This window comes from Rhinolophus sinicus, chromosome 5, assembly GCF_057876585.1.
Source record: "Rhinolophus sinicus isolate RSI-liver-muscle chromosome 5, RSI-T2T, whole genome shotgun sequence".
Classification (NCBI taxonomy): domain Eukaryota; kingdom Metazoa; phylum Chordata; class Mammalia; order Chiroptera; family Rhinolophidae; genus Rhinolophus; species Rhinolophus sinicus.
Genome location: NC_142505.1, coordinates 5,322,558 through 5,845,736, shown reverse-complemented (window position 1 = coordinate 5,845,736; position 523,179 = coordinate 5,322,558). Strand labels below are relative to the sequence as shown.

Below are 523,179 nucleotides of genomic sequence, written 5' to 3'. Positions count from 1 at the left end.
TGCTTTTAAATGGAGGCATTTCCCCCCTCGTCGCAGACAAGCCAAGCCCCTCAGATTGGGATGACAGAAGTGCCGATTCAGCAAAAACAAAATGGAGGAATTTTTTTTTTTTAATCTTCATCTGTGCCTTCCAGCAAGAAAAGAGCTTAGAATGAGGAGCTGGGGTGTGGTATGAGGAGCCCTGGCCTGGAGGCAGGAACTCCGTTCTGGCCCAGCTCATCCCCACCTCCCTGTGGGACCTGGGACCTACCTCACCCATTCCTGACCTCAGTTTACCCATTGGTACCAGGAGGGAAGTGGGCAGGAGCCTAGGTCTCTATAGTCAGAGAGCTTGCTCTGCCCTGGTCCTGGCCCAGGTATCCATGTCAAACTCGTCACACTGGGTGTGTCTGGTCCAGAATTGCCTTCTCCATCAGACTTGGACTTTCAGAGTCGGGGGTGGGGGCGTGTTGGGAAGGGGGTAATCACTGAGTCCCTGGCGCCCCCAGTGGCCGGTACAAGGCCCTGAAGGGAAGGGCACAGATGTTTGCGGATGGAGTGTCCAAGAGGACTCTGTTAGCCAAGTCCCCGAGAGTGTCCCCAGCCCTACACCCTGCGCATATCACTGACACATGGCAACTCCATATTGTGCTCATCAAGAGTCAGGAAACACCATCTGATGCTTGTACAGCTGCCCAGCCAGGCACCCAGCTCCCCAGGAGGAGTCTCTGCTGGGCCCAGTGGGGGAGCGCTCAGTAAGGCGAATAGAGAGGTCTTTGGGGTTGGCATATCTGGAAAACCCCTGCCCTGACATCATGCAGCACTCTCTGGAAGGCTCACCTGGGTCAGGCAGGCAGGGCATTTGACGAGCAGAGATCAGCGGACAATTAGCCAGCCCCACTGAAGGTAATTAATCAACATCCGAGGCCTCCATTCGGGTCTGTGGTGCTCGCTGCCACGCCTATGCCCTGCTGGAAGGCAGGGCCTGGGCCAGGCCGACAGGAGTGGGACTCGAGGGCTGTCAGCATCCCCATGGCCAGTGCAAATACCATCACCAACACTGCCTCTGGCCGCTCAGTGCTGCTGTCACCATTGCTGTCACCCTCACGGTACCACCAACACTCAGCCAGGGACGCACTGTCACCATCCCCAACCACTCACCTGTGTTTACTCTTTCTGACTCAAGATGCTTTCACACTGTCCCCTCATTCGATTCTCCCCAATCCCAAAAGACACACAGGTGGCTTTCTGCTGGTGGGGAGACTGAGGCATGGAGAGGGGAAGGGCCACGGGGGTAAGCCAGGGTGAGAACCTGGCTCCTGGCATACAGCCAACCATCACTGCCACCCCGCTCCCAGTACCACCTGCTCACAGAGCAGATCCTTCCTCCCCACACCAGTCAGGATGGGCTCAGTTAGGCTGCAATAACAACTCAAAAATTGTGGTGACTTCAAATAATGAAGGTTTATTTCTTCTTGCTGCCACATGTCCTTCACAGATCTGCTCATGTCATCCTCACACTGAGACGAGGTTGACCAAACAGCCCAAATCTGGAAAACTGTCATGGCAGAGTGAGAGAGGGCCCTAAAACGTCTCACACCAGCCGTGAGCTGCTCTGGCCAGGAAGGGCTGCTCCTGCTGGACACTCATTGGCCAGAGGCAGACACATAGCTCCATTTGACCACCAGGCGGCAGGAAGGGACAATTCTACCTCTGACTAGGAAGCAGGGAGAACAGGGGAATTTGGCAACTGCCAACAGGGGCTATGGGATTTCCCCTTCCTTCCCTCCCTGCCTCCATCTCCCAAACCCGTGCACCAATTCTCCAGCGCCTGGGCCAGTAGGACTCCAAGGATTGAGAGGGGGCTTCCTAGGATTATAGGCTTGGCCTCTACTTCAGGAAAGGATGCTCCCAGGATGTGGCTGGGTGAGCCAAGAAGACCTGGGAACCTGTCCTGTCCCAGTGCGGCCTTGTGGAAAGGGAAGAAAGGTCTGAGTTGGGCTTTGGGCTGTGACTCTGGCCACAGGTGTGGTGGAGGGCTGGGATGTGAGAGGCTGAGGTAAAGACCAGCCAGGAGAGTCTTGTGAGGATTCAGAAAGGGAGAGGCTGGGACAGCTGAGGGTGGGAGTCTCAGTAGAGAGGCCAAGACAGAAGAGAATGAGGACTGAGGTGGCCAGGGAGATCTCCAGCCACTCTGGGTGACCAGCTAGCTGGCTGGTGCTGGGTTGTGAGTCTCATGGCCTGCACAGGCATCCATGGGGCACTATCTGGGCACCCCAATTAAACAATGATCCTCCAAACCTCTAACCTGCAGCGTGGCCTCCCAGGGGAAATCTGAGACTAGGGACTTGGGGGAGGGGATTGCTTGGGGGCTCTGGGTGTCGGGTCTGGAATTCTGGGACTCAGTCGCAAGGCTCCAGATTCCTAGTTTAGTGCTCATTTTGCTCCACCACCATGGGCCAGAGCGGAGGGGGGCAGTGAGGTGGCAGGATGGGGAGGGTCTGCATCCACAAGAGGCCACATCTGTTCCTCCTGGTCCTGGGGTGCCTGTGCCAGGGTAAATGTGGCTCTTCTCACATCATCCATCACTGGGCTACAGAAGGCTGGTCCTGATCAATAAAACAAACAATTATCCTGTCATTACTGATTGCCAGCCTGTGGCAGGAACAGCAGCTGAGGGGAAGCACTTGGGGTCCAGCGGAGCTTCTGATGAGGACAGCCCACACCTGGGTGTTAGCCGAGGTTGGGGATACAGGGGATAAGCATTGTGGAGGCTGCCAGGTAGAGCTGCCCAGGAGTGGGGGAAAGACCCAGAACCCAAAACGTAGGGGGACGAAGCTCTGTCTGAAGGAGGTGGGAGGCAGGCCAGTTCCCACCCAGCTGGGGGAAGAGGCGGCTCTGAATGTGCTGGTTCCCCATTCTCTTCCCCACTTCTTCCTTCTGGTGTCTCTCTCCCTGGGCAGCCCAAGTTTCGGGCAGGGGACGCAGCGGGAAAGGTAGTAACTGAGTAATCCCAGCCCCCAAATTAAGAACCCTCTTCTGCCCCCCTATTCTACCTCCTGCATTTTGCATCTCAGGGATCTCTAAACACTCAGCCAAAATAGTCCTGTCACCACTGTCCTGAGGGCATGTTGTCTTGGCTGCCCAGGCAGAGGAGTGTCTGAGGCAGTGGATATGGGTCTGGCAGCCGGGTGGGGGGAATAAGGGGGAAAGACAGTGACCACCCCCACTCTGGAGCCTAGGCCTCAGCTTCTGAGAGATGCCCGGCTTCTGGCCTGGGGGTGGAGGACCTGCGACCTGGCCCCACGCCCCCTGAAGGTGCGGCAGGCTGAAGAGCTGCTGACTAAGCAGAGAGGAGCCAGGGCTGCACAGCCATGGCCACCTCAGTCCCCCCAGTTCTGTTCCCTGTCCTATTCCCGGCCCCACAGAGGGGAAATCTCGCTCCATCAGAAGGAAGGGACGAAAGGAGAAGTGATTTATTATTCTATTCCATTATGCCTGTTTCCAGAGAAACTAATTATGGTGCATTGTTGTATTAGATACTTTCAGAAAGATTACATTTTCTTACTTTGGCCGATAAAAAAATTAAATCCATCAGTTTTCCTAAACACATTACAGTAAAGACAGACTTGCTCCTTGTAATTATTAATCAGTCGGATTTAATGCAAAACGTTTGACTTAAGCTCAATACAGTCACGAACAATGTCCCGGGATCGCATTTGGTATTGAAACAATTTTTCAATTTATTAAAAAGTCATTAAGGAGGTTGGGGTGGGAGGTGTGGAGAGCTGAGCTAAGCCGCTGAGTCAGGGTTGTGGATCTAGGGATGGTGGTAGGCAAGGGGGGCTCTGCAAGAGACCCCAGGCTTGTCTTACTCCTAAGCCCAGCTCTACCCAAGGGGCCTGCTCAAGGTGAACCAGGACGCTGAGAAGGGAGTTCCTGCCCCACCCCAGCAACCCTGCCCTATGCCTGTCCCGCTGTGCAGTCTGCCCCTCAGACTGTGAGCTCCATAGGACAGGGTGGTGAAAGTAAAGGGTCCCTCCGGAAATAACTGGGCTTCCTGAGCCCTGAGTCCACTTTTCAGTGGTCCTACAACAGAAAGGGAGAGTCTACCTGATTCCCATTCCTGGAAGGGAGACAGGCCCCTATTGCCAGCTAACTCCCCCGGAGCTCCCAACTGGGGACATGTGGCTATTTGGAAGGACACCTGGTGTGGCTGAGTGCCTTGCTCCAGTCTCTGGCCCTGCTCACTGAATTACTGAATTACTCCTCTGACACTTCCTACTCCCAGGGAGCTTTGCAGCTTAGCCTGAGTTCTGGCTGGGATGGGAGCTGACGGGCAGCAATAGGACCTGGGCTCAAGTCATATCTCCACTGCCTGCAAACTGTTGACCTTGGGCAAGTCCGTGAACCTCGCTGCACCTCAGTTTCCACTCCTGAAGCAAGGGGGCGCTGATGCCTGTCTCCTCATATAGGGCCAGGGAGGTTATAAGATCTGTCTCTGTTTCTCCTGGTCTGGACTGTCACCCCTCTGTCATCAAGGCAAACTTCTGCCTCCTCCCTCAGAGGCTCCTTCACACATGTTCCTTCTGTCTGGAATACCTACCCCCTCTGCCCTTTCTTCAGGACTCTGCTTTAATGACCTTCCTCAGCTCTGAATGGCGCCTCTGCTGGACTTCTTCCTCTCATCACACAGTGCCTCATCTGCCCCTGTTAGGTATGGGCCCTGGAAGGCCAAGTCCTGCCTCTGACATCCACCAGCAGAGCTTAGACTTGGTGTCCTCCCTCCACGTTAGACCCTGACACAGCCTGGACCTTGCTGGACAGGGCAAGCCTCTGGGGCTTTATTTGGAAGATCTGGGACCCCAGAGCCAGAAGACCAGACAATGCGGGGCCCTCATAGGTTCTCTTGATCAATGTGGAAAGACCCCATCCAGCAGCATGACCTCTCGGCTCTGTCCCCTATCCCCACCCCAGTGCCCTGCTCTGGATCTGCTGCCAGGGAGGGAGCCAACCCCACTCTCAGGATGCTCCCTACCCACCCAGAAACCCAGGACAAGTTGGGTCTGGAGGCTAGGACTTGTATTGCCACTGACTGCTGGGTGGTCTTGGCTAGCTCTACCTCTATGTGCCTCAGTTTTCCCCATCTGTGTAATGTCCCCCCACCACCACAGTTGAACAGAGATGGAACTGGGGATCAAATAAGTGAATGGAGCGGACACTCCAGGATAGGATGGAAGAACAGGGCCAGGATTTCAGCATCAGCATAATTGATGGTAACTGATGAGGTAGGAGCTCAGCCTGCTGCATAGGGTTGAGTTCCAGACCTGTCCCATTCCCTACTGTCATAGGCAATAAGGCCACAGAGAAGGACAGCTGGGCACCGGCACCCTGCCCCCTCCCTGAGCCTCTTACCTGCGGGCAGGTGGAATTGAGCATGTTCCAGACAATCCATTTCCCCAGAATTTATGGAGGGTTTTATCTTCCCTCCTTGATCACCGGAGAGGGGAAGGAGAGGGCACGCTTGGCTCTCCCTCCCCTACAGAGGGGCAAAGAACAGCAGCCTGGCCATCCTCGAGCTTGGAAAATACTGTCTGAATCCCACCTCAGCAAGCCCCCCTTCCCACTATGGGGCCTCATCACGGCCCGGGGGGTATGGGGAGGGGATAGCAGCCATTTAAGCTGTCACCAGCTCCATCGGAGGATTTAAATCATTGACACAGAGTAACAGCGCCGTAGATTACAGTGCGGGAGCCACGCGGGCACAGCTCGGCAGAGGCAGAGGAGGGGTGGAAGGGGAGTAAGGAGGTACGGGCTGGTGGAAAGAGCATTGCCCTGGCACCTCAGTTGGGGGGCTTCTCTGCAGCTAAGGTTAGCCCAACAGGGAGCCCCTTAGCACCCTGCCTGCCCCTCCACTCAGACCAGCCACCCACAGAAGCCCCCATCCCCCTGGGCTGCTCTCCAGCTGGGGATCCATCCTTTGTGCCCTCCAGATAATGGCTGAGGTCATGGCTCATGTCTCTCCCAGGCTCCCTGTGGACCTTACACCCAGAGGGCTTACAGCCATGGACACCTCTGTGAGTGGGTGGTGGAAGAGGGCCTGGGGGGCACTTGGCAGGGAGCCTGCCTGCTCCCTTTCACAGGCACCCAGCCATTGTCTCTGATTGCATGGTATTAGCCGTAAATTACAGCCTTTGGGAGGCCGCATGTAAAAATAAAATAAAATCAGTGTCAAAAGACAGAGAAAATATTGATTCTTCAGGGAGAAGAAAGAGTGGCTTGGTTAAATTAAAACTTTGAGAAGGAGAGTGTGGGAAGATGGTCCTTAGGACTAGAGAGCAGCCTGGGGCATGGTGGTCCTGAGATCCTGCCCTTCCAGGCCAGTATGGAGAAGACACAAGCAAGATGGGACACTACTCACTGGGGAGACCTCAAACCCATGAGAGTCACCAGGAGGAACTCCAGGCATTGACTCTCAGGCATTGGGGTGGCAGGGCTCAGGCTGGGCCCAAGCTGGGCCCTGGTTAAGGTTGTGGGAGCTCTCCATGGTGCTGAGGTCCATCTGCAAGGTGAGAGGCCTGCAGCCCATCCTAATATCCCAGCGCAGGGAGAATCCCAGGCCCCTCCTTCTCTGCCTGGGTCTGGGGCCTGGAGGGAGGCCCATACATAGCCTAGCTTGCATTATCCACCCAGTTCCCATTTCCCTTTCCACAAACACTCCTCTCCCGGTCCCTCCTTATCCTCTTCCTCTCCTCTCCTACCGAGAAAGATGGGGAGATTTCTCAAGACTGCCTCAGCAAGGGCAGAAACTATAGACAGATAGACTGCGGGATGGACAGAGGCACTGACTGTCTGGTACATTGACCATCTCCACAATGACATTTCCAGTGCAGGCAGCATTTGCTATTGGGGTCTGATACAGATCCCAGACATACAGCATCTTGAGGCCAGGTACTCAGCATCTCTGCACCCCTGGGCCTGTGGGGTTGGGCTGGGGCAGGGAGGACACTCAGAGCATTGGGGGTGTCAAGCTCAAGAGGACAGACAGGAGCCCCTGGAAGGATTGGCTCATAAGGACTGGAGTGGCAGAAAGTGTCTCCCCCAGATTGCCTGGATCCCCAGGAGGCCCCACCTTGAAGGGACCAGGATAATTCTGAAGCTGCAGCTATTTTTCTAGAGAATCCTGGGCTTTAGGGGAACCTATTTGTGTCTTCATGAGTGAAACGCACTGAAAGAATTCTTCTCCCAGCAAGAGCCTCTGGGTCCTTCACTCCCCTACCACAGCCATGGAGGAAAGAGGTTCCAAGCAATCCCTGCCAGGCTCCCTTTCCTGTTCTGAAGGGGGTCATAGCAGGGGCATCTGTAGGGAATTGTCATGAGAGACAGATGAACTGGCCACAGCAAAGGCTGGGCAGCTGAACAAGGCCTGAGTTGGCTCTTGCCAGAGATGGGGGAGGAGATCCTGGGTGAGATACCTCATCACCAGGGGACCTGCCTGAACCTCTCCCCTCTCCTTCACCTGCCCCTGGCCTCACCAAAAGCTGCTGCCACTTCCCAACCCTACTGTCCAGTCCGGCTTGACCTCAAAGTATGGCAGGATGGAGCACTGGAGCAGGCTGGGCTCTGGCATGGCCTACACTCTAGCACCTGCTCCCCAGGTATGCTGTGGCCTAGAGCCCTGCCTGGGAACACCCCCTCTGGTGAAGGTGCCCATCTGAAATGAGGCATCTGGGATGAAGGCTGCCTGCCTTCCTGAAGCAGGGAAGGGAGCAGCATTTGGTGCCAGGAACCCCTACCCAGCTTCCAGCTCAGTAGCCCTGAGGCTGGCCATGTTTGATTCTCCACTGGCACTCAAGGCCAAAGTGTGGCCCAGGTCTCCTCTGGCCATTTGGGCTCCCCTGACCCTATAGCCCATGTGCAGTTGCCCTGGATGACAGCTCCAGGACACAGGAAGTGCCTGGGGTGGGTGACTCCTAGCGGGCCCCTCAGGGATCTGGCCTAAAAGCCCCTGCTGCAGTGCCTGCAACCTCCTTGGCACGTCCGTACACCTCTGGTCTCCTTGTACCTGTCCTCCCCTTCCTATAGCTTGGCCCCCAGGGCATGCTTTCCCTTCATCCTTCCTTCCTCAGGCCCCCTCACCCCAGAGCCTCTTTGAGTCCCCCCCTTTGAACCTCATCCCTGCTCTGCACCCCTCCCCTGCCCAGCCCAAGGGCCATGCTGGCTGATTTCACCTTGAATCTCCCTTATCACCATCTTCATCTCTTGCTAGGCCTTAGCTAGAGCAAAATCACTTCCTTTGTGCCTGTCCTGAGCAGAGGGCCTGAGCGGGTGCATGGCTATGGTGGGTGGAAAGTCAAGCACTAAGCTCCAAGGGCCTCCTCTGCCTGCTCTTCCTGCCCCCAGGCCCTATCCCTACTCCCCACCCCTGGACCTCCGCATGGGCCTGGCTTACATCAATTTGCTGCCCATTCCCACACTCACTCCCCCTTCTCACCCCAGGCTGAGCTGACCTAGCAGACCCTTGGAACATGCTGGGACCCACACAAGCACATGGCCACATTCCTTTGGACCCCATTTTGCACTTGTGCTTCTCTCTGAGCATGCAGACTCCCCCACAAAAGCATGCTTATGCATATGTCTACCACAGAGCTACAGAAGGTCAGAGTCCCCCACTCCCCTAACCCAGTCCAGATACCTGCTGTATAGATGGGAAAGCAGAGGTGTGGAATGGAAGTGGGCACCATGGCTGTGAGGTAAGGCTTGAAGTTCCAGGGAGGGGTTAGGGGTCCAGCCGGCTTCTGCTACTGCTTCGAAGACAGGTCTCTCTGCTGGGCCAGTCACCTGGGCACATTTTCTCCCCAGCCTTTTTTCCTGTCCAAAACAGTCAAGATCTCAGTGCTTTGCCCTGGAATGCTCCAGCCCCCCCCCCCCATGTCCCTCAACCCCTGCCCTCCACCCTCTCTTCTCTATCCCCAGCTTTCTCTCAGAAAAATCATCCCAGGGTTCAGCCATGCTCGGGAGTTCCAGCTCCAGGATCCTGCTGTGTGACCTCAGGCAGGTCACCTCACCTTTCTGAGTCTCCATTTCTTCAGCGAACGGGGTTGATAACAGAGCTGACCTCACAATCTCACATGCTCTTTAAGAAGCTGAAAGACTTACCTGGAAGGGACTTAGTACAGGGAACAGGGTCCTGTACCCATATAACAGTAACAGCAACAACTGTAATAAATGTGCTACCCTTCCCTGGCCCCACCCTCAAGGATCTTTTCTTCTCCATCAAACTTCTTGCAAGAGTTGCCTGCATCACAGCCACCACTTCCTCTCCACACTCGTACTCCTGTGCATACATGCCACCTGTGGGAATATGCCCCTCAAATCCCCACCGCCACCTGGTACACACACACACACACACATGCACACAAATAGTAAACAGAATATAATTCATTTATAAAGGAGAACCCACTCGTGCCATCCATCTGAAGCTAAAATTCAATACTCCTTGGAATGGCCTGCCAGGCCTTGGCGAATGGAGAGGACAGAGGCTCTGTCCCACTGTTCCAATCTCTAGAACAAGGAACACCAGCCACCGAGGCCCCAGTGTGGGTGGAGGGGGGCAGCATCGCAGCCACCCTTCAAGGTGGGTTCTAACAGCCCGGCAGACGAGGGTGCCCGAGCAGGAACGACTCTCACTTCAGCTTCCCGTCCAGCCTCCCAGGCTTCAGCCGGTACCTCGGTACCTCGCTGATGCTGTATTATTTTCCTGGGCCTTTTGGGGTCAGTGCAGCCTGACCAGTAGTGGGCTGAGGCCCCTCTAGCTACCTGGATGCCAGCCCCCACTTCAATCCCACTCTTCCATCCTTTCCCCTCCCTCAGCCACCCCCTCTGAAACAAGATCCCCTACCCCTGCCTGCACTCTGTCCCTTTAGAGCCTGTGGCATTTCCCAGGTACCTCTGACGTTTGCATAAACTCGCCCCCCCCACCCCCACCCCACACTCCTTCCCTTCTTAACCTGGAAAACTCCTCCATGTGAATCAAGGCCCCGTTCAAATGTCCTTCCTCCAGGAAGCCAGCTCTGACCTTCCTGGGAACAGACAAGTCCCAGGCTGTCAGGTGGCTAGAGCCATGAGGAGGGACACTGCAAGGGAGGCCAGAGGATGTGCCTGGCCCCACCTTGCGGGCCCTGCAGGCTAGGGAGGGGGCTCAGATGCAAGCCAGGCAATGGGGAGCCATGGGGGAGTTTAAGGGGGAGCAACGTGGCCAACTCTAGGTGCCTGGGCGTGGCTTTAAAAGGGCCAGGCCAGCCCTTTCCGCACCCTAAGCCCGGGAGGGGCCAGCCTAGCTGTCAAGGCGCCGGGCTCCCATTAGCGCGGGCGTTGGGCTCGCTCAGGGAGCATTCCTCCTCCTCTCCGGAGTTTATGGCCCGCGGTGCTTCCTCCGCAATGGCCTGTGCTGTTTACGAACCCCTCTCCGGCTTGGAAATAGACTGTCTTTCCTGAACGATTTTCTCTTTTCCCATTTACTAAACATTGATTTCCCCCCTCCTGCGCCTCTAATAGAGCAGAAACCAATACGTCTTTGTTTGCTTTTCTCCCGCGTTCGGGGCGCGGGCTGTGGGGGGCGCCGGCTGCCGCGGCAGGGACTGCGGCTGCTCCGCGCATGTGCGTCTGTCCAGGTGGCGCGGTCCTCGCTGCAGCGGTGGCCCCAGCTGCCCGCAGGATACCAATGTCTGGGACACCGGGACGGGGTGGGGTGGGGGTACATGTCTGGCCAATAGAGCGGGACCAGGAGCCTGAGTCGTCTGGGGCTGCTGTGAAAGCTGGTAGCAGAGATACCAGGAAAGTCACCTGTTCCTCTGCCTCCCTTCTCATCCCTGCCTGCAATTCTGTTAGCAGTGTCTCACCTCCTCCAGAGCCTCCTTTGAAGTCCAGGTGCTTCGGGATGAGGGGCTGCATTCAGTAGTGGCCAAGTGGGGCTGGGACAGTCATTCCTTCTTTCCTTCAGGCACTCAGTCACCAAAGGTATCAGAGCACCCGCTCTGCTTAGCCAGGCCCTGTGCTGGGGGCTTGGCTTGGAGAAGGGTGACAGGTGACGTCCCTACTCCAGGGGCTCTAACACCCCCCCCCCATACTGCCTTCTCCCCAGAAGGGGCTGGAGTGGAGCTGCCTCTCAGACCAGGGAAGCCTGTCCTCATTCTTGGAGGAGCATCAGATTCCCAGCGGGACGCTCAGGCGGGTCCATGCCCCTCTCTGAGCCTCAGACTGCACTTCTGCAAAGCGGTATTATAATAGCTCCTCCTGAGCACGTGGCTTCAGGGATTAAGCGTGGCCTTGCCTGCCATTGTGCCTGGTGCCGTGTACACGTAGCAGCTGAATAAAGTTCCTTCCCATCCTGTCCCTGTCGTTCCCCTCACACCACTGAAGAAGCAAACAGACCAGGGCAAGAAGGAAAGGTAACTGTGAGACCTCAGTCGCTGTGACCACAGCCTGATTCATTCCTTCCCCAGGCCAGCCAATGGTACAAGCCCTCCCCTACAGGGTGGGGGACCATCTCTCTGCCACCAGGGAGCCAAGGAGCCTGGCAGATGGAGCCCCTGCTAGCCCAGGAATCACATGTGACCTTGGCTAGTCTCCGCCCTCTCTGAGCCTCGGTGTCAGCACCCAGGTGAGCTAACACTGCTGACCAAGGCCCGTGCTACCCACCCCACCCCTGAGGGGCACCCAGGTTCACCAGCACCCACTGACCAGCCCAAGACAAGATGCTGCAGCCCCAGGTTCAAATTCTACTCCGCCCTTATTAACTGTGGAAACTGAGGCACATCCCTTCCCTCTCTGGGGCTACTTCATAGGGTCGTGCAGGGGCTCAAATGGCATGAAGGAGCCCAGTTCCTGAAACCCAGTAATGATTCGTGGAGAAGGTAGAGGGGCTCAGAGAGGGGAAGCGTGGGCCGAGGTGAGAGGTCCCAAAGGATGGGTACAAACTGGGCCCCTGGCCTCTCTGCCCACTGATTGTGTGACTACATGTCTGTCCAGAAGCCCTGTGAGCTTTACAACAGCCCCGTGAGGGGCCATGCAGAAACTGGTTTGTTTCCATTTGACAGATGAAAACAGTGGCAGCTCAGAGGAGGGAAGGGTCTTGTCCAAGTCACACAGCAAGAGAGAGGCAGACCTAGACAGGGCCCAGGTCTACTGACTCCAGGTTGGGGGTCTGCAGTCATTGAATGGCTCAAGGGTGAGAGAGGACACGCCTGGCAGGGGTGCCTGCTGTAAGACACAGGCTGGGGGAAGTAGAGGTCAGGTTCAGTTTTAAAACTTCCCAAGAACAAGGCTCTCTGACTTGTTTGTGATCAAGTGAAATGCAGGAGGGGTCTCCATGGGGTATGTGCCTCTTTGAGAAGGGAAAGCCAGAGGCTCGGGGGACAGACACCGAGGCTCAGACAAATGCAAAGAGGGGCAAAACATCAGAGTAAGAGACCCACCGACAGGCAAGGCAGACAGATGGATCGAGGAAAGTGCATATAGATGGGTAGACGGTGGACAGATGGATAGACAAATGCACTGAGCAGTGAACAGATAGAGAGCACAGAGCAGCACTCAGCAGAGCCAAGGGGAAGAAGAGCATCCCAGGCGGGAGGACTTAAGTGAGCAAAGGCTCAGAGCTGAGGCTGGGAGTGACCTCTGGGCTTCGGACAGTGGAGGATGAGGCTGGTGCCCTATTACCGTAAATCTCAGAGGCCCAGGGCCATGAGGAAAGCAGGGCCAGGGTAGTGAGGGGTGGAGAGGTGGGAGAGGATGTGGTTGTGTCCCCTCAACACCCCTGCCGACCACAGGCAGCCCTCCCACAACAGGACAAAGGCAGTTCCCGTGTGGGTTGGGTCATTCACGTCCCCCAGGGATCACTGCACCCATAGCCCTGCACAATTGGGGCCCAGTGTGTGTGTGGAGGGTGGACCTAGATCATGATGGCTTCACTGCACCAGGAGCAGGTGTGACTGGCCTCAGGAGCAAGACTGGACCACCTGGGGCTGACTGGGGCAGGAAGTGGGCAAGCGTCAGCCAGCCACCCTGAGGGAGCCAGCTGTAGCCAAGGCACAGAAAGCCTCAGCAGGGGCCTGGACCAATTAGGAAGGAAGGGGAGGCAGCAATAATTAAAAATTAAAAGCCAACAAGACAGCAGTTTAAAAATGGAAGGAGTGAGTAAAAACAATTAGCAGAGATGAAGCAACAGGGCGGGCACAATACAAATGGAGCTGATCACAAAGCACTAATGACATCGGGAAACCAAATTTTTAGTGTCAGGACTGCGTGATGAAGTGAAGCACTGGCCCTGCTGCCCTCAACCAGGCCTTGTGCTGTCTGGGGACCCTTGGACTTGATCTCCCTCCAGGAACCTCAGAGGGGTCTGACAGGAGGGGCTAGGAGATGGGAACATGGGCTGGTGGGGCAACTTGGAGGCAGGGAGGCAGTGCCAGGAGGCAGGGAAACCAAGGCATGAGCTAGAGGGGAGCAGATATCGCCCCCTCAGTGTCCCCACTGAAGTAGCAGTGGTGAAATCACAGTCCTCCAGGGCACCTGGTTGCCTCGGAGACCAGGCGACCCTCCAGGCAGAGGGAGGCTGAGTCAGTTTGAGTAATGGCGGAGAACGCCGCCGTTGATGGGGAAAAATACATCTTCATAACAGGGTGAACCTTTTGGAAAATGAAATAAGTAAAATAATTGAGAGAAAGAAAATTGAGTTTTTATTGCTTTTTAAGTGTTTAAGTGGAGGTTTCATTTAGGGAAATTATCGTTGCTTTTATTTTTAGCCACTGGGTGGGGTGGGGGTGGGGGTGGGGGAGCTTTGATTCAGGGTGGGGCTTGGGTCTCTTGCTCCTCCCCCTAGGAACCTCAGGGCGCCCCATCTCACAGAAGAGACCAAGACCTCAGTGGAGAGTCTGGATCGTGCCCTGCCTCCTGGTGTCTCTAGGGTCCTGCCATCAGGCTGACCACTCACCTCCTGTCTTGTTGGTCCCCTGACTGTTAGAATGCCCCTCTTTACCTTGACAGCTCTTGTCGTATAGTCTGGGGTGGGCGCGGTGCCTCCCCTCGCGTACCCTCACTCCCCTGAGCCTCCAGATTCTCCCCATGTAATTTCCTGGCCCCTCCTGACTGGTCCTAATCTTCTGCCCCGAACCCTGCCTGGCATGAAAATCGTGGGGAAGCAGACTCAGTAAACCCTATTGACTGACTCCTCTGCTCTGTCCGAGGTGGAGGGTGAGGAAGGATTCAGTCCATGGACCCGATACCCAGAAGGTGCTGGTCGAGCCTCTCGCATGCCCGCTATTGAGGCTGGGTGTCTAGTCTCATTCATGCTTATCCCCATTCTCTCCCCTGTTCCACCTCTGGCTGGAACTCTCCACACCCTGGAAATGGCTCAGGCCAAGGCCACCAAAGACCCCAGTGGGTGGATCATGCAGTGACGAGGTGGCCTGACTCTCCAGATCCCGCTGCCCTTCTTCTGACCCATTTCTGGCTGCTCTTTGGGTTCCATCCTGGACCTTCTCCCATACTTCCCTTTCCGTGTCTGGGACTGGCCTCTCCAAGGCTCCAGTCTTCCTAGGATCTGCAGACTCCCTCCTGAACCCCAGACGGAAGCCCCTGCTGGCTGGTCTTCTTACTCTTCACTGGCCCCACCATCTTCCCTTGCTCAGTTCAACCCCAATCCGTTCATTCCACAGACCCTCTCATCTCTCACTAAAACAGTAGCTCCAGCAGCTCCCTGGTCTCCTGCCTCCACTCTGTGCTCCCTGCCCCAACAGCTCCTTTCAATTCCTCAACAGCATCAAGCTTTTCTCAACCCCAGGGCCTTTGCTCATGCTATTCTCTTTGCTGAAAAAGTTTTCCCCACTAACTTGGCCTGACCAAGCATAGGGGATACTCTCACCCTTCAGGTCATGGCAGAAACCATGACTCATGTTGCTGTAGTCACAAAACAAATTTATTGGCACAAGTAACTGAAAAATCCAGATCTGTGAGCTTCAGGCATGGCTGGATACAGGTGGTAAAACATTTTTACAAGAACACAGCTTCTCTATCTTGTATTTCCTTGAGAGTGAACCTCATGCCCCGTCAGGCCCTCCCATGTCCTTCCCCTCTGTACACCTAATTCCCTATACCCACAGCAGAAGCTCCAGCATCTAATAGGTCACATGTCCATTTCAGAAAATCACTGTGGGTCCTGGAGATGGAGGAAGCTGATTGGCCAGGACTGAGTCAAAGCAGGGAGATGGGAGGAGGGCATGTGCTTGTCCGCAGCCCATGGAGAGAAAGTTAAGGGGTCAGGGGTTCCCCAGGGACAACTGGGAGTGAGTGTGTGAGCAGGTTGGTCTCTGCTGAGCTTGTGCAGTGCCTCAACTCCCCTTTCTGGGCTAATTCCTTGAGGGGTGATTCTCTTTTTGTCTGGCCCCCTTTAGGTTGTGAGCCCAGAGGCAGGAACCGGGCTGTCTTGTTCACCATGGGATCCCCAGTGCCCATGCATGAGGGGGATGCCTTTATGTTACAGATGGGGAAACTGAGGCAGGGCCTTGGCCAAAATCACACATCGGTGTTCACACTAAGGTGCCCTATAGTCTCTCCTCAGGTCATCTCCGTGGCTCCCTCCATTACGCCCTCGCACTGATCCCACGGATGTCACCCCCTCCCAAAGCTGCCCCATTCTGCACATGGCCTCCAGCTCTGCCTGTCTGTCTGCTCATCTCTCCTAAACCCCTCCTGTGGTGTCTGCACTTCCTGAGTCCCGAAGCTGCCGTACACTTGCCCCTGCCCAGCTTGACTCTCACTAAGGCTGTTGTGGCCTCTGCGACTCTGACATGTGCACAGCAGCCCCTCACCGGCATGTGGCTTGTCAGTGACAGTTCTGTATATCACACACCTGCCTCCCCTCCTGCCCCTGGCCACACTGTCTCAGTCCCCTCAGGCGTGTCTTCTTCCAGCTGCCCCTAGACCATGGCTGTCCCCAGAGCTCTGTCCCCTACTGCTGGTCTGACACCTTCGCTCCCAGGCCATCCTTGCCTGTGGCCTCATTCCCATCCCTGGGCCCTGGGGCACACAGTTGTTCTCCTGGGTCCCTGACCGCTGCCTCCAGTCAATTCATGGGACACCTCCCCTGGGTGGCCCTGAGTGCCTGGAACCCAACAGGTCCACACTAAGCTCACGGTCTCTCCCCAGCCATACTGCCCCACCCACATCCAATCCAACCCTTCCCGGCAGCCCCTACAGAGACCAGGTCACAACAATCCAGCCTGGACTATCCAGTTTCCAGAAGAGCCTTTGCACCCTTCCTCTGCTCAAATCCACCCCTGGTTCCCTACTGTCCTCAGGACTCGTCCCATCTCCTCAGTGGGCCCCAGGCCCTCCTGCTCCCACCATGCTGACTGCTCTGACCCAACCACATGCCCTGACCCTGACACTCGTCCTCACAGATACACAAGGTGCCACCTCTGGAGGGCGTTCTTGCCAGCCCTCTGCCCATGCCCTGCCATCCCCAGTGCCTGAGTGCTCCCTCCCTCTCCTCCCCTCCTAGGCCCTCGGGAAGGAGGGCAGAGGAGGGGTGGCAGGAAGGACACCTCCTGGAGGAGGCAGAACTCAGAGGAAACAAGCCCTGACTGAGCACCTACTATGGGCGGACCTCTCACACCTATTGCATTTGGCCCTTATCACCATCCCAGTCATCCTGTCTCCTGCCCGCACACCCTCCATTCCCCACCCCCGCACATACAGGCAAGGAGAGAGCTCCATGGGGTGAGCCTTTTCCAAGTCACTCAGCCTGCCTGACCCTCTCCGGGGTTCCTTGGCTGTGTGTGCAAGGTCAGGGACAAAACCCAGTTGCCTCTCTTCTCGGGGCGTAGGGTGGGTGTCGCTGTCCATTTTGCTCACCACTAACCTAGGTTCATCTTGCTGCATTCAGCTGTAATTCCCTCTGGTCCTGCCTCCTCTGCGCAAGGTCCATAAGCCAGGCTACTCCTGGTGTCCTCACGTGCCCTGTGGCACAGGTGGGCATCATGGCCCCATTTGACAGATGGGGGAAGTGAGACTTTGAGAGTTTAAGCTACTTGCTAGGGAGCTCACAGGTGAGAAGTAGCTGAGGCAGGAGTTGACCTGGGTCAGGTCATCAACTGGGCTGGCTGACACCCCACACCTCAAATGCAGATAGGAAAATTGAAGCCCTGAGGCCAAGAAAGAAAAATACCTGGTGGCCCAGGCACTGCAGCCTGTGTGGTACTCCTTCCGGGGCTGGAGGACAAAGCTTGCTCCTAAGGATTCCCTGAGGCTTGGACTCCAGATGGCAGGAAGAATGTGAAGCTGTGGGGGTGGGTGAGAACCCTCCCAGGCCACGGCTCATGCTGTTGTGGGGTAATGTGCTCATTACTAGGCCCTCTGTCTCCACAATATAACAGTCCCAGGGGTCTCTCTTTGTGGGGTGTCTTTAGCTGTTTCTCCCATTTGGAGGGAAGTGGCAAAGGAGTCTCTGTTCAGCGACCCTCGAAGGCTGACCTTGGATGAGGGAGTCCGTTGGCCTCTGTCTACAGCCCCCCAACTCCTTTCTCTCCCTGAGGGAGGGCATGATGCGGGAGAGGAAGAAGGAGGGGAAAAGGGAAGAGAAGGGAAGGAAGGGGCATGATGGACAGAGGGGAAGGAAGTGAGGGGAGGGCGGCGGAGGCGAGAGGGAAGGAGGAGGAAGGTGAAGGGAGGAGAGGAAGAGGGAGGGGAAGGGAGGAGGACACAGCAACCTGACCTGCGGAGAGGCTGGAGGGAGGGGAAGGCTGGCCACAGGGGAGTCAACCATGGCTGCAGGAGACAGATAAGGTCGGGAAGAAAGGCAGGCAGCTGATGGCAGCACAGGGATTAGGGGCTCCAAGGGCCTGTCCTGGGCCTGGGGATGGAAACTCAGGAAAAAGGGAGGCTGCCCTAATGAGAAGGGTGGAGAGAGGCGAGATCACACTTCAGGGGACCCCTGTGTCCTTGCGGAGCAATGAGAAAGGCCCCCACCTCCACTCCACCTCAGCTGCCAGCAAACTGTGTCTGCAGGGCCCAGGTCTCTGGACCCCAGCAGGGTCAAGAGGGACAGGGCAGTGTGGGCGATCCCTTGGGCTCAGGTTCTCCCCCAATCAAAGAAGACAAGTCATCGCTATGGCCCATCTCCCATATACCAGCCTGGCACACTCACCCTCTGGCAGGCATGGGTGCTGCCCTGGTGGAGTTTGGCTGCCCTTCACATGTGTCCTCACACACTTATGGCCACGCAGGGCCTCTGGGATTGACATACTCTGCTTGGTGCCTGTGGCCTCTCCCCTAGGGCAGGTGAAGACATGTCCATACTGGCCAGGCTAGGGTCCAGTGCCACGTAAGGGAAGAGCCCTGAGTGGCACACTGTCATTCTCAGGGCTAGATTCTAAGGACACCCCTGAGGCAGGACGAGGCAGGCACCTATGGAGGTCCCCTGGGCCCCAAGCTGGAGGAGCCCAGGTCTGAGGCTGCCTGAGTTTGCACTGGCCATGGGGCTGGGCCAAGGGGGCACAGCTCTGTGGGGGAGGGGGTACCCTGGCCTTGTTCAGTGTGCTGTGCTCAGTACCCAGCACATGTGGGCACAGATGTCTGGGGTGGATGGATCCTGAGCTGTTAGAAACTGGGTCTCCAGAGACCTTGGTGGGAAGGGGCCCCTCCAGAACTGTGCAGGCACCTGCCTGAGGTGGTCTCCTCCCTGAGGGAGTCCAGCCAATGAGACTGAGAGTTAGGGAACTGCTGCCAGTGAAAGTTCCATGGGATGGATGGAGATAGGACCTATTGGCCAAGAACCTGTCTCCTGGGAGCACCTGATGGAAATAAATGGTTCCTGTGGGGGGGGGGGTGGGGGAGAGGTCAGGGGCAGGGTTAGGTGGCCTTGGCCTGATGGATAATTCAGGGTGGGCCAGGAAGTTGGGGAGATGTCCTGCAGCGGACCTGCTCAGGCAGCAGGGCCCTGGCTGCCCACAGTCTGCCCAGACCACCTCTCTAGGGCCTCACAGTTTGGGATACAGGGGGGACGGGCGCCGCCCTGCCCCAGGTGTGGAAGCTGAGGCCCTGCTGAGTACTCAGCTCGACTGCTTAGTGGGCCAAGTCTCTGCCAGGGCAGGACGTGGTGGCTTTTCCCGTGTGTATTTGTCAAGTGGACCAAGATCCTCCTCACAAAGACTTCAGGGCGAGGGCTAGACTGCTGGAGGGCTTGGCACCATGCTTCATTCATTAATTCATTCATTCCCATGCCTGCCCCTGGTACCCCTTCTGGCCTACTATAAACCCCTCTCCACCCAGAGTGGCCAGACCCTGCCTTCTGCCCTGGCAGCTCCTTGCCCATCCCACTCTCCTCCTGCCACAGTGACATCCTGGGTGTTTCTTTCTCCAAGAAGTCTCTGGACCTTTGCTTTGCCTTTTTTTTATTTATTTCCTGTCTGGAACCCTCCTGCTCTAGGTACCTGCATGGCTAGTAACTTTTTTTTTTTTTTCAAATGTGTGATTTCATTTATGTAAAACATTTTTTTAATGCTCTTTTAAAAATGTATTTTTAATTTATAGTTGACACACAATATTATATTAGTTTCAGGTGTACAACATAGTGTTATACTACAAGGCTACAGTAATCAAAACAGCATGGTACTGGCATAAACACAGACACATAGATCAATGGAACAGAATAGAGAGCCCAGAAACAAATCCATGCCTATATGGTCATTTAATCTACGACAATGGAAGCAAGAATTTATGGTGGGGTAAAGACAGTCTATTCAATAAATGGTGCTGGGAAACCTGGACAGACACATGCAAAAAAATGAAGCTGGATCACCTCCTTACACCATATACAAGAATAAATTCAAAATGGATTAAAGACTTAAATGTAAGATCCGAAACCATAAAACTCCTAGATGAAAACATAAGAAGAAAGTTTACAGACATTACCCGGAGTAAGATTTTTACTGATACGTATATCCCCTCAGGCAAAGGAAGTAAGAGAAAAAATAAACATGTGGGATTACATCAAACTAAAAAGTTTTTTTTCACAGCCAAGGAAACCATCAATAAAACAAAAAGGGATCCTACTGAATGGGAGAAGATATTTGTCAAAGACATATCCGATAAGGGGTTAATATCCAAAATTTATTAAAAAACTCACTCAACTCAACTCCAAAAAAACTAACAACCCAATTAAAAAATGGTCAGAGGACATGAAGAGACATTTTTCTAAAGAGGACATACAAATGGCAAACAGACATATGAAAAAATGCTCAACCTCACTAACCATCAGAGAAATGCAAATAAAAACCACAATGAGATACCACCTCACCCCAGTCAGAATGGCTATCATCAATAAATCAACAAACAACAAGTGCTGACGCGGATGTGGAGAAAACGGAACCCTGTGCACTGTTGGTGGCATTGCAGGTTGGTGCAGCCACTATGGAAAACAGTATGGAGGTATCTCAAAAATCTGAAACTGGAACCATGGCTGGTAACTCTTAACATTCAGGTGTCAGTCCAGTGCTCCAGGTACCCTCCCCTCTTTGGTCGCCCATCTGAAGCTGCCCCCCTCCACTTTTTATTTCCATACAGTCCTAGTTTGTTCCCTTCAGAGCCTAAAAACGCCTTGTTTTTTGGTTTATCTGTTTATCATCTCTTTCCCCCAGGCATCGGGATCCCAAAGGAGAAGTCGCCTCCTGAAGCCGTCCGTAGGAGCCAGCGTCCCAGCTGCTTTCCCTACTGGTTCATGAGTGCTCTGGCCCCCAGGCCTCTCAGGTCATAGACCTGTTCATGGACCAGTAACAAGAGGATGGTTGCCAGGGCAATGGGCTGCCCATCTCTGAGGGTCCCATGTAAAGGCTTAAGGTTTTAGATCCAGGCTCTCAGTGGGGGTCCAGATGACCAGGACCCCAAGGACCCTACGCACCCAGAAAACAGGTTCCCCAAGCTCTGCCCAGGCTAGGCCCTGTGGCTGGAGCCCGGAGAGGGTGCATGTGGAGGCTGACACCACGTCTGGGTACCTACACCCCAATATGATAGGGATAAATGAGAGGTGTCTGGAGCTGAGTGGGCGACAAGGAGGCTGGTGCAGCCTGAGTGATGCAGGCCTTGGGAGGGGACGAGACAGTGGGAAGTGAGACATTGGGAGAATTCATAAACCTTGGAGGATACTGCCCTCCATGGAGAGGAGGGGAGGTGGCTCTAGGGCTCAGTTCAGCCTCAACCCACAGAGCACCAATACCAGAACCTTTAATGCCACCCTGGTGCTGAATTCTGGGTGAGGGACCGAACAGGGGATAGTGGGACCTCACCCAACAGTTCTGGTTCCTTTCTCCACCAACCTCATCCTCTTCTCTCTCCCTTTACTCTCCCAGCATCCTTGGGCTTCAGGAAGGGCCCTCTCTGGTTACTGTTGGGAATCAGTGGCCCTTCTCGTGGCATGGCCGTGGGCGTCATGGGTCTCCAAGCTCCTGAGACCTACCTCAGTAGCCCCCAGTCTCTGTTCTTCCCACCCAGCTGCTGCCCCTGCAGCTCCTAACAGGGCAGTGCTGGGAAGGGAGCCAGGGTCATAGGCTCCTCGTTCCTCTGAAATGGAAGTGGATCCTGTGCGTTTGAGGGGATGTGGCCCCACCTTTCCTCTGCTCCTTGGAGGTCCAGGTCTACCAGATAACCTTAGGGTTTCTTTAGAGGTCAAATCCACAGCTCCACAGAGAAAGGATGAAATGAGGGAAAATATGGGTTCCACTACTGCCACCTGGTGATTGTAAGAGGCAAAACACTTGTTCTTCCAATTCCCAGAAGGAGGTGGAGGGAAAGACACCCCTCGGGTTTGGGAACAGAGGCACAGGAAGGTATAAAATGCACCCCCACAGGCCCCATTAGCATCCTGTCTGGGAACCTGGGCCTTCACTTGCCTTGACTCAGAGCTGTCCCTGGTGCCATCAGATATGTGTGTGTGTGTGTGTGTGTGTGTGTATACATACACATAAATGCCCACCAGAACCTTCCAGAATGCCTTCAAAGAAAACCTGGCATCAGAGATGGACTGTCTCACCTCCATTGTATTAAGGGAGGACTGAGGGTCCAAATGACACCAGGGCCATACCTAATGGGTCTTGGTGGCTGAGAAGAGGGGGAGGAGCCAAGAGGGAAGCCAGGAGGGAAGCAGGAAGATGGGGGAGTGGGGAGAAGGGGGGGCAGGGAGGTAGGTGCAGTTCGCCAAGCCCTGCCTGTCCTGTCCTTGTCTTACTCACAAATGCCGCCGATCTCAGCACCCTGCAGTCCCCCACTTGTGTTGTAATAACCTCCCTTCCTGCTCCAGAATGGGGGCGTCCTCAGGACCCTCAAGCCTTGGCCAACTGGCTCCAGCAGAGGGGCCTCGGGAAGGAATAGATTTCCTTTCCTGCTATCCCTCAATTCCCTACCACTAAGCCTGCAGCCAAGGTTATGTCAAGGTTACAAAATCTACTGAAGGAATCAAGGTGTAGCAAGCAAAGTTAAAACTGGATACCAAAAATGACTGTTTCTGGAGCCCAAGGAAAAATCAAATGCAGCCCCTCACGTGGGCTTTCCACTCTGCTTTCTCCACATCCAGGGGGCATATTCCACCCTGCCACCCTGTCCTGCTGGGGTCTCCTAACAAGGTTTGCCCCTCTCCACCCATCAGACCACAGGACATGCTATTTCCCCAATGGCACATTTCCCAAAGTCTCAATAATTCAGTCAAGAATAACCTCCAAGAAAAGATGGTGTTGGAATCACTGGTTGATAAGCTGGGGGAGAAAAATGAACATGGGTCCCTATCTCACACCTTGAAATAAATACTAATTCCAGTTGGATCAAAGCTAGAGGGACTAAAGAATGAAGAACAAATTCCTAGAAGAAAACATGGGGATTTTTGCATAGGTTTAACTTGATATAACCTTTTCTAAGTATAACAAGAAACAGAGAAGCCACAGAGAAAAAAATGGATACATCTGACTACATAAAAATCAAATATCTCTACTTGGAAAAATTCAAACTTTAAAGACAAACAACAAGCTGAGAGAAAAATTACATGTTTCATGATATATTAAAGGCTCCTATAAATCTAGAAGGAAAAGACCAACAATCCCACTGAAAAATGGGTAAAGGAGTTGAACACACTAGTATAGTTCTCATAAAAGGAAATCCAGAAGACTCAACCACTGAAACCTTGCTCAACCTCATTCCTCTAAAAGAAATACAAATTCAACGGGCAAAGCTGGGAAAAGTCCATGCACATTTCTGGTGAGCCTGGGGGAGGCAGAAAGTTGTCGTTGCCTGTTCCAGTGTAAATTGTGTAACCTCCATGAAGGCAATTTAGTAACGTCTGTCAATGCTGCACAGATCCTTTGATCTAGCACTGCCCACTTCTAGGAATTTGCCCTACAGATAAACTCACACGCATGTTATAAACTCACTCACAAATGATGCCCCCGCATGTTCACTGTGTGATATTTCTAAGCGCAATGAATGGAGACAGCCTACCCTGAGTAAATAGGGAACATCCTGCCATCCAGACTATGCTGCTATCAAAACGGATGCGGGTGAGGCAGTGCCTCGTTCTTGACCTAAGAACAAGGTGTAGTGTATGTAGAGGATATTAACCTCCTGCTTTTGAAAAGAAGAAGGCTGAGTGTTCTGGAACACTGCTGGTGCCCTCCAGACTTCTCAGTCCCCACCGCCCCTGTCGGGTCCCTCGCTGGCAGTTGAGCTGCATGGCCCACACTTGTCCTGCCCTGGCTGCTATGCTCCTGCCCTCACAGTGCAGTGCCTGTCTCCACAGCGCTCCTGGGATGCAGAGTGTGGCTAACTGGACAGAGGTGGGATGGGGCTCCTGGCCTCTGAAACCCTTCATAGTCTGTGTTCTGTAGTAGGGCCCACATCTGGTCCTTCCCGACTTTGGAAAAAAGATGCCCTGCTTGACTCACCTCTGGGAGGCTGGATCAAAAGAGGCCAGCGCAGACGCAGGGCACTGGAGACCAAGGCTCAGTGGCAGGACTGGCTGTAGGAAGGGGGCTGTGTGCAATCAGTAGGAAGCTATGTTTTGAAAAATAACTGCTGTCAGCAGTGGTGAAACAATATAATAAATATGAGAAATAAATCTCGTTACCATGTAACGAGCTGCCTTATTAATGTGTTAAACTTGTAAGAAATGCTTAAGTGTTTAATTGGTACCTAATGAGGGTGCCGATTAGGGATTATTATACATTTCTTTTAAAAATCCTAATTGGCAGGGGGTCATTTCAATCAATGCCACAGGGCTGGCTCCACAGGGACCCCGTCCCAGGGGTACATCTGGTAGCTGTACCTGCAGGGCCACACACCTGGTGGTTAACCCTACTGGAGCCCACAGCAAGGTTAGGGCCACCTGGGCTGGCCCTGCTCCGCAACCCATTAGGGCCCCAGGACTCAGTTTTTCCTGGGCCACCAAATCCTGCTGCTGATCGTAGCCCATCTGAAATGGCGTCTCCATCAGGAGGCCCCTGTTCCTCCAGCCAGATGGAAAATTGGTCTGTCTGAAGACTTCAGAGGATCAGGACCACGGCTTGCCATCAGTGCCCAGCACACAGAACCTCACCATCCCTCACTCAGCTCCCCCAGGACCCCAAAGGATGAGTTACCAGGAGGCTGAGTGAAAGCTGAGCTGGGGGAGGGGCTGCCATGCCTGGAGACAGGCTGAGAAGCTGCGCATGCATCCTAGGGCACCCCCAGGGCCTCCCCAGAGGCTGAACCTGGGTTTCTCTCTCTCTGCTAAATCTCATCCTGGCCACCTCTACAAGCAGCCCTGCTACGCCCTGGGGAGGGGCTGGAGGAGGGTAGACAACGGGCTGAGAAGGATCCCGCTCCTGCCTCCAGGGCTCAGCCCCTCTCCCAGGAAAAGCAAAGCTGAGAAGATCTACATTCCAGGCCAGGCCAGCAGGAGGAAAGCGCCCTGAGCAGCCAGAGCATGATTAATCACCAAATTAATCACTCAGGTAATTGTCAGAGAGCTGGGCGGAGGGCAGGGAGAGAGGCTACTGCCCACCAAGGGCAGGGCCCAGCCAGAGGCAGGGTGGGGGGTAACCCTGACCCAGGCTTGGGGCAGGAGGGCAGAGGCAGGAGACCAGCGGCAGCCTGAGCAGATGGCATGGGCAGAACGAGAAGCAGAAGGCTGAGGGTCTGGGAGGCCAGACTAGAGGGTTCCAGAGATCATGGGAACCTTGCAACCCGGGAATGGAGGACTGAGGGGTCATGGGGGACGGTAGCAAGTGGGGCATGGCTGGGAGCCCAGTTGAGGTGGTGGAGCTAGGAGGCCTGGGGAAAGGTTAGGTGGTCTGTGTAGACATGCTTATAAGACTTTGGGGGAGGAAGGTGACTGGCCTTGGGGGCTGCAGGCTGAAGGAAGGAAGCTGGCATCTCAGAGCTGCAAAGAGAATGAGGTGCGGTAAGGGGATAGCCCCTTCCTGTAGGCTGTGGTCCCTGAGCCCATTGGTGGCTCTTGTGTTAGGAGTGACTGGGGAAGCAGGTACGTAGCCTCTGCCAACACTGGTTTTTAGGAACTATCAGGAACCCGAGGGACCCCATCCTTCCCAGTGGGAAAATACTCAAGATGGCCGCTTGGAGCTAGGTCTGGGCTGTCAGGCCCCAGAACTCAGGTCCGGCCCTAGCCTTCTTGTCTGCCCCACCTGCTCCCACTCATCCCTCCCAGGCTGGATTCCAGGGGCTGGGATCTGGTTCCAAGGAGGCCCCAGGTCAGGCCAAGTTTGGAGTTGGGGACTGCCCCATAGACCTGCCCACACCTAGCAGTGGGCGACTTGGTGGGGGCCACATGCACAGCTGGGCAGAAGCAACTTGAAAACTTGGTTCACTTGAGAAATTCTGGAGGGCAAGATCAGAGGCTGAGCCAGGAGGTGTGACCTAAACCAGGTGGACCTACAGCCCCCATGGACCCCAGGGCTGTGACTCAGAAGTTCCCACTCCTGTGAAGTGGGCTACCCTTTGGATTTTTAATGTCTTATTTATGTAGCAGATATTTACCTCGTGTTTCCTGTGTCAGGCACCGTTCTAGGCCCTCTACAAATATGAATTCTTAATCCTTTCAAGTAGGGAGGTCCTGCCCCACTTTACAGACAAGGAAACTGAAGCGAGAAGTTTAGGAACTTGCCTGAGGTCGCATAGTGGCTGAGCCGCGATTTAGACCAGCTTGTTTGTGCAGCAAAGGGCATCCAGGTGAGTCCAGTTGTCTCAGGGTCACTGGGCAGAGGTCTCTGGGACTCCTGGCACCGGCACCATGGTGGAAGGCAGAGCTGACTCGCCATTAGTCAGACCTCTTGACAGCAGACAGGGGGCCTTGGGCCCATTGCCCCGCCTCCTCCTCCGAGTCAGGTGCCTGCTGCGCTCGTTCACCCTCGTTCACTGGTAATCACTTTGCAGGAGCTGCTTGTTTCCTGCTATCTGCCTGGTTGGAGATGATATATGGGGAGGAGATGGTGCAGCTCCTGCCCGCCCCAGACACACAGCTTGGCTGCTGCAGGCAGCAAGCACCCCATGTCACGCGTTCACTCAGGGGGTGCAGGAGCTAAAAGGAGGGGGACTCTTGGTGACATACCCAGGAACCCACCCTGGAGCCCAGCACCAGAGCCGGACACGCCATGAGAGACGCAGGGACGAACGAGTCACTCAGCCTTGCTGAACTCAGCTGCAGGTGGGACAGCTGACTGATCTCATCAGAGCTCAGTGGAAAGAAGCCTCCATGGTGGGGGGAGGGGAGAGACGTTTCTCATCTCTCTGCGATTCCTGGTTGGCACTGAAAGGAGCTAGGATTTGAGGTAAAGATGAGACAGGCACTTACAGTGGAGGTCCCAGGGTAGGCACAGGTGGCAGTGAGAAAGTTCTGGGAGGCGCTGGTCTGCAGATACAGTGAGCTTGGGCAATGACCACCAAAGGGCATGTCCTCCAACCTCACCCCTGCCCATCTTTCAGCCAGCTCAACTTGCCAGTGGGCCAGCTGTCAGAGACAGGAGAAGGTTGGCTCTCCCCTCTCCCAATGGACGCCTCCTGGTGAGGCTGAGGGTATCACCCTCAGTGTTTGGCATAGACTCCTCCTGTCCCCAGACATCCGCAAGCGTTGCTGCATCAAATGGTGAGGCCTTGGGGTTCAGTCTTTATCCCCTGCTGGGAGAAGCTTTCTAGATTACAGGGTGGGGCTCACAGCTTAGACCCCCTAAACCCAAGGTGGGTGGGGGCCTCTGGGGCCCTGTCCGTGCTCTGGGAAGAACCATTCTCCATAATAATAGTACAAGTAGGTGCATACATTTATTGAAGGCTCTACTTGCTCTTTCTATATGAACTCACTTAATTGCCATGGGGCAAGACCCACTTGTCAGCCCTCGGTTCAATAAATTGCCCTGAGCACCTGCTACACACTAGGCTCCATTCAGGAGGCTCAGGCCACAGCCCTGACCCAGCCCCCACCCAGACCGGTTCCTGGCAGGGAGGAAACAGCTGCAGTGCACCAGCCACCCAGACTCCTGAAAAAAGGCCTCAAGGCCAAAATTCCCTCAGGGCATCTCCCCACCGCGACCACCCTGGCCTCATAACCCTACCCCATAACCCCGGCTTGCACCGCCACCTGGTGGTCACATTGGGAAGGGCTCCAAACAGAGTGCCCTTGCCTCCCTCCACTAAGGGAAATTGTGCGCACTCCACCCACTCAGCTTTGGGGAGGTCAGCTTTGGGGGTGGGAACAGACATCCTGGGTCCCTCTGGAGGGAGTGGAGATACGTGTGGTTTCTCTGGGGGAATCATTCAGCAGTACCATTGGCCTGGAGGTCCTCGCAGAGCAGGGTATGACAGACCCACTCCCCCACCAATGCCAGCCTGCCAGACAAGGGGACCTCAGTAGAGAGGCAGCGTGGATGTGGCATGTAGGGCTGGCCCAGTGCATTGCGGGCTGTCCATGTTTGCGGGGCCATCTGGTGAGATACCCATCGTTAGTGTCCTGCCTGTGAGGAAGCCCATCATCCACTATATCTTGCCCCCTGCCCAGCCTGAAATGTCCCGTCACCTTGTGTCCAAACCCAGTGCAAGGCCAAGCACAATGCCCTGTCCCCAGTCAGAAGTGATGAGTCCCCCTCTGAGTTCTCCTGCCACCGCCTGCATCTCTCGTTTCCCAGTGAGGGATGTGTTATGGCTGTCAGCATTGCTGTTCTGGCTCTCATGCTGGGTGGGACTCTTCCAAGGTCTGCCCCATCTGGGTGCCCCTCCGCTCCAGAGTCCAGCAGGGAACCTGGTATAGAAGAATTGGGAACATTTGAAGAGAATGAATGACCCCAGCCTCTGGGTGCTGGATCTCTTCTCTTTAAGATGGGTGACAATATGCCCTAGCAAAGGGCATTGGGAACAAAGTGAGATTGTGCTGGGATTGTGCCAATTGAGGGTAACTGTTACTAGGACCAGACTCCGGCCCTTGAACTAGCCCAAGGCTCATTGCCAAGGCCCCTTCTGGCTGTTGTTCAGCTGTGGATACCTGTCAGGTGAAACGCAGGTCGGCTGGCAGTGGGGAAGGCTGACCTGGCCCGCCCTCCACGAGCTGGTCCACTGTGTCTGGCACATGGCATGAGCTCAATAAATCACATGTCACTATTATTAATATTATTATTATTACTGTCATTGCTATTACCCCAAGCGCCTTTATCACCTGCTGTACCCCTAGGAAGTAAGCTGACTACCCGTCCTAACCCAGGCCTCTAACAGAAGTGCACTGAGGGCTAGGGGACTGGGAACAGCCAGGGTGAACACATCCTTCCTCTCCTGTTTGGTCAGAGGACAGAGGCTGGTCAGCTCTAAGGGCTGGGACATCTGCTGTTGTGCCCTCTCTACATTCTCACAGGCCAGACCCCAGAGGCCACTGGGTATAGGAGAAGCTGAGGGGACTGGCTGGGCCTCAGGCTGGATGTCACTGGGAGACCTCAGGGAAGCCCCAGCGGATCGGCACATCCATCCACGTTGGCATCCAGGAAGGCAGAAGCTGGACTAGTGCTGTGAGAGATTGGGAGACGGGGTGCTCCTCGACAGTGATCTATGGGGCCTGGGCAGCCCCAGGTGAGAGATGTTGGCACCCAGTGACCAACCCCCACGGATCCCGAGGGACAGCTATAGATATAGCTATGAAGATATAAACATATAGCGAATGTGTGTGCGCACACACACACACTCATTCTTTTTTCCTATTTGACATCTGTCTCCTCCCATCTCAAATGGAGATGCAGTGACTGGACAGGTTCACTGACAGGACCACGGTGCAGTGCCCGTGGTGGGGCTCGCTGATGTTTCTGAAAGGAATTCATGTCAAGGTCACACTGCTTTACTAGAGTTTCTGGGCTCGCTCTCACAGGAACTTTCCTTTACATTCTGAAGGTGTCCCTGGTGTCTGCCTGCAGCCAGGCAACGGGATTATTGTACTCACTTTGGCTCGAAGGTGACACTTCACTTTATTAAACAAGATGGCCTCTTCTGAAGGCGCCCATCCACGTCCACCCTGATAGTACCCACTGCAAACGCCACGGCTTCTGCCCTGAAGCCTTGCCCGCTATTCATGAGGAGGGGTTTTGCTTATCTATGTGTGTGCATGTCGGGCAGGGGGCATTTCCCAAGGGGCCCCCTTTAACAGTTAATTTCAGGAGCAGTAATGGCAGGCAGGTGGCTCTATTTCACTCCGTTTGCCTGGCTGAGGGCAGTGAGGAGAGTTCTGATCAGCCCATCAAGCCCAAGGTCACAGGGAGGACATGTCAACTAGAACGTTCCACCTCTTTCGTATTTATGGATCCCACACTCTGTGGAAGACCTGGGAACTTGCAGGGAATTTGGTTTTCCTCCAGGCCTGGGGAGGAGCTAGAAAACAGGAGGGGGGAAGGGAAGAGGCAGTGACTGTGAGGGGACAGGGGATGAGGAAGCGGTCCCATTTACACACAGAAAGCCGCCCTGTGTCCACCACTTAGCCAAGCCCACCTGCCGGAAAAGGGTCATGGAGCAGGTAGTGGGAGACAATGCGCACAGGGGTCCTCCTGGAGCCCCCATCCCCGGCCCTGGCCCCTGGGTGCCAGCCTTACTCTGCAGGTCCTGTTTCTTTAGGGCCCCCCAGACATTGCAGCTCCCACATTCTTAGGCTGAGGAGCTACCCAAGAGATGGGAGTACCCAGCTCACCCACCCTTTTCATCTCACCTGAGGAATTCTTCTGCCAGTCTGGTGAGGGAAGAAGACCCCTTTCGAAGACCTGGGCTGTCACTGATAGGCCCAGCTGTCTGACCTCAGTGTGTGTGGCCCGTGGGGTGCTTGGGGTCCTAACCCTTACCCAAGGCCCTGTCCTTCAGCCCCCCACCTTCAGCCCTGGCCTCCACCATGGAATTGGGGGGCTCACCCCCTCCTTCTTCCCACTTGTTAGCCTGAAGGCTCAGCTCTCTAGGGGAGGGTCTGGGTCACTTACAGTCCTGGTTTGTGGTTGCTTTCATTGCTAAAATTGGGACAGCCCTGAGAAAACTAGGATGGTTGGTTACCCTAGTGTCATTGTCCCCTAAACCCTTCTGAACCCTGCAGGTGGCTTCCACACACGTAACCCTTATGGCTTCCCACCCCCACCCATGCCTACACCCTGGTGCTCCAGGAAAGACCACATTCTTTGGTCCCCTTTTGTGTTTCAGACCCAGCTCCCATGTGTCCAGAGGGGCCACACTTCCCCCTGGCCCTTGGGGCTCAAGCTCCTTCCCTCCTCTGGTCCCACAATCTCCTGTTCACTTGGCTTCTCCACCCAAGGTGATGGCAGGCATTGTGACCCCATTCCACAGTTGACATGAGGCCAAGAGCAGCTCTGAACTTCGGGCCAGAGGCATGTCATCGGGTAGATCAAGGAAAACCACCTGGGCTGCGGCGCAGCACTGGGACCCAAGTGACTGTCCCAGGCTCCCACAGCTTCCCCCATCCCACCCTTTCTGGGGCTCGCACCCCGAGTGTCCCAGGCTCACACTCTTTTCGTGTAAACATCTTAATAACATCTTTAATGCTCTCACATGGAGATTCTGTGAATTAAATTACAGCTTCTGTGCATCCTAAATTACCCGCAGCCCTCCGGTCGGTTCAAGTGATAACGTATTTATAGCATCTAGAGGAGGGAATACATCCAGAATCTTGCCCATGTGGGCCACCTAGGCCCACACATGCTGACATGTGGTATTTGCCCAACAGATTTGTGCAGGCCGCCCCTGCGTCCCCTCCAACCAGCAGAGGACAGTGACGGTGGCGAGGCTGGGCAAGGGGCATGCTTCTGTGCATATTCGTGCGCGCTGCACGCCCAGCGCAGAAAAAGTTCCCAGCTCTTGGGGTCTGGCTTGGCCCAGTGCCTTGGCCAGATGCCCCAGACTGCTAGAAGAATTCCTGAGGGGCATGGGATGGGTGGACAATGTGATCAAAAACCACACTAGGTTTCTTAGGTCTGTTTCCCAGCCTGTTGCCAGCAGGCAGAATGTCCTCATTAGCCCACAGCCTGTGACCACAGCCCTCATTGAATATTGAAGGCAGAAAAGATGGCCCATCCTAGGCCCCTCCACACACCCTGGGGTCGGGGGCGACTTGAGGGTGGAGCCAATGCAGAGGGTCTGCATCCTGCCCCCTGTGCTGGGTCAGGCATATGTCGGCGCATGGGCACGTTCATGCACACGCATGAGGCCTTACAGCAGGTCTGGGCGCTGCCTCTGTCCTTCTGCCTCAGCTACCATCCTAGCTTGGGTCCAACCAACAGCTGGCTGCCAGGAAGGGGTGGTTGGGAGACCTCACAGACACTCGGTAACATGGATCTACTTTGGGTATGAGCAGCCCTGCTCCTGGTATCCTTGCCCACTGGGCAATTTCTGCTCCATCCCAGGCTGCCACCACACCTTGTCCCCGAGACCTGGGTGGTTACCTCTCCCACCCCAGAGGAGGCTCCAGATTCCAAAGATAGGTCTTTCTCTGGCAGAGGGAACGACCCTCCCTGTACTCCTTCCTCTCCCATCCCGTGTCTCCCCCACTTTAGAGGAGCAGACCCTGATGGGAGGGGTCTCAGCAGGGCACAAGGAAGCTAGCAGTGGCTTTCAACCTTTCTGACAGGAGGGATGCCCTCCACGCTAGGGCTCTTACATCAGGGGACATCAGTGGCCAGATGCCCAGCCTGGCCAGGGGCCTCTCTTAGAGCCTGGAGAGTCAGCAGGGGGGTCCTTGGAACAGCTGGGACCTCAGTAGGGCAGGTCCTGAGAATAGGCAGCATTGTGGGCACGGAGGCAGGTGTCTTCATCGGAGATCCAGGCCTGTCCCTAAGCCACTCACGCGTGGATGGCGTTGGCTACGTCAGTGAACACCAGCCGGCTGGGCCTCTGTAGGGGGCCCTGGGAGGGGAGAGTCGTCTGCAGAGAGACAGTCAGAGACATCAGGGACCTTGACCATAGGCCATGTACTCTCTGGCCCAGTCACCTCCACCCTCACTTCCGGGTGCCTGCTTATATTTGGCACTGGCTGTGCTTTCTGCCTGGAATGTCCTTCCTGCAAGCTCAGCCTAGAAATTTGACCTGGCTCAGATGACTCCTCCCCCAGTAGCCATCCCCAGCTTGCCCTGGCAGCACTTGCCCTCTGCGCCCAAGGGCTGAATTAATTATGCATGCACCACCCTCTCCCAGCAGAGCAGGACTTTCTCACACCCCCAAGCCCCAGCACGCGGGTGGGGTGGGGTGGGGGGTGGGTTAACAGGAAACAACTGTCAAATGGTTAGTAGTCATATGGACTGGGTGGACTAAGGTACTTGGCCTGATTGCCTGACTGGGGGGAGTGTGTTGTAATCTAGGTGACACAGGACTGGTGGCAAAAGCGGGGGTCTCTGGATTCCCAGCTTGGACTTTTCCTGAGTCCAGTCTCCTAATTATGCCTCTGGTAAGGCCAGACCCCAAAGCAACCTGTGGGGTCAAGGGAAGGAGGGATACAAAGGGGCTTTATGGGCCGGGGGGAGACCAGGCCTTATCACGCTGTTCTGGCCCTTGGGGACTTTGGGGACTGGTGGCAAGTGGCCAGGCAGCCAATGGCTCTGGCAGGATGACCACACATGTACCCGACTCTTTGGACATAGGAGGCGAGTTTGGCTGGTTCTCCACCTGCCTGGGGTCTGTCAGATACTAGGAACCTATCAGTCTATTCAGAGGTGGCACTGCCCCAAGAGACCCTGACCACAATCCACTCAGGACCACAGACCCTCAGGGAGCAGAGGAACTCAGGGGCTCAGCCCTCAACAATGTCTTCCAACAGTGCTTTCTTTTCCTAGCCAGTACGAGGCATTCACAGGATAGGAACTGGGATTTTCCATTGCAGATGAGAAGACAGGCTCAGAGAGGCCAGTGGGCTTCCAAGACCATCAGGCTATTGGGGCCGGGCTGGGCTGGATCCTAGGGCTGCCCTGGCCTGGACTTGAAAGGTGAGTCGTTGGGTGGCCGCGGAAGGATTCTACCGGTTTCTAAACAAACCTGACAGAGCCCATACACCTGACAGCTGGCACCCGAGCACATGGCAGGTGCTGGAAAGCTGCATGGGACAGGAGGGGGAAGGGGCAGGAGAGGTGTGAGCTGGCTGCGGGCTGGGGGAGCCCTATCAGTACCCACCTTGCCTTGCAGGGCCTGCACAGAGCTGGCTGCCTGCACGGAGGCAGCGTCCCGCCCGTGCTCCAGCAGCTCCTGCTCCAGTTCATCTTGTTCCTCCGTGGGGTCGAAGCTGTACATGGGCATGAGCTGGTGGTGTAGCTTCTCCAGCCTGGGGGTGGGGGCAGAGGCTGCTGGGGGCAGGGCAGGCCCTGTCCCTCCCACCAGCCCTCCAAGCCTGCTGACCAGCTGGGCCACCGCACACAACCACATTTAGGGGCCTAAGACTTCCCCTGGGATAAAATGAAAGCCATTTTTGCACCTATGGCACTGGTTCTACCTCTCAGGTGGGTGGCCTGGGAGGGACAGTTACCCATTCCTGGGACCATATGGGGCCATGGGCCACAGAGCTGTCACCTGTGGGGACCATGGGGACTGCCTAGGCCAGGGCCTTGTGCGATCCACGGCCTCTGGGTGGCCGGGGCGAGGAGAGGGGAGTCAGTGCCAGTTACCTCGGAGCAACAGGGCAAGGGTGGCTGGGCAGTTGGTTGGAGGTAATCCCAACCTTCTCCTCCCCTCCTCAGCCCTCCCCAATCCCAGGGTCATACCTGCCTGCCCTGTGTGTGAGATCCTGGGGGGGACAGGGCGCTTAGCCTTCCTGAGAGAAAGTGGCCACCCCCAACCTTAGTGGGCAGAAGAGGCCCTGACTTCCTGACCAGGGAGGAGGCGCTGATGGTGTGGGGGGTTCTCCTTTCCCACCCATATCCCCTAGAGCCTGGCTCAGCATGACCCATGGGCTGGAGGTTTGGGTGGCAGCTGGGGAGTTACCTCTTCTTCTTCCTGATGTATAAAACCTGCAAGAGAAGGAGCAACATCAAATGGCCAGGAAAAGAGGCCCCAATTAACCCAGCAGTCCCTTGGGACATGGGACATGCTGAGGACCCATCCCACGGATACATGCATCCTGCATTTGTGTCTCCCTTTGAGGTTTATTAGACGCTGACAGTGTGGACTCGGAGATGGAGAGAAGGCCTGCCCTTGAGGAGCCCAGCCTGGGAAGACCACAGTCAGGCCTGGCCTGGGAGCAGATGGGCCCCTCCTCTGCCAATACTGACCACCCTCCAGGCACTCAGCGCCTGCCTGGGGCTCCTTAGGGCTGGAGGGGAGGGAAGACTTCAGCACATCGCCTCCTCTCAACTCTCCCCAGACCCAAAGATGTGAGTGGGCAAAAAGAACAGGAGGTAGGCAGTGCCTGTAGGCAAGGCTCTGGACTGGGTTCCTGGGGTTTCCAAGGGAGGCTGGTGGCTCTCAGTGGACAGGGCCTCAGCCCCTGGACATCAGCCCAGACTAAACTCCAGTACTCTGATGCTGGAGGAACCTAGGGAGGCCCCTGGGTCCTAACCCCCACTGTACAGACTTCAAAATAAAGGCTCAGGCAACCTGAGAAAACATCCAAGACCCAAGAGCGCTGGGCTGGAGTAGGAAATCCTGGTACAAAGCACTGAGGACGAGAAAGGGGATGACCACCAGACGGACTCCGGGGACCTCTGCCACCGTCTTGTTCTTCCCTAAACTGGCCATTTCCGACTGCCAGGAGCACCACCTTTTGCCTAGGAGACAGCCACATCCCTCGTCTGTCCCAAACCCTCTATGGCTCCCTCACCCTTTGTAGCCCATTCATAGCTTGAATCTGGTTTGATTTCCAGCCTGGCCCAGAGTTCCTCCTGCTGCTTGCTTCTGGAGAACCCCAAAAGCCTGGAAAGAAACTGAGGTGTCCCTTGCTCCCCCTATCCCTCCACGTGTGGGTGGTACCCCTTTCTCTCCTGTGGTTGTGATGCAACAGGAGGTCCAAGTCTCTAGCCCAATACCTGCTTGCCCTGAACCAGTGGCTCCAGCCCCAGCCCCCTGTACCCCCTCACCGCTCAGCCGTCCCAAACCCTCCTCTTTGCCCTGTGATACAGATCTTCAAGAGAGGCCAGAACCTTTATCTCTGTGCCTTTCCCCTGCTGCTCCCTCTGCCCCAACTACTGGCAACCCCCCCAAGATACTTCCTTTCCAAATCTTAACTGCCCACCCCTAACTGAGCAGCTGTAGCCCCACCGCCTCCAGGAAGCCCTCCCCCACTGCTTCTCCTGTATGGGACACAGCTTGGCACTGCTTGGCTCCTCCTTGTACCCAGCATGACCCAGCTCAGGGTTGACATGAGGGGAGAGGAAGTAGCACTCAGGGAACATCTCTGCACCTGCCCGCTGGTACCCAGGAGCTATTTCCTGTCTCTACAGTCTTTGCCCCACAACCTCCCTACCTCTCTGCTTTTGGCAGGAAGGCTATCCACCCTGGCCCTCTGAATGTTCCTCCAGAACAAAGAATAAGGCAGTCCTCCCAAGGTCCTGGGATAAGCCTTTTGTGGAAAGTTACAAGGGCAGATTCTAGGCCCTGCTTGGCCCTGAGTTTAGGGTGTCTCCGTCTGTTTAACTGCCGCATGGGTGCCAAGGGAAAACACTGGCATTCTGCCTCACCCCCTCCCCAGGAGACTGCCTCATTCTGTGTGTTGCATCCTGGCCCTTCTTGCTGGCCACCAGTTGTTCCCTGGCAGCGATCTGGAGCCCGCGGGGTCCATATGGTGACTCTGATTTAACAGCAGCTCCAGGCAGGCCATGGATGGACCATCCACAGCCCTGGATGAGCAACATGCTTTGTTTGTCAGAGCAATATGCTCCTGAGTCTAAGGCCAGCCATCAGAGCCTTTGAGGGGCAGTAGGCAGAATGCCACCATTGCCAGGCCCGCTGGGGGACCTAAGGTGTACCCTCACCCTTCCTGGTCTCATTCTGCATAATCTCTAGTGATCCCTCAGTGACATTCAGTGTCCCTGTGTCATCCTGGAGGAAGAGCCCATATCTTCAGCGGGCAGATAACAGATCTGGAAGCATCCTATCCACCATCAGGGGACACCTGCAGCCCTCTCCCCACCATACCTCCATCCTGATATCTGCCCAACTCTGCATCTCTTGTGTCACTGGGGCCAGGCCTCCACCTTGAGGTCTCTAATGTTGTCTCCTCAATTGTCCCTGTCACCCAGCCTAGAAAGGGCCCCCATCCAATTTCCCAATCCAGTCCCTATGTGCTTCTCTGGGCACCTTTGGTTTTATGTGTCTCCCACTCCCAATAATAACCACAGGGCAGGCCCTTGTCTCCCTTGGCCCTGGGGTCCTGAAGGCTGGATCTAGGGCAGGTGCCCTGTAAATAATTGCCAAGTGAATGAATGAATGAACACTGCCAGCGGCCTTCCATGCTCAGAGCATCCCACCCAGACTCTGTAATCCCAGTCACCTCTGCCTCTAATCCTATTGCACCCCACACTCGCTTGCCGCATGGTCCTGCGTGCTGTTCACAGAGCCTCCTGCCTGCCTCCGAACGTTTGCCCACCAGGAAACTCCACCTGAAACACTGTCCTCCCCAACTCCAGTGTGGCCTTCATGGCCCATTTCAAACCCCATGTATTCCTCAGAACCTACTCTGGTTCTTCCAATTGGACACAGCCTCCTTGGTCTCTGGGCCCCAGTGGACAAATCCCTGGGGAAGGGGATGATTGCATTATCATTAACAGACGACTATCTTTGATTAGATCAGGGGTGTCCAAACTGTGGCCCGTGGGCCAACTGCAGCCCGCGATCCATTTTTTATTGGCCCGCAGCAAATTCCAAAAATATATGTAGTTTACTTAAATAAACCAGGTGAGGCAATACCTACTTCACCTCGAGTGAGTGGCCCAGCTGTTTGTATATTTCACCGCATATGGCCCTTGGTGAAAACCGTTGAACAAAGTTTGGACACCCCTGGATTAGACTCTCTAAAGTCTAAACACTGACCACTCTCCTGCAACTGAGGGCCATCTGGGCGGCCCCAGCCTGTCCCAGCTCTCACCATGGCCACCGCCAGGCCAATCACTGTGATGATCCCAAAGGACAGAAGCATGGTGCCCACGCCGGCTGTGCTACCAGCCACGTCGGGGATTCTGGTGGCGTTAAAACTGGTGGCTTCTGGGCTGAGGATGGTGGTTTCAGAGGCTGGTCCATCTGTGGAAGGCTCGAGGTTAGGCTCAGAGGTGGTTGGGTGGCTGCTGAACCAGCCCCTAGTAGACGGGATCCTGGAGTTCATGCTGACGCTGAGACACTGCCTGTGGTCAGTCAACTTGCCCACTCACTTCTGACATCAGGAGTGTCCAGCCTGTGGCCCTGCTACTCGTGTCAGTGGCCACCTCCTTGGATAAAGGGAGCTTCCTGCCTCTCTGGGTGCTGGAAAGGAAAGGATAAAAAAATATAAGGCTGAGCATGTGACCCAGGCCTCCTAAGTCCTCAAGGCACTGGGAAACTAAAAGTTGGAGGTCAAGGGCAAGTTTGGGGGTATCAGGACATGTGCCTTATATATATCTACAGTCCCTATGAATTTGGGAATGTGAAAATGGAGCCCTGCTCCCTCTTTGTGGGTGAGATGACCACAGGGATCATACTTGGAAGATGTGAAAGGTAGTGGGCAGGTTTGAAAACAAAGTTTCTCCCTTGTGTAATACCCTACCCCACCCCTTCTCCCTATGTTCCCCACCTCCTCACTCCCTGCCCCCACCGCCCTCACCTCCTGCTTAGAGAAAAATATACTGCAGCTTTTTCCTTTTCTGGAAAGAAACACTTGCCTAAGAGTTGGACAGGCCTGTCTTTGAATTCCAGCTCAGCCACTTAACTGAATGACCCTAGGCAAGTCACTCTGCCTCTCTGTGTCTCAATTTTCCTGAGTCTAAGGTGCAGATATTAAGAACACCTCCCTCACAGGGTCATAGGGTCACTGAATTGTCAGAATGAACTGGTCCCTAGAAAAGACTTGGATCAGCGCAATCCCCGCACAGTAAGCACCCAGCAAATGTCAGATCTCTCTCCACACCCCGCCCCCCCGCCACCCCCAACCCACTTGGGAAAGGGGAGCCACAGAAGCCCCTGGACCCAGCCCACTTGGAGAGCGGTTGGGGACAGGTATGGCGAGACCAGAAGGCAGGAAGGAGAGGCTAAAATCAGGTCCTCTGGCAAGTCTTCTCTGCAGGCTCTTGGGGTCACTGGATGCCTTTTGGGGGAGCTAGTGGCTGCCAGGAACAAGGAGAAAAACGGGAGCATATCTTCAGAGGCAGAGATGGAGCTTTCACTCTGAGATGCCTTCTCTTCCTCTTCCCTCCTCCCTTGGGAGCAGAGGGTGGGATACGTACCCAGCCCAGGGTGTGGCTTAGGCGTTCTAGGCTAGAGAGTCCTAGGTAAGGAAGGCAGGGTGGGAAGGGGTCCCAGTCAAGCTGCAAGGCAGGCCTAGGGAGAGGAGGGATATACAGCTTATGGCTGCACACACACCTCCCTGTGCTAGCTCATGGGTATATGTGGGGTGCCTCCCTGTGCAGGTGCATGGGTATGTGTGAGGTGTGCATACACCGTGATGGTCCCCTAGGAAGGGGCAAGGCTGGCAGACTAACATGGGATGAGAGGGGCTCATCGCGCTTTGCCCCCTCCCTCCAGCTAAGCTGGGCAGGTCAGGAGTCTCAGGTTCTTTCTGGGCTCCACCACTGACCCCAGGAGTGACCTTGGGCCAGATACATAACTCTTGCTCTGGGGCTCTGTTTACTCCTGTGTCCAAAGAGAAGAGACCGTGCGCATCACTGTCCGGGACTGCCTCAGGGTCCAAAGGGCAAGAGAAGGAAACAGGAGCGAAAGGGGTGGTCACCGCGACCTCCGAGAATCTGCATATCATTCTCCACCGGGTTCCTCAATCCTCCCTGCCCGACCCCATCCCCGCCTCCGCGACTCTGTGATGCCTCCATCCGTGCACAGAAGCGGCGACCTTAGCACTTACTTAATCCTCTCTGGGGCGCCAAGCTCAGCAGGACAGGCTAGGGGTGGTGGCGACCGGCAGGAGGCCACGGCGGGGGGAACCCCCAGGCTCCCGGTGAGGGGTGGCGGGTCCGCGCTCCCTGTACCCTCCGAGCCGCAGGTTGAGTCCGCTCCACCGCACCGCCGGCAGCCGCGAGGGCGGGCTCTGCCAGCCTGGCGGGGACAGGCAGGGCCGGGACCCACCGCGGGGGTGGGGCTGAGGCGACCAGCCTCTCCGGTCAGTGACGCTTCAGTGCCGTTTCTCCATGTCGACTCCGCGCCCCCGGTCCCCGGCCCCCGATTGGTTGTCAGGTCTAGAGTCGGCCCAGCATTGGCCCGCTCGCCTGTCGCTTGGAGCTTGCTCCGCCCCCAGCGGGAGCCGTGTGGTAGTTCTTGGAGACCACCTCTCACCCTCGGTGGCCCTTACCGGAGTCACTCGGTCACCGTGGGTGGCCAGACCCTTCCTGGGCCAGCCCGGGCTCCACCTCTGCCAGGATAGATTCGGGCTCCTATAACATAGACGGACGCAGGAGGCTTGGGGAGAGCACTGGATTGGGAATTCTCGGGCCTGCGTTGAATTCTGGCTGGACCCTCCTCTACTGGCTCTGTGACCTAGAGCAAGATGCTCGCCCACCCTGCTCGGCTTCCTGCTCAGATGGGCTCTGGTGTGAGGGCTCTTGGTAATCGACACCCACCCCGTGCTAGAAATGGGGCATCTCCAGAGAAGTTGGGAGCAGGATGTTATTTTTCTTGGGAGTGGTATTATTGGACACCCCGACTCAGGCAAGCCTATATATACCTCTCACAATAGCCTCCATCCAGGGCGCGATCAGCTTCAGATACCTTGTAATCCTCAGGTTTTCAAAGGGTTTATGGGGATCACTGAAGTAGCTTGTTACAAATACTGTTCCCCGCGGCTCCCCGGGTCTGGGACCGTAAACTGCATGTTTAATAGTAGCTTGGTAAACAGTGATCTAGTTAACAAGCGATTCTGGTGGGGGGAGGGGGGAGTTGGCAGGCTACAGTTTGCGGACACTGCCATGAATTTTATAGAAGGAGCAGCTGAGGTTCACTGAGGGCCGGGGCATCTGGACAAAGCCTCACGACAGTTGGGAACGGAGTCAGGATTCAAATCCTGATCTCCAGCGTCCGGTTTCGAGCTCCCTGCTCCAAACTCTAAAGCGGGAGCGAGGGGCTAGAGCCGCCCCGGGGTCCAGTCTCCACCTAGCCCTCTCGCGCTGCTCGGGCCACTCCCTCGGCCAGGCCCTGGACACTGGGTCCCGCCCCACAAATTGGTATCCGCCCCAACACTGGGACCCGCCCACACGCAGTTCTACCCGCCCACAGGCTCTGCTAGACCACGCCCCTGGACAACGCGTCCATTCTCGAAACCTTGGCCGGCTGGTGACAGGCCTCCTTTCGGGCTGGCTGCACACCGCCGGGGTCAGATATCCAAACACCAGCTGGGAGCAGTCACCGCGGGCTGGAGTCGTATTTCTGCCGTGACCGTCAGGAAGACTGATAGGTCTGGGCCCCCAGGGAGCAAACCTTCACAGTCACGCACTTTCTCGCCGGTGGGCCTGCGGGACTAGTGGGCGTGGCGTTCACAGCCTCCCCTACAGAAACCCAGTGGCTCTAGGAACCCTGGAGCTGGGTAATGGGGTCCGCCCGAGCCCTTTCTCAGCTGCGCCAACCCCGGAAGCAGGGCGTTCGAGGGAGCTCACTGCGGGCTGCACATGTCCGGGAGCCGCGCCGGGTGCTGTTTGTCCGGGCCGGTGGGCGGATCGGGTAGCTCTCCCTAGGCAGGTATGAGCTAGAGGTGGGGATCGGGGACGGGGTCTCCTGGATCGTTACACCTTCGAGACCCCCTCCCACTCCCCGTTGTGCATATGGGGAAATAGACTTGCGGAGAGGCGACCTCACCTGGGTCATTAACGTTGTCGTGCTGGACTGAGAGGGGAAGCTGCTCCCCTAACTTCAGGCCTGTGCTTCTCCAAGGGCTTCGCTGAGGTGGACAGAGCCTCCTCTGGAGTCCGGAGGGCCTGGGTTTGTGACTTGCCTGGGATAGTTCCTAGCTGGGTGACTCCGGGCAAGCCTCCTTTTCCTCCCTGCTTGTCGGATGATGTGACACCTAGTAAGTGCTCAATAAATGCTTGTTTGGGCTTTGGTCTGTGTGAAATTAAAGGGGACCACTGATTTTACACCTTCAGTTAAACTTGTTGATGGTAACAAATATAAAATTAACAAAAATTGTTAATTTTTAAGCTGGCAATTTATTCTAACAAATGGGATTTTGGGTTAAACTGGGGGTCGGGGGGCGGTGCTTCAGCATGCAAATCAATGACAGTAGGAGCAAAATATCAAAAGCAAAACCCCCAAGCAGAGCAGGTTCTTTCCCCTTTGTAATATTAGCTAAGAGCATATAACACTTGAGTCCCTCCTGTCTGTTGACTTGGCTCTCGGACCCTTGACATTCATTGACTAATGCACCACTTGTCATGAAGTTGGTGTTTTCTCTGCATTTTATGGACAAGGAAACTGAAACTCAGAGATAATGACTTTCCCAAGGTCACACACACTGTGGGTCAAACAGATCTGTCCAAGCCTGGGCCCTGACTCACCAGCAGCCCATTTGCCCATTTATTAGCAGGGACTGAAATATGGGTTCAGCCCACTTCAGCCAAAAGCATGAAGAAACCATCACTGGCCAAGACCATGAGAATCGAATAGGTGGGTGAGCATCTAAAATGGAGTCGAGGAAGTGACAGCAAGAGTATGTGTGGGGACAGAGTACTAGAGAGCAGTTTCCAAGCTCTCGGCTGCATGTGGAAAGGTGTAGGCTCGGATAGTAGATGGCCATCAGTTGTGACTAATTGGCCATCAGCTGTAACCAGTTAGCTATTGGCCACTGATATAAGTGCTGTGGCTGAGCTAGCAAGCGCGGATTGCAGTTAGCAAGGGATTGGTTGGCAGGCAGAGAAGTGGACGGCGGAGTGCGGATCGTGTGGATCCTACTTCGTGTGTCTTGCCCGGCCGCCAGTGAGAATATAGTGGTCTGACTCCCCTACCTATGGCTCCGTGGGTGTTCCTTTTTGCCTAGTCATATCCTGCGTTCTTATGTGGGGAGCGGGACCAGAGACCCCACATGACACCCTGCATGACAGCATGCCCTCTCTCAGGCAGCAGGTCAGAAGGGAGTGAGTCACACAAGGCTCAGCTGCTCTCCTGGTTCTCCTTCCCTTTGCCAGGACCAGAGCCACTTTGAGGAGCCAGAGCCTCTGACCTCTCCATCTTCACCCAGCCGGGGCCAGTGACCATCCTCAGCAGCCAGCATCCCAAGGAAGACTTGGGGACCTGGGAGTACTCAAGGAAACCTTCCTTTGAGACATGGAGTGTTGGGGGAGAATGCTGCGGGCCTTCCTGTCTGGCCCGGGGAGGAGGGGGGGCGCTTGGGGCTCGGCCTACAGCTCATGGCGACCCCATCGGCCTGTGCCTGGGTTGTTGAATGCCACAGAGCTTGTCAGTCACTGGACGGCAATCTTTGAGAAGGAGGGCATCCCCGAGGCCCAGGAATCCAGTGAGTACATCGTGGCTCATGTCCTTGGAGCCAAAACAGTTAAGTGCAATATTATCAAGAGGGCAGGGAGAGGTGGGCGGGAGGACCTTGGGGAAGACTTCCAGGCTTTTCCACTCCACTGAGAATGCTGGGGTTTTTCTGAAGGAATGCCTTAGGCAGATACTTATTCATTCATCCAAAAACTGTGACGGTGTGTGCCAGGCACTAGGGGTTCAGGGATGACCAAAGTGACCAGTGTTGGGCCCACAGGCATTGTCCACATAAGAAACCTTGGTCAGCACCCCTGGTAAGGGGAGTCAGCCACTTACATTCTCTGTGGAACAGTTTCAGAGTCTGAGACCAGTACTCTGGACCCAGCCCCTGACCCCTTGGCAGCTACAGTGTATCCAGGAACTGAGTAGCTGCCGATTGCAAAGGTGAGCAAGCACCCCTGGGCCAGACCTGAGGGCTCTGTGTGGGGAGCAGGGATCCAGCTGCCTACAGCCCGCTAAGTTTATGGTCGGGGGGAGGAAAGTAGGTGTAGAAAGACAGGAAGGTGTTGGGAGGGGGAAGTGCTGAGGTCAGGGTAATACACAGGAAGAAGGGAGGGACAGAAGGCCTTGGCTAGGATTCCCAAGCTTAGGAGACATGACCCTACCTTACCCTTTCGGCCACACGTGTTGTCCCTCAGCCCAGGCATGGTCCTCTTGGTCCAGGCTCAGGCACTGAGGATGACCTAGCCACGCCCTCTGCAGGATGCCTGTGCAGTACATCCTTGGTGAGTGGGACTTTCGGGGGCTCAGTCTGAAGATGGCACCCCCAGTGTTCATCCCTCGGCCGGAAACAGAGGTAGGTGTGCTACCATGACAGAGCAGAATGGGAATAAGGATGGGGGTTCAGGGCACCAGACTTCCTCCAGGGGGCGCTGGGGCCCCACGGCTGCTGTCCTTAGAGACTGCCCTTCCAAACTGGTTGTCTCTTGGCTGGCTGGGTAGGTGGGGCGAAGAGGGCAGGTCTCCTGCTGGCTTCCTTGACTGTCTTCAAATCCCAGGCCACTGCCCCAGTCCCCAGGGTTGGCAGTGGTTCAGGGTGCCCCAACCAGCGTTACCATCAAGAGCTGAGCCTGTTCTGTCATTTTCATAGGAGTTGTCCTTTGGGCTCATGGCCTACCCAACCCATGTGAAAAAACTGCCCTCCTCCTCAGGAGGCATAGGAAAGTGGAGAGGGCTCCAGCTGGCCATCTCGAGGCCTGGTACAGCCATGTGACCTTGGGCAGGTCACTGCTCCCTCTGGGCCCAGATGGTGAGAGGGTTGGGATTCCACAGACCAGGGAATCTGTGACTTGGTGGTCCTTTTAGATCTATCTGGTCAGGTAATCACTTCTGTCCCTCAAATGACTAGGAAGAGGGAGTATGTGGCCCGGGCATGCTATCCCTTGGCAAGGCACCCTGATCCTGGGAGAGATGCTTTCTATGGCCTTTCCTGGGCTTCCCTTTGACCTTGTAGGTGGCAGAGCTGGGAGCCAGATCAGAGCAGGCGTATGAGGTTGGGTGGGGCCAGTGGACAAGCCGGAGGGCACCAGGTTCTGAGAAGGGATGTTTCTAGAAAGGCATCCGGCACACAAACATTCCTGGGAAAGATTAGGCCTCTTCTGTGCGCCCCAGCCAGGACCCAGAGCCCCTTCCCACCCTACTCACCCCCACATCATGCGGTGGGGGAGACCAGGTCCTCACCTCACTATCCAGTGTCAGGGCAGGGATAGTAGGAAGTCTGAGACCTTGCTGAAGTCACACAGCGGGTCATGGGGGCAGCACTGGGACATCCTGACTCCGGGGTCAGGGCGCCCTGTGTCACATGGGGCTGCTTCATCTGGTATTGGCTGAGCTGGGAAGGGGAGCTGAGACCCAGAATAGGATGTGGCCTGCCACCCGCAGGCTTTTGGGAGGCCACCCTGTGGCTCCCCCAAGCATATGACCTCTGGCCAGGAGGTCACTCCCCCGAGGCTGCCAAGGGTCAGCTACCATGATGACCTTTGAGTCCCCTTAGAGTTGACCAGGCACCAGCCATGTGTTCCAGGATTCTGAGTGTAGACTTCTGGCTCCCATGTGGTCCCCCTCCCCTTTCCTGACTGGGTCTGGGCCAGGAGAGCAGCTCTGCTGTCGGGGGCGGGGTGGGGGGGGCTGCGGTTGGGAGGCCGGGTCCTCGCCTCACTGTACAGACATTTCTCAGAACTTGCCAGGTTCACCCCAGTGTGGAGCCCCACTGGGGGTGCCTTACCAAGAACTTGAGAGGACGTGGCCTGTGGCAGGGTGTGGGGAGAATGGGTGCAGGGGAAGGATTGTGGTGCTTGTGTGTGCTCCATCCATTGAAAGGCTGTTTCTGATAATGGGTGCAGAAGTCTGAAACACAAGGTGGTAGGTGTGTGGCCTGATGAATTGGGTTTTCCCTGGGGGTGGAAAGGCAGCTCAGGCCTGGCTGACAGTGTACACAGTGGGAAAGCCAAGACCATGAGTGGGAGCCGTTCCCCCAGCCTGGTGGGTGAAGCTCTGTGCCTTGTCTGATTGACTTGAGGGAGGCAGTGCCACCATCTTGGGGCTGCCCCACCTGGGACGTGATCCCAACAGAGGGTGCTTGTGGCACGCAGGTCCTGCTGAGGCCTTGGGCCAACCCCTTGAGGGGGTGTGGAGGCTGTGGCTCCAGGCAGAGCTGACAGCTGCCTGCTCCCTGCCTCCTTTCCATGTGCCCTTCTGCCCCCACCCGACTGTGTTCTTGGATTCTTCCCTTGTTCACCTGGAAAAGGTGCCCCGGGCCTGTGACCGGCTCAGCTTTCAACCTCCCCCAAGGAGCCACCAGCATTGTGCTGTGGGAGGCTCTTCACTGGGTGGGAAGACGGAGTTTCTGGACTTCTTGGGGGGTGATCTGCACCCCTTCCTCTCCCACCCAGAGCCAAGATAATCCTGCTGTGGTCTGGAGTGTAAGAGAGAGGCCAGGGGCACTGGGGGCAGTGGGGGCCCAGTCTCAGCCTCACACTCTGCCCAGGCTGGCCATTCACATCTGTGGCGTGTGTCTCTGCGGTTGGGGGTGTCTGCCTGGTGGCTGGCCAGTGTGGTTGGCTGAGGGGTCATTCTCCAGCCAGGGTAGGTCTGTCTGTGGCCAGGAAACCAAGAGCAGCTCACACCCCTGACCAGTCTTAGCCATCCTCCCGGCCGCTCAGTATGTGGCCTCGCTACTGAGACCACAGGCTCTCAGCCGCAGCCTAGACTGCTCGCTCGTGCCAGTGCCAGTGCTGGGGCCTAGCTTGCTGCCAGCACCCCGTCTCGGTAGGGCTTGGTCTGGGAGTGAGTGAGGGCAGTCCTCTCTGGCTGGAGCCAGGCTGTCTCACCCACGGGCAGTAACTTGTTTGGTGTGGAAAGGGCTTGGAACAGGAAAGTGTGGACCCACTGGTCAAGTTCTACCTGCCTACGACTTGCTATGTTGGGGACAGGTGAGCTTTGCTCCCGGGGTTGGGGTGCCTGGCAGAGTGAAGTGCTTTTTGGGACTTAGCACTGAGGAGCTTATGTGGAAAGTGAGTTGAGCCGTCTGGAACCCTCTGCTCCATGGGGACCTGACTATTGACATTGGAGGTTTGGGGCCACCTGGGACCTGAGACTCAGAGGGTAGCTTCCCTTGGCCACTGAGAGCTTGCCCAACACGTGGGAAATGGCCAAGAGGCTCGTCTGTGGGGTAAGCCCTGCCTACGTGGGACACACCGTGATGAGTTAGTCTCTCGTCTTCCCGTCATGGACCTTCAGTCTGGTGGGAGAGGCGGACCCCAGATTCCTGGTGAGAAAAGCCATAGGAGAGAGAGCCTGGCAGGGGTTGAAGAAATCTGCCTGGAGGAGGTGGACCTCTTTTCAGATGAGGGAAGCACCCACTTGTCAACCCCTTCCCCTACTCCCTGAGCCAGCCCTGCCTGGGACCCCAGGAGTCCCGAGCCTCGGGGGGGGGCTCTCCTGCCCTCATCCCAAGGGGTGTCTTTAAGAATGGGCTACTGCCCTTTCTCTGCTCTGTGCCTGGCTACTTGGGCCCCCAACTCTACTGCTGGTTAGAAACACTTGGCCATTGGGCAGCAGCAGCCTCCATCCTCAGCTCCACCCTACACTGGCTTCCATGCAGTCTCTGCAAGGTGACTCGAAGCCCTGTTGCTTCTAAAGTGACAGTACCTGAAAGTGTGCCCCTGCTGCCAAGGTGGGTACAGTGTAGTCGGGCACCTCCCACCATGCCAGGCCTATCTACCCCATGCCCTGTGTTTGCCACAGCCCCCTTCAGTATGGGGCTCAGGCAGGACTCACCCCAACAGCCTCCCTGGGTGCCTCCTAAGCTCAGCTGTCTGAGGAAGCTGGGGATACCCAGCCCCTGATAATTGGCCACTATGAGCTGCGTTCCAGGCTCCAGGTGGGGCCTTGACCCTTGGGCCAGTTGTGAGGACTCAACAGATTAATGCAGGGAAAGCTCTGGGAGTAGGACCAAGCACAGAGGGAGTGACCTGGGCCCATCAGGTCTGGCTCTTAGCACTGACGTTAGTACAGAACAGAGGGTCTCTGAAGGGCTTAGCTGGCGTTTATTGAATGCTGACCACGGACTTCACAAATGTGGTTGTTTCCTCCCCACCACACCCTGACGAGGTGGGTTATCCTCAGCGTGCTCAAGTCTCCAGATGGGGACATGGAGGCATGGGGAGGCAGAGTGACCTACCCATGGCCCCAGCTGACATGAAGTTTAGTCTGGCTGCAGCCATCCCCACTTCTGCATTCCCACAGGGGCTAACTACGCTGGGTCTCTGTGCCAACAGCCCTAGGGCCAGGTCGGCACCAACTCTCTGTCTTGCAGGAGCTGGTTGAATGGGTGCTGGAGGAGGTGGCCCAGAGGCCCCGTGCAGTGGGAGCCCAAGGTGGCCCCCTCATCCTAGAGGTGGGCTGTGGATCGGGAGCCATCTCCCTTAGCCTGCTGAGCCAACTCCCCCAGGTAAGTCCCCTCTGCACCCCTCCACCCCGCCCTGGGTACTCACTGTCCCTGTCCTACCCATCTCTACTGGAAGCACTGGATGGGAAGTGACCAGACGCAGGAGGACAGTACTGCCCCAGCCCACTGTGTCCATAACCTCTAACGCCCATCCCTCTGTCTGGCCAGATCCTGGCTGAAGAGAGGTGAACACTGTGGCTATTTCCCTCCTCTTTTGGCGGGGTTGGAGGGGTCTGGTCCCTGGGCCAGGCCTCTCGCAGCACCCTGCCTGCCACTACCCTTCATTCATTCTTGGGGCAGAGTCAAGTCATTGCGGTGGATAAGGGAGAAGCCTCCATCTGCCTGACCCGCGAGAATGCTCAGAGGTAGGTGGGCTGGGGGATCAGAGGGTCCGGGGGCAGGGAGTTGGACTTGGGGCCTGACCTCAGCCCCTGCCTAGTACCAACCCCACTGATGTCCACTCCCAAGGACTGGGAGGCACTGGGGCGGCCTGGCGTGGCTCCCGCAGGTTAGGAATGGGTGGTGGGCACCAGGTATCTTGGGTCCATGAGGCGTTTATTGTCTTAGTCCTCGCAGCCCAGGGTAGAAGTCTGCGCCCATGCTCACCCTACCTTCCCATCTCTCCAGGCTTCGGTTGCAGGACAGGATTTGGATCGTCCCCTTCGATGTGACCTTAGGTACCTTCCCCATCCGTCTTCCCTGGGGCGGGGAGCCTGGGGACAGGTGCTGCTGGGTGGATGAGGCACTCTGCAGAGCTGGAGGGAGAGCTTCACACACGCACACGCACACAAGGGGCATCTCAGCTCAATCCCTGCTGAGGACAGGCAAGTCCCCATTGCCTCCTGTGTTGACCTGACACAGGGTCTTTCTTATCTTCCAAATCCGCCATAACTAATGAATTATCTATGGCTTACTTTTTGTCAAGAGATAAGCAGAAGCTCAAGAGAAAGCCCTTAGGACCAAAATACTTGAGTGCCCCTCTCTCCCTGCCTGGCTCAGGCACGGCATGGCTTGGCCACAGCCTTTACAGTCTTCTCAGGGTTCTGGCTCCAGTTCTGTCTCTATCACCTAAGGACCTGTAGGAGCCTTGAGCCTTCTGTACCCCCTCCATGCAGGGTGGCACCTATAAACAGGGCCACTAGGAATCGACTGAGACCAGGCCTGCCCTCCATACACTCAGTCCATGTTGGCTGTGAGGCAGAGTGTGGCAAGGCCCGTGGGGCTGCCGAGGACAGAGGCTCTTTCTTTGCCCAAGCAATCAGAGAGGGCTTCCTGAAGGTGGCACCTAAGCTAACTTTTGCTTACTCAGGAGGTTTGTGACAGGAAGCAGGAAGGGCAAGGACATTCTAGATGAAGAGCTGCCATGTCAGAGCACAAACACTCCTGGCCAGGCTGCTGGCTGGCGACCCTGGGCACTAACCTTCAAGTCCGGCTTATCAGGTCCAGAGAGGCCCAAGGATGGCTTGGGGAGAGGGACTACCCAAGGGACATGCTGGTGGGTGGAGCCACCACCTTTCACCTCCCATTCTCTGCTGTGTGTTCCCTTTGACCACAGAGGGCAGCTGGGCACACCTTCTATCCTGGGGCCCCATGGACCTGGTCGTCAGCAACCCTCCATATGTCTTCCACCAGGACATGGAGCAGCTGGCTCCTGAGATCCTCAGGTGCAGGGTGGGTGGGACAGGGAGGCCTGGCCTGAGAAGGCCTGGGGGGATGGGTCTGCCCGGAGGACCACAGCGTCTGGAGGGAGGGGGAGGGTGGGAGGAGGGGGAGACAGCAGTGGTGTTGAAAGAGAAGCTCACTCGAGAGCCCACAGACCTGCTTGAGTTCAGCCATTGCCTTCCCACTTAAGACGACCACTGAACCGTTCTGAGCCTTGGTTTCCTGCCTCTGAAGGGGGAGTGGTAGAGCTTTGCAGGGCCTTGGGAGGACTCAGCGATGACTGAAATATCAGATGCAGTGCAGAATACGTAGGTGATTTGATGGCTGTGTCATTTTACAGAAGGCCGAGGCCCAGAGAGGGAAGCTGCCTTGTCCAAGGTCAGGTGGGGGCTTACGCAACGCTTAAGACGCTACGCCAGGCTTTGCAGTGAGCCACCCTGCTCTCAGATGGGCTGAGAACTAGGGGTAGCCCGAGAGCCCGCAGACGAGGCAGTGGTAGTGTGGGTCAGGGTACTGGCTCTGCCTTTCTGGGCTCTCAAGGGTGGTCAGAGCCAACTCCAGGCCTCCCCAGATGAAGAATGGAAACAGCCTTGTGGGGACACGCATGACCTGGAGGCTGGCAGTCAGTGGGATCCACTGAGCACACGTGGCACTGCCGGGTGCGTGCTGCCTCTATCTAGTAGGGAGGGGAGTCAGAGCTGCTCTCATTTGGGGGCCTCCTCCTCTGGGTCCTCAGACTTTCCTCTCAGCCCAGAGTGTAAGTCCCACGGGGCCCCCTCCATGGAGGCCCTGCTCAGGTTTTCCACACTTTCAGACACCCCCATATCCCAGGCTCTCACCTCCCACTGCTTCCCCTTCAGCTACGAAGATCTGGCAGCGCTGGACGGCGGGGAGAAGGGTATGGACATCATTACACACATCTTGACACTGGCCCCTCGGCTGCTAAAGGACTCTGGGTATGGATGGGGTGGGTCTCCTGGTTCTATCCCCAGCAGCCTCATCCCCTCCTGTGTACTGGGCCTGCCCTGGCAGTCATTCTGCCCCCACCCCTTCCAGCCCAGGCAACCCCAGAGTGCAGGTCCTAGCCCTGCCCAGTTGAGCTGACCCATTTCTCTCCCATGTATAGAAGCATCTTCTTAGAAGTGGACCCGAGACACCCGGAGCTCGTTGGTGGCTGGCTTCAGAGCCGGCCTGACCTGTCACTCGATCTTGTGGCTGTGCGCAAGGACTTCTGTGGGAGGTGAGATGCTACCGTCCCTGTCGCCCCTAGAGCCACACTGGTCCTTCCACTCAGGCACTCACAGCTCCAGCTGTTCTCACTTCCTGCTGAGTCCTTGGGGCCCAGGCAATGACTGGCCCCTTGTCCTGTCCCCTTAGGCCCCGGTTCCTGCATATCCGGAGGTCTGGGCCACAGCATGGCTGCCCTGCACACGCCTGGCCAGGGCCCCAGCCTGCCAGAGTGCCTGGTTGACCCTTCTTCCTGGAATGCTACTTGGAGGGCAGTGGATGGTGCCTTCCAAAATCCCAGATGCTTGTGGCATTTCCTATGGCTCTGGGATCCCCGTGCTCTACATTTTTAGGAGACCTAGGGGCAGAAACAAGGGCAGGCTGCCCTTCCTTGGGGGAGCAGAGAGCAAGGGCATATGCCATCTGGCTCAGGGGCTGAGCAGACCCAGGTTCCCAGTCTGGCGCCATCACATCAGCGTGGCCACGGCAGGATGCTCAGCGTCTCTGTGGGTGGAGCTGCCCTGGGGATGTTGGGCGCTATGGCCAATAAAGCTCAAGAGGCCGACAAGTGGTGACCTAATGTTTCGTTGCTGTGATTTGTGGGTCCTCTGTCCCTGTCGACTGCAGGCAGTGCTGGGGGTGATGGCTTCCTTCTGCCTCAGCAGTGTGGCATGGGAGAGCCGCGTGGAGGAAGGCACATGGGTGCTCCCGGCCTTGGATGGCGAGGACTTGGCACTGAGCGCTTGCTCCCGAGGGTTGACAGCCCTCCCCTGCCCCACGCGTCCACACTTCCCTGACTGGGCCTGAGCACAGGAACCTACCTCATCTGCACTTCAGCTGCAGGGGGTGGGGGTGGGGGTGGGGGGGTTGCCTGCTTCCTGGAGGGGATGGGGCTGAGAGTCCTTGCTGCGCAGTTTGGGGTCACGTATCCACATTCATTTAACAGGGCTTGAGCCAGTGAGGGTTCAGAAGGGCCTGTGTTTACTTTTTATTCCCATAGGTTTAGCTAAGACATCCCTTCCAAGTCGGTCTTGGGGTTTCAGCCAAGCCGTCTGTCCTTGGTTGGGGCTGGGGAGAGTGAGAAGCTGAGACAGGGCCCCAGGGTGTGACCTCCGCCCCAGCTCTGCTCTGCAGACTCGCTGCCGCCAGGAGGCCTGAAGGCCCAGCCCTTCTGTCCACAGTGACGGGAAGTCTACAGGTTGGCAGGTGCTGGTACGAGCCTGCATCAGGGTGGGTCCTGAGGAGCATGGCAGGCCAGGCTGGCTCATTCCGCTAGACCCCCCCGTGCTCCACCCCCTCAGCCCCGCAGCACTTTCAAGGGCCTGACCTGGTGCAGTGGCCAGGGCAGTGTGGTCGGTGGGCAGCATTCTCTGCTGGAGCCAGGATCTGGCTTCTGGGGTTGTGTCTTGTGGGACCTTGCATAGCTCCTTTCCTTACGGGAAGCTGGCACTTCTGGTGCCAGGACCAGAGCAAGGTGGCAGCTTCATTTTACTCCCAGTCAGCCAGGTGTAGCTGGCATCTGAGTGCCACTCCCCAGGCAGAAGTGGCCACCTCAGGTCCCGTGATGGGAGGTGGCCAAGTGGAGACGGGAAATTAGGTCCCTGCCTTTGGGGAGTCTGTATTGCTGGGGTCATACCAGGCCTGAGTGACTCCCCTGCTGAGCTGGGGGTCACTTTTGCCTTAGCGGAGGCCACACTGCAGCTCCCAGAGCCCTGGTATCTTGCTCCTTGCCCAACCCCAGCTGCATGGACCCCAAACTGTCCCTGGTTTTCTTTGAGGAGGAGCCAGGGACTCCACCTCATGGCTGTTCCAGAAGGAACCTAGAGGGTGGTGGGGGGGATGGAGCCAGAGCGAGGGTCCCAGCTTTCTGAGCCCCCTGTGCTCTTAGACCTTTGCCTGCCAAGGTCCTTACTAGCATTGCCCTTTCTCTCCTGCCTGTGCCCTTCGGCTCTTGCTGCCTTCAGTGGCATCTTCCCTGACCTAGCATCCTGGTGACCCCTTGCCCCCAGCCTGGGCCACAGTTCAGCCAGTGCTGGCTTCCCTGCTGCTCTCGCCCTCCCGGCCTCAGGCCCATCACTGAGGGGAGGCTTTGCAAGCATGTGGCTGTGGCACCCCAGCAGAGCGTAATGATGGGAAGTGACAGTGAAGAGGCAGCTGGGGTCACGAAAGCAGGAGCCATCCTTGGAGACAACTTCCTTCCCAGAAAACTGTGAGGCTTGACTCCCTTGGGAAAGGGGTCCAGGCCAAGTAGACTGGCAGGGTAGGGTTTCCAGCCTGCCATCACCGGTTCCATGGCACCTTGGACATTGAGCTCGGATGTTGGAGCCACACCAGCCTGGGTGCAGATCCTGGCATTTGCCTCTCACCAGGTTGTGACCTTGGGCAGCTGCCTTCAGCTCCCTCGGCCTTGGCTTCCAAACCTAAGAAATGGGACCAAGTACTTGATCTTATAGGATGGTTGTGAGGAGCCCGTGGGATGCACTTCCATGGGGCGTTGTGTCTTCATCGCCCATCTTGGAGGACAGACACGGGGAGGGCCCGTACCCTTGGCACCTGTCTGGTGCTTGGCACCAACACAAGGCGGGCAGAGATGTGACAGTCTGGAAGGGAGGGGAGGCAAGGGTTTTGGTTTTGGGCTCTTGGCTTGTCTCTGCCCTCTGGAGATGGAGCCACCAAGAGGCTGGTAGCCTGGCAGCCCAGATCTCCCCTCAGCCCCTCCTCTTCCACCTCACCAGGGCCTGAATACCCTGAGGTCCAGGCCAGAGCAGCCAGTGGCTCCAGCCCAGAGGAAGCCAGGCTCGTCTGCCCTCTCTTCTCTCCTTTCTGGGGCCAGAGCCAGAGATGAGCTGCCTCCTTTAGCATGTGTCGTGGGGCCCTAGAGGCAGAGCAGCAGGAGGACACGGGGCTGATGGCGGAGTCCAGGCCCCTGAGGTCTTGAGGGACTCCTGCTGCCCACCCAGCCTCCTTCAGCCAGAGCTCCAGGTGTGCGCAGAGGACACAGGGGTCCCTGATCCATGTTCTCTGGAAGAGCAGTTCCATCCCCTCTCCTGACAGCTGAGGAAACTGAGGCTTCGCCTCATAGTTGGATACTTTTCCCAGCCGCCCATGGGTTTCTCCATGGGGCCCCTCTAACTGCCTTATTGAAATGTGCCCCCCAAACCCTTTTCTGCTCTCACCTACCCCAACCTGGGCCCTGGGCTGTTAACTTCTCAATCCCTGCCCTTGGCTGGCTCCGCATGAGCCGCGTGCGGTGTCTGTCCTACAGGGCCCAGGTCTGACGAGGTGGAGGATGGCTATGGGAAAGGCTCTGGGGACCCCTCCCAAGGCGCCTCGGGCTGAGTAAGCTCCATGAGAACAAAGGCTCCACTGCGGCCAGGCTCGGAGGACTGCTTCAGCCTCTGCAGGCCCACTGTCTCCCTGTCTACCTTTGGAGTTTTTCCTCCACTGCCCCGGACTCCTACAGAACTGCATTCCCTAGCCACGCCGCCCTCCCTTTGCCCAGCCAGTGCATCCATCAGGAGTGCCCTTGCCTGCCACTGCCATCCAAACCATCCTCTCCTTCAGGCTCCAACACAAACCACCTCCTCTAGAACACTGCTCTGACCTCTCTGTTCTCCCTGCCAGCCCCTAGCCCAAGCTTCTGCCAGCACCAATGACATTCTACCCCTTGTGTTTGGAAACCCTGTCTCCTCATCTGTCTGGGGCTCCATGTGGGTCTGGCGTACCCCAAGCTCAGTGAATGTCCACCAATAAGCCCACAATGTATGCATTTTCTAGAATGGAGCTGGAACTTGCCATGTGGCTCACAACTGACCTGCCAGCAGCTCTCATATATTCCGGTCAACAGGGAGAGGAAGCCATGAAGGCCTTCCTCCCACTCGAGCCAGGCAGCTGTTCGAGTTGAGCCATGGCCGCTTCCAGGGATCAAGTGCACCTGATCTCTGCACGGTGGCCTCGCCGGGAGCACAGGCTGTCCTTGGCGTCAATGGGGCAGGCGCCAGGTTTCCTGGAGCTCTGGGCCCCAGCCAGCCCCTAGCCAGCCCCCAGCCACAGTGTTGGCCAGAACAGTGGCCAGCCACCCCTCACGATCCCTCCGCCCAGGACAAGCCCTGTGCATGGGGCTTGGGACTAGCAAAGAAGCCTACTCTTCCTGTGGTAGGCGGAATAAAGATACCTAAGTCTGAGTCCCGCAGACCTGTGACTATGGTACCTTATGTGGCAAAAACGATGTGAAGTTAAGGATCTTGAGATGGAAAGATTGTCCTGTATTATTCAGGGGGGCTCAGTGTAAATCATCCTCATAAGAGGGAGGCAGGAGTGTCAGAGCGAGAGAAGACGTGATGATGGACGCAGAGGTCAGAGTGATGCAATTGCTGGAGGAGAGGGGCGTGAGCCAAAGAACGCAGACAGTCTCTAGATACTGGAAAGGCAAGGAAACGAAGTCTCCCCTCAAGCCTCCAGAAAGAATGCTGTCTCGCCAATGCCTAGATTGTAGCCCAGTAAAACTGATTTGGGGTTTCTGACTTCCAGAACTGTCAGATAATTGGAGGCCTGGGCACTGGGAGCAGGTGGGGAAGGAAGTAAGGCCGGCCCCCATGGCGCGTCTCCAGTGGCATGGGTGGGACCCCCATGCCTTCAGGGAGGATCATGGAGACTGGATCCAAGCCTGGCCCTGGTCCCCATGGAGTCACGTGGCTGCCCAGCACCCCTTTAGTACGTGGGAATGAGCAGGGTGTGAGGGTGAGCGCTCTGGGGTGCAGGTACCACATCTGTGAAGTGACCGCAGCAGCCCCTGACTCCGAGCCGATGGACCTGGCCCCTCCATGTAAGCTGTGGAGGGTTTGGCTCCTTCTAGCCACTGGCAAACAGTGCCCAGCCCCTGCTACAGGCCTGGACTGGGCTATGTGGCTGGGATAGAATTGGGTTATTCCTGAGATTCTTAACCTCATGGTCCCCAAAGCTGAAGTGGCCAACCGGAGCCCTCAACCCCATCTGCATCCAGTCTGAGCCCAGGACCTCACTGCAGATGTGAGGTTTCAGGGGCTCTGGAGGTACCATCCCATTTGGCCAAGGCCTGGGCTTCTGAAGCCACAGTCCCAACTCAGAAGCTACATGGAGAGCTACTGGAAGGCCATACCTGGTCTGATGGGCGTCATGCTGGTCTGAGAACTGAGACTGTGGGGGATAGATAGTGTGGACACCTGTATTCAAGGGTCAGCTTACTCCCTGATATGCTTTGGACGAAACCAAGAGGGCCTGTTTTTATTGGAAAGGGTAGATTATAGCAAGACTCCTGTCCAATTTCTGATCCTCCCTCTTTCCAAACAGAAGGAAGGGGTTTAGTCAAGGTCACAGCGCTTGTCCCCTGACTCCTGGTACAGTGCTCTCATCCCCCCACCCCTTGCTCCCAAGGGTTCACGGTCATTTAATTGGGTGGTATGGCTCTTACATGTGGCTCTTCATGTAGCCCCTAAACATACAAATTCTGGCTCACAAAGCCCCCCTTGGGCCAGTGTCATGGCTGATACCAGCCATATTAACCAAATTGCAGCTCATGGGTGTGTGTGTGTATAGATCTAGGTCCCATCTGAAGTCCTGATAGTTGTAAGGAGAGCAGGGTTCCCTTCCAAGAATGAGTGAGCGCCTCCCCCTCAGAAGGAACTGGTTATGTTCCCAAAGGACCTTTGGGCAACTTTGACCTCATAACCAGGAATCAGATGTATAAGAGCTTCAAATTCCAAGACCCCTCCCCTTCCAAAGATACCCGCCAAACCATCCTGCTGGAAAATGGCCGGGAAAGGCCAATGTTAGTTCACATAGTGGGAAAGGCAAGGGAAGCCTGCCTCAGTCCCACTGGGAGCCCCGACTAAGGCTTAGTCATGCTTGAGGGGAGCGGGTGAGATGGCTCAGCCCAGCCCTGCCCATGGTAGGTGGCCTGGTTGAGTGGCCCCTTCCCAGGAGCTGCGGTCTCTCCCAGATACTGTCAGAATAGGGGTCACCTGATTGCCCTCTGCTGTACTGGGTCTGTAGTCCTCTTCTGGGCCATGCCTCTGCGGGAGTGGGGAGCTCAGATCTCCCACCCTTCTGACCGTAGGGAGCAGATCGTGGGGGCTAGAAGCACCCAAAAAGATCCCTGTGCTACAGCTGAGAAAATTGAGGCTCAGCAGAGCAGGTCTGGGGCTGGAACTCAGGTCTCTTCTCTGGCTCCCAGCCGCCAGCCCGTCAGACGCCCACCCTGTGTTGCTTTCCAGGAGCGGTCCTGCCTGCTGGGAGAGGCAGCCAAGTCCCCCCTGGAAGTCAGTGTGAGGCTGAGCCACGTGGGCGAGCAGAGCTGCCTGGGCCTCGCTTGCCCTTGGGCCTTGCCGCTGAGTGAAGTATACAGGCGGCCCTTGGGCCTTCCTCCTCCTCCACCTCCTTGCACTCCTGGGCCCCAAGTAGCTGCTTTGCATTTATTAATTTTAATCCTCACACAACCCTACAGACTGGGTTTTCAGTCATCTCCACGATGAGGAAACTGAGGCTCAGCAAGGTGCAGTCATGGGACAGGTCGCACAGCTGGACTAGACAGGAGGGTGAGGCTGCCATCGGTGCCCATGTAACTGTCAGAGACACTGAGGTCAGCATAACTAGGTCTTGGGCTGCCCCTGGCTTTATGGATTCTCAGAGCAGGAGCAGGTGTTGCCAGGGCTGTCCCCAGAGAGCTTTCCAGAAGCCCAGTGGCTACCCTGATGGCCCTTCTCCTGAGGTGTGCGCAGTGTAGGCCAAGGGCCTCAGTGTCCCAAGCCCTACTATGTGTCAGGCTCTGGGGAGATGACACCAGGTAGAAGAGCCTGTAAAATACGGAGCTTGAATGGCACATCCTGAACCAAGTGCTTCTGGGATTATCTTACTCAACTCTCACGATCGTCTGTAGGCAGAACCCTCCCATCTTACAGATGAGGAAACAAATTGAAAAAGCCTAAGGAACTTGCTTGTATGCTGGCTGAGCTGGGGTTCCAGAGAAGGCTGAGTGACCCAGGGCCTGAGGCCTTGGTCGTCACACCAGGCTTGAAGAGGTTGGGACAGGCTATAGCGGGCAGTGGGGACAGTCTAGGCAAAAGCCTGGCAGCCTGAAGGCACGTGGGCAGGGATGTGTAGGAGCAAGCTGGTGATGGTGGTGGGTGCCCTTGGATGAGCTCCAAATGCATTTCCGGGTACCACGGCCTACAAGGTGAGTTACAGGATGCTGACTGTAGCCCAGGGTGTCAACTCCCACACGGGCCCTGACCGCCAGGTTGGGGAGGGTGCCCCCAGGGCCTAAGACAGGGTAAGTTTTGAGGTGAGTTACAGGGTCAGGTAGGCATTGAGGATGTTTTCTCTGGCTGCCAGGAAGAGAGTACTGGGTCAGGAGGCTGCGACTGCCCGGGTGTGTAGGCGGCTAGGGGCTCTAGCAGTGGCATCAGGCATCTGGAACAGACGAGACTCACAACCATTGCTGAGGGGTTGGATGTCGGGTGAGGCGTGGTCAGGCTGGAACTGACTGGAACCTAGGGAGCCTGGGGACACTCAGTGAGCTTGAGGGGCAGTGTCAGGGGCAATGGTCAGGGCTGTCTGGAGACCCAAATGCGACTGTGTAGGGACATAGCCCAGAGGCAGCCCTGGAAGCAGAGTTGGGAAGGCCACTGTCCCAGGCCTGAGCACGGTCAACAACAGTAACTGGCATCACCATGTGTAAGCTAGTGCCAGGTGCCGCGCCCTTTGCACAAATCCTTCTGTCTACATGTCAGGGACGCCTTCCTGGGCCCACTAGACAGATGAGGAGACTGAGGCTTAACCTGCCCAACATCACATAACCAGGAAGTGGCCATGCTGGGGTTTGCACCCAGTCCTCTGACTTCCCAGCTGGAAAGGAGGTGAGCAGGCCACAGAGGCTGACTGCAGTCTCGGGCCTCAATTCCCAGAGGTCCCTAACACCCAGGTGGGGTGACCCCAGAGCAGACATGGGCTTCCAGGGCAAAGGGAAAATTGTCGAATCAGAAAGCACCAGACCTTAAGTGAGCTTGCTCCCCTCCCAGCTGCCCTTGGGTGCCAAATTTTCACACCCCACAGCAGAGGAGCCCTGTGTGTGTGCGGGGGAGGGGAGGTCAGTGAAAGTGGCTGCTACCGAAAGGAGACTCTGATGTACTCCGGATGTGGGGTGGGACTGACAGACACCCAGACTCTGGTTCTCAGCTGGCAAGTCGGTGAGGAGAGTGAGTCCCAGCTCAGCATAAGGGGCTATGAAGCCTGCCCTGCCGTTTCGTGTCGCGAGGAGCCTGGGAGGTCCTGGGAGGAAGTGCCAGGTGGACAGGCCTAAATCCCTTCCTGAAAACCTTCCACAGCTCTAGAACTAACCATAGCTCCCCGCTCTCTGCCTGCACAGAGATCCTCTGTCTCTTCCTTGTCTGCCTAGCCCACTAGAGCTGTGAAGTTCTTTCTTTCAAACCAAGTTTCCTACGGAACTCCAATGTGTGTTTGAAAAAAAGATAAAAGTAGCATCTTAAACATAAATGCACTTTATAAGTTCAAATTCTCAACACTTTCTTAGCATAAGTCCAGCAAGGAGAACAGCAGTGAACACAAGCTGGGATGGGACCTGCAGTCATGTCATCTTGGTGTCTAATTGTTTTCAGCGTTTCATCTTGGTCAAACAAGACCCCCGACTCTCACAGATAAGTGGTTACAAATGGTGGCAGCGTGTCTGAAGTCCAACTTGTAGTCTTTCAATTTCAGTTTGGCTTTTTTTCAATAGTTAACAATATGAAAGAAAAAGAGAGAGGGAAAGAGAAAGGAAAAGAAAGGAGGGAGGGAAGAGAAGAGAAAGGAAGGGAAGAGAAGAGAAAGGAAGGGAGGGGAGGGGGAAAGGAGGGAGAAGGAACTCGTGGGGCATCCGAGGGTGCCATCCCTCAGGTTCTTGGTTTAGGCAGCCTCTGCCTCTCCCAGGAAGCCCGCCCTGAGTGCTTCACCTCTACACGTCGTGGAGGTTCCCAGGGCTTCCACTCACGTAGAGAAGTATCCCAGCAAGTGAGTCTGGGCCACACGCTCCTGGAAACTCTCAAGAATCCATGACCCCTCCTGGCTCTGGTGTGGACCTTCCAGGTACTCAATCCTTGGTTCTGGGGCAGGGAAGAAGTTCCCAAGCAGGGGAAAAGGACTAGGGGCTTCCCTGGGCCCTGTGGTGGTGCCCCCAGGGGTGGGAGGACTGGGGAACCCGGTGCCCCTGAAAGCCTGGGCTTTCTGTAGTTCTAAGTACCTTCATTTCTGGGAACTTGTTGTGCTTTGGAAAGAGAGAAATGAGAAGCAAAACCCTAGGGCCCCAGCACCATCACCCCCCCTTCCTGTCTTCCTTCCGCTGAGTCACAGCCAAGAGCGGAGCACCTCAGCCTCCTCTTGGGGCCACCAGGGTGGGGTGGAATTCAAGGTCGTGTGAGGACGCTGGATCTGGAACAAGTCCTCTTTTCCTGTCAACGTCCTCTGTGAGGGGTCCTGGGTTGCTGAGAGCTGAGGCTACCTCCCAAGCTTAGGGAAGGGGTGACTGAGTTCCTCTGTCCTGTCTCCCCTCCTATCCCCGGGCCCATCGTTCACCCACAAGCACTGAGCACCAACTATGAGCCAGGCCCAGGGAGGTGGGGTGGTTTCAGTGGGGCCCTGTCCTTGAGGAGCTCGTGGCCTTGGACATGGACTCCTGCTGATGGGCCCCTCATGAGTGGCTGGAGTCTTAGGCTTGGTCCTCAGCAATGAGGCGTGTCCCCCTCACTCCCGTCCACTGTTCATCCACCTACTAAACATAAAATTGACCCCTAGAACCCTCGGCTGGCGGTGGAGGTTCCTTTGAGGCTGAGACCATGGGAGCCACGCCCAGGCCAGCCCAGCCCTTCAGACTTTGCCACTGGGGTGGGCCCTGGAGCTGGGAGAGGAAATGGCGACTCTGCCATCATCACCGTGACCTGCCCCCAACCCTCCAACAAGGCCCTGTGCACCCTCCAAGGTCAGAGGCCCAGGACACTGCACTCTAGTAAGATTGACCCCTCAGGGTTTACCATTCTAGGTTTTGTTTGTTCTTCCACATGCTGAGCACCCCTTAACTGTGTACTGTGCCTGTGCCTGTGTTTGGTGGGGTCAAGAATGGGGCCGGACAAAGTGGAGAGAGCCCTCAGGTTTGTTGGGTGAGGCTTTCTCACTAAATGGCCCCAGATAGACCTCTGCTTCTTTGCAGAGCGCTTCCCTCCCATTTGGTCTCAGGAGAGGTCAGAGAGACTGCCTTTGCCTCACGAGGCTCTGAGCCCATCGCTACCTGGCTGTCCCCTCTCTCTCTTACCCCTGACTGTCCAGGGCTGTAGCTGTGGCTTTGCCATGTCTCAGGCAATGGTCTCAGCCAACCAACCTTTTGGAACAGCCAACTTGTGTGCAGCCCTTAATGCAGAGGGGCCAGCTCGAGGGGCAGGGGGTGGGCATCAGGACCTTGCCTGGACCAGCACACCTGGCTCGGGGCGCTGGAGAAGGTTTGGTGGATTCTGGGGTCCAGGAGGGTAAAACTCACAGCCAGGAGGCAGGTGGCTTACAGTTGCCCAGGCCTCGTTTCCTCCTCCCCTAGCTGCACTGGCCTGTGCCCTCTAAAGAAAAACTGGCTCTGCTGCTCATCTTCCTCTGGTATTCTACAGTGTTTGTTGTTATTGATTAAGTAGGGAGGTGGCCTCAGTGCTTCTCACTGGTGCCTGGGCAAGCTGTTAATTTATGTGGTTTATCTTATAACTGGCCACTTTCTTATTTTCTCTTAGATCTGTTATTCGTTGCTTCTTTTAGAATTTCTGTACTGACATTTTATCACTGCAAATAATGACAAATTTGTCTTTTCTAATGTATATAGTTCTTATTTATTTTCCTCGCCTACAGCTTGGCTAAAACCTTCAATATAATGAAAAATAGTGATAGCTACAGCATTTGTACCTTGTTTCTCATGTATGTAGGATGCCTCTCGTGCCACCCTATCTGGTGCACATGTTGCTGATTTTGGATAGAGAGCCTTTCTTTAGTTAAAGATGGCTCAGTCTACTCTTGGCTGACTTAGAGTTTTCTTCGTTTGTTTTGGATGCTTATTTATTTGCATCATTCATGCAACAAACCTTCAGTGAGTATTTGCTGATTGCCAGGCCTGCCCTGGGTACTAGAGTATAAAGAAAAAGTTGACACAGACACGCCCATAAGAAGCTCATGGCCTAATGGAGGATAGAGGCAAGTAAACAGGCCCTTATCCCTGGGCCATGTGGTGTGCATTCGCTCACTGCCTGCTTGGCATTGTGCCAGGAACTGGGGATCGTCAGTATGCAGATAAGGCCCTGTTCACACAGAGCCCACAGTCTGGTCGGGTCCAAGCAGCCCACGTGTTCTTGCACTCAAGTTCCCACAGAGCAGTTGCAATGCTCAGCCTGAGACTTTCTCTGCTGCAGATGCTAGTTTGGAAAGTGACCAAAACTGCCAGTGTGATCACCCCCAAGCATCCTTAAGTCAGTGAAGGGTGGGAGTTGGTGGACACAGAGCCCAGCATCCTCACCCCTCGGATGGGACAATCCTTAGGTGTGTTCCATACCATCTCTCAACTGAGGACTGAGCCTCAGTTGCCCACGGGAGCCCCCTCATTAACACACCTACTTAGGCTTCCCTTCCTTCCCTGTCTCACTTTCCCTCTCCTCTATGTCAGGAACTAGGGAGGCTCTGAGATTTGCAAGCTAACAAGGGAGCCTACTGTATTCCCAAGGATGCTGGCAGAAGACACAGACTCCTGGTTCAGAAACCAAGATCAGTTTATTACTCACAGTACCAGCAGTCGACAGAGGATCCGCACTTTCTTGTGCCACTTTCCTGTTCTCACAGGGTGACCCAATAAGAGCCAGATGATGCTTGCACACACAGAGCGTTACATTACAGGAGAGGAACCCTGAGCTAAAGGAACCCAAATATTTTATAATAGGTTACAAGCAAACCTGCCCAACCTTTGCCCCAGAGGGAGCTGTTATCTTTATTGTATTGGACAATAAACAAATCTGCCTCTTTCCCTGGAGGGAGATGCACGGTCTGTCTTCTAAGGCTCTTTGCTATAACGATCACCCTTGAGAGGACCATCTGCAACAGGGCAGTCAGTGCTATTGGTAAGTGGGCAGAAATGAGAGAGAACCATGGAGAACTGTCTCTCAACGTCCTACTGCTGCTTTTGGGCATCACCCCCCATAAGCTATTTGTATTTGGACCCATGTCCCAGAGCCTACTTCTGGGAGAAATGCCCCAAAATGGGGAGATGATTCTAAATGGGCATTAATGGAATTCTGATGTGACTCCTTTCTCCAGACCTGTCCTGCATATATGCAGGGCAGCCACATGAAGGAAGAAAGTTTTCTTCACCTAGAATCGATACTGTTGTGACTCCTAGAGAGATGCTGTAAAAGACTCATAGGATGTCACTCGTCATGTTTTAATATTTAGTCTATCTAGAATCAATGGTGGTTGCCTCTGTGAGGTAGACATTGGACTTTTTTTTTTTTTTTTTCCAAATTGTTCCAATACCGTTTATTAGAAATTGGGCCTGGTCTGTCACCACTCTCTTCTAATATGCCTGGTCGCCTGTATGTAGAATGTATCACAAACACACAGACAATCAATTCATAATAAATGGGTGTCATCATCACTGGGGATTCGACACTCAGGGTTGGTACAGCATGAAACAAACCCAAATACCCACTCATGATGACACCATTTAGGCCCTAGGGACATGCAGGGAGGTTGTGAACCTACCTCCAAGTTCCCAGAGTATTTGACTGTGAATTGAGGTTTATTTCTATAAAAATATGTAAGTTAATAAAAATTTAAAAAGTTAAAATTTTAGTTTTAAATCTTTTTAATTTAAATTTTGACATTAGTTCATTATAACCTATAGTTTATATTTTGCCTTTTAATTTTATTAATTTTGATGAGCATAAAAATAACTTCTTGAAATATATTTTAATACTTTAAATATTTTTATATTTTAAATTTAATTTAATTTATATTTTGTGCTCTTTGAATATAATATTTTGTTTTAATCTTTTAAATCGTTACTGGCAATAGAATAGTAATTATGTGACAATCTTGATTATAACAACATAATCAATAGTTTTACTGGAATAAAAGTAAGAACAGTACATGTTACAGAATAAATATATAATAACTTATGAATTAGACATGTCTTTATTTTCTTACCTAATGTCACTGAACACCTGGGCATGAGCAATAATTATTAAATTCAGTCATCGTTGGTGTTTGATTTTCTGATATATTTTTATATGACTTTCAGACATATAAAAATCACAGATTTACAGATTGTTTTATTATTATGAAAGTTTATTTGTTGAATAGGAGGATAGAACATATTTTATTAGCAGTTTGTAGCTTGATTTATGATTTTTAAATATTTAGATTCTGTGATGAGGGCTTCCAGCTGTCCTTTTGCCTGGAGCACTGCAAACATCAGGGCCTGTGCTCCTGTGGGAAAAGCAGAAGTGTCTACAGGCACTTCTTGTTTCAATAAGGGCCGGAGAAAGAGTGCTGCTGGGCTTGCGTCTGCATGGACTTATGGTCAAGATGGTGCTGCAGAGGTGGGACGAGGTGGGAGATTGTAAGGAGAAGGAGAAATCACCAAATGTATACATTTACTGCTTACCACGATTCCAGAAGGTGAGTGATAACGTCGTCCCCACTTTACAGAGTGGGGCTCAGAGAGCATTCGTGACTGGCTCAAGTCACACAGGTTGCCTGGCTCTAGAACCACCTATAGCAGGGCACCAGTGTCCCCTGCAAATCTGGTAGATGCCACCCAGCTTTGCCCACTCAGGTTGGGTGGGTTCCAAGTCCAGTTCTCCCATATCACAGCAGGCTCCTGACCTGGTGCAGGTACCAGGGTCTCCCACCCACTGCCAGCTGCTTCCGGTGGCCCCAGAGAAACCAGTACTCCAAAGCACAAGTATATTAATGAACTATGTCCCGAGGGTGCCCCACCATCCTCCTACAAGGGTCAAAGGACATCTCTGTCACAGCCCCGCTTCACAGCCCCCACCTGGGCATTGTCCCAGCCCTTCTCAACTGGCCCCTGGAAGATGGGCTGGGGGCTCGCTTCCTGTGACACATTGCGGATGGGTGGGGAGCAGGCCTGGAGCTGTGAGAACCAAGGAGTGACCTGAGAGGAGGACAGAAGAGGCAAGTCCCTGCCCACACCTCTGTCCAGCCTTGGCTAGAAAGGGTGCTCCATTCTTCTGAAGGCAAACAGGTCTTGAGTGGTCAAATGGCTGCCGCAAGACCACCCAGCCAAAAGGGGAGTCCCTTACTTCCCCTCTATGCTGATTCTGACCTGTCCCAGTCCCCTCAGCTGGGTTTCAAGGCCCCGGCTCTGACGGTGCCAACTCTGGGGCCCTGTGATGGGAACACTCGTGGCCACTCTCTCAAAGTGTAGTTGGGCCCCAACCCAGTCCCAGACCTGGGTCACAACCCTCACAGCCTTTCTGGGGGCGCTGCAGTTTCTCTCCACTCTCCAGGGAGGGAAACTGAGGCCTCAACAGGCCAAAGGCATGCTCAAGGCTGCACAGCTGGGCACTGGTGCTGGGACTACTCTAGGTGGCCTGACGCTGACGCTGGGGCCTGTGACCCAGCTGTGGGACAGGGATCAGAGGAAAGGCCCTGTCGGAAAAGACTGGCCTGAAGGAGTGACAGGAATCCGGCCAGACGCTGCCTGTCCACCAGCAAGGGGGACTGGCACTGCTGAACCACTGCCCTTCCTCCTACTCTCCCTTAGCCCTTCCTATCGCTGGCTGCTTACTGGCCTGGGCAACACACTGGAGCCTCCCATCCCACTTTCACCCATGCATTCACATCTGCACAGTGCCCCTCCCCCAGTCATACATGCTCCTTCCCTACCGCCCGTTTCTGGCTGTCTACTCTGTGCCTATTCCTGAGCTGGACACTGGGTACTGCAGAGACCATACCGGACCTGGACCTTTGCTGGCAGAGCCATTAGAGGGACCCAACAGACTCACTGCCGAGATGAGGGAATCGAAGAAGACACTTGCAGTCAGGGAGGGCTTCCTGGAGGCAAGGATTCAAGTTAAGGTCTTGGCATCTCCTCCCCCTCACCTAGGTCACTGCCTGTCCTCTGAGCCTCTCTCCCTGGAGTGGCCAGCAAGTTCCAGGAAGTATCCCCTCTCACTGCAGTGCTGGTTCCAAGAACTTTAGCTCCTGGCAGCATTTGCTCAGGATTCTTTCCTAGAACATAGGCCTCACCCTGCCCGGGCTACTAGGGTCGCATTGGGCAGCTGGTGGAGGTAGTGGAGGAGGGGGTCTCCTGGGAGGTTCTCTTTAGGGACCAGACGGTGGGAGGTATGCCCAGGCTGTCAGCTGGGAGGGGGTGGCCACACTGGGGTGGGGTACAGGAGGTCAGTGTGTGTGAAGGCGCTTGACTCCCAGTCAGCTATGAGGTCAGGCCAGAGTTCAGCTCAGCTTCCCTGCACACACAGGAGGCTCACTCCTTGGGCTCAGAACTTCTGCCAGCTTGTTGCACTGCATTCTCCCCTCCATCACCCCTCCCCCCCATTAGCCTGACACCCCAGGGTCCCATCCCATAGGCTACAGCACAGGCCTTACTGTGGCCTCAGAGCAGGCCTTCATCAGATAACCTTCAGAAGGACAGGCCAGGGGACAGGAGTGGCAGGTTCTGAGCAGGGAAGGAAGAGTGGGTCAGTCAGCCTTGGGGCCCTTGGGAGGATATGACACTTGTATTAATCCTGTAATAATTTCACATTGCTTGGTTAGGACAGAGGAAGTTGGGTCAGGTTGGTGGGAGTCGGAGGTGACAAGCTCTGATTCGTGAGCAAGGACAGGGCCCAATTTCCCTCAAGGTCACTGGGCCTCCCCCTCTGGGACATGTCCTCCACCCGCACCACCTCTGAGCTGGCACCAGGCCTGCCCACCCGCCTGGGACCTGCCAGATCACATTGAGCAACCAGTTCCTGAGAAGCGTTGAAGGCTGTTTGGTTTAAAATTAACTCCCCCGCTTCCCCCGCCCCTGCCTTCTCAGAGTTCTTGGAAGAGGCACTCTGCTCTTTCTTCCTGGGAAGAGGCCTCCTGCCACAGCTGCTGCATTTCTAGCGAAAACACCTCACCCAGGGTGGGGGTGGGGTGCCCACACCACGCCTTCTTTGCCCTCTACAAGGCCCAGGGATCTCCTGGAGCCTAGCATGCCCCAGTTTACCCACTGAGACCTAAAGGAGAAAGGGGGTGATTGTCAAGGTGATGAGAGGGGCTGATACTGCCCACAGCCCCCAATCAGGCACCCACTGGCTCTGAGTGAAGAGGTCGAGGGCTACAGAGACCAGCCTGAGAACCTCCGGGGTAGGGAGAGAGGGCGCTGATGGCTCTGACAGCAAAGACAGGACTTCGGTCTACTTTGAGACATATGGGGCTCAGGGAGATAAGCGACTTGCCCAGGTCATACACTGCTGCCTAAGCTCAGCCTGCCTACTAGATGCCAGGCTGACAACACTGACCTGGCAAGGATGCCCAGGGCCAGCCCCTACAGGCACTCAGGAAGGGTTAAGAGTGCTCTTTGCTAGGAGGCCCCCATTCTCTCTTACCCACATTCCTCTGACTGCTCTGTAACCCACCTCCTTCTGGATAAGCCTTCGCTTTCCAGTGTCTCCTTGGGCTTTATGTCTCTGGGGCTTTGGAGAAAAGGTTTCCTGAGAACCTGCTCTCCTTACAGCTCCTCCTACCATGGCCATCCACCCAAAGGAGCTGAGAAAAACAAAGGAATGTTTGCCAAGTGCAAAGGTCAACACACACACACACACACACACACACACACACACACACACACACACACAGATGTCTCTCCTCCGAAATGGGGCTAGTGGGGGTGGGGAGCAGTGAAATGCTTCTTGGGAGGAGGCTGAGGGCCAGATAGGCACTTTTAAGAACAAAGCTTTGGCCCAACCCAGATTTTGAGTGCAATCCGACCTCTGATAGAGGAGACGCTCAGCTCTGGTGACAGGAAAGGCCCAGTGTGGCTCACTGGTGTCGGGTAAGGGGAAAGTCGCTGGAACACAGGGAACATTTGCTGGGTACCACTCTCCCTCCAGCCACTCCAATGGAGTGTGGGTCTCACTAGTGGGGACTGTGTGGTAGAATAGTCGTAGAGGACTGCCTGGAGGAGTCGTGGCAGTCCCAAGTTCCCTCAGCCCTCAGAGGCTACCTCTTGTGCTCAACCAGGCCTGGGTCATGGAAGCAACTGTCTTTCCATTGAGCGTAAAGCTTGGCCACACCACAAGTCTCCTCCTACTCAGAGATGAGCAACAGCTTGCACTCACTCTGCATCCCCTACAGCCAGAGCCACCACTTTCCACACTTTTTCCACACTTTCCAAACACCCTGTGGCATGGGCTATACTACTATCTCTGTTAGACAGAGGAGGAAACTGAGGTTAAACTATTTGCCTGAAGTCCCAGAGCAATTTCAGAGGGGCTGAGCTTTGAACCCTGCCTACATTCTTCCCATTTGGCTGATTTGCCTCTTCAAAGACATCTCCAGGGAACTTTATGGGAAGTGTGTGTGTGTGTGTGTGTGTGTGTGTGTGTGTGTGTGTGTGTGAGAGAGAGAGAGAGAGAGAGAGAGAGAGAAAGGAGATTTCACAAGAAGCCAAAGAATGGCTGTTTTTAATCTGTTATGGAAAGTATGTGTTTTCCTCCCCAGGTTGGAGAGAACTGAAAAAACTCAGGCTCCAGGGAAATGCCCCAGGATGCAGTGGGATACCTAACGCAGACATGAATAAAGGCTGGGGAAGTTAGGGCAGGCTTCTCAGAAAAGGAACATTTGAGTTGGGGTTTGAAGGATGAGTAAGAGTTTGCCCTGGTAGGACTGAGGAAGAAGGACATTCCAGGATGAATGACACAGCATGATGGACTGTTTGGAGGAAGCAGAATGGAATGGCCTGGCAATCTGAAAAGCCAGAGCTTGGAGCCTGGGGTAAAGCATGGGCGAGATATGGGAGAAGCCTGTGAACACCACTAAGTGGGGAAGGCAGGGCAAGGTTGTGTTTGTAAGTACCTTACTCTGGAGATGCTGGTAAGACTGCTGAGGAGGCACCGGGATGGTCTAGCCAGGTGAGCAAGCAATAGAAAGGCTAGATCTGGGCCATGGGAGCAGCAGGGGGCAGCTCGGGAGGGACCAAGGTGAATAGACTTGGAGATCAACAGGCCAGGAGTGAATGTGGGGGTTGTGTCCAAGATGGGAGAAGGTGGAGGTGTGTCTAGGGGCAGTGAAGAGCCCAGGTCTGGACACTAGGAGTCTGGGTGGCCATGGACCAGGCTGTTCACACTGCCAGCCAGCAGGCAGGAGACCCCAGTTCTAGGGGAGGGGACATGGCTTCTAGCCTGGCATTCAAACCCCATATGCTCACTTCCTCCCCGGATGACTATGGACAAGCTACTCTGCCTCTCTGGGTCTCAGACGTACATCTTTGAAATGGAACAAACCCAGAGGCACCTGCCTAGCTCACCTCCTTCACCTGTAACTCACAGACCGCTGAGGGCTGGGCAAGTAACAGGCCTGAGGGAGACCCACCCCTAGGTCTGGGGCAAGGGCAGCAGATGGCCTAATCTCTACTGGAGCTGGGAAAGAAGGTGCTAGAAGGTTGAGCTGGACTCGTCTCCACTCCGGCCCACACTGAGATCAAACCAAAGGGTGTGTTCACCCAGGACTAGAATCCAAGGTCATGGATGGCAAATGACACCTGAAGGCAGAGGGCTGGGCTTGTAGAGCTGATGGGGTTCCGAGCTGCTTGGAGGCCCAGGGAGTTCCAGCCCACGGGGACCTCAAGGGACATCAACACCTGTGCAGCCCACCTCGCAAGTGGGATTAAAACAAATGGACAAGGAGTAGTTACAGTGACAGCTGCAGCAACTGCTGGGTTGAACTTTCTCAGTCTCTCCTTAATATCACCTCAAAAATCCCCAATTCCCCTGGACCCGCATGTCCCCTCTGAGAGAAGTGCTGTCACTCTCCTTATTTCACAGCCGGGGAATCATCTGAGTTCAGTGAGATTGAGGGAAAGTCCCCAGCACCAAGTGTACACACAGCTCTCAGTCCAGACTTGAGGGGAGGTTGGGGTAAAACCAGGGTGTGAGGCTGTGCCAGGAGGACGAATCCTCCAGGGGCCTCCTCTGTCTCAAATCTCGGACATGGGAGCCCAAGCCTGCTGCCCCAGAGTGACTGTCGGAGAGAGTGACCCTTTGGGCAGTGGTCTGAGCTGGGGATGGGGCCCCACACCTTGCAGTCAGGGGTAGGGAGGACACATTCACCACGAAAAACAACTGAATTTCTGGCAAAGCTTGAACCTGCTTTATATTGAAACTGGTCTAACAGGTTGGTGTGAAAGGGCTGTCCAGGCCTGCACAGGCTCCACTTCTCCTGGGGGAAGAGGGCCTCTGGGAGGTCCCCGGAATCCTCCTGCCTTCCTTCAGGCCTGTTTCAGGCCCCTTGCTATTCCACTGCTCTGTGCGTGGCTGTGCAGGGTCAGATATTTCCCCTCTGACAGTGGAGCCAGCCTGGCCATGCCCCCAGTCCCATTCAGACCTGAGTTCATCCTTGGCCTATCAAGATTTGCTCAGTTGGCCGCTGAAAGGCCAGACCCAGGTGCAGGGGCCCTGGCGATCCAGGGGGTGTTAGGACACTCAGTGATCATGGATGAAGCATCCCAGCAAGACCTCTCACTGACAAGAGAAACCTGGATGACCCAGTGAAATTGCTGTCCCCAAAGTCATTCTGGAGGGGTGTTGTGAATCCAGGGAGGCATAGCACACAGGATCAATCTCCAAACCCACCTCCCCATGGCCTGACAGAATCCTTCAGGGCCCAGCCCCAGCTCCTGCCCCCTCCTCCAGAAAGCCCTCCTGAATCGCCCCACCCCTTTTGCATGCCCTCAGCACCTTGTGGTTGCCAGGGCTTTAGCTTGCTAGCCCCTGGGAGGCAAAGCACAGCAGTTGGTACACAAACAAGCTCTGGAGTCAGAGTTTGAACCCTGACTCTGCCCCTCACAAGCTGTGTGACCCTGAAAAAGCCACAACCACTCTCTGAGTCTTACCTCTTCAGCTGCAAATGGGGACAACCTCTGCTGGTGTGCAAGCCTTCGTGAGAACTCAATGGAGCATGAACCCCGCCCAGGATCACCAAGGTGCAGCCCTTGCCTCCTCCTACTCCCACCTCACCCCCCCACCCCCCGCCATATCCCATACCTCTCAGTCTCCTCTGGCCTCCTGCCCCCAGGCCCTCATGGGGCCATCCTCACCCAGCCCACAGGTCCACCGCTTAGAAATGAACTTCAGATCAGAGCATTTCCCTGCTAAACTCTGAAGAGGCGCTCCGCTACCCCATGTGCCCCCTCTGCCCTGGGTAGCCATCCCAGGCTCTCAGTTCCTATCAGACCAGGTTTGTTCCTGCCTCAGGGCCATTGGCACTGGCGGTTCCTGCCACCTGGAATGCCCTTGCCGTAAGTTGTGGGCATAGCCAGCTCCTGCTTTTTGCTTGGGTGTCCAGGCTCAGTGCCACCTGCTCCAGAGCTTTCCCTGACCCTCTCATCTGTAGCAGTGACCTCACACTCAAAGCCACTCTCTGCTCCATCCTCTGCTTTGCTTTATTTACTCTCAAAACTTGCCCCAAGTACGCATTTGTTCCCTTTTTTATTGTCTCTTGCCCACCCGCGCACAAGCCCCCAAGGATGGGCATCAGGTTCATCTTCTTCCCTGCTGTGCCCTCAGGGCCTAGACAGAGTCTGGCCCAGTTGGTGCCCGAGGAGCATGTGAGCTGGGAAAGGACTTAACTGGTAACGTGTGACCACCAGTTCTTATTTGTATGTCGTGCAGGGCTGCGCACCCCCCGGACGGCTCCTCTGTCTCCCTGGCCAGTGCCGGCAGAGTGCGCCCCTCTTACCAGCCCAGGGCCACCCAGGGCTGAGCGCACTGACCAGAGGACTGTCAGCATCTGTCAGACTGGGTCTCTGTTTTGGGTCTGGGACTCAATGACATGCTGTCCTCTGTTTCTGTTCTTGGCAGACATCACTCACTTCCCTAATGTGGAAACATGAAAATAAGATTGAAGCAGAAAAATGCCGTGGGTTAGAAGAAGCTGGCAGCCCCTCCCCAGGCAAGAGAGGGACCCTGGCTTGAGCTGAGGCAAGGGTGAGGAGCATAGGACCGTGCTGGCCAGGCCATTGGCCCTAGAGAACATAGCAGGCAGGGACTCGGGGATAAAACCGACATCCAAGAGTGATTTGCCTGAAAGCTGCCACCCCAGCTGCCTGTCCTCGCAATTTCATGTAGCAGCCCAAAGGCAGATGGGCATTTGGGACCCCTTAGGGCTAGCTCTTCTCTGTGCCTCACTTCCTCTGCCAGTCCCTTGCCCCTCTGGGCCTCAGTTTCCTCATCTGTGGAGTATAGGTAATATATAGACCTACTCCCAGGGTTGTGGTGAGCACTACATGAGGTGCAAAGCCCTTGTCCGTTGCCAGCACCCAGTGGGCACCCTGAGACGTCTCCCCTCTGTGCACAATGAAGTTTCTGGGCTTCCTCTGGCCAAAGAAGCTTTCTGTCCAGACCCCAGCACGAGGTGGGGAACAGCCTGACATTGGCCCTTTCATGTTGTCTACCCTCCCACTGGGTGACTCATATCTGGGGGTGGAGTAGACAGAGGGGTCACCTCAGGCATTCTGGGAGTCACAAAGATCCAGGCTGAAGCAATGAGGAGCTGCACACATCCCTGGCAGAGCTGCTGTGATCTGGAGGGGGCGTGCCGCCAGGCCCTGCCGCCAGCAACAGAGAACGCCAGCAACAGAGAACGCACCAGGTTGGACAGCTGGGTCTGGGCACCACTCCCAGTAAAGCCAGTTCTCACCCACCTCCTGCTCACTTTCACCCAATAGCAGCTCCCAAAGTCCTGGGCCTCCGTAGTTCTCGCTTTTTGTTCTTTCCTGTCTCCTCCTTGTCACCAATATGTCACTCCTCACAACTTCCTGCCCTCAATCTGCCAGCGTTGGCCTCTTCTAATCTGCAACTTCTAATTGTCTAAAGGCTAACAGGAAGGTTAGAACTATTTCTAAAGTAAGGGTTAGAAGGCTACGAATGAGGTTCAGAGATGTTTTTCTGTGAGGTGTTCAAGTAAAGGTGCAGGAAATTTCAGGACATATTCCAGGTGCAGAAATATTCCTAAGTCAGACCATCAGACAAGGGAGAGTGTTTTCATTTTAATTGCTCTTCCATCCACTTCTGGTTTGCGGGACCCTGAGTGAGAGGAGACAGTCCCCCGACCCCACCAGCCCCCACCTCAGGCCAGACCCTGCCAGCTTACTGGCTACCATCCCCAACTCAACTGTTCTGCCCCCTGCACAGAATGAGCCTTACTCGGGCCTCCGCGGGGTCGGGAATATCAGCTTCCTAGTCACACTCTGCTTCCTTGGCACTCCCTGTCCCGTCTCCCGGGGACAACTGACCCTGGCTTCTCTGACTGTTGGCCTCATCTCAGAAGATGCTGCCCCCAGGAGTGGTCCACAGCACCCACTCCCCTACAGTTCTCCACTTGTAATCTTTAATCGGCTCCTACTGTTTACACACCTCTCAGGTCTGGTGCTCTCCTGCCACTAACCCCCCCCCACACCTGGCAGTGGCCTGGCAGTGCCCCTGCAGGCAGTCCAGCTGGCTTTCACCTCCTGCCTCCCATCTTGCAAGGGGAACAAAGGGGGATGAGAGGATAAAAGCTGTTCCCTGTCCCCTCCACTCTTCAGTGGGTCCCCTGGCAGGGTCTGGTCAGCCACATCAGGTCCCTGGGCCTCAGCTGCCCCAGATGTAAAGTGATAATAAAATGAGAATAGATCAAAGGGGACAAACTGTGTACAGAACTCAAAAGAGGACCCACTCAGGGCTCCACAAATGAAAGGTACAATTTTATTGTCATTACAAGAAAATCGGTGGAAGAAATAAAACTACCAAACTGATTTTTTTGGTTATAATAATAATTTTATAAAATCTTATCAGATATGTATTTCTTTCCCTGTCTCATGGCAGGAACCTCCGTGGGCAGGAAGCAGACCCAGCAGAGTGGAGCGGCAGCCCTTGAATTGGCATGTCCTTCCTGACCTGGCACATGCACTCATGCAGGATTGTGCCCTAGCGAGACCAGCTCTGCGCAGACAGGGCTCTGCCCTGCCAGGGGATGAGTGCCAGGCTTTGCTGGGTGCCCACACTGTGGCTCCATTTTCTTGTCCATTCAGTCACCCTTTCCAGACAGGGCTGGGGGCAGAAGAGGGTGGATACATTCACAGGTTGGGGGTGTCAGCTCCAGGATATCCACGACTGCCTTGGATCCAGCAACCCGTCTCAGGATGGGGCTCTCCACAGGGAAGAACTAGAGAAGCTGGGGTCTCCGTAGCACGTAGGGCTCAGGGCAGAGAGGTGGGGTTGGCTCGCCCTGAGACCAACCAAGGAGAATAAATAAATAAATACTGTATAACTGTGCAGTGCCCAGCCTGGCCTGCTTCCCCACCAAGGCACTGTCACTGTCAACCTCAAGTCCTCTGGCCGCCATCCTCCCTGAGAAGGGCGGCTGGAAGGAGGAGGCCCGCCCCACCCTGGGAACGGAGAAGCCAGGGCCGGCAAAGTCTGCATAGTTCAGGAGGCCACAGCAGGCGAGTGGGGGCCTGGGCCCAGCCCACAGGGTTAGATGAGGGCCTGCCTGTCTCCCTGTCTTCTGACACATGGCTCACCACAATGGAGCCACATAGTAGCTGCGGGTGTGACCTCCTCGTTGTGTGATGCTTGCCCCTACCCTTCGTGCCCAGCTTTGGTCTTGCTGACTCTTGCTTGTCCAGGTAACGTGGGCAACAGGATGACTGGAGGAGAAACAACCTGAGAGCCCAAGTCCAGCTGGGGCCATTGTCCCCTCCAGGGGATGGCTGGGTGAGGCAGGGAAGGAGGCCTGGCTGGGTCAGAGCTGGAAGGGGTACTGGCGGAGGTAGTCGGCCATGCGCCGGGGCAGTGGCAGGCAGTCCACGTCGGCCACCAGACGGTTGATGACCAGGCGGCAGAGGTGCTGTAGGCTGCGGGCACTGTTCCTGCGCACAAAGGGCTGCACCAGTCTTAGGTGCACAGCAGTGGCCGCAGGGGCGGGCAGCGCTGGGTCTCTAGGCGCCTCTTCCTTAGGGATAGAGAGGGCCGGAGTGGGGACAGGGTCAGGGCTGTCGTTCCGGGCGTCAGCAGCACAGGAGGCCACGTAGTGCTGCACGAGACTGACCACGTCCGGGAAGGCCAGGATGCGCGGCCTGGACAGGCAGTTGGAGTCCAGGCGGAAGCTGGAGTCGGCATACTCAATGCGCACGTTGGTGGGACCTCGGGTGGTTTTGACTGACAGTGTGAACAGGTAGCTGGGGTGAGTGCTGTCCCGTACGAGGAACGTACCCTCTGGCATCTTCTGCAGGTGTTGCCGGGCCTCGCTGGCCGTAATGGAACCCCAGTACCAGCCTAAGCAAGTGGAGATGGGGGCAAGAGAGGGTCACAGTGGAAATTAGCTGGGGGGTACCAACCCAGGGCTCTGCCTCCCCCTTCATGCTTCCCTGGGGAGGACTGTACCTCCCTAACTCCCTCATCAGACTCTCCTGGGCAGGGCCATGACTCTCAAATCAGATTTAACAGGCAGGACTAAGCTTCTCCCTTTAGACTTCCTAGGACAATGCCTGTCCCCTTCCTCAGACTCACCAGATTCCCTAAGGTAGGAGAAGGTCTTGGCTATGCACAGCAGATCCTCCTCTGGGTCCAGCACCTTGGGCTCACTCTCTGGCTGGGCCGGGGTCTCCTCTGTCACCTCCTCCAGGAAGGCCCCGGCAGGTAAAGGCTGCATAGCTGGCTCAGGCAGCTCCAGGGGCTGGGCCCACAGGGGCCGCTGCCCGATCTGCTCCACAGGCAGCAAAGGACAAGGTCTAGAAGGGAGTGGATTGGCAGTGAGTGGAGGCCCTGTGTTCTCCCCATTTCTAGAGATCCCCTACGCCCCAGACTGGCTATGTGACCTCTGGCCAGTCTTTCTTACTATGAGCCTCAGCTTCCCCTCTGCCCACCCATGGGCTCAATGAGTCCAGTACCCCAGCTCCCACTTGTCTTCACAAAAGTCCCCTTGGCAGCTTCCCCCACATGTGGGTTCTCTTTTGAAAGAGACTTCTCCACCCTCCTGCATTCATTAAACATTAAGTAATCTCTATTTTGCACCAACCAAAACCACAGATCATTCCCCATAGGCATTTCTAGCTCACAGTGGCCAGTTTGTGTCCCCACCACACTGAAAGGATCCAGTGCATAGAAACCTCATATTGGTGCCCTCCTGGCTGAGGTGGGCTGATTAAATGGCATTGGTCCTGGCTGAGCCATGGCATGGGCCTGCGTGGGGTCCTCCAGAGAGGCCCGAGATTATGGTGGGAGGCCTGAGGCCATGTGCTACCTCCCCATGGACAGGAGTATCTACTGGAGGGAACTAGGTCCACACGGGGCAGGGCTTAAACAGGTCAGCCTCCCATCCTGCTCTCTGCACCTCCCAGCTGAGGGTCTCAGGGGGACAGTGGCCTCTAAAGGCACTGGTAAGTCCCACCTCCCATAAATATGAGCTCCTGCCAAAGGGCAGGGAACTCATCTCACATTCCAGATCTCACCCTGGCAGGACAGCTCCACTAGGCTCTCTGATCTTACGCAAACCTTGCTCTTCACTAGGGCTGTTTCCTCACTCCCAGTGAGGGGTCCTACCAGCCCAGATAATGAGCGCTTTGTCATATTCTCAGTTGGCTCCAGTTGGGTTGCTGAACTGACCTCAATGTGAGCAGTAGTTTCTTGCTAGAGGGTGCCCACCCAGCATGATGGTCCTGGGCTTCCTGGAGTGAAGGGCATGGCCCTGGTTTCCAAGGAAGGGACAACTGGTCATCCCTCACTCCTCACAAAATACATCTGGTTCTGGTCCCCTGCTGGGCCTCAGGGCACCAAGATAAAGAAATCATTGGCCCAACCCTCAAGGAGAACTTATACCCAGTCATAAAAGCAAAGGGTGTCAGGGGAAAGTCAGGGTCTCCCAGCTCCTGAACCAAGTCTGCCAGGCCAAAGGAAGGCATAGAAGGGAAGGCACTCCAGGCAGAGATGACAGCCTGGGTACAGTGCCTGGTATTGCTCATGAGGAAGGAAGAGGTGGGCACAGGAGCTGGTAGCAGGAGCCGGAGTTGACAGTAAAGCTTAGGGGTGACCCATAGAAAACTTCAACAAATCAGTGCCAATGACCACTCATGAATTGAAGGGGCCACAAGACCTTGGAACACCTCTGTCTGCCTACTACTCTTCCACACCCACTCTGGCTGTACTGTGGGGGCTCTGGGATCCCACTCAGCTAGCCAGAGGCCGAGTTCCAAGGAACTGGCTGGTGCTCTGCCTGCTGGGCCTCAGAGCTCAGCTCAGGCCTAGGAATCTTCCAGCATGGTAGGCAGCTAGCCAGTCAGGCTGGAGCCTCTGGGGGTGGCCATGTCTAGACAACTTAGTAGGGCACATGTGGGTGTGGACACCTCTAAGGCTGATATGGTGTCTGGGTGCATGAACGGCCGTGTTGGTTTCCACAAACTTCTCGTGAGTGACTGTATCTGGGGAGGGGTGTGTCATGGCTGTATCATCCACGGTGGGGGTGGTAGCTGGTGCATTCCAGGTGTGGGTGGCCTGTATGTGTGTGTGCCTGCTGTGAAGTCTAGCCTGTGAGTCCTGCCTGGAGACACATGCCAGTGGGGGCAAACTCAGCCCTGAGGGGAGACCCCTCAGCAAAACTGGCCGCCCTACAGCTGGGAACCCCTGTCCCTACCCTAGGAGGGCACCAGCTCGTCTGTGGCTGTGTGTGTGTAGGTCTTAAAATCGTGCTGACTGACACACAATACTGGCCCTGAGGTTCAGCTAGAGCAAAGGGAAAGAGTGTGGAACCCAAGAATTGGAGGTGTCTGAGGATGAAGGCAGTGGAGGGGTGGTGAGGTGTTCAGGAGTCCCAGAATTCAGAGAGGAGGAAGGCAGATGCTGGAGACAATTGGGAAAAGTATAGGAGTCATCTTCCTGGCACCTCCAAGTCTCCAGTCTGGAAACAGGACCGCTCAGAGCAAGGGCAAGGGGCACTTCAGCCTTGCCCTACCTTCCTCACTTGGTACCACCCAGTTCTGATAACAGCAGTCCTTGGGCCACCCAGCTCTCCCTGGAGCTTTCTGAGCTCCTGTTAGATCAGTCTGGAAAGTGTTAGATCCCTTGGTTGAAGGGGAGGCTGAGGCTCTGGGCAGAAGGAATGTGCCAACAATGCTCAGCTGAGGCCAAGCCTCTGTTTTATCAGCACCCCTCCGCCCCCACACCCTGCAAGTCTGGGAAACTTGGAGAAGAGAGGCAGGATCCCAGACTGGGTGAGGCAATTGTTGGGGTGCCCCAGGCAGGACCAGACTCTGAAAGAGCTGCTGGTCCACAGTTGCCAGCCTGAGAAGAGGCAAGGATCTCAGGCTGGTTCTCAAGGAGAGCATAATTGCTAGCCCAGGGTGGGAGAGGGGATGATGGAAGAGAAGCAGGGGCTGGCTCAAGGTCACCAGTAGACAGACCCAGCACCCGCTGACTAGAGTAAAGCGCTCTTTCCCAGACGGGGGGTCTGGGCAGGTGAGCCACGTTTTGGAGGACGCGCTGCCTTTGGCGTTTACCTGCTTCAGCCAGAACCCAGGCTTAGCTCTCCTTCTGTTCCTCCCGTGGCCAGCCGATCCCCAGTTTTCCTACCCACAGTGAGAGTAGAGGTGGTGACGGTGTCGTCACCATTCCCTGTTGTCACTCCCGATGTCCTTCCGCACTCGGTCATCTCCAACCCGTCAAACCCTCTCAATACCCGGTGGCTAGCACGAGGCCCGTGTTCCGGGCGTGGAGGCTGGGCTGGGGTGGACAGCCGCGCTTACCCCTGAACGCAGAGGACCATGTCCCGGCAGCAGCAGCGGCAGCTCGGGAGCTGGGGCTCGGCCGGACGGCGGCGGCTGAAGGGAGCCAGTGCAGGACAGGCAACCGGGTCGCACAGACGGCGGTCAGCAACTGAGAGGCGGCGGCGCCGGCCGGCCAGGAGGGCGCGTGGGGCGGGACAGAAGGGCGAGGCGGGGCGAGCCGCCTAATCTTTTGTCCTTTGTGTCCCAGCCCTTCCCGGAAGCGACGACTTCCTAGAACCGCCGGCTGTGCAACCAGACCGCGGAGAGGCGCGGGCGGGGGCGTCCGCTCCGACTTCTGGGACCGTGGGTCTCTAAAGGAAACACCTTTGACAGATTTCCAAGAACTTTCCAGGAAAATGGGGCGGGGTCCCGCACGCTGACCAATCGCAGCGCATGAGGCGGAGTCGAGTGGCCAGGATGGGCCAATTGCAGGGCAGGAACCCGAGGCTGACGTGATCCAGCGTGGTTGAGCGTGACCTAAAGAAGAGTAGGGAAAGACCCGGTTTGGAGAAGGCCAGGGAGGGGCCGGGGCTCTACACCCTCTAGTCCATACTTTCTTTGGGCTCCACTTCGTCGGGGACAGGCCCTCTTATCTCTTTGTAGAACCTATGGCAGCGCGGGGGCGGGGTCACGGGCCTCCAACGCTGTCTGTCTTGTATGCAAGCGTCCCCTGTGGACCGCACTTGGATCCCTGGACTGTGTGGAATGGTGGGGAGATGAGTGGCATGAAGTGGGGTTTGGAGAGGAATATGGGGGGAGGGTAGGGGTGCACAGAGAGGCCCCAGATTCGAACAGGTACACGGAGTCAAGCCTGTGGCCACCACACCCGAAAGGATCCAGGCGAGAACGTTTTCTCTGAAAGAGTTGGGAGAAAAGGCACACATCCCAACCTTGTGCACCAGGCAGGGCCATTCAGTCTCTGCTCACGCTGACCTCTGCCTGCGCACCAATCAGGGAAGAAGTGACCACCGATTTGGGGAGGCCGGCAGGAACTGTCAGCTCCCAGAGGACCCCACAGGATATTTCACTTGTGTCTCTGGATTTGTGGGCCTCCCAAAAACGCAGGAGTGAGACCTGGAGCGTCAGACGTCCGGAGTTAAACTGAGGTAGAGTGATAAAGGTAGAGGGATAGGGCAGTGACATCTGCTTCCATACACATGGAGCACTTGAAACGTTTGACTCTCAACAGCTGGTATTGCCCCCAATATGCAGACCAGAAGACTGAGGCCCAGGGAACAAAATGCCTTGCTAGGAAATAGCAGAACTCAAGTTTGATTCCAACTCTGAATCGTAAGCCCACACTCCTACCCGAGACCCTCTCCACCTTTTCCCAGTTCACTGGACTCACCAAGGAGCATATTGAAAGAACACAGGGGTTGTGCACACCTCCTCCAAGCCCTTGGGCCAGAAGAAGGGGAAGAGAATTGGAGAAGTGGAAGGTCCACTCCTCCCCCAGTGCCCAGTGTGTACCCTTAGGTTCCTCGGAAAGAAGGTGAGCGCAGGTCCCCTGGCAGGGATGACAGATTCCTGGCTGTGTTTAGATGCCTGAATGATATAGTATACAGGCTTTCCCAAGGACAGACAGGGCCAAGTTTACTCTGCCTGGGAGGGGGCAGGAAACAGACGGACTCCAAAAGCAAAACCCTGTGAAACAGGAAAAAATAATTGGTTAAGATGAGAAATGACTTCAGGGGACCCACTTCTCTGTAAATTTCCTGAAAGGAAGTTGAGTTTCTGTGTAGCCCTGCAAGCTCCTCATGATTAGGCCAGAAGCTGGTTTCTTGGGAGGGGGCAAGTATGGAGACCTCATTATGCATTTGTTGGCTGGAGCAGCTGGAGAGCCCAGCTTGGGCCCCTGGGTAAGGTGCTGTCTACTGTCCCATTACTATAAAGATAAAAGGGCTTCAGAGCTACCAAGCAGCAGAGCTAAGATTTGCTAGGACTTGAGGGTCTCTCTGGGGCCAAATCCCAAGCTCTTTACCCCAAGACTACCCCTTCCCCTCTAACTGTAACTACCTTACTGAACGCTTACTATGTGCCAGGAGCTCTCAGCAATTTCCAGCTCCATTTCATTGTCTAACTACTACATATTATCCCCTCTTTGATGAGGAAACTGAGGCACAGAGAAGTTACAATGTACCCGAGATCTCACAACTGGCAGGTGGTGAGTTGGGGCCTGATGCCCAGGGCTCTAAACTCTCCCCGACTTCCTCTCTAGGTGCCTGTGACATGCCAACTCCTAGGCATCCCTCAAGATCCAGCTGAAAGTTTCTCAGTGAAGCTTCCCTGTCAGAACATCATGGGTGTTCCCTTGAAACTATCTCCTACAGAAGTCAGTGATTGTGTAGTTCTGTATGTAAACTAAAGGGCCCCACAGATTTTGGCCCTTCAACCACCCTTTGTGAATTTGACAGCGCTATGCACCTCAGCTAGTGCTGAGAACAGTGGTAATCCCCTGTTTTGCCCAAGGTGCCCATCTACCCCAGGTGTTGTGGGTCCCTCTGGTCATCTCATGATCACCTGTCCTGCCCTCACGGTCCCCGAGCATCCACTGACGGCTGGTCCCACACTGCCACCCAGTGGCAATTCCTCTCCTGGTTATCTTTGCTAAATGCACAGAGTGTCCCAGGGTAACCCCTCCCCTGCACTGCAGGGACGGGCCTCGCTGCAGGTTCTGCAGCTCCCCACTCAGAACCGTCACAAAGTGGGTCACAACAATACGCAGCGGTGCCATCCTCAAAGTCTAGCTCATTTGGTCTCCATATTCTCACCATGTGCAGCCTCTCCTCTCTCATAAGGACAGTCCACACATATATGTACGTGTGTGTGTGTATGTGTGTGTGTGGGGTATTCAGCTTCCCCAGGGACTTGCTAGGCCTCCTGGTCACTGTTCTCTATTCCAAAGGCCTCAGCCCCAACCCCTTGGACTTACAGCTATCATGAGGGCTGTGTGGCAGAGACTGCCACCATGTACCCACCCCTGCCCCAGCCCGGCTATCCCAAACACTGAATCCTCCCATCCATGTGCACTTGGACGTGGCAGATGGCTGCTGGAACATGAGTAGAGAGGGGAAACCAGGCATTCTGACTCCCTGGATTAAGCGAACAGTTGTGAAACATCTGTCTATGCTGAAACCATGTGGGGAATGTGTGTGCTTGAGTAGGCACTGGCATTGGTTATAGAGACTGCAAGGGGAAAGGCATTGCCATCGCTGACTTTTTACATTTCTGTATAGTTCAAATTTATTATAAGAAGAAATTTTACTTATGCAATTACAGTTTTTAATAAAAGTCACCAGTTTAAAACATACAATTATAAAATTTTTAGAACAATTGTAACCTAACTCCATTTTTAGAAAGTAAGTTATCTGAGAGAATGCACGGAGATGTCCTTGGCTGGGACCAGGAGCCTAGCCCTCTGCTTATAAGTGGGACTCTGCTTGCTCAGCCACAGGTTCGCATGGCTCAAACCAATTGCCTCCAGAGGGAGGATGCTTCTCCAGCTTCCAAGCATTGGAAGCTTCTGGATCTCAGGGCTTTCTCCAAAGCTTTGAGATGTTGAATGAAATTTTCAGTTGGGGCTTAGGGACAGAGGTCCTGGGTCCATCTAGGCAAAATGTGTGTGAGTGTGTGTGTTGTGTGCTTGTGCCTGTTGGTGTATCTCTGTGTGCATGTGTACACATGGGTAAATGTGTGTGCATATGTGAACTCTGTGAGAATGTTTGTACATGTGGATGTGGGAGGGGTGCAGGGAGGCACACAAAAGGAGGGTATAGTTTGAGGATGAGAGCTGGGCCCTTGATGTTCTTTGGAGTTCGGATGGGGGCTCTGCTATGACAGTTACTAACTCAGGCAGGTCGTTTGACCTCTTAGGGTTTCTCTGTCTTGTGTGTCTGTCATGTAGGCTGCATGGGATGGATACACCCTTCCCTTTTCCAGTCCCAGTGAGGTCATGGGTGGCCAGGTAGAGCAGCAGGTCAGCATCTGACATGAGTGAAGGGCTCAGTAGATCAGTTGAGGCTATCAGCAGGGCCTCGTGTTTCACTGAACCCTGCTAGTTTGATGGTCGCCTTAAGGAAACAGGGTAGAGCCCTTTACACCCTCATCCAATTCAATGCCTACACACAGAGGTTACCCGCTCTCCAGGAGCTGCTGCTCTGAAGAGCCTGGACCTGAAGCCCAAGCGTCTGAGTGTGTATGTATGTTGGGGCATGGGGATCATTTGTCCCTAATCCCGAAGCCAGGAGAAGAACGGCTCAGCCACCTATGGGTGGGATGGAGGCCCCGGTGCTTGCAGTCCTGCAACTGGCCTGTAGATGACAGCAGAGGCACACGCAGTGATCCTGCCCCGAGTCGCACCTTCCTAGTCCGAGTGCGCCACGAAGTTCAGGACCCTCAGCCTCCGGGTTGGGGGTGGGGTGGTGGGGATATGCAGGAGTGGTGCAGATTTGTCCAGCGAGACAGCAACACCCCTGCGACACTAGACAAACTGTCTCCTTTCAGGGGACCTGCTTTTCCTCATTTGTGAAATATTAATAAGTTGTTTAACAGCTTGTGATGGGAAAACTGGCTCAAAATAAATAAGATAGACTAAGAATCAACTCAGAATAGACCTAAATGAGGAAGGGAAAAACCACAAAGCCAATAGAGAATATCTGTCATTGGGATGGGAGGAGACGATTTTAAACACAACCAAACTATAAAGTGAAAATTGATGGACCTGACCAAATGGGAATTTAGGATTTTTGGTCTAAGAATACTGTATCCCAAGGGAAAAAATAAGCCAAGGAGGTGAGCAGGAGATGCACAGAGCGCAGAAACGCCAATGCTGGAGAGACGCTCCGAACCACCAGGGACTAGAGAGATGCGAGTCACAACGAAATGACATTTCATTAGGAATGTTGGCAAAAATTAAGACTTTAGGTACGCTGGCGGTTGGTCACCACTGAGAAAGTCGCAAACTTTACAATCCTTACTGGAGGGCCGCCTGCAGAGAAAACACCCGATTCAAGTGGCTACCTGAGGCTCCTAGAGAAACAAGAGTTCCTGAGCTGTCACTTTGTAGGTCGTTAGTAAAATCCGGGGCTCGCACGGCACACACGGGGCCCCGATGTGTTCGCACGACGGTCTACCTGCATCGCCGCGGGAGCCTTAGAGGTTGAGGGCCCCCTGTGGAAGCCACGCCCCTATTTACGTCTGTCCCGGCTCTGGGGCGGGGTCAGAGTAGGGCTCTCGCCCCGCCCTGTCCTGCCTGGGCGCGCCTGGCCCTTTAAGCCTGACCGAGCCCGGCCCCAAGTCGTGGACGCACTGGGGAGGTGGTGAGGTCACGTGGGCCGCCGACGGCGCGACTCGCGGCTCTGGGCGCTGGTGGCCTCCGGCTCTCGCTACCGCCGCCCCTTCCCCTCGCCCGCGCCGCCGCCAGGTGTACTGCCGTCAGGTACGCCCTCGCCAGGTACGTCCTCATTGGGCCCCCTCAGCCGCCTGCTCCCGGGACCTCGCTGCCACTCTGGCCAGGCCCCTTCCCCTCATGATTGGTGCCCGGGCGGCACTCGCTTGTGCCTCGCTGCCCGACCACTGCTCCCTGCCTTGCGTCTGTACTCTCGGGCAGTTCGCCCCGCATTCCCAGCGCTGTCCCCAGCCTGCAGCCCCGTCTGGGTCAGGCGCCTCAAGGAGTCTGGGCGGAACTCACTCTTCCCCTCTCCCCCAGGTGGCACTGGACGCGCCAGGCTGGGGCCGCATTTGAGCGCCCCACGGGGGCCATGGATGGCGAGACAGCAGAGGAACAGGGGGGCCCCGTGTCCCTGCCAAGTGCACCTTGCGGACCCGGCTCAGCTGGTGCTCCGGCCCTAGGGGGGCAGCAGGAGCCCAAGAAGTATGCAGTGACGGATGACTACCAGTTGTCCAAACGGGTGCTGGGCCTGGGTGTGAACGGCAAAGTGCTGGAATGCCAACACCGGCGCACCGGGCAGAAGTGTGCCATGAAGGTCAGTGACCCCTCACTGCCGCCTGGGTGACTTGGTGGGGCCGACGGCAGAGGCTTGTGGCCGCACAGTGTAGGCAGGGCCCCTGCTAAGCTTCTTATGCTCAGCGTCATGCTTCACACTCATACTCCTCTGTAAAGTCAGGCTTCTAGATGGGGAAGCCTGCTTTATAGATGGGGAAACTGAGGCTTAGCCTAGCTAAACTCAGGGTCTTCCAGGGAGCAAAGGGTGGAGTCTGTATGGGTACTGCCTGCTGTACCCGGAAGTATGGAAGGAGTGGCTCCTGACTGGGGATCTAGCTGGGCCTATGTGTTCCCGCCTAAGGGGGGCCCTTCTTCCATGAGAAGCTCTTCTGACTGAGATGGGTATGAATTTCCCTGTGCCTGAGGCCAAGTCACCCCCAAAGCGTGGGGTGGGGCTACTTTCTCCTGTGGCCTCTACCTGCCTGGGCAAGAGTGGTGGGAGCCTTCCAGGACTCACTGGTGGGCAAGGCTGATGCCCATCGCATCTGTGGGCAGGAGGCTGCTGATGGGCTCAAGCTGAGTCACCGGCCCCATGTTGAAAGGGGCAAGCCCTGCTTCATGCCTGACCCACCCTGGTTCCTGGGCAGAGCGTGGGCCAGTCATGTAGCCATGTCACCCCATAGGCTCCCTGGAGGCCTGGCTAACACCTCACTGATACAGGTGGAATCCGGGGAGTTCTGTGGGTGGCTGACTTAGCCATGTAGTTCTGGCTTAAGGCACTTAGTTCTGGGCCCAGGACTCTGCCCCATACCCAGAATTCCTTAAATCTGGGAACTCCACTAAACTGCAGCTTGTGCCAGTGGCAACCTGGACAGGTAGAGCGTGGCAATGAGAGTGGCCCCTTGTTTTATAGACGTTGCAATTATGAGCCTGAGCTCAGAGTCCTGCAGAAATGGCTCTAATCTCTGGCCTGTCTTTGCCAGCTCTGTCACTCTGGACTAGATTCTGGACTCTTGAAACCAGGTTTCTACCTCTATTCAGGGGCGATGCAGCAATTGATGCGAGCTTGGAATGAGATGAGGTGTGTAGAATAATTGGTATGGAGCGTGATGCAGGCCTGCAGAGGCGACAGGACTTACTTAGGGTACAGGGGCTGCAAGTGTCTGAGAGGGACCGGGGCTCCGCTCCCTGTGTCTTCCCAGGGGCACTAGAGCTGATAGAGGGGTCGTTTCCTTAGGGTGGTCTTGGGGGGGGGATAGTGAGGATGAGTGCGGAGGAAGCTCAGGGCTGGGCTAGTGAGGCCGGTCTCAGGCACGGCTTCTTGCCTACGAACCAAGCAGTGGAGTGGAGTTGGGGGCCTTTTCAGAACCCCAGGCAAGGAATTCTTTCAGGGAAAAGATGGCTCTTCTGAGGAGTGATAGGGTCAGGGGGTGAGAAGTGCACATTTTCACCCTCTCCCTCAGTACCATCTTAGCCCTTTCACCTGTGCTAGTGTCAGGGGGCAGTCTGCGTGGGCAAGGGGCTGCCTAAGGCCAGAGAACCTCTTCTTAATGCCAAAGTGTTGGCCCTGTGAGCGAGTGCTGAGCTCTGACCAGTCCCATTGCTGTTCCAGGTGCCGTGAGCAAGGCAGGTGTGCAGTATGTGGCTTCAGTTCGAGGGCCCAGGCAGCACTAGCTTTAAGCAGGCTGGGCCTAGGTCCTTCCCCATAGGTGCTGTGTGTGACAAGTGACTTGGGAGACTTCTGACTGCAGCACCTCAGTACTTCTCCTTGAATGTGGGGCCTCAATGCTTTTTCTGTTCTGGACTGGGAACTGGGGCGGGCCTAGAACAGATTCCCCTACTGTACCCCTTTAGACTTTATGGGTACGCATGGCTAGGGCTATTGCCTTGGGACCTTCAGGACCTGGCCCTAAGTTGGCTCTCAAGGGGAACGTGGATTAGATTTGGACCTTCCTGTTCTTGCCCCCTGACACCCCCACTGTGTGACCAACCCTGGAAGTCCTTCCCCAGCTCGGCAGGTCCTTACATTTTTCTGTGGCTCAGCATCCTGTACTGTGAGTGGTGGTTCTAGCCTTGAGGGGCGAGGTGGCATTTTTCTGCTTACAGCCTCTACCCCTTTCCCAGGAAGGCCAGGATGTGGGGACCTCAACACATGGATAGGCCTAGGCCCAGGGAACTCAGCCACTCCATGATTGGGTCTCAGCCCCCTCTCTGCCTCGCCCTTTCCCCAGCTTTCCAGGTCAGCCCAGGTGGCGGCCCTGGGCTGTGTCTTTCTGCCTCCCTGGACCTACATCCCAGTTTCCCAGGGTGGCCTGCCCTCATCTTGTACCCTGGAGTTGTTCAGGCCATCTCTGCCCTTCTTGGTGGTCCAGGCCTAGTGCCCTGGCCTCTCTCCATGCCTATCCTTTTGGCCTTGTTGCCCAAGATGGCAGATAGTGCTTAGCATGAAGCCTGGAATGCAGTAGGCACTCAAGAAACAGGAAGAGCTGTGGTCGCTGTCCCTGTAGCTGTTGCTATTCTGTGGAGGCCCTAGAGGAGCAGGCTCCTCCTTCCCGGGGACCTGGGCCTCTTCCCCTTTCCCTCAGCCCCTAACCGCTGGCTTGGTCCATCTTGGCCTTTTTCACAATCAGCAGCTCCCTCCCAAGGCCAGCTTCTGCAGCTAGTGCAGTCATGCCATTCCCCATTCCACCCTGGGCACTTGGCAAGAACTGGAGCATTGCCTGCTGAGTGTGGGGGCCGGACACTGCCTCTTCCTGACCTCTTGCGTGTGCCCTTACCAGGCCTAACTGGTTAATTGGCACCCGTCAGCTCTACTTCTAACTGGGCACAGCCCTGCAGATCTGCCCCTCATCAGTCACCTCACCACATCTGAGACCCAGCCCCTCAATCCTAATCACATATATGAAAATTGGGACCTGGAGTTAGTTATCAGAAGTCATGTGGCTTGATTGGGATGGGAGATTGTAGCAGAGGCCAGAATCCTTTCCTTTCCTAACTTCCTGCCCAGCCCACATGTGGTTCTCAGTCTCGTGGCAGGCAGAAGTGACCCTGGTCCTTAGATAAATAAAAGCAACAAAAGGCCTTGAGGAGACAGAGGGGTTCAGCATGTGGTAGGAGAGGTAGTCTTCTTTCTTGTCTCTGGGCTCTGGGGCTGGGGGGCCCTCCCCTCTGACCACTGGAGCATACTGGAGGCCCTCAGGGTTCCCAGTGCCCTCCCCTGCCTTTCTTTGTCAAAGAGAGTAGAGTGGTGGGTGCTGGACACGCATGCCCAGGAGATCTCTGCGTTGCTCCATGGGTGGGGCTGGCCTGTTGGAGCTGGTGCCGGGGAGCTGGATTTGAGGCTGGGTGGGGCTGCCTGGCAGCCTGTCTCGTTTGGCAGTTGCCACCCCCTCACCTACCATCTCCAGACTGGTCAGATCAGCCTCTGTGGGGCCACTTGCTACTGAGACAACGTATCAGGAAGCATGTGGAGGGGCTGGGGTCCCTGTCCAAGAGTCCCCAGTAGTGTTTTCGCTGTACCCCAGCTTCTCCCCAGGTTGTCTCTCTACCGGAAGGAGAGAATCTGCCCCCCTCAGGTGCTTCCACCTGGGTGGAGCCTCCTGAACTGCTGGGAGGAGGCAATTTGCTTTTTAAACAAGGAACCTAGGGAGGGCATCAAACCCTAAGAAATGCAAATAGTGGAATTTCCCAGGGGAGATGGATTGTTTCCAGGTGCTTCACACCTTGCCTTGGTGGCCTTGCTCTCAGCTTTGGAAGCGGCTCTCCCAGCCTACAGTCAGGGCCCCTCCCCTGGGCACAGCCGGTGAGTGGCAGGGCTGGGATTTGAGCCTAGGCAGTTTGGGGTCAGAATCTTAGCATCTAAGTCATTTCATCATGCCTCATGCAAGCTCGTGGGGACATGGGAGGGTCTCTGAGACTTGGCCCCTGGAAGGATGCTGGCATTGTCCTCCATGGCTCCCTGGCAGCCCGAGCTGGACCCCAAGTGCTGCTCTGGTGTTTGCCTACATCACCTCCATATACAGGACTCTATGCCTGTGAACGGACAGATGGTAATCCCACAGGCCAGCTCACAAGGACCGTGATGGCTGCGGGGCCCCCTCAGAAAGATTCTGTCGTTCCTTCCAAGCCTTGTGAGTCCAGAGTGCCCAGGCAGGAAGTCAGGTTGGTGAGTGGGTGAAAGGAAACTGTGTCAGGGCCAGGCCAGCCAGGGAGGCCTCCTGAAAGAGCTTGCCTGTTTTAATTCAGGTCTCTTGTCTGAGAAGGATGTGGGTGACAGAGGAGGCCAGAGTGTGTGACAACATGCCTAGCTCAGTGCCTGCTGTGGGGTACCACTTCCCCACTCACAGTCCTATGTCCTTGCAGGATATGGCTGGTCTCAGCGGGGCTGGCGTCCAGACCCTCACAAACCCTGGGTTGCCATGGAGGGATGGAAGGGCTCTGTAGAAGAAGCAGCGTTTGTGGCGGGCCTTGAAGGATGAGGACAAAAGGTTGGCCGTGACGCTCCCTCGGCATTTGCCCATACCTCAGATTCATACCTCACCCCACGGGAGGCCTCTGTCTTTGGTGGAAGCTGTTTTCCCACTTGGATCCCTCATCTTCCTGGCAAGACCTCCAGGGGAGGGACGTTCCCAGCACACCTGTCCATAAGTGTGCACCAAGCCATTCCTGCATGGCTGGGTCTGCTGCGCTTAGGACGGTATGACCATGGCTCCCATGGGCTCCCACATTTTCCCAGGACGTTGGTTCTGCTGCCCCCTCTCCCATCTGTTTGAGATCTTGTGTGGCCCCACATGAGAGGCTGCCTGGGGTTGAGAGAGGAGCTGGGCTCTAGGCTCGAAATCCTTCCTGCCACTTTCTCCCCATGTTACCTTGGACAAAAGGCAGTTTTGGAATTTTCTGCAAACCAGTGTCTTTGTGGTGCAGTAAACTCTGGGTTTGAGCATGTGGTGGGAAGCAGTCTTGGTGGCCGGAACTACCCCTGTGTTCTTGCTATGAGATAGCACCCAGCAGACACCTTCTGGCAGAACTCTCATTTGGGGGAGTCTGGTGCATTATTGGCCTTTCTGAGGACTCATGTATGCCACCCTGCACCTGGGGAAGCCAGCCCCTTGGGGTGGGAATGAATGGTGTGAAAGGAACTCTGGGTCCTGGGCTCCTCCCCAGCCTCCCACCTTTTTGGAACTAAGTGGATTAGGGCCTGTGTAATTGTGATGAAAATCCTGGTGCGTGGGCGCTATGGGGGTTTTGCTCAGAGAAGGGCATGAGGCAGCTGTTTGGCGGGACACGTCACGGAGCCTCAGGAGGTCCTTCAGCGCTGGACAGGCCTGAGATGATGAGCGTATTGGTTGTCGGTTTGGTATTAAGGTTTCCTTTTTCTTCAGGGCTTGTCCCTGCTGCTTTCTCTGTGGTGCTTTCTCTGTATCATGCTGTCTTCTCTGTCTCCATGTCCTGCTTGTTTCTTCTTTCTCAGCTCTGTTTCTCCTGCTGTCACTCAGTCCCTCCCCTCTCAGGCCTCGCCACTCTGTCTGTCTCATGGTTTCAGACTTGGCTGGGCCTCTTGCTGCAGCCTGCAGGCCGAGGGCAGGCAGAGGACAGATGGGGGCTGGTCAGGTCCTGATACTCATCCTAGTCACCCAAAGTGTGGGGGTGGCGAGGACAGGAAGGAGGAGCTCCTGGCTGTGCCCACGCCACTCACAATGTCCCCTTCCGCTGCTGGCCTTCACCAGATACTGGCGACTTTGGCAGCCAGAACAGTGGAGTCAGGAGCTTTTGGGCCAAGCTTGTAATCAGAGGCGTCCCCCGTGGAGTGTGGGAAGTCGGCTTTGGCTATGGCCTCTGCTGCCGGGTCTCCTTTTATGGCTCAATGGTCTGAGACTTTTGCTTGGGACAGTGGGGTGAGAGCAGGAGCATTGTCTCCCAAGAATTTCCTAGCTGAAGTTGGGGAGAGGGAGGGCTGGGGTCTGACCCGAGCCGGAGCCTCAGAGCCAGCTGGAGAAACCTGTGGAGGGGCTGGGAGGGCTTGGGACATGAGGTGCAACCTGCCTCCGCCTTAGAGGTCACAGCTGAGTGAGTGTTGCCTCTGTACTAGCTGGCGTGAGCACCTCAGAGCAGCCGACTCCAGCCTGCACCCGACTTCTCACCTCCGTGAAGCTCAGAGGCTGTTTTCAGGGGTGTGAAGGGTCAGGGCCTTCACCTGCCACACACATCGCCCCATTCCTAAGGGCGCAGCCTCCACGAGGGGCTCAGTTTGTTGTGTAGGTTGGAGAAGAGCGCACCCCTATGCCCCTTGAGTGCTTCCTACATGCTAAACACAAGCACAGCAGAGTCTAAGAATGGGTAGTCACCCCCATGTCACGGATGCAGAGAATGAGGTTCAGAACGGCAAAGTAACTCACTCAGGGGGTCACAGAGCAGGGACATGCCCCGGCTGGGCTGGAACCCCGGCCTGTTTGGCACCCAACTCATGGCTGTCAGCCGTCCGTCCCTGTGTGCCAGGCTCAGCTGGGGTCAGGAGCTGGGCTTTCCCAGGCCGCAGTCTGTCCATCTGTAAGAGGAGGGGCTGGGCACTCTGCTTGCCAAGGGTCCCCCTCTGGCTGTGAAGACCCCTTTGGTGGGCAATGATGTGAGCAGTACAGGCCGGAGGTGGCGCCCACCTTGACTCCTGCTGGTGCTGCGCTTGTAAGTAGACGGGCAGCACGGAGACTGGCGAGAGGGTGTCCCAAGATGCCTCTCCTAGGCCTGCTAGCAAATGGCCTGCTAGGGGAATGGTCAGCTGTGGTGACACCATCAGCAGGGGCTGTGCTCTGCTACGGATAGGAGCTCTGGGGTATGACTCAGGTTTGAAGACCCCTCTTCTCTGTTCTCCATGGCTCTGTTAAATCCTTGTACCAGAATGCATTTTCACCCTAGAAGGGCCTGAGAGAGTGGGCATGAGTCCCTGCAGCCCATTCCCAAGGCAGGAGTGTCCCTCAGTGCTGCCTGGCCACCACCCTGGTCTCCCAGAAGGCAGGGCCTTCCTCTCTCTCCCGCTCCCCCTTCCTCATGGCTATGGCTCCGTGGCACGATCAGACACCAGGAAAGTTTCCCAGGAGCTGGCTGGGTGTTGGACCCCTGAGAGCTTTCTAGATGAACAGGAGCAGAAGAGAGAATGGGCAGGGGCCGAGGGAGGCTGGGAGCCAGTGCCCGTGCCTCCCCTGGGAGGAGCCTGAGCAGGGCTGTGGCTGCCTGTGCTCAGCCAGGCCTGTGTGTGGAGCTGCAGGGCTGCGGATGAAGCCACGGGCAGGGGGAGAGACGCCAGCAGATCTGCTGTTGGCTTTGGGAAGAGCAGGTCTGGGGCATGGAGTCAGAGGACAGTCCTGCCTCTGGGGGTGGTCAGTCCATGGGGGGGTGGTCCCGTCCATGGGGGGTGGTCAGTCCATGGGGGGGTGGTCCCGTCCATGGGGAGGTTGGTCTTGTCCATGGGGAGGGTGGTCCAGTCTATGGGTGGGGTCCCGTCCATGGGGGGGGGTCCCGTCCATGGGGGGGTCCCGTCCATCTTCCCCATGCACTACTTCTTATTCCTCTGTTGTTTTAGTGATAGCGCCTCCAGATGAGAGAGACCAGCTATCATTCTTTTGGCAGTTAGAGGGTGTTGGGGCCCCTCTCTCCAGAGCTGGCCGGAGGCATGGACTGCTGGGTACCTCAGCAGGGTTCGCCGAGGCATGGCGTCACCTGCCTGGTCATACCCTGCTTAGGGAAGGTGGGCACTGCCCTCTGTGGCCCTGGACAGGCTCTGCAGGCATATGCAGCACAGTTGGCCAGTTGGGGACACAGACTCTGTGGCCAAGGTGAGGTCCCTTCATGAGAAGGGACCACTGAAGGGGCATTATTTCTGAGATTAGAATAATGCATTTGTGTTTGCTAGAATTTTCCAGTCTTGTGATGAGAATGTCCTATTTTTATATTGTCATAGAAGGAGTAGAACCGTGGTAATTGGTTTCACCAATTATGTAGCTGATTTTGACAGAAAAATCCTTTCTTCCTCTAGGCAGTTAAAGGGGGATAATCGAACCTGGACCCTCTGAGTATGCTGCCAGGGGACTCACACCGGTGTGGCCGCGCAGCCCTCCAGGAAGGCTGTGGGCAGAACGCTGGGGTCCGGCACCGGTCTGGGGTGGAGGGAGCTCTGGTCCTGACACTTCCTCAGTGTGCAGCCTCCAGGAGAGGGGGAGCCCATAGGTCTCTCCGGGCCTCTTTCCCCACCTGTAAGGCAGATGCATAGTCGCAGACCTGCGAGCTCCTCTGCCCCATTGCCATGTGTGAAGAGTTCATGTCCATTTCACAGATGGGGAGGTGGGGATCAGGGAGGTTAAGGGACTGGCCCAGGGTCACCACACCCTTTGCATAAGAGGACATTATTCAAAAAAATGCATGGGGGAGTTGAGGGGTGTAGAGGGGACTGCCACCTCACAAAGTGAGGATATCTGCCCAAGTTGACAGCTGGGTTAATGCCCTGGCTTGGGTCCCCAGCCTTCAGCCTTGCTTCCCACATGCCAGGGTCCCTACCCTGAGATCAGCCTACCACCCTCTCCCCACCCTGGGGTCTGCCCCTCCTCGCTGAGCCTTTCACAGCAAAACAGGATCCATAGGCCCTTGGTTCTTGATCCACTTTTGCAAAATCCAGTCCAGTCCTGCCCCTCTCCTGATCTGAGACCATTTTCTGTGACCTGCTGGATCAGAGGGGGTCTGCCTCCCCTGGGTCCCAGAGGATACACCTGGAGTTCCCAAAATTCTAGAGAACAGGGAGGTGAAGGCCACCTCAGGGTAGACCCAGGGAAATCCTGAAGCCATGCAAACCCCAAAGCCCATTTTTACTCAGTATGTACGTGGCACTGTGCTAATCTGAGCTCTTTGTGTATTCTCATTCCATCCTCCGGTCACCTGGGAAGGTGAGTATTGTCACTGTTCCATTTTCCACATTGGGCCAGTGAAGCTCAGAGAGGTTGAGTGGACTGCCCAAAGCCATAGACAAGTGGAGGATGAATCTGGCCCCTGCATCTGGCATCCAGGTCTGTCTGACCAGGAGCCCTGTGGCCACGTGGTCCCTGTGTACATGGTCCCTGGCCTGGGGCAGTGGGACCCCTGGGTCTGCCCCAACTAGCACTCGTATTCCTGCTGTCCTTCTCCCTCCCTGCCTGGAAGCCCAGCTCAGCTCCCTCTTTCTGGAAGCACTCTTCCTCACCCCCGCTCCCTCCAGCCCTCCGTACACCTGGCACTTCTGCCTTTGTTCCCAGGTTGTCTGTGGCTCTTGGGCAGCAGATACATGGAGGCCACCAAAATTTAGCGAATTGAAGGAGTCTTGTGTTCCTGAAGCTTGACAATTTTAAAATGTGTGTTGGCTCTCCTGTTGGCAGAGCTTCCTGAGAAGACAGTGGGCTTGGAGCCTCAGCTGCTCCCTCCCCTCCCAGGACTCTGGTGGGAGGTAGTCAGAGAGGCTCCCAGCCTGTCAGCTGGTCCACTGCTACCCCCCTGCAATCAGGTACCCAGGCCTAGGCCTGGGGGGAGCAGCTATTTGTTCCTGGGTTCTTTCAGGAGAGGCTGGCCTTCCCCATCTTGTCTGCTCTGCCAGCTTCTGGCTCTAGATGGAAAGGAGAAGGGGAGCAGGAACCAGGACCAGTTCCCTAGGCCCTCTGTCCTCATCAGGCATCCTAATTGGCAGTGACTCATCTGCAGATTTCAAAATCCTGAGGACAGAGCACCTGTGGCAGGCAGGGCCAGTAAATGTTCGCAGGAGTCGGGAAGGGGTCTGTAAAATTGGCAGCTTCCCTGGGCGTGAGGGTTGAGTCCTGGTTCCCGAAGGACTTCCAGACTTGGAGGTGGCCTGTGTGGGCCATGTGACTCAGAGAAGCCAAAAACCTCCCTGCGCCTCAGTCTCCTGGGCTGTAAACAACGGTTAACAATGCAGTTGTTGAAGGGCAAGAGCTGGCGGGTGCACCATGCCTGGTCCATGGCAGGGCCACCAGGAACGCCCACCACTGCTGTAAGAACCACCAAGTGGCAGAGCCTGCTCTCAGCCCAGAGCTGTGGGGCCGAGCTCCACATATAAACGGAGCATAGCGACTGTCTGTGTGGTCCCCATAGCCCAGAAGCCAGCAGGTCTGGGTTCAAGTCTTGACTCTCACTACTCAGCTGTGTGACTTCGGGCAAATCACTTAACCTCTCAGAGTCACAGCTTTCCTACAGGTGAAAGGATGATGTTGGTTCTTAGGATATGGCGAGCCCTGACTGAATGAAGTGGTGTCTGGGACCAATCGCTGTGGCCAACACCGCACTGGCTGAGCGCCAGGGAGAGACAGTCACATGGATCTGAAGTGTGAGCACCCTGCTGGGGCCCGGCACTTGGAGTCAGTAGCCTCTGTGAGCCAACCTCCCTGGAACTCAGCCTTTGAGGTGGAGGACAGGACATGGTCAGAACTCAATGAAGTGAGGTCGGATCTGGCAGGAGGCCAGCTAATCCACAGCTGCAAAATTGGTTCCATTAGCTCCCGTAATGAGCTAGGAAAGCCGGGAAAATTAGTGTATGAGAGAATAACGGCACACATCTGAGACTTTAATTGGAAACTAGGGCTAAAATGTTAGATTTGACACTCGGCATGTAGCTCTCCAAAGTCACTAGTCCCCTTGTGGGAGGGCGGGAAGGCGATGGCCATGGGAGGACCGTGCGGGGCGGGGGGGTGGGGGGGGAGAGGGGAGGGACCACTCGGGCTTTATAAAGATGATACTGAGGCCTTATGGAGAAAACTCCTGCTTCTGAACCCTGAACTCTGAACCTGAGGTCAGTCTATATTGTCCCTTCCCCGGGGCTAAGGCCTCTGCTGAGTGGGCAGAGCCGCCAGCTGGGGGGGTCACACTGGCTGGCCAGGGCCAGGGTGAAGTGTGTTAATCACCCTTGCTGGTGCTGACAGCGCAAGGCAGGGGTGCTCTCAACAACCGGCTGCAAAATGAATCCTGCTACTCCAGTGGCATCTCATAAAATTAGTGCTAGGTCCCCATGGGAAAATAATCCTCAGTAACCACAGAACTGGGAGCCAGAAGGGCCCTTAGACATGGCTGAGTTGAAAGTGCTTGTCAAGGAGGGAGTAGTAGGTTCAAAGTGTGTTTCTTACCCCTAACTTCCCTCTGTGGGGGGTAGATGTTCCCTGCAATGAAAACAAAAAAGAGTTGGACGCCTATGTTTTCCTGTAACGTCTTGTTCAATTCTGCTACCTGAGTGTTTGGCGTTGAGCATGTGCGCTGCTGTGTGTGCCCTTGCCTGAGGCTGGGCAGAGACTGCCAAGGTGGGAGAGAAGGTGTCAGGGGACATACCAGCCCTTCCTGCCTCTCTTTTCCATACTCAGGCCCAGAACAAAGCTGGAATCTCAAGCAAGTGAAGGGCCGGCTGATGGTGTCTCAGCGCTCCTGGCAGGCGCGCCTGGCTACATGCTGCGTGCTGGTCCCGGTCCTATGGGAGTCCATATTAGAGGTGGCCATTTGACTCTTGTATCTTCTTGCAAAATTATTGCAGAAGGCATTGCCAGGGTGTTATATTTTCCCTTTATATAAGGTCTGATACTAGATTCCTTTAAGAATTTGGTCTTGGAAAAAGTTCAGTGAATTCTGCTGGGATGATCAAAGCAGGGCCTACCTGGTTTCCCTCTTTGCCAAGACACCCAGGACGCTCAGAATTAAAATGTGTGCTTGCTGACAGTTATGACGCTTACATGGGTTTCTGGCACATTTTATCTTTCTCTTCATTCTAAAGAGAATCTGACCTTTTTGGTTTTATTTGGCTTCTATCATGCTGCAGAATTATAAATGCCTGAAATCCTATTGTCAATGAACAGGGCAGTGGAAATAATGGGACTTGTAGTGGCCCACAGGGCAGAGAAAGGCAGTGGGTCCCTCACCTCCAGGAGGTTCCCTTTGCTGTAGGGATGATGTCTCTCAGGCTATGGGTTGTCATGAAACCCAACTCATGTTTCTGAAATTGCCAGTGCCTCACTGATGGGAGAGATGGCAAGCTGGCTGTCTTCCCCCGAAGGAGTGGGTGTCACGGCCGAGCAGCTTGGTCCGGCCTGCAGGTTAAGTGGCTGGGAGTGTAGAGGTTGGGGCGGGGTGGGGTCGCTGCTTGTCCAGGCTGGTGGCCTTGGGGCCTCCTGTGTGTGAGACAGATGGAGCTACTGTGAGCACTTATACCTGAGAAGAGCCCAGCCCTGGGTGAGCTGGATGTGGACACTGGATAGGTAGGTGGGCATATGGGCCTGAGTAGGTGGTGCTTCCTGGTCTGGGGGATGGCTGGAGAAGGCTGTTGGGGGCTGGTCCCAAGGCTTCACAGAGTCGCTGCGGGCATCCGAGCTCTAGACAGGCAGCCAGGGTGCGTTTACAGCTCTGGGCAGCAGAAGTGACGGGCCTCAGTGGGCATGAGGTCTGAGTGGAGCGGTCTGGCCCTGGTCACCTGCTGAGGCAAGGCTGTCACTAGTTGAAACAGCAAGACACCCCTACCCCCGCCCTGTATATCTTGGGCACCTCTCTGTGCCCAATTCTCTGCTAGGCATTTCAGAGAAATAGAAAATATTGGATGAATAAACGGACAGATGGATGGGTCCCACTCTCTGGGGGTTCAAAGTCAACATTGCAGAGGCTGGAGACTCATGCATACCCACGCCCGCCCCCCCCCACATCCTTCTTGTTCCCTACACCAGTACACACCCATACATGCACCCCTCTGTGCACGTGCCTGTGTTCCCATGTGCACACGTACCCACACCCCTGCTCGTGCACACACCCATACTCCTATGTGCATATTTATTTCAGAACAAGTTTCCCGAGTCTTGCAAGCTGTACTCTTGGCCAGTGTTCTCCAACTTGGGGCCACCCCCTCCTCTCATTTCCCCTCAGGGAAGGGCTGTCTGGATCCCGTTCTGGCCTTGCCATCCTCCAGTAGGGTGGCCCTAAGGTAATGATGTCATCCTTCTGAGTCTCTCTTTCCTCAATCTGTCAATTGGGGCTGATGGTCCCCGCCCTGCTTGCCTCATAGGGTGGCAGAGAGTGTTTTGTAAACTGCACATTGTTTCCCAAATAGTCAAATGCTGCTGTGGTTTTCCCGGCTCCTGAACTCAAGAATTCCTCCAACTACTGTAGTGGTTGTAGTAACCACTCACTTGGTCCTTAGGTGGGAAGGGGCACAGCGGGCGGTAGAGAGGAGGCCTGGTCAGTTCTGAGGCTCCCTCCCATTCCACCTGGTGATGCTGGAAGGGCGTCGGCCCCTCTGCCCTCAACCTTTGCTGGGCTCCACTGTCTGGTGGGGTTGGCAGGGGTCTCAGCCATCCGTCTGCTGTGGGGGGTGGGGACAGGGAAGATAATTTGGCAAAGGAGAGTGAGGGGAGAAGGGAGGTGGAAACCACTTGATCAAAGCCTGACGCTAGAACAGTGTCCTTTGTTCAAGGAAATGTCATCTTACATTCTATGCTAGTCTCACTTCAGTGGGGCCCACACCTCAAGTACAGCTGGGCGCCCCCTCCCTTAGGAGAAAGCTGGCATTTCATCTCAGGTGTGTGTGGGGTTCCTGTTAGGTGCTAGCTGAAACTGTGGAGATGCTCAGGAGCCATCACAGACCCTTCAGCTTTGTTTGAAAGAAGTGTGGGGTCTGTTTGGTTGACAGAAGGCCACTCTGTCTTCTTTTCTTCCAAGCTGGGACTGGGGACCAAGATATCAAGTGACTCCCATTGGGTTCAGGCACTTGTATATGGGGTCCATGGAGACCCTAGGGCGGCTCCTTGGGGGCAGGAATGTGGGAGTAGGGCTATAGTAGGTACTTTGCAAGGAGCCCCTGACCAGAGGTCCCCCTCCCCCTAATCTAGCCCAACCCTTGCAGCTTATCACTGGGGAAACAGAGGCCCAGAGAAGCAAAGGACTGGCCCAAGGTCAACCTGAGAACAGGAGTAGATCCTCAGCCTCCTGTCTGCTAGCCCTGTGCTCATTCCCGTACCTGGGAAGATGGGGCTGTTCCTTGGGGACACCTTCTATGAAGGCGAGTGTGGACTCATGTCACTGCATGAATGAAGCCAACTGGTAGCAATGGAGTTGCAAGCTGGAACAGTCAGGATGGGCTCCTTAGAAGAGAAGGTAAAGTCTGGTTCACCAGAGAGGTTGAGTGAGGTACGGTGAGGAGCAAGTTTGGCCAACTTGTCATGTGTCTCATTTGTTGAGCTTTCCTGGGTCCTCCTCAATTTCATCTTACTCTGTTCTCGTGATGGGTTGTTAAGGTTTCTTCCCCTCACCCCTAGTTTATAGATTTGGTCACTAAATCTACAAATAGTATGTGAGCCAGTACTCTCTGCGAGGCTGTGTACCCCAGTGCTGGGACTCACAGGTGACCCACCGGCAGGCTGGCCCTACGCTGGTGGGCTCGCAGTCTGATGAGGGAGGCAACAGGGTGATGGCCTGGCTGGGGAAACGGGATCTGGGGCCAGTTACTTCCCCTCTCTGTGCCTCAATTTCTCAGCTAAAGAATGGTGATAATGAAATGTCGTCTAATATTTATAAAGTGCTCAGAACAGAGCCAGGCACGTTGAAAGTGCAGTGTGTGTGTGTGTGTGTGTGTGTTTGATTAAAGAGTTATCAAAAAGAATAAGCTAATTGTAGGTTGTGAGCTAGTGCTGCACAAAAGGAAGGTAGAAATGGTGACAAGGGCGGAGCTTTCTGGAGAGCTGGAAGTGTTTGCTGTCTTGATGAGGGTGCCAGGGGTAGTGCAATTGTGAAAGCTCATTGAACTGGGCTCTTGAGATCTGTTTGTTTTACTGTACGTAAAGTATGCCTCAATAAACAAAGCACATATATAAAAAAAGAAAAGAAAAGCATGGAGAGAGAATGAGGGACCCTTGAATTCCTCTTTACATAGGGTCGTTAGGGAGGGTTTCTGAGAAGAGGTGACAATGGCAGCCTTCCTGGAAGAGGGGAGGCTCTGGCTGTGGGGACGAAAGGTGATGAAACTGAGGCTCTACGAGGTTGGGACCACGCTCAGGGTCAATTGTAAGGATCAGGAGTGACAGCCCAGGAGATATCTTGGCTGATGGGCATGGGGAGGGCCCATGGACCCTGCAGAGTGGCCAGTGGGGGCATTCATTGTGTTTTCTGGGGCAGCCCTCTCCCCGCTCCTGTGCCTGTTCTCAGGGCCTTGGCACTCAGAGAAGGACTATTTTCATCCGTGTGGGAAATGAACTCCCAAGTATGGACCAAGTGGGGTGGGAGGCATGGAGAGGCTCCAGCTCAGGTGCAGGCCCCAGCATGGGGCTCTCTGCCCTCTGCCTCCCACACCTCCCGGCTCCACCTCCCCCTCCTCGTGCCCACGCTCCAGCGAGGGACCCCCAACTTAATCTGACCTGTCTCTATCTTCTAGCTGCTTCCTGCCTGGTGGGAGGAACAGAGGCAAAAACCATTAGGGGAGGTGCTGGGAGGACTTTGCAGAGGACAAGACATATGAACTGAGCCCAGAAGTTTCCTCAAGAGGAAGAGCTGACCCGCTGGAGAAGGAGATGGGGCAAGGGTACCTGTGGCATGGGCATGGACTTGAGAGAGTGAGGCCTGTTTGGGACCAGCAAGCACATGGTTCTGAAAAGTGTTTGGGGGCCGGAAGTAGCAGGAACAGGGTGGGAGGGGAAGGCAAGCCATCGATGCCAGGGGAGGAGGTGACTTTTATCTAGAGGATGGAGGTGGGAGGGACTTAAAAGGGGGGGGATGAGTGAGGGGCCAGAGAGGGAGAGGTGAGGCTAAGGATGGCACTGAAAGTGTTGCAGCTGTGGGCTTGGGATTTTATGAGAGAAGACAGGGGACTTTGGTGTAGGGGGGAAATGCCTGGAGCAGGGCACAGTGAGGAGGGGCTCCGGGAACCAGCCTGGGGCCTTTCAGGACATGGTCAGGTCAGGCTGGGGGCAGGGAGAAGTGTTAGGAGGCCATGCAGAAAAGGGGTGCAGAGGGGACAGAGCAGGGAGGGAGGGTGACACACCTTGTGTCCTTTGGCTAAGGACTGGGGTACCCTTCGCGAGAGCCACCTCAAAAAATGGGGGGCAAGCCGATGTGGTGAGTGGGGTCACTGAGCTTCTACCCCCAGCACTGTGAGCAAGAAGCTCGTGTATAGGAGCTGTGTGGGCATGGAATTGAGGGGTGTTATGGGAGCCAAAGGCAGCAGGAGCAGTGACCCATGGTACCCAGGCTGGGAGTGTCTGCCCACAGCAGCCTCTGTGCACACCCCCTTCCTGGGCTGGGTAATGGAGCAGGGACCCCAGCGCCTGTGACAGCTTGCCCAGCTCCCTGCACTCCCAGGCTGGGGCAGCAAATGCGGGAACCCACTGCCTTCCTCCCCGCCCCAGTTTCTCTTTGCCTAGAGAGCTTGGGCCCAGAGCCTGTCCCACATAGTACCTGGCAGAGGGGAAACCAAGGCCAGGGTAGCCCAGGGTCCTGTGGGTTGAGCAGGACGGAGCTCATCTGAGTCCCAGGCGTGGCTTCGCACCCTGGTCCCTCAGCCCTGCTCAGCTAGCACACAGATGTGCTGGGCCTCTGCACAGCAGCCCTGCCAGGGGATGGCTTGTCCCCGTTCTCGCCATTCCGGGCTATCTCCCCCTGCAGGCTGACTACTTCTTCTCCCCCTACACCAGGACCTTGCTCATTTCCGGGGATTGGCCTTATGGGTGGCAGCCATAGCCTAGGTCTCAGTTAACCTGAGCAGGGATGCTGGCACCGCCCACCCACTGCCTGCCTTGCTGTGATGCATCCTGTGGGAATGACTGTTATTACTCCATTTTATAGAGTCATGGGCTGTGGTTTGGAGCTGTGAATGTTGGCCTGAGTACACACTGAGTTGGAAGAATTCAGCCCCAAAGCCAGACCTCACCCCACCAGGCTGTCACCTCCCTCCACGAGGGTCCTCCTTGCCCACAGACTCTATTTCTGGATCCACAACCCTCATGCCATCCCATTGTAAAAATGAGGCTCAAGGGATGTGTGCCGCCTATTCTGGGGTCCCACAGCTGATGTGTGATTGGACTACAAAACCCACTCCCCTTGCTGCCCCAAGAAGGGAAACAGGGACTTCTCTGGTCTCGGAGCCCTTCTAAGCTGTCAGCCACCCCCCAGGGCCTTGAGCTGCCAGCCAAGCTGCTTGAGGCTGACCTTCAATCAAGTCCAGAGGCTCATTGGACCACACATCCGGGAAAGCGACTCAAATCCCCGTTCTGCCCTTGGGCAGGTCACAGGCCTCTCTGAGCTTACATGTCCTCTGCAAAGTGCGGGTGGCGGCACTCCCTGCGTGGCTACTGTGAGCCTGACGTTTCCTCTGACACCTGCCCCCAGCTCCTGTATGACAGCCCCAAGGCCCGGCAGGAGGTGGAGCACCACTGGCAGGCCTCGGGCGGCCCCCACATCGTGCGCATCCTGGACGTGTACGAGAACATGCATCATGGCCGACGCTGTCTCCTCATCATCATGGAATGGTATGCTGGCCACCGGCCTCAGCACCTCATCGGTACCCCGGTGGCCCCCAGCCTCTGCCATTCTTCTAGAGGCCCTCTCTGTTCTTCAGATAGCAGCTCCAGCACGCATCCTGGCCCCTGAGTAGTGGAGGGGACAGCTGCGGGGCCTGCCCAGGAGCTGTGCGGCTGCCACAAAGCCATTCCCACAGGGTGGGGGAAAACGACAGGGGCTCTAAGGTGGCCTCCCTGCGTGTGCTTTCCACTCTGTGAGGAGGGGCTGGAAGAGATGTCAGAGAAGGCCACCAAGCCTGAACGTGGGTGACGGGGGAGAGGTTTGGGGAAGAGCAGGACACACACCGTCCCCTCAGCTTTTTCCTTCCTACCCAGGTTGCGCCCCCGGGTCTCCCCAGATGCTGGGTGATCAGGGCCCAGCACAAGGAGCCAGCTGCCTCCTCCACCCAGGGCTTCCCTACTAGCACTGCGGCTCAGCCCTAGCCTCCCTCAGGCTCTGGGCACATGTCCTGGCCTCCAGTGCCTCCCCATCTGCCTTTGGGGTCTCCCCTCACTCTATAGGTTACCAGCTCTCGAGTCAGATTTGGGGTTTAGATCCTGGCTCTGCCACACACTAGCTGGGTGACCTTGGGCAGCTGTTAACCTCTCTGAGTCTCTGTAACTCCCATGTAAACTGTGGAGGAAGACTTTAATATAGCATTCACCCTGTACATACTCCCTTCCACGTACTCCATGTGTAGTGCTGGTTCAGTCTTCACAACTCTGTGAGTTTTGTGCTATAATCCCTGTTTTACAAAAGAGAAAGTTGAGGCACATAGAGGTAAAGGGACTAGTCCAATGTCACACAGCAATGCACGCAGTAGGTACTCAGAAAACAGTGGTCATGACAATAATTGACATCCCTCATTTATGGAAACTGAACCTTGGATGGGGGTGGGGCTGCCCAAGTCTCAGCCACGTGGGGGCGGTGCCACTGGGCGTAGGAGGACTCCCTGGAGAGAAGCTGAGCCCACCACCCTCCCCTAGTTCTAAGAGTTCAGTTCAACCCACCCAAGCTGACAGCCCGCCATGCTCTAGGCTGTACAAGGCGTGGGGAGGCTGACCGTGACTGCTCCCCAGGGGAAGAGCAGCGGGGTCTGGGCCCATGTTTCGGGGCAGAGGCAGGCTGACACTGGCATCTCCCCCTCCTGCTTACGGTCACTCTGTCTTACAGTATGGAAGGTGGTGAGCTGTTCAGCAGGATTCAGGAGCGTGGCGACCAGGCTTTCACCGAGAGAGGTACGTGAGTGCAGCTGGACCAGGGGGGGGATTCAGACTGCGATGGATAACATAGAATTGCTGTGTGATGCTGGGCAGGCCTTGCTTCTCTCTGTGCCTCAGTCTCCCCAGCTGAACAAGAGAGGGTGAGAAAGAGGGTGCCTACCCCAAGGAGTTCTGTGAGTCTGGAGCGCCTTGTTGGAGATGGGCTCTCTGGGGTCTTGGGATGGAGGCCTCCAAGCTCTGGTGCCCACCTGCAGCTGACCTGGGGAGAGGTAGCCCAGGCCTGGGCACAGAGGTCCAGGTGGGCTGGGGCATCCCCAGGGGAAACTAGAGTGACCGCGGTAGGGTGCGGAATGGGGGTCCTGGGTGGCAAGAGCGCCTTCACCATCTTGTGCTGTGCCGGGGATAATAGGGTGAGGGCCCCGCGGTCTGACCTCTGACTGGCATCACGCACCCTTCTGCTGTGTCTGCAGAAGCTGCAGAGATCATGCGTGATATTGGCACTGCCATCCAGTTCCTGCACAGCCAGAATATCGCCCACCGAGATGTCAAGGTGAGGCTCCAGGACCCAGGTTGGGGGACCAGGGGAGGGAGTGCCATCTACAACCCCCAATGGCTCCAGGCACCTACTTGATGGAGGCCAAGTTCCTTCAAGGCCTCTGCCCCCTGGCCCACGCTGGTCTTCATAGCCTCTTCTCCCTTGGTTCCAGCATAGTCATTCTGCTGTAGCTAGATGGGTCCCCGCAAGTCCTTCAAACCGTGTAATCCCAGTAGCTGAAGGAATAGCTGAGTGCCGACCTCAAGCTAGTAGGGCCTGGCAAGCGTCTTGTTTAACCCTCTCCCAACCCTGTGAGCTAGATGCCATTGCCCATTTGACAGATGAGAAAACTGAGGCTCAGAGAGAGATTAAATGTCTTGTCCAAGGCTACGCAGTTGCCGCACTGGGGTTCACTCTTTTGTTTGTTCATTCAGCAAGGATTTTTGTGAACCCGTAATGTGCTGGGCCTCAGGCAGAGGCTGCCTGACACTGTTGGGGCTTCTGTGTAGTAACAGCCCTAGTTTCTTTCCTCTAACCCCAGCCTTAAGGGAAAGAAGCCATCTGCTGGGAGGCAAGGAAGAAGGAGCTGAGGCCAGCCAGTTGCAGGGCCTGCTTGCCCTTTCTGTGGATGGTCTTCAGAGACGTGCTGGAGGCTCGGCTCTCCCAATTTCCTGTCCAGCGAAAACTGGATCTTAGAGGTCGTCAGGATAAGCAGGATGAAATGAAAACTGAGGCAGCCCTGCATAGGCATGCACGCACACATACACGCATGCAAGCACGCACATGCCAGCACCATCAGAGTGGAATCCACAAGTCCTGAGCCCTCAGCCCAGGCCAAGCGCGTTAGCCACTGAGGCTTATTTCCCCCCGAGACTGGGCAGAGGAGAGCCGTGGGTCCAGCTGCTGCATCAGAGCCTTCCTCTGGCCGAGTACTGCCAGCGCATACAGTTACCCTCGGGTTCTGGATACACGTGCAGCCCTGACAGACTCACCTTCTGAACTCTGGCTTTATTTTGGCCCTGGCTTCCTTCTTGCCCAAGGGGGGAACAGTCTTCCGCAGAGGATGTTCCCTTATATAGATGAAACCTGCTTCCCCATTTTTATCCCAGTCCAAGGTCGGATCATCTCAAAAGAACCTGAGAAATAGCTTTCACTGTCTTCAAACTGGAACTTTATCTAACACCCTGTCCTTCTACCCCTGCTCTGGTTGGGGGTCCCTCCTGCTTTTCTTCGTGGACCTAGGTCTTACGATTCATTAAAAACCAGCTTTAGGGCTGCCTCCTCCAGGCAGACCTCCCCACTGCCCTCATCCCTCAGGCCTCTGTGCTCTGCAACTGGAATGAACTGTCTCTGTGCAGCTCCAGGGGCCTAAGCAGTAGAAGCCTTCTCCCCAAGCAGCCTCAGGTGGGACTGCCCTGCTGGCTCATGCTGGGCTGGGTACAGGATGTGCGCTTGGCAACACTGGCTCATGAGCAGCCTCATTTGAACATTTCATGGCAGCGGCACCAACTCAGGCTCAGAAGTTCCGGCTCTCTATGGCACTTGGTTATTCACAACCTTGGCTGAACACCTGCCTTGGTTTCCCCTCTGCCTGCCAAAGGAGGTGTCATCTCCCAGCCACCTTGGTCTTCTCTGTGTTTGGCCCATGTTGTTAGTGGCCAAGGCCCAGGTCTTTTTAATGAGATGGACCTGGCTCTTACCTGCATTGATTGGGATGAGAGAGGGAGGAAGTGTGGCTGAGAATCACCTTGGGACTCTGTCCCCCGACTTGGTGCCTAACTCCAGACCAGTGTTTTCTTTTTCTGGTCCAGCCTGAAAACCTGCTCTACACATCCAAGGAGAAAGACTCCGTGCTCAAGCTCACTGACTTTGGCTTTGCCAAGGAGACCACCCAGAATGCCCTGCAGACACCCTGCTACACTCCCTATTATGTAGGTGAGTCCTTGGGACATGGTGTGGCCCTCCCTACCCCCACTGGACCCTGCGGTGGTGTGGGGCGACCGGTGGGTTGCAGAAGTCAAAGGGTTAAAGCCCAGTAAGGAGGGAGGGGGGATTCTGTCTACGTGGAGGCGGTAATGTGGGGGGCCGGAGGCTGCAAAAATATCCTCCCAAACTTCAGCTTCTGCTTTTGAAAATAGATCCAGGAAAATTCTGGCTGTGGCCTGTGAGCTGAATGACATCACAGCAGCTCTAAATATATATGTGATAAAAGGCTGCCATCAGCTCTGGACGGAGCCCAACCGCGCTTGTTTTTCTCCAGTTCTTACCTTCCTGGGACTCATATTCAGAAAGTGGGCAGGCCTTTCCTCCTCCATGAGACGGACGTAGGGCACCAGTCACCTGCCTTGTAGGAGAGAGGGTCCCTTGGGCCAGGGCATGGATGGGACCTGGGGGCGTGCACACACTCATGCTTCCTGGAAAAGCTCCTCACTCCCCTGTGAATAGGTAGAGCCCAGAATTAGAAAAGGCTCTGCTGAAAGCGCCCCTTACCTGAGAGTGGGGTGATGACTCCTCTCTCAGGAGAGGCCTCCAAGAGCTGCGTACGGGGAGAAAGTCCCCTGAGACTGATGAAATGGTACTGTTATCGGGATGTGTTTTGCCATATTTTAACTTAGAAATCTTCTGGCCCTGTCATCTCAGTGCACAGGTGGGAAGACCAAGGCCTCATGGGATGGTAGCGAAGCTGACAGTGGAACCCAGAGCCCTGGCCGTGGTCCCTCGTTGCTGGTGACCTAGGCTGTGCATTCAGAGAGGCAGGGGTCACAGGACAGCTGGTGGGCTGAGGCCCTCTCGCCTGTGGCAGGAGCCCCCCAGCCCCAGACAAGCCTTCTCTCTTTTCCTCCTTCACCAAGGCTGAGACTGGCCCAGAGTTGCTAGGAGGCTGTCATTCCTTATGGCCCAGCCTAAAAGCAGGTTGATTTTTTCTGGAAGCTGCTTTTCCTCCCCCAACTTCACATGCATGCTGCCTTCCCAGAAGGTGCCAGACAGCAGTTCTGCTCTGCCCCAGCCCAGGTACCTGCTCCCCACCTTGCCCAGGCTTCAGGCTCCCGCCTGGGTTCCAAGACCCTTGTGGCTAAGAGCCCGCCTGTGCCCTCTGCCTTGGTAGCTCCTGAGGTCTTGGGTCCAGAGAAGTATGACAAATCGTGTGACATGTGGTCCCTGGGCGTCATCATGTACATTCTGTGAGTACCACTGCCTCCACCTCCGGCACCGCGCCCCACATGGACCCTCAGTACCACTCTGTCCCCCACATGCCCTTGGTGAGTGCGTGAGCGGCTCACTGCTCGTGCAGGCTGCCCTTCCCTTCTGGTTGTGGGGCGCCCTTCCTTCAGGCTGCCTGAGGGCCTCCCCATGCCCAGGGGCAGATGGCGTTCCTGGGATGAGCCCAGGGGACCAGAGGCCGGTATTGTTGCCGTGGTGTCTGGCTGCCTGTCCTCCCGTCAAGGACTTGGGGACGAGAAAGGGTCCGCTCTGGCGCGGCCCCCACACCTGTGCTCAATGATCTCCGCCTTCCCCCAGGCTGTGCGGTTTCCCACCCTTCTACTCCAACACGGGCCAGGCCATCTCCCCAGGAATGAAGAGGAGGATCCGTCTGGGCCAGTATGGCTTCCCTAACCCTGAGTGGTCGGAGGTCTCTGAGGATGGTGAGTGACCTCTGCACTGGACCCCATCACCCTTCGCTCTGGAAGGTACCACTTTGGTGTCAGACCGACCTGTGTTCAAGTCCTGGCTCCCCCATCCCAGCTGTGTGGCCCTAGGCAAGTCACGTAGCTTCTGGTTCCTCACTTTCTATGTCTGCCAAGTGAGCTCAAAATGTGCCTCCTCAGAACTTTCTCTAACTCCCTATCCCTCCTTCGTGTTTTCCCTTTGGGGGCCACAAACAAGTCTGCCCTGTATCCGTTATCTGTTGGCTGCTTAGCAGATGACCCCAAACACTTAGAGGCTTACAGTAAGAAACAGTTATGAGCTCACTGTTTCTGTGAGTTAGGAATTTGGGGGCACATGCAGAGCGTGTGGTCTATGGGGAGCGGTGGGGTACTGGCTCCGAGGAACTCTGTACCTTAGCACCCCCGTCTGGTCCCTAGCCAAGCAGCTGATCCGCCTCCTGCTGAAGACGGACCCCACAGAGCGGCTGACCATCACGCAGTTTATGAACCATCCCTGGATCAATGTGAGTGCCTCCTCGTCCTGTGGCCGGCAGGGTGGCGAGCAGGGCTGCCGGGCAGGACGGCTGAGGCCCTGGAGGCCTTGGCATGGGCCACAGATGTGTGGCAGTGCCCCCTTTATAGCCTGACTGTGCTAGTCAGGCTCCTCAGCTCCCTGAGCCTCGGTTTCCCCATCTGAGACTGGCAGAAAGGGGGTGGGGTGGGGGAGCCAGTGCTGTCCCAGGTGCCTGCAGGTTCTAATCAGAGGGCTTGGGCGCCTTCCAGCGATCCATGGTGGTGCCGCAGACCCCGCTGCACACGGCCCGAGTGCTGCAGGAGGACAAAGACCACTGGGATGAAGTCAAGGTGAGTGCACTTGGCCTCAGTCTCCCTGCAGGAGCTCCAGGGTGGTGGCTACTCCGAGCCTGGGTCTTTGTGCCCTGCCCCGTGCCTGGGGCACAGGCTGTCAGTGGCTGCACCAGTGGTCCAAGCATGGCACACAGAGCATTGGCTGCACTCCCCCCCTTCTGGGCGGTGCTCCTGGCTCACTGCCTCAAAAAAGGGGGGCTTTGGGCCAGGGGCTCAGTGAAGGGGCTTTGGCCCCAAGCTTTTGCCATAACCTGTTTTATAATCCACATGTTTGAGAGGGTGCTCAGCCCGGGTTTAGACTCAGCAGAGGCCAGGTTTGAGCATGTGGGCAGCAACTCAGAGCCCCACGGCACCCAGGGCACAATCTTCAGGCCCCAACGCCCTGGGTGCCCAGCAAGATGACGTTCCCTGCAGGCCTTGTGGTTCTGAGCAGGTGACAATGGTCCAGGTCCTTGTCCTTCCCTGGTGTGGTCCCAGGGAGTCATGAAGGCGCTTTGTGTGCCGTAGCGGATAACCTTGGTGTCAACCACAAAGGATGGTAGGGAAGATTGTGTGATGCTGGGCACAGTACTAGATGCTCGGGCAGCAAAAGTTGGCACTGCCATCACTGACATTACTAAGGGGCTGCCCAGGCAGGAGGGTGACGGCTCTTGAGGTCAGCACATCTTGACATCTGTCCCCAGGAGGAGATGACCAGTGCCCTGGCCACCATGCGGGTGGACTACGATCAGGTGAAGGTCAAGGACCTAAAGACGTCGAACAACCGGCTCCTCAACAAGCGGAGGAAGAAGCAGGCAGGCGGCTCCTCGGCCTCACAGGGCTGCAGCAACCAGTAGCTCGTGGGGTCCCAGAGGACAGACTGGGGCAGGCTGAGGCCCTGACCCAGAGGGCCCAGCGTCATTTTCTTTTTTTTAACAAAAGAACTATTTTATTGTGTTTTAATTTGTCACATGGAACTTCAGGATGGGAGACCTACACCTCCTTCAGAGCCCCAGCTCAGGCTCAGGCGGTAGAGAAGGGCCAGTGCTTGGGGGCTAGGGAGCCACCTGCTACAGCTGCAGTGCCTTTGCCCAGAGTGTCCTGAGAGTCGTAGCTCTGTCCCGCCCTTGGGCATAGCCTTAGACTTCTGGGCCTCTGGGAGTTGTGGCTGGGCTTCCCTCCTTCCGTGGAGACACCCCCCTGTAGGGTGGGCAGATGGGCCTATCCTTGGGGAAGGCATCTGGCCATTGGTTACCATGGTGACCAGGGACAGAGTTGCTGCCTGTGAATGCTGAGTGAGCAAGGGAGGGAGAAGAAGCAATTGAGTGTCCGCCTTGGCCTTACAGAGGCTGGTCTTTCTCCCACTGCTTAGGCTCAGCCCTCTTGGGTCTCCTTGAGGCCACAGGGTCAGTCTGCCTGCCTCTCGGGGTGGTCCAGGTCTGTCCTGCTGCAACCTCATCCTACAGGGCATTGGCGCTCTCCCTCCACGGTCCCTGGGCCCAGCCCTTCTGTTACTATGCCCTACCCAAAGAGTGGCCTCTCATCTCAACTGAGGGTGGGAGGTATTTTTAACCCTTTTCTACTTTGGAAAATGTCACTGTGACAAAAGTCAGTACAGTTCCCCTGCCCCCACCCGCTCACCAGATCCCAGGCAGGAAAACCTCTCTCTGTACTGGTTTATCCTCCACCCTGTCCTGGTTGATGGCAGAGGCTGTCTCTTGGTGTACTTTTGTGAGAGTAGATGGCTGGGGGCAGGCCCAAGAGGCTCCCGGTTAATCAGGGGTCTCTTTTTATACTCCGAGGCAGTGGAGGGCCTAAGTGATGCTTAGAAGGTCTGTTCCTGGCCTTCGCCTGTGTCAGAGCAGAGAGCATAGCATCCCTTTCTTGCCAGTCCAGGCTTAGCCAGCCCCACACTGCCCAGGGTAGCCTTGGGACGCTGCGTGCCTGATAAGGGCCTCACAAGTGCCTGACACCCAGCCTGTTTCCTGGTTTCTGACCCCTTTACTGGCTGGGAAGCCCTAGACCACATCACATAGGGCAACACTGCTGGGTTTTACATCCAGATATTAATAAACACCATTTTGGCATTTTCCCCTGGTTCCTGGGTTTCTCTTTGTCTGTCTGAGTGGACAAAAGTGGCCCAAGGGCAGCTGCTCATACCCACTAGTGATTTTATCCCTACTGGAGAGGGTGCCTCAGGCCTCGTGAACATGCCAGGCTGTCTCAAGGGCCACTGTGGCCTCACCAGGAAAGGTCAGAGGAGCTCAGGGATGGCAGCTGCCCCATGGCCCCAGCTCCATGTCACTGCGGTGCACCGTGTGTGTGACACCCACCCCCGGCCCCGTATGCGCCAGCGTCTGCCCACAGTGGCCACCCCCAGCTGCGTGCCAGCCTGCTGAAGGGCGGGCACAGTGCCTGCTGCAGCGCTGAGCTATTTTCAGAAGCTGCCAGATTTCATTTGGCAGCAAGAATGTTGGGGAGGGGAAAGGAGGGGGCGGGACGCTGGAGACTGTCTTTTGACTACTCCAGTAACAGAGCACCCTCAGCCCTCAGGGACCCTTGCGGGCAGCCTCGAGGGGGGCCCTGACTGTGGCATATTCCCCCATCTCTTATCTTGAAACCTCCCAGATTTCCGGGAGCTCATCTGGCTCCTGCAGCAGCAACTCCCCCCCTTCCCCTCTGGGTGTGGGGGAGGTGCGGAGATGCTAGAAGGCAGGGACAGCCTTACATTCCTGAGACGTGTGTTGCTTCCCAGCCTGGCGACTTTGGATAAGTCCCTCAGCTTTCCCACCTCAGTTTCCTCAACTGTGTAGTGGGGATGATAGGGTCCACCTTGGCAGTCACCTAGGGACTCCGGCCCATGATGTATGTGAGGTACTGAGTGGGGTGCCTGGTGCATGGCTCATGCCCAGCACCCATTTGTCACCCCAGCAACCTTAGCCATCAGGAAGGAGAGAAGTGCCTCAAGTTGCTCGAGGGAAAGGCAGCCCAGCCCCAAATTTTCCTCTGGGACTTGTCATGCAGAAAATCAGGTTTTCTCCACTCATGGGGTCTTACTCCCAAGGGCCTGCTCTCTAGAACAGCATCAGATGGGCTTCCTGGACCTCGGTTCCAGCCCTAGGCTTCAAGGAGCATGGCCCACCCTTCAGAAGAGCCTCTGGCTCCCCAGACGAATTCTGAGGGCTTCTCGGAGGCTGTGCTTCAGACAAACCGTCTGTCCGGTGGAATGCTGGCCAGATGCAGAGGCAGAGAGTCTGTCTAGTCACAAAGCTGCAGAGGTCCAGATAGACTCCTTCCCTTGGCTACTGAGCATGCACTGTGCCTGAGACCGTCGCTGGGTGCAAGGAAGGCAGCGGGGATAGCTGCGGACGGGGTTCTGACTGCAGGGAGTTGACACTCGTGAGCGAGAAGGATAAAATGTCATGCAAATGTGTGTTGAATCACAGGCTCGATATGGTCTGTGAGGGAGGATGTGGTTTGAGAAGAGGTGTCATGGGCCAGTTTAAGCCAAAGAGGTTATTTATGCACCTCAGTGGCTGGGGAGGTTGCCTGATATGTCATAGAGTTGAAGGCAGAACTTTGGGTACCTGGGCCTTAGGAGCAGAAGGACTCTGAGCGCCCCTCTGCTTCTCCCTGTGGCTGGCCTCGGTCTTCTGGCATCTGCTCCAGTGTCTGCCAGCCAGTCCCAGGGGAGGATTTGCACCGGCCACACTTGGTGCATCATGGTTGTAGAGGAGAGGGCATGTACCCTCCTGTGACCAGGTGGGGGCGGGGTGTGCAGCTGAGGTAGTTAGCAGAGGGGGCGATGGAAGGATTTTCCCTAGATCTCCAGTCTGCCTGGCCACTTCCAAGAGCCCACGAGGAACGTGGCCCAGTGACAAGCCCAGCCCTGTTCTGGGAGCCTGACCGTGGGCATCACGTGCAGCTCTCACAAGCCAGGGCGGGAGGCTGGACGCCTGGCCAAGTCGCCCTCTTTGGGCCTCAGTGTGGCTGTCTGAAGTGGGAACAAAGCCGACAGTCGGCTGGTATCAGGTGAGCTAAGAAGCCAAGTGGCCACATGTTCACATCAGCCTGTTCAGACACAGGCATTTGCATGGGCTCCACGTGTCTTCCCTGGGAGCTTTCAATAAAGAATCCGTAAGAGGTGTATTCACATGCGTGCACGTGTGTGTGAGAGAGGGGTGTTTCTTCCCAGTGATGTCCCCCCTACCCAGCCGACAGCAGTGTTCTCTGTCGTGCAAACCTGGTGCTGGCTGGCTTCCGGAGGGCCTGGCCGGGCTTGTTGCTATTCACACCAGCCCCCTCCACCCTCGACGCAGTCTCTCCACTGCAACCTCCCAATTGAGTCTCAAAATACAGCCTGCTGCAACCCCTGCAGGGGTCTCAATGCTTCTAGGTCTGCTTGAAGCTCTCTGGCAGGCATGGGGACGGGGCACAGGCCTGGGACAGCTGTCCCCTTTGGGCTGAGCCTTTGTATCCCTAGTGTGTCCTCACACTGCCCCCAAATTCAACAAGGTAGAATTCTTCCCTTTTTCCCTCTGGGGAGCCTGCTTGTTCACCCCCTGGAATAGAGGCCAGCAGGCAGGGAAGGGTCTGGGAAGCCCACCTCCCACCCTGTGTGTGGGGTGGGTGGGGTTATTTCATGTAGAGTCAGAGGATCTGAGCTTTGGTTTACACGAAAACTTGGACAAGCTCTTCCACTTTTGAGATCCCCATCAGTAACATGAGACATTGATTAGTCAGAGCCAGATCCTTCCAGCACTCTCGGTAGACATGCTGCCCCCCGTTGATGGATTGTGGGAATGCTCTGTGGTCTCAGGCAGATCATGTACTTTGCTGGGCCTCAGTTTCCTTATCTCTTAAATGTAATCCTCACAAGGGTGGGCTGGGCTGTGGAGAGGGAAGAGGGGTGGCCAAGTCCAAAGGCTTGGCTCCCCAGTGCAGCCCGAGTGTCTGCCAGGTGACACGCCAAGCTGCCAGGACTCTGCTAGTTCTGTCCTCTCTGTTTCCCCTCACCAGGAGAAAGAAGACAGCCAGTGACTCCTGGGGCTCAGAGCACCTTGTCAGGGCAGGTTAACTGGGATGTGGGGCCACCTGCTGGTCACCTCGGAGAGCATTTAGTAGGTGCCTGTTGTGTACCAGAACTTGAGGGAACTGTGGTCCTGCCTGGGTGGAGCGGGAGACCACAAGAGCATAATGAACAGCTGCCGTTTACTGAGTGTCTACTGTGTGCCAGGATGGTGCTGGGGCTTTACCTGGATCATCTCACTTAGACCTCACATTCCCATCTTACACATGGAGAAACTGAGCCTCAAGCTCTTAGCTATTGCCCTCTCTGCTGGAGGAGGTCAGAGGAAAGAATGCTACTTTTGGCTGGGAACAATCATAGAAGGCTTCCCAGAGGTGGTGCCATATAAATTTGAAGGGCAAGCCAGATTTGGAGAGACAAAGATTTGGGAAAAAGGCATTATAACTGCAGTCAGAGCCCCTGTCTGACTGAGCTCTCCACCTCCCTTGGGGCCGCTCCCTTTCTGAAGGTCCCTGGCAGGCCAGGGCCTAGATGTCTGTGCAGCATGGCTGCCAGGGCTGCTGGGCAAGACAGGCGTGGCAGAGGAGGCTCTGCCCAATGGCAGCCAGGCAGATCGAGAGAACCCCTCTTCACAGGGCCATGAAGGGATCCAGGGACTGTGTGGCACAGGGCTGGTCACTGCACAGGCCAGATGAGAGGATGGGTTAGCCCAGAGTATTGACTGAGGGCAGGCCTCCCTGGGATATCGGCTGGGGCAAGCTAAGCAGATAGGACTCCTTCTGTAATGACAGAGCCCATCAAAGAATTGGGGTGACAGACAGGGACAAGAGGATCAGGGGAGGTCTCTGGGAAGGGCATGCTCAGCTGAGGATGAACGACAAGAAGTTGGCTGTGAGAAGAACAGGAGGAAAGGCCTCCCAAGGAGCGGCACTAGCAAGCGCAAAGGCCCTGGGGCTGTAAAGACTGATGCCCCACCTCTGCAAGTGCCGACATCGAGGGTGGTCTGCCATTTACCCAGAAGGTTTTCTAAGTCAAAAGCTCGGGGTCCAGGGAACCAGAAGGAAACAGTGTTGGGAAGCCAGCAGCCATCCTGGAGAAAGGAGAGAGCAGGTGGAGGGAGCAGGAGATGGATTTCTCTTCTCCAAAGGCCATACACACACTCCTGAACTTGAGTCATTCCCTCAAGTCGTGGGTGTTGGGGAGTCAGTTTCCCACCCTCTGCCCACAGGACCAGTTTACAGGGATGAGACAGCTTCAGATTTGGTGAGAGCCAAGGACCACGCCCTAAGCACAAGACAAAGCCTGAAGTTACCACCTGGTTCTACGCCCAAGGAGGGAAAGGCTTCCAGCGTTGTCCCTGGTAGTCTTGGTCCATCTCCCTGAGCACAGATCTATAGCCATTCCTGCTCCCCTGGATTTCTGAGTCCAGCCGTGAACACCTGGCTTGGGCCTGAGGAATGAATCGTCTCAATCACAGGCAGGATGCTCCCAGGCCAGTTCATCCCTTCAGACCACGTCTGCGGTGGAGGTATGGAAGCAGCTCCACCTTGGTTCCCGCGGGAGGGGCATTGGGTCTGTGATGGGCTCTAAGAGCAGCCCATACGTTTGTTAGTTGGCCACCGTTATGGCCAAACACATAACTTGAAATTTTATTTTTGAGGTATAATTTATATAAAGTGAAATCTTAAGTGTTAAGTTAGAAAATTTTAAATTAATGTATATACTCAAGTAACGAGGATCCCGGTCAGGATGCGTAACATTTTCATCACCTCGAAAATTTCCCGGTAACCCTCCACCACAGACGCTGATCTGATCTCTAGCCCCATAGATAAGTTTTGCCTATTCTAAGAAGTTTATGTAAATGGAATGATGTAGTACGGAAGGACGTAGCTTTTGGTGTCTGGCTTCTTTTGGAGATTCACCCATGTTATATTATTAGTAGTTCTTTCCTTTTTATTGTTCCTTTTTTATTTTGATTGGTATTGCATTTTATGAATATACCACAATTTGGTGGTTATTGGGTTGTTCCAGTTTGGGGCTATGTTGAAAAAAGCTGTTATAAACATTCATGTACATGTTTTTGTGTGGATCTATGCTTTCATTTCTTTTGGGTAAATACTTAGGACGGAAATGGCTAGTAAATACCTAGAAGTGAAATTTCTGAACATATATTAAGTGTACAAGTTCTGACAATTAAGTTCGTGAACTTGTTGCACTGATGTTGCTAAACTTTTTTGATACCAGAAGGATTATTCATTATGAATTTGTACCAACTGGACAAACAAGTAACCAATTTTACTATTTGGAAGTGCTGAAAAGGCTGCGTGAAAAAGTTAGACAACCTGAACTTTTCGCCAACAATTTATGGCTCTTGCATCACAACAATGCACCAGCTCACACGGCACTGTCTGTGAGGGAGTTTTTAGCCAGTAAACAAATAAGTGTATTGGAACACCCTCCCTACTCACCTGATCTGGCCCCCAATGACTTCTTTTTTTACCCAAAGATAAAGGAAGACATTTTGATGACATTCAGGACATCAAGGGTAATACGATGACAGCTCTGATGGCCATTCCAGAAAAAGAGTTCCAAAATTGCTTTGAAGGGTGGACTAGGTGCTGGTGTCGGTGCATAGCTTCCCCAGGGTAGTACTTCGAAGGTGACTTTTTCTAGGATGAATTAGTGAACTTAATTAATTGTCCAACCACGTATGTTTAACTTTCTGAGAAGCTGCCAAATTTCAAAAGTGGTTGTATCATTTTACATTCCTACCAGCAATTTATAAGACTTCTGGTTACTCTCAACATTGGATGTTATCAATCTTTTTTTATCTTAGCTATTCTGATGGATGTATAGTGGTATTTCATTGTAGTTTTAGTTTGCATTTCCCTAATAACTAATGATGTTGGGGACTTTTTCGTGTGATCATTGACCATTCGTGTATCTGTTCAAGTCTTTAGCCTATTTTCAAATACTGGGTTGCTTGCCTGTTTAGTGTCGAGTTGTGGGAGTTCTTTATATATTCTGGGTATATCCTCATTGTCATATACTGTACATGTGTTGGGAATGTTTTCTCCTACACTGTGGCTTACTACCTCATTTTCTTAACGGTGATTTTGATGAACAGGAGTTTTTAGTTCTGTTGAAGTTTGATTTATCATTTTTTCTTTTGTGACTAGTGCTTTCTATATCCTGTCTAAGAAATCTTTACTTATCCCAAGGTCGCAAACATCTTCTATGTCTTTTTTTCCCTTTCTTAGAATCTGTATAATTTTAGTTTTTACATTTGGGCCGTGATCCATTTGTAATTGATTGTTGAGTACGATAGAAGCTCAGGACTGAGGTTTACAGTTTTTTGTAGGGATCTCTAGACAGCACCATTCTTGAAGAAAAAGACATATTTCTTTCTCTGTTGAATTGCTATGGCACTCATCAAAAATCGCTTGACTATGTATGTGTGTGTGGGTCCAGTTCTGGACGCTATTCCATTGATCGCCTGCTTGTCCATATATTGGCCAGTACCATGATGTATTGATTACATTCAATCCATGAACATGGCATATCTTTCTATTTATTTAGGTCTTCTTTAATTTTTCTCAGCAATATTTTATAGTCTTGCACATCTTGCATTACATTAATTGCTAGTATTTTTAGTTTTTGGATACTATTGTAAGTAAAATTTAAAAATTTCCCAATAGTTTTTACGAGTTTATACAATTGATTTTTATGTATTCATCTTGTATTCTGTGACATTGCCAAATTCACTTGTAGTTCTAGTTGTTTTCTACATTCACAATAATGTTATCTGTGAATAAAGACAGCTTTACTTCTTCCTTTCCAATTTGTATGCCTTTGTTTTTCTTGTACGTGCCCTGGCTGGGACTTCTAATACAATATAGAATAGCAGTGGTGACAGCAGAACAAGACAGGGTTTGTAGCTGAGGTTTTGTTTCTGGGAGGCCATTCTTTCTGGAGGAATGAGGAGCTGTGATTTACACTTTTTAAAAAATTCCTCTGGTTGCCTTGGAAGACTTGTAGGGACAAAAGTGGAAGCAGGGAGACCAATAAGAAGGCTGCAGAATTCTGAGTGAGGGAGGGAGGTGGTTGGCCTGGGATGATGGGACATCTGGAGGGTATGTAGGCTCAGAATCATAGAACTCACTGTGGAGTGGATGTGGGGAAGGTGAGAGGCACCAAGGATGACTGTTGGAGTGTTGCCTTGAGCTGCCGGGGAGATGGAGGGACTGTTTCTTAAGACGAGGAGAGTTTGGGTGGGGGTGTGTGTGCACCTTTGGCCACTTTCATTTCAAGATACTATTAGCCTTCCAAGTTGTCAGGAAGGCAGCCGGAGTGCTGGAGCCTGAGGCACAGCTTTTGGGGACATCATGATTTAAATGGAATCCAAAGCCACGAGACCAGACAAGAGGGAAGAAAAAGTGAAGAGGGTTGAAAAGGAGACAATCCTGGGGCAGAGGTTGGGGAGACATGCAGGAGCTAGGAAAGTAGACCGAGAGGGATCGGTGAGGTAGGAGGGAAACCAAAAGAGTATCTCTTTTGGGAAGTCTCTCAAAGCACGTGTTCCACGAGAGGGATGCTCACCGTATTGGACGTCACTAAGCAGGAAAAGTAGGACAAGCACAGAGAAACAGCCGTCATATTTTCCATCACAGACAGCCTTGGTGGCCTTAATATGGGCATTTCGTGGAGTGAGAGGGCTGGAAGACCCACGGGAGGGGTGGGAGCTGTAGATACGGAAGTGGCGGCAGTGAGTACAGTGAAGGGGAATGGCAGCCTTGCTCCAAGCACCCCGTAAGGAGCCGTAGGCGCCTGCCGAGAGACCAAAGCCCTCCAGCCGTGGGGAAAGAGGTAAATGGACCCTGTGCTCTGGAAGTCAGGGCCTGGGCCGGCCAGGGTGGATGCGTAGACAAGGCAGGCTGGGGAGAGAGGAGAGGATGAAGCAGACACAGGAACCATGGCCAGTGCTGTCCCTGGCTCTCCATCACAAGAACCCGGCTCCAAGAAACCCTCCCTGCTCAGTACCAGGAGGGATGAGCGCCAAGCAGGGAGGGCGGGTAGGCTGCAGAGAGCAGGGCAGCAGAGCTGGTGCCGCCCCGCTCCCTGTCCTGTCTAGGTGCGCTCTATTCCTGAGGAAGCCGTACCGCTTTACACGTGTACGGTTGTTATAAAAGCAACACATACTCATTGGGAAATTGCAGAAAAGAGGAAAACTTCATTTCTTGGTATATTTTACTCTACGTGCACTTGTTCTTGCATAATTGTAACTATGCTGTGAACAGAGTTGTGGGCCTGATGATTTTTCCCTGAATGCTGCATAATAGACATTCTCCACGTTGGTATATGGCTTTCATTGTTATTGGTTGTATAAAATTGCGTAGGTAATGCCCCATGTTCAATGAATTCATTCCCTACTGGTGGTATTTGGGTTACTTCCAATATTTATAGTCAATATTGCATCGATATCTATGTGGGTAGAGCTCTGCCTTGATCCCTTTTCACAGAACTAACATTTTGGGGTTTGGGATACCCATTTGCCATATTACTTGGGTGAGGGTCAACTAGACCCACCCCACTGAGAAACACCACATGCACATATCCCTAACTGCCTGTACGCTGTCATTTAAATTTTCTTTTTATTTGATGGGCCACAGAAGGGGTCTCCTCGTAGCTTCAATCTGTCTTTCTTTGATGGTTAGAGAAGCTGCTCATTTTTGCATTTGTTCATTTACTGGTTCTATTTCCCCTCATGAGAGGGAGCTGATCCTATCAAGTGAGCCATACTTGTACCTTTCCCAGTGGGTTCTTCCAGCAGCTCACCAGGCCCTGTCAGGGCTGTCCTCACCCACTACAGCAATCCAAGGTCAAACTTTTGTGTCTTCCTGGACTATCTCCTCCTCCTTTGCCAACCAGTTTCCTGAAGGCTTCATGTGGTTCCTGCCGCCCAGTTTTTAGTGCCAGTTCCTCAGGCCAGAGCCACATCCTGATGTTAGGGAACCATGGAACTGTCACAGCAGCCTCTCAGCATGCCCTGCAGCTTCTCCTCTATGCCATCTTGGACTCTGCCCCTGGTTACTTCCCCTGGACCTGGTAGAGCCTTTGGAAAACGTGGCTTGACTGACTGGCCAATCTATTCTCTACTGACTGCTAGGAATTCTCTGTCATCTGTCTTCACCCACCTGCCACCTCTCCCAAGGAATTCTTGGGCTCTGGCCATGTCGCTGCTTCCTACACGTCTTGCTTCTCTCTGTGATTTGGTTCACGAGACCTCCACCAAGAGTGCACCCCTTTACTCCTGAGCCTTGTTCAACCAGACCCATCCTCTGAGACTTTGCCTCCTCAGCCAAGCTTTCCTGGATCTTTCTGGCCCATTTGTCCTTCCTGTCTCTGAGTGTCTGTAGCATTTATAGTATACAGAGGCTGAGAAGGCCCTCAGTAACTAGTCCCCTTTCCCTCATCCAACTTCTGAACAAGTCGAGAGATAAAAACCCAGATGGAGACAAATGATGGAGGCTGGGGTGGGGGAGGAAGCAGCTTAATATGAAGCCAACTTGGCCTGTGAACTGAGCCCGGAGTTAGGCTGACGTCCTCCCTGCCGCCCTCAGTCTCACTGCTCTGGGTGAGTGGTGCCTGGGATATCACAGCCAGTGGACATCAGCACACGGATGGGAGCATCAGGAGTGAGAGGCCCACCCCTTCCTCCACAGGCCGTACCCCAGGGAGAAAGGCTGAATCCTGTCTGGGATTCTTACCTAGTGACTTCTGTGGGTTTGGTTGCTTCAACTCCACCATGAGCTCCTTAAGGCTAAGGCATGCGCAGCTTCTTATCCTCACAGTGCCTTCAAGTGGGAAAGAGGACTTGCTCTTAGCAAGCCCCTCCTCTTCCGTGCACCCCCCCCACCCCCCCAGCCAAGTCTGAAATTCTGTTCTGAGGTCCTCATTTCTCTGCCGATGCAGGCCTGCGTAGACGGTGACTTTATGGGAGCAGGCAAGGGGGTAACCACTGTCATTCGCTCAGGCCTTGGTCAGGAGGGTACAGGCCCTTTCCTGAGAGCAGGCTTCCATGGGGGTACAGGGCAAGGGGGCACAATTACGTTTGGTGCCCTTGTACTAGGAGAGAGAGCTGAGTCAAACAAGTGGTTGGAATGGCACAGACTGCTTAACTCACGATTGTGCCAAGAGCTTCCTTTGGGCCTTTAGGGGCCTCACCAGTGAATGATCGGATCATCCAAAGCCTGGAGGATTAGCTGTATTTCCAGCTGGGCAAGGGGGTTCCACGGACAGAGCCAGCTCACAAACTCCAGTGCGCCACTGGCTGTTGCTTTCTCGAGGACTCTGAGCCCTCACACAATTTGAAGCCCACCTGGTATGCCTGGATTCCAGAGCTGTGGGCGCACACACACATCATCGCACCACGTGGAGTTAGAAAAAGAGTTCTCTAAAAATAACCACCGAGGAATATTTAATTTGATAGCAAGACTGTGACTAATGCACGAAACAGAGAGAGTCTGTGTGACAAGGCCCAGTACAATAATGGGGAGAAATTCACGTTTGACCTTTAAACCAGTGCAAAATAAAACAGATCTAAGCCTTGGCAGCTGACGACACTGTGGCTCTAGGGAAACTGGCCCTGAGCAGGGGATATGATGCTAATGGAGGAGAACTGACGGAATATGCGGTTCTCAAGGAATCATGGAAATAGCTCCGGGAAATCAATACCTTTTGGTGTTAAATAGAGAGAAGGGGCTGGCGCTGAGTTGAGTGCTGGCTGGTGAGAGGCGGACGCGGGAGGCCAGCCCAGCTGGATGGGGTGACTGAATCAGCTCTCACAGGCTGGCTCAGAGAATAAGCAGGTTCCCCAAATGCAAGAAGACCCAGCCCTTCTGGGAAGCAAGCTGCGCTGGTGGGTAGGGGAGCAAGGTCCCAATGTTGAGTGAACATCGACCTGTGCTCAGTCTGTGTTGAGAGCTTGCAGGCATCACCCTCATAAGCATCCCTGATGTAGAAGCTGTTATTCCCACTTGTCAGAGGAGAAAACTGGTCAGAGAGATTCAGCCACTTGCCTGGGGTTACCCAGCTGGGAAATATCTGGAGCAGGATGTGAACTCACAGAGTTCAAGCTCTATTCACTGTTGCTAGGTCACGTAAAACTTGAAAAAGGCCAAGGGCTGGCAGTAGCCTAGACTGACAGGTTGGGGTGGGGTTGGTGGCAGGTGGAGCGCCGGTTGTGGTTATAGCAGGAGGCACCTGGTGACAGGTTCTTATGAAAAATCGCCAGGGCTCCGGGTATGGCAGGTTTCCGGGTCACGATCACCTCCCGGATCGTTCCATACTTCATGACTGCGTGTTATAAATTCTGATCCGTCACCCTCAGTGCTAATTGGAGAACAAAATAGTCTCCATTTCTTAGAGTTGCATTTCTCAGTGGCAACAGGGCAAGTACTGGTCCTGCTGCTCCTGAGTCAGGGTCCTGCATGTTCTGAGTACACACCTAAGGTGTGCTCTCAGAAAACAATTCTTTAAAGATTTCTTTTTTGCACCCTCTACTCAATGTTTCTCTAGGAAGAGGTTAGCAGTGGTCCCTGATTAGATTCAGGGCCAGTTGTTTCTTGGCATGTTTGGTGCTATTCTTTCTCTAGACCCTTAACATGGCAGGAATGTGTCTGACAAGCAAGGTTTTGAGATGGCAGTCGAAGGAGTAGGGCCCAGAATCCTTCCTAGACCCTGGAGAGTTGGTTCTGTCTTGCCCTCTGAGCCTGGGAGATGAGGGCGCAGCCCATGCTTGGGTGTGCCATCCTGAGAATCAAGGAAGGACTGGCTCAAAAAGGAGAGGGAAGCCTGGTGTGGTCCTGGGTGAGGAGTGGTTCTGCACAGCCTTAGTTGGGTGCTTGGAGAATTGGGGAAGGTGCAGTGGTGCCTCTGAGTCCAGCACTCAAGAGGATGGGCCTTTGCCTAGGTTGTTCCAGCAACTAGCCCCAGGATCTCCTCAAAGGGTCTGTTTGAGGGGCCTGGTCTTACATCTCTCCTCTCTCCTTCTGACCCAAGGCCTGGCAATGGTTGCTGCCCCAATGTCATGGGACTTAGCAAAGCCCCAAGACCTGGCCCTGCCACCCACTCCAGCCATATCTCTCCCCACTGTCCACTTACTTGTTTGCTCACTCGTCATACCCTGGTCACACTGGCCTTTTCCTAACTCAGACACATCAAGCTTCTTTCTCACCAGAACTGCTTCCCCAAATGCTGCTCCCTCTGCCTAGAGAACTTTCTCTCCCTTCCCTGACTGATTAATCTGCATTGTCAGGTTCCAGTTTAAGCATCGTTTCCTCCAAGAAGTCTTCCCTGACTTACCAAACTAGGTCAGGCCCCTTGGCGGACGCTCCCTTTGTACGCTGTATTCTTCTGTCCTAGTACTTATGTCTTTAATTAGAGATTCGCTTGTGTGATAATTGGTTCAACGTCTCTTCCCCCCAACTCGATGGTAAACTCTGTGACAGGAAAGACAGTGAACATTTTCTGCTCTGGACCTGGTCCATAATAGGTGCTCAATAAATACATAGTGAATGAATGATTAAAATTTCCCACACTTCAAGGTGAAAAGCATGAGGAGCTGGTGGGAGCAAAGTCTCAGTTCCCTTTCTAGTCCCAGCCCTAGAGCAATTCAGAGATGGGGTAGGTGGTGCTACACCAAATGCCAAACGCCCAACGAACAGGCTTTATTTTGCACTTAAGTGAATTGCTGAAGGCATTGCAGTTGGTTGCTTTTTATGTGTAGAGAAATTACCTCTGTCCTGATTTGCAATATCTGTGCTATTTTGGGCTGTTTTTCTCCTTTGGGCCTATTTGTATTGGAGCAATAATTTTACCATTTGGCTACTCAGAGGCCCAATTAATATTACAAATATGGTCCCATAAAATTCACTTCTTGACATTAGAACGTTTTGTTGCTAATTACTCTCCAAGGTTTTTAATTTCAATTCCTCCTCAGTGACTTAGTGCAGACATTCAAGGGCACAGTTATTTCCCCCAAGGGAAAAGAGAACTAAGTAATGCCAAGTTTCTGTCTACTTGCCCTTCCTGCCAGGGGGTATCTTGTTTTTTATTTGATCTCCTCCCATTTTCCTGGAAACAAACAACAAACAAAAACTATATTGGAACAAAGGTATAAATTTATGGAAAAACACCCCACTCATTTGCTAATATATTCTTTCAAGCAATGTTTACTGAGCACCTGCTATGTGTCAGTTCCTGTGTGCTAGGCACTGAGGATGCCAAAAAAAAAAAAAAAATGCAGCGTGTCAGTGTCTCCAGGTAGCTCACAGTCTTGAATGGGCAGGAAGGCAGTGCTGAGGAGTCTGTGACATATCTGGGGTGCTTCTCACAAGAGGGCTTGGTAGATATGGCCCATCCAGAAGTGCCACAGCAGTCTCCAGCGGTTGAAATCAGGGAAACTTTGGTCACTTCTCATTTGAAAGACCCTGGCTAACTGCAAGGAATCTGCATTTTAATATTTTGAATGGGTTGATAAAATAGGAACAGATGACTAAAGTTTGTCATTTTAGGGAAAATAATGAAATATTGTACTGCTTAATCTGTCTATTTTTCACACTCTTCCCTATCCCCTCCCCACTGCAAAGATATTCAGACGCAATAACATTTAAAGCAAAATACTATCTTCTTAGTCACGTAGATCTCTTCACCTGAAAGGACCCTAACATCGTCAGCCATCTCTGTGTTAAACTATTCTGTTAACCCTTTATTCCAATGTTGCCTCCTGAGAGGTGTTGCTTTGGGGGAACATAAGGGGTGGTGGTGAAGTGAGACTAGCTTGGGTGTCTCTCGCCATGAAGAAAACTAGCTCCGTAGATGCATTATTAACAAAAGCAGACCCACTCGTACAGGAATCCAACAGGGCAGAGATGAGTTGGGTACCCCATGTTCCCAAGCCACCTATCTACCTGCCCTTGGGCTACACATGGGCATAAGGTCCAGCTCCAGGCAACTCCTGATCAAGAGGAGGCAAAATGTCATTCCTATTACCTGCACTTTGCCTGGACCTGCCTCTACCCCCACTGCATTTCTCTGAAGCTTTTCCACTTTTATGCTTGGACAGAGCATCAGAAGAGACCAAGCGCTGGGAGAGGGAAGTGAGTGTTGCTCTGGCACCATGGCCAGAAACTCCCGGGAGAAAGAGGCCCTCGCCTACAGCTTGCTGACTTCAGTAGCAGGAGCCTCTCGGATGCTCCTGAATAAACATCACATTTGTGGCCACATGTTGTTTTATGAGCTGAGTCATCAGACTGGCTGACTCCTTAAACGCTGCTGTCTGATTCTCCAGGCAGCAGAAAACAAGGAGAGGAGATATGAAGTGTAGCTCATTCAGCTTTGTAGAGGGCCACTCTCATTTGCCAAAGGTGATGAGGGATTTATCCTTCTGGAATTTGCTTTTGTTAAAAAATTGTTAATTAACTTAAGTTCCACTTAAGAGAAAAAGATGACGCTATCTGCATTATTTACAAAATCTGTTTGGCTATGGATTATTTTTAATAGCCACCAAGCTTAAAGAATTTTCTGCTGAAAATTTGATTCCTTCCTCACTCATCAAGTTATAATTTATCATCTAAGGTAATGAGTTCAACCCCAAAGTAACAGTGACATGTTAAGCCAAACTGTTTGTTTCTTAGATAAATTGCTCCCCCATGCTTATCTTTTATACAGCTACTCAATAAGTTGTCTCAATGGCTTTTTAATTAAAACCAATGTGCCTATATCAAGGAAATTTACTCTAATTAACTCAAGTTTCTGAATGTGGAGATTTGTGACTTGCTGAAGTAAATTTCTCAGTACTTTTTTCCAACCAATTTCATCATGGTGTCAGGAAACATACAGGCAGGTCATTCACCCAAGAATATAATGTTGAATTCCTGTTAGGTGGCAGGCACTACGTTAGTTTCTGGGTGGGGTAAAAACAAATGAAGAGCAGTCTTTGTCACTGAAGAAGGAAATAGATATTTGTCAATGTGCAAGGTGGCTACATTTGATCTCTTGGAGGAGGGTGGGATAAGTGCTCCTGGAAAGATCCTCACTGGAGAGCAAAACCCCTCAGCCCAGGGCAGTTGGGGAAGCTTTCCTGGAGAAGTGCCCCTTAAGTTAGGAGGCTCCATGTTTCAAGAGAGGAGAGTACACCGTCTGAGGGATACTGTAGGCAAAGGTCCATCCAGAGCCATGGAATAGCCAATGCCTGTGTCTGGAGTGGGGATGGTCCTGGGGACTTCTGGGAGAGCAGTTTCCAGGAGGTGACAGGGTCAGAAAACAGAACTTTGGGGATTGAGAGTCAAATGAATTGCATTGAAATAAAGGGATCTGGAGTGGATGATCCACCTCTGAAGTCAGAAAGAGAGAGGAGGAAGAGAGAGGGAATGGGGGATGAGAGTACCGACAGGGCAGGTGTTTCTGGGACCACAGTAGGAGCCTGTGGAGAACAGAGTAAAAACGGGGGACAGGGAACAAGATGCAGTGGGTTCCTGGGGATCCTAAGGAGAGCAATCCACGAACTTGGGTCGTGGTGAGAACATAAGGAAAAGTGGATGGAAAGGAGGGCAGGACAGGTCACTGAGGGTCCTGATTTTCAGAGTCAGGCTGGAGGTCAGCTCACATGCTGGGAGGCGTGTGTATGAGAGGGTGAGAGCCGACTGAGAGCTTCACTCAGTCGGGTGGATTGAGAGTCTGAGGAAGGGCTCAGAGCAGATGCTGTGGGAACAGGAGAGCAGGTGCACAGTCCTGCTGAAGGCTGATTCTCCACGACGTGTGCTATGCCCTTTTGCTTCACCTCAAGAAAGCAATCTAAATTTAGTACAAACCGCAAGACTGTAGGAGTCTGGGACTTATCAGATGCCCTCTCACCCCTGAGCTGAGGGGTGCAGTCGTGGATTGGGACTGTCTTTGTCTGGGGAAGCTGTCATCTAAGATGGATTCAGACTGGGAACAAGAGAGGAAACTGTGGGAAAACCGGTCCTTAGGCTCTGAGACTGTCATCACATACATTACCTAATGGAGTGAACTAGAGGATGAAATAAGTGTTTTAAGGCTGTTCAGAAGGTCTGTGTGACATGGCCCCACTTGTTGGATAGCTCCCTGGAGAAAATTTTGTGGGAATGTGGTTTCATTCCATGGTACACATTCCATGGTGGTCATTGGTAAGGGGTCTATCGTCCTTATTTAGCTACATAAATACGGACATCTCTTTTATTGTGTTCTTGGACCCACAGAAAAAAGTATCTAGCTATTGAGAAAGTCATTTACAGAACTTTTCTGGGGGAAGGAGTGGGCAGCCTTCATTGGTGGGAGGAGGAGTCTATAGGTCAGGAGCTGGGAGTCTGTGGCAATACAGTAGTCCCCCCTTATCCATGGTTTTGCTTTCCACAGTTTAAGTTACCCACCATCAACCACAATACAAAAATATTAAGTGGAAAATTCCAGAAATAAACAATTCATAGATTTTTCAATTGCATGCCGTTCTGAGTAGCATGACGGAATTCTGCTCGGGACGTGACTCAGCCCTTTCTCCAGTGTATATCCACACTGTATACACTCTCTGTCTGTTAGTCATTTGTAGCTGTCTTTGTTATCATGTCAGCTGTTGTGGTATCGCAGTGCTTATGTCCAAATAACCTTTATTTTATTTAATAATGCCCCCAAAGTGCAAGAGTAGTGAAATTGGCAATTTGGGTATGCCAAAGAGAAGCTGTAAAGTGCTTCCTTTAAATGGAAAGGTATGTATGTATAGGAAAACACATAGGGTTTTATACTATACGTGACTTCAGGCATCCACTGGGGGTCTTGGAATGTATCTTCCATGAATAACGAGAATAATGGGGGGCTGTAATCCAGGTGAACACAAGCCTGGGAGGAGTAACCAATGATAAAGGAGATCATGAAAGAAGAATCAACAAGATTTGATTACCAAGATATTTCTGTTTTAGTTTTGCACCCTACTCAACAAGTGTGTGTCAGGTGCTAGGCTGGGTGCTTGGACCAGAAAGATGACATTTGCCATTTGGGAGCTGACAGTCTTATGGAATAAGACACAAATGCACACAGCTGGAATCCCAGGCAACAGATGGAAGGATCCATTCTGCTAGCTGTAGGTTCGGGGAGGTTTCCTGGAGGTGAGGCTCTGAGCTGGGCTTTGAAGAGTGGAGGGTGTCCAAGAGTGATAGTGAGGGATGACACCAGGGTTTTGACTTGGTAGTGCTGGTGACAGAAATAGATGGATCTGTTGGGATTAGGGCTGGGAACAACCTGTCGTCCAGATGTAGGCCGAAAGGAAAAGTCCTGCAGTTGCCAGGACTATCCTGGTCTTTGATGAGTGGTTGACCTAAGGATCACCAGGTGATATTTGTAGGAATAAGGGTGAACAGATTGTTAGGGAGGAGAGAAAGGAGGAAAGTTTTGGGACCGAACCAGAAACTCAGAACGGCCTGGAACGCAGAGACCCAGGAGCAGCAGAGGCGGTGCCCAGGACAGGAACCCCTGACCCCAAGGAGAAGTGCTTCCTTACTAGGAAGGCTACTGTGATTGTTCAGGCCCCAAACATCTACCAAGCAGACCAACTCAGCGAAACAAGGACTAAAAAGACGTCAGTAGCTTCCACCTAGCAGGTGTCCAAGAGACCCAAGAGTCAGGGGCACGAATATGCCCCACCTGGTTCTCCCGCGGCAACCCCACCCCATGGGTCCCGGCGATGCGCAGGATGGTTCCCCGGACCTTTCCCGGGATGGGGCCGTGACAATGCTATCGGTGACACGGGGATGGCTCTGAAAACGGTTTCATTTCCTCCCTTCTGGGCTCTCCTCTTCTGGCCAGGGGCCCCGCGGCGATCTCGGCGTGCCTGGCAGGAGGCACTGGACGTGGAAGCCGTGGGGCCCGACGGCGTCCCACCTGCCCCGGGTCGCCTCCTCTAGCGCTCGCTGTCGCCAAGGGCTCTGGGTCCGCGGAAGGGTCAGTGCTGACCGCGGCCTGGCCATCCAATCGCTTCTCGCATATTTCCCTCCGCTGGCGCGCGGCGGCGGCGCGTGGGCTCGCGCGCGGGCTCGGGCGGCGCGAGCCCGGGCAGCGCGAGCCCCCGCGCGCCGGGGAGTGGCGCATGCGCGGGCGTGCTGCGAGCCCGCTGAGGTGAGCCGAACCGCGGCGGCGCCGCGAGCCAAGCATCGGCGCTGTGAGGACCCGAGCGGCGGTGCGCGAGCGGTGGCGACGAACAAGTGGCAAGCCCGAGCCCAGGCCGCCCGGGACCAGTGGGCCGCCCGCGGAGCCTCGCGGTCCAGAGGTGGCGGCGGCGGCGGCGGCATCCCGGGCGGCCTGTGAGGGATGCGCCGCCCACTGCCCCGCGCCGCCTGACCGCCCCCGCCTCGGCTCGCGGTGCGCCACAGCCGGGCCCGCGGCCGTCCCCGCCGCGCTGTTGCCCGGCCGCTGCGCCTGCGGGGCCGCGCCCGGCCCGGCCATGTGGACCCCCACGGAGGAGGAGAAATACGGCGTAGGTAGGTGAGGCTGCGGCCAGGCCGCGGCGGGGGTTTGGGGGACGCGCCCATGCGCTCGGCCCCGGTCCCGCCCCGCCTCGTTTCGCGCCCGCGCGCCCCCGCCCCTGCCCGCAGGCTGCGCGGCCTCGGCGGGGCGAGCGCGGAGTGGGGGCGGCGCGGGCGCGGGGCGCGGGGCGCGGGGGTGGAATCGGGGCTGCGGGCGCGGGGAGGGCGGCAGGGGGCGCTGGCGGCGCGGCCTCCGCAGGTGCGGCTGGCGGGATGGGTGGGTAGGGTCCAGCGGTTTCGGGTGTGGGGCACCGGGCAGTTGTACCCAAGAAACCACATTCTGGGAAGCTCTCTTCTCCGCTCCCAAACCTCAGTTTTAATGAGTTTCCGCACCTGCATTGATGAGGGCAGTGTTTATTATTGGACCTTAAAAAAAAAGGATAGAACACGTTGACATTTTCCCAGTTCAAAATTTTGCAGACATTTGACTTTAAATGTTTATCTGTTTTAATTTGCTTTGCCTTCACGATTAGAAATAATTACCTTACAATAGGAGGTGTTTTTGGACATGTCTCAATGTTAAGTTTAGTGTGTGTACTGTAGTCCAGGCTTTGTTAAAAACAAACTTGCTTTTAGACGAGACCGTTATTCCTCTTAGAATCCTCTTTTTAAAAATTTGTTATGAGTGTTAAATTCCAGAAGCTAAATAATTCTCATAACATTTAACTTGTTTAAAAAGAATATTTAATAATTTAAGGGATTGAATGTTTTACTTTTCTGTTAGTGTTTTGTGACAATTGCATGACAGAGGAGTTCAGCCACATTGCATTATTGTAAGTCACCTGTCATCTTGTTCAGTTAGAAACAGAATTAAAATGTTGAGTGTACAGTTTTCCCCCCTAAGTTGTAGTGGAAAAGTATAGATGGGTAATCTGTCTAAACACAGATTTTTGTTTCCCATTTTTACTGCAGCTAAATCAAGATTTAATTCACAATTCAGTACAAAACCACTTTTTAAACTGGCAGTGGTAACAAATGTTTAGGAATACGTACCATCAGACAAATTATGTGAAAATTGAATTTATTTAAATTTAAGGACTTGCAGTGAAATCTGTGTTGATAGAAAATCTTGTTTTGAAAGGTAACTTTCTGTGATTTTTAATTAACTATGTTACACTGGCGTAACAACATGCTAGGATGGGGGTGATAAAAGGAGCCCCAGTGCTAGAGCCGGAATTGGGAAGTGATGTGAAGAGCCGGGATTCACCTCTGGGGACATTTTACCCTTTCTCTTAGAGCGTTCCCTAAACGCTTAATAGTTTCTATGAAATGAAGAGTTGATGGTCTGTCTTCTCTATAACTTGCTCTCAGAACTGCTTAACTAGAATAACAATTGATGTGAAAGTGGTCAACTGTCCAGTTGCACGTAAGGGGTAATTGCTTTTCTTTTGGGGGAGGAGGAACCCTTGAGTAGTGAAGTTGGCAGAGTTCTGAGTCTTGACTTCTTTACTGGTGTGGGCAAGTTACTTAACATCATTTTCTTAATGTGTAAATTGGGGATAATATTTACCTACAGGATTGTGAAAGTCAAATGAGAGCCTACCAAATGCTTAATAAATGTTAATTTCTTCTTCCCCCCCTTAATACTTAGAGTGATAATAATGGTAGCTAGGTGTTTCCTTAGATATGTTCTGAGAAGGAGGCAAGGCAAGGTAATCAAGATAGGCATATGTGACTCTTAAAACACTAGGATTTGGTGTGTGATTTACTCAGGAAGATATAATGAAATTGTTGCATTCCTAGGACCGTGGATTTAGCTTTAGAAAAATTATTTCCCATGGAGGGGCACAGCATTGGGCACAGAACAGGACTTAAATGTGTGTTAAATGAGAGGAGGCAGTTATTCTGAAAGCATTAGAAACTGTGATTTCATGTAATTTAGCCTTTTATGCCAAACAAGGCAACTCTCACTTTCTACTTCTCTCACAGCTTTCTTCTATGCCTTCCTCAATTAGGGTCTGAAAGTTCTGTATAAATTGTTAAAAACTCAGGGTACTTTTTCAATAAGTATGTTAGAGCTATACTGCTAGACCTGTTCATAAAATCCAGTTTCATCTATAAAATAGCTTAAATGTTTTACTCAAATGAGGAAAATAGTCAATTAAAATGACATGTTAGCTGCATTATTTGTTTAATTGCTAGCTTAAAAATCGAACCATTATCATTATTTCCATGAGAAAATGTTTTGAGTTTCATCTTTGATTTTTATGACCAACTTGGAGCACAGATGTCCGTCTCTGCTTGCTAACCCAAAATCCTTACAGCAGGGAGGGAAACTTGTACCTACTTCCTACCAATTTGGAGGAATTGCTCAGATGTTAGTGAGGGAAGGAGTCCCTATTGCAACAGTGCAAAGGGTAAAGTTTGACGTTGGTAAAGTTTTTGAGATCTTGTAGTAATATCTTACTGCCTTTTATTTATTTCTTTTTATAATTAAGGAATTCTGTACAGATTATAACATTTTCAAATTATTTGATTTATTAACTCAGGACAGGTGATATGTAAGCTTTCCTTTCAATTTGATATTCTGTGATTGACTTTAGAGGGAGGGGAGGACACTGCCCTTTTTTGAGGATCACAAGAGTTAGGCAGTGTGCTGGGTATTTCACTTTTGTTACACCATGTGGATTCCCATAGCTGCCCTAATGTTATCTTCATTATGCAGATGAAGAAGCTGGATCTCGGGCTGTTCGTCCTTTTTTGTCCTTCAACAACTGAATATTCCCCTTAAGTTTTTTCTTGGCAATGGGCAGTATCTTGTGATATACTTGACACTCTTGCTGTCCTTTTCTAGTGTTACCAGGGGCTGTTCTTTTTTGAACCCTTTAATCCATATTCAGATTCCTTATGTCTCTTTCCCTATTAGAGATTATCTGCTTTCCTTTCTGTTGACATAAATGCTTGGAAAGCCCTGCATCCTTTTATTGTTTATTTTACGTTTCCAAGAAGCTTCCTGTTCCCAAGTGCATTAGGTGAGAAAAATCCAATTATTTTTGTGAAACATCTGTCATTCCCTTATTGATTGCACTCAAACTACCAAATAATGGAAACCAAAGACCAAGAAAATACTTTCCCCATCCTCTAACAGCAGCACCAAACAATAACAACAACAACAAATAAAACAAGGATTGTAATTAAACTCCTAAAATAGAAAAGCAGTGAAAGTTTGAGTACATATGTATTAGTTTGGCATCTTAAAAGTGGAAGCAGCCTCAGAAGGTCATCTTGTTTGTTCTACTGTTATGAGGTGAATTTTTAAATAATTCAGGGCATTTGTAGCTTATTCTTTCCTAATCCCCACTTAGTAGACCATGAAATCCCCACTTAGTAGACCATGAAAAATTTTCCTCATTGCCAACTAGAATTCCTCATGTTTTAGTATTGTAATGTTATATTTTTTGAATTTAAAAAGTAATGCATATTTTGTGCCTTTTATCTGATTTCTTTTGCTTTATTTTCCTCAGATAGGTGAAAAAAAACAAACAAAAGAACACTATTAAAAAAAAAAGCCTTAAAAGAAATTTAACATGGAAATCCTGTGGGGAGGGAATAGGTCCATGAAACTAGATCTGAAAGAGCTGGTATTCACAGAATTTCACTAAATATGTTGGTGAATGGGGTACAACTCCGTGAAATAGGGTGAGGGCAGTGGGCTCTTTAGTTACTTGCTCCATGAGGCAATCCCAGCCTTTGAAGCCTCTGAAAGGGCCCCATACCTCTAAGAAGTAAAGACATCCACTAGGGGTAGAGAAGATGTCATATACCCAGGACTTTTATTTTGTTCTGAAAAGTGAGGACGTGCTCAATGTGTTATGATTTAGTTTTCATAGGGAACTTCCACATCAGGATTCTGCTTGAGCCTTACATCATGTAGTCACCTCTCGCCTCTTTTTTAAACAGATGGAAAACTTCAGCTGAGAGAAGTTAAGTGACTGTGATCTAAGGTACTTGAGCCAGTAATCCTGAGTTGAGATTTGAACCTAGGACTTTGGGATTCTAAGCCACAGCTTCTTTCATTATGCCATGTTGCCTCTGCAAGGAATTTGTCAGTAGTGTATGTCTTGGGCACAAAAGATAAGCGATTCGTTCTCTACAGACTTTTCATTAAGTTATATTTAAGGAATTTTATTTCTATATTAAACAGTTTTATAAGACTACATAGTATTTAGTGTTCTACTTCTGAATGTAATGATTTGCATTGATAATGAGTATAGATCAGGGTATGACATGTCAGAAGGCAGGTTTTTATTGTTTTATTTTTTTTGATTTTTTAAAAATTAGTTTCAGGTGTACAAAACAATGTAATAGACATTTATCATTTATATCCCTCACACAGTGATAACCCTCTCCCCCATCCACTACCCCTCTGACATTGCACACAGCCATTACATTTCCACTGTCTCTGTTCCTAACGTTGAACTTCACTTCTTGTAACTATATATGTATATAAAATTGTAGTTGACATTCGTTATTGTTCAGCTTCAGGTGTACGGTGCAGTGATCAGGCATCTACATCATCCCTGAGGTGGTCTCCCTAATGGCACAAGTGTCCATCGGATACCCTACAAAATCTTTACAACATTATTGATTGCATTCCCCAAATTGACTTTCGTATCCCCGTGGCAATCTTGTGGTTACTGATTGTAGAAGGCAGGTTTTTAAACCGCCCTGAGGAATATGTTGGGTATTATTGCCGTCTTTTTAAGGGAGTGTTAATAGGAAAGAAGTTGAATTTAGCAAACATTTATTGACTGCCTTCCCAAAACAAGAGGTCTTTGTTTTGATCTGTCATTCTGTAGAGCAAACAGGACATGATCAATAGGAAATGATCAGCATTTTTTATAGAACAGGCAATACGTAACAATATTCTATAGACTATTGAAATGTTGCAGTTCATTTTATCATGCAGTATTATAAAAGAATGTGCTTTAGAAGCACTAAGCTAAATTGTAAACATGATACCGTTTTATATCTAGCATTTTTAGACACATTCTGAAGCATGACAGTCTCAAAAAGGAATGGTTATTGAGGTTGAAAGTACTTTATATTCATACCATATTTTCACATTTGTGCTTAAAAATTAATTTTTTAAGTTTGTATTTTGAATCATTTTTTGAATTCTTTTGTCTTTATTCTTGATTATAAAGACATTTCACTTGATCTGAAATTATTCCCAATGTATAAGCATTATTGGATATGCTATGTTACGGTTTTGGTCCAATGTTGTAAACCTGTTTATGATTATACTCTCAAGACTTTTGCATAACCCCTCTAGACTGATTTTGTGTGGAAAAGCAAGAGTTTTTTTCACATAAAGGCTTTGGGAACTTAAAGAAAATATTCATAAATACATTGCCAAATTATTTTAGTCGTGGTCCAGGTACTTGCAGTTGATTTGCTGCATCACCATTAGGATATTCTAGCAAAGATAATGACTGACTATGTTGGGAAATGTCATTCAGAAGCTTTCTGTTTTCCTGCTTATCTATGATGGAATACAATCCCACCCTCCTACTTCCATCCGTTTCTCTCTTTCGCTTCTAAGTCATTCCTGAGCTCTTGCTGATTAATGAGTGAGAATCAAAATCGATGGAAGAATTAGTGTATGATAAATTAACTTTATATTGTAGACTCATATCATACTTCAAACATATGTGCATTTGGTCCAGTCGTAGTGCCCTCACCACTTTTTGGGTTAGGCAGCTGTGATTAGAACATTCTTCCTTATTGGATAGAATAGACTCCCTGCAATTTCTTAGGATTTTGTGTTCTGTGCCTATATGTAAATAGTTTGCATCAGAGCCCTTCAGTAATATATAACATTTTAGAATTGTGGGAGACATTAGAGGTAATACGGTTTAAGGCTCCAGAAATAAGTAAGACTAGTTGAAATAGCTGATATTCATTAAATGTTTACTATGTGCTCAGCACTTTCATGTTACGGCTCAGATTTGCTTTTTTAGCCTCTTCTGCTGACCTACTTGTACTTTACACTTTGGTCAAACTGAACTTTCCCTAAGTTCTTTGGTTTGGATTTAATTATACCAGTGCTGCTATGTGCCAGGATTATTTGCCACCTATTAAATACTTTTTTTTGTTTGCTGTATTATATCTTTATTTATATTATTCTGTTTATGTGGGGTGCTGTACCCCCGTGTTCATCTCTCTGATTCTTTCTTACTTGTCAAAGCTCTTTTCAGGTACTGCTATCTTTGTAAATCTTTTTCTAGACCCTTGACCATACCCCTCTCTTTTTCTAACCAGATAGATTTTATACTTTTATATTCCATGATACTTTGTGCGTTACAGTGGTATATTTATTTTATTCTCTTCCATTAGACCAACATCTTTCCAACTTTTGACCTACAACAAGAAATACATTCAAAATTGTTATCTCTTATGTGTGTATGTACATGTATACATGCATATACATACAGAGGGTGCCAAAAAATGTATACATATTTTAAGAAAAGAAAAAACTATTAAAATTGTAATACAATGAATGATGCTAACATTCATTTGATTAATGCCGTCTTTTCAGCTAACATCATACTACACATTGCTACCGTAATTCAATTCAACTTGGAAAAGTAATGCATAGATAACATCTCTTAAAATGGGTATGTTTCTTTGGCACCCTGGTATATACATATATGAAGAAGTTAAAAGTTTCATGATGTAATACTTACTGTACAGTGTACTCTGACATTTTCTGTTCATTACTATTTCATTAAAAAATATTGGTGGCAACTTAATTGATTTTGTGACCCACGGTTTTAAAAAATACTGCTTTAGGCTATAAACTCTTAAAACTAGGGATTGTGCCATATTTATCTTTGTTTTATTGACAGATATAATTCAGTACCAGCATGTAGAAGATTTTATACACATATTTGTAGCATTGAGTTGGACGTTATTTTTGTTAATGTGGCGTAAAGTCTGATTTTTGGAGACTTTTGAGCTTGCCATTTCACACTAATCACTCATATTGAATTTATAGCGACCAAACTCTGGGTTTTATTTCATCTGAACTGAAGTCAAGCTAGATATCCTCCATCCTGAACTTGTACGATTGATAATAAACATAGATGTAAAATTTTAGTTTCATTAAGAAATATTACATTTATTTCTGTTACATTTCGTTGAGGGGGTGAACATTTGGCTTGCCCTTGTTTGTCCTAAATTGGGGGCAGGGCTAGATATATTTGGCTTAATCAGTATAACTGCTCAAGTCTTTTTGAAGCTTGAGTTTGTGATCCTACATAGTATTTTCTTTGAGCCTTTATCGACACAATTGATAAACCTGTCTTCTGTCTTTTCCAAGTGGCTGATAAAAATGTTGAACAGAATCTGAAAATATTTTACTGTCTAGAGGGAAGTGACCAGTTTATAAACAAGTAGATTTTGCTATGTCGTGTTTTGAATGCAAATTATCTGGATGACTTATTGAACATTTCATGACAGAGCCAGCTGGGCTACCTTTGTGAACTTGATAGTGATTGGGGTTAGGATGGGCTCCTAACTGTTGGCCAGACTGTTGTTTATAGCCAAGGAAGAACGATGTGCTAAGAGGTCTGTGTGCCCTTACTTTTTTAAGTGTGGGGAATAACAAAGAAATTTTAGCATTGGAAAGATAAGTCCATTTTCATCTTCATGGACAGGAGGAGGGGTGGCACCAAACTTTCCTTGAGTTTTGTTTCTGACATTGTCTCCGCATTCCCTACACACTAGATATGCTGGACAACTCACCCTTTTCCACACAGGCGTAGAATTTTCCTACCTTTGTCACTTTGCTCAGATTGTTATGACAGGAACGCAGTGACTGCCTTTCTCTGCGGGAGAATGCCAGCTCAAAAAGCTCAAGTGTCATCTCTTTGATGCCTTTCCCAGCTCTGCCCTATATTAATAAGTGCAGCTTCTTGCGCCTGCAGCAGTTGGACCAACCTCTAGTATGGCACTTACCATTTTAGATCATGCTTAATTGCATTTTTTTGCCTCAGGGGATTGAGCTTCTTTAGGACAAGGAACTATCTTCATGTTTATAACCCTAGGACCTAGTATATAGTGAGTAATCAGTGATGTTTAATTAGGAGTCCAACCTAATGAAGAGTTTTATTTTGCTTTGTTAATCTTGATAGTATTTTAAAAGACAGGCTATAAATCTAATAATACTTAGCTGTTAGAAATTTGTGACATCATGACTACACTTTATTTTTGTCTTGGCCTTTCTCTTTCTTGACCTTGGTAGGAAGGTTTACTGCTGAGTTCTGATTTTGGGTGGGAGCCTTAGGAGTCCAGTGTGAATCCATCTCATGTGGAATTTCACAGTTACCACAATAATGACAGAAATCTTACTATAGCAGGTAGTTTGAATGCAGTCTGAATTTACTCCAAACAGTACCTCTTTCATTTAACGTCTTTGGGGAAGCTATGTTTTGGATGAGTGACTTCCAGAGAATTCAAGGTTAAACCTTTAAAAGCACCAAGAAAAGATTTTGTTGGATTTTTTCTAAAATATAATGTATTCTATTCTTCCTTATATTGTGAATTCAATATGTTAATAAATACATTTGAACTTTTTCTGTGTAACACTTTACTTCTGATTGTATAAGATACACGTTTATTACGGAAATGTTGGTATATATAGAAATATACACCAAAGAAGAAAATAAGTGTATATCTTATTTTTGTTACCCAGACATATCCCCTTCAACATATTAGTATATATTTCCAGTCTTCTTTTCTATGTACACATTTAAGTAGGCTTTTAAAGTAAATTTAGGACCATACTGTATATATTATCTTACAATCTTTTATTTTAAATCTGTTGCACTGTGAACATTTTCATATGTGTGGAATGTTCATTGTTTTAATGACTGCTGTTCCGTAATATGGATGTACTATAATTTACCTAAACTCCTACTTCTGAGCAGTTGGTTGTTTGAAATTAATTATTGCCAGGACAGTGAGGGTGCTTGTTTTTCTGCTCCCTTGTCAACATAGGGTATTATTTCTTCCACATACTTGCATTTTCAAAAATTTCAAAATTGATACATCTTGAGAGGCATAAACCCCAAGCATTACAGAAATAAAGTGTCCCCTACTACCAGCTCAGCTTCTTGGGCATCAGTTGTTTAACTGAACTTTCTGATGATTTGATACTGTCAAAACAAACAAGTGATTATGACGTTGATACTTGTTTGCTTCCTCTCAAATCTCTAGGAAAATCACTAATTCCAATTAGTGGTTCTTTTGTTTGTTTATTTTCTCATCTTGCTGTGATGTTCTCTGGTACTTTTTGGGGGTATGTGGGACTCTGATTCATTGTCAGTGACTTGAAATTATACACCCCCCCCCCCACACACACACGGAGGGTGCCAAAAAATATATATACATTTTAAGAAAGAAAAAACTGTGTTAAAATTACACTGATGGTAATCACTTTGAGCACCTCTTGTAATTGCAGAAGTCAAACGTGACTTGTATTCATCTTTTGTTATCAGTATATATTGAGTATTACAATTTGAATACAGTTTTTTCCTTTCTTAAAATGTGTATACTTGTACATTTTTTGCTACCCTCTGTGTATATACATATACTGAGGGTGCCAAAAAATGTGCAAAAAAATGTATGCATATATATATATTTTTAAATTATTTATTTTAAGTGTTTCTTTCCAGGACCCATCGCTCCAAGTCAAGTAGTTCTTTCAATCTAGTTGTGGAGGGCGCAGCTCACAGTGGCGCATGTGGGGATCCAACCGGCAACCTTGGTGTTATGAGCACTGTGCTCCAAAAAACTGAGCTAACCCTCCACCACTGTATGCACATTTTAAGGAAAGAAAAAACTGTATCAAAATTGTAATAATATATACTGATAACAAAAGATGAGTGCAAGTCATGTGTGTACTTTTTTCTGGCACCCCGGTACACACACACACACACACACACACACACACACACATTCTTCAGTATTCTTTCTATCTCTGCCCTTTTCTTTTTTCTGTAGCTACTTGGAATATCATCCTTTTCCCATTTGCTAGCCTCTCACTTCTGTTTGCTTCTCTCTCCAGCCGTATATTTGTAAGCTAGATCTGAATTGAACTTGTTCAAGGGAAATTGGGTAATCAGCTGTGTGGGAAATGAAAGTGGCTCCTTTCCTGTCCTTTGAAGTGAGATTCAGTGCTTTTATGATAGACTCAGTCCTGTTAGATTCAGTGCTTTTATGATAGACTCAGTCCTGTTAAAAGAACTTCCTGACTCATGGTCAAGGTTGGGCTCTGTTCTTTGGAACAGAGGCAGTGCTCTGGGAGTGACAGCCTGATGCAGAGTTGTTCTGTGCAGAGGGCAGTTTTCCTTCTGGGTGGGTCCATGTAGACATCTGATACTGCTGCAGACATCTTGTTATTAGGAAAGCCAGGAAGGAGGGGGTTTTGTTTTACTTTTTGATATGGGAAAGGGAAGAAACACGTAAGGATGCTTGGAGCACTATGGATAGAGGGAAGGAACCTTCTGAAAAAAATCTTTTGATACATTTAAACATACTGGGGTGAGAGCTCCCATGTGGCAGAGTAGATAAATGCTGTACTTGCTTCATCCTGTGAAAACATGAAAATTACAACTAAATTATAGAACAATCAACCTGGAGAACTATCTGAAGTCTAGGTAAACAGAAGTTTTATAACTAAGGATATAAAGAAGAAGCCACGTGGAGACTGGTAGGAGGGATAGAGACGCGAAACAGGTTGGCCCCAGACTTTTGTGTGGTGGTTCAAAATTGGGGGGTATCTTGACTATAGAGGTTCCCCATGGAGGAGTGGGGGACCCCAACCCCATACCAAGCTCCCCAGCCCGGAGTACTGGTACTGGGAAGAGGAGCCCCCATAATATCTGGCTGTGGAAAAAACAGTGGGGATGCTGACTATCCAAGTGGGACGGAAGGCTGTAGGAAACCCAGATGTCCTCTTAAAGGGTCCGTGCACAGACTCATTCTCTTGCAGGCATTCACCCTGGGCTCCAGCAGAGGGACAGTGACTCAGGGGGTGTTGGAGACATATGAGGAGAGACTGAGTTGTGTGGCTTCTGGGCGAGGACTGCAGGGACAGTTGCCGTTTTCTCTGTGTGGGGTCTTCCTCCTGTGCAGCCAGCAGGTGTGTGCCATCTTTCCTGTGTGGTGCCCTGCTCCCATGCCCATGGCCAAATCTGAATTGGTCTGGTGAGCTCTGCTTGCTCCACCTTGGTGACTCACTGATGCCCCAACATACACAACTCCGTACCACATGAGGCTTTATCAGAGGCTGAACCTTAAGGGTACTGGTAGCTGGCAACAGGCCTCAGAGTGACCTGACCTTTTGCAGAGCTACCCTAAGTCTGATACTGGTCGCCGCAGTCCTCGGTTTGCAGCATGGCCTCTTCCACATGCCTCCAGGTTCAGCACAGGCAGCAACCAACTGTGGATTACTTTGTAGCTCCTACCAGGTAGTTCCTGGCCAGTCATAGGCAGTGGCTGACCTGGGCCTGCACCTAGCCCCTCCCAAGATGCCCCAGAACCAACGTACTTGGAGGTTGGCTTCAGACCACAGCAGAGCACCACCTAATTAGCCCCACAAATGGCACACCCAGAGGGCGGTCTGAATAGAGCCCACTGGAGTAAATCTTGCTCTATGGGGTGAGCCCTGCACATAGCAGCCTGTAAGCTGTGGTTGTGGCCAAACCCCACAGCCAGTCAGCCTGAGAGGATCAATCCCACCCACTGACGTGCTGATAGCAGTCAAGGCTCAACTACAACAGGAGAGCACAAACAACCCACACAAGGGATATTCCTGGAGCACCCAGTGCGGGTGATCATGGAGACTGTGCCACTGGGCCCCACAGGACACCTGCTACATAAGGCCATCTGGTAAGAATGGGAGACATAGCAAGTCTATCTAATACATAGAAACAAACGCAGAAAGGCAGCCAAAATAAGAAAACAAAGAAATACATCCCAAATGAAAGAACAGGAGAAAACTCAGATGAAGAACTAAATGAAATGGAGGCAAGCAACCTACCAGAGACAGAATTCAAAACACTGGTTATGAGGATGCCTCCTCAAGGAACTTAGTGAGAACTTCCACAAAGAGATATCAAGTATAAAAAGCACATAAAAACTGTAAAAATAATCAGAAGTGAAGAATACAGTAACTGAAATGAAGAATGAACTAGAAGGACTCAACAACAGACTAAATGACGCAGACGGTCAAATCAGTGATTTGGAAGACAAGGTAACAGAAAACACCCAATCAGAACAGCAAAAACAAAAAAGAAAAAAAATGAGGATAGTTTAAGAGACTCTGGGACATCATCAAGTGTAACAACATTTGCATCATAGTTACTTTAAAGGGAGCTCCCATAAGACTGTCAGTTGATTTCTCAACAGAAACTTTGCAGGCCAGAAGGGATTGGCACGAAATATTCAAAGGGATGAAAAGCAAGGGCCTACAATCAAGACTACTCTACCCAGAAAAGCTATCATTTAGAATAGAAGGGCAGATAAAGAGCTTCCCAGGTAAGAAAAAGCTAAAGGAGTTCATCACCAAACCAGTATTACAAGAAATGTTAGAGGGACTTCTTTAAGAGGGAAAAAAAGAAGGATCAAAATTATGAATAATGGCAATAACTACATATCTATCAACAATTACTTTAAATGTAAATGGATTAAATGCACACACAGACTGAAAGTAAAGGGATGGAAAAAGTTATTTCATGAAAATGGAAACAAAAGGCTGGGGTAGCAATACTAATACTAGACAAAACAGACTTTAAAACAAAGGCTATAACAAAGTAGGACCCAGTAATCCCACTTCTGGGTATTTATCTGAAGAAACCCAAAATGCTTCTTTGAGGGGACATGTGGATCCCTATGTTCATTGCAGCATTACTTAAAATGCCAAGATGTGGAGGCAGCTTGGGCGTCTGTTGATGGATGGTTGGATTAAACAGGAAGTGGTACATATATACAATGAAATATTGCTCTGCCATGGAAGGGAATGGATGCTTGCCATCTGTGGCAGCATGGATGGACCTGAAGGGTATTGTGCTGAGTGGAGTATGTCAGACAGAGAAAGAAAGATGCAATGTGATTTCCCTTTTATGTGGAATCTAAAGAACAGAAACAAACAAAAGAAACAAACTCATAGATACTTAGAACGTTTTGATGGTTGCCAGAGGGGGGGGGTTGAGGGGATGGGTGAAAAAGGGAAAAGGATTAAGAAGTACAAATTGATTGTTAAGAAGTAGTCATGGGGATGTAGGGCATAACATAGGGAACATAGCCAATAATATGGTAATAACTATGTATAGTGCCAGGTGAGTACTAGACTAGTCAGGGGGATGACTTCTAAGTTATACAAGTGTCTAACCACTATGCTGAACACCTGAAATTAATGTAAAATAGTATTGAATGTCAACTGTAATTGGGTGAAAAAAGTGGGGGAATAGTGAAGGGCAATATGTAATCCAAATTTCTAGGTATAAAACGTAAGTCATGGGGATGTAATGTACAGCATGGGGAATATAGTCAATATTTTGATAGCATGGTACTGTGTCAGATGGTTGCTGGACTTATGGTGATCACTTCTTTAGGTATATAATTGTTGAACGACTATGTTGTACACCTCGAACTGATATAATGTATGTTAGCTATATTTTTCAATGAAAATCTTAAAAAAATAAACATACTGAAATATTTAAGTTTCAAGGAGACAGTGTTATAGGACTGTAGTATCATTACGATACTGTGGTTGTCTCACAAAGTACTCATTGTTTTTATTGATTTGCTTTCTCAGAAACTGCATCAGATTTCTGTATTGGGTATGTAATCTGTCTTAATTGGTTAATTCTTCACCTCGATATTTAAAAATTATTTTTATCATGGTAAAATATACATAAAGTGTACATTTTACCCATTTTAAGGGTGTAATTCAGTGGCATTAGGTACTTCAAATCATATAACCATCACTACTATTTATTTCCAAGACTTTTTTATCATCCCAAACATAAATTCTATATCCCTCCATCCAGCTCCTGGTAACCTCTGTTCTACTTTCTGTCTCTCTGAATTTGACTATTCTAGGTACCTCACATAAATAGAATCATATGGGCCGGCCTGGTGGCTCAGGCGGTTAGAGCTCCACACTCCTAACTCCGAAGGCTGCCGGTTCAATTCCCACATGGGCCAGTGGGCTCTCAACCACAAGGTTGCCGGTTCAGTTCCTCGAGTCCCGCAAGGGATGGTGAGCTCTGCCCCCTGCAACTAAGATTGAACATGGCACCTTGAGCTGAGTTGCCTACCAGATGGCTCAGTTGGTTGAAGCGCAGGCTCTCAACCACAAGGTTGCCAGTTCAATTCCTTGAGTCTCGCAAGGGTGGGCAGCGCCCCCTGCAACTAAGATTGAGTACGGCACCTAGAGCTGAGCTGACACTGATCTCCGGGATGGCTCAGTTGGTTGGAGCGCGTCCTTTCAATCACAAGGTTGCCGTTGGACTTCCGCAAGGGATGGTGGGCTGCGCCCCCTGCAACTAGCAAAGGCAACTGGACCTGGAGCTGAGCTGTGCCCTCCACAACTAAGACTGAAAGGATGACAACTTGACTTGGAAAAAAGTCCTGGAAGTACACACTGTTCCCCAATAAAGTCCTGTTCTCATTCCCCAATAAAATCTAAAATAAATAATAGATAGATAGATAGATAGAATCATGTAATATTTGTCCTTTTGTTTCCGGCTTATGTTACTTAGCATAATGTTTTCAAGGTTCATCCATATTGTGGCATGTATTAGAATTTCATTCCTTTTTATAACTGAATAATATTCCACTGTGTGTATATATCACATTTGTTTATCCATTCATATATTGATGTACACTTCGATTGTTTCCATCTTTTGACTCTTGTGAATAAAGCTGCTATGAACATTGGTGTGCAAGTATCTGTAACCCTATCTTCAGTTCTCTTGGGTATATACCTAGGATTGGAATTGCTGGATGAAATGACAATCCCACGTTTATGTTTTTGAGAAATTGCCAGTTTTCCACACCAGCTTCAGCATTTTACATTACCACCAGCAATCTGTGAAGGTTCCACATTCTTGCCAACACTTTTTTTTTTTTTTTTTTTTTAAAGATTTTATTGGGGAAGGGGAACAGGACTTTATTGGGGAACAGTGTGTACTTCCAGGCCTTTTTTCCAAGTCAAGTTGTTGTCCTTTCAATCTTAGTTGTGGAGGGTGCCGTTCAGCTTCAAGTTGTTGTCCTTTCAGTCTTAGTTGTGTCGGGCGCAGCTCAGCTCCAGGTCCTGTTGCCATTTTCTAGTTGCAGGGGGCACAGCCCACCATCCCTTGCAGGAGTCGAACTGCCAACCTTGTGGTTGAGAGCCCATTGGCCCATGTGGGAATCGAACTGGCAGCCTTCGGAGTTAGGAGCATGGCGCTCCAACCGCCTGAGCCACCGGGCCGGCCCCATTTTTCTCTTTCTTTAAATGCTTATTTGCATCCATTAATCTAAACACTTTATTTTGCAAAGAGGCAATTTTGGATTCATGGTAACATTTAGAAGCCTTGAAATTCCAATCGAAATATGTAGTCCATTCAATTTTGTCAATTTCAAAGCCATGGTTGTCCAATTTGTTTTTAAGAAAAATAAGTTTTGGGGATTTCAGAAGTTCTCCATAATGGCCACTGGTATCATAAATTACTTTTAGTCAAACCAGTCCATTTTGTTAGAAATGTGCATGAGGAGACATCACAGTTTTTAAACATAAAATTGGCGGGGTCTCAGTAGGAGCGGTGCTCTGAAAGTATTTAGATAAGTGGGATGCCATTTTTCAGAGGCTTTTCTCTAGAGCAAAGACCCAAACAGCCTACAGGCCAAATACCAGCCAATCCCACTAAGAACAGTGTGATCCTGAAGGAGTCGGCTGAAGCTGAACAGCACAATTCTAGCAGAACAGCCAGCTCCCAAGTAAGTCAGGTTGAAGGCTGAAACACAGTTTGAGTGGCAGAGTCTGGTCTAGAACCAGACTGAAGGCCAGCACAGTTTCAGTAGAAACAGTCTGGTTACAAAGGGAGTCAGGCTGAAGGCTAGCATAGTCTCAAGAAGCTGCCTGATTCCAAAGGAGTCGGGCCCAGTTGCCAAAAATGAGTACTCGGAAATAAATGAGGCTTGTGACGGACAGGGGTGAAACCTTAAACAGATCCCAGTAGAGCCTGGACAGCTTCAAAATACAAAGAGATCAGAAGCTCAATCCAGGAGAAAACTTACCCTCAAACTCCAGGGTCAGTGAGAAAACAGTTCAGTGGGCTTGGTGGGCACCTCACCTGCTTGCTTTCCAGCCTCAGAGTTATCGGGGGTCTTCTCTGGATCCTTGTGTGGGTCATCAAACACATTGACCTTAAACAAAGTCAGCTATTTCTTCAGCAAAATGGGTTTATTTGGGAACAGCAAGGAATTGCAACCCAGAATACATGCAACCGTGCTGTCCATGCGCAAGTCCACTAAAATAAAAGCGGATGCTCTGTTTTAGAGGGAAAAGGAAATTGTGCTTCTTGATTGATACAGGGCATGAGAACTCCCCTTTCTGGCCTCCCTATTTTAAATGAAGTGTCTGTTTATTTATTTAGTTTTTACAATTTCTTTCAACAGTGTCTTGTAATTTTCAGAGCACAAACCTTGTATCTTTTTGGTTAAATTTATATCTAAGTATTTTATTTTTATGATGCTATTGTAAGTAGAATGGTTTTCTTAATGTTCTCATATTCATTGTTAGTGTATAGAAAATACAACTGATTTTTGTATGTTAATTTTATATTCTGTGGCTGCTGAGTTCCTCTCAGCGCTAATGGTTTTTTGGGGGGAGAGGTATGAGTTCTTTAAGGTTTTCTACATATTAGATTGTCGTTTGTAAAAAGAGAGAATTTTACTTTGGCCTTTCCAATGTGGATGCCTTTTGTTTCTTTTTCTTGCCTAATTGCTCTGGCTGGAACTTCTAGCGCTATGTTGAGTAGGTGAACGCAGGCATCATTATCTTGTTCCTGATCTTTTGGGAGAAGTTTCCAGGTTTCACCAGTGAGTATGATCCCAGCTGTGGATTTTTTCATATTCACTTTTTTTTTCTTTCTTTCGTAGCAAGATTAGTTTCTGTTTCACTTAGCCCAAGCTACTGCTTGTACATAGCCCTGCTGTGTGTGTTATTTGTATTTGTTAAAGTATGTATCGTGTGGATCTGGGCATGTTACCTCTTCCTTCCTCATGGTGTTCATGCCCCAGTTTGCTGGCAGTTCTGTATTCTTCCCCAGTCCTCATTCATCTTTCTTACTACATTAGTTAATACTCAAAGTCAAGGTACTAAAAACTCATTTATATAAGTATAACGAGTAATTTAAAATTACACAAGTTAACCTGTTGTAAAAGTAGTAAGTAGAGATAGATAAAAAGAAAAATTTTTACTTAGCCTAGGTCTTACCACCCAGAGATATTTATTATATGGTTCTTTTCAGAATCCCCTCATCAAATGAAAATGATTCGAAAGTTGAACATCAAGATAAGTTATTTTAAGTTAGTCTAATCTCGAGTCAACACATGGGAGTGGTTCTTACAGATGTTTTACTTGGATATTCTCTAATTGTTTACTTCATAGAGATTGTGTAGTTAAAATATTAATAAATTCCAATGTTGGGAGAAAGAAATACATGTAGTTGTAGTGGTTGGAGATTGGTGGAAGCATTTCAAACAGATTTAATATGAAGATATAATTTGATAGAAATTGTTGAAGAATAATTTGGCCCTGAAAATACAGAATTTGAAATTATTTCTAGTTATGATCAGGAGGTGGAGGATAAAGATGGGGCTGATACTACATGCTACAAAAATTGGCAAGATGGTCTCCACTACAGCTGTTACATTAATCACAGAGGAAAAGGAAAGTTAAACTTTGTTTCTTGGCAAGAGTGGAAGAGGAAGAAGTTCTTTTTGAGGTAGTTTAAAACATAGGGAGTAACATGAAGTTGCAAAATATAAATTTTGATAACTTACTGAATTTTTTTATTGATTCAGTAGACATTTATTGGAGATCTGGTATGTGCTAGGCTCTGGGGAACAATGAAAGAAGGTACAGGTCTATTTACTGCCATGACCCGTAATCTAGAGGATTGTGAAAATTAGATTTGGGAAGTTTTATTTTATGATGGTAGTAGTTGAAACAGTGCCAGTAGACAAGAATTTTTGGCTAAAAATTGTACATGGAATTTTAGATCTAGAAAGTACCATAATGATGCTCAACCGTCTTGTTTTTCAAGTGGGATTACCAAGGTCAGAGATGAGTGGTGCTTTGGTCAAGGTCACTCACTAGTTTGGCTATTTGGGTCTTGAATTCAGATCCTGATTCCCTGTATAGGGCTTTTTCCTATATCATTGAATTTTGGATAGAATCACCAGAAGATAGGAATCAGTTTAGAAATATTTATCCGATGCCTACCATGTGGAGATTCAGTGGAGGAAACAAACATATTCCTATTCTTCAGGAGCTTATGCAAAGAATTCTTTCAATTAGAATTAATCGAAATCCATCTCAAACTGATGCAGAAGGGAGAATTTATTGGTTTGTGTAACCAGAAAAGGCATGAGTGAGTGTGGCCTCAGACCCATTAAACTGGAATGAGGGCCTCAAGACATCAGGACCTCTAGGTGTCCGTCTTACATTTTGGCGTATGTATATGTATTGGACTGTTGTTTTTTTTGTGCAGCCATTAATTTCTTCAATTTACTCCTTTCATTGTTGGGGAACAGCTTCTGACAGCTTTAGGATTGCCTCTTTACAGCGCATGATGGAATAGGAAAGAGCTATTTCCTGTTGGGAAGACATCAGAAAATGAATAGTATGGCCCGGCTTACTTCACATGCCCACCTGTGGTGGAGGGTGGTGTCTGACTGACAGCCCCACTGAAATCACATCGTGTGGGAGAGTTTCTGTAAAAGGTGAGCATTAGGAGTGCTGGGAACACAGACTAGTAAGGAGATAGACTACTGGACCCACCTGGACACCTTGCACACAAAGCTGTAGTAAATGTCACACGTGTGGTAGAAGTAGAATGTGCCACAGGAGTCAGGGCCTGGGGACTCCAGGGAAGATTCCTAAAGGTGAAAGAACTGAGTCTTGATGCGTGAGGAGGATTTTTGTGAGCGACGTGGAAGCATGAGAGGAGATCCAGGTAGTAGGAAACAGTGCAGTATGAGTTGGAGACTTGTGCACGGTGTTTTCGGAGAACTGTCACTGACTCCTGTGACATTTGGGAGAAAATTAGGAAGATAGGTTTGGCTGAGAGTGTGAAGCGCTTGAATGTCAGAGTAAGGAATTTGGCCCTTATTCTGTGGACCATGGGGAACCATTGAAACATTTTGATCCAGGGACAAAGGTATCGTAGGAAGGTAAGTGGAGGAACATAAGAGTGATTACAAATTTGGAAAAGCTCGATTAAAGAACAGTGGAGTTTATTTCCAGAGGAACTAGGCAATACTGTTCTTAACATGAAAAATGTATAATGATAGTGAACAAAATTACTTAACTCCCTTCTGTTTGCCTCTTTAGTAAATTAAGTACACTTAGCTTTTCTCACGAGATCAGAATCTATGTATAATTTCAGTAAGAAAATACTGTTATAATGGGCCTTTATAAATGACCTTATTAACTTTGATACATGTGAGACGGTACTTTTCTCTGTGGTATTTGGAGATTGTGGGTTGGAAATAGATTATTGATTGAGGAAATGACAATTACATTTTATTAGTTCATAAGTTAAATGGAATGAATATCTTGGGCTGCATTTTCTTTTAAACTCTATTTCAATTAGTTAAATGACAGAAACTAGTCCTGAACCTAAACTTTAGTGCTACGTGTTAATGTTCTTTTTCCTTCTAGTCTTCTGATTTTTTTGTTACTAAGAATTCTCAAAACTGCCCTTGTAACTGGGATTTTTGACACCTGTACCCTGAAACAGTGCTAGAACTGCAGTGTGCTCTGCTTGTGCTCCTGGGTCTCAGACTCTTAGAGAGAAAGCTCCTTCAGCTCTTCTGTCTGCATCTCTTCGTAATAATTCACTGTCTCTGTGGCCAGGATGGGACATAGACTCCTTGCTGTCCTCTTCCATCTCTTCTCCGTGTCTCTACCCTTAGTCCCCCTTTTCCCACTCTACAGACCACCTCCTTGAAATCTTTGTTCTTCTCTGACTCACCAGACATTATGTGCTCCCCTCACCACCTCATGACTGAAACTTGTTTGGGACTTAGTTGGAATACCTAGTTTATCTTTATATTAAGGCATATTCACCCCTTTTAAAGTCTTTCTTTCCTTGTAGAGTGTGTAAAACACATTTAAAAAGATAGTCTCTAACTTGAAGTGTTGTTATCTAGAAATGCAAAAAGATAACCCAATAGCTCTCTAATTTATACACAGCTCGTTTCCATGTTAAAATGGAGACTCAGAATTCTGTTCTGAGGTTGAATGTTTGTGAAAAGATTTAGCAGCGGTGCTATCTTTCGTTTCACATAGAGGAAAGTAAACTTTAGTATTGCATCCTATGGTATTTTTGTATTTCTATACTAGAGTTATACTGAAAAAAATACAACTTTAGAGACACCGTGGAATGCTTATGTTTGTAGATGCAGTATGCTTGTACATGGGATAGGCAAATATGGTGTACTTAATTTTTAAAAATCCTACGGCTTTTAAAAAATTATGAATGTAATACTTGTGAAAGCCTCCTCTTAACTTATCCCTCCTAAGTGTATCTCCATTTCTCCCCTCATCCAGCTCAGGTAACTGCTATTAATGGTTTGATATTTCATACTCTTTCTATATGTATATAAAAATGTATATGTGTACACACTTTAAAAAATAAATGGTGTCTATATCTCTGAGTCTGTTTGTTTTGTTTGCTCGTCTATTCTGTTTTTTAGATTCCACATATAAGTGAGATCATATGGTACTTGTCTTTCTCAGTCTGACTTATTTCACTTAGCATAATATTCTTAAGGTCCATTCATGTTGTTGCAACTAATAAAAAAACAAAACAAAACAAAAACAACTTCCCAACTGAAAAAAAAAGTAAATAGTGGAATAAAAATTTCAAACACTAACCAGTACTTACTTTGTACCAGGTACTATTCTAAGTTCTTTACATATATTAACTCTTTATCCTCATTGTAATCCTTTGAAATATGTATTTTTATTATAACCACTTTCTTCGATTTTAAACTTCTTATTAAAATATAACATGCTAAAAAGTACACAGATTGTAAGTATACAGCTCACTTAAATATTACCAAGTGAACACACTATGTAACTCCCACCATTTTAACCCTCACAGCCCATTATACACCCCCTCCCAATACTTCTCTATCCCTTTCTTCTCAGAAGTGGCCACTGTCCTTAGACCACAGATTACAGTGGTCTATTTTTGGAGTGGATTATACAATATGAGTGTTTTATGCCTGGCTTCTTTGGCTCATTGTGTTCCCAATGGGCATATTGTTGAACCTAGTTGGATTTTTTTTAATTTCCTTTAAAAAAATTTTTTTTATTAAATTTATTAGGATGACATTGGTTAGTAAAGTTAGATAGGTTTCAAGTGTACACTTATATATCATCTATATGTTGCATTGTATGCTCACCACCCAGAGTCAGTTCTCCTTCCAGCACCATATATTTGACCCCCTTTACCCTCTTCTACCACCTCCCTCCCCCCTTACCCTCTGGTAAACTGTTGTCTGTGTCTGTGAGTTTTTGTTTCTTTGTCTTGTTCCTTTCAGTTTTATATCCCACATATGGGTGAAGTTATATGGTTCTCGGCTTTTTCTGTCTGACTTACTTCGCTTAGCATACTAATCTCAAGATCCATCTATGTTGTCACAAATTCATGCCTTTTTAAAAATATTAAATCACCACATCTAACCAAGCTTTTTCACATGAAATGCTTTTAAGACTTTCTGTATTTGTTCAGTTGATCTTTTGGAGCCTAAATTAGGGATTTTCATCTTTATTCCTATTAAACTTCATTCGGTTGACTTTTAGCCCTAATACCAATACTTAAAATTTGTCTATTTGGATTTCTTTTAATTCATATATTTGAATAGCTAATAGATGGCTTACAAAAATGTTAAGATAATAACAGCTGAACACTATTAATATTTTTCTTGCTCACTCAGTCTTTTACTCTTTTCACAGTTGTTCCTTATGTATTCACCCAGTTTCTATATGCATACGTGGTACAAGCAATTATTAATGCATATTCTTTTGTATATGCATTTTATCTTCAGTGGTGGTTTAAAGTTGTTGTTTTTTCCCCTTTATAGATGTTGCATATTTCCTAAGTTTATTTCTAGATATGTACTCTTTTGGTTGCTGTTGTAAAAGAAATCTTTCTAAATTGTATATACTTCTGTTGATTCCGTATATTGATTTATATATACAGTTGACCCTTGAACAACACAGAGGTTAGGGGTGATGACCCCTGCGCAGTTGAAAATTCAAGTATAACTTTTGACTCCCCCCATATTTAACTACAGCCATCCCTTGGTATCCATGGCGGATTGCTTCCTCGCCCCCTCCCCCTTTCACAGATATCAAAGTCCCAGGATGCTCAAGTCCTTTATGTAATACGACATAGTATTTGCATATAACCTATATTTGCACTTAGGCTACAGCAGGATATGCCTACACATCATTCGCATGGATTCAGCGTAGTGCTCAGCATGTGGCATGTGCAATTTGCTTTTTGGACCTTTCTGGGATTATTTTCTTCAAATATTTTTGATCTGCGGTTAGTTAAATCCACAGATGCAAAACCTGTGGATACAGAGGGCCAATTGTAAATGTAATATTTAACATGTCAATTTATATATAAAATTTTAAAGACTTTTTTACCTTATATTTTTCTCATGGTAGATGATGAAATATTTTACCAATTTCCTGTGAGAAAACAAACCAGCTTTTCCTATTTGTTTAGTTTCATTCCACTCTTCTGAGCATACTACAACAATGTGTTTTAAAACATTTCCCACAGTAACACTATTTTTAAAAAAGTTCTAATTCTTAAAATGTAAATACAAAAGAATGTATGTAATGTATATTTAGATACTGAGGCATGGTAGCGAAGCAAATGTCCATGAATCCCCATTGAAAACCAGGGGATGGCAGTCCAGAGCTTCTGTTTTCAGTAGTGACAGTAAGACCCTTCCAGATGATTAACCTGAAAAATGAAACAAAAACCTATAATATTGCGACATAATAAAAAACCAGCTACCTAAAGTGACTGGAGAGTGAACAGAAGCCTACAGACCCTGGTGTGGATACACACTCTGAGGTGAGAACTGTACGAAGTATGTTTCATTCTCATGGCTTTAGTACTGTGGTAGGGGGAATGGTGGAACAATCACCGTCTTACTGGCTGGGGAAACCAGAGAATGATAATCATGGCCACTCAGAAGAATGTGGAGGTTGTGAAAGGGAAAGATCCAGAGAGAGGATCCTGAAGTTCCTTCCCTGTCCAGAATTCTCACTGATCCCTGAACTGGCATGCACAGAACAGACTGATTGCAGCTCAGCTAACAAACATCTGAACTGAGACTGGAGCTGTAGTCCAAGAAACGAGTTTACAGTGTGTGCCATCCATGGATTGCCTGCTGAAACAAAAGAAACAGCACTTAAATAACAGAATCTATGTATTGCATTGTGTGTTCACCACGCAGAGTTAACACAGTGCATATAGATGATATATTATAGAAGTGTATACTTGAAACCTGTATAATTTTATTCACCAGTGTCACCCCAATAAATTAAATAAGTAAATTTTAAAAAAATAACAATCTCTAATCTTCACAAGTTAAAATTTGTAATAGCCAGGACAGAATCCCATAATTATTGGACATAGGAAGAAACGAGGGAAAAGAAAATCAACCAAATGTGGCCTTAGATGAGTCAGATGTTGGAATTAGCTAAATAAAGATTTTAAAGTGAAATTAAAACTATCTTCACTGAAGTAGAACAAAGTATGCTTAAGTGAGTAAAAAGATATTGCAGCAGAGTAAGATAAAATAAAACCAAATAGAATTTTTATAAGTGAAAAATACAGTATTAGAAACATAAAATTCACATGCTGGATGTAACAGTCTTTTTCTTAAGGCGTAATTAACTTGAAATGTGTCAGAGACTTAAAAGCTAAAATTATTAAATTTCTAGAAGAAAATAAAGAATATCTATTTGACATTGGTTTAGACAAAGACTTCCTAAATAGGATACAAAAGGTATAAACTATAAAAGGAAAAATGAAATTGATGTATATATTTAATCAATATTAAAAACTTTTGCTTTTTGAAAAACAGTAAAGAAAACTAAAAGGCAACCACAGTCCTGGAGAAAATATTTGTAAAACATTTATATGGCAAATGATTTGTAATCTCAAAACTCAGTAATAACCCAATAAAAGAATGGGCAAAAGATTTGAACAGAGCCTTCACAAAAGAAGACATACCAGTGGTCCATGAGCCATTGGTATCAAATCTGTCTACATCTACATCACACAGTGGTCATTTTGGGACTTGGGTGAATAAACAAAGTGTGGTATGTCCATAGAGTGGAGTACTATCCAACAATGAAAAGGAATGAGCTGTTGATACGTGCAACTACTTGAATGTGTTTCAAAGAGGTTATGCTGAGTGAATACTCAGTCCTAAAAGTTAGACACGTATGATTCCATTTTTATGACATTCCCCAAAAGGAAGAACTGTAGTGATGGAAAAACAGATCAGCGATTGCCATGGGTAGAGTTGGGAGAAGGTGTGACTCTAACGACATAGCATGAGGGAGTTTTTGTTTATTTATTTTTGGTGATGGAACTGTTTTGTGGTGATAACACAAATCTATGTGTGTGTTAAAATGCATACACTGAAAGAAATTTCAACTGAATTTTAAAAATAAAAAAATAATGTAAGTCTAAAATTCAACACAGTTGTTTGTAGCTCTAATATTTTGTACCTTATTAATCCATTTTTCTGTTGGTTGACACTTATTTTTCCCATTCTTTTGCTATTAAGAACAACAGTGTTGCTATGAACCTTCTTGTGCTGCTTCCCAGCATGCATGTGTATTTTTCTTAGGGTATGTGACCAGGGGAGGAATTGCTGAGTTGTCACACATGCAGAGTCCAGTTTGAGAAGATAATGCCAAATTGCTTTCCAAAGTGGTTTTAGTTTACATCTTTTTCCTACTTACATTTTTTTCCTTTCAGACATTTGCATGTCTGAAAATGTCTTAATTTTATCCTAACTCTTTAGAAATCATTTTCCTTCAGCATTTTTAAGGCACTCTTCCATTGTCTTCTGGCTTGCAATGTTAGTGTTAGAAAGTCTATGATTCCTGATCTTTTCAGTACAATCTATTTTTCTGTTTGGAAGCTTGTTAACAGAACCACAATTCTGCTCCCAGAGTTCTCAAATTTCACAATACATTCACAAATTTCTCAGTATGTTCTTTAGTGTGGGTTTATTTTCATTCAATATGTTGGGTCCTTGGGGGCCCTTTCCATTAACTCTAAATGAATAGCATGAGAATATCTGAAGGGTAAAAAGTTTTGGATATCAGCATTCTGAGAGGCCAGAGCTGGAGTATTTTTCTGTGTTTTTTCACATAATCCTATTTTTTTATACTTATCCCCAGTCCTCAGATGTGCCTTGTGACATCCAATCCAGACTGAAAATCTGTTTGCTCTTTCAGAGATGAAACTTTTCCTAAGTGGAGGAAAGGGAATACACTGAAATATGGATTGGAGGAGGTGAATTTAATGCTCTACATGCTGTCTAGACAATTTGAAATCAGTCCTTTCTTATTTTAGCACCTCCCCTGAACTACTTCCTTCCTGCTACTTCCAGAGTTACCCATTCCTGCCAGTTCTTGATTTTGAGGTGTAAATTGGGTTGGTTCTTTCTACTCTTGGTATGAGTTTGGTTTTCTTAGATTTACCCATCTGTTTTCAGCTTTTAAAATTATGTAGGTTTTTTTTTTCCTCTTTCATTTTCTTTATCCTATGGGTTATAGAAGTAAAAAAAGAAAATTAGCTGTGGTATTAGTTTTTAGAAGGGAGGCAAATTAGATGTTTGTATTTGGCTAGATTCCTTTGGAAATTAAGTTAAAAAATTTTATGGCCCAACTATATGTTAGAGCAGACAAAGTGATGATTTTTTAAGGCCTTTAAATTGTGTTTATTACTCAAAAAAGCTTCATTTTTAAATTTAGCTTTCTGACTCTGTGCTTGTGCCTTTAACACTTTCACAATGATTTTCTGCTCCTCGATAAGGAAAGCATGCTTGGTCCTGTCACAATCACATTTAGCACACATGGATCTACCATAGGCCCTGCTGACATGTTTCTTTGTTTTAGACAACCTCATCAGAACTTTAGGTCTCACAGCACGAACTCGGCGGTGTCGGCCCGGACACATGCCGCATGCAGATTTTGGTTCTTTCTCAACCTTCTTGTTTCGGGACGGGTTTGGGACAGCCTAGTTGTGCTGAAGGCTGTATTGTAGGATAGCCTCTGACAGTATGTGAAACACTGGACCATTCTGAATGCCTGTAGACACTGTCCCTGGAAGACAAAAGGGGTGATTTTTTAACTCCCAACCTAACAAGCCCAGTAATTCATTAAGGAATTTGTTCTCCAGTACTGGGAAGCTTCATACTGATACCAGTGGGGTGTAGAGTCTGAAGAGGTTCTCCCCGTAAAGAACCGTGAAGCCCTAGGTTTTGAATACTTGACCCAGGTATTTAAGATGGAGAGTGGTAAATGCTTGCAATCTTTTAAGAAGTCAGTGGCTGTTTTACATGGATATCAGTGATCTCAGGTGTATGTTTCTCAGAGCAGCCACAGCTTTCATCAAATTCTTGGGCAAGTTTTCTCTGCTTGAGGAACAAAGTTAGGTTTTAAAGTGAAGTGATTTAGGGGCTTTATCCTGGTAGATCCACCCTTTGAATCCCAGCATTTTGTCAGTGTTGGACTTTTATGCAGTCAGTTACAGTGAGAACTGTTTACAAATCACGAGAGAAAATGGTAGGTTTTTTTCTGCCTTAAATAAAGTACTACTTTATTTTTATTACTTGTTTTCAGTTTATCTACTGTGCCTAATGAGCCTGGTTTTTAGGTTTGTGACTTAGCATCAGTAGTCTTAAGCTATCATATTTCAAACCTCAGTGTATGGTTGCTAGTTTTTTTTTAATCATTTTTTGTGTGTGCTTCCAGGCATAAACAATTCTCTGTAATTATGCTACTGCATAATGACAGTTTTCCAGCTAAATAAACAGCATGTTGAGATTGTATACTGACTTTTTGAGTCATCATCTTTCACTTGAGTTTTTATTTAGATTTATCCCCTAGTCCAGTAATCTTCTCTAATATTCATCTCTTGCAGTTTTTTAAAAAAAGGAATCATTTTGCTGTCTTATATTCTCATCGACTTGTTGGGGAATGGTGTAACTGTTCTTCATGCATAACAGATACATACCAGTGAATCACACTAAATTAAAAGAATATTTTTGTTAGGTGGAAGCGTCTACCAATGTATCTTTCCTTCCTTAACTGTTTTTATTTTATTTTTAGACCAGTGAAGTCATTTCATTGCTCCTCCATTTTCACCTGTCCTTTTCACATTAGTGAATGTCTTTTGCATTATTCTGCAGTGTCTTCCTTCAAACATTTCTACTTTTTAAAATTGAACCATCCATTTCTTAGCACTTTGTTTTATTTTTCTTCTTATTTACTTGGCCATCTTACGTACCATATATTTTTGTTTGTTTATAACCTGTATATTCCTAGAATGTTTAAGCTCCTCAAGTGTGAGCGGTTTTGTATCTTTTTCCTCTGCTGTATTCCCAGAGCCTAGAATAGTGCCTGGCATTTAATAATATTTATATACCAGGATCTTTACCCATTCAGAAAGAAGTATAAAGAGAAAGGTCTTGATTACTGCATAGTCCTGGATTTGAATCCTGCTTTTACTTCTTACTAGTTCTGTGACCTGGGGCTAGCTAATTGAACAATCGTTACCTGTTTTGTTCTCTAAAAGATTGGCAAATAAAACTTGTTGGATTGAAAGTCAGCCATCTCAGTTCTCCTTGACTGCTTTTTAAAAAAATCACTTTATTGAGTTATTAATTGACATACAATAAACCATACCTATTTGAATAATTTTTGACAACTTGATAATTTTTGACATACATATTTACCCTTGACTCCATCACTGTAGTCACCCCAAAAGTTTCTTTATGCTGTGTGCGATGTCAGAGGGGTAGTGGATTGGGGGCGTGGTGTTGTCACTGTGTGAGGGAGATGAATGATAAATGTCTATTACATTGTTTTGTGTACTGAAACTAATAAAAAAATGTAAAAAAAAGTTTCTTTATGCCCCGCTTTATCCCACTTGTTCACTTCTCCTTTCTCCTCCTGCCGCTTCACTCATCTTCAAGCAACCAGTGATATGCTTTCTGTTACTGTAGACTTGTTTTTGCATTTTCTAAAATTTTATGTAAATCAAAAAGACTGTATGTACTCTTTTGCCTGCTTCTTTTCATTTAGCCTAATTATTTTGAGATTTACCTATGTTGTTGCATGTATCAGTAGTTTACTACTTACTTTTGCTGAATAGTATTCCATTATATGAACACACCACAATTCGTTTATCCATTCATCTGTTGATGGACACGTAGGTTGTTTCTAATTTTTGCTATTATAAATAAAGCTATGATGGACATCCATGTATAAGTCTTGGATTGGTTGTATTTTTCCTTTTCTTTTGGAGAAATACCTAAGAGTGGAATGGCTTGGTTATGTGGTGAATGTGAGCTTAACTTTTTTTTCGAAACAAGCCAAACTTTCTTCCAAAATGATAGTACCATTTTACATTCCCACCGAGAATTCCAGTTTTTCTACATCCTTGCCAACATTTGGTAAGGTCAATCTTTAATTCTTGCCATCTGTAGGTGTGTAGTGGTATGTCACTGTGTCTTTAATATTCATTTACCTAGTGACCAATGATATTGAGCACCCTTTTATGTGCTGTTTACCTTCTTTAGAGTGAATATTCAAATCCTTTTGCCTATTTAAAAATTATGCCGTTTTCTTACTGTTGTGCTTTTTTGGTTGTTGAAATTTTGGAATCATTAATTTATTTAAGCCATGTTTTGATTGAATATAAAATTTACCACTTAATCACTTCTGAGTACATTCACAATGTTGTGTGACCATCACCGTTACATATTTCCAGAGTTTTTCATTATCCCAAACAAAAACTCTGAACCCATTAGACAATAACTCCTCATTCCCCCCACTCCCAGGCCAGGTAGTTTATGTAAGTGGAATCATATGATGCTTGTCCTTTTGTGTTTGGCTTATTTCACGTAGTGTTATGTTTTCAAGGTTCATTCATGTTGTATCATGTATCAGAATTTTGTTACTTTTTATGGTTGAATAGTGTTTGTTTTGTGTGTGTGTTTGTGTGCGTGTGTGAGTGGGTGACATTTTGTTTATCTTGGTACGCTTTTTATAATCTATTGACTTTATATGTCAGGATTAATTTCTGATTCTTAATTATATTCCATTGATCTATGTGTCTCTCCTTATCCTAGTACCTTGTTGTTTTGATTACTGTAATTTTGTAGTACGTTTTGAAACTAGAAAGTGTGAGCTGTCCAACTTTGTTCATGTTCAAGATGGTTTTGGCTATTTGGGGTCTCTTGAGTTTTAGGATGGGTTTTCTATTTCTGCAAAAAAATACCTTTGGGATTTTGATAGGGATTACATCGAATCTGTAGATTGCTTTGGATAGTATTGTCATCTTAACAACATTAATTTTATCAGTCCATGAACATGGGATGTGTTTCTGCTTACTTAGATCTTTAGTTTTTCTCAGCAGTGGTTTCTTGTTTTCACTGTACAAGTCTTGTGCCTCTCTGGTTGAATTTATTCCCAAGTATTTATTCTTTTTGATGCTCTTGTAAATGGAATTGAGTCACAAGCAAGGCAGACATCTGCACTGTTTTTTCAGGAATCCAAAATGTGTGACACTGAATTTTTGGAGGACGTGGTCCACACTCTCTGCCCTGGCACCAGGCAGCTGCTCCAGGAATGCAGGCTGCTGTTCTCATTGCCAAGCAGGCGCTGTGGAATGGGCCATGCTGGCTGCTTTGCACATTGTTCTCCTACCCGAGATCAGCAACCTTTCCCTTCATCCCTTCATACTGAGCACTCCTCTGGTTGTTGTGTCCAGTTGGGTTCCAGAGTTCTAAGATAGTTAATTCTGGTCATTTCCCCCCCAGTTTACTGGTTCTTCCAGTGGAGGTACCAACTTATAGCGCTTCCTACACTGCCATGGTGTGTGACATACTCTTACTGGCAACAGTAAGGAGTTTTTTTCATATATTTGGGACATAAGTCCTTAATCAGATATGTGCTTTGTTAAGATTTTCTTTTAGCCTGTGTCTTATCTTTTCAGTCTCTTAACAGTGTTTCAGAGCAAAAGTTTTAAATTTTGATGATGTCCAATTTATCAATTTGTCCTTTTATGCATTATGCTTTCAGTGTCTTATCTAAGAAATCTTTGCCTAACCTAAGATCCCAATGATTTTCTTTGATGTTATCTTCTGGAAATTTTATTGTTATAGGTTTAATTTAGGTCTGTTATCCACTTGAATTTTTTAAAGAATCATGTGCAGTATATGAAGTTTATTTTTTCATATGGATAGCTAGTTGTTCTGGCGCCGTTTGTTGAATAGGCCATCCTTTTCCCACTGCATTGTCTTTGCATCTGTGTAAAAAGTCAGCTGTCTGTATATGTGGGTTTATTTCTGGATGCTACCCTGTTACATTGATCTATTAGTCTATCTACATTAATACTGCATTGTTTGATTACTGTAGCTTTTTAATAATTCTTGAAATCAGCTAGATTAGTTTTCCAATTTTTTTTCTGTTTCAGAGTTGTTTTGACCATTCTGTTTTTGTATTTTAATACGATTTTAAAAATCAGCTTCTCTCTTTCTAAAAAAACTGGGATTTTGATTGGGATTATATTGAATCTATAGATCATTTAGGAGAATATTGTAACTTTAACAATATGAAGTCTTTCAACCAGTGAACGAGGCATATCTCTTGATTTATTTGTTTTTTTTTTAATTTCTCCTAGAAATATTTTATAGTTTTCAGTGTACAGATTTTTCACTTATTTTGTCATATTTACCCCTATGTATTTCATATTTCTGATGTTATTTTAAATGGTATTTTCTTAAAACCTGTTGGTCTGTTTTCTGTTAGTGTATAGAAAAATGATATTTGTATAGTGATCTTATAATGTGTGGACTTACTGTTAGTTCTAGTAACTGTTTTGATTCCATTTGATTTTCTATGTGGACAATCATGTCATCTGCAAATAGAGTTTTACTTTTCCTTTATTTTTATGTATTCATTAAATTTATTGGGGTGACATTGGTTAGTAAAATTATATAGATTTCAAGTGTACAATTCTATAACCCGTCATCTATATACTGCATTATGTGTTCACCACCCAGAATCAGTTCTTTCCATTACCACGTATTTGACCCCCTTTTCCTTCTTCTATCACCCTCCTTACCCTCCGGTAACCACTTAACTGTTGTCTGTTTCTGTGAGTTTTTGTTTCTTTATTTGTCTTGTTCCTTTGTTGATTTCAGTTTCATATCCCACATATGAGTGAAGTCATATGGTTCTTGACTTTTTCTGTCTGACTGATTTTGCTTGGAATGATAATCTCAAGATCCATCCATGTTGTCACAAATGGCAGTGTTTCATCTTTTCTCATAGTCGAGTAATATTCCATTGTATGTATGTACCACATCATCTTTATCCCGGCATCTATCGAAGGACATTTTGGTTGTTTGCATGTCTTAGTCACCATGAATAATACTACAGTGAACATGGGGGTACATATATCTTTACATATAAATTTTTCCAGGTTGCTTTAAATAGTCTTCTCTTATTTCAAATATTGAAGTAATGTGTTGTTCTGCTTCCACAGCCTAAGACAATTTAACATTTAATGATTACATAGATGATATGATTTTTATCACTTATGTTCTGTTGAAGTACATTTCTAGTGTCTAGTGCAGCATGCAAATGGGAATAAGGAAGGAAGGATTAGGTTTGGGGCAAAGGGGAGTTGAAAGAAATAAAAGCTATGTACTTTTTTCCCTCTCCGTGGCCTTGTAAACAGCTTCAGACAGTTAACTTATTTGTAACTGGGTTTGTTTGGCTTAAGGTTGGAATGACTAATTAAGGAGATATATTTTTATGAATCAATCTATATGGTTAACATGCCTTTCCAAAACTTGTTTTTATACCGATTTTTTTTAATCCTGCCAGTGAACATCATTTTTGACTACCTCTGTGGATTAAGTATGGCTCAGAAAAGTCCTATCAGAACTCCTTATCACCCAGTAACGATTCTTAAAAAATGGGAAATCTATAGAAGCAAATTACAAATAAATTGGTATATTTACTTTCTAGTAAGACATCTGATAAAAGTCTTCTGTAAATTTAATCATTCGCAATGTACTGAGGTGGCATATAACTGACAGTATTTTATTTGGAACCTAGCTCCATAGTTAATTTTCTTATTTCCATCTCTTTTCTCAATTCATTATGCATACTGGCCTTTGCCCAGTTTCCTATTAGCCCTTAAGGAATATAAAATCTACCTTTTATTTTGCAGAGCTTCACTTGCTTTGCATGAATGAGGTAGTGCTAAAATAATAGTTAATTATCAGTTGAGAAAGAGGTGTGAATTACTTTGGCATTATTCATGGCCGTATTTTGTGTGCCTTAAGCTAGATTTGCTATCTATTTACTCCCAAAGTGTGTCACTCTCATCCAGCTCTCAAGGAATGCAAATTTATTTCATTATTGGCCCTAACAAAACTTAATTAAGAAGACAAATCTACTCTAAGAAATCAAAGCCAAATAAATTGTTTTTGTTTGAGCCACATTTTGTTTCTTTTTCATGTTTTTGGCCTAACACAAAAATAACTATTGTTGGGATGGCTTCTCATTTAATGTAATCATTTTAGGATTAATTCAAATAGCAGTGAAATAATGCTTCTAATGCAGACTATTTTGATTTATCTTTTAACCTAGAAATAAAAAAAACCATAAAATATGTAAGAGACTGATAATATTTTTGTGGGATTCTAAAGCAGGACTAAGGTGATAATGTGATACACTTGTTGCATTAAAAATTTTTTTTAAGGAGAAAAAAAGTCCTTGAGAGGATTTTTTTCATGTGTCCTTTCATGTGGACCTATAATATGATTATTGCCAGGGCCTAAAAAGAGTTGACTATTTATAAGCAGTTTTAGTACAATGAACACATAGGCATTACAGTTTATATAAATAAATGTTAATTGAAATTCATAGTAGTTCTTCCATTTTGAAATTATTATGATACCATGAAATAGCAATCAATAATATGCACAATAGCAGTAAAGAGGATACATGTTCATTGTTATAGTTTGATGGATTGAAATAAATTCCAGTATCCATAAGAATTTTTTTGTTTTTAATTATCTTTCCTGCTTCGAGGGAAGTTGTCAAATGGAAAAATGATAATTCATTGGAAGCTTTGTGAATTCTTTGTAAGAAAAGTGTATGTAGTTTTAAAGTATACTTGTGAAGAGGTGAAAACTGCTCAGTGATCATAAAGTCGAGGCGATCAGTGAACAAATAGTAAACTACTTCCCAGGTAGTGTAATGACCTACAGTACTATCAGTTCCTCCCTCCGATACTGGGTACTACTTTTGTCAAACATTTTACTTTTCAAAACACTACAAATACTCAACACATTGGTACTGTTTTTGCTTTAGACTGGGAGTTGGCAAATACTCTCTCTAAAGGATTAGATAGTAAATACTTTAAACTTTATGGGCCAAGAGGCAAAATTTAGGATATAATGTAGAGGTACTTACACAACAAGAAAGGAAACAAATTTGTACACATTTTGTTGATGCAATTCAAAATATATGTCACTAAATTCATAGTCTAGAAGAAATAGACAAGTTCTTAGAAACATAAGAACAACCTTCCTAGAGTGAATCACAAAGAACTATAAAACCTAAATAGACGGATCAAGAGTAAAGAAATTGAAACAGTCATCAGAAACCTCCCAAATGCAAAAGCCCAGGACCAGGTGGCTTCACTAGTGAATTCTACCAAACATTCAGAGAAGATTAATACCTGTCTTTCTCAAACTCTTCCAAAAATTGAATAAGAGGCAATACTTCCTAACTCATTTTATGAGGCCAACATTACCTTGATACCAAAACCTGATAAGGATAACACACAAAAAGAAAACTATAGACCAACATTTCTGATGAATACATACACAAAAATCCTAAACAAAATACTAGCAAGCGAATACAACAATATATTAAAAAGATCATACATCACGATCAAGTGGGGTTCTTCCAGGGGCACAAGGATGGTTTAACATATGCAAGTAGATCAGTGTGATACACCACATAAACAAGATGAATAAAAATCATATCAGTACACGTAGAAAAAGCATTTGACAAGATATAACATCCATCTATGATTAAAACACTTAATAGAATGGATGTAGAAGGAAAATACCTCAACATAATAAAGGTCATATGTGACAAACCCTCAGCTAATATACTTAATGGTGAAAAATGTGAAAAAGCATTTCCTCTAAGGTCAGGAACAAGACAAGGATGCCCCCTCTCACCACTGTTATTTTAACGTAGTATTGGAAATCCTAGCCAGAGCAACAGGTAAGAGAAAGAAATACAAGGCACGTTAATTGGGAATAAAGAAGTCAAATTGTCACTTTTTGCAGATAACATTATTCCTAAGACTCCATTCCAAAAACTATTAGGAACAATAAACAAATACAGTAAAGTTGTAGAATACAAAACCAATGTACAAAAATCCATTGCATTCCTGTACACTAACACATTTCAGAAAAAAAAAATTCCTTGGAATTGCAACAAAAAGAATAAAATACCTAGGAATAAACTTAACAAAGGATGTGAAGGACCTATCCATTGAAAACTACGAGATATTATTAAAAGAAATTGAAGAAGACACAAAGAAATGTTCACGGATTGGAAGTATCAACATAGTTAAAATGGCCACATTACTCAAAGCAATATACAGACTTAATGCAATCGCCATCAAAATCCCAATGGCACCTTTTAAAGAAATAGAATGAAAAATCATCAGATTTGTATAGACTCACAAAAGACCATGAATAGGCAAAGCAATCCGCAGAAAAAAGAACAAGGCGGAGGTATCACACTCCCTGACTTCAATTTATACTTCAAAGCGACAATAATCAAAACAGCACGGTATTGACAGAAAAACAGACACAGACCAATAGAATAGAATTGAGAACCCAGAAATAAACCCATATATATATGTAGATAATTTTTGACAAAGCATCCAAAAGCATACAATGGAGAAAAGAAAGCCTCTTCAATAAATGGTGGGAAAAATTGGAAAGCCACGTGCAAAAGAATGAAACTAGACTGCTGTCTGTCACCATATACCAAAATTAACTGAAAATGGATCAAAGACCTAAATATATGACCTGAAGCAACAAATTGCATAGAAGAAAGCATAGATATTGAACTTATGGACCTTGGGTTTAGAGAGGATTTTATGAATTTGACCTCAAAGGCAAGGGAAGTAAAAGTCAAAATAAATGAACAGGACTATATCAAACTAAAAAGCTTCTGCACAGCAAAAGAAACCATCAACAAAACAAAGAGGCAACCAGCTGAATGGGAGAAGATATTTGCAAACAGTGCTTCCAATAAGGGGCTAATCTCCGAAATATGTAGTCTTTGATCCATTTTGATGTACGTTTCACATGTACTGAATTGCAGAAGTCTTAATTGTACAGTTTTGACTAAAGTTTACACTTATGTAACCAACCCACTCCCCAACACTATTTCTGTTTTTCCAGAATGTTCTTTTTGTGCTTACCCAAATCAATCCCTGTTCCTCTGGAGGCAACTGGTGTTCTGATTTTATTTACCTTATATTAATTTAGCCTCTTCTGGTTCTTTTTGTAAATGGAATTATGTAGTATGCACACTTTTGCATCTAACTTTTTTGCTCAGAGTTATGATTATGATATTCATCAATGTGTTTGCTGTATTGGGATCTTTATTTTTTATTGCTAAGTGTTATTGCATATTTGTTCTCTTCTTGATGAACAGTTGGGTTGTTTTTAGTTCTGGGCTATTGTGAATAAAGCTGCTATGAAAGTCTGTTTGTAAAAGGGCTTTATTTTATTTATTTTATTTTTTTTTGGCTAGGGTTTTATCAATTTTAGAAATCTTTTCAAAGAACCAGATTTTTATTTTATTTTTTTCCCCTCTGTTGTTTGATCTTTAACATTTCATTGATTTTAGCTCTTTTTTTATTTTCTTCCATTTACATTCTTTGGATTTAAACTGCTTCTTTTCTAGCTTCTTAACGTGGGATCTTAGGTAATTGGTTTGAGATTTTTATTTTTTCTAATATAGGCATCTTTTTATCATCTTTGGAAAATTATTAGCCGTTATCTCTTCTAATATTTCTTCTGCTTTGTTCTCTCTCCCCTCTCTTCTGGGACGCCAATTATACATTGGTTGGAGATGGTATTAGCCCACGTTTGTTATATATATATATTTTCATTTCTATTTTGTTTTAGTATTTTTGTTTGGATAACTTCTATTGTTCTGTCTTTGAGTTCACTCATACTTCCTTCAGTTCTTGTTAAGTCCATCCAATGAATATGAAATTTGTAATATTTTAATTTTCAGTTATAAATTTCCATTTTTAACTTAGAGATTTAATTTCTGTATTAAAAATTTTCATTTGTCATTTATTTTGTTCATCTGTTGTTAATTCTTTAATATATTGATATTAGTCATTTAAAATTCTCTTATGCTAGTATTAACATTCGGGTCATCTGAGGTTCTGGCTATTTTGACTTTCATTACTCTGTTGAGTATGGGCCACATTTTAAAAGTTTTTTCAGTATATTATAATCTCTGATTTTATGCTAGACCTTGTATTTATATGAACAATAGAATATCATTTTGAAGTTGAATATCATTTTCTCCCAGAGAAAATTTCTTTCTTATGTCAAGCATGCACACACCACTCAAGAATAGTAATTTTGTTAAGATGTACTTCAGTGTCCTGAACTACTTAATGTTACCTTTGAAAATATTAACTATGTTGAAAAGGGTTTACAAATTTGAGAGATGAATCAGTGAAGAAGGGAGAGTATATATTTAAGAAAACTTAGTGTTTAATTTCAGAGACACTGACCCTGTCTCAGTATTTTAAAATGCTAATTGATATGTTTATCCTTGATTTTCTAGTGATATGCAGTTTTCGAGGATCTGTCCCTCAAGGGTTGGTCTTAGAAATAGGAGAAACGGTCCAGATTCTGGAAAAATGTGAAGGTAAGTATGAACCTATAAAGTACACAAATAGTGATCATTTGGGGTAGTATTATATACATTTGTTTTATATAGTGTTATATAAAATACTATTATATATAGTAACATTATAAGCAACCATTTTGAAGCCGTAATTAACCAAATTATAATACTGTTGTAAAATCCTTCCTGATCTGTGGTCATCATAAAGGTATGAGCTATTTTGGCTCTCATAGCAACAATTAAATAACTTGTTGGCTATCAGAACATGATTTTTACATACTATGTCAGATGATTACTTTTTATTTCCTGTAGTCAACTAGATAATCTTCCATCTATGCTTAGCTGCATTTGAGTAGAATTGAATTGTAATCAGTTCATTTGTATGTTTCTGTCTGATTGGCTGAACATGATCAGTTATAATTAAAACAAGGCAGTAAATATACTCAAATGAAGTTTGGCTTGAATATTATTCTTTTCTGCAATAACATTTATACATTATTGAAAAATATCACATTCTTAAATCATGCACTCAAATCAAGATACATGGGGAAGTAAAGTTAGGAGAAATCATACAAAATCACAGCATTGACAAAAACAAAATTGATACCACAGGAAATAACTTGAACAGCCTGGACTAGTAGTTCAGCATGACTGGAAGCCATCTCAAATTATATAACAGAGTGGAAATGTTGCTTTGTGGCAATGGAGACAGTGCCCATGGAAGTGGAGCTCTGATCCAGTTGGCTACTATTAAGCTGGATATGGGAATAAATTCAGCCTACCATGACCCAGGATCCTTATAAGTTTGGGAGTTCCCTTTTCCAGAAAGGGAGCTCCAGTGCAGCACTTATTTAAAATTTTCTTAAAAAGAAGTATAAATCAACACTTCTTCATGATAAAAAATTAGTGCTTAATTTAAAGCAGTTTTTACTCTTAGCAAAATAAGAATTGAAGGGAATTTTCTTAATCTGATAAAGGACATCTACTAAAAAGCCTACAGCAAGTATCATATTCAATTATGAAACATCAAAAAATTTTTCACTGTAATCTAAAAATGAGACAGGGATATCTTTATCACCGTATCTTTGGAATATTGTACTGGCAATACTAGTTAGTGCAGTAAGGTAAGAAAAATAAAATACATAAGGAATAAAAAGACAAAATTGAAACTATCATTTATAGATGATATAATTGTGAATTTAAGACATTCAATAGAATCTATACAAAAAACTATGAGAATAAACTAGGGAATTTAGCAAGTTTGATGGCTACAATATCAGTACTCTAAATATACATTATTTTTCTTTGTGTTGCAACAAAGAATTAGTAAATTAATTAAGGAAACAATGCTATTTATATAGTATCACAAACATAAAATGCCTAGAAACACATCTAATAAAAAATGCAACACATCTACATTATTTTCTTTTTTGTTTGTTACAAGTCTAAAATCTTGTCCTTCCTTTTTATTTTTTAAAATATTTTATCCTTCTTATTTTATTTTATTTTATTGGGGAGGGGGAACAGGACTTTATTGAGGAACAGTGTGTACTTCCAGGACTATTTTTTTTTTTTTTCCCCAAGTCAAGTTGTCCTTTTAGTCTTAGTTGTGGAGTGTACAGCTCAGCTCCAGGTCCAGTTGCCGTCGTTTTCTAGTTGCAGGGGGCGCAGCCCACCATCCTTTGCGGGAGTCGAACCGGTAACCTTATGGTTGAGAGGACGCTCTCCAACCAACTGAGCCATTCGGGAGCTCAGCCGCAGCTCAGCTCAAGGTGCCGTGTTCAATTTTAGTTGCAGGGGGCGCTGCCCACCATCCCTTGCGGGAGTCTAGGAATTGAACTGGCAACCTTGTGGTTGAGAGCCCCCTGGCCCATGTGGGAATCAAACTGGTAGCCTTTGGAGTTAGGAGCATGGAGCTCTAACCGCCTGAGCCACCAGGCCGGCCCCTTGTCCTTCCTTTTATTTTTCATTTTATTTATTTATTGTATTTTTTTATTTAAAATATATTTTTCAATTCCAGTTGACATACAATATTGTATGAGTTTAGGTGTACAACACAGTGATTAGATATTTATATAACTTACAAAGTGATCACCCTGATAAATCTAGTACCTATCTGACACCATACATAGTTATTACAATATTCTAGACTATATTTTCTGTGCTGTATGTTACGTCCCATGACTGTTTTGTAACTACCAATTTGTGCTTCTTAGTCTCTTGCCCTTTTTCATCCATTTCTCCATCACCTCTCATCTGGCAACCATCAAAATGTTCTCTGTATCTATGAGTTTGTGTTTTGTTTGTTTTTTTTTAGATTCCCCATGTAAATGAAATCATATGGTATTTATCTTTGTCTAATTTCACTTAACATAATACCCTCTAGGTCCATTCATGTTGTTGCAGATGACAAGATTTCATTCTTTTTTATGACTGAGTAATACAGTCTGTTGTATATATAGTATCAGTTCTTTATCCATTCATCTATTGATGAGCTGAATGGAATTGTTTTCTTAATTTTTCTTTCCAACAGTTTATTAGTGTATAGAAATGCATCATCGTTCCTGAATATTAATATTATATTCTGCCACTTTACTGAATTCATTTATTCTAAGACTTTTTGGTGGAATCTCTAGGGTTTTCTATAAAATAGAGTCATGTCACCTGCAAATAGTGACAATTTTACTTCTTACTCAATTTGGATGCCTTTTATTTATTTATTTTTGTCTGATTTCCGTGGCTAGGTCTTCCAATACTGTGTTGAATAAAAGTGGTAGAGTGGACATCCTTGTCTTGTTCTTGATCTTAGAGAAAAAGCTTTTAGTTTTTGTACTGTTGTTATGATGTTAGCTGTGGGTTTGTCATATATGGCCCTTATTATGTTGAAGTGTGTTCCCTCTGTACCTGCTTTGTTGAGAGTTTTTATCATAAAGGGATGTTGAATTTTGTCCAATGCTTTTTATGCGTCTATTAAGATGATCATATGATTTTAATTCTTCAGTTTATTAATGTGATGTATTGTGTTGATTAATTTGAGGATATTGAACCATCCTTGCATCCCTGGAATAAATCCCACTAGATAATGGTGTATGATCTCTTTAAGGTAATGCTGAATTAGGTTTGCTAATATTGTGTTGAAGATTTTTGCATCTATGTTCATCAAGAATATTGGCCTGTAATTTTTCCTTTTCCTTCCTTCTTTCCTTCTTTTCTTTTGTTTGCAGTATCTTTGTTTGGTTTTGGTATCAGGATAATGCTGGCCCCATAGAATGAGTTTGGAAGCTTTTCCTCCTCTCCTCTTCAATTTTTTTGGAATAGTTTGAGAAGGATAGATATTAATTAATTCTTCTTTGAACATTTGATAAAAGTTACTTGTGAAGGCATCTGGTCCTGGACTTTTGTTTGTATGGAGTATGTTGATTGCTGATTCAATTTCATTACTAGTAATCAGTCTGTTCAGATGTTCTGTTTCTTCCTGAATCAGTCTTGGAATAGTGTATGTTTCCAGGAATATACGCATTTCTTCTAGATTGTTCAAGTTGTTGGCATAAAGTTGTTCATTGTATTCTCTTAAGATTCTTTGTGTTTCTGTGGTGTCTGTTGTCACTTCTCTTTCATTTCTGGTTTTATTTATTTGAGCCCTCTTATTTTCTTGATGAGTCTGGCTAAAGGTTTATCTATTTTGTTTATCTTTGCAAAGAACCAACTCTTAATTTCGTTGATCTTTTCTATATTGTGTTTTAATTTAATTTATTTCTGCTCTGATCTTCATTATTTCTTCACTTCTTTTCACTTTGGGCTTTGTTTGTTCTTTTTCTAGTTCCTTCAGGTATAAAGTTAGATTGTTTATTTGAGATTTTTCTTATTTCTTGAGGTAGGCATGTGTTACCATGAATTTCCCTCTTAGAACTGCTTTTCCTGTGTCCCATAGATTTTGGATCATTGTGTTTTCATTTTCTTCAAGATATTTTTTGATTTTCTTTTTGATTTGTTTATTAACCCACTGATTGTTTAGTAACATGTTGTTTAGCCTCTCTCCTCTCTCCTCTCTCTCTCTCTCTCTCTCTCTCTCTCTCTCTCTCTCTCTTTCTCTCTCTTTCTCTCTCTCTTTCTCTGTGCGCGTGTGTGTTTCCAATTTTCTTTTGTAATTGATTTCTAGTTTCATACCATTGTGATTGGAGAAGATGCTTGATATGATTTCCATCTTGAGTTTATTGAGGCTTGTATTGTGGCTTAACTTGTGGTCTATCTTGGAAAAATGTTCTATTTGCACTTGAAAAGAATGTGTATTCTGTTGTTTTTGGGTGGGATGTTCTATAAATCTCTAAGTCTGTGTATATATACAAATGGTTGGCACTTTCTTTCTTGCAAATTAGTTATATAATTTGAAGAGGAATAAAGAATTGGGCTGTGCATATTTTTATTGATGTACCAAAGGAAAAAAAATTAGTACTTTTAGAAGATTGTAGATTTTGTTTTTGGCTTTTGATTTTACTATTGCTTACTTAAATAATCTCTAAAACAGACTAACATGCAAATCTGCCCTTCATAATGAACCATGATTCTTAAACTGTTTTTAATCATTATATAGAATGGAAGTGAAATTGTACTTGTCATTTACCTCTCTCTACTTCCTATGCAGCTATTATCCCAGGGTTGGGGGTGGGGTAAATAAACTTGCATTTTTTTCTTCCTGTCAGGGAAGAAAGAGTATGTGACACCTTGGAAATAAAATATTTGAAACCTCTTGTTGGAGGATACTTTTTGTTGGACTGTATTTGGTGTTTTTAATCTGGCTTGATTGGTTTGCACCCAGAATCTTTGTAAAGGACTGTTGACTATTGACTGTCACATGGCCTGATCTCTATAGAGGCTTCATTCTTTTCGGTTAACACTGCTGACACTGTTTTGCAGCTTCTCTGTCAGAAGCAATTGTAATGGTACTGTTGTCTCTTTTTGATAGTATAGCCTCACTCACATTGCATGACTTATATTTCACAATCTAAATAATAATGCTATTTAACAAAGTGGAATTCTACAGTGTTTCATATAGATGTGAAAACACCTAGCACAGAGAGCATGGCATAGGTGACCACTGTTTTTTGTCTATATGTTTAAGTAGGGATAGCTTTCAGATGACTTAATTTTTAATGTATGTATTTACACACAAGACCCAGAATATTTTCTCCAAAAGCTTTTTTTATTTTTTATTTTATTTCCCTTCTTACTGATTGCTTTTCTAACCTAATGGGATTAAATTTTTTAAAAGTTTCCTTAAAATAAAATCAGGTTTAAAGTGACTTTTTTTTATACACAAAGTGTGGCATGACCAAGCAAGGAAGGTATAATCCAGAGTTAAGTTTGCAAATGTAAAATAAATCCTTATACCTCATTTCATTCACACAGTAAGTGTTTGCCGAGCACTTAGTGGATGGTAAGTACACATACACAGTGCTGTGCTACTTTCCTATTTCTATGACAATTATCTAGTATTCTCAGTTTCTTTTATTTTTTTGTACATTATTTACCTTTAAGCACTACATAATGTTTCTCTGGGTTTTACTGTCTTTGAAAGTATAGTGAATTTCTAAAATCTCCCATTTGCTTTTTGCTCTTCAGTCTAATGTGGTTATATTTTATTTAAAAATCTATTTTCTGTATTGTTTTCATCTCCTTTGTGAACTAATTGGTTAAATAGAATACACTTTGCATTAACTCTTAAATTCTAAAATTCCTAGTGATTTCAGTATAATATAGGATTTAATATTATATCTCAATTAGAAATATAGTTTCATTTATTACCTTAATTTTAATCACTTTATAAAGTGTCATTTAGTGTCTAGGTTTATAATATTTTTAATGCTGACTTTTTTGATATACATTGTTGAATTTTCTAACTTGACTAGTATATGGTTTTTAAAATTTAGGTGAGATTACCATTTTTAGTAAATGTAATCAATAATATTTAAGTTGATGAAATGCAAGTGTGTCACTTTTTCAGTGATCTCCAGTAAGATAATAATGTCTGAGTGAAAGAAGTTTACATAGCATGGGACTGTTTCTATATAAAATGAGGTAATGTCAGAGGAATACAGCTCCATAAACAAACATTTTTGTTAGACATCTGTTCCATAATATCACAATATCACTACATGCTTTCACCAGGTCACTAAAATCAAACCTAATTTTTCAGAGTCCAGTTAATATCTTAGAGCCTTTGGTTTTACCATTATTTTTCTACTTTTCTATTTTGCCATTTTCCATCTTATCTTGTGGGCCTTCTACAAATACATTGTTTTTTTTAAAGTGAGATTATGATTTATGTTGATTTTTTTTTAAAAAATGGAATTATAGCCTGCATTTTATTATGTTTAGTTGGTACTGGTTCTTTTCCTGACTTTTTCAGCATAGAAATTTTTTTCAGTAGTGACTTACGTATTTCTTGTGTTGATGAATTTGATGTTATAAAGAATTTTTAATTCTTTTTAATTTTTAATTCTAAAGAATTCCTAGCTTAGAGGAAACCTACTTTGGCTTTTCATGAATAGCTATACACCCTGTAATAAACTATATAGACTAAGAAAATAAGCTATTTTCTTAGGCCATCCTATGTTTTGGGACAATGAATCAAAAGGGAGGTTTTGGGTTATTTTAGTTCTCCTAATCCTAATTTGCTTTCTACACGCTGTTGGTTTTGTTAGAAGTCTTACTTTAAGTCATGAGTAGAAAGACCATCAGTAGATGGATAGCTCTAGATAATATTTTGTTTGAAGATGAATTAAAAGTAAAAGTCAGTTGAAACAGAGCTATGGTTTTAAGCATGAGAGATTCAGTGGTGGCTTTTTAAAAATAAAGGCATTGTGGCTAAAGTCACATTTGTCATCCAAATAGTTTAGGCTCTATCAGTGAACACTATTTATGGACGGATTATGTGGTGAAAAAAATCATTCCTGTTTAATGTTGGAAGAATTACTCACTTTCCATGAGTTTGGAGGCTCTTCATTTACTTCGTTTTTGATTCAGTGCTTTTACTTACTGTTGAAGTTGTAAATCTCTGTAAGACTGTATCAACATTTTGCTGGTGAGAAAGGAAGACATGGATATTAATTTGTGCACTAATTTGAACCTTTGTTAAGTGGGTAAGAGTATTTTTTATTATGTCCCTACTTTTTCAAAAAATGATTTAACAGAGCTGTTTAGGAGTATGTACTTTTGGTTTCCTAATGTTTCTTAGAATGAACACCATTTATATTAAGAAACTTCAGACTATACTTATTTTATTTCATAAGCCCAGTCTCACAGTATTATTTAGCACACGTAGAGTTTTAGTGTGTCTTGTTCCTGTTACCTGCCCTCTCCAGTATTTGAGTTACTACAATGTGTCAGACATTGTGCAAGGCACTTTATATATATCAATTCTAATTTTATCAACAAACTTGCCAAGTAGGTATTATCGCCCCATATATTACAGATTCATTCATTCTTTCAGTCACCAAATATCTGAGTGCCTACTGCTACTTTTTTAGCTACTGGGGCTCAGCTATACAAGAATAAAACAAAGTCCCTATTCTTATGGAGAAAAATAATAAGGAAGGATAAAACAGGTGGAAGGAGACAGAGTGACTGCATGCATTGGGGTGGGATGGGGGGCTTCTGACTTCTGTGTATTTATGTAGGATAATTATGCAAGGCTTTTCTGAGAAGATAACGTTTGGGCCGAGAACAGATGGACGTGAAGAAGCCTTCCTGTAGTTCTCTGGGAGAAGTGCAGTCCAGGCACATGTGCAAAAAATATAAAGGCCCTGAGGTATAGGAGCTTGTTTAGTGAGTTGAAGGAATTGCAGGGTGATCGTGTGGCTGTAGCAGAGCAGTTGGTTGGCGAGGAGCTGAGAGAGGTGGGAGGTGATCAGCAGAAGCTGTAATAAGGACTTGGGGCTTTACTTTGAGGTGGGATGCCGTTAGACAGTTTTGAATTAACTCAGGCTCAGAGTTATACTTTGCTTTTGGAATTTGATGTCAACACCCCAATTTTACTCAGTAATTTTGCATTCTGAGGTTTCCACCAGATGGGTGGGAAAAGTGGAAGATTATGTTTCCCACAATAGTTCTGTGAATAACATGCCCCTAGCTTAGAAGGTAGAGAGTTGCAGCAAGTTATGGAGGAAGGAAAAATTGGGGTTTCTGGAGGCTGCGTTTGTTTAGTGTTTCTTGGAATCCATTCATGATAATATGACTTAAGTCAAAGGTATACAGCCATACCTCCTTTTATTGTGCTTTGCTTTCTTGTGCTTTGCAGATACTGCATTTTCTACATATTGAAGGTTTGTGGCAACCTGCATTAAGCAAGTCTGTCGGCACCATTTTTCCAACAGCATTTGCTCACTTTCTGTCTCTGTGTCACATTTGGTAATTCTCACAATATTTCAAACTTTTTCATTATTATTATACCAGCCATGTTGATCAGTGACCAGTGGTGTCTTTGATGTTACTGGGACAAGACCCTTCACCAGCAAAAGATTTTGAGTCTGTGAAGGCTCAGATAATGGTTAGCGTAGTACTTTTTAATTAAGGTATGTACATTGTTTTGTTTTTTTATATAATGCACACTTATTAGGCTTCAGTATAGTTTAAACATAACTTTTGTATGTACTAGGAAACCAAAAAATTTATGTGACTAGCTTTATTGCAATATTTGCTTTATTGTGGTGGTCTGGAACCAAACCTGCAATATCTCTGAGGTCTGCCTGTGCGTGATAATTGATTCCCTGAAGGGAGCAGTCTTTGTAGTAAATCATAAACTTGAGAGTTGTAATACTGCCTCCCTTTCCTCATTCAATTTTCCACAGAAATTTATATCAGAAAATGTTAGAATGTATAAAAATACATCTGACTTAAGTTCCTAACAATGATCAAACCATCAGATCGTGAATCATCAGATGGGAAAGACTGGTAATACTTTTCAATTAAAGGCATATGGTAACAGTGAAATTGACGAGCATTCAGGCATCTGACAATTAAAGGGGTTTCCTTTTGTGTGCCAGAACTGTGACATCTTGTAAAATGAAAGATAAGTGATGAGAATAAAAGGAGAGAATGATATTTGCAAAGGTAGATTGTCCACGGTTCTTTTTTCTGTTTTTTAATTAAAATTTAATGGGGTGACAGTGGTTAACAAAACTACATAGGTTTCAAGTGTACTATTCAATAATGTATCATCTATATATTGCATTATGTGTTCACCACATAGAGTCAGTTCTCCTTCCATCGCCATATAGCTGACCCCCTTTACCCTCTTCTACCGTCCCTCTGCCCCCTTACCCTCTGGTAACCACTAAAGTGTTGTCTTTGTCTATGAATTTTTGTTTCCTTGTTTGTTTGTCTGTTCCTTTGTTGCTTTCAGTTTTATATCCCACATATGAGTGAAGTCATATGGTTCTCGACTTTTTCTGTCTGACTTATTTCGCTTAGCATACTAATTTCAAGATCCATCTATGTTGTCGCAAATGGCAGTATTTCATCTTTTCTATGGCAGAGTAGTATTCCATTTTGTATGTGTACCATTTGTAATAGGAAAACAGACATGTAGAAGATGCTTCATTTTACCAGCTCACTGAAAACATCTCTTTCTGTTGATTCTTAGTGATTTTGGAAATATTTGATTTGTTTTTTGTTTTTATGATTCTTTATCTGGGAAGTCACGAACTTTTTGTTCTATATGTAAAAGATGTAAAAAAGCGAGTTTTTCTTCTTTTATCTCTTCTTTCTTCTTATCCTTTCTTCACCCTTTTCAATTCTGAGTCTTTCACGAAATGGGCACACTTGGCCAAATTTGTAGCAGAATTTTAATCTTGAGAGGTGGTGGCTGAAACTCATTGAGCACCATTCTCAGGACTCACAATGGTGGCATCTCATGGAGATGATATGTTGTGGTTTTTTAAAGTTTTTCTTTATTTTCAGATTTTACTTTAAAAATAAGTATTTTCAATGGTATTTGGAAGTTTATACTTGTAAAGAATTTGAGAGAGGTTGGAGAAATTTTCTGTAGCACTTAAAAAATGTCTGGAGTTCCCTTGAGTTTTTCCTACACTGGTGCCAAGATAAGGGAAGATTTTCCAGGATTTTGCTGCTCTTGTTGAGTGCAAAGACTCCAGGTGCAAAGAAATTATATCTCAGTTCCTGGAGGGTTTGCAGAACAGAGGAATGGTCTCAATGGTGCTCTTTGAGCCCTTATCGGGCAATGACAGAAGGCCTGGAAGAAAAGAGCTAAATAAGAGTCATTTAGATGCCTGGAGAGAGAAGAACACAGCTTGCTCAAATAGCACTGTCTGAGTTTGGCTTCAGTCTCAGACAAGTTCTAGACTAGATTATTTAAAATAATGTTAATAATAATAGTGCAGTTTGGGAGACTTTTGGAAAAGCAGGAGTAACTGGCATTCAGCCTGAGATTTTAAAAACAAAATGGGTCAGCCTGACCTTTTTTTCCCTTAATATTGTTTCTAGACTTACTATTATTATTAGTTTTTATTAGTTTCAGGTGTACAAAACAAGGCAATAGTTAGACATTTCACCCCTCACAAAGTGATAACCCCTGTCCCCCAATCTGTTGCCCCTCTGACATTGTATATATCTGTTACACGTCCACTGACTCTATTCCCTATGCTGTGCTCTACATCCCATGACTATATAAATACAATTATAGTTGACATACAATATTATTCAGCTTCAGCTTCAGGTGTACAGCGCAGTCGTCAGGCATCCACACCGTCCATGAAGTGGTCTCCCTAGTTAGACGTGCCCATCTGACACCCTACAAAATCTTTACAGCATTATTGATTATATTCCCCAAACTCTTTCATATTCCCGTGGCAATATTGTAGTCACCAATTTATGCTGTCTAATCCCCTCCCCTTCTCTTTCATCCCCTCCCTCCTCCCTTCTAGCAACAGTTTTTCCTCTATATCTCTGAGACTATTTCTGTTTACTTTGCTCATTTATTCGGTTGTTTAGATTACGCACATAAGTGAGATCACCTGGTATTTGTCTTTCTCTGACTGACTGATTTCACTTAGCATAATGTTCTCTCATAGGTCCATCCATATCGTTGCAAATGGTAAGTTTCATTCTTCTTTATGGCTGTTTCTTAATCCAGTCGTGTACTGATGGGCATTTCGGTTGTTTCCAAGTCTTGGCTATTGTAAATATGTGGTGTTTTTTAAGCTACTTAGTATTCAACAAAACTGGTCTCAGTCTTCCTCTCCTCTCTTCCCCCACCTCCCAATAAGAAGCAAGAGTTTATATTTCAGTCTAATGTATATATTTCATTCATAAGGAAACAGTTTTTTGATAAGCAATATTGTGAGTTCTTACTTGAGAAATTATTGACCTTTGTAAACATATGTTATCTGATCAAGTATTTATCTAAAATCTTGAGGTAGGGCTTAATCTTGTGTTTTTATTCTAATTCTCTCATTGTCATTTTATAAAAACATATAAAAATAAGTGATAGTCATTTGCATCAAAATGTCTGTCAGTTATGCTGAAGAATTTGGATTACCTAGATTCTCAATAGTTTTTCTTTGAGTAGTGCCAGAGAGATTCAGATGTAATGTGAGTGGCACTGCAGTCCGATCTAAAGTGAGATTTAACAAGGGAGCTTCAAGGATTTATGAATTGGGAAAGTACTGGTGTGTGACCAGTACTTTGATATTATATGTAATCTATTAAAGGCAGCAAAGCAGTCCTGTTAGTGTCACCTAGTGCATGTGTACAGTAAATTCTCAAAGGCCGTAATTCTCAACCTTTTCAGATCCAGTGCTGCCCTGCCTTTTCCCCTTTATATAACAAAATTGAGGAGAAAGCACTGTTTCCATACACCCCCTGCCCCCACATATGTACAGCTTCCCCCACTATCAACATCTATACCAGAGTGGCTACATTTGTTACAATCAGTGAATCTACAAGGACACATCACTGTTACCCAAAATCCATAGCTTAAATCAGGGTTCACTATTGTGTTGTACAGTCTATTGGTTTGGATAAATGTGTATAATGACATGTATTTACTATTATAGTATTATATAGAATAGTTTTTATATTCTGCCCTGAAAATCCTCTTTACCTTTTCATCCCTCCATCCCTCCATCCTAACCCTTGGCAACCACTAATCTTTTTACAGTCTCCATGATTTTGCCTTTTCCATGCGGTCATATCATTGGAATCATACAGTATGTGGCCATATCAGATTGGCTTCTTTCATTTAGTAATATGCATTTAAGTTTCCTCTATGTCCTTTTGTGGCTTGATAGCTCATTTATTTTTATCACTGAATAATATTCCAGTGTCTGGATGGACCATTGTTTACCCATCACCTACCGAAGGACATCTTGGTTGCTTCCAAGTTTTGGCGATTATGAATAAAGCTGATATAAACATCCATTGGCAGGTTTTTTTTTGTGGACATAAATTTTAATTTAATTTGAATAAATACCAAGGAGTGAGACTAATGGATTGTATAGTAAGCGTACATTTAGTTTTGTTTTGAAAATTATTTTTTAATTTTTAAAATGAAATTTATTGGGATGACATTGGTTAGTAAAATTATATAGGTTTCAAGTGTACAATTCTATAATACATCATCTATATATTGCATTGTGTGTTCACCACCCAAAGTCAATTCTTCCATCATCATATATTTGACCCCCTCTTCTATCATCCTACCTTCCCACTTCCACTCTGGTAAGCACTTAACTGTTGTTTGTGAGTTTGTCTTGTTCACTTGTTGCTTTCAGTTTTATATCCCTCATGAGTGAAGTCATATGGTTCTCGACTTTTTCTGTCTGACTTATTTTGCTTAATACGATAATCTCAAGATCTATCCATGTTGTTGCAAAATGGCAGTATTTCATCTTTTATTATGGCCGAGTAATATTCCATTGTATGTATGTACCAATCTTCTTTATCCAGTCATCTATCAAAGGACACTTTGGTTGTTTCCATATCTTGGCCACCGTGAAAAATGCTGCAGTGAACATAGGGATACGTGTATCTTTACGGATAAGTGTTTTCAGATTTTTGGGGTAGATACCCAGGAGAGGGATTACAAGAAACTGCCAAACCGTCTTTCAAAATGGCTGTACCATTTTGAATTCCTACCAGCAGTGTTTTTAATGCTTTTACTGAGGAGAACCTTTTTGGAGATCCTTGCTTTGCCATATCTGCTGCTATCATTTTCTGTTCTGTTTTTTTTTAACATACTGTAAAGTGTCACAACGGTAAGGTTATCACTTTTTTCTTTTTAATGAATGAAAGTATTGAGACTGTCAAGGTGTAAATTGAGTTATTCAAATTTACGATCTCAGTTGTGCTAAACAGAAGAAAGGATTTTCTTCTCTAATTGTTTATTATGACTTCAGGGGAGAAAAATTTTATTTTTTTCCTCATAGCTTTGTTGTGAGATTTAAAGGTTAATACATGCAACAACCTTCTAATTCCGATACATGGAATTAAGAGTAATGACCTCTTAATTAGTGTTAGCTATTATCCACAATCGTCCTTTTTGTTCTCTTCTTCATCTCCCTCTTTTAAATACAACTCTTGGTTTCCCTTCCTGCTCATTGGAGCTGTTTTCTCTTAAACCCAAACAGAGAAATTATAGCAAAACTCTGAAAATAATAAATTGGAGTCGAGAAAAGTTGGCAATGAATTTTCCTTGCTCTTAAAATTGTTTTTATTGTGTAATTGAAACTGTCATCAATATTGCTGTGTATGAATGCTTAGAAAAAAACAAATGAAACACGGATGTCAAATTTAGCTGCTGGAAAGCCAAGAAATGAGAATAGTGTCGTTTAGTGCCTGGGAGATTGAATGAGACCAGGAAACCGAAAGTCTGGGCTGTCGTGCCCATCTGCCCCTAATAGTTTTATCTGGGAATTTTCATGGAGTTATTCTTTTCTAATTTCTGTGTCTTACTCAGGTGAAAGGGCTGTGTGCTTTTTGATGAAATTGGGAATGTTATATTTATTTGAAAACAGTTCCTTTTGGAGTAAACTACTATTAGTGAAGGCACAGTTAATGTGCCTTTATTAGAAAGTTTTACGTTAATTATTTTTTTCCCTAACAATAGTTACGTGTGTTATAGAAAATGACAATATGATTTTTCAACAATATGATTTTAATATCCTTTGTATGCTTTGTTTTAGGTTGGTACAGAGGAGTTTCAACAAAGAAGCCAAATGTAAAGGTATTGAAAAATTGTATTACCTTTTTAAATGTAGGAAGCTGCCTAGTATGTTTGTTTGATATAAAAAGAATTTTTGCCCATCTTTTAATCTTTTACAATAGCCACTGTCATTTTTTCCTTTACAGAATTGTATTAGTCTCTGCTCTGTCTCAGCAATATTAGAATTTTTTTTTTAAGGACAGAAAAATGCATGTATGGTCATAGTTGCAAAGCTTATTTTGAAAAAGCCTATTTAGGACATTTAACATTTTTTCCTTCACATAGTTGGCAAAAGTAAATTGACTTATTCTTAGGCTTAGTAATATGGAGCATGTGTTAGATGAATTTGTGGAGTACAAATGAAAAAATCTTTCAAATATTCAATTAGAAAAAAATTTTAAAAAGAAATTCAATTAGGTACCGTTTTGCTGATCATAATGTTCTTAAGTTATGTTGAATTTAAACAAGACGTAAGTGCAGAATACTAATTTTATGAACTAGATTCTATGTGTTCTGTTAATATTAATCTGATCAAACAAAATATACTTTAATTAGCAGCTATAATACACTTAGGAGCATTCTTCTCCAATAATACATTTGCAAAAACTGCCTGAGTATACTTTCATATAATAAATAGTATCTCCTTTTCTTACATATTTTCTGTAGCTTAATATTTAAAATATTCTCCTTTTTGTTATATTGAAAAATATCAAAATTATCATGTATTATTTTTAAAAAGAAAATTGTTCAGAGTACTAGCCATGAGTTTTGCCAGTAGAATCATTCATTTTGTTAGTTTTTAAGGTAAACGTTTATAAGAAGACAGTATCTTCAGATTTTAATTCTTCATAGCCAGGACGTTTTATCCTAGCATTGTTGACATTTTGAGAGAGGTAACTCTTTGTTGTGGAGGATGTCTTGTGCATTGTAAGTTGCTTAGCAGCATATATTATCTCTACACACTAGATATAAGTCACATCCCCCTCTCTGCCCCCCCCCCCACCGCCCAAGTTGTGACAATGAAAAATGTCTCTAGACAAAGGCCCTGGGATGGGGGTTGGTAAAATTGCCTCTGGTTGAGAATCACTGCTCATAGGTAACTTTTCTCCTTGTATTGCTAACTTTAAAATACACTTTCAGGTGTTATTTCTATCTTGGGAATGCTTATAATGACATAAGTTCTATTTGTGTTTTATGTTTTTTATCTTGATTTAAAATTGTCAAAAATTTAGAACTTGAATAAATGAGCAATCTTACATTATGGAAAATTGTAATTTGTGATATTACATGCTATTTATTTATTTTTAGTAATATTTTTTATCTTAGCCACCCTATAACCTTGCTTCCAATAGTAGTATTTGAGGATCAGTGTGGTGATGATGGTCATTGAAATTGTATGTTTGTGATTAAAATATCAAATTGATGCACAGTCTGCAGCTTGAAGACCTTCTTGAGTGAGACATGAATGATGAAACCCTTAGCGTATTATCTGTTACCTTGCAGAACATTTGGTCCTGTCCAAAACATCCACTGAGACATTTGATAAGATCCTTGATGATTTGGTTTTGTCAAAAAGTCCATGCTTAACCTACATCACTGGGTTCACAAAGCCTGAAATGTTTATTTATACTTATGGTTTAAGAGGATTAATACATAAAAAAATATTGCCATGTTTTATTGGTCCAATAATTGTGGACAGGAACAAACACGAAGGACCTTTTGGTGTGGACCAAAGGTCTTCGTAGACATTTTGGACAGGACTAAATATCAAGGACCTTTTGGCATGGACCAAATGTCTCCATGGACGTTTTGGACAGGACCGAATGTCTGCTAATTGCACACTGCTGTACAACAATGTGCCCCAAGATGTAGTGGATTAAACAAATTGCCATTTTATCTCTCAGATTTTGTGTCTTGACTGGGGTCATCTGGGCAATTATTCAAGTACGTGTGATGTCAGGTTCATGTGGTTACAGTCTTTGGGGACTCAGCTGGCTGGAATGTCCAAGAGGATTTACCTACATACATGTTTGCCATCTTGGCAGCGATGGCTGGGAGGCTGTCCTCAGCCAGACTGCCGAAATACCCAGGTTTCTCCATGTAGTCAGTCTAAAGGTCTCTACCTCTCCATGCAGTGCAGCTTCTCCAGCAGTGCAGTCAGAGTTCTATTTTAGAGTTAAGGAAAAGTGCTTAGAATCTTATACCTATTTCCTAAATTCTTTCTTCTACAACAGAGGTGTGGAATGTCTGTGGGAGAGGCTATTTTGTGATTAATCTTGTGATTAATCTCATTAGCTTAGCAATGATTTGATAAGATAATCAAAATGTGAAAACCAAGTTATAGTAATCTAAAGTGTTAGAGCTCATTTTGTCTGATCACACCCCTTTAATTTCTTTATTTTGGGCTAATGTGCTACTTCTGAGAGTGTGTATTTTGGTAATACTAACTCCATTCTAGAATCTTGGATTATTGTAGCATTTATTAACAACACATATCTGTATACCTGTTAATGGCTTTCATTTGTAGTCTTAAACTTAAAAATTAAGAGACGGAAAGACAGTATTAATAACTGAATTTCATTTCCTGTGTCAGTGATATTTTGCAGAAACATGGTTAAAATTCTTTAGTGTTTGTAAAAGAAAATTATTTAGTGATCCAGTACATTAAAAAAAACACTACATTCTTATACATCTTTTATTTGTCATAGTAATGTGGTCACAATAAGAATTTCATTAGGCTTTTCATAGCTATTAGTGGTTAAAGAAAAATAAAAAAGTGACTTACTAAAGTTTTTATAAGTATTTATAAGTACATATTATAAAGTAGTTCATGCATGTGGAAACCAAAAGAGAGCATGGATAGCTATACTTACATCAGACAAAATAGGCTTTAAGCCAAAACTATAACTAGAGATAAAGAAGGTGATTATATAATGATAAAGGGTCAACTCATCAAGAAGATAAAGCAGTCATAAATATACATGTACCCAAAATGGAGCCTGCATTATATTAAGCAAATACTAGCAGATCTGAAGGGAGAACTAGATAACAATACAGTAATACTAGGGGACTTCAGTACCCCACTTTCATCAATGGACCCATCATCCAGACAGAAAATCAGCAAAACACATTGGACTTGACATATACTTTAGACCAAATGTAACTGATAGATATACCCGTATATAGAATATTTCATTCATCAGTGGCAGAATACACAGGCTTCTCAATTGTAAAAGTAATAGTCTTCAGAATAGATCGTATGATAGGTCACATAAGAAGGCAAATTTAAGAAGGCTAAATCATACCAGGTATCTTTTCCAACCACATTGATACGAAAGTAGAAATCAATAACAGGAATAAGTAAACTTTTGTTCGCAGATAGTATGATATTATATATACAAAATCCTAAAGGTTCCACCAAAAAAACCCAAACTGTTAGAACTAATACAAAAATTCAGTAATATTGCAGGATAGAAAAATAACACACAATTTAGTTGTGTTTCTATATGCTAACAATGAAATATCTGAAAAAGAAGTAAACAGTCCAATTCACACTAGCATCAAAAACAATAAAATACTGAGAAATAAATTTAATCAAGGAGGTGAAAGGTCTGTACACTGAAAACTCTAAAATGCATTACTGTGGTTTAGCTGCTCCTGACTTCGTGTGGTATAGATTTAGTTTATTGTTAGTGGTGTGGACTAAAGAATATAAAAACATGTAGAGCATTTGTGTTTCATTTGAAAGGAGTTTCGCACCTCAGGAAAAGGAGTGAAACGTTGATTGAAAACTTAATTGTTTTTTAAAACAAAATACATTTTTTATCCATTGGGAATTGAAATCATATTATGGCAAATACCAAAGTAGAAACCATTTGAAAAGAGTAAAAGAAGAAATATATATAGAGGCTCCCAAGTTGATTAATTCTTGTGAATACAAATTTTAGCTGGAGTCTGAGAATTGTTTTTTCAGCTCAGAGCTGAATAATCTGTTAAGTTGTTGGTTAGATGATATCGTTGGTCTTGTAGATACATGCCAAGCTCTATATCCTGAGAGTGATTTGATGGAATATTTTCAGTGTCTCACTTAAAAAATATTTTGTTTGTAGTTGTTTAAGATCACAGTTTTCCCCTGAGGATAGAATTTGATTGCAAATGACATTGAAATTTTTATTTAATGTAATATGTGCAACTTTGCATTCTTAATTAGCAAAGTGGTTGCTCCATCAGGAGACGTACTATGTTGTTGATAGAGTATTTCCATGCTGAAATCTGACTGCGGTTATAATATATATGAGATGTTAATCACAATTTCTTTTTCTAATGGAAAATCTTTTCTCTTTTACAGGGGATCTTTCCTGCAAATTACATTCACTTGAAAAAGGCAATTGTCAGTAACAGGGGGTGAGTAGTTGGCCTTACTAAATTTATTTACAAATTTTGTAGGTTGCAGAGGGAGGCTTTTATATTTTTGTTCATAGTATAAAATATGCTATTGACATGTTTTTCTGTCAAAAATATACTTGCTTCACCACATATAATTCAGAAGACATAATTTTTTCTTAAAATACTAACAACTTTAATCCATTTTCCTGTATACTGGAAAGGTGACCTGAGTTGTGAATTTTATAAAAGCAATTATGCATGCAGCATTTAAAAAAAATGATGTAATATTTTGAGACTAGTCCTGGATAAGATAGGAGTTAGTGATTATAAATCTCATTTTTTTAATATATGTTGAAGTGGGGGAGACTTTTAAAATCTCTTCTTTTGCAAGTAGAAATTGAAAAAAACATTAAAGGTTTACATTAAAGGATGAAAAGATAATGTGTAAAATAGATATATACTCATAGTTTGATCACAAATTTGAGAACTGAAAGAAATCTCTGAAGAGAGACAGGATGTAAGTAATAACAAAATGTTAACATTTGTTTTTGCATGTTTGGATTATGAGTGATTAAAACAAATTCTTTACTGTCATGCTTTTTTTAAAAAAGTAATGTGTATTATAAAATTGTGATTTTATTTTTCAAAATTTATTATTTTAAAATACAAAATTTAAGGTACTGTATAACTATGATAGCTTTGGTATTGGAAATAATGTTTTTGACCAGAGGCTGTATAAGCATCAGAGTAACCTTCTGGTAAGTTAGGGTTTAGTCAGGAAAAAAGAAACTTACGAGTTACTTTATGAGGTAGAATTTAATATGGGGAATTATTTACACACAAGTTTGAAGAGTAAAAGAAAAAAAAGGAAATACTGATATAACTCAGAATAAGAACTTCAGAAAGCCGTCTGCACTCTAATGGCTGGGGATACAAAAGCTAATAGTTTGGGACTACCAGACCCCAGGAACTGGAAGATGGGTCTTGAGAGACATTGGAGCTCAAACATCTGACGAGGGATCACATGGCTGCTACTGGTATGAATGAAGACGGGCAGTGAGGCAGTTTCCGGGAATGTCAAAAGCAGCTGGAGGCTGGAAGCAATTTTCTCTGGTGGAGAATCATTTACAGGAACAGCAAGAAATACTTCTCCTTACCTCCTCCTCGTTAGTATCTTTCTAACTTGAGGTAAAACTTTCACCTCAAGTTTTTAAGTAAAGACTGCCAAAATCATCACAATGAGATAGAAGTTGTGTCGGAAAATAAGAAGGAAGTATCTAGAGCAGGATCAAGAAAGCATATTATTTCAGAAAGTGCTAATAAAATACATTTTCTGAATGTGAATGGCTTACCTCTAACTGCAAAAACAGTACTCCTGATTTATAACTTTGGTCAGTAAGAAGGCTTATGAGAGCTGAAGTTGGGCAGAGGCTGCATGGAGGTGAGGTGAGAAGAGGTAGAGTGCCTAGGGATCCAGAAATAGAGTGCCTCAGAAAATACCAGCAAAATAATGCACTTCCTGATAATAAGGGACTCATCTTAAATGAGGAGCCATATCCCTATTTACAGTAGTTGTAAAGGAAATTAGGAAATCCTTTGCTAACAGAAGAATCCTTACATGGATTCAATTTTTTTCAGGAAAACAGAGGAGATATGGCTGTAAAGAAGCACCCAGAGCAGCCATATTTGTTGGAAGCACTCTTATCTCCATAGAAGCAGAGAAACAGTCTTTTGGATGTAAAACTTAGAAAGGTATCTGGAATGAATTCAGTATACAAACCTCCTGCAGATTGATGGCCCAGGATAACATTTCTGAAATCCAAAGAAAATATTAAAATGTCCGCAGGTGCTGAAGAGCAGTCATTGTAGGCAGAATCTTGAGGGGCTGTGATTTTTGAAAGAAGGGGTACACAAGGAGAATTCATGTGTACTTTGGCTTCTCCCCCACAGAGAATTTTTCAGGTTGCTTTGATGTGGTGTAATAGGTTCCAAATAGGAAGTGGTAGTCTTTTAGGGCTGAGGAAACAGAGGTTGGAAATTGGAACTCTCAGGGAGGCTAGAAATTAAGCGGTAAAATCCCAGAGAGGAAAGAACCCCAGAAATTTAGAACCTTAATCTGTGTACGAATTTCCCCTATGTGATTGAGTGAAGTTTAGCTTCTTTTGAGCTGCACAGACACTAGAAATATTAGAAAAGTTCAGGTAGCAGGCTTAAAATTGAGTAGACTTCACCAGCCACCTAATACTGGCGAGAAAAATATTAGAGTTCAAAGACTTGCAAGTTATAGGGGCCCTGGTAAATATTTTGTGTTTTCTGTTGAGACCTAAAGGACCACACCCTGTAAGTAAGGGCCATGCCCTTGGAGCAAGGACCAAAACATTGGAGTATGGACAAAATTGAAATAGACCAGTCCTAACAAAGCTTAGACCTCTGGAAACACAACGGATGTTTTAAGAAGAAAGAAAAGCACTCATAATAATAACACTCTCATCTAGAAATAACCACTGTAAACGGTTAATACATTTTCTATTTTTTAATGCATGGTATTTTTACTTTGTTCACTATTATATTTGTAAATTAATTCCCTTTCCTTTTTCCCCCACTGTTACAAATATTGTTTTGATGATACATTTTTTTTTTTTTTTGTATTGTCTCTCCCCCCCATCTTCGTTTCTACAACTATTATTGTTTCCCTTTTTCCTTTTTGGCCTCACTTTGTCATTCTCAGATTCCAGCCCCGTAAATCTGATTAATTCATGAGTTTTATCTGTATGCTGTTTGCTTCCTTTGCATGCAGACTGTGCTTGTGTTATTCATGAATAGTAAGGCAGACAGTTGGATGGTAGTGTAATGTGTGGCAGTCAGGGCAATGAAAGGAGATGAGCCGGGAGCAGCAGCAAGGGGATGAATATTGTAGGGCCTCGTATGCTGTGTCAGGGGTGTTAGCTCTTATTGAATGAGCCAGGAAGCAACTAAAGGCCTTTGGAAAGAGAAGGGACATGTCCTTATTTAATTTTAATTATAATATTCTGGGCTGCTGTGTTGAGACTAGTACTATAGTGGGGCAAGGGCCGAAGCAGGGAGACCTATTAGAAGGTGATAGCAGTTCAGGGAAAAACATAATAGCTCATTCTCAAGTGTTCACTGGAGTGATAAGAAGCGATAAGGTACTGTATATATTTTGACCTTAGAGCTGACAGGATTGGCTGATAGTATATAGAGTAGACAAAAGGGAATTGAAGACGACTCCAGGGTTTTTGGTCTTAATAACTATAAGGATGTAGTTGTCATTTCCCGAGATGCGGAAGTTTGGGAAGGAGTATGTTTTGGGGAGGAAATCAAAGAATTCAATTTTGGACATGTTAAATTTGAAATGACTTTTAGATATTCAAGTGGAGCTGGCATGTAGGCAGCTGGCTTTGTGAATGTCGAGTTCTGGGGAGATTTGGGGGCTACAGACATAAATTTGGAAGTCATTAACATTCAGATGGTATTTAAAGCTATGGGGTTGGATGTGAATAGTAAAGGAGTTACTGTAGATGAAGTGAGATGAGGGTAGAATACTGGGGAACTATACTGCTTAAAGAATAGAAGGAAGAGGAGAATCAGTCAAAAGAATCTGAAAAGTTGAGGTAGGTGGAGAAATGAAACATTTGTATCTTGGAGACCAAGCAAAGAAAATATTTAGAGGATGGACTAATCAAATATGTCTGGTACTGTTGAAGTCTAGTAAGAATGGAGATCTTGTGAAGAGCAGTTTAGATAGCGTGGTGGGAGTGAAAGCCTGATAAGAAGAGATGTGAGAGAGAATGAAAGAAGAGGAAGAGCAATACAGTGTGAAAAACTCAAGTTAAGGCCCTCATAGCCATAAGTGATTGACAGGTGGCAAATACTTGGTTTTGGGATAATTTTTTTTTATATAATCCTTTAAAAAATCATCAGACTTCTTTTATCTAATTTTTTATTTTGAAAAATTTCAAATGTATAGGCAAGTTAAATGAGTAATATAAAATATAATAGTACCCATATCCTTTCCTCTAGATTCATCAGTTACCTTAGATTCACCAATTATGTATTGCAGTCATGTTCTCCTTCTAGCCCTGCTTTTACACATGAGAATAAGTTTTACACTTTGTAATACTTTGCTGCTAAATATTTCAGTATGTATCTCCTAAGAAAAGGGACATCCTCTAACATAATCACAATGTAATTATTACACTCAGGATATTTAATATTGATGCAAATAGTACTATAAAATATGTGGTCCATATCCAATCATCTATAAATATGTAGTCCATATCCAATCATCTATAAAATATGTAGTCCATATCCAATCATCTATTAAAAGACACTTCGGTTGTTTCCATGTCTTGGCCACTGTGAATAATGCTGCAATGATATGTGTACCACATAGTGATATGTATATATCTTTACGGATAATTGTTTTCAGATTTTGGTAGATACCCAGAAGAGAGATTGCTGGGTCGTATGGTACACTATTTCCAGTGCTTCTTAGGATATACTGTGTTTCCCCAAAAATAAGACCTAGCTGGACCATCATCTCTAGTGCATCTTTTGGAGCAAAAATTAATGTAATACCCGGTATTATATTATATTTATCATATTATTATTATACCCAGTCTTATATAAGACTGGGTATTTATTAAAGTAAGACTGAGTCTTACATTAATTTTTGCTCCAAAAGATGCATTAGAGCTGATGGTCCAGCTAGGTCTTATTTTGGGGGAAACACGGTATCATCTGCTTCTTGAAAAACCTGTACCATTTGTGCTGAAGTGCTTGTTTTTCTTTGGTTGACAGGGAATGAAATTGCTTGAATAGGCTATCTGTGGAAATTTTCTTATGGGAACTTTAAAGATGTTCACATTTTCATTCTTTTGCAACCGGCTTTTCAATTTTCCCAGCACTGTTTATTGAAGAGGCTTTCCTTTCTCCATTGTATGTTTTTGGCTCCTTTGTTGAAAATTATCTGCCCATATATATGTGCGTTTATTTCTGGGTTCTCAGTTGTGTTCCATTTGTCTGTGTGCCTGTTTTTCTGCCAATACCATGCTTTTTTGATTATCATTGCTTTGAAGTCAGGGAGTGTGATACCTCCAGCCTTGTTCTTTTTTCTTAAGATTGCTTTGGCTATTTGTGATTGGTCTTTTGTGATTCCATATAAACCTAATGATTTTTTTTGTTCTATTTCTTTTTAAAAAAAAATGCCGTTGGTATTTTGATGGGTATTGCATTAAATCTATATATTGCTTTGAGTAATATGGCCATTTTAACTATGTTGATTCTTCCAGTCTATGAACATGGAATATCTTTCCATGTCATTGTATCTTCTTCAATTTCTTTTAATAATGTCTTAGTTTTCAGTGTATAGGACCTTCATGTCCTTTGTTAAGTTTATTCCTAGGTATTTTATTCTTTTTGTCGCAGTTGTAAAAGGAATTGTTTTTTTATTTCTTTTTCTGAAATTTCATTGTTAGTATATAGGAAAGCAATGGATTTTTATACATTGACTTTGTATCCTGAAACTTTATTTGTTAATTGTTTCTAATAGTTTTTTGAACATTCTTGATTCTTTGTATACATATGAGACTTGTCTGTGATTTTCTTTTCTTGTAATATCCTTGACTAGTTTTGGTGTAAAGATTAGTTTAGCTTTATAGAATAAGTCAGGTAACCTTTACACTATTTCTACACTTTGAAAAAGTTAATGTAAGAAAAATCAGGGAAACATGACACCGAATAAAAAACACCAAACATTAATTTTCCATTAACCATTCTAAAAGAAATGGAGATTTACAAATTGCCTGAAAAGAACTTCAACATAATTGTTTAAAGGAAGCTCAGCAGCTATAAGAGAACATGGATAGATAATGAAATCAGGAAAAGAATACATGAACAAAACGAGAAGTTCAACAAAGAGATAGAAATCATAAAGAGAACCAAAGAGAAATTCTGGAGCTGAAGAATACAAGGAATGAAGATGTAATAGTGTCAACAACAGGCTTGATCAAGCAGAAGAAAGAATCTGTGAACTCAAAGAGAAGTCATTTGAAAGTATCCAGTTGGAAGAGAAAAAAGAAAAATGAATAAAAAGGAATGAAGAAAGCCTGTGGGATTTATGGGATACCATCAAGGGAACTAATCAATGTATTGTGGAAGTCCCAGAAGGAAAAGAGAATGCACTATGGAAGTCCCAGAAGGGAGGGAGGGAGAGGGAGAGGGAAAGAGATAGGGATAATTTAAAGAAATGGCTGAAGGAGAAAAAATATGAGGAGAGAGATGAATATTCAGGTAGATGTAGCTCAAAAGCTCCCTAAACAGTTTCAATCTAAAGAGGACTTCTTTGAGACACATTACATAAAACTGTAAAAAAATTAAAAAGTAAACATAGAGTTTTGAAAGCAGCAAGGTAGAGTAGTCGCATAAAAGGGAAACTCCATAAAACTATCAACAATTTTGCAGTGGAAACCTAACAAACCAAGAGAGTGGGATGATACAGTCATAGTGCTGAAAGAAAACACTGCCAACCAAGAATACTTTACCTGACAAAGTTGTCTTTCAGATATGAATAAAGACTTTCCCAGAAAAACAGAAGCTGAGAGGGTTCATCACCACTAGACCTGCTTTACAAGCAATGCTAAAGGGTGCTCTTCAAGCTGAAATGAAAGGATGCTAGTTAATAACATGAAAATGTTAGTGTAAGGAATGTCCAGAACTGTAGAGAATTTTTATGAGTTTATTTGACGACAATTGCTGGAAAGCAGAATCTCAGTGGATTGAGAAAATGCTCTGAAGAATAGCAGTTGGGCAGCTTATTGTGTACATTAGAATAAAAGGAGACATAAAGAGAGTTACATGAAATCCACTGGTGGTAGATTAAGGAGGCAGGAGAAAGCAAAGTAAGGAAACCTCTGGGATTGGATAAAAAGCAAAATGGAGAGACACATACTTTTACATTAATGGATGCAGGATAGTAAACATTTCAGTAGCTAGAGATGGTATAAGGGCAACAAGATAACAGTGAAGGGTTCCATGGGCTTGTGCGCCGGTGCGGGTGGTTGTGCCTTCAGGGGGTCTTGAAAAGAAGATTACCCTGGCATTTCAAAGGTATGTTGTCTTAGATCCCAAAAGACAATAGATAGGCTAACTTAAGGTAAAGATTGACCATTGTCAAGAAAGCTACAGGTTGGGGATGTGACTACCTGCCATGACCTTTTGTTAGGAATTTTTATGTCAGACCATCCTGTGTGGTTACTTTTGGTTGCTGAGTTTGTAAGGTTACCATGCAGGCCTCCCCTGAACTTCTCAAGTTTAGTATGTGGCCCCTTTTTTTGTCCACAAAAACTTATGCAAGTGTAAAACAATGATAAGATAAGTATATAGTCAAGTTCAGTATACCCTAATACTGTAATGGTGTGTAAAAGTGTTTATATAACGATAAGGGATTAGTTCATCAATATATAGCAGTTATAAATATGTATCACCCAACATCAGAACACCTAAAGTTATAAAGCAGGTATTAGCAGAACTGAGGGAGAAATAGACAGCAATACAATATTGATTGTCTTCAATACCCCAGTTTTAACAAATGACAGATTACCCAGAGAGAAAATCAATAAGAAAACATTGGATTTGAACTATACTTTAGATCAAATAAATCTGTGATACAAATACACATTATTCCATCCACAGCAGCAAGATAACACGTTCAACTCAAGTATACATAGAACATTCTCTCAGTTAGATCATGTGTTAGGCCACAAAACAAGCTTTAAATTCAAGATGAGTGAAATCATATCAAGTATCTTTTCTGATGACAATGATATGAAACTAGAAATCAATTAACACGAGGAAGACTTGGAGAATTCACAAATACGTGGAAATTAAACAACACACTCTTGAACAACCAGTGAGTAAAAGAAGAAATCTTCTTAAATCATGTGTCCTATCTAAAACCTCTGATTATACACTTTAATTTCCTTCTTAGATTCATCATTGTTCATATCTGTTGTGATTATTTGTTTGATCCCCTAGCTAGAACCAGAGGGGAAGATAGGGACCCTGTCCATTTTTGTTCACTGATCAATTCTTGGCAGTTAATACAGGGACTGGCACTATAGTGCTGTTTACAAGGTATGAGAGAAACCCAGTATGTTTCTGTTTCTAGGATCAGAATTCCTTGACTAACAATAGTTAGCATTGTTAATATGAAAATATGTATAGCAGAGCCCAAATGTTTTTACATTAATTCAGTTCAATTATACCATTGCAGTATATAACTGCAAAGGGTCTCAATCAGTTAGATGTACCTCTCTTTATATTTGCATGAATTTAAAATTTGAGTTGCACATGTTTCAAAGGGCAGTAGATAGTATGCTGGTGTTTATTGACGATAATGTGGCTGTTTGTTATGGTTCTAGGCAGTATGAAACTGTGGTCCCACTTGAAGACTCTATCGTAACTGAGGTGACAGCAACTCTGCAAGAATGGGCTAGCCTGTGGAAACAGCTCTATGTGGTAAGTAGCTGCTGATTAATTTATTGGATCGTTCAAGAGCCCTTGTACCAAGCGGAAAAATTACCCTATGCCAATTGCAAATTTATAGATTTCTGAATATTGTCATTTTTCAAATGTATGTTCCTAATATTAACTAAAACACAGTAGACTGAGTTTTGTTCAATCTGAAGAGAAGACAGTATTCATATGTCTGCAGTACCTCCACCCTATCTTAGTAAAATGTAAGGTCTATAACACCAGGGATTTTGGCTATCTTACTCATTGTGGTACCCCTAGAAGCTTTCATAAAATAGGTGTTTACTGAATGAATGAAGAAATTTGAGTTTCATTATGAACCTGATGGCAGTAATAGCCAAGAAGTTGTATTAACAGTTTCTTACATAAACTAAGCTTAAAGGATATGTCATATATGACACGTTCTGCTAGGCCAACAATTAATAAAAAGATTAATAAAAACACAATCTATATCCTTTGGAAACTTAGAGAGCGATAAGACACAAAATCTTGACTAAAAGTAAGACAGGGTTTGGGTTCTGAACAAGATGGAATAAACCCATTCGACTGTATTCCTCCTACTAATCACAACAAAAATCCCGGACAAAACCCATAAATCACCTACCAGAAAACTCTGAAAATTAGGGAAAACAAGGTGGACTGACTAGAGACCTTGGGACTCAAAGATTGAGTGAGTTCTTTATTGTTGTTTCTTTCTTGCCTCCCATATATTCTGGCCTGGGCTCTCGAGAAGCCCACAACCTGGAAATGCTAAAGGGTACAGACAAAAAAAAAAAAGAAAGAAAAAAGAAAAAATAGCACCAAGAAAAGCCTGTTCCCTCTAGCCAAAGGATGGCCCAGTAAGACAGAAACCTTTTAACCTATCCTGCCTGCTCTCTAGGAGAATATCACAAAAAAGCTGCATGCCTCCCTTCCACCCCAACAGGCATTGCAGCAACAGAATCTGTGGCCACAACTCTTGTCTTACACACATACCCTTCCGCCCACCTGCAGTAACAAAATTTGCTTCTGCAGTGGAGCCTCTGGGATGAATTCTAACTTCTATCCCTCCCCCTACAGCAATGGAGCAATGGCGCTTTTTAGTAGCACCAGTATGGAGGACTCTGATTTCCACCTCACCAGCAATTACAAGGTAGCACCTCTCCCCAGCAAAGCCTGTGGGTGAGATGCTGGCTTTCACAATTATCCAGCATTAACAAGGTGGTGCCCTTACTTTACTGAGTTTTGTGGGCAAAACTCTGACTTCTTCCTCTGCTCTGAAGTAAGGAAGAAGCATACCTTTGCAAAGGAGCCTGTGGTTGGAGCTCTTGATTTCCACTTCCTCCCTGTGGTAATAAGGTGGTGCTCTCCCCAGCTGAGCCCGTGGATAGGAATTGGACTTCCACTCCCCACCCCACCATTAAAGAGCCAGTGCCCCTCTCTAGTACGTTCTATGGACAGAACCCTACTTTTCATTCTTGCCCTGCTGAAATGAGGCAGGGATTCTCCCCGTCCAAGTACATGCTGAAGATAAAGTGGAGTGGAGTTCTGTCATCTAGGTAACACACAGTGGGGAAACCCAGAAGAGTGCTGGAGAGACTTTATAAACTAAATTGACATTTGAATCACAGCCCACAGAAGTAAGCCTAGGATTCTGAATCTAAACAGGTTGACTATCTGCTAAAATAGAAGATTTAAATAGGAATCAGAGTGGCATAGTATAATACTTAAAATGTCTAGCATACAGCCCAAAATTACTTGTAATATGAAAAGTCAGGAAAATCTCAACTCTCATGAGAAAAGATAATCAACAGATGCCAACTTTGAAATGACATAGATGTTGGAATCACCAGCAAGGATTTTAAAGCAGCTTTTGTAAAATAGCTCCAATGAGCAATTACACTCTCGAAACAAATGGAAACATAGAAAACTGCTCCAAAGAAGTAGAGAATATAGAGAATCAAATGAAAATTTTATAACTGAAAAACATAATAAGCAAAATTTACTGGATAGGCTCATATCATAATGGAAAGGACAGAGGAAAGAATTAGTGAACTTGAAGATGGATCAACAGAAATTATTCAAACTGAATAATGGGGAGAAAGTAAATTGAAAAGTGAACTTAGCCTCAGGGACCTGTGGGACAATAACAAAAGATCAAACATTTGAGGCACCATTGTACTAGATACTTGTAGAAAGGATAGAATGTGGAGGTAAAAAAACATTTGACGAAATAATGGCTTATATTTTCTCAGAAGCTGAGTGAACTCCACACAGGATAAACTAAAGAAATCCATACTCAGAAACATTATAGTGCAACTGAAAATTAAAACCAAATAAAACAATGTTGAAAGGGAAATCACACAGTACCATTAGGGGAATGGCAATTGGAATGAGAGCAGATTTCTCATCAGGAATTACAGAAGACATTTCCAATCAAATGCCAGTGTAGGTAAACATTGTTCTTGCCTCCTCTCACAACCACATCAAAATTACAACTAAACTACAGAACAGCCATCATTGAGAGCTGCCTGAATTCTAGTTCAACAGAAGTCCTACAACTAAGGACGTACAGAAGAAGTTACCTTGAAACTGATAGGAGGAGTATTGACGTGGAACTGGGCTTTCCCACACTCACATGTGGTGGTAAAATTGGGAGGGATATTTCTGCTGTGAAGTTCCCCTCCGGGGGAGTGAGGGTTCCCAGCCCGATACCAGGCTACCCAGCAGGGGCAGGGAAGTCCCCTCAGCTTTTGGCTGTGAAAACCAGTAAAGATGGTGGCTGAGTGACATGGAGGGCTGCTGGAGTTCCAGGCATTTCTCTTAAAGGGCCCATGCATGGACTTATTTGCTCTGAGCTCCAGCACAGGCAGCAGCTCGAAAGGTGCCAGGGACATACAAGGAGGAACTGAATTATCTGGCTTCAGGGCAAGGGCTAGAGGGGCAGCTTTCTTCCAGACAGAAGTGCTGCAGAAGGCATTGTTCCTTTGTTAGCCCTCCCTAGCCAGTATGTAGACTTAGGTGAACACCATATCTGAGTTCCATTAACTTAGCTGATATTGTTTACCTGGCCCTAGTGGTTCCCTGAGACCCCACCCCACCCAACTTGTGGTCTCACTCAAGCCACTTCCAGTAGCTTTTCTGTAAAAATGGTTGCTTTTGGCTCATGATATGGACTTCCCTAAAATCTCTCAAATGTTCACAAAACCCAAACAAGCAGCCTCTGGCTTCTGCATGCCACCTACCTTGTACTGAGAAGCCCTAAGCCCAGCACTAGCAACAGCCAATCTTGGTCTACAGCTTGGTCTCTCCCAGGTACCTCCAAGTCCAGCATGGTGGCTGCCATGTGTGGATTGCTTTGTGGCTCATGCGAGGTGGCCCTGGAGAGCATAGGTTGAACTTGGTCTATGGCTCCTCCCATAAGGCCCCAGCGCCATACATGAGGTGGCCAGCTTTGGACTAAACCAGAGCACCACCCGGCTGCCTCCACAGGCAACACACCCAAAGGACAGACTGGGCAGGCACCAGAGCCCTGCTAAAGCGAATTTTGCTCCATGAGGTCAGCCCCTGCACAATAGCTCCTCCACTGTAGTCATGGCAAGTCCTCACAACCAGTTAGCCAGAGGGTCAGTCCCTCCCACTGACATATAAGCAGCAACCAAGGCTCAATTACAACAGGAGGGCATGCACAACCCACACAAGGGACACACCTGGAGCACCTGGCTCTGGTGACCAGGGAGACTGTGCCACTGGGACATCTACTACATAAAGCCACTCTACTAAGACTGGGAGACATAGCAGCTCTGCCTAATACATAGAAACAAACACAAAAAGGCAGCCAAAATGGAGACACAAAGAAACATGTCTCAAATAAAAAAACAAACCTCCAGAAAAAGAACTAAACAAAATGGAGATAAGCAATCTACCAGACTCAGAGTTCAAAACACTGGTATAAATATGCTCAGTGAACACTGGGGAAGAGTAGATGAATGCAATGAGAACTTTAACAAAGGATAGGAAAAATAGAAATGGAGATAGAAAACATAATAAAGAACCAGTCAGAAATAAAGAAGAGAATAACTGAAATAAAGAATACAGTAGAGGGAATCAACAGATTAGATGAAGCAGAGGTTCGAATCGGCAATTTAGAAGATAAGGTAAACAACCAATTAGAAGAGCAAAAAGTAAAAAGAATTCAAAAAATGAGGACAGTTTAAGGGGCCTCTGGGACAACATCAAGCGTACCAACGTTCCCATCATTGGGGTACCAGAAGGAGAAGAGAGAGAACAAGGAATTGTAAACCTATTGAAGAAATAATGACAGAAAACTTCCCTAACCTGGTGAAGGAAATAGACATACAAGTCTAGGAAGCACAGAGAGACCCAAACAAGATTAACTCAAAGAGGCCCATACCAAGACACATCATAATTAAAATGCCAAAGGTTAAAGACGAAGAGAGAATCTTAAAAGCAGCAAGAGAAAAGCAGTTAGTTACTCTAAAGGGATCTCCCATAAGACTCTCAGCTGATTTCTCCACAGAAACTTTGCAGGCCAGAAGGGATTGGCACAAAATGTTCAAAGTGATGAAAAGCAAGGACATACAACCAAGATTACTCTACCAGCGAAGCTATCACTTAGACTAGAAGGGCAGATAAAGAGCTTCCCAGACTAGAGAAAGCTAAAGGAGTTCATGACCACCAAACCAGTATTACAAGAAATTACAGAGGGACTTCTTTAAGAAGAAGAAGGGGAAGAAGAAAAAAGGTAAATAATATGACTAATAAAATGGCAATAACTGCATATCTATCAACAATTAAGTGTAAATTAAATGCTCCAATCAAAAGACATAAGATGGCTGAATAGATAAGAAAATAAGACCCTTACATATGCTGCCTACAAGAGATTCACTTCAGATTGAATCTGAATCATATTGAAACACACAGACTGAAAGTAAAGGGACTGAAAAAGATACTTCATGAAAATGGAAACAAAACAAAACTGTGGTAGCAATACTTATACCAGACAAATAGACTTTCTTTTTTTTTAATTTTAATTTTATTTTGCTCCTCCACTTTACCAGCTATGAGACTTTGAGCAAGGCTCTTAGCCTCACTCTGTCTCAGCTTCCTCATGTACAAAATGGAACTAATAACAGCACCTACAAGACAGGTTTTGTGTAAAGATTAAATGAAATAGTACAAGTAAAAAACTTAGAACACTGTCTGGCATAGAGTAAACACTACATAAGTGTTAGTTGGTATTATTAAGACACGTCACAATGTGGTCTATCAACCTAAAGAGACTAAACTAAGGTGGTAACCTAATCATTTTTATAAACTCTCAGAAGATTAGAGCTAGAAATAGCCTTTAGAATTTACAGAGTTCAATCCTCCTTTCACAGATGAGAAAACTGCTTTACAAGGAAAGGGAAATGATTAATTAGCCCAGAGTCCCACAGTTGGGAAATGTCAGACCACTAAAGCTCAAGTCCCCCCCTTTTTTTCCTTCCTCATACCTCAATGCAATTCTATCAATATTTCTAATGGGAAAAAAGGTTTCTCTTTTCTAAGTAATCGAGAAGGCCAGCTGTTGTTTCAGGTGTGTGTGGGAGGGAATCTGTAGGAGCGGGGGTGCTGGACCAGTGCTGTGAAAATCAGGAGACTAATGAGATGGGTGACCCTAGACAAGTCCTTTCCAGTCTCTGGACCTCAGTTTCCCCAAATTAGGGGAATCGGATCTCCTCAACTAAACTTAGAGGCAACTTGTGGACAAGGATGATGATGTAAACACTCAGGTTCTAAGCTGCCCTACAGAGCCTGGCTCAGTATTAAACTAGGCAAATAATTACTGACTGACAAACTTCAAACCTCCTTTAGGTCTCTGCTCAAATGCCACCTTTTCAGTGAGGCCTTCTCACTCTACCCTCTTTACAATGGCAAATCCCTTCCCCACTTTGTTTATCTCCACAGTACTTAGCACCATCTGGGGACAAATAGACTTTAAAACAAAGGCTATAACAAGAGACAAAGAAGGACCTAATAATACCACCTCTGGGTATTTATCTGAAGAAACCCAAAATACTACTTCAAAGGGACACGTGCACCCATATGTTCATTGCAGCATTATTTGCAATAGCCAAGATATGGAGGCAACCTGGATGTCCATCAATGGATGAATGGAGAAAGAAGAGGTGGTACACATATGCAATGGAATATTACTCAGCCATAAAAAAGAACGAAATCTTGCCATCTACAACAACATGGATGGATCTAGAGGATATTGTACTAAATGGAGTAAGTCAGAGAAAGACAAATGCCGTGTAATTTCACATACGTGTGAAATCTAAAGAACAAAATAAAACAAACCCATAAATACAGAAAACATTTTGAGAGTTGCCTGCTGGGAGGGTGGTTGGGGGCATGGATGACAAAGGGGAAGGAATTAAGAAGTACCAATTGTTAGTTACAAAATAATCATGGGGATGTAAAATATAGCATAAGGAATATAGTTAATAATACTGTAATAACTTTGGTGTCAAGTGGGTACAGGATTTATTGGGGTGATCATTTCATAAGTTATATAAATGTCTAATCCCTAGGTTGTACACCTGAAACTAATATAATATTGTATGTCAGCTAATTAAAAAAATAAAACACTATTAAAAATAAATTAATTAAAAAAACAAACACCTACAGAACACAGAAGGAAGTGGCCCAACATTTTTCAACTATTGAAAGAGAAAAGACTGATGTTACTCCAGAATTGTGTATCCAGGAAAAATATACTTCAGGAATGAAGAAAAATAAATACATTTTCAGATTAAGGAAAGCTAAGGAAATTTGTTGCCAAATAACGACTATAAAAGTAGTCAATGAGACACAACTTAATGTGATACTTGGAAAGTTAGGAATGAGGAAAGTAGAAGGAATAAATAAATTCTCTTCAATATTTACAATTGTATTTGATGATACAAAGCAAAAACATTGATGTGGTGCTCAATGTATATAGAGGTTATATTTTAGAAAACTAAAGTAGGGAGGAAAAGGGACATATGAGGTACGATCAAAAACTATGGTGAATGTTTAAATTAAAAAAAATTTATTACAATAAAAGACACATTGCCACTAATCCCCCTCAAAATATTCTCCCTCGCTTCGAACACACTTATCCCATCATACTTGGCACTTTCTGAAGCAGTTCTGGAATTCCTGTATTGTGTCTTTAGTTGTGCTGTTGTGGTTGCCTCAATGTCCTGAATCAATACAAAACATTTACCTTTCATGGTCATTTTGACTTTGGGGAAGAGCCAGAAGTCACACGGTGCCAAATCTGGAGAATAAGGTGGATGAGGACACACTGTAATGTTTTTATTTGACAGAAATTGCCACACCAGAAGCCATGTGTGACTCGGAGCCTTTTTGTTGTGATAAAAAAATAATGGTGAATGCTGCTGCGAAGTGCCATCCAACAGAAAGGCAGGGATCTTCAATATGGCACGTCAGACCTTAGTAACAGTGTGTGACAAATTTAAACTTGTTTGGTGCAGTTGGTCGGGTATGAGCTACGGTTGAGAGAAGGTGTGTTTTTAAGTGTGCTGTAAATCATCCTCCATCATGACAATGCTCCGTGTCACACATCGCTCTGTACGGCAATTTCTGTCAAATAAAAACATCACGGTGTGTCCTCATCCACCTTATTCACCTGATCTGGCACCGTGAGACTTCTGGCTCTTCCCCAAAGTCAAAATGACCATAAAGGGTAAACGTTTTGAATTGATTCAGGACATTGAGGCAGCCACAACAGTGCAACTAAAGACACTCACGAAAGAGGACTCCCAGAACTGCTTCGGAAAGTGACAAGAATGATGGGATAAGTGTGTTCAAAGCGAGGGAGAGTATTTTGAGGGGGATTAATGGCAGTGTGTCTTTTACCATAATAAATTTTTAAAATTTAAACAGTCACCATATTTTTCGATCACACCTCATATATGATGTCCATTCATTCCTCCTTATCATAAACCCTTTAATCATGTTTGTCTGAGTTTGTCTGTGACATACATCTCCACGAATGACAAATGACATGTTCAATTGTGAAAATGAGTTTGGCTACTATAAATACCATGTCTAACATGCACATGTGACAAATTCACCAACCCCCTGCCCCCACTCTATCCCTACTGAGTTACACAATGACATGATTTTAGTACAGTCTTTCTTAGACTGGTTCCTATTTTTACTAGAATATCTTTTGAGATTTCAAAATAAACCTATTACAGTTTACAATGCCTTTTGGAGTGTTTTGAATAATATGATTTTGGATTTTCTCTTGACATTATTATAGAGCTATTTGACATTATACTAGATCTTATATCTGGCATGCTTTTATATTTCAAAAGAGTGGCATTAAACTATTTGAGAGGCAGATTAAATTACATAGCCTAAAAACAATATACATTTACATAGAACTCTGTATGTCATCAGCCTAAGCGCAGGCTTATATTGTACAAGAAAGGGTGTTACAAAAGGATTCTCAAGTTGTTTAAGTATACTGCTTTGCTATATGGGAAAAGTATCATTTAGAGGAGCAGTACACAGCTGTGATCGTAAGTTGTCGGAGCCTGGAAACTCATCGCCTAGCAACCACGTACTGACTGTGCATTCTCCAATCTCCTGTGCACTCTGTATGTCTTGGTGTTTCATATTTTTCATCCATAGAAATTGTAATCTTTTAGCAAAGATTGCTTTTTTAAAATTAAACTTATTGAGGGTGACATTGGTTAATAAAATTACATAAATTTCAAGTGTACAATTCTATAATACATCATATATTGCATTGTGTGTTCACCAACCAAAGTCAGAGCTCCTTCCGTCACTGTATATTTGACCCCCTATACCCTCTTCTACTACTCCCTCCCCCCTTACCCTCTGGTAACCACTAAACTAGTTGTCTGTGTCTATGAGTTTTTGCTTCTTTTTTTATCTTGCTCGTTTGTTGCTTTCAGTTTTATATCCCACATATGAGTGAAGTCATATGGTTGGTTGTCTGTTTTTTCTGTCTGATTTATTTTGCTTAGCATGATAACCTCAAGAGTCATCTATGTTGCAAATGGCAGTATTTCATCTTTCCTTGTGGCAGAGTAGTATTCCATTGTGTATATATATACCACATCTTCTTGATCTAATCATCTATCAAAGGACACTTTGGTTGTTTCCTTGTCTTGGCCACCGTGAAAAATGCTGCAGTGAACATCAGGTTACATATATCTTTATGGATAAATGTTTTCAGATTTTGGGGGTAGATACCCAGAAGAGGGATTGCTAGGTCATACGGTAATTCTATTCTTAATTTTTTGAGGAACTTCTATACTGTTTTCCATAGTGGCTGTACCAGTTTGCATTCCCACCAGCAGTGTATAAGGGTTCTTTTTTCTCCACAACCTCTCCACTGCTTGTTATTACTTGTTGTGTTGACAATAGCCATTCTAATAGGTGTGAGGTGGTTTTGATTTGCATTTCCCTAATAGCTAGTGAAGTTCAACATCTTTTCATATATCTGTTGGCTGTTTGTATGTCTTCTTGAGAGAAGTGTCTGTTCAGGTCTTCTGCCCATTTTTTAATTGGATTTTGTTGTCGTTGAGTTGTATAAGTTCTTTATATATTTTGGATATTAGCCCCTTATTAGAGTTGTTTGCAATTATCTTCTCCTGTTCAGTTGGTTGCCTCTTTATTTTGTGGATGGTTTATTTTGCTGTGCAGAAGCTTTTTAGTTTGATATATAGTCCCATTCATTTATTTTGCATTTACTTCCTTTGCCTTTGAGGTTGAATTCATAAAATCCTCTCTAAGACCAAGGTCCATAAGTTTACCTATGTTTTTGTCTATGCAACGTATTGTTTCAGGGCTTATATTTAGGTCTTTGATCTGTTTTGAGTTAGTTAGTGGCAGTGTAGTTTAATTCAAATTATACGACAAAGTGACAGCAATCAAAACAACTTGGTATTGGCAGAAAAACAGACACAGACCAATGGAATAGAATTGGAAACCCAGAAGTAAACCCACATATATATGGGCAAATAATTTTCGACAAAGGAAACAAAAACATACAATGGAAAAATCAATGCTTCTTCATAAATGGTGCTGGGAAAATTGGAAAGCCACATGCAAAAGAATGAAAGATTGCTTCTTATCTTTGTGATTATCTCCGATAAGGACCACATGACAGGGATGAATGCATTCTTAATTACTTTTGTTGTTTCACAGTCTCTTTGTCACAATACTGATTTTATGCTACTGAACACACATTGGTCGGACTGATATATTTAATCTGTAACAAGTGTTTCTTTTTACATTGATTAATGTTTAGAAATTCTATTCATAAAAATAAAAACTGTTCTAGAAATTTATCATCCCTGATCTTTTAAAATTTAGTTTAATGTATAAATAAAGATAGTTAGTAGTTATATTTTAGAATTACCCTATATTGATTATTTAGCTGATCTACTTTAATCATAACAGTCTATGAGGAGGTAACATTTATTCTATTTTATAGAGGGGGATACTGAGGCACAAAAAGGTTAGATAACCTGTTCAGGGTCACTTTTGATCACTACTACTTTATGGTTTACAATAGTGACTTAAAATTTTTTTTGCATGCACCTCATAGTAAGAAATACATTTACACTGCAGTCTAATCCACATATATAAAAATGTCTATGTATGTTTACATATGTGTGTTTATATGCATATATATGCAGACTTAACCTATAGATATACTGAAACAAGTATTGTTCACTGAAACAATACTTCATACAATATACTCTATTATGTCTATTCTGGTGTATTTTAAAGTAATTGCTGATTCCAACTCTCTAAGTAGATTTTATGACTTACTAATGGGATACAATCCACAGTTTAAAGAGTACTGATTTGCAAAGTGATGTTAATTATATTATCTAATTTTGGTAATTATTTTAAGTAATTTCAGTTATTATTTTAAGTAATGGAAGGTTATTATACAGGAACCCAGTAAAATCTAAAATACTCAGGTCTCAAAAAGATTGGGACTTTGGAGTTGGTTCTAGATCCAAAGTAGTTCTAGAAACTTTAGTGGCTTTAAATGTTGGAGTTCCTTAAAACTCAGTCCTATACCCCCTTTTCTCCTCATTCTCTTCCTACATTACACTCACAGGTTTAGTATCTACATACCAGTGTCTACCATATATGTATTTCTGGCCTTGACTTCTCTTCTGACGTTCAGACCCATACCTCCATCCAGCTGCCTACTTTCCCTAAACATAATACGCGTAGGTGTTTTGTAATCTGTCTGATAATTCCAATAGCTCAAATCTTTGAAGTCTGTTTATTCTACTACTGGTTCTATCTACTCTGGTACCTCAGTGCTTGACTGTCTGGCTATATTGCTCTTTGTTTTGAAATTTTGTTTGTGGAGATGCTTTGAGGCGTAGGATAAATGAGCCTTCCTCTAGAGAGAATTTTCACTTCTGCTACGTTGATAGGTGATAGTCGGGAATTACTTTCAACAAAACTGAAATTGAGGTTTTCTAGACTACACCAGTGATACGCATTGAACATCAAATTCACACAAAGGGATTGAAGTAGTAGTTACAAGCTTTAGGGGAAAGGCCTCCTACTTCGTCTCTCTCTAGCACTAGGCCATCTCCTCAGTCCTGTGGGGGTAATGTGATTTCCTTCTGGTTTCCTTACATCCAGAGTATAGCCCTTGGAGGTCCTCGTTTAATGTGGGAGTACCTCCTATTAGACTTCCCTTGGGTGAGCTCTCACATCTGTCCCCTTAGCCCAAAGAGGCTGTCAGAGCTTTGGTTTTGCCTAGATTAGCAATACACTTAGGGAAAAAGCAGTTTAGGTTGCTTAGCTTCTTTCTCTAGGTTTTTGACTTAATAATTTCTTATCATATTGTTGGCTCTTTGACATTTTTAAGAAACTGGGTTTTAAAAATACTTTATGCAGTAATTTTAGATATTTTCAGCAAGAATATTTAAATAAGTCAGCCTGGAATAACTGGAAATGGAAATCTTCCTACTTATCTCCCGTGGGTTATCTCAAGGCACCTCCAACCGGGCACCACCGTTATAAGGCTCCCAGCCTCCTCTGCTCCTCCAGCTTGGCCTTTTCCTGTGCTTAGCATCTTACTTGTGCACATGGAAAATCCATATAAACTCAGCACCTCATACTCCATATTTTTACTGCAAAATATGTCTTTAATGTCTCCACCTCTGTTATTTCCATCCTGATCCATTATCTCTCACCAGTACAACTGTGGTAGAATCTATACCTCCGTGTTTAGGCTTCTATATTCTGTTCTTCACACTGTAGCCAAAATGACCTTTTAAAAATTGGGTTTGATCATACCATTTCCTTGTTTAAAATCCTTTAATGGCTTCCCATAACTTTCAGAACAAACACACAAATTCTTACTGTTGTTGAACAGGCCCTGTAGAATCTGATCTGTGCTACCTCAGCCTTGGAGCCTTAGTGGTAATTCTGTATAATACATGGAAAAGGCTATTGGTCCCAGGTTATGAAGTTGCTATTTGTTTTTCAAGGCTGTGGGGAGCCACAAATGTTTTTTAAGCAATGGAAGAATGTAAGTATATATTTTTTTGCAGTACTGATGATGGAGTGGAGTGGAGTGGCAATGCTGAGGAACGTGTGAAGATGAGAAATAGTGTAAGCTGAGCCAGGAGAATGGCAGAGGATGCAGAGGTTGCATACAAGAAAAAATTTAGAAGTAGACTTAGTGAGATCCAGCAACTTACTGTATGTGATGGTTAAAGGAGAAGGAGAAGGCCAACAAAGTATGACAAAATATTTCACGTGAATTTATTAAGCAGTTAGTTTAGATTGGACAATGCTATAAGCACTTTAGTATATTCCCTTTTATTCTTCAGAATCACCCTATGACGTAGGTATTATTAACATCCTCAGTTTTTTGGTAAAGGAAACGATGACAGAGATTAAGTACTTAGCCCATTTCACACAGCTATTGAGTGATTGAGGTAAGATTTCAAACCTGTGCTATTTCTCGCCTAAGAAATCCAGTGGACAGTAGTTGTGTTAGCTGAGATATCAGACATAAGAAGGGGGGCAGACTTTGAGGAACAAGTATGTATATGTCTGAAGATGAGGAAGAAAGTGGGGGAAATAGAAGATGAGTCTATTTGGGGACATCCAGGAGTTATCCATCAACAGTTGGAAATGTGATTGTGGATTTCCAAAGGGAATTGGAGAACAGAGTTATGCAGTCGTCAGTCAGTGATGTTTGGAGCCATGAAAGAGCCCAAGATCACCCAAGGAGAAAGTGACCTCATAGGCCTGGTGTGAGGGCTCAGTTAGGTAACACGTGTAAAGAGCACTTAGCCCGGTGCCTGGAGAACGCTAAAAGATAGATGAATGTTACCTGTTATTATTATTGTGAAAGTAAGGGTGAAAGCACAACAAAAGTTTTGACATTTTTATTAAACACATATAGCACGCTTTTCTTAAATTGAATTATGATGGTGTGTTAGGTATGTTGTGAAAAATCAGGTGTTTTATAGGAGATAAATAATTCTGTATTTCTGAAACAGCAAAAGGGTTTGGATTCTCATCTTTAGCATTTTTTATATAACGCTTTTTATTGATATGCACAAATGTTACTGTCAGTTTTATAAATATTTTCAGTAGGAGAAATATGTTCCTTTAGGTGATTAAATTCATTTGTAAAAGTCAGCTGACTTAAATAACCTCTGACATTTGTAACAAAGAACCTAAGTTATAAATGTCTGGCAGAGGAGTGACTGCTATTACCGTGTTTCCCCAAAAATAAGACCGGGTCTTAGATTAAGTTTTGCTCCAAAAGACGCATTAGGGCTTATACGTTCAGGGGATGTCCTCCTGGAAAATCATGCTAGGGCTTATTTTCCGGTTAGGTCTTATTTTCGGGGAAACATGGTAGTTTTTGCCTCTTTAAACAGATTCAGGTATGGGATTTTTTTTACAGTTTAATCAGTGCCACGTACAAAGCTTATTTAGTATTTAATGAGGAGGCCCTGTCCTTACAGTAAGGCTCTGAAATGTCACCAGTGTTCATAATTCACATAGCTTTGTTCATTTCAAAAGGTGCTAAAAAGGTGGAGGTCAGGTTACCAAGGAACTAAAGCATGGAATCTGTGGTGAGGGGCTGTGGGAGGCATATTTGGTAGGACTCAGTGAGGCACAGTGGGTGGCTGAGCCATCTCTGACTGTGGAGCAGCAGTAGGAAATAAACCTTTAGGTCTGTAGCAGGAAAGAATCGGTCATCAGCCATCATTTGTAGAGATCCTACTCCTTTGAGGTCTGTGTTTTGCAGTTAGGGGGAAAGGGATAAGATGGAGGGGGAATGCACTTAAGTATAAAATATGGTCCCAGACTTCCACATACTTGCACACTTTGGGAGAGCAAAGGTTACACAGGAGTGGTGATGAAGGGCAATAAAAACAAATATCTCCCTCTTCCTTAATGAGTAGTAACAGCAGTGAATGCTGCAGGTCTTGATACTTGGAGATGAATGAGGACAGTTCAGAAAATACGGCCAGGAAGAGAAAGTACAGTGCGTTTAAAAGGTAGAAATAGTTCAAGAAGGTAGGAGCATAAGAGGAAGGAAGTGTTTCAACCTAGAGAAACTGGGGCAGAGTCTTAACATCTCTGAATAGAACCAACCTGGTGCATCAGTTTCGTTAGCCATTCTCTCATTAAGCACTGTTGAACCTCCTGTTTTGCAAGACCACATGCAGGATGTTGAGACCACACATAATGTCCATTAACAACATTAGTTTTGGATATCAGTGCCAATATACGTGTCTTTATAAGGAATTTATTTTAATAATATTGCTAAAGTTACCAAAAAATGTAAAGGACAACCAAAATTTCTCATATATACGCATAGCTCATGGAAGGCAATTTTATGTAAGTCAGGATTGAGAAGTGGGTGTGTAAAAATATCAGCCTGCAACTTAATTTAAACGTTGCTAACTACACATGAGTAGCCATCCCAAGTATAAACAGTTAAAAAATGGATTTAGTGTAGCTTTTAATACCTTCTTCACTTGGAGGTACAGTTTCTTCTTTCTTCCATCCTTGAGAGAGCTCTGTGATTTCTGGCCGTGGTGATGGTACCATTCTGCCTTTTATTCTCTGAGAATGAGGAGGCTCCTGTAGATACGGGGCTGGTTCTTCGGTAGACCTGAAGCTTACCCTTGAACTCTCAGGCAGCTAACTAACAGATGTATCCTGGGAGACGTGGACTCTGGCTAGCACCTGTGTTGCCCCAGTGACCGCCAGCCAATTTTTGCCACACTCACATTGAACACACAGACTCACAAATATTTATGCCCATATTTTTAGCTTGCTTCATGTTTCCGCATTTTGCTCTTGTCTTCGTTTATAAATGCCAGTGTTATTTGGCTTTTTATTCTGCATCAGAGCAGTTACTTGTTTTTTTGTGTGAATAAGAACAGCTCCAGGTCTAAAGAAGGATTGTATGGCAGAATGATTTTAAAGTTTATAGAAGAATTTTGGCCAGAGCCAAAAGCATTACTAAAGAACAGCTGCTGCTGATGTTCTGAACTCCAATAGCAAGATGCTTATGTGGGAATTTCATTGAAAAGGAAGTACAAAGCACCAATAAACATACGAAAACATGCTCAATCATGCATAGAAATAAATACAAATTAAGAGGAGACAGGACTTTACTTACCGGGTTAATAAAACTAAAATGATTAATAATACCTGCTGTTTGATGTTGATGTAGCTGTAACCATTTTGGCGTGCAATTTGGCAATCTGTCAATCTGTTACGTGTGCCCACCCCTCTACCAAGCGGATGTCACAGATGTGCCTTTCCTGGCTCACTAAGCTAGCAGGAGGAGAGTGCATCATCACTGGTAATTGCAGAGGACGTGAACAACCAAAGTCTTCACTAGGGACTGGTTAAAGAATTACAGTGTGTTCATTTATTTGATAAAATTCAAAAGAAAATACCTCATTGACCCAAGAAACTTTTCCTTCCAGTCCGTTTTAAAAAAATATCTGTAATTTCTTTTTCTTCCTCATTCTTTACATATGTAATCTTTCAATAAGCCCCATTATTGCTGTCTTCATAATATCTTGAGTCTCTCAATTTCTCTCCATCTCTCCATCTTTTCTTACTGATTTGAGATTTAGGGGGAAAACCATACAACACTGGCCTAAATAAAGGGCAGAAAGGAGGAAATGGGATGTGTGTGGCATTTTTATTTCCCTTTCCCTTTGTCCCTCTCTCCACACAACAAGAACCATGTGATCTCTTTAAAATGCAAGTGGGATCAGCCTGTGACCAAAATTAGGCAAAATAGAGACAAGCGCCTTGTATCGGTCCTTCAGTTACTCCCCAGACAAGTTAGAACAGGCACACACAATTGCTTCTGAGCAAAGTCTGCTCTGTTTCCTTTGGGACCCAGGAGCAGGCCCCCTTCATGGGAACACAGCCCGATGCCACTTTAAGACTGCACTGCCTCCGGCTGTGCCATGCCAGCCAGGGTCTGGGCAAGGGCAAACGGAAACACCACAAAACTTTCCTACTGGTTTTATGTTGCCTTTTTCTTGGTCCAGCATTTGCTTGGTTTCTGTAAACCTTTGACTGTTTTCTCGAGTTCTGACAATGTTGGTTCTGACAGTTTCTGCTTGATTTTCAATGTTTCTGTGAGAGAATGAGTGCTTGGCGCTGCTTACTCTGCCACTTTCTAATGTCACACAGTTCATTTCTTTTTATCTCTACCTGTTGGTAAACATTTGGATTGTTCCCAATTTGGGGCTATTATGGCTAAAACAGTTGTGATGGTTGATTTTATGTGTCAACTTGACTGGGCCATGGGGTGCTGCTGAGCTATTTGGTCAGATATCCTGGGTGTGTGTGAGGGTGTGTTTAGATGATACGAACATTTGAATTCATAGACTGAGTAAAGCAGATTGCCCGCCCTCATGTGGGTAGCCCTTGTCTAATCAGTTGAAGGCCTGAATAGAACAAAAGGCTGACTCTTCCATGAATAAGGGGAACTTCTCCTGCCTGACTGAGCTGGGACATTGGTCTTTCCCTGCCTTTGGACTTGAACTATATCATCAGCTCACCTGGCTTTCCAACTTACTGACTGTAGATCTTGGGACTTCTAAGACTCCATAGTCATGTGAGCCAGTTCCTTATACTGTGTGTGTGTGCACGTGCACGGGAGTCCTTTGTGGAGTTATTGTTGTTCGATTAGTTGTAAATTCCGGAGGAACTTTACAGAAACTCACCTCACGCCACCGTTTTTAGAGAGAATTCTTGCTCCTATGTTTTCTTTCGAAAGTGTTTTTTTTTTAATTAGTTTCAGGTGCACAAGACAAAGTAATACTTAGACGTTTATCTTTTATATCCCTCACATTGTGTGAAACCCCCTCCCCCCATCCACTAACCCTCTGACATCGCACAGAGCCATTACATTTCCACTGTCTCTATTCCTAATACTGTACTCCGCTTCTTGTAAGTACATATATATATATACACACACACACACACACACACACACACACACACATACATACAAACTTGTAGTTGACATTCATTATTGTTCAGCTTCAGCTTCAGGTGTACAGTGCAGTGATCAGGCATCTACATCATCCCTGAGGTGGTCTCCCTAATGAGACAAGTGTCCATCGGATACCCTACAGAATCTTTACAACATTATTGATTACATTCCCCAAATTAATTTTCCCCCCTGTGGCCATCTTGTGGTTACTGACTATTTTCTAATCCCCTCACCTTCCCCCTTATCCCCACCCTCCCTCCCATCTAGCAACCCTCAGTTTTTCCTCTATGTCTCCAAAACTATTTCTGATTAGTTCATTCACTTATTCTTTTCTTTAGATTCCACATATAAGTGAGATCATATGGTATTTGTCTTTCTCTGTCTGACTTATTTCACTTAACATAATGTTCTCTAGGTCCATCCATGTTGTTGCAAATGGTAAGATTTCTTTCTTCTTTATGGCTGAGTAATACTCCATTGTATAAATGTACCACAGTTTCTTAATCCAGTCGTCTACCGATGGGCATTTCGGTTGTTTTCATGTCTTGGCTATTGTGTATAGTGCTGCAATAAACATGGGAGTGCATAAATTTTTTTCAATTAGAGTTTTGGATTTCTCCGGATAGATACCTAGGAGTGGAATTGCTGGATCATAAGGTAGTTCCATTTTCAGATTTTTGAGATACCTCCATACTGTTTTCCATAGTGGCTGCACCAATCTGCTGTCCCACCAACAGTGCACAAGGGTTCTCTTTTCTCCACATCTGTGCCAACACTTGTTGTTTGTTGATATATTGATGATAGCCATTTTGACTGGGGTGAGGTGGTTTTTATTTGCATTTCTCTGATTAGTGAGTTTGAGCATTTTTTCATATGTCTGTTTGCCTTCTTTATGTCCTTTTTAGAAAAATGTCTCTTCATGTCCTCTGCCCATTTTTTAATTGGGTTGTTTGTTTTTTTGGAGTTGAGTTGAGTGAGCTTTTTATAAATTTGTGATATTAACCCCTTATTAGATATATCATTGGCAAATATCTTTTCCCATTCAGTAGGGTCCTTTTTTGTTTTATTGATGGTTTCCTTTGCTGTGAAAAAACTTTTTAGTTTGATATAATCCCACATGTTTATTTTTTCTCTTACTTCCCTTGCGCGAGGAGATATATCAGTAAAAATCTTACTCCGGGTAATGTCTGTGAAATTTCTTCCTGTATTTTCTTCTAGGAATTTTATGGTTTCAGATCTTACATTTAAGTCTTTAAGCCATTTTGAAATTATTTTTGTATATGGTGTAAGGAGGTGGTCCAGCTTCATTTTTTTGCATGTGTCTGTCCAGGTCTCCCAGCACCATTTACTGAATAGACTGTCTTTACCCCACTGTACATTCTTGCTTCCATTGTCATAGATTAAATGACCATATAGGCATGGATTTATTTCTGGACTCTCTATTCTGTTCCATTGATCTATGTGTCTGTTTTATGCCAGTACCATGCTGTTTTGATTACTGTAGCCTTGTAGTATAATTTGATGTCAGGTATCGTGATACCTCCCACTTTGTTCTTATTTCTCAAGATTGCCAAGGCTATCCGGGGTCTTTTATGGATATGATTCATGAAATAATACAGGGGTTGCTCCTCAGCTGCAGGGCATAGATAAGGTCTAGAAACATAATGAAGCAAACTTGTGAATATTTGTTCCCAAAATAAAGAATGTTTCAGACAGCCAGAATCTCTCCATAGCTCTCTCCTTTTCAGTGCTTTGAATTTTTCTGTTGATTTGTTTAAAAAGGAGTAAAGGCAAGAGAAGACGAGAAGAAAACTACAAATAGATTTTAGTGGCTTTTCACATTTCTTAAAGAATTGCTAATCTGTCTTTTAGCAGAAAATAATTGTCCAACTTGAACAATATATTATACTCTGTAGTATGTAGGTTGGTTGGGAATGGGAGCAGAGGGCCATACAGCAAAGTGTAGGAGGCGAGATCTATTTACAAGTAAAAGTCTACTATCCCTATATCCCACATTTTCTTGTGTATTTCTGTGTTGGTGAAATCTTAAAACATTGAGAGACAATTTTATAAGTACAGTTTACCATTTAACAGAACAATTGACAAAGCTGCAAACGAAAGGCATGCATTCACTCTAAGGAGTTATGCTCCTCTAAGAGGTAGGTCTTCCTCAACCTACTTTTTAATTATTGACTGTACCACTAGGGTATTACCAAAAATTAATGTGTTTATATAAACAGCCAACCTTCCTAAGGATCAATAAATTTAGACATGTAAATAGCTGGCAAAGGTGGGTGTGGTAGGCAGCCTCTAAAATGTCCCCCATCACCCTTGCCTTGTCTCCTGGTACCCCCAGCCTTGTGAAATGCCCTCCACTTGACTGTGGGCTGGACTTTTAATGAGTAGAATACAGCAGAAATGATATGTGAATTCTTCTGCGATTAGGTTTTGAAAAGACTGGGATTCCCATCTTGCATCCTCTCAGTCTGTCTCTGTCTCTTGACTTGTCGCACTCGGGGGGGAATTGGCTGCCATGTTTCAAGGTGGACTATGGAGAGGCCCATGTACCTGGGTTTGGAGGCAGATTTTACTTGTCAGGTCCTGAGATGCCTGGAGTCCTGGCCAATGTGCTGCCTGCACCCTCATAAGAGATTCTGAGCCAGAACTGGTCAGCTAAGCCATTCCTACATTTCCTGACCCATGAAACTGAGGTCGTGCTTGTGGGTCCCAATCCCTAAGTTGTACGGTATTTTGTTTTAGCAACAAATGGATAGCTAACAGTTAAGGCTTCTCTTGCCATGAAAATACTAGAAATGGTAATTCTGTCCAGGTTTATGAAACAGAACTTTGGAATCAGTAAGAGCCTGAGAAATGATGAATCACCTGTAAGATACTGTATATGCTACAGTATCGTAGTTGCAGTATCTTCTTTCCCCTTCCTTATAATGCAAGCGTCATGAGAGAAGGGATTTTTTAAGTTGTTTTGTGCATTTCTGTCACCCCAGTATATAAAATAATGAAGCATGCCCCTCCTGCCTCATCTCTTAATAAGCGGCCAGAATTTCCACATTCTGTGAAAATGCAGAATAGTGATGATCGCAAGGACTATAAAGATATAGCTACTTAAATGGAATAGACTTTCCACAGTCTCTCTAGTTTTAAGCTATTGGTCATTCAGGACTACAGGTTTTTAATGTTTCATATTTTATTTGAGAGCAGTGCCTTGTAGAGATAGAGTTAATCTAACTGCAAAAGCCTTGAATCCCTCATTTGAGAGTGATGATCTCCCTCTGGGTCACTCTGTCTCATCCTTTGTGTCTCTGCTCGTGTTACCATCTCAGCTTCTGTCTTGGGCCATCGTGTTTAAAATTCTAAGTGTTCCCTCTCATACTCCGTACTCCCCAGTCCTGCCTTTCCTGCATAGCATTTATCACTTCTAAGATACTGTATAGTCTACTTACTTAGTTTTATTATTATTTTTTCCTACTATGATGTAAGCTTCATGAGAGAAGGGATTTTTAAAAATTGTGTTTTGTGCATTGTTACAACACCAGCATCTAAAATGGTGCATGGCATGTTGTGGGTCCTCAGTAAATATTGGACAAATTAATGATTGTCTTTGTTGTCAGCATTTCTTGGAGAAGCATCTATTTTGAATCTGTTAAGTTAAATCATATAAAATTACTGATGTTTGATCCCATTTTGGACCTATAATATGGCAATTTCAACCTAATAGCTGATAACTTTGTTATCCACATGCAATATTATTAAATAAGAAGTTTTCTAAGAAAATTTATGAAGTTTATTTATTGCCAATGAATGGATTGCATGGTGATTTTATAGATGCATTCTTGATATGAATATGATATTGGGATTTTGAAGGTCTATTAATAGGATTCTCCCATTATTTATGTCCCTTTTTATAACTTAAAAATTTTCCCCATCTTTTCCACAAGCTTTACAAGGAGCATATTGAAACTTTAATAGATACATTGTACCTTTTCAGCTGCCATGGCTTAGAAACACTGTTGCTAACTGAATGTCAGAGATGCTTCTGACTGTTAAATAGTAGACTGGGTCTTAACTTTCTTGTCAATACTTGTTGAAGAATGAACATCCGGAAAGTAGTGTGTCAGAGTAAATTGAGTCTAACAGAAGGCAAAGCTGTGCTCCAGTCAGTATCAAGGAAGGGGGCCTGCAGGGTGCTCTTTTTGAGAGGCTTCTGTGATGACAGGCCCAGAGCACTCAAAAAGATGGCTCCTTGCACTTCCACTGCCATCATTCAAAAGACAAACCAGCTGTCTCTGTGAACCCCAGTCCAGGACCTGCAGTTTTGCTCTACATCCCAGTTTCTTTCGTTATTTAAAAAAAAAAAAAAAAAAAAAAAAAAAAAAAAAGCCTGTATATACACACAGTGAGAGACGGGTGGGGGAGAGACGAGAGAGAGAGAGAGAGAGAGAGAGAGAGAGAGAGAGAGAGAGAGAGAGAGAGAGAGAGAGAGAGAGATCTGATAGCATTTTGGTGCTGCCTTTAGATCAGAGTCTGGGGGAAGAAATACTGGAATTGCATGAGTATTCTGTGGCAAAAATAATAAAGAATGTTACAATAGTCTAGATTGGGGAGCCTGTAGAAAATCTAGGTTATATGATAACCTTATTTATGTCTTTTCATTATGTCATCTTCTCACTGTGCATTTTGCTGACTGGAGTATAGAAATACGAGGAGTTTTAAGTATTGACTATTTTATACCTGGATATGTAAAATGCAGTTGTGTAAGAGTTACTACTTCATGGGTTCCTCTTTTTCTGCACCCTCCCTGCCCCTTTTGAATATCTTCAGCCATGTTTTCTTGTTCATCTGTTGTATGATTTCCCTGGGTGTTCTCCACATACTCACTATAGCCACAAACTAAGAACGTTCATATCTCTAGCTCCATCCCAGGTTGTTGCCACGGATATGTGACTCACACAGCCAGCTGCCCATTGTACTTCTTCTCTATTAAATGCCGTAGATATTTCAACGCACCCTGTTTTAAAAAACTCCTCCTAAACTCTCAGAAACAGTTCTCTCAGACTCGTGACAAAACCTGGGAGTCATCCCAGGCTCCTCTCTGTCCTTTATCCCGTTGAATGATCAAGTCTCATCAATTCTATTTCCAAATACTTCCCAAATCTATCACTCCTGTCCAGCTCTAGCTCCATAGCTCTCCATCATTTTTGACCTGGACTTCTGCAAAAGATTCCTACCTAGTTTTTCTGCTCCAGACTCATTCTCTCGCACTGTTCACCTCCCTTAACACTTGCGCGTAGTGTTCTTCACACTTCCAGAGTCACTTCCTAAATCATAAGTGTTCTATTATTTTCGGATTAAATGACTCCAGTGACTTGCTGTCATGGGCAGAGTGCAGCCCAGGCTCTTTAACGTGGTGTGCAGACCTTCGTCACTTGGCTCTCCCTCCTTCTCTAGCTTAATCTCTCCCCAGTGCTCTAAACCATTCCAAACGACTCCAGTTCCCTGAAGGTGCCAATTCTTCCACACTTCTGTGATCTTGCTCTTCATTCAGTCAATCCCTGAACAAATATACCCACTTCAGAGAAACCTTCCCAGAGTGAAATGCTCAGCCTTCATAGCTGCCTCTCTCTAATATCACTTATCTGCGTGTATCATAACTTTCTGCTCATTCATCTAGCCTTGTCTCGACATTGAGCTTCTTAAGATAAAGGACTGTTGTTTTTCTTTTTTTTTTAAAAGATTTTATTGGGGAAGGGGAACAGGACTTTATTGGGGAACAGTGTGTACTTCCAGGCCTTTTTTCCAAGTCAAAGTTGTTGTCCTTTCAATCTTAGTTGTGGAGGGTGCCGTTCAGCTTCAAGTTGTCCTTTCAGTCTTAGTTGTGGAGGGCGCAGCTCAGCTCCAGGTCCAGTTGCTGTTTTCTAGTTGCAGGGGGCACAGCCCACCATCCCTTGCGGGAGTCCAGCCGGCAACCTTGTGGTTGAGAGCCCACTGGTCCATGTGGGAATCGAACCGGCAGCCTTCGGAGTTAGGAGCACGGAGCTCCAACCACCTGAGCCACCGGGCCGGCCAGGACTGGTTTTTTTACTCATCTCTTTTTCCACAGTGTTTTCCACAGAGTTTGGCATGTAGGTGGTCAGTAAATGTGTGACTAATGAATGGGCATAATGATATAGTGAAAGAGCAGTGATGAAGTCAGATGGTGTCTCTGCCCAACAGTTTCCTTACCACCGCATGGAGCTGGTAGTATTTATCTCACAGAGCTGCTCTAATGATTTGGGGCTTTCGGGCACTTGTTTGAGCTCTGTGTCTTACCTCTGCTGCATTGAAACATTGACCCAGGTGAGTCACTGAGCCTTTGCACATCCATCAAATGGAAGAGAGTATCACAATATCTGCCTCCCATGTTTGTAGTAAAGATTACAAGATGTATTTTGTAAGAGCTTACTAATGTCCAAAATATAATATTGTAGGAACTGTATAGTTTCCCTTTTTCCTTCCTTCATGTTTCCTATTATTTAATCACTAATTTCTTTCTCTATCTCAGCATCTGTTCTTGGGAATGCCAAAATCTGTCATTTTTGGTCCATATAAATATTTCAAAAAAAATTGTAAATTCTTTCCAAGAAAGATACCTCTTCTTAATCAGGTTTTCAGAGTCTTTGGAAACTTTTTTCCCCCAAGGAAATAGTTTATTTTATCCCCATAAAGTTCATGATTCTTTTATATGGCTTTGTACCATAGTTGTTTCTCTGGACTTGTGTGCTTTTAAAGGCTAGGCCCATTTCAAGACTTACACATTCTCCCAAATGAAAAATAGATGCTGATGGAAGGAGGACTGACTCTGGGTGGTGAACGCTCAGTATTATATATAGGTGATGTATTACAGAATTGTACTCTTGAAACCTATATAACTTTACTAACCACTGTCAACCCAGTAAACTTTAATTAAAAAAGAATTTGCATTTACTCCTCACATTTCTAAAATGGAGCCTATAAGAAAGACTAGATGATGATGATTCAGAATTGAATAGAATATGAGTACATAGGTGAATTTATAGCTGTTTTACAGGATAATATAGTACATTTCTATGAAAGTATTAAAGGTTTTGGCAAAGTATACATAAGTTGCAACATAACTTTTGCTGGATGGAGTAGAATTGGTAGGTAATAAGGTATGCAGATGTCCAACTTTGATACACACTGCCAAACAACTTTCTAAATAGTTATACCAGTTACTCTTCCTAGCAGCAATGTATGATAATTCCATTTGCCCCATATCTTTTTTATTCCATCAAATCCCTCAGTTTTGTCAGCCTTTTTCATTTTATCTATTCTGTTTAACATGTAGCGGTATTTCATTATAGTTTTAATTTGTTTTTTCCTAATGAAGTTGAATGTTTCTTTATAAGATAACCACCCATTTTTATCCATTGGCCATTTGGATATCAGTATCTTTGGTAAAGTTTCTGTCCTTTTATTTTTCTATTAAAAATATTTTTATTAATTTATAGACATTTTTATTTACCCCAGGTAGGAATCCTTTGTTGTATGTATTGTTGGAAAGATATTACACTGTAGCTTGTATTTTTAGTCTCTTCGTGGTGTCTTGATGAATAGAAATTCTTAACTTTAACATAGTCAAATTTATCAGTCTTTTACTTTATACTGTCAACTGATGGTTGTTGGTACCAATTCAGTGCCAACAGGAATCCCCAATTTGGGGTGTGGTGGAAAGGGAAACTTGATTCAGTGCAAACAGCTCAATTGTAACACAGCATGGCTGTAGAACAGCCCAGTAGTGTTACAGCTCAATTATGAAGCAGCATAGCTGTGAGGCAGCTCTGGTCCTGGGACTAGGCCCCTCTCTGCCTAGGCAGCTCTGCTCTGCTCCACCTGCCCTGGTCCAGTCTGCTCCACTCTGCCCTACACCAGTCTGCTCTGCTTTGCTCTGGAGAGACATCTTCAGTGTTTCAGCTCAGAAACGCAGTCTTCAGTCATCATGGGAAGGGAAGGTGCACTCTCAGAACCATAGGGGAGCTGACTTATATAGACAGAAGTTTCCACCCCTGGTCCCTGATTGTTCAATCTTCACGCAAATGAGGACTCAGAATACTCACAGTTTGATTGGTCCAAAAGGTACTGTCCTGATTGGTCAGAATGGAGTCACTCTGGCCAATAAAGACGTTGATGGGGATATAACTGCACAACTCTGATTGGATGGTGAAAGCCTCAGTCCTACTGGATGAAATACTATTCCAGGAACTCCTTAATAAGGGCTGGCTCAGATGGCAGGAATACAGTGCCAACAGGCAGTTTCAGGGCAGGAGGCAGATGGCTTAGTCCAAGCTGCTCCCTCAAGTGTAGGTTGTGTGAGAGGCCTCTCTTAGAAAAGGCTGCTAGGCTCTTTTAAATTTGAGCCCAGTTAGCCAGTAGGAGTCCTTCTTGGTAGGTATCTTCTTTCTCAGTGTCCACAATACTTAGCACTTTTGTGTCCTGTTTAATAAGTCGTTGTCTAGAAATTCATGGCTATGTTATTATCTAGATAACCATTCATGTTATCATTTAGATTACTGTTCACATTTAGATCTAAGATATATCTGGAATTGAATTTTGGTCATGGAACTATGGGGGCAGTTGATCGGTTGACCAGGCACTGCATATTGAAAAGAAAATGCTTTTTTCACTCTACTGCAGTGTCACCTTTGTCATAAATCCAGTGACCATATATGTATGAGACCGTTTACAGATTCTGTTTTATCCTGTTGGTTTATTTATTTATTCTTGTACCAACACAACATGTCTTAATTTATATAGCTGGATAAGTCTCCATATATAGTAGTATAAATTCTCCAGATTCTTTTTTTTCTAATTAAATTTATTGGGGTGACAATGGTTAGTAAAATTACGTAGATTTCAAGTGTACCATTCTATAATACATCATCTACTGTTTTCCCCCGAAAATAAGACCTAGCTGGACAATCAGCTCGAATGCGTCTTTTGGAGCAAAAATTAATATAAGACCCAGTCTTATTTTACTATAATATAAGACCGGGTATAATATAATAATAATATAGTATAATATAATATAATAATAATAAATATAATTGTAACGTAATGGTATCAAGAGGCAAGGCCTTTGAGAGGTCCTTAGGTCATAAGGGTGAAACCCTCATGAATGGAATTAGTGCTATTATAAAAGCTCCCTAGTTCCTTCCACCATGTGGCGATACAGCAAGAAGTCCACAGTCTGCAATCGTAAGAGGACCTTCACCAGAACCTGACCAGGCTGGCACCCTGATCATGGACTTCCAGTCTCCAGAACGATGAGAAATACATTTGTATTGTTTATAAGCCATCCAGTCTGTGGTATTGGGTGTAGGAGCCTGAATGGACTAAGACATTCCCTTGCCATGTAAGAGAACACTGACTTTTTATTATTCTTCCTTGTCCTTAACCATTGATGAACTTGTTCAAAACAGCAATATTGTATCAACTATGTAAATCGACTGAATATTTATAAAGAAAAGGAATTGGTCTAGCTAGGTGAAAAGTAACCATAGAATGCGTTGGAGAAGGAGTGTTCTTTTTAACATGGGAAAAAAGCGTCGCTTAGCATAGATTTCTTGGTTTTTTTCCTCTTACTAAATATCTGAGGGAAGCTAAGAAGTTGGGCATATGGTGATTTATTGTTAATTATAGAGTATAGTGATAACAGGTTTAGGTATTAGTCACTGTTCTCCCAGTTTTTGATAATAGCTCTTAATGCAGGAAGAAAAGGCTTTTCTTTCTCTTTTTAAAGAGAATTAAGAGCATTTCCAGTACCATTCCTTTGAATCTGCCATTTCCTTGGATTTGAGCCTTGAAATAACTTTACCCGGTTATAGTTCCAAAATAGACTTTTATTTATTCTTTTGTATTTGAAAGTGATACTGCTGATGAATTAAACTTTTTATGGAAAATCATAATGTGACATGGTTTTTTTCCCCTCTTAAGATGCAAGTAGATTGATTCTGTCATTAAAATAAGGACTGATACAGTAATTCAAAGGTTATTATCACATGTATTGCTTCTTACCTAATTAATAATTGTATTGTTAAAATGACAGCTTCATGACATATAATATCATTTTATCTTACCATATTCTTGGTTCCAAACTATTTAAACTTTTGACTAAAGGGGAGCTTTGATTTTCTGCCCATGGCCCTTGAACTATGACATAAATCTGTCATCAGCTTAACAAATGCTGATGAGAGTCAAGGGTTCTATAAGAGATGTAGACTGAGGAATAAAAGAAAAGCCTTGAAGTGGGAACAATTCATGCTACCAAGCAAGTCAGTGACTAGGGAATGTCAGTAAGAGGCAATTCAGAGGCCAGATCTAATTTAAATGCTAGATCTAGCCTTGAGGGCAATACAATAAGTTAAAAATGAGGTTATCACCCCTAAGAATTTTTGAAATAAGGAAATACGTTTTCCCTCTGGGAGTTAGTGACAAAAACAATATATAATTATTTATAGCATAGTTGCCATTACCTTAGAAAAAGAATGCAGCCTACCATATTTTTTGGAAATTGTATGAATTTATCTAAAGAAAAATGTGTCAGCCAGAAGAGTGATTTTTAAATGATAGATGCAGGACAAAAAATCATAGTCAAATGCTCATGCAGATACTTTATAGGGAAAAGGGAATCTTGTTAGGCTGGTCCTACCCCTTTCATTTTGGGGGCCATCCCTCCTGGTAAGTTGGGGTATATGTGCAATGGGTCAGCAAGGTTCCAGGATCTAGTCAGGAGAGAACTAATTTTTCAGGACTCAGCTATGAAATAAAGTGGAATTTAAGATTTTAACCAGAAAGAGGTAAGCTCTGCATTAGAAACCAACTGTTCAGAAGAATCAGTGCCCGTGGAGCTTTCGTGAGGCCCAGTCTATAGAAGAAGAGAGGCACTTACACAGTAGAGAGAGATCTGGTTTCATTACATTAAGGAGATGCATGCATGAGACCATCAGACTATCCTACTATGATATACACACGACTCCCGTTTCCCCTAGCAGAGTCCATCCCAGTGTGCAGCCTTCTGAGGCTTTGACTCTTATGTATAGTGTTGGTAAGGCCAGTGCCAACATCAGGCTGTCTTAACCATTTCTCACTGTACAGTGGTAACTTAGCTTATTGTTTTGTTTATTATATATATTTTTGAACCTCAAGGGAGGGTTGAGGTATACTCCCTGGTTTATGGCATGCTCTGTTGTCATTGGTCCATTTAAGTCTCTTGTTTGTTTATATATTTCTGTCCCTTTAGTCCCTATCCCTACTTCTGTTCTTCTACCCCACTACTGTGGGCACTCATTCTGATATATTTAACATGTTGTTCTTTCTAAAAGATTTTTATATATGTATTTTTAATTTATTCAAAAGTTATTGAAATTGATATTTCTCTAAACAATATAATGTTGCTATATATACATCTAGTTTATTATTTCTTGCTGTTGCCCCCGGTTTGTCTTTAACTTCCTGCTGCTATAAATAGTGCTGTAATAAACACTCTATAAATGTTTCCTCAGGGACTGTACAACAGTTTCTCTGGGATACCACTGGAAGTGGGACTGCTACACTGTAGACTTTATGCTTATTTAACTTTACCAGATTGCCCCCAAATTATTGACTGGGCTGCACTACCATCATGCTTTTCTGCTATTCTGCTGGATATAAAGTGGTATCTTATTGTCATATAGATATATTTTTTTTTGCTTTTTCCTTAGTGTTGTTGACCTTGCTTTATATATTAATATATATAGTATATTATATATATATATACATATATATGTGTATATATATATATACATATATATGTGTATATACATATATATGTGCTTTATATATTAATATATATAGTATATTATATATATATATACATATATATATGTATATATATATATAATCATTTCCTCTTTTGTTAATTATTATTTATGTCCTTTGTCTACTTTTCTTTTGGGTTTTGTCTTTTTCTTTAATATTTTATTGGGGAAAGGGAACAGGACTTTATTGGAGAACAGTGTGTACTTCCAGGCCTTTTTTCCAAGTCATGTTGTTGTCCTTTCAGTCTTAGTTGTGGAGGATGCAGCTCAGCTCCAGGTCCAGTTGCCGTTTTCTAGTTGCAGGGGGCGCAGCCCACCATCCCTTGCGGGAGTCGAGGAATTGAACTGGCAACCTTGTGGTTGAGAGCCCACTGGCCCATGTGGGAATCGAACCGGCAGCCTTCGGAGTTAGGAGCATGGAGCTCTAACCGCCTGAGCCACTGCGCCGGCCCGGGTTTTGTCTTTTTCTTGATTTGTAGCAGTTCCTTATAATTTTTATGTCTTTCGTTGCCAGATTTGGCTGTTGTATGTATCTACTCTCTACCTCTGTTACCTTTGTGATTCCTTCATTATACAGAAATCCTAAATATTAATGTAATCACCTTCTTATTTATGGTTTGTGCCTTGGGGTCTTATTTAACAGATCTTACCCCATCTCAAAGTCACAAAGATATTTTGACTACTTTTTCTTTTATTAGCTCCATAGTTTTACCTTTCACATTTATGTCTTTAAACCATCTGGAATTCACTCTTCCAGATGGAAATCTGGAACCCCAACTTTACTTTTCTCAATATGATAAGCCAGTTTCCCCCGCACTATCCACTGATCAAGCTGTTTATTCCCCACCGATTTGTAATGTTATCTCTACTGTATACCAGCTGCTCATACCAGTTTGTTTCTGGGCTCTCCTTTTTGTTGTCTGTAATGTTCCAATTTTTATCAAAATGGCTTTGTGGTATGTCTTAGTATACGATAAGGTAAGTCTTAATATTTAGTAGGGCATGTCTTTTCTTATTTCTTCTCTTTCCCAAAGTTGATGTAGCTACTCATGGGCCTTAATTCGTCCATGTAAGTACTATATTGAAGTTTGCAAAATTCCTTTATAAAAAACATCTTCTGGAATTTGTAGTGAAATAGCTCTGAATTTAGGCATTAATTTGGGGGAATATTTAATTTATTTACAACATCAAATCATTCTAAGCATCAGCATTTATTTCATGGTCTCTCTTATTTTTAATTATTATTTTTTTATTTTTGAGATAGAGATTCACAAGCAGTCGTAAGAAACAATACAGAGAGATTTCATGTACCCTTTAGCCGGCCTCCCTCAATGATAGTATCTTCCAAAACGATAATATCACAGCCAGGGGACTGACATTGATGCAATCCACCGATCTTGTTCAGATTTCCCCTGTTTTGCTTAGACTCGTATGTGTGTGTGTGTGTGTGTGTGTGTGTGTGTGTGTGATTCTATCCAATTTTACTTGACCATGGTGGTGATTAGACATGTAGGTTCATATACAAGGTCCATGACTTTGGTGTTGCCCTTTTATAACCACACCCACATCCCCTGCAACCTCTCCTCAATTCTTGACAACAACTGATAAGTTCTCCATTTCTAAAAATTTGTCATTGCAAGAATGTTATATAAATGGGACAATACATTATTTAATACAGTGTTTTGGGGTTGGCTTTTTTCATTGAGTATAATTTTCTGGATATCTGTCCAAGTCACTGTGTGTATCAATACTTTGCTCCCTTTTATTGCAGAGTAGAATTCCGTGGTTATGGAGGTACCACAATTTGTTACTCCATTCACTTGCTGAAGACATCTGGGTTGTTTGTGGTTTGGGGCTATATACAAGTAAAATTGCTACGAACATTTTACAGGTTTTTGTGTGAGCATAAATTTCCGTTTCTCGGGGGTAAAATGCCCAAGGTGCAATTGCTGAGTTGTATGGTAATTGTATGTTTAGTTTTATAAGAAACTGCCAAACTACTTTTCTCAAGTGACTGTACCATTTTGCATTTTAGTAATATATGAGGTATCTAGTTTCTCTGCATCTTCACTAGCATTTGTTGTTGTCACTATTTTTTATTTTTAGCCATTTTAGTAAGAGTGTAGTGATAGCTTGTGGTTTTACTTTGCATTGCCCTAATGGCTAATGAAGTTGAATATCTTTTCACATGCTTGTTTGCCATATGTATATTCTCTTCAGTGAAATATCTGTTTGTGCCTCATAGCCTTTTAAAATATTCTTTAATGGAGTTTTAAATTTTTTCCGTTAGAAGTTTTGTGTATAATTTATTAGGTTACTTCCTTGACACTTTATAGATTCTGTTGCTATTGTGAATGGGCCATATTTTAAAATTGTATTTTTTAGTTTATTAATATTACTGTATTGATTTTTTTTTTAACCTTGTATCCATCAACTCTGAAATCTCTTGTTTGGTTTTCTTTGAAACTAACAATTTGGTCTCTTCCCTTCTCTTTCTTAATTTTTATTTTGTTTTCTTTCCTTATTTCATTGGCCAGGATTATTCTCAACTGTGACTGTGGTTTTCAGCCTCCTCATATTGTTTCCTATTGTGCAGACAAGAGTTAATATAGCAGACCTGAGAGTGATAGTCTTAGAAAGGCCTACTTATAAGGTTGAAGCATGGCTGACATCTGGGAACTTGGATTTCGGGATTGTTCCCACTATTCCCTAATTGAATAGTGCTTATTGTTTCCTAAACTGTTCATACAAACAAAATGGTTTATGTTGAACACTTGCTTTCCTTCTGGGAGTCTGGACTGTTGTTGTGTGCTAAGCAGAGGGTACCTATGTAATCAGCCCCTAATAAAAACCTTGGGCACTGAGTCTCTATTGAGCTTGCTCGATAGAAACACTTCACACGTTGCCACTGTTCAATTCAGGAAGCATTAACTGTGTAGTGTGTTACTCCACAGGAAGAGGACTCTTGGGAGCTTGGACCTGGTTTCCTCTGGACTTTGTCCCATGTACTTTTCCCCTTTGCTAATTTTGCTTTATAAATTATCTTGTGGTGTAATTAATCTCAGTTGTGAATATGACTATATGCTATGTCCTATGAGTCCTCCTAGCAAATCACCGAACCTGGGATGGTCCTCAGAACCCTTGACACACTAATCTTAAAGGAAATGCATCTGAAGTTTCTCTTCAGATGCAAAATACAATGTTTTCCACAGATAGCTTTTAGCAAGATACGGAAATTCTTTTTTTTTCTTTTCTCTCTCTCTCTCTTTCAGTTTTCAAAAAGTTTGTCTTTTCATAAATAGATACTGAGCTCTATCATGTTTTTGGTAACCATTGAAATATTTGTTATTTTTCTTATTTAATCATTTATGTGGTAAATTACTTCGATAGTTTAAAAAATCTTAAACCATGCTTGCATTCCACTGATAAACTGAATTTATGTGTATGTGTGCATGTATACACATGCATACACACAGTCTATACATACACACACACTTGTATGTATGTATATACATACATTGGATTCATTCAATTTTTTATTAGCCAATTGTCTTAGTTTGGGCTGCCATACAAAATACCATAGACTGGGTGGTTTAAACAACAGACATTTATCTTGTCACAGTTCTGGAGTCTGAATGTCTAAGATTAAGGTGCCAGCCTGGTCAGTTTCTGCTAAGAGCTCTCTTCCTGGCTTGTAGGCAGCTGCCATCTCGCTGTGTGTACACATGTCCTCTTTCTGTATGTGCGTGGAGAGAGAGATCTCTCTTGTTCTTATAAAGCCCCCAGTCCTGTGGGATTAAGGCCCTACCCTTATGATGTCATTTAATTTTAATTATCTCCTAAAGGTCCTGTCTCTAAATACAGTCATGTTGGAGGTCAGAGTTTCAGTATATGAATTTGGGGTGGGGTGGGGGGGACGACACACAATACAGCCCACAACACTTATACTTACAATTTTTGAATCTGTGTTTATAAAAGAAATGAGTATATAATTTCTCTTTTTTAAACTCTCAGTTCAGTTTGGAAATTAAGATTCTACTACTCTGATAAAATGAGTTGGACATCTTTTTTTTTCTTGTTTTCTGGGGGAAAAATTAAGATAGAAAGCTTTTGAATATTTGGTAGAATTCTAGGCTTGGATCTTTTCATAGCCTACGAGTGTTTATCATTTAATTTCTTTAGCTTCTGTTTTTCTATTTCTATTTGTTATAGTTTGGGCATTTTATATTTTTTTCCCAGAAATGTACCCATTTTGTTTAGGTTTTAAAATTTATCAGCATAATTTTAATAGCATATTGATTTGAATAGTTTACTTTGGATTCTGCTTTTATAAACAAATCCATAGAGAAGTTCTGTTAGGGTTGGCCGTTATTCTGAAGTCCTTTCAACTCTGGGACATGGTCAAAATCATATTCAGTGCCAGGAGCACACCATGGATAGTTGTGAGTTTACCACATAATTATTCTCTTGGAGGATCTTCTAGTGAGCCAGATAGCCTTTCCCAGGCAACACATCTGTGTATCACTACATGTGAGCCTTACTCTACTGATTCTCGTTAAAGAGATGGAGCTGTGCTAATGGAAGGAAATGGAGTTCTCTCTCCTATCTTCTGTCCCAGTCTGGAAATTAGAAAAAATGTGAGGAGTTAGGGTGGCTACACTGAACAATGTATGAGGCTGGCTATGCTTGTTTGTGTTAGAGGTGATTTAGAATAGTGGTTTCCAAACTATTTTCGTTGTGCATCATAACCATTAAAAGGTTTTTTTGAACACACTCCCCCCCACACACTTATAAACTATATATGTAGACATGTATATTGTTATTTAAAGCATTATAAAATATATACAACTAAAATGTAAACATCAGAAAGATTAAATAAGAAAACTAATTTTATGTGGTTTAAAACCAGTGTTCTGTTCAGTAAGTATCATCAATAGTATCATCACTGGTACGTATGAATTAAAAAATTAAGGTATTTAGAAGGTTATAACCATATATTTTGTAATGAGAATAACTTGATTAAAAACACTTCTTTAAAATTAAATTCTTGGTTTTATGCTTTGTGATGCAACAGTTTGGTAGTGGTCAGGCCTAGGGGTCGGGTTAGACCAATGGGGTCAGGCCTAGGACTTCATATTAGTAATGCTTAATTTTTTCTGTTATTTTTCAAGAAAAAATATAAATAGCTTCTGTCTACCTTTTCAGAGTAGCACATTCTCCAAAGGTAAAAGTTCATTTCATTAGAAAGTTAAACAATTATTTCATACAAAAAATTTTAAAACAGGCAAAGCTAAACAATACTTTTTGAGGGATACATACATAGGTAGTTAAAATATGAAGCAACAGAAGGATACCAGTCAAGACTGGGGTTGCCTGTAGGAGGTTGGAAGGGATTATTATTAGGGATGTGGACGTGTTAAGACTCAAGGCCGAGGGCCAGGTGTGGTACACTGGCCAGGGTGCCACGGTCATAGTTTGGAAGCACATGTAGAAGTCTTGGTGATGTTCGGGAGGCAGGTCTAGAGCAGAATGTCCTTGGAGGGAGGGCAAGGAATCTGGTACGGTAATAAGTACACGTAAGAGCACTTACTAGGTTCCAGGCACAGTTAACCCCTCCAATAAACCTAGGTGGATGCTTTTAGTCGTTGTTATAATAAAAAGATGAAACAACCAAAGTCACACCAAGGTTAGTAAATTTGCCCACGGCTCCATAGTTGGCAGAGTTCAGATAGAAAACCAAGCATTCTGAATCCAGAGCCAGTACCCACTATGCTATATTATCTCTGCATTCAAGATTTATGAAACTCCAGAACAAGGATCAGTAGTAACATGGCAAGAGATGGTCTGGATAAATCTCACAGTTGTTTTTCTTAAGTTTTACGAGGTAGGACAGTTAAATTCGTGAACTCATCCTAGAAAAATTGCCACAAACCTCATTGCTGAATATCACTGTGGTCACCTTTGAAGTACTCCCCTTGGGAAGCCATGCACCAACTCCAGCTCCTAGTCCACCATTCAAAGCAATTTTGGAATTTTTTTCTGGAATGGCCATCAGAGCTGTCATTGTATTACCCTTGATGTCCTGAATGTCATCAAAATGTCTTCCTTTCAATATTTCTTTTATCTTCAGGTAAAGAAAGAAGCCATTGGGGGCCAGATCAGGTGAGTAGGGAGGGTGTTCCAATACACTTATTTGTTTGCTGGCTAAAAACTCCCTCATAGAGAGTGCCATGTGAGCTGGTGCATTGTCATGATGCAAGAGCCATGAATTGTTGGCAAAAAGTTCAGGTCATCTAACTTTTTCACACAGGCTTTTCAGCACTTCCATATCGTAAACTTGGTTAACTGTCCAGTTGGTACAAATTCATAATGAATAATCCCTCTGATACTAAAAAAAGTCAGCAAGATTGTTGCAACAAATTCATGAACTTAATTGTCAGACCTTGTATTAAATTTATTGGGGTGACATTGGTTAATAAAATTATGTAGATTTCAAGTGTATAATTCTGTAATACATCATCTATCGTCTATATATTGCATTGTGCGTTCATCACCCAAAGTCAGCTCTCCTTCCATCACCATATATTTGACCCCTTTTGCCCTTTTCTACCTCCTCCTCATCCTCCTTTCCCTCTGGTAACCACCATATTGTTGTCTGTGTCTATAAATTTTTGTTTGTTTGTCTTGTTTGTTTGTTGCTTTCAGTTTTATATCCCACATATGAGTGAAAGCATATGGTTCTCGTCTTTTTCTGTCTGACTTATTTTGCTTAGCATGATAATCTCAAGATCCATCCATGTGGCAAATGGCAGTGTTTCATCCTTTCTGCTTGCCGAGTAATATTCCATTTTATATGTGTGCCACGTCTTCTTTATCCAATCATCTGTTGAAGGACACTTTGTCCGTGTCCTGGCCACCGTGAATAATGTTGCAATAAAAATAGTGGTACATATATCTTTATGGATAAATGCTTTCAGATTTTTGGCGTAGATACCCAGTAGAGAGATTACTGAGTCATATGGTAACTCTAGTCTTAATTTCTTGAGGGACCTCTATACTGCTTTCCGTGGTGGCTGTACCGGTTTACATTCCCACCAGCAATGCATGAGTGTTCTTTTCTCTCCACAGCATGTCCAGCACTTGTTATTACTTGTTGATGATAGCCATTCTAACAGGCGTAAGGTGGTATTTCATTGTGGTTTTGATTTGCATTTCCCTAATATGTAGCTAGTGGAGTTCAGCATCAGCATCTTTTCATCTATCTGTTGGCTGTTTGTATGTCTTCTTGGGAGAAGTATCTGTTCAGGTCCTCTGCCCATTTTTTAATTGGATTGTTTGTTTTGTTGTTGACATAGATTATTTTTAATGGTGATAAACTTGAGGGGTAAATGGTAAAGGGCTGGGTGCAGGGAATGAAGTATTAGGTTGGTGCATAAGTAATTGCGGTTTAAAAGGTTAAAAATAATTGCAAAAACTGCGATTACTTTTGCACCAACCTAATAGTTTGTGTCTGTTTAAAGTTCCCAGCTGTTTTGTTTGAGTGTTTGTATTGGTAGGTAAGACACAGTGCTTTAAAAGAGCTGGAGCAGACGGGTGGGATTTAGCACAGTCCCTTGAGTAGGGAACCTCCGCATGCCCTCTGAGAAGCACTATTCATGGTGCATCTCTAGATAACTTGGCTGAGCACCTTCTGCTGTTTCCTCTTCTTCCCTGCAGCTCAGTGACTCATGTCTGGAAGGGGCTTGCTTGGCAGGGTAGCTGCTATCATTTCTGCCTTGTAGACACTGTCACCAGAGTGTGAAAGCTGTGAACGGACAGATGTTATGCTGTAGTCAAGAGACAAAGCTTTATCTAAGGCATTCCTCTGCTGTGGAATGTGTTTCATTTCTCATCCACTGTGGGAATGAGATGTATAAATGGTCTAGCTTTTGTGTTGATTCTGACAGGGTATCATTGCATAAGTGTAGGTTTGGCTGGTTTCATCTGTTAATATTTAAAGTAATAAACAACAGTGAAGACTGGATTAAGACTCCACTTAACTTTGTCACCCAGAGCAACCCACTTGGAGTGGGGGATGGAAGCGGCCTTTTATGGTAGGGGTTACATAATTTCCTCTTTAAAAAAATCAATGACATATGTATACATGGCTTTTTAATCATATATTAAAGGCAACTACACCTTTTAATGAAAAAAAGTACTGCTTGGCCCTGTCTGCTTCTCCTAATTCCTGACTTCACTGCACACCCATGTTATTCAGCTATCTTAGCTGTTTCTTCTGAATTTCATGTTTCTAAGAATATTCTTTTAGTGTATATCTTGTTTTTTAAAAATATTTTATTTTTCATTTACAGTTGACATACAATAATATATTAGTTTGAGGTACACAACATAGTGACTAGACATTTATATAACTTAAGAAGTGATCACCTGATAAATCTAGTACCCATCTGACAGCATACATAATTATTACAATGTTATTGTCTGTATTCCTTATGCCGTACTTTATTTTACATCCCCGTGACTATTTTGGAACTACAAATTTGTACTTCTTAATTCCTCCCCCATTTTCACCCATCTCCCCAACCCTCCACCCATCTGGCAACCCTCAAAATGTTCTTTTTATCTGAGTTTGTTTGTGTTTCATTTGTTCATTAATTTGTTCTTTACATTTCACTTGGAAGTGAAATCACATGGTTGTCTTTGTTTGACTTACTGCACTCAGCACAATACCCTCTAGAGCCATCCATGTTGTTGCAGATGGCAAGATTTCATTCTTTTTTGTGGCTGAATAGGAGTCCAGTATATATATGTACCACCTCTTCTTCATGCATTCATCCATTGATGGACACCCAGGTTGCCTCCATCTCTTGGCTGTTGTAAATAATACTGAAATGAACATATGGATTCACGTGTCCCTTTGAAGTAGTGTTTTCACTGGCCCATGTGGGAATTGAACCGGATAAATACCCAGAAGTGGGATTACTGGGTCCTTCTTTGTCTCTAGTTATAGCCTTTGTTTTAAAGTCTATTTGTCTGGTATAAGTATTGCTACTTCAGCTTTTGTTTTGTTTTGTTTCCATTTTCATGAAATGTCTTTTTCCATCCCTTTACTTTCAGTCTGTGTGTTTCTTTCAATCTGAAATTATTCTCTTGTAGGCAGCATACAGCATCTTGTTTTCTTACCTATTCAGCCACCTTATGTCTTTTGATTGGAGCATTTAATTCATTTCATTTAAAGTAATTGTTGATAGATATGTAGTTATTGCCATTTTATTATTTATATGTATTTTTTTTTAAAGATTTTATTGGGGAAGCAGAACAGGACTTTATTGGGGAACAGTGTGTATTTCCAGGACTTTATTGGGGAACTGTGTTTTTCCCAGGACCCGTCAGCTCCAAAAAGTTGTTGTCCTTTCAGTCTTAGTTGTGGAGGGCTCAGCTCAGCTCCAAGTCCAGTTGCTGTTGTTCAATCTTAGTTGCAGGGGTCACAGCCCACTATCCCTTGTGGGAGTCGAACCAGCATCCTTGTGGTTGAGAGCACGCACTCCAACCAATTGAGCCATCTGGCTGCCTGGGAGCTCAGTGGCAGCTCAGCGGCAGCTCAGCAGCAGCTCATTGTCTTCATTCTAGTTGTGGAGGGCGCAGCTTACTGGCCCATGTGGGAATTGAACTGGCAACCCTGTTGCCCAGAACTCACGCGCTAACCAACTGAGCCACCCATCTGCCCCTATTATTCATATTTTTGATCTTCTTAATGAAGTCCCTCTAACATTCCTTCTAATACTGGGGGTGATGAACTCCTTTAGCTTTTTCTTCTCTGAGAAGCTCTTTGTCCTTCGATTCTAAATGATAACCTTGCTGGGTAATGTTGGTTGTAGGCCCTTGATTTTTATCACTTTGAATATTTTGTGCCAATCCTTTCTGGCCTGCAAAGTTCCTGTTGAGAAATTAGCTGACAGCTGATGGGAGTCCTATGGGAGCTCACTTGTAGGTAATTATCTGCTTTTTTCTCTTGCTGCTTTTAAGGTTCTCTCTTTGTCTTTAACTTTTGGCATTTTTAATTATGATGTACCTTGGTGTGGGCCTTTTGGGTTTATCCTGAATGGGACTCTATGCTTCCTGGGGCTGTATGTCTATTTCCTTTGACAGGTTAAGAAAGTTTTTTGTCATTATTTCTTCAAATAGGTTTTCAGTTTTTTGCTTGCTCTCTTTTCCTTCTGGTCCCCCAGTGATACAAATATTGGTATGCTTGATGTTATCACTTATGCCCTTTAAACTGTTAATAAATAATAATATTATTATAAAAATATAAAATATAACATTTTATATTTTATATTTAAATAATAATGTAATAAAATAAAAATAAAAATATAATAAAAGTAAAATAAAATATTGTTTGTTTATTTTTTCCTGTTCTGTTTGGGTGTTTTCTGTTACCTTATTTTCCAAATCACTAATTCAAATCTCTGCTTCATCTAATCTATTGTTGATTCCCTCTAATGTATTATGTCAGTTATTGAATTTTCCATTTCTGACAGGTTCTTTTTATGTTTTCTATCTGCATTTTTTTAAACCCTATTTTTTTTTTTTTTTAAGATTTTATTGGGGAAGGGGAACAGGACTGTATTGGGGAACAGTGTGTACTTCTGGAACTTTTCCAAGTCAAGTTGTCCTTTCAATCTTAGTTGTGGAGGACACAGCTCAGCTTCAGGTCCAGTTGCCGTTGTTAGTTACAGGGGGCGCAGCCCACCATCCTTTGTGGGAGTCGAGGAGTCGAACCCGCAACCTTGTGGTTGAGAGCCTATGCTCCAACCAACTGAGCCATCTGGCACTGGCCCTTGTGGGAATCGAACTGGCAGCCTTCAACGTTAGGAGCATGGAGCTCCAACCGCCTGAGCCACTGGGCCAGCCCCCTATCTGCATTTTTATGTTTCTTATATCTTTGTTGAAGTTCTCACTGAGATCATTGAGTATCCTTATAACTAGTGTTTCGAACTCTGCATCCAGTAGATTGCTTATCTCCATTTTGTTTAGTTCTTTTTCTGGAGCCTTATTCTGTTCTTTCATTTGGGACATGTTTCTTTTTCTGTCCATTTTGGCTGCCTCCCTGTGTTTCTATATATTAGACAGAGCTGCTATGTCTCCCGGTCTTAATAGAATGGCCTTATGTGGTAGGTAGGGGTCCTGTGGGACCCAGTGGTCACTTGAGCCAGGTGCTCCAGGTGTGTCCCTTGTGTGAGTTATATGTGACCTCCTGTTGTAGTTGAGCTTTGGTTGCTATTTGCATGTCAGTGGGAGGGATTGACCCTCTGGCTGATTGGTTGTGAGGGCTGGCTGTTACAACAGTGGAGGAACTGTTGTGCCGGGGCTGACCCTGTGGAGCATTATTCACTTTAGCAGGGCTCTGGTGACTGCGCAGCCTGCCCTTTGGGTGTGTTGTCCGCGGAGACAGATGGGTGATGCTCTGGCTTGGTGTGAAGCTGACCACCAGGAATGCTGGCCCCAGGGTCTCCTGGGAGAGGCGCCAGTGCAGGCCCAGTTCAGCTGCAACCTGTGCCCTGCCTGCGGCCCCCTGGCATGAGCCACAAAGCAGCCCACAGATGGTAACCACTGTGCTGGGCTTGGATATACCACGGAGATGCCAAGCTGCAAACTGAGGCTGGTTGTTGCTAGTGCCGGGCATGGGGCTTCTCAGCACGAGGTATATGGCATGCAGAGACCAGATACTGGTTGTTTGGTTTATATGAACCTTTGAGAGATTTTAGGAAAGTCCAAAGCATGAGTCAAGACAGGCCGTTTGTATGGAAAAGCTACTGGAAGTGGCTTCTGTATGTCCACAAGTTGGGTGGGGCAAGGTCTCAAGGAATCATCAGCATGGGGCAAACAGTGTTAGCCAGGTTGGTGGAGATTCACATATGACTGCTGCCTTTGTCTGCACACCAGGAGGGGGGAAGGCTCAACAAAGAAACAATGGATTCTTTTAGCACTTCTGTCTGGGAGAAAATTGCCCCTCCAGCCCTCACCATGAAGCCAGACAGTTCAGTTCTACTCTGTATGTCCCTGGCACCATGTGAGCTGCTGTCCCAGTGCTGGAACTTGAAGCCAGTGTTCGTAAATGAGTAAGTCTGTGTGTGGACCCTTTAAGAGAAATGTCTGGGACTCCAGCAGCCCTCTGTCTCACTCAGCAACAATGCCTGCTGGTTTCTACAGCCAGAAGTTATGGGGACTTCTCTCCCTAGCACTGGGACCCTGGGTTGGGAAGCATGGTGTAGGGCTGGCACCCCTTGCTCCTCAGGGGAACCTCCACAGCTGATATAGCCCTCCTGATTTTTAACTGCCACATATGGGTATGGGACCAACCTGTCTAAGTCTGTGCCCCTCCTACCAGTCTCCACATGGCTTCTGTACATCCTCAGTTATGTTCAGCTAGAGTTCAGGTGATTCTCAATAATGTTTGTTCAGCTAGATGTCAGACGATTCTCAATAATGGTTATTTGGTAGTTTAGTTGTAATTTTGATGTGGTCGTGAGAGAAGGCAAGGACAGTGTTTACTTACTCTGGCATCTTAACTGGAAGCCTCTTTTTTTTAAATTTTAGGGCTCATTTCATGATCTTCTATTATATATATATATGTGTTACATGTCAAGTTGGTTCTGACTCTTGGCAACCCATGAATGAGTAATATGCACAACGTCCTGTGTTTAACCACCATGCTCAGCTCCTGTAGACTCAGGCCTAGGGCTTCTTTTATGGAATCAGTCTGTCTCATATTTGGTCTTCCTCTTTTGCTGCTGCCTTCTGTATTTCGCAGTATTCTTATCTTTTCCAAAGAACCCTGCCTTCTCATGATGTGCCTGAAGTTTTGTCATTTTTGCATCCAGTGATAGTTCAGGCTTACTTTGCTCTAGGATCCACTTGTTTATTTTTCTGGCAGTCCAGGGTATCCACAGAGCTGTCCTCCAATACCATTATTTCAAGTGAAGCAGTTTTTTTCCTGTCAGCCTTCCTCACTGTCCAACTTTCACATGCGTACATAATAATTGGGAATATGAGGGTGTGGATGATCTTAGCTTTGGTCTCTGATGATAAATCTTTGCTCTTAATGATCTTCCTAATTCTAACCTTGCTGCCCTTCTGAGTCTCAGCCTTCCCTTGGTTTCTTGGCTGCATTCTCCTTTTGAATTGATGACTGAATCAGGGTAAGCAAACTCTTTTTAACAGTTTCCATATATTTTATTGTCCATGTTAAAGTATTTCTTCTGCAGTCATGATTTTTGTCTTCTTGATGTTCAAATACAGTTCTGCTTTGGCACTTTCTTATTTCACTTTTATCAGAAGTTGTGTCAGATCATTGATTGCTGTTTTCTGCCAGTAAAACGAGAAGATAAGAATTAAGCTCTGAATGTTTTTCTTTGTACATATATACTCTTCCCTTTGTTCAATACTTCCAAAATCGTTATATCACCGTTTTTTTGTTAAATCAATATGCAGTTGCTGCAATGCCTATGTAACTAATTTCATATTTGAGCTGCATAGTGAACTAAAGTTACATTTCTTTCTTGTGTAACTTTGTTTTTTTAATAGTTAACATTTTTTCTTTTTTCATTTGTTTTGTTCCTCTGTTTTGTATATTCTAACCTTCTGGCAGCCATGAAAAGCTCCTGTGAGTCTGTTCAAACATTGTGGGTATTTTACCAGTTTAATTTTTTTCTCAGCGATATTCTGTATGAAACCCTGAAACCTCTTGTGTCAATCTGGCCTGAGAATTTTCTCTGCCCCTCTCCCAGTTCCACTTGTCTCTTGGGTTAAACCAGTGTCATCTTAATTCTTAGTTTACTTCCTTGTTTGATGAATCACTTTCTCCATAGCTTCCTGAGAAAAGTATGTGGGAGAAATTTTTTCTTTTGAGATTTTGCATATTTGGAATGTCTTTAGTTTACCCTTTATTGGTAATTCGGCTTTACATAATATTCTTGGTTACAAGTAAAGTTCAGAAGTTTTCAAGCATTGCTTCATTATTTTCTAGTTACCAGTGTTGCTGTTGAGAAGTCCAGTGTCATTCTAGTTCTTGGCTCTTATTGAGAAGTTGTTTTCCATGAAAAATTTTAGTATCATCTCTTTGTCCCCAGTTTCCCTCAATTTTAGTTAAGTGTCTTAGTTGTATCGTTTTTCATTGATTATGCTGGCTACTCTGTGAGTTCTGTCAACCTAGAAACTCATTTCCTTTAGTTCTGGGACATTTATTGTATTCTTTGACAGTTTTCCCTGTTTTCACAGTTCTCTCTTTTTATAACTTTTATTAGAATTATACATCTCAGAATGGTTCATTAATTTTTTAATATTTTCTCCCCCATTTATACATTGTATTACTTTTTTTCCCTAGAAAATGGAAATATTGATTTTATTTTTCAATCATTAAATTATAAACATCAAAATGTTTTTTAAAAGGTACTTTTTCTTTTTTTTAAAATTAAAGTTTATTGGGGTGACAGTGGTTCATAAAGTTACATAGGTTTCAAGTGTACAATTCTGTAACACATCATCTACATATCACATTGTGTGTTCACCTCTTTGTTCTACTTTCTGGTAGAATTCTTCAACTTTCTAGTGTATCATTTTTACTGAATTGTGTTTTAAATTATAGCTATCCTATTTTTAACTTCTGAAAGCTCTTTAGGCTCTGGATCTTTTTCTTTTTTTCGATTATATTCTGTTCTTATTTCATGAGTATGCTATATAATCTCTGTAGTCTCTAAAAATATTGTTTCTTTGAAATTTTCTTACATTATTTCTGTTTCCTTTAATTTCCATTTTCTGATTGTTTTGGTCTCTTTCCTTCAGGTTGGAATCTCTATGATGGAATCTTTCTTTATTATATGATGGTATTTTCTATTCATATTTAAGAATGAAGCATTAAAATGTTGACAAAGTTCTGTGATTGGGGTTAGTATTTACTAACTAGTGGACATTACTAGAGTGATAAGAAGAAGGCCTAGCTTTTCACGGGGGAAGGAAAGCAACTGTCAGTATTTCTGGGATGAGTGTTCCCAGTGAGGAATCCTCCATTCTCCTTCCTTGGAAAGTATAAGCCTGGCTAACACTTTGGAAGCTCAATGTGGGAAAGGCACCCATCATTTACTACATGGTCTTTAACTTAATTTTTCTGTTTTAACATCATCAGCTCTATTTGATGCCCTCCAATGTATAGACCCCATTTTAACCTCTGCGGAGAGTAAACAGTAACGTGGAGAAAGCTATCAGATGGCGAAAGCCTGGCAGCATGGAGTAGGGGTAATGATCTGAAGGTCTTGCAGTCTTTTAAAAGACGTTTTAACCAGTTCTCCTCTTGCCATTTCCCACGCGCACCTTCTTGACCCACCATACGCACATGCATAACATATACATCTTCAGAGGTTCCTGGTACCACCAGTCCCAGAGCCTTCTTGACAGATAAGGGACTTGATTCGTATTGATTGCCTTCCTGTCCTCCCACCCTCCCCACCTGTCAGCCCACCCTGTCCCTAGGACTTCGTTTTCAGTCTTATTTTCTGCCAAGTTACCTACTTTCCAGCTTTCATCTTTAACGTTTGGAGGAGGGGATAATTGTACATGGGGAGGATTGAGGCTGCCTTCTTATTGGTCTTCGTATCTAAGAAGAGGTGCCTAAGGGAGACAGACAGATTAAGTACTGTCTTTGAGTAGAAGTTTGTTCTGTCTTGTGTAGAAGGGCAGACTGAGCCTGAGAATGCCTCAGCGATCTGCGGCTCACTGCTAGGTAAGCCCGCCCTGCTCAGAATTATGAACAGTTCCCTTAATTAGCATCCCCAACTGCAGCCTCCAGTTTTCACATCACTAATTTTCCTACCTTTCAGTTGGTTTGTTCCCTTCTTGTTAAGGTTCTTATCTGCTTTAGGGAGAAGAGTATAATCAGCTTACTTAAACTAAGAAAGAGTTTTAAAAGTCTCAGTTCTCCTGCAAATATTTGTGTTGTAAAAGAGGGTCAAAGTTCTAAAAGGTGTTATTTTGGTTAAAAACAAGTCTGTGAGGGAGAATGTGTTTGTGTTGAGAGTAGAGTGCTGGCCCCTCAGAGGTGGAGGAGTAAGTAAGTATTTATGCCAAGCAAATAGATTGTTTAGGCACAAGCCCATATTAGGGAACAGTTTAAAAGGAATTTTTTATTAAATTCATTGAGATGACACTGGTTAGTAAAATTATGTAGGTTTCAAGTGCACATTTCTTTGCTCCATCATCTTATCTATATATTGCATTGCGTGGATTTTCACATTGCTTCTTTGCATTTTTATTTCTTGCAAATATGTGCTTGAAGATCAGTGTGAAATAGCCTTGGATTTAGATACTGTTTTGTTTTACAGAATTTTCTCTTTTAAACCCAGTTTCAAGCCTTTGCAAACTATGTTGTTCAACAACCTAAAAGGAAAGTTTAAATTCCTGGGCTTAAAGATATTTGTAGCAGAAAGGTCATTAGGGTTGCAAGTACTACAGTTAGATATTTTTATATTATACTGGGATGAGTCCTAAAGCTTTGGGGGATAATATAAACATTTTGAAGAGGATTAGAGATTAACTTATGGTAAAAGAATACATTAATAGCAATTAAAAAAAGGAATAATGGAGAAGGTTGAATAAACTCAAGTTCATAATGGTTACTTTATTAATAAGAAATAAAATGAGAAAATAAACCATCTACCTATAAAAAAAATGAGTTTTCAAAAGTAAGAGATAGGTAAAATGGGGAGCGAGCTAGGAATCTTCCCGTAACAATGTGAACTTTAGATGTAATGTTTAACTTCCATTACATTGATTCTCATCTAAAGTTTTTAGTACTCATGGCAGGACAGTTGTTCTCTGAGGAGAGCAATACTTTTGATGTAATTTTCTTTGAATTAGATCTTTTATAATCATATTAGCATATCTTGATGCATATGTAGTTTAAAGATAAAGATCACATACTTTCTGATGGATACTGTACTACAGCTTTGCTCATTTACTGACTCAGAGGCACCATCGCAGCGCAGCCTTTCTTCCCACATTGGGTTACAAGCAGCTTAGTAAGAATACTTTTTAAATCAGTGGTATTAAACCTCACATTTTTTCTGCAGAGTTCCAGGGATTCTTTCACAATACGGAGGCAAATTCTAGTTGGCATGTCTTTGCAAAGTAGTTAAGTTTATAGTTTCTACTGACACTTCAATATACTTTTCAAATATTCTGTGACTGTTCTTGACAAATAGTAGACTGTAGAGCTTTTGGAGAGGCTGAATGTGTTGCTAAGATGGGCTACAGATTTTTTTTTCTCTCTCTTTTTTTTTAAATTTCCTGCTTTTCTTTTAGCAGTGACGGGAACTAAGGATGATTATATAGGAAAGCTAAACCTTACCGCCAGTCTAATCATATTGTTATTTTAATCTATTGTGGAACAGGCCTTAGTAGAAGAGGATTGTTCAGCCTGAGTGGGATATTCAGCTGTTCTGGGCGTCAAGTGATCCAGGGAAATCGTGTGCTCTGGTGCCAGTTGCTCAGGTTGCTCCCCTTGAATGGTGTGTGCTCTCTTGTGTTACTAATACCAAGAGTGTAGTGTGGTGTGAGCAATGCTGGTGGAGTCTCTAGTGTTAGGGTCTCTGGTCAAAGAGGTCATTCGGTTGGCCTGGAAAAAGGAATTAGCACCACACTGATTGTAATAATAGTCCTGCTGTCTCACTGTATGATCCACTGTGTTCTTAGTACAGGGTTAGTATTCCTAGCTTTATAACTAGAAATTGTAACTGATTTTTCTATTGGGAAAAAAGACTGTACAGTTCTCTACATAAACTACCTACAGCTTAGTGGCTTAAAACAACTATTGATTATATTGTATTCTTCTCTGGATAGAGTGAGCTCGGTTGGGCAGTTTTCACATAGGGTTTCATCATTCTGTTGCAGTCAGATATTGGTAGGAGCTGTAGTCCTGTGAAGGCTTGGCTGGGTAGGCATGGCATCTAAGATGGACTGCTTCCTGGAGTGTCTATTTGTGGCCTCGCCCTGCAGCTCGGGCTTTTCACAACACGGCAGCTGGGTTCTGAGAGGGAACCTTCCAAGAAGCTGTATTCTGAGAGCAAGAAGCAGAAGCTGCCAGACCAGTTAAGAGCTACACCTAGAACCTAGCCTCGCCTACGTTGTCCTGTCCGATTGGTCAGAGCCGTCTCACGGCTGGCCCAGATTCGAGGATGTGAAGAAATAGACTCCACCTTCTTTGGAGGGGTGTCAAGGTCATGTTTTTGCAGAAGATCACTTGGGATGGGCGATATCGTAGTCATCTTTGGAAAATGTAATCTGTTAGAAACTCTTGATTAAACACAACAACTGTATAATGCCTTAGCAGACTATATTAGTATAGTCTTGCATGGATATTATATATATATATATATATATATATATATATATATGTGTGTGTGTGTGTGTGTGCATGTATGTGTTGCATAAATATTGCATGTATGTGCACGTGCACATTGTATGTATGTATACACACATACACATATATATACACATGTATATGTGATATTTCAGTATCAATGTACATTATAGTTGGCCCCTAAACAACACAGGGGTTAGGGGTGCGGACACCCAGCACAGTCGAAATTCATGTATAACTTTTGACTCCCCCAAAACATTTGTCCCTCAGTGTCTGCAGAGGATGGGTTCCAGGACTCCCCATGGATACCAAAATCTGCGGATGCTCAAGTCCCCAGTATGAAGTGGCTCAGACCAATGCATACAGCCAGCTCTTTGCATCCACAGACTCCCAACCACAGATTGAAAACAGTATAGCTATTTATTGAAAAAAAAAAAAAAAATCCCTGTATAAGTGGACTTGCATAGTTTAAACCCATGTTGCTGAAGGGTCAAATGTACTTGGCTTAAAATAATATGCAAACTTTTAATTAATGTTCACAAATCTCAAAACCATCTGGCAGTTGAACTATTTCTATTTCCCCTGCTGATTTGTGTTGCCACTCCCTATGGAACTTGTACGTCTTCTCCATTTTCAAACCTCTAACACCCACTCCCACTCCCCTCACTCTCTGCTGATGACCTTGCTTTTTATTTCCTTGAGACTAAAGCAACCAGAGGAAAAATTGAGTTCTCCTTTCACCAAATCTCCCAGCTACCTTTGTCACTATCCATAGTCTATGCCTTTCCTTTGCTGTGACTATATAATTATAGAGTATCCAGCCTAAGCGAATAGGATGGATACCCATTTTGACCTGGGATGTAGATCTTCTGGGCTACTCAAAGATTTAACACCTGCATCATCCTGTGTTTTTTTTTTCTGTTTACTAGATTGTTCCCTTCAGCATCCAAATAGCCTGAAATTTTGTCCCTTGATCACGCAGCTCTGTTTTGCTACCCCATTTCTTTGCTTCCAATTATTGAAAATTTTACAAAAGAGTTGTCTATGCTCTGTCTTCATTCCCTCCTCTTAAAAAAAAGTATAGTTTCAGGTGTACAATATAGTGATTCAACATCCATATATCGTACGATATGGTCACCACACTAAGTCTAGTACCATCTGTCACTGTGCAAAGTTATCACAATATTATTGACTAGATTCCCCTTCACCCATGCCCCACTCCTCTCCTCTTTGATCTGTTTCTGAGTCTCTTTTTTTCTTTTTTAAAATTCCAAATATAAGTGAAATCATATGATTATCTTTCTCTGTCTGACTTGTTTCACTTAACATAGGTCCTCTAAATCTATCCATGTTCCGTTCTCTCTTGAACTCACTCCATTCCATCAAAACTGCCCTTGTAGAGGTCAGTGATAACCACCGCAATGCCCAATCCAGTGGCCAATTCTCAGTTTATATTTTATGTAACCTCTCATTGCATTTGACAAAGTCTTCCTTAAAACCCCGTTTTCAATACTCTTGCTTTTCCTCTCCCCTCACTACTTAAGCTCTTACAGTTCCCTCTGCTAGATTCTCCTCACTTTCCTAACCTCTAAAGGTTGGAAGTCAATGTCAAGTTAGAATGTCCAAATTAAACCTTGCTTCCCTCTTTGAGATGTGCTCCCCAGACCGGGACAAAAAGTGATCCTTGACTCGATTAACAGCTCACCTCTAATTTCAGGATCAGCAGGTCCTGACAGCTCTACCTACAAAACATGTCAGGATTCTAGACCCTGAAATGTTTATCATCACCTTCTTACTTTCATCCAGTCAGCCATCCTGTGCATCATTGCGATGAACAGCCCCCTGACTGGAATCCCTGCTTTCCTTTTTGCTTTTCATGGTTGACTCTCAACAGAGCACTCAGAGTGATGCTTTCAAGACTTAAGTCATATCACATCACTCTTTGCTGCAAATGTCCAGTGGCTTTCTCTCTTGCTTGGAGTACAAGCCGAGCCCTTCCCCCGGTTTGCAGAGGCCGACCTAGTGTGGCGCCTGTTGCCTCTCTGAGCACATCATCACTGTTCTCCCCCGTGTTCCCTTTGCTCCAGGTGTCCGGACCTCTGTTCTCCATGAACATGCCAAGTCCACGTCCACATCGAGCCATTTGCTCTTGCTGTTTTTTCATTCCTCTAAAACTTCCCCAGTTTTCCCAAATGCTGTCACCTTAGTCATGTTTCTACCCACAATTCAGTTCCCAAAGAAGCCTTTCCCTGAGCACCCTACCTGAAGCAGTACCTCCTCCCACGTCCCAGCCAACCCACCCTTGGCTTGTTCCTATTCTGCTTTAATTTTTTTCTTAGTACCAATCACCACCATTATTTGTTTATTCTCCTGTGGTCTGTCTCTGCTCTCTAGAGTGAAAGCATCATGGGAGTAGGGCCTTTGGATGACAACGAAGTGATAGCACTCAGCAGGTGCTCCATGAGTAAATGCTCGTGTGTGTACAGTGGATTACTGTGTGTGGTTCGATGGGAAAAGAATAATTCTAACTTTCTATTTTAAACTTAGGCAGGTAGTCCTGGTTTATCAAAACCACATTGGCTTTAGTGTTTCACTTTAAGATCTCAGTTTGCCGGATGATGCAATTTGCTTAGGCCTTGTTGCTTTTTGAGCTGGTAAGAATTTGTTAAGTTCTGCCCTTCTGCCAGCATTGTGTACCACCACGGTGCTTAGCTTTTCTACGCACGTTTATTGACTGAAGAAGGGACAGAATGCCATTGAATGTTGTAGTTAGAGTGCTTGGTTCCTGAGGTCGTCTAGTTAATAATTTCTCTTTAAGGTGACCTTTAGAAGTCTAATGCTCCAGTAGATGATTGTTTTCAGTACTATGATGTTTTGAACATTTTAATTGTAAGATCACTGCCTCCTAAGAACATTAGCTGATTCTGCGGGTTTGTAATTTGTTTTATAATGAATTTTATTTATAATAACTTGAATCAGGTTTATTTTGTCAAGTGTCTTTTTTGGGGAAATTTCAGATAGAGACTTTACTAACACTATACTATATAGGTTGATCTGTCTTTAAAAGCATTCTTTATAGATAAGTTACATTCCAAGAATTTTAATTATTGTACACAATTATGCTTCTCTATTCAGAAACAGAAACCTAAATATTCCAAAGTCAAGATTTCACTTGTGAGCAAATAGGACTTTAGTTTTAAAATCTATATTCTTAAGTACGTCTTTTTGCTCAAGCATCTACTGTCATGGCACTTACATTTACATTTTTTTACTTGTAAATATAAAGCCACTATGATGGCCATCATTAAGTTAATTAAGAGGTTTTCACTTAACTCTTATAAGATGACACGTTTTGTAAAACTGAAAAGAGTAGAAATTTATGATAATAGGGACACACACTGTTTACAAAAGCTAATTCAAGTTAGATGAGGCCTGGAAACCTGGAGTGAATGTCACTCCAGAGACTTTGGCTTTTTGTTGAAACCTTAGTTCCTTCAAAGTAGGGCAAGTGATTCTCTCTCCACCTTGAGTATCCCTCTTGGGTAAACCAGAGAGCTGCTGGATGGTTGGACTCTTGTGAACAGGCATAGAACTTCTGTCACAGAAAACAGCTGTAGGCGCCCGTGTAACTTTCTGTTCTGATTAAGTTTAGTAGCTTTGATTAACTGGAAAATGAGTCATGCAGGATGGAGTAGAGATAAAAAGTACTCTGCATGATCCAGATCAATTATATTACTTGTTAGATGTCGCTATGTAGAGCTATTTAGATGGTACAAACAAAGGACTTTGCTTTAAGATTCTTAAATAAGCTCCTCTTTACATTGCCTTTTTTAGAGGTTCAGAGAAATGAGCACTTCTCATAGTTTAACTATTTCTCTTTCTTTTTTCATTCCCTTTCCATATCCCTTTTTTATTTCACCCAACACCAAAAATGCCCTTTCAGAAACACAAAGTAGATCTTTTCTACAAGCTACGCCATGTGATGAATGAGCTTATTGACCTGCGAAGGCAGCTACTGTCTGGTCACCTGACTCAGGATCAGGTGCGGGAGGTTAAGCGGCACATCACCGTGCGCCTGGACTGGGGCAATGAGTAAGTATGATGTCACTTGGGCATCTCTCAGTTTCCTTTATGATAACTCAGTCCTCGTGGAGTTTGTACTTGATCAAAGCTCTTTAGCGCTTAAAAGACACTGTACTGTCCACTAAGCTTTGATCATTTTTACTATGAGTAGTTGTTTCTTGTAGAGTAGCAACGGACACTCACTGGTTCCACTCACTGAAACTCTCTCAGCCTCCATTTTCACTTCTGGAAAATCAAATTGGATTACATTATCCTTTGAGGTCTCTTCCAGCTCAAATTCCTTGATTCTAGTAATCAGAAAATGCTTTTGTTTCATCTTTTAGTGCCTTTTTAAAAAATGTGAATTTGGTGGCCTTTACATTTTATAGCCATTCAGTGAATCTGAATAAGCATATACAACAAACGGGAACTTCTACATCTGCACTTCAGAATATTCGTAACTAATTTGTCATTCAAAAATAGTCCTGCCTTTATGCAGTGGGTATGATAATTTGCTATTGTCATTACAAGTAAAATACAAGACTTCGGTGTGGGAAGCTAGAGTAAATAGCATTCAGATTTTATTTCTTCCTAGACTTAATAATTGATATAATTCTCAGGTGCTTTTATCTCGTTCTCTTAAAATCAGGTCCATTGAACTTTGAAATGACCAGGTTGCTTTCTTTTTAAGATACGCACATACTAAAGTGTATTAGTACCAGTCTTTAGTTCCTCCCCCTCTCAAGACATCACTGAAATGATAGAAAATTAAAAGAATGGGAAGGGGCCCAGCAATAAATGAAATATATGAACCTATTTCTAGAAGCTGAAAATAGATGGAGGAGTAGTGACAGGGGAAGCCCAGTGTATGTGGAAGAAGTTTTAGCTAATGAAGGAGCTAGTTTGCCTTGTAGCTCCCAGAATGATGGAGGGCGGAAGTGTGCATTTGAACTTTAAAAAGGGAGATTGCTTAAAAGTATGTAAAAGGAATAATCCAGCACCATGAGACGATGCCTGGCAGCTCTGTGTTTCCCCTTCAGACAAACAAATACAAAGACCAATTGCCTGGGGGGAAACTGGGCAAGGAGAGTGTGGACTGGGACCTTATTGCAAAGCCTTCCATATTGTGGCAGTTAAGAGTTTCAAAGTGTAATGACCAGATCCCTTCCACTTACCAGAAATAGAAGCTTGCTAGTCACCCACCCATGTACAAAAAGTTCCCCACATTTCTTCTGGTGCCGTTTTAAAATCTAAATGGACAATTGAGTATAATAAAAAAATATATTTTTTTTACTTTTTTTGGGGGGTTATGGCTTTATTGAGATATAATTCGCATACCATACGATTCACCTATTTAAAGTGCACAATTCAGTGGTTTTTAGTGGCATATACAGAGTTGTACAACCATTACCTGTCAATTGTCCATAATACTTTTTAAAAACATTTTTAAATCTCTATTTTTCTTGGTAGTCTACCCTTTTCAGTCTATATCTTGTTTATCTTTATCTTCCCTCTGACTTTTAAAATCAGTACTGCCACTGCCTATTAACATTGAAAGAACAAATGTTTGGTTTTGTTAAATTGATTTGTTCTCCCCGTCTTTCTTTTATAAAATTTATTTCTCCCCTTATTTTTGCTATTTACTTCATTCTTGTTTTTTTTTTTCTGTTGTTCTTTTGTTTGTTTGTTTATTTGTTTCAGGTGTACAAAACAGTGTAATAGACATTTCATTTCACCTCTCACAAAAGTGATAGCTCACATCCCCCAATCTATTGCCCCTCTGACATCGTATATACCTATTACAATTCCATTGACTAAGAAATCCTTCTATAGGGATGAGAGACCAAGATAAACAAAATACCTTGCCCCAGAAGAATAACCTCTCCCCAGAGAGAATTAGAAATTAGTAAAGAACTTTCAAAAAAATCTGTGAGTATCCTCCAAGAGAATCTAGAAGATCCATTATATAGAATAAAATGCTACGAAAAGGAATGAAGAATGTGATTTCCAAGATAAAGCATTTAGGAAGAGGATAAGAAGATAATTTTATGTTATATCTAGGAGAATAAAATAAAAAGATGGAAAGTGGTTGAGGAAAGAAGAGTAATATGGAGGTTGAATCCAAGGGGTCTAACGTCAGACGTTATAATCTCCAGGAAAAAAACAAAGACAGTAAAGAAGAAATGCTAAAAATGACAGGAAATTTCTCAGAGCCAAAGAACCAGGAGTTTTAGGGTTGAAAGGGCCCACCCAATACCTAGTATAATGAATGGGGAGAAAACCCAAAACCCCACCGCAAGTCATATGAATATACCTCAGGGTCCTAGGGATGATGATAAGATCCTAAAAAGTTTTCAGATAGAAAAACAGGCATTCTTACAAAAGAATAAGAATCACATTGGTCTCAAAAGTTTATCAGTAACACTGGATGTTAGAATATAATGAAATAATACCTTCAGAATTTTGTTGGGAGATGATTTGGCAGCCAAAATTTTGTGAACAACCAAACTAATCAAATGTAAGGGCCAAACTAAGCCATTTTAAAGTATTCAGGGATGCAGAAGTTATCTTTCATGGCCCGTTTCTTAAGGGACTTGAGAATGTGTTCTTGCAGAAGTGGAAGAACAAATCAGAAAAGAGGAAACACAGACTCTAATAAGCAATGGTTCCAACCTGGAGTGGTACTGTTCATCAATAGAAAAGAAAAAAGTACAACTTTAAATTGACAATTTGTGACCTTTTGAAGTGATAATATCCTTTGTTTAATTTAAATTAAATTGCACCCTCTTGACTGTTAATTGCCTTACTTGGCACATACCACAGACCCCTTGTATGATACAGCATGGATTCTGGTATAGTGTTCATAGATCAGACAGTGTTCTCTGAATCTGACTTTGGGCCATAGAAACCTTAGCAAAATACAGTATGTTAGCTTACAGCATAGGGACTGAGCCTCACTGAAGGAATTGTTCTTGGAGGAAGCAACACAAGCAGCAGTTTGAGTTGTAGTTTGCAGAAATTACTTCCACCCACCCATCACCCCAACGAGTTTCCTCTGAGAAGAGTCTTAGTTAAGACTCAGAAAGGTTTGTGGCTCAGTACTTTCGCTTTAAGGGCATGGCGATATTTTCCAGCTTCAGGACATCGGAAATTAGCAGATGGTTCCAATGACTTTCTTAGACTTCTTCTAATACAGGGTGTTGTGCCCACCCATGAGTGTCTTGCCACTCAAAAAGAGTATTATGTTCAGATGACTCTCTCTCTCTCTCTCTCTCTGTCTCTCTCTCTGTCTCTCTCTCTGTCTGTCTCTCTCTCTCTCTGTGTGCCCCCCGCCCCCCAATCATACCCTGCACTTGGTAGGCATTACAGGAATGAATCTAAGTAATAAAATGGGTTTGTTTTTAATGCCTGGTGGTCACTCATTTACCAATCGGTATTTGTTCCCTTCTGGGTTGATATATTGACACAAAATCATCCCTCAAACTATTATGGCTGAATTGATTACAATTACTTATAGCCATTAGTACTTAATTTTCGTGGTTATTAGTAGAAAGGCAGCAAGTATAGTGGAAATAGCCATAGGTTCAGAGTAAGACAGACCTAGCTTGAGATGAGCCCAACTGTGCTTCCTTAGTAGGCCACTGAGTTAACCACTCTCTGCTTCAGTTTCCTCAGTTATAAAATGGGTCTAATACTGTCTATTTCCCATAGTGCTTAGAGATGATATACATAAAATGCCTGTCCCAAGTAAATGTTCAGTAAAGGGTAGCTATAATTAGTTATATCTTACTATATTTTATTATATAAATATAAATGCACCATGTTTTCATTAGTATAGTTACTATCTGTATGCTCTCTATACTGTAAGTGTTAGAAAAGGGCACTGTCTACAGGAAATCTTAATACCTCCAGCCTTTCTCAAACGATTCTGAGGAACAACTAAGTCCTAATGTCTTGAAACACTTGTTATATGTAATTAATTAACTTCAAATTGTTTTTTATGTTCTGTGGTTCAGATGAGGAACCCCAGAAGAGAAAGATAGAATTAAAAATAGAATAGAATATAGAACGTTCAAAAGCAATGTAAAATTTGAAGAATTTGATGTAGATTCAGGGCCCTTGGGTGCACCTGAAGGGATGTAGAACCAAGAGTATGTCTCTTATTCTCTGCTGTGTCCTCAAGTTCGGCATGAGCCTACCACAGAGTAAGTGCTTTATTGAATTACTGAAATGAATGAATATCAGTGACAGGTGGTGAAAGAAGACTAAATATTTTTCTGAAGACTGTTTACCTGAGCAATTAGTGGGGCCATGTTTGAAAACTCATCTCTATACTACATTTGTATGTAGTAGGTATCGTAGATGTATGTCTCCTGCTTGTGTCCATCTGTTTGAATCTGTTTTTCAGACACCTCTTTGATCAGAGTCTTGTACTTTAAGCCGTGTGTTGACGGATAATGTAACATATGATAATAACTAACAGCAATAGCAGTTCCCAGTGCCAGGCTGTGTGCTGAGTGCTTTACATGGATTAATCTTTACACCCAGATAAGATGATGGAGTTTGGTGGAGGAGCCAGCTACAAACCAGGCAGGCTAACCTCAGCGCCCACACCTCTAACTGTTATGTTGATGCAAAAGTAATTGCGGGTTTTGCAATTATTTTCAATCTTTTAAACCACAATTACTTTTGAACCAACCTAATATTATATTTCGCTGCACTGCCTCCCATTGCTGAGAAGATAGAGAAAAGACTGCACTTACCATTCATTATTCTCAGAATAAGCTATAGGAAGAAACAGCCAGGAACCTTTTTTTCAGAGGGAAAGTGTGGTGTTTCTCACTATGCAGCATCTCAGCCTTCTTCCAGTGGGGACAGTCCTCCAGTTTAGCTTTTGAAAACTACTCCATTGAAGATGGTCTTAGTAGAAGGAACTAACTTGCCTTCTGTTTTATCAGATCACCTGTTAATCATTCTATTTCCTAAAATAAAGAAATTGAGAAACTAAAAGGTACTGTACTCTGGAGACTTCTAGGAGCAGGAAAACACTCTGCCTTCTCCTAGCATGAATCAGCACGATGAGTACCAACATTTGCTGTATTTCCTATGTTTAGCACCACTGGTCTGGTACAAAGAAGGTCCTCGGAGAGTATCTGTGAGTTGAGTGGATGGGTGTATGGGTGGATAGTTGAATGGACAACAAGGTTACAGTGTCATAGTGCTAAGACAGTGCAAGCTTGCTGGTCTCCAGACAGGGCCGTCGCTGTGTGTGCTGCTCGTACACTCAGTCCCCGCCCTATGGACTCACATCCGTCTGGATTGTTTTCTTAAGCTATTATATTGAAAACATCTATTTTAATTGGCTTATTTGAATAGTCTTTTTTGTTACTTAGTTCTGAATTTGACTGTCAATTATTTTGTGACCTCCAGTGGTTAAAAAATAGGTATGAAATTTTGTCTCATTTTTGTATTTAAAAAGGTTTCAATAGCATGACTACAGAAAATTTGGAAAACGTTTTAAATGATCAGTTGTATAATTCCACTTCCCTAATGCAAATACCAATATTTTGTGATCTTTTTGCTGTTTTTCCACATGATGCAAACATATTTTAAATATTTAAGATCATATCTGCAAAATTCTCTTTATAATGTAAATTGCTTTTTATGACAAGAGCGGTGGAAAGGATGTGCTTCAGCTCTCTCTGGCTCTCATCGGCACTGCCTGCCTTTACGTTGCTGTAGTGGTAGAAGCCAGAGGCCTGAAATTATTTCAGAGAAATTAAGAATAGCTAATAAGAGGTGATTGAATGGAGTATTTCTTTGATATAAGAAGACAGGATCCCAGTGGTAGAAAAGTAAAATGTCTTCAATGGCATAGTTTTATCATTAAACTAAACCATCATAGTTAAGGCCAACGGTGTATCCTCTCATCATGCAAAACTGTGAGGTTTTGTGGGAGGATTTAGTACCAAACAGTGATTTCCTGTTTAAAAACTCCTGTTTTTCTATTATAGGATAATGCAAGTTATAATAGATAATAGAAAAACGTTTCACACAGTGTGAGGGATATAAATGATAAACGTCTAAGTTTTGCTTTGTCTTGTGCACCTGAAACTAAAAAAAAAACAAAGAAAAAAAAAAGTAAGTTTTTATCCTTTAATATAAAAATACATTTCTCCTTTTCTTGCCTGCTAGACAGTACACGTCTAAATTTTAATTCTTCATCATAGTAACATATTAGCCTGTGCAATTAGTATGTTTGCTTCTAAGTTTGATTTTCCATTTTTATTTTAACCATCTTATTGCAACTTTAACCTTTTCACATATTTTCCTATAAAGAGGGTGTAAATTATAAATAAAATAAAATAAATCTGCATTTTAGATGTACACGTGGCTTTATTTTAAACAAGTGGAAGTTTTATGTACAGAAAGAGCCTACAGAATTAGTTTTGCTAGCATATTCTAAAAGTAGTTCATAGTCTAGTTGAAGAGAAAAAAATACTCTTTCTCCAATGTCTGTGGAATACTTTTGCCAGATGCAATAATCAGTGGCCCTTATTTTGGAGCAGGGTGGTCACAGAGCATCTCTGAAACCCTGATGAGAGTTATAGACCTTCTTTCTACTCAGAAAAAAAATCGTACATGAACACATGCACCTACTGCTGTAAGCTTCAGGGGTCCACAGCTCCACTGGATTCCAGATTTAGAGCTGTTGTTCAGGAGAGTGAGACCGGAGCTAACATTCATTGACTAAATTATGTACCGTATTGGAACCCGAGTTCTGACTGTGTCCAGAGTTATTTCCATTGCCTCATACTGCCTCCCAATCAACCATTAATCACCATTACTTCTTTTCTGCCCAAGTTATATAAGATCTTCCATATACTATGTTCTTTAGTAATAGTAGTACTCCTTGGTTAAATTTCCATCTAAAGCTTCTTAATATATTGGCTAATATGTAGCAAAGTCTTTACTATAGCTTAATGTTAGTATTAATTAAATTGAAAATGAGATAAAACTCAACCAATACATACATTTCTTTGAGTTTAATTAATCTTCAGTGGGTAATTTTTATGTCTTTGACTTTGAATTACAAATCTATTTGGATTCTGGATAATTTTCATCCTAATGGAAGTAATGCATGACTGAACCTTGAGCATACTTGTAGGATGGGGAGAAATGGAAGAATAAGCGTGACTTATTAATGATCTATAAAAAAACCCATCCTTAATGAACTCAAGCAATTTGTTAAAAACGTGATATTGAATGACTCTTTTTTACCATCACAAGGGAACTGCTTGACGACTAGAAATGTGACAGATTTAAAATCCCTAGCCTCATTTATTTTCCTAAAGGTGAGTGCAACTAAGTGTTACTGGGTAAAGGCATGCCTCTCCTGGGCAGTGTCTGAGCCTCTGTCCACAATGTCATGGCAGGTATGGGCTCCCAGGCACATAAAGATAGATGAGTAATCTGCGGACATGGCATGCTAAGTGTGGTCTTTCTCTTTACTAGGCATTTGGGCCTGGACCTGGTACCTCGAAAGGACTTTGAAGTAGTGGATTCGGACCAGATTAGCGTCTCAGACCTCTATAAAATGGTAAGAAATCTAACACAGTGTAGTTTTTTTTCCCTGCACACCTCCTTTTTTCTCCTTTGTTTATTTTTCCCAATTATGTTATGAAACAGTGTTGCTAAAATTGTTCCTTTGTGTTTGTCCCAGTGTAATTAAGGGGTCCTCCTTATTCTGATAGCACATATCACACTTGCTTTTCTAAATGGAATTACTGTATAGAGCTGTTGGGCTTACTGTAATGCCTAGGGGGCACTTCTCTGTTGGTTTTGCTCATGAACAGAGCTCCTTCAGCTTGCAGCAGTTACTAAAATTCTATCTCCCCCTACCTCTTAAGAAGACAAGGTAGTTGAAGCTGAAAAGAGCCAATTATTGTTTAATGTAGTGATTAAACCTGGAAATAATGTGTGACTTTTTCTAAGAGATAAATTCTGATAAATCCTTAGCTGTCTGTTGGTTATTACAAAAATATATTGAGTTGACTGATTACCAAGATTACGTTTCACAAGCTGAATGAGAAGAAGTAACAAAAAGAAAGGTACAAAATTTTTAAGTAAAACAAACATCAGAAACCTCAGGTGACTGTTAAGCGGAGACTAAGGGACTGGGTAAAACCTCACTTTGAGGAGTATATATTCAAGGAATTCACAATTGAGTATATATTCGTGAGACTTACAAGTTTTAGAAAGAATTACAAAATCTCGCTTAAAAATGTAATATTTTTAGGGAACATAGAGGATACGAAGTATGTTGTCTGATCAGGGACCTTAGGAAATTTGCCTAAATAATATTTAAAAAATATCAATCGCTTCTGTATGTTTGCTTATGTATATTTACTAGTGTACAAAAGCATTTGTGCACAGTTGCCTTAACTATGCTCTGTGCAATATGGTAGATGTGAGATAAAGAAATTAAAGATGAACGAGACTTATCCCTTCCCTCAAGAATATCACGACCTAGGGTATTGGTTCCTAATCCTTTCTGGGTCATGGGGGATCAGATGAAATTTCTTCTTGGGACAGTGCCTCAGTTTTAGGGAATTGGTGGATAGTTCCTTCTGATGCTTGCCCCTGAAGCCCATGAGTGGTCCCATGTTTAGAATCTACTCTAGTAGGATCAAACAGTTGCCATATATGTGCTGCAATAATTAAGATATACACTGATGCTTTTAGAGGGGGTGACTTATTTCCTGGGACTGGAAAAAAATCTATGAAAGCTTTCTGAGGTACTAGTACATAAGGTGAGTCTTGGGATAATCAGAGGTTCACCAAGAAGACAAACAAGAAGGAAAGACATTCCAAAATGGCACAGGGCAGAGGGAAATGATAGTTCCAGGAAACTAAAATATTTGGTAACTTTGGCATGCAGGTATGTAGTAATGATTGGGCGATGAAGGCCAATAAGGAGGCAAGAGCCAGATCATGAAGAGCTTTCCAAGCCCCACATTTTACTCTGTCGAGTAGTCTGATGGAACAATGGTAGTGACGTGATCATGCATAGGTTTTAAATGCTGATTCTGTCTATAGAAAAATGTAAAGTAGGGAAGACTGGAATCAGGGAGGAAGGCGACTATGGAAGTGATTCAGGCAAGAAATAATGGGTAGGCAGTAATAGGAATGGAGAAGAAATGCAACAGAGAATGCAAATGTTAGTAAATAGAAATGATAAATTTTGATCAATTAGATGTGGAGAGTAAAAGGAGAATGAGAGTTGGAGGCTAACCACCCTAAAAAGGGTGGTTTGGAGTTGCTGTTTTTGTAAGAATTTTGCATTTTATTCTAAGTTTGACAGAAGGCCTGTGATGGTATTTGAGCAGGGATTCAAAGTTAGCAGCGGGAAGGAGATAACAAAGATCAGAGCAAAAATAAATGAAATAGAGAGTACTAAAACAATAGAAAAGATTAATGAAACTAACAGCTGGTTTTTTTTGAAAAGATAACAGAATTGACAAGTTATATTTACCAAGAAAAAAAGGGACTCAAATAAATAAAATTACAAATGGAAGGAGGCATTATAACTGATACAACAGAAGCATCAATGATCGTAAGAGACTACTGTGAACAATTACATGCCAACAAATTGAACAACCGAGATAGAAATGTACAACCTACCAAGACTAAATCATGAAGAAATAGGAAACTGAACAGATAGTAAAAAATGAGGAGATTGAATAAGTAATCAAAAAATTTCCCAACAAAGAAAAACCTAGTACCAGATGGTTTCACAGGTGAATTCTATCAAAAATTTAAGAAGAATGAATGCCAGTCCTCCTCACACTCTTATGGAACACTCCCAGACTTACTCTACAGGCCAGCATTACCCTGATATCAAAGCCAGATAAGGACACTACAAGAAAAGAAAACCACAGGCTAATATGCCTGATGAATATAGATGCAGAAATTCTTGACAAAATACTAACAAACCAAATTCAATGACATTAAAAGGATCATACATAATCAAGTGGGATTTATTTCTGTGATACCAGTGTGGTTCAACATATACATATCAATAAATATGATACATATTAATGGAATGAAAGATAGAAATCATATGATCATCTCAATAGGTACAAAGTATTTGACAAAATTTAATATCCTTTCATGATAAAATCTTGGAACAAAGTGGCCGTGGGAGAAACATACCTCAACATAATAAAAGCCACGTATGACAAGCCCACGGCTAACAGCATCATACTCAACAGTGAAAAGTTGAAAGCTTTTTCTTTAATATCAAGAACAACACAACGGTGCCCCTTCTCACCATTCCTATTCAACATAGTACTGCGAGTCCTAGCTGGAGCCATTAGGCAAGAATAAAAAGGCATCCAAATTTGAAAGGGAGAAGTAAAATTGTTACTGTTTGCAGATGACATGATCTTGTATACAAAAAATCCTGAAGACTCCACTAAAAAACTGTTAGAACTAATTAACAAATTCAGTAAAGTTTTAGGATATAAAGTCAATATACAAAAATCAGTTGCACCCACTCTACTATCCCTCTGACCTCATATATAGCTGTTATAATACCATTGACTATATTCCCTATGCTGTACTTTACGTCCTGTGAATATGAATGAATATATATATGTGTGTATGTGTATATATATGTATATATATATATAAAATTTTAGTTGACGTTCCTTATTGTTCTACATCAGCTTCATATGTACAGCACAGTGCTCAGGCATCTGCACAATCTATGAAGTGATCCCCCTGATAAGTCCAGTACCCATACAGCACTCTACTCAATTATATATATATATTTTATTTTATTTATTTATTTATTTTTTTAATTTATTGGGGTGACAATTGTTAGTAAAACACTCAATTATATTTTAATAAAGCTGGAAAAAAAAACTTTCCCAGAACGTCGATAAGAGTCTCCAGATTGAAAGGATCCAACAAGTATTTAGCATTTAATTGTGAAATTTCAGCTCACTAAAGCTGAGAGCTTCCTGAGAGAAAAATAGGTCACCTGCTAAGGATTTTTTGTAAGAAAAACATTTGTCTTCCTAATAGCAACATTGAAAATTAGCAATAATGAAGAATTTACTTTAAAATTCTAAGGAAAAAAATTGAACCTAGAGTTTTGTGTTTACTGAGTCACATTATTAAGTGGGAAAGTAGCCCGAAGAAAATTTTGGTCACTTAAAGTCTCAAAAACAAAACAAAATAAAACAACTTTTTAACCCCTTTCAGGAGACTACTGAAGAATAAATTATTTCTTTAAAATGAGAGAAGTAAACCAAAAGACGCTATTATGTGTCATCTAGGAAAGGAATTCTGACTCAATTAAGAGGTACAGTGAATTCTCAGGTTAACATCAGAGGGAAGTCCCAGGATGACATTAAATGTTACAACAGTATACACAAGTTTTAACCAAAACTTGTGAGATATTAAGAATATAGTTGAAGTGCAACAGATGTAAACAAATGCCAAAATCAGCAGCGTCCATGAGAAGAGACCAATAGACAAACCTAAAATGGGGTAAAGAGAGAGCACTATAAATATGACATTTAGAAATACCTGACAAACTCTAGGGGAAAACACGATAAAGAGTTGAAAGTACTTATCTGTGGGGAATGACAGGGTGAACAGAGGACTGATAATTTTATTGCAAGGTTTTTAAGGCTATTTAGCTTTGAAAACTATGTGCTTATGTTACTTTTATTAAATTTAAATGTTAATTTAAAATGTTGATTTCTCAAAAAGGCCCAAGGTACAAGTCCCTTTTTATTTAATTTTATGCTGATTTTTCATCTTTTTATTCCATGTATTTGCTTTTTGACAGAATTAGAAAATAATGAGGAAGAACTGATTTTGAGAGTCTGTAAATTCTTTGAAAGCCATATATTTTAATGTTAAATTGCATACAGCAAAAGCACAGTAAATGTTTTGGTTAAGTCTTAAATTTATCAACCAGGTTCAAAGGAATAACCTTTTAGGACCTTTTGTATTAACATTTAAATCTATTGCTAGAGATTACAAAGAATATGAAACTTTCTGATTATAACAGTATTCCTTGCCACATATTTTGCAAGAAACCTTTATAAATAGGATTATACCTTAAGTTTGCATTTAGAACATTTTATTTTTCATTAAAAAATCAAGTCCCTACACAAATGTTGAATGATAATGATTGATAAAAATTGCTTTAAATACAGTGATGGATGTTCTATATGACAAGAACCAAAGGAAGCTGTAATGCTCCTCAGTTCTTCTACATAATAGCAAGTTTGCAGCCACTTTTCAAGGGTAGAGAATTGGTGCTGCCTAAACTAGAAAGCTTCTCAAAGGCAATAAGAAAGTATTTCTGTTAATCTTAATTAGCCATGCCTCTTTCGGAAATGTGAGCACTTGAAGATTACATATTGCAAGAGAAGCTAACAGACTATTCATATTATAATCTCCTGCTACATTATTATCCTTCCACATTAGCATGTATTAGGAACTGTGTTAGTCTGTTATCTTCTAGTGCTACCATGTTTCCCAGAAAATAAGACCTAGGTGAACCATCAGCTGTAATGCGTCTTTTGGAGCAAAAATTAATATAAGATCCGGTCTTATAGTAAAACAAGACCAGGTATAATATAATATAATATAATATAATATAATATAATATAATATAATATAATATAATATAATATAATATAATGTATAATATAATGTATAATATAATGTAAATATAATACCGGGTCTTATATTAATTTTTGCTCCAAAAGATGCATTAGAGCTGATGGTCTGGCTAGGTCGTATTTTCGGGGAAACAGGGTAATTAATATTTTTAGTAGATCAATGTGTATACGTCTAATTCTGGATTTAAATGAGTTGATTATTTAAAAACAATCAAGTATCTTTGGTGATCCTGACTAGATATGTCTTATAATTCCTTGTAAGACCCACAATACCTAAGACAATTCTCAACATGTACAGAAGACAATTAATTGTGTTATTCAGTTGAATAGATGCACAGTTATTTTTTGCCCAGCTTGGTAGACTTTGGTAGACTGAATGAACCAGAGACTTCAAAGGGCTGAAAATGACTTTTCTATGGGGGAAATTTTGATACAGGCAGTAATGCAGTCCATGCATTTTTCAATTAATTTATATTTTTGCTATACATTACGAGGTACTTAGGATATTAAGATGATTAAGACAGGTGCTTTGCTCCCTGGGAGGACAAGTCTAGAATTGGGTAGCAAATATGGAAACATAGTAATTATAGCTGTAACACAGGGGACGATGGCTCTGTACAGGGAATAATCCACTAGCTAGCTTACGGCTGCCTGACAACAAGGCAGTGGCTTTTCCTTACAGTGCCATGCAAGGCGTCCAGAATGCCAGTTCCTGTGCCTTTCTCTGGCTGCCATGTGGTGTGCTTTCAGACTAGGCTGAAAAGGCCTCCCCAAATTCAATGCCTATGAAATCTAGAATGACATTTGTTATTGTCATCATGGATGTTTTACACTGAAATTAGCTGTACACTTCTGTATATAGTTATGACTGAATATTTATGTTTAAAATTGGTAGTCGTTTAAGAGTTAACCAGTAAATCCACTTGAGAAGAATGACTTAGTACAGCCCCTGAACATAAAATAAAACAACAGAAAGTATTTTCGGTTAGTAACCTTCCCAGTGGAATATGGGTCAGTAAACCATAGAAAGCTTGATGTTTTTCTTTGAAAAACTTTTAAAAGCATTTTTTGTAGCCTATTTTATATATGAACTTTCCTTTTGTACATCTATATTCTATGTGATGATTTCCCCAGCTGGGGAACACCTGCTTTTCTTATACAGTTGTCCCTCGGTATCTGTAGGGAATTGGTTCCAGGATTCCCTGCAAATATCAAAATCAGCAGATGCTCAAGTACCTTCTGTACAATGTTGCAGTATTTACATATCACCTGTATTTACATGTGGGCTACAGCAGGGTGTGCCTACACATCACTCTCTTGGCGTGCATTCATTATAGTGCTGGGCACGTGGCAAATTCAAGTTTCGCTGTTTGGAACTTTCTGGGAGTTTTAAATTTTTCCCCCAAATATTTTCAAACTGTGGTTGGTTGAATCCGAAAATGTGAAACGTGTGCACACGGAGGACCAACTGTATTTAATAAGTATTATGGGAACATGTAGTCCCATGGATGAACATCTATAGTCAGTAATAATTAGCTAATAATGCACATGAATATTTAATAATTAACAAATACAGCTAGTGAGATGCACTTAAATTAATATTTAATTGTACTTTAGTTTCATTTAGGGTTAAATGTGTGTATTTGGAAGGAAGAGAAAAATCATTCTCCTCAGCAACCATTCTTTGTACCCATGTCACGTGGAACAGTTCACTGAATGAGTGGTCTCACGCCTGTAGACCTCAAAACGGAGCAGGATAGAAACTCATGGTTGAGTTTATCAAGACCAGGGACCAAATGTTTGTGAACCCACCATTCTTTCTGGCAAGGGTTTACTTCTAAATGTGACTGACTTTTCTATAGTAACTAATTATACCAATAATAACAAGAAGAATACTAATTATAGATAACAATGGTCAACTACTTACAAGTGATGGGTTCTGTGCTGGGTTAATCTGCACAAAACCCTATGAAGTTGAATTCAGCACAACATGTTATACTCACTTTGCAGATGAGGAAGCACCAGTGAGCCAAGGTTTAAAACCAGGTGTCCTGACTTCTGCACTGAGGTCCCTAACTGCTATGTCACGCTGCTTCCCATTATGAAATTTAAGCCTAATAATAACCCTGTTAGGAAGACAATAAACGCTTTATCTCAGTTTTACAGTTGAGGAAAGTATCTCTTGGGGGAAAGTAAGCAATTTGCCTGAAGTTTCACAACCATTTGTCTGTGGCTTGGATTGGAATCTGCTGCTTCTAACTTCAGCCAGCAGTAAAGGAACAGCATGGAGAGAGGTTTGGGAGGGAGCCCCTTTTGGTAAAAGGCTATATCTCCTTCAATGTGGAGAGCCCGAAAAGGCTGGATTACACGGCTAAGGATATGGTACATACAGCGTGTGGAGAGGATGGTGCCACAGCAAAAACCCAGTAGCAAGTACCACCTGTGACTTGGCTGGTACTCTGAGCTGGAAAGGCTTGGGTTTGAATCCAGACTTTCCTGCCACCTTTCTGTGTGACCTTCAGCTAATCTCTTCCTCGTACTAAGCCTAGATGCCTCCATCAAACATAAATAATATTTATCTAACAAGGTTACCAGAATTAAATGAGATCATATATATAAACAACATAGTGGAATGCTAAGCATAGAGAAAATGCTTAATGAAAGTTAGTTTCCTTCCCAATTGAGTGAAGTTTTCTTTCTTTCTTTCCATAGCATTTATCTAGCCGGCAGAGTGTACAGCAAAGCACATCCCAGGTAAGCATCTTAACCAGGCCTCGCAGTCTTTTCTCTCAACTCTTTCTTTTAAGAGCTCACACATAGGGATGCACTGGAAATGACAGACACCGCTGTCATTTGTGTGGTCTTTCATCTAAGGAGTTCTGACCTTTAAGCACATTTGGCCAGTCTCCACTCCTCTGTGCAAATTTACATAAGCACCACTGAAAGAAAGGAGACTGAGAGACTAAAATTAATCAGTCTGGAAGAAAATAAAAATGTCATTTAGATGGTAACTATTATCATCTAACAATGTAATTCAAGTGCAGCAGGGTCATGCAGTATCTCCAAGAAATGACTTTGAAAATGGTTCCATGGCGAATTTAGATGTTTATGACCTGGAGGAGATTTTGAGTTCCCTCGTAAGTTGGGATTACTGTTGCAGTATCTCCTTCACTCTGTTTACTTTTCCCAGCTGCATATTTGTCCACCTCAAACCAAGCATGTTGACACAGTACCCCCTACAAGCAGAGAAATCACCTTCAGTCTCTCTCTTAAATGATTCCCTTCAGCAGTAAGTTAGTCGTTTAGTTTTCATTTTATTTATGATTAATATAATGAACAGCTAAAGTAAAAATCACTGTTTTTTTGCCTTCCTCGTTAGGTGGATACAATGCGCCCACGTCACGGGGAAACCTGTCGGATGCCAGTGCCACATCACTTCTTCCTAAGCCTGAAGAGTTTCACCTACAACACCATTGGGGAAGATACTGATGTCTTCTTTTCCTTGTATGATATGCGAGAAGGCAAGCAGATCAGGTAAAGGATACTAGAAGTTCTGCTGAGGTGGGGACTCTGGGCTAGGATGGTATGGCCAGCGTCATAGGCATCTTGGGCCGTCAGAGAAGATAGACGCATAGAGGAGGCAAAACAAGATAGAGTAAGCTCCTCTTTCACTGGGAGCTTTTCCTCCAGTCTCAGTGTACCCTGAAGGTACGCGTGGCCTCTTTCTTATCCTGTGCCTTTTCCCACTTGGAAGCTCAGACCCCAGTCTTGGCTCTCACCACCTCTGGGAGTGAAAAGGATGCATCTCTTCAGTGCCGGAAGAAATGAATACAGAAACAGAACACAGCACATTCAGCAGAACCCAGGCCTAGACTGCAGGAAGCCCTGGGCTCTGCCTTGCTGCATGTGGGAGAGGGGATAGGCTAACGGGGTCCTGTCCGAGGGCAGCCCCGGTCCTCACTGCCACCAGCCCTGTTTAGCGGGGAGCATCTTCGGGCAGCAGGGAAGGTGGGCCTGACTCCATCAGTCCTTGTTGCCTTGAGTTGGAGGAGAGGCCGCAGAAAGGGGCTGACGCGGATCTTGGCAGAGCCACGAAGCCCTCTGGCACGGGCAGCTGCACCAGTGCTTTTTCCCGGGAAAGGGAGAGAGGAGTCAAGGAGACATTCTAGGCTTCTCTTTCTCTAGAGGCCGGTAAGGCTCCCGTGGGGAGAGATGACCTTCGTAGCCAGCTTGGGATTTTAGGGAGTCCAAGCTTTTCTTTGTAGTTGTCTTCTCGGTGGGGCAGAGAGAAAATAAATCTTGGAATACTTTTATATTATTTGGTGACTTCCTGTATTAAGAGTACTTTATGGTTTTTTGTTTTGTTTTTTTACTTAAAATTTGAAAACAACAGTTTCTTTTCCAATTGCATATTACATGTGGGAAAATTGAAAATGGCAGTTATAACAGAGTACAAAGGCAAATCAGGTGTGCACGCTCCACAGGGCCTCTGATCTGGACTCCCCTTCCCCCACCAAAAAAATTAAAGCACCAGTGGCTCAGTGGCATAGCAATAAAAGGCATGTAGGTCTGTCCTGTCACCTGTGGTTTCTAGTATGTGTTTCTAGGAAAGCTGTGGTCAAGAAGGTAGTAGTGGTAGCGAAGGCAGCGACAGCTGCCACGTGCAGACGAGACTGCCTGGCTGTAAGATCTGGCTGCTCTTGTTTTTCTACTAGAGCAGAGGTTTGTAAACTTTATTAGTACTTATTTCTGTGTATGGAAGAATTCTTTCTTTAAGCTAAATTTTATGAGAAAGTTTAATATATGAAACAGATAAGATAGAACTACTCCAGTGTTGAAGGGAAAGGGAAATAACAGAAATCTCACTCCGCCCCTGCCCCACTCAGTGCCCTGGTGAACCCCTGAAAGCCTGTTTGAAAACCAGAGTACACTTCATCCTGAGTGCCAGGGGACTGTCTGTCTCCACGGTCCCACATGTGCCTGTGCCCATTCCTTGCTTTATCGGGCTAAGTGCACAGAGAAGCCCCAAACCCCCCAGAGATACCCCACTGCTCTGGTTTGCAATCCGTGCAGGATCATCAGTGTACCCATTGTTTTATCTTTGGACTTATTGTTTATAATTTAGCCTCAAGAAACAATAAAACATCTTAAAAGAAGAAATGTAAAAAACATTTTTTTGTGGAGTTGCTGATAATGTTTAGGCCATTTAAAAATCCTTAGATATTAAAGAACTATATCACTTTCCCATTGACGTAATAAAACCATAAGGTCCTTAGTTGAAAATATCATCTTCGTTTAGTTTTAAGAGTGAACTAATAAGCAGAATTTTAGATCTAGGTTTAATCAATAGATGTTCTTTCTTCTTTCCATTAAGATTTATGTAGTTGTATAAGCCCTCAAAAATTTAGGTCCTTGAGCTGATATTATGAGATAATTATGCTTTCATTATGATTAGGTATTAAATTGGTCATATATTACTTTCTCTAAGCAGTTTTCAGAAGTCATGAAGGATTAGGGATGTATTGTCAGGTGCATGGAGTGTTTTACAGAGCAATTGCTTTAGTTGTTTCTCCTCCTCAAGAGAACTCCTTGAGTGACTGTCTTTCCAATCAGGTATTTCTAGTCTCGTCTCCAGCCAAATGGAGCTGGCCAGGACACTCTGACCTCTGTGCCCAAGAACACATGTGAGCCGGGGGAGCAGGCTAAGGAGGAGAAGGCCAGATCTTCCTCCCCTTCGTCTCATTGCGGATTCCACAGGCAAACCTGGAAGGGCTAAAGTGCACGACAAATCGCAAACCCTCATACAGCATCCTGATATATCCTGACTGATGAGTATCAGATGATCTGCGGAGGGAAGAATCAGTTGGCAGGGCCTTGGTAGCTCTAAGTATTTTTTGTGACATTTCATCATTCTGAACAGAATCCTACGTATTTAGCCTGAAATCTCAGTCTCTTATTAAGACCTCTCCCCCGAGCTTCAGGTCCTTCTTTCGTTTTTCCTCCCAGACGTCTGCCATTGGGTGGCCCTCAGACTTTTCTACCTCAGCATATCTAAACAATTCGTTTTCTTTCCTCACACATATACTTCCTCCTGTGCTCTTGAAATCAAGTGAAAGGCATTATCATGTGCTGAGAGATCCGTCTCAGAAACGTAGGAATCCTCTGAGGCTCCTCTCTCCTTCTCTCTGTCCCTTCACGTTGATCACTGTGTCCTGTCACTTCGGTCTCCTAAATATCAATCAAACCACCGACCCCACTCCATCCCCACTGTCACACCAGGTCCTTCCCATTTCTCCCCAAACATAGACTCCCTGTCTTCCTGAGTTATGCTCCATACCACCACCACACTTCTCTTAAAGGCGCAGACCGTCCATGGCAGCTCCCACTTAGCCTGTTACTGGGTGTGGCGTAAAAGGCCCAACATGGTGTAATTCTGCCTGTTTCTCTAACCTTATTTCATGCATTCTGTTTTCCTCCTGATGACTTACTTGGCTTTCCCTAAACGTGCCTTGCTCTTTCATGTCTCCCTACCCTTGTTGGCTTGGTAAATTCCTGTCCGTTCTTTAAAACTCAACTTTATGAAACCTTCCTCCATATTTATGGGTAGAATCAGGCCCTGGGACTTAATTACACCCATGAAGACACCCTGTCCCCAGCTTTTTCCCATTACTAGATATTATATTGTAATTGTAAACATGCATGTAAATCCCCCCCCCCGTGGAGTGTGTGTGTCTTTGTGTATCTTTTGTACCATTTCCTCCCCAGTGCTAAGCACTGGATCTTGGATATTGGAGCATTAAATAAATATTTATTGAGTGACTGAATAAGTGCATATTAGTTAAGAAGTACCAATCAGTCACCTGTGACTCAAGGGATTTTCATTTAATTAAGCAGTTTAGCAAGCATTTACTGCGGGTTTCCTGTTTGTGGGCCCCTGCAATAACTGCTAGGGACTTAGATTGAAAAGAACTGTCCTGCTGCTGAGGAGGCCTGAGAAAGGTGCTACAGGATTCCTAACAATGTGAAACATGTTCTTCCAAGCTGAGTGAAAATAAGATGGGCAGACGCCTTACTGACATGTGGTGGGATTTTAAGCCCAATGAGAAGTCAGGGAAAAACAAAAAACACAACCTGTTAAGTTAGAAACTTTATTATAGACTTTCTTTAAGATAAAAAATGAGAAGTCCTGTTTGTTTTATATATATTTTTCTAATCAATTATATTTCAGGCTTTGCTCTATATTTAGGATTAAATTGTGTTTGGGAAAGAAATAGATTTCCCATGTAATATATTGGGAGAGATGGCTTTTCCTGTCATGGTGAGCTGGATTAATTGTCACCAAGGTTTTGTATTCAATATTCAAAGAACTGTTTTTAAAAAAGAAAAGTCAGGAAGAAGAGGATTATTGGGAGTCTGAGAAACCAGGAAGCGCTCTTGTAGAAAATAAAAGTAATTGAATAGAAGAATGGCCAGGATCCAGATAGGGTATTAAGTCATTTGTTCAACAAATATTTATTAAACGTCTACCCTAGGTATTCGGGTACATGCTAGAGATATTGAAGTGAGCCAGAGAGGTACCTGCTTGTCTTCTTGGAACTTAATGATCTAGTAGAGAGACCACTCTCCTTAGTAGAAAGATCATTAAACACGTGATCACATGAATAACTGTAGTTTAAAAACGATGGTAAATGCCATAAAGGAAAATCATGCAGGGGGCTGTGAAACCTCATGTAGATTGGAGTGCAGGCAAGCTCTTATGGCATCTACGCTAAGGCTTAAGCACAAAGAGTGGGTAACATGACAAAGGCAGAAGAAGGTCTAGATGCAGGGAATGACTTGGTCCATTCAGAGAACTGAGAAGTGGTGAGTGTTGCTGGAATGTAGTGAATGAGAGAAGGAAAGGGTTTCACAAGAGGTGATTGAGGAGAGTCAGGGACAGGTTATGCAGGCCTTATAGCCATGGAAGGGTTTTGGATTTTATTGTAAGTTCAAGATGAGAAGATATTCAAGCATGAAAAGGAGCAAAGGCAAAAGTGTGAGTCAGAAACAACAAAGACCGCAATGCACGTGTGCAGGAAATTAGGAGAGGCTATTAGAGCTAGAAAAAGGTTTGTGTTGACAGTGAACTCCAGGGCTCGAATCCCTTTCTTACTTACCACCTTTGGCTGCTCACAGCCTCTTAAACAAAGAAAGAGCTCAGTAAATGTTTGATCAGAAAACAAGTGCTAGAGACAAGATGAAATAGGTCTAGGAGAGCCCTGGAAATCCTACGCTAATTTAGGCTTGGTGTGTTAGATAACCCTTATGACTCCTTGAGCAGAGGAACGACTTGTTGAAGGTGGTGATTTGAGATGATCACAGTGGCAATATGTAGGTTAAACTAGAAAAGAGATGAGTTAGAAGCTACTGCAGATGTGAAGTGATGAGGCCCTGGATAAGGAGGCTAGGAGTAAGACGAGAGAGGAAAAGGCGTTTTGCCCTGTAGGATCTGATCCCGGCCTCGTCACTGCGACACCGCATTGCCCATCACTTCCTCCTTGGTCATTCCACTTTACAATGGCCTCCTTGCTATTCCCTGAAAACATAACACATCTTACTTAGGGCCTTTCTTTGCACCTGCTGTTTCCCGGGGAGTTTCATGATGCTTGCATCCTCACCTTCAGGTTTTTACTCAAATACCATGCTCAGGTTTTTCCTGGCCACCCTGTGTAGAACTGAAACCACCATTACCACCATCTCTTGCCTACACATGCATATTCTCAATGTCTCTTCCTTGCTTTATATTTTTCCTTAGTGCTTAATGCTATCTAGCATACTAGTTGACATGTTTACTTTTTTTTATTGTCTGTGTCCCACCACTGGACTGTAAGCAAGAATGAGAAAGGATATGTTAAAAATCTGATTTACCAGCAAATCCTCTGAACCTGAGAATGTTGGCAATAATTATTTGTGGAATGGATGAGTAGTTTACTAAATGTAGCAAAAAACTTAGTTATTCGTCTTGTCTCTTTTTCTTTTTAAAACGTATAACTCAGTGGTTTTTGGCCAAGGAGACCAGGGAGTGGTGCTATAATTATTGAAGCCAGCCAAGTGAAGCAAATGATGAGTTCAAGTTTGGCTGTTAAATTTGGAGTGGTAGCTGAACAACCCATGGGTCATGTGGTGGAGGCATCTGTGATGCAAGTGATATGTCACAGATGAAGATGAGAATTTTCATGGGGATAGTTCCTGCAGGCAGAAGCAAAGCTTTCTGAAAAAGTGAGAGCGTGTGAGAAGAGCAAAGGGCAAACCATGGGGAATAGTTCAGTTAGTAAGAAAACATTTTATGTACCTAACATGCACAGTGTGTTGCCAGGTAATTTAGGAGTACATTGAAGAGTGGAGAAGTGCCAGTAAAGGAGTAGACACAATTGAACAGAGCTGGAGGCATCACACTTCTTGATTTCAAAATATATTTCAAAGCTACAGTAATCAAAGCAGTATAGTACTAGCATAAAAACAGACATGCTGACCCATGGAACAGAACAGAGAGCCCAGAAATAAACTCATTTATATACAGTCAACTGATCTTTGACAAGGGTGCCGAGAATACACAATGCAAAAGGATAGTCTCTTCAATAAATGGTATTGGGAAAACTGGATATCCCCATGCAAAAGAATGAAATTTTACCCTTATACCACACACAAACGTCAACTCAAAATGGATTAAAGACTTTTTGTAAGGCCTGAAACTGTAAAACTCCTAGAAGAAAACAGGGAAAGGCTTATTTTTGTTTATTTATTTTTATTTTTCAATTACAGATGACATTCAATATTATTTTATATTAGTTACAGATGCACAACATAGTGGTTAGACATTTATGTAATTTACGAAGTGATCCCCCGATTAGTACCCATCTGGTACCATACATAGTTATCCCCATGACTGTTTTGTAACTACCAATTTGTGCTTCTTAATCTCTTCACCTTTTTTACCCATCCACCAACCCCGCTTCCATCTGGCAACCATCACAATGTTCTTTGTATCTGTGAGTCTATTTCTGCTTTGTTTGTTGATTGGATAAAGAAGATGGGGTACAGATATATGACAGAATATTACTCGGCCATAAGAAAAGAATGAAATCTTATCGTTTGTGACAGTATGAATGGATATAGAGGGTATTATGCTAAGTGAAATAAGTCAGAGAAAGACAAATACCACTGATGTCACTTATACGTAGAATCTGAAGAACAAAATAAATGAACAAACAAAACAGGAAAAAAGCTTATTGACAGTCCCCTTGGCAATGATTTTTTTGAATATGATACCCAATAAGACCCGGTATTATATTATGTTACGTTATGTTATATTACATTACATTAATTATATGATAAAGACCCGGTCTTATAGTAAGATAAGACTGGGTCTTATATTAATTTTTGCTCTGAAAGATGCTTTAGAGCTGATTGTCCAGCTAGGTCTTATTTTCGGGGAAACACAGTAGTACCTCATCATGGTTTGATTTGCATTTTCATGATGACTAATGATGTGAGTATCTTTTTATGTGTTCGTTGGCCATTTGTATATCTTCCTTAGAGAAATGTGGATTTAAATTTGTTACCCATTTTAAATTGGACTATTTGTCTTGTTGAGTTTAAAAGTTCTTTATGTTTTCTGGATACTAGAACCTTATCAGATACATGATTTAAAAATATTTTCTCCCATTCTGAGGTTTTTTTTCACTTTCTTGATAATGTCCTTTAATAATGCACAAGTTTTTTAATTTTGATGAAGTTCAATGTATCTAGTTTTTTCTTTTGTTGCTTTTGGTGTCTTAGGCATATTTTAAAAATCATTTGCATGCGCTATGAACAATTCGATACCAACAGATTTTTGCTGATATGTGTAAGAATGTTGTTTTTGTAATAACAAGTATCTTAAGTCAGTCTAAGTGTCTAAGTAAAGAGATGACTAAATAAACAGTGTAACCGTTGAAAAGATTTAACAAAAAAAGAAGTGAGAGAAGGACTGAATTGATTTTCTATTGTTGCATGACAAGTTACAACAAATTTAATGGATTGAAAAGTTACTGATTTTTCAGTTCATAGTTCTGTAGGTGAGAAGTCTACCCAGGCATGTCTGAGTTCTCTGCTCAGGGTATCACAAAGTTGAAGCCAACTTGTCAACTGGGTTGCATTCTAGTCTGAAAGCTCTAGGGGAAAATTTGCTTCCAAGCTCATTGGTTGTTGGCAGGATTCAGTTTCTTACAGTTGCAGGGCTGGGGTTCCCACTTCCTCAGTGGCTGTCAGTTGCTCTCACTTCTGCAGGCCACCTGCTTTCCTTGCTGTGTAGCCTCCCTCCATCTTTAGGTTAGCAGCGGTGCAGTGAATCCTTCCTATGTTTCGAATCTCCAACTTCCTTTTCTGCAACTGGCAGGAGAAAATTTTGTGCTTTTAAATGATTCATGGGATCAGGCTCAGGATTAGGTCAGGCTCACCCCGATAATCTCCCTGTATCAGTTGTGTCATATAACGTTACCTAATCATGGGAGTAAAAACCACCATCTTTACAGTCCCAGGAATTACGCAACCTTGAGATTTGGGGGGAAATTTGAGGGGCTGTCTTAGAATTCTGCCTGCAACATGGACTGCTTCTACATAGACACATTTTACATATAAAAAGAAGTTAATGAAATATCGTTCAGTGAAAACAGCAACTTTAGAACTATGTGGATAGTCTGACATATTTGTGGGAAAAAATTTTATGTCTATATACACATGATGTATATGTATTATAATCTTCAGTAATTTTGTTAACAGACTAAAATTTTTAAAAATCCTTGAACTGACAGATATTATATAATATTAGTTTTGGTAGTAATTCTTTCTTAAAGTAGTAATAACAGTCTTAAGGGAAAGACAGTTACAGCAAATTATAACAAATACTGGCTTTGCTATATGAAAAAAAAGTACACCAAATTTTTTTCAATTATACTTCTCCCCTTCTTGATATGGCCAACTTGGCAGTGTAGAACGAACATCTCTGCTTTTCAATGACAGGGTAAGAGAAAAACAAAGCCTATTAATGGCCAGAATTTAAAATGTCTTTTATATTTTTTTCCTAATGTCATGGATTTCCCTTCTATAAGGAACTCATTGCCTTTGTTAAAAAAAACATTTTTCTGCATACACATCTATAGTGATTGTTAACCATAATCTTAATCTATTTAATAATTACAACATAATTACCTCCTCAAAATAGTACAAATAATCTTCTAGAATAGAATCTGTGTTATTTGTATTTGGTTCTGTATGGAGACACTTATCTTTTCTATTATGTGAATTTCCTTATTCACAGGAGGAGTATTATTGTGTAACTAACTTATTTTCTCTATAGCACTGGTGTGTCTGTTAATATGCCTGGTTCCCTCGCTGGTCCTCTACAAATTTAGCAGAGTGCTCTAAAGCCTCAGGGTGCCAATAATTGATTTCATCACTCAACTGGCTTTCCCTAAGGAGTCTTCTCTACGCTAGGTTTTTCTGCTAGGCCTTGGGAATGCAAAGTTGCCCTCAAAAACTTAACCGCTCTTGATTATCACATGAGAACACTCATGTTAGCCATCTTTTCACAGATGCTGTGCAGAGCAAGCTAAAAAGCCTCATTTCTTATTCTCCTGGAGTTTACTCAGCATTCAAAATACCCTTGTGTAGAATAAACTTTTTCTTAAAAATCAGCTGCTTCTTTAATTGAAGTGCAGAGGCCTCTGCCTGAGAATCAAGCATTCTACCCAAGTGAGATAATCTGCCTCTGTGAAAATCTCAGGTGCGCTTGGAGAGAAATTTTCTTTTAAAATGATGGGAGAGAACTTTATTAAATCAAACTGTTTTGCTTCCCTGTGCAAAAGAGGTCATGTCTTAACAGTGCAACTGGAGCTTATCTGCTGGAGCTCGGGCAGCCAGTGATGGACCTTCAGTTCATTCCTTCCACTTAGGGCCCATGGTATGGTGCAACCTGTCTTAACCTGGGCTGGTGGCAAGACTCCAGTTCACTCCCCAGCATTCTCCCAAGGGTTTTTAGTCCCAGGAGGAATAAGAGGATCTAGAATGCTGACTCTGGTGACAGTTGACCCTTGAGTAACACGGATTTGAACTGCACAGGTTCACTTATACATGGATTATTTTTTCTTCAATAAATGTACATTGGCCCTCCGCATCCTTGGGTTTCACATCTGTGGATTCAACCAACCACGGACCAAACCCAGTATTTCCGATCTGTGGTTGGGAATCTGCAGATGTGGAGGGCTGACTGTGTTCATGGTTCAATGCCGCTTTATATAAGGGCCTTGAGCATCCACAGATTTTGGTCTCCATGGTGGGGGGTTGGGGAGGTCGGAGGGTCCAGGAACCAATCCTCCACAGATACTGAGGGATGACTGTAGTTAAGTTTTTGGGGAGTCGAAAGTTATGCACAGATTTTTGACAGGTGAGTATATAATGGGACTGTCTTCCATGCCAGAGACCTCTTTTCTACTATCCTTTCATTCTTGGATCTCAAAAGGACTTCTAAATTAATAAGGTGGCGCCAAGGGATGACATTGCATTGTATTACATTACAGTCAGCCATCTCACCCTTGGTCACCTAGGATAAATAAGGAAACTAGATAGGAGGCCTCTGCAGTACCCCAGATGAGAGATGACGGTGGCTTGGATTTGGGCTATTTCTTTAGAGGTAGAATGTTGCTGGATTCATTTCTGGTATAGTGGAACGAGCTCCGATCAGGCCAGCCCTCCCACAATTAACTAATAACACTTGGTACAATACGAAAAACCACCACCTTAAGGTTCTGCAAAATGAACAAAAGCAGGCAGATATTGGAGGAGAGCAAAAACTTGGAGAAAGGGACTAACACAGGGTTAGTTTCCTGTTTTGGGGGTTTTGGTGTAAGGTGTAGTCTCACCATAGCATGGGGTGGCTAAAATTCCAGTAGAAAGCCTGTTACATTTTCAGCCTGAGGAACCAAGAGATGGCACCTGGAGAAAGCATGACCACTGAAGGGAGTCCTGGAGAGGGGAAAGCAGAAAATGGAAGATTTTAAATTCCATGTATGGACTCTGCCCATGTCCCTGCCTCCTTACTGAACCACACATATGCAAGGCAAACTCTAAGGCTAAAAAAACCCTGAGATTATATCTGCCATCAGTGACAGGAGAAACAGATTATAGATGAAACCTAACCAAGTCGATTCCCTGTTAAAATAAAAATACTAACTCTCTTCAGAAGAATATAAGAGAGTCCAGAGTCTCACCAACATAACAATCACAATGTCCAGGATACAATCCAAATTATGAGACATAAAAAGAACCAGGAAAATGTGACCCATTATCGGGGGAAAAGACAATTAACAGAGGCCAATTGTGACATAACTCAGATATTAAAATTATGAGACAAGGATTTTAAAACAGTGATTATAGCATGTTTAATGAATGGAAAGATGGTAAAAATTTCTACAGAAAAATAGAAAACATTTTAAATACCAAATGGAAACTTTAGAACTGAAATATATAATATCAGTATTAGGAATATCTGGAATAGTAATATCACTAGATGAGGTTATAAGATGATAACAGTGAGAATCAGTGAATTTGAAGACCAATATAAATCATCCAATCTAAAGAAGAGAGAAAGAAAATATTGAAACCAAACAAACAGCAAAGGCTTAGGGTGACAGTTTCAAAAGGCCCTCACTGGAATTTAAAAAAAAAGATAGAATGGGGCAGAAAAACATTTGAAGAAATACTAGCAACCAACTTCCCAAATTTTGTGAAAGACATAAATTTATAGAATCAAGAAGCCCATCAAACACTAAGGATAAATATGATACATTATAGTCTAACTGCTTAAACCAACCAAAAAAATCTTAAAAGCAGCTAGTAAAAATGACACATTGCATATGAGGAAACAATTCAAGTGATGATGGGCTTTATATCAGAAACTAGAGAAACCAGAATACAGTAGAAAAACATCTTTAAAATATTGAAGCACAGACAAATGCAAAATTACACATCTAGTGAAAAAATATTTTAAGAAAGATGATGAAATAAAGACATTTTCAGATAATGGAAAAGTGAGAGAATTTGTCACCAGCAGAATTACACTTCAAGAGATGCTAACGAAAGTTTACCAGGCTAAAAGAAAGAATTGGAGGGAAACTCAGATCCTCAGGAATGAATGAAGAGCATTGGAAATGGTAAATATATGGGTAAATAGAAAAGACCATTTGTCCTCTTAATTTTTAAAAAATACATGACATAAAACAAAAATAATGTATTCTTGAGGCTGTTATAATGGATGTATATGTAGTGCATATGATAACCATAGCAAAAAGGATGGGAAAGTGGCAGTTTAACCTCTACAGTTGCAAAGTTTCTACATTTTATGTACAGTGGGAAATTAGTAACTCTATGAGGTGTGATAAAAAAATACAGTGAATGTTTAAATTTTTAAAGAATTTATTACAGTAAAAGACACATTGCCATTAATACCTCTCAAAATACTCCCCCTTGCTTCAAACACACTTATCCCATCGCTCTTGCCCCTTTCTGAAGCAGTCCTGGAAGTCCTCTTTCGTGAGTGTCTTTAGTTGTGCTGTCGTGGCTGCCTCGATGTCCTGAATTGATTGAAAACATTTACCTTTCATGGTCATTTTGATTTTGGGGAAGAGCCAGAAGTCACATGGTGCCAGATCCAGTGAATAAGGTGGGTGAGGATACACCGTAATGTTTTTGTTTGACAGAAGTTGCCATATCAGAAGTGATATGTGACATGGAACATTGTCGTGATGAAGGATGAAACCATTTGCCCATTTCTCAGGCCGTTTTTTACCGACATCATTTCTTAAACGCTCATAAAGATGGTCACGAAAGAGAACTTCCAGAACTGCTTCAGAAAGTGACAAGAATGGTGGGATAAGTGTGTTCGAAGCGAGGGGGAATATTTTGAGGGAGATTAATGGCAATGTGTCTTTTCACTGTAACAAATTTTTATTTAAACAGTCACCATATTTTTTTTTATCATACCTCGTAAATTGACTGAAACGTTAAAGATGTGTAAGATAATGCAGAGATGTCTAGCTAAAGAGCTAACAGAAAAACTGAATGGAATTCTAAAGTATACCCAATAATGGGAGATACTTGGAACTGTTTTTGTTTCACATTCTAAATTATATGTTTATGGTACCTGAAGAGCCAAGTCCACATTAAGAGAGTATGATTTTAGGTATTATTCAAAATGGCAGTGAGTTGCCTCTCTTGATTAGTCTTCCTTAGATAGGAAATTGCTAGAGAGGTCAAAATCATTAAGACGCTGGAGGAAAAAACAGATAACTTGTGGTAGAAGGAAAATTCTTTGTGAATAAAGTGGTGGTAAACTTTTGAATCAGTTTTTCAACTTACATTGAAAATAAAAAATTGCCATAATATGCGCACAGGAGTTCTTCCCCCTGTTCTTTTTCTTTAGAATACTATATGTGCAAGCACAAATGTTACAGAGCCTGCAGTGAACTGGTAATGTTTAGCAAAAGAACAAATGACTTGTTATAAATTCTCAAGGTGGACGTCAGCATTAAGTCTATTGCAAAAATGACTGTAGAATCTGGCTGAATTCAGATTAAAACCATATTCTTCCTTCCCCCATTTCTACTCCTGCCTCAAGGCTAAAGTCACAGGTAGAGTGACTTGAGCAGGTTAGTCACTCCCACTCCTATCCCCAGAATCCACTTGGTTCACACCTTGGGCTGCTGATTCCCACTGGGTGCTCATCAGCAGGAGATGGTTCTTAAAGGATCCACTCCACTCATCCTAGTCCAACAGATCATTTAAATAACCGCTATAGTCTTCTCAAATACCGCTAATGCAGACTGCATTCTGTTACAAACCAGCCGAGAGCATCTGCCAGAGATGTGAGAGCCCAGTTGGAATACCCAGTGATCACCATTAAGGGCTTTGTTAAGGAAAAAATTATTCAGACACTTGTTAAAGACAGTAAGGTGGACTTCATTCAGGGCCATTGCCATAGGTGTAAGGTCCACCGCAGTGGGGTTTTACGGTAGAGAGAGACTGGGCTCAACTATGAACACAAAAGGAAGAGTGGCAATTTACAGCCAAAGTGCAGGGTGGGCATCAGTGATGGAAAATCACTAAAAAGAAACATTGGAGTGAGAGTGGATTCTGGCTAAACCAACTTAGCAGGATTCTTCCTAAAATTAGACAAGGCAAAGAAAGACATGGAAGGAAGCCTAGAAGTTGAGGACTAGTTGAAAAAAAAAAAAAAAAAAAAAAGCTCAGAAGAGCCTGACTAGAGTTTGGTCAAGGAGTGAATCTCTGTCAGCCTCCTTCTCAAAATGTACAGTCTGCGTATGGCCAAAGAATGCCTGTCCATCAACGGGTCAGCAGGTCTTGACCCAGCACCTGTTGTGTTCCTGATCAAGAGAATCCTTGCCCTCAGGAAAGCACAACTGATAAATATCTAAGCAAGATAGTTTCAGGTACTACTACAGCTAAGGAGACTGCTTTTTAATTTAAGAGGAAATTCCATAGCCCCGAGGATTCTGTGAAGCATTTTTGAGCCAGGTGATGAGCAAAGCTTTGGAAAAGATGCCTCAGAAGATAGCTGTCCGGAAGCATTCAAGGGCTGTGGGGTGTGAATTGACAGTAGGCTAGCTGGAACGGGTGCAGACTTTTCTGTGCAAGGGGGCTTCAGACACATGAAGTGTCAGCCAGGGCTTGCTCTTTTCTTAGGCCACTTATAGTCCCTTTCTTCTTGTTGCTCTTGCCAATTCTGACTCCAGTACAAACTAAGTTCCTTCATGATTCTCAGCCTCAAATTTGCAAAGTACAACTAAAGATATCCCAGAGTACTGTATGAAGGAAAATACAAAGAGATCAAAGGAAATACAGCATCACGATGTGCTGTTTCTTGTGTTTCTTTCAAAAAGCTGTTGTTGTTAAAATGTTTTGCTGGGGGAGATTTCAACTAATTTGTGTTCCTCTGCAAACCAGATGCTTAGAGAAACAGCTTACCTGGAAGGCCTGCGGCTGGTGTCCTTAGAGTCACACTCGTAGAGGATTTCTGAGGCTGGGTTCCCTGGGATACAACTTGTAGTGATTGCCAAGTGTTTCTGTCAGAAACAGAGACATTTCCTCACAAACTCGGGATTATTTCTCTGCATTCACAAAGCAGTGTGAAACATCTGCCTGGCTTTGTGTCTGGAGTCATTAGAAATCATCTCAAGACAAGAGCAAGATTTTTTATTTGAATCTTTGAATCCTCACTTGGAAAAAAACAAAATGCTAGGTACTGGATTCTGTCAGCATGTCAGTCAGCGCTACAGGATTTTATTTGAAAGGATTGCTATATGCTATTTAAAAACAAAGAATGGAGACTCATGAGAAAGAATGTAACACTGAGCATTAGATGTGCAGGCTCAGTGTCCATGGAGCACGCTGTGTCACTGTTGTTACGGTAACTAGAAATCAGGCCCAAAGAAGAAAAGAAATGGCTCAAATGAGAGGAAGCTCTGAGACTAGTTTGATTCTTTGTAATGCGTGGGAACCAGCAATGTCCACAGTTATAACTTGCGAGACAAAGGTAAATGACATGAGAGAAATGGAAATTTAGAGTTTCAAATACAAAATATGTACAGTTTTAAAAAACCACTTCTTCAGTAGAAAGCAATGGGGAATATTTTGTTACAACACAACTATATACGCTTACCTTGACTTAATATGCCATTTAGTGATGTGGGCAGCTTTCTGGGGGAAAACTGCAAATAGCTTTCCTTCTGAGCATATTTAGAAGAGAGACTCATGTGGAAGTAGATTCTGCTAGTTGTTTACCTTGAACTCAGTTAATTGTTATTAAAGATCCTAGCCAATTCCCCTCCCCTCCCCGCCCCCCACCTGATGGAAAACCATAATACATGTCAACTTAAGAACATCCAAAACCTGTAGAGAATTTTTATAAGAATTCTTTTGAGTCAAAACTGACGACAGTAGCTGGGAAGCAAGATCTCAAATGCTCTGGAGAATGACAGTTTTGCGGTTTCTTTTATGAATTTGGAATTAAGGAGGGAACTAAGGAAGATTAATTACATGGAGGTGGGAGAAACCAAGGAAGGAAAATCTCTATGATTGCATTGCAGGATGGTTAACAAGGTTATGTGCTCTCTTGGGGGTGGGTAAGCTTATTTCAAAGATATGTTAACCTAGATGCACAGAAACAACGGGGCTTGCTTAAGGCAAAATTAAACCTTTTATTAGAAAGTTACATGCCTCAGGCGTGACTACCCACCATGACCTGCCCAGTTAGGAATTTATGATCAGATCACCCTGTGAGGTTACTTTCCATTATTGGACTTGTCAGTTTTATTACAGAATCCCTTTTTCGTCCATATACACTTTATGTGGACTCTTCAAATCAAAGTTGGAAAACTGTTATATATCTACCTGATTGTTGCCTTTAAGTTTTGAACCTTATAGAAATATTTCAGTGCTTCAAGACACAGTGGAGAGATGCGCTAACCAATGAGAGTGGAGCTGGAGCTGGAGTTTGGGCTGAGGCGGATGAGATGCTTGTACAGAAGCAAATCGAACAGAGATAAGAGATTCCAGTATGAGCAAAAGTGGAAGCAAAGCTAATTTATATGTTGTTTGGAGGAATGAGTCATGGGATACCAAGATTGGTCTATAATAGCATGTGCTTGGAGTGTTTGAGCTGTGGGAGGTCGGGCTAGAGCAGAGGGCGAAGAGCATAACTTCCCCGAGCAAAAGGGGCCTGGAGTTTTATAGAAGGAAGTAAAGGAGGCTGTTCTTCCTTCAGTGCTTCAGGGCATGACCAAGCCCCGCAGCTCCATAGCCTGGTCCCAGGTTACCGGCTGTACTACCCAGGCGCTGATCACAGGCCCCTAGGAGCTAAAGCAAGACAGGATCAAGACAAGATAAGGCTTTTAAGATAAGGTTTCTGCTCCTGGCCTAAATATGGCTTAGCATACGTTGTACAGGAAAACAAGTCTTATAGTTATCCCTATAATACTGTGTTATCCCTGTGGTACTACCTTCCTCGATTATTACCTTGACTGAACTTAGCTCTGAATTTTTGGAGTGACTGTTGAAACGTATGTTGAGGCAGTTAACCACAGGAGGGAATACAGAAGGAGCAGACAGGGTTTTCTTTCATTTTTATTTTTTTCAGTTTTCAGTACAGTTGACTTAAAATATTATACTAGTTTCAGGTGTACAACACAGTGATTCGACATTTATATGACTCACAAAGTGATCACCCCGATAAATCCAGTACGGATCTGACACCATACAGTTATTGCAGTATTATTGACTATCTTCCTTATGCTATACTTGACGTCCCCATGACTATTTTGTAACCACCTATTTGTACTTCTTAATCCCTTCACCTTTTTCACCCATTCCTCCCAACCTCCCTTCCCATCTGGCAACCCTCAAAATATTCTCTATATTTGAATTTGTTTATGTTTTGTTTGTTCATTTATTTTGTTCTTTAGAATCCACATATCAGTGAAATCATATTACGTTTGTCTATCTCTGTCTGACTTACTCCACTCAGCACAATACCCTCTTGGTCCATCCTTGTTGTTGGAAACGGCATTTCATTCTTTTCTATGGCTGAAAAGAGTCCATGGTGTATATGTACCACCTATTCTTCGTTCATTCATTCATTGACGGACACACAGGTTGCCTCCATATCCTGTGTATTGTAAATAATGCTGCATTGAACGTATGGATGCATATGTCCCTTCTGAGTAGTGTTTTGGGGTGTTTTTTTTTTTATAAATACCCAGTGAGGGGATTACTGGGTCCTTCTTTGTCTTCTTGTTATAGACTTTGTTTTAAACTCTATTTGTCTGGTATAAATATTGCTACCCTAGTTTTGTTGTTGTTTCCATTTTCATGAAATATCTTTTTCCATCCCTTTACTTTCTTTCTTTGTGTGTCTTTCAATCTGAAGTGAGTCTCTTGTAGGCAGCATATATCTGGGTCTTGTTTTCTTATCCATTCAGCCACCCTATGTCTTTTGATTAGACTATTTAGTCCATTTGCATTTAAAGTAATTGTTGAAAGGTATGTACTTATTGCTATTTTATCATTCACATTTTTTATCTTCTCCTCTTCCCTCTCTTCCCCCTCCCCCTCCAGTCTTTTCCCCTTCCTCCCCCTCTTCCACCTCCTCCAGCTTCTCTTCCTTCCCTCCTCCTCCTTCTCCTCCCTCTCCTCCCTCTAACATTTCTTGTAATACTGGTTTGGTGGTGATGAATTCCTTTAGCTTTTTTTTTGTCTGGGAAGCTCTTTATCTGGATTTCTTCAGATAAATACCCAGAAGTGGGATTACTGGGTCCTTCTTGGTCTCTTGTTGTAGCCTGTGTTTTAAAGTCTTTTTTTTTTTTTGGCTGGTATTGCTACCCCAGCTCTTTTGTTTGTTTTCATTTTTGTGAAATGTCTTTTTCCATCCCTTTACTGTCAGTCTGTGTCTTTCAATCTGAAGTAAGTCTCTTGTGGGCAGCATATGTAAGGGTCTTGTTTTCTTATCCATTCAGCCCCCCTATCTTTTGATTGGAGCATGTAATCCATTTACATTGAAAGTAATAGTTGATAGATATGTAGTTATTGCCATTTTATTATTATATTTCTGATTTTGTTTGTTTGTTTGTTTTAAATAAGTCCCTCTAAGATTCCTGGTAATACTGGTTTGGTGGTGATGAACTCCTTTAGCTTTTTCTTGTCTGGGAAGCTCTTTATCTGTTCTACAATTTTAAGTGATAGCCTTGCTGGGTAGAGTAATCTTGGTTGTAGGTCCTTGCTTTTCATGACTTTGAATATTTTGTGCCAGTCCCTCTGGACTGCAAAATTTCTCGTGAGAAATCAGCTGATAGACTTATGGGAGGGAGCTCCTTTGTAGATAACTACCTGATTTTCTCTTGCTGCTTTTAAGGTTCTCTCTTTGTCTTTAACCGTTGGCATTTTAATTATGATGTGTCTTGGTGTGGGCCTCTTTGGATTCCTCTTATTTGAGACTCTCTGTGCTTCTTGGGCTTGTATGTCTATTTCCTTTGCCAGGTTAGGGAAGTTTTCCATCATTATTTCTTCAAATAGGTTTTCAATTCCTTGCTGTCTTCTCCCTCTGGTACCCTAATGATGTGAATGTTGGTACACTTGATGTTATCCCACATACCTCTTAAAGTATCCTCATTTTTTTAAATTCTTTTTTCTTTTGGGTGTTTTCTGCTACCTTATTTTCCAAATTGCTGATTTGAACCTCTGCTTCATCTCATATACTGCTGATTCCCTCTAATGTATTATTTATTTCAGTTATTGTATTCTTCATTTCTGACTGGTTTGTGTTTATGTTTTCTATCTCCATTTTTATGTTTCCTATTTCTTTGTTGAAGGTCTCACTGAGATCTTTATAATCAAGGTTTTGAACATGGCATCTGGTAGATTGCTTGTCTCCATTTTGTTTGGTTCTTTTTCTGGAGCTTTGTTCTGTTTTTTCATTTGGGACATGTTTCTTTGTCTCTCCATTTTGGCTGCCTCCTTGTGTTTTTTCTATGTATTAGGTATTGCTGCTATGTCTCCCGTTCTTAGTAAAATGGCCTCTTGTGGGGACCAGTCGTACAGTCTCCCTGGTCACCTGAGCTGGGTGCTCCAGGTATGTCCTTTGTGTGGGTTGTGTGTGCCCTCCTGTTGTAGTTGAGCCTTGGCTGCTGTTTGCATGTCAGTGGGAGGGTTTCACCCTCAGGCTGCTTGGTTATGAGGAATGGCTATATTGACAGTGGAGGAGTTACTGTGCAGGGCCTGATTCTACAGAGCAGGATTCACTTTAGCAAGGGCTCTGGTGCCTGTCCAATCTGCCCTTTGGGTGTGTCATTTGTGGAGGTGGCTGGTTCGTGCTCCCACTTGGTCTGAAGCTGGGTGTACCAGCACCAGGGCCTCCTGGAAGGGGGCACAAAGTGTTCTGTAGATATCTTCAACCTGCAGTGGGCTTGGAGGTGCCTGGGAGAGGTTTAACTGCAAACCTGGGCTAGCTGCCACTAGTGCCGGGCTTGCGGCTGCTTAGTAGAGGTATGGGGCATTCCAAAACCAGATGCAACTTGTTGGGGCTTTTTGAACCTTTGAGAGATTTCAGGAAAGTCCAAAGCCAAGACAGGAATTTGTATGGAAAAGCCATGGGAAGTGACTTGGGTGGGTCCACAAGTTGGGTGGGAAGGGGGGCTCAGGAAATCATCAGCATAGGGTGAACAAACAATGTTAGCCAGGTTGTTGAAGACTCAGTTATGGTGGCTGCCTTTATCTGCACCTTGGGTGGGTGGAGGGCTCAGCAGAAGAATAATGACTCCTGCTAGCACTTCTGTCTGGGAGAAGGCTGTCCCTCCAGCCCCCTCACTTTGAGGCCAGACAGTTCAGTTTCTCCCTATGTGTCTGTGGTACCTTTTGAGCTGCTGCCCCAGCGCTGGAGCTCAGTGAGTCCATCAGTGAGTGAATCCATGCACAGGCCCTTTCAGAGGGCTGACTGAAACTCCAGCAGCCCTCTGTCTCAGCCACAATCTCTGTTAGTTTTCACAGGCAGATGTTATGGGGACTTCTCTCCCTGGCACCGGAAGCCTGGGCTGGGGAGCCTGGTGTGGGGCTGGGACCCCTTTCTCCTTGGAGGGGACCTGTGCAGCTGAGATATCCTTCCCAGTGTTTAACTGCCACATATGGTATGGGGACCAGCCTGTTGTATTTCTCTGCCTCTCCTACCAGTCTCAGCATAGCTTCTTTTATATATCTTTAGTTACAGGACTTCTGTTCAGCTAGACTTCAGGTGATTCTCAGTGATGGTTGTTCTGTAGTTGTAATTTTGATGTGGTCGTGAGAGGAGGCAAGGACAGCGTTTACCTACTCCACCATCTCGACCAGGAGTGGACCGGTTTAAGGGAACTGGTTTTAGACCAGTAATTCTTAACCTTGTCTGCACATTAGAAGTAAAGTTCCCACTATCTGGGCCACTCCCCATACTAATTAAATCAGGAGTTGGCTCTCAAGTGATTCCAATGTGCAGGGAAACTTAAAAACCCCTACCTGGGACAGCTGAGTTTAAAGAATCAGTTGGATTTTTATTTTTTTTCTTTCTCAGTTACAGTTGACATACAATATTATATTAGTTTCAGGTGTACAACACATAGTGCTTAGACATTTATATAATTTACAAAATGATCACCCCGATAAGTCTAGTATTCATGTGATACCCTACGTACTGTATTTTGCCATGTATAATGCACACATTTTTGCCCAAATTCATGAGGGAAAAAATAAGGATGCACGTTATATATAGGTAGTACTAATTCTGTATCTATATAAATGTTTTTAATTCTTTTATTTATGCTTATGAGTTAAAAGTATAACTCTAGAAATCAATAACGATATCCGTATGCAAAATAGTACCCTGGAATAAGATCCTCAGTTTTGTTGAACTTATGACGAACTTGTAACGACAAGAGTTCTTGGCCTTCTATGATGTGTAAATATCATACATTTGTTGCTGATACATAAAATTTCTTGTACCTTGTATCTGTTCTTGTGTTTTGTAATTATTTGTTACATAACATTTCTTGTACATAATATGTTAAAAAATAAACACTAAAATTCCTTTATAATACAAAAACAAGTACCTAAACATAAACAAATAAATATTCGAATTAAAAAATTAAAACGATTTTTCCCCCTGAAAGTTTGGGCCAAAAATATGGGTGTACATTATACATGGGAGCACTTTATACATGGCAAAATATGATAGTTATTTCATTATTAACTGTATTCTCTATGCTATATTTTATATCCCTGTGATTATTTTTATAACTGGCAATTTGTACTTTTTAATCACTTCACCTTTTCAGGAATTTCAAATCTGTTGGCTTTCGGGTAGAGCTACTATGTCCAGAAGGGAGTAGGAGGGTGTTAGAAATAATTTTTAGTAATATAGTTATAGTACTGATTTGAAAATTATTTACTTTTTATAAATTAGAGATTTGAAGTTACAATATTTCTCTCGTTGATTTATTTAACACTCATTGTACACCTACCATTGTTCCAGGTACCAGGGATTCAGCACAAAACAAGACAGAGAAAATCCCTCCCGTCTTGTTGTTTACATTCTAGAGAAAACAGATAATAAATAAATATATACTTAAAACCAGGAAGATATAGCTACTTTGAAGAAAATGAAGCAATTGAGAATTACAGAAATAGGACATGGCACTTTTAAAAATAAGGCGCTTAGGGAGACCTCTCGAAAGAGATGGTACTGAGTCTTCAGGTTATTCAGTACTGAGCCTCTCATGACTGATGCCCCAATAAATCTCCTTCAATTTCTGAATTCAAGAGGCTTCCTCAGCCAATGACCTCTAAAATACCTCCGAACACAGTTGCATTGGCCCTCAAATACTATCACTAGAAGCTTTACAATCACTGAAACTCTTAAACTTCTCAGACATTTATGCACATATCCCAATCACTAATCCTCCCGGACTCCAGAGTTGCTCACAACACCCTTTCAACTGCAAATCAGACTCCCAGTAACGGGATACTCAGACACTGCAGGACCCCAAATGAATCACTGGACCCACACAGGCACCTGCAGTACTGATCTAATATACCTGTTCATCCTTCACACCCAACAGATACTTAGATTTGCTCCCTACACAGCACACAGTGGCCTAACAAGTCACTTACAATGATAGTCCTGTGGACGATCAGTGATAGTCAAACCTTGCACTTACCGTGATAGTCCTGTCAAAGTTTAATCCAAGCACAGATGGTATCATCAAAACTTGGAGCTTATGAAAAGTTGAGAATCACAGCCCTTTCCTCCCAAGTGCTGAATCAGAATATGCATTTCTAATAAGATCCCCAGAGGGTTCATCTGCTCAGTCAAGTTTGAGGAGCACAGCTCTAAACACTTCTTTCCCTATAGGCTCCCAGGAACTGACAACTGCTGGGCCTTTACCCACAGAATTCCCACTGCTACTCAATCAACTGATCACTTAAGTTACTAATTTATTGGACCTCTTTGGTCCCTGAATTTGGCAGGCCCATGAATTCCCTGAACCTCACTCAGTTGTGTTCCAAAAGAAAGGGGTGGTATTACAGCCAGCATGCTGGAAATGCCACAGAACCCTGGGGAATTAATGGAATTTGTACTGTAGAGGTTTTAAAAGGGGGCGGGAGGGTTACAACTGCCCAAAGATTGCAATCATTGATCTGGAGAGAGAGAAGTCCAGACCAGAGGTTTAGGGGTCAGCATTCAGTGATTGTTAAAGTCAGAATCGGGGGTCAGATCACCAACGGGGAATATTTTGAGAAAGAATTGAGTTAAAGAACTAGGAGAAGATCTGAGTAGACCGCAAAGGAATAGTCAGAAGAATCAGCAGAAGCCAACAAAGGAAACATTTCAAGGGCAGAGATGGGGTAGGAGGACCTGTCCTGTGCCATCACTGATGCCAGAAGCTGCAGAACACTGAGACAATGACGGTAATGCATTTGGAGGCCATTGGGGCGATTGTCATTTCAACAAAATGTTTAGGCCATCAGATAAGAAGAAACGAACCCTCAGTTAGTCGAGGCATGTGTGGACAGTGCCAGAATATAGAGGCAGAGATGAGAATACTTGCTGAAGAAGTTTGTTGGAAAAGGAGAAGGGCCAGCTGGGGAAAGGCTTTTAGAGGAGAGCGTTGGAAATAGAAGGGACTGGGGTGGAGGGATGGAAATGTCTGCAATCACAAATAAGTTGAATTAGGCTGTGACAGATTTGGAAGAAAATTGGAAGACATTTATGTCCAATGATTTTAATATTCCTATGAGGCTTAATTAGAAATGTAAAGGTTTGGATTGTTCTTCTTGGGGAATGAGGGATAGAAAGGGACAGGAGTGAATGCTTCTTGAATACATGGGATGTACCAAGCCCCATGCCAGGAGCTTTCCATACGTCACTTAATTCAGTTCCTACATTAACTCTAAGGTTAACAGTTTGCTAGTGTTCAGTCCAGGATTCATGAAGCCACCCTGCTTTATTTCCATTACAACATATTGCCACAGGTGTTCATTGGAGAATAGCCATGCATTTTGCAGTATCAGAAAGAGATAGAAATCAGAAACTTTTACCGGGACCTAATGGTCATAGGCGTAGATCCAGCAGCCTAGAGATCTATATCTGGTGACTGCTCACGATCCCTTCCAAAAAAGCAACAGGTAGATTTCTCTATCAGCAAGGCCCTGAGATAGATCCTTGGTACCAGAATATTATATCACTGGAAGCACATCAGGAGTCCAGGTTTAAGAGAAAAGCTGAGGAAAACACTGAGATCAAAACTAAACATGTATCTGCTTCAGGAACCTTGAAATACAAGTTGTTTTACTTCTTAAATAGTTTGCCTGAATTTTTGCACTGAAACAGTTTTTTTACTTCCGTTAAGAAATGTGGGGTGGTCGGTTAGCTCAGTTGATTAGAATGTGGTGCTAATAACACCAAGGTTGTCTGTTCAATCCCTGCATGGGCCACTGTGAGTTGTACTCTCCTCAAAAAAAAAAAAAAGTGTAGGCTATATTAAGGCTCACATTGATAAGGCTGAGAGCCCTATGGATGACTTCAGAGGAGCAGTTAACCTAGTTCATCTTAATTGGTGGGTGGCATTTGTATAGGGTCAGAGGTCAAAAAGTATGGCTGTAGAGGAAGTGAAGGAATCAGCTGGTGGTCAGCTTCGCACTGCCTACAGCATCTTGGCGTCTGACATGGGCCAGCAAGATTCATAGATGTGTGAAGACACAGAAGTAAACCAGGGGGAAGAAGCCGAGGACCTTTTGATGCTCTCTCCTTGGCAGATTGCATGTTTACACAGACATACCCATACCACTTTCCATCCTGCTTCTGAGGGTACACACAGCTTCTGAAGCATGTCTGACCCCAGGCTGAAAACTCCCATGTAAGGACTTAGAAGACCTACCCCTGGGATAGTCCCTGTGTTGTCTTAGGACCTGTGCCTTGGCATTTGTCTCATCGCATCTGTCTACTCTGGCTCCACACCCTACTCCTGACCCAGGTGTGGTCAGCCATGACCAGTCTGTGGCTTCATCCACGGCTTCTGAGGATAATTCAACCCACCCATGGTCCATGCCCAATACCAGCCCTACTCTGTAAATCAGGACTCATCAGGATTCCTCTGCGGTCTGGCCTTGCCCTTGTCCTAAACTCTCTGAACTGACACTCCTGCTAGAGCCTACCTGCCTTGCTATGGTTAGTGCTGCCAGATAAGCTGGATTGCTTAAGCCCTCTGTGCGTTCCTTTCCTCAACTGTGAAGTGGTAGTGCCTACTTCATCGAAGGGATAATACATGTCATGTCCCTAGAAAAGGCCCTGGCAGATGGTGAAGCTCAGTAACTATTGACAATTGTTGTCGTTATTATATGTGTCCGAGTTTAGCTCTTGAGTCCAAGCATCAGTGTTTTATATGCCTTAGTTGGATTTCTGAAAGACAGGAGGGCAAAGAAAGGTCGTTGCCACTGCGAAGCTTCTTCCCACCACAGAGGCCCTGCTTTCGCTGGGCACCCGGCAGGCAGCCTCTCCTGGGACCTGAGTGGCAGGAGTTCTGTCCGTTTTGCCTGGGTGGCAGGATAGCAGAGATCCCATCAAGCTCAGATGTCATCAGAGCCCTGTGGCAGCAGCAGGCACATTCAGGATATTAATTTAGTTTTGTGAAGCCCTTGAGAGCCTTTAAAGCAGGAAAAAGCTGTGTGTACAGATAGGAACCTTCTTTAGGGAAAACTGCCCCTTTATTACTTCTCGTTTTGCTCTCAGCTACCTCGGTATTTTAATTGTGTTGTCCTTATAAACATAAAGTCATTAGAAGTCAAGAAGACTTTATTAGGTAAGGCTTCTTTTTATTTAGTATGTCTCTATAAACTGTAAGCCTCTGTGCTTGATTCTGTGATGGCTGCAGAGATGTAGGAGATACAGCTCCTGCTGCTTTACAGACGAGGTTCGGGATGTAAAGGACGTGTTGGAGATCTCAGGACAGCCCCTGGTGGTCATTCACTAGAAGGTCTCGTGGGGCTCAGCGTAAGCCCCTGGCTGAGACTGATTACAGCCTTAGAGCAAGGCTATGCAGCCGGATCGTAAGGGAGGACACCGAGCGTGGAGGAATCCATGCGCAGGTCGTCTTCCACACGTGAGGGTCACACAGCACACTGTGCCAGCAGTGCAAATGCCACAACATGTGTGCAGTGTTTCTGCTCCAGGGAGCCCGTTAGAGACCCAGAACCCATTGTTTCTTGGGGGCTGTCAGGGGGGCACTCTGTGCTTTGCATGTACGAAATTCCCAGAAGGGAAGCAGGTGTTCAGCATAGACCACATGGTTCACACAGACCGTCTCGGCACAGTGAACCCACCCATAGCTGCTGGGAACACTGAGAGCCAATTCCCAGGTGCCAGCCACAGGCCAGCCTTGCAAACAGGGCTTTCTAAGGATGGCAGTCTCCGGCGTACTTTGTTCTTTTCTGCACATAGAAGGCGTCACATATGTACACAGCCAGGTCTAATGCTAGCCTGTCCATGTCACTGCGTCCATGGTTAGATGGTAGAGGAGGAACAGGTCTTTTCTGATTGGTGGGGTCACAAAAGCCATGACACCACATGTTTGAGCTGGGCCTCAAAGGTTATGCAGGGTTTGAGCAGCAGAGAGAAGTGGGGAGGCAGGATGCACTTGGCAAAGAACAGTACTTTCAGGGAAAGACAAGCAGGCCCATCTGGCCTGAAACAAGATATATAGAGGGAAGAAGGGGAACTAGGAAGGCAGGGAGAGGACGGATATGGAGGGTCTGGACTGCCAGGTGGAGGCTTGTGGGCTCCATCTACAGAGAGGGGGCAACACGGAAGATTTCTCTTTTAAGAAAGGAAGTCATGTGCTTCAGGCCATTTGCAGAAGATGTATCTGGGGTGGTAGATAGGCTGGCGGGCGGTTGGAGTGCCTAGAAATGGGAGGCTACTGAAGGATACTTGGACATGTTCCCAAAGGGCCTGGGCTTCCCAAGATGCTTGTCCATTTATGGCCCACCTCAGTCTATAGGTAATACATGCAGTAAGTGGGGAAGGTAAACTCTATGTCTGTGCTATAAGAACACATACACTACACTACCCTCGCTGGCAGGCCAGACATGGCTAAGCCTGTCTTAACATGTGCGCTGAATTTGTGCCAACTGCTGCAACATTCTAAATGCAGAGATGAGCTTGTAGTTCCTTAAAAATGCTATGCAGCCTGCACTGATCAGATCTTCAAAAACTGCCACATCCCATCCCAAGTCTGCACAAATATCTGGCTGTCTTGTCCCAGCGCCAAGCACAGGTAGAGCAGGTCCCTGACCTTAGTGCACCTTCTTTCATGAAGCTGCAAGTGCTCTGTGCACACATTTGGGTTTCAGGTCTGCTCCACTCGCAACACAAGGTTTAGAAGGGGCCAAAGGGCAGGCCACATGGGACCTGCTCCCTGGCAGGTCTTTATGTCGTCCTTTCTGGATTTTTGCCCCAGATCCCTGGCCATTGACATCTCAGACTTTCTCACTTGGGCCCTATGCTCCTGGGTTACAGAATTTTGGTCTAGCCCATCTGTGTAGACCATAGACTTCCTCATCTGTGTTTGATTGCTAGGTTTTACAAGTCAGCTTGCCTCGCACACACCTATTTCTAAGCTGTAGAGAGCAGGAATGCCTGCCCTGGAGAGTGCCGTTCCTAGACCTGACACTCTGAACACCTTTCCTCCAGCCCCAAAGCTCCTCCTGTATATCCTCACCCTAAGTTGTCAGCATTATAATTTTGCACTTTGGAGCAATGCTGCGATGTAGCAGTACAGAGCCCTTTGCCTCGGTGACCCCTTACAGACCCTGTAGAGCTGTGCTGTCCGATAGAACTTTCTAGGATAATAGAAATGTTCCATATATGGTAGAACATTATAGTACACATGATAGCTACTAGCTACATGCAGCTATTTAGTTCTTGAAATGTGGCTAGTGTGACAAGAACTGAGTTTCTAATTTTACTTGTTTTTAATTAAATTTAAATAAAAATAACTACATATGGCTAGTGGCTACTATATTATATAGCACAGCATAGAACCTGGTGGACTGGTTGTTCAGGGCTATGGCAGAAAGGGTAGACTGAGTCCATGGGCACAGGATATCAAGAGGAAGGGAAGGGGCAGCCAGTTAGCTCAGTTGGTCAGAGCATGGTGCTCTTAACAACAAGGTTGCCGGTTCGATCCCCACATGGGCCACTGTGAGCTGCGTCCTCCACAACTAGATTGAAACAACTACTTGACTTGGAGCTGATGGGTCTGGGAAAAACACTTAAAAAAAAAAAAAAAAAAGAAGGAAGGGAAGACATGAAGCAAAAGAGGAAAATTAAGAATAGGAGAATCTTTGTAGTCGCAGATGTATCCATTTGTACACATATATAGGTATATAATATTTAGAGACATGTAACTATTTTCAAATTGCTTTATTTCTTTTTGATCAGTATTGTATCATATTTTCACCATTTAAATACACATTATGAGGGACAATTGGAATGAGTACATGCTTTGGAGAATTCAGACTTGAGTTGAAATCTCATCTCTATACCTTACTAGCTATGTTACTGTAGTATTGTTTTTAAAATAATATCACCAATTTTCCATATTAATCAAGAGTAAAAAAGAATTTGATGTAGTTCAGTGGACATTGTTCCTGTATTTTAAATTTTTAAAAAATTAGAATTCTTAAATACTTTCAAAGTTTAGTACTCCGGGAATCTTTATTTGCTTTTGTTCCTTGAAATTATTCCTTAGCTTCTCAGTCTTATACTTTAAAAGCCTAGAAAATATCTAGTAAAATGTATGACAGATTGAAATATTTATTTGACTTTCAGGTTGGCTGAATTTTCTAGCTTTCATTCAGGAAACAATTAAGATTTTTCTGTTTCTCCTCTGTATGTTTGTTTTGGTTCCTATAAGCTCTGCTATTCCCATCAGAATTCCCTCATGACATATATTAAACAAGAAGACTGAGGCACAGAAACAGCAGAAATAGATAACAGCAGAATAAGTTAATAACTACAAATAACATATATTGGGGCATCCTGGGAGGACTTATGTAGTTTTAACAGGACAAATCTGTAGGGGGGGGAGAGAGAGAGAGAGAGAGAGAGAGAGAGAGAGAGAGAGAGAGAGAGAGAGAGAGAGAGAGAAAAGTGTGTGTGTGTGTGTGTGTGTGTGTGTGTGTGTGTGGTGTGGCAGCCCAGGAAAAAAACCTTAGCCAAATACTATGATTTTTCTTCCATTTGTGAATATACAAGGTGTGATCAAACAATACGGTGAGTGTTTAAATAAAAAAAAATTATTACAGTAAAGGACACATTGCCATTAATCCCCCTCAAAATACTCCCCCTCACTTCAAACACATTTATCCCGTTGTTCTTACTACTTTCTGAAGTAGTTCTAGAAGTCCTCTTTTGTGAGTGAGTGTCTTTAGTTGCGCTGTCGTGGCTGCCTCGATGTCCTGAATCATTTTGACTTTGGTGAAGAGCCAGAAGTCACACTGTGCCATATCCAATGAATAAGGTGGATGAAGACACACTGTAATGTTGTTATTTGACAGAAATTGCCGTACCAGAAGCGATGTGTGACACGGAGCGTTATCATGATGGAGGAGGATTTACGGCACACTTTAAAACACACCTTCTCTCAACCATAGCTCACACCCAACTGACTGCACCAAACAAGTTGAAACTTGTCACACACTGGTACTAAGGTTCGATGCGCTGCTTCCCGTATTGAAGATCCCTGCCTTTCTGTTGGATGGCACTCGGCAGCAGCATTCACTATATTTTGTGATGACAATGGAAAGGCTCCATGTCACACATCGCTTCTGGTACGGCAATTTCTGTCAAATAAAAACATCACAGTGTGTCCTCGTCCACCTTATTCACCTGATTTGGCACCGTGTGACTTCTGGCTCTTCCCCAAAGTCAAAATGACCATGAAAGGTAAACATTTTGAATCAATTCAGGACAATGAGGCAGCCACGGCAGCGCAACTAACGACATTAAAGAGGACTTCCAGAACTGCTTCAGAAAGTGGCAAGAATGATGATATAAGTGTGTTCAAAGCGAGGGAGAATATCTTGAGAGGGATTAATGGCCATGTGTCTTTTACTGTAACAATTTTTTTATTTTATTTAAACATGCACCGTAGTTTTTGATCATACCTCTTTCATGCTGAGCAGTGTGTAGTGAGTAAAGAAATGCAATTAAAAAGAACAAAAATATTCACATATTGAACAAAGAACTGGAAAGCACAGAATAAAAGATTATCAATATAAGTTTGTGTAATGAGAGAGGTGGGGAGCAAGATGAGGAAGATACTCTTTCTACCGAAACCTTGGAGTGGTCCTGCCAGGTTCCCATTTATCACATGAGGTGCTGTGTGAGAAAGTGCTGATAAACTAACGTGTAGTGCACAGGTTGGTCATCGCTGTCATCCTGTTCTAAACCTTGGTGTTTGTTTCATTTCCCTTGTGCTATAGAGAAGTTCCAAAGCCTACCTGTGGAGACTGTGGACGTCTTATGCATAGAATTCTTGGAGGGAGTAATATTTGCTCATTCAAAGTTTGTTTTACTTGCAATGAGATCCAACTAGTGAAAGAGTGAATCTTTAAGGTTATCTATTCTCAGTTACTAGAATATCCATTAGGAAATGCCACTATTGGATTATATTGAGTATGAGCTTTCATAAAAGACACTTATTTTTCTATGTTATCATTGCCAAAACAGTGCTTTTACATGAGGCCTTAAAGAACAAGCACACTTTAGCATTTGTTTACATCTTGCCCATTTGCCTAGTAAATAAATTGGAAAACATTGTAATAGATAAATAGGAAAACATTAGATCATGTTATCAGTGATTTGCTCTTAAATGCTGTATTTTTCTGCAATAGTACTTGGTCATGTATTTATCTAAGAACAGTTAGATAAACTGAGAAGTAGCATTCGATACATTTGATGAAAGAGTTCTTAGCTAAATAGGTTTTTTTCCAACCTTCATTCATGTATTGATTTGTTCAGTATTTCTTTCAGAAATGCGAGGTTTGGGTTACTCTTGGGAAGTTGCAAAGGACAAATCTACATTTGTCCATACCAAACAAAAGAGCTGTTCCTGAATACAGAGAAGCAGCTGCTGTTCTAACATTGCTTTTCTGGCTTGAAGGGCTAGCACGATTGCTTTCTATAATACTTCAGACCACTTGACCTTCAGCTGACCTTCAGCTGAGAAGTATAAAACTGGCACTTCTTTAGTCCCCATAGGTGTGATTAGCAAAACACATAGAAGGCAGGGTCAAAGCCCTACCCTACCCCCCCGCCCCAACTTTCCCACATGGAAGTACACCGTCCTTGGAAGCATTGTGACTTGATTGTTGGAGATGGCAAAGATGAATGGCCTTGGCATTGTGCTGTCCTGTCAGCAGAGCCACACCTTTACTGTACCCACATTTATTCATCCACGTGCTTTTTATGTTAGAACTGGGAGCCTGGTCCTGGGGTAAGAGCCTAAGTCATTAGAGTAAAAACAACTGTAGCTCCCCACATAACTGATCATTAAGTTACGGTGAGTTCATTTTTGTGAGAAGTGCATGGTTTCTAAAAAACCCTATAGGGGGTGTATAATTACAAAAATGCTATTATAACAATTTGAGAATATGCGATAACAGATTTACTTATTTGTCTCTTTTGCTTTAGAGAAAATGAAAGGAATCTGTTTTGGGGGATTGTCATTCAAGAGTCCCTGCTTGTTACAAATCAGGCAAAGTGTAGCCCCATCATCTCTGTCTCCTGGGTAGGAATGCCATGAACTTCAAGCAGACTAGAAGCCACTAGCAGAGCTGGAACGGGGGCTTGGCACAGACTTTCTAGTCAGGAGGGTTGGGGAGCGCCATGTGGGTACTAGGGATCCTGGGCTAGCTGGGCTCCTTCATGCAGCGCCTCTGGGAACCTGTGTGATGCAGACACTCACCGTGCATCTCTAGGGCAAGATGTGGTTGGCAGCGTTTCCCAGATACGTTTGCCCATGGAATCCTTCTTCCCCCTACCACACACTTTTTTTTTCAATGCTCGTTTCATAAGATGAAATACAGATAAATCATGGGCTTGGAGTTAAAAAAGATTCAGATTAGAATTCCAACTTCACGACTCCCTCTCTACTTTCTGATCTTGAGCCAGGAACTTTGCCCCTCTGATTCTCACTTTCTTCAGAGGTGAGAAACCTATTATGAGGATTAAATGCAATTAAGCAAGAAAAGCAACACTTTAAACAATGCCTGGCACACAGAAGACGCTCATTAAGTGGCTGCCATTGCTGTCGCCATGGCATGCTGATGAGGACAGACCTTTTCCCTGAGTGCCAGAAGTGGGATTTCAGCTGCCTGTTTTCTGTTCACCTGCATACACCACAGAGACCTCAGCGTCAGCCTGCACGTCTGGACATTATGTGTCCCTCCTCTGTGTCATCTCTGGGTAACCCTACCACATCTGATCAGCATCTGAATCCAGTCAGCTCTGTCTCCTAAATACATCCCATCCATTCACCTCTCTTCAGTCCCCAAGCTGCATCGTAGCTTGCCGCAGCTATGCAGTTGTCTTTGGAGGGTTTTCTCTGTTAACGGCTGCCTTGCGCACTGCAGCCCGAGTAATCCTGCTAAAGACTTACGAGTCAACATTGCCTCTCACGGCTGTTCAGGGCCTCTCGAAGGCCCATAATGCGGTTTTCCGGACTTGCTAATAATCCTAACAACCAACTGAAACCTTTTTAAAAATACAGATTCTTGGACTTCCTCCAACATCCTCTCGAGGTTCTGATCCAGAAGATCTGGGATGGGGCCCAGGAATCTGCAGTTTTAATAAGCTGCTGGCACTCCTGATGATAGCCGAGTTTAGAGAAGCATACACCTAAGTCCACACGGTGGGTTTGTCCGCTGTGAGTTGCAGGGCCCCTTTGACCACTCCGCAGGTCTCCAGTTGCCCTCTTAACCTGTGCTCTGAGCTTCCCCACCGACAAGCTGCCTCTTACTTTAGAGAGTGCATTTGGGGCACTCTCCTCCTGAATCCCCTTCTCTTCATTTCTGACTACCCCTTCCCAAATGCCAGAAGCCTCACAATACTGCAGGAATCTGTTCCAATATCTCCTTTAGACAGCCTACCCTCGTCCCAGTAGAGCTTGTCAGCCCCTTTCTGTGCAATTATAGCATTTTCACGTTGTGCTACAGTTTTTGGTTTATGTGTATCTCTCTCCCAATAAACAGAACCTTGAGGATAGGGACCGTTTCATTTCTATATTTCCAGCATCTAGCTCAGTTTCTGGAACATATTAGGAGTTCATGAATGCTTGTTGAAAGAATAAAAAGGAAGGAAGGGGGTTGGAAAGAACCTCTGAATTGTACTAGTGGTTATAGAAGCGTTTTTTGGAGCCCTGAAGTCTCTCAGGGTTGGTGGTTAGGAGAGAGGCCAGGTAGGGAGGATTCCTACCCCTGCCCTCCCCCTACCTCTGATTCAACTAAAGTGGCCCTGTTTTCTTTGTTTTTTTTTTGTTTTGTTTTGTTTTGTTTTTAAGGAGGGTGCAGCTCACAGTGTCCTGTGCGGGGATTGAACCACTAACCTTAGTGTTACTAGCACCATGCTCTAACCAACTGAGCTAACTGGCCACCCCTAAAGTACCTCTGCTTTTAAATTTTTCATATGTTGGTGAACAGTGTAAAGTTTTTTTGAAAAGAAGAGCAAAGCTGATACTAAAAATAAACTTGAAAACCACAGCACTGATTTGCCTTTATGAAACCCCTTTATGCATTTCTGCTCTTCCTGCTTTAGAATGAAGTGGGAAAACTTGAAGAACTTGAGAAATAAAGCCAAGTGATCTAAATTGGAAAATGAATCTATGAGGAAATATTAGTGATTTCCTAATCTGTTGGGTAGTATGACCATGGGGCTACTTGCCTGTTTTTAAGCATCTGGAAGCTTATCATGAGAGAGATAACTAAGTAGTTGGCATTCATCTCCACAGACGACCAAATGAGAAACATGAGGTTAAACTGAAACAGTTGAGAGAATTCCTCTAAATTTATTTAAAGAGGATGCGTGTATTTCCCAAACACAGTCTTCAGGAAATGCCCTCCCTAAGGATGAGAGACTGTCTCTGCCTCAGTGCCTGGCACAGGCTGGCACCTCATTGCAGGTCACCTAACTTTTGCTGTAGGGATGCACGAATTACCATCAATGGAGAAGTGATGAAGTATATGAATTAGAACTCTCATAAAAGCAAGTGATCTGAAAATTAAGACACTATTAAACTTGTCACAGATTCAAATTATGGAATTCATTTGTAAGAATTTGCTCAACAATATGAAATGAATGTAACTTCATATATTGTTCATTCATAGCTCAACATAAGGACAACTAAATGTAGAGCAGTTCTCATAAACATTGCTATTGAAGAGTAAGAATTCAACATCATCTCTTTTTTCTCTTGAAAGAGTTAGCATTTTTCTCATCTAGATTATCTAAGAGAAAAACTGACCTGTTGCTGTCATGTACAGCTGTGGATGTTTGTAAAATCTCATGAATCAGTTTTATTCTCTGGGCTACAGGGTTTTTCACACCTTGGGAAATAGTTGCTGTAGCTCTAGTTGGTAAATAGACTCAATCAGCATTTATCGAACTGTTCATACAGACCCTATTGCCTTATGCAAAGCAGGTTGTGGGGTCAAATACCACCTGTGCCATTGGTACTTGAAACATATAACAACATTTTAGACTTCTGAGAAATCCTAGAGGGTAGCAACCTGTCTATGTTTAATAAGTATTTTCCAACACTTCTTTTGCAGAATAGTTGTTGCCAAATCAGGAAACACTGGATAGATACTGGCTTTCAAATATTTGGCCGTTAACAGAAAGCATCATTTATTTATCATACCCATTGAGGGAGCTAGCAAAACAGGAAATAATTATATGTATTGCTAGAGCCCTTTGAAATGGAAAAACAGTTATTTTGAATGTCTCCCCAATTGTGAGGAATGTCAGGTGAAATGAGTGTGGACCCATGAAGCGCAGGTGGGCGCTGTGAGAACTGCCTTAGGGGCCTCCTTTACTACCGAGGAACAAGAGAAGTTCTTAGGTTCTGATAGGGCCAGCAACTCTGTCCCCCCAGAAATTTGCTTTCTCAACCCTTTGTCTTTGAACCAGAGCTTGGTGTAGCCCCTCCAAATAGTCTCCCTATCTGTGGGTGCCTAGTAGCTCCAAATAGCAGCCTGCCTGGTGGATGTCTACCCTTGAGGGAGTCACAGAGAATGGTAGTGTGATGGTGAGAGCAATTGTAATAAATTATCTTGAAAAGATATGCTCATCTAAAATTGTTTTATACTCACATACCAAGTTATCAGCTAATTGGGTGGTTGTTATATGCATGTGGACACATTAGGATAGATCAACTGCTATAAAAAAAAATAGACAGAAAATGTATAATGGCTCAGACAAAACAGGAGTGTATTTATTGCCTGTAGAACAGCACTGGGTGAGTGAATTTGCAGTAAATAGGGTGGTTCTCATCCACACAATCCTTCAGGGACTCAGACTAATGGATAACTCTGCCATGGCCAGTGCGTGACCCCAGGGTTGCCCTGGGGGTCGTCTCCACTCCAAGCATCTGGAATGGGAAGGAGCACCAAGGCACGCCCACGTGTAAGAGGCGTTTAGGGCGAAGCCTGGACGTGGCACACATCACTTCCATCGTCAACATTTTCATGTCTAGAACTCAGTCACAAGGCCGCGTTGGACTGCAAGGGAGGCTGAGAAGTGTGACTGCCCAAGAAGAAACAGAGAGCATGGATCTTAATGAGCAATTGGGAGAGTCCCTCTGCCCCCACATGCTGGATGCTTCTCAGTCCTGGGCCACCAAGTTAGAAGGTTGCTTTGTGCCGACCATCTTTTTGCTCCCTGTTGGCTAATCAGTGTTTCCGCAGAGTATGGTGATGCTGTCCCTCCAGTTTATGGGGACCTCTGTGAGCAAGCTTCCACGTACCACGCAGCAGTTCTTCAGGGAATTTCCGCTTTCTTGCATTCAACATTTATTGAGCACCTAGCTCTTGGAAGTACTAGAAATATAGCAGTGAGCCAAGGTCCTCGTCCTTTGGGAATTTATCCTCTCATGTAAGAGGAAGATAATAAACAAACAAAGAAAGACAGTAATGGCCTTGTGCTCAGTGCTGTAAAGAAGAGAGGCTCCTGGGGAGAGAAGGAGAAGTATTGCTTTTGCTAATATCAGAGTTGGCTTCTCTGGGAAACTGGCATAGGAGCTGAACCATTTTGGCTAAAGGAACGGTATTCCAGGCAGAGGTAACAGCACATGCAAAGGTCCTAAGGCAGTAATGAGCTTGGCTTCTTCAAGAAACTTGTGTCTAAGAGACCAGTGTGTGTGTGGAGAGTAGTAAGCAAGAAAGGCTCCCGTGCGATGGGACTGTGAAGATACGCCAAATGTTCCACACAAGGCCTTGCAGATCTTGGAGATCTGATTTTTATTTTATCTGAGAGCAAGATTAATCCCTGAAAAGGTTGGTTGCTGGTTCTTTGCAACAGCTTTATTAGGTATAACTCACATACCATAGAATTCATCCATTCAAAAGGTGCAATCCAGTGACTTTTAGCATATTGGTGTTGTGCAACCATTACCACAGTCAATTTTAGAACATTTTCATCTCTCCCAAAAGAAATTTCATATCCTTTAGAAGTACCCATTTCCTCCCAAACCCCCAGCCTTAGGCAACCACTAATCTATTTTCTATCTCCATAGATTTGCCTATTCTGGATATTTCATAGAAATGGAATTTTACAAAATGTGGTCTTTTGTGACTGGCTTCTGTCACGCAGCCTAATGTGTGGAGGTTCATCTATATTGTAGCATGTATGAGTACATCATGCCTATTATGGCTAAATAATATTCCATTGTACAGCTGTAGCTACCATGTTTTATTTATCCATTAATTTGTTTTTTATTCTTTTTAAAATCCTTATTATATTTATTGGGGTGACATTGGTTAGTGAAATTATATAGGTTTCAAGTGTACATTTCTATAATACATCACCTATAAATTGCATTGTGTGTTCACCACTCAGAGTTAGTTCTCCTTCCGTCACCATACGCTTGACCCCCTAACCCCCTATTCCCTCTTCTACCACCCTCGCTCTCCCTTACCCTCTGGTAACCACTAAACTGTTGTCTGTGTCTATGAGTTTTTGCTTCTTTTTTTATCTTGCTCATTTGTTGCTTTCAGTTTTATATCCCACATGAGTGAGGTCATATGGTTCTTGACTTTTTCTGTCTGACTTATTTCGCTTAGCGTTATGAAATACGCCATTTGCGACAACATGGATGGATCTTGAGATTATCCATTAATTTGCTGATGGATATTTTGGTTGTTTTCACCTTTTGCCTGTTATCAGTAATGCCGCTATGAACCTTCATGTGACGTTTTTGTGTGGCCATGTAGTTTCATTTCTCTTGTATGTATACTTAGGAGAATTGCTGGATCATATGTTAAACTGTGCTTAACCTTTTGAGAAACTGCCAGACTGTTTTCCAAAGTGGCTACACCATTTTACATTCCCACCAGCAATGTATAATGATTCTATTTTCTCCATCTCCTTGTCTGCACTTATTATCTAACTTTTTTATTAAAACCATTCTAGTAGAAGTAAAGTAGTACCCTCGGTATGGTTTTGATGTGCATTTCCTTAATGACTAATGATGCTGAACTTCTTTTCAGGTCATTATTGACCATTTGTTTATATTCCTTGTAGAAACTTCTGTTCAAGTAATGTGTGTCCTTTATTGTCGAGTTGTACGAGTTCTTTATATAGTCGAGATACAAGTCCCTTATCAGATATATTATTTGCAAATATATTCTCCCATTTCTGTAGATTTTATTTCCCTTTCTTAATGGTGCCCTTTGATGCACAGAAGTTTTGAATTTTGATGAAGTCCAAATCATCTATTTTTTCTTTCATTACTTGTGCTTTTAGTGTCCTAAGAAACCACTGCATAGTCCAAGGTCATGAAGATTTATACTAATATTTTCTTCTGAGAGTTTTATACTTTTTGCTCATAGATTTACATCTTTACAGTTTCTGACTATTATGAATAAAGCTTCTATAAACTTTCACATACAGGTCTTTGTTTTCATTTCTCTTGAGTAAATGCCTAAGAGTAGAATTGTTGGGTCATATAGTTCAGTGTATGTTTAACTGTATAAGAAACTGTCAGGCTATTTTCCAAAGTGGCTCTACTGTTTTGTATTCCCCTTAGCAGTTCATGAGACTTCTAATTGCTCTCATTCACACCAACCATTGGTATATTTAATCTTTAATTTCAGCCATTTTAGTAGGTGTATAGTGGTATCTCACGGTGCTTTTAATTTGCATTTCTCTAATGACTAATGGTGTTTTCTTGAGCTTATTTGCCTTCCTTGTGTATTCCTTGATGAAGGGTCTGTTTAGATCTTTTGTCTGTTTTTTTTAACTAATTACTAAGTTCAGAAAGATCTTCATATGCTCATCTCAATTCAGTCCTTTCTTACATGAGTGTGAATATTTTCTTTCAGTCTATACTTGACTTTCATTTTATTAGAGGTGTCTTTCAAAGAGAAAATGGTTTTAATTTTTCTTAAGTCCAGTTTATCATTTTGTTCTGATTCACAATATTTGCTTAACAATTCAAGATCACAAAGATTTTTCTGTTAAATATGGAAATACAAATGTGAACAAGATATACAAAGGTACTTGTCTTTATTTTTCTCTTTCTTCTTACTGTTTTATACTTTTAGCTTTTATGTTTAGGTCTATCATCCAGTCAAGTTAATTTTTTGTAGGCAAGGATCAAGGTTCATTACTTTATATGGGTTGTTCAGCACCATTTGTTGAAACTACTATGCTCCCTCATTGAATTTTGATACCTTTATTGGTGATCAGTTGAGTGTATACATTTGGGTTATCCCATCTGAATCAAAGACCTCAACCCAACATGCCCATTCAACTACAAGTTCATAAATCCCACCTAGTCACAGCCATTCTTTAAAGAGTGGTCCAGACACCATTTCTGTCTCCTCACTTTTTATTCCTCACACTGGCCTCTGGCCTTTTTCTCTATTATTCACTAAATAATATTATTTCACTAATACAGTTCCTGCCAGAATCACCAGGAATGTCTGTTTGACATCCCGTGGGCACTGTTTTGTCCTTGTCTCATGTGGTTCTCAGTAGCCTTGTACCTCCCTGACCCTCCCTCCTCTTTCAGACACTTTCTTCCCTTGACTAATGCAGCTTCCCACCAGCCTCCATGTTTTGCTTCTGTTTTTCTATTTGTCCCTATGTGTCTGCTTTGCTAGTTCTTCTTTTGCCTATTTCTTAAATATCAGTGTGCCTTGGGATTCTGACCAAAGCCCTTTTTTTTCGTGTTCTATGCACATTCCCCCCTTATTCCCATCTAATCCCCTGGCTGAAAAATCTCCAATTATTGTCTGGTCCAAAGCTTCTCTGAGCTTCATTTCTGCTTATTGAACTGCCTCGCAGGACCACACACTCTATAAAAAAAGTTTCTTGTATATACTGTGTTTACATTTCTATTTTCATGTTTAGCTCACAGAACTTAATAACTATTTGTTGACTAAGTGAACAAGTGAATACACAAACAAACTGAGCAACGTGTGCAGTTGATATTATATCTTATCATTCTATAATATTTTAATATTGGCCCTTTTACTGACACCACACATGTGTAGTAAGTACATACATGACTGTAGGCACAAGAGAAGTGAATTACTTTTAGAATCACATACTTTGTCTTTCCCATGGCTCAGTATTTTTGTTATAGTTAGTAGGGAACCTTGGGATGAAGGGATGGGAATGAGATCCAGTAAGGAGATGAGAGAGCCAGAAGACATTCCTCAAGAATGATCTTATATTGTTTGGGGGATAAAATATTTTAATAGCCCTATTAAATTCTGGTTGTATCTTTAATTATAATACATTATTTCTCTGACTTTTCACCCAAAGTTTTGTAAGTCCCTGTAACATTTTTCTCTTAACCATAAAATGATTCTCGAGAGTTATAAGGAAGATGGAAATTGGGTAGTGTAGATTATTTTGGATCTAGTATTATGAATATTTTTATGACCTGAATATTCACATCAAAGAATGTATATGTTTATTATGGGCTTAGAATTATGCCCAGAGCTTTGGGGATATTTGGGGAAAATGTAAGACACAATCTTCCTTGCTGCCCTCAGGGAGCACACAGCTTTAGGGAGATAAGAGCCACAAGCAGCAGTAAACAGCAACACCTATCAGGCAGTTTGTAGTGTTCGTTGCATGTTGCTTGGCAAGAAAAATAGCGCCACCGGACATGTATTTTGGGGCTTGCCTGTCACTGTGAGGGTTTCTCTGTAAATGCCCTTTTTATTTGTTCTGGAGCATGCGGTCCCTTACATTTCTCTGTCTCTCTCTCCTACATTTCAGTGAGCGGTTTCTGGTGAGGCTGAACAAGAATGGCGGGCCAAGGAACCCAGAGAAGATAGAACGAATGTGTGCCCTTTTTACAGTATGTGCAAATTCTCCTTCCCTTCTCTGCTGTTGACTTAGCCAGGGGCCTGCTGGGTGGATATTTTCACCGTAGAAACAAGCACTTATTCTTCTTTCCCCACACACTGGGTGGAATAGGACTTGATTAATGTTTCTATCAAGTTTTAATGAAATATTTAAAGAAAACTGAAATTAGTTTTTAATTGAATTTTTTATTAAAGAAATATAATCAAGTACCTTTTACTGATGTGGATTTTATAAGCTATTTAATATAATAGACACTTAAAATCTGAGAAGAGTCTGTCTTACTATTCTTACCAAGGCCCCTGGGAATTTCTCTCACATATGAATATAGTTTCTCTAAAGGCATCCATCCAATGGACAGGTTTGCGGTTTTTAAGTGAGTGGATATAAAGAGAGATAAACTAAATTGTCCTGCTCTTTCACATACCAAACAGAGGGTCTTTCCCTGCTATGATCTGTGGTTTTGATTTTTTTCTGAAAAACCATGCTGGTGTTCGTGATCTCCGAGATCGTGGACTCATCAGCTCAGAGAAGGCTCGGTGATCTGCTTATTGGAAAGTGCTAACTAAGCCTCATACTACCACATTTCCGTGTGTGTTCTTCAAGTTAATTCTGATTTACTAAGGTTTTTTTTACCCAGTTAAATAATTGCTCAGCTTTATTTGAGTTAATTTCTGTGCTGGAGGAAAAAACAAGACTATAACAATTTTAAACCAGCTTTGACTGTCGTGGATTCTTGAGTCTGCTTCACTGTACTAGATCCATCAAAACCCGCTGAGTGCAGGGAGGCGTGGTGGTCTCAGTGCCACTGACTGCACTGTGTGTGGCACGTGATCGATGGGTGACAGTCAGGCACCTCAGAGCTTACAGTGCACCTCTTAGACACCAATGGGATTTGTGATATGATATGTGACATACTCTGAAAGATAAAATTGAATTTGTCTACCGTACTCTTTTGTTCATTTACTGCAACTTTTTCTTTCAAAACCTCTAACAGCATTCCTGCTGAATCAGAAACCACTTTCACAGGGATAGCTTTTATTGAAAATGCTCCAGATGTACAGAGAGATTTATAAATCTAGCTGAGCTAAAATAATCTTTGAGCTCAGCATTCGAAACTTAGGAGATAATGCGGGAGGAGGGACTAGGAGACACAGAGCCACGAAGATGTTAAGGAAGTTGAGATGGTTTGGTCCGGGGAGAGCAACACTTTCTCTTCAATAGGAAAGAAACAAGGGCAAGAGTCCAAATTGCAGTTGATGGGACTGAGGTTAGCGTATTGGGGGAGAGCTTCTGACGTGAGCGCGCCCGATCACAGCCGTGGTGCTCTGGGGCCGCCTTTCTGAAACAGAACTAGAAAGAGACGAGGCACCCATTTGTCTAGAATGTCTCCATAGCCTTAGGAGGTTTTTCTAGATCCTGGTTCCCTAGTATTATTTGGTTAAAACAGCAAAAGAAATTGCTGACTCCTTGCTCTTTGGCACCGTGGGAACAGAGCTGTGCGTGTGCTATCCTTGAATATGAGGAGTGCAGTCCTTGTCTCTGGAAAAAACAAACTTAATTCTGATGATATTTGAATGTAATTATGGTAAATCAAAATTTTCATTTCACAGCATTTTAGTTATCTACGTGGGCCCAGAGGCCTAAGCTGTAGCTCCAACTTTGTAAATCAGAGGTGCACGAAACACTCACGATGTGTTCCGGTGCTGCTGCAACGGGAAGGCACAGGCTGCTGAAAACACCGCTTCTGTCATTCCTTTTGCAGCACAGCCCTTGATTTCTCTAAAAAGATCCCAAAAGTGATTTGAGGAATTTTTACAAAGCACACGAGATTTTTGAACAAGATTGTCTTAGCCAGGATTTTTGTGTTTTACTTTAAGCTATATGAAGTAGTAATTTTGGCAGAAACTGCTTTCTCATCATCTAACACTTGAGTTCCTCCTGTGGGCTATAGGAGTTTTCCAAGTTGGCATGTGTCCTACCGAGTTTCAGAGTTCAGTGCAGCAGAATGTAGCCACAGCTGTGGTCGATGTGAACCTGTTAGCTTACCTTTGCGTGAGAAAAAAGGGAACTGTACAAACAGCAGTTTTGCAGGGTTACTCAAGCAGACGTCAGAGCCACAGTACAGACAGTCACTTTACCCATGGCACGACCCTGTTCTCTGGAAAGCCTGGTGTTTTCCTGACCTTGTTAGATTTTAGAGCTTCCTATGCGGAAAGAATTTTCTCCAAGGAGGAGGTGTTTCATATTTATGTGAATGTCTAACACAGTAAGGGTTTTGCTGGCTTTCATGAAAAGCAGTGGCTGTGTGTATGAGCATGTGAGAGCACGTCTGTGCGTTTCCTCATTACTAGGTATCCAGTGACTCACATATAGTGCCTGGCAAATACTAAGCCCACAGCAATGATTTGTTGTGTAAATAAATGAATATATGTTTCTTTTTATTATATTTGAGTGACCAACTCGGAGAATGAACTTGTCCTATTTTTCCCTGCACTAGTTGGCATTATATTTTCTATATTTATTTATACTCTTCCACATTTCAAAATAGAATTTTAGGTAGTGACTTCTTGGAATTAAGAATGAAGCTGATTATTAGTATAATAACATCACATATTAAAATATTGCTTCCTTTTCTGCTACACAGTATGAATAGAATGGCTTTGTTTGATATTTGTAAATCCCATTATCTCTACAGAAGAAGGCAGTCCGAGCACAGGGAAGTAAATTAACTTTTCCATATTTCAAATGGTACATTAGTAACTGAGTCTAAGAGCCCTAAGTCACTGCCTTCTCTACTCACAGTGTAGTTGGGAACCAGCTTCTAATTATGTAGGATTGGAGGGTATCGTCCAGTGAGTAAATCTTAATTCAAACTTTTATCACCAGATAAATGGTGGGTGAGTCATCCGTCTTCCCATCTTGTTTCACAGGTCTTGTGAGTATTTTAATATGGATAGCCACACTTGGTACTTAGTTTTGAAGCGTGTAAGTTTAATAACATATTTAATAAGATAACTTTTACATTAAAATTTGACATTGAAATTATGTGGGACTCACAAGTAATCATTTTACTTAATATATTTTCTTGCACTGATTATTATCATCTTATATTCATTGACCTCAAATAAATGCCACAAAGAGTTCTGAGTACCATGTACAACAGGGTCAGAAAGAACCCCTACCCAGTCACCTGGAAAGTACCCCAAATTATAGCTAAGTCTTCTTCCTTTTATTCACTCAGAGCCGAGGGAGCGGTCCCAGGTTCTTGTGTGCAACCCATCTGATTACTGTTTGGCCATCTTTGGTAACTGGCTTGAAGTCTCTAGGTATATTGGGATTGATGATGATAGTGGTCATTTGATAGTTTAGGTTAACATAATCTGAGCTATGCAGAAGGAACCATTTCACTTTGAAATGTGTCAGACATTTCTATATCCTTCAGTAATAGGCTTGCTTCAATCCCAAAAAGCCCATAAAAAAGGTAATCTGTTTTTCAATTTCTATTTGTTATTTAGTAGCCATCTTGATATGTGTCAAAATGCAGTGCTATTTCGAGGATATAGTTTTAAATTCCATTTCTAAATTAAAGGAATTAATGAAATGAAGTTTGAAATACCCTTTTTAATATCAAAAGACGACTTTCATGTAAAAATGTATCTTTGTGATTCCAGAGATATCAATTTATGTTAAATTATTTTGTTACCTATATCATTGTAAGCGTATTTCATTATTCCATCAAGAATTGGGCGAAATATTACAACTATCTGGAATCTAAAAGTTTCAGTTTCACCACTGCACATTACTTGTTAATGTCTCCTTTGTGGTCGTATGTTCAGGACCACACTACAGGGCAGAGCTGGGAATGGGTGAGGCAAGCAAAGCAGAGGATTCTGAGAGTGAGACCTCCTTAAATTTTGCACCGTAGGTGCCTTGCTTGCCTCCTCCTAGTCCTAACTGTGCAACAGGGTATAAAAATAAAGCAGACATGGGGATGCTGGACCTCAAAGCTCATTCAGAGTGGCTAGGACTCGTTGTCCCTTTTCCTGCTTTATTGAAGAGACAAGCATCTGGGACCAATCAAAAGATGAAAGGTTGGAAAGGAATGGAACTAAAGGACCTTTTCCTAGAAGCAAAAGAGAAATCATGGGAGCCTGTCCCATTAAGGACAGAGGTTACTCCATCCATCATCATTAATTCACAGTAATAGCTCGGAGTGAGCAGTGAGTTGATTGATGACCTGGTGAAGTGCCTGAAACAGAATATATATTGAAGTTTTATTACATCAAGTACAGTGTGTTAAATAAAGTATAAATACATACTCATGAACAAACATTTTACCTCAAAATGTGTTCTAAACATAAATAATGTATAAAATTATTTTCATAACTCTGGTTTTAAAAGTTTCTGATTCTGGATCAGATTTGTTTACTTAAGGAAACCCCTAAAATTTTCCAGATAAAATTATTTTCAGCTTTATACTGAAGTACAAATGATATGTATCTAAATTTAGAAAGGGAAATCAAATTACTGAAGTTTCACTAAGACCAAGTTAATCTCTTTTCAAGGGAATATATCTAGTGTGTAATAATCACTGTGGACAGTGGAATAAAAGTAAAATTAGTAAAGAATAAACTTCTAAAATTTCAGTCATTAATGAGTTCTTTGATGTTTTCCCATTTTTTTCCCTTCATTGAACATTTCTTTTGTTACAAAATGTTTTCATGTGTTGTTAGATCCATAAACATGGATAAGGCAATAGCATGAAGATTTCTAATATGAGAACTCTCGCAGGTTTTTGTTAGGTGTTCTGAATAAAAGCTGGAAAAGTATTATCAATAAAATAAACTTCCAAAGGCATATAAGATATCCAGACTTTTACTGCAGGAATCTTATAAACACTAAACAGCTGTGTACTTGAGTCCCCCTCCCCCACCTTTAACATATGCTAAAAGTGACAAAAGCAAACCGTTATGAGGTTCAAGTTAAAATTTTTATTATTTTGTCTGTACTCATTGTCTTAATTAACTTATTTTTTTTCTCTTTTCTTAGGATCTGAGCAGCAAAGATATGAAGAGAGATTTGTATATCGTTGCCCATGTGATACGAATAGGTACTGTCCACCTTATCCATTCACGTGACTAAGACCAGCCCAACTTGGGATAAGTATCTACTTTGTATGAGCTTTGTCCTCCCCAGCTCTTACCTGTTATGTCAGGTCCCAGGATCAGAGTGCAACTTGTGTTGGAGCTTTACTGTAAGCTCAGCTGAATTTCACATAATATATTTTTTTACTCAAAATCTTCTGCTCCCTATTTGGTTTTGGACCCAAACTCCTTATTTCAAGTGGTCACCTTTTTGGCCTTCTCTTCATCACGGTGCCCGGTCTCTGTGCCAGCCCTCTGCCACAGAGATCAGAAGCAGGTGGCCATGGTTACCAGCTTAACAAGTGGTGAATGGCCTTTGCTGTGTTTTGTATCCGAAAGTATATACGTATCTGTGCTATTTTCCACAAAATTAGAGTTACTGTTTTTACTGCAGTAGATGGATGGCATCTCACTTCTACCTCACCCAAGATGAAAAAAAGTGATTTTTGCTAGTGTTCAGTCGTGGGTTTGCCTAGCTGTATTTCAAGTTTATGACATAATTTGGGGGGCTATGACTAACCAAGTCTTCCTTCATAGGTTTGAGTTCTGGCAAATCTTATACATTTGGCAAAGAATATGTTTTAATCCTTTGCCAACAAAACTATTTTGCTATACTTTTGTTGTTTGTTTTTCGTTACCTAATAAAGCATTTGTTGAGGTTCCAGTATGGCATTTGGAAGTCCTCTTGCCACGGTAGGCACAGCCTTGGTAGGCAGGAAAAGCCAGGCCCCACCACTTTCTGAAGTGCTCATGCTCCCATAGTGATTTAGGAGCCGCTTTGGCAGCAGAATTTGGTTGGAAGAACATGTTGTCCTCTTTATTTGTGTGCACATAGTTTTTACCTGGCAGCTAAAACACTACACTTTGTATCCTTCATCTGTCTATGAAATTTAAATCTATTAGCATACTGGTTTTTCTAAGAAATTCATGGAATTCCTGTTTTATTCTCATCTGATTAATAAATGGGCCTTGTGTTGAAGTAGGTAATAAGGATGATTGATGGAATGTGATGCAAGGGAAGAGTCCTGGCCAAAGGCCTATTTGGCATTCGTCCACATAAATATCCTTACATCCTTGGATGGCTCTGTTCAGTCCTAAATTAGTCTTCCAATTTGGAGCATCTCTAAGGTGCCTGTATCTGGCATCCTTGGATGACGATCAGGGATGCTGGAGAGGAGTGTGGCGGTCTCAGTCTGACTTGATGTTTCCTGCTGTGCCCTAGGCCGGATGCTTCTGAATGACTCAAAGAAAGGCCCTGCCCACCTGCACTACCGGCGACCATATGGCTGTGCAGTCCTAAGCATCCTGGATGTCCTACAGTCGCTCACAGAACTAAAAGAAGAAAAGGATTTTGTTCTTAAGGTTTATACGTGAGTATGGACATCAGAAATATTACTGATTTGCAACATGAGACATTGCAGCACTGTCCTCACGAGCAGCAGTGTCAAGCTTTATGGGACATAGAATCATCAGGATATGTAGGGTAGGGAGGTTTTTTTTTTAAATGCAGAGATTTTGATCTAAATTTTGGGATGGAGCTCAGGCAGCTGTATTTCTAATAAGCTTCCCAGCTGATTCTGAAGTAGCTGAATTTGAAGTCTTCTATCCTAAAGTAAAAGTCTGGTAGTACACATTTCCTCATCTGTCCAGGATTAATCAACCTTAGGATTTATTTACAGAAAAGCTAATAATGTAATTTCTCATGTGTGTTGGATGTAAGCGTCGTCTGTCTAATGCTTGCCCAGCAGCTGTTGCAGTGAGCTGGCTATTGATGCTGGTCACTTCAAAGAACAATCCTGAGCCGGGTAGCCCTGTCCTTGAAGAAAAGCCAGTATTTCTGAGGAGCTGAGGTTTTGCTTTCACTTCTGCCACCGTAGATCCATAAGTCACATCCAACCGGGCATGCATTGTTTGTAGTGTTCATCAGCCAAGGGACCTGCCTTCCAGAAGCAGTGCGTCTCCTCCTGACGCTTGTTAAACAATAGAAAAAAGAAACGAAAAAAGGAAAAAAAACACAGAATCCAGACATATTGTCTGTCTTTATTTCTAGAGACTTAAGCATGAATAGTGGTGCTGAAAACATGATCATGGTGAGTTTAGTGAGTCTTTAAAGCAAGTGTATTTCTAACTGTGAGAATATCTTTAAAAATCTGTCCTCTTTTGGTTTTAAACCAATGTTGTTTTTCCAAATTAAATCTAGTACTGTCAATCAGCATGTTACTATATCTTCACCATAGTATCGCATGGATATATTTCTGTATGATCTGTTCTGTCTGATTGAGGCATGAAGTGAACTTAATTCACAGTTACACTTAATTTGGGCCTTTATGTAATCAACTACATTTTATCGATTTAAAATTAAGAGCCCACATCTCCTTATTACCTATTTTGCCTTAAGCTCTGTTTGTAGTTACATACTTGACGGCATGAGGATCTTCCTTTGGAATAGTAACTTACACAAAAATTTGGGCGGGTTTTCTTGTCCTCTTATGTATCAGTCACAAACTTTCTTCATATACCAAAATCTCTTCATTGATGGGTGGTGGGACCTGCTTCTTGATACACCTTCCTCATTTTGAAAAGAGTAAACAGAAATCCAAAATCCTCATCCTCATCCTCATCCTCACTCTGTCCTTTCCAAGGGCAAAGGTTTATACATACACTTGAGAACTGCAGCTCTTTGCGTGTATCAGCTGTTCCTTGCTTCAATGCAGTTCTCAGTGTGGATAGCGGCCTGCACAGCAACCGTCTTGAAATCTTGCTGTCAGGCTTAATTGGCCTAATTGCTTCTAAAATAACAGCTTTCAGTACTAACGTGTCACTTTGCAAGAAGTGGGATTCACGTGTAGCTTTTTCTTGGCTTCTTCCTATGAGCTGTCTATGTCAGTTCTAAAAAGCCAAAGTACAATGTTTTTATAGAGAAGATAGTTTAAAGTAAATTTTTGAAGGACTGATTGAGTTAAAACGTAGGATAATTTTTCCACTTGAAAATTATCAGATTTTCAATTATGTTTGTGATATTGAGTTTGTGTGCAGTATGGAATTTCTCTAGGATTCGTGTTTTAAATCCACATCAGCACAGTGAATCTAGCCCTCTGGAGAAGCAATATTTTCCATTGCGTTTTAGAGGACCTGTCTGTTAGATTGAATTGGAAGCTTAAAGGGTTTACGAGATTCTACTGATAGTGCTTTCGCCTTTGCAAGGCCAGGATTTTGCAAGGATAAAAACCTCTTGTGTAGTTTTAATCAAGGAATTGACAAAATATCTCATTAGTTGTTGACATTCTCATCATTTCTTTCATTATTTAGGATATGCTTCAAACAGATAAGATTCAAGCTTCTATATGTTTCTTGCCATGGCCACTGCACTGGCTTTATAGATGTTATTTAATATCACGTGTGTATGGAAAGGCATCACACATCCTTTTAAGAAAATTTCAGCAAGAAGCTGAGGCATGAAAACTAAGCCGCTTCCTAATCAGCCTTAAAAATCACAAATAAATAACCAGTATGTGTAGTTCAGTCTGATATAGATGTCATGTCCTTCCTCTTGGCCAAAGGGACAAGGGTCACAAGCAGGTACAGGGCTTGTTGAACCTGGCGCCTAGGACGTAAAAGGAGAGGAGTGCCAAGGAGCTAGAGCCAGCGTTGGGGCGGCGTAGAGGGGCAGCCACAAGTCATGCACGTGACCAAATACAAGATGCCTCTGAATATGCGGCGACCACTCTCAGCTTCACAATGGGAAAGTCCAAAGAAACATTTTTAGGCCAACCCTAATGAAGTAAATAAATAACTACTTTGAATATTAAATTTATCATTTTAGTCATAGTTTAAATCATATTATATAAAATGTGTATTACACATTATGTACTTAAGCACATATTATATAACATTGAGAAGTATTGCTTTTTCCCCACTCTCACATGTTATAGGAAGATTTTATTCAAATTCTTCATATACGATCATGCCATCGAGTCTTTATCATCACTAGAGCCACTTTCTGAGTCATCTGACAGTTTTCCAAGGCACATTATTTTCACTTCCATCTTTGAATCCTTGATGCTCTCACTGGAAATTCATCTTGAGGTCCAATTACGTTTTTACTGCATACTTGTTACTTGGATACTTGATGTTTCTGTATTTTCATTTGTCCCATAAGCCCATATATGTGACCTTAATGATACAGCTACATCGCTGCTTTTAAGGTGAGTTTTATAACAATATCCAACACTTCAGTTTGGAAGTCACAGGCAAGGATAATTACTAAATCTGTGTAGTTTTGCTCTTTACAAAAATTTTAACCAACCTGTCAGATAAACTCTACAAGCATCTACAACTTGCATTTATTGAGGTCATTTCAGGCTCATGTAACTTACCAAAATAGTCCTGTGATATTCAAAATAAAAGGATTCAGAGAAAGCCCCATAGCATAAAAGGCTTTGTGAGGATGGAAATATAAGGTGGCAACCTCTTCTATAAATGGTGGCTGGAAGGGCACCTCTCCTTATATTTGGGATAGGCATGGACATTTCCTTAGAGCACTTGTCTTTGGGGTCTTTGTTTCGTAGCCACCTTATCCATGAAACTGCCTTAAGTTTAGAGTCTTGTTTAGGAGCTGTTGTTCTTAAATGGAAGCTCACTCTTAAATGGGTAGAGGGCCATTGGGACATCCTCATTTTGGTACAGAGAAAAGAATGCTCAAATCTTTATATATAATAACTTTAAATGAAAATATTGTTTCTCGCTTGCAGGTCAGGTGAGGAAGTAGCTCATATTTCCCTCTCCTAGCCTAGGATTTCCCAATTTTCCATGGACCATCACCCACCCAGGCCCATTATCTGAGGTGTCTGTTATCAGTTTTTCAGACGTGTTGTTTGAGCATCTGCACCAAGTGTCTGCTCAGGCCACACAGGAGGACTCAAACCCAGCAGGTCTGTGTGCATGGGACGGCTCTATTTTGACTTCCAGTGCCCACAATCTCTAGCCTCAAGGCCTGATTGGATTTGTGTGTGTGTTAGTGCTGCCACAAAACAGAACTCATTAAGTTATGAGCCAGTGTCAAGAGAGTCAGCTCAGGATGACTCCTATTCATGCAGAGGTGAGTTCTCATGACAGGAGTCTCCACCGCGGATCTAAATGTGGGCACACGAGTTCCCAGGTATTCTCTGCCCCAGGATTGGAACACACCTGCATTCTCATCCTTCAGTTTCTGTTCTGCTGCTCCTCCAGGAAGAGTGACGTGAAAGATTGGTGGCTCACGGAGTGAAACACTGCCGTCACATGCCAACCTTGTTAGCTGACTTAAAAGGATGCCAGGAGTATGTATGATCCCAGCTTGTTTTTTTTTTTGATAGATAAACGTTTATCTATTAGATAGATAGATGAGATGTTAAGGAGATAAAAGCTATGAGATTTGGAAACATCACCTTAATTTCCTGAACTTCAGCTTTCTTATCTACAAAATAGAAAAAAAAAGGAATTAGGTAATCTAAGAGGGAGAAAAGAAAGAATCCGTATGAACTAGTAAATCAATAGGATAGAGGTGGGAAAGGGCATGTGAAGACTAGTAGTTCAGGAAATGAGGTACACCCAAATAGTGGGCATACTGCATGCCAGCTAAAAGGAGTTTCCTGCAGGTTTTTTTGCTAGTGAATCTTGGTTATTGTCAAGTTTCACTTTTACATCTAAACTCCAAATCCTGTGTAATTCCATCTGTAATTATTCCATGGTGGTCACATAAAACGTATCTGTTTTAAAAGTAATGCCAGTGTACTTAGTGCCCTGTGCTCTTTCAGACCCTTCTAGATACATAATCACATTGAAACTTTGGTCCAACTCTGTGCACTGAGTGGGGCTTCACATCTTACAGTGGAAGAGATGGTCAGTGCCACAGTTATGTAAGTGACTCAGCGGATGAATGGCATTTCTTGGAAGAACAGGAAAATGGTAGTGATCATATTTTGATTTAAAAATAATCTTTCATTTAACCTGTAATGATTCAAAACAGCAACAATAAAAATGGTAGGGATAGAAGTCATATCACAGACTTTATAGAACATGCTATTTTAAAGTGTTAATTCTTTATGGTCAACATTTAGTTTTTATTGCTGTTGGGTTATCATACTTCTTATTAACCAATAATAAAGGCAAAAATTAGGTTAAAAACTGCATTAACATTCCCATTTGTAAAAATTTGGACATTTCTAACCTAAAGAAACCCTCGTAGAAATAAACGCAGGAGGTATAATCTTCATCCATCACAGAGTTGCAGGTAAGAACAGACCATTCAATACAAACGCTGCTGTAAAAGAGCATTAAAAAAAATCAGGCAAGAGCAAAGGACAGAGGAAAGCCCATCCTATCAGTTATAACAAATATAATTGAGATGAAAATTCTTTTCGGTAAGAATTTCTTAAAACAGAGTAAAAAAACCCCAAATCCATCTACATGGTATTAGTAAGAGACTCACAACGGTAATAAGAGACAGAAAAAGATTAAAAGTAAACAGGCTAAGTATAATAATCAAATACAAACAAAATGAAATGAAATGTCACAATATTAATGATTAAAAAAAAATTGTTAAGAGGTTTGAAGCAGGTATGCTGTGTCAGGAGTATCAGGGATTGATAGAGGAGAACACACACGCTGTAAGGGTAAATGTAATTTCCTGTTTCATCCTCTAAGAACACATGGTCTCACAGGAAGCAGAGTGGCCACTCAGGGCAGGCACAGACAGCACGTGACAGGACCACTCACTCCCTCAGCCCAGAATCCCCAGCAGGACCAGCCCTTGATTGGTCTCTGCAGAGTAGAGGGTTATTACTCTGTTACCCATTAAATTCAGGGTTCATACCCCCATTGTGGAGAAAGTTGCTCAACAGTTTGTATACTTCAGTTGAAAGGAACGTGGCCCTCACTCAGCCATAACACATCCTCCTCCTGACCTCGGTAGAGAAAGCAAAGCCAGATGCCTTGTCAGCATCTCTGCCTCCAGCTTGCCAGCATTCCAGAAAGCTGCCTTTTCCCCTCCACAGGGATAGAAAGAGCATTTTATACCAATACATGGTGGGCTTTATAGTGAAGATCCAATTGTCATGACCTTTATTTGACTCAAAATTATTATAGCCAAGTTATTAAGAAATACAAAGAGAAGATAAAAGTACAGTAAAAGCAAGAGATTTTAACATGCCTCTTGACAGATAAGACGAAAATAAATAGGATGAGATAACTATCTAAATCAGGTAAAGAAATCTGACTTAGGAGAGAATCTGAATAAGGTTGATGTGACAGATGATAGCAGTCAGGGTTACTGGGAACTCCCCGTGGGCTGTTACATCTCCTTCTACAGGTGAGGAAACAGCCCAGAGTGGTGAGGTACGTGCCTGAGCCACCTGTTTAAGAGACCATGCTCTTAGCCACTTGCTCTCCTACCTCTGAGTATAGAGAGCATAATTTATTGTCTAAATCAGGACATTGTGATAGTCAAAAGGAGTGCTGTTTATGCCCGAACAGCAGGAGTACCCGAGCTCACCAGGCCCTGTGATCCTCCCAGCTCTACATAAATTGTCCAGTAAACATAATACATCTTTTCTGCTGCCCATGGAACATAGAAATTATTCATAGAAACATTTCCATAAATTCCACAAGACACAAGTCACACTCTCAGATCACACTGCAGTTAGCATATAATGCGTATTAGTCATGAAGGAGGGGCGGGGGGAGCATCCTGGTATCACAAAAGCTGCTTGACAAAGGTCAACCTTCATTCCCAATTATTTAACAATTTCAGCTTAGTCAACGAAGAATAAAATGCTGTTTGTTGCAGTTTGGATATCAGTGGATTGGTGCTGAATGTTAAGCAGGTATAGATAAAAATGAGTGGACAACGTAGACTAGCGTAGATATAAATTTATAGTGTGGATATGGGAGCAGTGCAGATAAACATATCACCTTTATTAGCAAAACAAACCTTAAATTTGAGGTCATGTTTAAATCTATGAGCCACATGGACTTTTGTATTTACAGCCTATGGCTTCTATAACAGATTACCACAAATCTGGTGGTTTAAAACAACAGAAATTTATTCTCACAGTCTGGAGGCCAGAAGTCTGAAGTCAAGACGCCAGCAGGACAGAACTTCTTCTGGAAGCTCTAGAGTAAAATGTGTCCTTTGCATTCTAGCTTCTGGTGCTCCTTAGCATGCCTTGGCTGGGGCGTCATCACGCCACACTCTTCTGGTCACATAGCTTTCTCTTCTTTTGTCTCTCTCTTCTTCTATCTGTCTTATATCTCCCTTTGCCTTTCTCTAAGGACATTGGTCATTGAACTTGGGCTCACCCAAATAATCCAGGATGGTCTGCTCATCTCAAGACTCTTAATTTAATCACACTTGCAAAGACCCTTTTTGCAAGTAAGGTAGCATTCACAGGTTCCAGGGATTAGGATATGGACGTATCTTCTTAGGGACCACCATTCAACCCACTGTAACCAATTAACATGAACCCCGAATTAGAAAGATTTTAAAAGTCACCATTAATGTGGGGCCTGGTATCTCCGAGATTGTGTGCTCTCTGCAGACAGTTGGTCCCCAGGAGCGGATGCAGCAGGACTTGAGGTGTTTAGGCCCAGGTCCTTCTCCTAGATGCGCGGCCGAAGGACTCACTCCTCCCAGGAAAGTGGTGGAAGGCGCATAAGTGTGACTCACGGAAACCCTTTTGCCACCTGGAAAGACAAGGAGTAAAAATAAGTATTCTTGCTAAAGCACTATAATTATGTATGTACATAGTATATACAATTTGTCTTTTTAATTTGTACTAAGCATGTAAGTTGTAAAACAAAAATGGTTTAATTTTTTCATAAATAAAAGACAGTTTCTCGTGGCCCATGAGAGCCCATCAAAATGAATCAGATTGATTCGTGTCAGCTTGACCTTAAATACTGTTCAATTGGGCCATTTTTATAGAAATGTGATGTTTTTCATCATCCTTCTATGTGCTTCTCCCTTCTTTTGCACTACAAGTAAGGACTGCATGAACCAGTGGTCACCATCAGTAGTGTTCCTAAATCTGTAGGTTGTTGCCTATTTTCTAGCTTATTCGGACTTTCAAGCAAATAAAGGCCAAAATAAAGCAGGTCAAACGCAAAGAGAAAGAATTTTAATATGGAGTATTTGCACTAAATTAATTTTTAAGCCGTAGTCAAGACTGAACAGTTGCAGTTGGGTGAAGGTAGATGAGATGAGCGTGCTAGTTAACATCAGGGAGACCGGCATCCTGAAGCCCGGTGCAGGAGAACCGGGGTTACTGTGCTCTGCAGCCTCTCCCTCCCCCTCATCCTCCCTGCGTTTGGGACCAGGCAGATGTGTTTAGTCTCCACCTCCACCTCACTCGCCTCATCTGTAAAAGGAATATGGTAATACCTATCTTATAGGGTTGTGAGAACTAAGTAAAACAGAATGTCGGAAAACACCCCAATCGTTACCTACCACCCTTCTTAAAATGCAAACTCAAAGATGTTACAATCAACCCTTTAAAACTTCTTGAATCCTTTTTTGGGATTGCCTGCCTTGGGGAAAGATGAGAGGACAGTGGGTGAACACCTGTCAGAAACACAGAAATCAAGACGATAAGGAGGGATTAAGAAGTACAGATTGGTAGTTACAAAATAGTCACGAGGATGTAAAGTGAAGCTTAGGAAATATAGTCAATGTATAATAACTATGTATGGTGTCAGGTGGGTACTAGACTTATTGGGGGATTCACTTCATAAGTTATGTAAATGTCTATGCTATACCTGAAACTAATATATAATAATATTGAATGTCAACTGTAATTGAAAAATAAAAAAATAATTTTAAAAAATAAAAGAAGATAAGGAGATAGTAGGGAAGAGCACACATGGTGAAGTGTGCTCCAATACAAGTCAACGAGGAGAGCGTTGTGAACTGTCTTTGGTGAGCAGAACGTGCATACCTGCTCTGGTGCTGCTGGATGCCTGGAGATCCCATGTAGAAAACCCAAACCCTCTCACCCTCTGTCTTATTTCTGGAGAAAAATCCCTGGACATGTAGTGCTGGGAGTGCTGCCCTATTGCCTGTGTTTATCGTCTCGTCTGTGGGGCAGGTGGACCGCCACAGAGGCACACAGACATTTTCAGATCACAGACATTTTGTGATGTAAAGGATAAACTGTCAACATTGGCAATCATGCTCTAAGTATTAATTTGATTGGATGTAACATAAAAATCATGCCTCGTTATAATCACAACTCATTTGACTATTTAATAAATGCTTACATGTATAATTTTTCTTATAAAATATCTTCGTGATTGGTTAAAATATGCTGATGACACCACATCCACTTAGTTTCAGATGATTTGAGTAGCTCCTCTTGGCATCGTGAAAAGGGAGATGTTTGAACAGCCAATTAGGAGGTGATTACACTCGTCCAGAAGGGAGGTGATAATGGCTTAACCAAGGCCCTGAAGAGGAGAGGTCAGATGTGACAGATTTTAAGATAGCTAAATCTGCAGGATGTGACAGCTGGAAAGGTTCCGATTTAATGAAGTAGTGTGTTCCACTCAGTGGGAGGGAGTCTCTGGGAGCAGACAGGTGGGGGAAAGATGACAAAAACTCTCTTGTGGCCATGTAGGTCAGTGGCTTAGGGATGAGATTGGGCTGGAGATACTGCTTTGCAGCTTGGCAGCTCCGGGCAGTGGTTGAAATGATGGGAGTAGGTAGGATTGCCCAGGAAAGCTTATAGGATAAGAAGGAAATGGGCTGAAGGCAGAGCTGTGAAGAATAGTTAAGGGGCGTGCGAAGGGAGAGCAGCGGCAGGGACAAGCCGTCCGTTGTCTGGCGTCTGAATTGTATGTGTTGGGTAGAAGGTGCATGTGAGTGAAATAATACTCGTTGTCGCTGCTGGTGTGGTCAGCAAAGCACCAGCTCCACGCCACTGCCAGGGAGCCAGGGAGCATTTTCTTTCTTTTTTTTTTGGAGAAATACTAAAATTACGCCATCTTTTAGAAGGGAGGGAGCTAATTTTCAAGACTTCTTTTGAAATGAGAGGGGAGAGTATGTTATTTATGACAAACTGTAGGCAGATTTCTGTTAAAGAAAGTAACTACTGACTTTAAACCTAGAAAGTGACAAAAAACTGACAGAAAGACAAGTCTTTGAATCCTCACCAGCTGGGCACTTCTCTGATGTACTGACTGTTGGAAGAGATGAGGCAGTGCATGTCAGACTGTAAGGGCTGGGTATGCTGCTGCCAGCTCCTCTCGCTTTTCATTTCCAACTGAGTTGCTAAATCACAAGTGATCATTTGAGAGAACACTGGCCCCCTTCCTTTGTTGGGAAGGAGTTCTGCAAGCAGAAGGTTATCCTCACAGCCCTGGACTGTGAGGACCTCATCTTTGACAATTCTTTACAACATCTCTGAGTAAGTGAGTCTCATTTATACTGACCAAGGAGTCCGAAGAGCCCCTGAGTTACAAAAAGAAGCTGGTGGCCACTCCCCTTTACCTCTGAATGGCCTCTGTACAAACCCTTTACTTAGAAACCTGTTGCGTTTCACACTGCTAGGTGGTACATGGTGGAACCCTTAGTGAGGTTTCCTCTTGGAAGTGCTCGTCCGGGACTGCACACTTCTGAGTAACCGCGGAAAGATCCTGTGGGCTTTCCTTTGAGCATGTGTCTATACTTCCCTGTCCAACAGGGGAAGAAGGATGGGGCCAGGCTATGGGGACTGCCAGTGTCCCATGGAATTTTCAAGTCATGACCCCAGTCTCAATTCTAGTTGTTTCATTGACGTGTCTCCATTAGGGTGAGGAATTCCTAGCCCCTGTTCCTGAGCTATACCTAGTGGTTGTGTGGCAAAGCCCTTGGAATTGCCCTTCAGAGAAGACTCTAAAATGTCATAAATTAACAGAAGTGCAGTGTTGTTCCTTCATGCTCCCTTTTGTCCCAATCTCAAAGTCCTTAGGAAAGAGCTTTACTCTAAGTTAGTTAGGCATCCAGCCTTCTCTGCTAAAGCCTTTGACTGCATAGGATTTCACAGTGAACCAAACCTACTACTCTCCCAAACTGTTTATTTTGGTCTGGCTGAAATACACCCACATGCAGATAGGCACATTGCCCTGCGCTTAGCAGGGTTTTCCTCTCTGGCCAATATGATGACAGCGAAATGGCAGAATAAAGCCAGTGCAAGGCGTGGTAGTTTCTAAACAGTACTACTTGAGAGGAACCATTTTTCTCTATCAGGAACTTTCCTCTGTAGCCTGGTTTGTTTTGTTGCTCTGTGTGTGTGTGTGTGTGGTGTGTGTGTGTGTGTGTGTGTGTGTATGTGCACGCACGCGCACGCGCATGTGTAAGGAACTAGAAAAGAAAAAACTTGTCAGGTGGGAGAGTGCTACCTCAGGGAAGAGGATGTTTTGCCTCTTAAACAGTATTTGGTAGAGATTCATTGTAGAGTTTCTGTTCTTTCCCAAGGAGGGAATCTTCTGTGAGCCTTAACAGAAAACAAGCCTTCTCTAATTTAGTAGAACATGCATTCATTTCTTTGGGAAAGTGAGAAGTTTCCCTTCAAACTTCGTGTTTCCCTTTGGAACGTCAGAGCACGTGCTTAAGACCCTCGAGAGCTGTAATGCCTGTCCTTCTGCTGCAGGTGCAACAACGAGAGTGAGTGGTCGCAGATCCATGAGAATATCATCCGCAAGTCCAGCGCCAAGTACTCCGCCCCCAGCGCCAGCCATGGTGACGTACTTCTCTGGCTAGACGACTTTGTGTTGCATTTGCAGTTGCTCATCACACACCTCATTCAATTTGTGCTGCTCAGTTGCCACGTGTACAGTTCAATCCCCTGCAGACATTTCTCCTGCCAGGCACTGTCTACCATTTCTTTGTGTGACAATTTGAGACCTTCCCTAATTACTTCCAGCCATAATACATTTTCTGTTCTTTCTATGATGGATTCCATGTGCTTTGATAGGTAACTTGAGTTCCAATTTAAATCCAGAGTGAACAGAAGTGTTACAAGGTCTGTCATGTTGTGAAGTCTGTGTTTTCCTGAACAAAGATTACACATCCAGCCCCCCACCAAACAGACAAATATTAATAACACTTTTTCTATTCCTGTTTCTTGTTAGCATCACCACGAAAGCCTGACACTAATGAGAATCAGCGATTAGTCTGCCAGTATCAGTCATTCTAGAACTAGAATGGAAAATCTTTATTTCAAAACAGCTTTTATCATAGCAACTTCTTTTGTTTTTCCTCCTTTTAAAACTCTGTTTAAATAATTTCTGTCTAAATCTTGGTTCAGTTCTACACATTAGAAAGATTATCTTTTTTAAATTGATCATTAATTGCTTGATTAAATTGGAAACATTATTTAAAAGCCTCTGAACTTTCACATACCCTTGAAGATAGCGCCCAGGTTTACATAGAATCATGTTTCTCCTGATAGTTTTTACCTCTAAATCATTTCATAATCTCTTTTATATAACCTTCTTTGTTTTAACTTTCATAGACTTGTAAATAAAAGTTGAGCTTAAATGACAGTCAAAGCCACTGCAAGGCATGGCAGTTTCCCAAGTTGTTGAGAAGAACATTTGTTTCTCTGTCGGGGTCAGCAGATACTCAGCTGAGAGGATTCCCAGAACAGCTACACACTAGAGGCCGCGAAGTTTGAGACCCTCAGCTGGGAGTGCTTGATTCCCCTGAAACTCTGTAGCATGGGGGTCCTCAGGGCCTCTGACAGTTTCTAAGTGACTTTTCCCTCTGGGTGTGTCGGGGTGCCAAGGAGCTCCGTGCAGTGTGCTAAAAGGGGGAGGGGAGTCCACATTCCTCACCTTAAAAACTAAGGTTAAAGCAAGCGGCAAATAAAATCTTGTTTTTAAAGTATAGAAAAGTTACTAACAATTTGGAAAACTACTATATATATAGTGTTCTTTGCTTTATTTACTTGATTTATAAAGAGATGCCCTTGGCTACAGGTTCTTGGGACATGATATAATTAAAACATGGAGAATAGTTTAAAAGTGAGATGGTGATAATAATACATTAAAAGAAACAACTGCAAAGCAGTGTCTGCCATCACCTTCCCCGACTAAGATGTTGAATTTTGTCTTATTTCCCAAAGTGAGCAGGGGCCATGGCATCCATCTTACTGTATGTGGGTTTTGTCCAGAACTTACAGACACTGGCCGTTGAAACAGTGTTAGAAAGGCGCCCATCCCTTTGTGCTGGAGGCGCCCCAGACTTCAGAGTGCCTTGGTTAAGATGACCATTGTGAGAGGAGGTCTCCGTGCACTTGTGGAAAAACCAGAAGGAAAAATCAGCTGCTGCTTTTTGAAGTATGTGACTGCTTCTTGGCAAGCCTTGACTTGGAAGCTGGTTGAGATCTTGGAAATTACCTGTGTCTACTCATGAAATAAATGAGGAAACCGATGCTCAATGAAATTACTTAGAGGCTGAACCAGGAAGCCCAGATTTCCTGGTCTGCAGGCCACTGGCCTTTCCACTCTTACCCAGCTTCTGAGCATGGGTTTTCCACTGCTGGACTCTGGGGTCTTCATGTCAGAGAATTTCATAGATCACTCAAGGAGTAGTTCAGATCTTTATTAGTCTCCTTAATTAAAGATACATCTTTATAAAAAATTAATTTATTTAGCTATAAACTGTCACCCATTTTGTTAAACAGCCTGGGCAGTTCATTGTCTTGGCAATTCTGTTTCCGAGGTCGTTAGTGCTTTCCCTCAAGTCAAATCATATGAAAATGCAGGAGGAGTTGCTACATTGGTTTGAGTGAGGAGAGTGAATGTATCATTCAGCAGTAACTCTCTTAGTGCAGCTCTAATATTTGTAGCTCCTTGTTTCCATGGTTCCATTGTTGATATGTAGCCACAGACCTAACTCTTAACAATTCCAGTAGCCGAAGGTCATTAAGAACAAATGAAGACAAATAAAGCAGTTGGCATGTTGTTTTTCTATGTACTTTTAAATGGCTATTAACTACAGCTTTATGTACATATTTTGGGCTAAGATTAATTTACATTATTAACCCTCACCTAGGTCTTCCAGGAGAGTTGGGGGTGGAGAGGGACACGCCCGGTTGCCGACCCTCCAACATTCCACACAGGTGTCAGTTTGTCCAGTTACAGTTTTATTGGGCAGTCTTTCCCTTGAGATGAAATTCAGTAAGAAAACAGTTTTCTTGTGTCAGCGATCACATTTCCAGCTGGTGGGACACCCTGACGCAAGGCCTTTGGACACACTTGTTTTTAGTCTGCTGCTGTGTCTGTAGACTTGTCTGAGTCCCTAAATGTTCAGTTTAGGAATCCTCCCCTTCACTATTCACTAGAGCCCAGCCGGGCCCTAGTCTGGATGCTGGGGGGCCCCGTCTCTCAGACCTCAGCCTGTGTCTGGATAGACTAGTTCTCTGGGCTATTGAGGTCATCTTGACTTAAATTCCTTTAGCTTTCTAAAATGTTTTTCAGAATAATGTATGTTTTCTGCACTAATGTTTGTCTCAAAAATACTGAACTTTGCACATTTTCCTCTGAAACAGTGTGGCTCTTTGTGTCTCTTCTAGTACTATAGTACAGGGTGGGGTGTGGTTCTGAGGAAGCAAATGCTTTTGTTTTTGCAGGTCTTATCATTTCTCTGCAGCTGCTTCGTGGAGACATGGAACAGATTAGGAGAGAAAACCCTATGATATTTAATAGGGGATTGGCGATTACAAGAAAATTGGGATTTCCTGATGTCATCATGCCAGGTAAGCAGGACTTCTTGGGGCTGGGAGGAGGGTTCGGAGGATGGAGTCCAGTGCTCGTCTCAGGAGCAGTGGAGGAGCCCTGCGGCCATTAAAAGCGTCTGCAGCCCAACTCAGGTTGCTGGATGCAGTCTGCAGCCAGGAGCTCCTTTGGCTGTTGGTGATATTTGTTCCTTGCCAGAAACCCCCACATCACGTTCACCCGTGCAGCATGACAATCCTGCAGACGGGCTTTGTTGTCTCTCTGAAGGCTGGATGGTAGCCACCAACATGGGACTTCATGCCTTTTTACACTCTTCTCTTCCATTACATTCCTTAGAAGAGAATAGGCTCCAGAACTTCCCCTCTTTAAGGGGAAGAATATACCAAAAGCGTGCCTGTAGTATTCATTGGGAATAGCAGATACAGTTTAGCATATTAGGAAAAGAGATCAGGCAGATGGTATACATTGGGCACTAAAGAGTACGGCCTGGCCGGTTTCTCAGGGCTTGTCTCAGTCCCCTCGGTTTAGGCCTGATGGAGAGCCAGGGCAAAACGGGGGAAGGCACTGACTCTCTCGTGAGGTTCCAACGCGTCAATCCCAGGTTCATGTTTCCTAGTCAGACAGATGCAGGCAAAGCTGGAGAAGCGGGTCCAAACAGGCCATCAGAGCCACGGGGGCTTTAGCGAGTGAGGGAAGGGTCGAGGGGTGGCTCAAATGGAGGGCAGGTGGTCTGATAACCAGAGAAGATGCGAACAAGGAGAGGGAAATCGGAACCGACAAAGCTGGTTATCTGGATGGACGACAGGAGTGAACCTATGCTTTCCATTGAGTCTTAGTGATCTGCTAAGAGCTTACTTACTTTGGTTTAGAAGGGCCAGGCCAGGTGAGACTGAACTGGTCATGACCGGTCTAACTAGGCCCTCTGTGGAGTCCTTCGTGGTGCTGTAAATCCTCTTGCTGGAAATATTTGCCAGCACATCCCCAGAGGGGAGTGTGGCCTGAGCACAGAGGAGGCCTGTGTGACGGGCTCCAGCTGCCTTCCAGCTTCCCACACTGCGCCCAGAATTGTTTCCTGTTGTGATGCAGAGCCAGCTGCTGGGAATGGCCTTCACCTCCTGCTCATGCGCACAGTAGGGTCTTGTGTGGGAAACCTGGGCTACTCAGTCAATTCCATGTTTATCTTTAAATGCTAAGGAGACTTCGTGGTTGTGAAAAGCCCCCGTCAGGCTGCTGTGACTGTGATGTCCTCCATAGGATGTTTTTCCCATCGTGTCCTCACACCATTTCTCTGCCCTCTGTGGCCTTAGTTATCAGGAAAAGAAGAGCCCAGGCATTGTCCCTGGCTTCTTGATAATGTGTCATGGAAGGAAAAGTAGGTGCTTACCCAGATTTATCTGGTGATCGTTTTTAATTAGATACCCAGGCTCACGAGATGGGGTCATATATTCTAAGAGATGTATTCAAAGTCCTTCCTTTCTTTCAAGAATTTGTTTTTCTTAAGATGTGGACATTTCCTTCCTATTGCCCTTCACACAGTCATAGAATTAAAACCAAGTGAGCAAAACTAGAAAGGAATAAGCTACAGTCAAAAATGCTTTTAAGCAAACTTTGATTTCAAGAGTTACACTGTCCCATCCTCTTGTGTGGAAAGATCTCTTTGTGGAGCACTCTGCGTCTCTGTATCGTTTGACACCACCATGGAAACCAGCTGTGTCAGGCATTGGTGAGGCAAACTGAGGCTAAGCGGGCTTTCCCTCCCCTGGGCAGCTAAGGGTCATTGTATGATTTGCCCCCCAGGCCAAGACACTGGCAGTCCTGGGAGGTCCAGGCTATGGCTGTGGGATGCTGCTTTCAGCGTTGTGTGCCGCTGAGTGCTGAGTGCTGAAGCTGAAAGTGAGGATGGTTCAGAGGCAGGAAGCAGTCTTTTGTGCATAATCTGTCTCTTCCTCTAGCCTTCCTCCCCCGAGGAAAGAGCTTTTTGCACAGATGGCCACTCCCAGAGTTGTGAGCTAACACTGACAGCCCCCCTCATGCTCCCCAAGATAGCATCAGAGTGGGTTTGCCATCCTTGGGCAAGGTGAGGTGGCTGGCCTGCAGGTCTGTTGGAGCAGCAGGAAAAGTGTGCAGGAGTGTTTATGCTGCGGTCAACCTGTCTTGGGAAACCATGAATGTGGCAAGAAGTCCTTTGGTGAGCCTTCCAAGCCCTGGCCACCTGCAGCGGGTCAGGCCTTCCCCTGTGGGAATATTGTGCGTGGGCTGCAGCAGTCCCTCAGCCCGCACAGTGCTACTGTGACTAAGTTACAAGGCAGCTTCCTCTTGACACATGGACATCTAGGAGATGAACAAGGAAATAAATTGTCAGTAACTGTGCATTGCAACACTTAAGTCTGAGAAGTTGGAGTAAATGTAAAAATCAGAATTAGTCGTAAACTGTGATCCTCATTTTAAAACTACCCAGCATTTGGCAGAAGCTCCCAGGCGCTCCCTGGGAGAGTCTTTTTTTGTCAGGATGGGCCAGGTAGGTCCTGTCAAAGGCTATTGACAGAACTTACAGCTCTGAGTGTAACCGCGCAGTTACAGTTCAGACAGGCGCTCGCCACGCCAGTGTCCAGCATACCGTGTGGAAAAGTTCTTTCTGATGGTCTCCTGTTGCTTCCCTGGGTGTGTACAGACACACCACGTGACTGCTGTACACAGGAGATGTCCTACTCTGTACTATAGCTGAGGCCCTGACGTCTAGATTCTAGAACAACTAGATATGGGAATTTAAGCCTAATTTTGAAACTGGGCACTTACAGCCTTTTGTTGGTTTGTCACATTTTTGTGGGTACTTCCTCCTTCCTTCCAAACTCTTTTTAGTTTAGTACCAAAGCTAATAACTGTAGCGCACGTTTACTCCTTTCCTAGATTTTTTTCTAGAAGATGGGCAGGCAAGACTGGAGCAGGCCTGGTGTCCCAGGTGGACAAGTTGAAGTTAACATTGTTCCCAGGGGCTCACTGCTCAAAATTAGTCCAAATAAAAACCTTAAAGAAAATGGTCATTTAAGAAATAAATTTAAAAAAATAAAAAACATAAATAAATAAATAAATAAATAAATAAATAAATAAAAAAGAAAATGGTCAGCCAAAGACAGTAAATTGAAAGGGGCGATTTAAACCCTCTTACTCGAGAAAAGGCTCCACCTTCTCCGGACTATGTCTGAGCAGGTATGTGTCGCCACCTGCTACAGCCCTGTCTCCTGCTTAGCTTTCCTGGAAGTCTGTTCCCTGGAGTCATGAGCAATACAGGTCTGTCATGGCTCGGTGGGAATTACAACATTTTAACTTGCTTTCTCAGCCTTGAATTTTTAAGGTTATCATTTGCTGTGGGCAATATGGGCCAAGTTTATATTAGTTAAGTAGTTTTCTGTCTTGCCAGAAGAAATCTGCCCTTTGATTTAGTATCGTCTAGCTGATGACTTACATTTTTCCTAAAGCTTGGTTCTCTAACTTGCGTCAGAATCACCTGCAGGTTTGGGAAAGTGCTGGCTGTTGGGCCAACCCCAGCAGTTTCTGATACAGGAACATTGGGGTGGGACATGACAACTTGCATTTCTCACAAACTCCCAAGTGATGGTGATGTTGCTGGTTTGGGACCCCCTTTGAAGACCGTGTCCTAGAGGGTACTCTGCTTTAGGGATGCTTTGCCCCTCCCGGAGTCAGACCTGGGTTGCCCTGAACTGCCCATTAGAAGGCAGTGATGCAGGCATGGTGTCCCTCTAGGGGGCCCCCCCGATTCTCGCCTTTGTGCTCAGAAGTACACTCTGTCCTTTGCTTTGACACCTGGTAAGAAGTGCGTGCTTCATCACCGACCTGCAAGTGATGTTTTATTCTCTTTTCCTGTTTGTCTTAATTGTTCTTGTTTCTCTCTGTGCTGTGCCCTCATTCTCGCCCCTTTCTTTCTGGTGCAGAGATGAAGATATTTGGGTGTAAGTTCTTGCTTTTGTGTGTCCTGTCTGCTTTTTGCCTGCTTTTTTTCCATCTTCATTTGTTTCATGGAATGTTGCAATACTGGGGTGGGGTGTCATGTACATTATTAATCCTTCATCAACCTCACCTTTTGGGGTAACTGACAAGACATAAGAAGAGAAGCCACCAGCCCAGCCTAGAAGACTTTGGCTGTTCATTAAGATCTGAGGAAGCTAAGGACATGTTGGAATGTTTAAAACCTTAACAAGCCCTAGGTATGTAGCTACCAGAAAAGATCTTTATGAGACAGATCAGCTACTCCCATTGAAAAGAAAATAAGTAGGCTTATCCCAAGCTACAAAGAATCAGAAAGGCAGAAAGCTTCTCTTTTCAGCTCGGCTGGACACATCTCATACAAAGGGCAAACACACATCATTTGAAAGAGAGCTCTCCTCAGGAGGAGTGATGCAGGTGTTTACCACAAGTAGATTCGTAGGACTGTGGTCTGAGTTCCCATAAGGCTCTGGCAGCGTCTATCAGGGATGGTTTGGGAATGACCACATCTGGTCCCACAACATGTTGAAAGAGCACATCCTTGACCCCGGAAAAGAATAACCCTAGATAGTGAGGTCACTGTGCCTGTTCCTAGCATCCTGCTAGAGCAGAGAACATCACTGACTTTATGACAATAGAAACTAGTAGACAAGTGACACTGAAGACATGGTTAGAAAACTAAAGAAGCCGTCTCTCCTGGGTCCTCTAAAGAAGTCCTGCCAAGAGTCGTTGTTGTCTTTTTTATTTGTTATTTTTATTTTTGTCTCTTCCTCAAAATAAGAACTACAACAAAATAAAACATTGGTTATATACGTGAAGCTGTCCTAGTTGAAAGGTTAACATCTCTCCATCTCCATGAATGCTGTCAGACTTCATCCTCTTCTGCTGAGAGAGAGAATTGGTGCCGTCCCAAGCAGGCTGTTGGGTCTGCTGGGACAAAGTCCTGGTTTCACATGGTCTTAAGGGAAAGAAAGTACTATTCCCAGAAGCCCCTCCAGAAGTAGACATGGTATAAGTAATATAGTATTAAATACTATTAGCCTTGAACCCAAAGCCTCTTAATCTGTGGTGTGAGTAATTTACACAGAAGGAACATGACTATAATAAGAAATCCAAACACGACTGAGTGGCCACACCTGTGTGCTGTCCTGGACCATTTCCCCTGGGATGGAATTCTGCGTAGGCTGTAACCGTGTGGCTTCAAAACTCCAAGTAAGGCTGGATTATCTGACAAAACTCCAAATAAGGCTGGATTATTTGACAAGAGAGTGTTACTAACATGCTCTGGTGCCTGAGCTGTACCTCCGAAGTTCTGCAACCCCATGCAGAGACTGCTCTCAGAGAGGCTGCAAGTATGTGTGAACTGTTTCTGCAGTCTTACTAGGCTGCAGGTCTGCAGAGACTCAGGCCGACCGCTGAGGCGTCAGTTCTCTGTCACTGCCAGAAGCAGGTCTGTCAAAATGTTCCTCAACCCCCTGAGATTTCTGGGAGCTGAAAAGCACTGTTTCCTCATAAGAACACTCACTTCGTGAGGACCCCAGAATGTTTCAGGCCATTCTCCCTAATGTGAGAAGCTGGCCTTTGGTTCATTGTCTTGCTTCTTCCCAGCAGCTGTTTGTATAGACTTAGAAGACTCTGGAGGGTTTTTCTGTTTTTTGTTGTTGTTTTGTTGTGTTTTCTTTCAATTGTGTAGTTGCAGTGTAGTGAAACTCTCCTTGACACATGAACACTCCAAACCAGGTATCACACTATATAGCCCATGGGCCAACAGCCTGTTTTTGTGCTACCTGCCAACTAAGAATGTGTTTTTACATTTTAAAAAGGTTTTGGAAACAAACAACATGTATGTGACAGAGACCTGTGGGTCCACAAAGCCTAAAATATTTACTATCTGGCCTCTTACAGAAAAAACGCACCAACCTCTGCCTACTCTGAGTCCCTAGTTCCTTGACGTGCAGCTCTATATACACCAACAGCTGGTATTGGCTACTGTGTGAAACAGGGAAAAGGACAAAGACTGTTTATTCTGAGGCCCTCTTACAAGAACAACCTCATTCATCCATCTTTCCATTCAAGAAACTCTGTCGCATGTCATCTGAGCACTAAGCACTCAGAAATGTAAGGCGTTGCTGGTGTTGGTCGATGCTCTGCCAACCACCGGAAGCAGAAGACACCTAACAAAGGGAGGCAGGACTCCTCAGCACTGGCTACGCCCACTGCTACAGAAATTCTTCCCTCCCAGAGCCCTCCCGGTGCGCCTCCATGCTGCCCAGCCCCCCACCCCCAGCCAAACTTCATCAGCATCTCGTCCCCTGGTGTTAAACCCTGGAGAGGGTCAATCACCTGGTGGTTTTTTACACCTATTTACAAAGTTCCACTGGAATCTCATGGGGTGGAAGCTCCCTAGGTGATTCGAATACAGCCACCCAGGCAGTGGTCCACAAACTAACCTCAAAACCAATGCTCAGGCCTTCTCTTTCCCATCCTTGTAATGTGCCTGTCCTCATCCCTCTCCAGGTAGGTAATATTCCTGGCAATTGGTGCTCAACTCTACAGGAGCCTCCTGGAGACAGTGCCTTAACCCAAAGGCGTGAGTCCACTGCGGCTCTGTGAACATGTAGCATGCACGAGGGACCGCTGAAGAGTGGGGAAGTCTGGGAGGCTATCCGTAAGGCAGTCCCGGAGCCTTTCACATTTGCTTCTGCTTAGGTTTTCTCCTAGTTCCAGGAGAATTAGTGGAGAGCTTAATTTAAGTGATCCCCCTTCTTTTGACAAAAAGGTCCCAGCAACATTAACCATCACAAAGTGCCGTTCTTGAAATTGAGGCTGTATGCAAAATGGTAACCCACAAGGCAGCCTAATACCTATTTTGACTGAGAACATTCCTGGTCTAGGCAGGCGTGTTCTCCAAATAAAGGGCAGCCAAAGATCTAGTGAAATCAAGCTGCTTCAGTCTGTAACTCAGAGGTACAGCTACTTGTATTGATAAATTTTCCCAGCTAGGTGATCACCAAGGGCATTCTGCTTAAATAGAAATTTTAAAAGAACAAAAACTATAGGACTATCTAGCTCAGTTCTAGGAAAAGTTTGAAACGTTTCATCTGAAGGACATGTTTATTGTAACATGGTTAACTCGCATATAGAGCCACAGAAACTAAAAATGTTTGTACAAGCTAGAATACTATTGCTGGTAGCCAAAACCTGCTTTTAAAAGTCACATGGATTATCTTGAGAATAACTTCCAGACAGTGCTGGTTTAAACCCAGGTAATTTTTAAACAAAGCACCTATTCTTTAGATTAGACATTTAAATTCTGTGGACTATTCACTTTATGCCAAATCAGCCTAGAAGTTGAATAGTTATTTAAATTCCATAGAAAAGCTAATGTATAACTAAAAGGCTTTTATCAGAAGGTTCTGTTTTCAATTATTAAAATTCAAGGTATAACCAATTCTGATTTATCCCATTTTAATAGCAATAACCCATGGTAAAGTCCCCAGTTAATTTTGAATTTTACTTTTAGGACAGATTTTATTCAGCTTCTGTCCTGACAGAAGCAAACTGATGAATTTGAGTTTCCTTTCTCCTCCTGCTTGCCATCGTCACCCTCCTGCACACCCGAGTGCCATTTTAATGATATGCTACCATATTTCCCCAACGATAAGACCCAGCCAGACCATTAGCTCTAATGCGTCTTTTGGAGCAAAAATTAATATAAAACCCAGTCTTATTTTACTATAAGACCGGGTCTTTAATATAATATAATACAGGATCTTATATTAATTTTTGCTCCAAAAGACGCATTAGAGCTGATGGTCCAGCTAGGTCTTATTTTCGGGGAAACATGGTAGGAGGGCCCAAGCAGGGATGTCCAAAGGAGGCCGAGTAAAGTTCCAGGCTCCTCAGAGTTCAAAGTAGAGGTTCTGCTTAGCCCCAGAGGCAAGTCTGTGCAGTCTGCAAGGATGGGCACCGTCAGCTGTATCGGTGTGATTTTCAGAACACGTTTTCCTCCTCCTTTCATGGTAGCCTCAGGGCTGTTTGGGGAACAAGGTGGCTTTCACACATAGGGAGTGTTCTCCCAGCTTCCAAAGAATTGCTTCTTCCCACTTGAGCCAGAGTGTCTTGAGAGTTTCATTATGTGACCAGATAACCATGACTGCACTCCTGGGATAGGAAAGCAACCTGAAGAATGGAAGTTCTGGTCATGAAGACGCCAAACACCAAAGATACATGCTTGTCCTGACCTACTGATTGCTGTGTCGTGCGTAAGAGACCTTCAGACACTTCTACAATTAGAGAGGTAGCCAGCGCAGAAAAGAGGCTATTGTCAGATCTCTGACCAAACCCAAAAGATCACTTGCTAACCAAAAACCAAACCTGTTTATGTCATTGTGAATGCAAGTAATGAGTATATTTAGATGTGCCATTTCTAAGAAATAAAACAGAAAGAATTCCTGGCGTCTGAATTGGCTTGCTTTGCAAGTTACTTGTTCCCTCATCTCTCAGTTGATTTCTTCAGGCTGCTAATACATTTTCCCTTTGGCCCTACCTGATTTTCCTTTGCCATTTTCTTCCCTGGAACATTTTCCCCCCACAATCTTTACTATGTTTTTTTGAAAGTCAAAAGCCCTTCTTTAGAATGTGTGGATAAAACTTGTCAGTTGCAGATTTAGAATCTTAGAGTAGCCTAAATATGCTCATCTACACGAACAGCCAATCCCATCCCCCTGAAAAAGGCAGACGTGACTTAGGTCGTTTCGGACTTGCAGTTTGAGCTTCTCCAACCTGTTTCGAGCAGCAAATACAGCAAAGTGGGCTGGAGTCAGAGCACCAGGAAGCAGGAGCACAACAAGTTGTCACCCCGGCGCCATAGCACTTGTGCTTCTGGAGAATCACCTGGTCTCAGAGCACTTGCAACAAAGAGAAGAAAACTGACAGGTAGTCCAGTGACCCCTGCCTGGCACTCCAGCAGAGCGTGGGATTTGGAGCTAGGCCTCCAGAAGGAAGAAGTAGTGTATCCTCTAGTCAGACTCAGAACGGCTGAGGGTTGCAGAAAGAAAACCTATAAAAGAAAAGAGAAATGACTTTTTTTTTTTTTTTGAGGGAAAGAAGGAATTAGAAGTTAAGACAGACACGTGATTAAAATAAGTGTCACTCCTATTGATTCTAACATTTTTCCTCTGTGGGAGGCGTAGTTTGCAGCTGCTCGCCTGAGCAGTCCCCTGCAATCTGAAAGACGCTCCCCTGCACCGCCCTGTCCCTACCTGGACGAGCTATGGTAACACCTTCAGAATTCAGACTTAGTACATGACTGAACAACCTGAGTATCACTCCACTGATACTGGTAGGATGTCCATCGTTATTAACCAAGCTTGGAATGCCCTGAGCACCCACCTGAACCCTGGAGGATCCAATTGCTAGCCTGGTCCTCCATGCAGATGGGACAGTGTGGCTTCTGTGGTCATGAAGACATGGCATTTCTTTCCCCACAGGTGATATTCGCAATGACCTGTACCTAACCCTGGAGAAGGGGGATTTTGAGAGAGGAGGAAAGAGTGTACAAAAGAATATTGAAGTGACCATGTACGTGCTTTATGCAGATGGAGAAATCCTGAAGGTAAGGCTTGCCAGTTTGGAATGGAAACGAATCCTATAATAATCCTAGTACTTCTGTGGACTTTGTCCAGAGAGCTGTTCTCCCAGGCAGGACTGAACTCAGATCACCCCTATGCATTCTTCTCTGCCTTTTCTTTCCTGCGAGGAAACCCTATGCATGCTTTGATAATAACTCTCAGTGTCAGTTAGCCTTGTTAGAAATCCTTCTGTCTGACCTGAATCCTTCCTGCTCCAATTTAGACCTGTTCCCTCTAGTTCTGTCCTACCTGTTATTTCTTCCATTCCGCCTTGCACTGAGCTACCTACTTTTGATAACTGTTACTAGGTCCCACTCTTTTTATTCTTGAGCTAGCACAGGAAGTTATATGTGCTCTTTGGTCAACGGTAGGACGTAGGTACTAACTCTCTGGTGCCAAGTTATGTGACAACAGCACGCAACAGCTCAGCCCTAAAAGCTTACTTCCAGCCTGTGCACTACGAGGACACTGCCATTCCTCACTGACAGTGAAGACCTGGAGTGCTGTCAGTATGTCCATTTTCCCCTCAGTCATGTCATGGTAAGTCCCTGGCAATTCACCAGGCATCATTTGCGTAGCATTTGGTAGAAGGCAAATCAGTCTTTTACAGACCTCGTTTGTATATGTCGACAACAGCCTTGAGAGGTAGGCAGAACAGGAATGATCATCCACATTTTACAGAAGAAAAAGGTGAAATTAGTCAAAATTATCTCCCAAAGCCAGAGAGAAATAGAGGAGACTGTTGATGGTGGTAGAAATAATGATTTGTCATTTTAAAAACCCACCTTAAGGACATGGCCATTGTTTGCATGGATGTCATGCTGAGGTCAGCAGAGGCATCAGGTGTTCACACCAGCCCTGTGCAGATGGAGCTGCTCCTGAGTGGATGGCCTGCAGCTTCCTGTTCTCCAGGGAAGGGGCCTCGGCACTGCATCTTCGTGCCAATATTTGGGGACTGCGATCACGTTAGCTGTGGCCTACCTTGTTTATAGCCAAGGACAATCAGCTGAGGGCAACCTAAAATGCCAGTGCAACACTGAGCTAAGGAAGATTAACAAACAAGCTCTCTCCACCTTCCTGTTGTTTTTCTGATCGGACAGTGCCGTGTACAGCGGGCTTCCCCCCATGCAGTTCACTGTTGCCTTTCTGAGTGAGGGTGAGGACCTACCATAGTGAGGCAGACGCACCACCCAGCTGCCCTCGGGTTTACTGCGCAGCGTGTGTGGTTACATCGGCCTCACGGAAAACAAGGGGCACTGTGACTGCCTACTCCTATACCATCTACACTGTTCTCTCCAAAAGTATTGAATTTCAGCCAAATCAGTTTTCTCATTTTATAGGTTGGGCCTGGTGGGAAAGTGAGAGCTGCACAAAGGAGAAAGCGAAGGGTCCTAGTGACAGAAATCCAGGGCTCCCTCCAGGAAGATGACACTTTATTTTGCTCCTCTCTCCCAGGATTGCATCAGCTTGGGCTCAGGAGAGCCAAACAGGAGTTCCTACCACTCCTTCGTCCTCTACCACAGCAATAGTCCTCGCTGGGGGGAAATTATCAAACTGCCCATCCCCATCGACCGGTTCCGAGGCTCCCACCTGCGCTTCGAGTTCAGACATTGTTCCAGTGAGTGAAACTTCTCTCCACATTCCTTTGCGGATATGAATATAACTCTTTCCTCTGGGACAAAATTGAGAGGGTTCTTATTATTGGGGCAAGAAAAGGAGTTGTAAAGAAATAACTACGCAGAGATGGGCTGTCATCAGAGGCTGTTTGGACAGTGGTTTAAAACCATGGTATTGGTTCTCGTAGTGTCTGACCTGGACACGGGTAATTCCCACTGTCGTTCTCCTTTGGGTATTTTCTTTGTATGTGTTAAACTGCTTCTTAGAGAGCCCCGGGCTTAGCAAGACCAGCAGTGTAGTTTCTGTTTGGATCTAAGTAGCCTATGTACTGGGATGTAAGTGGAAACAACACAATACGTTTCTCATCGTTCCTGCAGTCAGGTTGCTATCTAATTAATGAAAGTAAGGGGCAAAGAAGTAAAGAGCAGAGGTGATAAGCACAAAGGCAGTTTCTACATTTAAAAAGCCAAGTGGAGGGCAGAAACAACTAACACTTGGCTCTCACTGCAGCGAAGGACAAAGGGGAGAAGAAGCTCTTTGGCTTTGCATTCTCACCTCTGATGCGGGACGATGGCACCACCCTCTCAGATGACATCCACGAGCTCTACGTGTACAAGGTATGGGGCCTGGCTGTCCTCACCTCCCTCACCACCGGAGGCCACTCTCACATGGTTCTCAGTTAGGTGGTTTGCTGTGAGTGGGCCAGAGGATCCAGGGTGGCGTGCTGGTGGGTGACAGCAGGCTTTTGTCTTCTGAATAACTTCCTCCCGCAAGTAATGTCAGTAGGCCCTTTGTTTCCCACCTCCCACTCTACCAGTAGTGGAAATCTGTTGCTCACCCCTGTGTGCCGTTGTGGCCTTGGCTAGTGTAATCGGAGACCTGCTATTTGAGATCATGGTTCAGTCAGCTGTCACACCATAGCTGCCACCCGAGGTTGCCTGCACACCAGGTGGAGGCCACATGCCCTGCCATGTTTCTTTTAAAAGGCGTGCCAACCATTCTAGGGGTTTCTGGACAGAGAGCAAACATCAACCAGAAATGCCCAGGGACATGAGTTTTACACGTGGCTCGGTTCAGGAACCAGTCTGTGTTCTGTACCTTTGCCTGCAGTGTGATGAGAATAGCACGTTTAACAACCACGCTCTGTACCTGGGTCTGCCCTGCTGCAAAGAGGACTACAATGGCTGCCCCAACATCCCCTCCAGCCTCATCTTCCAGCGCAGCACCAAAGAGTCGTTCTTCATCTCCACGCAGCTCTCCTCCACCAAACTCACCCAGAACGGTAGGTGCGCGCGGGCTGGTGTCCTCCCTGCCTCAGTTGCTGCTTCCATGTTGTTGATGGACGTATGTTAAGGGAGACGTTACTGTCATCCCACAACGAGGGGATTCTTTTCATTTGAAGTTGAAGGAATCACTTGGCAGTAGCAGCCTGTGAGGTTTCCCATGGTTTCAGCAGCTTCCGAGTTCACAGATGCGTGTTTGGCCTTGACCTCAGCACTAAAGAGGCTGTTTGTTGTAAGGCTCATAGCTATTTCTGTTTCTCTAGATCTCACCTGTCCATGGCTAGGAAATTCCTACAGGACAGGCAAAGGGTTCACCTGTTTTGGGCTTGCTTTCTAGTGGACCTCCTTGCTCTGCTGAAGTGGAAGGCCTTTCCAGACAGGATCATGGACATCCTAGGGCGGCTGCGGCATGTCAGCGGGGAGGAAATTGTTAAGGTATGGCTTCGCACAATTCACACATGACGCCTGAGCAAGAATCCGGCCAGAAGGCCTTACTTCCTCTTGATTTCTGCCAGTAGGCTTCTAAGACCATTTCTCACAATATAGAATTACGTGAATTACATGAGCAGAAATAAAGTATTTTTTCTTATTTTTCAGTTAGCTTCTTTTTTTAAAGTAGTTATCACATCAGGTTTATTACCTTATAGAAACTATTTATAAACCCTATTTTCTGACTTGTTTTTCTTCCTAGAAAGCAAAATGATAATTAAAGGGTAATAGTACAGCATTCTCTTAGGAACAAGCCCAGTGTGTTATGCTGCCTGCATTCCTTTAGGTCTCTGTCCCTTTCCTGGGATAGAGACCAAATCTTAAGAAGGCTACTTGTCCATCAGTGAGCATTCTTAGCGCTGCCATTGCAATTATCAAATCAATTAGCAGATGCACTGTCTGTTCTTCCCTCTCACAGCTGCACTGACTCAGTAATAAACAACAGGGGTCCCCAAATGAGGAACAGTTTCAAAGTCTGTGTCCTCTGGACTTTTATGAAGTCTGGTATGAATTTGGTTTTAATCAATTGGATCATAGTATCATAAATTTTTGAAATATCTCTTAACAAACAAGCTGTTATAATAGTAGCTTTTGAAATTTAAGATAAATTCATACTCGGCATTTTTGCCTTCTGAACATATGAAAAGTATCAGCCAGTAAACAGACAAGGTATTAGAAAAGTCTTATGATCTTTTTAAGGCTGAATTGTATTCCTCACAAGAGAACATTCTAAAACCAGTAGATCTGGTTTTAGCATCAATAATTTGTCTCAAGCCAGCCAGAAAAGAATGTGAAGTGAATATGCTAGCATTTTAAAGTATCCTTTTACTTCTTACTGGAAAATTTCAAAGATACACAAAAGTAGACAGAATAGTATAAAGAACCCTATACCCATCACCCAGCACCAATAGTCATCAACCCATGGCCACTCCTACCCACCAAACATCCCCATCCGTGCCTCCCACCTTACATTGTTTTGAATTAAATTGTAAACATTGTATCATTAAATTGCATTTTGACCAACAGAATGTTAGATATGATTTTTAAAAGACTACCAGCATCTGTGAGTATTTTTTATTCTTTCCCTTGGTTTTTGCATCTTAGAAAGAAAAAGTCACATGCTCTCAAAAATAAACTTCTCCCTTCTCCAGGGATACTAATTTCTAAACCAAAAAAATAGTACTGTAAGTACGGCCTGGCTTGTCATATCCTCATTCAAATGTCCTCTACAGAGTTAGGCCACAGTAGAGGGCAAGGGGCTGGTAAACTCTTTGGGATCCCACTAAAGTTAGCTCTTTTTCTCAAAAAGAATTTGGCATCAGAATCATTTAGATTGTCTTGATTTCAAAATTGCTATCCTTTATGGATGGACTAGGTTTTATAGGTAATTGCTCTTCTCTTGGAGTTTATCACTTACCCAACAGGAAAAGCCTCCCTATAGGCCTTTGGGCTGTCAGCAAACAGCCCACGTCCACCCAGTTACCCCTTAGCTAGGTGGAGGTGGGTACTAGAGTATTAAGTGGTGGTTTGAGGTTTTAGATCTTTGACACTGTTTATTGGGAGATGAATTCGTCTGTGTGTGGAATTTGACCACGTGTATAGGCCCTAAGACCTGAGCCGTCTGGTTTTTATGCTATTGCAGTTCCTGCAGGACATCTTAGATACGCTGTTTGTGATTTTGGATGATAACACAGAGAAATACGGCCTGTTGGTGTTTCAGTCTTTGGTAAGTCTCATCTTTCCCGATTTTTTCATTTTTCCTGTCACATATTTGTTAGAGTGAGTCAGCACAAAGTTCAGATGTTTCCAATAGCAAAAGGACTGAGGAGCATCCCCCAAAAAGACCAACCGACCAACCTACCAGGAAGATCCCTATAAGCTCAAATGTGAAGAATTGAGCATGGTCAGGTCTGGGCTTCAGCTTTGTGGTGCAGGGACAGTCTTAGCACCACTGCACAGCTGCCTGGCTCCAGAACGAGTGGCCTACACCAACACAAGGCCCAGAGACAGACAAAGGAAACCAGACGGCCCATTTTTCACTTAGAAAGTCGGCTACAACCACCAGGAAAAGCAGAGACTCACTTGTGTGGTCTGAGCATCACACTTTCTCCCTCTATGAAGTTGTTGAAGAAGGTTGTTGCTTAGTAAGAATGGATGTGATTGGAATGTTTAGTGTATTGGGCTTAACATACCCACTCGCCCAGGAGTACTTCATGTTCAAGGAGAACCAGGTACTCCAAGTCCACCTGATAGATGAGGAGCAGAGGCGAGAGTTAGAATGGCACCTGCACAGTTTGTCCCTTTGGCTTTTCTTCTTCCTCATGTCCCTGGCCAGCCAGTCCCATTTCTGACAGACACAGCCTTTCATGGGCTAATTTGGCTCCAAGGACAATCTTTTTTTTCACCTCTTTTTTTCCAAGTTTTTTGGTGCCATGGTATGTATGCCACCTACACAGGTGTCATTTTGTCTTCCCCTAGTCCATGTTGTACCATCCAGCGTTATTGTGAAGGGAGAGGCTCAACGTGACACTGGCACAGATGAGCCCCAAGTCTGGATCGGGGACCCAGGGGTGGTAGGAACAGAACAGACAAGACAGAAATCCAGACACAGAATGGAAATCTTACGTGCACTGCCAGTGGGGAACACTAGAGAAAATAGTGACAGTTTGCCATTCCTTGAAGAAGCAAGAGTTCTGTTTTCTGTTGGGGATAGGTCTGAGGGCTCCAGTGACCCCTGGTACCCTCTGTCTCTCCCAGGTATTCATCATCAACCTGCTCAGAGACATCAAGTATTTCCACTTCCGGCCTGTAATGGATACGTATATCCAGAAACACTTTGCTGGAGCCCTGGCATACAAGTAAGAGGCTAAAAAAAGGTCACCATTCATTCAGCTGACCTTTTTTAAAAACTTCATTTACTTTTTTAATTGTGGTAAAATACGCATAACAAAGTTTTCCATCTTAACCATTTTTAAGTGTACAGCTGTCATTAAGTACACCCACATTGTTGTACAGCCATCACCACCATCCATCTCATTTCATCTTGCAGAACTAAAACTCTATACCCATTGAACAATAACTCCCCATTTCCCCCTTCCCCCAGCCCCTGAGCAACCACCATTATATTCTGTCTATTTTTTTCTTTTTTATTATGTCTCTTTGAATTGCCTATTCTAGGTACCTCATATAAATTGAATCATACAGTAGTTGTCTTTTTGTGTCTGGCTTGTTTCACTTATCATAATGTCCTCAGTGTTTATCTTTGCTGTAGCATTCATCAGAATTCCCTCCCTTTTAAAGGCTGAATAATATTCCATTGTATGTCTATACCACATTTTATTTATCCATTCATTCACTTATCTATTGATGAACACTTGGGCTGCTTCCACCTTTTAGCTATTGTGAATAATGCTGCTATGAACATGGGTGTAAAATATCTCCTTGAGACTCTGCTTTCAATTCTTTTGGGTATATACCCAGAAATGGAATAGCTGGATCATATGGTAGTTCTTTTTTTAATTTTTTGAGGAACCACCATGCTGTTTTCCATAATGGCGGCTCCATTTTACATTCATTCTCACCAACAGTACATAAGGATTCAAGTATCTCCACATCCTCTCCAACACTTACTATCTTACTATTTTCTATTTGGGGTGTGTATGTGTGTATTTGGTGATATTTTTTAAAATATATATAGTAGTCTTTCTAGAGGTGGTATCTCATTGTGGTTTTAATTTGCATTTCTCAAATGATTAGTGATGTTGAGCATTTCTTTATGTACTTATTGGCCATTTGTATGTCTTCTTTGGAGAAAAATCTATTCAAGTCCTTTGCCTATTTTTGAATCAGGTTATTTGGTTATTGTTGTTGAGCTGTCAGAGTTCTTTATATATTCTGGATATTAACCCCTTGTCAGGTATATGATTTGCAAATATTTTCTCCTATTGCCTTTCACTCTGTTGCTGGTGCCCTTTGTGCACAGAAGTTTTCAGTTTTGACGTGGTCCAGTTTATGTATTTTTAAAATTTTGCTTCCTGTGCTTTTGATGTTGTATCCAAGAAATCACAGCTAAATCCAGTGTTAAGATTTTCCCCAGTGTTTTTGCCTAAGTGTTTTATAGTTTTTGCTCTTACATTTAGGTCTTTGATTCATTTTGATTTAACTTTTGTTTATTGTGGAATATAAGAGTCCAACTTCATTCTTTTGCATGTAGATATCCAGTTTTTCCAGTATAATTTGTTGAACAGACTGTTCTTTTCCCCATTGAATGGTCCTGGTACCAGTGTTGGGAATAATTTCACCATGCACACAGGTTTATTTCTGGGCTGCTTTATTCTGTTTGTGTATGTGTCTGTCTTGATGTCAGTACCACACTGTAACTTTTGATTACTGTACCTTTGTTGTAAGTTTTGAAATCAGAAAGCGTCAGTTTTCTAACTTTGTTCTTCTTTTTCAAGATTGTTTTGGTTATTTGGGGTCCCTTGAGATTCTATCTGAACTTTAGGATGGTTTTCCTGTTTCTGCAAAAAATTCCATTGGGATTTTGATAGAAATTGCATTCAATCTGTAATTTACATCAGATAGTATTGACATCTTAACAGTATTAAGTCTTGCAATCCATGAACATAGATGTCTTTCCATTTATTAGTATCTTCTTTAATTTCTTTCAGCAATGTTTTGCAGTTTCCAGAGTACAAGTCTTTCACCATTTTGGTTAAGTTTATTTCTAAGTATTTTATTCCTTTTTGATGCTTCTGTAAATGGACTGTTTTCTTAATTTCCTTTTTGGATTGCTTATTGTTTGTGTATAGAAATGCAACTGATTTTTGTATATTGATTTTGTATCCTACAACTTTGCTGAATTCATTTATTAGTTTGAAAGTTTAGTTTTGTGGAATCCTTAGGCTTTTCTACATATAAGATCATGTCAGCTGCAAACAAAGATAATTTTACTTCTTCTTTCCCGATATGGATGCCTTTTATTGCTTTTCCTTGCCTAATTGCTCTTCAGTACTATGGTAAATAGAAGTGACAAAAGTGGGCATTCTTGCCTTATTCCTGCTCTTAGAGGAAAAGCTTTCAGTCTGTAACTGTTGGGTGTTATTACTAACTATGGGCTTTCAGCTAACATTTTACAGCATAGTATCTTCCATAGTTGTCATACTTTTTCTTCTAAGAAATGATGGCAAAACTGCTAAAAATAAGTCTTGCTTTTTCCATGAGAAACATGTGAATAGCTGAATAGAGCACTCACAAATAAATGTCAAAGAAATGAAAAGACAGTTGATAAAAGAGATAATATAAATAGTAAACATGGGAAACACAGGTTATATAAAATAATTACAGCAATTTTTTAAAAGTCACCATTTTCTTCTATGGATTTAGCACAATTTTCAAAAACAAATACAGCCCAAGGGTGGTAAGGCTATAGAGTCACTGAAACAGTGACACATTGATGTGACTTTGGAGAGCAGCACTGTGCTATGTGTTTTCCACCTGTCATCTCATTCATCTTCCAATACCTTTGAGATGTACTATTGTTTCCTCCATATGTTAAACAAAGAGAAAGAGTCATAGAGGGATCAAATAACTTGCCCAAGAATACAGAGCTAGAAACTGGCAGGCTCCAGATAGGAACCCTGCTGTCTGACTAGGGCTTGGGCTCTTGACCTCTATGCTCTGTTGCCATGTAAATGCGCAGGCCTTCTGACCCTATACAGTGGTACCTCAGTTTTCGAACATAATCCACGAGTTCTGAAACGTTCAAAAACAGCCAACAGCTAGGCCTCAGGATCTTGCTCTCAGCGGAAGCCATGTGACATGTTCGACTTCTGAGTCGTGTTTGAAAAACGAAGCATTTACTTCCAGTTACGGCATTCATAAACCAAAATGTTTGTCAATGGAGACATTTGAAAACCAAGGTACCATTGTAATTCCATTTCACTCAGGTGACTTGGTCCTAAGGAAATCAAATAGATGGGGTGAAGGTCAAGCAAGGAGGGACACGAGGGCTCGACACCTTCATGCAGAGTCTACCATTTACTAGTCATTGTTGTATGTTGTAGAGACAGCAGTTTTAGACAAAACAAAAATATGCATACAGACCAGACTTTGGGAAAACTTTCTTGTCATTAAAGAAATGTGTGTCAGGGAGAGTGGTACAGAGTGATTATAATTACTAATTAAAGTGGAGCAGCTGTTTGTGGACAAGGAGTGTCTGGTCTCAGGTGACCCAAAGATTCCACAGCTATGATGGATGTATCACTCCATTCTAGCTCGTCAGCAGGATATTTCCTGTGTGGCTGGTTCACGGCTGCAAACATTTCAGGCTGTATTGCTCATGGATTAAAGTGGGGTTTCTGGAATTGTTCTCTTCCCAGGGAGCTCATCCGCTGTTTGAAGTGGTACATGGACTGCTCAGCAGAACTGATTCGGCAGGACCACATTCAGGAAGCCATGCGGGTAACGTACTGAACTCGCTGTACGCAAGTGACCCACCCCTGCTGTCCTTTGTGAGTAACCCCAGCGGTATAGTGTGCAGGACAAGTGTGGACTTCCAGTACACTGGCCTGCTTTCAGGAACGCTCTGGACCACATAATTCCCCTTTCCTACCTCAATTTTGCCCCAGAAGAGACTTCTTCCTGATGATGTTATGTTAAAGCAGGAGGGAGGAATGCACACGGCTCCTGGCCAGCCTCTCCGTGTTATGCTGGCAGCATCAGCCTTTGCTTCCACAGGCTCACATTCATATCTCCTTCTCAGGCAGTGTTGGTGCTATTGATTAGAATTGATTAGAACATTGATTAGAATTAAGATCTTCTGATACTTTTTCCTTCTTCAGTAGTTACTAAACATTGTTTTTAGAGCTGTGTTAAATAAAAAGAGCTGAACGGATGCTCGGGAATGCTGAATGGAGATGTTGAGAAGAAAATAATCTTAAAACCTTGATCTTTAGAGGAACCCAGCGTCCCCCATGGCAACACCCCTGCTAAGATAGGTTGCATGACAAGGCAGCCTTTTACATTGTTGGGCAGCTCCCATTTATACGGGACCATCTTCATTGTGAGTTCACTTCACTTTCTAGTAACTTCTTTGCATGGCTACTGCTTCTACTCTGGAGAACAACGTATAAGAATGTTGATCCCTCTTTTGCTCAGTTGTTCTCCAGACAGCTATTAGAAGAAAGCTGTCATAGCCTCTCGGGACTCATATAAAGCAAGTCCATGCTTTTTTCTTTCCTTGTTCTAGAGTTACTTTTGTTTTGGTTGCTTTTTAACCATGTCTTTCCTGCCCTTTCTAGTTAGCAATAAAAGAAGAATGGCAGCCAAGTAATTCTGCTTTTTCTCTGTCCTCTTTTACTATCACAGCATCTGTTCTAAGTACCACTGGGCCTGTGATTTTGTTGTTCTTGGCCACATGGTAACAGGTAATACAGATGCTTCCCCAAGCAGCATCAGATTGAAGAGACAAAATAAATCATAGATCCATGTTTTCCTCGCTTCCTCTTTGCATATTTTGTAAAAATCTAAAGCCACAAGTCTCATTTCTGTCCTCCTTTATACAGTACATGTCTACAGAGAATCAGCATCTGTCGTGGGTGCTGAGATGCGAAGAGGAGTAAGACGGGCCTCTCCCTTGAAGAACACATGTCCAGTGTCCCAGGGGAAGCACACACACAAACACAGGTGTAGAGCAGGTCCTGCGTATGATGTGAGGGCAGGACCTGGGTTCTGTTCTTCTCTGAACACCAGGACCTGTCAGGTGCCCCACATAATATCTGGGGGTGGGGGGTACAAGTGGAGTTATATGCAAAAGATTTTATGAGTCCATAAATTAATTCGTTAAGGATACTGGAGAAGGCCTCACAGAAGAAGTTGTTTTCTCTTAAGAATTACTCATTTAGTCATTTATTCAGTCAATATTGCTTGATACCTGCCAGGTGTCAGACACTGTATTAGCCCCTGGGGATTCAGCAGGGGCCCAAGTTGCAAAGGCCTTCATAGCACTTCCATTCAAGTGGAGAGACAGACAATAAACACGTAAAACAGATAAATATACAAAGTTAGTGAAAAAAAGAAAACTTGATGAGTACTATAAAGGAAATAAACCAGGAAATAAGCCAGGGATAGAGTGGCTGGAAAGGAAGGTTTACATCAGATCAAAATTTTAGGGAAAGCTTCTCTGAGGAGGTGACCTCTGAACTGAAATCAGTGTTAAGAGCTGGGGACAAGCATTTCAGATGGAGGAAATAGCATGTTTAAAAACCTGGATGGAAAAGAGCTTGTGTTTTCAAGCAACCAAAAAGTGGCTGATGTGACCAAAACAGGCTTTCAAATGTTAGATTGGATGTAGGAGGTGACAGAAAGGAAGAATGGAGGCTGATTCCACGGGGTCTGGCTAATCAGCTGCGTTGATGGCAAGGTCACTTCTGGAAGTGCAGAATTCCTGGAGAAGACCAGGTTTGGGTGGGCAGAAGGAAGCGTTGCATTTAGGGGAGCACCTTCCTGAGGTACTTCGTACTTGTTCTTGCCATTTCAAACTTGGTTGAATGCCATCCAAGACTACTGCATCTAGTACTGTGGCTTTATCAGGCCCTTTCCCGGCTTCATCAAGATTCAGTTTACAAGTCCTCTTGACCAAACTAGTAAGTCTCCATCTGACCCTGTTGTTCTCCTTCCTCACAGGATGTGTGTGCTCCTGACCGGGCCCCTCTCATGCTGGCATCATGTGGTGTGGACCAGGAAACCTCCTCTCTTTTATTGCTCTGATTCACTACATCTGGCCATTCTTATCCCGTCTCTTCTTTCACTTTCTGAGTTAGGACCTTTCCAAGAAAGTTCTACCGCTAAAGAAGATGAAAGTAAAAGAGACCTTTATTTTCTTACTTGGTTCTGTTTGTTCCCTTGTGAATGACCTGTAGGGGATGTCCTTGGTGAGTTTGAGGACAGCTTTCAGCAAGGTTTTCCAGAAAGATAGCACACGTCTCACTGCAGAGCTACCTCAGGTCCTTACCAAGGAACCATGAGGAGGAAAGAGAGGGCACAGTGGCTCTCTTTGATAGAAAGGTTGTAATAACTTTTAGGACCTCTTTTCCTTTCAGGTTTCTTAACTTAAGTAGAAACGGACACAGCAACTCCTTGAGCCATAGTTAAGCGTTCCATTGTCTCCACACCGGGTCGGGAGCACCGTTGAACTTTGAAGAAATTCTGTAGGATCCATCCCTCACCTTCTACTGCATTCGTCCACCCTCCCCTCCTTCTCTAGTTGCATCTGTCAGAGGTGCTCCTGGCCAAGCTGGTGCTGACTGCAAAAATACAGAGGAACGGGGCAGGGGAAGTCAGCTGCTGATGGATGACTGGAAGTGGACTTGTTTCCATGCTCTTATCCCAGTTTTCATGGGGCCATCTTGAACACCAGCCTCTTGCTCCTCTGTGAGGTGTTTTTTGTTTTAGAACTTAATGGAGGAACTAAGCCCAGGAAGTGCAGGTGACTTGCTGTATGGTTCTGCCTCTCACTCTGACACTAATGGAGGTTTCAAGCCACTCAATACATCTCTTATGGTAGCTGTTTCAAACTGAAAAAAACTGGTAATGACGAAAACATTTGCCTTTTAAAAATTAGACTATGTAACGCAGACTTTCCAGGTTCTTCACAGACCAGGCATTAAAAGGCCAGTGAACAGAAGCTGTAGCATTTATGGAGATGAGGCTATTTCTACACTGTAACTTCCACACAATCTCCTGGTACAAGCCTCGGAAGACACATTTTTCTGAACTAGCCATTCTCTAGTGCCAACTGAATTTTGTGTGGGACAGAGAGAGAGAGAGAGTTTTGCTTTGCCAAACCTTCTGACATGGATAGACCATGAAAAGTAGCTTTGGAATTGTTTCCTGTTACGTATTTCAAATAACTGAGCTCCATTTGTTTCATCCTTAGATCAGTTTCTCCCCAGTGTCTGCCTTCCCGATGTCTGGGAATATGTGGCATTTCTTTGATTAGAAAGCATAGTCTTGGATCTTGAATCTGGTCTTTCAAAAGTGAATGACTCTGCTCATAGCACGTGCCACGCTGCAGAGACTCCTTAAAGTCAGATTCTGCTCCCAAAACCTGTTCTGGGAACTTGGTCTTCTGTACTGTTTGTGAACTGTTTATGGCAGGTTGCCTGGTCTAGAAGATGGGTGGGGAGTGGATGTGTCAGGTCCACTGACTGCTATGCAACCTGGGGCAAGTTTTCTCTAGCCTTGACCTGTGGTGAGAGGGCTACCACTGTCAGGCCCCAACTATATCTCAGAGATGCAGACGATGCCTTAAAGGGCTTCCTTTTTAGAATAAATTCAGGAGAGGTTCTTACAGCATTGCCTTTGGAGGTTCTTAGTTCCAGACCTGAAAAAACAAATGCAGAAAAGTTGAATTTTCTTTTGATCATGGATGTTCTTGGATTCAGCTGTTTCCGTGACAGTCTGTGGTTCCTCAATTCCAGAATCACAAAAAACAGTTGTGAAGTAAACTGACGGTTCTCTCAGTAAGAAAACCACTGCTGCTCAGTGACCACTTGGACTTTGAGAAAAGTTTTAAAAAATAAATAAAATGCTTGTCTCCACCGTTGGAATTGTCCCTCACCTGATTTTAGTGTAGAATTTGCTATTACTCTGCCCTTCATTCCCTGCCATGTTAGTTCCTGGCTATCTTTAACCCCTTTGCATCCCTTTTTCTCCCACACCTCCAGGCCTTGGAGTACCTTTTCAAGTTCATCGTGCAGTCAAGGATCCTATACTCACGAGCCACCTGTGGGATGGAAGAGGAGCAGTTCCGGTCCAGCATCCAAGAACTTTTCCAGTCCATCCGGTTTGTGCTCAGTCTGGACAGCAGAAACTCAGAGACACTCCTGTTCACTCAGGTCTGTGAACTGCAGGGACGTTTTGCTGCTAGATTCCTGTTTGTCTTAGCAGGTGGTTTCTTTGTCCTCTGTCTTACAGAGTCAAAGAAGCCCTGCCAGGCTCCTGTGTGTTGATTAAGGGTTAACTTACAAGGAAATACCAAATAGAACGAAATGCTGCTTTTCCTTCAAAGCCAGCCAGGCCCCAGCTACCAAATAGAAAACAGACCAATGCCTTCATGGCCGCGAAGAAGCACCAGTGTGTTCTCAGGAGCCCTCCTTAGGCCGCGTTTATGTAGCTGCCATCTTTCAGTTGGTGATGAACATCTTACTTAACAGAGGACGTTCAGAATGTCTAGGGAATTTCATCTCCTAGTCACTGTTTTCATTTTAAAAACTTTAGTGCTTGTCCATTCCAGCAGTTAAGAGTGAAATAGGTTGAAAAACAGCAGAAATAACTGGAAAACTTTGGTCAAGAATTAGGATTAGATTCTATTAGAAATGTCAGTGTGGGAAGGAAATTTGCTTTCTTATATTAAAAATATCTGGTCAGCTAAGCTATTACCTTTTCAATGCAGTCTCACCCTAGAAAGGATCAAGGATATTGGCCAAGTAACCCCCGTCACAAGGGGGTTATTTTCTCTTATAAGTAAATGTCAGAATTGTATCTAATGGATTACACTTCTCTGATTTTTTGAAGCCAGTTATTACGTCAAAACCTATCAGCAAAGACCAGATAGCCTCTCTCATGTCCTTTCATTCAATCGCTGCCAGGACTGTTATGGGTGCAAATGTATGTTTAAATGTCTCATTTAAGATTGGAATAGTCTGCTTTTTTTATTTTCCACTTGACTCTGTGTTGCCCTGTGATGCCAATTAACTTTAGGCCCCTTGTCCCAGAGGATAGGTAAGCAACTGGGAGCTAGACTATAAAAAGTGGAACTACATCAAGGACGCCAGGTGCCTCTCGAAGAAAGCCTCCTTCTGTGGTCTCCCCTCCTAAGTACCCCAAACAACTCATCTTCCTCCTCCCTTCTCTCCCCAGCCCATCTGTTCCTGCCAACAGGGGCCCAGGACTCCTCCACTCAACCTTCAAAGAAAGGGGGAGCGCAGAGCTAGCTAGCAGAGCAAGGCAGATATGAGAACTCAGCAGTGCCCTGGATTCAGTAGCCGATCCTGCCACATCAGGGTAACGAGCTGAGATCTAGTCTCAACTTAGACCTGACCTGCTTCTTTGGTGCCACGCTCATGATTCATGAGTTTCAGAAAGCTCACCAATTATATTGTTCAGTCAGACTGTATGTCTCTGATTGATTCTGACCAGTCGGAGATGTCAGGGTGCAAGCGTCCTGGTTTCCTGGTGCATAAGTATAGGAAGTCTCATTATACTTCAGAGCCAATCAGCTGCTGCTTATTTTGATTATGAAGTACCTGCTTTCCCCCCTTTCTCTCTTTTATCTAGCTGCTTGTGACAATATGTTTTTGTGCTGGTTCTAATTACAGCAAAATGACTTCCTTGATATCCCAGGGAGTTATGAATCTTCAGATAGAATTCATGTAAGTCCTGTGCTTGGGCCCGAACAGGGACTGCAGTATGACAGACCTGTGCATTACTCCCTTATGGCATAAATTTTCACTCACTCTAGGTCAGTGTCTACTGATGAAGCCGTCAAGTAGACACAACTTAGGAAGAGTGCATGTCCCCTTCTTATCTCGAGGTGACGTTCCATTTCCCTTTGGAAATCTTGGGTTAATAGTGTAAGAGGACTGAGAAGTGGAAAAAGCCTCCTTCCTGCTGCTTCCATTTAGACGACAGAGAAGAATAGAACCAGCATTTATTGAAGGTCTATTGTGTGCTAGGCACTCTACTGGAAATGAGCTTTATGCACCTCACTTTTTCCTTAGACCCATGCCAGGAGATGAATAATAGCATCATCCCACTTTATAGGTGAGAAGACGAAGGATTAGGCAGTAACTCACCCAAGGTTCTGTGGCAGATAAGTGGTAAAGCTGGGATTTGAACTCATGTCTAATTCCAAAACTCATTCTCTTTTTCCCATACTCCTCTGCCTCTCCAAGCCTCTGGAATTACTATCAGATTGTCCTCAAGAAGCCACCTCCTGGGTCTACCAGAGCTGAGATCCTAGAAGAGAAATCTCCAAACACACACCCCCCCTGGGCCATCTAGATCACTGAACTCTATGCCACCATCACTGAAAGTCCTCAAGAGTTCATGACTAAATCTACACATTTTCCATCCTTTGGATTTACACTTGAGACTGCCAGGCATCGCATATGAAGGAAATAATTTACAGAGTCTTCAGATTTCATGGTTTCAAATAAATGTCTCTGTCCTGGGCAAATGGTCCAGCTCTCAGCTGCATCGCTGGCTGCAGGGCTCTGAGCAGATTTCAGCTAATGCTGCTTGGAGCTGCTCAGCTCTCTCTGCCATACTTTCTTTGAGAGACTCCTGGTTTGAGTTTGGGACCAAAATTGGAAAGTCAAGAGCTTGATCATAGAGATAGACAAAAAATGTAAATCCATTTTATGAGCAAAACTACTATGGATATTAAGCCATGTTGAGGTGATTTTATATTCCCTTCTCTTACCAGCAGATGCCTTGGCAAGTTATGAAAGCTTCAAGTGGCCTGGGCCCCAGTCAGTTCTCTTATTTTGATTTCCTTTTTGGTTCTGCCTGCTCCATGTCCCCAGAGTGCTGCAAAGGCCAGGGAGGAGCCCACCCAGGGCACAGGCGCTGCAGTGCCTTCCCAGCTTCTCACCACTTTGTATCTTTGTCTGAGCATGCAAGATAGACACACACCAAACTCTGAGCTAACCCCAGCTTCACTTGCTTCTGCAGGCTGCACTCCTCAATTCCTTCCCAACCATCTTCGACGAGCTGCTGCAAATGTTCACCGTGCAGGAGGTGGCGGAATTTGTGAGGGGGACCCTGGGGAGCATGCCCAGCACTGTGCACATTGGGCAGTCGATGGATGTGGTGAAACTCCAGTCCATCGCCAGGACTGTGGACAGCCGCCTGTTTTCTTTCTCAGGTAAATCAAGTTGGGAGGAGAGTCAGGCTCACCTTTCCTCTTTTCCAGGGTGTTTGCCAGGTGGTGATCAAAGGCAGTTTTATCGACCATCATGCAAGAAGCCAGTGACCCTTAAAATGCAGTTTGGGTAAACTTTGTTAGAGAATGCAGCCAAGACCTGGGCCTACTGCCTCACTCAGAAGATAGTCCTGGGGGCACACGTGGGGTGGCCTGCAGAGCAGCCTGCAGGCCCACAAGTTGAGCCAGCTGCCAGGAATGGGGCCTTCCACACCCCCAGCAGGGGGGGAGAGCAGAGGGAAAGGAGGGGGAGCAAGAGACAAGGGTCAAGCCCAAGGCGATAAACAAAGTCAGGGAAATAAAAGAGACCATGAAGGGGGACCCTGAGGACCCGCTGTGCTTTCTTGGTTCTTTGTCTCACCAGTCAAATAGATTGCGTTTCCCCTTTGAAGGAGCCTCTAAGGATTAGACAAAGAGATGGACAGGGAGCCCTCCATGTCCCCAAAGAGGTCAGGACAGCTTCAGAAATACCATCAGCAGCCCAGGTAGCCTTTCAGAAAGAACCTTCAGATTCAGACCTGAAACCACATTGAACGTGATCAGCTTGAAGCTCAATGGCCAGATGTTAAGATCAATATGAGCCTGATCCTTTAAGCGGAATGTCGCTATCATAGAATAAACTTCTAGGGTACAGGAATAAACAGCAAAACAATTATTAGAATTGTCATAATTAGAATTTTTGGTAGGAAAATTTTTTTTTTAAGTTTGATTTTTGAAGTATGAGAACGCTAATTTCTCAGCCCAGTGCTGCACACGTTTGCAGTGCTAAATGGATGTTCTCTTTAATTCTGCTAATGTAGGGTATTGTTGTTGGTAAAACGGCCACCAATAAAATCCAATAAAATCAGCTTTTCTCTGCCAGTAACAATTTATGGTAAATACTTCTTTCTTCACCAGTTCCTGAATTAAAAGTTTTATCAGTGGTTGGGCCACCCTGTCACTGAGACTATTGCCCACAGTCAGGTTTTGTACACTGCTTTAAAAAGATGCTTTCTGGTGCCCCCCCCCCCCCCCCCAGCCCTGCCTTTGCTCGGGGCCGCTCCAGACCATGTGTACTTTCTCTTCTAATAATGGCCTTGAGCCACTGCTTTCCACTTGGGCCCATTTTTACCTCTTTGAAGTGTACTTTTTCATCTAATAAAACTGTTTTTTCACTACTTAAAAAAAAAAAGATGCTTTCTGAATCTCTGGAAAGGGGGAGAGCGGACTGCTCTCCCTGACCTACTTTATTTTTAATATTTTTGCATGTACTTGCTGCTTCCCATAATCATGTAAGAAAAATTGTTCTTAAACTTTATGTGGTAGTGGAACCATGTAATTGGATTTTGAGATGACAAGCCACCAGCAAACTTCTATTTGCATCTCACTTTCACTGACTGCCCAAATTGCAGCATCGTTCCTGAAGCAGAAGGATTTTTACCAGTGCTGTCATTTAACCAACACTTACATTCTCGGAGCACATTGGTTTGATCTCTTCTACAGCAGATTCTAGTAGCAAACTACTGTTTTGTCTGCAAGAAGCTATTGGTTGTTACAAATCCTACTATGTTGGTATATTGGTCTGCAAAATATACTATGAACTTCTTTTTCAGCCCAACATCTTTTTCAATATAGAAGAGCTGTCAGTCAATCTATTTTATTGGAACATAGTCTAAAGATTTGACAAGACAGTCCCAAAATCTCTCATGTGTCATGTAATTGGACTTCAGCTGAAAAAGATTTTCTTTCTGAATTTCATCCGGCACACTTAACTATGGTCAAATGTGAACAATAAATCCAAAGGCTGTGGCTTGTTTGTGTTACTGATAATCTGACTGAAGCATGCTGGCCAGGTCTGACGGTACCTGCAGGGCACCAGACACATGCTCACACTTGTATCCACTTTGTCTTCTCACCACAGTGTGAGTAAGTGCATATGAGGCCATTAGCACCTCATTCTACAGTGGTGGAAAATCAAGTCCATAGGAGGAATCAACCTGCCTAAGGTCTGAGAGTTAATAAAGTAGCTGGAACTCGGATTCAGCCTTCCTGAATTTAGGGTTCTAAATAGAGTCACCTCTGATGACAGTGCTATTAGGGTAACATTGAGGAGAAAGAAGAGAAGGACTGGCAATATGGGTTAGCTAATTATGAGAGGCTTATGACAAGACAGAAGTCCTGCTTCTGTTGTAATCATTGCTGAGGACACACCTAACACAGCTAGCATCCCACAAGCCTGAGGGGAATGTGAGGCCGTCCTCATGCCTGCCACAAAGTCAGTGCCCGGCCACCTAGCCAGGGCATCTTGAAGAGGGACCATTTATAACCCGTATTAAGTGTGCAGGTTCAGTAAATGCAGCTCATAGAACTATGTGTGTCATTTAAATGGAGTTTTCACTGTAAGCTAAGCTTTCCCTGTAGAGTCTAGTCATTAAACAGATTTCGTTTGGAAGCAGTATCCTAACATTCATCCCCCACAAAATACCATAGATACTAAGGCTTGAAATGAGAAAGAGGGAAAGAGAGATGGAAGGATAATACCGTGGGGTGTCTTAGAACGCCCGGGAAGTGGGCTTCCAGGCCCGCCAAAGGGAAGGGATGACCTCCAGCTTGGCTTCAGTCCCAGCCCCATCTGCTTCAGACCAGCCAAGTCCCACAGTGCCACTGGCTCCCAGAGGTCGCCAGTTCTCTGAAGGACTTCTTCACCTTTGTGTTTTCTCTCCCAGAATCCCGCCGCATCCTGCTTCCTGTGGTTCTCCACCACATCCACCTTCACCTGCGGCAGCAGAAAGAGCTGCTCATCTGCTCAGGGATTCTCGGCAGCATCTTCTCCATCGTCAAGACCAGCTCTCTGGTAGTGGCCCCTCACCCACTCCACCCCCTCAGCTCTGTCCCCTCTCGTGTTACTTGAGCCAGAGGCAGAGCGACAAAGATCTCTTTGTACATTTCTCAGTCAGAGAAGCTTTCATCAGTGACAGGAAGGTGCCCAAGTGAATGGAGGCCTGTGTGTGCCCAGCAGGCTTCTTAACACAACACAGTCTTGCTATTTTTAAAAGTTTCACTGCCGTAAATCCACCCAGAAACGTAGTTATCTGTAGTACCAGAACGCCCAATCCTGTGCTATGCCCTGTTTCTATGAAAAGGTGTTTAATTCTGCACCCCTGGGAGTGTTCTGAGGCTGCCCGTGCACGAACACAGAGAGGCAGGCAGACTGAGAGGCAGCTTGCTCATTCAGACTTTTCTGTCAGTTCCCTGGCAGCTTGATTCCGCCCATATGGCGTTCCTATACCATCCAGATGAGGTCAGGATGTATGAGAGAGAACTGTTGCCCACAAGCACGCTGAGCCTCATGGGATGGTAGAATTGTACTTTAGCGGCGAGGTTTCAGCCGGTAATGCTGGTGCCTATTTTCTTTCTTCTTTATCTTTTCTTTTAAAAAGAGATCTATGGTGGGAGGGTAGGGAGGGCAGGGAGGGGAGGAAAGACCTGTATCAGGCATGGATAAGGGTAGGAATTTATTTTAATGGGATTTATTTTATATATGTATTTATAATAGAAGAAACGCATATTTCTCCTAGAAAATTTGGAAACTACAGGAAAGTATAAAAAAATAAATTAAAAACAAAAATGAGTTTTTTATTACGCCATCTTATTAAGTTGAAATAAGGTTTTTGAAGAATGAAATTTCAGTGCACTTAAAATGAAGGCCAGTAGCCAGGTGATAAGAACATATGAGGTTAGGCTGCCGTGTGGAGCAGGACAGGTGCCAGAAAGAGAGTATGCTTGGTTTGAGCGGGATGCAGGGACCCAATAGGGTGCTCTGGTGTCCAGACTTAAAGTACCATCTGGGGATGGGCCCAGCTTGGCAGTGACTGTGATGGCTCTAGTGGCCCTATTGTTGGCTCTTGGCTCCAGGCAAGGCTTGGCAGCTCTCCGTGCCACCAGGCCTCCGAGAGGCAACATGAGGCGCATAAGGTCTCCTAGTAGTAGCCCAAGGTCAGACTTGAGGGAGTGGGCAATTAGTGCTGAAAGAAAGAAAAATTGAAGGATGAAAGAAAGGGAAGAGGAGGAATGGGAACAGGTAAAAAACCTGAAGGAGACAGCCTGGTTGTATTTGTGCGCTAGAGAGTCGGGTGCAATTAGTTGGTTACAACTAGTCAGAGGGATGTCACAGGTAAGAGTGTTACTGTCAGTTCAACAGATGAGAACACGCGTTGTTCATGAGGAATGGGGCACAGTGGACTTGTACTGAATGGGCCGATAGGGGTTGGATGCAATCTAAGCTCCATGAGAGCAGAGGTATTACCTACCCCGTTCACCTCTGTATACTCAGGTTTTCAAACAGTGACTGACACATGATTAATGCTTAATGAATGACGGACTGATGGATGGGTGGACAGATGGACATTTGCCTGGAGAAGGGGCACTAGGCATCTCTTTGTGAGATAATTAAAATCAAGCTACAGGATTTGGGATTTAATGTGAGAGGTCTACGAAAGGATAGCGTAAACTCTTCGGAAAGTCAGAGCCGGGTGGCTGGGAAGGAGCTCTGCGTGAGGAGGCGTGCTCCATCGTGTCTGCGAGGCTGTTCGGAAAGGTGCGCTGAGACCAGAGTCCTCCAGATGGACCAGCGAACATCAGCGAGAATGCTGAGGAGCTGGAAGGGGCACGCGGGCAGAGATCGCGATGCCCCCAAGAGGAAGCATCCTCAGAAAGACAGAAACGTGTGTGCGTGAGCAGTGGTGCAGGCACTGCCCACATCCGGGGTACGAATACTTCAGCATTTTCTCAGCATGTTAGTCAGCAGTGTTGTGCTTTCTCCTGACATTTCTAGGGAAGTTCAAGATGGCCTTTAACTCAGGACCCTCGCTTCTGTCCTGTGTATTGAAATTAATGTGTCTGCCTGCAGTTCAGAATTGCGGGTGTCAAGGTGGTGCTGGCTTAGGGGAGACCCCAGCCACCATAGCAGGGCGTCAGCGGCAGGTTCCTCACCTCCTCTCAGAGCTGTTGCCCGGGTGCCTTGACACTGCACACTAGTGAGGCTGAGCGCGGTGCTGAGACGCCTGACCGAAGACCACTCGTGACGTGGCTGACTTAGTAAGTACTGCCAGCTGCCTGTCAGCGTGGCCTGGTGCTAATAGTGTGTTCTCTCGCTGCTCGCTCCAGGAGGCAGATGTCATGGAGGAGGTAGAAATGATGGTGGAGAGCCTCCTGGACGTGCTCTTGCAGACTCTGCTCACCATCATGAGCAAATCGCACGCTCAGGAGGCGGTAAGAGGGCAGCGGTGCCCGCAGTGCACAGCCGAGATCACTGTTAGTAACTAACATTCAGGTTTTCTTGCTTTCTTTTCTAACCTGGGACTCCTCCACACCCACCCCACGTCACCATCGCACCACCTTCATCTCAGCCCCCTTTCCTGCATGGTTGTCAGCATGCTGACCCCTTCCCTTCTCCCCTCTGACCTCCGCCTCCCCTCTGAAGGCTCTAGAAGTCTAAAAGTCGTGCTCTCAGGAGTTTACTGAAGGGCAGATTCAGGAAAGCGTCTTGTTCTGTCTTCCTCACACTGTCTTCGTCGGCCTTCGCCTTTCAGCCAAGTCGTTATGATGTGGGATGCAATAGAGATATAATAAGAAGTAGGACGAGGTCGAAGGTGAAAAACAGACTATTCCTTCTAGGAAAGGCTCTCCAAAATGATGTGCACGGCAGAATAATTTTCTCAGAATTTGCTTGAATCTACAGATTAGTTGTTTGCATCCAGTGTTTGTTTCTCAATGTCTAGAAAAATGTGGTGAGGTAGACTTGCACTGGCATTACGCGTCAGTGATCTCGCGGTATCTAATGAGAAGAGAAAGCGACTGGACAGCCTCTCCAGATGGGCAGAGAGGCAGCCCCCAGCACCCCCACTCCTATAACCAGACTGGGCTTCTTGGCCCTGATGTTGGAACATGGTAAACAGATTGCATGGAACCTTCCAGTTGGCAGGTAGGAGATGACAGTGATCTCTCTGAAGAAAACCCTCTGTGGGAGCAAGCCCAGCTCCATCCAGTATGCCAGGGCGAGCAGGGAGCACAGAGAGAGAGCAGGCCTGCCTGCTGGAGCCCAGGTCTTGGAGAGGAGGTCGGCTGTCTTAGGGCTCCTGGGAGGGCACTCTCACTGCAGGTCAAAACGTAAGCACCCTGGCACGTCCTGGCAACCCATCCTTCTAACCAACCACGACACGATGCGTGCCGTAGGCCAGACCCTGCGCCGTGCCCTTTACAAAGACTAACTCATTTAGCAATACTAACGAAGTGATGCATTTTATATAGATTTAATGAAGATGATACTTATTAAGCACTTCTTTGTATATTGGATTTTTCCCTTAAATGCTTTGTATACATTAATTCATCTGATCCTCACAACAAATCTATGAATTATGGCTTACTCCCATTTTTCAGATAAAACTGAGGTTCACGTATCATGCCTATATTTTAGATACATGTATGTATAGTACTTTCATGGGTCTAGAAAGGATTTGAGAGACTGAAAAACTTGTCAAATTCTCATGAAGTTAAAAATATTTGAAAATTTTCCAGCTGAAGTAGTTCTCCTCCATTCCTTCTGAGGAGTCAGTCTTCTAAGAGAAGGCTATGCCAAAGATTGCTGAGATGGTGGAAGTCTTGGGAGTCCTTAAAGCAGGCTTTTCTTCATGGACCCCAGTTGGAACTTGAAGAAAATTTAAACTCATTTTTTATCCTTAAGTTTGTACTTGTCTTAAAGTCCATGGTTCGTCTTCTCATACAGATCAGTTTTGAGTCCTCTGCTTCCCAGACAGTTATGTTGATCTACCGTGTTTCCCCGAAAATAAGACCTAGTCGGACAATCAGCTCTAATGTGTCTTTTGGAGCAAAAATTAATATAAGACATGATCTTATTTTACTATGATATAAAACCCGGTCCTACATAAGACTGGTTCTTATTTTACTATAAGACCCGGTATACAATACAATACAATACAATACAATACAATACAATACAATACAATACAATACAATACAATACAATACAATACAATACAATACAATACAATACAATACAATACAATACAATACAATACAATACAATACAATACAATACAATACAATACAATACAATACAATACAATACAATACAATACAATACAATACAATACAATACAATACAATACAATACAATACAATACAATACAATACAATACAATACAATACAATACAATACAATACAATACAATACAATACAATACAATACAATACAATACAATACAATACAATACAATACAATACAATACAATACAATACAATACAATACAATACAATACAATACAATACAATACAATACAATACAATACAATACAATACAATACAATACAATACAATACAATACAATACAATACAATACAATACAATACAATACAATACAATACAATACAATACAATACAATACAATACAATACAATACAATACAATACAATACAATACAATACAATACAATACAATACAATACAATACAATACAATACAATACAATACAATACAATACAATACAATACAATACAATACAATACAATACAATACAATACAATACAATACAATACAATACAATACAATACAATACAATACAATACAATACAATACAATACAATACAATACAATACAATACAATACAATACAATACAATACAATACAATACAATACAATACAATACAATACAATACAATACAATACAATACAATACAATACAATACAATACAATACAATACAATACAATACAATACAATACAATACAATACAATACAATACAATACAATACAATACAATACAATACAATACAATACAATACAATACAATACAATACAATACAATACAATACAATACAATACAATACAATACAATACAATACAATACAATACAATACAATACAATACAATACAATACAATACAATACAATACAATACAATACAATACAATACAATACAATACAATACAATACAATACAATACAATACAATACAATACAATACAATACAATACAATACAATACAATACAATACAATACAATACAATACAATACAAAATACACTACACAATACACTACACAATACAATACACTACACTACACTACAATACACTACAATACACAATACAATACACTACACTACACTACAATACACTACAATACACAATACAATACACTACACTACACTACAATACACTACAATACACAATACAATACAATACACTACACTACAATACACTACAATACACAATACAATACAATACACTACACTACAATACACTACAATACAATACAATACAATACACTACACTACAATACACTACAATACAATACACTACACTACACTACACTACAATACACTACAATACAATACAATACACTACACTACAATACAATACAATACACTACACTACAATACACTACACTACAATACAATACAATACACTACACTACAATACACTACACTACAATACAATACAATACACTACACTACACTACACTACACTACACTACAATACAATACACTACACTACACTACACTACACTACACTACACTACAATACAATACACTACAATACAATACACTACAATACAATACAATACAATACACTACAATACAATACACTACACTACAATACACTACACTACACTACAATACAATACACTACAATACAATACACTACAATACAATACACTACAATACACTACAATACAATACAATACAATACAATACAATACACTACAATACACTACAATACAATACACTACAATACACTACAATACAATACAATACAATACACTACAATACAATACAATACACTACACTACACTACACTACACTACACTACACTACACTACACTACACTACACTACACTACAATACAATACAATACAATACAATACCCGGTCTTATATTAATTTTTGCTCCAAAAGACACATTAGAGCTGATTGTCTGGCTAGGTCTTATTTTCGGGGAAACGGTACTGTGTTCCATCTGCTTGCTCCAATAACCACTTGTAAGCTCTGGGAGGTTCCCAGGGAGATCCTTGTAGAAGGACCCAGCAGGATGGGCAGAGTCCAAATTCTGTCCAGAGAAGGACAAGCACCTTGACCCAAGTTACCCCTGCAGACTTTAGTACAGTACCCTGGCAACAGGTAGTGACAAAGAACTATGTACCTAAAACTTTCCTAGGAAAAGAACTAGAATATCTGTCTCATTTTGCTGTACTTCTTTGTTACAGGTTAAGGTTTTTCAATTAACCCCATGCTGCGGAAGTCTTACTAAAACTCCCAAGCCCTCCAGGCTTCCCTTAGGAGAAAAGAAAACTCATTTTCAGGGCCAGCGTTGTCCTCTTCCCTTTCATGATCATTGGGGCCATCTCAGACCCTTCCTTCTGTCCTTGCCCTCTGTGGATTGGGGGGACACAGCCCTGGTGATTGTCTGTGCTAAGTGTGTTTTGGGTTGGTCCCCAGGGTGAGTACGTGTCCTGCCTTCTCTCGCTGCTCCGCCAGATGTGTGACACCCATTACCAGCATCTCCTGGACAACTTCCAGAGCAAAGATGAACTCAAGGTAGGCAGCCAAACGCTGATCTGTCACCCAGGAAAGGAAGCATGTGGCTAAGACCACCCAGGGGCTTTCCCCCGGCCAGGGGGCGAGTGCAAGTGACCAAAGCTGCCAAGGGTGTAGGAATCATCAGCCCTACTTTATAGCTGACCGAATGGCTTCCAGAAGCTGACAGCCAACAATGTTCCCATATAGCCAGACCCCAGTAACACTGGCAGGTTTTCCCTGATTGGTAACCTGCCTGTGACCATGTACCTCTATGAGAAGCTACTCTGGGCCACACTGGATGTTAGCAAACCAGGGCTCCTCCCTCCCTTATGAACTCAGTAGTCGCCTCACATTTTGCCCTTGCAAACCAAGCTTCACTGTTTAATAACTATAATAATGGTGACAACTTTTCTTCATTAAATGTTTTTCTGGAAGATACCTGTAAAGAGCAAAAGTAAGTACTGCCCATTGGCTGCCAGACTCTGCATCTGGAGAATTGAGGGGCAGATAGTCTGAGAAATGGGCCCATGATGCAAATGACAGGAGGACATTCCCAAGTTCCACAAGGTGTCAGCTGCTGACAGACTCCTGGGGCTTGTGTCTTTGCATTCAAACGTACTGCCCAGTTCACCCCTGGATAAAGGAGTTATTGCAGATCTAGCTCTGTGCTCTGCCTCCATTCAGAGCCGTCACTTGCATTCCATAGTAATGCATCACACTGTTTTCCATTTGTGTGATCTTTATTAATCATACTGTATCAATTAATAAGCACCAGTTGTCACTTTCTGGTGTCTGATCCTATCTGCCTTTCCACAGACATGGGTCTCTGCAAACTGTTGTCATTAACTCAGTGTAGTGAGGTCAGCCTGTCTTCTCAGAGAGATGGACTTGACAACCCTTGAAGCAAACCAAAAGTTAGCCAGAGCCCAGAGCTCACATCCAGGTCAAGCAGTTTGAGCTGGGGTGTGGAGCCTGAAAATCCAGTCTTGGCTGTTCTAGACCATTTGTGTGTGTGTGTGTGTTGTACTAACTGATTCTCAGTCAGAAGCTCAGGCTAGTATTGTTCTCTTGCTTTTTAATTAAATGGTTATTTTTATCATAGCAATATGTATGCATAATTTTAAAAGCCAAAGCATATGACAAATCTTACAACATAGAGCAGTGGTTCCCTTTGCTCAACCTGACGCATGTCCAGTGTCCAGTCCCTACTCCCCAAAGGCAGCCACTTAGAACTCGCTTGTTAAGTAGCTTCTGCTGCCATTTTTAAATTCATAATTGTTATTATCTGTTTTCTTCTTCCCATGGAAAAGGAGGCTGAGTCTCCTGAATGATTCCTCTCTCACACATACATGTCTTTCCTCTCATTCCTCCAGTGTAATTTGCATACGTTTTTGTTTAATGTGATACCCACTCTTCTTCATTACACTTAGGTGAGTACTGTGGTGAGCCAAGAGCGGTACTGTCACACTTCCTTTCTTGTAAATTTTTTTGTTTTTCCTGGTATTAACTGCCTCTTTTGTTATTTGCTTGGTTTGGTTTTCACATCTGGCTAGGATTTCCTACTTTATCATCTCTGTGATAGACCTCTTCTCCCAACTTTCCTCATGGTATCTGTCAGATACTGTCAGTTCTTTTTTTTCTTTTTCCTGGAGACTTGCTCTGTTTTTATTTATTTAGGTCTCCTTCATGTTAGAGATTCCCTCCTCTATGTAGAGACTCTTGGAAATCAGTTTGGGTCTAAAAGCGAAGTCCTTTGGGGCTGATTAGAAACTCTGTGTGTACAGGGCTTGTCTCCAGCAGGCTTCCCTGTAGACGACTGAAGATGGTCTGGCCATTTGGTCTGAGCGTGCTCTAACTCCTGTGTCTGTTAGCCTGTTTCCTCAGAGAAGAATCCTTTACCCCTCCTACGGATGGAGGAGCCTGCCAATATTTGGGGAACCAAATAGGAAAAGGAGGCTGGGAGTCTTCAGTTCAGCAGGTAAACGTTTCATCAGTGCCTGTTTTCATTTTGGCACCTCGGCCCTCAGCTGTTCCTGTATCCTTGAGTACAGATCATCAGTGATCAACTACTCCAGAGACCGGCCCTCAGCCTTCTGCCAGAGGGGAAAGGCTGGGCACCTAGCACCGTGAGATGGCAGAAGCGATCTTGGAAAGACTGTAAACCTGTCCTCCTGTTTTTAGCCCACATACCCCAGTCCCACTGAACTCCTGGTGAGGCCTCCCATTTCACAGATTCTTGCTTTCTGTTGCTATCACCTCCAAAGGCTCTTGGCTGTCAGCTTCCTCCAGTATACTAAATCAGTTACCATGAAAGCTTTCAAAATTTGTTGACCTCTTTTATATTCTCTCCTGTTTTCTTTGTCTCTGTGAACATATGTATTTCTGTTGCTTGACTCTCGTTTCAGAGAATTTGAGGAGAAACAGAGATGAGGAAGCGTGTAGTCCACCACTTTGAATATGGAGTTCTGTACATGTGTTCTTTTTTTATGACAGCATTATCAAGATATAATTTGCATACCGTAAAATTCACACTTTTTATCTACAATTCAGTGTCTCTGATTATATCCCTCTTAAAAGACTTACAAATAGTGAGATGAAGTTAATAATTTAAAACTTCCCACAAAGAAAAGCCCAAGACTAGATGGTTTAATTGGTGAACTCTACCAAATTTTTAAAGAAATATTAATACCAATTATTCACAAACACTTCCAAAAAATAAAACAGAAAGAACACTTCCCAAATCACTTTATAAGGTCGATTTTACCCTGAAACGAAAACCAAAGACATCACAAGAAAAGCAAACTACAGACCGATATCCATTATGAGCATAAAGGCAAGAATCCAGAGCAAAATACTAGCAAACTGAATCCAGCAACATAGTCAAAGAATTATACACCGTGATCAAGAGGGGTTTATCCCAGAAATACAAGGTTGGCTTAACATATGACAATTAATCGATGTAATACACTATTAAATAGAATAAAGGACAAAACCATGATCATCTTATGGATGTAAAAAAATTTTTTTTAAAATCCACCAATTTTTCATGATGAAATCATGCAACAAACTACAAATAGAAGGGAACTTCTTTAAGCTGATAAAGGGCATCTATGAAAAACCCACAGGTAACATCATACTTAACAAAAAACTGAGTGCTGTCCTGTTAAGATCAGGAACAAGAGAAAGATACCTACTCCAACCAGTTGTATTTTTTATACTGGAGGCTCTACCTGGGGCAATTAGGCATAAGAAAGAAATAAGAGACATGCATATTAGAAAGGAAGAAGTAACACTATATCCTCAAATGACATGATTTTATATACAGCAAATCCTAAGGCATCAATGGAAACACTATCAGAAGTAATAAACAAGTTCGGAAAGGTTGCAGGATACATGACTGATATACAAAAATCAATTATATTTCTTTTCACTAACAAGCACAATCCAAAAATGAAATTAACAAAACAGTTCAATTTACAATAGCATCAAAATAAATTAAGTAATTAAAAAAAATTAAAGAAGACCTAAACAAATGGAAAGGCACCCATGTTCATGGAATGGAGCACTTAATATTGTTAAGATGACAGTATTTCACAAAGTGATCTACAGGTTTGATACAAGACCTCTCAGGGTTCCAGCTGCCTTTTTGCAGACATTGACAATCTGCTTCATAATTCATAGGGAAATGTAAGGGGCTCAGAATAGCCAAACAGTCTTGAAAAGGAAAACAAAACTGGAGGGTTCACACTTCCCAGTTTTAAAACTTACAACAAAATAACAGTAGTCAAGATTGGCACTAGCATAAAGATAGATTTATAGATCAATAGAATTGGATTGAGAATCCAAAAATAAACTATATATCTATCTATGGTCAATTGATATATATATAGATGGTCAATTGATATATATATCTATGATATATATGTGTGTGTATATATATATATATATGTATATATATATATATGTATATACACACACACACATATCTATATACATATATGGTCAATTGATGTTCAACAATGGTGCAAAGACAACTCAATGAGGAAGAAGAGTCTTTTCAACAAATGGTGCTGGGACTTTGTATCTACATGCAAAAGAATGAAGTAGTAGCTGTACCTCACACCATATAAAAAAATTAAAGGGCACAATAGACCTAAATATAAGAGCTAAAGTATAGTCCTCAAAGAAGGAGACAAAGGATATCTTTATGTCCTTGGGTTTAGCAGTGGTTCTTAGATACGAAACCAAAAACAAGCAACAAGAGAAAAAATAGGTAAGTTACACTTCATCAAAGTTAAAAACTTTTATATTCCAAAGGACACCATCAAGAAAGTGATAGAAAACCTACAGAATGAAAGAAAATATTGGCAAATGATATATGTAGTAAAGGACGTCTATCTAAAATACATAAAGAACTCTTACAACTCAACAATAAAAGATAACCCAATTAAAAAATGGGCAAAGGATTTTAATAGACATTTCCCCAAAGAAGCACACTTGAAAAGATGTTCAACATCATTAGTCATTAGGGAAATGCAAATCAAAATCACAATAAGATACCACTTCCATTTTCTTTTTTTTTTTTTTTCCACTTCATTTTCAAAGTGGATGTAATCAAAAAGACAAATATTGGTATTCTAATCTAAACATTTAGTAGAATTCACCAGTGAAGCCATCTAGTCCTGTACTTTTCTTCATGTGAAGCTTTTTATTAAAATTTGATCTCTTCACTTATAGGTCTAGTCAGATTTTCTGTTTCTTATTACTTGAATGAATTTTGGTAATTTGTATCTAAGAATTTGCCCGTTTTATTTAGGTTATATAATTTTTGGCATGCATTTGTTCATAGTCGACTCTTACAATCCTTTATAGTTCTGTAACATCAGTAATAAGGTCTCTTCTTTCATCCCCAATTTTAGTAATGTGAGTCTTCTCTGTCTCTTTTTTTCATGGTCAGTCAGCTAAATTTGTCAATTTTGTCTATCTTTTCAAAGAATCAACTTCTGATTCATTTTTTCCTCTGTTTTTCTATTCTCTAATTTATTCATGCCATAATTTTTATTCTCTTCCTTCTGCTTAGTTTGCTCTTTAGGCTTAGTTTGCTCTTCTTTTTCTAGTTTCTTAAGGTCTAACGTAGGCTATTGATTTGAGATCTTTCTTCCTTTCAATAGAGGTACAACAGCTATAAGCTTTAGATTAATCCCATGAGTTTTGATTTGATGTGTTTTCATTTTTATTAATCTCAAAATGTTTCCTAATTTCCCTTGTGGGTTCTGTTTTGACATATTGGTTATTTGGGGGTGTACTGTTTAATTCCACATGTTTTTTTATTTTCCCAAATTTCTTTTTGTTACTAATTTCTGACTCTCTTCCATAGTGGTTGGAGAACATGCTTTATGTGATTTCAATTTTAAATTTATTGCAGCTTTCTTTGTGGCCTAGCATATGGTCTATTCCTAGAGAAGAGAACACATACATTCTTCTATGAGTATTTGAGAAGAATGAATGTATTCTGCTGCTATTGGATAGGGTGTACTATAGATTCCTGTTAGGGTTAGTTTCTAGTATTGTTCAATATTTATTTTTCTTCACTGATCCTTCTATTTAGTTGTTCTATTCATTATTAAAAGCGGTGTAGTGAAGTCTCCAACTAGCACTGTTGAATTGTCTATTTTTTCTTTCAATTCTGTTGAGTTTTGCTTCATGTGTTTTGAAGCTCTGTTTTAAGTGCATATATGTTTATAATGATGTCTTCCAGGTATATTGGCCCTTTTATCATTGTAAAATATTCTTTTTTGTCTCTAATAATTATTTTTAAAGTCTATATTGTTTGATGTTAATATAGCCACACCAGTTCTCTTTTGGGTTCTGTTTTCATTGTATTTTTCTCTTACTTTCAATATCTTTGTGTCTTTGAATCTCAAGTATATATCTTGTAGACAACATATAATTGGATTGTGCTTATTATTTTTCCATTCTTCCTATCTCTGCCTTTTGATTGGAATGTTTAAATTAATTTACATTTATTGTAATTACCAATAAATTAGAATTTACATTCGCCATTTTCTATTTGTTTTATATCTGTATTATGTCTTCTTTGTTTCTCTATTCTTCCATTTCTGCCTTTTTATGTTAAATATTTTTAGTGTGCCATTTTAATTCCCTCATTGTTTATTTTAGCATGTTTTTAAGTTATTTTCTTAGTGGTTGCCCTGGGAATTACAATTAACATCTTAATTTAAAATAATCTAATTTGGATTAATATCAGTTTAGTTTAGTAGTATATAAAAACTATTAAACTAATTAAACCAGTATAACTCCATTCCTTCCCCCTCCTTTGTGCTATTATTGTCATATAAATTACCTCTTTATACATTATAATCTCAACACAGTTTTATAATTATTGCTTTATGCTTTTGTCTTGTAAATCAAATAGGAGAAGAATTACAAACAAACATAAATACCCGTATATGCGGTCTTTTATATTTACCTATATAGGCACCTTTCCTAGTGCTCTTTATTTTTTCATGGAGATTCGAGTTACTGCCTGGTGTCCTTTTATTTAAGTCTGAGAGACTCCCTTTAGTAGTTCTTGTAGGGAAGATCTACTAGTAACAAATTATCTCAGTTTTTTTTAAATCTGAGAATGTCTTGATTTATTCATATTTGAATAATAGTTTTGCTGGATTTAGGATTCTTGGTTGACATTCTTTCAGTACTTTGAATATGTCATTTCACTGCCTTCTGGCGTCCAGCATATGTGCTGGTAAATCACCTGTTAATCTTTATTGAGAATCATTTGTATATAATGAGTTGTTTTTCTCTTGTTGCTCTCAATATTCTTTGTTTTGGACATTTGACTGTAGGTGTCTGTATGTAGATCTCTTTGGTTTTATCTTATTTGGAGTTCATTGAGCTGCTTGGATATATAGATTAGAGGGTTTCTTTCATCAAATTTGGGAAGTTTTTGACCAATATTTCTTCAAATATTTCTTTAATATTTCTTCCTCTTTATGTCTCTTTCTGATGCTCCTATTATTTATATGTTTGTGCACTTGCTGGTGTCCCACAGTTCTCTTTTGCTGTGTTCATTTTTCTTCATTTTCTTTTTTTCTGTTCTTCTGACTAATCTCAATTGACCTATCTTTAAATTCTCTGAATCTTTCTTCTGCCAGTTCAAATCTGCTGTTGAGCCCCTCCACTGAAATTTTCACTTCAGTTATAGTACTTTTCAAGTCTAGAATTCCTGTTTGATGCTTTTTAAATAATTTCTATCTATTTTATTGATATTTTCTCTTAGGTGTGCTATTGCTCTTATGCTTTCCTTCAATTCTGTTTATGTTTTTCCTTCCTTCAATTCTTTAGGCATAGTTTCCTTCAGTTCTTTGAACGTATTTATAATAGCTGATTTAAAATCTTTCCTAGTAAATCCAACATCTGAGCTACCTCAGAGAAAGTTTCTATTGACTTATTTTTTCCTGTGTATGGGCCGTACTTTCCTGTTTCATTTCACATTTTGTAATTTTTTGTTGAAAACTGAACAATTTAAATAATGTCTCAACTCTGGAAATCAGATTACCTCCCTCCCCGAAAACATCCCCAGGTTTTGTTGTTGTTGCTTTTTATTATTTTGTTGTTGATGCTAATGTTTGTTTGCTTGTTTATGGAGTGACCTTTCCGGACTAATTTTTAAATGTCTGTATTCTTTGTTGTGTGCAGCCGTTGAAGTCTTCATTCATTTAGCTTAGTGATCAGCTAATAACTGGACAGAGACTGCCTTAAATCCATAGGTCTTCCACACTTGCTCATTGTCTCTCTGTGTGTGTTGGAGCTTGCCTTCCGTTCTCTAGCAGTTTACATTACTGCCTTAGTCTTCACTTTCTGTTTACATGGAACCTCAAAGCCAGCCAGAGGTGAGAGATTTAGCCTCTTAGGTCTTTCCTGGGAATGTGTACAGCCCTGTACACATGTGTGGCCTTCTAGGTTCCCAGGAATATGTCAGAGCTTTTCAAAGACCTCGAAGGATATCTCATTCCCCAGATTTTTCTTTTAAGTGTTTTGGCCATTCTCTTGTTTACCCCAACTGACATGGCTGCTTCATGTAGCTGGGATGTTAAATTATTATGGCTGATTTTTTTCAAATGCTATAGTGATAAGGCTTTTCTCACCAAGTGAGCTCTGAGTCAGGTCAAATAAGTCCTCTGAATGGGGCTTTCCTAGGTTGCTACCAAACAGATCAAAAAGTAACTGTTCCCTGGGGATGGTGCTTTTTCAGAAGCTCCCAAACCATTTTGTCCCTTCCAGTGACCTCTAGGCTGCTGGTTTTCATTACTACTGTGGTTCCACAGCTGCTTGTTTTCAAGGCTACTATGGATGTAGGGAGAGAAGGAGCGGACAGGGGGATTGAGCAACTTAAAACACAACAAAGCTCACTGTTCCTACTGAGATTCAGCCTTTTTTTGTTTTTTTTTAATAACACTCCTTGGATTGTTACAAGCCTTTGATTAACCAGTCTTTGCCACTGTTTCATTACTTTCTTGGAAGAGCACGTTTCTGGAGGTCCTTATTCTGCCATTTCTAAAGTGTTTCTCCTGTCAATGTATTCTTAATATCCAAGAAAGCAGATTCTTAAAATCAAATATTCAGGGGCCATGACCCGAAGAATGAGACCCACCAACTCAGTTGGTTACCAGTTCATCTGGATTCTAGCCTTCCCTATGCTTTGGGCTTTAGGCACTGGGCTGAGTGAGTACAGAGCTGCAGCTGTTCTACCCAGTTTGGATCTTCTCCTATCTGACCTGTGAGAGAGCCTAGAACTCACTCCTGTGCAGCCCTCTGAGAGAAAAGCGACTCACAGAGAGAACCAGAATCTAACACTCGGGCCACCCGTTCTCACTGTCTAGAAGTCAGGAGAGCCCTGTTGAAGAAACATGCTGCAGTGGTCGTGGTGGCGTCTCACATCAGATTTTCCTCTTGTTTCAGGAATTCCTGCTGAAGATTTTTTGTGTGTTCCGGAACCTGATGAAGATGAGTGTCTTTCCTCGGGACTGGATGGTGATGAGACTTCTCACAAGCAAGTGAGTGTAGAGGGGCCCGGCACCAACATCCACCAAGCTAAGGAGAGTGTGTGTATGTGCAAGAGAGAAAGGAAGACAGAGAGCAAGGCCAAGGCCATGGGGACAGAGAGGAGAGGGTGAAAAAAATGTTTGGAAGCACGGTCAGCAGGACTTGACTATTTACTGTAAGTTCAAGAAGAAGAAAGGGCCAAGGATAGTTTAAAAATGGAACCTAAGTGCCTGGCAGATGATGTCAGGTAAAGAAAGCAAAGGATGTGAAATATAATACTCAGAGCAGGGTTCCTCCTTGAGGAACCTGTTCACCTGTTCAGTGGCCCACTGGCTTCTGTGGCTGTCTAGTTCCAGGCAGTATCCCAAGCCCTCCTCTTGATTTGATTTGTGTTGTCTGCCAGACATTGCCCGCCTCCCACAGCTAGTGCTAATTACCCACCCGAGACTTGGCTCTGAGGCTCTGACCTTTCTGACTCCGGCCACAGAATTAATTCTAAGGCTGACCCCAAATTTCCTGCCCTGTTCATATTTCTAGCCTGAGCTTCTAATTGGTAAGCCAGACAAGTGATGCAGTAAAGTGCTGTAAGGTGCTCGTCTCCCTCATTCAGGAGAAGACCACTCGGCTGCTACTCTCTAGCCTGCTGCTTCCTCCCACTGATCTGCCTTTCATGATGGCATTACGCAGGATGTAGTGAAATTATTTATGTTAGATATGTTAGCAAGATATCACATGCTCTTTCTACTTTGTACCTTTTATATAGGGCTCTTTTTTTCTTTTTACAGAACAGAAGAGTGGTTATAAATCAGGGGTGTCCAAACTTTTTTCAACGTTTTTTCACCAAGGGCCATATGCGGTAAAATACACAAATAGCCGGGCCCCTCACTCGAAGTGAAGTACATTTTGCCTCCCCTGGTTTACTTAAGTAAACTAAATATATTTTTGGAATTTGTTGCGGGCCAATAAAAAATGGATTGCGGGCCGCAGTTGGCCCGCGGGCCGCAGTTTGGACACCCCTGTTATAAATAAAGTTGTACAGATACTCCCTCAAATACTGGATTTTCCATTTGCCTCCCTCTTGTTTCTATCTCTCAGCTCTACTCAGAGCACTTAGTCTCCCCAGCACATCCTGCAGGAACAGCCTCTTCTTTCAAGGCTTTTACCTTTCAAATTTGTCACCCCCTCTGCCAGTGGGTTAGTCTCTCTAATGCGCTGTTTTTGCCTTGCCCCTCTTCTGCACCAAAGCCCAGCTGGTCATTGTTAGATATACAAGGTGTGATCAAAAACTATGGTGAATGTTTAAATTTTTAAAAATTTATTACAGTGAAAGACACCTTGCTATTAATCTCAAAAGACTCCCCCTCACTTTGAACACACTTATCCTATCATTCTAACCACTTTCTGAAGCAGTTCTGTAAGTCCTCTTTCGTGAGTGTCTTTAGTTGCGCTGTCATGGCTGCCTCGATGTCCTGAATGATTTTCACTTTGGGGAAGATCCAGAAGTCTCACAGTGCCAAATCCGGTGAATAAGGTGGATGAGGACACACTGTAATGTTTTTATTTGACAGAAATTGCCGTACCGGAAGCGATGTGTGACACGGAACATTGTCATGATGGAGGATGATTTATGGCACATTTTAAAACACACTTTCTCTCAACCATAGCTGACACCCGACTAACTGCACCAAACCAGTTGAAACTTGTCACACACTGTTACTAAGGTTTGATCCCTGCCTTTCCGTTGGATGGCACGCAGCAGCAGCATTCCCCGTATTTTGTGATCACAACAGAAAGGCTCCATGTCACATATTGCGTCTGGTACGGCAATTTCTGTCAAATAAAAACATTACGGTGTGTCCTCATCCACCTTATTCACCGGATCTGGCGCTATGAGACTTCTGGCTCTTCCCTAAAGTCAAAATAACCATGAAAGGTAAACATTTTGAGTCAACTTCAGGACATGGAGGCAGCCACAGCAGTGCAACTAAAGACACGAAAGAAAACTTCCAGAACTGCTTCAGAAAGTGACAGGAACGTTGGGATAAGTGTGTTTGAAGTGAGGGGGGAGTATTTTAAGGGGAATTAATGGCAATGTGTCTTTTACTGTAATATTCCCATCGTCCTTTATATGTGCCCAGACTAAAATTGAGAGTGCTATTCTAAACCAAAGGCTGGAATCAAATGAGTTATAGATGAAAATAATACTATATGACAAAAGTAGGTATTTAATAATTATAAACCCCTACTATCAAGTAAAATAATGAAATTATACTCTAAGTCCTCTGGTGAGCATCGTCTATGTTCATTACCCAAAACTCCCCAAAATACTAAAATCACCCTTTGAACTGGAAGAAACTTGAAAGAACCATCATACCCCGCCCACCCCCTTTCCTAGGCAGAGAAAAGAGCCCAGAGAGAAGAACTAGTACCAAGGCCAGGTAATGGCAGAGCTGAGTCTGCACCCCACTGACACTCTGTGCATTGTGCCAACAATGGGACATTTCTCCAAGACTGGTTTTCTGTGGGATTTGTGCCATCTATGTCTTTCCTTTATAGTCACATCTGACCTGAGAGCACGTGTCCTCAAGAAGTTTGCGCTCAGGCTGTAGACACTTGATGCTAAGCTTTCAGGAGCCATCGTTAGTCCTTTAACTCTGCCCCCAACGCCTTGTTCCCTTACTGCAGCATTATAGTCACCACTGTCCAGTACCTGTCGTCTGCGCTGCACAAGAATTTCACAGAGACAGACTTCGACTTTAAGGTAGGAGCTCCTTACACCCGTCACTATCTTGGTGATAACCCTAGAAAGCCAAACCCCAACGCGCTGCTTTGTTTTTGTTTTACTTAAAACACGACTTGGTCTTGCTTACAATTTCGCAGGTCAGGAATCTGACCAGGACTCAGCTAGGTGTCCGCTTGGGGGCTGGGCGCGCTCACTGGTTTCTCCTTTATTAATATGTTGGTTGTATCAAACAGCTTCCAAGCTCGACAGTGACTAGAATATCACCTAGGAGCCCCACGATGAGAGGTGTTGGGAGCCAGGTGTCCATGAGGGTGCTTTCCAGTCCTTGGCTTCAGAGGAGTCAAGAAAGAAAGAAAAAAAGTCCTGCTCGCAAAGATATTTAAAAAGGGGGGGAAAATCAAGATCTTTAAGTTGTAAAATGAGTTCTGTGCCACATGCATATATTTAGAATCTCTCCTTGCAAGGCTAAGGACTCGGGCTGTCACACATTTCCTCTTTCTCTGTCTCTCTAGGTGTGGAATTCTTATTTTAGCCTGGCAGTTCTGTTCATAAATCAGCCAAGCCTCCAGCTAGAAATCATCACTTCAGCCAAGAGGAAGAAGATTCTAGATAAGTAAGACATATGTCTCTTAGTCACCTCCTAACCACATGTCCAAATGGGGTTTTGTTTCCACGGGAGGCTCCTTCAAACGTCCACAAGATTCTTACTGGAGTAGCTTCCCAAGGAGCCAAGTGAGAGAGTGCACTTGCGAGCCAAATGACTTTGTATTTTGGGAATATGAAGAAATAGTGCTGAAGTCCTGGCTTCACTGGGTTTGTAGCCCTGTCTTCCTGAACTTTCTCCCACTAGTAACTGGCTCCTGTGTTACTATTTCCAGGTATGGGGACATGCGTGTGATGATGGCTTATGAACTGTTCAGCATGTGGCAGAATTTAGGTAGGTCTTTTCTCCTTTTTTGTCCCTGCCACATATTGCATAATCAAATAAAAAGTGACCAAACTAATAACTTCCCCTGGGTTTTATGAATGTTAATTCAGACCCAAGAAATTTCTGCATGTCTTTCTTTAACGTAACACCTCGTATGGCAGGGAGAGTTAGGCTGAGAAATAAGACCCCAGTAATACATATTCATGGTCCGTTTTTTGAGAAGTAAAAGTCAAAAGGAGAAAAAGAAGATGAGGGCTCTAGAAGTTTTTCCAGTTTCAGAACTCATGCCTTTAAGATCCAGTGTGCTGCTTGTGTTCCGGTCTGGACGTTGCAGGCTCAGAAGCGTAGATCTTGGAGATGCTTAGCACACGAGCAAGGGGAACTGTGTGTTTTAATAAAAGTGGAGATGCTGCTTGGGCCTCTGGTATTCAGACATGCCGACATTCCTGACACCACGTGCAGGAAGATTGCATGTAAGAAGGGGATGTCAGCTGTTAGGTGAGATGGGTTTATGCTGCCTTTCTTTCGACAGCTTCTCTTTATGGCTTCTCTAATACCCACTGCTTTGGGTCTGAAATTGTGAGATTGATTGCCTGGTGACTAGGTGAGCTGTTCTTTGGTGCTGTCGGCTTCTGAATAGCCTGTCAGGGTGCTAGAGAAGCTGCTGTTTGTTACTCTTCCCAGCGAAGTCTGCTTTCAATTATGCTGATGGCTCTGAAGCCTTAGGAATGATGGTCATAAAATCTTACAGTCTTCCATTAACCATCCCAGTTACTAACCATCGGGCTGCAAGCAAGGTTCAGGCACTCCTGCCAGCAAGCACGAGGGCCTTCCACCCAGGAGTGGGGATGCATTTCCCTAAGCAGGCTTTCCAGCTTCGGTACACTTACTGCCTGCATCTAGCACAGTTTGGGTATAGATTTTAACTCTGAAGTTGACTCTGAAACTTCCAGGAACACAAGAGACTAGCAACTGTACCAAACACCAAGATTGGAATGTGCCGAATCAGCCTCAGGGCTAACATTTGCTCCTTAGATAGGCTTTCAATGGAAGAAATCAAAAGAGATGAAAACTTTGCCTGATAAAGCCAATCCTGTCTCATTCTTTTTGGTGGAAATTGTATTTTCGGGGCCTCTAGAACTGATTTTACTTGGCTATAGCAATCATTGCACAGGCGCACAGTTTTCTCCTTCTTAGTCTCTGAAGGACTGAAAGCAGAGCTCTGGCAGATGGCTCACTCTGCTTCACCACTGCAAGGAAGAGAAAAGTTCTATCCCATGGTTCTCAGGATTGGCACTGGCTCCTGGGAACATGCCCCAGATCAGGCCAGTTACAGGGAAGCCTGTATTACCCACTTCCCATGAACAAGCCTCATTAAGGAAGTTGAGGAGTGGGCTGAGCTGGGCTGAGTAGATGCAGTTCTACCATAAGAAATGCAATGTGAAGACGACGGACTGGGGGCCGGGGACACAGAGAGTCTCGGAGCCAGTCTGCAGGAGTAGCGCAGGGCTGCGCAGGAGGCCCCTGCTAACTCGTGGGGCCCTTGTGGGGGCCTCGTGGGCATTCACGAACCAGATCGCAGGCGAGGAAGAGGCCCTGGATTTCAGGTCTCTGGAGGCTGGACCAGGGACTGAACACCCTCATCACTTAAGTGCTCTGGGCTAGAAGTGGAAACCCCAGGAGAGTGCGTTGTGTTCAGATAGCCTTTCCTTGATAAATAACTGTTGTGAACAGACTATCTGACACCCTCACAGGTCACTCAGAAATCCTGTCTTGTCTAGGGTAGTGAACTCTGTTCCTTGACCTCAGAATGACTTTCTGGTAATTCATGAAACCTCCCAGTAAATTCTTTGAAATGGCAGCTTGGGCCCGTTGAACATTTGTGTGAACTGGGCTGGGCTGGTTTTATCCATGAACGCTAAAAATGCCAACAGAGGGAGCATCTCAGAAAGCCATGGGGCAGAGCTCGCTGTGTTCCCAGGCGCTTCCAGTGCAGATCAAAGCATGTGCTGTCGCCACACTTGGGAAGCTTCCCTGGAAGGAGCAAAGAAGCATAAACTGATATCTGTTGGGTTTTGTTGTTCAGGTGAACATAAGATCCACTTTATTCCGGGAATGATTGGTCCTTTTCTGGGTGTGACACTGGTCCCGCAGCCAGAAGTGCGGAATATCATGATTCCCATCTTTCACGACATGATGGACTGGGAGCAGAGGAAACATGGCAGCTTCAAACAGGTAAGACAGCACCTCCAGTGTCCAGGGCGCGCTCCTCTGGAACGAGCCCTTGCTGCCCAGGGAGGTGACCCTGCTGGCCAGGCTACGGTTCCAGTGGGAAGGAGCTGTAGCTTGGCCATCTTGAATCCTGTTCAAGGGTTTTCTCTTACTTGCTGACCAGAATTAATTTGTGGATTTTCTTCATGAAGTTAGAGGCCAGACGAGAACCAGAGGAAAGGAAGGAGTATCATGTGAAAGAAACTTCATGACCCAGGGGAGAATGACTAAGACTAACCTCCCAGCTTCACTCAGAGAGGGCCCTGGGAGCATGTGCTTCCTCTCCGGAGGATCCCCAAGGTGTATGACCCAGGCGTTTCTAGGGCTAGAGACCAGACCAGATGACTTCTTGTGGCTCAGGGTAGCCCATAGTTTCACAGACTCCTGCAGAGAGGGGCAGGTCCACGAGGCGTGAGTCCTTGGCTCTAACTGAGCGGCTTCCAGCTATCCCTCTGTGCACCTCTTCTGCCACACCGAAGGCGGAGGAGATGGCCCCTGCCTGTAGCTCTATATACAGGGAATAGAACTAGGACCAATAGGTGTCAGTGGAAGGGAAGATGATTGTATTAATAGCTGATAAAAGAAAGAACTTGCTAGCAGCAAGAATTGTCCACTGTAAGCCGGCCGGCTTTGGGAGATGGGGAGTTCCTCTTTACTGGTGGTTGTCAAGCAGAAGCTCCCAGGAGGCCTCCAGGGGACGTTTCTGTAGTGTCTTGGGGACTATACCAGTTTCTCACTAAGCTCCCTACCAGCTCTGATTCTGGAATGAACCAGTGGTCTTAGAGTGAGTGACTATAGCAGTGAGGAGACCAGGCAAAGCGTCATTTTTACATTTTTATTTAGTTTTAAACTTACAAAGAGTAAAATTCACTCTTTGTGATTTACAGTTCTATACATTTTGACAAATACATAAAGTCATGTAACCACTACCACAATCAATATTTGTTTATTTCCTAAAAATTCCATCTTGCTGCCCCTTTGTAGTCATACCCTTCCCCTGCCTTTAACCTATGGCAACCATTGGCCTATTCTCCATCACTGTAGATGTGCCTTTGCCAGATGTTATGTCAGTGGAATCATGTAGACTGTAGCCTTGGAGCCTGGCTGCTTTCACGTAGCATAATGCCTTGACAGATCATCCATGTTGTTGCATCTGTCAGTTTTTCTATTGCGGAATAGTATTCCATTGCAGTTTATTCACTCACCATTTCAAAGATGTTTGGGTTATTTCCACTTCTTAGTGATTATGAGTAAAGCTGTTAAAAAACATTTCTTTACAGGTTTTTGTATAAATGTGAACTCTCATTTTCTTGGGTAAATACCTAGGAATAGGATTGTTGGGTGTTGTAAATGTATGTTTAACTTTTTAAGAGGCTATCAAATTGTTTACCAAAGTGGCTCTACCATTTTAAAGTCTCAGCAGCAGGCTGTGAGAGTTCTGGTTGATCCGCAGACTCACCAGCATTCAATGTTATCTGTTTGTTTATTTTAGCTATTGTAATAGGTGTATACCTATATATCCTTATGGTTTTAATTTCCATTTCCTTAATGAATGATGATGTTGAGCAACGTTTAACATGGTCATTTACCATCTTTACAACTTCTTTGGTGAAATGATTCAAAAGTTGTGTTCATTTTTAATTGGGTTTCTTGTTTTCTTATTGTTGAGTTTTGAGGGTTCTTTGTATATTCTGATGTATAGGTCCTTTATTGAATATATTATTTACAAATATTGTCTCCCAATATTTAGCTTGTCTTTGCACTTACTAAATAATATCTTTCATAGAACAAACATTTTAAATTTTTATGCAATCTAGTTTATCAGTGCTTTTCTTCTATGGATCATGCTTAGGGTATCATATCTGAGAACTCTTTGCCTAACCCAAAATTTTTTCTCTTATGTTTCTTCTAGATGTTTCATAATTTTACTTTTAGATCTATGATCTATTTTGAGGTAATGTTTATGAAAGATATAAAGTATGGGTTAAGGCTCTTTTTTTTTTTTCTTTTTTGCGTGTGGATGTCCAGCACTTTTTGTTGAAAAGACTATTCTTTGTCAAAAATCAATTGATGTGGATCTCCTTCTAGACTCGCTAGTTTTTCCATTCATCTGCATGTCTGATCTTTCACCAATACCACACTGTCTCGATTATCGTAGCTTTACAGTTAGTCCTAAAATTAGGTGGTGTCAGCCTCCAACTTTGTTTTATTATTTTCAATATCGTATTAGCTAGTCCAATTCCTTTTCCTATAAATTTCAGAATCAGTACATCAGTATCTGCAAAAATTCCTTCTGGGATTTTGATTAAGATTGCGTTGTAATCTATAGATCAAATTTGGGACAATTAACATTGTAATAATATTTACTACTCCTAGTCCATGAAGACAATATATCTCTCGATTTATTTAGGTGTTATTTGATTTCCCTTGTTAATGTTTTATAATATCATACAGATTTTATACATGTTGTTAGATTTATGTGTAATTATAATATTTTCTGGTTTTTAGTGTTGTTCTAAATTAATCTCATTTTCAAATTTTGTTTTCCAGTTGTTTGTTGCCAGCATATAGAAATACAGTTGTTTTTGTATATTAACATTGTATCCTACACCCTTGCTAAACTCACTTATTAGTTCTAGAAGCGTTTTTGTAGATTCCTTGGGATTTTCCTTGTCACCTACAAATAGAGACAGTTTTGTTTCTTCCTTTCTAATCTGTATGCCTCTTATTTCTTTTTCCCGCCTCATTGCATTGGCTGCGACCTCTGGTCGGAAGTCAAATAAGAGTGATGAGACTGGGCATCCTTCACTTGTTCTTAATCTTAAGGGGAGGCATTCAGTGTTTTGCAATTAAGTATGATGCTAGCTCTAGGTGTTTTATCGATGATCTTTATCATGGGTAAATAGTATTTGAGATAAGAGTCCATTTTTGACATGTGCAGCTCTAATACCTTCAGAACTTCAGGAAAAAAATAACTTCAAACAGAAAAGAACTGTTGCTTTTCTGTGTTGTCATTACCTGTGACTTCTAATTGTGCAAAATGCACAACTGCCTGATGAGAGAAGCCAGTTACCAACAAGTAGATGACACTGCAGAACTGTACCGTCAGTCAGCTGAGCCTGTTAAAAAGGGGGGCTGGACTGCATTCTACCATCACTAACACTGAAGAAGAAGGTTAGCTTTGTGGGAGACCAAATTGGGGCTCATTTGTAACACCTTTCAAGATTCAGCTGATGGGCTGTGTTCGATCCCCCAACAGACTGTCATGAATAATTGATACCCGGCAAGCCATGTGAACTTTGTCCTCGTTACAAAATCAATCCTTCCAGCTTCTTGCCTTTGCCATCAAATATTTTTAAAGAGAAGCCTACTCTTTCTACTCCCCACCCTCCTGAAATATGCTATTGAGTCTAATGCATATTTTGCACCCACTTTTGTTGAAACTGCTCTCTTGACCCATAACCTTCTAATCACCAAAACCCAATGATTTTTTTTGGTCTTGATTCCAATTGTACTTTCCATAGCTTTGGCTCTGTTAACTATTCCCCTACTTCTTACCACCTACTAAAAATACTTCTTCTAATTGTAAAAGCAGTACTTACTTAATGTAGAAAAAGTGAAAATACAAGTAAGCTATAATGAAAAACTTTAACCCGTAATCCTGTTAGTAGTAGTAACTTGTAGGGGAGGGACTCAGGGTATGTCCCAACACGTAGAGGTTTTTTCAGGTTACAAAATGGAATCACTGTGTGTATTGCCTTTTTAGAACAATTATGTCTATTGGTTTTTATCTCCCTTCATCGGTAGCACCCCGTCATCACTGGCCCTTCCTGTTAGTTAATGCTGTTCCACTACACTCAATGCAGAGGCCACTGTATTCCTCCACATGGCCGGGCGGCACTGTGCTTAGTCAGGCTCCTGGTTTTAAAAACTTAGGCTCCACTTATATGCGGAATCTAAAGAAAAGAATAAGTGAATGAACTAATCAGAAACAGTTTTGGAAACATGGAGGAAAAACAGAGGGTTGCTAGAGGGGCGGGGGGGTGGGGATAAGGGGAAGGTGAGAGGTTTTGGGAACGTACAGAGGGATAGTGGATGGGGGGAGGGGGGTTCACACAGTGTGAGGGATATAAATGATAAACGTCTAAGTTTTGCTTTGTCTTGTGCACCTGAAACTAATTAAAAAAATAAATAAATAAATAAAAATTAAAAAAAAACCAAAAAAAAACTTAGGCTCATTCCAAATTTTTGTTGTTAATATTGCAAAAAACATATACATTCCTAATTATTTTCTTAGGTAAATTTCTCACCTGTAATTGCCAGATCAAAGAGCAAAAACATTTCTGAACTTTTTACACCATTTCTTGAAACTTTTGAAAGTCCACTGACTTCCCAGACCCTAGGCCACCCTTTCTGCGTGTGCCTCTTCCAAGCACAGACCATGCTGAGCTGCGTCAGCTATTGTCTTGCCTCACCCACCAGATAATGAGCTATTGGGAAATGGGACTATTTCTTAGGCTTTTATTTCTTAGAACCCAACATGGTGACTGAGACATGGTGGGTTCATGGAGATGAAAATCAAAAGTAACATTCATTGAGCACTTCCCGAAAACTAGGGCACAGTGACACTGAAGCAAAATGTTTCAAGTAAGGAAACTTGGGCTTAGGTAAATATTTTGTCCAGAAGCAGGCAGCTAGTTATGTAACAGAAATAATGTCTGTTGGATGAGTGAATAATGAGGTGGCCACTTCAGAGATAATGTTGGTTCTCTAAATAAAAATAACTCCCAAAGATGAAATTGTCAATATTACCAATTATGACGATATAGGTGAAGAACTTAGCATTTCATTTGACTTAGAGACGTTGCTTTTGCATACATTCATCTTCAGCATCCTGTTTTGGATTTCTCAATTTCTCCTAACTTCTTCCTCTATCAGCACTGCAGAGGGTGATGAAGGAAAGGCCCCTTTTCCTTCCATCACCAGCCTCTTGGTCTAATAACAGAAGTTCTACCATGTGAATAGGCATCAGAACCACCTGGAGGGCTTGGTAAAACACAGATTGCTGCCTCCCCACTGAGTTTCTGATCCAGTGGGAGCCTGAAAATTTGCATTTCTAACAAGATCTCTGCTGACTGAGGCTGCACCCAGGGACCCATTTTGAGAACTGCTATACCCATGTATGCAGTGTTGCACTCTCGCTGCTCCAGAGCCCTTCCCCACCTTTGCTCTGTTCTGGGAAGCACAATCTGCTGCAGCTGCAAGCGTGGGGGGGGGGGGGAATCCCTGGTTATAAACAGGCCCTGCGCCCCTTGGGAGGCTTGTGGCCAGCGGATAGACCAAGTGAGACAAGATGAGCCTTGAACTAGGAATTATCTAGGTAGAGCCTAGGCCCAGCTTTATCTGGCCTTACCTGACCCCAAGCAGCTCCCTCCGATGCCTCTCGGCTATTCAGAGGGAGCTGGAGGGCATCGGTCCCTGACGACGCCTGGTCTCAGGCGTTCTGTTTCCTGTGAGGTGTATGTTCAAGCAGCGACTCATCAGGCCAGATATACATGTGTGACAGTCCCCATCCTGGCCATACAGCAGACCATCTCATTTTCTGCTGATGGGACTTCAGAAACCATAATTGCCTTCCGTGAATTTCCTAATTCAATTACTCTTGTATTTATTACTTCATTGCGTTAGGACTCTGGCTCTATGTGGGGTGAGAAAATGCTTCTGTTATAGTTCATTATTAAATGCAGCCATGCCATCTTTTGTTTATGTGAAATATCTATATAAATAATACCACAATATCACATTTTCTAGGCTAATTGAGGGTTTAAAAGATTTTTGTCTCACATCACTTCCAACTAATTTCTCACCTCAGAGTAAATCTGATGAGGCCTCTTAGAGAAGTGGCTGGACACTGCTGAACGCCTTGCACATCAGCGGGGTGGTGGTAGCAAATGTAATATTGCTCCTCACGGTATAGAAATCCAGCAACAAATTCAGGGGACCCTGTGATGAGGCAGTGGCGGGGCAACAGCCCCAAGGGCTTCAGGTTCTGTGGCGACAAACAGTGGAGCCTTTTATCCTGGAGGAGAATCTCTGAAGGAAACACATCTCCCTCAGCCCAGCCTAATGTCAGCCAGAGTAAGGGCCAGCTCCCTAGCAAGCTTCCTTTGTGACTGGCCATCTAGAGGGTAAAGTTCAGTTCTAACCAAAGGTTTTTCTATACACACAAATTCTTTCGAATCAACGTTTTTTAAGAAAGAAAAACACTGACAAAGGCCTCTTTTGGATCCAAAATACTTTTGTCTCAGGGAATCCATACCTTTTGCCCCTAGACTGGGAGAAGAGTATCTGAGACTTACTAAGTTCTAACTCTTTTTTTAAACCACTGGAGTGGGAGGTCTTCCTGGCCGGGGGCGGCAGGGTGGTTGCTTGGTGCTGTAGATGAGATCCTGCCTTCTGTAGGATTTATTTGGCGCCAGGACAAAAATAGGAAACAGTTCCCCACGATCGTTACCTGTGTCAGGGGCTGGATTTCCCATCCTTCCTCTGAGGTCAGCTGGGGTTTACAAAGTCTCTGCTTCTCTCTAGGTGGAGGCCGAGCTCATTGACAAGCTGGACAGCATGGTGTCAGAAGGGAAAGGCGACGAGAGCTACAGGGAGCTCTTCGGCCTGCTGTAAGCTGCTTTAGCCCCAGGCACCCCACACTGGGGGAGGGGTGAAGTGGGCTAATGAAGGGTAGGGGTGCAACCCGCGCTGGGCAGGCTTCAGAGGGTAGGTATCAGGAGAGACGGGGTAACACTGGTGGTAACTGCTCACCTGTCAGTAAAATGGGGCATCATGACAGCTAGCTCTGTCAGGGTTCCCATCGTTGACTGAAGAGGCAGCGAGACAGCAGGTAACTGAGCTGCTCCATTTGCTGATTGGAAAAGGATCATTATGTGTCTTCACAGCATGTACCGTATCCAGTGGGGCAGTAGCTCGTGGGGACTCACTGAGGGCGGAACGCTGGAACGGAAAGGGGGTTAAGTCCCTGCTTTGTAACATTGTACAATCAACTTATACCACACTAGCCTGGATTTTGTGACTTGAACAAGTCATACTTCCTCTCTAGGCCAGTTTCCCTGTTTTTGAAACAGGGTCGTTGTACTGAATGACCTCAAGTGTTCTCCCAAGTCCACCATTCGTGCCTTCTTCTTGAGTTCATGGAGGCCAAGAGACCGTACAGGACTTGGCACAGGGCTCAGTCCCAAGGAAGGGACTCGGGACAGCCCTGGTCCTCCCAGACAGATACAGTTGGTGTGAATTTTATCCTCCTAAAATCAAAATCTTAAGACGTGGGCAGCACTGTAGTCTCCTCCCATGTCACTCATTTCCAGCTTTGAGATTGTCTTTGCTTGAGTGTCATATTCAAGTTAAACCTGTAACATATTTTTCCAGTAATAATACTGTACATTTGCTTAGAACTTTACAGTGTACAGAATGTATTGACATTTTCTGTCTCATCCTCACAACACACCTGTGAGGTGAGTGGGGCAGATATTATCCTGATGAATGGAAGTGATGAAACTGAGCTCAGAGAAGTGGAATGACCAGTAAGAAGCAGCTCTGGGGGGAGGCCCAGATCTTCTGGTTTCAAGAGGGGAAGTCTTTCTGCTCTGCCATGCCCACTTGGGTCCTTGATGAGTCCCACAATAAAATGTGAATTTATTTGAAATGTAAATTATTATAATTTGTGAAAATGAATCCATCCTTAGTATTTCTCATTTAGCTGAAGATGTTTCTAATGTTGGAAGTAAGGCAGAGACATCTCTTCCTAAGCCATAAACAGATGACTTTACTACAAAGGAAGAAGCACAAAAATAATTTACAATGACTGATTACCTGACCAAAGAGTGTTTCCCAAACTCTTGTAAAATCATGCTTGAGAACTGAAAGCCACTGATAACGTGGAACAGCATTTCCCAATTTGAGTTTTGGGGAAGGTGATTATACGTGTTCTAGAAAAAGAATAAGTGGATCGTGGGCTAATCAGTTTAGAAAAGACTTGGTTACACAAAATTGAACAGGCCTCTGTACTGTAGGATTTCTCAAAGCCTTTAATGTGCAGAAACATGTGAAAGGACAGAGTAGTGAGCAGCACTTCCCATGCGCGTTTGCTCACAGAATACCTCTGTAGAGCACGGTTTGGGGAATGCAGACACAGTGGTTTTATCCACAGGGCTCAGGCCAGAGCCAGTAGTCCTGTCTTCTCTCTCTAGTGACGTGGATCACATGGGAAACACTCACGTTCCCAGAAGTCTTGACTCAGACTGGAAGCTTTTGTGCAGGGAAGATAGTCCTTGTCACAGCAGCCGGGGGGGGGGGGGGGGGGGGGGTGAGTCCCCAGCGGTGGGTCCGTGGCTGGCCTGCCAGTCCAGGTGACTTTCATGACCTTAGGGAACTAGGGACAATGTGGAAAGGATTCAGGAAAGACCTGTGGGAAGGCAGTGGATCTCAGAAGCCAGGCTCTTGGAAAAGCCAGAGGCTGTCCTGACGTACCAGGAGCTTGGGAAGTGAGAAGGGGACCCGGCATTTAGCTGTTGGCTCTGGCACGTTTTGCACGAGAGCAGTGGAAATGGCTGGGTGCAGCTCCTGAATTCGCGCACTGTCCCTCATGCTGGGCCCTCGAGACTGGTGGGACTCGTCCCCTTGTTTTACATGAAAAGGTTGGTGTGTATGTTTGCTGAGGATGGCTCTAGCAGTGGTGGAGGCAGTCATCCAGTTGGCAAAGCCAGCTCCCACCCTCAGTGGGCTCTTACTCGGCTGCTTCTTCAGAACAGACCTCACAGTGTACACCCAACGGGGCTGGGGCTTTGAAACCCCTCTCTCAGTGCAGCGGCATTCTTGTACAGGAAAACAGAAGATATGTTCATTTGTGCTGCCAGTTCAGTAATTGCCTTGTCTTTGCTTTCTGCTGCATGGAGTAGAACCCAGCTGTTTGGGCCCTACCCCAGGTAAGACTGCAGTGTGGTAAGTCTGCCGTCTCCAGATCCATCACAGGCCCCGCGGGCCCTGGAACCTCACTCCTGTGCCCAGGGAAGGCTCATGAATTGTGCATTGTGTTTGCTCTCCCACCAATAGCCTGCTGGAGAAGGTTGAACAGGAAACATGGCGCGAGACCGGCATTTCCTTTGTGACTTCAGTTACCCGCCTCATGGAACGCCTTCTTGACTACAGGTATCTTCTCAGGCACCTACCTCACCTCTTCTCTGGTCGGGATACTCTCCCCAGCAAGGGCATCCTTGACTTTCAACTTGAGTTCATGTGCCCTTCGGGGGAGGACTGTTCTGGTGTCAGGTGCCATTACTAGTCATTAAGAATCTACTGATGGCCAAGGAATGAGAAATTGATAGAGAGAGACAGAGACAGAGAGAGAGAGAAACTTCTCTCAGGGGTAAGCCAGAGCTTCCTGGGATCCCTCCTGACATGTGGGCACATGTTCCTGGGAGACATCCCAGAATATACAGCCATCTGGTTGTCCATCCAGAAAGGTCAAGGCTCAGGGGAATGGGCACAGCAGAGGAGGAGAGAAAAACCGTCCCCAGAACAAGGCAGAGAACAAGTGTAGGCCTTAGTGTAGCCCTTCCTCAGAGCCGTATGGCAGGTGGGCAGGGGAGTGTTGCCTGGTGCAGAAGTGTGACCCAGAGGACGTCCAGTTGGCTTTTCCATGGTATAGGGACCCCACTTTGCCATGCCTCCATTCTTTGCCTAAAGTCTTATTTCTGTCCCTCGGTCCTGGCCATGAGCAGATTAAAAGAAGCAGACTGTGAGCTCAGAGATCTTTATGATACATTCAGTCTGAGAGTTCATGTGAAATGAGTTTTTTTCATGAAAGCCAGCCTTCTCAGTCATTTTATGGCTTTTGAATTAGTCCAAAAGTGACGATGAAGCTACGCCTGCCACCATAGTTATTCTGTCAGCAGTTTGGGTGGTGACTGAGGGTGCCTGTTGGAGCCTAGAGAAACGTATAAGGAATGAGGAGGAATGATAGAGGAAACCCAGACCCAAGCAGTATTTGTCTCCTCTGTACCCCAAGACCTGGAAACACCACGGGCGAGCATTTTCAACCCCGTGGATCAGGACATGTGAGGGAGTTTAGGCCACTTCCAGTTGCTGCTGAGTACAGGGTACTGCTTGCCACCCTGCTGTTCGGAAGACTCACGTGTCCAGTGCACTGGCCCGGATATGGAAATGGAATTCCTGAGAAATGCGCTTACATCTTGAGCATCCCCTCTTCCCAGTTGTGCTTGTGTGAGATTCAGCCCATTTTCCTGGGCTGTGAGGTCACAGGTGGCCTTTTGGGAGCCCTTTTAGAACAGGGGGCTCCTTTGTTCACACCATATCCCTAGTCTCTCCTGCCCCTGCCATCAGATGGTGGGGGAAACTGTACCTTTTCCTCACTGCATCATTTACTAAAGGTTGGCCCTCTTCACTGTGGCCTACCAGAAAGAGCAGGAATTAGTGTCTTAGGTTCCCAGGCCTAGTTCTAGCTGCCTGTGTGATCTCTCTACATACCTTGCTCGAGTAACTCAAACTCATGGCCAAACCAATTTGATTCTCCTCCATTTCTTGTCTCAGCGATGGTACCTACAACACAAAGTTCAGACTTTCACATGGCATCAAAGGCCCTTTGTAAACTGACCTTTGCCCACCTCTCTAGCCGTGTCTCCTGCCAGTCCCCAATACCCATGCCTGCATCCCAGCTTCCCAGTGTTGCTCCTTGTTAGCATAAAGAGAAACACCATGCTGATTACGATGGCTCCCATTTATTAAAAATACACCACGTGCCTTGTGCATCACAGACATGGTCTCTGATCTCATATGCAGCCCTGAAGGGTGGTCCTTATTTTTACCAAAGAAGAAACTCTCTCAGTAGGAAGTGCCATTGGCAGGACTTGAACGCAGATCTGTCTGACTCTAGAGCCACACCCTATCTCCTCCCCCACGCTGTCACCACTCACATCCTTCCCTCTGGCTTCTCTGTATGTGTGCCGTCCCAAGAGTTAGCTTTCCAACCTGCTCCCATCAAGGAGGCTTTCCCAGACAGGAGCTTAGCCTTTCAGAGGATGAGTCATCTTAGATGATGATCATTTGTCACCTTCCTGATTCATCCAACAGAAGAGAGCCAGCTCCTTGAGGACAGGGACCTTTTCCTTATGTCCCTGGTCCCCTACGTGGAGCCTTAATAATCCCCTGGCAGGTGTATAGTAAATATTGATTGATTAGGTAAACTTACTGGAAGACCATGCAGGAACCCAGGAAGTTTCTTCTACCCCAGTGCAGTGTCGTTCAACAAGAACTTACTAAGAAAAGTTGTTGAAAGCTAAAAAATATATACATTGGTTATACAAATAATCAATAGATTGTCTTCCAGAATGACCTGAACTAGAGTGTGACTCATGAACTAGAATGTGAAACTGACATGAACCTTAGGTACTCAGCGGACTTCCTCTTCAGCTTTTGTGTTAATGTCTTTAACTTGTGCATGAATCCCAGACATGGTGTGTCGGATATAAAAATGCTCATTGGTAGCCAACTGTTTCCCAGGTTAGCAAGCAAAGCCCTAGAAAGGTTTTAGTGCCCTGGCACAGAGCTAGGGTTGCCAAGCCCCTAGAGCACTTTGTGGAACCTCCAGCTGGAAGAAGCAACTGGAGGTGACAGAGCTTTCCCAGGCCCCTCCACTCTCCCTAAGGGCCGCCCAGCCACCGGTCTGGGACAGCCACTGCCACAGGCGCACCAGAGGCTTCAGAAGCCTCGTTCAGGAGAGCCTTCTCTGCTCATCCTCCAGAGAGTGAAAGAGGGAGCAATGGCTGCTCCAAGTCCGAGGCTTTGACGGGTGTCTTCTCTGTTGAGTAGCCCCACAAAAGTGATGCAAAGCCCCACAGAAGAGAAGAGTCTGCAGTGGCTGGGAGAGGCGATCCTGGAGCACAAAGGTGTATAGGGACCCCCTGGCATCAGCGTTGAGGCCATCGCTTTTCTGTTCCATTCACTTGGCTGTGAAGTTCCAGTCAGGGCCAAACAGAAGGTGATACCTGGGAAATGTTTCAGATGCTCTCTAGAAAAGGCAAGCCACTAAATGCCAAAGTAGGTGAGGTCTCACTGTCCTCCATGAGGGTAACTTATGGAGACAGATGCCTCCTGCCACTTTGTGGGTTGCTTGGAACAAGAAGCAAGATCACAGCGGTTTCCTGTCCCTGCCTGCACTAAAGGACGGGCTGCAGTGGCCTGGTCAGGACCCCGTGTCTGGCTACTAAGGAACCAAATGCCTTACGGGGTGAACGTGCTGATAGGGAAAACCTAGAAAGGAGGGCCTTGGTTCTAAACCCCGTAGAGCCACCAGCTCAGAGAGTAGCCCCCCCACACACACACACAGGAGGAAGGACCTGGCTTCAGAGGATGCCACGAGGGGGGTGTGGATTTTCAGGATCCCTTTCTTTCAATGAAGTCATCTTTTGGATCTGGGATGCAGCAAGGAAGGTGGGGATAAATGAGTCTGTCAAATGACCATCCAGAGGCTCAGTGACTTGGACTGGGGCTCCTGACTCCCATTCTTCACTGGACCCCATGCCTGTCTGTGGAGCGCAGCCGGGACACACTCTCCGCCTGACCCTAGTGATCCAGCAGTTCTCTCCTGCAGCCTTTCCCCAGAGCTGCTAACACAGGAGCACAAGGAACTATAGCTTCTCCAGAGCAGAGCTGGGGACCCCGGGAGGAGACACAGTGGGCAGATGGGCCTCTGGCTGGCTGTGTGTACAGGAGGCTTCTTGCTGGTGTCCCCAGTCTGGTTCTCATTCTCCTTCATCTCCTGTGCCAGGCGTCCGCTCCTTCCCACAGGAGCTCAGCTTTGAGCAGCTCTCCGCTCCCTTGCTTGGGAAGGATCCATGTTCTGTGTTACCATTGTTCTGAGTCTCACAGACCAGCCCAGACCCCTCCTACACCAGCCCTGTCAGCATGAATGCAGCTCAGCGCTGGCTGAGGCTACCCCTCAATCAGACAAGCTCTAAGCCTGCTGCGTCCAGGTGGAGCCCTCTGTACGGACTAGCGCACAGGAAGGAGACGACAGGGAGAAAAGCCAGTGAGGTGGTGGCCATGGCAGCCTGCCGCGGTGGCGTGGCCACAGGGTTCTGGAGCTGGAAGCTCGGTCCCGGGGTGGAGCAGCGTGGCTTCTGTTCAGCCTGTCCTGCAAAATGAAACTGGCCCTTCAAGGAAAGGCCAATGCCTCCCCTTTGGGGAACCTAAGGATTCAACCTTCTACTTTTGTGACACACCCTTCTGTGCTGAGGACGTAGGTAGGTGTCACTTAGTGCCCTGATGTAGCATCCGGGCTCTACACTGTGCCACCAAACAAGGGCTTCAGTTGAACAGAGCTCTTTGAGCCCTCGGGGTGGGCCCAAAGTTCAGAGGTTGCTCACAGCACATTCGTCGTCTGTGGAAGCAGCTCCTGTTAGAGAGCATCCCAATCTGGGATGTGGTCACACCGATGGCCTCAGTGACACTGCAGTTCTGTGTACTGTCCTAGAGGCACCACTTCGAGCCAGGGAACACTCATCTGTGCTCTCCCTTCCAGGGATTGCATGAAAGGAGAGGAAACGGAGAATAAGAAGATCGGCTGCACTGTTAACCTGATGGTGAGAGGACATGGCTCTTCCTCCTGCTCCGAGTAGAATGATTTGTGTCGTGCTCTGTGATTGGCTTGTCCTTCCCACAACACGTGGCTGTAAGCCTAAGACATTGAGTCAGGACCTCAGCTCCGTTACTGGCGTCTTGGAGACCTGTACTCTTCAGTCACTGGGAAAAGAAGGAAACGAGCTCCTCTCTAGACAGAGCTCTGGCGGGGCCTCTTGGCAAGGTCCCAACCCTGGCACACCCTCATCCCCAGTCTGCCCTGGCCCCAGGCTACACTGGCACTCTTGCTCTTCTCACTACTCTGTGCTCCCATAGACCTGCCAGTGGCTCCACCCCCAGCAGGTGTGCCTTCTAGCTTGTCCTTTCTGCCTCCAGGGCCTGCCCTACCTCTCCTGCCCAGTACACCCAGGGCTCTGACCAGCTGCCCAGAGCTCAGGTATGGTCTTCGTGAGTTGCAGCCTCTCCCATCCTTACGTGTATTTCCTTCTCTCTTACAGAACTTTTACAAATCGGAGATTAACAAAGAAGAGATGTATATTCGCTACATCCATAAGCTTTGTGACATGCATTTGCAGGCCGAAAACTACACAGGTGAGTGCGAGAGGGAGTGCCTGGCCTCCCCATGACAGGCTGGACAGATGTACACAGCTGGCAGAGACAGCCCTGGGCTGCCAGATCTTAGCAGAGTGTCAGGACCTGGCTGTCCCCTCACCTCACTCCTTTCCCTCAACTCCTGAGTAATGTGGTAGAAAGAAAGCGGGTGGAATTTCTACCTGTGCCCTCCTGCCATTTTCTCTGCTGCCTGGGGCTGTTTCACTCTCCTCTCCTCCTAGCCACCCCCTCCGAGGCCTCAAGGGTGACTTCCAGATTCTGCTCTGCCAGGTTCAGAGTATCCTGAGCTCATTGTCACCCCTCATCAGCAGAGCTTTTCTTAGGACCGTCTCAGCTGGGACTGAGTGAGGCCATAACACAGGAACATCTGCCTAACCCTGAGACTTCTAGAACTCGCTGGCAGAGCTGCCCTGCAGCCAAGGCTCTTTTCCCTGCAACTACACAACAGCCCCACCGTGAGCTCCCAATAGACAGTATGGAGCGTGGTCATCTGCTCTTTCGTTGTGACTACAGTTTAATCCATCACTAAGGCCTCTCCTAACAGAACAAGTTTTACAGCAGTTCAGTGTGCCTGTCTCACACTGTTTACTGAGCACCCTGTGAGGCACCCAGGAGGCTATGAGCATGCATGTGTGTCCTGCCTGTCCCCTGTATCATAGTCCCCCAAAATAGCCGCCTTTTTCACTGTGGTCACGAGCCAGTACATCTTAGCCCTCAGGCCGTAGACTGAAATTTGTGTGATAGACCAGGACATTCACGTTATTCTTATTCACCACCATTACTAGCATTAGATGGATTTATAGAAACACAGAACCTTTTCCCTTATCTCTAGATGTCAGAGAGTGTTTGGCATAGATGCCACCTTTTCTGACAACATAGCTTGGCAAGAATTAAATCTGATAACGGCTGAATCTGCCATTCTCTGCGTCTACTTCCACACATGAGCCCAGCAACCCAGTAAGAGGGCCGCGAAGTGCTAACTTCTGTGCATCGGGAGTGGCATTTACTCAACTCCTGGAGGACAGGGCCGGGACTGAGAGACTGGGTCAAGAGTTTGGACAGCGAGAGGGTTCTGAGCCTGTTTCTGTGGCCTCAGGAATGACATCTGAAAATATATTGTTCCCTAAGCTCCAAAGGCAGGCCTTGAATGCCTCAGGGGCTTGTCCCCAGAGAGAAAGGGCTCCCCAGATCCAGCGAGGAGGCACCGCTGGGCAGGAGGGTACAGTGGCCAGAGGACAGGCAGAGGCAAGGATGAGGAGCCCGGAGCATTTCTGCAGGCGAGTGGGCCTGGCTGGAAGTGGGTCACGCAATAATCACACATGAGGTTCTTCATAGTCATGGGGAACAGATTTGAGTTGGAAGTCGAAGGCCCGGGAGAAGCGAGAACGAATTAACTTTCTAGTCGGAGAGGCCCACTAAAAATAAGCAAGTAGAACAGGAGCGAGCAGGCGGCGGAGCGAGGCCCCTGAGCAGCAGCTGTAACTCAGTGACTCATTCCCCGGGATTCAGGGAGCCGCAGCACGTAGCTGCTGCTGTTTTATGTAACCCTCTCCAACCTCCTCGCGTAGGGGAAGTTGTCGCTGGGCTTCTGTCCTTCCAGCATCAACTTGAGGTTCCTCCGGGAATGGAGCTGCTGGCCCCAGGCCCATTAACATTTACCACCATTCACACTTCTCCCTGGTCCTTCTAGAAATAGTAGACCTGAGGAGAAAGCATCATTCCCAGGGCCGTGCTGAGATCAGAAGATGGAGCTAGAACACTGAGGCTGGCTTAGGGAGGGCAGAGAGGTGGGTGTTCACCCCTAAGAGCCAGTTCTGATGAGCTTGGAAAAGGAGCTCTAGTCAGTTGAGCAAAAAAGAACCCAAGAGCCCTTTCTGACATGTTCGTGTGTCCAAACGCAAGGCAGCCTGTGCACAGACTCTCAGGTAATGGCCACACTTTATCTGGAGCCCAGAACAGGTGACCAGGCCGTGGGAGGAAGGTGTCTACCAGACTCTTTGGCTCCTTCATGCTGTGGTCAAGGGTTGTTGGCTGGCTGGGCGGCCCCTCTAACTCACCTTCAGCATCCAGTGGCCCCGACTGGGGCTGCACATGCCTTGCCCTGGCACGTGCGCTGCTTAGCCCAGTCCCCCGGACTCCGTATTGCCTGTCCCCACAGAGGCTGCGTTCACTCTGCTCCTCTACTGTGAGCTGCTGCAGTGGGAGGAGCGGCCTCTGCGGGAATTCCTCCACTACCCGTCTCAGACAGAGTGGCAGCGGAAAGAGGGGCTGTGCCGCAAGGTCATCCACTACTTCAACAAAGGCAAGGTAGGGTTGCTAGGCAAGCCTCCCAAGCCTCAGCTTGCGACGCGTGGCATCTTGACGTTGGAGGGATGGCAGCAGCTGCGGAGGGTGTTGTGTGTGCTGGTGAGTGGGTGGATGCCCGTGTGTGCAGCCGGTTTGCAGGCAGCTCGAGTTTCTCTGGGGAGAAAAAAAGCCAACTGAATGCCGTAGCTTGGAAGCCAGTTCCAGATCGGGGGTGTAAGACGACTCCAGACACCAGCTTTGCACATCCATCAGAGCCAGGGCTCCGAGAGCGGGGCTCTGGGCCCTGCTTCTGTTTACTAGACTGACTTAGGAAGTGCTGTGGCTTCTGATCGGCCGTAGAAAAGGAGCTGTAAACATGAGGAGTCCAGTACTGCCGCCTCTTCATGGTACATTTCTTGCCTTAGATCTCTTCCTCACAGCACAGCCCAGGCTGCTCGTGGGGTTCTTCTTCAGCAGACTCGATGCGTGGGATTGGCAGGCATTGTCAGCATTGGTTCCGGTCTCCTTGGGGCCTCCCGGCTGTCCTGCTCCCATCTCTGGGAGAGCTGTGGGCCCTGTGGCCACCATGTTTGCTCATGGCCCACACACTGGAAAGGCTGGATGCGTAACTGTTGAAGCTATTCCTTTGAGTATGTTTTAAAAGCTGAAATAGGATCATTCAGTGGCTGAGCTCCTAACTCGCATGGAAATTGCTTTTTTTCCAAATGCATTTTTTCATCATAAAAAAGAAAGATTTAAACATTAATGACTTTTGCCCATAAATCAGAAAACGTTTATCAGTTTTACGTAACATAGGAGACTTCGTGTTTGCAGAACCATTCACCCATGCAGGGACTGCACCGGTAAGCGTGCGCTTTTCCCAAACCTCAGGAGCCCTCAGGTACCCCAGCCCAGAAAGGAGGCCCATGCTCAGGGCTCAGCCAGTGACGCCCGACGGGTCCACAGAGCTGGCCCGAAGCCTCCTCTCCTTGCCGGTCCAGGGCAGCACACTTTTAGGCCTTCTTCCTGCTTCACAGCCCACCTAGAGCTGCCACTTACCCACATGCCCAGCCAGCCCTCCCAGCTCGGAGGCAATGGCATAAGCATGGGGTGAGTAGGCATGAGTGCGTTCAGTATATTCCTTCTCTTTCCTTTCCACGGGTAGAGTGCAGACTAAGTTCCGGCAATCCCATTGAGCCTCGCGGTGGGACACGTGATTAATGCCCCCCACTTCCTCCCGCACTACAGTAGTGTTTACAAAAGCAGGTGGAAAGCTTAGCACGGACAAGGGAGTGAAATGTAAAACCTGCATGAGTGGTGTGGATGAGCAGCAAGGGGGGCAGGACGAGGAGGCTCCATAGGCCACCTTCTCGGGGCTCTCCCACTCCCAGCAGCCCTGCCTGGGCCGTGAGTTGCGGGAGGAGCAGGTTCTGTGTGAGCCCCTTCATGAACTCATCCTCAAAGGGGCGTTTATCAGTGCATTCCTTTGGGCTCATACAGAGGTCCAACTTCTCTGTTTCTGTGCCTCAGTACCTGATGGAACCAGCGGGGAGGGCGAACCAGTTTTCCTTGAAAGTATTCAGCAGGTGTTTTTTTAACAGCTCCAGTAAAGCAAAACCTGGCTGTTACAGGGAAAGTGCTCCTACGGGGTTCTAGGCACCAGGAGACAAACTACCTTGGCGTCAGGAGGAGGGCAGGAAAAGGAGAAGACTCCAGGGAAGGGGCAGGTAAAGGGGTTCTAGCCCCCAGTACTGCCAGCACTCCCTGCCTCATAAGCCAGGCACTCCGGACTTTTCTTTCACATACTTCTAGCTTTAGACAGACAACTTAATTTCCTTTGTTCCCATGTGTATTTCCTGAGTGCCCAGAAGGACTGAGTCAGAAGTTCCACTCACGGCCGTAGCCTAGCCCGGGGCCATTCTCTCCAGTGGTGAAGTGATTAATCTAGGAACCTGCTCCAAGGTGAACTGGGCTCTATCCACAGAGGGTCAGCTCTTCCGGCCGGAAAAGGAGAGAGGGACACACCAAAGGAACAGCATGTGGCCGAGTGGGAGTTAAAAGAAGGCAGGGGAGGTATGGAGATGGGAGCTGGTCCTTCCTCACAGGGCAGAGGGAACAGAGGCAGGGAAGCTGGACAGAGGCCTCTGGCCCCTGTTTATCTGGCATACAGACCATCGGGACTACACCAGCCTCCTCTGGGGTGAGCTTGGGCTCTCCTGCCCAAGGGCTGCTCTTGCCCCCGCTCCTCTGACAGAATGATGAGTCTGTTGCTTCTCATATGTGGTGTGTAAACAGAAGTACAAAGATTGACGGTCTGGAGTCCCAGGATTTGCCTTCTTTTCCCAATTTGATTAGAGTGAGCCCTACATCAGGGCAACTTCTGTGCCATCCCTGCCGGTGGGTAACAAGGATGTGTAAGCTGCCAGAGCTGATAGAAGTGATTGGATTTCAGACACGGGGAAGGAGTTTTAGAGCTGCTTTGCCTCCTGCCAGGAGGAAGGAAACCAAGAGGAAAGATGCGGACGCATTGTACCTGCAGCACATTTCCTACTTGTGTCTAGAGGCAGCTCTCAAAGCCCCCACGCCCGCCAGTTTTCCAGCACAGCCCTCAGGGCTGGCAGAGTGTCTTAAAACTCTTGGTCCTGGCTCACTCTAAAGCTAATTGGGGCTGGGGGAGGGCTTGGAGCAGCAGGGCTACAAATTAGGGCAGAGATGCCAGCAAGGCAGATGAGCGTTGATCCCAAAAGGGACAAGACCTGCTTTGCTGGGAGCTGCCATCAGCAGGTGGAGCTCCGTTAGCCTCACGGTGGGGCCTCATCACCTAAATAAGCAGTTCCCCACAGGGTGCTCCTGGTAGGCGGGCCAGGAGTCGGCACACAGCTCGCTTGCTGCTTAGCCAGCTGCCTGCCAGGCAGACCCCGTCGTGGGCCCTTGGCTGAAACCTGCCCAAGCAGCACTTGGAGCCAGGGAGAGGACTGGCGTGCCCCCTTGCAAGCTGGTGTAGGGGTGCAAGAGGCTTTCTAGCTCCCTGAGGCAGAAGCATTGTATTGGGGCAGGGAGTCAACGTCTATTTAAAATTCTCTTTGGTTTGTTTCAATCTTTTTCATTGGTCCTGCAATTTCAATCCATATGGCGTTAATCACTTCAAAGGATAGAAATCATATGCTCTTTTTGAGAAACACAGTCCCAAATGGAATATTCTTGTCCTTCTCCCAGATGCTATTTCAAATAGTAGTTTTCAAAAATAGAGTCCTTATTGTTTAGCATTCATATTTATAAATATTTATGGCTGAAATTATATGATGTCTGAGATTTGCTTCAAAAACTGTGGGGAGGAGTCAGGAGATGGGATATGAATGACACAAGACTGGCCATGAGTTAGTCGTTGTTGAGGCTGAGTGATGAGTACCTAGGGGTTCATTCTATTTTTCCATATGTTTAAATTTTCCTATAATATAAAATTTATAATTAGTATTTGGAAGTTGGGGAAAAGAACCTGGCTAAGATAGCAAAGAAACCAATGATTCCCAATCTAAGCAAGAAAGAAAGCACTATATTAATAAGAAGAAATGGATAGTATTACCCCTTCGTGAAGGTCACTGCAGCCCTCCTCGGGCACCTGTTAGATGGGCCTGTCACGCTAACAGGAGCCTCACCACAGCAACAGCCTGGGACCTGACTAGACAGTATCACCTATAGCCTACCTCAAGATTTGAAAAGTTCTGTAAAGGAAGTCGTCAGGCCTACTTCCAGGTCCTTGGGGTGCCACTTCCTGTTTGATTTCCATACTGACTTCTGAGCTTACATGATCTTAATTTAAAAGTCATTACTTCCTTATTAAATCTTTATGAGTACCTGCTCATGCCTGGCACTGCTCTGGCCTCTGAGGATAAAGTTAATAAACATGGCTCCTGCCCTCACACAGTTTGTCATCTAATTGAGACGAATGCAACAAAAATATAAACACTGTTTGTAAATAAGGTAACGTCAGAGTAATGAAACAGAAAATGGCTGGGAAGTGCCTGTTTTGACAAGGTAGTCAGGGCAAAGCCTCTTGAAGGTAGAGATATTGGAGTAGAAACCTGAAAGCTGTGCCCTGAGCTAGAAAACCAAAGTGCTGCGTGTTGTGCTTTGTAAACTGGTTTTGAGCCGATGTTCTTTGCGATATATGAGTTGTAGGGGGCCTTTGGTTGTGCCCTCTGATGTGTTTGATGTGGGCTTGGGCCGTTCCGAGGATGCCTGAGGTGCTGAAGCCTTGTTCCTGTTTCTGACGCAGAGCTGGGAGTTTGGGATCCCACTGTGCAGGGAGCTGGCCTGTCAGTATGAGAGTCTCTACGACTATCAGAGCCTCAGCTGGATTCGGGTGAGCTTGGCCCCTTCCCCCACCCCAGCCCTGACTAGAGGTGCCAGCCCTTGGTTTAGTGCTATGGACAGGACAGCAGGAGCAGAGACCCCTGCAGTTTGGCTGGGGAACCAAAACACACACTTGACAAATGATCGTATGATCCAGACCCCAAAGGGCCACTGGTGCTCGGAGAGAGAAGCAGGATAGGATGGGGATTTCAAGGAGAAGGTGGCAGCTCAACTTCACGAAGAAGCTGCTCCTGAAATGATTTTGTTCAGCAATGCTCCATCTGAAAACTTTGCAAGACCTTTCCCTACATTGCCTTGTGCTCACTTTCAAGCACCTCATTCTTATTCCCTGCAGTGAAGCAAAATATTTAAAAATTAAGTAAAGTGCCCCATGGACTTTGAAGTTCTCCACCAAATTTTTCCTGATTGCTGGTGCTGGGTTCTGAGGCATAAGAGCCACCGAGTTTGGCAAAGAGAGGTCAGCAGCCTCGGCTCACTCTCCACCTGCACTCGTCAGTGTGCCTACGTCTGCTGTGGAGACTGACACTCACTACACCAACTGACTAGCCCCGGGATCATTTGGTGTAGTGAGTGTCAGTCAAAACCAAAAATTCCCCTGGGGGGGGGGGGGCGGAATGTGTTAAACGTGTGCCCTTGAAGTGCTGGAGGCCTGGGTCTCTGTGAAGCTGGGTCCACCCATGAGAAGGACACACAGAGCAGCTTCTCACGCTGCAGGGGACAGGCCTGTCCCCACCCCGCCATCAGATGACCACGGAGAAGGAGAGGGAAGGAGGGCTTCCTCTTCCATCCTGCAGCGCCCTAGGGAGAGGCCAATCATGGCTAAGGGCTCACTCCTTATCTAGACTTGTGGGTGGCTGTGTTCCCTTTCCAAAAGAGTGTCTGCTTGGGCCTGGGAGGACTTGCTTTGGTCACCACCAGCAGTCAAGCCAACCCGAAGGCAAGTGCCTTTCTCGTTCACAGAAAATGGAAGCCAGTTACTATGACAACATCATGGAGCAGCAGCGCCTGGAGCCTGAGTTCTTCCGGGTCGGCTTCTATGGCAGGAAGTTTCCTTTCTTTCTTCGGGTGAGTCCATGAGGTAGTCACAGCAACTTAGATCACATTTTACATAGAATTCATTTATAACCTGTCTTCTTTGGTTTTTTTGGTGTGGTTTTTTTGTTGTTGTGTTTTTTTCCTTTCTCCCTGTTCTACTGCTTTTTGAAGGACCGACCAGTCAACAAAAGGCATTTGGCTTTACTTGACATGACTGGTGGCCTACTCAGACTCTGTTTAACTCGGCTCTACTACTTCGTAGCCAATTGGAACATGAGGGTGGTTTTCTTACTAAATCAACCAAGTTACTGCAGGAAATGCCCAGGGTCTGAGAATGTCTCATAGGTATGTTTAGAAACCTTCCACAAGTCTGCTTCCACTGTAAACTGTCTCAGCCAGACAGCACAGGAGTACAGCCCTGACCTCACAGTAGGCAGGCCGCTTTGTAGGCTGTGCAGCCAGGATGGAGAACTGCGGATTTGAGACAACCTGGAAGACAGTCCCCTTTGCTCTGGGGCTTGTGGGAGCTGCCAGATAATTGGATTTGGCTGTGGAAAGCCATTTCTACACAGCCAATTCTCTGGCCCAAGGTGATGACAGCCATTTTTCTCCACCATTGCCTGGAAGGGAGGCGGGATATAAACAGTGGGAGGAGTGACTGAGCATAGACGTCCCGATACCAGTTGAACAGTTGTGATTTTCTTCTTCTTCAGCACAGCACAGAGGCCCCAGGAGTCAGCCTGGGCTTGCAGGCTGTAGCCCGTAGGGATTCGTTGTCCTCAGATGACCTAGAGGAAGCTGTGCAGTTGAGACCTAAGACTAGCTGCAGTCGTCCCCGCTTCCGGGATCTAAAGTTCAGTCTCCACAAGTCCCAACAAGCAGCTGGGAAAGTTCATAGAATCCCGTTGATATGTTTGGGATCCCGTCTAATTGGAGAACGTGCTTTAGTCAGTGAGCAACAGTAAGCTTGGTATCACAGCAGGGGTCAACTGTGATTAATGCTCCTTTCAAAATGCCAGTCTGCCAGCCACAGAATCCAGGCCAACCACATTTCAGATGTAAGGCAGGTTAATTTGCACATTTCCTGGGCAGTAATCATTCTAGGCTAGAAGGACACTGATTTCTCTAGGAACTAGTAATACTGGCAGGGACAGTGGGCACACTCTGCCTGACTGTGATTCCCAGAGTGTGCCCGCAGGAAGGCTCTAATGCCATTGCACAGGAGCGATTCTCCTAACAGGATGTAGGGAGCAGAGGACCTCCTGGGGAGGGCTGGACCTCCTCCGCCCTCTAGGAGCCCTCCAGCCCAGGCACTTCAGAAGTGGCATGTGGCCGCCCCCCTCAGCAGAGATCATACCACAGCAGTCGAGGTAGAGGTCAGCAGAGGAGGAAGAGGGAATTGCACACGAATTAGAAACGAGAAGCATCTCTAGAAAGTCTTGTGAAAAACTAATGCTTCTGGCCTTGTTTCTCATTTTCTTTTTGCCTGTTATGCTTTATTGTCATTCTCCTTGTATAGTCCCACAATTTGTATATCATAAACCAGATTTTACTCCAAAACATCATTATTTTGGATATATGATACAAAATCAGTCCCCCATTTCTGTCCCTGCCAAATAGGAGGTCTCCATCGGGGTTCAACCTGCCTCCCACCCTTCGTGCTTATGTCACAGGGTACACAAGCGTCTCCAGGCTCTCAGAGCTTTCTGAGAAGTGGGAGCTGGCATAGAACCTGCATCTGAGCCACCCAGATAATGACAGCCTGAATGTTCAGACCTGCTTTCAAGGATGCCAGTAATGGAGGAAGAATAGACAAGGGGTGTTAGGAAATGTCACTGTCAGACCAGCCCCATCTCCACACAAGGAGCAGTCCCTAGGAGTGATGTTTCGTCCATACAGATCAGCCTGGCCTAGCCACATGCTGCCTTCCCTTCTCTCAGCTGCCCAGTTCATCTGTGGCAGATGGAAGAAGTCCCGGAGGAGGTAGCTGTTTGCCTGCTAGACGGCAAGGACAAAGTGTAAAGCAGAGGCAGCCAGGTCGGTCCTGGGTGGGGCTGCTGGGGCTCTCGCCCGAGCAAACTTGAAACCGCCGGCCAGCCTTAAGGTCAGCACTGTGTGCCTTCCTTCTGCTGGCTCTTCCCCAGAAGGCGAGGCTGCTCCCTCACCTTCCCTGAACACACAGGCCGTCGATGACGTTAGCTCTGTCAGCTTGGTTTCTCTGGACCATCTGCCTGCCTCGCTCACAGACAGGATTATCTAGTAATCTGCACAGAGACAGGAAAACATCCAGTCCTCCCTTCCTAGGGGAATTTCTGCTTCTCTTCATTTGGTTCATAAACAGACACTGATGAGCATTGTACATTTGTGAGTGGATATGAAAAGGCCAATTCTGCATAATTACCTTCTTTGTCAGATCTGCTTACCAAGCAAGGGACTTAGAGATGTCGCTGTGCTTTGACTCCTGGTCTGTTCCACTGGAGAGGCCAGCCTGCTCTTCTGACCGTGACCTCCTGTCTGGTGTTCCCTTCCATTCTCATCCATCCAGACATGTGGTGCAGCCTTAGCTGAGTTCTCACATAGCAAGAGGGCAAGTGAAAGGGGTACAAATCCTATTGGAAAAGGGCTGAGGTCCTCCCAGACCTGGCCTGTGATCCTCCCCGTGCTGGGAAGCATATGCCGGCCCTGTGGAACCTCTTTTCTCTCGCTTCCTCTGAAGGCATGCCAACAGGGGCTGCCAATGCCTGACACCACTCTGTGAAAGGGGAGCTGGTGAGGCAGCTGGGCAGGCAGACAGATGTCGCCACGGGGCTTCAGAGGGACCTCCCCAGCCACTCACTCCTGGCGACTGTGAGGTCGACAGCAGCAGGGTTGACCAATCTAATATGATATAACACGAGGTTTGAAGAAATGTGTATTTAGAATGATGTCAACGTGTTCTGCTGACACATTCACAAAGGAATTGCTGCAATAGACAGTTACCGAGTACCCATCGGACCCTGGCACTCAGTAAGACGGTTCCTCCCGGCTGACGGAAGTGGTCCTTCAAAAGCACGCAACTGCAGGCCTCTGCAGTCACCCTCCTGCCAGTTCTCCCGTGCACCTTCTTTTCAGCTGTGCTTTTTCCTGTTTTGGCTGTTGTCACCCTGGTTGTCATTGTACCCACATAGATCGCCCCTCCCCACTCCTCTACCAAGCTAACTCAGGTGGACCTTCAGGATTCTTTTCAGGCATGATTTTTTTCCAAAGTCCCGCCCCCAACCTTGCACCCCATCCTGGGTAAGGTGCCCCCCTCCTCCAAGCTTCCTGCAGCCTGTGTCCCGCTCCCCGGGCTGCCACACCACAGTGCAGTTCTGCCTTCTTTCCGTCTCTCGACCATCATCTCCCTCAGGACAGAAACTGAGTGCTGTGCCCCGGCCGGCCACGAGGCTCCTACACATGCCTGTGCGACGCGTGTGGACGTGGGGGCTGCAGATAAAGCCTATCGTGTGCTCTCCTGTTTGTGACAGAACAAAGAGTACGTGTGCCGCGGCCATGACTACGAGAGGCTGGAGGCCTTCCAGCAGCGGATGCTCGGCGAGTTCCCGCAGGCCGTCGCCATGCAGCACCCCAACCACCCTGACGACACCATCTTGCAGTGTGATGCCCAGTGTATCTTTCGACACTTGGTGGGGGAGGAGGGCCCTGGGGGGTGAGGCGCACCCAGTCAGCTGCCCCTGTGCCACGTCACGGGCTTCACAGGCCAGCTTACCCGTACATCCCAAACCAGAGTACGTCCTCATCACCATGCCCACACTTAACAGGGGCACTTGGCATGCCCTTAGCCATGGGGGGCCTCGTCATCAGCAGGACCTCAGCGGGACCTTTATCTGTCCCCACGTTGCCCTGTGAGGGGCCTTCATAGGCAACCAGGAGAAGTCACTCTACAGGGTGCTTTGGGGTCCCACCAGGACTCTTGCCACAGGGACACTACCAGTTCTCTGCCCTGCTGCATCTGTTACTGTACCCAGTATTTGTCAGGAGGACCGAGGTGGAGGGACGTGGAAGGACATGGGGAGTGCCGGCAGCACTTGGAAGTCCGGATGCAAACACCAGCCTGCCCTCACCCCCTCACACCGCTTCCTTGGAGGCTCATGACACTTACCATGACCGTGGCAAGCCTGTTCCGGGGGGGCCAGGTGGACTCCCATGTGTTAGCTTTCCACAAAGACCCCACAGAGTGTTTTATTAAAAGGGCATTTTACAATGAATCCAGTTTACCTGCAATAGGCAGGCCCAGAACCTTTTGCATTCCTGTGGGGGGCCACCTGTACTCTCCTGACCCCTCTTCCCTTCTGAATCAAAGGGCCTCTGAGAACCCTTGCCTATGGCCATGTCAGCTTGGCTGAGTGCTCAGGAGACACGCTGCCAGAGCAGGGCTGCAGATAGGGAGATTGGGCCTAACTGCCCGGGCCTGATCCACCCGAGATACTCTTCTCTCCTTTGGGGGGTGACACGGGTCAGCCACTCAGGTCCATCTCTTCAGCCAGCCTGGGTTTCCCCTTCACTTCCTGCCCAGACCTGCAGATCTATGCGGTGACGCCCATTCCGGACTACGTGGAAGTCCTACAGATGGACAGGGTCCCAGATCGCGTCAAGAGTTTCTACCGGGTCAACAATGTGAGGAAGTTCCGGTATGATAGGCCTTTTCACAAAGGCCCCAAGGACAAGGAGAATGAATTCAAGGTGAACAAATGGAGGAAGGCTGGGGCGGCGCATGTAGCGAAGCCAGGGCAAGCCCCACTTTCTTGGGAGCTCGGCGCTGTCTCATCCTTCAGGCAGGCGGGTGTGACAGAACCAGCCTAATGGCCTGCACCCAACCGTGTTTCCCTACAGAGCTTGTGGATCGAGCGTACCACGCTGACGCTGACACACAGCTTGCCCGGCATCTCTCGGTGGTTCGAAGTGGAGAGGAGGGAACTGGTGAGCCATGTGTCACCTGGGAGTGATTTCACAGCTGCCCCCTCAGCCCTGGCTTTGGGGCCCTTTCTCTAAGGATTGGAGAATAGTGAGCTCTGGCCACCTGCCTGGCCTCGGCTCGCTGGCCAGTCCTGCACCGGGGGCTGTGTACACCTTCTCTCATTTAACCCTCACACCCTTAGGTCACAGGTATCTTCAGTCTCCCAATTTACACGTGAGACTATTTTCTGCCCTCGGGACTGGGGCGCTCCCTGTTTGCTGCCCTTCTCAGTGCCCACAAATCAGCAGAGAGCGTTAGAAAGGGCCAGGGACTTCAGTCCACAGGAATAAGAGCAGGGGGCGCACCCCAGCTCTCAGATCCCTGCCCTCAGGACTGTGGTGAGGCAGCACTGGTCCTTGGGCCTGCAGTGACACTGTGCTGTGTGCCCCAGGTGGAGGTGAGCCCTCTAGAGAATGCCATCCAGGTGGTGGAGAATAAGAACCAGGAGCTGCGGGCCCTGATCGGCCAGTATCAGCACAAGCAGGCGCATGGCAACGTCAGCCTGCTCAGCATGTGCCTGAACGGCGTCATCGACGCCGCGGTCAACGGTGGCATCGCGCGCTACCAGGAGGTGAGCTCGCCCACAGGGCAGCCTGGCTGCAAAGTGCTCGGCCCCTCTTCCGGCCATTCCCGACAGTCCTGCTTCCTAGGACAGCCTTCCCAAGTCGCCATGCCCTGGCTGAGGATGGCCCTGGATGAGGCTTTAAGCTCGCCTGCTGCCTAATTCCGTGACACAGCTCTGGGGGGGGACATTCCTTTTTATTCTCTGAACTCCGCCACATGGGTAATCAGGCTGATTACGGAAGGATATTAAGTGGCCTCCAAGAGGAGCCTGGAGCCCAGTCCCTCACAAGAAGTGAGTTGTGGGCTGGCTGAGACACTAGCCCCCACTCCCTGGCCACCGGCCCGCCTGCCCTACCCAGCCCACCCAGGCGCCATAAGGACTGGGATTAGCATGCAGGCTTAGAGGACTTGGCCACCATCAGAGCCTTGTGGACACAAAAAACATACCTGTCATTGCAGGAGGTTCAAGCAGGCCAGCCTAGAGGTGCATTGGTGCGTGTACCAGTGAGGAGGGAGCCCGGCTGCCTTGCGGGTGGCACCTTCAGACTCAAGCCTCCTGGGTCCCATCCAAATAGTAGTCCTGGGAAGAGTCTTCCTGACTTGGCCTTTCCTTTCACAGGCCTTCTTTGATAAAGATTACATCAGTAAGCACCCAGGCGATGCTGAGAAGATCGCCCAGCTCAAGGACCTCATGCAGGAGCAGGTATGTCTGTGGGGCTTGGAGGCCCGTCGCCGGGAGGGAAAGGCTACGCACAGGTGGCTGCCATTGTTGGGCTGCTCACAGAGTGGCCTTGTCTGTCACCTACTAGGTCCATGTCCTTGGAGTCGGGCTGGCAGTTCATGAGAAGTTCGTGCACCCAGAAATGCGCCCTCTACATAAGAAGCTGATTGATCAGTTCCAAGTGATGCGGGCCAGTCTCCACCATGTAAGCTGCCCCGCCCCGCCCTGCTGTCACTCAGAAGGCTTTGAGAGCAAAGCAGAACTCACTCCCTCTAGGCTGTGCAGCCAAAGTGGGGCAGGGGGCAGGGATGTGAAGGGAAAGCTGTCTCCACCGCAGAGGTGGGTGTTCATCCGGGGGAAGGATGCCCAGGGTCCCCTCATTCACTCCCTCCTTAAGGAGCAGTTAGATTCAAGGGCAAAGAACGTTTTCTCGAGGTACTGTGCTGGTGAAGAGAGGTTCTCATCTGAGGAAGAAAGAGCTAAAGTATGTGGCCCACATGTAGAAATCTCTTTGGAGATATTTTTCATCCCAAGAACCTAAAGAGGTACGGCATACCTAAGCCAGCCTGTTCTCTCCCCTGTCCCCCCTTCTCCCTCTCCCCCTCCCTCTCCATCGCCTCCCTTCCCTCTCTTTACCCTTCCCCTCTAGCTCCCTTCCTTTCCTCTCCCCTTCTTCCTCCAACATGTCTTGTGACCCAGGCTCACGTCTGAGAAAGCTTTGGTAGCAAGGGGGGGTGGTCAGGCCGGTTCTGGGCTGGCTCCGGACCCAGCAGGTCTCCCTACCTCTGGCCTGGCCCTCAGGCCCCCACGGCAGGACTCGTGCACACAAGCAGAAGCACGGCCTGTGTTCCAGGACTAGCTTCCCTTCGGGGGTCTTACAGGGAATGCTGGCTGGCTGGCAATAAGGTTCAGGTGGTCTTGAACCCCTGTTCACATACCCTCACCCCTTTTTCAACCATGGGGCTGACTCCAGGTATGTTCTAGAGAAGCCTTTCTGCTAAACAAGCTGACCGCCAGATCTCAAGGGATGTGAGCCCACTTACCGGCTGCTCTCTTCTCATTACCCAGGACTACTAGGTAGAAGAAGCAGGGCGACAAGGGACGTCGAGCTGGTCAGGATTGGGCGAGGCCGTCGAGGACACATTCCCCTTTGGGGAACCACTGGCCACAGAGGCCCTGGGGAGGCTGGGCCACTGACACAGTGGGCCTGACCTATTGGGGTTGATGCCTTGTTCTTGGAGGCTGGAGAGTCTGGTTGTCTCAGTCCCTCTAGGCTCTCAGCCTGTCCCTGTACAGTGTGGACAGCGCAGAATGCAAAAAGGAAAAACGCTTGTCTGTTGTCTGAGAAGTGGGCTCATTTTCCAGAGGAGCGTCCACAGAGCCTGAAATTTCTTTCTGTAATGATTCCCCCTTGGTATTTCAAGGTGAAACATGCAGAGAAAGTCTTTTATGTTTCCTCCTTGCATATTAGGATGTCCGTTTAGTAAAGTGTCACTGAATTGATAGGTATTCCATTTTCTGTCATCCCGCTGTATCTCCTGCCAGCTCAGCAGGTCTTTGTTGTGTGCAAACTTCTCCATCACAGCAAGTGACCCAGGCAGGCTAGGGCCTGGCCATGGGGGATTCTCCTCCAGGCAGGCTCTCAGTCGCCGCAGCAAAAGCACAGAATGCTCTCCCACATTCATCAAGGTGTCTAGGGCACAGGTGTAGGTGTGTCCTGTCCAGCTGCAGAAGCACATTTCAACCTGTGTGTGCTTTGGGAGAAGGGGGTAGGAAACCTGCCACTTCTTCAAGGCAAGGTCAGAAACCTCCTCAGTGGACTTAGGACCCACGGATTAGGAAGATCTTGATGAAACCTGGATAGCTATGCTTTGTTTCCTCAGTCACAGATAGGGACACAAACCAATGTCACCCAGGAGGGTCTGGAATCAAGTTTCTGCTAAGATGTCTACAAACTTAATGAGAATTCAATTATGTTAAAATAGAACTGTGCTGTTTTTCAATTACTTACATCAGGATTTTGTGTCCTATCTCCCCATAAACTGTGTCACAGACATCTTAACCCAGGTCGCCAAGAGCTGGTCCATTTAGCAACCCAATAAAACCCAACCCCAGTCCTTATGTAAGGGGCGCCATTGACTGACAGCTGATAAGCACTTCTTTCCTCGCTTCCGGCTCTGGTTCTACTTATTCTGTAGTGAGAAGCCAGTGACACCCTGCTATGAGCTGAGACCAACGTCAGCCTCTTCCAGATGTGTTCTCTCAGTGGGGTCAGCCCGGGGCCTCCTGGCCTCTGGTCTGGGCTCACTGGTCAGGAGGGTGTTTTCATTGTGAAGAGGTCATTGCTCAAAAGAAGTCAGCGGTCCTAGTTCAGCCCCCAGTATATGACTCTTGTTTATTTGTTTGTTTTCTTTTACATTTCCACCACTAGCCTACTCTTTCCTCTCAGCTCTTAATTACTTATTTGTCTTGTACTCTCTGATGAAGGGGCATTCGTTTCTCCACAGGAGTTTCCAGGTTTGGACAAGCTAAGTCCTGCATGTTCCAGCACCAGCACCCCCCGGGGAAATGTCCTAGCATCCCACAGCCCCATGAGCCCCGAGACCATCAAGATGACCCACCGGCACAGGTACGACCTTAGGGCTGGGGACGGTCCTCTCCACCAAGGGAAGGCTGAATGTCAAAGGTCAGAGCAAGGCAGCCCGACATCGTGTTTGCGTGTATTCACATGCCCCCCTACCCATGTACACAGGGACCCACTCTGCACTCAGCCCCCCTGGGTGACAGGATGATAATGTGGGAACCCGGCGGAGGGGGCATTTGGGGTAAGTCTTGAAGGATAAGTAGAAGTCCACTGGGTACAAAGGAGTAGGGTTAGGAAGGTGATGGAGCAAGATCCAAACAGTGTGGGTGCCTCAGGGTAGGGTTTCCAGGCGGGAATTCCCGCCCGTTCTCAGGAATTATTTTCGCTTTCCTGTTCCCAAATCCCGAGATATAAACTGTTTTCTGTTCTCCGTGATGAATCATTTCCACAAAGTGACAGCCGATACTACCAACCACCTGGGTTCAAGGAGCCGATTTTCCCGATTTCCAAACCACCTTTTCTCGGGATTTGGGAACAGAAAAGCAAAAACAAATTCCCAAGAACGGGTGGTAATTCCTGCCCGGAAACCCTAGCGATAAATAGGAAAAATGTCCAAGAGATACATTGTGAGCAGTATGTTTATTTCCCATTGTGGGTATTACTGGGTTCAAGGAGCCGATTTTCCCGATTTCCCAACCAACTTCTCTCGGGATTCAGGAATGGGATAGCGAAGAAAATTCCTGAGAACGGGTGGGAATTCCCGCCTGAAAACCCTACCTCAGGATGTAAACCAGCCGGTCTGGTCAGCACTGCATTAGAGCCAAGTGGCAGAAGTGCAGGACTCCAGGACGTGGAGGGGCCAGGACGAGCTCTGAGTGGGTCTTGTTCATCAGGCCTGAGACTTGATGCCGAGGGGAATGAGGATCACTGGTCGGGTTTTCGGACGAGAGCAACATGGTGATGGGACATGGAGGTGTGGCTGCTCTGAACTCAGGAGTCCTGGCTGCACACGCCAAGCCTCTGGGGCAGGAAGGCCAGGCCAGGGAGGAGCTCCCCCGCCTGGTCACTCAGGTTTGCTCTCCAGTGTGAGCAGCAGGCCAGCACACAGTGGGCACTCAGCATGTGAAGAGGGAGTGGGCGAGGGGCTGCCTTGCAAGGATAGCGGAGAGCTGCTGCCCTGGAAGCGAGCCCAGAGATGCTTCACAGCCGGCTGTGGCGACAGCTTCCCCATACCAGGAATACAGCCCTGACCAGCGGAGGGTGGCCACTGGCTCAAATTAACATCCATAGCAAGGGGGACCTCGGATCCGTGACCTGATTCAGCGTATCTCTTTACTCCTCCTAACTGAGAAAGTACTGGTGTCATCAGACGGGGTGGCCGTGAGCCTGTGCCAGCCTACTTACCGTCCCAGACCAGGGCCCCGAGCAGCAGGTGGGCTTCAGGACTGGCCCAGGCCTCAGCTGGGTCTGAGCGTTAGCTGTGGAACCCTCCAAACCAGTGGTGGCTAATGCTGGGGATGACTGTTTTTACCCCCTGCCACTGTCCCCCACCACCTAGCAAGGTTTCTCAGCTCCAGGCCTGACTCCTCCCTGTTTCCCACTCTTGTTCACAGCCCCATGAACTTGATGGGCACAGGTGGCCATTCATCATCCTCTCTCTCCTCACACGCATCTAGTGAAGCGGGAAACGTGGTGATGCTGGGTGACAGCTCCATGGGCGAGGCCCCTGAGGACCTTTACCACCACATGCAGGTACCAGAGCTGTCCTAAGATAGTGGGACACCATCCCTGGGGGACTCACCTCTCTGCTGGCTGGTCTGGTCCGAGGGCAGACCTCCGGCCTAGTTCTCTAGTTACTGAGCCCAGAACACCTAGAGCCAGCAACACTGCCTTCCTGCCACCCCACCATGCCACAGTTCCCAGGCCTTATTTGCCAGAAGGAAATCCAACTGTAGTCCTGGCTGCTCTTACAGATCCCGTGGGCAAGCCCCTCTGCCAGATTGCTCTCCCGCCTGGCATTCCTGATGGCTAAGACCTGCTTCCTCCACAGGCACCATCACTAGAATCCACCCAATGGCCTGGCTCCATGGGTGGTATGGATGACCCTTAGCACTGGCCACCAGCCTGGTCTCCAGCAGGGCCCAGGGTACAGCATCAGTCACCAGGTCTGGGCATCTCATGGCATGAAGTAGCCAAGTTTAGGCCAGTCCTCCAATCCTGGCCACTCAGACCTCTGTCCTGCTGATTTTTCTCCCTTTGCAGCTCGCGTATCCCAACCCCAGGTACCAGGGCTCAGTCACCAACGTGTCTGTTCTGTCCTCGTCCCAGGCAAGCCCTTCTTCCTCCAGCCTGAGTTCCACTCACTCAGCACCATCCCAGATGATAACCTCTGCCCCTTCCAGTGCCCGAGGTAAGGATGGCAGGGTGCTTCTTGGAGAAGGGAGGAGAAAGGGCCTCGTGAGCCCCACTTGTTCTCCTCTCATCTGTGTCTATATCTCTGAAAGCAGCCCCGTGGCTTAGAGCATGCTTATCTGTGCTTTCAGCACTAAGCACTCGGGGCTCCCTACCTCCAGACCTCTCCCTAGCTGGCATCAGACCCTGCTCTCAGCAGTGGTGGCAGCTGCCACCAAGGTAGCCAGCCTCCGCTTCTCCACCTCAGTAAGAGGACACAGCCTGGGAGAAAGCTCAGCTCTTTTCCATTGAAATGTTTACAAGAATAAAGATCAAAATTAAGGCAAAAGTGAGCTTATCTTGAGGAATCAAACTTTATGACAAAGTATGAAAATTTAAATTTGAAGGCCAAAATTAACCCTGGAAAATGTTATTCTAAACAGTAACAACAACCAAAAAAACTTTGTTCAGCTGGGAAAGGCTTAATGAGGAGAGATGGCTCTGCAAAAAGCTATTTACTTCACCAAATTTTGCTTGACTTCTTATTCAGTTGGATAAATATTGTTCTCTGAGAGCCAGCGTCTTTTTCACACTCTGATTGTAGTTCCTGCAGTGAAATTTGCCTCTCTGTCCTTGTAGATAGAAACATTTGCAGTGGAATGGAAGTTAGCTGTGGTGACTAAGATTTAGTGCATCCAGGGTTGACCACACAGGCCCGTACAGAAGAGAGTAGACGGAGCTTGCCGCCAGTCACTGCTGTTGCTTCCAGCCTTCAGAGGGATAGGGATGGGGTATCTTTATCCTTCTCATTATTATGAAGACAAAGAGAAACAACCCTCCTTTGTGACATGGAGAGTCATTAAGGAAAAAAGTCTCTTTCTTCAAAGGCCCACAGTAAGAGTGATGGAGAGAACAGGGGTAAAGTGATGGAGAGATGAGGGACCCACTGGGAAAAGCCTCAGCAGACAGAGGATAAGGTTGCAACAGGTAGTCACAGACTCACCTGAAGCATCCGGCCCAACCCCTCATTTCCTGTGGAAGAAGCAGGGCCAGTGAAAGGGGCCTAAAGGCCATCCAACCCTTTCAGGGCCAAAGTGAATCGGATCAAGTCTGCACTCGCCAGCTTTTAGTCTGATGCCCTTTGCACTCCTGGGTTTCCTTCCTGACATGGGCTGTGGCTCTCAGAAAAGGGGAGCCAGCATTTGGAAGCAGGCACTGCTAGCATTAGAGAAAGCAAATGTTACAGAAGATGTGTCGATGTGTGAAGGCTGCAAACATAAGAAACAGTGATTTGTGTTATGAAGACGGTTTGTGTTACGAAAGATAGCTTGAGGACTAAAAGGGAAGGAAACCCTGAGAAGTTAGCCACGAATGCTATAGTGGAGGTCAGCATTTGCAGCGTCTTAAGGTAAATGCTCCTGAGTAGAGCTGCAGAAACAGATTTTGTAATGTAATCTGTGGTGTGGTTTTCTTCCCTGACCTGAACAGTCTCTAAAACACACGCAGCCGTATGTAAGTCTTTGTCCGGGTGTTCTTGCCGAAGCCAGATCTCTGGACCATGAGTGTTGATAACAACAGGAGGACACAAAGGATGGACATTTTAACTCAAGTCCCCTCTGACATTGTTAGGACACTTCCTCTAAGCTGTGCCTGGTACTCACTCTGCCTGGAGAGAACAGAGGCACTGGCGGGGCCCTCATAGGCTGGCGTTCCTACCTCTGTCCTTCCAGCTAACCACTTACTGATCTGTTCACTCATCAAGCTTTTAACGAGTGCCCCGGGAGGAGGAATCTGCGTGGCTCTTGCATTATCAGAGTTGCAGAGAGAAATTATTTCCTCCCTGTTTGGAAGTAATCCTGTTTATTTCAAATGGCATGGTTATCTATTGCTGCATAATAAACCACCCCCCAAAACTCAGCAGCTGAAAACAGCCATTTGTTATCATTCACAGTTCTGTGGGTTAACAGGGCTCACTGAGAAATTCTAACTGCCGTCTCTCACGAGCTTATAGTCAGGTGAGACTATAAGGGGCTCACCTAGGCTGGACAGCCGAGATGGTTCACTCACGTGGCTGGCAGTTGATAGTGGCTGGCAGCCGGAAGCTCAGCTGAGTGCTCAGCTGAGTGGCTTGGGCTTCTCACAGCACGCCACTCATTTTCCCCAGAACAGGCATTCCAAGAGACCCAGGCAGAAGTTGCAAGGCTTCTTATTACCCAGCCTTGGAAGTCCCAGAATGTCCCTTTTGCCACATTCTGTCAGCTAGTCAAGTCATTAAGGCCAAGCCAGATCCCAAGGTGGCAAATGAGACTCCACCTCATGAGAGAAGTGGCATGTGTGTTTTGGAAGGCAAGGCATTGATGGTCGCCATCTCTGGAGACGGATTATCACAATGGTCAAATTCCAGAATACCATATAAAGACTGATAGAAGCCCCTTCCCTTCCTGGACATTTCTTCCCTTTCAGACATAAAGTACAAAACTAAACAAAATGCTGAAATAGAATTAGGCCCAAAGCAGGGAGTGGTGGTAAGGACAGAGGCAATTAAGAAAGAGTAGGTAAGTTACTTCGTGGTTACAACATCCAAGCGCAGGCCCATCTGGAAAAAAATATGTACGAGATGAGGCCCAGTGTCAGGCTCTGTGAGAAAGCAGAAGACTGAGCGGGTGTCAGAGAGGAAGATGGCAGTAAACACGGTAGTAGGTGCGCTGGGGGCCCAGAGGGAGGGGTTTCGGGTTCTGTCTGGGATTCTGGGTGAGGAGAAGGCTTTCATGGAGAAGGTGTTCTGAAGAAGCCCTCACATTGGAGTCACTTACCCCACTCCCAGGAGTGGTCGTGACACCAGTGGCCTTCCTGGCCATGCCCATTGACACACTCTGCCCTGGTCCCTGCTGCTTGGCAGCTTTCAAGCTGAATGGCCTAAAAGCTACAATCTCAAATCTTGTAGGTTGGCAGCTCCCCCTAGTGGTCAAAGACCGATCAGGACTAGGAAATGTAGGGATTATACGGGTCTTCCTTGAATAGCTCAGTCACGCTGGGACTCAGCCTCCCTGGGGTTCACCAGACTGCACCTCAAGTAGCTCTAACGTTCCGTGACACAAAAGCCCTTGTGTCAGTTTAAAAACAGTTTAAATGGTTTCATGAAAAGTAGCCATCACTCTCTTCCACCATGGGATTGGCTGCCCAGGGCAGAGGGCAGTGGGAGGGCACTGAGATGATAGAGTGGGAAATTTCGTGGTAGCACAGAGCACCCCTTTATAATAGCACCAGAGGGGCCTCCAGAACACGGGCACCAATAATCCTCAGTTCCCTGGGGCCTGCAGGCAGTTTCGCTCCATCATAGCCCCCCGTGTGTATCAGAATATTGAGTGCACAGATCTGAGGCCGGCCTGGTGAGCCAGGCTGAGCTTTGTGGGGTCAGTGACCACGGCCAGCCTCAGAAGAGCAATGCGCCTTGTGCCACCCGCACGCCACGGTTGGTTGTGAGCGTGACGCAGCTGAGCTGGCGTAAACGTGCTGTGTGGCTTTCTGTGCGTGCTCCATGGAGGGTAGCCCTGTCCAGAGCCGTGGCTGGCAGGGCGCAGGAAGTTTCTGGCTGGGAAGGCACTAGCGAAGTCAGAAGGATTAGGAGCAGATTTTGGAACCTGCTTGAGGTTGCCTCAGGTTCCAAAACAAAACATTGTCCCCAAAGGCGTACTTTCCTCATTCCTTTATCAGTGAAGGATAGTTTTAAGACTAGGGCTTAAAGCCAGCCCTGAGGTTCGACAAGTGAGATTGCTCAGACCCTCTGTGGAAGAAGTTCACATAAAGAATAATTGCATTACTGGTGTATATTATACTGACTTCCTCACAGTATTTAAGCTTCATCATCTTGGACTGAAATGAGTACAAGAGGAATTTCTCAAGGACTGCTGGGGCAAGCTGGCTGCAGACTTTTTCTAGCTGTGCTCTACCAGCCCTGCACCGCGCACTCAAAGAAAGGCCACAGAGACCCTGGGTTTCGGGGACAGCTGCCGGAGCCGCAGGTTCACCTCTCAGATGAAGCCCCTCCGTGGGCTGTCTCAGCTCTCTAGCTTCACTAGAGCACACTGCAGAGAGGGGCTTCAAGCACTTGGGCCAGAAAGAGGCTTCCAGTGGACACGTCGGGGGCGCTAGGGTCTAGGTGATCCTGCCGTGACCCCACCGATTTCTATAGATACGCTGTCTGGTACCATGAGTGGTGCCCATTTTGAGGGCCTTCCACATTCCCGAGGAAAGCCAGCAAATTATTCCACTAGTTCTGTGGAAGGTCCCCTTGAGGACCATGGGTGGACAGGTTCCTGGGCCTGTAGCTATGGCTTGTGTGAATGGAGACTGGGCCGCCAAATCTGGCATGGGCTGGCCTCCATGACAGCCCCTCAGGCCAGAGGGTGTAACCACAGAGGCCTCACAAGAGAAGAGCACAAGCCAAGTTAACTCACGAGCCTGGATTAAAGCCCCACAAACCTCAGACAAGCCCCATGGCCCCTGAGTTCACTGAAGGGCAAGTCTCAGAGTAAAACCCCGGAGGCACCTGGGTGCAGGGGGCTGGTGCCCAGCCAGTCTGGCTCTAGGGCTGCAGTAGAATGGCCAGGAAGGCAGAGCCCAGACGCTGGAGGCCTGGGATCTGGCAGGGAAGATCCTCTGGGAAGAGGTGGTGGGAGCTAGCTGAGAACAGGGCCATGGTGTCTGGAGAAGGTAAGTGTGTCAAGTTAAGAACTGTGCTGCTGTGTTACCCGAGTGTCTCTGTCTCTGTGTGATGGCTTCATTGCAAGCTGGTCTGGGCCCCCTGAGAGGGCCCAGCATCCAGGTCACACCCATCTCCCAAGCGTGCTGGGTGCAGGGACCTCTAGGGGCTCCCTCCAGTCTTCACCTCTGCTCACGATGGGCCTCCGAGCATGGTGATGGGGTCTGTCAGTGGGTCTGCATCACCCCAGCATATCTGTCTCAGCTGGGATGCAAGGTGTAGCCCCCAACACCATCTAACCACCAAACTGTTTCATTCCTCTTGTGTTTGCTGAGCTCATCCTCACCCCAACTGCAAGGGGACACCTACCCTGCTCCCCTGGCCCCAGGAATGCTTGCCCACTGGACGCTCCATCTGTGGCTTGTCATCTGTGCGTGATTGTTCTCACTTGGTTACAGGCTCTCCCTCTCTGCCAGATAAGTACCGCCACGCCCGGGAAATGATGTTGCTGCTGCCCACACACCGGGACCGGCCGAGCAGCGCTATGTACCCGGCAGCTATCCTGGAGAATGGACAGGTAGTAGACCCAGCCTGCTGGCTGCCCTCTGCAGCCAGGACGTTGGCCTGGGCTTCCCTCATCATCCTTGCTGGGCTTTTCTGCATTGTCCCCATGCCTTCCTCATTCCCTGAAAGACACTCAGGAGGCTCTCAGGCTCCTGGATGGGGCCTGCAGTGAATCTGAAGACCAGCAATCCAGACGGAGTGCACTGTGGGTAGAATGGTGGCAGGGTGGGAACCACCATGGCTTGTGTGGCTGTCTGTCCTTCTGGCCAGCCGTCTGAACGCCTTGTCCCAAAACAGTGTGGCAGAAGAAATTCGTTCTTTCTTGTTCCAAGAAGGCAATGGTAGACACGGGTCTAAGGATGTCTTTCCTCCCTGTGTGTGTGAAGGGCACCTTCATTGGTCTCTTCCATCCCTCCATCCCTCCATCCTTCCACCTGAAGTCCTTCACTACCTACTGGCACTCCTCTCCACACCATTTGCACAGCTCTCCAAATATCCTACTTGGGGGCCTTGAACAGATGCTATAGGGACTAACCCCTCCCCCATCCAACCTTCCCTGTCCTTCCATCAGAGTCCATGAAAGTCACCTCTAAGCAACTTACCTAGTCCCAGAGTGCCCCGAGTTTCTCATGGTACCTTCCTGTGCTCTGTCAGTCCTGTCAGGTGAAGGGAGCAGGTCTCCATGGCAGCTGCCCATCAAAATAGTCCTGTCTGACTCTAGGCTCGAGTGCTGCTCTTCCCCCATCCTCAGTGCTAACATGGGCCTGTGGCGGGGAGCTCCAGGAGGTTAAATTCGCCAACGCTCAGGGATGAAAGGGGCCCCTAAGTCCTTCCTGCCAGTGTCTCCCTGGCAGGACAGAAGAATGCAGTTAGGAAAGGCACCTGTATCCTTTCTCTGGGCCATGCACGAGATAGCCTGGAGCCCCGGCAGACCTCAGAGCCGGATAGCACTGGGCAGCCCTCCCTGGGCTGGCCTGGTGTTCCCAGCACATCGCAAGCATAAGCCGTACCACTGCTTGGATTCGCCCATCTGACTTCGGAATGTTCTAGCTCCCGTGGCCCACAGCACTGCCCCACAAGGTGTAACTAGTTGTTTTCACCCTCTTTGATGTTTCTTTCCTTCCCTCAGCTGCCAAATTTCCAGCGGGCCCTGTTCCAGCAAGTGGTCGGAGCCTGCAAACCCTGCAGTGACCCCAATCTGTCTTTGGCTGAAAAAGGTATTGTTCTTCTTCCCAGGTGGCCTTCCCCCATGTGTGTCCCCATTCTGAGCATCTGACTTTGGTCCCTGAGCACCAGCTGGCCCAGGCCCAGCCACAGTCCAACACCCAGGCCTGATCAATTCCTGAGCTCACTGTTCAACCCATGTTTGGTTTGGATCCTACAACTTTGTCTCTCTCCCTCCCCAGTGCCCACCCCAGAGAGCCTGGCTGCCGCCTGCTCTGAGCCCACTTTTATGGAAGCTCAGGCTACTGTGTGAAAACCACTGCCCTGGATACTGCCAAACCAGCCCCAGAATTCAGCAGGCCCTGTAGCCCCTTTGGTCCCTCTCAACTTGGGGCCTCAGGGATCTCTCCTTATTGCTCAGAACAGGCCTATGGCCAAGCAAGCCCCAAAAAGACTGGGAAGGACAGGCCATAACAAAGTGAGTTTCCCAGAGACAGTGCTCTGCAAGGGAGGCCCTGGGTGCTTGGAGGGAGTCCAGTCCTGTGGCTACTCTGGCCAGCAGCTGCTGAGTCCATCGTACACGCTGCCAGCTCATCAGCTATATCATGAGACTGGGAAAGCCCTAGAACAGAAGCTGCTTAGATAGTGGAGTCCTAGTCTGTGTTCTGCTCCAGCAAGCTGATGGAAAGACCAGGCTTGGACCCCTGTGACCCTGATGGAAGGGCCAGGCTTGGACCCCTGTGACCCTGATGGAAGGGCCAGGCTTGGACCCCTGTGACCCTGATGGAAGGGCCAGGCTTGGACCCCTGTGACCCTGATGGAAGGGCCAGGCTTGGACCCCTGTGACCCTGATGGAAGGACCAGGCTTGGACCCCGTGACCCTGATGCAAGTACCAGGCTTGGACCCCGTGACCCTGGCCCAAAGTCCCACACATGGAGGCCTGAGTTAGTTTTGAGACAGAGGGGACGCTGCTGAGCCTACCTGCCACACACAACCTGACCCCATATCAGCCCATCATCGTGTAGGCTCCCCTCCCCTCTCCTCCATCTGTTGGAGATGACAGCACTTTCAGTCCACCAAGAATACAACTTACTGTCCCATCAGCACATGTCCCTCCCAAACTGTCGTCATTTGCCATTGCACCTCACCAAGTGCTGTTTGCCCACTGTCACTGGTCCTCCCTTGCTCATCACGGAGGACGTACCTGTGTCCATGACCTCAGTGCCTGGTAGGCCTCAGCACTGGGTGCCCAACTGCAAAGGGCATGGAGCCTCTGCAGAGGATGCCTTCCTAGCCTCGAGGCCGCACATCCCAAAACACGCAGCTTACCTGGACCCCTGCACTTGTGCCCCACGTCACAGTGCCCCTGTGGCCTCGGCGGCCAGAACCCACAGTGGCTTTTCTTCACCTGAGATGTGGAGCAATCTCAGAACTAGCCAAGAGCACAGGTGGGCTCAGGTCAAATGGATCCTGGGAGCCAGACCGGGACCCTGTGCTGACGGGACACAGAAGAGCTTCAGGCCTTGGACCCGGCTGCAGCAAGAAGCTTGACGCACCATCCCTGGGTGTGGGAAGGAAAGCGGGTTGTCTCAGAAGAGGCTGAGCCCAGAGCAAGCATGTCCACGCCAGAAGGCCAGCACTTTCCTGGTGGGAACACAGGCCAGAGTAATGGCCCCAAGTCTCTGCCTGGATCCTCCAGAGCAGGAACTGTGCATACTTGTCACCATTCTCTTGTCACCATGATCCTGAGTCCCATAAGGACTCCACTTCTCACTTGCAGATAATCCTTCTTTGCCAGGCAGTGACTCCCAGACCAGGCAAGCCTGCCCTTGGGGCCACGGGCTGTGCACTGGACCACTGGTAACAGAAAGAAATGGGGACACAGTGGGCATTGCCTCTCTTCTAGGAGAAGTCATTGCATCCTTGATTTTCCAGCAACCCCAGTACACTTGTGCTGTGGCTCAAAGACCCGCTGGCCTCATGCTGCAGGGTGAGCTCGATGGTTCAGGCTGCAGGGTGCAGAGTGAGCTCGATGGTTCCCAGTTCCCATGGAGACGCTCAGGCAGGCCCCCTCTGTAAACCACTGCAGCCTTGCCAGCTTTCTTCCGCCATAGCCATCCTGGCTGCAAGTCCCTTTGGGCCCTCGTGGGTGAACTTCTGCAACCCTACAATTCTTCAGGGTCTAGATGTGCATGTGAGATCTTACACTGTCAGAACCCCTTTGGGGAAACTGCCCAGACCCACCTCCAAGCTTCTTATTCCATGAAATTTGGTGGCTTCTTATGGAGATGGAACTTTCCTTTTTGGGGAGAGGGAGCTTCAGTGCTGAGGACAGGAGGCTCGTGCTGCATCTTGGAGAGAGCCTGTGAGGATGGCCTGTCCTATTCTTGAGGTGGCCTAGGCTCTCTGAGGAGGCCTTCTGGTGGGATCCACCTGATATCTTCAGATTCAGAATCTTTTCCTCCCTTCGGGCGACAGCTGAGTGCCTGCCCACCCAGTCATTGCCCCGCTGTCCCTCCTGCCACTAGCCATCAACCATCCCGTGAGACTGAGCGATCCTTAGACCTGAGGTGGTTTACATAGTGGAGTTCAGCACTGTGTCCTCCTGCAAGCTCACGCCAGCTCCTGACCGGTGAGGAAGAAGAGGACGGATGTCACCACCCTATCCCTGGACCACATCAGGCCAGCCCCTCCTGGCCACATCCTCCTTGAAAGCCAGACTCCAGCTGCTTCCCTCCCAGAGCCTCTCAGGCCCATGAGGCCCTGGATCCCCCACTCAGTACCTAGTGCAGGAAGAACCCAGCCCCAGCCTAGCCAGGCTCGCCTCCGCTAAGACTGCCCCAGAACAAAGCCAGTGAGTGGACCCCAGGGTGTGGGCTCCCTCCCTGCTGCCCACAGCCCGGAAGGGAGACTGCTTGCCTGGCTCCATCAGAGAAAGGGCCTCATTCTTCTCGGTGGGATTTGTTCTCCAGGAGGAGTTGGTCAACAGGTTCACGTGTCCCCTGCTGTTCCTCAGAGTGGCACCCTTGGACCCCAAGGTCCAGCCATCTCTCCTCCCCTCCTCTCCTCACCTGCGAAGTCACGTATCCCAGCTGTGGCTGAGGGGCCGGTATTCTGGCATTGGACTTCTTCCTTAGCATAGGTGGACACTCTGTTTCCCTTTGTCTGGGGCCCACTCCACCTGCCATCCATGGCATGTGGGTGCCAGAAACTGGGCCTCTACGTGCCCAAAAGCACCCATGGGCTCCCCAGCCCAACCTTCTCTCAGGAAGCAGCAGGTCCAGTTGGACGTGGGCCACGACTGCTGGGCTTTGTACTCTTCCCTCCATTGGACACAGTGAATACCAGTCCTGGCCTAGAAAATCCCTGTGCATGCCAAACCCAGACAGTGGGCACAGAAGGAACGAGAATGGGCAAAGCTTGTACATTACCACACGCTCTTTGGGGGGCAGCTCCTGCCCACTCACTGGCCACACACTAGCTCTAGGAGCAGTCTGCCTCCTGCCCATGCTGCTCCCCGCTTTCCCCTGGGCTGAGACAGTAGGACCGCCCCAACTCTTGGCTTGGTGAGAAGCTCTGTGGCCCGCGTGCTCTCCTCTCTCAGTGTTGTCAGCCTGCTCCGTCCTCTTCTGTTCTCTCTTCTTCTGGCAAAACCCAGAGGCTGCAGCTGTTCACTGCTTGCTGCACTTTCTCCCCGCTTGCCTCATCTTGAGTGCTCTTCAGACATCAGTTCACTCTGGCCATCTTCTTAAGCGGCTTCTGTCCCTGGCCATTCCCTCCTAAGAGCCATGGTGTCTTGCTTGGCCAGTGTTTTTTGCCCCAGGGGCTGGCATCACTCCCACAAGTACTGGGTACATAGCGCATACCTGGAGCAGCCATACACTGTAGGATGGGCTTCACCCAGAGCGTGGTTCAAGAAGTAACTTCCTTCATGCCATCTCTTTCCACCCTTCAGCGGTGCCAGCAGCCCCCAGCAGCTGGAGCCTGGATAGCGGAGCCCGAGAGGCCCAGCCATTCCTGTCTGCCCACATGGGGCACATCCTGGCCCCCCCAGTGCCTCCCCGAAGCCTGCTGCATGGTAAGAAGACTTCCAGAGCGTCCCCAAATAGTCCCTGGTCTCCGACTCTGCTCAGGGGCAAGGGCAGCTGCCCTCCAGGCTGAGAAGATGGGCCATTCACTGGGCTGACTCAGCCAAGGAAAAACCATCCCCACCACAGAAAGGACCCTGCTGGGCTTTGGGTCGGTGAGGCTTCCAAGTGCAGCAGGTGAGCTCAGTGAAGGCCTCCCAACCAGGGCGGCTGAAGACAACAGAACTGTCATCGCCCAGCAGCCGACCGGAGACCTGCCACGGCCTGTGGCCTGTTGTTCCACGAGCTCTGACACAACTTGACCGTCCTGACCTGTGTAGCACCGGTGTCTTTTATTCCAACAGCCTGTGTTTTGGAGAACTCCAGTGAAAAGAGGTTTTTCTGTGGCCTTCATTGCTGAAGGGTTCCCAGGATACTCTTCCCACGTCTGCCCTGCAACGTGCTGGTGTGCAGCCCAGATGTGCCCCCGCTGAGGCTGTGGTTCTGTTCCCTTTGCAGGTCATTACTCCCTACACTTTGACGCCTTCCACCACCCCCTGGGTGACGCCCCCCCGGCCCTCCCGGCCCGGACCCTGCGCAAGGTAATGTACTGCAGCCACAGCCCAGCAGGCTGTGGGATGAGCCGTCTCACCTGGCCTACAGCCCCGGGGCCCACAGAACAGACCCGAGCCCTCCCCTGCCCGTCTGTCCGGAGAGCCCAGCCTGGCCAGGGTGTCCTACACCCAGTGCAGTGGGGGCGGGGCAGAGGGTCCTGGACAGTGTGGGCAGCAAGCACAGACAGGGGAAGCTGGGGTTCTGGCCACACCATGAGTATGAGCACGCCACTGGTCAAGAGGTAAAGACACAGTCCTGTGGTAGATCGCAGAGCATTGTAACCTAGAGTCGAGTCAAAGCAAGAAGCATCAGGCACCAAAGCTCTCCAGAAAAACTCATTCACTTTTCTGCACATTGGAAAAGACTGATTGACCACAGATTTTAGCAGCAGAAGGCACTCATCTGGTTCATGGCCACCTAAGGTTCTTTCTGCCCTTCCCAACTGGCCTGATGACCCAGCCCTTCTGTCAGACCCCAGCCCAACGCCAGCAGCCTGGGACCTGGCTTCAGGGGACGCAAGCCCAGCAGCCAGGACAGGGCCATATTTTGGCCCACAAATACAGGTGATTCTGGGGTTCCCTGGGCTTGTTGGGGCCAGAGAGAATGGGGCCTGCTGCTGAAGAAACAAAACTCCTGCTGAGGGTTGCTAGAGTTCATTAATAAGCAGCTTGGTCCTCTCATCACATGGTGGCCGCCAGTCTGTCTGGGGAGAGGGATTCTAACATGTCCACCCTTTCCTTTGCAGTCTCCTCTGCACCCTATCCCAGCCTCCCCCACCAGCCCGCAGTCAGGCCTGGACGGCAGCAACTCTACGCTGTCCGGCAGTGCCAGCAGCGGTGTGTCCTCCCTAAGCGAGAGTAACTTTGGGCACTCCTCAGAGGCCCCACCTCGAACCGACACCATGGACTCCATGCCGAGCCAGGCCTGGAATGCTGATGAAGACCTTGAGCCACCCTACCTCCCTGTCCACTACAGCCTCTCCGAGTCAGCCGTCCTGGACTCCATCAAGGCCCAGCCATGCCGAAGCCACTCAGCCCCAGGATGTGTCATCCCTCAGGGCCCCATGGACCCGCCTGCGCTACCACCCAAGCCCTACCACCCCCGCCTGCCAGCCCTGGAGCACGACGAGGGTGTGCTGCTGCGTGAAGAGGCTGACAGGCCTCGGGGCCTGCACCGCAAGGCCTCACTGCCTCCTGGGAGCATCAAGGAAGAGCAGGCCCGCATGGCCTGGGAGCACGGCCGAGGGGAGCAGTAGGGGCAGGGAGGCGGCTGGGACGCCGCCCTCAGTAAGCAGCTGGCCCAACCATTCCAGGCCTACAAAGCAGGTCTCCCCCAGGGAGCCAGAGAGGCCTGGCACTCAGGAGAGAACCACCCAAGTCTACGTTCTACTGCCGTGAACTTGTGTGTTGCCATGTACAGAGGCTGCAGCAGCATGAGGGTTGTGGCTTCTCTTTTTATTTTGTTTCTACCTTTCCATTTCTTTGAGTTTTCCTTTCTTCCCTTTGTGCAGTAGATGCTTTCTTCCTCGGTTCCAGACCACGTGGAGCTATATGGAGATATTGCACAGACAGAATCGCTTTGCAGCTTTACAGGGTCTGGGGTAGGAGCCCAGGCCCTCCCTCCAGGGTAGAGATGCACAGAAGAATGGAAATTGCACTAGAGACCTCTTCTTTTGCAGTGTGGACAGAAGAGCTTATGGTCGTATTCAGGGATTGTGTGGACCACGTGGACTATATGTCACAGGTGGACAGGGGGCTATAAGCCGTTTTGCACAAATGCCCACCCACCTGCCTCCCTTCATCCAGGAGTATGCAACTGAGGGGCTGGCTGGGCTAACCTGCCAGCTCAGGCATGTGACCTGGCCTAACTGCATGCCCAGGGCACACTGCCAGGCTTCCACCCACCAGTCCTGCCCTCCAGCTCTGTCTTGGATGTTTCCCTCCATCGCTTTTATTTCTGCCCATTTGCTCCCTTCCATTCTAAATACACCTCATGCCCTACAGGAGCCCCCTTGGCGAATGGATCTGCAGAGGTTATCTCCCACCCTCTGGGGCTTGAGTGGGCGTGTGGAACCAGAGGGACTACCCACCTTCCTCCCCAGGGCCCAGGAGCCTACGTGTTGAGAGACGAGCTGGTATAGGAGTGAGACTGATGTGTGGCAGGGGCCGGAAATCCTGAGGTTTCAGAAGTGGCCAGAATTCCTGTCATCCAGCTCCTGAATCAGGGATTTTCAGCACTACCTCTCAGCAGTGGGGTTGGCTGCCCAGCCAGGCTTCCAAGCCCTGAAGACTCATAGTCAGGTTCAGCGAGCTCCTGGGTAAGCAGGGTGGGAAGGAGCTTCTCTTTTGGAAGCAGAGAACCACACAGGTAGAATTATCCTCTTCCCAGTGGCCAAATGCTGGGCCCCTGCCCCGGGCCGTGGGGACCACCACTCAGGGTTCAGGGCAGGCAGGAGGGCAGTTTCTCCAGCCTCCCCAGTCTGTTGGGCAGAGCGCAGTGGAATCTTTATAGGAAACTTTCAGGTCAGGGCACTGATTTTCCTCTTGGTTTATTATTTGGGGGGACAGGGTGGGGAGGTAATGGTATTTTACCAGGGTGCTTCTAAGTTACTTTAAAAAACAAAGTCTGTAGACTTTTTCTTTCTTTTGCTTGAGGTCACAACTTTGGTGGTGACAAGGCTGCCTTCTCTTCATTGAGCAGGTGTGTTCTTCCCGACTCTTCTGCTGGCCTGTATGATCTCTATGGTCGGGCCCTGAGCCCAAGGCCCCATCCTTTCCCCATAGCCCTCTTTCCAGACAAGACCATGGTCAGGGTGTTTTTCTTTTGTAAACAAACACCAGCTGTTTAACAGGAATGCCAGCAAGTAACCTATTAGGAAAGATAGAGGGCCACATTACCTTCAGGCATCTGGAGGTATTTATCACCAGTGTGGGTCCTTTCCGCTACTGGAAGCATGACTCCGGGCAGAGTGGTCAGTCATGGCAGCCCCGACCTCGGAGGGCAGGCCTGGACCACTGGTGTTCACAAGTGTTAGAAGGGCGGGGGCTAGTTTGGATTTGATTCTTAGGTAGGAGAGTATCTTCAGATTTTAGGGCACTTCTGAACCTCAATCCCTGGACAAGGCAGTCATCACATAAGAACATCTACCTTCTCTCCTGGTGGCACAGGAGGGTAAGGAAGGTAGTGTGGCTTCACTTGGCCTTCCTTTATGCAAGGTGAGCCAGGTTGTTTTTGCTCTCTATTTTCCCTACTGGGTGAAAAGAACAGATTCCAAATCCCTTTATTGGAGACTCAGCCAGTCTGAGGGGAAATGGGAGGCCAGAGATGAGAATCCTCTGAAAAGATTGTGAAATAACTGATTTTCATTCTTTCAAGCTTATTTGTAAATACCTATTTGAATGCTGTGTATTTGTACAGGAATTTGAGCAAAAAATGTATAGAGCGTGATGTCCAATTGGTATTCAGCCCTATAAATGTGTTTTTAACCTCTGGCATTCTGTGCTTATTTAAAATAACTTCTAACCATTTCTTTTGTGTATTTATGTTTAAAAAAAACACAAAAAAAAACACAAGTGGTTTAAAAATGATCTTACCTGTATCAGAAAGCAAAGTTAAAAGAAAAAAATTTGTACTAGTCGTGTCCCAAGAGGTATTTTACTGTATATATTGTGGTAGCATGTTCTAAATCCAACAAGTAATGTGAATTTTAGATGTAAATATCTGCCATTTGATTTCCCCCTTTCCCGACTCCCTTGATTGCTGTGATGTGAATTAAAGATGAATACCTGATACTTGACCCACTGAATTCACTGAATGGGGGCGGCACAGGTTCCCCTCTGCAACGCATGTCTCTGGGCTCCAAGCCCCGTTAGCCCCGTAGAAATCTCCTATCTGCACTGGGCAGAGCCAACCTTCCCAACGTCCCGGGACCCTACTCAGGAGGCGCCCTGGGCAGCCGGGGCCTGAGCGCTCCGCTGGGACGCGGGAGGCGGCGGCAAGCCAGCCTCCTCGGCCGGGCTTCCGGAACTTGTGAGGAAATGGGGAACTCCTCCGGGAGTGGAGACAAACCTGAGCCCCTTCCGTCCCCACTGCCAGGCGGCATGCTTCTGACCCCTAATCAGGTGGCCCGGGCGCAAACCGGAGGCGCGCACTTCCTAGGACAGGTCCACACAGCGGACTCGGGTCACCCGGCGCTCAAGCGCTGGGTGCCCGGGCTGCTGAGGAAATTCGGACAGTCAGCAAGCCTCTTAAGCGCCGAAGCCGCCGCAGACGCTCGGCAAAGGCAGGTTCCCCGACCCACGTGATCGTTTAAAAAAAAAAAAGGAAAAGGAAAGAAACCTCTTCCGAGCCTTGCCGGCGGCCGGCCGCGCACCCTGCCTGCCCTGTTGGGTCGCGGCTGACCCCGGAGCTCCTGACCTGCGCCCTTCGTCTGGGCCCTGGGCGGGGAGGTCCACGGGGTTTTCCCGGCGGGCGTGGGGCCCAGAACAATTCAGCGGGTCCCACTCCAGCCTCCGGCCTCCGACACAGCGGCTGCCCCTATCCAAGATGGCGACCGGACCGCTTCCGCCGCCGCCGCCGCCGCTTCCTGCAGCCGGCCCTGCTTCAATCAGCGGCCGACAACTGTCTAGGGCCGAGGGCGGGAGACGCCACCAGCCAATGGGAAAGGGTAGCGTGGAGCCGCCCGTCTGGGCTCCGGCGCGCGTGGACCAATGGGAGCGTGGCGTGTAGGAGGGCGTGAGGGCCACCCGCCAATGGGGAGCTACGGAGCACGGCCGGGACCTGGGAGGCAGCGCAGCACGGCGGGCGCTGTTCAGTCGGGCGGCGGCGGCGGCGGCGGTGGAGGAGGAGGATGTGGGCCACGCACGGGCTGGCGGTGGCGCTGGCTCTGAGCGTGCTGCCGGGCAGCCGGGCGCTGCGGCCGGGCGACTGCGAAGGTGCGGCGGGCTCGCGCAGCGCTGAACGCGACCAAACCCCCGAGGGGCAGGGACTGGAATGGGTGGGGACGGCGGCGGGTCCCAGCGGGGTCCGCCCAAGGAAAGGCAGACGCCCGGCCTAGAAAACATTCCCTGGGCCTACGAAACATTGGTCCGACGAGAAAAAGTTAGGACGCGGCCGTGCTGAAAACTTGGCCTGAAACTGAGCTAACGCCGTAGTTTTTGTCCTTCATCACCGAGCAGAGGCTCTCGGGAGCGCCCGCTCGGAAGTCCTGAGGGCGGCCGTGGGCACCGGGCCCGGTGTGGTGGGCTTGCGAAGCCGCACGTCGGGGTTCGGGGTTGTATTTGGAAATGAGCAGCCTTTGGATCGTTTTCTTTTCGGCCTCCAGTGTGCCCATTTATGAGGTCACAAGCCCATCTCAAGGACACGTTCGGTCTCGGCTTAAACTTTATGGAAGAGGCAGGGAGGAGTCCTTTGTGGGCATTGGGTGACGCATGTCCTGGATGTACCAAGGAGCTGGGTGGTCAACCGTGGGTACCCGAGAAAAACCGGTGATGGAAAGACCTCTCTCCGCGTCTCCTAATTGCTGCCGGAGTTCTCTCCTGGTGTGTTGGGGTGCACCTGGGTGATTACTGAGCATCTCCCTTTTCTTTTCCAGTTTGTGTTTCTTATCTGGGAAGATTTTACCAGGATCTCAAAGACAGAGATGTCACATTCTCACCATCCTCTATTGAAAAAGAACTGATAAAGTTCTGCCGCGAAGCAAGAGGCAAAGAGAATCGGTTGGTGAGTAGCTGGTGACCCTCCCCAGCTGGCCCTGTTCTGGAGGAAAGGCCCTGCCCACCCGTGTGTACAAGAGGCCTGAATTAGTTCTGTCCATGAACTGATGGGGGACTGGAGTGCTTTCTCTGGAGTAGATTTTTTTTTAACCTGTTGGTATTGATTAAGCACCTACTCTGTGCTGGCCACTGAGACTATCAGGGGAGAGAAGTGACAATCAGACAGATGATGCAGAGGAGTGAGTGTCATGAAGAAAATGGACCAGGATGATATGGTAGAGAGGCCAGGTATAAAGTAGTCAGGACTCTCTGAGGAAGGAATGGTCATCCTTGTGGTGGGGGAAGAGCATCCCTGGCAGAGGGAACAAACAGTGTGAGTGCCCAGAGGCCAGAACAAGCATGGCCTGTGTGAGGACAGAAGAAAACAAAAGTGTGCACAGGGTAGGCCAGGGCCGAATTCAGGACTAGAGCCCTAGGGAGACAATGGCTTTTGTAGCTAGAATTTCCTGGCAGTCTGGTTTGTCTGTTTTCTCTACCTAAAGGTTTGAACCTTGGTGACTGTTAAATTCATGTTGTGGCTGTCAGCTCTGGGACCCAGCATGTGTTAAGAGCCTGGGGTTTACACCGACTACAGGCGGAGCCTGGGAAAATGAGGGCCTGGCAGAGATAGAAGATGTTTGGCGATGTCAGTATGTTTGGGAGGAGACAGGTCTCAAGTGGCACCTCCTGAGGACCAGTGTCCTTTCTTGCTGCAGTGCTACTACATTGGGGCCACAGACGACGCAGCCACCAAGATCATCAATGAGGTGTCGAAGCCCCTGGCCCACCACATCCCCGTGGAGAAGGTCTGTGAGAAGCTCAAGAAGAAGGACAGCCAGATCTGTGAGCTAAAGTACGGTGAGTGGGGCCAGGCCTCGTTTCACAAACACGGGACCCTCTGAGCTCAGCCATTGTGGACTCGACTTTCTAGCTGGGTGATAAACTAGAGCGTGTGGTGAGAGTCATATAGCTGTTTGTGGTAGGAGGTGCTAAAAGCGGGGGTGCAGGTCTGGCATCATGGTGGGTGGAGGTCAGAATAGGGTTCACTGAAGAGGTGACATTTCAGCAAACTTCAAAGGAGGTGGGGCATTAGCCAAGGGGACAGCTAATGGAAGAGGAAATAGGTAGTGCGAAGGTAGCCAGTGGCATGACAGGTGGGCCTTACAGGTTGGTGAAGATCTGTTAGCCTCGGTGAAGTTGGAAACGTTGGTTCTGGGGCAGATGAGGGATGTGGTCTGACATCCCTTGGATTTAATAGGCTTGTCCTGGCTGCAAGCTCTGAAGGCCAGCGGCTGTTATTAGGAAAAGAAGTGCTGTGTCCAAATGGGCGAGCCCAGGAGTTGGAGGCACTGTGGCGTCCCTCCTGCTGAGTAGATCTCTGGTGGGGAAAAGCCAGGGCCAGGAATGGTCCTCGTCTATAAAATGTCAACGACGCCAACATGTTATTGTGACGTGAGGGCCTGTGTTCATCCACTGGTGTCAAGGACACCTAGTCTCCTGAGAGACCCTAGGAGAGGTAGTTGGCTCGAGGTCTCTGGGGTTACAAGTAGTCGTGGAGAATAAGCTGGCTCAAGGGCCTGACCAGCGCCTGCGTGGGAAATTGGGGCTGAGGAGTCTATCCGCTCTGGCACCCTGGAGCTGTCATTCTACAGTGACATGACCTCCACCTGACTGTAAGAGGCACCTGGGGGAGTGGGAGCCAGTTCGTCCTGTGAAGTTCCTCCTATAAGGACCATGTGCCCTCCAGCTCCCTCCCTGGCAACACTGCACATCTGTGGTAGACACTGCCAGCCTGAGATGCGGCCAGTTCCCCCTTTTGGGAACAGTGGGCACCCACACCTGTATGTGTTGGGCACTGTCTCCCCCTCCTACCAGTAGGGCTGTGTAAGGGGCAGCTTGGCTGTGCAGGGTGAGCCAGCCCAGGGCTGTGGGGAGTCTGGCTGCCCCCACCCAGCTGGTTCCTCTCCTGCTCTCTCCTCCAGACAAGCAGATCGACCTGAGCACAGTGGACCTGAAGAAGCTCCGAGTTAAAGAGCTGAAGAAGATCCTGGATGACTGGGGGGAGACGTGCAAAGGCTGTGCAGAGAAGTCTGACTATATCCGGAAGATCAATGAACTGATGCCGAAATATGCCCCCAAGGCAGCCAGTTCACGGACTGACTTGTAGTCACCCGTTCCCTGCTGCCCCTGAGGGAAAAAAAAACAGTTCAGCTGTGTCTTTCCCAATTGGCGTTTTGTAATTTATTTTTTAGGCGGGCTCCTGACAATGTCAGGTGTGAAGCCTGGAGCTTTCCTGATGATGCTGGCTCTCCAGCGCCCCCGTGCAGGGATTCACTTCCTTCTGTTGCTGATTTCCTCTAGGACTTCAAAGTGTGTCTGGGATTTTTTTATTAAAGGAAGAAAATTTCTAGCTGTCTTTGAAGAATTAAAGTGAATACTGAAATAGGGTTTTACCCCTAATGAAGATTCCCACCACTTTGTGCGTTCCAGTTTACAAAGTTTTCAGTTACATTCACATTTGTTTTGTCCCTCAACAACCAGTGCTGGAGATACCAGGGTGGGACACAGCCTGAGGCATGTGCGTTGCACAGGGCTGGCTGGGAGCCCCGGAGGAGGTTGGGCTTGATCCCCCAGTCTGCAGTGACCATCCTACCCACATGACAGGGACTGGAGGCTGCACAGCTCCTGCAAGCCATGGGACTGAGTCTGATGTACACGGGAGGTGCTTACATCCGGGCTCAGTATGAGCAGGACTCAGGGTATATTCGGTAGTGTCACTTTTCTAGAGATGCTCTTGACCTGGCTACACCACCAAATACTGTCCACATCTGGCCATCTACTTGCTCATCTGAGTTTGTGATCTAGTGTCAGTCCCAAGCCTCTGATGCCTAATTGGGGTTTTGCAAGACTGGCTAGGAGTTGGTTTGTACAAAGAGCTGGTGAGAGGCTGCTTTTTGTCTTTGTTTCCCCAAGATAAGTCAAACAGTTGAGATCTTGTCCCCAAAGGGTCCCTGAGTCTGGTTTTTAGGTTGCTCTCTGGGGGTTGGTGCCTGGGAAACCCAGTTGGCGGCCTGAGCTGTGACTCAGTGGAAGCACTCTGATCTTCGGGCCACAGAGACCACCTGAAGTGAGGGGCTAAGAAGCAGAGTGTGCCAGGGAATTGCTCTGCAGCACCTAAGTTCAGTTTGCCTACATAAGGGGCCTTCGTACAACCTGCTGTGGAGTCCACTGGTGCTCAGTAGCACCACGTCAGAGGAAAGCAAGAAGCTTGAAGCACTTCTCAGGCCAAGACTTCCCTATGGGAGAGTTAGGTGGGTTAAGAACTAAGAAGCACCTGAGCCCATGGAAGGTGCTAGGGAAATCTACAGCTGGAACCGGAAATCTGAGCATGGAGCTGTCTCAGCTTAACACCCTAGGTCTGCGTTCTCATGGCTTCCATGTCCACCAGGCCACACCGAACAGGGGAAGAGGGAAAACAGCCCAACTACTATGCCCCCCCATGGTTATCTATGACGGGGTTAACTCCTGCAAGGAAGCAGATTTCAGGTCATGCAGTGTTGCAGGTGTTTCTTCTAAGGCCTTTCCCCTGGCACCTGCCTTAGCTGCTTTCAGGAGCTGCTTTCCTGTTTGGGGAAGAGGGAAAGCTGGTGCGCTCCTCCCACCACACAGTTTCTGTGGCTGAAGTTGGATATGGTTCCCCGTAGCTCACCTCTCCTCACCTCACTTCTCCAGAGAAGAGGTCCTGTCCTGGGAGGTGGATAGGAGGGCCCTTGCCAGTGAGAGGTAAGCGTGGCAATTTGTGGAACTACTGGCTTTGGCCTCTTGGCACCAGACAGTGGCCCTTGTCCTTGCAGTCCACTGTCTGGTGCCAAGGAGCCTAGTCCCGGCCCCTAAACTGTTGGATTGTCTCGGGTTTCTGTGCCCGGGCCTAAAGAGGTGTCGCCCTCTGCATGCATAGTCATGGCCCTCATGGCCCTTCGGGGGACCGCTGCGGTGAACCTGAACTTAGAGGATGCCCGAGGATGGCCTTGGGTCATGGATGGGGCCTAGGGAGCAGCCTGCTCCTATCCTTGGGATTGTTAATCCCGGACCCCAGTCAGGAGATGCCGTGGCGGAAATTGGGGTGATACCACATAAAGGGATCGCTAGGCAAGGCCTTGGACCCCGGCGCCCACATGCTACGGCCTGAGACGGTGAGAGCCAGCCCGCCTCTCCCTAGGACTCCGATCTCAGCGTATCCCCGAGCGTCAGCCACGCTGGCCGCACGGTGGCGCCAGAGCTCACAGCCCAGCGGCGCTCGCCTGCCTGTCGCGGAGTCACGTGGCAAGGGGCGGCGCAGTCCGATGGCGTAAGCCCAGCGCAGCTCTCGCCCCGCCTACCGCTGGGTCACGTGGCACGGCGGGCGCAGCCTGATAACGCGACGCCCAGCCCCTGGGCTCCGCTCCCGCCCCGCCGCCGAGTCCTTTTGTCCAAGATGGCGGCGCCGGGGGCGCTGCCTCCTCCTCCGCCGCCGCCGCCGCTGTGAGAGGCCTGAGGGCCGCCCGCCCGCCCGCCACGCCGGCGCCATGAAGAGGCAAAGCGAGCGAGACTCGAGCCCGAGCGGGCGCGGCTCGTCATCGTCAGCCAAGCGGCCGCGGGAGCGCGAACGGGAGGCGGAGGCGGGCGGGCGGCGGGCGGCGCACAAGGCCTCGGGCGGCGCCAAGCACCCCGTTCCAACGCGGACCCGCGACAAACCCCGTGGTAGCGGGGGCGGCGGGGGTGGGCATCGCGACGGCCGCGGCGCCGGGGACGCGAATCACCGTGCGAGCAGCGGCCGCTCCTCGGGCTCGGTCGCCGGCGGCGGGGGACGCGGCGGCAAGGCCTCGGGGGACCCGGGTGCTTCAGGCGCTTCTCCCCGCGCGTCTCCGTTGCCACCACCTCCGCCGCCGCCCGGAGCCGAGCCCGCAGGTCCCGGCTCGTCCGCGGCAGCACCCGAGTACAAGACGCTGCTCATCAGCAGCCTGAGCCCCGCGCTGCCTGCAGAGCACCTCGAGGACCGGCTGTTCCACCAGTTCAAGCGCTTCGGCGAGATCAGCCTGCGCCTGTCGCACACGCCTGAGCTGGGCCGCGTGGCCTACGTGAACTTCCGGCACCCTCAGGACGCGCGCGAGGCCCGCCAGCACGCCCTGGCCCGCCAGCTGCTGCTCTACGACCGCCCGCTCAAGGTGGAGCCCGTGTACCTGCGCGGTGGTGGCGGTGGGAGCAGCCGGCGAAGCAGCAGCAGCAGCGCCGCCGCCTCCACGCCGCCCCCAGGGCCGCCCGCGCCTGCTGACCCGCTCGGCTACCTGCCGCTGCACGGTGGCTACCAGTACAAGCAGCGCTCACTTTCCCCTGTCGCCGCCCCGCCACTGCGGGAGCCCCGCGCCCGCCATGCCCACGCTGCTGCAGCCTTTGCCCTGGATGCTGCTGCCGCCGCTGCCGTGGGACTATCTCGGGAGCGGGCCCTAGACTACTACGGGTTGTATGACGACCGGGGTCGCCCATATGGCTACCCCGCCGTATGTGAGGAGGACCTGATGCCCGAGGACGACCAGCGGGCCACGCGCAACCTCTTCATCGGGAACCTGGACCACAGCGTGTCGGAGGTGGAGCTGCGACGAGCCTTCGAAAAGTACGGCATCATTGAGGAGGTGGTCATCAAAAGACCTGCCCGGGGCCAGGGCGGTGCGTATGCCTTCCTCAAGTTCCAGAACCTAGACATGGCCCACAGGGCTAAGGTGGCCATGTCAGGTCGGGTGATTGGCCGCAACCCCATTAAGATCGGCTATGGCAAGGCCAACCCCACCACCCGTCTGTGGGTGGGTGGTCTGGGACCTAACACCTCGCTGGCGGCCCTGGCCCGGGAGTTTGACCGCTTTGGGAGCATTCGGACCATCGATCATGTGAAAGGAGACAGCTTTGCCTACATCCAGTACGAGAGCCTGGACGCAGCCCAGGCCGCCTGTGCTAAAATGAGGGGCTTTCCCTTGGGTGGTCCAGACCGCAGGCTGCGTGTGGATTTTGCCAAAGCAGAGGAGACTCGGTATCCCCAGCAGTACCAGCCCTCCCCTCTCCCTGTGCATTACGAGCTTCTCCAAGATGGGTATACCCGGCACCGAAACCTGGATGCTGACCTGAGGGTGCGGGACAGGACCCCCCCACACCTCCTGTACTCAGACCGAGACCGGACCTTTGTGGAAGGGGACTGGGCCAGCCCCAGCAAGAGCTCTGACCGCCGGAACAGCCTGGAGGGCTACAGCCGCTCAGTGCGCAGCCGGAGTGGGGAGCGCTGGGGAGGAGATGGGGACCGGGGCCTGCCCAAACCCTGGGAGGAGAGGCGGAAGCGGAGGAGTCTTTCCAGTGACCGCGGGAGGACAACCCACTCCCCTTACGAGGAACGGAGCAGGACCAAGGGTGGTGGGCAGCAGGCCGATCGAGGCTCCGACCGCACCCCTGAGCGCAGTCGCAAGGAAAATCACTCCAGTGAAGGGACCAAGGAGTCAAGCAGCAACTCCCTCAGCAACAGCAGACACGGGGCGGAGGAGCGGAGCCACCACCACCACGAGGCTGCAGACTCTTCCCACGGGAAGAAGACACGCGAGAGCGAGCGCAATCATCGAACCGCTGAGGCTGAGCCCAAGCCTCTGGAAGAGCCAAAACACGAGAGCAGAAAGCTCAAGAATCTTTCAGAGTATGCCCAGACGTTGCAGCTGGGTTGGAACGGGCTTCTAGTGTTGAAAAACAGCTGCTTCCCAACATCTATGCACATCCTAGAGGGGGACCAGGGGGTCATCAGTGGTCTCCTCAAAGACCACACTTCTGGGAGTAAGCTGACTCAGCTGAAGATTGCCCAGCGCCTTCGACTGGACCAGCCCAAGCTCGACGAGGTCACGCGACGCATCAAGCAAGGGAGCCCCAATGGCTACGCAGTGCTGCTGGCCACCCAGGCAACCCCCAGTGGGCCTGGCACCGAGGGGATGCCTGCGGTGGAGCCAGGCCTACAGAGGCGGCTTCTCAGGAACCTGGTCTCCTACTTGAAACAGAAGCAGGCAGCGGGGGTGATCAGCCTGCCAGTGGGCGGGTCCAAGGGCAGAGACAGCACAGGCATGCTGTACGCCTTCCCGCCCTGTGACTTTTCCCAGCAATACCTCCAGTCCGCACTGAGGACACTGGGCAAGCTCGAGGAAGAGCACATGGTGATAGTTATCGTAAGGGACTCTGCCTAGCCCAAACCCGGCTTCTCCAGCTTCACGTTGGTGTCACAAAAGCAGTTCTTTTAAAAGCTGGTCCCTGGCCTCTCTCCTACTCCCTTGGTTTGAATTCTCTGCTGGGTGGTTTTGGTTCCTTTGATAGGGGACCAAAGTCCTTTCCCCACCAAAACTAAGTCCTTAGGTTCTTGGGATTTTTTTTTTTTTTTTTTTTTTTTTACAGCGATGAGAAGGGACTCCTGTCATGTTGATTTTGGGACATTTTTTACAGCGATGAGAAGGGACTCCTGTCATGTTGTTTTCTAGTGTACGAGATACTGTCTGCTGTGTTCTGTATTTTTTTATTTTTTGACTAACTGTATGGAAAGTTTGTCAGTAAAGCCTTTGTCAGAGGATGGATTTTTAATCCTGTTTTAATCAAGTTTTTTCTCAAAGATGGAAGACTTTTCCCCACCGCATGCGCAAAATGCCCTAAGTCATCGTCCTGGCACCGGCCCATCTTGAGCCCTGCTGCATTGGTGGCTGTCAGCCCCTCAGCTCTTTGGGCTGTCAGGATCGTATTCACATTTGTTTTTATCTTGGCTGAGGGCAGATGGGCTTCAGTTTGCACTCAGGCCCCTGCCATGCCAGCCTGAGCAGAGCCCATGCAAAGGAAGGGAACAAGCCTAAGGTCTGTCTGTAGCCAGCAGTTGTCTGGGTTTTTGTTGCCCTGCCCTAAACAGTGTGTCCGTCAGCTTGAGCTGCAGCTGTTGGACAAAGCGCCCAGTCTAAGGCTGCAGTGTGGTCTAGTGGTCATGGGAGAAGCAGTGCGATATTGATGCCAAGGGGTCTTGGTGCCACGGATCCGCACAGGCTGCCTCCTTTTCGCCTCCCAGGGACACTCTGGAGGCCAAATGCTGGAGTGTGGGAGGTAGCTTTCCTTAATTCTTGAACTTTACCTGGTGTTTGTGAAGTTCCAGCTCTTCCTTTGGTTGTTCAGAGCTGATGTGTCAATGTGGAGTAGGCCTGTCCGAGTCACTAGAACTGTGGGGGGGACACTGAACCCCTGGTCTTAATTTTTGTGATGCTGCAGGTGAGGAAGATGCCCTGACTTAATTTTGCCAGGTGCAAGGTGAGTGCAGCTCGGCCTCAGGCCTTGATACTGACAAGGGGGAGGCAGGAAATGAGGTCACAGTCTGAGGTGCTGGGCAGTGCGAGCTCAGCCACTCGAGCCGAGCTGAGGGAGGGAGGAGCGGGGAGGCATCCTTGAGCTGGAAGGGAAGACAGCTTGAAGGAGCATTAACTTCCGTCGTCGTGTCTGATAAGATAATATGGCCAGCACTGGCCAATGAAGCCGGTGTCATACAGCACTTGTCACCACAGCACGCAGCCCAAATACCATTGGATGTTCCACAAGGGTCACTGTCAGGGCTGAGAGTGAACGGAAGCTCCTGTGAGAGAACGGAGCCCCCAAATGCCCAGCAATTCCCAGTGCCATTGGCCATGCCACCCTCTTTGCAGGTCTGGTCTGCGACCCCAGCGGGCTCAAGGCAGTGCAGGCGACCGCTGGGCTGGGTGCGAGAACCCGTGGGGCGGGGCTGAGGCGCGGTGCAGTGGGGAGAAGACGGGCCTCTGCACAAGGACAGTGCAGGCCAGTGTCCGCGAGACCTTGGCGATGAAAAGAAACGGGAAGGTGCCTGGGGCAGCCCTGTTCGCTGGGCTTTAGCTGGTGCTCACGAGAGAAGCAGCGTGTGGGAAACAAAACGTGACACAAGGAGAGGCGTGTGAAACATGTTTATTTGCCTGTTTTAACTTGAGCTGTGGCCACGCTGCCAGGCATCTGAGCAAGTCCGGGAGCGCGACAGGAGTGGGCCTCACCTTGTTGACAGCAGATGGGGGGGGGGGGGGGCTTAAGGGCCCCCCACAGGGTTTCCTGTAGCTCCAGGACAAGGGCCAGGCACAGGCCAGCGCTGGCTTCAAGGTGCCTTCACTGAGCGGGTGCTCAGACCCCGAACACTATGCCTCCTACTTTTCCCAGACAGAAACCTAGAAAGTCTGGTTGGAGAAAACACTTAACCCTTGCCTTGTCCACCCCTCTTCAGGGTAAGTGCTCTCTGGCCCCCCAAAGAACTAGAATTAGGGTGAAGAACCACAACCTGTTAACGTGACCTTCCTCTGCCTTGGACCCTCTTGTCAACCACTTCCTTCCTGAGTCCTAAGACATCCCAGGTTCGGTGACTTTCTCTCAAAGGCCTTGGCCAGCAGTGAGGGTAGGTCAGGTGGTCGGCTCTGGTCTGACACTGCCCCTGGGCAGAAGATGGTGTCACTGCAGGTCCCCAGTGCCTCCACCTGGGGTTCGGGTCTGTGCCCCACAGCAACTGTGCTGTGTCCTCCTAAGTGACCGGAGATGGAGCCCAGAATAAGAGGCTGACGTGTGCTTGGCCTCGGGCACGTCCCTAAGGGTGTGTTGTCAAGTCAACCAGAATTCTGCTTTCCTGTTGGAGGCCCCGTCTCCACCCGGGAGCCCTGGGGGTGTTCCCAAGAGCTCCTGGCAGAGTTCGGGGAGACAGCTCAGTTAATGACTGGAACATAGTGCTTTTACTATTTAACTTTTAACCCATTTTCTTCTAATCCATTCAGCACCAGCAGTCAAACTATTCTACTGGTTAGGTGTTAGCAACCCATGTAAGCTGAGGCCTGAAGCAACTTAGGAGCTGAGACCTCTGCTCCCAGAGGACCGCGCGGCACCTGTGGGCACAGGCCACTGCAGTGTGTGACAAACTGGTGCTCCGGAGCCCAGCGGGGCTTGCCCAGCCCCTGGTGAGTTTTAGCTGCCTTGTCTTGCTTGTTTACTTCCCAACCAAATGTGTCCCCTCTCCTCTAAGGGAGAAAAGTCTTTAGCTGTACGTAATACCCACATAACAGAAACCGAGAAGCTATTACTTGGGCAAACTACTCCCAGGCAAAGAGGGACGAGGGCCTCCCATTTACTGCGGGCAGGGGGTGGGGTGGGTGTGAAAGTGAGCGCCTCAGCGGTGTGGTTTACCACAAGCCAGTTTTAGGGGCCTGTGAAATACCTGCGAACTAGCCTGACCGAGTCCCAGCTGCCCCTAAAGTGCCAAGTCACTGTGACACTGCCTTTCAGGAAACGTCCTGTCACCCAGCTACAGTACAGGTATGGCCACGTGCTTTCACTCCTTAGCTTTGCCAGTTCATTCCCCCAAAATGTCCCCAGACCCCTAACTTTCCAACTCCCCAAACCTGTAATCCAGAGCTGCCTTCTTGATTCAGAAGTTGGGGGGGCAGAGAGATGTGTCCACAGTGGCCACTGCCCTGCACACCTCCCTCGGCCCCCTGTGGCAGGCTCTCGGGCAGTCCCGGCGGGGGGGGCGCTGCAGGCCAGGGCCAGGCACTGGGCTAAGCACTGCTCCCCAGAGGGCTTTATTTGGGCAGAGTCCTCACCACCGTCCGGACTGCCTGTCGGAAGGCGTCTTCTCTACTGCCTGGCTAGAGCTGCAAAGAAAGGGACAGATCCCACTTTGGTAAAAGAGGACAGGGAGAGGCCATCAACAAAGACAGACTGGTAGTTTATTTTGTATTTTTTTTTAAATAAATACACTTTACATTAAAGAAAAAGGCCTTTGATTTATAATTTCCACATTGGGGAGAAAGAAGAAAAAAAAGGATTTTTTTAAAAACTGAATGACAAAGAAAAATAGAGGGAGTGAACTCATATCCTATGTTCCCTGAACTCCACAGAACCCACCCGCTCCGACCTCGCTGCCCCAGGCCACGAAGCTGCGCGGGGCGAGGCATTTACTCAGCGAACAAGCTCTGGCACAAAGGAAAGCAAATTAACCTGACAGCATATGAGGCAACGAAAACAGGTTAAAAATCATATATTATATTTATAATAAAATATTCTTAATCCTTATCAATTTAAGAAACCACGATTTTCCTTTTCATTTAAATACGTATGTAAAAATGCCTCTCTATTGTTCTTTAGATGTCATTTTCTTCCATAGAAAATGAAGTGCAGGGACAAGACCTGGTGGATACAAGTTCATACCCTCGGTTATAAATGCCTGGCTTTTTTTTTCTTTTTAAGTTTTATAAAAAACTATTTCTTGTTCTTTAAGTAAAGAACATCATACAAAGAAAATATATTGTGAAATAACCCCAGAGACATGTTTTTTTCCCTTGAGGAGAGCTATGTCCCCCCTAGGAGAAGGGGAAGCAGACGAGGCGTAACCCGTTGTCTTTCTGTGGTGGTTCTTGTTGGGAAGGGCCCTCAGGTCCCAGTGAGACTCTAAGCTACAGTCCTCTGAGCGCAGGCCATGCACAGCCCGGGGGGGAAAGGGAGGGAAGGTGTTCTGAATGCATCTGACTCAGTTTCTCGCCTGCCAAGAATCTCCCATGTGGTGATGGCTCCTCACTCATTCAGAGATAAGATGATGTCATCTTCCAGATCAGAGCTGTCAGCGCTGTCGGCTGCAAGGTAAGCAAAGGGAGACACCAGGTTAGGCACTACACTAGGCTTACAGGAAGCTTTCGGGAAGGAAGCAGCTGCATGCGCAGACATTTGTGCCTGAGGAAGGCTAATTAACTTTCCAGAAAGGAAAACACATCAATTAACTCCCTGGAGCGCACTCGAGAATATACTTGGCAACAGGTCGCCCCTGGGGACCTCCTGCTTTACCTTTCCAAGGCTCTGGGTGCGGTGACCTGATTCCTAGAGGTTCCTCCTGCCTTGGAGGCCCTAATGGGACCAGGCAAGCCCCCGTCCAGGTTCCACCCATGGTGCTCTGAATGGCTGCAAAGGGGCAGCGCTGGGCACAGGACCACTAAGGAGATGGGCTGAGCCCAAGCAACAGAGATTTCTCTCTAACTCCTTAGCCCCTCTCTTCTCAGATCTTACAAAGGCAGAGATAGTCAACCTAGGATTCGTTCTTCTGCAATTTGAGAATATAGTCTGCAGGAAACAAATTCCCAAAAAGGGTACAGGCTAGAGAAGTGCCTAGAAACTCTAGCCTGGAGACCAGCAGGGAGGAGCTATGGTGCCCTGGAAGCTGGCACTGTGTCTCTGGCACATGAGCCCTCTCCTCTGCTTGACCATCTCAGGCAGTGAACAGACACCACATTAGTTAGTACCTCTAGACGGATCCATTAAGGGGTGAAACTAGGCAGTAGCTAAAAGCACCCTCAACATGAGGTAGATATGCCATGTCTGACCAAAGTAAGAAACAGTCCCTACCTCTTATGGACTCGAGTATTTGCCGAGAGAAGATAAGGCAAAGGTCTTAGTGCCCATTTTGATTCCTCACCTCTCAGGAAGCTGGGAAATGCTTTTTAACAAGGTCCCCTGGGAAGTGGGCAGACCCTGAACTGGAGCCCTGCAAATGCCCAGAGGTCCTGGGGTTCCCATGGGAGAGGGACAGCCACTGGTTCCACACAATCCCTCGTCAGCCTTTCCCAGATAGCTGAGGAAGAACAAAGCATTTTCCCAAACCCTCCATTCACTACAATCTCCTTTAGGAAGAAAACTGAAGTGGATAAAGTAAAACTAAGAAAAGCATGGCCGTGACTCAAGAAAATCCTGGAAGTAAGCAAAGAAATGGCTGGAAAAACCAGTGTTCCTGGGTCTAAAAGGGCTCAAGCACAGCCTGACTTGATTGGTGAGGAGGGGAAACAGGATGGAAAGATCATCAAAGAACTAATACCTGACACAGCTGATCCAAACAGCCTCGTCAGCTTCCTGGCTGCGGGAACTCCCGGAGGAAGTGCCAGCAGGGAAAGGTGGGCCTGTTCCGCAGAGCCAAGCACTGCTCCGTGTCCTGGGCTGTGGGAGACTCCGGAGTACCCCAGGAGCCAGCAATGCCAGACCCACCCCCGCGAGACCTGTCTGAGCGTCAGCTGTAGAGCTGCTAGGAGTCGAAGAGTCTTTACCCTGCCTCGCGTCTAAGAACTGTCGGTGCAGCTGGACGAGGACGCAACACAATCTTCAAGCAACTGGCAGGTGCAGAGTTGAGAGAACCTTCAGGGCTCGGGCACTAACTCCCCTCCTGGTGGTCACCTGGCAGGACTCCTTCCTCTACCTGCCTTAGCCTTTTCCTCACCCTCCAAGTGTTCAAGAGACCTGGTCAGGACCTGTCCTGAAAGGCCCTTGAGGCCAAGGCATCTAGATCTACATGCACAGTGTTGATGCAACATTTAACTGGCTGTTCTTACAACACGCAGGCTTCTGGGGGCAGAACTGACTGGAACAGAGAAGCACAAAGACCTCCGAGTGGAGGTGCTCTTCCTGGGGCTGGGCTTCTGCACTGGGCCTGAGACCCCTGGTCCCTGAGATCCAGGACCCATGCGAGGTCAGGCGGGGCACATGGCCGTGCTCTCCTGCCCCCGCTGGCTCTCATCATGTCCTAAAAGGGCTCCGTGAGTCCCAACAGCAGGAGCCACTGCCCTGGAGGATCAGTGTGCGGTGAGGCACCAGGAAGCCACGGGCACAGCGGGCTCCGTCTGCTCTGCCACGAGCGGCTGGGGGTCGCTATAAAAACAGCAACAGAGTATGTGCCTCAGATGCCACCTCTGTCACCTCAATCCTAGAGCCCAAGCTAAAATGTCCTCAAGTTGTCATCTATTATGGCATTTTCACATCATAAATCTTCCCACCAAGTTAACATTCTCATTGCTGATAGAATTAAGGTTTTCCAGATTTTCTCTTGGGCTTTAAAGAAGACGTTTCCTAAATTAAAGAGTTAAAGGATAAAGGAGGCAGTAATTTTACAAGCCAAATACAAATTCAGTGACTATATTCAAATTAAGAATGGAAAACTCAGTGATCTCTTAGGTCGGGAGCACCACCACCAGCTGCTCCCTAGCCGACCGTACTTAACAGGCTGGTGTAAAAGGAATTGCGGTTTAAAAGGTGAAAAAATTGCAAAAACCACAATTACTTTTACACCGACTTAATGCTTGTAATTTAAGGGAAACAACTTGTGCCCCTGTGTGTCACTATTCAGATGACAAAAAGGTCTAGTAAACTTGCCCTTGGATCAGTACCGTCATGTGTCCCTTGCCCCCTTAGCCACTCTTGACCTGGCTCTCTGACCACGGCCAGGGACAAAGCAAGTCCTCCACTGAATCACCTCAACTTCCAACGTGGAAAATACGGAAGCTGGTAAACAGCAGGTGGGCAGATACAAGACATGCCCTCCCCACAGACCTTCCTCAAAATACAACTAGGCAGGAGAACTTCTGTAAGAAAGAAAGTCCCCCCTAAGCCAGCTGCCTTCCATCTTGAGGGCTCAAAGCAAGTATGAGATTTATCCCAAAGAAAATGGATTCAGGTCACTGTGGAACAGAATCATTTATATATCTGCGTAAATATACACGGCCACCCCTGCCTCCTACCACCCCCCCATTCTCCTACCAAATACCAATGATTATAAAAACCAAACATCTACTATGGAGAGGCTTGGCATTTGTTGAGCCTAGGCCAGCACAATAGAATGTTCTGGAATGATGTAAGTGTTCCCTGTCTGTGCTGTTCAATATGGTAGCCGCATGCGGCTACTGAGCACTTTAAAAATGGACATGAAAGTGAGGAACTGAATTTTTTAACTGTATTAACGTTTTAATGGCTACATGTGGTGAGTGGCCACCATATCAGGCACAATCCCCACCATGGCTGTGGGAATGCTGGCCAGGTTAGCTGCGTGAAAAATGGCCGGACATCACAGGGGTGACTCCCCCGTCAGGCAGGGCAGCACTACGAAGAACCAGGACCAGAGAGTCTGTCAATAGTGACACACGTCACAGGGACGCTGCCGAACCTGTGGAAACATGCGGGGTACAGCTGCAGAGCTGGGGGACTCAGAACCACTAGCTGGTTTGACGAGGGCTGCTTGGCATAGTCAGGGACAACCTGACTTCAGAGAGCTGTCCTAATGGGAATTACTGGAAAAACGAGCTTGTTTTTTCTAACCTAGAATTGGGGGGTGGGGTAAGGAACAAAACTAAAACCATCTGTCCCCTGACCTTAAGAGGCGTTAGGCAAAAGCAGACAGGAAAGGGCTCCTCCACAGAGGGCTTTTATTTCTTTACACCTACAAAGGAGCAGGGGCAGGCTCCTGAAGGTGCCAGCTCTGCCCGCGGGAAGAACTACACTCTGGCCTTCCAACCTCAGGCAGGCTCACCCGCTAAACACAGCCAGTCCCGAGCGGGCGTGTGTGGCTACGTTCCCACTACAACGGAAGAGCCCACAAAGCGTAAAGTAGTTACCGCCTGGCCTTTACAGAAAAAGTGATCCAGCCCGTTTTCCAGATGAGAGAGAAAAGCCATTTGGTTACGTCCTCTGATGGGAGAGCAGAAGACCAGAGAAGGGAAGCTGCTTTTCCTCCAGGGGCCAGAGGGGCGCCTCGCCAGTCACGGGCACAGGGCCCCGTGGGCGCCAGGGCTTAGCCCGCGGTCGGCCCTGCACTTACTGTCCCCCAGGATCAGCTCCACTTCCTCGTCTGCATCGGAGTCTTCGTCCTCCCCGTCCTCTCCCTCCTCTAGCAGGTTGGCCAGCTCCTCGTCAGAGGGAGAAAAGTCATTGTCCCCATCGTCCCCGGCGTTCTCATTGTTGTCGTCCTCCTCCAGCTCCGCCTCCAGCAGCTGGTCAGTGTCCAGCTCGTCCAGCTCGTCCGTGTCGTCGTCGTCTTCATCATCATCTTCTTCCTCCTGCTCTTCCTCCTCCTGGTAAGACAGCACGAGGTCCATTAGGACACGCAGAGGCCTGAGCATGTGGGCCACATGGGGAGTCTTCCCTCCTTCCCAAAGAACAGGGAGGAAACTGTCAACAGAGCGTGGTCATGTCCGCACAGACTCCTCAGCGCAGGCTGAGTCGGGCACACACGTCCCCCAGGACACACACAGCTCCCCTCAGACAAGAGTCACCGGTCACCGCACAGAGGCGTTCCTGATCACGCAGCCTTATCCAAAGAAACAGACAGCTCACTTCACAGGTCTCCACCATCGGCGTTCTAGGTTCCGAGCTACCGAGTAACAAACGCAAGGGGGCTGTGCTGTCTCTTGCATCAACCACACCAATCCAATCACTGAGGCACTAGAACAAACGCTTCCACCTGGCATCTCAACGCAGCACTTTAACAAGACGGAGAGCACAGCTGCTGAGTCCACAGCTCCCAGGCCTTCAAGCTCTTGCCCTGATCTTACACCCAAGGCTGTGGGTTAGCAGCACCATCGCGAGCGTCCAGGGACTGAGCCACGCGACAATCAGACTTTACAGTACAGGGCACTAACAGGTACCCCCATTTTCTGTCATAAGCCTCCCCTCTGCCTCTCACCACACATACACAGTGTGCTACACAAACTGTCCAAACTTACATTCTTAAGAGGACTTCCCAAAGGCAGGGAAACTACGAGAAAACAAAATGCCTGGCTCTAGGCACCCTGGGCTTTGTAAATGATCCATTCTGGTACCTGCCAGAGTTCTACTTTGCACCAGAATCCAAATTGTTTCCCTTCAAGCAAGAGAGGACACACAGCTCCTTGCTTTGATAAGGATGGCAGGTGTTATCAAAGTAACCAATTAAATGTGGCCAAGTAAATGTGACCAACATTCAGTCCCTTATCCCTGCTCCAACATCAGCTGTCAGCCTTGCCAGTAGGAAAAGGATTCTAATTCCTGCAATAATAAATAAGATGTGAAATTCATTTACTACTTCAGCCTAACAAAAGTCAAAACAGAACAAGCCCAATATAAGCAGAAAACATTACAACCTTTTTAAAGGTGCTGCTGCTGTCACTCACGCATCCAGCCACTGTGCATGAGCTGTAATGTCAAACTAGGCTTCCATCCGGCCAACAGCTCTGCTTTACGAACTTTTGCTAATTCTGAAACCACCATTTAGAGACTTTTTGATGTGATGTTTGAACCAGTCTTTCAGACTATTCAACCATTTCTGGCAGCTACTATGGGAAATACTGACCCCTTTAAATAGCCAGTAACGTACGTACGTACGTATGTACGTACGTGTGTGCGTGCGTGCGTGCGTGCGTGTGTACACCTAATGTAGTGGCCTAAGCCCACTGTTTCCACAGCCTGGGCTATGCATCACCTGCACCCGAAGCCTTCACCCACGTGAAGGTTAAACTGTTCCCACAGGCATCTATTAGCCCACACATTTAGGAAGACCATTCTCTTTCATTTCTAAAAACATCAAAACCTCGCTGACCCAGGAGAAATAAGCTCCCAAGTCAAGAGCAATCCTACAAAATAGGTCAACCAGGGCCCAAGCTTTGAACTACAGATACCGTTCCAAATTCTTCCAGGCGCCTACAAAGCCAAACTTTACCTAACCTTGTAGCAGAAGAACAGTGTGTCTTTCCCAGAAGGCCATGAGGACCTCGGTGACCAGGGAGGGGACATGGGGAGGAGGGGAGAGCTCCCTGAGTCTCACATACAACACATCACTTGCTCTACTTAATGGCCAGTGCTGGCCTAGCGTGCATCTTGTTACACATGGATATGGCTACCAGCTCACTTTCTTAATTTTAAATCTGAAACCTGGACCATGAAACGCAGGCTCACAAGATCTGTCCAAAGTGTGTCAGAATCTAACTCTGTGGTGGAACCCAGACGAGTCCAGGAAGCTATTTTAGGAGCGTTCTTGGTTGAAGTACCTGGTTGGTAACATGAACCCGCTCCTTCATATCTAAAGAATAAAGCTTCCTTAATGAGTGGTGAAAAAAAGGAAAAACTAAAATTTAGTACTTAATGAAAAAAGGAAATCTTGCTAGAATCCTGACTCAACTCCAGCAACATTTAGATAGTTTGGGATCCAGGAATGGTTTTGTCTTTTTTCTCTAAGGCTTCTCTTTTAGGGCTTGAAAACAAAATTACAGGAATTCAGGGCCAGGCGGTTTTAAACTACTAAATTTCCCTACAGAAAGAATTCCAAAACTCTTCTCCATCCCTCCTTAAGCTGATGTCATGGTCACCACGGCCCCAACCAGCCCACACCCCTCCCGGACAGACCTCAGGTCATGACACGAACGCCCTCCGCGGCCCTCCGGTCCCCTCTCCACATCTACACCTGACTTCAGCCCTGGAGGAAGCAAGCCCACCCTCCATTCCTGCTCTGGACTCAGGCCACCCAAGGGCCTTGTCACCAAAGCTGCACTTTTCTCATCCCCACTCCTCTCACATCCACGCTCACTTGTCTTCACTGGCTTCTCACCTTCTCTGAAGAAGGTCAACATCCCCAAACCTAACAACTTCTCAACATAGACAGACTTTAGTTCTTTCCCCCTATGGACTTGTGACAAGGGTCATCTAAACCCCGTTCCTGCACCTCCAGGTATTCAGCTGTCACTTGCCCACGCGTCCACTCACTCTGCCTCTCTTCCTCTGTCACAGTCTGGCTCCTGCCCACACCACTGCACACGGAGCAGCTAACAGTGTGTGCCTGGGAGCCAGGCTGTCTTCGTGAACCCAACCTCTACTGGCAGTACGACTTGACTGAGCGATTTACTTAACCTCATAGGGTTGCTGCTAGAACTTAAAGGGGGAAATGCACATGCACGTGTGTATAGGAGCTCTTAGGTCAGTGCCTGGGACATACTAAGTGTCCAATGAGTGTTCGTTTGTTGTTCCCATTACAACAACTGAAACCTTCCCAACGGAAAAAGAAGTCCTGGATGGCCAACCACAGGGCTTCTCCACAGTGACTGACACTAACCAATCTCCGCCTCCCCACGGTCTGCTGACCTGACCTTTCCCTAATAGCTTCTACATCTGCTCTTCCACACATCGGGGTTCCTACAGCTTTTATTTCTGCCTTCAGGTTTCCTCTCATTCATAAATCTTGAACTCTCATTAGACAACTCTATCCACCTGTAGCACAGAAACTTAAAATCCGTAATTCTAAAACTGAACTCAAAGCACCCCTAGAACTTAGCACCTTTTCCACACTTCTCCAAACATCTTTTACGTCTCCCATTTCTCCGGCTTCACACCCAGCTGACTATTCCCCACAAATCGGGGGTCCCCAGCACTCCCCATCCACTCTTCACTGTGCTCACCTACTGCAATCCCCTCCCCCTGCCCGTGGCCAGTCTTTCCAGCTCTCTATGGTCCTATCCCTTCCAGAGCTCCGTATGGTGCCCACGTTACACAATCACAAAAGAAGCACAACCATTTACTGAACATCTACTTAATGTCAACTTCTCTGACTGTCAACTTCTTGTTAAACGAGGTGGTTTAATTAAGTCAGTAGCTCCTACTTAGATAGGAGTACTAATGGAAAACCGTTTTCCAAAATACACATACCTAAACCCCACCCAGGGTCCATAAAACCAATCTTTACAAAATGAAGCTCACCCAGGTGGATTTTAAAAAGGTTCCCAGGAACTGTGAAATGCACCCCTAATGAAGAACCAAGACGCATAAGGTGACTTCTGAAGTACCTTCTAGTTCTGAATTCTGCTTTTCTGTAATAACAGGTACCCTAGCCACAGACTCCCAATGACAGAACCAAAAAGGTGACTCCAGTGTGACCTTCTCTGCTACATCCAACTGTCTTGTTCTCTAGGACTTAAACAACGTGATCTTTTAAATTAGTGCAGTATTTGTTTCTAGATGATTCAAAATTTTTCTTAAATACATGTCTATTTTTCACGAGAAATAGCTTTTAGCCTATATTGCCTTCAAAAATACAACCAATCTCTTAGAAAACCAAATCTCTGGTCATACTTTAAGAAGTTAATCTAAAAACTAGAATAGCAGAATAACTTTTCAAAAAATGTAATTAAAACTTGAGCCTGCTGTCTTGATATTTCAACATGTCATATTTTGCAAGTTTTAAACTCCTGCTTTTCCTCCTTTTGACATTCGTTCCTGGTATTAACGATCCTTAAAAGCTACAGGTTCATTTCAGAGTCATAAATGCTTGTGTGTTTTTTTTTTCTCACTAGCAGAATCTAACTCACGCATGTCTTAAATTTTTTAGGGGGAAAAACGGCCTTTCAGGAATCCCTGACCAGGCTTACAGCAGGTGTGTAATCAGTAAAGACTCTTACCATCCGCTTCTAGGCAGTGGAGAACACACAGGAAGCAGCACACAGTGTGTCCCAGATTCCAAAATGGAGTGGAGAAAAAAGAGCATTATTCCCTTGCTTTTTAAATATAAATTTACGGTTAACTACAACTAGTTGAAAAGTACTGGCTTTTCAAAATCTAGGAACAATTGCTTTTTAAATATAAATTTACGGTTAACTACAACTAGTTGAAAAGTACTGGCTTTTCAAAATCTAGGAACAATGATCAATTACTAATCTTTGGTTTTGTAATTTTCCTAAAAGCCAGTATCAAAGTTGACTGAATTGATTATTAAGAACAATACAGATACCAAAATTCCAATGGATGTGATGAGCTTTGATAAGTGACTGGCTTAGCTCTGCTCTCATCAAATGCCTGGAGGCAGACAGACTAGCAGCCGCAGGAAGCAAACATCCATAGATGTCAATACCTTGTGTATGTCTCATATTATATAACGGTACAGTTCATTCCTTCTTGTTAACCTCCAAACTTATCTAAACATAAGGGCAAAAGACAACCATTTTATGGTATGTACATTATATCTCAGTAAAGCTTTTTAAGTAAATAAAATAGATAACCGTTTATACAGGCACTTGATGCTGGACCATTTTATCAGATGGCAGCGGACCATTCAGGCCTCTGAGTTTGTTTAGCTAAGGTGAAAAGGCAAATTCAACGGTGTTGCTCACAGGTGCCTATATCCCCGAGCCATGTAAGTCACACCTGGGACATCCGAGAAGACATGAGAGCGGACATCTAGACTAGGACAAAACTTTAAATAGCAAATGACTTGTATGAAAATGAAATCTCTAGTTTTAAAATTAGGGGAAGCACACACAGGAAAGTGAGTTAAAAAAAATATATATATATATACACACACACACACATATACGTGTGTGTGTGTGTGTGTATGTGTGTGTGTGTGTGTGTGTGTGGCTGGCACAGGGAAGAGGTGAGGAGGAGAAATATGGAGATGGTCAATACAGCGGAACATGACTGCAAGATTCTAGGAGGATGTGAATCAACAGAATGAAGGTTACAAAGCAAACCTGCTTTAAAAATACTGTCTCATCCAACTAAAACATCTCTAAATCAGAAATCAAAATACCAAGGGCTTAAGAGTAAAAACAGTTCTCAAATAAATGTCGTTCAAGTGAAATGCACCAGATGACCCATAAGAACTGTGCTGTCAGTCTACAGTGAAATGTGCCTTGATCCTGAGAAATCCAGAAGCAGTGTTAATTCACCAGCATTACACATCTGACCAACACACCTCGTCTTCTCCAAGCCCGAAAGTGTTCGGGCTTCTCCACAGACTGGGCCTCGGACCACTCCTTGGGCCCTCGTGAGCCTGCCACTCTTGCCCTTCTGCCCAGGCCAAAGAAACTTCTATTTTTCCTTCCTGCGTCAGAGTCAGAAGTCCTAACGACCACCCTAGCCCCCTTTTAACAGGTATCTCCCTTCACCTCTCCAAAGGAAAGTGAAATAGTACCACAGGAGAAGGACCAGTCTTTTCTCTGACCCAAGCCTCCCTGCAGAGGGCGGCTTGAGCAGAGAGGAGCACTTCAGTTGTTCCTTTACAGCGGTCTCTTGCTTCCACAGCCACCACCAAACGGTCACCTCACCTCACTCCATGTCTGCAAGAAGAATGAGGCCAACCCCAAAAGCCCTCCAGCTCCCAAGGTGTCTAGGGCAATGCTAACTTCTTTTCTTGACCTCCTTCTCAAAGACAGACACTGGGTATCAATCACTTGGACCCACGTGACAGTCCCCAGAGACGACAACTGCCCACTGCCTCATAAACTGCAAGCATGTAACTATTAAAATAAACCAGTTTTTGCTTCAGATTTACAGTTCAACATGTAACAAGACGCTTGAGACAGAACCGGAATCTGGTAGTGACAGGGGTAGTAATGAATGAACCCATGGAGGATAAGACGGACTACAGCCCCCAGTTCCCCTGTAATATACCAACAACGTGACAACCTCACCTCTGTATCTACTCAAGGATAAACCACATCTTGTTTCAGGACAGCTAAAGTGGAACAGAGTATGCATTAAGGGAGGGGGCATCTGAGGTAACAAAAGGTCACAAGAATAAAGAACAGACACTATTACGAAACCGACCCAAAGCCACCAAGCAACATTAGGAGGATCTAACACCACTTGCAAGCTCTGGTACCAAGAAAGACCAGCAACATGTACAAGATAAGTAGTACAGCACTTAAGAAAACATGAAGATCCATGTCACAAATAAATCAAAGGTCTCAATCAAGTATCCATCTGAAGACCTCGTCCTCCTACCTACATCTCATTACTCACATGAGCTTTAAACATTACCAGCTCCTCTCATCCATGAAACCAAAAAGATCATGAAGGACCCTGCAGTCCATGCCACCGGAAAGCATGAAAGGAAATCCTTTCTACACTAGAAATCCCTGGCAGCATTTGGTGAAGTGGTTTAAACTCTAGAGCCTAATTGTTCTTTATAATAAATACGGTGTTTTAAAAATTATGGTACTGCTTCTGGTTTCCAGTCTGACATGTAAGCTGGAAGTCACCACTCCATCCTAACAAGTAAAAAGCTGAACAAACGAGAAAATCAACGGCTCTTCTTAGACTCGACAGAGAGGTAGGGTCACAGGGCAAACCATTGCCCCCAGAACTGAGCAGACCAATAGTCCAAATGCAGAGAACTTCATCTTGTCAGAGCAGAACCCAGGGGCACAAACCTCCACAGGAACCAGCACCAAGGCAGGGAACCTGAACTATGACCGAGGAACTGCTGGAGAAAATTCTAAGGGAAGTCCGAGAGGTAAAAATTCCAGGGGACCCAGTCGTCTGGGCCCCCATACTTATTTTTGAGTTTTACTGCCAGGAGCTTGACCAGGTTCTCATGGTGACTATCAGAAAAATTCCCGTGTGCTTCCAGCAGGGAAGGAGAAACTGAACCCTTTGGAAATACATCAGAGCACTTTGTTCTTATCAAGGCTGCCCTTAGGAAAAACTATTTAACAAGAGCCTAACCTGCTGGGACTTTATCAGAACCTAACTGACCTGGGGGAAGGGAAATAAATACCCATGTCCAGCCTATTCTAGCCATTCTGTCCCATGGAAAGGGGATAGACAAACCTGAGGAGCACAAGTGAAGTTCACAGTACAGAGGGACAGACTCACTGAAAGACTGAGTCCTACTCACAGAACTCTAGGACATTCCCCCCCAACCCCACCCCCCAACAGATCACCACCACGTTACTAAAGGCCTATTTACAGGAGTTTCTTTTATCCAGCACATCAGGGCTGGCTGACAAGAAAAAATAAGACATACAAAAAGGGGGGAAAAAATAGTTTGAAGAGACAGAGCAAGCATCAGAACCAGACTCAGATATGGCAAGGATCATCAGAACGGGAATTTAAAACAACTATGATTAAGATGCTAAGGGTTCTCTGATGAATAACAACAACAAATGGGCAATAAAAACAGAGAAATGGAAATGCTAAGAAAGAACCAAAAAGAAATGCTAGCGATCAAAAACACAGTGACACAAATGAAGAATGCCTTTGATGGGCTTTATCAGCACACAGGACTCAGTTAAGGCAAGAATCTCTGAGCTTGAGAATATCTCGATACACACCACCAAAACTGAAAAGCAAAGAGAGCAAACAGCTAAAAATACAGAACAGAATATCCAAGGACTATAAAAGAAGTAGCATACTCATAATGGGAATTCTAGAAGAAAGGAGAAAGAAATAGAATAAATATTTGAAACAGTAATGACCGAAAATTTCTCCCAAATTAACGTCAGACACCAAACCACAGATCCAAGAAGCTGAGAACACAAAGGAGGACAAAAGCCAAAAAAAAAAAAAGTTTTTAAAAACCTAGGCATATCATTTTCAAACTATAGAAAATCAAAGACAAAGAAAAAATCCTGAAAAAAGCCAGAGGTGGGCAAAACACCTTACCTATACAAGAACAAAGATAAAAATTATATTCCACTTCTCTCAGACACCATGCAAGCAAGAAGATACTGGAGTGAAATGTTTAAAGTGTTGAGAGACGAAACCCACCAACCTAGACTTCTGTCCCCTGTGAAATTATCCTTCAAAAGTGAAAGAGAAATACTTTTTCAGACAAACAAAAATCAGGGGAATTTGTTGCCAGTAGCCCTGCATTGCAAGAAATGTTAAGAGAAATTCTTCAGAGAAAAGGAAAATGATCAAGGTCAAAACTCTGATCTATATAAAATAACATTAAAGAAGAAATAAGTGAAGGTAGACTAAGAAATTTTTTCTTCTTAATTGAGCTGATAGTTTTTTCAAAATAGCAATAGCAACAATGTATTCAGTTATGTATGACTAGTCTTCTGTGCGTGTACATAAATGCTTAATTAAGTATGTTCATATATAAGTGACATGAATGACAGCAATGAAACAAGGGACAAGAGGGGAAAATTTGGATTATGTTACCATAGAATTAAGATTATACTGTTATCATGAGTACTTACACTACCTGTGAAGAGGTAGAGTGTTATTTGAAAGTCGACTTGGATCACTTATAAATGTGTATTGCAACCTCTAGGGCAACCGCTGAAAAAACTGAAAAAAGGAAGTATAACTAATATGGTAATAAAGGAGAGTGGAATCCTATAAAATGCTCAATTAAAACCACAAAAAGCAGAAAGAGTGGAAGACATAAATAGGAACAAAGAACAAAGGCAACAAATAGAAAACAGTAACAATTGATAGATATCAATCTGACTATATCAATGATCACTTGGAATGTATCAATTAGAAGACAGATGTTATCAGAGTGGATCAAGAAAAAGACAACTATATGTTTTCCACAAGAAACCTACATTAAATATAAAGACACACAGATTAAAAATAAATGGACAGAAAAAGATATACCATGATAACATGAATCAAAAGAAAACTGGGGTAGCTATTAGGTTGGTGAGCTATTAGGTTGGTGCAAAAGTAACTGCAGTTTAAAAGATTGAAAATAATTGCAAAAACTGCAATTACTTTTGCACCAACCTAATATATTAATTTCAGAGATAGCACACTTCCGACAAAGGAAAGTTATAAGGGATAAAGAAGGGCATTATATAATGACAAAGGGAGGGGATCAATTCTCCAAGAAAACAACAATCCTTAATATGCGCCTAACAACAGAGCATCAAAATCTGTGATAGAACTAGAAGGGGAAATCAATGAATCCACTATCACAACTGGAGACTTAAACACCCCTCTATCAGAAATAGATACAGCAGGCAGAAAATCAGTAAGGACACAGTTGAACTCACCAACACCAGCAATCAATTAGATATAACGAACATCTACAGACTACTTCGTCCAACAACTGAATACACATTCTTCTCAAGCTCACATGGAACATTCACCAACAAAGACTACATTCTAGGCCATAAAACACACCTTAATAAATGTAGAATAGAAATCATACAATGTTTGCTCTCAGCACACAATGGAAAAAAACTAGAAAGCAATTATTAGAAAAATAGCTAGAAAATGACGAAACACTTGGAGAGTAAACAACACATTTCTAAATAACACATGGGTCAAAGAAAAAAATCTCAAGTTAAAAAATACTTCGAATAAAATGAAAATGAATACAACTTATAAAAATTTGTGGGATGCAGCAAAAGCGGCACACAGACATTTATAGTACTGAATACATACATTTAGAAAAGATCTACAAACAACCACCTAAGCTTCCACCTTAGGAAACTAGAAAAAGAAGAGCAAATTAAACCAAAGGAAGCAGAAGAAAAGTAATAGAAATCAGAATAGAAATCAAAGTAATTGGAGACAGAAAATTAATACAGAAAATCAATGAAGCCAAAAGCTGATTCTTTGAAAAGATCAATAAAATTGCTAAACCTCTGGCCAGGCTAACTAAGGGAAAAAAAAAAAAAAGAGGACACAAATTACTGGTATCAGATATGAAAGAAGGGACATCACAACAGATCCCATGGACGTTAAAAAAATGAGCAACTCTATACCCACAAATTTGATAAGAGATGAAATAGACCAATTAACTCCTTGAAAGACACAATTTGCTGAATTAAAATGTACACAAGAAGGAATAGACAATCTGAATAGGCCTATAGCTATTAAAGAAATTGAATCAATAATAACTTTCCAAAACAATAAGCACCAGGCCCAGATGGGTTCACTGCTAAATTCTACCAAACATTTAAAAAAGAAATTATATCAATTCTCTACAATCTCTTCCAGATGACAGAAGCAAATAAAATACTTCCTAGTTTATTTTATGTCATCATTACCCTAATACCAGCACTCGAAATAGACATTACACAAAATGAAAACTCCAGACCAACATCTCTCACGAACATAGATGTAAAACTCCTCAACAGGACATCAGCAAATCAAACTAAAGTCAGACGGAAAAGAACAAGAACCACATGATTTCACTCGTATGTGGGATATAAAACAGAAAGCAACAAACAGACTCACAGACATAGACAACCGTATGGTTGTTACTAGAGGAAAAGACAGGTAGGGAAAGGATGAAGAGGATAAAAGGGGTCAAATATATGATGATGGAAAGAGACTCAACTTTGGGCGGTGCGCATACAATGCCATATACAGCTGATGTATTACAGAATTCTATACTTAAAACTTATGTTACTATCCAATGTCACCCCAATAAATTTAATTTAAAAATATATTAGCAAATCAAATCCCATAATGTATAAAAAATTATACACCACAACCAAGTAAGATGTATTCCAGCTGTGTAAGGCTGATTTACATTTTAAGATAACTTAATTCATTACTTCAACAAATCAGAAAAATCACATGATCATATCAACGATGCAGAAAAAGACTAACAAAACCCAACACCCACGATTAAAAACTCTCAGCAAAATGGAAATGGAGGAGAACTTCTTCAATTAGACAAAGAACATCTACAAGAAAACAGAGTTAACATTATACTTAATGGTGAGAAACTCAAAGTTTTCCTGCTAAAATCAAGATCAAGATCACTGCTTTTCTACATCATACTGGAAATCCTACTAATGCAATAAAACAAAAAAAGGAAATATTTCTTTTTATAAAAAACTAAAATAAATTGGGAAGGAAGAAATAAAACTGTGTTTGTTTGAAGATGACATGATTGTCTACGTACAAAATCCAAAAGGACAAAAAAAAACAAAAACCCTAGAACTATTAAGCGATTATAACAAAGTTGCAGGAAACTTTGTTAATTCACGGTCTTTCCTATATACCAGCAATGAACAAGTGGAAACTAAAATTAAAAACACACTATCATTTACATTAGCACCCATAAAAATGAAATTATTTGGGTATAAATCTAACAAAATTATGTACAAGATCTACATGAGGAAATCTACAAAACTTTGATGAAAGAAATCAAAGAACTAAGTGGAGAGAGAGTCCATGTTCATGGACAGTAGACAATACTGTCAGGATGTCAGATCTTGATAACTTGATCTATAGATTAATGCAAACATATTCAAGATCTGAGCAAGTTATTTTGTGAATATCAACAAACTGATTCCAAAGTTTATATGGAGAAGCATTTGACACAGAATAACCAACACAATACTGGAGAAGAAAAAAGTTGGAGAACTAACACTGCTCAACTTCAAAATTTACTATAAAGGTACAGTAATCAAGATAGTGTAGTACTAGAGAAAGAAGAGACAAGTAGATCAATGGAACACAACAGAGAACCCAGAAAAGACCCACATAAATATAATCAATTGCTCTTTGACAAAGGAGTACAGACAATACAATGGAAAAGTGTTTTCAACAAATGGTGATGTAACAATTGGACATGTACATGTAAAAAAATGAATCTAGACACAGACCTCACACCCTTCACAAAAGTTAATTCAAAATGGATCACAGACATGAATATAAATTTCAAAACTATAGAACTCCTAGAAAATAACATAGGAGAAAACCTAAGAAGATGACCTTGGGTTTGGTGATAATTTTTTAGATGCAACCTCAAAGCACAATCCATGAAAGAAATAATTGATAAGTTGGGCTTCATTAAAGTAAAATCTTGTGCTCTGCGAAAGACACTATGAAGAGAAATGAGAAGGCAAGCGACAGGCTAGGAAAAATATTTGCAAATGATATATCAGATAAAAGACTGTTAGCCAAAATATTCAGAGAACTCTTCAAACGTAATAAAATCAATTTAACAAGGAGCAAAAGATTTTAACAGACACTCCACCAAAGAAGATATACAGGTGGCAAATAAGCATATGAAAAGACACTCGGTATGTCATCAGGGAAATGCAAATTAAAACAAAATGAGAGAGTTTCACTGAAATGAGGAAGGAACTCAAAAGGGATTGTAAGAGAAAGGCTCCTTCCTTTTAGACTGGTAGCAGCCATCAGGAGGGGTCTCTCAGTTAATTGATTTTCAGAAAACATCTGTAGTAGTCTGATAAAACTTGAAGACCTAAATTCCTTTCTACTCAAAAATAATTTTAAACTTTGATGGTGTATAGAGGGTACAGCTAAAAAATGTCTATTAATTTTTTAATTCAATAAATGAGATACCACTATACACCTACCACAATGGTCAAAATCCAAAATACTGACAACATGAAATGCTGATGAGGATGTGGAGCAAACAGAACTCTCATTCATTGATGGTGGGAATGCACAATGGGACCGTGTTTCCCCGAAAATAAGACCTAGCTGGACCATCAGCTCTAAAGCATCTTTTGGAGCAAAACTTAATATAAAACCCAGTATTATTTTACTGTCTTATATTAATTTTTGCTCCAAAAGGCCATTAGAGCTGATGGTCCGGCTAGGTCTTACTTTCGGGGAAACACGGTACGACCACTTTAGTAGACAGTTTGGCAGTCTCTTCCAAAACTAAGCACACTCTTAGCATAGAATCCAGAAATAGTGCTCCTTGATATTTACTCAAAGGAGTTGAAAACTTATGTCCACACAAAACCCTGCACATGGATGTTTATAGGAACTTTATTCATAATTGCCAAAACTTTATTCAAAATTATGCCAAAAGAGCTTCTGGTCCAAGACGGCAGCATAGGAAGACCCTGAACTCACCTCCTCCCACGAACACATCGAATCCACATCAATAGACAGCAATTTCCCCTGAAGAACTGAGAGCTGACTGAACAGCTTCTGCACAACAAATGAGAAAGACCACATACAAACAGGTAGGAAAGAGAGACACAGTATCGTGGGAACGCCACTTCCAATGCAAGGACCTGCAATAGGGAGGGATCACTGAAGTTTCCACATACAGACTTGCCCATCCTGGGGCACAGCAAAAACACAGTGGTTTAAAAGGGTACCAGGAAGGAAATCAAATGTACTAACTTGAGAGCACCTACCAAATGGGAGGGGAAAGGAAGGAACTCTCTCTGGTGTCAGAGGCACCAGAGAGCACCATTTGTGGCGCTCCCCGCTATACCTTTATCACATGGGCAAGAGCAGCATGCAGGCACTCTAGCCAGCGGGCCAAAGCCATCCCAGTGTGCCCCAGGCCCACACCAGCACTGCAGCTTGACCCCTAGACACCCCATAGTCCAAATCCACACCAACTACAGCACCAGCCAGCCTGCCAAAGTGGTCCTGGGGAACCTTGCCCCCGAGAATCTGTACAGCCAACACTTGCTCCAGCTCCAACCAGCATGCCAAAGCAGCCTCTATGCAGCTTGCCCGTGGATCTTCCTGAAGCCCAGGACCATTCCAGCTCCAGCTTGCCTGCCAAAGACCCCTGGTACGCACGGTCTACAAAACAAAAACTCCTACACAGGGCCACTCCTTCTAATACTGAGAGGTTGCTGTTTCACCTAACTCACAGAAACAAACATGGAGAGACAGTCAAAATGAGGAGATAGAAAACTATGTACCAAATGGAAAAACTAGGACAAAACCCCTCAAAAAGAACTAATAAAATGGAGACAAGCAATCTACCAGATATAGTTCAAAACATTGGTTATTAAAAATTTGCTCAACAAACTTGGGAAAACAGATGATGTCAGTGAGAGCTTCAACAGAGACAGAAAATTAAAACAAAACAAAACAAAAAAACGAGAACTGAAGACTACAATAACTGAAATGAAATAAATACACTAGAGAGAATCAACATCAAAATGGATGGTGCAGAAGAACGAGTCAGTGAGCTGGAAGACAAGGTAGTGGAAATCACCCAATTGGAACAATGCAAAGAAAAAAGAAATTTAAAAAATGAGGACAATTTTTAAGCAACCTCTGGGAAAACATCAAGTGAACGAACATATGAATCATAGAGGTCCTAGAAAGAGAAGGAGAAAGGAACAGAATATCTATTTAAAGAAATAATGGCTGAACACTCCCCTAACCTACTGAAGGAAACAGACAGGAAGCAAAGAGAGTCCCAAACTAGATGAACCCAAAGAAGCCTACACCAAGAAACATCGTAATTAAAATGCCAAAAGTTAAAGATAAAAGAGAATCTTAAAAGCAGCTAGTTACATACAAGGGATCCTCCTACATTAGAGATGAGCTGATTTTTCAGCAGAAACTTCGCAGGCCAGAAGGGAATGCCAGGATATATTCAAAATGATGAAAGGGAGGAAAGCTACAATCAAGAACACTCAACCCCAACAAGGTTATTCAGAATTGAAGGAAAAATAGTTTCCCAGACAAACAAAAGCTAAAGAAGTTCATCAACACTAAACCTGCACTACAAGAAATGTTAAAGGGACTTCTTATACAGAAAAAGCCAAAACTAAAAAAAAAATTTCACTGATAAAGGCAAACATTTAGTAAATTTAATATATCAACCAATTATAAAGCTAGTATGAAGGTTAAAACACAATAGTAAGAGCATGTGTAACTACAGTAATAAATTAAGGAATACACACACAAAGTTGTAAACTATGGTGTCAAAAAACATAAACATGGAAGGGTGAATAAAAAATGTACTGCTTTTAGAATGCGTTCGAATTTAAGCAACCATCAACTTAAAATAGACTGCTACAAACATAGTTTGTTACATATGAATCTCATGATAACCAAAACAAAAAAACCTATAGTAGATACACAAAAAGTAAAGAAAAAAAACCCAAACAAATCACTAAAAAAGTCATAAATGTATAAGATATATATCAATGTACTCATACAATAAGCAAAAGAAGAAGGAATAGAAAAAAACTACAAAAACAAAAAACAAAACAATGGCAGTAATACCTATCCATAATTACTTTAAATGTAAATGGACTAAATGCTCCAATCAAAACATAGGGTGGCTGAATGGATGAAAAACAAGACCCGTGCAAATGCTGCCTACAAGATACTCACTTCACACCAAAAGACACACACAGACAGAAAGTGAAGAGGTGAAAAAAAATATTTCATGCAAATGGTAATGAAAAGAAAGCTGGGGTAGCATTAGACAAAACTGGCATTAAAACAAATATTGTAACAAGAGACAAAGAAGGGCATTACATAATGACAACAGGATCAATCCAACAAGAGGATATAACACTTGTAAACATCTACACACCAAAAATAGAAACACTTAAATACATAAAGCAAACATTAAGAGACATGAAGGAAGAGACTGACAGAGATACCGTACGAGGAGACTTTAACACCCCATTGACATCAGTGGATAGATCATCCAGACAGAAAATCAACAAAAAACAGTAGCCTTAAATGATACATTAGATCCGATGGACTTTGCAACACATTCCACTCCAAAACAGAATACACACTCTTTTTAAGTGTGTGCATGGAACATTTTCCAGGACACACCACAAATTAGGCCTGAAAAGAGGTCTCAGTAAATTTAAGAAGACTGAAATCATATCAAACATCTTCTTCAATCACAAGAGTATGAAACTAGAAATTACAAGAATAAAACTGGAAATAAAAACACATATGGAGGCTAAACAACACACTGCTAAACAATCGATAGGTTAAGGAAGAAATCAAGGAGGAAGACAAAAAATATCTTGAGCAAAATGAAAATGGAAACACAATGATCCAAAGTCTTTGGGACACAGCAAAAGCAGCTCTAGAAGGGAAATTCATAGCGATATAGGCCTTACTAAAGAAACAAGAAAAAAAATCAATCTACTCTTACAACTAAAGGAACTAGAAAAAGAACAAAGCCCAAAGTGAGTAGAGGAAGGAAATAATAAAAATCAAAGCAGAAATACATGAAATAGAAACTTAAAAAAAAAACAAAAACAACTAAACCCTTTTTTTTAAAAGATACACAAAATAAACTTTTAGTCAGACTCATCAAGAAAAGAAAAGAGGGGGGCAGACGGGTGACTCAGTTGGTTAGAGCGTGAGCTCTGGGCAACAGGGGTGCCGGTTCAATTCCCATGTGTGCCAGAGAGCTGTGCCCTCCACAACTAGAATGAAGTCAATGAGCTGCCACTCCGCTCCCAGGTGGCCAGATGGCTCAATTGGTTGGAGCACGGGCTCTCAACCACAAGGTTGCCAGTTCGACTCCTGCAAGGGATGGTGGGCTGCGCCCCCTGCAACTAACAATGGCAACTGGACCTGGAGCTGAGCTGCGCCCTCCACAGCTAAGATTGAAAGGACAACAACTTGACTTGGAAAAGTCCCGGAAGTATACACACTGTTCCCCAATAAAGTCCTGTTTCCCTTCCTCAATTGAAAAAAAAAAAGAGAGCCCAAATAAATAAAAGCAGAAATGAAAGAGAAGTGACAATTGACAGCACAGAAATATGAAAGATTATAAGAGAATACTATGAACAATTATACACCAACAATTGAACAACCCAGATGAAATGAATAAATTCCTAGAAACATATAAGCTTCCTTGACTAAGAAACAAACAGAAAATATGAACAGACTGATTACTGGAAACAAAATGAATCAGTAATCAAAAAACTCCCAGCAAACAAAAGTCAAAAACCAGAGAGCTTGAAAGTTGAATTCTACAAAACATTCACAGAAAAAATTAATACCTTTCCTTCTCAAACTATTCCAAAAAATTGAAGAGGAAGAGCTTCCAAACTCATTCTATGAGGCCAGCATTACTATAATACCAAAACCAGACAATAACACTACAAAAAAAAAAAAAAATTATAGGCCAATATCCCTGATGAACATAGATGCAAAAATCCTCAATAAAATACTACCAAACCAAATTCAGCAATACATTAGAAAGATCATATACCATAACCAAGTAGGATTTATTCCAGGGATGTAAGGATGGTTCAGTATTTCCAAATCAATCAATGTGATACACCACTTAAAATGAAAGATAAAAATCATATGATCATCTCAATAGATGCATAAAAAGCATTTGACAAAATTCAACATTTATGGTAAAAAACTCTCCACAAAGTGGGTGGGTATAGAAGAAACATACCTCAACATACTAAAAGCCATACATGACAAACCCACAGCGAGCATCATACTCAACAGTGAAAAAGCTGAAAGCTTTTTCTCTAAGAGCAGGAACAAGATAAGGACATCCGCACTCACCACTCTTATTCGACACAGAATTGGAAATCTTAGCCACATAAATAAAAAAAGAAATAAAAGGCATCCAAATTGAAAAGGAAGAAGCAAAACTGTCATTATCTGCAGATGACATATTCTATTTAGAAAATCCTAAATATCCCACCAAAAAACTATGAGAATAAATGAATTCAGTAGTTGCATGATACAAAACTAATATTCAGAAATCTGCTACCTTTCTATGCACTAATGGTGATCAGAAGGAGACATTAAGAAAACAATCCCATTTATAACTGTATTAAAAAGAATTAAATACCTAGGAATAAATTTAACCAAAGAGATTAAAAAAAAAAAAACTGTACTCTTGAAAACTGTAAGACATTGATGAAAGAAATTAAAAATGACACAAATAAACGTGTTCATGGATCAGAAGAATTAGTATCACTAAAATGTTCAAAACACCCAAAGCAATCTACAGTCAATGCAATCCCTATCAAAATACCAATGGCATTTTTCACAGAATAATTCTAAACATTATTTGAAACCACAAAATACCCAAACAGCTAAAGCAATCTTGACAAAGAACAAAATTGGAGGTATCATGCTCCCTGATTTGAAACTATAATGCAAGGCTACAGTAATCAAAACAGCACAATACTGGCACAAAAACATAGAGAGATCAAGGAACAGAATACAGAACGCAGAAGAAATATACCCATGCTTATATGGTCAATTAATCTATGACAAAGGAGGTAGAATATGAGGTATGATCAAACAATATAGAGAAAGTTTACATAAAAAAAATTATTACAGTACAACACACATTGTCATTAATCCCCATCAAAATACTCCCTCTCACTTCGAATATATTTACCCCATCATTCTCGCTACTTTCTGAAGCAGTTCTGGAAGTCTTCTTTCGTGAGTGTCTTTAGTTGTGCTGTCGTGGCTGCCTCGATGTCCTGAGTCATTTTGACTTTGGGGAAGAGCCAGAAGTTACACGGTGCCAGATTCAGTGAATAAGCTAAATGAGGACACACCATGTTTTTATTTGACAGAAATTGCCGTACCAGAAGCGATTTGAAACACGGAGTGTTGTCATGATGGAGGATGATTATGACACACTTTAAAACACACCTTCTCTGAACCATAGCTCACACCCCACTGACTGCACTGAACAAGTTGAAACTTGTCACACACAGTTACTAAGGTTTCACAAGCCGCCTTCCGTATTGAAGATCCCTGCCTTTCCCTTGGATGGCACGCAGCAGCAGCATTCCCCGTATTTTGTGATCACAACGGAAAGGCTCTGTGTCACACATCGCTTCTGGTACGGCAATTTCTGTCTAATAAAAACATTACAGTGTGTCCTCATCCACCTTATTCACCTGATCTGGCACCTTGTGACTTCTGGCTCTTCCCCAAAGTCAAAATGACCATGAAAGGTACACATTTTGAATCGATTCAGGACATCGAGGCAGCCACGGCAGTGCAACTAAAGACACTCACAAAAGAGGACTTCCCAGAACTGTTTCAAAAAGGGCAAGAATGATGGGATAAGTGTGTTCGAAATGAGGGGGAGTATTTTGAGGGGGATTAACGGCAATGTGTCTTACTGTAATATTTTTTAATTTAAACATTCACCAGGTTTTGGTCACACCGCATATACAATAAGGAAAAGACAGTCTCTTCCACAAGTGATGCTGGGAAAACTGGACAGATACATGCCAAAGAATGAAACGACCACTTTCTTACACCATATACAAAAATAAACTCAAAATGGATTAAAGACTTAAATGCAAGATCTAAAACCATAACGTTCCTAAAAAGAAAACATAGGCAGTAAACACTGTCATCAGTCTTAGCAATTTTTTGGGGTGTCTCTTCAAGCAAAGGCAACAAAAGTAAAAAACAAAATAAAAAAAACAAATGGGACTACATCAAACTAAAAAGCTTTTGCACAGCAAAGGAAACCTTCAATAAGCCAAAAAGGCAACCTATGGGAGAGGATATTTACAAATGATATATCTGATAAAGGGTTAATATCAAAATACAAAGAACTCATACAACTCAACATCAAAAAAAATCCAATTAAAAAATAGGCACAGGACCTGAATAGGTATTTCTCCAAGGAAGACATAGATGGCCAACAGACACATGAAAAGATACTGAACTCATCAGTCATCTTCAAGGAAATGCAAATCAAAACCACAATGCGATATCACCTCAAATCATAATAATCAGAATGACTATTTTGAAAAAGACAACAAATAACAAGTGGCGAGGATGTGGAGAAAAGGGAACCCTCATGCACTGGTGGTGGGATTGTAAACTGGTGCAGCCACTATGGAAAACAGTGTGGAGGTTTCGCAAAAAATTAAAAATAGAGCTGCCATGTGACCCAGCAACACCACTTCTGGGTACTTATCTGAGGAAAACAAAAACACTTAATTCAAATATACGCACCCCTATGTTCATTTCAGCATTATTTATAATAGCTAAGATATGAAAGCAACCTAAGTGTCCATCAACAGATGAATAAATAAAGAAGAGGTGGTACATATATACAATGGAAATATTACTCAGCCATAAAAAAGAATACAATCTCACCATTTCTGACAACAAGGATGGCCCTAGAGAGTATCATGTTAAGTGAAACAAGTCAGAGAAAGACAAATACTGTATCATTTCACTCATATGTGGAATCTAAAAACAAAAAAAAAAACAGAAACAAACTGACAGATACAGAGATCTAGGGGAGGGGTGTGAGGGGATGGGCAGAAAAGGGGATTAAGAAGTACAAACTTCCAGGTATAAAAGAAGTCACAAGGTGTCCTGTACAGCACAGGGAATACAGTCAGTAATACCATAGTAAGTATGTGTGGTAACAGACGACTAGGAGCCGTATTATGGTGATCACCTGGTCAGGTATATAAATGTCGAATCAGATGTTGTACAACTGAAACATAATATTGTGTGTCAACTATAATTAATGTTTCTTAAAATTATGCCAGCACATAATTGCCAAAACTATTCAAAACTGCAACCCAGATGGTCCTTCAGTAGGCGAGTGGACAATAAACTGCTCCATCCAGACAAGGAAATGTTATTCAGTGATAAAAAGAACTGAGCTATGGAGCCACGAAGAGACAGGGAGGCAGCTTCAATGCATTCGGCTAAGTGAAAGAAGCCAACCGGAAGAGGCTGCGACTGGAGGAGCCCAGCTAGACGACACTGGGAAAAGGCAGAACTATGGAGACGGTAAGAAGATCAGGGCTTGTCGGGAGGGGTGAGGAGGAGGGATGAATATGCCGAGCAGAGGATGTTTAGGAAGTGAAACTGCTCTGTATGACACTGTAACGGTTGGTACGTGTCATCACACACATGACCAAACCCACAGAATGTCCACCACCAAGAGTGAGCTGTCCTTTAACTATGGACTCTGGGTGATGAGTCAGTGTAGGTTCATCAACCGCTACAAACGTGCCCTCTGGTGGGATGGTGGCGATGGGGGAGGTGGTGCATGTGGGGACAGGGTGTACATGGAAAATCTCTGTAACTTCTGCTTGATTTTGCTGTGAACTTTAAACTGCTCTAAAAAATAGTCTATTCAAGAAAAAACAGATTATTGTAACTGAGGATGTCATTTTCAGTCAAGTGCTTTACGAAATATTCCCATGGTATTCAACAAGGATGAGAACTATACTCACCTGTGTGTAAGAGAAGCAGGACTCACCTGTGTGTGAGGGGAGACAGAAAAACAGAACTAGGAAACTGTACGTCCCTAAGAGGACATCCCACAGAGGGAAGCTCTGAAAGCATGGCACCCTCGGGGTCAAGAAGCAAACCAGAAGAAGGCTCTGCTCTGATCCCATAGTGACTACCAACCCGAAATATATACAAGAGTGTCCTTTCCTCACTCTGCTCAGAAATCCATTTCTGGGTATTGTGAATCATTTCTGAGCACTAATAAAATATGTGCTTGGCCAGTCAGAGCATTCCAGTGGAGATCAAGGAGCACACAGAGGACTGGTAGGTGAGGCTCTCGTTTTAGCATTTTGATCGCAAGTCACAGAGTAGGCGACCATTCGACATGGAGGACAAACTAGTGGTTCATTTCCTGCAAAGCCCAACTGTGGTACACACACGTAAATCGCAAAATGACCTAACAAAACACCCTTGCTTATCAGTACTAATTCCTGTCAGAGAAAAACATGAGTTCTTCACCCATAGTATTAGACTTGTATCCAAAAAATACTTTTAAAATTACCATTTTCAAAAAGTGTTGCTTTTTAAAAATTCTTTTAAGTCTTAAGTATAAGCTGTCTGGGAACGAAGCTAACAGAAAACTATTCCATTAGCCCGAACCAGTGCGCGTGATTTACCAAAGAGTAGGGGAGGGATGAGGGTAAGAGAGAGATGGCAAAGCAAACAGAGGAAAGTGTGCTTCTTCTCGTGTTATGGTTATCCCTATCCTCACCCAGAGCACCTCTGGGTCTTAAAGAGGAGACAAAGCACCAACACTAAGCAATACTCCAGAGGAAGAAAAATCAGAAAATGAATCCAAGATCCAGAAAAACAGACATTTGACCTCCTTTAATATCTGCAACAAGAAAGGAAAATCCTGGTCATTCATTTTCAACACTGTATTACCCAGCAATAAATACTTCTCAGATTAGACGAAATAATTTGGCCTGGAGAGTGTACACTTGGGAAAGGAATGTGGTTATGAGCCCAGTTAACAGGAAAGGTCGGCCGAAATGCTTCAGAACTGATACTGACACACCACACAGGCAAGCACCTAACATAATATGACCATAATTTAACACCCACAGGAAAAGGAAAAGCAAAGACTCTATGGGACATGATACTATCTACCCACATTTTATAAATGTTTAATTTCTCAAATGCGTCAAAATCTTCTCTGTATCTATAAACTCCACTCTTTACTCTGAAAACAGACTATGCCATAAAACTGAGACAATGCCAAGTAGAAGTTTTTAAAGGTTAAGCCATTTCTATGATCTCAGCAGAGTGACTTTTCTGATTTGGATTGCCACTGGAAGTATGGGAGCTGCTTATCTTGAAGCCACATAGGGCGGGCATTGGTCCCGAGGGTGCACTCAAGGAAATCTCTAAAACAAAATCGGAGATTGCTAACCTACAAATTAATTTACAGTGGAACTCATGGGACCATCAGGTACTGGTTAAAGTTTTGTAATAAAATCTAATTTCTTCTGAGTTTCAGTGATCAAGGGCACATGACAGGCCTTCAGAATATGCCAACAGGGAGCAACGGCTCATCTTAAAGAAAAAAAACACAGCAAAAAGCAGAAGAACATGGCCTCTACAAAAATGGTTCAGCAGAAAGCAATCTCAGAACCACTGACCTGGTCTTCCTCTTCATCCTCATCCTCCGCCAGCCGCTGCCTGCCCACTTCATACAGCCGGCACACGGTGTCCATGTTTAGAGCATCCATGCTGCTTTGGTTCTGCAACGGAACACCCAGTCCACAAGGAGAAGTCAGTTTTCAGGAGGCCCACACCCAAACCTCAGCTCTAAACGGCACCCATGCACCTTGACCCTGGAGCTGTGAAAGCTTCCAAAGCCCACAATTCTTGAACTGACTCTGAAAAGGGTATACGTAGGACACAGAGAGGGAAAGGAAAACAGGATGAGAAGGCTTGGGCGGTGAGGGATATAGGCACAAGAGAGATCCATCCTTGGAACAAACCTGTCTTGCTCTGGCGAAAGATCCAGACACCTCTAAAAAAGGGATGACGTGTGAGCCCTGGATAACAGGAGACAGGACCCTCCACACTGGTTTTTACTGGCATTCTTTACTATTCTCTTATACTGTGTATCTCCCACACCCCATCAGGAGAATCGGTTAGCAATAATCTACTACGAGGAAAGCATCACCTTAAATGACACAGCAGACAAAACGTCTGTAGTAAAGTCATCCTAAACACCCCAACACAGCAGCAGGACTTCTGCCAGCTCCCTTTACCTCAATGACAGCAAGGTAGCAGTCTTTGGTGTCTGTGCACAGGTCAAAGATGTTCCGCTTCACATCAATGGTCGCTGGAAAGAGAAGATGACAAGACTCAGGACTGGACTATTGCTGTGACCTTATATCCAGCAGCTTTTCCTCTAAAGGAATTCAATGTGATTGTTCACAAATATTTCCATAACTCCTCTGCTTCTCAATGAAAAATTATAGTCCTCCCAGAAAATGGAGGATCTTAAATAAGGAACACCAAAATATGACAAAATAATCAAGGTCTGCCTGCCCCTTCGCGCTTACCTATCGGTTTGTAGTCAGTTGCATTAAATGTGCGGAAGGATGACCCAAAAGGGCTTTTCATCCTCTCTTCCATTAAGTCGTCTTCATCATCTGCCTGCAACATAGCTAGTTGGGAGGGAAGGGGAAAGAGGACGGGGAGTGAAACACTATTAGAATCAGAAATCACTCCTATTCACAAGGGTCCTCCCTGCACATCCCAACTAATTTGGCAAACAATGTCCTCTACCTCTCATCTAGCTCCCAGCAAGTGTTACAGGGGAAGGCTCACATCACAAGACAACAAATGACAAGCTTCCTCTTTAAGTTCATGATACATATGGGAAATTACTGCATGAAATTTCTTTCTATACAAGACTTATTTACTTGTTATTTTCAAAGCCAGTGGCCTTTTACCCTAAATCAACATTACTTTCATCTTCTGTCACCATTTGTGTATCATTTTTATTTTTTATGCTACAACTTTCAAATGCTTTCCAATTCACATTTGAGAGCATTTTCCAAAAAGGAAGTGTCAAACTAAGTGAGGAGGGAGCGAAGGGAGAAAGAGAATAAGGAAGTAAAAAGTTTATTACCTCCATACATCACTGTCCCCGTGTGGTTGAACACCACACGACACTGATCCAGAGCAGGAACTGTGTGTAAAAGATGAAAAGTGCGAAGGTCCCACTAGGAGTGGAGTGGTCAAGAAAAACTGTTTTACACAAAACTTCTGATATAACCTCATGGGAGAAATTCTGAAATATTACATTCTACTCCTCCTGCTAGGTGTTAATGTTTTAAAAGTCAATGAGGGGGCCGGCCCGGTGGCTCAGGTCGTTGGAGCTCCGAGCTCCTAACGCCGAAGGCTGCCGGTTCGATTCCCACATGGACCAGTGGGCTCTCAACCACAAGGTTGCCAGTTCGACTCCCACACAGGATGGTGGGCTGCACCCCCTGCAACTAACAACGGCAACTGGACCTGGAGCTGAGCTGCGCCTTCCACAACTAAGATTGAGAGAACAGCTTGACTTGGAAAAGGCCCTGGAAGTACACACTGTTCCCCAATAAAGTCCTGTTCCCCTTCCCCCAATAAAAATCTTTAAAAAAAAAAAAAAAAAGTCAATGAGATGAAGGTAAAATAAAGGCATGTAGAATGCATGTCACTGAATAACATTCCTGAAAATCTCCTACAGTATCCTCATATCCATGAAAGTTACATGATTTCCCTTCCTCTTAATAGCAATACTTTATTTTACTCTTATGTCTAGCAACCGATATCTATATGGCAAAAGTAAAATCCTTCGGAAGATAGATAAAAGTCAATTCAGCACTTGGGGAAGTGGAATGCAGGAATAGGGTCACTTTTCCCAACACAAAGAAAACATGCTGGTAAAGGCACCAGTAATTACCAACATCCACACAACTGCAGTGGAGAGTCACTAACACTTCATCCCAAAGAAGAGGCACCAGGTTATTACCGGTGTGGTACTTGTGTGGATATAAACAGGTATTAACCGAAAAATAACTTATTTCTGCATCACAAACGAGATAAACGGAAAGTAAGATGCGGGTGTAAAGGATACAATCTCAGTATTAATGATGACCTCCAGCCCATTCGGATGGAAAACACCACTGATATTCATGTTGAACTTGTCAAACTTGTGGATGGCCTGTGCGGAGCGGACATCCCAGAGGACGCCATCATTTAAGACAAGATCATCTGTAGGATTAAAGGTGGCACAGTTCCTCTTGTAGTTGTTGGCAAGATCTGGGTTAAACAGAGTCAACAGCTTGTTGCCAGTCTGAATATCATAAATCTTTAGAGAAGAAGGGGTGGGAAGAGAAAAATCAGACCAATCCATCCATTGACAAATTCAAACAGAAGCTGTGTAAATATCACTCCCATGCTTTCCAAAACCCACCAAAATTACAAAAGCCCTAATATTAAAAAATAACAGGAAAGTAGGAAGATCGCACCCATCCAAGCAAAGTTTAAGTGCTTTGGTTCCCATTCAAGGTTTGAAAAGTCTCCACAAGTAAGAAAATGAGAAGTGAGACTGCAATAGGGATAAGAAAACCCTCTTCTTCCCTTCCCCCTTTCAAGACACAGAAAATGTTTCTAAGACTGAAACTGAGACATTCTGCATATGGATTAAACAACAATTACACACAGAATACTCTTAAGGGTTACTTTTTGGAAGAAGATATCAATGAAATATCCTTTTCCCCTTAAAATCTCCCAATGTACATATTCTGGCTCTACAATACTAAAAGTTCCAAAGTCTACAATGTGCATCCCACGCAGAGACCAGATCTTTCCCATCGGCTGACAGACATGCTATAATATTTCCAATCTTTTTAAAAATCCTCCTTTAACATAGGAACAAATAAGGAGACACCACAAGGAAACAATTAAACAAATCCAGGTCATGGGACAAGACAACTAGCCTGGTCTCTTCAAAAGTCAGTGTCATGAAAACTGCAGAAATGGTTCTTGGCTTTAAAACATTAGTGAGACATAACAACCAAATGCAATATGTGAATCTTGGCTGGATCCTGGTTCAAAAAAAAAACACAAAAAAAAAACATTTGAAACCAAACACATCAGGAACAATTGGGAAAACTGAGTATGGAATGGATATTAGATGGTATTTGGGAATTACAATAAATTCCTAAAATCTGATCATAGAGTGTAATTATATAATAAATAGCCTTACTGTTAGGATATACATGCTATAAGACTCAGGGATAAAACATCATGATGGTTGCAACTTTCAAATGATTCAGAAAAACACACAGGAAGAAAATATGGCAAATTATTGAAGAATCTAGGTGGTACGTATATGTACTACTCTTTCAACTCTTCTATATATTTTAACATTTCCAAAAGAAAAGTTTGGGGAAAACTCTCCCTTCACCACCTGTGTAACCCTCTCAGGATACTACCCACTTTAGAAGACTTGTCTATACTCAGTGTCTCCACTTCTCTCCTCCTGCTCTCTCACGATCTCACTATAATCAGATTTTCACCTCAGTGCATGGAACTAGCTCCTGACATGGTTAAACCATGACCTGCATGTTGTTAAATCAAAGGCCACCTCTCAATTCTCATCTTAAGCAACTAATCAGCAGCTTCCGACCCACTGGCCAGTCCTTTCTCAAGAGTCTTCCCCAGGCTTCTAGGGCTCATCGTTTTCCTGGGGTCCCCTGCTGCCTCACTGCCACTCTCTTTGGTCTCCTTCCCAAGTTCCTCTTCACGTAGCGACTTCCAAATATCGGCATGTCAGGACTCAGGCCCTGCACTTCGCTAGCTTCCTGAATGACCTCATCCAGGTTTAGGGCTCTGATACTATCAACATGTGGACAACTCCTCTATTTATATCTCCCACCCCAGACCTCTCCCTTCAACTCCCAATCTGTATATTCAACTGCCCACTCCCAACTTGAAGGTCTAAAAGAAACACCAACTTCACGTGTCCAAAAACCACAGGGCCCAGACATATCACTTGTCATCACCTCCGCCATAGCCACCTGGGCCGAGCCCCGCTACCGCTCACACGTGTAGGTTGACACAAGCCCCTCCTAGCTGGAAAGCCTGCTCCTGCTGCTCTCACAGAAAGCAGACTCACACTGTAGGGCTTACATCCAGTCATGTGTCCTCTGCTCACGCTCCGGAGCCCTCATGTCACTCAGAGGTAAACCCTGCCGTCCTAACCTACAAGACACTACATGAGGTGGCTGCCCCACAAAGCTCAAGTCTACCCTCTCCTCTCCCTCTTACCTCCCAAGTAAGAGCGTATTCCCTTCCACTCCCTCTTTTAACACTCTTCCCCCACGTATCTGCATGACACCCACAAGTCCTTCAAGCAGCTGCAGAAACATTAACCAATCAGTGACAGCGACTCTCCTAGATAAAACAAAAGTGACTCATGCCACTGACAAGCACTTCCTACCTCTTACCTTGCTTTCTTTTCTTCAGCACCTACTACCTAATATTGATTGTCTCCCCAATGAGGCTGTATAAAGGCAGAGACCTTATTTCATCTAAAATTCCGTATTTTAAAATATCTGCTGTGTTCACATCTTTCTCAAATTGCCAGATTAAGTTCCTATTGGGTCCTTTTACATTTTTCCCATGCAGCTTAGAGCTACTTTCTTACCCTTCCAGATTCTAACTGGAAAGAATATTGCTGAGTCATTGCTAGTCACCCATAGGATTTAAGTCCTCACATTCAGTCCAGAAAACTTCAGTAAGAATGAATCGGCGTATCAGCTTGAAAGCAGTGGATGCAGTACTTACATGAGCAATGTCTCCTTTTGTGCCTATGACCCGATCTTGAGAGTGCTTACTGAACTCGACATAGTGATCTTCTGTGAAGGAATGCCTACGGACAGACAGAAGCACTGACGTGACGGGGCTGCAGCACATAACTGCTCAACCAACTGAAAACAACGGTGCTCCGCAGGCTCTAGCCCAACTATACGCACCTGAAGAATCTCAGCTCCCAAAGAGGAAAATATTGTACACTTAAGATTAAAAAGGAAATTCCCTCCATCCAAGTGGATCCAAAGTAATTCATGGGAATTACTTGGTTAAAGAAATAGCTAATGAGGCACATGTGCCTTTGAAATATGCCCAGCAAAGAGTCCAGCTGTCACACTCACCTGTGAGCATAAGAAAATAAACAGATGTGCCCTGTGGAATAGTGAAGGGCCTGCTGTGTGATGGGGATGCGCACACATAGTGAAATTACCCAGGAATTAAGAAAGATGAAATCTTATTAAACTTGAGACACAGATGAAGAAGAGAGACATGTAGCAATAATTCACAGCATTCCTCTTTTCCCAAAAGGGGAGTCTGATTAGGTAAACTGTGCAGCAGAGAGCAGGTTGTAAAAGTAGATACATACTTCATATCAAATACTGATTTCATTCCCCAAAGTGCAGACAGAGGCTGGCTCCAAGTAGCAGATGTCAGCAGCAAGGACCCGTCCTAAAAGGAGGAGGCCCAAGGGCAGTAACCATGAGTTCACGTAAATATAGACGTCACAATCTGCCATTAGCAGTTTAAAATAAAAGCTTAAAAATACTGTTAGATTATAAAGAAAACAGAAAAACTCCCAGGAACCAAGAAATGGTCAGAAGCTGCTAGGATTTAAGTATATGTACCTGCAGTGTCCTAAGAAATAACTACATTTAAGATAGTATTAAATTCTCCTGAACTGGTAACATAAAATACAATAGTTCCAAGGTAGGGGGAAAAACAACTTGGAAAGATATCAAGATGGTTCCTCATTTCTTAATATGTGGCCATATTCCTCACTCAGGTCTCCTTCATCTGAAATATCAGTCAACTGAAAACATCTGTTAGACTTCTAGCTAGGACTCCTAAAGGTCTTTCAAAGAGAAAACCCAATAAAGAGTGATTCTCCTTTACTCTAAAATCAGAAAAATTATCCTTAACATCTTAGCAGTTCTGACTTTTAGGAACAGCAAAGGTGTCAATTCCATCCACAGAACAGTACTAATAAACTATGACCCACTGGAATCATATAATGTTTATTTTCCTAAAAATTCACAGTACTTTAAGATTTCTGACATAAAAAGGAAATTTTTGTGATCATAGTCGGTAGTCTCAGTTTCCCAATGAGGCAAATTAACTAAATACACACACACACACACACACCCTAGGCCTTAGAACAGGTGACAAACTTTACATAAACAGCAAGATAAATACTTGAGGCTCTGCGGGCCTCTGTGGGTCTGCGTTGCAACTACTCAACTCTGCCACGGTAGCACACAAGTAGCCACAGACAATACAGAAACACGAGCATGCCTGTGTTCCAATAAAACTTTACGTACAAATACAGGCAGCCAGCCAGCCAACAGGCCCAAAGTTCACCAACCCATCTTAAAAGAATGACTGAGGGCCAGCCCAGTGGCTCAGGTGGTTCGAGCTCCATGCTCCTAACTCCGAAGGCTGCCAGTTCGATTCCCACATGGGCCAGTGGGCTCTCAACCACAAGGCTGCCAGTTCAATTCCTCAACTCCCGCAAGGGATGGTGGGCAGTGCCCCCTGCAACTAGAAAACGGCAACTGGACCTGGAGCTGAGCTGCGCCCTCCACAACTAAGACTGAAAGGACAACAACTTAACTTGGAAAAAAGTCCTGGAAGTACACACTGTTCCCCAATAAAGTCCTGTTCCCCTTCCCCAATAAAATCTTAAAAAAAAAAAAAAAAAAAGAATGACAGAACAACGTCGGATGGGACCCTTACCCTGGAAGGCTCAAGGTGTGTGATGGCTGAGTTGTGACAGTTATAGCTGGCCTCCTCCTGTCCACTAAACACATTGTAGAGCTTCAACTGCCCTGTGCAGGTGCCAAGCATCAGGAACCGCTCCCGTGCTGAGAACGCACAGCAGGTGAAGCCACTCTCATCCTCGTTGGCTTCCCGGAACACTGAAATAGGACGGAACCTAAGCCAAAAAAAAAAAAAAAAAAAAAAAAAGAAAGAAGAGAGAGAGACACACACAGAGACAATCAGAGACAAAGAATGTGTGGAGACTCAAGAAAAGAAAACTTTGCTAGCAGGATGAAAGAAAAAACACGAGAGCATTTGTTTCAAATGCGTTCTTCCAAAATATCAGTGACCTTTGGAGTTCATTTTCATTTTCAATCAGAAAAAAGGACTTCCACTTACAAGTTAAAACAATATAAAAAATTCCCATGTTTACAACCTGTAATCCCATGACCTTTATGTGAGATTTATAAAGAACCAGAACAGGAGACAACATGGACCAGTACAGAACAAGTTGGGGAGCCTAGAGAGAGCATGTTCCATGGGTTCTTGAAAACATACTAGTTGTAACAAGAACACACAGCATCATATCAATATACTGCCAACAATCACACAAGGAACCCATGGTTGACAAAAGGGAGCACAGTCGCATTGCTCATTTATTCACACGAAGGGACAGTCACTGGTATTTCAGGCCAATAAAGGGCTATCTGAACTAATCACTCTATGCTGACACGGCCCAAATCATTCCAATCCCCAGGGAGATGGCCTCTCCTTACCTGCTAAAGATAAGGTGCCTATCAAAGCATCCGCCATCCACCCCGCCATACTTTGGAAATGATGCCCTGCGGGTTAGCCTTGAGGTAAAGTTTATGGGCGCTTGCCGCCTCTGTTTTGGCTCAGGACATTGGTGAGGAGTAAAGAGAGAGAAAGGTGGGCAGGTGGCAACCGGGTTCTTGCAGCGTGCATGCTGCTCTCTAAGATATTCTGTGATGATGCTGTCCAGCGTAGGTGGGGAAGGAAGATGTCTGTCCAGCTGCTTTTTTATGGCTGGGCTTTGGCTGTAGGCGCCATGGTCTGACTTCTGCCGCAACACTCTGACTTTCCTGCCATTGCAGGGTGATGGTCTCTCTCTGATAAAACTGATCCTACCAATCAGAGGGGAGGTGCCTGCATAAGACGGGCCGGGCAGAGCTAGTGAGCCCTGGGGGGGCCGCGGCTGAGGATGGGCACTGGGGGCAGAGGGGGCAGCGGTACCCACGGCAACGTGGCTGCCCAGCCGAGCTGCAATGCCGTTGGCGATGCGGGGAGTTCGGGGAAGAGACACAGGCGAAGCAGCAGCAGTGACTGGGGTAAAGGCAGAAGAGTGGGAGGCAGCAGTCATGGGCAGGTCAGCCTCTTTCGTCAGCACAGTGGCTGTCTCCCCGAGCCCTTTCGAAATGAGATGGTTTCGTATCAACAGAAGCAACTCTTTCTCAGGGAAGGAGATCCTTGACTGGGCAACAACATCCGCTTTCTGCAGTCGTGCCAGGGACACATCAGTGCCAATGAGCAGTGGCTTTCCTGACACCCGTTCAATGAGCTCAGCCGCATACTTGCAGAACTTGACGTGGTCACTGCGCTTGTCCTGCAGCACAGGCTCTTTCATCAGCTGCTGGATCTGGCAGCTGCTGAAAAGGGGCAGTTTGCTGATGATCTGCCGAACAGTGCTACTCCGAGACAGGCCCACCAGGGCCTTGCAGGCAAGGGCCCGGATCTGGTCTGCATCTGTGATGGGCATCTTGATGGACAGTAAGGACAGGAGCACCTTGATGCCGTTGTTGGACTGGACCACATTCCACATCTTGGCCAGGGTGTGCTCGCTACTTTTGGGAGTCTGCGGCAGCTTCCTCCGAGGAGTTCCAGAGATAAATTTGCCAATACTGGAAATTCGGTTATCTGGGCCACACACACAATTGATGATAATTTGAAGTGCTGACTTCTGGATTTCAGCATCATGGATAAAGAACTCACCCTCCGCTACTCCCAAAATAATGCTGATACCTATTGGCGGGAGGAGGGGGGACAAAACATTTCATGTTATTATATTATCCCTCATAAAACTAATGGCCAACTTCAACAGTTGCTTCAGAGTCAAAATTTAAAGTTCTATTCATTTTGTTCCACTTGGAAGGAAACTACCACACTTTTTCTAAAAGTACAAGGAATTATTTGTATAAAACACAATCAGTTCAATTATAATGTATCTTTATGATGCAATACCTCAATGCAGTTGTCAAATAGGGGAATGATGTCAGTATTATATGGAAGTCACCAAGGTTCATGTGCAAATTTTCCTAAGTGAGGAGAGCAAATACAGTGGCACTAAATTAAAACCTTCAGCAGGACACAAAAAGCCCTCAGCCTGGCTGCCACGGTGGCAGCAGAAACTTTCCTGCGATATATGAAGAAAGTTCAAAACAAGTAGCTGTGCCTTGGGCTTTCTGCCCAGAGTGGTCACCCCAGGACCCTCAGCCAGTCACACTACTTTCCATGATCACTTTAGGAGCAGCCCTCATCACCCCTGCTCTTAAGAAAGTGTATTTTCAAACAAAGTGTATTTTCATTTTTGTGTATGACAGCTTTTATCCATTCTGAGCTGCTTGCCGATTACTGATTTTATTAGGGCTCAGATTACAAAGTTGCTTAAGTTTTTTACTCTCCCCAACCGTTTTTCCTATAAAACTTACTTTTAGCACACGACTCTGCAGAGTACAAGGTTTTCAGGAATGCACATGTACCACGATAGCAGAAAGGCCCATACCACTGAGTTCATTAACATGACTCCCTTAAATAAAGCTGTCTGGCATGACTGAGAAGGGACAGACATGGTACCCTCCTACTGCCTTCTGTCGAATACTGCAAAATTAGGTCAGGGAAGTAACCACAACCAGAAGAACAAAGGAAAACAAATCCAGTCCAAGCAGTAACAAAAATGGCAAGGTACAACCTACCTACAGTGGAGACTGTGGAGCCAGCCTCATCTAGTACGTCCACTGATTCTGCCAACTGGAGCTGGATTTTTGGCACAACAGTAAGAATAGCCAGGACATCCAAAGCAAAGCGCACAGTGTCATTCCTGGACAGGAAGAAGAATTAGTCAAAGGGAAATAGGATAAATCCACAGAAACAACACAGTTACAGAGAGAGGGAGACAATGGATCAGAACTACTACCAGTTGGCTCGATCCCCAGCCATAACATCAAGAGAATTTGTAAGTCACCAGGGCATTACTTTCAAAAAACATGAGGATGGAATTTTCACCTATCAAACTAAGATTAAAAACAAAGGATATTCCCCAATTCTGGTGAGGATGTATAGAGATGAATACTCTCAAACTTTTGGTGGGGAAATAATTTAGGGCTCTCCTTTTAAAAAATAATCCTGAAATATGAAACAAGATTCTTATTTTGTTTATAACCTTTGGCTCAGGAATTTCAACTCTTGGAATTTTTCCTAAGGAAATAATCAGAGTACAAACAAGTATTTATGTATTAAGATGTCCATTATCACATCATTTAAAATAGCAAAAGAATTAGAAAATCTACATAGACAACAGAAATACATATTAAGTTACGACACAATCATACGATGAACTACTCCGCAGCTATTGATAACTTTTCAAAGACCTCGTAAAGGACAAGGGAAAAGGCTCAAAATACAACACTTAATGAAACAGAAAACATAAGCTATAAAATTTTAAATGTGACAATACCATGCATTGGCAACAAGGTAGAGAAATGAAAACTCCCATATACTGCTGGTGGAGAAGAAAATGGTAAGATCATTTTCCAAGCAATTTGGCAACAACCAATAAAGATGAAATGCAGATACCCTACAACCCAGGGTGTACACATCATATCCTCTACAGACTCCAAAAGTGGTTCGTGGTACCATTTGATAGCAAAAAACAAACAAACAAAACCCCCAAACACTACATGTCCATCAACAGGAGAATAAACTGTAGATAGAAATACAAGAGTTCAAATAAACATCAACATGTATAAATCTCAAAAACATAAGGGCGGAAAAAGCTGCAAACGATGCATAGAGAATAATATTTATAATAATTTATAAGCACACAGGAATACTATATAATTGTTTATGTACACACACAAATGTATAGTATAAAAAATATGAATGGAAACAATGTACTCCAAATTCAGAAGAGTGTCACTCTGAGGCAGAAAATGAAAAGGAACTGAGAAAGAAGCAAATTAGCAACATGCCAGCCCTGGGTATGGAGTAGTTGTTATATACGTACTTACAAATGTGTGTGTGTGTGTGTGTGTGTGTGTGTGTGTGTATGTATGTGTGTGTGTGTATGTACATATGTATATGTGCACATTTATATATTTTGAAATATTTCATTAAAAAGATGAATTTAATTAAATACTATAATCCCAATTATGTATATTTACACATACTATAGAAAAAGGATTATAAAGAAATTAACAGGCTAAGAATAATTTTATTTTCTATTTATAAGGTTTTATATATTCTAAGCAGAAACAAGTAATTTTATTTTTAAAAATAAACTTTTAAAGGATATATTCCATTTATATTTTAATAATCCAAATATGTATTAACCAGTCCAAAAATGTATTTATATAACCTTCTTCATTATCTTTTGAGCTTTAATCATCTTTTAAGTAAAGCTCTCAAAGTAAATATAATAACTTACTTTAATACTTTAAAACAGTGGTTCTCAAAGTGTGGTTAGGGAACCCTTGGGAGTCTCTGAGACCCTTTCAGAAGGTCATATAAAAACTAGTTTCATAATACTAAGATGTTATTCTCCTTTCTCACTCTTATTATCTCATGATGTATAATAGAGCTTTCCAGAGGTTATATCATGTGTGATATCACAAAAGACTGAATACAGAAGCAGATATGAGATATTAAGACAGACATTTTTAAAACTTGCTGAAATCTGGTTTTATTTTGGAAATTTTTCATTAAAAAATGCTAACATGCAATGGGTTCATATTATTTTTAAATAATAAATAAATATTCTCATATTTTCTCAGTTTTAATTTCATATATGGTAAATATCAATAGATACAACACAAAAACTAAAGTTCTTTGGGGTTCTCGATAATTTTTAATACAGTCAAATGGTCCGAGACCAAAAAGTTTGAAAATGGCTGCTCCAAAAGTATCCCCCTAGATTTAATATTCTGGGTTTCGCAAACAAGCTACATGCATCATAAATGAACCTCTCTTCTCTTTATGGCAGTGGGCAAACAGGAAAAGAAGATAAAGAACCACTATATATATACATATATATACATATATATATGTATATATATATATATACACACACACACACACACACACACACACACACACCTTGTCACTATTTTCTCTTCAGACTCCATCTTTTCCAAAACACAGTCTTAATTCCTTTTATATCCTCCTCCTCTAGAACCCACCCAATCTCCTGATTCTATCAGCTGTACTTTTCTGAGCCTTGTCCTGCTCTACTCTGACTGCTTTTGACTGAACTGTGAAAATCACAACAAAAGCAAAAAATAGTTTTATGTGAAGGTGAGATAAACATTACATATCGTTGTCAAGCAGTAGAGAGACATTTAAAGTACCAAAGAACACTGGACTCCAGTATTAAGATAGGATTCAGCCCCACCTCTGCAGCTATAGCCATGTAAATTATGTAACTTCTCAGAGTACAGATGTTGCTCCCTGCCTATTGTGCAATATTTATGATCACCAAGACCATAGATATAAACAAACACTGTGTAAATTAAAAATACTATCATGTTTAATCTAGTTTCTCAAGTCCAAAATTTCAATTCAGTTCAACAAATGTTTGTTACGCATACACTATATGCAAACCAACATCAACTTCCACAAAAAGCAGAATCTAACTTCATTTGAAACCTCTTTCTGGTCCCACCTTGCATAATAGGTCTTCCAATTGCAGGCAATAGAAATAAGCTGCAACAAGAGTTGGACACAAGAAAGCTTGAGGAACACTTCAGCTGGTTCCCAATATAGCTGTGCTGGGCCATATTCTATCAAAAACTCCATCATTTCCACAATCTGTTCATGAGTATACGAACATGCCTATAAGGAGAGATACATATTATTACAAACTTTATCATCTGCCTGCTACCTTCTCCAGAACAGCTCAGTGGCCAACAGGTTTCACAAATAATAAAGGTAAGTAATAATAGCTTTTAAATTCCACAAAATTCTTGAGTCAATAGCCCACATGTGAAATACTGAATATGTATGTTTAAGCTTTCATTTATAACTGAACTCATATTTCGTCCAAAAAGGTAACAAAATGTTCAATTTGTTGGTGCATATATTTCACAGCTTAAGAAGAAAAAAATGCATCATGTAAAATAATTGGTTTCTTTTCAATTTGTGGTTTTTAAAACATTCAAGGGGTGGCCGGTTAGCTCAGTTGGTTAGAGCACGGTGCTAATAACACCAAGTGTTGCCAGTTCGATCCCCGCCTGGGCCACTGTGAGCTGTGCCCTCCTTAAAAACAAAAAACAAAAAACAAAAAAAAACATTCAGATACTAATCTTCATCTCAAAACACAGCAACCTCAAAAATAATAGAGAAGTGGAGTTAAGAGACACACCCTTTCAGAAAAGAAATTTCACACATTAAGTAAGACATCTGGTATTTTTCACAAAAGACAGCCTTTTTGTACACACTTCAGTTCATCTTTTAGTTCTAATAGCCCAGAGAAGTAGCAACTTACAACTGGGGACAAAATAAAACCTTCAAATCCTGTTACATCCATGCTCAGGTATTCTGACTCCAAACAGGGCAAGTATAATCCAACGAAGCACGTCCCACATAGACTCCACTGATCTGAATGCGAGTTTCAGGCCCACGATTGCTCCAGTGTGTTAACAACTTTCCCTTTTAAGTCAAGCTCCTCTCACCTTGTACGGGGGCTGAGGATGGACGAGAATGCCACCTTCGGTCCTCTGAAGTGACTGCTTTACTTGTTCCAATTTAATAGCCAGGTGAGCCTCAAAGTACTTGCGCAAGGCCATACAGGTATGCTTCCCAGTTTGGCGGCTAGCAAATATTTCATCATCACTCAGAAGTGCACCCTGATCTTCCAAATTTAGAATCTCCAACGTACTGATCTATTAAGAAAGCAAGAGAATGGGGAAAAGAGAGAGGAGAATAAACAGGAAGAGAAAAGCAAAAGAAGGAAAAAGATTTCAGTAAACTTTTATGTGCAACAAGATTGACAAACATCCAAGTCTATCTGTCTATACATGCTAAGAGTAGCAAAACATTAAAGACATACAGGCATAAAACCTTTTTTAGAAAGATTAAGATTCTCGACAGCAATCCTCCCTATGAGATTAATGTATTTGAGGTATGTCTATAACAGCAGAGTCCTCTAAATACCTAAGAGGAAGAGAAACTTGTGGCTGATGAGGCAGGGGGAGGGAGGGACTTCATCCACAAAAAATGACAGCAAAATTCCTCCAGTCAGAAGCTTCCTCTCCTCAATGCCGCTGAAGGGCAGCCAAGACAAGTAGGACCCCTATTCCTTGCAAAGAGAAGCCACTGAAGAACCTCACCAAGTTCACCAGACGACGAAGACCATCATAGCGGTCAAAGAGCTCCAGCACGGCCCGGAAGGAGAAGCAGATTGAGAAAAACATAGTAGCATGGCAGCATCCCGAGGCATGAGAACATTCCATTAACCACAGGGTGTAGTTCACCACATCAGACAGAACATTGTGGGGATGCATGCAAACCTGCAAAAAATAAAAGTAAGACAATTTTAAAATTTAGCAGTAAAGGAAACTTTGAAAGAAATGAAAAATTCAGCAGTGTCGAGACAGATACTTTTGCACAACACAATGATCACTCTTGGTCAAGTCAATCTGAGTTTAAAGCTAAATTAAAAACGAAGTTTTATAACAAAAGATTTCAAGCCTGAAAACAACCTACGTTTAGATTAATAATTTAAATTCAACCTATACTTACTGAGTACTAAATTTTGCAAATATTTACATCCATCCTTTAACACTCACAATGCCCTGTTAAATAGGTACTAGGATTCCCACTTAACAGACGAGCAAGAGGCTCAGAGAGGTGGAGGACTTCCCAGGGTGACAAAAGCAACTGAGCCTTCTGATACTGAGGTCTACAAGTTTAGTAGCCATTCACTCAATGATCCATTCACACACATTCTGATGTCTCCTGTGGGTCAGACAAGGAATTCTAAACCACTTCCCAGGTTTGCTTGGTACTTTTTCTCTTAGCCATAATTGCTTTTGTAGATACACGCGGAGTAGTTTACTGTTCTCAAAAGAGTATATATCCTCGCATAATGTTGATCTCAAGAGGGAAAATAATTAAAATAAAACATTACCTTATTAATACATATACAAAAATGAATAAAGCATTTACCAACTTCACTCTACCAAAAAAAGCCATACCAACCCAGAATATTAGAAAAATGTTCCAGGCATAGAAATGACAAGAGCTTCTTTAGGGGGTCTCTCAGGACCCATTACTCTTCAAAAGTACGATCTACTTACACTTTTTTAAAATCAGTAAATAAAAAGAACCAAACTGAAAAAACAGGAGATCCAGACTGGAACCGTTGGAGCCCTGAAAACAACTGGAATGATCTCCACCACAAACTACTTGTTAACAACAAAAACAAGAAAAAACTATTTGTTAACATACAAAAAGCATCATCTGTTGTTTTTATAATAAATTGACTAAAAAATGCAAAATGTAACTGCACTGAGGGACATCTGAAAAATGCCTGAAGACTAATCTTAACAATCCTTAGGCAACTTAGTTTTGCCTAAGATAAAAACTAAATAATGCTCCCAAACCCCAATCCGTCTTGCTTCCCCACCTCAGAGTCAGAAAAAAATTAACTATGACTAAACAATTTTACATTTTTGGGATGCTCTGTAAAGAGCAGACATTCAGGCTCCTCGCTTCTTTCATTAAAATTGAATCCAAAGTTCAGTTTTTCTCATCCCAAACTTGTTCTGTGAATGTGGAGAGCTGCCCCTCCACCCCACCCCACCCCATACACCTGAATGTACTGGACTTACTCTTTCCATGGCATCCTGGTTGTAGGACAGGTAATACAAGCACATGGATACACCAGTTGCAGCCATAGAAGGACGAGGAATTTCCAGTAATTTCTGTACTCCACCATGTGCTACAAATTCTGTGGCAAACTTGTTATGGAGCAGGAGAGATGCTAGGTGCTAAACAAAGACATGTTACCATAGGACATGTTCTAGATTTAGAACAAGCACGCGCTCAATTCACAAAATAGTAAATTAAGCTGCTAAATACAAGGAATCCTGTGAAACAGAAAACAACTCATTCACAACAGAAGTAAAACTCATATTGCTTAAGGGGAACAGATAAACAAAAAAACACTGTTAGATTCCATAACATTCCCTTCCAATACAAAAGGTTTCACAAAGGTGAAAAACAAGAAATGAAAAATCCTGCTGTAAGTAGTGACATAATACAACAACCATTTTATTATTACCCAGCTTCCCTAAAGGATTTTTGGTAACCTTCCCATTTAATCCTTTTAACATAATCAGCTCTATGCTCTAGCTTTGGCTCAGTCACTGTTTATTATCATCTAATAAAACCCCAAGTTTGCCTTCATTTAAACTGATCCTAAATATATCCCCAAAGAACAATCTTTAGCAAATAATCAGAACTAGTAAACTTTCAGAACTAATCAGAATGCACTTTAAATAGACTTTTAAAAGTTCAGTATCTTTTAAGTTTTGTTAACTTTCTATTCCATTCCCACTAGCCTGTCTGGGTGGACCCTATCTCCTGGGCAATTTTAAGGGCAGGAAGTGCAACGCAAGCAGCAGTGTGGAGGGGCGTTGGGAGAGCTAGAGCTCCCCCTCCTGTTTCTCATGCCAAGGAGTCTTCCGGGTGGTGACATAGGCACAAGGTAAACAAGACAACACAGAGTTACAATTATATGCTTTGGTACCTGTGTGGATCTCACCAAGGTCAATGGCAAAAACAACAGATGCCGTACCCTCTTCAGAAATTGTCCCACCACCCAGACTCAGACTCATCTTTACAGTAACTCGAATCCCTTCCACCTTTACTCTATTTTTTGTCTGTTACACAAACCTCGACCACACTCCCATCCAGTTATTTTTCCAAGAAGCAGCTAAACCATGTATGGTTCCCCTCTAACACTTAGGCCACTGCGTATGGGTTTTCTCATGATGTCACTACCATAAAGTTGCAGTTCCACTGCTGGGATAGGTAGGTGGGGAAACAGAACGAGCAGGTTCAACCTTTACCAAGAACCTCAGTTCTATTCGGCTCAACACAGCCTATAACCTGGCTCCTCTCACTCATGCAGGCAAAGATTTCTCTCCTTACAGTCTATTTCCATATAAGGTCTAGTTCTTCAATTTACTAACTTCAACTGTCTATTCTACACAACTGAGTCTTCCTTTTGAACAGTATACTTTTTAGACTTCTATTTCGCTAAAATAAGGATCTCTTGGGGTTTTTCTGTTTATCCTTATTTCGTTTTAATTCCACATATGACTTTGCATGGAAACAGTTGAATAACAATACCTATTACAATTCCTCATACAAAAACCTATAGAAACAGCAACTGTCCAAATCCCTTCTTCCACTACCTCCTGTTCAGGACCAGATGCTGCATCTGAAAGCCAATTGGGCCACTGGAGACAACTGTGACCTCCAGCTTCAGCCCTTGGCTCCAAGTATAATCATGAGTTCACACAATCACACACACACACACACACACACACACACACACACCTCACCCACAGGGATACACATTACTCCAAGATACGTCTGACCTCCTCCAAATTTAAAATTTCTGGGGTCTGAAAGGCAAATTTCTCCTTTCTATTTCATTCCAATATACTCTGGAACTGTGTTATCCAATGCAGTAGTCACTGGCTACACATGGCTAGATTAATATTCGTAAAAATTAAGGTAAAATTTCAGTGCCTCTGTGGCACTAGCTACATTTTAAGTGTTCACGTATGGCTACCACCCACTGTATTAAACAGTACAGACATAGAACATTTCTATTACCACAGTATAGCCCTGGAATATCAAGAATAAAGTTGTGATTTTAAAGACCCAGAGAGACAGAGAGCATTATCTCTTTTTCAAGGGTCTTTTTCTGGAAAACCACTATTTCTCAGACAACAGACCACTTCTTCCTCTGTGCCCCACAATTCTTCCACTTCTATAATACCTAAAAGAAATCATGTTTATATGCCCGTTTCTCTTAACCCATCCAAAAAGGACATTCTTGATTTATTTAATATCATACACATCACAAAATGATACTTTGTTCATTAGTAGCCTGTACGACAGCTCTACTGTTCCTCATTCAACTTCTCTCTCTCCATTCAGACTGCCTTAATCACCATGGACAGGTATGAATCTGGTGGGCTACACTAACCTGCCCTCCCGTATTCAGCCCAGGAAATCATTTACCTTTACTGAATTTGGGTCTGCGCTATTTCTTTACTTATTTTCTGGTTTATATTTTGTTCACCCTAGATAATCTATCTATCATCATTCAATACGTACATAGTTAAAAATTTAGAAAAAGTATTGTTGGCTGCCAGAGTGAATATCTAAAAGACAATATGACATAAGGTACTGTACACACAGTTTTCCATGTCTATTCAGCAACAATAACTGAGGCCACTCCTAGATCTAGATCCCATTTCTATTGTAACATTTAACCCTCTAGAACTAACCCCTGAATTTCTGTGGAGGAACTTGGTAAGTCTCATCTCTTCTATTGAAATGAGAATTTTTCATTTGTACCTATTTTGACACATCTGCAATAGAATGCCCTGAGCAAGGAAACCCAGAGATGCTATATACCAAAACACACAGGCATATCCACATCAATAAAATGTTCAGTGACCAAATAATTTTTAAGACCTTTACCTTGAGTGCCTCAAACGTAAGCAAGACATCATTAGTCTGTTTCAGGTCAATATAGAACATCATCAACTCCCGTGATCCAAGTTGCATGAATATAGGAAGTAACTGAAATAAACACCAAAAACAAGTCTTAATGCTTGACTTTATTTTCACCTACTCCCTACTCCATTATGAGGACAGAAGATTAAAGAAATGAGTTACCTCTTGCCCACCTCCTTTATGAAGAGAAACATATGAACACACTCTGATCAAACAGGCCTTATCAGAAGTGAGCTGCATACAAGTTTATCCGTTTGGGGCCAAGACATTTTGTATTTGAGTAAAAACGCATCAATGTATAAAACGCTACCATAAAACATCACAGAAATAAACACAGTCGTCCCAAAGTGTGAACAGTACTCTTCCCAATTAGCTTACCTCCTGGTATTCTCCTAGAGGGGTCAAATACTGGAGAATAAGTCGTTGCTCAATAGCAGGAGTCATAGGATAAAGGGTATAATTGGTGCCAATCACCCAGGGGGACATTTCTGACCAGCTGCTATTAGATAGCTCAACAAACATGCGATCTGGATCAGATGATGAGAAACCCAATTTTTGCTTGGCTTTCCTAAAGCTCTCTCTGTCAGCCTGTTTTGCTGACTTGTTCTTCCTCAATCCTCCTTCCTCAGGCTTGGTTGCTGAGTTCACTCTACTGCTGGTCTTGTGGCCCGAGTCAAGCTGGAAGGAGATGTCCATGTGCCCAGAGGCTTCCTCATGTTCGCCATCCATCACATCGACAGCCATGTCGCCATAGTCCATATCCACGGCTTCTTCATCCAGAGGCAGAAGGGCTTCCGACGAGAGCTTTCGTGGGCTGGGCCGCTTGCTTTCTTGCCGCAAACCCACTTCTTGAAGCTGTAGCTCCCGCAGTCTTCGAAGTACTATTGCTACCTATCAACACATAGGTATTAGAATAAAAGAGGTTGTCTCTACTGCATCTTAATTTAAATGATTCTTAATAAATAATTTTTATTTCCCTTCACGGAGAATTAGATACTCATGCAGTTATCCCAATGCCTGGTAATAGTAAAGATTTAATAAATACATATCTTGACTTGATTCCTATAGCTTGATGAAATAAGCAAGAGCTAAAAGCCTCATTTGTCATAAAATTTCCCAGAGAACCCAAACCAGGAGGTCTGCACATAAAACACAGCATTCACAACTGATCTCTCTGGGTCAAACTGGGTTGGACCATCACACTTAAAGAGCAGACATGGGATTATTCACAATTTTTTTAAAATGTCTTTGAAAATCAAACTTGATGGTTTCTCAAACTCGTATCTGTTATAAGCTATATTCTGTTAGACACTGTATCTACATTAATTATAATTACATAATCTGTTTTTCAAGTTCATCATTTATTTTTTAACTTTCCCTTTTAAGTATTTATTTTGGGGCCCAACCTTAAAATGTGGTATTGTGCTTAGTTTTAAAAAGAGAGAGGGATTATGTCTGCAATATACTTTGAACTACATTAAAAAAAGAGTAATGGATGGATAGTAGGTTGGGTGGATGGATGGATATGTAATAAATATAGTGAAATGTTCACAATTTAAGTGATGTGTATACAGCTATTCACTGTAAAATTCTTTCAACCTTTCAATTTTATTTTTAAAATTTTTCATAATAGAAATATTGGGGAGGGAAAGGAAATAGTACTACTCTTTGTCTGATATAAACTATCATGATCCTTGACAAGATAAAAACAGTTATTTTCAAGTTAAAAAAGTAAAATCAAAACTCTTATGAGAAGTAATTTTGAAATGTTGGAATTACAGCTGCACGCCAGTAACAAGGCAATAAATAAAAGCTACCTATTCAAGTTCAGGTAGCAGGAAGAAAACCTGTGAATACTCTCCCACCTTACACAAAAACTCACTTTAACATAGTGCTTACCAGCTGTGAATTTTCATCCCTGTAGTTGGCAGCAATGTCTTGATTTTCCATAGCGCCTCCCAACAATCCAGTAGAATATGTCCTCAACGGCTGATCAGCCTCTCGGGCCCATTTGAAAAGATTTTCAACAATTCCTTCCTAGAAAAGGAAATGAAATAATGCAATTCAGAAAAAAAAAACAAAAACCCATTTTCACAATTAAAGATATAAGCAAAGATTTCAGTCTTGTGAAAATAATTTTAATAAAATATTTCAATGTTGGTCATAAGATTTAAAAAATGCAAAGAAACTTAAGTGTGTGCTAGATGGTTTAAACAAAATTTGTGCATCTGTGAAACAGAAGCCTAGCCATTAAATCTCAAGCTAAAGATCAACAATTACATATGATAGTCCTACACCAGATGTTAAGACCCAAAAGGTTCCGTGACCAAGTGGAGAGCACTAAAATTCCTACATCCCTCTCTGAAGCTGACAACACACAAATTAACATCAATGCTCTGAGAAGTCCTCCATCAAAGAAGAATTCAACTCCATATATTCCAAACTTATTTTTATGTAGTTTTTTTTTTTTTTTTTTTTTTTTTATGAAACGTAATACAATAAACATGTATAGTCAAGCCAAGGAAAATAAAAATCACCTATGACCTACCACCAAGCTTAAGAAATAGAAACCTCCCATGAGTCCCTATCTATCCCAGCTGCCTCCCCCTTCCACAAAAGGTACCTATATTCCTAAGTTTTAACAATTTTCTTGTTAAACTTTTGTTAAATGTTATATGCATGGTACTGTATATATTTTTCTGCCACTTGGTTGTTTTACTCAACATTGTGCTTTTTACATTCATATGCATTGCTACATATGTAATTGTCACATTTACATAACATTCAACATAAGAAAGGCTTTACAAACTATTTAATCCTCATACCAACCATATATGATTAGGTGTATACTATATTTGCTGAAAAGGACACTGAGGCAAAATGAGGTTAAGTAACATCAAAAGTCACAAAACTGTTAAGTGGCAGAGCTGGGGTCTGATCCCAGGTAGTGTGCGTATCCATTGTACCGTATTTTGCTCCTGCTACCGTGTTTCCCCAAAGACAAGACCTAGCCGGACAATCAGCTCTAATGAGTCTTTTGGAGCAAAAATTATTTCATGCGTCTTTTGGGGGGAGCAAACAAATATTATATAAGACCCGGTCTTATTTTACTATAAGTCTTACAGTAATATTTGCTCTAGAAAACGCATCATAGCTGATTGTCAGGCGAGGTCTTATTTTCGGGGAAACACAGAATTTTGCTGCTTTAACTATAACTACTTTTGTACAAGCACACCCTTGGGTACACTCCTAGGAACGGAATTGCTATGTCACAGGATATGTTCATGCTCCACTTTACCGAAGGCAGCCAAACTGTTTAATAAAGTGACTTAAACGCTTCATATTTCCACCGACAGTGAATAAAGTTCTCTTTTTCTACATCTTTGCCAACACATAGCCACTATCAGACATTTTATTTTTTGCAGTCTAGTGGGTATAAAAGTAGCATTTCATTTCATTTCAATGTCCTCATTTACTGATGAGGTTCTGCATTTTTCCATGCCACTTTACCATTCAGGCTTCCACTTCTCCTATATACTCACGCCTTTCACCAGTGTTTTATGATAAACACAGATTAATTTTTATGTAATCATTTTTAACAATATTTTCTCTTAAACTTTGTGCATTTTATAGCTTAAACTTTTCCCTAGGATCATGGAGTCATTCTCCCATTTATTTGCAAACATTTAAAACTTTTTTAAAAAAATTAACACTTTGAAAAATAATTGAGAAATTTTGTTTTAAAGTATTTATTGAGATGGAAATATATTCACCATCTTTTTTAAGTGTCTTTTATTGTTCCGTCTTTCTAAAACAGTGTAAGAAACTTAAAATGCTAATTCCAACAATCCCCCGATTTTTTTTGTTCTCCCTCTTGCCCTCCAAAATTGTTTATTTTGGTCAATGTTTCCAGGTTTACAGAAGTACCCTAAAGACATTTTCTACTATTATCTGGCCTCTATTGCTGAGGTGGTAAAGTTTGCTCTGTTTGATTATTCACAGGAATCTTTTTCACTCTGGTTGCTTTTAAGATATTCTCTTTGTCTTTGGTATTCTTCACTGGGCTTCCTGAATCTGAATAGTTACGTCTTTCATTTGTTTGTAAAATGCTATCTATTCTCTCTGAATATTGCCTTTCCCTTATCATTCTAGTCTCTCCTCCTGAAACTCCTTTTAGATACATTTTGAACTTTCTAATTCTAGCCTCCACTACTCAACTTCTTTCATACTTTTGATCTCTTATTTCTAGGAACTTCATTATTGGTTATCCTATCAGATTTTCCAGTTCACTAATTCTATCTTCAGCTGTGTCTAAACATCACTAACTCATCACTTAAGTTTTTAAATTCAGTAACTGTAATTTCTATTTCCAGTAGTTCTTTGGTTCATTTTCCAAATTGGCATCTTTTTTTGTCTCCCATAGTCTTGGAATTTTTTATTTTTTTTGAGTTCTGATTCCTTAGTTTACATTCAATAATTTTTAACCATTTTTAAGTGTACAATTCAGTAGAATTAAGTACATTCACAGTATGTAATCATAGCATCTACTTCCAGAATATCTTCATTATCTAAAACAGAAACTCTGTATCCCCACTTTCAATAATGGATACAACTAAACAGAAGATCAATAAGGAAACAAAGGAGTTGAACAACACTATAAACCAATTAGACATAACAGACCTACAGAGAGCACTCACTCCAAGGAGCAGGATACACATTCTTCTCAAGTACACATGGAACATTTTCCCAGGATAGACCATTATGTAAGGCAACAAAACAAGTGTTAATAAATTTAAAAGACTAAACTCTTGCAAAGAATCTTCTCCAATTACAACAGAATGAAATGGGAACTCAACAACCCAAAGATAACTGGAAATTTTATATGTGGAAATTAAACAACACACTCAAAACAACAAATGGGACAAAGAAGAAACCACAAGGGAAATTAGAAAATATCTTGAGATGAATGAAAACAAAAACACAACATACTAACATTTATGTTATACAGCATAAGTAGTGCTAACCGGGAAAGTTATAGCTACAAACGCACACAATTTAAAAAAAAAATCTCAAATCAATAACCTAACTGTATACTTTAAGGAACTAGAAAAAGAGTAAATAAAAGCTAGCAGAGATAAAGAAATAATAAAGAGCAAAGTGAAGATAAATAAAATAGTTAATAGAAAAATAAAATTAATGAAACCAGAAGTGGTTTCCTTGACAAGACCCACAAAACTGACAAACCATTAACTAGACTGACCAAGAAAAAATATTCACATTACTAGAATCAAAAATAACACATGGGACATTAATACCAATTTTACAGAAATAAAAATAAGAGAATACTATGAACTGTACACCAAACTGAATGAACTTACAGCATTACTGATACCAAAGCCAGACAAGACACGACAAAAAAACTTTACATCAATATCCCTCATGAACACTGATGCAAATATCCTCAATAAAATACTAACAAACTGAATTCAGCAGCACAGTAAGAGGATTACACAACCAAGTGAATTTATCCAGGAATGCAAGTATGGTTCAATATACAAAAATCAATCAATATAATAAAATACATTAATAGAATTAGTGTGAAATTAATTATTGTGAATAGAAAACCACATGATGATCTCAACTGATGCAAAAACAAAAAACAATTTTAAAAAAATCAACTCTCTTTTATTAAAAATCAAATTAGGAAAAGAAGGAAACTTCCTCAATGTATTAAAAGCCAGTTATGAAAAACCCACAGCTGACATCATACTAAATGTTGAAAAACTGACAGGTTTCCCCCTAATATCAAGAACAAAACAAAGATGTCTGTTTTCGCCACCTCTATTCAACATAGTACTGGAAATTGTAGCCAGAACAACTAGGCAAGAAAAAAATTAAAGGCATCTAGGTTGGAAAGGAAGGAGTAAAATTATCTTTATTTGTAGAAGACATGATCTCATACACAGAAAACTCTATAAAGATTCTAAACAACAACAAAAAATTGAGCCAATGAAAGCATTCAGCAAAGTTGCAGGATACAAAATCAATATACAAAAATCAGTTGTGTTTCTATATACTTGTAATGAAAAATCCAAAGAAACATTCAATCATTTAAAAGGCGCTTTCTAACATCTTTCAGATAACTATTCTATTTGTTTAATTGTTGACTCATTCTGTAGGATTATTCTCTGGTGTATTTTGTAATTTTGCAAACTCACTTTTTGTGGAAATTGCTTTTTCTGTGAAAATGCCTTGTGGCCTGGCTTGTGAGAGTCCCACTTCCAGCCCCACCCCCAGCCCAGAGTAGGTTTACATTTGCTTTTGCCAGACACTCAAGGACTCAAGGTCCAGGACAATTTTTGTTGTTAATTTCTTGACTTTGTGGTTCCTAATCATACGGTAGAAACTTGATGTACACACCCAAGTAAGGACCATGCCCAGAGTTTCTCAGAGGAGACTTATCCACCCCGGCCCCTTGGAGTGGAGACAGAGACTGAGAAATCTGTCATCTCCCCATGGCAGGAAGCAGATCTTTTTCCTTCCCACTGTTTCAATTAAGGTCCTTTGGGAGTCCGTTTTATGCAGTAAAACTCCTCCTCCTAGTTCCAACTCCTCACCCATGGTATTATCTCCTGTCCTCAATTACGACTTTGGTTTTACAGTTCTTTCTTCATTTCTGGCACCTAGGGATTTCTCTTCCTAAGAGTTTTTATAGTTTCCCCAGAATTTGTATGTGTGTGCAACAGGAGAGTTTACAAGTTATTCCATTAATTTATAAGCTTTAATTCATATAACTAAATGTTTTCTGAAAAAGTAAACTATTGATTCAGACCAAAAAAACTGCATAGGATACTTCTGAAGGGTAAAATATCCTCATATAATCCAATATCTTACAATGTCAAAGAGGTTTGTAATCTGTCCTCTGAGCCATTGGATTCAAGGCAATGTTATTTCCAATTTTATACATGATTATCCTTAAATAATTCACTTCTCCCAACTTAGTAGAAATTAATGATTAAGAAACAGCTTCTTGCAGGAAGATTTATTATTCAAAATATCCCTCAGTGTTTCTGAAATCTAAAAGGTATTCACTTCATTCTAAATATACAACAACAAAACTAAAAGAACCAGAGATGATTTTCCTACAATGACAACCAGGAAACTTACAAAGCACAGTCAAATCATCTGTTATCTTCTATAAGTTTTGCATATACAAATACACTGTTATAAATACTTCATTTGTCATTCTGGTTTTCAAAAGAATTCACATTAAAATATTTTAGACAAGGTTATTATAGATTTTTTTTGGTCTCACACAGTAATAGCTAATTAGAGATTTTTAAATCTAGTCTGTATACTATACTTCAAATTATAGCATTAATTACAATGTTATTATCTATAATACTTTATGTGGCATAATTCTGTAATAAAATTTTCTTAAAGGTTAAATAAAAATCTATTTCCAGATATTTCATTTGGTTTAGACTTTCAGATTTCAGAAGATTAAAAAAAACTAGGTGGCACAGCCAACTCACATCGCAAATTCTTAATGCTAAGAAACAAAATAACTATATTACTTCTAAAAATAGAGCAACTAATTTTTGACAGTTGAAGTATACACACATAGTCACTATGAAATTATCATTTTCTGGTCTTTTTTCTTTTTTTAAAAAAAAGTTTTATTGGGGAAGGGGAACAGGACTTTATTGGGGAACAGTGTGTACTTCCAGGACTTTTTTACAAGTCAATTTGTTGTCCCTTCAATCTTAGTTGTGGAGGGTGCTGTTCAGCTTCAAGTTGTTGTCCTTTCAGTCTTAGTTGTGGAGGGCGCAGCTCAGCTCCAGGTCCAGTTGCCGGTTTCTAGTTGCAGGGGGCACAGCCCACCATCCCTTGCGGGAGTCGAACCGGCAACCTGTGGTTGAGAGGACGTGCTCCAACCAACTGAGCCATCCAGGAGCTCAGCGGCAGCTCAGCTCAAGGTGCCGTGTTCAATCTTAGTTGCAAGGGCCACTGCACACCATCCCTTGCGGGAGTCGAGGAATTGAACTGGCAACCTTGTGGTTGAGAGCCCACTGGCCCATGTGGGAATCGAACCGACAGCCTTCGGAGTTAGGAGCATGGAGCTCTAACCACCTGAGCCACCGGGCCGGCCTCATTTTCTGGTCTTGATAGCACTTATCCTTATTTGAAATTATCAGTTTGTGTCTGCCCTCTCAATACATATATATAAATGTAAGCTCCCATTTTGCTGACGAAATATTGCCAGCACCTAACATAAAACACAGCACAAAAAAGGTCTTCAAATATTAACTAAATGAATATTAAATACCACCAAGAAAAGGATGGGCTTTCTCAGAGTAGAAAGCCCTTCATCACTGGGGAAGACCACTCATCAAGAATAAGCGTTTGGATAAGATCATTAACTCATTCTTAAAACATACAGATCTTGGGGTGGCCCAGGTGGTTGGAGCTCTGTGCTCCTAATGCCAACGTCGCTGGTTGGATTCCCACATGGTCCAGTGAGCTGCGCCCTCTACAGGTAAGATTGTGAGCAACAGCTCTCCATGGAGCTGGGCTGTCATGAGCAACCGGAGGTTGCCGTGAGCTGCCATGAGCTGCTGTGGCTGCCGTGCATGAGCAGCCGGTGGCCAATATGAAGTGTGAGCGGCCGGCAGCCAACCTGCGAGTACCAGCAACAGATTGCCTCAGCCAGGGGTAGCACAAGGCTCAAAAATACCAGCATGTGTCCTACACAACTAGACTGAGAAACAACGGCTTGAACTGGAGTTGGGGGGTGGGGGTGGGAAGGAAGCAGAAGAAGGGGGAAGAAATAAAAAAACAAAATATATGGATCTTAAGATTCTAAAAATTACTACATAGCATTCAAGCAGCAAGTACTCATTAAAATAGTTACTTTTAAATATTTCTTACTGTCTTAATTTCTTCAATCTCTTTAACATATATTACTATCATAATAAGGAAAAAACTATAACAATTATTTTAACAAAGAGAAATCAAACAGATCGTCATTCAATTAAGACATAAAACGATGACTTTTCTTTTCAGTCAGTACCTTTTCTTGGAAAACAACAGCAGTTTCCAGCCCTGGCATGATGTCCAGTAGAAGTCTGCAAGCTGCAGTGTTCAAAGGGGGCTCTCGGCTTGTCATCACATATGCATTCACCAGCTGTAAAGGAAAGAAGGAATGCTTTGTGTCTGAAAGGCAACCCAGTCAAATTAATCAAGTCTAATAAATCCTTAATACATTCTCATCACTTGCCTAAGACGTATTAAAGAAGACTTACCTAACAATTACTAATTAAACTTTTAATTATAGTTATGATCCTGCTGAGCCGTGATGACATCATACATGATTTCTTCTGTAGCTTTATAGGCAAATCCCCCAAAATAACTCATCAACCATAGAAATTAAAGCTCAAAAGTTATTACAAAGAAATCACCTCCCATGCTCACATTTCTTTCAGAAAGATAAAGATAAGCTCCCCCCCTCAGATTCTCCTCAATGGTTATAAAAAACATTGAATTTTATGTATTTATATACTATATGAGATTCAATATAAATAAACGTATTAATACAACTTTCCTTTGGGCACTCATCAAATATTAATGAATCTCTACTAAGTGGCACTGTGTTCTGTGCTGGGTATACAACATTGAATAAGACACAGTCCCACTGTCAAAAGGTTCATAATCCAACAGAAGTGCAGTTGGGAAAACAAATATCCTGAGTACAGGATGCTACAGAAGCCTATAGGAGGCCACACAACCCCTGCAGAGGAATTGGAAAAGGCTTTAGAGGAAAGGATTCCAAGTCAGAACATAAAGGACAAATAGGAGTAGCCTAAGGAGGAGTGGAAAAGAGAGGAGGGCCAAAGGGCAAGAACTGAGAATTGAGAATCAAAGGCCAGAGACAGATAGGGTATACATACAAAACTGAAAAATTTTGTACGTATACCCGACAGAAAATCACTAGTGGATTTGAAGCAACAGGGTGCTGTGACAACTTTCTGCATTTTAGAAAGAATTCTGGGATATAAAGTGAGGAATGGGTTGGAGGAGGACAAGACGAGAAGAGAAACCAGTTAAGAGGCTACTGAAGTAATCAAGTGAGAAACAGTAGTGGCTAAACTAAGGTCTAGCAACAAGGGCAGAAAGAAGCAGAGGGATTTGTGAAGGTTAAGGGGGAGGGAACGATAAGACCTGTAAGTTCCTTGAATTAGAGTTTTAAGGAATAAAGGATAACTTCTAGCTAACTAGACAAGGACACCATTACTAAGGTAGAAAACAAGAGAAACAGATTGTAGAGCCAACAATCAGATACATGGAATTCAGGTGCCCGTGGGGAATATCCAGGTGGTGATGTCTAGAAAGCAGCTGGAAGTGATCTGAAGCTGAGAAGATACACTGGTGAAAAAGGAAGAAACTGGGGAGTGAATACAATACAGATAGTAATAATAGCTAATAATTACTGAGCCTTCATGCACCAGGTTCTGCGCTAAGCACTTTTCATGCTTAATTTCATTCACGGATTACAAAAACACTCTAAGGTAAGAACTATCATCCCTATTTTATAGATTAGGAAAATAAAGCTTAAGTCAACTAAAGATCGCATGAATAACAGAGCTATAGTTAAACTCAAAACATGGACACACACACCCAAAGCCCATGTTTTCAAGCTTCTGTCATTCTGCCTCCAAAAACGGCCGCAATATATTTGTAAAATGACTACGATTAGGAGCTGCAAGTGTGTATATATATATATATGTGTGTGTGTATTTATTTCCTCCTCTCATTTACTCCTCAAAAGCCCTGAGTTAGATAAGAAGCCTTTCCCTCCTCATACCCTATGCACACACCCCAGTCAGTGCAGAATCACGCCGCACACATCACGCTTATTTTTCTACTGAGGAACCCAAGAGGACTGCTATATTCCAAAACTCAAAATCATCTTGCCCAAGGATGAGCATAGATGCCTTGGGAGCCCTCACCAATATTCAACTGAAAAAAGTACACACCTTGAGAAAACATCTTGGACTTTGGTAAAAAAGAAGTCCATGATTATTCTTATTTCATTCAACCAATACCAAATTAAAAAAGAAAAATCTACCCACTCGATTCCCAACTTTGTCAAGACCTCAGGAGAAAGCAAACTATCTACAAAAACAAACAGTAAGGTACAGCATCTACTGATAATCCAGAGAAAGTAAGAAGCAAACCTACTGCATTCATGAAATCATCATTCTTGAAGAGTATTCTCAGCAAGTGGCCCAGCATACACTCTGGATCAGCTCGACCTACCAAAAGAGGGAGGAACAAACAACGGAATGAGTCAGTCATCCCAGCCAGGCAACTCAGACCTCTGCAAACGCACCCAGGTTGTTTTAAGTACTGTTAAAATGTAGCAAAAATAAACAGAAACAAAGAAAAGATTACTTTGATTAACTGGATTTCTTAAGAAACATTCTTTAAAATTAAAAATGACAATACAAAAAATTGTGACACTGCTCTCTAATCTTCCCATCTCCCAGCATACTGTCTACAAAGCAACGCCAAATCAAATAAATCAGCACTAGACCCAGGTCAGACCTGTTACATTGTCTACAAAAAAGTCATCAAGGAGCCTAAGAGAGAGAAAACCCGACTTGCCAGCCACAGAAAGCTACGAAGCACAACTTCTTTTGATGGGTAGCTTGAAAAAGAGAGGCTCCAAGTCCAATCTCCCTTCAGCTACAAAGGCAACAGCAGCAGAGATATGTCCTCAAACCTGTAATGACACCCCAGGCTTGGAGCGGCTTTGCAGGGCGGGGGGGGGGGGGGGGGGGGGAATCCCACTAAGCAATCTCCAACTCTAAACGTAGAGTGACTTTGGCCATCTTCATTTTCCAGTTACTGGGGAAAGAAAGGAGACCAGGGACCTAGGCTCTACCCAACACAAAGCCAAAAGGTTAAAAAAGAAAATTAGTTAGTTGTTGGGAGAATTATTGGTTTGTTTTTAAAACAGATACCATCTATTTCATTTAGTTTTCCTTTTAAACATTAGAGTAGCAAATTTAGTCAAAGGATGTAATTTAGGATGAAGATGTAGGCTGCTGATACGAAGTTTTTACCAAGCGTAATTAGTTTCCCAAAGTAACTCACAAAAAGAAAAGTCAGAGAGTACAGTATCATAAAAACAAATGAAGACCTCAGATTACCAACAGAAATTTCTATGTTTATAAATGATGAAACCAAGACCCTTATTTTTATTAATAGAAATTACACCTAATCACGAATATTGCTTAACATAAGAGGTAGGGAGGAAAAATTGTTGCTAAATTTCTACTGAAAAAGGCCTATCTTTCTGTCTCTTCCTCTACCTCACTAGCAATTTCATCCTTTGTAAGGCAGTATATCACTAAGCATGATCATCTCTTTTAACTCTTTTCCTAATGCCATGCATTAAGTAATTCTTATTTCACATTCACTTTTGTATTCTACTTCTCTATGCTCCGACTGACTTACTGAAGATGTGGGTTAAACAGGAGAAGAGTCCTCTGAATTCAGTCACAAGTGGGGATGTCTAGGACCACAGTAGCAGGAAACAGCACAGAAACTGCACACTCAATCTGAAATGCCTAACTTACCTACATATGAGAAGAAATGTCTAAAAAATAGAAAGAAACCCTGGAATATCCAGGTAGATATACAATGTCCTTATTTTTACAAACTCCCACTCATTCTCACTATCTCCCCACATCCAAAATCTCAAACTCTTTTTCCACAAAGGATTGACTGCTTCTGGCTTTGGAGAGCGAGTTTACATGCAATGTGGCATTAAGCTTTGCCCACTAGTAATCTACCTTAGAACATAAAATGGCAAAGTCTCAAGTCCCATATAGTTCTGTATTACAGCAAATTCCATGCCAAAGCAGGCTGGGTTGTCCAGACTCTAATTAAATTATCCCAAAGTGAAACCAAATTTACGTAAGGGGGCATACTTTAGTTGTCAAGACACTAAAGCAGACATCAAGAAGTCTGTTCATTATTTAAGGTTCCAGGTATCAACTTCATAACTAAAAGCAAGGCACTAAATGCATTCTCAACTACATTTTCCCATCAGTAAAAGAACAGTTGTCATTTTTAAAAAGATGAAAGCACAAAAGATAACACCTGTGGTTTAAAAGTTAGAAAGAGAGAACATTTTTTCTCTTTTTAAGTCTTTGCAATCATACCAAATGAGTCAATAAGGTATATCCATATAATTTAGTTTGTTTAAGTTAGTTATGTTCTACTAGATCTGTAAATATTACAAATATTTCAATTTTTCCAGGAATTTATTTTTCCTCTCTGCCCCCACCACCTTGAGCAATATTTTAACAAATAATAGGTCTTAAAACCCAGCATGAAAAATGCTATTTCAAGTGAAAAATATTTCTACTCAGTTTCTTTTGTAAGAAAATTAGAGACAGGCTTCTTAAGAGAACACAGGTCTCACCAGGATGCCGATCATCAAATGGGTCTGGGTCCCCTTTACGATATTCTTCAGTTTCTTTTTCAATCAATTCAGACATCCTAGCACAAAAGAAAGACAGGGTCAACTCTATACAAGCATATAAAAAAGTGTACAGCCACCTAAAGTATCAACTCAATAGTCAAGGTGCAAAATAAAGGCGCAAAGTTAGAAAAAGGGTACTTTCCTGATGAAAACAGAGATCTAAACAACCATCTCATACAATTTCCACTCCCAAACTTACTCTTCTCCCCTCAGAAACACTACCATCCCTCTGAAGCCAAACCTACCATAGGTCATTCTGAAACTCTTCCTTTCTCCTCATCCCCCACAGTAATTCCCATTAGCTCTACCTACTAAACATCTCCTGACTCCAATCATTTCTCTCCATCTTGACCGTTCCTGTCCTTGTCCAGACCACCATCAAAATCAACTGCCTGGACAACTTACAACAACAGCCTTTTGCGCTGATCTCCTTGCTTCTTGCTTCCATGCTTCACCTGATAATTCATTCTCCATCTTCCAATGATTTACCACAATAACTTGAATTAAACCCAAGTACTACTGTGGCTTCCAACGATCTGGATGCTGTCTGCATGTCTGACCACTTCTACTTCCCCACCCTTTTCCTTAAGCTTCAGTCATTAAGCTTCTCTGCTCTTCAAAGAGGCCAAGTTCATAACTGCTTCAGGGCCTTTCCATATGCTGTTACCTCAGCCGGTAACACACTTCCGCCCCCACTAAGCTCTCACTACGAATTTGTATTGCCTAGTCCAAAATTTCATATAAATGGAATCCCATATACTCTTTTTATACCGGCTATTTTCACTCAGCATGTTTCGAGTCACCCATGTTGTTTCATGTTGTCTATAGTTCCTTTTTATTCACGCATTCTTTTTGAAACGAGAAAAATCACTTTTTGAGTACCCAAAGCAAGACTGATAATTTAATCTGTTATAATGACAATCAAATACAAGACAATCACTCTTCCCAATATCTGGTATGCTATCCTAACTCAAACTCTCCTATATGCTTTATTTCCACAAAACCGTACTTCCTAGTCTTAAGGGTAAGCTCCCTGCAAAAATTCTTACCTACTGTATGTTTTCCCCCCATCAAGCCTTAAAAGTATTTCTACTTTTTCTACCTTTCCCTCTAACCTCTGAAAGTGCTCTTTACCACAAAGGGCAATCACACAAAATATATTTAAAATTACATATTATAAGATCTACTAGCATCTTCAGTTGAAACTAAGCAATATAGCACCACAGAAATTAAAAACATGGATTCTGGAGCCAGATGGCCAGGGTTCAAATCTTCCACTGTATGTGACTTTGGTCAAGTTACTTAACCTCTTTGTGCCTCATCTGCAAAATGATGGTGACAGTCCCTACCTCACTGAGTTTCCTTGAGGTTTAAGTTAATACCATGTGCCCCTAAAAGTAAGACCTAGCCGGACCATCAGCTCTAATACATCTTTTGGAGCAAAAATTAATATAAGACCCAGTCTTATTTTACTATAATGTAAGACCAGGTCTTATATAATACTGGGTATAATATAATATAATACCGAGTATAATGTAATCTAGTATAATATAACATAACACCGGGTCTAATATAACACTAGGTATAATATAATACCGGGTATAATACAATATAATATAATGTAATATAATACTGGGTCTTATATAATATAATACTGGGTATAACGTAATACGGGGTCTAATATAACACTAGTTATAACATAATACCGGAAATACAATATAATATAATGTAATATAATACCGGTTCTTATATAATATAATATAATATAACATAATACTGGGTATAATATAACATAATATCGGGTCTTATATTCATTTTTGCTCCAAAAGACGCATTTGAGCTGATGGTCCGGCCAGGTCTTATTTTCAAGGGAACAAGGTATACATGCTCTGCCTTAAAACAAAGCCAGATTTTGACAAGTGAGAGCTATTTCGGTGTTGTCACTATGAACGCTGAGAATCAAACACAAAGAGAAAACCAATTGAGGGTAGCTACTGACTGGGACAGGGCAGGAGGGAGCCTTAGGAGGCGGTACTTGAGTTCTGTAACTTCATCTGGGTGACGGTCTTACAAGTAAAAAAAAAAAAAGCTATCAAGCAGAGTATTGTACAGTATATAAATTATACCTCAGTATTTTTTTAAAAAAACAACACAGAACCTGGGTTAAGCTCACATAGCTTGGCCTAATGCCAGTCCCTTTTCACAGAATCAAGTGAAAGGCTTATAGTCATAATAAACAAAATAACATAATAATAAAATAAAGTTATAAACAGTCGTACGTTTTTCTTAGGAAAAGTGTCAAAAAATCACACACACACAAAAATGGTCAAAAGAGTAGGTAGGCCTGAAATTAATTTGCTTCTCATGCAGTATCCCCAAAACACCCAAACCTGCGGACAGTTGAGGGCAGGAGGGGAGGAACCATAGATACTTCAGGAAATACCCAGTGAACTAACAGACCCACAATTTGGAGGATGGTAGGAGTTGTCCCTGTCTAAAATAAACTATACTTTTAATTAATTCTGCTGTCTCTTAAACTCCCTAACTTTGAAAATCTTTTTAAGATCTTGCTCCATGTAACTTTATTTTCCCTATCTTCTATTCATCCCCCACTCTGGTGGGGCCCATTTTCTCACTGCCACAAAAACATGCCTCAGTTCCTTCTCTCAATTCCTTTTTCAGTCATATTTTTCACTTTTCCTAGAAAACATTGTTTCTCTGCTTTTCATCAAGCTATATTCTACCATCATTCAAGTCCCTATTCCAAGGAAACTACCTCTTACCGTGTTTCCCTGAAAATAAGACCGGGTCTTATATTAAGTTTTGCTCCAAAAGATGCATTAGGGCTTATGTTCAGGGGATGTCCTCCTGAAAAATCATGCTAGGGCTTATTTTGCAGTTAGGTCTTATTTTCGGGGAAACACGGTATACTGGAAAGCCCGCTGGAACTGGAGTTAAAACCCAGGATTTTAACCTTAGCTTTCCACGGCCTTGCTATGCAGTCTTCTGCAAGTAGCTCCAAGGATGGCTTTCTTTTAACAATAACTCACAAGGATACTTTTAGTGACAAAGACGTTGAGGTTCAGAGACATGTTTCACACAGTTCTGACACACAAAAGGTCCTCAAATTTTTGTTGAGTACATAAAACAAACTAACTCATTCAAGTTCTTTCCATTCTCATAACCTGTACAACATTTATGCACCATACTGCAGGGTTTAGCATTTCCTTGTATGTTATCTTGTACTAAGTCTACATTGTTTCTTATCCATTAGTTGCCTCCTAGGTTAACTCCTTGAAGACAGGGCCCTGTGTTTTAGGCTTTGCATTGCTAAATATCTTAGCAGTGACAAGGATGATGGTCAAATGCAATAATAAATGTGAAATCGCCTTGAAAATAAAACATTTGAGTATTTTTAGTATATGTGCTCAATAAATATTTTGAGCAATTAAGTGAACCCACCACTAACATTATCGTCCCCATTTATGACTCTCTTTTCAGTTACATCGATAATCCACATGTTAACTGCACAATACTTAGATTCTTTAATTCACGGCATCTGCACTTCAAGTATCTTGTGATCAGCCCTTAATGTCCGATGCCTCTACAAATTAAAACCCACTTGCCACCAGTTAGCAACAATTTTGAGCTTAAAAAAACTGTACTTTCACATGTTCCCCTTGTTATCAAGACAAAAGCATTTATCCCTATTTAAACCTTCATAACAGCACAGTTCTCTGTATCTCTAAAGAACAGCTCATTGCATAAACAAAAAGTTTTTCACTAGGATTTCAAAGATTAGATGTTAAAGATTCCCATGTTCCAGTGACCTCCAGCCTAGAGAAAACATAAGCATAGCCCCTCCCAGCCTTTATTTTTTATTTTCTCTCCTCCTTAATTAACATATTCATTCAATAAAATTATGTCCCACACAATTACTTCTACTATGTACTAGGCAGTGGACAAGTCATTGTCTAAGGAGCTTACCAATAGAAAGGTATAGCACCTGCCTTCAAAAAGCTTACAATTTAGTGAGAAGACACATGTAAAAAGGTAACTATAGTACAATATGGTAACAGTTAAAATGGAAGTTATTACATACATATGACATTTATATATGTATATATGTGACAAGTATTTTTTTTTAAATGTTTTTAAAGCATGCCCAAACCTCCCTAGGGACATCAAAGTCAGAGGTTTTAGACATGATTCTTGAACTGTTTCTTGAAGGGACTAGAGCTTACCAAGGAGACATACTAAGAAAAAGCATTTCAGGCCAAAGACACAGCAAATGTAAAGGCACACAGACATGAGAAAATACGGTACCATTCTTCAGTGAAAGAGATCAACATTATGAGGCAGAAAAAGGAGGCGGGGGCCAAATCATAAATAGCCTCATAAGCCACTCTCCCTTTTATTCCGTAGGAAAAAGGGAGCCAGGCAAGAGTCACGGCCAGAGGCTTTGGAGCTACCCATAACTCCAAAGGAAAACAAGTATTTCCTAAAACAAAAACATGACAATCAGATTTGTGTATGAGAAGGATGGATGAATCTTGCAGCAAAGGGGAGGCTGTATCAGGAGGAGTAAACTGGAGACAGAGGGATAATGCACACTGCCCAATGGGCCAATCCAAAAACAACCGATACCTAACGAAGGAAGTAGTAGCTGGGATGGGGAAGAGGAAGCAGCAGAATCCTCAGGCTTGGTGACTAAATTGTGCTGGTAGAAGAATTCACTAGGGAGGATGGTTTTCAGTTTAAAACCCTTTACACTATGGCAGGGAATACAAAAGCACAGCTGTGAATAAGGAGGAAGAGAGGGTGAATATAATGAGCTCTGTTTTGGACGTGGTGTATTTCAGAGGTCGGTGAAATATCCAGGTAAAGATGTGTCAAACAAACAGCTGAGAAATGCAGCTGAAATTTTAAAACAGAGAAGTCTGAAGTAGAAATAGAAATTTGAAAGTTAACAAAGAATACTGTTTTAAACCGTGGACAGGGATGAAAACTAGGTATTAACAGAACATTTAAATTGAAGAGAGAAGAGAACAAACAAAACCCTGGGATGAAACCACCCGCAGGGAAAAAATTCTACGGAGGAGAATAAGGACAAAGGGCCTGAGAGAAAAGGTAGGAAATTTAAAGAGCTTCTAGTAGTAAAGACTAGTTCTAAAAAGGAAAAAAATGGATTTAGAATTCACAATGAAGGTGAAATGTCCCTATACTGTTCTCCAAGTTTTCCTTCTTTTAAAACTAATTTTTAAAAAAGCTTAATTGTTCATACCTGGTAAGGATAGGTACCATGTCCTGCCCACTGCCATGTTCCTTTTCCCACTGCTCCAGCAGGGTAGTGAGCTCAGCTTTGGAGTCCACATGTACCGCTACTGTAGTCATGGCTTGGCCTAAGGAAGCAAAACAAAACAAAGTAACACTAAGTGAAAACAAGAAAACCTGACATACTTACTGCAAAAAGAAAAGTGAGGAGGGAAAAGAAGAGGGGTGAGTAAGCATAGGAAATAATTAAAAGCAAGGAAAATTTAACCCTTGGCCCTTTAGATAACTTTATTTGTGGTACAGTGCGAAACCTGAGATTGGAAGCCTGGATACTCATTAAATCATGATGAACAAGCCCTGTCACCTCTCTCAAACTCAGTTTATTCAATGCCAAATGAGACAAGGTACCGACTGGAATCATGATTCTTAAACTTTCTAGGATCGGGAACCCCTTTGAGAATCAGACAAAAGCTACCTCAAAAATGAATATACCTATACACCATACATAGAATAAGGTACAGAAGGACAAAGAGCTTAGACGGGCTTTAGAGGAGCCACATGAGAAACAGACATAGGGAAGAGAAGGTTATAAGGGGCTCCAAACAGGATAAATGAGACCCAAATGTTTAGATGGTTGATAGATCAACTTCTTTGCCAAAGTAGTTTTAGGATCAAAATGTCACACTCTGCCATGCAAAATGTGTATTTTCACTGAAATAGCAAATGTTCTATAAAAAGTTTCACACCAAAATAGGATTACTAGCTCATCTAGAATTATTGTTCACACTTCTAAAAATTATCTACCATAAGACCAAAAAAAATATGTAAAAGATGACATCGACTACCTAAAATGTAAACATTTGTTTTAATAGAGGCAATTCTAATAGTCATGATTCATGTCCCCTGGGCTACCCACAACTCCAAAGGAGAACAAATATTTCCAAAAACAAAAAAATTAAATTAAAAGGCTTCTTTTCTACAGAAAAGAATCCATATTTTCAGATTTTCTAATCAAAATTACAAAAAGGAAATTCTGCAGGTATGACTGACAAATATGGATTTCTGACCTTAAGAAAACCCAGGCACCCCAATAAACTTTAATTAAAAAAAAAAAAAAAAAGAAAACCCAGGCTATATTTTTTACTGTGACCACTAACTAACTATACATGCATTTTTTAAAATAAATTTCTTACTTTGAGTAATTTTAGATTTACAAAAAAGTTGCAGATAGTGGAATTCCCATACACCCCTCACTCAGTTCAGTTTCCCCTAATGTTACCATCCTATTATACAGTGGTACAGGTCAAAATTAATACACCCAACATTGTTACATGATTAACTAAACACCAGATGTGATTCAAATTTCCCCCGTTTTTCTATTCATGTCCTTTTTCTGTTCCAAGATTTCATCCAGGACACATACATTGATTTAGTTGTCATATTTCCCTAGTGTCCTGTGGTCTATGAGTTTTTGAGTCTTTCCTTGTTTTTCACAACCTTGACAATCTTGAGAAGTACTAGCCAGGGAGTAGGGTGGAGAAATAATTTAATCAAACATTTACAGATGAATTAACATTAATCCTCAAATTCTTCCAAAAAAATAGAACAGGAGGGACACTTCCTAATTTATTCCAGGAAGTCAGCATTACCCCCATACCAAAGCCAGATAAAACATCACAAGAAAACTAAAGATCAATATACTTCATGAATGTAGATGCAAAATTCCTCAACAAAATACTAGCAAGCTGAATACAGCAGCATATAAAGAATTATATATCATGACCAAGTGGGATTTATCCTAGAAATGCAAGGGGAAAAGAGGTCAATGCACAAAAATCAATTAATATAATACACCCACATTAACAGAATAAAGGGGAAAAAATGATCATCTGATTGATACAGAAAAAAACATGACAAAATCCAACATCTTTTTGCGATGAAAATACTCAAACTGGGAACAGAAGAGAACTTCCTCAACATGGTAAAGGGCATTTAAAAAAAAACAGGAAAAAAAACCCCTACAACTAACATTATACTCATTGATGAGACTGAAAGCTTTCCCCCTAAAAACAAGACAAGGATGCCCACTTTCACCACTTATATTAAACAATGTACTGAAGTTCTAACCAGAGCAATTACTCAAGAAAAAGAAATAAAGACATCCAAGTTGGAAAGGAAAAGGTAAAATTATCTTTATTTAGAGATGACATAATCCTACATACAGAAAGTCCTAAAGAATCCACCAAAAAGAAACTGAGTTAATAAATTAGCAAAGTTATACAGAGTACAAGATGAACGCACAAAAATTAGTTGTACTGCTATACACATACACACTAGCAATGAACAATAACAAATGTGAAATTAAAAAAAAAATTTCATTTATAATAGCACCAAAAACAATCAATTATTTAAAAAAATTTTAACCCAAAAAGGCACAAGACTTATACACTGAAAACTACAAAATATTGCTGGAATAAATTAGAGAAGGCCTACATAAATGGAAAGACATCCTGTGTTCATGGATTAGAAGACTTAATATTGTTAACATAGCAATACTCGCCAAAGTGGCCAACAATCAGTGCAATCCCTATGAAAATCCTAATGACCTTTTTTGCAAAAATGGAAATGTCGATCCTAAAATTCATATCCAATTGCAAGGGACCCTAAATAATCAAAATAATCTTGAAGAAGTTGGAGAATTCACACTTCTGATTTCAAAACTTGCTACAAAGCTACAGTAATCAAAACAGTGTGGTACTAGAAAGATACATACTGATGCAATAGAATTGAGAGTCCAGAAATAAAATCTCACATTTATGGTCAATTGATTTTCTCCAAGTGTGTCAAGACCATTAATAGGGAAAGAATTTGTTGAAAGACCATTAGACCATTAGTAGAATGACTGCTGAAGCAACTGGATATCCACATGCAAAGGAATGAAGTTAGATCCTTGCCTCACACCAAATACAAATTAACTCGAAATGGATCCAAGACCTAAATGTAAGAATTTAAACTATAAAACTCTTTAGAGGTAAACATAAGGGAAAATCTTAGTGATCTAGAAATTGGCAAGGGATTTTTATTTATGACAACAAAAGCATAAGCAACACAAGAATAAATTGGACTTCAAATTTTTAGATTTTTGTGCATCAAAGGACATTTAAGAAAGTGAAAAGACAACCCAAAGAATGGCAGAATATTTGCAAATCATATTTGATAAGGATCTAGTACCCATAATATACAGATAATTCCTATAACAACAAAAAAAACCCTGACTTGAAAATGGGCAAAGTATTTGAACAGACATCTCTCCAAAGATATACAAATGGCCAACAAGCACATGAAAGATGCTCAACCTCATTAGTGAAATGAAAATCAAAACCACAACGAGATACCACTCACACCTATTAGGATGACTAAACACAAAAAATCAGGAAATAAGCATTGGGAAGGAGGTGAGAAACTGGAACGTATGCTGTAAATGAGAATGTAAAATGGTACAGCAAGTATGGGAAACAGTTTGGTGGTTCTTCAAAAAGGTTTTTAAAAACCTTTAAACATAGAATTGCCATATGACCTAGCAATTCTGCTTCAACATATATACCCAAGAGAGTTGAAAACAGATATTTAAACAAATACTTGTACACAAATGTTCAAAGTGGCATATTCACAATAGCTAAAAGGTGAAACAACCCCAAATGTCCACCAATGAGTGAATGGATAAACCAAATGTGGTTATATTCACTCAATTCAGTATTATTCAGCTATAGAAAAGAATGAAGTACCAATACGTTACAGCAGTGGATGAACCTTAAAAATATGCTAGGTGAAATAAGCCAGACACAAAAGGTCACACATTGTATGATTCTATTTATAATGAAATGCCCAGAATAGATAAATCCATATACAGAAAGCTGCCTGGTGGTTGCCAAGGGCTTGGGGGAGGAGGAAACAGGAAATGATTCCTTAATGGGTATGGGGTTTCCTTTTGGGGTGATGAAAATAAAACTAAAAGCAATGATGGTTGCACAACATTGTTAATCTACTAAATACCACTGAACTGTACAATTTAAAAGAGTTAATGATTAATTTGCAGTATTTGAATTTTACAATTTTTTAATGAAGAAAATAAAATTCCAGGAGAGAATGCCTTTTGGAAAACTTAATCAGCCTAGTGAAGTACACGAAGCAAAGTTTAAAGAAAATACTACTTCTAATAAAGGCCAATTCAAAGGCATTAAAATACTAAAATTTAGAGTTCAATTCAGACATACACTTCTATTACCATTTTCAAAATTTCTGATTAATTATACCTGAGAATATTTATAACTTTGGGAATAATCACTTGCCCAGGAAAAATATAAACTTAAAATTGACTAAAATCGTAACATCAATGAGAATTCATTTCACTATCATTGAAAGACTATTAATGTAAAAGGTGAGTCATCGTGTTATGCACAAGACAGTGAAGGTACGTTACTCAACTCACCACATTCTAAAATGTTCTTTAAGTGGCAGGAGAATTTATCACCTGTCCAATAGTGACACAACAGTTACCAACTAGTGAATATTAGTACAGGACAGACATTTAACTAATTCACTTAAGCTTTTCTGAATTTTCACAACCATCCTTCCCTTTTCTACAGATGAGGAAATGGGCTCAGAGGCCATGGTGGAAAAGGACTTCAAGCATCCATCTGCCAACTCTACGGACACACCTGTGAGATTCTGATCAGGTTATTTAACTTTTCCAAATCTCAGTTTCCTTATCTGTAAAATGGAAATGGTTGTTGTGAGGGTTAAATGATAACACTGTCCATACAATGGAATAATATAAAGCCCTACAAAACATATGTAGAATGTTCGTATCCTTAAAGGACGGCTGCCAAAGCATTTAGGGGTAATGTGTCTGCAACTTATTTTCACATGGCTCCAGAAAACATATACACCTATAGAGAGAAAATATGGCAAAATATTAACAACTGTTGACTCTGGATGGATAAACTAGTGTTCGTTTTCCTATTCTTTCAACTTTTTAATATGTTTGAAAATTTTCATAATAAAAGGTTGGAAAAAATTAGGAAGCATGTCCTTTCCTACTTTGACCAACTCTAGATCAATATATTGTTAAGTGAGAAATGTGTGTCCATTTGTGTGTCCCTCAAATAAGATATCCCTGAAAGAATACACAAGAAATGGAGAATATCTATTACTTTTGTGGCAGGTACTATATTTTGTATAATGCACACTTTTTTGCCCAAATTTATGATGGAAAAATAAGGGTGCACATTATACATAGGTAGTACTAATTCCGTATCTATATAAATGATTTAATTCTTTTATTTATGCTTATGAGTTAAAAAGTGTAACTCTAGAAATCAATAATGATATCCGTATGCAAAGTAATACCCTGGAAAATGATTGGTTTTACCGAACTTACCATGAACTTGCAACAACGAACTTGCAACAATGAAGCGTTCTTGGCCTTCTATGATGTGTAAACATCATAAACTTGTTACCAGTACATAAAATTTCTCATACCTTGTATCTGGTTCTTGTGTTTTGCAATTATTTGTTACATAAAATTTCTTCTACCATAACATGTTAAAAAACAAATGCTAAAATTCCTTTATAATACAAAAAATAAATACCTAAATGTAAATAAATAAAAATTTGAATTAAAAAAGATTTTTTTCCCCTAAAAGTTTGGGCCAAAAACATGGGTGCACATTATACACGGGAGCGCATTATACACGGCCAGCAAAATATGGTAACTGACTTTCTAAGGTTAGATAAAGGTAGATTTTTCATCATCCGTTATCACCCTAGCTCTACCATTTTTCAACTATTTTGTAACCTTTTGTAACTTTTTAATTAAGCCATAAAACCTGTCCTCTTCTAACACAGAGTACTCAATGGCCTATTCAGCAGAAATTGCCCCAAAGCCTAAAATGAAGTCCAGTTGAGGAAAGTTCCCATAAGGTTACAATCCTGAAACAAATGTTTGAAAGCATTCTTCTTCATTTAAAAACAAAACAAACTAAACTGGAAAAAAATCCAGGTTTGGAGCATCAAGGAAAATTTACCCAATAAGGGCCGGCCCGGTGGCTCAGGTGGTTGGAGCACCATACTCCTGACGCCGAGGTCACCGGTTCGATTCCCACATGGGCCAGTGAGCTGCGCACTCTACAGCTAAGGTTGTGAGCAACAGCTCTCCCTCGAGCTGGGCTGCCATGAGCAGCTGGAGGTCGGCATGTGCTGCTGTGTGCTGCCAGGAGTGGCTGGTGCCAGTGTGAGTGGTGGCCAGCATGAGTGGCCGGCAGCCAGCGCGAGTGGCCGGCAGCCAGCAAGAGCTTCTGTGAGTGGCCGACCAGCGACCCACGGCCTCAGCAGGGGGAGCGCAAAGCTCATAACACCAGCATGGGCCAGAGAGCTGTGTCCTATACACTAGACTGAGAAACAACGGCTTGAACCGGAGTGGGATGGGGGAGGCAAAATAAAGGGGGGGAATTTACCCATTAGTATAAAATGAGATCATATATAACAATTTTCTATTACTGCCTATGACCACTTCCTTTACAAAATTGACATAATTGGTTAAAAACCAACTTCAATCACTTCAAGCTAACATGTGGTTCATTCTACCCGATTCCTCAATTAAAAGTAACAACTGTACAAGTAAAACAGCAAAAAACTACGCTCAGCAACTACTCAAAACATTTTGAGCACAAAACGATTTCCCTTCTATTCCCCAAATTCTGTATTATCTCCTTAACATCAAAAATTATATCGCCAACTGAAAATGGATAATGAATACAAAACCCAAATCTTGAAAGCATCAAGCAGAAAAACACAAATCAATTCCTAAAGAGTCTAAATATAAACTTACATAAATCTTAAAGGTAAACTCCAGTAAACTGGAAAAAGAAAATTACAGGATGACACACCAATGAACCTCTCACTCTACATTAACAAAGCGTTTAGAACAGGAAGATGCTACTAATATAAATTATTAAAACATGCAGACTAATTAAAAGGCTCCATTGAAAACACACGGTGGAAAAACTGAGGCCAACGTGATGTGAAAAGGGATGAGCTATTTGGGACTCAAAAAGTACTACAGACGCTCCAAAAAAACTACCACTTCAACAAATGCGAAACTCGAGCGCTAACACTGCCATAAGAGGAAGCCGTCTAGCAAGAGAAGAGGGAGTTGAGAAAATGCCTCTGACATCCCAGTTTGAAACGACTATAACCGCAGAAATAGGCTCCCGGGAAGCTTGGCGGGCACTCCGAGGCTTGGCTCCCCGCTGCAGGACCCGCACACCTCTGTCCACCCCGCCCCGCCCCCACGGGGGTGGGAGGAGTGCCCGGAAAGCTCCGCCCTTCGCCTGGTCCGAGAGCCAGGCGGGTGCAGGCGGAGGTAGCACGAGGCCGAGGGAGGCGAAAGCCCGCCCAGGTGACTGGAGCTGGAGGCGGAGACAGTCTGGGAAGGGGGCCGCCGTAGGGCAGAAAGATGGAGCCCCCCAGCCCGTACGGAACGGAGACCGGAGACTGGGAGGAAAAAAGGTACCGAGGGGAATAAGAGGGGCCCCTCCTACAGGTAGGGGCGGGCACACCCCTGCCCCCCACTCCGGGCGGAAGAGTTACTCTCGGGAAGCTTCTTTTGCGGACTGGAGGAAGAACGTGGAGGCCCCGCCCCCGAGCCAAGAATCTGGAGGAGGAAAAGTCCTGTCAGGCCTCCGGCCCAGCCTCCCTGGCGGCCCGGCCCGCCCCCTCCCCGCCGGCGGCCCAGGCAGGTGCCGCCCCTCCCCCAGCCCGGCGCCCACTCTCCCGCCTGCGGGGCCACGCGCCCTGTCTCCTCGCGCCCCTCCCAGAGAGCCATCTTCCTCCCAGCCCCACTCACCTTCCCGGGCGGCTCCGCCGCTCCCCCCTGACCCCGCCAGCGGCCACAGTTCACACACACCGCCTCAGGTCCCGCACTCACTGTCCCTCACTCACACACAGCGCGACCACGGCTCCAGAGCGGCCCACATATTATGCGTCACTCGCGTGTTACGTGCCCCGCGCGCGCGCGTCCCCCGATTTGGCGCGAGGCTCGCTAGCAGGAGGCGGGAGGAGAACGCCCGCGCGAGCGGAGGACGAGCCCAGAGCCGCCTGGGAAATGAAGTTCCGCTTCTAGGGGCGGGGACCACCAGTCTAATTGGAGCAGGAGCACATCGTCCCCGCGCATTGACTTCTGGTATTTGTAGGTTTTTAGGGTTAACGCGAACTGACATTTACTCATTGGCTGTTTCCGAAGGCGGAAGCGAAAAGTGAGGAACCAGACTCCTTCCAAGCCAAGGCTATAAACGCTGGATCCCTTCTCAGTGCCTTATTATGCCCCGTATGACAGGGCAGAGCCTTCGTTTCATTCTCCCATTTGCTCCGTTGTACTAGAACATACCAGGATCTAAGCAAATCTTTCCCACAAGCATATCAGAAATCACAGCACTCATTAAACAGAAATTGCTAGTTTTTCTTTCTCTTTCTGTTCAAGACCTAGCCTGTAGGATCAATAAATATTTATCCTAGGTGTTATATGTGAGGCAGACAAAAGGAAAAAAATCAAAAGGCCATAAGTTAAGGCAGGGCTGACCTCAGAGGTCATCTAATTTAATTCCCTTATTTTGGGAGGCTCAGAGAGAGTAAGTGACTTGCCTACCATCACACAACCAATTAGCAGTAGAACTAGAATGACTCCTAACTGACTCAGGAATCCCTTTGTGGGGACATGAAAGATAAACGTGGACAGAATCTGAGCAGAATCTCTTCCTAACAAGACCCTCCCCAGGTATCTCTCCGGGAAACCTAAGCAAGTTTCTGTGCATTTCTATGGAGTCCTCAGAGCCAACACTTTCACATGGGGAACACGGGACACAGCAAACTTGCTGCCATGGGCAGGTCCTACAGCTAGTCAGAAGCTAGTCAAAGCCTGAGTGCTGGGTCTCCATTCCTGATTGGACCCCATTCCTCTCCAGAAAAAAGATACCTCCCTCCTTCACTTAAGTGTGTAACTTGGAGCAGCTGTTCAGGCACAAAATCCTAGAATGTGGGGTGGCAGTGCTGCAGACATGTCACTTCTCTGCAACCCTTTCACCCGCCATGACAGAGCTCTCGTCTCTGCTTCTGGGATTTTGCCTGTATCAATAATGGCCACTATCATTTCCTTTGACGTTACAGCAGGCTCAGCTCTGAGCCAAGTGTTTTACCTACACTTTTTCATATAACCCTCACTATCACCCCACAGGGTGGACTATAGTCAGCTACCAATACAGAAGAGAAATCTGAGCATAGAGAGGTGGTCCGAGGAATGGGTCCCAGGTTCATAGGTCCAGAGGCCGGACGCCTAACTTTGCTGTGCCTGTTCTATATCACTCCTTCAGCTGACTTTTCTGTCATGCTTCCTTAGGCCATGATCCCAAAATGCATAAGGATGGAGTGTTCAAGCCCACTGGCTAGGGTCCTGAAAGGCAGAGTCCTTGTGGGAACCCATGGTCCCGCTCACGTGTTCCTGGCACAGCCTCAGTCTGCCACCAGATGGCACTGCTTCCCTTTAAAAACCCAGCCTGGGGCCCTGCATCTGTGATGGGAGTGAGGGAGTTTGGTGAAACCAGGGCCCAGGAGGCTGGGGAAGGGCCTGTCTGGAAGCTGCTCCCTCTAGAATCTCTGGTCAGTAACATCTGCAGCCCCTCCACCCTGCCAACACAAACACACACACACACACACAGCCACACACCTGCAGGCACTCCCAGACCCCCACTCGGGGAAGGGGAAAGGACAGCCCCCAGGTTTTCCCAGCTGCACACACATTCCAAGCATGCTCACTGACACATTTCACAGGGTGGGCATTTTCACATCTAAGTCCACACAAGCACAAAGCTACCACAACTCCAGACCAACATGCCAGGCTTGGCCTGGCACATTGCTTCTGAATCATTGGAAAGATCATTTGGCCTCTTTGGAAGAACATCTCTGGACCCTGGACCCCCGCCTCTCCCCACCCCGGTCTGCCTGTGCACCTCCCCATGTGTGCCTCAGAAAGAAGCAGACACCATCCAAAAGGGCAAGGAGTGGTGTCTGCAGGGCTGCCCAGTGACAGAGAAAGGGCAAGAGCAGTCCAGCCCTGGCCCCAACACTAAGGGCTACAGACTCAGGTGTGCTCCACCTGCCTGCAAGTAAGGCCGTGCACGGGGGTGGGAGTACCCATGCCATGGGTAGGAAAGTCGATAGCCCCAAACCCTCTGGACCTCGGGGTGCTCCTCCCCTTTGCACTCCTCCCTGTCACCTTTCCACCACCCTTTCCCTCCCACCACCTACTTCCGGGCTCCCCAGCCCATCCCCAGCCCATGGTGCCACCACAACCCCTGTACCTCCTGCAACTCCCTGGGGCCAGGAGGCATGGCCAGCTGTTCCACATCCACTCTCACTCTGCTGGTGGCTGAACAAGATTGCTGCTACAAGCGCCCAGGGGTCACAGGAGCCACCAAGGGGCTGCCAGGCCATGGAGACCCTGGCCTAGACAAAGAGGAAATTCTAATCATTCACTCAGGGCCCTTTCCATGCCCAGGAGCCCCTATGCTTCCTAGACAAAAATGGAACACTATTCGCATTGCTCAAGATGTATGCAAAGCAACCACTCCTATATGACTGCATGCTCGTCCACCACTCTTGTTTTACAGAGGGAGATATTGAAGGTTCCACCAAGACAACAGTTTCAGCTGCACCTTGTCCGGGGGCCACAGCAGCTGCAGTCTCCAGAAAGCAGTCACCACCTCCTGCTTCAATGGACACAACTTCATAGAGGGGCCTGAGACTCTAATGGGGAATGGACCAGCTCCCATGTATCAGGGCCACAGCCAGAGCGAGGAGCCCCCAGGAGAGCCCCATGCAACATTTGGGGCATACTTACACTTACAAAAAATTATTGTCCGTCTGAAATTAAAATTGAACTGGTCATTTTGCACTTTATCTAGAAACCCCACCTCAGAGCAACTGCTCAGTCACAGACCCCAAGGACTCCCCTCCTGCGGCCTCCAGGGCCTCATTTAAATCATCTGCAAAATAGAAGCAAATCGGAGCAGCTGCCTCCCAATGGGTCTCATTAAAGATTAGACAGACCAAGCTGTCAAGGCTCCCTTATTCAAAAGCTGATGATCTGATGATCTGGGTGATAGCAGACTCAAGTTCGACCCTTCTCTTTTTTAACCCTATCACTGACAGTCAGGGTTGAAAAAATAGTTTTTCCTCCTCATTGAGAAGAGTTTGCAGAAGGAGACAGGTCAGCAGATGAGTCCAGCTTTGGCGGCAAACAGACCTTCCTTCTAATACTAGTGCTTCCATTTAGCAGCTGTGGGACTTTGGTTTAATTACTACACTCCTTGAGCATCAGTTTCCCTGGCTGAAAAATGGGAATGACATACCTCCTTTCTAGCTTTGTTCCAGGGTTAAACGTGGTGATGCACGTAAAGTGCTTAGCTTGGAGCCTGGCACACAGGAAGTGCGAGCTAAGTGATGTTTTGATTATTCTTGGGCCATGGCTGTCCCCACTGCAGTTCTCCAGGACGACCTCAGCCCTGGCTAGTTTCCCTTTGCCCCCAGTACTGCCTGCTGGAGGAGCTCAGACTTTCCTGATTTCAATGAGAAATGAGCCCCTTACCAGAAAAATACCAGGGGACATTTTCAGAAGCGCTGGGAAGTATTGGAGTTACCACTCTTGGGGATCACCTGTCCACTCTCTGTCCTAGCCCAGAACTGAAAGCTGAGTGGGTGAGAGGGTGTGTGGGGACAGAGCCCCAGAAAGCAGTTTCCAGGCTCTCGGCCTCACATAGAAAGGTGCTGGCTCAGGTAGTAAATGGCCATCAACTGTGATTGCATGGCCGTCAGCTGTAACCAGTGAGCCATTGGCCACTAATATAACTGCTGTGGCTACGCTAGCAGAAAAATTGGGGGCTAGCAAGAAGATGGTGGCTGAGCCTGCAAGCGGCGCAGTGAGGGTTGAGAATTGTGTGGCTCCTGCTTCCTGTGTCTCCAACCCAGCCGCCAGCGAGAATATAGTGGCATGACTCCTGTATCTATGGCTCCGTGGGTGTTCCTTTTTGGCCTCACCATGTCCTGCGTTCTCTTGTGGGGAGTGGGAGCAGAGACCCCGCCGGACGCCCTGCACGACACCGTAGATTTAAGAGGATCTGCTCCTAAGCCTCCTCATGCCTGCGAGGGCTACCACCAATCCGGGGTGAGGGCAGTCAAGGCCAAGGAACCCCTGGGATATGAAGTCAGACATGTCGCCCTCCTCAACCCAGCCATTGACCCTGCCTCCTGCTGGCAGGAAGCATCTGGAACTCTTGCCCAGAGCACACTCACTTCCTTCCCTGGGGTTCTCTGGCAGGGTGGTGATGTCAGTCAAAGTAGAGGCAGAGGGGATGGCCCGTGGACCCTCACTGTGGACCTGCGCAACACAAAGAAGGGCTGTAGCGTGAAGAGGACCAAACTCTGCCCTCTAGGTACCCCCAGGGCCTGTCAGATCCCCCAACCTGGCTGTCAGTTATCATTCCTGATAACTCCTGGGGCCCTGCTCTTCCCAGAGGCTATGCTCCATGTAAGTTAGAGGTTGAGGAAAAGGTGCAGGGAAGCTAAGGGGAAAACACACCCAGAACTCTTTTGTCCCAGGTTTCTGGAATCATAAATCCTTCCAGGAGTCAGCATTGGAGAGAGGAGCCCTTGGATTTTTGGCAGTACCTGTTGGTAGCCGCACGACCTTTCCACAGGATTCAGGGATCTCTGGCCTGACCCATTTGTAGGTACCCGGGGACGGCTGAGGCTTCCCACTATCAGTTCTTTGAAAAAAGCCTAGAGAAGAAGGGCCCTGTGTAACAGGAGGAGGCTACTCTGACCCCAACTCAGAGGTCACAGGCCCACCGCCACCACCACTTGGAGTAACCACTTCCTGTCCCTGCCCAAACCTGGCTACAATGGGCCTGGACCTTGGAGAGATATAGCCAGGAGTGCCCAGTTAGGCCTGGGAGCCAAAGCCATCAAGGAGAGGTGTTTCTAAGGGTAGAGGGTATCCTGGCTCTTACTGTGAGGCAGTTTCTCTTCATTCCCTCAGAGGTGGGGGTGTCTGTCCATGAAAAGTCATGTGATGTTACTTGGGGGAAGCCCCTCTGCCCAGGTCCTACTTTGCCAGGCCCAAACTTGTCACAGATAGCCTTTTGTGAAGTCACAAAGCTGGGCTGCTTGCCCCTTGGACCAGGGACCAAGATAACCAGGGACAAGTGGGAATTACTTGGGGACTTCAGAACTGGCCTTTGGACTCTGGGGAGGGCTGTGGGGCTCAGGTTGTAAGGAGCCAGGGGGACTGTCGGAGACCTGGGGATGAGGACCGTTTCTCAGGTCTTGGTCATTGCCAGGAGGTGAGACCAGCTGGGGGCTGGGGCTGTGGCCTTTGGAACGGGCCTGTCCCTTCAAATGTGGGGGGGGAGGGAAAGGAGCACCCAGCGCAACTGAGTACATATAAAGGTCCTGATCACTGACGTTCTGGGTATTCCATGGCAGAGGGGTTATGGCCTCTGTCCGGGACCAGATCTTCCCCTCAGGGCAATCCACCCACGATCATCCACCTGACTGTCCCACCTGCTCCCTGGGCAAGCACAGGCTGCCGATTCTGCTGCATTGATACGCAGCCCTGATGGCCTGCGGGCACCCTCACCTGCTGGCCCGCCCAGAGGCAGAAGAATGTTAGGAGAAATAGGAGTGCACAGCACCCACTCTCTCCAGAGTGGAGACTCATTGGCAGAGGAGCCAGCCCAGAGGAGAAAACAGGAAGCAAAAGCAAGCTTCGCTGCATGATGTGCAGAAAGGCAGCCACTCTTGTGGAAGGTCGAGGTTTGTATGTGGGGGATTGGGAGCCATTTGTTGGAAGCCTTGTTTCTAAAGCCTTGTTTGTTTGTTTGTTTTTAAAAAAAGGCTAATGTTCCAGGAAGTGATGGGGCAGCCTGGAACCCGGAGCCCCACCTCCCAGGCCAGGGCCTTACCTTTCTCTCAAGGTAAGAACAGACTAGAATCTTGAGAGCTTTTAACAGTTGAGCCAAGGCAGCTTCACACTGCCTTTCAGGGTCTGCAGGTGTGGGTCTCGGGGTCATTCATTCTGTTGAGAGTGGTTGTCATTCAAGCTATGCCTCCACCAAGGGCCTGCGCTGTCTGTTCTAGGAGGCTATGGGGACAGGTCTAGTCTGAGGGGTAAGAGACTACAGGGTGAGCCTGGGAAAGTTTCCCTATCCATCCCTCAGAAGTTTACTAGATCTATGGCTTTTAAATTTTGTTAGTATTATTGTACCATAGAATCCTTTTTTTCCCAGTGAAATCTTGTACACTTATTCATTAAATAGCTAAGAGGAGCCATGTTGGGAGTTGCAGGATGTGGTATGCCCCAGTCCCTACCAATTATGAGAACCCCACTTAGGGTTCCAAGGAACTCAGTTTGAAAACCATGTGCCATGTGCTTCTAGATCCTTCCAGGTTTGAATCTGTGACTTCAAAGCCCAGGGTGTATGCAGGATGAGAATAGGCCAAGGAATGCCATGTTTCATGGCCACCTCAGAGCCCTGCCCTGAGTACATTCCCCCACTACCACATCCAGTTCCTGGTTCCAATTCAGCTTATTTATAATTGCCAGTGCTTCCCCAGCCCACCTTTCACCTGGTCCTCTGCTCCCAACTTTGCCTCTTTCATGTGGGCTCTGAAATCAGTATCCAGGGCTCTATGGCCAGTAGCCCACGTAGGGATCCTAAGTCAGGAGCACATCAAGCACCTTTCTGTACCTGAGTTCAGTGGGCAGGAGACAGGGGACTCTCTGTCTCCAGGTAACACTCAGCTTTGCCTCTCTTCTGAGACCCTTATAGCCTCAAGGATTGCCTCTATCTGAATGCAGGACACAACTTGAGTTCATGGGGCTGCCGGACTCACCTAGGAGGCAGAAGATGCCCAGGGCAGCCTGGGTGAAGAACAAACCCTGCCCTCCCCATTTCTTTTCCCCTAAGATGCAGAGCAGGGGGATACAGGCAAAGTGGGCTCCCCACACCACAAGCCATGCAGGTCTGGATTCCAGGGACTTTGTTCCAAAGAATCCATGAGAAGCATCATAGCCTTGGCTACTCTCAGGAGAACAAACTAAGGAGAACAGAGTAATGGTGCCCTGGACCTTGTTACAGAAAAAGTAGCTCCTACAAACGCTGCTCTGCTGTTATGGCTGGGAAGGCAGGACAAAGAACAGACACTCCCTAGGGCCAGGCATGGTCACCGAGCAAGGCCCTTCAGTAAGCCGACAGGCTAGCACGAGGTTCTCAGCCCTGGCTGCACATTTGAATCTCCTGTGGAGCTTTTATGATCTACCAGTGCCAGGACCCTATTCCAGACCAATTCACGGAGGATCTCTCCAGGTGGGGCACAGGCATCATTGGTTGCCAAAGCCCCCACCCCCACCCCAGGTGACTAATTCACAGCAAAAGCAGAGCAGCACTGGTCTAGGAGGGAGGAATGGCATTAAACTGGATGAGTTTTCACTATGGGGTGGGGCCTAGAGGCTTGAAATCCTGAGTGAGGAAGTAAGCTGGGCCCTGCTGCTTCTAGAAGCCAAGGAACCCCCTCTTACCCACCTACCTGCCACACACACACCGGAGAACATATGGCAGAGAAGGCAGAACACAAGGCTCAGGGATCCAGTCCCAGGGAAGGAGAGCGTGCACTCTGGCTTAGAACTTTGACCCTGTCCCTCTCTAGCTGTGTGGCCCTGATAACCCTTCTGTGTCTCAATTCCTCATCTGTAAGATGGAGCAATATTGCCTACTTCAAGGGTGGTTGCAAGGAAGTACCGGCTCACAGGAAGAGCTGCAGAGGCGGGGCTGCCAGCCGCAGCCCAGACGCCATCTGTCAGCTCAGGAAGGGCCCTGGCCATCACCTGTCCAACCCTGTTTTTTCACATGAAAACCTCAGCGTCTGGAGAAATTTTCCCAGGTCACGCAGCCAGGCAGAACCCTCCACCCAGGCAGCTTCACACCACAGCGGCCCTCCTGTACTGGGCTTTAGCTCTCCTCCTCCAGCAAATTTTGAAAATGGTCACTGGGGCTTCTAAAGAAGCAAGGGAGGGTTTAAACCACCTTTAGAATGTCTTATTTGAGATGCCTGGTTGACCTTGAGACAGACAGAATGTGTGTTGAACCAGTCTGGCCATTTGGCCCCAATGAGATGTTTGTCTCCAGTCCCTTTTGCCATTCTTGATTCAGAGAAGAAGGTTCATTACGTCAGTGCCAATGGTGTGGTCCCTGTGGCCGATGAGTGCGCGAGGATGCCACTCTGCCCGCGGCCGGAGCTTAGGGTAGGGAGGGCAGGGAAGAGGCACCATTCATTTTCCATATAAACCCTTTTTGTACTCTGACTTTGAAGCCACTGAGCATGTACTATTTAATAAAAATAAAATAGTATTGAAAAGTAAAATATACATGTCATTATACATTTGTCCAAACCCACAGACTGCACAACACCAAGAATGAACCCCTCCATGTAAACTATGGATTCTGGGTGATGATGTCTTAATGTTGCTTCATTGATTGCGACAAATGTACCACTCTGGTGGGGGAAGGTGGAGGGATGACAGTGGCGGAGGCTGTGTATGTGTGGCGGGGGTAAGGGTTTTGAGGGAACTCTGTACTTTCTGCTCAATTTTGCTGTGAACCTAAAACTGCTCTAAAAAATAATTGTATATAAAAAACAAATAAATGAATATATGTAAAACTGACATACACAGAAAGGAGTACCCTCCCCATGTTGTTTGTGAGGATTGTATGTGCTACTAGACATAAAGGGTTTAGCCTGACCCAGCTGGTACTGCTCAATCTGAGTTGGCTTTTGTGTTTTATCCTAAGGCCATTTCTCCCCATGGTTCCCTCTCAACTACCACTCATGGGAGGGAAATGGGGGGAACAGGCCCTTCCCGCCCTTTATCTCAGGATGCTGAGGCTCCAGAGGCTTTGTCAGTAGCTCAGTCACATGGTTTTACTGGTGATGCTACAGCCGGGCCTCGTGACAGTTACTGACCTCTGTTGGGGCTGGAGTTCTGCACTCAGTCCGGACTCCTGACGCACTGAGCACCCACTTTGTGCAAGGTCCTATGCTCAGCCCCTCTGCAGTCCTAAGAGATAGGAATCCTGCTCCATTTTAATAAGCTCTGGCTCAGGGAAATTAACTGACTTATGCAAGACCACTCAGCTCTAAGGACAAAGTCCAGACCTCCTGCTTTCTCCTCCATCAGGAAGGCAGGTGCCCCAGGGACTGCTTGTCTGGTGGCACTCACTTTCCTCTCCCAGCAGCCTAATGAAGATGTCACCTTGGAAGACATCTTCCTCCCAGAGGGGCTGGAGCCTCCACCAGGTGTGTTGGGACACCTGTCCTGGGAAGGCATGAGGAAGCATCCCAGCCCCCCTCCTTTGGGATCTGAGGTTGGAGGTGTTGGAGGAGGGGCCCTGATTCCCCATCCTCTGTTCCCCGGCCTACCACATCCCTTTTAGGCAGCTCATGCCTCCATCCGTGAACCCTGCTGCCTGCCTCCTTCTTCAGGTGAGAGGGAGACGGGGAGGAGGGTCTATCCTGGAGATAGCTGGGCATAACCTGGGAAGGCTTTCTGCAGGTGGTAAGTGTGAGGAACAGGCTGCCAAGGAGAAGAGAGAAATCGATGAAGGGAACCATGGGAAGAACCCAAACTGCAATTTTCCTCAGCCTCCTTAGAACTGCAGGTGCATCTCTCTTCTGCTGGTCACTCGTTTATTCATTCCTTCCTTCATTCATTCATTGAGCACCATGTGCTGGGCAGGAAACAGGGTCCTGCCTCATGTTCACAGGCTCCTAGGGTAGACAGCCGCACGAACAGCCATACCGTGTGACAAAAGCTGCTATGAACATGTTTTGGGACCTCAAAGGCTACTTAAGAGGGTCAGAGCATCCAGGACAGTTGACATGTAGTTCTTTAAAGGCCAAATCTATGTTTCTTAAACCCTAGATATGCTTACATAGGAAATGGGTGTTTTTTATTTGTTTGTTTTTTAAAGTTCACTTTGCTCTTATACAATATTGACAGCCCCATTTTGTGTTTGTAAGCCCCACATCTAACTGTGGAAATATTTTTCTGGATCCCAGGGTTTCTTAGCTCTTTTTTTTTTCATTTTTAATTGTGATAAAGTGCACATAACACACAATTCACTATCTTTACTATTTTAAGCACACAGTTCAGTGGTATTAAATATATTCATAATGTGCAAGCATCACCACCATCCATACCCATAACCCTTTTCATCTTGTAAAACAGTTAGGTAATACTCTCTACCCATTAAACAATAACTCCCCGTTCTCCACTCCCCCAGCCCTCAAATAAGTGGAACAATACAGTAATTGTCTTTCTGTGACTGACATTTCATTTATCATAACGTCCTCAAGCTTCATCCATGTTATAGCATATGTAAGAATTTCCTTCCTTTTAAAGGCTGAATAATATTCTATTGTATGTATAGACCACATTTTGTTTATCCATTCATCCATCAATGGACATTTGTGTTGCTTCCACATTTTAACTATTGTGAATAATGCTGCTATGAACATGGGTGTAAAATAGCTCTTCAAGATTTTGCTTTCAATTCTTTTGTGTACATACTCAGAGATGGAATTGCTGAATCATATGGTGATTCCTTTTTTAATTTTTTGAGGAACTGCCATATTGTTTTCCACAGCAGCTGTACCATTTTACATTCATACCAACGGTTCACAAGTGTTTCAATTTCTCCATATTCTCACCAACACTTGTTATTTCTGTTTATTTCATTGCTAATTTATAGAAATGCAACTGATTTTTATGTGTTGACATTGTATGCTACTTTGCTGAATTAATTTATTAGTTCTAACAGGTGTTTGTGTGTGTGTGTAATCTTGAGGGTTTTCTACATATAAGATACTATCATCTGCAAACACAGATTATTTTGCTTCTTCTTTTCCAATTTGAATGCTTTGAATTTCTTTTTCTTTTTCTTGCCTAATTTCTCTGGCTAGAAATTCCAGTACCATGTAAAATACAAGTGGCAAAAGCAGACATCATTGCCTTGTTCTTGATGTTAGAGCAGAACTTTCAGACTTTCACCAATGAGGATGATTTTTTTTTTTAGACATTTTTTTTATTGGGGAAGGGGAACAGGACTTTATTGGGGGAACAGTGTGTACTTCCAGGACTTTTTTCCAAGTCAAGTTGTTGTCCTTTCAGTCTTAATCGTGGAGGGTGCAGCTCAGCTCCAGGTCCAGTTGCCGTTTTCTAGTTGCAGGGAGCACAGCCCACCATCCCTTGCAGGAGTTGAACCAGCAACCTTGTGGTTGAGAGGACAGGCTCCAACGAACTAAGCCATCCAGGAGTTCAGCAGCAGCTCAGCTCAAGGTGCCGTGTTCAATTTTAGTTGCAGGGGGCACTGCCCACCATCCCTTGCGGGAGTCGAGGAATCGAACCAGCAATCTTGTGGTTGAGAGCCCACTAGCCCATGTGGGAATCAAACCGGCAGCCTTTGGAGTTAGGAGCATGGAGCTCTAACCGCCTGAGCCACCGGGCCAGCCCGAGGATGATTTTTTGCTCTGGGTTTTTCATATGTCTTTTATTTTAAAGTAGTTCCTTCTCTTCCTAGTTTGTTGAGCACTTTTTTTTTTTGTCGTGAAAAAATGTGCTGAATTTTGTCAAATGCTTTTCTCTATCAATTGAGATGATCATGTTTCCCCCTTTCCCTCTGTTAACATGGTGTATTGCATTAATCAATTTTTGTATGATGATCCATGCTTGCATTCCAGGAATAAATCACACTTGGTTGTGGTGTATAATCCTCTTAATATGCTGCTGAATTTGGTTTGCTAGTATTTGTTGAGGTTTTTTGCATCAATGTTTATAAGGGATAGTGGTAGGTGGTTTTCTTGTATTGTCTTTATCTGGCTTTGGTATCAAGGTAATACTGGCTTCACAGAATTAGTTAGCAAGTATTTCCTCCTCTTTAATTTTCTGGAAAAGTTTGAGAAGGATTGGTATTAGTTCTTTTCTAAATGTTGGGTAGAATTCACCAGTGAAGCCATCAGGTCCATGGGTTTTCTTTGTTGGAAGATTTTTTTATTTTTTTGATTACTGATTTAATCTCCTTACTAGTTATAGGTCGATTCAGATTTTCTGCTTCTTCATGATTTAGTCTTCATAGGTTTCTAGGTATTTTTTGGATCCACAAGCAGGAACCCTGGTCTTTCCTTCCCTCCTTCCTCTGGGACTCTCAACCCAGTGCCCTCTGGCTGATTGTTTCATAGTTCTCTGCATCTTTGCAACTTGACTCCAAGTTTATGTCTTGGGGTATAGAACCCAATCGGCCCATCTGCAATTAGGAACTCTCCCTGGGCCAATCAGCTGCTGCTAGGTGACTGAGACACATAACATAAACATACTCACATACTCTCCAGGCTTCACTCCTGAGTGGGTGGTCAGTTTTGGAAAGGGGAACATGGGCTAAGTAGCCCCCAGAGTTGCCTCCTGCACCTCTTAGGTTATTTACTCTGTGCTTTCCTCATGTAGTGGTATAAATGCCTGCTACTGGTCTGCCTCCCCCAGAGGACATAAGCACTTAGAACAGAGGCCAAATTGTATAACTGTCTCCAGGGCTGAAACAGAATGCGCCTAGTAAATATTGGTAGGATAAAGGGCCAA

The 523,179-nt window shown here is 45.0% G+C and overlaps 10 protein-coding genes, 1 non-coding gene and 1 pseudogene across 33 annotated transcripts; 7 read left to right on the top strand and 5 right to left on the bottom strand.

Moving 5' to 3' along the window:
- Window positions 1-31,033: 31,033 nt before the first annotated feature.
- Window positions 31,034-39,799, bottom strand: C5H3orf18 (chromosome 5 C3orf18 homolog). The gene is made up of 5 exons (XM_074312273.2): window positions 39,542-39,799; window positions 37,583-37,953; window positions 34,486-34,511; window positions 33,682-33,829; window positions 31,034-32,442 (listed from the first exon to the last, which is right to left on the bottom strand). Exons 2-5 carry the CDS (start codon window positions 37,814-37,816, stop codon window positions 32,362-32,364), a joined length of 489 nt encoding a protein of 162 aa, XP_074168374.1. The 5' UTR covers window positions 37,817-37,953; window positions 39,542-39,799; the 3' UTR covers window positions 31,034-32,361.
- Window positions 39,800-40,945: 1,146 nt separating this feature from the next.
- On the top strand, window positions 40,946-51,579 carry HEMK1 (HemK methyltransferase 1, mitochondrial release factors N(5)-glutamine). Of its 10 annotated transcripts, none has more exons than XM_088798112.1 (13): window positions 40,946-41,083; window positions 41,557-41,692; window positions 42,206-42,288; window positions 42,807-43,173; window positions 43,460-43,551; window positions 43,870-43,963; window positions 47,984-48,118; window positions 48,416-48,480; window positions 48,743-48,792; window positions 49,671-49,779; window positions 50,638-50,733; window positions 50,904-51,017; window positions 51,155-51,579. In XM_088798112.1, exons 4-13 carry the CDS (start codon window positions 42,946-42,948, stop codon window positions 51,246-51,248), a joined length of 1,077 nt encoding a protein of 358 aa, XP_088654238.1. In that variant the 5' UTR covers window positions 40,946-41,083; window positions 41,557-41,692; window positions 42,206-42,288; window positions 42,807-42,945; the 3' UTR covers window positions 51,249-51,579. The 10 variants fall into 10 exon arrangements, with proteins under 10 accessions (XP_088654238.1, XP_088654242.1, XP_074168370.1 ...); XM_074312269.2 differs by lacking the exon at window positions 40,946-41,083 and adding an exon at window positions 41,090-41,364 and having other exon boundaries at window positions 49,671-49,786; XM_088798115.1 differs by lacking the exon at window positions 40,946-41,083 and adding an exon at window positions 41,092-41,364 and having other exon boundaries at window positions 42,209-42,288.
- A 22,424-nt stretch (window positions 51,580-74,003) lies between these two features.
- Window positions 74,004-79,348, bottom strand: CISH (cytokine inducible SH2 containing protein). Its single transcript, XM_019723744.3, has 3 exons — window positions 79,059-79,348; window positions 75,832-76,052; window positions 74,004-75,597 (listed from the first exon to the last, which is right to left on the bottom strand). Exons 1-3 carry the CDS (start codon window positions 79,076-79,078, stop codon window positions 75,065-75,067), a joined length of 774 nt encoding a protein of 257 aa, XP_019579303.2. The 5' UTR covers window positions 79,079-79,348; the 3' UTR covers window positions 74,004-75,064.
- Window positions 79,349-84,375: 5,027 nt separating this feature from the next.
- On the top strand, window positions 84,376-110,901 carry MAPKAPK3 (MAPK activated protein kinase 3). Of its 4 annotated transcripts, none has more exons than XM_019723741.3 (11): window positions 84,376-84,531; window positions 84,787-85,063; window positions 102,388-102,527; window positions 103,732-103,796; window positions 104,252-104,331; window positions 106,107-106,251; window positions 107,423-107,498; window positions 107,836-107,960; window positions 108,402-108,487; window positions 108,747-108,827; window positions 109,514-110,901. In XM_019723741.3, the coding sequence occupies exons 2-11, from the start codon at window positions 84,839-84,841 to the stop codon at window positions 109,664-109,666; spliced, it is 1,176 nt and encodes a 391-aa protein (XP_019579300.2). In that variant the 5' UTR covers window positions 84,376-84,531; window positions 84,787-84,838; the 3' UTR covers window positions 109,667-110,901. The 4 variants fall into 4 exon arrangements, with proteins under 4 accessions (XP_019579300.2, XP_074168361.2, XP_019579301.2 ...); XM_074312260.2 differs by having other exon boundaries at window positions 84,395-84,516; window positions 106,128-106,251; XM_019723742.3 differs by having other exon boundaries at window positions 84,395-84,516.
- An 18,085-nt stretch (window positions 110,902-128,986) lies between these two features.
- DOCK3 (dedicator of cytokinesis 3) lies at window positions 128,987-423,143 on the top strand. Of its 10 annotated transcripts, none has more exons than XM_074312249.2 (54): window positions 128,987-129,386; window positions 166,924-167,007; window positions 181,185-181,225; window positions 185,553-185,608; window positions 194,032-194,128; window positions 245,944-246,092; window positions 253,578-253,662; window positions 261,482-261,523; window positions 262,149-262,303; window positions 302,442-302,523; window positions 307,581-307,641; window positions 308,898-309,045; window positions 320,338-320,426; window positions 323,323-323,448; window positions 332,923-333,047; window positions 334,519-334,681; window positions 335,191-335,297; window positions 335,791-335,962; window positions 336,301-336,398; window positions 338,095-338,178; window positions 339,210-339,310; window positions 342,833-342,914; window positions 347,180-347,350; window positions 350,190-350,382; window positions 353,145-353,272; window positions 355,585-355,689; window positions 359,925-360,023; window positions 368,988-369,082; window positions 371,757-371,832; window positions 372,327-372,427; window positions 372,693-372,751; window positions 374,829-374,977; window positions 381,602-381,687; window positions 383,980-384,006; window positions 384,134-384,229; window positions 388,620-388,680; window positions 389,176-389,269; window positions 391,449-391,597; window positions 395,853-395,939; window positions 396,911-397,015; window positions 400,492-400,633; window positions 401,541-401,707; window positions 401,858-401,944; window positions 402,373-402,552; window positions 403,165-403,248; window positions 403,355-403,471; window positions 405,774-405,895; window positions 407,464-407,602; window positions 408,113-408,260; window positions 413,402-413,520; window positions 414,637-414,724; window positions 418,628-418,750; window positions 419,259-419,341; window positions 420,100-422,845. In XM_074312249.2, exons 1-54 carry the CDS (start codon window positions 129,350-129,352, stop codon window positions 420,607-420,609), a joined length of 6,174 nt encoding a protein of 2,057 aa, XP_074168350.1. In that variant the 5' UTR covers window positions 128,987-129,349; the 3' UTR covers window positions 420,610-422,845. The 10 variants fall into 10 exon arrangements, with proteins under 10 accessions (XP_074168350.1, XP_074168352.1, XP_074168351.1 ...); XM_074312251.2 differs by having other exon boundaries at window positions 355,585-355,731; window positions 408,179-408,260; window positions 413,420-413,520; XM_074312250.2 differs by having other exon boundaries at window positions 355,585-355,731; window positions 408,179-408,260.
- LOC109443390 (large ribosomal subunit protein eL34 pseudogene) lies at window positions 155,660-156,072 on the bottom strand (annotated as a pseudogene).
- Window positions 268,655-284,962, bottom strand: LOC148758207 (uncharacterized). The gene is made up of 5 exons (XM_088798110.1): window positions 284,593-284,962; window positions 283,897-283,968; window positions 276,827-276,924; window positions 272,707-272,809; window positions 268,655-270,178 (listed from the first exon to the last, which is right to left on the bottom strand). The coding sequence occupies exons 1-4, from the start codon at window positions 284,635-284,637 to the stop codon at window positions 272,722-272,724; spliced, it is 303 nt and encodes a 100-aa protein (XP_088654236.1). The 5' UTR covers window positions 284,638-284,962; the 3' UTR covers window positions 268,655-270,178; window positions 272,707-272,721.
- A 985-nt stretch (window positions 423,144-424,128) lies between the features above and the next one.
- MANF (mesencephalic astrocyte derived neurotrophic factor) lies at window positions 424,129-427,523 on the top strand. Its single transcript, XM_019723739.3, has 4 exons — window positions 424,129-424,288; window positions 424,948-425,075; window positions 425,824-425,965; window positions 427,090-427,523. The coding sequence occupies exons 1-4, from the start codon at window positions 424,204-424,206 to the stop codon at window positions 427,272-427,274; spliced, it is 540 nt and encodes a 179-aa protein (XP_019579298.3). The 5' UTR covers window positions 424,129-424,203; the 3' UTR covers window positions 427,275-427,523.
- Window positions 427,524-429,513: 1,990 nt separating this feature from the next.
- RBM15B (RNA binding motif protein 15B) lies at window positions 429,514-432,739 on the top strand. Its single transcript, XM_074312258.2, has one exon. It carries the CDS (start codon window positions 429,673-429,675, stop codon window positions 432,349-432,351), a length of 2,679 nt encoding a protein of 892 aa, XP_074168359.1. The 5' UTR covers window positions 429,514-429,672; the 3' UTR covers window positions 432,352-432,739.
- A 3,141-nt stretch (window positions 432,740-435,880) lies between these two features.
- Window positions 435,881-510,495, bottom strand: DCAF1 (DDB1 and CUL4 associated factor 1). Of its 2 annotated transcripts, XM_074312257.2 has the most exons (24): window positions 510,289-510,495; window positions 502,393-502,510; window positions 497,049-497,125; window positions 494,795-494,868; window positions 492,627-492,740; window positions 485,453-485,590; window positions 483,932-484,444; window positions 483,518-483,619; window positions 480,625-480,783; window positions 479,122-479,301; window positions 478,465-478,674; window positions 477,456-477,625; window positions 474,493-474,617; window positions 472,279-473,542; window positions 471,479-471,677; window positions 470,112-470,194; window positions 469,502-469,586; window positions 466,785-467,018; window positions 465,795-465,888; window positions 465,223-465,327; window positions 464,926-464,999; window positions 464,305-464,406; window positions 440,796-441,048; window positions 435,881-436,803 (listed from the first exon to the last, which is right to left on the bottom strand). In XM_074312257.2, the coding sequence occupies exons 2-24, from the start codon at window positions 502,500-502,502 to the stop codon at window positions 436,745-436,747; spliced, it is 4,524 nt and encodes a 1,507-aa protein (XP_074168358.1). In that variant the 5' UTR covers window positions 502,503-502,510; window positions 510,289-510,495; the 3' UTR covers window positions 435,881-436,744. The 2 variants fall into 2 exon arrangements, 1 of the variants encoding a protein (XP_074168358.1); XR_012489556.2 differs by lacking the exons at window positions 435,881-436,803; window positions 440,796-441,048; window positions 464,305-464,406; window positions 464,926-464,999; window positions 465,223-465,327 and having other exon boundaries at window positions 466,785-466,969.
- LOC109443421 (uncharacterized) lies at window positions 436,073-437,986 on the top strand. Its single transcript, XR_012489557.1, has 3 exons — window positions 436,073-436,199; window positions 436,721-436,810; window positions 437,848-437,986. It is a non-coding gene; the product is annotated as an uncharacterized LOC109443421 (transcript).
- LOC148758206 (uncharacterized) lies at window positions 509,405-513,387 on the top strand. The gene is made up of 2 exons (XM_088798111.1): window positions 509,405-509,951; window positions 513,104-513,387. The coding sequence occupies exons 1-2, from the start codon at window positions 509,535-509,537 to the stop codon at window positions 513,233-513,235; spliced, it is 549 nt and encodes a 182-aa protein (XP_088654237.1). The 5' UTR covers window positions 509,405-509,534; the 3' UTR covers window positions 513,236-513,387.
- The last annotated feature ends 9,792 nt before the right edge of the window (window positions 513,388-523,179 follow it).

Excerpts from the sequence above, each read along its gene's own strand:
- C5H3orf18 (XM_074312273.2), bottom strand. The coding sequence starts at position 37,816 with ATGAACTCCAGGATCCCGTCTACTAGGGGCTGGTTCAGCAGCCACCCA. Across the intron at positions 34,512-37,582 it reads TTGGCCTGGCGGTGGCCATG|GTTTTATACATCAGGAAGAA; the intron begins GTGAGAGCTGGG and ends CTTCTCTTGCAG. Across the intron at positions 32,443-33,681 it reads TGCAGGCCCTGCAAGGCAAG|ACGACTCTCCCCTCCCAGGG; the intron begins GTGGGTACTGAT and ends GTCTCTCTGCAG.
- HEMK1 (XM_088798112.1), top strand. The coding sequence starts at position 42,946 with ATGGAGTGTTGGGGGAGAATGCTGCGGGCCTTCCTGTCTGGCCCGGGG. Across the intron at positions 43,174-43,459 it reads ATGTCCTTGGAGCCAAAACA|TTTCAGAGTCTGAGACCAGT; the intron begins GTTAAGTGCAAT and ends TCTGTGGAACAG. Across the intron at positions 48,119-48,415 it reads TGCTGAGCCAACTCCCCCAG|AGTCAAGTCATTGCGGTGGA; the intron begins GTAAGTCCCCTC and ends TTCTTGGGGCAG.
- CISH (XM_019723744.3), bottom strand. The coding sequence starts at position 79,078 with ATGGTCCTCTGCGTTCAGGG. Across the intron at positions 76,053-79,058 it reads ATGGTCCTCTGCGTTCAGGG|ACCTTGTCCTTTGCTGCCTG; the intron begins GTAAGCGCGGCT and ends ACTCCCTTCTAG. Across the intron at positions 75,598-75,831 it reads CTCCTACCTTAGGGAATCTG|GCTGGTACTGGGGTTCCATT; the intron begins GTGAGTCTGAGG and ends CCACTTGCTTAG.
- MAPKAPK3 (XM_019723741.3), top strand. The coding sequence starts at position 84,839 with ATGGATGGCGAGACAGCAGAGGAACAGGGGGGCCCCGTGTCCCTGCCA. Across the intron at positions 102,528-103,731 it reads CTCCTCATCATCATGGAATG|TATGGAAGGTGGTGAGCTGT; the intron begins GTATGCTGGCCA and ends TCTGTCTTACAG. Across the intron at positions 107,499-107,835 it reads GGCGTCATCATGTACATTCT|GCTGTGCGGTTTCCCACCCT; the intron begins GTGAGTACCACT and ends GCCTTCCCCCAG.
- DOCK3 (XM_074312246.2), top strand. The coding sequence starts at position 129,350 with ATGTGGACCCCCACGGAGGAGGAGAAATACGGCGTAG. Across the intron at positions 372,752-374,828 it reads CAGCATGTGGCAGAATTTAG|GTGAACATAAGATCCACTTT; the intron begins GTAGGTCTTTTC and ends TTTGTTGTTCAG. Across the intron at positions 388,681-389,175 it reads GCTGCACTGTTAACCTGATG|AACTTTTACAAATCGGAGAT; the intron begins GTGAGAGGACAT and ends TCTCTCTTACAG.
- LOC148758207 (XM_088798110.1), bottom strand. The coding sequence starts at position 284,637 with ATGATACCATCTGTGCTTGGATTAAACTTTGACAGGACTATCACG. Across the intron at positions 283,969-284,592 it reads ACTTTGACAGGACTATCACG|AATGTAAACAACAAGACGGG; the intron begins GTAAGTGCAAGG and ends TGTTTTCTCTAG. Across the intron at positions 272,810-276,826 it reads ACCAGCCGCAGGCCTTCCAG|GACTCCCTTCAGTGGTCATG; the intron begins GTAAGCTGTTTC and ends TCCCCTCTCCAG.
- MANF (XM_019723739.3), top strand. The coding sequence starts at position 424,204 with ATGTGGGCCACGCACGGGCTGGCGGTGGCGCTGGCTCTGAGCGTGCTG. Across the intron at positions 424,289-424,947 it reads GCGGCCGGGCGACTGCGAAG|TTTGTGTTTCTTATCTGGGA; the intron begins GTGCGGCGGGCT and ends TTTCTTTTCCAG. Across the intron at positions 425,966-427,089 it reads GATCTGTGAGCTAAAGTACG|ACAAGCAGATCGACCTGAGC; the intron begins GTGAGTGGGGCC and ends TCTCTCCTCCAG.
- RBM15B (XM_074312258.2), top strand. The coding sequence starts at position 429,673 with ATGAAGAGGCAAAGCGAGCGAGACTCGAGCCCGAGCGGGCGCGGCTCG.
- DCAF1 (XM_074312257.2), bottom strand. The coding sequence starts at position 502,502 with ATGACTACAGTAGCGGTACATGTGGACTCCAAAGCTGAGCTCACTACC. Across the intron at positions 494,869-497,048 it reads ATTTGATGATCGGCATCCTG|GTCGAGCTGATCCAGAGTGT; the intron begins GTGAGACCTGTG and ends CTCTTTTGGTAG. Across the intron at positions 483,620-483,931 it reads CTCTAGGAGAATACCAGGAG|TTACTTCCTATATTCATGCA; the intron begins GTAAGCTAATTG and ends TGTTTATTTCAG.
- LOC148758206 (XM_088798111.1), top strand. The coding sequence starts at position 509,535 with ATGCGAAACTCGAGCGCTAACACTGCCATAAGAGGAAGCCGTCTAGCA. Across the intron at positions 509,952-513,103 it reads GGAGACTGGGAGGAAAAAAG|AGGGAGATATTGAAGGTTCC; the intron begins GTACCGAGGGGA and ends CTTGTTTTACAG.